The sequence below is a fragment of the Mytilus trossulus genome, chromosome 6 (assembly GCF_036588685.1).
Source record: "Mytilus trossulus isolate FHL-02 chromosome 6, PNRI_Mtr1.1.1.hap1, whole genome shotgun sequence".
NCBI lineage: Eukaryota > Metazoa > Mollusca > Bivalvia > Mytilida > Mytilidae > Mytilus > Mytilus trossulus.
In genome coordinates, this window is record NC_086378.1 from 3,450,041 (window position 1) to 4,026,756 (window position 576,716).

At 32.7% G+C, this 576,716-nt stretch overlaps 8 protein-coding genes and 3 long non-coding RNA genes across 18 annotated transcripts; 5 read left to right on the forward strand and 6 right to left on the reverse strand.

Annotated features, from left to right (window-relative positions):
* The first annotated feature begins 339 nt into the window (after positions 1–339).
* Positions 340–8,426, forward strand: LOC134722271 (integumentary mucin C.1-like). Its single transcript, XM_063585880.1, has 6 exons — positions 340–374; positions 1,884–1,955; positions 2,828–2,899; positions 3,874–3,945; positions 5,427–5,581; positions 8,050–8,426. The coding sequence occupies exons 1-6, from the start codon at positions 340–342 to the stop codon at positions 8,424–8,426; spliced, it is 783 nt and encodes a 260-aa protein (XP_063441950.1).
* A 4,014-nt stretch (positions 8,427–12,440) lies between these two features.
* On the reverse strand, positions 12,441–28,227 carry LOC134723142 (hemicentin-1-like). The gene is made up of 11 exons (XM_063586782.1): positions 28,169–28,227; positions 27,324–27,674; positions 21,524–21,817; positions 19,951–20,211; positions 17,864–18,133; positions 17,094–17,411; positions 15,743–15,862; positions 15,130–15,160; positions 14,830–14,864; positions 13,653–13,835; positions 12,441–12,523 (listed from the first exon to the last, which is right to left on the reverse strand). Exons 1-11 carry the CDS (start codon positions 28,221–28,223, stop codon positions 12,516–12,518), a joined length of 1,926 nt encoding a protein of 641 aa, XP_063442852.1. The 5' UTR covers positions 28,224–28,227; the 3' UTR covers positions 12,441–12,515.
* Positions 28,228–28,351: 124 nt separating this feature from the next.
* Positions 28,352–52,340, forward strand: LOC134720608 (uncharacterized). Of its 2 annotated transcripts, XM_063582961.1 has the most exons (11): positions 28,352–28,429; positions 28,552–28,645; positions 29,742–30,050; positions 31,464–31,597; positions 32,640–32,865; positions 43,911–44,051; positions 45,403–45,528; positions 47,038–47,148; positions 48,695–48,716; positions 49,054–49,122; positions 49,586–52,339. In XM_063582961.1, the coding sequence occupies exons 2-11, from the start codon at positions 28,567–28,569 to the stop codon at positions 50,529–50,531; spliced, it is 2,163 nt and encodes a 720-aa protein (XP_063439031.1). In that variant the 5' UTR covers positions 28,352–28,429; positions 28,552–28,566; the 3' UTR covers positions 50,532–52,339. The 2 variants fall into 2 exon arrangements, with proteins under 2 accessions (XP_063439031.1, XP_063439032.1); XM_063582962.1 differs by lacking the exon at positions 49,054–49,122 and having other exon boundaries at positions 49,586–52,340.
* A 7,124-nt stretch (positions 52,341–59,464) lies between these two features.
* Positions 59,465–450,840, reverse strand: LOC134720609 (uncharacterized). 3 transcript variants are annotated; one of them, XM_063582963.1, is made up of 4 exons: positions 450,769–450,810; positions 429,451–429,541; positions 86,295–86,626; positions 59,465–65,972 (listed from the first exon to the last, which is right to left on the reverse strand). In XM_063582963.1, exons 3-4 carry the CDS (start codon positions 86,329–86,331, stop codon positions 62,740–62,742), a joined length of 3,270 nt encoding a protein of 1,089 aa, XP_063439033.1. In that variant the 5' UTR covers positions 86,332–86,626; positions 429,451–429,541; positions 450,769–450,810; the 3' UTR covers positions 59,465–62,739. The 3 variants fall into 3 exon arrangements, with proteins under 3 accessions (XP_063439033.1, XP_063439034.1, XP_063439035.1); XM_063582964.1 differs by lacking the exon at positions 429,451–429,541 and having other exon boundaries at positions 450,769–450,840; XM_063582965.1 differs by lacking the exons at positions 429,451–429,541; positions 450,769–450,810 and adding an exon at positions 439,520–439,566.
* On the reverse strand, positions 100,063–107,603 carry LOC134723144 (uncharacterized). Of its 2 annotated transcripts, none has more exons than XR_010107990.1 (3): positions 107,575–107,603; positions 102,018–102,088; positions 100,063–100,116 (listed from the first exon to the last, which is right to left on the reverse strand). It is a non-coding gene; the product is annotated as an uncharacterized LOC134723144 (long non-coding RNA). The 2 variants fall into 2 exon arrangements; XR_010107989.1 differs by lacking the exon at positions 107,575–107,603 and adding an exon at positions 103,923–103,994.
* On the forward strand, positions 293,950–301,438 carry LOC134723145 (uncharacterized). Its single transcript, XR_010107991.1, has 4 exons — positions 293,950–293,996; positions 297,543–297,684; positions 300,239–300,360; positions 301,189–301,438. It is a non-coding gene; the product is annotated as an uncharacterized LOC134723145 (long non-coding RNA).
* On the forward strand, positions 301,924–307,417 carry LOC134723146 (uncharacterized). Its single transcript, XR_010107992.1, has 3 exons — positions 301,924–302,743; positions 306,219–306,340; positions 307,169–307,417. It is a non-coding gene; the product is annotated as an uncharacterized LOC134723146 (long non-coding RNA).
* LOC134722272 (uncharacterized) lies at positions 366,303–369,325 on the reverse strand. Its single transcript, XM_063585881.1, has 4 exons — positions 369,194–369,325; positions 368,746–368,765; positions 367,639–367,707; positions 366,303–367,247 (listed from the first exon to the last, which is right to left on the reverse strand). Exons 1-4 carry the CDS (start codon positions 369,323–369,325, stop codon positions 366,305–366,307), a joined length of 1,164 nt encoding a protein of 387 aa, XP_063441951.1. The 3' UTR covers positions 366,303–366,304.
* Positions 450,841–484,498: 33,658 nt separating the features above from the next.
* On the reverse strand, positions 484,499–523,052 carry LOC134720610 (protein capicua homolog). Of its 4 annotated transcripts, XR_010107760.1 has the most exons (22): positions 522,641–522,947; positions 517,805–517,903; positions 517,020–517,142; positions 513,088–515,373; positions 508,250–508,450; positions 506,528–506,739; positions 505,797–505,982; positions 505,097–505,232; positions 504,210–504,397; positions 503,656–503,860; positions 501,315–503,034; positions 500,961–501,082; positions 499,014–499,160; positions 498,669–498,821; positions 498,061–498,323; positions 496,958–497,188; positions 496,475–496,605; positions 494,645–494,793; positions 492,495–492,785; positions 490,555–490,701; positions 488,193–489,862; positions 484,499–488,157 (listed from the first exon to the last, which is right to left on the reverse strand). XR_010107760.1 is itself a non-coding variant. In XM_063582969.1 (21 exons), exons 2-21 carry the CDS (start codon positions 517,878–517,880, stop codon positions 489,654–489,656), a joined length of 7,176 nt encoding a protein of 2,391 aa, XP_063439039.1. In that variant the 5' UTR covers positions 517,881–517,903; positions 522,972–523,052; the 3' UTR covers positions 484,499–489,653. The 4 variants fall into 4 exon arrangements, 3 of the variants coding, with proteins under 3 accessions (XP_063439039.1, XP_063439040.1, XP_063439036.1); XM_063582969.1 differs by lacking the exon at positions 522,641–522,947 and adding an exon at positions 522,972–523,052 and having other exon boundaries at positions 484,499–489,862; XM_063582970.1 differs by having other exon boundaries at positions 484,499–489,862; positions 496,499–496,605; positions 522,641–522,948.
* An 8,902-nt stretch (positions 523,053–531,954) lies between these two features.
* LOC134720611 (cilia- and flagella-associated protein 68-like) lies at positions 531,955–535,366 on the reverse strand. The gene is made up of 3 exons (XM_063582971.1): positions 535,020–535,366; positions 532,751–532,835; positions 531,955–532,410 (listed from the first exon to the last, which is right to left on the reverse strand). The coding sequence occupies exons 1-3, from the start codon at positions 535,248–535,250 to the stop codon at positions 532,253–532,255; spliced, it is 474 nt and encodes a 157-aa protein (XP_063439041.1). The 5' UTR covers positions 535,251–535,366; the 3' UTR covers positions 531,955–532,252.
* Positions 535,367–559,311: 23,945 nt separating this feature from the next.
* LOC134723147 (uncharacterized) lies at positions 559,312–564,739 on the forward strand. Its single transcript, XM_063586783.1, has 2 exons — positions 559,312–559,706; positions 563,441–564,739. Exons 1-2 carry the CDS (start codon positions 559,529–559,531, stop codon positions 563,893–563,895), a joined length of 633 nt encoding a protein of 210 aa, XP_063442853.1. The 5' UTR covers positions 559,312–559,528; the 3' UTR covers positions 563,896–564,739.
* The last annotated feature ends 11,977 nt before the right edge of the window (positions 564,740–576,716 follow it).

Sequence of the window (576,716 nt, forward strand, 5' to 3'; positions counted from 1 at the left end):
TCAGATTTTTAACTACTAAGTTACTATTAGCCATTGCGTTGTCAGTTTATTTTGATATATGAGTTTGACGGTTATTAAGCACCCTCTTTACGTGAGGAAATGTTTAACTGATGTAGTAAGATATGCACATTTGATATATTTAAATAATTTTTAGAACATAAGATGAATGACAACGTACGTTTTCTGTTTAAACGTATCTTTTTTGGATGCTGGATTTTGCTACATTCAGCATGGTATGCGTGGTGCGCAGTTGATTGTGACGACGAAAATATATGTCAGTGTAATGCAGGAACAGGTGGGAATCTAATTGTTGACTGTTCCCGAAAGGATCTGTTGAAAATGCCGAAAGGTATGCCAATTTCGGCATATGACTTGTGAGTATATATGGTATTTCATTTCAAATATAACAAAGTTCTTTCGAAGTTGTTTCAGATATATAAATTGATACAAAAATAAAGAACTCAACAATGTGTAAGCGCTAAAAGCAAAACACCAAGGGTCTGTTGGCATACATTATTCGAATAGTATATTATATTCTTAAAATTCCTTTTATTACTTGTAAATATGCTTAAAAAAAATAATGATTTTCAATTTATATGCCAGCTAAAATTGCTCTTAGAAATATATTAAATGTTTAAACTTTATATATCAGGTTTCGAAAGTTCTACGTTCAAGAACATTCATCTAAAAGGAAGGCATAAAATACCCAAACAAGTTATTCGAAATCGTGTATCGAAGACACAGTGACTAAGTCAAAATTCAACTTAAAACAACTTAAAGTCAAGACAACCACCAGTTTTCACATTATAACATAATTTTGGTATAAATATTCTGTGTCAGCCTTTTACATAGACTTGTGTTTCTTAAACCTGAATGCTCTTTCATAAAACTTTACTCAGTACTTGGAGTAAAAAAAAATGGTGCTCGTAACACCAAATCCAATAATTTGACTGGTTGATATCTGATTTTGAGTTGGATAATCGTGCTCGTCAGTTGTATGATCGCATGGCCTGGAGGGTTCCCATTGATTTATTTTGTTTTGTCAGCATCATACATGTCTCGTCCTTTGATTCGCCTTTTTGCTTCCATTTACTCGATGCTTCCGATTTATTACAAAAAAGTAAAATCATAAAAAGACTGAACTAAAAACGCAAAGTCCCTCATCAAATTGCAAAATCAAAAGCTCAAACAAATCAAACGTAGGGATAACAAATAAATGTCATATCCTGACTTAGAACAGACATCTTCATGTGTAGAAAAGCCTTAAGGTGTTGGATTAAACCTGGTTTTATAGCTTGCTTAACAGCGGTCATCATTGCATTATAATCTTAAAATCACTATTAAAAAGTTAACATTTAACCAATATGTAACACAGAAACATAGAAAGTCTTATAGACACAGCACATCAGCAAAAAATTAAAGACAAGAATACACAAATTTACCACGGCATCATAGCACAATGACGGAATGCAAAAGGACAGAGTCAGGTCATATGTATTAAATATAAAAGCACAAGAAAGCATTATATACAAAGAACATTTACAAAAATGAAAGACAAGAATATACAAAAACTATCATAGAACAAAACACAATGACGGGATGAATAAGAACAGAGTCGCGTGAAATGAATATCACTAAAAACCTACTATATAGTAAAAGTTACATTCAAAAAGAAAAAGAAAAGAATACCATAAAACTTTAATACGATGATAAACAACGTCAGTATCAAATATTTTTTTTCTTTCGGGCAAACGTCTCGGGGATTATTTTTTTAACTTTAAAGCTTGCGCCAACATGTGATTCAGGGATATGATTTGTCATTTATCGTGCTAAGTTTGGTTTCTACTATCAGTTTTGTGCATGTATTTCATGTCTATTTATAGGAGACTTGAAAAGAACGATATTGCAAAGGTTCCACATGGTTACTTTGACAACCTAACAGAATTAACATACTTGTAAGTTGGCATTTATAGTCTCCCTTTATAAAAAAAAACCAACAAGATCAGATACATCAGGATTGGAAATTGTTTTTGTATTTATAAGACTCGTCAGTGGCGGTCGAATAAAACAAAACATTGGAAAGATAGTTCATTATAAAAGTTTTAATAAAAACACAGTGAAAATCAAAAATTGTGGAAAACACGGCTGAAATAAAATAAGATGGTTGCTGCTTAGCTTATATGTTCACCCTTTTTGGTAAAAGAGTTCGGAAAGCGGATGACTATCAGTCCACCAAGGTAGACAGTTATTGGTTTAACTTGAACAATATGTGAGTCTTGTACATACCAAGTTCAATAGTGAACACAACTGTCGTATCTGTCTAAGTTATCCGTAAACGGTTGCTTTTTTTCTTTGTGTTATATTGTTTTTTTGTTGTTTTTTTTCATTTTTAAATATCGGGCATTGTATAGATTGCTGTGCAATATTTGACTTTGCTCATTGCTGAAGACCGTATGGTGACCTCTTGTTGTTAAAATCGATCTATGTTATTTGGTCTCTGGTCTTTTTATTTTGGTTATCATCACCACATCTTCTTACTTTTATATTAATTGGTGGGAAGGTGAAATTAGGATTTCAGAAAGTAAGATGGATCAGCTCAAATTGCTGTCATTATTATAGAACTAATCTTAACTTGGGAAATAAAATCTTCAATATCCATGAAGAAGGGGTATGATATAAGGTTATTACTATTTTGTGGTTATAACCAAATTCGTTATCAACTTTCATACGATTAATATCATGAAGTTGAACACATTTACATATAAAGTCATAAATATGGGCATCAATGATATCACAGACACAAGTAGACATATCTATATTTTAACAGGAAAATAAACAACAACAAAATAGCTGTGCTACCAGAGGGACTATTTGACAACGCAATAAACCTAGTAGAAGTGTAAGTAGTATTAATTGTTATCAATTGGAGTGTTTTATCAAATATCATAAATCAAAACAAATAATGCAAGGTTTTCGAGGAATTGACGAATTTATAGTAAAACAGTTACAAAGTCAAACTCATAAATCGAAAATAAACTGACAACGCCATGGCTAAAAATGTAACAGATAAACAGACCTACAATAGTACACACGACACAACATAGAAATCTAAAGAATAAGCAACACGAACCCCACCAAAACCTAGGAGTGATCTCAGGTGATCCGGAAGGGTAAGCAGATCATGCTCCACATGTGGCATCCGTCGTGTTACTCATGCTATAACAAATCCGATAAATAGTCTAATTTGGTAGGTCACATTCATGAAAGCGAAGGGGGTTGTAGTTACGACGTTAGGAACATATCCGATATCATTTGTGAAAAGGTTATTCCGTAACGGGCAATCAACTCGTGATGGCGTCCGTAAAATTTACGATGGGATGATTTCAACTTCACCATTTGGAACTTTATAGCTTCCTTGTGAGCAGCAATCCTCTTTCAAGAAAATCATGATACGAAATGCAAGCACGGGAATAGCGTATCAATTTGGGAGAAATATACCCCGTATGCAGGTGCTGCTGGAATGTTGGTACTTAGAAATGGAAAGTTCACAATTTAAAAGCTAAAATCATCTCTTTTGTCTTAAAGTTTTGTTTTTAACCGACCCTCATTGTCAAGTTCTAGATGTAAGTCAAGATATGAGGCCGACTTAACTGTATCTGTTGTATCCTTTATCTCTAGTTCGATGGGATAGATGCGTATCACATAGTCACCATATTTTGAATTATTTAGTTAAAGAACATCATCTATATAGCGGAAAACAGAGTTAAAGGATATTGATAACTTCTTATCTTTCTTCCTGAGATAAGTTATCTTAATGGTTTTGTTTGTTAGTTCTCAGATTTATAATGATATCTAAACTACTTGTTTTAACAGAAACTTCAACTACAACCTCCTTACAGAAATACCAGATGGACTGTTTAGTAATATGCCAAAACTAAATTGGTTGTAAGTAGTGTTTTACATTTCACATTCACGCTGGTTTTAATTTTTTCGTTTATTTTCGTTTATCAATATTAATTCACATACAGTACGGGTGCCACATTGGGAAAAGGAGCTTCTTAACTGTCTGGGGCATTTTTATTATTAATAACCTATTTATTTGCATCATACATTTTCATAGACTTCATATTTTTCGTAATGATAGAAATTTGTTAATGTGTTTGTCATTTAAATAAACCAATGTATTACATATACAGAGATTTATTCCAAAGGAAACTGCGTTGTTTTGTCCTACAAAATAGACATCAAAGTTAAAACAAACTATTGCGGGCATTTATCATTGCTATTCAAAAATGATCAACTAAAGTTAAAGATTGATTATTGCGATATCAAAAAGGATTATTATAGATATATGTATCAATTATCATAATGCAAGTTATTATTGTGAACTCACCCAGTCGCATTAGGGTTACACAGCTACTTTTGCATGGGTACTATTTCTGTACTAAACATATGTAGTACTGGAAATCTACTTTTAATATTCAGTACTATTTTGTTACTTTAAAATTGATGTAATATTTAGGTACCTGTATTTTACACTGCTTGATTGGTACTTGAAACTTAGGTACAACCGATGGTTTAGTTACTACCGTTACATTTTCAGCATTTTGAAAGTTTTCCCGTTTCAAATCTCTTAAAATTTCAAACATGGAATATTGTATTATTTCTGTACCAAAATATTTAGTACAAATCAAATACTGTAAAATACAAGTACCTAAATATTGCAATAATTTTAAAGTACATAAATAGTACATAATATCAAAAGTAAATTTTCCAGATCTACATATTATGTTTAGTACAGAAACAGTACCTATGCAAAAGTAGCTGTGTAGGTTGATAAAAAACAATATTTGCTGAATTCAAAGAAGTATTAGCTGGGATACATTGAAGAATAGAAACTATTTGATTGTGGTTGTCTTTAATTGAGGTTACTTTTTTTTAAAATAATGTTTTGAAATTGAAATGAAAATGAAGAATGTGTGAAAGATGCAACAACCCGACCATAGAGCAGACAAAAACCGAAATCAACAAATGTGTCTTCAATGCAGCGAGAAGCTCATCCATAATCTAGTATATTATAAGAGCATAAACCTAAAGCACGTGGAGGCACCTTTTATTTGTTTGTTTTTGTTTGTTTTTGTTTGTTTTTGTTTTTGTCATTTTTATCTCAAAAGTCTCTATATGAATCCATTTGACTGTTATTCCGTTATTTAATTAGCATTTATATTCATAATTGTTTTGTCATTCTTATGTCAGATTTGTTGAAAGAAATCCAGTTGACTGTTATTCCGTTATTTGATCAGCATTTATTATCATAATTGTTTTGTCATTCTTATGTCAGATGTGTTGAAAGAAATCCAGTTGACTGTTATTCTGTTATTTGATCAGCATTTATAATCATAATTTTTTGGTCATTTTTATGTCAGATATGTTGAAGGAAATCCATTAGACTGTAGTTGCCCAGTAGAGAAGTTCCGAACATGGCTATTATCTTTAGATCAATCCATCACTGTTGATGCTGAGTGTGATAATGGAGATAAAGTAGTCGATATACCAGGGGCTTCGTTCGATGTCTGTATTGGTAAGGGGTTACTATTTATTCAGCTTACACTTTTTTAAACATATGTTATCATCCTAAAAATTATTGAAAATAATATTCTTACTGTTCTTCAAAAATCCAAAAGAAAAAAGCAAAATATAACTTTTCTTTTAAATGAATATAATAATCAAAATGGATAATTAAATGCATGCCTCACAAAAAAAACACCAAAACGACGATCAAAATAAATTAAAAAGAAAAAGTCAACAAAATCAATTCTGTTTTTATAACATATCATTCCCAGCTTAATTGAAGGAGATTTTGCGGGGACAGAAAAACAAATGGATAAAACCATTTTTTTTTGTACATGCAAAAAACTTAGGCAAGGGTCCGTGTGGAAGGCCGTACTATGACCTATAATGGTTTATACTATTTGGACTATGACCTATAATGGTTTATATTATTTGGACTCTGACCTATAAGGGTATACTATTTGGACTAAGACCTATAATGGTATACTATTTAGACTCTGACCTATACTGGTATACTATTTGGACTATGACCTATAATGCTTTATACTATTTGGACTATGACCTATAATGGTATACTATTTGGACTAAGACCTATGATGGTAAACTATTTAGACTATGACCTATAATGGTATATTATTTGGACTATGACCTATAATGGTATACTATTTGGACTAAGACCTATAATGGTATACTATTTAGACTATGACCTATAATGGTATACTATTTGGACTATGACCTATAATGGTATACTATTTGGACTAAGACCTATAATGGTATACTATTTAGACTATAACCTATAATGGTATACTATTTGGACTATGACCTATAATGGTATACTATTTAGACTCTGACCTTTAATGGTATACTATTTGGACTATGACCTATAATGGTATACTATTTAGACTCTGACCTATAATGGTATACTATTTTGACTATGACCTATAATGGTATACTATTTGGACTATGACCTATAATGGTATACTATTTGGACTTTGACCTATAATGGTATACTATTTAGACTCTGACCTATAATGGTATACTATTTGGACTATGACCTATAATGGTATACTATTTAGACTCTGACCTATAATGGTGTACTATTTGGACTAAGGCCTATAATGGTATACTATTTGGACTAAGACCTATAATGGTATACTATTTAGACTATGACCTATAATGGTGTACTATTTGGACTAAGGCCTATAATGGTATACTATTTGGACTAAGGCCTATAATGGTATACTATTTGGACTAAGACCTATAATGGTATACTATTTGGACTAAGGCCTATAATGGTATACTATTTGGACTATGACCTATAATGGTATACTATTTGGACTATGACCTATAATGGTATACTATTTGGATTATGACCTATAATGGTATACTATTTGGACTATGACCTATAATGGTATACTATTTGGATTATGACCTATAATGGTATACTATTTAGACTATGACCTATAATGGTATACTATTTGGACTATGACCTATAATGGTATACTATTTGGACTATGACCTATAATGGTATACTATTTGGATTATGACCTATAATGGTATACTATTTAGACTATGACCTATAATGGTATACTATTTGGACTATGACCTATAATGGTATACTATTTAGACTATGACCTATAATGGTATACTATTTGGACTATGACCTATAATGGTATACTATTTGGACTATGACCTATAATGGTATACTATTTGGACTATGACCTATAATGGTATACTATTTAGACTCTGACCTATAATGGTATACTATTTAGACTATGACCTATAATGGTATACTGACCTATAATGGTATACTATTTGGACTATGACCTATAATGGTATACTATTTGGACTATGACCTATAATGGTATACTATTTAGACTATGACCTATAATGGTATACTATTTGGACTATGACCTATAATGGTATACTATTTGGACTATGACCTATAATGGTATACTATTTGGACTATGACCTATAATGGTATACTATTTGGACTATACCTATAATGGTATACTATTTGGACTATGACCTATAATGGTATACTATTTAGACTATGACCTATAATGGTATACTATTTGGACTATGACCTATAATGGTATACTATTTGGACTATGACCTATAATGGTATACTATTTAGACTATGACCTATAATGGTATACTATTTGGATTGAGAGATGTCCCAATGATTATCATACCACGTGTTCTTATATCTATATAACATAATACGCTTGGTATGTATTGATTTCAATAGGCGTCATACAAATGAGATGTATGCATGGCGTATCATGGCTATTTATAGGGCACAATACTTGTTGCATCTGGTAGAATAAAAAAATAATTCAAAATGCAAATCTAAGACTTTACTTGTGTTACCGTGGAACCTTTTTAACATAATGTGATATATGTAAATAAAAGTGTTTTTGTTTTAATCAGAAATATATGTGGAAGTTTAATTGTTCAAACAAGTTTTTTTAACAGTGACTACGACTTCTACAACAACTACTACGACAACAACGACAACGACGACACTCCCTCCTCCAACGACGACGACAACAACAACCACTACAACAACAACACCGATACCAACAACAGAAGGTAAGATAATAGTATGTAGTGGTACATCAACAACAACAACAACAGAAAGAGAGATAATAGTAGGTAGTGGTACATCAACAGCAACAACAACAGAAGGTAAGATAATAGTAGGTAGTGGTACATCAACAACAACAACAACAGAAGGTAAGATAATAGTAGGTAGTGGTACAACAACAACAACAACAATAAAACCCACAACAGAAGTTATGAAAATAAGATGTACTGTTACAAAAACACCAATACCAACAACAGGTGGTTAGACAATCAGAGGTACTGTTACAATAACACCAATACCAACAACAGAAAGTAAGACAATCAGAGGTACTGTTACAACAACACCAATACCGACAACAGGTGGTTAGACAATCAGAGGTACTGTTAAAACAACACCAATACCAACAACAGAAAGTAAGACAATCAGAGGTACTGTTACAACAACGCCAATACCAACAACAGGTGGTAAGCCAATCAAAGGTACTGTAACAACAACACCAATACCAACAACAGGTGGTTAGACAATCAGAGGTACTGTTACAACAACACCAATACCAACAACAGGTGGTTAGACAATCAGAGGTACTGTTACAACAACACCAATACCAACAACAGAAAGTAAGACAATCAGAGGTACTGTTACAACAACACCAATACCAACAACAGAAAGTAAGACAATCAGAGGTACTGTTACAACAACATCAATACCAACAACAGATGGTTAGACAATCAGAGGTACTGTTACAACAACACCAATACCAACAACAGAAAGTAAGACAATAGGAGATACTGTTACAACAACAATAATAATACCAACGACAGAATGTAATACTGGTACTTTGCTTGTAAATACAAGGAAATGGTGTGCATACCTCAGAGAGAAGGAAAATAATAGACACCATAATACTAGTACCTTTGATCCTCCAAACAAAGAAATGAACGCAAGAAAAACACTATGCAACACAACAAAACAAAACAACAATAAAACAAATATAGTCTTTTGATAACATATTTCTTTTATACAATTTGGCAATTTTTATATTTAGAGACAACAGTCATAATAAGTGTCGTTCCAGAAGAGGGAGATGCACTAGGTATGTATTCATGTTAAATAAAGTTGCCAATGTTGAATATAATACTGCTCATACAACAAATTTGGTATTTTACCATGTTAAATATAGAACCTGTAGTTCAATAATTTAGGTATGTTACCAGGTTAATTATAGTACCAGTTATTATTATAGTACGATAATTCAACAAACCTGGAATGTTACCATGTTTAATTTATATTCCGGTAATTCAACAAACTATGTATATAACCATGTTAAACATAGTATCGGTAATTCAACAAACTATGTATATAACCATGTTAAACATAGTATCGGTAATTCACCAAACTAGGTATTTGACAATGTTAAATAAAGAACCGGTAATTTTACAATCTTGGTACGTTACTATGTTGAATATAGTACAGGTAATTCAGCAAACTTCATTTGAAAACTTGACCTAGCTATAATTATTAATGTCTCTTACAGTGAGTTTTGTTAACTCTCTGATTTTGTTCATCATAATAATGATTGTATTATTTTATTATTATTAATGGCTCTTAACAGCGACTTTCGTTATCTTTCTGATTTTGTTGATCATCATTGTGTTATTTCACTATTTTCAGTGACGTTCGTGATCTCTCTGATTTTGTTGGTCATCATTGTGCTGACCTGCATTGGTGTACTCGTCTTGAACTACAAATACAGGAATCTACTCAAAATTCAACCAGTAAGTTGTTATATCATGGATATAAAAATGTCAGAACTTTCGGTTTTTCAAGACATCATTTCTTTCCAAATTATCTGTTTAAGTTTTAAATTATTTTGCTACTAATTTGTGGGATTTCAGGCTTACTTCTTGTACATGTTATTCAAGTTGTGAGACTTTAATAAACTATTGAATCTACATACCATAAACGAGTATTAAATTGCTGATTTTTACAGATTTTGTGACAGAGAAAAAAACATGTCTTTCTGTAGCACAATTCCATATTCAGACTCAGTAATAGCAAGGGTTTGTATGCTTACCTTTACAAATTCTTGGTAATAGCCATATATAATAGAATTTAAGATTTAATTCATCAGCCTATTGGAATGTGACATCTTTGATTACAAATCCTGTAAGTACTATGTTATGATTACAGGAGAAAGAGGGAGAATTTGACAAACCTGATGAGACCGAGGCAGAAGAGAAGGTTAATCTAACTGACAACAGATACTGAGCGACACCGTGCCAACTGATCACATGACTTAGTCAGTTTGAGACATGACTAAGCATGGCAGACATTGTCTGTTGCATTTAGTGATTGCATTTCAAGTTTATGTTGTAAATCAGTTGCTGGAGTTAACATTGATGAATTGCTGCATTTTCAATGATTTTTTTTACTATTTTACATATTTCATTGTTGTGTGTGCTCCCAACAAAATCAGCTTCGCATTGTCCGTCTGTCAGTGGGTCCGAAAAATGATTTCAGGATAATATTTCTGATTATATTTTTGCCATCAAATCAAAACAGGATATGCCTTGGAAGATACATAACAGGAAAGGTTGTCTAAAGATTTTCGTGATCATTGAGTCAAGTGTGAAAACCTATACATATTCCGTCTGAACATTACTCTTGTCAAAAACATTTAAAACTTTATTTTGTTTGAGGTGTTTAAGCTTGTTTCATCTCTATCTTTTTTGGTCAATTAAAATATTTCAATCTGCAGTTGTTGTTATATATAGTTCTTTAAAGCACTTGGTTCATTATTACTGCATATTTAAATCAGAAACGGTATTTGAGAATCCAAACACCTGTCCTCTACAGTAAACTTATTATATTCGAGCTACTAGTATAATTGCATGTTCTTTTGATGTAAAGTGTTTGAAGACAAGAAACTTTTATTCTAGAACTGGAACCGCCCAGTATGACGAAGCCTTCTAAGTGTTGTCGAAAAATCAATCCAGTTAAGACGATGATGTGAATATGAATATCAATCTTACATTTAACTAGACCAACACCCTGAGGCAGATTGCTAATGTGTTCGTTCACATAGTAACAGAAGTCAAAAAGGCATATCACTCACACCACATCTTCCTATATCTATATATCGTCCTGTCCGGAAAAATTGTCATGAATTCAAGCCAACCAGTCTTTGCACTTACTCATTTTTGCTTGGCGAAGTAGCGGCATTTTATCACCATTTTCAAAGTCGAGACGAGCACGCTACAGCTAAACCACCGAGATGGCATTTGAAGCACTTGTGGAAACAGTCTTATGACAAAACTTTACCTGAAGCAAAAGCTTAGGCATATACCGTTCTTTTGTATTCACTAACGGAGAAAGTGCAAGGGTAGTACCCATTTGGCGCTCTCTTCAAAACACGTATGAAAGTACCATCAGTTTAAGAATGAAAACCGATCGACCTCTTTCGATGTAATAGGAGAGAATGTATTAGGACACGGTTGGGAAATCTATTAAACTTATTGAGACTCTACAGAGGAATGTCATACAAAAGAGGGGCGAAAGATAAAAGAGTGACATTCAAACTTATTAATCGAAAATAGACCGACCACGCCATGGCTAAAAAGACACAGAGACGAACAATAGTACACAAGACACAAAATAGAAAAATAAAGACCCAACAACACGTACCACACTAAAACACGGGGGATGATTTTTTTAAATACTCCCGAAGAGTAAGTAAATCCTGCTCCTCATGTGACACCCGTCGTGTTGCTCGTTTTAGTACAGACCCATAAATAAGTCTAATTTGGAAGGTCACATTCGGGAGGAGGGAACGGAATTGTAGTTAAAAATTATATTCGCCATCATCTGTAAAACGGATATTCCATAACGATCAACCAACTCATGATGGAGTCCATAAAATTTACGAAGGGATGTTTTCAACTAAATCTTTTGGAACTCTTAGGTTTAATACTTTCCTGTGAGTAGCTCTATCAAGGAAATCATGTTAGGAAATACAAGCCCGGGAATATCGTATACATTCAGGGAAATATGCTTCGTATGCAGGTGCTGCTGGAATGTTGCTACATTGTACATAGCAGTTGAAAGTTCATAATTTTATCATATAAGAATGTCTTTTCAGAAGATTTGATAAAGACTTCAAAATTTCTAATACAATTTTTATTTACAAGTAATAAACATATTATTTGTTTAAGTAAGGTTAACATATTTGAAGCATACAGCGTCTTGCATTAATTCTTCTATGGGACAAGGCCACACACATACCAGCTATAATAACACACTGTGAGACAGGCATCGAACCACCATGTTGTAGGCAGTAGGTCATGGCCAAACAACTTCATAATTCTGAAACATTTGTAATTACTGGTTATATCATTAATCTTGATACATTAATCTTGATACATACATATAAAATGCAGCAATACTATAGAAAATTATGTTTGTTTTAGATTTATGAGTTTGACTGTCCCTTTGGTATCTTTCGTCCCTCTTTTATCTTTTTCAAGGTAAAATAATAATAATTTATCTGAATAATTCAATTTGAACGTAACGCGTCTTCTGATTGGCTGATAGTGTGTTGCCTATCAGACATAATTTGGCATGTGAATGTGATTGTGAGGTCATCAACATTTTTTTTCAAGATTTAGTCCGACTTTTAAATGGAATTTAGAATTAAAATTAAAGGAATGACTGTAAGTTGTTTTAATCTATTCTGAATAACATAAAAAATGAGGTGCTACGCAGGTTGTTCAGTGTTCAACGTTATTTCTTCATAGACATAAACATTTTACAGTGATTCATTGCGTTGTAATTGTAGAGTTTTGTGTGTAATTCCGGAACATACCAGAAAATAGTACATATTTAACACAAAACAGTTCCACGCATGGCTGTAACTTTTAAAATATGTATACTAATTTGGTAATTTTGTTGTCAAATGAATGACTAGTGATCATTGAAAAAAATGTTTGCCTTTATAATTTTGATAGATAGTATAAAATTGATATGAAATTTTATCATGAGGGTGCATTTGCCCCGTTTCTCAGATCTTAAGTACCATTTGTGGTATTTCCCAAGTTACGGGTACTAGTACTCTCTTCATACAATCACATGTTGATATTTTCAGTACAAGACATTTGCTTTTTGATATGTAATGATAGCCATTTTGTTTTAACTAAAGACAAAAGAGCTTTAATTGCTTCAATATTAGGAATTAAACATGGACAGCAATGAGGCGATGAGTTAGTGATGATCATTCTCGAGGGCAGATATACAAGATTCGCTTGAGCCTTCTTTTCTAGACACGAGGTCATTAAGAATCATAGTATAGGCACCTGTCTTAGAAGTTCTAGAAGTACTATCCTATCTCGGTGTCTTGATAAATTGTTTTAGTTGCTGTCTCGTTGACCTATACCATGTAAAACCATATAATAATTGATCTACCAAATAGAATGATATACATGTAGTAGTTACTTACTGGTATTAGCATCACTGTCGGCTATTACTACTTCCGGTTGCTGTCTTGTCGTCTGCTTGACAACTTTAGCGTAGATTTTATTTGTATTTTCACCTGTTTCTATTGGCTGTATGCTGGGTTGGTTCTTATAATACATTGTATTACTTGTATATGCAGGTTCTATTGGTCCAAAGTCTTCAATAGCTGTTAATGTAAATCAAAATGAAAATTATTATAGAGTATATAGAAATGGCTTATGTCTCCTGTGACCATGAACTGTATACCCTTCTGGAGCAATGTCTTTATTGTTGTTTGTCTTTTCACTTATTTTGGTCACGATGTTATCTGTTTTATATTGATCTAATAATTTTTAATTACCTCATCTATATTTAGTTGTGCCATCCTGTATATGTCTGTTCCATAAGCCAATATAATTTATCTGACCGCCTATATATATTTCAAGCAATATGATTGGTTTAAATGGACCTCATGGAGACCGTGTATATTTCATACGGGGTTCGAAGCCGAGTAGTTTTTTTTTAAACACGGTTAGTAGTGGTGTTAAGTCCCATTATAAATATATATTCATAAAGATAAAAACACGGCGTTGAGTAAAAATCTGAAACGTTTTGATCAGACAACAGATGAAGAAATTGACAATGAACAATTGAATAAGATGCAGAAACAAATTAACAGGTTGTTATTGCTGGCATTTGCTTTTTTAAAGACCAATGGAAGTTGGTTCTTTATATTGAAAACATGATAACTTTTATAGGCCACCGGTCTAAATGTCACATGTTAATATCATCAGTAAGATCAATTCGAAACTCATGGGGGTTAGTAAGTTTCATGTTGGATGATGGAATTTACTGAGCCCATATATACCGCATTAGGTGTATCTAATAATATTTTTACAACAAATAGACACAAGGACTGCATTAGGCAGTGTCGTAAATGTACCTTGTGGAAGCTATTCATTAATTAGGCGTTTTACCCACGGAACTCTAAGGAAGTCTTAGGAGTCAATAGCCATAATTTTGAAATATTTTTGTTTTGTTTTCAAACAATTATAAATGAACGACGAGTTTCATCACAAATGAATACTATTGACTGAATTATTTGTTTTATAAATTGTAAATATATATGACCACCCTATATTCATTCAATGTCGAGTAGATTATCAAATGTAAATACTCACGATTTTCTTTTATAATATCATCTATATCCTTTGAACTGAAAAAAATAGTGATTTGGTTGAAGTATATTTTTTCATACAGATTTAAATGTCAAAACAACCATTGATACATCCATGTTAAACTTTTTCATCTTTATCTCATTTGTTTGTCTTATGTGAGAAAATTCAAAGCAATGAAAAAATGTTGATTTACCCAGTTCCGCATTTCCCCTAAAGATCACATTAAGAAAACCCTGGTTATGTATACTTGATTCAAATAATTGCGTTCCTCCATAATTTGAAAAAAAAATCTAATGTTAATACCTTGATCTCCACGATCTCTTGCGTTGTTTTTCTGCAATAAAAAAAAAATATTTACTTAAAACATTTATGTCTCAGTGTATATGGAGATAGAAATAAGAAAATGAACTATGCGTGCCAATGAGACAACTCTTCGTCCATATTTACAAATTGTAAAAGTAAACCATTATAGGCAAAAGAACAATTTGTCAGAAACAATAGCAATACTAATTCAAGTTATTTGAAAACCATATTGTTCTGCTTAAAATGTAAAAATTATTAGTCAAGTTCAAAACAGTCGATGCCATTCACTCTCTGCTGAACATGTTTATTATTATTCTACTTTAATGGTTGAAATACGGTTATTAAAATTCCCGGATATTAGTGTATTTCTGATTCTTAAGTGTCATGAAAGAAAGAAAGAGGTGGCAAACATTGTAATAAGTCATGGTAAATGACAATGAAAGTTTACTTTTGTTATGGGTGTCCCATCACCTTAAAAGAGTGACAAAACATTTGTTCACTATCGCTATTCAAAGTTATTCTACTTGTTTAGAGATTTTTGTTTTTCTGAACAAGACTTCATCAGTACTGTTCAAAATCAAACAGTGAAAAATGTGTAAATATTTATTTTTACCTTTCTTTTGCTTCTTTCTGTAGCAGTTTACTACACAAGCAGCTAATATAATGAACACAACAGCACCGAGAACGCCCGCAACAATAGCCTCAACCTTCACGGAAGATTCTGAATGAGCTTCTACAATTAAATCGAAAATAAGAGGTCTTAGAAAGTCAGACATGTCAAGTTAGAATTTGACACAAGCAACTTTGAACGCGAGAAATGTCCACTGAGAAATCTTTAATTTTAACGGCAATATTCTAACTTGGAAGTTAGAAATTTCAAGGATGGCATGCAAACAGAGAAATTTTGGCATCATAATGTCCTTCCCGGATATGGATAAAGCCAGTATGGATTTTTTTTAAATAAATATTCATAATGGAAAAGAAAGGATATGAGGTATCTTTTCAATACATAAAATCAAAATACAAGCAACCATGATCAAAGGGACGAAACTTGCATCACTGTACTCATTCTGAAAGTCAGCATGACCTTTTACATTGAGAAAAAGTCTATCCGTATCTTTAATTAGTAAGATTAGTGTATGCTTTTCAATTTCCTCACTTTTCAGTTTAATAAGTGTGTTCTTTCCTCATAGATGACAAGTTCATACAACATGGAACAATTAGATAATATATCTCACCCATATACGATATCTACAAAACGAAAGAGGCAAGTCATGCTCTTACGAAATAAATTCTCTTCAAAAAGGACAAAACAATTGTGATCTAAATAACATTGCATATTTCTGCTGCTTACAATCAAACGTAAACTTATAGTTTAAGTTCTTGTAATTTTTAGGGGTTAATTTAAATAAAATGGACTATGCTTTAATTAAACAAACGAGTTGTTCTTTCGCGTGCAAAGAGATTGCAAATATCCCTATTACACTAGATTCAGTGTTAGATATCTCCATTCCGAATGGACGTGGCTTCTTACTTATACTTCCCCAAGGAAATTGTATGCCTTTCCTAAATGTGTATACATTGGGAGAAGTAGAAGCTGACCATTTGTTTGTGTTCTCTTGCAAGGGTGTCGTCTATCGTTTTTAATTGATGACTTCATAAAACCATAAACACAGGTTCAACCCGACATTTTTTTACACAAATTTCCCGTACCAAGTCAGAATATTGCAGTTGTATCAAATAAAAAAAAAAAAGAAGATGCGATATGATTGCGAATGAGATACATAGTCCGTTTCTATATATGTTGGCGTTTGTTTTTGTTGAAGTTCATTTTTTCTGTTCTTCTGTGTTTTTCTTCTTATTATATTGTTTTTCCCGATCTGAGTTTGTTGTCCGGATTTGTTTTTGCTTACTATTGAAAAGCAGTATACTACTGTTGGTTCACTTCCAATTTTAAAACTTACCAATTATATTTACAGTAAAACTTGTATTGTCTTGTCCTATCGAGTTGTGTACCATAAGAGTGTATTGACCACTGTGTGAAGAATTAGTTTTCTCTATGGTTAGTGTCAGTAGATGGATTGCGTCATTACTAATATCAGATATCAGAACATTGTTGTCTGAAATTAAGATCCGATTGGTCTGAGAGCTGTTGGATCTGAAATACCAAGTGATGTTGGGTTGAGGAAAAGCTACTATCTTAGTTTCTAATTTAAACATCTCTCCAGCCTCGATAGATATCTCGTCCGGGTTGTTTGTGCTCTGATCCTTGTGTGGTGAACCTGCGATATTTGGAAGTGAGAAAAAACTTAAACATACAAATCCATTCAAAAATTGTCAGATGCATCAGTAGTTTCATTAAAAGTATATATAAATGATGATGAAAATAACTTTTCGTTCTAACGAGAATGGAATTTTATTAGATGGTAGTTAATTAAGTGTATACCAAATCATAGAAGCTAAATGTTATAAAACATGACTTATTTATTCTAACTGGTTACTGAGACAGTTATTGTAAGAAATACCAGTTCACTATCAGTGGTGACGCCTGAATGAAAGAACTTATTCTTATGAGACAGATTTTTAGTATGCCAACGGCATAATGAAGAGACCATTTATACTAGGCCAATATTGGAGCATGTCCTTCTTGGGGGGAAATTTTCCTCGGGTTTTACTTGAAGCTAAGATAAAGTCATTTAAATAAGGTGTATATATTCAAAAGTATTTATCTTACAGAAGACACTTAGTCTGAAATGTCGTCTGTCTGGCTGAATGAGACCATTATCAACAGAAACAGTATAGTTTCCTGTGTCCTCACACATAGAAGTCATATTCAGACTGCTGTTCGTGACGTCATTTTCTGTCAGCAATATGGCGTCTGTTCTATCACGTGTCCATGTTACGTTAGGTAGAGGTTTGCCTTCTACATCGACATAAGCTGTATATGTTTGTCCCTCTTTCATAGATGTATTTGTAGTGGTGAACATCAAAATTGATCCTTTATCTAAAAATGACAACTACAAAATTTGAAATTTACAGACTTTACTCAAGATACGATACAAGAAACAATGCTTATATGTTCTTAAGAAAAGAGAACTATTTTAGCTTCCCCGTGTGCCTTCTGTAAGGAGACACCAAAGCATCAGTAACAAGATTCTGAGATGTTCTACTTGTCTGCGGTTAAATCAGAAGAATGTTATATAAAAGCATATGTTGGATGACTGAAACATATATATCATAAAATTGAGAATGGAAATAGGGAATGTGTCAAAGAGACAACAACCCGAACCTAGAAAAAAATAACAGCAGAAGGTCACCAACAATGTAGCGAGAAATTCCCGCACCCGGAGGCGTCCCTATACTGGCCCCTAAACAAATATATACTAGTTCAGTGATAATGAACGCCATACTAATTTCCAAATTGTACACAAGAAACTTAAATTAAAAAAAATACAAGACTAACAAAGGCCAGAGGCTCCTGACTTGGGACAGGCGCAAAAATGCGGCGGGGTTAAACATGTTTATGAGATCTCAACCCTCCCCCTATACCTCTAGCCAATGTAGAAAAGTAAATGCATAACAATACGCACATTTAAAATTCAATTCAAGAGAAGTCCGAGTCTGATGTCAGAAGATGTAACCAAAGAAAATAAACAAAATGACAATAACAACAGACTACTAGCAGTTAACTGACATGCCAGCTCCAAACTTTAATTAAACTGATTGAAAGATTATTATTTCATCATATGAATATCAGGCACAATCCTTCCCGTTAGGGGTTTAGTATCATACCATCATAACATATATGAGAAGAACAAAACCCGTATCATGCCAACAACTGTTTTTTTTTAATAAATATGTTTAGTTCCGATGCAAAGACCCTATAAGTGAATCAATATTAACACCAAAATAAGCAATCTTTAATGACCTGACAACAGTATCGTAACTATATCCCTTCTTGATAAGTCTATTTAAAGGTTTTGTTTTGTTTCTGAGGTGAATACTGACATTTTTGTGCTTTATAAAGAATATTTCCATAAAAAAATGGATGTGAAATACCTGAACGTATAAGAAGTCTGCATGTTGAGCTATATTATCGAATGATGTACTTATACCGATGATAAAATGTAGTAAATGTTTTGACTAGTTTGTGATATCGAAAACCTTGGTGTAATAATTTTTCAGTAAAACATAAATTTCTCTCGTTAAATTCTAAAACAGTGTTACATACACGAGCGAATCGTACAAGTTGAAATATATAAACACCGTAAGATGGTGACAAGGGAACGTCACCATCTAAAAATGGATAATTAACGATAGGAAATGAAAAATCATCTCTTTTATCATAAATTTTAGTATTAAGCTTTCCGTTAGTGATATAGATATCAAGATCGAGGAAAGGGCAGTGGTCATTGTTAGTGTTAGCTTTATTTAACGTAAGTTCAACAGGATAAAATTAGTCTACATAGATCTACATTCTTCTATACCATAAACATATGACTATATAATTTGCCAAACGCCATAACTCATCGCTTTTTAAAACTTCTCCGATTTAGGCAATGCAATTATTATCTCAGTCATTAGAATAACTATGTAAAATGAAGAACATGAATAAAAAAAATCATATTTCTTCTGAATTTCTGTAGAATTGTTTTTACGACATGTATTTTTCTCAAGGTTCATGTATCAACCCTCCATTGGATTCCACGGTATACCAGTGTTATGTTCTCTCTGAATTAGCATAGTTTTATTCATATTTTTAATTTTTGATATAACTAGAGAATATGAAAATGCAGTTTGATAATCAAATAATGAACTTACATAAGACATCCAGAAAGATAATATCTGTAGTCGGTTCTCCGATGCCATTGGTTGCATTACATGTGTAGTTGTTAGTATCGGTTCTATTCAAATAACCTATTGTCAGGATATTACTGGTTTGTTCGGAAACCAGTTCTGAATTAATATACCATCTAAAATTGTTGACTGAAGGATTGCTATCTAGAATTAAGCAGGATATATTATATTGTTGAGTTCCTTCTATTGGGATTCCATTTTGATAAACATCAATGTCCGGTGGGTCTAAAAGAAACACAAAGAATCTACACAGTCATACATCTGAGCCCAAAATGATGTTGAATAAAAAGTGAACTTATCTCCTGCACCACTTAAAAAATACCATATTTTCAAATTAATTATATTATATTAGTTCACAGATACAACATGGTTTCTCTCTTAATCTAGATGTGACAATTGTTGCAAGAATGGATAAAAACGAAATACACAATACAAATCAAGAAATAAATCTTTTTTTCATAATCTATGTGATTTTAATTTTTTTACAAATTTTTTTCCAATAAATTGCAAGATACGAATATCTTAAAAACAATAAATAACTAGATGGTCAAATAATCTTGAAAGTCAAGATACATGTAAACTACATCAACTACATCAAAGGATATTTCAATAAAAAAAAAATTGAACAAAAAAAAGGGAGGGTGGGTAAAACCACAAGTGACCGCTGCATTTTCCAAAAAAAAATTAAAATTAAACAATTTTGTGTTTTAAACATCTGTTTGATAAGTTATATTATAGGTCGTCTAATCACGTCTATGAAATGACAGATTTATAGCCCTTCTTAACCATTTCATAATTGAGAGAAGATACGAAATTTTCACTTTCTTGTGTGCATGGATTTAGGACTGTACAGTTAAGCGATATAACGGATACCATTACATAACATGTAGCTAGATGTTTATTACATCTTATATTCTTTCATGAAGCAGATACTGGACAATATCAATACCAATATTCAGTTAGGTATCACACTAGGAACATGTATAAGTATGACAACATTATATGAATAACACATACATGAGAGTGATAGAGCAGATTGTTAACTCGAGAAAACATTGTCAACTGAGGCGAAGCCGAGGTTGACAATGCTTTTACGAGGGGTAACAATCTGCTCTATCACCCTCTCAGCTATGTGCTATTTAATTTATTATACTGAATGTCCTATCATTATTATCTTTTACAGTTTAATAAAAACACAACAAATGAATGGATTACAACTGACTCACTTCTGACTTGAAACACACATTTCCATAGGTTGGAAATGGTGGATGAAACCTGGTTATATAGCTAGCTAAACGACAAGTAAACAAAACTCACAGACATAAAAAATAAGTTTTAAATTGTCAATTATAAGGTTACAGAAATTACCCCTTTTACTGTTAAGGCAGACACCTTCAAATTGTTTCCTAAGTTATATGTATAAGAAAACGCATCTTTTTATTTTAAAATAAGCAAGAAGAGAATTTGGATAAACGTAAATACCTCGACAAAATAACCAAATAACAAAAATAATTAATGCAAATCTATAGTATCTTACATGTAATTGATAAGAAGGTTCCATTATTCAGCTGTTTTTCACCACTATTTGCAACACAATACAATCGCTCCGCATTATCGGTCCTGTTCCCAGTATACGTGAGTGTACTGGTTCCCGATGGTCCCGTTTCATCAAACGTTGTTAGTGTGTAATTATCGTGAATCTGACGTCCAGATACGAACCATGTAAAGTGTGGAAGAGGACGACTTCTAGCTGCACACGTGATATTAATTTCAGCATTCTCTTGCAGAGTTATGTTTTCTTTAATTTCCATGTCTACAGCCACTAACGGTACTATTACATAAAAAGTTTATATATTTCATTATAATACATCAGTATGTGTTTTCTATATAAAAAAACTATTTGCCAGTCAATAGTTTCAAAGACTATTACCCCCGTTAATAGTCTGATAATCATATTTCCCATACTTTTTCATATTTATTTTTCATCGGACAATAAAGACGTCATGAACTATTCAGCTTCGATTTGTGCGCTTGGCAATGTTTAACTCTAATTTCTGTATAATCTGTTTATGTCTATCGTAATTTCAAATTAATGTATCAGCACAAGTTGAAATTACAAAATGTATTAAAGAGAAAGAAAATCTTCGCGACACATGTTTTAAAGATCTGAAATATATTTAGTATATGCACGGACGTTTTAACACACGTATTCTTAGTCTGAGTTGCAGTAAATGAAATATTTACAAATACAATACAGACTATAAATGAAAAACTTATAGTCCATCTTATGCATGTCAAGTTATGTGACATTTTTCTTTTCTTTTTAAGGAATGATTGTAATATTTATTCTGTCTATGAAGAAATAACATAAAAAAAATTGGTGCACCGACTAATAACGCGCGTAGCGGGTTATTCAACAGTGTGCACCACATTGTTTATGTTATTTCGAATAGACAAAAAATATATTACATTCGTTTCTTATAATTTAATTCTAAATTCCATTTTAAACCGTAGAAAACCATAAAAAAACGTTGATGACGTCACGGTCACATGACTAAATTATGTCTATGTGCTCATAACAAAATAACGTCAGCCAATCAGAAGACGCGTTACATCCAAAATTAAATTATCAGATGTTATCTGTAGAATTTTAGAAAGATGGTTCGTTCAGTATAATAAAACATTTAATGACTTGTTCAATATAATAAAACACCTAATGACTGGATGTGCAGATAATATCTATATATATAGCAAGTTTGTTGTCCCTTTGTATATCTACTATTGCCCTCGGCTTCGCCTCGAGCAATAATTGGTATCTCAGGGACAACAAACGTGCTTTTACCCTCACAAACAGTCAATAAGTGTATATTAATCTAAGTAAAACGAATATATTTGCTTCTAATTTGTAGCTCCCCGGGGCCCAACGGGCCCTATGTAACTTAATCCGACAATTGGTGTATGTCCTCGTCTGTCGTCTGTCGTCGTCCGTTGCCTGTCGTCGTAAACTATTTCAAAAATCTTCCCTGAAATTACTAGGCCAAATATCTTGAAACTTTAAATAAATGTTCCTTAGGGTATCTAGTTTATTAGATGTAAAACATGTGATATGTGATCACGGTTAAAGCAGAAGGCGATAATGTAAGTCTCCCCTCCTACCCCAACCCCTTTTATGTAACAATGTCGAGAGATGTGGTATGAGTGCCATTAAGATAAATCCCCAGAAACAACCGTCAGATACATGAAATAAAAAAAAAAATAGATTCAGTTTCATAAAGACGCACTGAGAATACAAAAATGGAAAACACACACTCTGAGATTACAAAAATGGAAACACTCACTGAGAATTAAAAATTACACGATGAGATTTCAAAAAGACACACTGAGAATAAAAAAACTGAAAAAACACACTGATAATTTAAAATTACACACTGAGAATTTAAAATTACACACTGAGATTTTTGCGCACTTTTTATGCGCACATATATAATTAGCATATACTTAAATCTGAATAAAAATAATTACAAGCTTAAATCAACATGAGGAAATAACTCGTTAGTCCTTCGATTTTGTTCCAAATTATTCATAAAAAAACCTTTAGAAATTAAAGAACAAGTAAAATACCCACTTACTCTTATTACAAAATATAACCAAATGGTGAAAAAAATTATTAAAATTATAGGAAAACATTTGAACTGTCTGCAAAAAAAACAAAGAATGCAGTGAAATTTTCACTCAATTGTCTGTTATAGCATATAAAAGTAACAAAAATATAAAAGATTACCTTGCGAAATCAGGGTAACAGTTGGAAGACTTTTGAAAAGAGACCCATGCTGAAACGGTTTTAAGTAAAAAATAAATCCCGATACACTGGTAGTAATGATCTGATTTATAGGCAACAAACTTATGAATATGAGCGATGTTTAGTCTTGAAATTTATTGCGAATGTTGGTTAAGAAATCGCATTTCATTATAATGACATGAGTTCTTGAGATCAAGATATCAATCAGGGGCCGTGTCAACGAAGCTTTCCTAGGACTAAGACATGTCTTAGAATGGTCTTAGGACACGTCTTAGTCCTAAGTCGGATTAACGAAAGTCTCCTAAAATAAGATATGTCCTAAATTTGGTCCTAAAGTTAGGATATACAATTAGGTGTCTTAGGATAGTCCTAAAGGTTACATCGTCCTAAAACGTAATAGAAACAACAAGTATGGCATAAACTCAACACTACAAATACTAATACAATATTAAACTATCATTAGATAAAATTAATAAAAAAAAAGTATTGTTTAATTGTTAAAGATTTAATTGTATTATATTAAATTATTTCGTTCTGCCTCTTTTGAAGTCTAAACAATACTATCATCATAAGCAACATATTTTGAATAATTCAATTATGGGGAAAAGTTTACTTCTCTTTTTACCTAATCCTGATTCGATACATGTAATGAAATCGAGTGGACCTTAGGACAAAACTAGTTTATGTACTAAAATTGCAGCACGAATATCACAAAGTTTAGTGACCATTTACTTTTGTTTTCGTATTAAATTCATTTATATCTTTTATCACATTTAATAACGTATTTATTAGTATTCCGTAAAAAAAACCACTTTTATTTTGAGTTAAGTGTTTTCTATATAAGAGTCATCCTCCCTCTCTGTACATATAGGTTCTAAAATACAATTCAATCTTTGTCATACAAATCTACATATATTTTCAATTAAATAAATGTGTTATGATGGTACTAGGACCATCGTAGTTAGGACAGTCCTAAGACAGCTTTGTTTTACATCCTAAGACATGTCTCAGACACGTCCTAAGACTATTCAAAATAATGTCATAAGACCTATCTTAGGACATATCCTAGGATACTTTCATTTCCCTGTTGAATTATTCATCTCATAAATATTCATTAGTAATTTGTATATTAATCTCAGTGTGAATTTTTGAAATTTCAGTCTGTAATTAACAATTCTCAGTGTGTGTGTTTCAATTTATTACATCTCAGTGTGTAATTTTGATTTTTCAGTGTGTTATTTTAGGTTTATTTTATGTCTAAATGTGTATTTTTTTTTTCGAAAAAAGGTTTAAACATAGTTTTGACGAGAACGGCTTGCCATGGTAAACATAACCGTACGGTTTTCAACAATTAGAAAATTTCATATTTGACTACATGTATTATTAACTCAATTTGCATATCATGTTTTTTGTCAAACGTATTTCTATTTTTATTTTTGTGATGATTTGGTCCTGTTCTGTGCTGGTGGGTTTGTTTACATTGTATCAGAACGGCAATAAAACGACTGTTTTGTTGCTTAATTTTTCTCTGATTCGTCATAAGTACCATACAAAGTATATTACAACAATATTATATTGCAAAAGTCGTGCAAGTTCGTTAAACGGAATTGTCCTGACCTTGTGCTGGTGATAAGAAAAACTGTCCTGGTTCTATGCTCCTATGTCCTGGTTCTATGCTCCTATGTCCTGGTTCTGTGCCTTTATATTTTACTTAAAAGTGGCATTTATTCAAGATCATTGATGCTGTACTGTTATCTAATTAACTGTTGTCTGCTTTCTTGCAATTGACATTGTTGTGAATCTGTTTACTGTTATTATGAGAGAAAAAATACCCCTATTTTTTTTATTTTTTTTAAAGTTGACTGTAATCTTAGTTATTGGCCTATTAATGGAACCCTTCTTGCCCCCTTTTAAGATAAGAAAATATGTTTTAAAGATTTTCGGGATTATGATCATTTTGCAAGATCACCACAATACGTTGTAATTTATATGTGGTAAGTTTGTTGTCAATGGACAAATTTCCATAAGAAACCAAAGGAAGTTTTTTTTTTTTTTTTGGGGGGGGGGATAAGTTGGAGCGAAGTTACAGTGAACGTTTTTAAGCTTGGAATAGTTTCCCGTAAGATTTAAAAGTTGTATTTTAAAAGAAAAATGTATCTTATAGCTATTAAGAATCACTTGCTGTATCTGTAAGATTTTTTCAACATAATATTTTTGTCTGAACGGTTATCAGGTATTTTTTTTCGAAAGTTCGATAGAACACTAAAAAAAATCATTATTTTATGAAAGGGCAGACTAGAATATGTCAGAGAATGAAGACGAGATAACCTAGAGAACACTAACCAAACTAAGATTTCTTAGCTTTTTCATTTCAAAATTCCAAAATAAATAAATATTTTTGATAAAGAATTACGGGGATTGGGATTTTTGTATATGAGAACATGGTTTTTCTATTAGTTGAAGATGCGGCTTTGAACTAGCTGTCAGTACCTGCGAGCATTCGTTGTTCAATAATGTGTGTCTTTGTGTTATTATTTTATGTGATAAATTGTTGTGTTGGTACATCACTGTAACAATGAAGGAGGACATGAGGAGGGTTGGTTGGGTGGAAGTGGGAAGGAGTATGCGGAGCGCTAACAAACATGTCTATGCGGCATGGGCTTTGATAATTGTTGAAGCATCTATTCAAGGGGCAATTTATATCTTAATAAAACTATTCTTTTTTAGATACTATATATTGTTATCTGATATTGGACGAAAGTTGTTTCAAATATGACAAACTTCTTATCCAAAATCACCAGCACCGTATCAGGACCCACCAGCACAATAACAGGACCCACCAGCACAGTATCAGGACATGAATAAATTGAGAAAATGCTAAATTTTAATAAATTGCAATGTTTTTTCACAAAATAGTTTTGTCGTGTGGATTGCGGTATAGAAAGCGGACTCTATGAGCATTTTTGTGTTACGCTTACTTAAACAGTTTACAGAGTCAACTTTTTAATGGTTTATATATGAACCCATAAGAAACAAAATTGAAAAATCTCAACTGTTCCATTTTTTATGAGTGAAAACGTCAAAAATCATCATTTTCGTCTTTGTTTACATTTTTTCATTGATCACCAGCACCCGTTAGGACCGAATCACCAGCACAGAACGGTCTCTCGCAGGACAAACATACCCACCGTGAATGTACTGATTATGCCTGTAATGGGTCCACTATTGGAAATACAATAACACGAGGTCCAACAACAACGTGCACAGGTAAATTAAATACAAACTTGATAAAAATCGTGTTTTCCTGATCCTAGTTAAAAAATGCAATTATATGTATTGAATGCTGCTGTTTGTAACCTCATAGTGTTGTAAAAGCGTTGACCGTGTGCACATTTTAAGAATGAAGCAAAAATGTACTTCGGTCAACTCTTTTACACCCCAATGAAGTTTATACAAAAAGAAGCATTCAATCCTTAAAAAAATATTTAGTTTTTTTACTAATCAGATGCTATGATCAGTCTCTAACATATTTTCTTACCGTTCACCTCAACGGTAATAAAACCTTCCACTGAATCAGAAGCCTCAGAACTATATAAAACTTCACATGTGACGTTACTTTGATGATAAGAAGATGAAGCTTTCAAAATAGTCATAGAAAATGTTAATGGCCAGTCACAAGAGGCATCAAACACGGTCCTATTTGGGGATTGAAAAAAACTACAGCTATCATTTGGAAATATCCAGGCGACGATATCTCCTTCCACGAGCGATGATTCGAAAGTAACAAATCTCGGAGTTCCTGTTACTACACAAGTAAAATCTATGTTGTCTCCTTCTATAACCGGAAGTGTTTTGTCAACAGATAAGCTTACGGTCTTTGATGTAGTTCCTGGAAAATACAATTTGATGTTATACAAAATGCAACTTTGCTAGAATTTAATGAGCATAAAACTCAGAAGGAAAATTGAACTAAAATCAAAATAGTTAATTTTAATATTTTACCCAAAACATATACAAATGGAAAAATAACAATAAACAGTATGTAGTTCAAACATCATTAAAAAAACTTATTGATACATCAATCGAAGCCATATGTCAAACGTTTTTAATATAAAATTGAAAATGGAAATGTGGAATATGTCAAAGAGACCACAACCCGACAAATTTATAAAAAAGAAAACCATTATAGGTCAAGGTACGGCCTTAAACACGGAGCTTTGGCTCACACCAAATAATTTTCACGAAACTAGTGGCATAATCTGTCGAATGTGTCGTAAGGCGTTCTAAAAATTCTCATTTTAACTCGTTTTATTTGCAAATGTTTTAAAAGATTAAACATACGTAATTTTCAAAAAATCATAGTTTTAATTAATCAATACTTACTTTGAAAATAAACAAAACAATAAACCAAAATCAAGAATCCGTTCCTCCACGCCATTTTATCGAAGTAAGAGAAATAATTTCATACAAAACAAATTAAAGCTATCTATGACAAAGTCATAAAACTATAAATTGTGTTGACTTAGAATATTTACATATGTAGGGTGGGTTTTACAACGGTTATAATCAAGTGTTAGTCCGTATGTTGTCGTTAAGACAATACCTTTGGCAGTATGATGGAAATGTAACACGAATAGCACCCAGGTATGTTACTCAACAAAACTTAAGTTAACGTACTTGATCATGTTTTTTTTTAAATTTTAATCTCAAACATCAAATTTGTAAATTTCTGGCATACAGCATGTTTTTTTTTAATGTTAATTCAGGTAGATAGAACTGCGATGGCTGGTACATGCATTCCTTCAAGGTCATCACGGCTGTTCGCTTTACTGGTGATTTTGCAATTAACAGTTTGTGAAGGTAAGCTAAGATAAAAAAAAATAGAGATGCGGTATGATGACCACAGTCTGGTATAAAAGGATGAAGATGGGACGGTTACAAGTCACATGACAGTTTTCAACAATGAGCAAAACCCCTACTGTATATTTAGCTATAAAAGGCCTCCACATGACAAAATATAAATCAATTTAGAGCCAAAAACAACTACAACTATTATGACAGACATTACGTTGCTACAACTACCAGATTTGGGGTATACTTATCAGGAAAACGGCGGGGATAACAATGTGTTTTACTCAACACTTGCCCTAACAAGTAGCAGAAAATATAAAACAAACTTAAAGGAGAAGGTTCAGTAAGACCCCTTTTTGGCCCCAAAATATAGCAGTTTCACAAAAGCATGAAAATGTAATCTTTTAGCTATTTACTTGACAGTCGAATGCTTCTGTTACATAAGTATAGTATGTTTTTGACAATAAAATGCACATATATCGAGTACTAGCATCATTAAGTCATGCTATCTTCATAATTTGAGCATTTTAGTTAAATTTTAGACGGTTTCCGTCTAAAATGAAAGTGGCCGCATTCGTGTTTATTCAAAATATTGAAATGTCAGTTGTATTTGATGGTATTTTGATGCATAACATATATAAAGGTCGAGGATGAACACGGATGCGGCCACTTTCATTTGTGACAAAAACCATCTGAAAAGTGACGGTTTTTTTTTTAGCATATTTGACAGATTTTTCACATTTAAGCTTGAATCGGAGCGTTTTTAATGACAAAATTAGTTACAATCTTTTACACAAACTAAATGAATCTTTTGTTATCTTCGGATCGGATATACCATCAAAAACATATTATATCAAAAGACACAAAGCACCGATCTTAGAATACTCGCACTTATTGACGGCTAGATCTAAAACGAATATCCATGAATGAATGAATCATTTCCTTCAAAACTTAAGACCACTGAACAACCTGTTCTTTGCACAAAGAAAAAACTAAGCCGCATATTATTATGGTAATTTTTATCTATCCTAACATTTATAGAAAAAAAACAAAGATTTACCGACGACCTGGTCATTACAGATAGCTTTTTTTTTTTTTTTTTCAGGACAGCTGACTTTTTCTACGGGTTATATCATTGAGGGACAGCCAATAACAATTTTCTGTAGAATACCTAATTTTGATCGCATAGCTCACTGGATAAAAGATGACGAACAGTTCACAGCAACAACTTGTAGTAATTCTGGCTTCTGTAAGGTCGAAAATGAAGGCACGAGATACAGGTATGCCAGTAATGTGTCTGGTATATCTGTGACCATTAGTAATATAGCCAGAAATGAAGAGAGAGATTGGAAATGTGGCCATCCTGGATATGATTCAACAGTCTACAGAATACGTTATAATGAGAATGTTTTCGGTAAGTATAATCAAAATCATTACTCTGATATTTTTCCTGATAATAGCACTATTCCTGTGATTCGGGATACAAGTTGTATAAGTCGAACACTCGATAATATACTAGAAACTATTGCTGTACTGTAGTTGCTATGAAAACAAAATGTAAGTAAATGTGTCAAAAACAAAGACAGTTTGTATAAGTTTTAAAAAAAAACATTCTTTTCTTCGCAATGAATCATGTGATAAATATACATTAATGGCCTGCATGTTGACGAAACGCTTTCGGAAAAGGTCCTTTTTGTTGTTGGCGATACTATAATTTGATATGATCATAACATTTACACTGAACCGATTTTTATATACGTTGAAAAAGCAGGTGTACTCTTAAACTGTAATATTGTACCATCGTAGCGACACAAACGAAATGAAATCTTGTAATACATGAAAACTCAAAGCTATTTGTGAAAAAGATGCACTCTTTCTTTGGTCGGGTTGTCACCTTGACACATTCTCATTTCCATTCTCAATTCTTCAATAGAACGTGTGCGTTGCTGTCGTAGACCCGTTATCTTTTTTTATACAAAAAAGTTACCCGTCTTATATCAAGATGTGAGTTGAACCCTTCAGACTAGAAATGATGACAAGTGAAAAGAGTATTTTATGATGTTTAAATGATTATTGCTTGCTCTACATCCGGTGGAAAATTTGTCATGCACATTCAGAATGAACAATTATTTTTAATTTACATTTTTTAGCAATCTTGAGCAGGTTCTGCAAAGTACGTTTTACCTTACAATAGATATTAGTTCTTTTAGGGGCATGCCGTGTCTTTACTATCCCTCCGAGAGAAATAAGATTTAACACACCTCATTCTTGGACAACATGTCGTGGCCATGTACTTGTACATCCCACTTTTACAATAGTTTCCTTGCAAGACTAGAGACGTATAGTGGTAATGATATTTCTAATACTATTAGCAGAAATATGTATATCCTCCTTACCTTTCATTTGGTCAGCATATTTTAAACTGATTCAATGTGTCGGATATATGTCACAGCTTTGATATACTAATTCAGAACATACTGTTAAAGGTATGAATTGTGTCTTCCGAACTTTCGAGGTAATAAGAGTTAAATGCTAGTATGCTTCACGACTGTAATATCTGAAAATAAGGGAGATTAGAGGATTTGTTGATGTTGGACATCGTCACTCCATAATGTATAAAAACCACGTCTGAAACCATTCTCGAGTATAAGTGATATATTTCAATTGAGCCTGGGACTTACCCGATTTCGTTAATATAATTGACTTTTTGAGGTAAATGTTTCATTATTTTTTAGAGAACTTTTCGATAACTTTTGTCATTCATTTTCCCTAGAACATTCCCACATGTAATTAAAAAATTATCATTGTGTTTTATTTAAATTTCCAGTTATATCCGATAGTGTTGTAGTAGATGGATTGGACAGGAATGTAACACTGGGAGATGATATACCCACTGTTACCTTGACCTTTACTACGGGATGTATGCATCCAATTCCTACAGTGGCTGTTTACTCCAAACAAGTAAGTATCCCATGACTGTAATAACTAAACACATGATAGAGGTTTGGTGCCGTAGAACATGTTAGGAATGAATAACATGTAAGGGTAAGCGTTAATGAGACAGAAAAAAAACATGTCACATTTAAGTTTATCACTGAACTAGTATATATTTGTTTAGGGGCCAGCTGAAGGACGCCTCCGGGTGCGGGAATTTCTCGCTACATTGAGGACCTGTTGGTGACCTTCTGCTGTTGTTTTTTTATTTGGTCGGGTTGTTGTCTCTTTTACACATTCCCCATTTCCATTCTCAATTTTATTTACATGCTTGAAGCTAGGTATTTTGTAAAATATTTTGATTGGAACTTTTGCCGTTGACACAGCAGATCTGAGATAGGTCACAACTTTAGTTATTTGAACACAACACTATAACGGTGTAAAAGTGTCTATCTGTGAACCTAAAACGCACTGAAATATTCTTCAAAGTCATTTTTATGAATGAACACTTTGAACGTAATTGATTTTAGATTTCATTTAAAGACTTTTAGCCCAAGTTTTTTAATAGTCTAAAGTAAAACTATTCCAAATTAAAATCCATATCTACAGAATTTTATATAAACTGGCAAAACTACATAAGTTATATACATCTTTAGATCCCAAACAAAAATCCCCAATTATAGGCTTCGTTTTCCACAAGCAGATTGCATCTACAAAAGACTTATCAGTGATGCTAAATTCAAAAAAGTTAAAAGGCCAAATAGTGTATGCAGTTTAAAAACACTGTGGGTCCGAAAGCCTGAAAGGTTATGCTATATAGTCATTAATATAAGGGTTTCGTTTGTAGGCTTATAGCTGACTATGCGGTATGGGCTTTGCTCATTGTTGAAGGCCGTACGGTGACCTATAGTTGTTAATGTCTGCGTCATTTTGGTCGCTTGTGGACAGTTGCCTCATTGGCAATCATACCACATCTTCTTTTTTTATTATTTCGACACGTGAAATCATACTTTTCATGATTCACAAGTGGGTATGTTATAGTTAATAAAAATGATTTCTTTTTCAACAGAACACCAATGCATCAATTACTTCAGAAATAGACTATGTTAATGTTACAAGTACAACGTGTACGGCACCGGAAGCTGGGTATACAGGGGCGATAACTATTTATTCAGATTCCACTTGTAATACTACACTCTTCCCAAGGTTGCTGATTACGCCGACAGGTTTACCATTGGAGTATACTACAACTGAATGGATTTCCAGTCATTTCATAAAGTTTCCTACTTGTAAAGGTAATTGTTGTTTAAACCTCTTAGTCGCTGTACTGTAATGTATATTTTAGAGCAGATTTTACTAAACCACAAATGTTCAATGAAAATGACCTACATTCTTCATCTTTTTAAAGTCTATATTCAGGTTCCGTGGATTTGGTGGCTGTGATTGATTTTGAAATAAAGATAATGCGCCAAATTCAACATATATCGTGTATATTGCACCATAGCTTTTCAAGAAACTGCTCAGTTTCGTTTTGCTTTCCCTTGTACTATAGCCGATTGTCCGCATATTCGCCACCAATATAGGATATTGTTCAGACAGGCACATCATACACTTCATTTGTACGTTTGCTAGAATTCACTTGATTAAATCTACGAAACAATAAGATATCCCTATCCCGTTTGCAACACGAGAGAAAGTTAATGCAATATATCAGTCTTGATTCTGAACTGATCATCAAGAAATTGAGAAATTTTGTACAGGTTTATTAAAGATATATTTAACTCATGGTGTCAATTTCTAAAATTGTTCCGAGAGGAGAAAGGAATTTACCTAACTCACCTTTTAGGCCACCTTATGGATAGATACATGTAGATAAATAATTTATTGCAATCGACGCTCAGATGCTTTTTTGTGTAATTCTACATATCCAGTGCATAACATTAGATCTCCGATGTTATGAATTGTTTATAAGTCTACAATGTAATGGGACAGAGATTTATGAAATATATATAAAAAAAAAATTCTACAGAAAACGAAATTAACAACTTTGAAAAGAGATTTTTGCATAATGCTTTGATTTGTATTGCATATACTGATTTGGGGCTTTATTTTATTTCATTTTATATAATATTGTATTTCTAGCGGTACGTTGTTGTTTTAACTTTTTTCAGTTCTTTGTAATATTGTAAAATTGGATGGTTCCCCTGCGAACTATATAAAGACAAACAAATATTTCTCAAATCTAAGATTAATAGTGTTTAGGGTGGAAACTTTTAAACTAGTATTCGATCTATTTCAAAGCCGTTTTATATATTATGGGGTACCGGTTCCAACTTATGCAAAAGCTCCCAAAAGAAATTAATGCGGCATAACATGCCCCCCCTCCATAACTCCTGTCGATCATCATTTATATTGTTCCCTGGACGATAAAGACAGTCTTGTTGAAAATTCAATTGAGGCATGTCATTTATAAAAATGATTATAGATTGAATGAACTTAACATAATTTAGTTATAAGAAATACTATGCATTCAAAAGTTGTTACTAAGGAATTTTTAAGTAGATTTATTATATCTGACAAGATTAACAAGAAGTAAGAAAAATAAATAGAATAATATTCTCCCTTAGGTAAACAATAAATATCAAAGACTTCTCACAGATTTTATAATGACCCAATATTTATTTACCCTCGGAGTTGTAAAATTTAAAGGCGACACTGTTACTTGTGGTTGTGTGATGAGTTGTTTCGTATCTTGTTAGTTTACAGCCTAGTACTTGACTTCGTCCAGGGGTCGAGGGTTTGTTAAGTAGGGGGAAATTTATTCGGTTTGGTATATTGGACCATAAACATTTGTCAATACACATACTTTGCTTAAATCTATACTGTTATTTGTCATTTACATTTTATGTTTAAATGTAAAGCTTGAAATTGAAAGGAATTTATTACGTTAAAGTAAATATATATCTAATCCTAAATTTTGATTTTCATGTTTGAAAGCATGTATTATTACGGTGGAATTTATTTATCTAGTTTATTTTACCCCAATTGAATATGAAGTATTTTGCCTCTTGTGTGTACAGTTTGCTGTGTCTTACAGAATTTAGGAAGACATAAATGATTTCCTAAAGGTGCAATCTCCGTCAAAAGTGTGCGTGAATTGATATTAAATTAATTCCCCATTCCTGATTAGGGTAGGTTTACTGACAATAACATGATGTGTAGGCAATAGGCTGTACCAGTGTTAAAACTAGTGCAAGCTAGATTGTATCTACATAGCAACAAAATTATATCTTAATGCCCGCTTGACTATACTAACTGATTTTATTTATATGTATGTTAATGTTCGTACGATTTTTATTTCTCGTTCATTCAAAGAGAAATGTAGGATAGTACACTATATATTAATGTCACAAGGTTTTGTCTTATCATTTGTATTGTGTTTGGTGCTTTCTAAAAGGGAAATAACACAACAACAACACAGTAAACATTTCAATAAAATGTGGATTAAAAAAGATTTACACGAACAAATGCCTTAGATATGATACTAATATAAGGATAACAGAAATTAGCCACACTATTGAATAGTACAACATATCACAACAATAACAAAAACAACAAAAATCGAAATACAACTATCATTAACCGTAAAAAGCAAATTCACAAAAATACTGAAACTGCGTATTATTGTATATGGTTTTAACGAAAGTTTTTGAAAAGTTTTTAAACGCACATGTTGTAACAAGATATCAGCTTCCAAGTAATCTTCATAATAAATTATTGATTGGGGCAAATTATTTACAACTACTCGAAATGGATAGATGTAATTGACTTCTTAAATTGCTTTGTCGTTTATGATTCTTAAACTAAATTTATTTGAGTGTGTATTTATTGATATTTTATTCAATAAAACTTTATCTTTATATCTATTAGATTTTGATTTTGTACTTACTTTCCGTAACTTCGACTTCAGATTTGTATGCTGAAAATTGTCATAAAAAAGCATATGATACATATTTAACATACATGCACTATAATTGACCGTTTAAATCTAGAGACGATAATTTACATAATTGCGTGTTTCTAATGGCCAAATAATGCTTCTGTTGAAGTTTATTTCAAAACATAATATCAAATATAACATGTATAATAATGTGTGAGTCGGGGGACGCCATCATAATGACAGAACATGCAGGGTTAGTCTAGGAATTAAAAGGAGAAATAGAATTTATTTATCGACAAAAACCGAATATTATTTGGTCAGTAAAAAAAAACCCATAGATTTGAGAACTGTTTTAACATCAAATATTGATAAATCATCAGATTACTAAGAAACTATGGTTCTGTTTCCTTCGGGTGAGTTGACCTGATACAATTTTGGCTTTCATTTTTTATTCCCACTAGATATATACCACTGCTGATAATAAGCCCCCGATGGTATCATCTGCCCAATAGTCAGAGATTCGGTCATTAATACGTGATTTAAAACAAACAATTATCAAATACCAAGTTGATAGAAGCTAAACGACCATCTAAGCTTCCAATTGCCTCTGTCAAAATTTACCTTAGACAAATTTAGTTACTCTTTTAGCTCACCTGGCTCAAAGGGCCATGTGAGCTTTTCTCATCACTTGGCGTCCGTCATCCGTCGTCCGGCGTCATCCGTCGTCGTCTGTCGTCGTCGTCAACATTTTACATTTTGAACTCCTTCTAGAGAACCACTGAATGGAATGAAACCAAACATGGCATGAATGTTCCTTATAAGGTGCTGACCAAGTGTTGTAACTTTGTAGCCGATCCATCATCCAAGATGGCAGCCAGCGGGGAACTTAGTTGAACATAGGACCCTATGGGAAATGCATACAAATGACTTCGTTTTGAGAACCACTGAATAGAATGAAACCAAATATGGCATGAATGATCCTTATGAGTTGTTGACCAAGTGTTGGTACTTTGTAGCTGATCCATCATTCAAGATGGCTGACAGCCGGGGACTTAGTTTAACATAGGACCCAATGGGAAATACATACAAATGACTTCTTTTAGAGAATCAATGAATGGAATGAAACAAAACACAGTATGAATGTTCCTCATAATGTGCTGACCAAGTGTTGGTACTTTGTAGCGGATCAATCATCCAAGATGGCCACCAGCGCGGGACTTAGTTTAACATAGGAAACTATGGGAAATACATACAAATGACTTCTTTTAGAGAACCACTGAATTGAATGAAAGCAAACATAGCATACTTGTTCCTTTCTTAATGAGGTGCTGGAGAAGTGTTGTTACCTTGAAGCCACATTTTATCTTTTTATATGATTTCAAAAACCCAAATAGAATCAGGCGAGCGATACAGGCTCTTGAGAGCCTCTAGTTCACATCTGTTTTTGTCATATATTAATAGCTTTTTACGTTCATCACTGGATTTAAAATTCTTAGGTTTCAACGTTCATAATGAAGTTCATTATTAGTACGTCAATGAGAAATTTGAAATAGGATTGAAAAAGATTGAATAATGAAAAAAGAGGAAATTTTACTTTGCAATAGACAAATTATACGATGCGACATATTTATTTTTGGTAAATGAAAATTAGCCTTTATTAATTTGGAGCGTCCAAATAGCTTTTCTTAATTTATCTCCAGAAACGCAAAAACCCTTAATTTTAAAAGCAAGGAAACACATACTCGAGTTCATGTAACAATCATCCGACACGAGGAAACGTATATATATATATATATATATATAAGTCTTCCATTTACTGAAGTCGCTGACATAGGAATGACGGCAGAAATTAGCAAAACAAAAAGCAATGCATGGACTAGACTAAGAGTCTCAAGTCTTAACTTAACTCGATTACAATGTTACGTGGCTGTGTAGGTATGCATCTTTTTATTTGAGTTAAGCAGCCTTGTTTCAAACTTATCAATACATTGTTTTCTTTTTCTTTTTAAAACTTACTGTTTTATGAAGTAGACTAGAAATGACCAGCACGTTGGTGTATGTATGTACTTCGTATCTACTTGTTCAGACATTTTACCAGCTTGTTAAACTGTTGTGAGTCTCTGGGACTACTTATCTGTGTAAACTGCATTGTTGTATAGCCGATATCCAAAGTATCCAGTTTAATTATAAAGGTCGCAATTTTTTATAACTGAATCAATGTGAATAAATGAGATTTTAAAACAAAACTTTTAAGAACCGGAAATAGTAGACAATGACACAATGATATTAACTTGCTTTGGTCGTATGCGAATTTTATCATAGAATACCTCGCGTATCAACATATTATAGAATACATAATACTAGATTGTTGCGCCAATGTGCGCAGCGATTTGTAAAGGAGGAATACAAGTGTGTGCGTGTAGAAAGGATTACAATTGTAGAATTGTTGTTTCAGACGAACAGACGAAAGAAAAGATTGTTAGCATATCAGCCACGGCGGGGTACAAAGACATGTTACTAATTTTACGGCAATTCGAACCAATGTAAAGTATTTCAAATCATTTCATACTCTGTGAGTTTGGATGGAGAGTGGTCTCGTTGGTAATCAGACCGCATCTTATTCTTATAGGAATTACAATTAAGCCTATTACGTAGAGCTGCTCACTTAAAATTTAAGATGTGTGAGTACATGCGACTCTTCCCTTTCCAACCCATCTGATCTGTATTCGTTTGGAGTTGATTCGTTTCCTATTTCTTTTTTGTCGTCAAGGTATATGGCAATCGTACCCTTTTTTACACCGGTACACCACTGTTGTCGTTATTTATAAACTTCCAACTGTTTCTGTCATAAATCCATGACTCGACGTACAGCTGACATTCAAATAGTTATAATATAGGTGTTCAAACCTAAACCAATCATTTAGACAACACGATCCTGTTTGTGAAGAGGGCTTACATAGGGTTGCCTGTTGCCCAATCCAATTCAATTTATATGAATAAAATACAAACTATAGAATAAACTAAACAATCCTGTTTATTCATGTGATGTCACTGTCAATGCAATCCACATAAAGACACATAAACAATATGATTAACTTTGTTGTAAGTATAATGTTTGTCCAAACGTTATTCTTAATCATATGTTCAACTTTTAACAGATGAACAAACCAGTCCTGGATTGACGCATTCCACTCAGTCTGATTACGTCACAACAACTATTAATTGTGTCACGACTCTGTCTGTGATCGACTCGACTACTCAGTCTGGTGACGACCAAGCTACCTACCAGGAACTGTCATCGTCTAACGAGAAAGTCGAAATGGCTGTTGGAATATCCATTGGCTGTGTTGTCTTTCTGATAATTGTCCTGTACATTGTTATTTTGGTGTTCAAACGAAAGAAAAGTCATGACCAAAATCTTTTTGATCATCTTTCACAACCTGAATCGCATACCCAATCTTTGGTGCCATCTATTATATCTATAGATCAGTTCGGAAATGATTATGATGTTAATTTTAATTCTAAACTGTTCTCTGGAATGTTGGAGAGTTCTAATCCTACCTATCAGGTGGAAGTTTGTGAAAATGAAATGAGAACCTCTCCTGCACCTGAACAAATGGTCAGTTCTGAATTAGTTCTCTCGCCGGAATCTCTGTGTAAGTCTGCAGATGAAATATCCACTTATTCTAACGAAGCAGATACAAGTGTTCGCCAGTCCGATCCTGGTGGTAGTTCCAATTCGGGAGACGTAATAACATTTGTACTCAAAATGTAAATGCTATAGAAAAAAAAGGATTTTTGGTGCAGATTGTTGTTGTATTTGAAAAACGAGAATTTTTACAAATAAAATGCATTAAATATATTAAGTAAAGTTTTTAATGTACCCAAGCCGATATTCATGAATCCAAAATTGTACATGTAGCAGTGGGAATTGCGGTGACAAAAATTACCATATATTTTCTAAATGAACGCTTTGGTGTTTGTCTTGTTCTCCGAGGATCCAATTGCATTGTTGTACAATACTATACAAGGTCCTGGCATATACATAAAAATAATATACTAATTATCACACAATATGTGCAAGAGAAAAATGAAGGATTACTTTGTACAGAACTTAGAGTTTCTAACTTTCCGGAATTTAATTCCGGATTGCCTTATCTATAATTTTCTAGGGTGCCTGTGCCAAATCAGGAATATGACAGTTCTTTCCATTCGTTTGGTATGTGTTTTGTATTTGATTTTGCCATGTGATTATAGACTTTCCGATTAGATTTTCAGTATTTTTGTGTTTTTACTTTTTTCTTCGTAGTGTTATGGACTTATGATATCTTTTAAGTTTTTCGGTTATGATATTGTATTTCTTCGACTTTTTGAACACCAATGGTATCTCTTTGCTATTTTACCGTAGGAGTTTTCAATATACTAATTTTAGATGATAATTATCAAAGACTAATACTTCTGGCTAATATCCAATGTGACGCCATTCGGAAATGCCAATTGATATGTAATGATAACTTGCCAGTGTCTCTTCAATATTGTCAGGTTGTATCTTGTTGTCATTTAGTTGATATCCCATCCGGGTTTCAAAGCATTTGTATTTTACATTTATAAAAAGAAAAAGAAACGTAGAAAAAAGTCCACACTGTTATGATTATACCGGTAAAGGTGTTCAGTTATAGCGTTATGGCGTTCATTTTCACTGAACCAGTATATATTTGTTTAGGGGCCAGCTGAAGGACGACTCCGGGTGCGGTAATTTCTCGCTACATTGAAGACCTGTTGGTGACCTTCTGCTGTTGTGTTTTTTTTATTTTGGTCGGGTTGTTGTCTCTTTGACACATTCCCCATTTCCATTCTCAATTTTATTTGGTATTATTAAGATGAAAACAAACCACAATTTGTTATAAGTTATATTTTAAAGCAGGACTAAAATTGTTCCTATGGTATTTGTCATTGAAATGATATTAATCTTGGATAGTGTGCGTGATTTCCTCAACTGTTTATAACTTAACTTATGAAAAAGAAATGCTGGGTTCAAATAGCTATCAATGATACCAGGATTATGATTAGAACGCCAGACGCGCGTTTCTTCTACATAAGACTTATCAGTGAAAAATATTTATATAGGTAAACAAATACAAAGTTGAAGAGCATTGAGGATCCAACATTGTGCCAAATACGGCTAAGGTAATCTTATGCTATGGATAAGAAAATCCATAGTTTTTCGCCAAATTCAAAGTTTTGTAAACAGGAACTTTATATAATAAAAAAGACCTAAGTAATGACCACTAGGCTGGTACGAAAACGTCCATCAGCAGTGGTATCGACCCAGTGGTGTAGATAGTTATCAAAGGTACCAGGACTATAATTTAGTACGCCCGACGCGCGTTTCGTCTATATAATACTCATCAGTGATGCTCATATCAGACAAAGAACATAAATCAAATGAACATCGAGTCTTTAAATGTGCGAGGAAAACACTTGACCTTAACACCAAACTCGTTAAAACACAGAAAACAATATATATACAAAAATCAGACAAATCATAGGTAAGGTTCCTGATAAAAGACTTTCACATTATAAATATATATTCTTCTACGTTGACTAGAAGTATAGGAGAGGGTTGAGATTTCATTTTTGCGCCTGACCTAAGTCAGGAGGCTCTGGCCTTTTTTAGTCTTGTATGCTCTTTTTATTTTAGTTTCTTGTGTATAATTTGGAGTTAAGTATGACGTCCATAATCACTGAACTGGTATAGAAATTTGTTTAGGGCCAGCTGAAGAACGCCTCGGGGAGCGGTAGTTTCTCGCTGCATTGATGACCTATTGGTACCTTCTGCTGTTGTCTGCAATTCTATGGTCGGGTTGATGTCTCTTTAACACATTCCCCATTATCCTTCTCAATTTAATCCAGAAACGTTTATATGTATAACAATTGTGCAGAAATCTGCTTTTTAAGCGAGTTTTTCCTTTCTGCAAAAGTGGCTACACTTTTTGTTAATTTTTAGTTTATAAGTTTTGAATATTTAAGCCTTTAGCATCACTGCAGACACGTATTTTTGAAATTCTCATTTGGCACAGAAAATTGGTATCGTTAATGTTGTTATACATTTGTAACTTCATCTCCTTTTGCGTATACACATTACAGCTGGTCAATCTGAACACTGACTTATGTCCAGTATACAAACTTTGTCAATGGTTATGTTACCGTTAACAGTTATCATTATGTCTACATTTCATTACTGTAAATGTTGTGATCTCAAGTGAAAATTTGAAAATTTGAAATTTGAAAACTCTGTAAACTAAACTTTAAATTTTTGAAATATTAAGGTATTTCTATCCAAGGAATTGATTACCTTAGCTGTATTTTGCAAAACTTTTAGGAAATTTCGGCCCAACTTCGTGCTTTATTTGGCCTTTTCAACATTTTCTCATTCGAGTATCACTGATGAGTCTTTTGAAGACGAAGCGTGTGTCTGGCGTAAATATAAAATTTCAATTCTGGTATCAATAATGAGTTAATTTTCACTCTTTCGAAGATATATGCATAACATTTAAGTTTATATTTTTCTGCACCAAAAGTGCATTTCGACATCAATTGATACTTCAGTGATGCTCGAGGGCAAAATTTATAAAATCAAAACATTCATCTTAGTGCTTTACGCTCTTGAACACAATTCTCATTGTGTTATTGTTGAATGTTCTATGATAGTTTTTGTATTCTTGTCTTTAATTTTTACTATAAATGTGCTTTATCTATATGCCTTTGTGTGCTTCTTTTTTACATATTTGTTTGCATTTACAGTAATTAAGATTAAAACACAATGCTGATACCTGTCTGTTTTTTTTGTTCACACATTGTCGTCAATGTAATGAAATTTGATGAAACTATCATACAAGTGAGAGATTTAGCTAGCTATAAAACAAGGTTTAAACTCCCATTGTATACATAAGAAAATGCCTGTCCCAAGTAAGGAATATGACAGTTGTTATCCATTCGTTTAATGTGTTAGAGGTTTTGATTTTGTCATATGATTTGGAATGTTAAGTTTTAATTTTTTCTCGGAAGATTTTGATAGTATATTGTATTACGCAGTACTTTATGTTTGCTACTGAATGTTCTAAACATACGATTTTGTTTTTCAATACACATGTTTCGTTGCTAACAGATTTGCAATCCATCATAACTTATGACAAGATCAGTCTGTTATTTCTACCTCCAAATTCATCCTTAACTAAATCTCACATATATATATGAATAGGATGATTGTGTCTGATCCATTTAAATTCATATAAACTTGGAAAAAGAAGTGCAGTCCTATTTCAAACAAAATTATCATAGTTGTGAGGGGGCGGGGGGATAAAAACCATTTCTACAAACTGATTGATGGGAACATATATTTTTTCTACTGGAGACATAATACAGAATAAGTGATACCAGTCTTCTTTTTCATATACCGCGATAATGTTTATTTGACATGGATTTAGATTTTATTTACGTACACAAACCTGGTCTACGATGATTATGGTACACTCTCAATAAAGGAACAACACTCTCAATAAAGGACCAATTCGGCTTTGTGGAAAAACAGCAGGTGGGTGTTTTAATTGTTTTGTTGGTCGGTTGGATTATGATTAAAGCCATTACGTTCTCTTTGTTACATTATGTTGGTCGGTTGGATTATTATTAAAGCCATTACGTTCTCTTTGTTACATCATGGTGGTTGGTTGGATTATTATTAAAGCCATTACGTTCTCTTTGTTACATCATGTTGGTCGGTTGGATTATTATTAAAGCCATTACGTTCTCTTTGTTACATCATGGTGGTCGGTTGGATTATTATTAAAGCCATTGCGTTCTCTTTGTTGGTCGGTTGATATAAGAAGGAAAGAGTCGGCGTATCTAGAGTTAACCAAAGACAATTCCTTTGATGTGTTTGAGCTTTTGATTTTGCCATATGATGACGGACTTTCCATTTTGAATGTTCCTCGGAGTTCGGTAATTTTGTTATACCTATTTATACACAGGAAAGCAATCATTTTTTCACTTAGATCATAGACGCAACGACTGGGATAATCTCTGCACCTCAGTGTTGTTAATTTTGCAGAAAGTATTGGAGTAATTATTATGAAGAAAATCACAAACATACTGAACTCCGAGGAAAATTAAAAACGGAAAGTTCTAATCAAATATCAAAATCAAAAGCTCAAGCACATCAAACGAATGGATAACAACTACAAAATTCTTGTCTTGGTACAAGCATTTTCTTATGTAGAAAATGATGGATTGAACCTAGTTTAATAGCTAGTTAAACATCTCACTTGTATGATATTCGCATCAAATTCCATAATATTGACAACGATTCGTGAAGTATAGAATTCCTACACTTGTTGTTTATAGCTTTGGGAAGATTGACAACAGAGGAAGCCTTTGGATACGCTGTTTTGTTTTCCTTGGTGGGCATGGTTATTGGAGGCATTTTAATACTTGTTTTGTACAAGATACTATTGAATTCCGGGAAACTATCCTTGTTTGTACTAGGTGAGTATGAACATGTGGTTTATGTAGGTTTCATGTATATTCCCGTTTCATACATCATTCGAGTCATTTTCATGAGATTCACATGATTGATCATCGATTCTTAATTTGTGTGAAATTTCTCCCTTCGTAGGGCACAAATAACAACAACAAAAAGACAAGTGCCAAACAATTTTAACAATTATAACTAAAAATAGACACCCTCAGTAAAGATATCAGACACTTCGTTACGACAGACGTGCGTTTCGTCTACATAATTCTCGAGTGGTGATCGAGTTGAACCAGCTAGAAGGACAAATAGAAACAAAGTTAAAAAGAATGAAAACAGAACTAATACTGAATTGTTGCTTTTAAGCGTTTGTTTAACACTAATGATAGTCATCACCCGTTTTTTTAACATTATTTGCCTTAACAGTTCTCAAGGGTACCAAGCTTATAATTTAATACGCCATACGCGCGTTTCGTCTACACCTTAGTGACGCTCATATCAAAATAGTTAGAAAGCCAAACAAGTACATAATTGAAGAGCATTGATCATTCAAACTATAATCTGTATAACTGATATACTTTTGCACCTTTTTAACATGTGTTTAAATAGAGAATAATACATGGCAAAATCCGTATCATATGTCGTATCATCCCGAGACATCAATATCAGCCCGAGGGCCCTTAGGCCCGAGGGATGATATTGGTCGAGGGTGATACGGCATGTGATACGGATTTTGCCATGTATTATACGCTTTATCATATATTTCAACAGAAGAGTTTTATATTATATTGAACTGTTTTCTGATCCATAGCACTGGGTTACCTTCAGTTCTGCTTTTGTCTTGTTTCAAAGCTTTAAAATAACTGCTCAATTATTTATACGAAGCACCTAGGTTACCTTACAATCTGTTGTTTTGAAAATATTTTGTTTATTATTGTATTATTGAGTGTTTTGTATTTTTTATAGTTGCATTTAGTGTGCCAAAAAAATTGTTGTAAAAACTTGATGTTCGTGACGTTACATACCAAACAATGACGTCATTAAAAAATTGACCTATTTTTTTTTTATTTTTTTTTTTAATATTTGATTTTTTTTTTTTTTTTTAATAGAAAAAAAATCTTAAGCAAAAAAAACCCCAAAAAACTGACTTAAGCTTAAAAAAAAAAAAGAAAAAAAAAAGGTATGCGATACGGGTTTTACCATGCGATACGGGGTACATGCGATACGGGTTTAGCCATGCGATACGGGGTATGCGATACAGGGTAGGTGATACAGACTGGAAAAAAGAACCTTTATTAGATATACAAACTAGCTGTATTTTGTACTAAATATATGATAAACATGTTTATATGGTCATGTTTACAGAGTCTACGCACGAATCCAGTACAAAAGTAAAGCTGTACATGACGTCTGCCCTTATAACAATCCTCCTCTGTTTTGTTATCGCTGGCATTGTGGTAGCAGTAGAATGTGGAAATACGGAATGTTCAGGTAACGACAACATAGATATAATATACACGGTAGCATAAATCAAGACTGGTCAAAGGCTAAGTTGGCCTTAGATGGATTACCTATTCTTTTTTTTGCCTTTTTTAGGCTAACCTTTTTTTCACGTTTTAGGTTGTATATTGGTTTATAGTTTTCAATGTTAAGTTTTTAGGCTGTTCAAATGTAGATATGCCAAGAATAGCCTTTGACAAGCAACTAAACTATAGTTTAATTTTCATCTATAGGTTATATACAATTTTCAACAGTATAAGAAAAGTTTCCATCAAATATTTCACTTTGCAAATGAGTTAAAATACGCACGTTTCGTGTAGATCATTAAGCTAGGATCAGACAAAAAAAAAGTTTTGTCCTAAGCATTTATAAATGTGAAACTTGTCAAATTGTATTTCCATATTAGCAGAATTTTTATTTCCATTTTGTCAAAATTGGTTTTTTTTTTAATCCAAATTGAATGCTTATTTTTATTGTTTTCTTCTTTTTTGGTGTGTAACCCGGATTTTTTTTTCTCGATCAATTTCATACTTTTGAACATTAGTATACTACTGTTGCCTTTTATTTTTGTATTATTGGCTTTCAATAATTCAACCTCATTTGAATCTGTATTCATGCGACTTTCAATTTGAACTTAGCTGGAGATAACAGTTATCAAAGTTACCAGGATTATTATATAAGGGATCAGAAAATTCTTAGTTTTTCGTGATCAGTAATTTTATAATAAAACATGCTTACATTGACTGAAAAAGAAACCAGGAGTTACTAGGAATATTTTAATTTTAATATGCGAATTAAAGTCAAAAATCAGTGATCATGATTTTGACAGTTTCAAAATGTCTCTGAAAGATGCATTATCTGTGGATTTAATGTGCAATGATGTACCCCTAATTCTCATCTCTGATTTTACTGAAAAGTCACATAGTAACAATTATCAAAAAGTAAAATCACAAAAAAACTGCACTTAGAAGAAGTCCATAATCACATGGCAAAATCAAATAACAAAACACATCAAAAAACGAATGGACAAGAACTGTCCTATTCCTGACTTGGTACAGGCATTTTCAAATGTAGAAAATTGTGGATTTAACCTGGCTTTATAGCGCGCACCCTCTCACTTTGATGACGGTCTCATCAAATTCTGTTATATTTACAATGATGCGTGAACTAATCAAACATAATGAATAAAATGGTCAAAATATGGGTACAGCAGTCATCATCGTGAAACAATTTTAGAAGGAACAATTTAACAGAATACAAAAACATATATCTACATACACATTCATTACCTCGCGTGTCTAACGTCAGAAAATGTTAAAACGACACATATTTTTGTCGTTCAGTGAATATACAAACAATTTTAAAACTAAATATAGGCAATGTTATCATACAATGTTGTATTCTATACTTGACGCCATCTAATTATGAGATGACTTCCGAAGACTTTCGAAGGTCTTCGCAATATCGTCTTACTTGAAAGATGAACTTGTGTCATTTCAGATGTAACTGTTGGAAGATCTGCAGCATTTGTAGTACCTGGAACCTTGTTACAGTTGCTGACTGTGTGTATGGTAGTTTATTTGTTTGTAAGATGTTGCAGTAGAGATAAAAGTAAGTAATCTAGTTATTGATTGTATAGAGGTATTGTGTGAGATCAAGTTAACAACTGTACAAATTCTCCTTTTGATTATTCTGATGAAATGGTGAAGTTTAAAAATAAGTTGTTATTTTCCCAACATTCCAAGGTTTGTATTTCATGTCATGATATTCTTGAAGCTATTAAACAAAGAGTTCCAAAAATTGATCAGGTTGACCGTAATTAAATATCTGTTTCACAGATGATAACAGAGATGTTCATAGTGTCGTGATTACATTTTATACACTTTCCCGACCTACCGAAAATTGTTACCTGGTTTGTAATGATATGAGCACCACGACGGGTGCAACATGTGGAGCAGGATCTTCTCACCCTTCTGGAGCACATGAGATCATCCCAAGTGTTTGGTTGAGATCGTGTTGCTTAGATTTCGTTTTTTAGTTCTCCATGTTATGTGTTTTGTGTAATTTTGTTTGTCTTTTGATCTTTTTTTCTTTTCTAATCATTGCGTTGCCTGTGTATTTTCTTAATAATTTGAATGTCCCGTTGGAATCTTTTATTCCTCTTTTGAAATAAAGGGGAGGGTACCTATAGCATATTTCAAATAAAAAAAAGGATAATACCGTCCGCGTAAACTAAGACATCTTGTTAAAAAAGAAACGGTAAATCTCTTGTAGATTAAGATATCATTTTTTGAATGACCTGATGATAAGTTTCTCAAAGACTGTTTCATAATGAGGATTTGTGCGAGGTTTTAAAAAAAATACAGAATATAAGGATGAGGAGGAGGATTTGAGGAATAGAGAAAAGTATGCAAACAATTTAAAGATGGACAATAGCAGTGAAAAAAATGATTATGACAAATACCAATTTTAAAGATTTTTAATCGACTCGGCAGGGGTTCGAACTTACAACCTCCCGCACTCGAGGCGAACATGCTACCACTGAGGCAGCTGAGTTCTTTAAATAATATCATTAATAAAGAATACAACGAAAGGACTTCCATACTACTGTTGCCTTTATTCCATCAATTCCCTTTGACATCATGTTAAAATGAAGGTGTTTTATTGAATTTGAGAGTATCAGGATTAGTTGTTTTAATTTAAGAAGACGATAGATCTTGTAAAGGACGTGTTGTTGTTATTAGAGAGGAGTACATATCATGTAAATTTCAGCTGTTGTAGAAATGGTTATGTTATTATAAAGAAATGATATACATTTTAATCGTGCATTGTCTTCGGCAAACAAACATAGTTATCATGACAGAAAGGAAAGTGAAATAGTTAACTTTCAGTTCTGCGTTCTCATTGCTTTCTAATATGAATACTCTTGGCACATTTTTTTAAAATTTCGGGTCCTCAATGCTCTTCCACTTTGTACTTGTTTGGCTATTTAACCATTTTGATCTGTGCGTCACTGATGAGGCTTACGTAGACGAAACGCGCGTCCAGCGTAGTAAATTATAATCCTAGTACATTTGATAACTAATTAAATACAGTACAAATTTATGAGGTATTCCAAACAGCACTACTGAGGATGTTAATATTTTGTTTATTTCAGGTGGAGTAAAACGAATGGAGGAGTAAGTATGACTTAAGATAAAATTTCCTTTCAAACATTACATCAAATATTCTAGATCATGAAATTTAACTACTCAAGTGCTCATAATTGGTATTCCGATTCTGTCCAAATTAGTGATTACGACTCATTTTCACAACAGAATGACAACATATAGAACGAAAGGATCCATTTTTGTTAAACATGCCTTTTTGGGCAGATAAAGAAATATCAGCTGTAAATATGCGAGGTCAATGCTTGTTATTGTTATAAATGCATTGATAATTTTCTAAATAAACTTTTCTTTATTTGAATGACGATGTTTTATTTGTACATACATTTATGTAGCAATGTATTTACAGAGATCACGTGGGCAATATTTCTCACTATGGTAGAAGATCGGTAACAATAACACCGTCAGCTATTGATGTGTAAGCACTTTTTAGTCTTATTCTGAACTTAGTTTTACATCTAACAATCCAGGTTAGTTGATATGAACAGAAAAGCATGTCACGTGATATAATGACTTTGAGGTTAAATAAGGGGTGTTAATGTTGGGTGCACACGTCTAAAAAACAGCAAAATAATTACACATGAAGAAACAGCAAAATTCTTACACATGAAGAAACAGCAAAATACTTGCACATGAGACATGTAGATATGTTTTTTGGATAGAAACATATGATTATAAGTCTTTCACGTGATAAAATGACTTTGAGGGTAAATCAGGGGTGTTAATTTGTAATTGAGGCTGGGCTATAACAGTAGTTGGTTCTATAAAAAAAAAGAAGATTCATCAAATTTGATAAAGTAAAGAAAAATGTTTGTTTTTTCTGTGATCTTCGATAGGTAGCTATTTTGATTTTGTCTAATTTGATTTTTATATATTTGCAGTGATACTGTTGGACATTACTATAGCAATCAGGTTTACAAACAGAGTGAGAACTTTGTCAGCTCTAACGATAGCAAAACGCGTACTTTTGAAACATCTCGACAGAATGTCGGAAGAACATTACGTGAAAAATCTGAAGACAGTTTGAATCTGCATTCCGACCGAGGATTCGTTAACAAGACATCAAGAACGAATACAGAGCTACCAAGGTCAACACACAAGGTCAAAGATAACAGTGAGTCTGAAGTCAGTATTGATCTCAAATCTGACAGATCTTCTGTCAGTAAGTTACAAAAAGATGAAAATCGGAAGCTAGAACCTTTAACAAGTACGCCTTTAAAAGAAACTGGTTTGAACAGAAAACAAGGTGATAGCGGGTATAATTCGAAGAACCCTGGCAGCATCTCAAGTGTTGAAAACAAAGATGCTGTTTTATTAAGTGGCCAAAGTAACATAATAGCACCTACAAACCAGCTGACGGATAAACAAGAAGATTACAGTAACAGCGGTTCCAGCTCGAGTGACGAATCAATCAAAGATGGTGGATTAAGCCCGGACATATACAGAACAGATCATACACGAAGCGGGTCAAGATCCGAAGTGATGCGAAATACCTCAACGCCCGCTACTCCTGGACATGTGACAAATTACCAAAGTAGCGAACAGTCAAAAGTCATGGTAATTCCGGATGAACATTCGTCGTGCATCATATCCGTACCTACAGGAGAGGGGAGTTCCGAATCGTCCAGTGAAGATAATGAAGTCGTGCTAAAAGATGGAGAAAAGTCGAAAGGCAAAAAGACAACGATGAAACGATCAAAGAAAAAGAAATGGAGGAAAAAGAAACAACCATTTGTTTCTCCGGAACAAATTGATAATACTGATAAAATAAAAGTGCCTAAAAAGAAAAAGGCAATTAAAAAGAAAAAAGCTAAAATAATTATATGAAAAAAGAGAGATGGATTTAATTAACTGGTTAAAGTGGGAAATGTATACTCAATATCAGATCCTATACAGTAAATATTATGATTATGATTGGTCTTTAAAGATTTATTGAGGCAAACAAAGTTTTTTTTTTTTTTTTATAATTTATAATTTATAATAAAATACTCATATGAAAGTTTACGAAAATCTGAGAGATTTTTATTCACGATTTGTAATATTTTCTCAGCTGTTTCCCTATATATGTACCTGTCGTATCTCCTATCTTTAATTTGCTCTTACAAAAAGGAAACTTTCAATGATTTTTTTTAATCTCTCTTAAAAATCATATAACATTCACTGAATATAGACATGGTATTAATATTCATTTTGATGTATAATATACTAAATCAATACGGTTATTAAATACGATACGATAAACATGATATATTTTTATTGCTCAATATTCAGGTTCAAATATTTAATTCATTAAGTTTAAATACATTTAAAATAAAAGCAATATCACCTATAGTAAAAAAACACGAAATAAATTTTCTTTTGAAAGTTTTGATTATATTTCAATTTTACAAAAAACCATGGTAACTATTTCACCTAATGAATATTTGTGCTTTTACCAAGCTGTAGCTCTATAATAGATGTTTCCTAAATAATACTCTTGGCCCAAAATCTAAGAATTGTTAAAGGTTGGTATTGAAGAGCAAAGATGGTTTGTGTGAAAGGTTAGAACATATGACCGTACGCGTATGGTCGGACCATATGAGTATATACTCGTATGGTTATTAACGGCCCGGACCATATGAGTATTTTGACCATATAGGTATTTTTTTCAAATATGCATTACACCGTTTCAATAATACAACAAACTTTATCTAAAAAAGAGTGATGGTAACATGACAATGTATTAATTCAAAGGCTACGTTAAAATTAAATATTGATTCCAAAGATAATTTTCATCGCTTATTACATTCTTGCATGTAGGCTTATTGTGACATTTACTTCCACACGTGCGGTAACATAACTTTTTTTCGAGGTTTTGGGTTATTCCGATGTGTCTACGGTGTTTATGAAGCTCTAGATTTCAAATATCGTAATATGACTGCAGTACACCATATTCACAAAACAACTTAAATAAAATATGTTATTTGGAAGTGACTTCTTGTGTAACAGTTTAATGAGCAATTTTTGGAAGTTGTCTTTTCAAGTCGACATATTGCTATTCACTCGTAATAACAAATCGGTAATGGATATCGGTATAAAATGTTATTATTATAGTTTTGACTAGCCTGGTAGTAAAATTAACTATGTGAAACTTTTTTTATTCAGTTAATCTCTTTATTATGATATGATAATAAAATTACCTATATCATAGCGTATTTTTAAGGAACGTTCATACCATATGAAGAGTTTAGAAGTATTCAAAGTAGCCTGAAACAGACTGTTAATTACCCCGACCATACGCGTATGGTCGGACCATATGAGTATATACCCATATGGTCATGACCATACGCGTATGGTCCAAATACTCATATGGTCCGGAACATATATATGCCATTTTATTTTTCATTGTTGAAATGTATGTTTGTTTTATGGTAATTAAGATTATAACACAAAATTGACTGTTGTACTCTTATTTTTGACATTTGTACCTATTATTTAGATCTAAGAAGATGTGATAGGAGAAACAATGAGAAAAATCACCATCCTAGTCACAATAAGTTAAAATTCACAATTTTAGATCAAAGTCCAGCCTTCAACACGAAGCCTTGGCTTACACAGAACAGCAAGCTATAAAGGGCCTCAAAAATGACTAGTGTAAAACAATTCAAACAGGAAAACCAAATATGTCTTTTTGTTTTTTTCGCACATTATTTTTTATATAGGGAATTTTTTTACTGTCATACCAGTGAGATGTTTAGCTTCTATAAAACTAAACATTTCTAGAAAATGCCTGTATCAAGACAATAATATGAAGTAGGATGCGTTTTATTTTGACATTTTATTCTAAATTTCCGGTTTAAATTTCCCTTGGATATCGGTATTTTGTTATTATTACTTTTAAGTAAAATTTCAAATTCCTATATAATTTGAAAATAAAGGCAACAGTAGTAAACCGCTGTTCAAACGTTCAAATTTAGTTATCAACACGAGACATCATAAAGTTCATTAACTATGACTCGAATATTATCTCTTTCCCTTATCTTATCCGAATATGTTTACAATGTTAAAATAAAAGCAAAGGTTATCAGGACAAGAATAAACAAAACTGTTCCTGAAAGAGACAACCCAGACAATTGAACACAGGTTAAATCGAATAAGACTTTTTACCGGATTAGTAATAACATAAGCCCCACGACAGATGCCACTTGTGGAGTAGGATTTGCTTACCCTGAGATTGCCTCTAGTTTTGGTCAGATTTCGTGTTGCTTAGTCTTTAGTTTTCTATGTTTTGTCTTCTGTACTAGTATGTGTCTGTTTATTTTTAGCCAGGGTGTTGTCAGTTTATTTTCAATCTATGAGTTTGACTGTCCCTCTGGTATTTCTAGTATCTCCTTTGAAAAGACAAAACACTGAAATCTAAGCAAATCAACACGGGCCCTGTCAAACAAAACTATGAGCATGGCTGGATTTGACAAACGTTTAGATCATAGTTCCCTAGCAGTATTTTTTTTGTAGTATTTTGTATAAGACTGAAACTTTTATCTAATGACAGGCAACTCACGGACCGTTAAAAGTATTTTTTTAACGTGAAGGAAGCGTGGCACTCTTCATTTATAATGCATCATATTCCAAATAAGATAAAAACAAACGTATGAACATAAATAACGAACTCCAAGGTAACGCAAAAAGGTGGAGGTCCATTTAACTTGTTAAATCAAACACTCAACTATATCAAAAAGTAAAATCACAAAAACACTGAACTCAGAGGAAAACCAATACGGAAAGTCCATAATGACATGGCAAAATCAAATAACAAAACGCATCAAAAACGAATAGACAAGAACTGTCATATTCCTGACTTGGTGCAGGCATTTTCAAATGTAGAAAATGGTGGATTTAACCTGGTTCTATAGCGCTAACCCTCTCTCTTTAATAACAGTCTCATCAAATTCCGTTATATTAACATGATGCGTTAAATAAACAGTCACAATTAATAAAATAGTCAAAATATGGGTACATCAGTCATCATCGCATAACAATTTTAAAAGGGACAATTTAACAGAACACAAAAACATTTATCTACGAACACATGGATTGACTTGAGTGTCTGACGTCATAAAATTTGTATACGTCAAATAAATTTGTCGTTCAATGTGCATATAAACAGTTTAAAAATTTATATAGGCAATGTAAGCATACAGAGTTAAAAAATCAAAAGTATGTAAGAACAAATTACAAAAATAAAGGAACGAATCTGTAACAGCTATCAGTTAAAATGTATTCTACAGTTTCCGGACAATAACTAACAAGAAGAAAAAAAATCACCAATGGGCAATATGTGGGTGCCTGTCCCAAGTCAGGAGCCTGTAATTCAGTGGTTGTCGTTTGTTTATTTGTTAACTTTTTCTTTTTCGTTCTTTTTTTTTGTACATATATAAGGCCGTTAGTTTTCTCGTTTGAATTGTTTAACATTGTCCTTTCGGGGCCTTTTATAGCTAACTATGCGTATGGTCTTTGCTCATTGTTGAAGGCCTTACGGTGACCTATAGTTGTTAAGTTATGTGTCATTCTTGTCTCTTGTGGAGAGTTGTCTCAATGGCAATCCTAACACATCTTCTTTTTTATAATAAATCTTATACTAGTGGAGTCAACTAGTGATTTTATTCATCTGTATTACATGTAAATCTTATTTGGCTGATTATTTTTGTTCAGTTTCTCTAATAATCTTCATGTTGTGTATGATGACGAATAGGGATTTTTGGTGTGTATAAACTACTTTACTCGGACATTGAAATCAAATACGATCGTTATTAAACAAAAGACCAAGAAAAAAAGTTTGTAAGGTTTCAACCGAACCCAGTGTTTCGCCTACTTTTGCTGTTTATCACATACTCAACAAAAATGATGAAGAAAAACAATAACAATATTCCTCTCGATACTATCATTTGATTGTCAGAAGCTTCTGTCCAAGTTTGGTTAAAACCCAGGATAGTTTAAGAATCTTAAAAATGTTTTAAAAACTTTAACTGCAGACTGTATGTAATGTTAACTAGAAGAAAAGTCCATTTATAAGTAAAATACGGGAAAAATGGAATATTTTTTCTTCAAAATTTACTTCTGGTTACTATCAAATGAACATAAACAAGCTTCTGTCCAAGTTTGGTAGAAATCCAGGATAGTTCAAGAAAGTTATTAAAATTTCAAAACCTTTAACAACAGAGTGAATATTTGTGAACGCCGCCGCCGACGACACCGACGACGACGGAATGTAGGCTCGACAATAAAGCAACATTTAATCCAATAATTTGAGTGTAAAGTTTATAAGAAACATTCAGAGTAAAATTCAACTTTGAAAAAAAAAATAAGAGAAATTTACGGTCAGTTTCTTACCAGAGCTATATTTTATTGACAACTCACAAAAATAGCCGTTTCATTATCGTAAATAAAATACTCGGCAGGGCGCAGCTTGTTACGACCGCAGAGGTCGAACTCTGAACAGTTTGGGCAAGTATGGACACAACATTCAAGCCTGATATAAAAAAAATTAAGAATCTAAATACACAGTAAGATTCAGCATATCAAAAACCCCAATAATTCAATTTTTGATGAAATCAAACAAAGTTTAATTTTTGACCCTTTGGACCTCAATGTGGACCAATTTAAAAACAGGGCCCAAAATCCAAAAACCAAAAACTTAATACACGGTTAGATTCAGCATATTTAAGAACCATAAGAATTCAAGAATAAAACACCATTGAAATTGGTCAAGAAATAAGCAATTTATACAGAGTATCTTCATTTGCACAATACTGTGCAATTGAATATTTCTTGCTATTGCGCAAAACTGTGCAATTGAAAATTTCTTGCTATTGCACAATACTTAATATTATAATTTACATATCCTGCTTGGTGTGTATCTCCTGCCATATCATTATTATTTGCTTTAAAATATAAGTCAGAAATAACCAACTAAAAATGGAAAATTTAAAAGAAAAAAAGAGGAAATGAATGTGGTCTAAAAAATTAAACTTAAAAACTTTAAATTTTAAATCGGAAATAACCTATGCTGGTCCAATATCCAAAATCTAAATACCTGGTTAGATCCAGCGTATCAAAGAATCCCAATAATTAAATTTTTGATGAAATCAAATAAAGTTCAATTTTAGACCCTTTAGACCTCAATGTGGACCAATTTGATAACGGGGCCCAAATATCAAAAATCTAAAAACATGGTTAGCTTCAGCATATATCAAAGAACCCCATATATTCATTTGTTGTTGAAATCAAACAAAGGTTTAATTGGACCCCAATTTGGACCAAATTGAAAACTGGGCCCATCATCAAAAATCTAAATACATGTTTAGATTCATCATATCAAAGAATCCCAAGGATTCAATTTTTCAAAATTATTATGTCAATTTATATAAGTCAACTAATCCTGATCTAACAGAAATTGAAAATTATATTGAAAAAACTAAAATAAATTACAAATTAAGTACAAAAGAAGGTAATGAAATTGACGGCAACCTGACAATAGAGGAATGTACGCAATCTGTTTTTAAAATGAAACTTAATAAAACACCTGGGGTGGTGTTCTCGAAAGTATCCTAATATTCGTCCTAAGTCATAGATAAGACCAATTTTAGGACGGACTTAAGATCAACTTAGGACACTCTTAAGTTGTGTCTCGAAGCTATTTCAGACGAATCTTATGTTAGGACGTCCTAAACATATCCTAAGTCAAAATTTTAAATCGTTAAAGATATATGTTAATTGATAAAACATTTATTAATGACGAAAATATTAAGAAAATTGTTTACGAATTTTATGATAACATGTACAGAATAAATTGCATAATTCCCAATGTAATTATATAAAAAAAGATTGTTATTTAAACTTGAAAACAATTTGTATTGAAAAGAGAATTAAATTTTTAGTATAATCGTATCGTGAAACACGAAGTTCAAAGTTTAAAATCATGCACCTTTTCTTTATATACGAGTTAATAACCGATGGTGCGTTTCATTTCATGTTAATTTTCACGTAAAATAATGAGCAAAAAGCGAAATCCAAACTTTATTACACTAGGATGAAGATAGGATGCTCTTAAGACACCTTGTTGGGTGTCCTAAAGTTAGGACGAAAAATGAGATATATCATAAGTTAAGAGAGCTTCGAGAACACGACTTAGGACAAAGACTTGTCATAAGATAGACTTAGGACACGTCCTAATCCTAAGATAGCTTCGAGAACACCACCCCAGGTATCGATGGTCTATCAATTGAATTTTATAGAGCTTTCTGGTCAAACTTACAAACCTTTGCTGTAGATGTTTTTAATAATTGCTATGAAAAAAAAGAATTAATAAATTCTCAGAAACTTGGATTGATTACCCTTATATACAAGAAAAATGACCCATTCTAACATGACGTCCTTCAAACGCTTTGAGTACACACCCGTGGTAAAATATGAATATATTTCATGGGCTGTTTCCATTGTACCCCCACGTCATATGTTTTTTAATGAATGAGCGACTCGACGTCATAGAACAATGACGTCAGAATATAAGCAATTTACGGGAAAATACACGCTTGTGAAACGGAAAATCATCACAACAAGGAAACGTTAACAAATGATGCTAAAATGAGTTATATTAGCCGTTTTTGTATACATATGAGACATATAAGTACAATAATAATTAGATTAATCTAAAATTATCTAAATATGTTATTATAAATAGTTTAAGCATCATCATTTATTCAGTTTGCTCCGTTATTTTACGTCAATTTAATAGTGCGTTTATATATTGGAACGGCAAATAATGCCATCACCTAGAGCGCTTCGATCCAAAATAATTGCCGTATTTGTCCTATTAGAATCGAAATAATTCATGGGGGCTTGAATATATCTAGATTTTACCACGGGTTGTCCCTTTATGCCGATATTTTACCCCTCGCTATCGCTCAGGGTAAAATATTTGTCATAAAGGGCCAACCCGTGGTAAAATCACGATATATTCAAGCCCCCATGAATTATTTCTTAATTAAATTTAGATAATTATAGACCAATTACCCTACTAAATGTAGATACCAAAATTATAGCATACTCTCTTGCACAAAGACTGAAGCCAATATTGCATAAAATCATTCATAGTGATCAAAACGGTTATGTAAAAAACAGATATATAGGATTTAATATTAGACAAATCCAGGATATTATAGATTATTCGGAAAAATTCAATGTAGATGGAGCTATCTTATTTTTAGACTTCACAAAGGCATTTGACTCGCTAGAATGGGAATTTATGTACTGTTCTTTAAAGAAATTTGGCTTCCAGGAATCTCTTTTGAGGTGGATCAATACTTTATACACAGATATAAAGGGTTGCATATTAAATAATGGCTGGATTTCAAGACCCTTCAACATTGAGCGCGGTATCCGTCAAGGGTGTCCCGCGAGTTCTATAATTTTCGTAATTGCTGTTGAAATTTTAGCTAGTAGATTAAGACAAAATAAAAATTTTAAAGGCTTTCAAATTAAACTAGATAATAAAACCCATACATTAAAATTAAGCCAGCTTGCAGACGACACCACTTTATTTTTAAATTCAAAACAAGAAGTGTCATTAACTCTGAATATTATAGAAATTTTTGGATCACTTTCAGGCCTAAAGCTTAACCGAAATAAAACAGAAGGAATATGGCTCGGCAATTTAAAAACCTGCAAAGATAAAGTTGAAAACATTAATTTTACACAAAAACCTATAAAAGTTTTAGGAATATACTTTGGACTTAATCAAAATGAGTGTAAAAAATTAAACTTGCAACGACAATACGAAAAATCTGAAAAAATAATTAAAGATTGGAATAAAAGAAATTTAACTATGTTAGGTAAGATAACTCTTGTTAAATCATTAATCTTACCGAATATTACTTATGTTGCATCTGTAACCGAAATTGATAACGAATACCTAGCAAAATTTATAAAATAATATACAGTTTTATATGGAATAATAAATCTGAAAAGGTTAAAAGGGATATAATAAATAAAAATTAACATGCTGGCGGGCTTAAAATGATAAACATAGATAAATATCTAGAAGCGATAAATATTAGTTGGGTAAAAAAACTCATCGACAACGAAGATCTATCACCCAATTGGAAAGTATTACCAAGATTTTATTTTGATAAATTTGGACAAGAATTCCTTATATTTAAAATGAATTTCAACAATATTAATTTGGTCTATAAACTGAAAGAACTAATTCCACAATTTTACTTAAGAATAATCAAATCATGGATAAATACAAAATCTGAAAAGGAATTGGATCATCTATCATATAAACAAATAAGACAGCAGCTTATATGGGGCAATATAAATATCAAATTAAACGGTAAATGTCTCATCTTCAAAAACTGGATAAACAGCAAAATTCTTTTTTTAAATGACATTATTGATAATAAAGGAAAATTTAATCAAAACATGATCTTAGATAAACTTTCCTGTCATGCTAACTGGTTTTCAGAATATTCTAAATTAATGAAAGCAATACCAAAACAGTGGTTACAAGAGCTAACTAAAGAAGAATCATTAAAAACCAAAGTTGCCACTGACTCCGAATATAAATTTAAAGATAAAAAAGGAAAAATGGTATCACTTAAAAACATTTCCTCCAAAGACATTTACATCTCCCTCTTAAATAGATATTATGAAAAACCAATAGGATTTCAAAAATGGGACAACATATTTATCTTGGAAAACAACACAAACAAAAGACAACAAATGCTAAATTATATCTTTTATTATATACAAGATAATAAATTCAAAATGTTAAGATGGAAATTTCTGCACTACATTTTACCAACCAAACAATTACTTTTCTCTTGGAAAATAACTAAAACTCCGCTATGTAATATTTGTGATGTCATCGAAGATTATGAGCACTACTTTTTAACATGCAAATTTCTGAAATCATTTTGGGATAAAATAAAACTTTTACTTGATAAACCTAAAATAGGACATCACATCATATCAATTAAATCACTTTTGTACGGATACAAAATAAACGATACAAGTTACTACAGTATTAATGATTTAATTACAATTATTATTTTTACTGTATACAAAGGATACTATACATCCGAACAAAAAACAAAACAAATTAATATGTTTGAAATTTTCAAAAAAGAATTTCTTCAATATCACGAAATATTGATAAATAAAGAAGGCAAATATGAAAAATTCCATAATCTGGTTGCAGAAAAAATTAAATTAATTTCATAAATTAGAATTTATTATACATCTTGTTATCATAAATCTATTCAGTTACATACATGTCATTATTACTATATATACATATTGTGCACTAACAAGTACTAACTTATCAATAAAATGTTATATACTAACGTTAACGAGGCCGGGATAAGGTACCGGTACTTCATGTATCTCTAACAAATGTAAAATTCAAATAAAATATTTTAGCAAAGTTACGGGCGGCAAGTTGATTCAAGATTATAAGACAGATAAGATATATAAGAAACATATTATAAAAAATAAGTTTTGTATCACATAGAAAACACAAATTGCAAGCTCTCAAGATTCAACAATGAAAACATTCACATAAGCATATACATCAACTATAAAACAAAACAAAAACAATGTATGCAAATTTAGTAACAAAACAAGATGGCATTTATATTTTGTAAAAATAATGTCTTCTTATTAAAAATCAACTCATTAAAAATTAGCTGGTATATGTATATATTTAAAAATGATAAAAGGTAAATAAATCTTAATATTTAAATATTTGTTGTATTTTATGATAATACATAGATTGTAGCATATATAAAGGTTATGACTGAACACGAATGCAGCACCTTCAATTTTAGACAAACAAACATCTGAAAACGACGTGTTATGGCATATTTGATAGACTTATCATATGTAAGCTTAACAATGAGCGTCTCTAATGACTAAAATCAGTTCAAATCTTTATACTAAGGCTTTTCTTCCTCATGCATAGATTACCTTAGCTGGATTTGCCAAAGCTTTTAGGAATTTTGGTCCTCAATGCTCTTCAACTTCGTACTTAATTTGGCCTTTTTAAATTTTTGGGATTCGAGCGTCACTGATGAGTCTTTTGTAGTCGAAACGCGTGTCTGGCGTATAAACAAAATTTAGTCCTGGTATCTATGATGAGTTTATTTACATATAGTAATTGAACCGACGGAAAATGTTTGAAAAACGTCAAAAATCTTGCATATATTAGGACAAATCTAACCCTTATCGGACCTTCTCCTTTTCAAAACGGATTGAAATTTGTTTCCTTTGTGCAGTTTTTCGACAGTGAGTTTCATTATATGAGGGCAGCATGTCGAAAAGATTTTTTTTTTCAAAATTAGTTCGAATTGATGGAATTTCCAGTAAATGAACATATCTAAAATTATATTTTGTGTTTGATTTTAAAGTGACAAGATACATTTTGTTCGTATGTTGTACTTTTTCACCACGGACATAGGTTAGTTGAGCGTTGGATGCCCGCAAACAAGGTATAACCCGCACATTATGTATATGCCTGTCCCAAGTCAGGAGTCTGTACTTGAATGGTTGTGTTTTTTGCTGAATACCATATTTGTGTTTCGTTTATTGTTTTTAGTATATACACCAGGGCATTGGTTAGAAGTGTTTTATATTTTATATCTTTCATTGCGGTATATATAGGTTTTGTTTCTTGTAAAACTTGACAACGAGGGTCAGTTGAAAACAAAACTATACGATAAAAGAGATGAATTCAGTTTCTCAATTGTAAACTTTCCATTTTTATGTAGCAACATACAAACAGCGCCTGCATATGGAGTATATCTCACAATTGATATGCCATGTTTGGGCTTGTATTTTCCATCATTATTTCCTTGATATAGGGTTGCTGATCACAAGCAAGCTATTAAACCAAGAGTTAAAAAAGGTGAAATTTAAATAATTTCTTCGTAAATTTAAGGGAAGCCATCACGAGTTGGTTGACCGAGTTGGAAATAACATGAGCAAATCGATGGGTGCCACATGTAGGGCAGGGTATGCTTACCCTTCAGAAGCAGCTGAGATAGCCACTAGTTTTTGGTGGTGTTCGTGTTGCTAGTCCTTAGTGGTTTATGTTATGTTTTGCGTATTATTGTTTGTCTGTTTGTCTTTTTCTTGTTACGCCTTGGCGTTGTCAGTTCATTTTCGATCTATGAGTTTGAATGTCCCTCTGGTATCTCCCCCTTTCTTTTTTCTCATTGACAATACATAATAATGTGTAGCATTGGTATCCCAACCGGATATAGGTACCTCGAAGCAAAGAAATAATAAAAGCAAAAAGTACCAATTCTAATCCCCGTACAGTAAGTGACTTTTCGCCGCTTGACATTGTACAATGTATGTTTAAACAATAGCCCAAAATACTGTTGTTCTAGCTTAAATATGATATGCCTTTGTTCTAGAAAACGTCTAGATTTTGACAATTGGAAGAGAAATCCAATCAAAGGTCATTTTCAGCCCTAAATAGTTGCAACACCATTATCAGTATCTCAACATTTTTACTTTTTAGCAAAACATAGAATACTATGTAAATTAGAATTAAGAATTTAACCTTACCTCACTTCACATTTGTTTTTCCAACGCTTTAGAGATACCTATATCCGATGGTGATGATAACAGAGAATCACATTCATTGTACTTTGAATAATTATACATAAGCATGACCCATGTCGGTGTATGCAATATTCAACTACTGTGGATATATTAATATTCGTTGGATACTAAATTTCGTGGATTACGTTGGTACAGAGGAACCAAGAATTTAAATGTTCAACAAATTACAAATTGTCTAAAGAAACATATGCAGACTTTGTCAAACCAACAAAATTAAATATAAACGAAAATGCAAGTTTTCCTCTATCCACGAAGATAAATTAATCCACAGCAGTGAATTCTAATATATGATTTGTATGATACGTGAGATGCATAAATTACACAAAAGTTGTAAAACGGGAAATTTAAGTATTTACCTACAAAGGAATCAACATGAATCAATATGGCAAATCTGTAACTTAAATCGGCGGCCGCTTCCTCCGATTTGAAATTTGTTGAAACAGTTGTCAAGTGTAAGCAATTCTAGTTTTGCTATAGTTGAAAGATCACAAGTTCCATGATCCCTCAGGATTCTATACAGTTCTTTCTTTTTTTCAATGCTAAGTTTTATTAGCCGTGGATCATCACTGCATTCATGTATGAACCTATCTTGGGTCATACCAATGAAAGAGTCAGCCAAATATCCAAGTTCAGTCAAAATATCCTTTTTCTTTAAGGCAGAATGAACTGTTGAATCAAATTTCGAATCGAGCTTGTACAGCATTTCAGAAGTAATAAGTTGAAAATTCCATTTAAGAAATTGATTGTTCTTTGCACTTTTAGTCGAAAAGGCCAAAACGAACACTAACTGCACATCATTATCGAACATCCGAACAAACTCTTCTTTCTTAAGAGTCATCAATTTTTCTCTGACGAAGTGTCGATATACCGAAGTTGCTGTCTTCGACTCAACAACATTTTCCCAGAATAATTCAATATGTCGCTTGTGTCCGCGCATGAAATCATGCCACAATAATTCAGCACTGTTTCGTATTTGAGCACACGCATCTCGTGTATGGTAGTCCAAACCTTTCTTCACTTGAAACAAATAAGAAACTCGTTTTTCGCTGTCATGTACAAGTAAGTCAAACAATTCAACCTTGTTCGGCTCAATTCGGTCACCCGGAAGGACGAAGTAACCATCAGGTGCACTTGCAAAAAGATATAATTCATTATATTCGTTTTCATTCAAATTTGAAAACGATTTCAAGAAATTGAATATATCAGTGTCTTTTAAGGACGGTTCAATGTCATTTATTTTTGAAAGTAACTCTGTCGTGACGACTGCATTTTCAACTAAATAATGAGTTTCATTTTTTGACAACATTGCTATTTTTGTCAGCAATCCTTTTGTATCCGTCGATTTCTTTTCAAAGATGTCTAATAACTTTAATCGAATCTTATTTCTCTTTTTTTCATTTGTTCTTCCTTTAGAGACCAGCGATATTGTCCCATCAGAAGATTGTGTCAGAATAGACTGGTCTAAAGAATTTGATGGACCTGGTGTCGAATCATTATAAGAAACTTTCCCTGACTTAGTGCATAGCTTTGATGCCATGGGAAAAAGACAGCTGTGCTTTGTGAAAAGCGCGTTTCCAGTGTCATCCAATAAATCAAACTTGTCTGTTAATATTTCAAATATTTCCTTAAGTTTGTCATCTGGAAATGTTTTGTCTACCCCAAGAACTGTTTTTATCGTAGAATTAGATTCAACGATCTCCGTTGTTTTGGAATGCCATGGGTATTTAATAATGTTCGTAATAGCTTCTTGTTTCAGCAACAAATTTGACAAAAAACTAAAGTTTCTGTCAAGGACTTGATAAAGGCTCGATGAGAAAACATACCATGTTTGTTCAACTTTAAAATAAGTTCCCTCTGGCTGTTTTACGCATCCATGAATATATTTTTGTAGCGGCATCCTTTCTGGTCTTCCAGGACGAGAGTAAACTAGTTGTATTTTGTTTTGCTTCAGGTATCGTTCCAATTCTTTAGAAGTTGGATTTTCAGAAGTTGGATTTTCAGAAGTTGGATACCATTTATCGAGAGCGTTGACTACTTCCACTAATGATGGGCTACTCGACCAACAACCGAGCTCAAAATCGTTTTTTCCATACAACTTTATATCTGATGACCTGGACCAGTCTTGAGAATATCTATGTCCTAGATAAAAATCGAATAAGTTGCCTTTTCCAGTCAACATGTCAATTGCTTTGTTTGTTAATGATTCTTCTAGTTCTGATGATGTATGTCTGTCTGTGACACGTTGTATGTAGTCTAACGCATCTATGGCGTCAGCCGGAAAATCACAAGCGTCATCATATATAATTGTTGAAAATAATTTAAGGATTTTACCAATCTGTTCGTATGACAAATGTTTTTGTATTCTCACAAAATATTTACCCACTGTCATCTGAATGTCTTTTCCCTCATTTCCTTGAACAATTGTGTCTAATTTACAATTCTTGTGTATGTATCCGGACATATATGAAATATAGGCATTCATATATGTAGTTCGGTGGGTAAAAATATCAGTTGTGTGTTTAAATGTAATGTTATTAGAAACATTTGGACCTGCAATATTTAGAAATGAGATTTCTTTTATATTGCGACCATCTATGAAATGTTTAGCTGCTTTTGTCCTCAATACTGAGTCTGTTAGATGAATAATACTTTTGTAGGCATGACCTTGACAAACAAAGAAAACCTCTGGTCTTTTATCTAGATTACTGCTCTCTTTTATGCGAAAGTATACTAAGAGATTTCCACTTGTTCTGTAGCCAGGAAAGTCTCCGCCACTTCCACCCCTAAGGTGTTGTTTTAATTGGGAAGCAACGAAATTTCTTTTCTCCTTTGATGTCCACACAAAATGCATGCATGAAAAGGGGCCATATCTGATCTCTTCTATTTGCTCGTAGACTAATATACTTTTCTTATACTCTAAGGCTTCCATTTCCTTTTTTAAATTTTTACGAAACACATCCAAATCACTGACATCACTACAATCTGGGAATCTGCTTTCTTCCAGCTTGTATATTGACCAGAAGCAACTCGCAGCCTTTTTTTTTTCGTTTTTTTTTTCTCCTTCTTCTCCTTCTTCTTCTTTTTCTTTTTCTTTTTCTTTTTCTTTTTCTTTTTCTTTTTCTTTTTCTTCTTCTTCTTCTTCTTCTTTTTCTTTTTCTTCTTCTTCTTCTTCTTCTTCTTCTTCTTCTTCTTCTTCTTCTTCTTCTTCTTCTTCTTCTTCTTCTTCTTCTTCTTCTTCTTCTTCTTCTTCTTCTTCTTCTTCTTCTTCTTCTTCTTCTTCTTCTTCTTCTTCTTCTTCTTCTTCTTCTTCTTCTTCTTCTTCTTCTTCTATTCTTTCTTCTTTTTCTTCTTCTTCTTGTACCTCCTTTTCAGCAGTTGAAACAGTGTGTTTACTTTTTTTACGTTTTGACTGCGAAGGTTTGAAAAACTCTCCCTCTCCTTCTCCTTCTTCTTCTTCTTCTTCTTCTTCTTCTTCTTCTTCTTCTTCTTCTTCTTCTTTTTCTTCTTCTTCTTCTACCTCCTTTTCAGCAGTTGAAACATTGTGTTTACTTTTTTTACGTTTTGACTGCGAAGGTTTGAAAAACTCAGGAATGCAACGCCCTGAAATAAAAAAAAAAGTAAAACTCTTGCTTAATTGGAACCAAATTTCGATGAAATAATAACATGTTAACAAAGCAAAATACCCAAATCAGTTGGGTTTTATTCGGGGATATTTGATTTCGTGGATTTGCCAGTCTATGCATACAAAGCCTATACAAAATTTGTTATTCGTTGAACGTTAAAATTCGTGGTTCACCTAAACCCACGAAACCCACGAAATTGGTATCCAACGAATGATAATGAATAATCTCACCATAGATACGAGGACTAAATTTAGTAGGAGAAGAGGAGAGGTGTTTTTGATTATCTTAAAGCACAAATTGTCACATATATTATTTACAAGATACACATTTTTCAGAAAAAGAAGAAATATCAATTAAAAATACAAGATACATAGGATAAAAAAAGAAGATCAAGGAAATCTGTTAGGAATTGATATTGAAATTGAAGGAAAAAGAATAACTTTGATAAGCTTATATGGTCCAAATAAAGATTCACCTGAACTTTATTCTAGAGTAAGTGTTGAACAACCAATCAGTTTAAATAACTGGAGATTACAATTAAGTCGAAAACCAAAATATTGATACTTATAATTACCAAAATGTAAATAACCCAAAAGCCAAAGAGTGAGAGAAAGTTTTAAATATAATAGAAAATTATGATTTAACAGATCCCTATAGGGAATTGTACCCTGAACTAAAAAAAATTACATGGAGAAAAAATAATCCCATTAAACAAGCAAGATTGGCAAGATGAACATGATATACACATTCTCAACCGTTATAGATCCGATCACTCCCCAATAATGTTACATTTAAAGATGAATAACTTTATAATTGGTAAAGGTCTATGGAAATTTAACAATTCACTTTATGACATTGAAAATTCAGCTGCTGTTAAAGAGACTATAAATAAAGTTAAAGAACAATATGTATCACTAGTATACAACAGAGAAACATTCGAAAAGATAAATGACTTAGAAATTCAATTTGCTATAAACGATCAACTCTTTCTAGAAACTTTATTGACAGAAATTAGAGGAAAATCAATTTCATATGCTTCTTTTAGGAAGAAACAAAAAGATAAAAAAGAAATAATACCATCAGAAGATATTAAAAAACTAGAAGAACAAATATTGACAGAAGAAATATTTATCAACTGAAACAAAGAAAACTGATCTAAAAGTAATAAGACAAGAAAAGATGAAGGGGTCCTACATCAGATCCAAAATTCAATAGATAGAAGAAGGGAAAAAACCTTCAAACTTTTTTCTAAATTTAGAAAGTAAACATTTTATTAATAAAACTATTCCAAAATTAGTCAATGAAAAAGGGGACACTATCAGTGAGCAAGATAAAATATTAAAAGAAGCAAACAATTATTACAAAAGGCTATATACTAAAACATAAAGTTTGAATAATGTTAACCTAAATAATGAAATCCCTGATACTGATATTAAAAAAATAAATAATACCATTAAAGAAGCTTTGGAGGGTGAGATTACTTATGGTGAATTGACAACTGCTTTGCGAATAATGAAAAAAGAAAAAAGCCCTGGGTCAGAAGGTTTCACAAATGAATTTTTCAAGTTTTTCTTAATAGATATAGGAAAATTTGTATATCGGTCTATAATTTATGGTTACGAAAAGGGGGAATTATCAGTTACTCAAACACAAGGTATTATAACCTGTAAACCAAAGGGAGATAAATCTAGACAGTTCATAAAAAATTGGCGACCAATAAGTTTACTAAATACCACATATGAATTAGCATCAAACTGCATAGCTGAGCGTATACAATTAGTTCTACCTCAAATTATTCACAGTGATCAGACCGGTTTTATTCCGGGTAGATTTATAGGGGAGAACACTCGTCTTATTTACGATATATTTTTTCATACAGAACTAATAGTACTGCAACCAGAGGTCATTTTTTAAAACTTTAATGGTCCGGAAGAACACACACCTAAATTATATATCGATGGAAAGAGGAAAATGTGTACAATAAGAAAAGTTGGGTCGTAAAAATCCAGAGTGGTCACAATTTTGTGAAATTGAGGTCAAAGGTCAGAGCTAAAATTATCAATATTTCAACTACAAGGACAAAAAGGAGAAATATTCTGATATTTATTCAATAGAATGCTACAAAAACAATTCGATCATAAGCATATGCCATAAACGATGTTAAAACGACAAATTTGACTACTTATATGAATAGCTGCCATTACAAAAGGGCGTTAATTTGGAACCTTCTGATTTTTTTCCATTTAAGACATGGCAAAAGAAGAAGTGGCCTTGTCCTTTTCACATCCATAAACTTTCATATTGTTATAGTGTTTCACTAAAGTATATTACAGAATTATTTTCTAAACTATTAAGCACCAGTTTATCAAATTATTTCAATATTTGTTCTATCGTTGAAAAACACAAAATTCAAGCGCTGCAAAAGGGTTTTTAATTTTGCATCTTAAAGGTTGTGTGTTTTGTAAAAATTAGTATCTACTTATAGATAAATACATATTGTGTTTTTGCAAAGTCAAAACAGATCAGTTATAACACAAAATATACTAAAGTCACCCGAGGCGAATGCGAGGTTTATAAAAAAAATTAGTGTAAAACAAAATCAGTTTGGTGCATGAACATTTTTAGTGGGATAATCCTGGTAAAATAAGTGAACTCATTAATTTTTTAAGGGGAGGATGAAAAATCATACAAGGCAATGCCAATTTTCTGATGTTGTAATTCAAAATCAGTCATGATCCTCATATAACTTTTAAAAGCGACACACAATAGCTCAAGTATTCATTAAACATATTAAATAGGGACATGAATAAATCTCTTAGTCAGCATATGCGGATTCAGTACGCGTATAAGCATTACAAGACACTTCCATTTTCTTAAGAACAAGTTCGGCGCAGGACATGCAGATTTTGTTCAAAGCAAACACAGTTTTTGAGTACAAATGCTATCTGGAGCGTACATACCGTCAGGATTATGTCAAACTTGTCAGATATAGTCTAACTTTTGCATAGGAAACACAAACGCAATGTGAGTATAAAGTTTCGATCAATATTCGTGACCCATATTCCCATATGCATATGCATGATATATCTGCACTGCCAATCCCAAATATAATTGGGCATATGTTGCTACAGAAACGATTGATTTTATAATAGCCATACATTTTCGAATTTTTGTTATCTTTAGGGACATATACGGTTCAGAAGCGCCTTTGTGTTATTTTTCATCAATTAACTAACAAATGAACTTTTGAGCATAGGCTCCGTGTTGAAATCCGGACTTTGACCTATATTGGTTTAACTTTTATAAATTGTGACTTGGATGGTGTGTTGTATCATTGGCACTCATACCACATCTTTCTATATATATTATGAAGCTATGCGGGCATCATTTCTATAGAAATACCAAAACGAAGACATAGCTCATAAGAGCACTGGTGGCAGGGTGAAGTAGTTGTTCTTCTTTTAATGTATCCTTGATATTTTCAGAAACACCTTGGTGTAATTTTGAAAGTCTCAACATAGACTTTGATTTTCCTGCAGCAGATATGGTATCCCCTATATTGAGTTCAGAGCTAAACTCTATATTTCATATCCCTTGGTCTCATTGTGTCTGAATTGTAAGGTGTCACAATATCTAGTTAGTTCTGGAGTTTGGCAGTTTGGCAAGCATCATATGCAATCTTGGGTAAAAGTGATTGGTATATGTATTAGGTCGTGCTCCATGAGAAAGGCTTTTTCTTATGGAAAAACAAATCACATTACTAACAATTGTTATTAATGAACTGACAGCAAGTTCAAATTCTATTTTCTTTGTAACTGTTTTACTTAATTGCACGGGTGTTGAATTCAATAAGTACTTGGTTATGCATGGATAAATGATTACTCACATTAATTAGCACAACTTAAAAGACTGTCAACAGGTTTAGAGTACTCAGTTTTGTGTAGTTTTCGGTTTTTCAAAGGTTTTACTTTTACACAAAAACCCTGTTTTCATATCCAAACTACAAGGAAGAAACTGAGCGCGAGATCGTATAAGTGTCAGATTGTGAGGATGCATGTCGATCAGTTTGATCACATATATGGATTTCTGTTGTTTCTAATTTAAAGTTCCAAAAGGGTGACTGGGAAAACGAAATATGGTCATTTGGTCTTCTCCCGACCGGCAGTAAAACGAAGTGGGACGTCCGTTTGGCTGTGCGGGATGTATCAAGTTCGCAGTCACGTGCAGTCAGAATGGGGACGTTAAATCCGATGCCTCGTGTAAAAGGAGTGCCACGTTCTTTACACGTTAAAAACCCTTGCAACAACTCTTTGAGTGGTCCGTAGGTGGCCTGTTGCAATGGCATATTCTGTCCCAATCCAATATACCATCATTTTCCAGTGGCAGTCTTAATTTTCCCGACCATCATCCCGAATGACCTCCATTTTGACAAAACCTACCTATTGTTTTTATTGTTAACTTGTTCTCGTCCTGAAGATGCATGAACTATTTGCCACTGGACGTTAGGCAACCAACAATCAATCAATCAATCTAATTTAGAATTTAAAGACGCACCAATTTTCCCTTCTGGTGCAAATCTCATAACATAACTGATGACTCGTCCAAGGAAAGCAGAATATCAAGAGAAGTTGGTTTTAGATTCACCTTGTCACACACCAAATATCTGCGAAACTTCAATAGTACTTTTCCCCCGACCACTTGCATGCATATTAATTGCTCTGAGGTTAAACATTGACATACAATGTATTTACACACAATATCAACTATAGCCATTTCCGGAAAAAAAACTCTTATCCGCAGGATTTGGGTAACTTTTATGAAAAGTCAAAATTTTACTGACAAAAATATAACTTTTTTACAGAAAATACACGAAAGAACTACTATATATATATTCAAATCACTCAAAAATAAATTAGCTTCTCCTACAAAATCTACATAATCACATCTAAACTATCAAATTGATTGTGAAGGAAAAAATAAAGGGTGAAACTGATTGACGGATTGGAAGTTTCCTTATTAAAAAAATGTACAAATGATGTTTTTATATTTGAGTTTTTGACAAAATTGTTTGGAATTTGCCCAACAAAATTTGCATGCAGTATCGCAGTAATATGTTTTGTCCTTTCAAATGTCAAATATTGTTTTTGAATCATATGTTTTCTCGTTTTCAAAGAAAAAAGCGTTAAATTTCTATCTAAAAAACAGCCAACTTTAAGTTTGAAAGTTTTACTTTGAGATGGTATTATATTTATGTCTTCATCATTCCGATGATCCTTGATGATATGTGCATAGAAAATATTTACGAAAATAGCGGGAAATTTAACCAAAAAATATATTTTGGAGTTTGAAGGTAACTACCCAAAACCGTACATTAAGGGGTACCACCATCAAAGGGATAAAATACAAAAATGTGACCATAGAAACTTTTTACGACCCGACGGAAATTAAAATATAGATATGATTCTATCATTTAAAACAATTTGCAGCCGTGTGTTATTCCGGACCATTAAACTCCTTAACTAAGCGTCTTTTTCTATGTCAATTGCAGTACTATAAATTATTTACCAGGACTGCTTCTTCTCATAGATTTTGAAAAAGCTTTTGATTCTGTATCATAGAATTTCATTGAAGACGTTTGAGACTGTTTCAATTTCGGCCCCTCTATAAAACAATGGGTAAGAACCTTTTACAAAAATATAAGTTTTGCAGTTTCTCAAAATTGTTTTTTATCTGAATTCTTTGAAATTCAAAGAGGGGATCCTTTATCACCTTATATATTTCTTTTATGTACAGAAATACTTGGAATATTAATTAGAAAAAATAAAAATATAAAGGGAATTAAAATATATGACACTGAATATTTGATCTCTCAATATGCTGATGACATGTCAATTATTCTTGACGGTTCACCAGAGTGCCTTGACGCATCTCTCCGCTTATTACATAAATATGCAAAAATGTCTGGTCTCCATATGAACCTAGACAAGACAAAGGTGGTGTGGATAGGAAAGAAAAAATATAGTCAAGACACCATGTGTGTAAAGTGGGGATTGGAATGGGGTTCCAGTAGGTTAACACTATTAGGAATAAACTTTTCTGTCAATTTGCAAGAAATGGAATCTTTAAACTATTATCTTAAAATAAAAGAAATTGAAAATATAATCAATATTTGGTCTAGACAAAAACTTACTCCAATGGAAAAGATAACAATTATCAAGACACTAATTATTTCAAAATTAAATCATCTGTTTTTAACATTACCAACACCATGCAATACTACTCTTAAGCAACTTATTCGTACAATATATTCATTTATTTGGGAAAACAAGCCTGACAAAATTAGAAGAGAATTATTATGTCTGGAACATAAATTTTTTGGGGGCTGAAAATGTTAGATATTGAAGAATATATAAAAGGGTTAAAATTAACGTGGGTACGACGGTTGCTAAAAAACAAAACAAAACTCAAACAGCTTATAGAAAGCACAGAAAATATTGATATTGAAAATTTAGTATTTCTAGGCCAACCAAACAAATGTAAAAAACCCTTTTGGAAAGAGGTTTTCAAAGTATGGACAGCAATGCTAAATAAACTTAAACCAAAAAATGAAGAAGAATTTTTAACAGATTCACTTTGGAATAATGGAAATATTAAAATAGGTAGCAGATCTGTGTTCTATAAAGACTGGGATGATAACGGTATTTTGTTGATTTATGATCTGGTAGATGATGAGGGTAAATTAATGTCGTTTGAGCAATGCAAAAATATTTATGTAATTAAATCTAACTTTCTAGTTTATAATGGAGTTATATCAGCAATAAAATCATATCAAAATTCTCTAAACATAATATCTCTATAGAAAATCTTTATAAAGTTCATCGACCAATTCTACCAAATAAAATTAGAACATTTTTTTTTGTCGAATAAAGGGTCAAAAGATATGTATTATGTTTTCTTAGAAAAAGTAATACAAGGCCTAGTTGTGAAGATAAATGGTCTCTAAGATTAAATAAAAAATTTGATTGGAAAAAAGTGCATAATATGTCTTTCTATAACACAAAAAGCTCTAAACTTCATTGGTTCCAGTACAGAATAGTGCACAGAATCATCGGCATAAATGAATTTTTATTTGAAATTAAGATAAAACAATCAGATAAATGTACTTTCTGTAATGAAGCTATTGAAGATATTGAGCACATATTTTGGACATGCCATAAAATTTCAGATTGATGGATTGAACTTGGTGATTGGATTTATAACCAAACACAAATATTGATTCAATTTAATATAGATATTATTTTATTTGGAAATTTGGGTAACAACGGAAATAATATGCTAAAAAACTTAATAATACTCCTGACAAATTTCTATATTTACAGAACAAAACTCTTTGAAAATTAGGTAAATTTTACAGGACTTAAAAACTACCTCAAAGAATCTCTGGCAATAGAAAAGAATTTATTTTCTAAAAGAAAACCTTTTCATATGGCCAATATCTGCTGGGACCCCTGCCTCCCAATTTTAGATGACTAGGTTGATCATCAAAAAATTGGTACATCATGTACCGGAATTATTTTTATGTACATTTCTTTCCTTATCCACATCACCACCTATGTGATACTGTTATATGTTGGTTTTTATATATGCTTTATGTTTTTGTCTATGTTTATAACTACATGTATGTTCCTCTAAGTTATTGCCTGTACGCCAATATTTGAATAGATAATTCCTGCAAGCTATATTATGAATGCTGTAAGTAAAATATATTTATTATTTTTATTTTCTATTATTTTTGCTTTTTCCAAAATTCCAAATTTCTGTGATTTTTATTTATTTATTCTTTATTTTTTTTATCTATTCAGATTTATTGATCATTCTATATTGATAATGTTTTAATTGGATATATTATAATTAACAATGATTTATATAAATGTATATATTACAGTTAAATAAACTAACAAATACAAACCAAATTGAGTATATGCTACTAACGGTTAACGAGGCCGGGATAAGGTACCGGTATTTGATGTATCCACTAACAAATGTCAAACTATCAATAAAGTATGATCAATTTAAAAAATAAAATAAAAAAAAATAGCAGATACGCCAGACGCGCGTTTCGTCTACAAAAGACTCATCACTGACGCTCGAATCCAAAAAAGTTAAAAAGGCCAAATAAAGTACGAAGTTGAAGAGCATTGAGGACCAAAATTCCTGAACGTTTTGCCAAATACAGCTAAGGTAATCTATGCCTGAGGTAGAAAAGCCTTAGTATTTCCAAAAATTCAAACGTTTGTAAACAGTAAATTTATAAATATAACCATATCAATGACAATTTATGTTAGCATAAAAAGTGCTGACTACTGGACTTGTGATACCCTCAGGGAAATAAATCTCCACTAGCAGTGGCATCGACCCAGTGGTTGTAAATAAACTAATCATAGAAATCAGGACAAAATTTAGTATATACGCCAGACGCGCGTTTCGTCTACAAAAGACTCATCACTGACGCTCGAATCCAAAAAAGTTAAAAAGGCCAAATAAAGTACGAAGTTGAAGAGCATTGAGGACCAAAATTCCTGAACGTTTTGCCAAATACAGCTAAGGTAATCTATGCCTGAGGTAGAAAAGCCTTAGTATTTCCAAAAATTCAAACGTTTGTAAACAGTAAATTTATAAATATAACCATATCAATGACAATTTATGTTAGCATAAAAAGTGCTGACTACTGGACTTGTGATACCCTCAGGGAAATAAATCTCCACTAGCAGTGGCATCGACCCAGTGGTTGTAAATAAACTCATCATAGAAATCAGGACGAAATTTAGTATATACGCCAGACGCGCGTTTCGTCTACAAAAGACTCACCAGTGACGCTCGAATCCAAAAAAGTTAAAAAGGCCAAATAAAGTACGAAGTTAAAGAGCATTGAGGACCAAAATTCTTAAAAGTTTTGCCAAATACAGCTAAGGTAATCTATACCTGAGGTAGAAAAGCCTAAGTATTTCCAAAAAATCAAAAACAGTAAATTTATAAATATAACCATATCAATGACAATTCATACTGACTACTGGGCTTGTGATACCCTCGGGGAAATAAATCTCCACCAGCAGTTGCATCGACCCAGTGGTTGTAAATAAACTCATCATAGATACCAGGACTAAATTTAGTATATACACAGTAGAGCACAATAAAGAAGAGAATATTGAAAAGTTTACATTGGGTAGCCAGTGCTTCTGTACTGGCATGAAAATACGGATTTTTTTGTGTTATTAAAATTTGCTGTTACAAAATGTTAGAAATTATTATAAATTAAGGAATCATGTATCTCCCTCATGCAAAGCTCTGATTACTTTCACGGATTTGGCTATACTTTTTGGACCTTTTGGATTATAGCTCTTCATCTTTTACATAAGCTTTGGATTTCAAATATCTTGGCCACGAGCATCACTGAAGAGACATGTATTGTCGAAATGCGCATTTGGAGCAGGAAAATTGGTACCGTTAATGTTATGATTACATACCAGTCAAGGACAAAAAAGGAGGCAAAAATAGCAACATCTAAAACAGAGTAGAGAACACAAGAGGGGCATTCCATCGTCTGAAAAAACACCTGCACAAACCATTGTTAAGGCCTGTACTACCGTATGAATGTGAAACATGGATCACAAATCTTGAGTAAAGAAACGAAATACCTAAAAAGATCTTAAAAGTACGATGTCAAAATAACAGTAGGTAAAATTACTCTCAAAAGATATTGATTGTCGAAAAATCGTAGGAATGTAACTCCCTCAAACAAAGCTTCGGTTCCTTTCCCGGCTTTGGCTATAGAATTTTTTGTCCTTTTGATTTATAGCTCTTCATCCCTTTAATAAGATTTTGATTTCTAAATATTTTGGCCTCGAGCATCACCGAAGAGACATTGATTGTCGAAATGTGCAGCTTATATAACATGTATACATAGGTACCATTTATGTTATTACTAACACTGGGTAGATGTTTCTGCTGGTGGACTCAAAGTCACATAGTCCCAAATGGTATCACCTTCCCCTTCCCATTAGCCAGTACTTTAGTACTGGCACGATAATACAAATGTTGTGTTATTAACGTTTGCTGTTAAAATTAAGTAATGTATCTCCCTAATGCACAGCTCTGATTCCTTGCCACACTTTGGCTATATACTACTGCAAATTTAAAAGTTATCATGCATATTCTTAAATTACTCCATACTAGATTGAGGTACAAGGTAATCTGAGAATAAAAACAAATTTCACATTGAACGAGTTACCATGGCAACAAACCATAACTAAATTTGTTTATTTTGTAAAATATCTTGATTTTCAATGAATTTTTAAATATTTTTCGGATTGAAAAAGTATGTGTTTACCCAAGACACAACTTTATAGTTGGTAATATTATTTCAATAGTTATAATGAAGATTCTCTTAAATTATTTTGTTATTTCCTGGCTGTGCACAATGTTTCCACTTAGAACATAATGATGGTAAACTGAATAATTTCTGTATTTTTCAGCGTTTTTGTGAAAATTGTTCATATAATGACGTAATTGTGACGTCATCAGAAATATCTTTTTATGTCTTAAGTTATATTTCTTGACCCTATGCATTTCAAAACATTTTGTGCCAATTTGACACAGTTTTGAAACATTCTAATTTCTTGGCCCAAAAAAACAGGCCTTAATAGATATAGGAAGATGTGGTGTGAGTGCCAATGAGACAACTCTCCATCCAAATAACAATTTAAAAAGTAAACCATTATAGGTTAAAGTACGGCCTTCAACACGGAGCCTTGGCTCACACCGAACAACAAGCTATAAAGGGCCCCAAAATTACTAGTGTAAAACCATTCAAACGGGAAAACCAACGGTCTAATCTATATAAACAAAACGAGAAACGAGAAACACGTATATATTACATAAACAAACGTTTTAATGGATCCAAACCTTCTCCCTTTTTCTGAAACAATAGCATAACATCACGACAGAGAAAAACATACGATAAAATAGCAATTGGCAGACTTAACTCAATCAAAAAACGTATGATTACACAATGAACGAATAAATTTGATCTGCGATATCTGAATACAAGTGCACCGTTAATTAAATATTAGAGACAAACATTCATGACCAAAAAGCTAACAAACAAATTCAAACACAGGACATCCTGAGAAATATTTAACCAATCAATGTTCACTTTAGAAAAAAAACGTTTTTTTATAATCTTGAAGTTTATACAAATGTTGTAAGAATAAGTGAAAAATTGAAGATATTACAAATAATCAAAGCTGGTGTACAGACAAGATCCATATAAATAAAAAATAACAAAAAATCATTATAAACAGTATCAACAGGTCGAATTAACAAGAAAATACGATTTGAGAGTACTCGCAGTTACTGACAGCTAGTTAAAAGCCAAAACCAATTAATAATAAAAAATCATGCATCAGAGACTAAAATCAACTAAATCACATCACAGGGATTTAGTATTTTAACGTCATTAATAGTCAAAGAAGACATGACTTGTGCAATAATGCATGAATTGGTAACTGTGGTCTATGGAATTATAATTAAGTGAATGAGATGTTATTTTGATAAGATTCGTGAGTCTATGGCCATAATTGGTCTAAAAAGGAATATTAAAAGTTAGTTTAAACATATTTTATTGTTCCAAAAAGAGACAAATGGATTAGACACAAGTTTTCCAACTTAGTAACGTCTTCTCCAATATATACATAAATATACACATGAATGAACATTACATAAATCTGACTTTAACCAATTATTATTTTAGCATGAAGATATAAAAAATAAATTACATATAAATTTTTAGAATCGAATCAATGGATATTTAACACTTAATATAACCAATCGAATGCGCCTATTTTCCGAAGAAATAAATGCAAACACACCGAACTGTAAATTAGATATGTTAGTGTACATGACAAGTGACTTTAGTCATGTGTGTGTGTAAATTTGTTTAAATGTAAATTACACACTCATAGTTTATAGATACGGATTAACAGAAAAACGGAATAAATCTACACGTAATTGTAAGTATCAATTTTGTTTTTTACTTAAATCCATTGAAACGTTTCAGAATACTAAAGTCAATCATAAAGATCATTCGATTATCGTTCCCAAAAGAGCATACATACATTGATCATGTTCTAGGAAGATCTGTTACAGAATAAGGTTGTCAAAGTTGAGAAAAACGCTTGGTACTTTTTATATACTTTTGTACAGATAGAAAAACACTATCATTTTCTTCAGAACTCAAAGACTCATCACCAGAGAGCAATAACTCAATTGTAATATTGATAGCAAAAACATTGATTTCATTCATCATTAATAGTCTTTCTGATGAAAAATTGTTACAATATAATAAATAATGTTTAGCATCTTCATTGATGAAGCCACATAAACAATTGGCATCTTGTACTAAGTTTGCATTAAACAAATCAGATTGAAGAGTGCTACAATGGTTTCGCAACCTTGCATGTAATACAGATAGTAAGCGGTCTCCAGAGCAAAAATGACTCGGAGGTTTTTTATTCTTATAGTATAACATGTGCAATTTGCTTTTAAATGATGAAAATGTAGGACTCTGTCTAATAATAATATCTAAAGTGTTCCACAATGTTATGGATGCTGGGAAATAAGAATGTTGATAAACCGACAAACGATTCACTGGAATAGTGATATTGTGTCTGTTTCGTAAATAGTAATTACTAATATCAGACACAAATTCTGGAACCAAGTCATGTAAATAATCTGGAGCCTGATTGTTAATAATTTTATAAAACATGGCTAACTTTTTAACCTCCCGCCTTACGATTAATTTTTCCCATCCCGTCTCCCTGTAAATAGCGTTTCGGCTAGCATAACTTGGTAATCCAGTAACTATGCGAGCAGCCTCGATTTGAATATTTTCTATCCGATCAGAATTTGTGTTCCCACAATTATCCCAAACTTCTGATGAATACTCAAGTATCGGACGAATAAAAATCATATAAATTTTTTCCAAATATTCCCTTTTTAGTCGATATTTTAGTTTGCGTAAAACATTAAGCTGCTTCGTAGTTTTCTCAATCAGTTTATCAACATGCTTATTCCATTTACAATCATTACTAAATATGACACCTAGGTGTTTATGCGCACTAACTGGTTTCAATGTAGCACCACCAAAATCAAAAGTAATATCACTGTAAATATTTTTCAAACTGAATATCATAATATCAGTTTTATTAGGATTAAACTTCACCAGCCATTTTTCTGACCACTTACTTAAATAATCAAGATCTCTACTGATTGAATTTTTCAAAGTGGATTCATCAGGTGCAGTATGACCTATTGAAGTATCATCTGCAAAAAGCCTTCCGAATCCAGACATACCATCAGCTATATCATTTATGTATATTAAAAACAACAAGGGTCCTAATACTGACCCCTGAGGCACACCAGCGTTAAGTTTTCCAATGTTTGATAATGAATCTTTTATGACAACTCTCTGAGATCGTCTAGACAAGTAACTTTTCAACCAACATAGCAAGTCTCCTTTTATACCATATTTTTCAAGTTTATGTAATAAAGCCTTAATCCAAACAGTATCAAATGCTTTGCTTATATCAGCAAATGTAATGCTTGTTAAAAGCTTTTCATTTAGTGCACTCAAAATTTTGTTATACAATTCTATCAACTGATGCGAAGTTGAGTATCCTGGAATAAATCCGGATTGATACTTGTATAATAATTTATTTCCATGTAAATGGTTAAAAATATTTTTAAAAACAATCTTTTCTAGGACTTTACTCACACATGACAATAAGGAGACTGGCCTGTAGTTAGACGGTAATGACTTGTCACCACTTTTGAATAAGGGAATAACATGTGCAATTTTCCATTGGTCCGGAAATATTTTATCATTTAAAGATTTGTTAAAAAGTAGACATAATGGTTTGGAAATTTCATTTCTAACGGCAAGTAACATTCTGTTGCTAACGATATCTGGCCCAACAGCTTTATTAACATCGAGCGTTGAAAGAATATCAAGTACATCTTGTTCACTAACTAAAATTTGTGAAATAAATTCAAGACATCGGTCGTCAAATTCCGGCAAATCTTTACTAGCGCCATCTAAATTAGAAATTGAACAAAAATATTTATTTAAAATGTCGGACTTTTCGCTTCCCTCATACGCAAGTTTAAAGTTGTGATCAGGGTCCGTCATGGGTGGTAAATCATGAGACGGTGTATCACTTTTAATTAACATGTTAACCGTTTTCCAGTATTGTTTACAGTTTGTAACTTTTAGTTCATCTAAATTTTCATTAATACTGGTAAAAAAATATTTTTTTGCTTGCTTTTTCAAATTATTTACTTTGTTTCTTTGTTGTTTAAATTTCTTTTCTGCGGATGTACTATTTGAGCGAATAAAAATATTACGAAGCCTGTCGCGTTTTCTCGTTTCACGCCGCAAATCCGAATCATACCAAACTTTATCGTCACATCTTATAGTTACTTCCCTTGTAGGTATGCACTCGGAGGCTATATTAAGAAATGAGTTCGTGAAATTAGTCGCAGCAACATGAACATCACTTGCATCAGAAATCAAATATTCCCAATTTGTTTCAACTACTTTTTGTTTCATAAGGTCATAATCACCTTTTTTATAATCCCATATCGATCTATTATAAGTTCGTCTTTTACTAAAACCACAATTAATTGTGACGTATGTTCCATCATGATCACTAATACCTCTATCAAAAGGTATTGTGTCTTTATCTAAAACCGGTATCGAATCAGTGACTAAAATAGGATCAAGTAAAGACGTGCTACCAGTTCGTGTGTCAAAATGAGTAGCTTTGTCAATTACGTTAACAAGGCCACTGATGAAAAAAATATCTCTTATATTTGACGGTAGATCTGACATAAAGTTTTTATTCAGGTCACCTAAGCAAATTATGTTATTATTTTCATCAAGGGCACTTTTCAACATTTGATCAAAATACTGCCAGAAATAAACTGAAGATTGCCGTTCCGACCTATAATTGATGTTTATCAATATTGATCGCAATTTAGTTTTTAACTCAAACCACATACTCTCAAGTTGGCAATTCTCCAAATCATGTCGACGAGTTATGCGAACATAACTTTTATAATACATAATAATGCCACCCCCATGAGAATTTCTATCTTTTCGAACTGGTATTTCAAAACCGGATATATATAAATCAGAATCTGTAATATTTGAGTCTAAATGGGTTTCTGTCAAGAATACGACATCGTAATCTTCAATAATATCGACAATATAATTCAGTTTATTTCTAAGGCTTCTTATATTACCATGGAAAATTGACAATGTTTTCTCAGATATTTCTGGTGTGCGCTCAGGACCCGGGTTCGGTTCGATGTCACCACATATTAGCAACAACCATAATAACAGTATGTACAATGAAATCATATTAGCAGAAGATCTGTTTAAATTAAAAATACATAGTTTGAGTCTTGAAATATTCGTAAATAAAACGGCAAGAAATTCATATACTGAGAAAGATACAAATGTTTTTCTCAAACAACCCAGACTTATCTTGTGATAAAACAGTCCTATTGTCATTCTATATGCTACGATGTCATTACCCATTGTCAAATACAAGAGAATACATGTAAATGACAATTAGAAAATAGGACTGCTTTGTAAAACATGATGCACGATATAAACACATATAAATCGAATGATCATTCATGAAATTCAGGCAAATAAAAAATAAGGGAAAACAAAAATTTATGTACAAAAGGCAAAATTGGAACATCATAGGAATGTTCGATGCAGTTGTAATGAAATCAGAGAGATCAATTTAGTTAAGATGAATTTAGTTTCGATGTCATTTGAGGGGGAGGAAACAATAATCAAATAAATCAGAAAACAAAATGTGAAGTTTTTAAAAACGGAAGCTCTTTTGTGAAGTGTAAATATAAGGTAAATAGATTAATCTATCTTTTCATTTAATCAATACAGGTAAGCTATAAAAACGTTTGAAGAACGATCATTATTAAAGTTACAGGAGCGTAACAAGTTCACGTGTATCTAAGTTATTTTAAATCACTCAAGTGTAATAGAGTTGAGTTATAATTTCATGTCACATGTTTTAAATTGCAAATAAATGAAATATAAATAAACAAACACAGACACGTGATGCTTAATTAACACGTGTAGCGAGAAAAGAAATATCCAGTACAGCAATACAGAAAAAAGGAGTATAATTATCTATACAAGACTAGTGTATACAATTAAATTGATAAAACAATTTAAGAATTGTGTTATTTATACAAATACAAGTCAACGGACATAAGACTATGATGTAAACGGAATGTCTAATCCTCTTTCTGGTCATCACCTTCAAGGACTTCCCCACCAAGCTTATATATGTCCTGCCTAGAAATTACCACTTTCGGACGAGAATTCTCAGATTGTTTAATCAATATGGACCCGTCATGTGTCCAAAACGAATTGATTTTGCCTTTCTCACGCAATGTGTTAAGTCTGTGCAGAAGATTGTATCTGTGTTTTGTAAGGTTTTCAGCAATGAAAGTTTTGTTTGTGTTTCCTTTCAATTTGCGTTTATTGCTGAAAACCAACTGCCTTTGACGATACGACAGGAACCGTACAATGATGGAAATTTTCCCGTCTTTAATCTCACCTATGGGATGGGATCTGCCAATATCTCTCGTGTCTAACTTCAATTTCAATTGCTTATAGCAAATACCAAGGATAAGGGAATCTGTGTCTATAGGCTTGATAATATCGCCTTTGTCGTCAGTTGGTGCAGGAACATTATGGAATCGTAAACTGGTTCTTCGCGAATACTGTTCCTGTTCCTCGACTCTGGCTTCGATCTTGTCTAATTTGCGGTTTAAATAATTTATTTGCTCTTTTTGATTGTTAAGTTCAACATCTTTCAAAATAAGTGCTTCTTTATTGTGTTTGATAGTAAGTAAATGAGGCTGAATACATTCGTCAACGATCAGTGCAATTTTAGGTTTGACCATTTCAATTACCTTTTCAGTGATGAGAGGAATGATGGAGTCCAAAAACTCTTGATTTTTTAGCGTAGCACAAACAACATCAGATAGCTTGAATACAGTTTCATTTTCAATGGATGATATTATCTGTTCAGAACTGTCATGTTCAGAAACGATAGAGCCACTGAGAGATGAATCAAGGTTGGCTGTTCTTGCTACCTTTTCAACTTGTTGCATAGATGGAGATAAGTTGTCGGGACTACTGGATGGTTGTAACCTTTTACCACTATGTTTTGGTGTATTTTTAAAATAACTATCTAAGTTTGATTGTTGTTGTTGTTGTTTGTCTTTCGTTACCTGGTCAGCCATTTTGTGTGTTGTGAACTCCGATTCAATCACTTTCGAAAATCTTTACAAAAGTCACTATTTGGTCACTAAAAATTCGAATAAACTATAACAGCTTCACACATAATGTCTATTCTGATAAAGAATCAGAAAACATCTCAACATAATACACTGGAAAATATATTTTATCTCTCTTTTAAGTCTCCCAAGATTTTCACACCTTCATACTCAAGGGCACATAACTAGGTCTAAAAGTTGACCTTAATGTTGTGTGTTGTATCGTGGGTATTCATTAAACTTTGATTTTAATTTTCTCTTTGAATTAAAAATTAGACACATTGTTATATTCAGCATATTGAAATTACTCAAAGTTAAATTTTGCACCCTTTTCTTGGGCACACTTGAAAACACGGCCCTAAATAAAATAAATTGAATACACGGTTAGAATTAGCATATCAAAGATTCTCAATGTTTCAAGATTATTTAGATCCTATTGAAATTAGGCACACATAGCAAGTCAAACAAAGTTTTAAAAATTGCTTGGTGTTAACACAGTTTTGGACCCTAATTTCCTGAGCTGATACGGCAATAACCCAAAATGCAATAGTTCCATCCTTTTATCGCAGGAAACATTATGGTACAATTTCATATAAATCCATACGTTTATTCTCGAGTTATTGACCAGAAACCAAAATATTTTTGTTTTTGCATCTCTATCAATGTATTTGAATTTAGAAAATCCAGTAATGATCTTCGGGTTTATCGATACGCATTAACAGCCTCTTGTGAACAAACGCGGACATACAAATACTGAGCAAAAATTAAATTGTTTCACATTCATTAAAAATAACATGTAATCTGCTAATTAGTATTTGATCAAGTTTGTATAATAATTAATGCCTTACCTTGTTTTTAAATATATATTTATTAGAAATCGTCAAGTGTATAATTAAATGATGCATGTTTCTTGATTTGAATTGAAACATTTGCAATTAGACCTATTATTATGTTTTATGTAAAATGTTGTACTCTTACAAATGTGTTTATTAAACAACAAAAAAAGCATCTATTAATTCATTATATGATTAAAGGTAGCACTATAGTCTAACAATGATTTTTTGATCATATTTTTTTTATCACATAATGTTGAAGTAAGTATTATTCTGCACAGTTTGTAAAAATCCAAAAGTCATTACCATATCACAACAGGGAGTAAATTGATAATGAATTTATGTAAATAAAAGCACATGGTAATTAATCTAAATATAGGGGCATTTGGGAGGGGCTAATATGTCAATCATCTGTTGATACCAGTGTCCAGCTGTTAATCCCTGACCATAAGATAAATATTGTGATCTTATCTCATTGTTTTGCAACACCAATTATTTATATAACATGGAAGTGAACAAAGAAAAAGAAAAAAAACTAAAGGGAAAAATCTACCGAAAAGGAAAAGAAGTACTATGGAAAAGAGTGGGGAAGTATTTTTGAAAGCCTCTGACTGCCTGTATACATTTCTTCTCTTTGATCTTCTTCATTCAAATACAGTTTTATGAATTTTAACTAATTTTCAGTTTGTATGTATTTTTTCAGTCCCATTAAATTAAATATATTTTCAAGAAAAGGGTGGTATTGATCAATTTATGAACATGTTTTTTGATGCACACTTTTAATGTTCTAGCTAATTTCAGACATAGTTTAGTTCTTTTTTAAAATTCAAATGAAAATTATTCTTCATATATAGAGAATAATGATTTTAAACATTGATTAAATGCAGCTGGTCAATCATGTTATTCTCTTATCTTAGACTGTCTGGTAAGAGGCGGAGCTTTGTCTAAATTTAATTACTTCATCACAGATGTTGGTCATATCTGAGACGTCAAACTCCCGCCAAATGCCAAATAGTGTTGGACAGTTCACATATAATGCAAAATTTACAGCATTAGAGCATCAAAGACACAAAGTGTGTGGTTCTATTGATATAGTAATGGTATCAGAACACTCCTGGGGTGTTCCCAGTGGAACGTTTGTATTTATATTGACTTTATAGCGGTTCTTAGGGGGAAATTCAGTTTTTAGGTCATTTCTCAGAACAACTTTTCATGAGAATTGTAAGGAAAAAATGAAAATAGAAACTTTATGGGTACCCCCTTTGGCTTGACTTTGATATATATGATTAAAGGGTGTATTTTCTACAATAGCGTGTCCCAGTTTTTGGATTGTTTGTTTCTAAATGAATTTATAGGTCTCCAAAGATGAAAGGGGCAATGAGGTTTGGCACCCAGCAGTTAAATCAATATATCTTCTTACCGGAGGCATATATAAAAAATCTGAGAAACGGTTTTGGAGATTGTATATGGTTAATTACAGGGATGACAACAAATTTTTACTACCATTTGACATGAATGTGCCATTTTCATCCAAGTTGGAAGACCCGTTTTTTTGGCAATTAATGAGCTATATTTTGAGATAAATCAAACCAAAAATAAATTTATATATAAATTAAGAAAAAGTTATATTTCAGCTTTTAAATGAGTAAAAGATTTTAAAAATCCATTGAGTAGTTTTGGAGAAATTAATCTTTAAAGACTGTTGATTGGAGTCAGAAAATTCTGACTGTAGTTCTACCTTAATGTCAAAAAGTTCAGGAAAAAAGGAATCCTGCTTTATATTTTAAGAAATATGTGTGAGCAAAATTGCGTTATACTGGATGTAGATTTGTCTTTAGACTCTTGAATCTTATAGAAACAGCAGTTAAATAATCGAGATCAACACAATCACTTGAATGTTTAATTGTCGGACATTTCTTTTATCATAAATGTTTACAGTATAAAAATACAAGACCATAGGACGTAGATGTAAACAGCTATTGAATTACCCTCTAAATAATTTTGAGCCACTGAAGTAAGTTAATTACCTTTTTCTTCGGACGGTCTTTTCTTTGCCTTTATCATTTCCTTTCTGATCTTTTCTTTTTTTCCAGCCTGTTCTTTATTTGATTTATGAATACTCTGTAATTCCTGTGTTAACTCCAACAATTCTTTGTTGGATTCAGCTCTATCTTTCTTTGCCTTTTCCAATTTTTTTCTAATCTTTTCTGGTCCTGTGTTTTAAAGTTCATCTGATTCATCATCACTACTTGTTATATTGGGATTCATATCTGCAGTTGTCGCTATCTTCAGACACCTTATCTCAACTTGTGTTGATTAAATATATAACTGCGTGTAATCCACAGGTTTGAATGATGGGCTAAAATGATAATAATTTATGATAGTTAAATAATGTCATGTTTAAAATTAAAATCAATGATCCGATACAATATTTTATATATGGCATAAAGGCAAAAATATTGTACAGTTTGGGATCAGAACGTTTCATAATAAATGAGGAATGTGTCTTTTGGACACAGATGAGTCCCCCGCTACATATAAAATAATAAAGGAACATAACTGAACACAGTAATAGTGACGCTTCTCAAATTCGTACTAGATCTGAGTTTAGTGGTAATAAGCATTGTATATAAAGTTCTGAACATTTGTTTAAGGAAAACTTTAGAGAACGGGAACGCAATCAAAATCTGCATGTTCTTCTATTTGTAAAGGAGCACAACTCAAGAATGATGAATGTGATGCCACCAAAATTCAGTTCTTTCTGCGTTTTGTGGAAATAATCATTGTGTTTAAGATTCATAACATTTAGTCAAGGCAAACTTCAGTTAGAGAAGGTTAACTGAAAACTCAGTAAGTTTTTCATTTGTAAAGGGGCATAACTCTAGAAAGGTAAGAGTGACGCAACTTAAGTTCATACTTTATCTGTGTGTTGCTGTAATAAGCATTGTGTATAAGTTTATACCATTTGGTTGAGGTAATTTGTTATTTCGGGGCCTTTTATAGCTGACTATGCAGTATGGGCTTTGCTCATTGTTGAAAACTGACGATGACCTATAGTTGGTTATTTCTGTTTCATTTGGTCTCTTGTTCATGCGGTCGCTTGTGAAGAGTTGTCTCATTGGTTATCACATCACCTTTTTTTTATTACGGTGGTTGAATAGATAAAGTGTCTTATTGCTATATTCATAAGAAGATATGGTTTTTAATCTAGGTTAGTAGTATGAATTTGAGCATGATATATAATTTTATTTGAATTTTACATTTGTTAACGATACATAAAGTACCAGTACCTTATCCTAACCTCATTAACGTTAGTATATAGCATATTAGTGGTCAGGTTAGTAGATCACCCCTAGTTTTTGGTGGGGTTCGTGTTGTTTATTCTTTAGTTTTCTATATTGTGTCATGTGTACTATTGTTTTTCTGTTTGTCTTTTTTCATTTTTAGCCATGGCGTTGTCAGTTTGTTTTAGATTTATGAGTTTGACTGTCCCTTTGGTGTATTCGTCCCTCTTTTAGTACTTGCTAATGTACAATGTATATTATGATTTAGCTAATATGTAACTGAATGTAAAGTAGATAATATGAAATATCTTAAATTCTAGTTCAAGAAGATGATTAAAAGGTATATATACTTGTTAGTAGACCATTAATGCTGTAATGACTTTGTTTTGGTGTACAAGATAATTGTACACAAATAAAAGTGACCCAAGTGATATTATATGATGTCCTAATTCAAGTTTATCGAGTAATATTTTTATTTGATTCCGTATTGATTTGAGAAATTTGCATGTCAAAAGATAATGCTCATAATCTTAATTACATATGTTACATAATGGAGTTTCAGTTATTTTCCAAGTGAAAAAGTAATTGTGTGGTTGGTAAAATGCAACGCAGAAATTTCCATCTTAACATTTTCAATTCATTATCTTGTATATAGTTAAAGATAAAGTACATCGTGTGTTGTCTCTTACGCTTGCTAGTGTTGTTTTCTAAATTAAACATTTTGTTTCATTTTTGAAATGGTTTTGGTTTTTCATGATGTCTATATATGAGGGAAATAGTAATATCTTTGGAGGAGATTTTTTAAAATTGAAATAGTTTTATCTTTTCTCTCTTTAAATCTAAATTTGAAGTCAGTAGAAACTTTTGTTTTAATTGATTCTTCTTTAGTTAGCTCTTGTAACAACGGATTTTGTATTTCATCAATTAAGAATATTCCGAAAACCAATTAGCATGGCAAGATAGTTTATCTAAAATCATTTTTTGATTAAGTTTTCCTTGATTATCAATTATGTCATTTACACATTAATTTTACTGCTTACTGTTATCCAGGTTTTGCAAATGAGACCTTTACCGTTAAATTTGATATTTGTATTGCCCCATATAATTTGCTGTCTAATCTGTTTATATGATAGTTGATATGATTCTTTTTGCCGATTTTGAATTTATCCATGATTATAACTAAGTAAGTAAAATTGTGGAATTATTTCCTTTAGTTTATTAATCAAATTAATATTGTTTTAAATATAAGGAATTATTGTCCAAATTTATCCAAAAAGTAATATTTTGGTAGGACTTTCCAGTTTGGTGATTGGTCTTCTTTATCAATGCGTTTTTTACCTCATTATCATTTATCGCTAATAGATATTGATCTATGTCTTTAATGTTAAGCCCGACAGCATTGTAATTTTTACTTATTTTAACATTTTTTTTTTTACTTTTTCTGATTATTGCTCCATATAAAACTGAATCTTATTTTTTGTTAAGTTTGCATGTTGTTCGTTATCAATTTCAGTTACTGATGCAAAATAAGTGGTATTCGGAAGGATTAATGATTTAACAAGTGTTATCTTACCTAACATAGTTTTGAATTTGTTTTATTTCAGGCTTTAATTACTTTTTCAGATTTCTAATCTTTCTTCCTAATGCAAGAACGCATCCATCTCTGAATACACTAAATGGTAGCTTATATTCAAAAAAATTTATATTTTTCCTTAATGGGGCGTATGTTTTTTTTTCTCCATAAAAATGGGATGAAAATGCCAAACATGGCCTGAATTCGGCAAGAGTAATTTCCCTTTCAAGAACTTACCTAAGAATAAAAATAGAAAAAAAATCATTTGTTTATCTACACAACAATGGAAACAGACGTCTGCTACAACTTTTTCTACTTTTTAATCAAGATCTTTTACACTTTATATGAAATTTAAAAATATATCTATATACCCCAGGCATAGATTACCTTAGCCGTATTTGGCATAACTTTTTGGAATCTTGGATCCTCAATGCTCTTCAACTTTGTATTTGTTTGGCTTTATAACTATTTTGATATGAGCGTCACTGATGAGTCTTATGTAGACGAAACGCGCGTCTGGCGTACTCAATTATAATCCTGGTACATGTACCTTTGATAACTATATACATGTTGCATGATGGCTTGCTAATTTTATAACAATGATATTATAAGCCTTTTCAATGTTCAGATTACATAATAAACTTGAGGAACCATTTCTATGATGAACAAGATGCTGCTTGTACAGAATATGGATTGCTTCCGTCGCCTTCGTGTATTTACAATTACAATGTATGTACAAGGCATTTTTCGATGAATTTGGAAACACTGATGAAAAAAGAAAATTATGTGAAATTCCGTTTTTTATCTAGCTAAAAGAAGATCGGACGGATAACTGTCAATTTCTAATGTTGAAACTATAAATATACTTCGTGGACTTGTCCTTCTAGTTGGAACAGGTAAGCATATTTTTTAATAATATTGTAAATTTCTTTTTTTGCAAATATTAATGCTCCTTTAGGCATATGAGGAGCTTTCCCATTTCTTTGCATCTTCTTTCTTTGTCCAAATTTAAAAGGTCTTACTTATGATCTAGGATGGATGTAAAAGCATATTTCCTAGAGGAAATACTGCCAAATTTTTCACACATTTGGACTTATTTTTTTCAGTGCCTATTTCAACCTATTTCAATGACCAAATTTCTTTTATTGAAAGTGTATATTTGCTTTGTATACAGTTCCTTGCTAGGCAAGTAGATTTTAGCTTTTATTCATACACCTTAATAAAAGAATCTCAAAATTACAAATCTTAATTTCTATAAGGACAATATTGACTGGGTTTTAAGTCACTTATGAATGCAAATAAGATTATTTGTTAAGTACATGTACATGTATGGTAGGTTATGCTTCTTTTCGTATATATTTGAATTTAGAAGCTGTGTTGACCTTCGCAAGTTATAACCACATAGTTACAAGTAATATGAAGTATATACTTTTCAAATAAATCCCATTTGGAGCATTTATCAAAATAACATGGCCATAAAAATGTATGTAAAAGGATTAATGATTCTCTAATAATTCTAGGTATTTCTAGATGGCTAAAACAAAGCAGTGAAAAAATCTCAAGTCATTAATCTGAAAAATGAATGTAGGCCCTATTACTTAATGACAGGTGGTAATGATTTTACAATATGTATGTTTGGTTCATAAATCAACACATTTAACTTTACAAAATAAATGGGGAAAGTGTCCATGGGACACAGATGAAGCCCCCGCTTGAATATCATATAAAGTTTTAAAAGAACATAACTGAAGAACAATAAAGCAGACGCTACCCAAAATTGTGTTTTAGTTTTCTGGTAATAAGTAATGCGTATTAGTTTCACAATATTTGGTTGAGGCTAACTTAAGTTAGAGAACAGAAACAGGCATAACTCTAGAACTGTAAAAGTGACACCACCAAAATGCAATCTTGATCTGCATTTTGTAGTATTTAGCATTGTGTACAAGTTTTCATAATATTTGCTTCAGGCAAACTAAAAATAGAGAATTGAAAAATCAGCATTTGTCATGTTTATAAAGGGGCATAACTCAAGAACGGTGAAAGGTAAGCCATCCAATTTCAAACCTGATCTGTATTAAGTGGTAATAAGCATTGTGTATAGGTTTCGTAACATTTTGTTGAGGCAAATTAAAGTAAGAGAACGGAAACAAAAAAATATGCATTTTTTATGTTTATAAATGGGCATAACTCAAGAACAGTAAAAGTGAAGCCAAATAATTTAGAACTTGATCTGTATTGAATGGTAATTAGCATTGTATATAATTTCATTACATTTAGTTGAGGCAAACTAAAGTTTTCAGCATTTTTTTCCATTTGAAAAGGAGCATTACTCTAGAACAGTTATAATGACACCACCAAAAATCAGACTTGATCTTTGTTTGGTGGTAATTAGTATTGTGTAAATGCTTCATAACATTTAGTTGAGGCAAACTAAACGGATACAAAAAAAAATATGCAATTTTTATGTTTATAAAGGGGCATAACTCAAGAACGGTAAAAGTGTAGACAATTAATTTCGAACTTGATCCGTATCGCGTGGTAATAAGCATTGTATATAAGTTTAATTACATTTATTTGAGGCAAACTAAAGTTTTCAACTAATTTTCCATTTGAAAGGGGGCATAACTCTAGAACGGTTATAATGACACCACCAAAATTTAGACTTGATCTGTGTACTGTGGTAATTTAGCATTGTGTATAAATGTCATAGCATTTAGTTGAGGTAAACTAAAGTTAGAGAACGGAAAACAACTTTGTAACTGCGAATACCCTCAGATCATTACTTAGTATCTTTTTGTTCCTTGGATATACAAGTACCCGGCCACGTCCACTCTGTGTTTTTGCTAGATGTATTTCTATTTGTATCCATCTGATGAGTTAGTTTTTATGTTGTACTGTTACACACTGTCCGATGTTAGGGGGAAGGTTGGGATCTCGTTAACATGTTTAAAACCCGCCACATTCTGTATGTATGTGCCTGTCCCAGGTCAGGAGCTTGTAATTCAGTGGTTGTCGTTTGTTGATGTGTTACACATTTGTTTTTCGTTCAATTTATGTACATAAACTAGGCAGTTAGATTTCTCGTTTAAATTGTTATACTATTACCATTTCGGGGCCTTTTATAGCGGTTAGGGCTTTGCTCATTGTTGAAGGCCATACAATGACCTATAGTTGTTAATTTCTGTGTCATTTGGTCTCTTGTGGAGAGTTGTCTCATTGGCAATCATACCATATTTTCTTTTTTTATATATGGGACGTACAGATGGACGGACGGACGGACGGACGGACGGACGGACGGACGGGTGGACGGACGGACGTACAGAGAGACAAAGGTAAAACTTAATGCCCACTCCGCTACGGCGGGGGCATAAAACAAAATGGCAAGGGTTTGTATCTGTCATCATTAAGGGAAATATAAATATATATGCTATGAACTAAACAAATAGATGAGTTTATAGACATGTATAAAATTTAGTAAAAAATGTTTTAAGTAACGACTAGAAATCTTTTTTGAATAGCTGTTTGCCTTGACAAAGGAAATACAATTATGCTTTTTAAAGCATCTTTAAAAGATGAAGGAAGATCAGCTATCCAAACTATTCTAATAACCTCTTGTATATCTTTCCCCAAAGTAGATAAGTTCCTTTTCTCATTTAACAGATGAAACAAGCAAAACAAGTACATGAGACAATATAAACTAAGAATAACATTGTGTTTACATTATGGCTATCTGCATGAGTAATTTTAAGGACCTATTTTTCAATACCATTTTATTATATGGGTTTTTAAGACTGCAGACAAAATTATTGCTGGAAACAACCTACCTGAATTAGGTCAAGTGCAAACCAAAGAAAAAAGAAGGGTATATTATATTGTTCAATCTGCCCACTATCACATCTTTCTAAACAAAAAAGAAATCCGTAGAAGTCATAAAAATGAATTTTACTTATTGAAATCTATGCCATAATAGGTTATTTCCACAGCTTTAGATGATTAAGGTCCAATTAAAAGAACAAGAAAGGTAAATAGCAGAAAAAAACAAGGGATTATCCCACAATTTTCCTACTTTTCACTGGAATATTTAAATCTACATAGTCTGAGATCTGCTGCTTAAATCTATGTCAATAAAGGAGGCTGAGAAAATACCGACTCAAATAAACAGTTTCATTAAAATGAAAATTGGGAATGAACATCCTAATACAGACCTAAACATTATAAATATTCTTAACACGAAACATTGGAATAAATATCTTTAACATGAAACATTGGAATAAATATCTTTAACATGAAACATTGGAATAAATATCGTTAACACGAAACATTGGAATAAATATCGTTAACATGAAACATTGGAATAAATATCTTTAACATGAAATATTGGAATAAATATCTTTAACCAGAACATTGGAATAAATATCTTTAACCAGAACATTGGAATAAATATCTTTAACATGAAACATTGGAATAAATATCTTTAACACGAACTATTGGAATAAATATCTTTAACATGAAACGTTGGAATAAATATCTTTAACACGAAACATTGGAATAAATATCTTTAACACGAAACATTGGAGTTATTATCTTTAACACGAAACATTGGAATAAATATCTTTAACATGAAATATTGGAATAAATATCTTTAACAAGAAACATTGGAATAAATATCTTTATCATGAAACAATGGAATAAATATCTTTAACATGAAATATTGGAATAAATATCTTTAACCCGAAACATTGGAATAAATATTTTAACACGAAACATTGGAATAAATATCTTTAACATGAAACATTGGAATAAACATCTTTAACACGAAACATTGGAATAAATATCTTTAACATGAAACATTGGAATAAATATCTTTAACATGAAACATTGGAATAAATATCTTTAACATGAAACATGAAACATTGGAATAAACATCTTTAACACGAAACATTGGAATAAATATCTTTAACATGAAACATTGGAATAAATATCTTTAACATGAAACATTGGAATAAATATCTTTAACATGAAACATGGGAATAAATATCTTTAACATGAAACATTGGAATAAATATCCTTAACATGAAACATTGGAATAAATATCCTTAACATGAAACATGGAATTACCATGAAACATTGGAATAAATATCCTTAACATGAAAAATGGGAATATATATCCTTCACAGGAAACATGAGAATAAATATTCTTAACAGGAAACATGGAAATAAATATATGTTACATAATACATATGAATATACATAACAAGTTAGAAACATGGGGATAAATATCCTCAACATATTCAATTCAAATTGATATTGAAAACAAAAATCCTACAGGAACAATGGGAATTAACATCAAATGAATAAAACATAGAAATATATATCTTCAACAGGAAAAATTGGAACAAACCTGAAACATGAAAACAAGGACATATACCTTTAACATTTGGATAATTATCTTAATCGTGAAAGCACTTAAGAATAGTACTCAAAAGTCTTTAAATGTCTATTATATGAATAAAACCAAAAATAAAATCCATTTGATCGAATTTAAAGGTCTTACAATTCTTTTTACATAGACAAGACCCTAAATTAAAAATAAAGGCATAAAAAACATGACCGAAATACAATAAAAACAATTATTAATTAAAAAATAATATTATTTCACTTGAAATATCTGTAGTTAAGAATTATACTTTTATGTTATTTTCTCCTTATAACTTGAACGTATTTCAGACAATTCCGGTTATAAATAAACTCATCATAGATACCAGGATTGAAATTTTGTATCTGCGCCAGACACTCGTTTCGTCTACAAAAGACTCATTAGTGACGCACGATAAAAAAAAAATAAAAAGGCCAAAAAAAAAATGCGAAGTTGAAGAGCATTGAGGACCAAAAATTCCTAAATTTTTTGCCAAATACAGTTGAGGTAATCTATCCCTGAGGGAGAAAAGCCTTAGTATTTCAAAAATTTTTGTAAACAGTTAATTTATAATTATGACCATCTCAATGATAATTCATGTCATTACAGAAGTGCTGACTATTGGGCTGGTGATACCCTCGGGGAATAAAAACTCCATCAGCAGTGGCATCGACAACTAATCCATGGTTTATCCTAGAAGTTCATTTAGTCAGGAAACATGTGAAAGTGAACAAGCTTGTTTGAGTCAAACTTCAAATTCTTCTATTTGTAAATCCTTGAAGCTGGAAGCCTTTAACAAATTTCTCTGTTTTCGAGAGATCAATATTTTTGTTTTGTAATGAAATTCATTTTGCAATTAGTATTTTAAGAAATCTTTTTGTGCTTTAAAAAATGCAACAATGTAACTGGGAGTAGTTAAGTCGATATAAAGTAAGTAAAATACGTGTATTAAGAATGCTTACGTTTCTATATTGCTGTTCATATAGCTTGGTCTATAATGATTTACTTTAATATTTACTATGATATCTCAATGGCTATATTTAAAAATATTGGTTGATTTTGTTTGCTGGTTTATCTTTTAAAAAGCAGTTATAACTAGATTTGTAATTGCAAGCAATAACGGATGGCACTCTTCCCCTATTGCCAGGGTAACGGCAGCCAATTCACAAAGGTCATAAATACATGAAGTAGTATGGCTCTCACAGAGTTTGTCAGCATTCAAATAAAAAACCCTGATACAGGGTTTTTTTGTCTAATTCTTATGGTTAAGTTCAGTGAAAGAACAAATGTACATGAGTATTTCATTCTGTGTAAATATATCATGACAGTTTATATTGTTTGTAGAATTAAGGTTATTATAATCTGATTTTTGATATGATTTTAGGATTAAGTCCCAGCTGTTAAAGAGTTGCAAGGTCAGATAAATGATATCAGTAGAGACACACAGCAGAGATATATAGAAAACGCTAAAAGGTGCTTAGATGTAATGTGCAACACCATTTGTCCTGGAGGAGATGAATTTTTTTAAGTCAGTTTTATTGAGAGAAGATGTAACAGATAAAAGCGAGAAGGTGACCTTAGAGATACTGGTAGAAATTTACAAAAGGGCAGACACTTGGGACTTTCAGAGGCAGATCTTGTCAACTATTGCGGACCAAAACAGTTTTGATGATGTGAAGAAGGTAAAGGATAATTACTTAACACTGCAGACCGTATATCAATAGGAATTTGATTTATTTTCTTAAAATTAGTTTTTATTAAGCAAGTTACTTATTATAGCTTATGATTACCAGTTTTTAAAGGTCAGTTGATGTATAACATTGAAAAAAAACAATAAATGTTTAAAGTTATTTCTGATCAAGTTCGTCTTTTAGTTTTCTATGTTGTGTCTTGTGTACTTTTATTTGTCTGTCCTTTTTTTGTTAGCCGTGGCGTTTTCAGTTTATTTTCGATCTATGAGTTTGACTGTCCCTCTGGTATTTTTAGCCCCCCTTTTATTAGCTAATACTGACAAGACAGTTTACTGCTTTGATTTGAAAATAAAAAGTTGAAGGGTGAAATAACAGTTATATTATGGTTGTAAACACATAGGGTAAGAAAGCAATATATATTCTTATCATATGTTTCATTCAAATTCATATGTATCATGTGAAGATATAAAAAAAAAAAAATGTTAACCAAAAATATAAAATGTTTAGAATTTTTCCCTACTCTAAGACAAAATGCAAAATATCGATAAAAATCATCATTAAGGCAGAAAACTTCTGGTAAGAGTCGGTTGCCAGTTAAGGCCATGTTGACTTTTAACGTAATGTTTCTCTCTATCTATTATAGTTTGCATAAACTAAAAAAGTGGGTGAAAATCATCTTTTTAGGCTAATAAATCGAGTCAACTGACAATTTTCACCATGTTTGACATATTTAAAGATCTTATTGTACTTAGAATCTATGCTATTCACAACTTCGCTCTATAATGATTTCTGCCAAAAAAAAAATGGATAAAAATCATCTTTTTAGGGCTACAAATCCTATAAGGGATTAATTGGCGCTTCGTCCATGTTGAGTTATTTGTACATCTTATTTTGCTGACATTTTGTTCATTAAAATTTTATTTATCTATTATAGTTTCATTGCAAATTGAAAAAAATGATTCAAGTAAGCCTTGGAAAGGAAATAACTCAGGACTAAAAGGGTAAATCTTAGTGTTCTGGTTATTATTACTATTTAAAATGTCTCTCTATCTGATATAGTTCTTGTGATAATAACCAAAAACTGCAAAATTAACCAAAACCTCCAGGAACAATAACTTCAAAATAAGAAGTAGAATTCTGATAGACCTTGCCTGCTGATTAATTCTGTTCTGTCATATTTGTTCTTACTGCTTAAATTTTTGAGATAGGAGCCAAAAACTGTGCAATTTACTAAAATTTTATAAATTTCAGAGACAAAAACTCCAGATTTAATTTATCATATAAGTTTTTGAGTTATAAGCCAAAAACTGATTTTATCTCTATGCTCTATTTTTAGCAACAGCGGCCATGTTTGTTGCTACATCAAATCCCCGGGGACACAATTTTTAAACAAGATACCCCAAGTAACATTTAGGTAAAGTTGGTTACATTTGGCCATTTAATTTCAGATGAGAAGATTTTGGGTTGTTTTAAGTTGACGACGACGGACGATGTTGACGGACATTAAGTGATAGTAGCTCACTTGGTCTTTTAAAACCAAATGGGCTCAAATGCTATGCTAGTTTATGTACTCAGAACAATATTTTTTCTCAAAATACGTTTGTTAGGCATAAGGTATCCAAACTTTGTGAACATTTTACCTGTGAAACACAGTCGACAGCCGCGGCAACCATATCGTTATGCAACATTACTTAGGTAAATAACTAAAACAAAAATACCGAACTCCAATGTAAATTCAAACGTTATTAACAAACGGAACGAATGGAAAATAACTGTCATATTCCTGGATTTGTTTTAGGCGTTTCCAAAGAAAATGATCGGTTGAACCTGGTTTTTAGCAAGCTAACCCCCCCCCCCCCCCCCCAAACCCCCCAACCCCCTTATATGACAGCGGTTTTTGATTCCGTTATATCGACGAAATTTGGTTAGCAACCCAAAAAGACATAATAGCTTAATGTGACATTATTTATGATCCAGCAGTCAAAACTGTGTCAATATACATCCTAAACATACACTACACCTGACTAAAACAAAACATATGCTAACAAACATGTTGATATAGGCGGTAGACCCAGATTAAAAACATTTTGAAGTTAATATTATATTACTTACAGTATATACTATATACTTTCTCGATAAAGTCAAATTAAGTCAAAATATAAATACAAGGAACAACAAAATTGAAACAAAACTTTAAAATCCTCTTGCGTCCGAATCGCAAATCAGGGTCACACGCACAAGGAACGGCCAAAGTAAAAAATACTATAGCAAGAGCTTCCGAATAATTAAAGACCCCGTTTACACTAGTAAAAAATCGATCTTTAGTCAATAATATTCAAACTAGATGCATTTCTTTATGCTTCCAGTTGCTGACCTTGGGCAATATTCTTTTTGTATTTTGCCAGAAAGAAAGCACACTTTACAAAACATCAAAACAGTTTGAGATTTTCGGGCATTAACATGCTAGGTCTTATGATTATACACTTGGAAGGGAGGATTTTCTATATAATATGTGAAAAGGGTCGCTGTAGTATGTAACTATTTGCTGCTTCATGATATGGTTTATACTGAAAATGTGTTATATACACAGGAAAAAGTGCCACGCATGTTTTACATATATTTTACATACGTAAAACATGCGTTTGGAAACGCATGGGAAATGTCTTTTTCCTACCACGCATGTATAACACATGTTTTAAACATGTGTTATACATGAACGCATGTTTACGCATGAAAAATACATGTGCTGTAAAACGCATGTTAAAAACGTGTGTTATTCATGCGTTTTACACAGGAAAAATATATGTTATGTTAAACACATGTTTCAAAACCATGCGTTAAACATGTGTTGTAAGAAACATGTGTATAACATGCGTTTTAAATGATGCGTATAACATGTGTGAAACAAACATGCGTATAATGCATATATTTCAAATCATCCATAAAACCTTTGTCAAGTTAACTTGTTCACATTCCATATGTTCCACAAAACCAAGACGACTTCTGTTTACTTTTGAAGGCTGTTCCCTGAACATATAATTGCTTTAATCAGTTTAATTTGGACTCTGTTGGGTAGTTGTCCAATTGGCAGTCATACAACATCTTTTTATGTTATTTTGACCACAAATCTCCTTTCAACAAGCAACATCAGTATCACATTACAGACAAGACTTCACTTTTCATTAGTCTTTAAAATTGTCCTGTTTGAATACACCAATAAACAAAAGAAATATCTGTAACACCATTTTCATGTTTCTAAAACCTTTATCAAGTACATTTTTGACACTAAGATGTTTGAAAAGACCATGATATGAAATATTTGATGGAATAAAAAGCGACAATCTTTGGTCTCTGCAGTTTCATTGGCAGTTATACCACAACTCTTTTATACAGAGGTCAAAATTATCTTAAATGAATTTTGTGGAATGTTGTACATGTATTTGACAATTTATGTTAAAATGTTACTTATGGTTAAACTTTAACGTACACATTTGTTGACTTATGCATATAATACATGTAATATGAAAAGGAAAACCCAAAAAGTGTATTAAATGTTTCCTTTAGCATCAATTTAAATACAATTTTGAAGTTGTGTCCCTTGCATGTTTAATGATCTGAGATTGTATAATTTTTTAAAACATATTATATGAAAAAGTCAATAAATCTGCTTCAGAATCTCATTTATATTTTTTTTTCTCTGTTGTCTATTTGTTGCAGAATATAAATTTGAAAAAAACTTGGATTTTGATTTCACTCTACTTTTATTTACAGCATTCTCAAAACTTTACAATCAACTTTTTATGTTTTTGTTGTTGACATAATAACATTTAATATCAATTGAATGTTCTTTCTTCTAAATGTCACTCTTCTTGAAGTTGTCTTTATCTGAAAAGAAAACAATAATATTCATAATCATACATTTAAACTTAATTTGATTTATTCCCATATACTGTAAGTTGTTAGTTTTAAACATAATGAAATAACCTCAGTGACTTAAAACATGCTTTTCTGTCTCATTTTTGTCTCTTGTGGAGAGTTGTCTCATTGGCAGTAATACCACATTTACTTTTTTTTTCTTTTCTCCTTTTGATATAACATATTTGAATAAAACTGGAAAGTATTTTATAAATATAAATATTTGTTATGCTATCAGTAAATTAAAACCAAACTAAAGATTATTGTTATACACAAATGTATGTTTACCAGTTTTACAAAATGTTGATACCCATATTTTGGCATTTTATAAGATCATGTTCTTATCCTATGATTAATGGCGGTATATTCTTCAAATCCATTAGACATGTTAGATGTTTACTGATTAAGTCTTAGACACATGATTTTTGGTTTTACGTTTGGCATGAGTTTTGCTTATTTTTTAATTCTTCTTCAATGGTCTCTGGTAATGCTGGTGGAAAGTAATGACTCATTGGCAATCATACCACATCTTCTTATTTTTATATTAAAAAATTGTAGCTAAAAATTGGGCACAATGAATATTTGTACATGTGATTAGGTGTCGCTCACCTTGGTCTATGTGAATATTAAACAAAGGAAACAGATGGAATCATGATAAAATTATGTTTTGGTGATGGTGATGTGTTTGTACATCTTAATTTACTAAACATTCTTACAGCTAACAATTATCTCTATCTATAATGAACTTAGTCCAGTAGTTTCAGTGAAAAATGATAGTAAAAATTTACAAATTTTATGAAAATTATTCAAAATTGACTATAAAGGACACTAATATACTGTCCGATTCATCTGAAAATTTCAGAGCAGATAAATTTTGTCCTGATAAACAACTTTACTCCATGTCAGATTTGCTCTAAATGCTTTGGTTTTGATGTTTTAAGCCCCAAACTGCATTTTACCCCTATGTTCTATTTTTAGCCATGGCGGCCATCTTGGTTGGATGGCCAGATCACCGGACACATTTTTCAAACTTCATTCCCAAGAGATGATTGTGGTCAAGTTTGGATAAATTTAGGCCAGTAGTTTCAAAGGAGAAGATTTTTGTAAAAGATTATTCAGATTTACGAGAAATGGTTAAAAATTGAATATAAAGGGCAATAACTCCTAAAGGGGTCAACTGATCATTTTGGTCATGTTGACCTATTTGTAAATCTTACTTTTCAAGATAATAACCAAAAACAGCAAAATTTCCTTAAAATTACTAATTCAGGGACAGCAACCCAACAACAGGTTATCCGACTTGTCTGAAAATTTCAGGTCAGATAGAAATTGACCTGTTAAGCAATTTTACGCCTGTCAGATTTGCTCTAAATGCTTTGTTTTTTGAGTTATAAGCCAAAAACTGCATTTGACCCCTATGTTCTATTTTTAGCAATGGCGACCATGTTTGTCGATAGATCAAAACTTCGGATACAATTTATAAACAAGATACCATAAGGAACATTCAGTTAAAGTTTGGAAGTATTTGGCCTAGTAGTTTCAGAGGAGAAGATTCTTGAAATAGTTTACGACGACAGACGATGACGGACGCCAAGTGATGGCATAAAAACAATCTATTGCAATACAAAATGTAACCACAACTGATCTTTTTACTTAGAAAGTCGAACAGTTTTTAAGTGTTACATGTATTACCATAAGATGTTAGTTGAAACTTTTCATTCATTTATTTATAGGTATTAAATACCCATGAAACTTTAACAACTGCAATGTGTTAGGAAAAGAAAGGATTGCAAGGATTAAAACATTTTTTTTTTTCAAATCTCTCTCCAAATATTACATAAATATAACTATATATTTAAACACATACCTACTTTTTTGGCCTACAGAAGTCCATTCTATGAAAATATCCTTTGGTTATGTATGCTTGGCTTTCCAGAAACTCCTGTAACATAAATGAAATAAAATGAAGTTTTGGATAAATTCTTTATTAGATGTCATTTTGTATTAATTATGAACATGGTAAAGGTACAAATAGTTTCAATTCACTCTCAATGACAGTGTTTTTCCATAAAGGGTTACAGCTAATTTCCTAATGCATGCATATGAAGTGCAAAATTATGGTTAGCTTGCTTGCTTTGTTTGTATATTTTGCAAACATATAATTAGGATAACACCCAATTGAATTCAAATATAATATATATACAGGTTAAAATATGCCTTAGTATACATAATTTGTTTAAAGATGTCAATCTTATTCACAAAGCTTGTATAAACAATTATACAAACAAAGCAAGCAAGCAAGCCAACCAAAGTTTTACTTTGCAAGCAGAAGGAAATCAGCTGTAATACATGCCGTTTTTTCGTTTGAATTGTTTTACATTGTCTTATCAGTGTTTTGCCTTTTCTAGCTGACTATGCGGTATGGGCTTTGCTCATTGTTGAAGGCCGTACAGTTACCTATAATCTAATTTAATTTAAATATATTTATTTATAGTGGATTGGGAAACAAGTTTTGCAACTTATATTAATCCCTTTCCACTTTACGGGTGCGAGTGCTGCCTTGTAGCGGCATTAGCCTACTCTTTTTCGAAATCTACAAGGGTGTCTTTAACGTGCAAGAGATATGGCTCTCTCTTAACACGGGTCAGCCATTTATCGTCCCCTTCCGACAGACTATCATCGTTTTCTCAAGACCATACTTGCAAATGGTGTCAAGGGTGTCTGAGTTATTTTGATCTTTTGTAGATAGTTGTTTCATTGGCAATCATACCACATCTTCTTTTTTATATGTCGTTCATCATGTTCCTTCCTTTAAGACATCTCTAAATAAAACACTGATTCACTATAAATATTTGGTTTATCAAAACGTCAGATTTGTCCATTTTCATTATTTTGTTTTTTAAATTAAATATGCTTAATTTCACAAGATTTTAAAGAAAATTAGTGGGCAATGTCTCCATGGGACACAGATGAAGCCCCCTCTTGCATATATATACATGTATGTATAATGTTATAATTAAGGGACATAACTCCAAAACAGTAAAAGTAACTTCCAAAATTTGTACTTGATCTGTATTTAGTGGTAATTATCATCAGATCATGGTGACGGAATGTGTCACTGACTCACTGTAATTTTCATAATATTTGGTTAAACAATTTTACCCCATGTCAGATTTGCTCTAAATGCTTTGTTTTCAGAGATATACATTATTTGTAAGCCAAAATCTATATTTTACCCCAATGTTCAATTTTCCATACAAGGGGGGTTAAATTACAATACTACTTTGCTGAACATTATTGCTGTTTACAGTTTACCTCTATCTATAATAATATTCAAGATAATAACCCAAAACAGCAAAATTTCCTTAAAATTACAAATTCAGGGGCAGCAACCCAACATCAGGTTGTCCGATTCATCTGAAAATTTCAGGGCAGATAGATCTTGACCTGATAATCAATTTTACACCATGTCAGATTTGCTCTAAATGCTTTGGTTTTTGAGTTATAATCCAAAAACTGCATTTTACCCCTATGCTCTATTCTTAGCCATGGTGGCCATCTTGGTTTATTGGCCCGGCTCACCGGACACATTTTTTTAAGACTAGATACCCCAATGATGATTGTGGCCAAGTTTGGTTTAATTTGGCCCAGAAGTTTCAGAGGAGAAGATTTTTGTAAAAGATTACAACGACGGACGCAAAGTGAGGGGAAAAGCTCACTTGGCCCTTCGGGCCAGGTGAGCTAAAAATCTCGCACCATAGAAAAAATATACTTACCATTGCTGAATTTTACTTGAAACATTTACCAGGCGTCTTCCCTTGCCATTTTCTTCACCATTTGTGGAACTTTTTAAAAATCCTCATGTTCCTGATATAGGGGAGGCCAAATTTGATAACTAGCCTAAAGGATAAAAAGAAATCCATTTCATAAAAATATTACAGAAACTATTTTCATATTAATTTACAATTACAGTGTTCATGTGAAAGCCAAAATGAAGTTTATAGATATAAGAAGATGTGGTATGAGTGCCAATGAGACAACTCTTCATCCAAGTCACAATTTATAAAACATGTAGAAGTAAACCATTAAAGGTCAAAGTACAGTCCTCAACATAGAGGTTTTTATAAATTTATAAAATCTGATAACTAAAAAAACCCAATATCTAAAATTATAAAAATTGTAAGGGATCTCATGTCAGAAGAAATAAACAATTCACCAAAATTTTTTGCAAAAAAAAGAAAACATTATTGAGTTATTGACCGAAAACTGGAAAATCAACCTTTTTTATGAATATAAAACCTGGTAACTCAGAAATGTAAAATGTAAAATTGAAAAAAATTGAAAGGGAGTCCATGTCAACAGATAAAAAAAAAATCACCAAAATTTCTTGCAAGTAGGAGAAAACATTTTTGAGTTATTGACTAAAAACTGAAGAATCATCCTTTTTTGATGAACAACCCTGTTACTCAGAAACTTAAAATATAAACTTTATAAAAATTGAAAGGGAGCTCATGTCAAATTCACCAAAGTTTTATGCAAAATGGTTAAAACATTTATGAATGCATGTCCAACATGTTGACCATGGACAGACGGACAACGGTATACCATAATACATACATGTATGTACTCCCATAAATGGGCGTATAAAAAAGAAGAAACAAGAAAAACTTATGAACTTAGTAACTACATCAACAAACAAAAACTACTAAACATCAGATTCCTGACAAAGGACAGGTGACACACAATTGCAGGGGGTTTAAACGGTACCAAACCTGCACCCTCATTAATTAATGTATATTGTTTTTTTAAATAGGATAACGAACGCCATTGACAGTAAAAGCTTGTCTGACCCACCTGTGAGGGTTTAACTGCTTCATTAATCTCTTTTTATACGACATATTTTGTGTGGTACATGTATAATGCTATTGTGTCGTTATTGCCAAATCTTTTTTTTTGTGGTAGTCCTTGAAGAAAATCTGCTGGTCCTCACTATCAAGTCTATTGAAAAATAATAAAATTGTGTCAGTCCTATGCAACATTTTGGTGGTTAAATCCTGAGGACTAACACTTTTCGCAAACTCTGATTATACATTTCAATGGTTATAAACAGATAAAAGAGGGACAAAAGACACCAGTCATAAATCGAAAAATAAACTGACAACTCCATGGCTAAAAATGAAAAGAACAAACAAGTGAAACTGCGAGCTACTGCTCACCGATGATACCCCCGCCGCAAGTGGATAATATAAATAGTGTAAAAATATGCAAGTGTTCAGTAAACAGGAAGTTGTCGAGTGATGAATCTGAAAACGCATCACACGGTATAGCTGACTTATATAAATCCTGAAACCACTCTGGACCAACTATATTTCTTTTAGTTTATATATAATCTATTCTTATCTATTATTGAGTATTTTTAAAAAGAGTTTTCCTACACAACTTCCTTTCGTGATGCTTCTTAAAATTTGATAGGTAATCTTTTAGATCCGATTTTATGTAAAGGAACAATAAATCCTTTAGCCCATATTTTAGGAAATTTTTCTGTTGTTAATACATCATGTACATTGTTAAATATCTTTACAAAACATTTAAGCAGATATGATTGGCTGCGCTTGAGCATCTCATTTATTATGGAGTCAAAGCTGCTTAATTTATTGGGTTTTTTTTAGTGATTCACAGGGGCTTGTTTAGTAGGCCAGACGAGCTTTTACTGTCAATCATTTTGTCAATAGCGATTTAATAAAAAAATGACAAAATTTCTTGAATTCCAAATTTTTAAAATGTTATTTAACTGCACAATATTGCGCAATAGATTTGTAAGATTTTGACATTGGCTTAGTGTCAGAAACTCATATTACATGTATGTCAAAAATTTGATCAGAATCCAAATTCAGAGCTGTATCAAGCTTGAATGTTGTGTCAATACTCATGGTACTAGCCCCAAATATTCGTGGTTCACCCTCAGCGGGTCGTAGAAAGCTGCCCCCTGCAAAGCACCTGGTTCTGTAATTTTATAATCCAATTCTCTGAAAATTTTAATTTGATATGACATTCTTAAATAAGATTCCTTTAAAGCCCATGATTTATGAATGTGTTCTTACCAGTCACCCCAGATTGAGAAACCAGATCAGGATATTCATTTTATGCCAGGTCACTTGTTTTCACAGTCCTCTAGTCTGGTGTTATGTATTGTTAGCATACCTGCCAACTGTCACTATTTATGGGGGATTTCCCCCATGAAGGCTCCAAAAAATAATTCTGAAAGATCAATTTTGTCCATAATTTTTAACAAAACAATTAATTCTAAAATGGCCATAGGCTTGTTAAAGTAAGGAGAAGCCAAAAAACAACTTTAAAATGTATTTTAAGGCCCCATTGAAGGTTTTGTAGGACTACATTATTTTACATTATAGCCATCTTGCACGTAAAAACCCCATGGGCATTTTGAAAAGTTGGCAGGTATTTCTTAGTACAAATGTATTACTTATAGTTCTGTAACTCTTTCTCCCGAAACCGCCACCTGCCATGTTATTATTCTTGTCAGGACTTTGATCTGGCAGACTTCCAAAGACTATTGGACTCTTTGTCCCTAGCTAGGAACTATAAGTATGATGTCACTCATTAGGTTCAGGAAAGTTTACTAATAGGATTTGAATTGAGAGGACGCTCATCCTATGGCTTCCACTTTAGGTACTGTTACAATAACATTAACAAGTAGACTAGCGGCAGCCTCACTGTATATTTATTTATGTATGGTATTGTATATAACTTATATTCAACCATATATATAATTTTTTTTTATGTCTTTTTAAATAAATATCTTATTGTTTACGTGCTTTGATAGTTTATCTCAGAACTTGGGAAGACAACAGGAATATTACGAAGCCAGTGTTAACTTCAGTCCGGTTTCACTCGCTACCAAAAAATGTATAGTTATCAAAGAGACATATACATTTCAATGGTTATAAACAGATAAAAGAGGGATGAAAGATACCAGAGGGACAGTCAAACTCATAAATCGAAAATAAACTGACAAAGCCATGGTTAAAAATGAAAAGGACAAACAATAGTTCCCACGACACAACATGAACATAGGAAACTAAAGAATAAACAACACGAACCCCACCAAAAACAAGGGGTATTCTCGGGTGCTCCGGAAGTGTAAGCATAAATGGTCATCTGGTTCTACTTTACGGTCTTAACTTAAGTTCGTGCATGTTTTTATAATTTACTCAAACTGGATAAATCACAGAAGATTGATTCGAGTGAAGTTCTACTGTGATATTCAAGTTTGGTATATGTTTACCCCCTTATTGATAGGATTTCAAACTCCGGAGTCCTGTGGATAAATAAATCAGTTTTGGAAATGGCATTTAAAAATCCTTCATGAAATGTTAATCGAATAAAATATTAAAGTTGAATTCTTACCCATCTTGTCTTTAGTGTCCTAGATTGAAAATATCCTACATTGTCCTAGCTGCATCTCATATATATCTTCCATAAAATTTGCGTTTTGCTTCACGAATCATGATGTCAATATCAGTGTCGTCTGTCTGAACGCTCGTTTATATAGATAGACGAAGAAATGAAACATTTGTGAGGAAGAAAGAGATTGTGAAGTTTATATTAGTATATTCGTAGATGAAGAAATTAAACATTTGTGAAAAAGAAAGAGATTGAGCTTCTTTTTTTTATTTTATTTTTTTTAAGATAAATAATATGTTCTAAAACACAAGGAAAAGTAATCTCATAATACAATAATTAAACGTAATACATAATAGATGATAAAATAAATATGTAAATAATGTTTATTTTTTTCTATCAATTTTAACTTTCTTGTCTCTAAAATTATTTTCTTTTGCATATTCTTTAAATATTTATTGCAATAATTAATTTTAATTAAAAAAAAATATGTTTTCTTGTCGCTAAATAGTTTCTTGTCGCTTGTTGTCGCTAAAATAATTCTTGTTGTCGCTTCTTGTCGCTTGTTGACGCTAAAATTCTTGTTGTCGCTAATTAGTGAGACCGCTCGTTTCCGGGTGAACCGTACGGGCTAATATTAAACCAAAGGCGAAGCATTAAAAATTCCATTTAAACGGCATTAAATGATTGAAATCCATGCGTAGATTTATAAGTAATAAAAACAAGTAAACATGATTAATAATTGTATGTAACCGATTGGACCTTAAAAAAAATATATGAATGTGGATTCCGTAATTTCCTCTGAGTCTCCATGCCAGTGTAATGGTATTTCCCGCGGTTATTTTTGTACAACTTATAAATAAAATACGGTATGCCAGTCCCCACTATGTACCTAACCGAATGAACAAATTTGCAAAGACTCACTCAGTGTAAGTATATCGATACGGTGAATTAATTAACATGAAAAAACTCTGTAATTTCTAAATAATTTTACTGGACACATAACACACGGGCACCTGGTAATTCGTCACCTTATTAAGGTCAAATCGGCACCTTTTTTCAGGACATTTCTGCAATTGATTTTTAACTGTCACCTACAGTGGCGGATCCAGAACTTCTTGTAAAGGGGGGGCGCCCGCTCAAGTCACGCTCCAGTGATTCCCTATATAAGCAACCAAATTTGTCCAACGAAAAGGGGGGGGGGCGTGCCCCCCCAGCGCCCCCTGGATCCGCCTATGACCTGATATCAAAAACTGTTTTCAACTTTAATTTGAAAGTAATTATTAGTTCTCTTCTCTACTGCAGTATATACAGATGAGGATAAAAAGAAGAGAAAACACTTAAATTTTATCATTGATTTTTTTTATATCCTGATTTTCCTGATCTTTTCAGTGGCGGGTCCATATTCTTCTTTATAATTCTTTCCTCCACTGTCTGGAGTACCACTACTTTTGTAGTGTAGCACGGATAAGCAACTGATTACTGTATACTGTAAGCAACTGTGTGCATGTGCAGGAATATTGTACAGTGAATATATGATCGGTGCACAAACCAGTATTATTTCGCCTAAAATATATTGTCCTAGATACTGGTATAAAGGATATCAACACAGCCTGGCGTACCCACCACCAATTTACAACGCAACGGCAGTTGGTCTTATCCAAAATGAGCTAAGGCTGCGATCCCAGCCAGAGCTCAATTCAAAACATAAACTTTAAAATAACTTAATGTTAAATCATTTTTGTAGACGTGCAGGAAACTGTTCCATCACCATACTATATACATTTGTGCTCCATATAAATCACACATGTTATGTCAATTATACACTAATCAATGTATATTACTTTAAAAGTTCATGCACTGTGGCATATACTAAAATCTAAAAACACTTCGTGTACCACCAAATTATCAATGTTACTGTGACAGTTTGTAACTCAACTTTGTATTGTTCATTCAAAACTGACCAATATGCACATTTTTTATTGGTACTTCACTCAGATTTCCTTTTACACTGCACCAGTAGCCTTATATCTCCTACTTCACTAAAAAAAAACACACAAGAAGTTAAGTTAGGGAGGGAATAAGTAGCTTACATAATATTTAATTTATCACCTATTTGGGACAAATATTTATTTATCCGAGTATAATTTCTTTATACCTTAATAGAAAAATCATTTCTTAACTTAATAGAACACTTAGCCATTTATCAACCCTTAAGTTTCCTTGCAACCTTAAATATAATTATTGCAATAAATAACAGGACACAGGGCTTACTTAACATTAAATTGTCATATTAAACCTTAAACTGTTAATTAACAGTAATTTAATAAATTACTTTATTGTATTTTAAACTATTAAATAATTTTAAATGACTTTAAATGACATTGCCATCCTAGCTGCCTACTAACTCCAGTATAGAACATCTTTTATGGTGCAAGACATATACCATTCCTCGTGTTATGGCCTCAATTTTCTCCATAGATAAGAAAGTCTGTATTAATATTGGAACTTGTGGACTAGAGACATCCAAAATCACTCTCAATAGCATTGAATTGTTTGAGAAGACTAAATTTCCTATTTCATGATTAAAGTCATAAAGCAGAGTTCTTAGCTTAGGAATAAATTCATTCCTCACAGTATCTGTACTAGCACATTGTAGCAAGAAATGTTCAGTATCTTCGATCTCATCCATACACAATGGACATATCGCACTTACTTCATACTTGTTAAATCTACTACGATTTGATTGCAGTGTATACACTCCTGTAAGTAATCTAGCTTTTACATTAGCTTTCATAATAGAAATAGAGTCAAGTCCTGTGTTGGCCCAAACGTTATGAACAGTTCCACAATTCATTGACATAGGATGCAAGAAGCGAAGAGTAGATTTGCCTTCTGCCATATTCGTTATCTTCTGTTTCCAGAATGTTTCTATTCTCTTTTTCACATAGATTTTCCAGCTTTCTCTATTTGGAATCGAGTTTAAAATGTCAAAAATAGATTCAAATTCATACAATGAGAGTATAGCGTCCACATATATAAACCAGCTATGAGAGGTGTTATCCTTCATCACAAGTTGTCTAATACAAATCTCCTTCTCTATATCATTATTTCGCACAATGTTACCAAAGTTCACTAAAATTTGTCTATGTAAAAACGCTTCTATTGGCATTTGGCCAGACAGAATATATATTGCTGCATCAGCGGTTCGTTCTGGCAAATTTTGCAGAATTTTAAGTTGTGATTTGTGAAAAAAGTTCAATTCATCCAATACCTTTCTGCTAAGTGTTACACAGTCTAGTCCAAAAATTAATCGTGGGCGAACATATGTATTCCATAGTTTGATGACTATATTTGGGTTGACTCCATTATATCCGTGCATACCTGCACCCATTAGCGAATAGCAGGTTCGTCTAGCTAATTTAATTCTTTCTGATACCAAACATTTTTCTTCTGAATTTCGATTAATTCCCACATGTCATGATGAGTATATGAAACAACATGTTCTATAGGTTTTTCATGTAAATAAAATTCACCCACACATTTTTCATTTCTTCTACTATTGAAAGTCATAATTTTACTTTTAGCTTCACTAATAAAATATCTATCTTTATTTGCAAAAAAGTTTCTTGTAAATTTAACATTGTCTGTAATGAAATAGCATCTTCCGCCAATAATACAATATCATCTGCGCATGCTGGTGAAGCAATATGTATCGTTCCAATACGGAAGCCCAAATGCTTGTTTTGATACCAATCTAATAATGGATTAATATAAAGTTTATACAGAGTAGGAGACAAAATACCTCCTTGTCTAACTCCCTGTTGCTCATCAAAAGCTCTTGAAAACTGTCCATCCCACTTAACCTTTGATCTCATTTGTTGATACCATTTATATACAACAAACCAATCCTCATCCTTAATTCCAGACTGAAAAAAATTTAACATTAAAGAGTCATGCCACACAACATCAAATGCTTTAGAGGCATCAATAAAGGCTACAAATACTTTCTTTTTACGATCCTTTGCATCAGCTAGCGCCTCAGTAAGCAATAAAGCTGCATTTGTTGGAGATACCCGTTTAGTAAAACCACGTTGCAATTTATTTTGAAGTCTATCTAAATCTGGTGAAATTTTCGACAAATGTATAGTCTCAAAAACTTTTCCCATTATACTACATACTGTAATTCGCCTTTAAGAATTTGGATCCTGCAAGGGTTTACCATGACTCTTGTGTATTGGTGTAATAATTCCAGACTGAAAAATTTCAGGTACATCTCTTTCTTGTAAAACACGATCAAAAAGAGCTTTTAAAATTATAGGTACTATTTGACCACCACATTTCACTCATTAGATTTAATTCGTCAGGTGACTTTCCATTTTTCATTTTGCTTATAGCTGCTGTAACTTCATCTAAAGCTGCATATTGCCTTCCCTTATTCCCTGAATTTTGTAGTGTCAAAATATGTTGTATATTACGCTTCACAATTTGATGCTGATGATCACAAAATGATGAACTTGTAGATAAAGTACTTAATTTTTCGAAATACGAGGCCCATCCATCCCTTATTTCTTCTGAGGACTCAAGATTTATGCCATCAATAACTAATTTAGTCAGTTTATTAACCTGTCCAGTTCTTTGAATATTAATAAGTTTGTAAAAGAGCTTCTGATTTGAAGTATACGAGTCCATTATTTCATAGTATAGTTTATATCTATTATTCGCATCCAGCTGCCTCTGAGCTTGTCGAAGTTTCTTTTTAGCCACTTTACAGTTCACCCATAGAGCGTTAGTTTCACATTTATTTCCCCCATCTTGTTTAATGTTTGTTGCATTGGCCATTGTGGTTGGAGACTGTTTACAACATGCTGTTGTTGTTTTTTGGGTTTTCTCCTGTACCTGGGTGGCCTTTTTTTCTTCACAGTCTTTTCTAAAAAAGATGTATCTGATTTTGCGGTATTGTCCTGCTCAGAAATGTTACATGAAGTATTTATCAAGTTGGTATCTACTGAGACCCTACTAGTAACTGGGTTTTGTGAGACGGTGTCCTGAGTACCCGAACAACACTCTGTCGCCTGTACCTTATACACTGGGATATCGGACCCTTCTTGAGACAGTGCATGACGATTATTAGAGCCATAATTGTTATTATTTATAACTATACTTTTATCACTATTTAGAAATTGTCCTACTTTGCTTTCTAACAGATTAAACCTGTGTTCAAGAATTTTGAGCTCACTATTAGAGTTATTGTTAGTGTTAATTTGAGAATTACACTCACTGTTAACATCCTGCACATTTTTAGCACGTTCACTTAATATAAGAGACTGTTCTAATTCTTCAATTTTCTTTTCCAAAGTATATATATATGATTGTGCTGCAGCTAATTTCTTACTTGTATCATTTAATGTTCGCTCTTTTACTTTGAGAGCTGATTCTTTATTAGCTAATTCACGCTCTTTAGCTTTTAATTGTTTTTCCTTATCAGGTAAATTGTCCAAAATTTTGGTATCACTATAGCAAATGTCAGTATTTATAGCTACGTCTATACATTTTCTATTAATATTTATTCGTCTTGGTAAGTTTCCAATGGACTTGGTAGTACTCACACTTTTACTCCTACTATTCTTTTTATCCCCAAGCTCCCTTGCATTTAAAACTTTCACTATGGACGGACAACTAATGTCATCTGTGCTATTAACGGACGGAGTATACTCCTCAGTTTCAGATCTATCAATATTGTCTATAGTTAATAAATCCCTACAGCTTGTACAAGTGTAATAATTATTCCCAGATTCAAGGCCCTTTCTATCTGAGGGTGATATGTTTTCACAAGCATAATGAGACCAGGCATTGCACCTATCACACAAAACTGCATTATCTGCACAATGTTTATCGCAAATCAGACAAATTTCGATTTCATCTATACTTAAGTTCATATCTATGGACCGACCTCTTCCTGGGACACTAATTGTGTCACAACCAATATTTGATGCTGCATCAGTGTTACTCACAAAGTTAGAAGAGTCAGTTACACTTTTTGAAACTTGTGCACTTTTGTCAGTTTCTAACAGTTCACAAATTTTTTCTCTCATTATTTTGTTCATATTACTAAAATCCCCTATCTTGTCAAGCTCACTAATAATAAAATGTAAGTGATCGGAATAGAAAGTTTGTAAATATCCACCATTCACACTAACAACTGAAGTCGTCAAATATAAGTTTATTCTGTATAATTTAACACCACCCTTGAATGCCACCAGAGATTCCTCTACCCTTGTTATATCATCTTTTGATAACCGGGTTACAAATTCAAATTTAATGTCTTGAAAAGGCACTGAGTTATAAATTGTTTGAGTAACTGCTCTAAATGCCTCAAATGCTGCCGTTGAAAAAGTCAATACTAGATTACCATTTTTCAGCGCTACCTGCAGATGTTCACGGTCTGTGGCATCTAACTTTTGATTCAATGCTTTCGTTTTATTAATGTTATAATTTACTGTTTTTTGTACAGTTGGACGGCTTGGCGTGAACGGCTTTCTGGTTTGTCGTCTACGTGTTGAACGAATCATCGTGACGGATGGCAAATCAAAAAAGTTAAAATGTCTTATAAATATTTAGAATAGTGCTGGTAATGAACTTTATTACAAGTTATTTAGTAAGATTTTAGTTTCGTCACTTTAGACTACTGTATCATTATTTGCAGTAAAAAAGACAACAATAAAATAATGAATAAAATGGATAAAACAGCGTTTACCTAGACTTTATCTCAGGCTCAGTGGAATACAATAACGAAATGGGTTATGTATAAAAAATCTAAAAATATGGACGAAACGGAAGTGTTAAAAAATACACAACACTTTTAATTAAAATGTACTGTAAAAGGTAAAAAAAAGGTGCAGTGCATATATACAAAAAGTTCTACCATTTGCTGTCAGGAATGCTATCAGGGTCTGGCTCACAAGTAATATTTACAGTATCTTGGAAGATAAAATCAACATGGCCGACCACTGACCAGAACGAGACGGAATGATGTCTAAGAGTTTTTTGCACAAACTTCGCTTGGTGGTGGGTTAAAAATATATAAATCTAGTTATTAAAAGGATAAAACACCATTTGAACACAAATATAAGTGTTATTTTGTGTTACAGCTCGACAATATCATGAAAATCTTCAACAAAATCGGAGCTTCAAAATTTTCCGCCTTCCATTCCTGCACATGCGTAGATCATAACTTTTCCTATTGGGGGCGGGGGCGCTGACTGACCTAAAGGGGGGGGGCCTAGCTCCAGTCATGCTCGAATGATTCCCTATATAATGAACCAAATGCGGGTTACCCGAATTAACAAGGGGCGGATTTGACTTGTTATGCCATATTAACTATCAAAGGTGGCTTAAATTAGGTGCCCATTTGACCAGGTTTCCAAACATGGCAAAATGACTAGAATTCAGACACAGTGTTAAATAAATTAAGATATATACAATTTTGTGTTGGAATGCACACTACACTGGCAGCTTTATTAACTAAGCTACATTAGATTGTAACTTGAGTTATATTCCTTGTGACTAAAATTAATACAATTTTAAATAATAATGTAGAAAATAAGGAGATCAATGTAGTATGACTGCCTATGAGATTACTATCTACTAATGTCCATATGAACTGGATTTAAGCATCTATATAGGACACCTTAATACCTTTAACAATGAACAAAGCTCATACTGTCAGCTACAAAAAATGTATAACAGGCCATCAAGGCTTGACATGACAAAATGTTAAATGATTTGCCAAAATAAATCAAATATGGCAGACTGCATCAAACAACAACTGGTTCATTCTGGCTATTCCTACATTTTGAATTTTATAGGTAAAATAGTAAAATTGTATGTAGGGGTTCCCAGAATTTGTATGTAAACAAGGGGATTATGTAGGATTATGTTGTAACAACACTTAACTAATGAACCAAGGTAAACCCAGGTAAATCTTGTTGAAAATAAAGAAAAAGAATAATTTATATTATAATATTTTATAGAATAATAAAAAATCAAAATTTAGGTACTAAATAAATAATGAAAACACAAAATGAATTTACAGGCTCATTTTATTAATTCACAAATATTTGGAAATATTTAGGTGAAAACTACACAATATAACACAGCAACAAACGGCAACGACTGAATTGGGACAAGTACATTCAGAATGTGGTGGTGTTAAACTTGTTTGAAGGCGCCAATCCTCTCTCTAACCTAGACAGTGGTGAAACAGTACAATATAAGAACAAACTATAAAAAAACAGTTGAAAAGGCCGCTCAATTCATCAGATGAATACAAATAGAAATACATCTTGCAAAAACACCAATTGGATGTGGACGAATACTAATACATTCCCACAACAAAACGACAATTTGCACAGATCTGAGAGTACTTGCATTTACTGACTGCTAGTTAAAAGCCAATTACAACTAATAAAAAAATTCAAGCATCTCAGACTAAAATACCAAGCTGTACACATCCAACCTCCTATGAATTTAGAAAAAGATGTCACAAAGTATGTTATCTATTTCCCTGTAAATTTTCTCTTTCTTGGAACATGTTTACCACCAGTTGAACGGAATTTAAATTATGTTCTGCATTGCTTACTGTGGAAGCACAGACGGCTTCTTCTTGTCTAAACAACTTGATCATTCTGAAGATGTTTGGGTGTGGTGCATTGACTTACTTCTTTAGTTTACAGTGCCAACCTTCTAAATGATTTGTTGTTGACCTTCTTTTTTTGTTCAAAATGAATTATTTATGCAAATAATGGAATCAATTAAATCTTTGAATCTAAAGTTGAAATTGTTGGGTATAGTACCATTAAATGCTTTAACTACCTTTTCTTTTAAACAGTATTTTCTAGACTTTTTCTTTTAAAAAAAATATTGCAAGAATACTGTTTGCCTTTTACAATCTTTTGTTTTAATTGATTTTATTTTCAAGAAATTCCATATTAGAAGTACTAAATTATAATACTTGATACAGTTTTCCAACTACAAAAAAATAACATTTTACAAAAATATCATATAAATACTTATTTTTATTGAATTTCCACAGGTAAAGTTACCTAGTACCTAATTAGAGACTAATGACTAAAACAACGTAGCTTGCAATAACAACATGTATTGTTCTTCCACTAATCCCCCATGTAGGAATAGCCAGAATAGTAAAATACAAAATGTAGGAATAGCCAGAAGACACCCAACAACTAAATTTCATCCGGACTTGGAACAGGCATAAATAGAATGTTGGGACTGTTGTGTAACAGCACAAAAGAGGAACAAAGTGGTGAAATCGGTTAGAAATTGTTTTGATTCATTGAATTGGTACAAAGCTAAAAAAATCTAACATAAAGACAAACAATCAAAACTTAATAGTACTTTCAGTTATTGAAAGCTCATTAAAAGCTAATAAAAACTCAAACGTTATATATAAACCATGTTTTCCCGTACACACATATATACATTTAAGAATTGAATGCTTCTTTTTGTAACTTCATAGGGTTGTAAAAGCGTTGACCGTGCGCACATTTTTAGAATGAAGCGCGGAAGCGCTTCATACAAAATGTACTTCGGTCAACGCTTTTACACCCCAATGTTTACCTAGACTTTATCTCAGGCTCAGTGGAATACAATAACGAAATGGGTTATGTATTAAAATCTAAAAATATGGACGAAACGGAAGTGTTAAAAAATACACAACACTTTTAATTAAAATGTACTGTAAAAGGTAAAAAAAAGGTGCAGTGCATATATACAAAAAGTTCTACCATTTGCTGTCAGGAATGCTATCAGGGTCTGGCTCACAAGAAATATTTACAGTATCTTGGAAGATAAAATCAACATGGCCGACCACTGACCAGAACGAGACGGAATGATGTCTAAGAGTTTTTTGCACAAACTTCGCTTGGTGGTGGGTTAAAAATATATAAATCTAGTTATTGAAAGGATAAAACACCATTTGAACACAAATATAAGTGTTATTTTGTGTTACAGCTCGACAATTTCATGAAAATCTTCAACCAAATCGGAGCTTCAAAATTTTCCGCCTTCCATTCCTGCACATGCGTAGATCATAACTTTTCCTATGGGGGGGGCGGGGGCGCTGACTGACCTAAAGGGGGGGGGGGCCTCGCTCCAGTCATGCTCGAATGATTCCCTATATAATCAACCAAATGCGGGTTACCCGAATTAACAAGGGGCGGATTTGACTTGTTATGCCATATTAACTATCAAAGGTGGCTTAAATTAGGTGCCCATTTGACCAGGTTTCCAAACATGGCAAAATGACTAGAATTCAGACACAGTGTTAAATAAATTAAGATATATACAATTTTGTGTTGGAATGCACACTACACTGGCAGCTTTATTAACTAAGCTACATTAGATTGTAACTTGAGTTATATTCCTTGTGACTAAAATTAATACAATTTTAAATAATAATGTAGAAAATAAGGAGATCAATGTAGTATGACTGCCTATGAGATTACTATCTACTAATGTCCATATGAACTGGATTTAAGCATCTATATAGGACACCTTAATACCTTTAACAATGAACAAAGCTCATACTGTCAGCTACAAAAAATGTATAACAGGCCATCAAGGCTTGACATGACAAAATGTTAAATGATTTGCCAAAATAAATCAAATATGGCAGACTGCATCAAACAACAACTAAATTTCATCCGGACTTGGAACAGGCATAAATAGAATGTTGGGACTGTTGTGTAACAGCACAAAAGAGGAACAAAGTGGTGAAATCGGTTAGAAATTGTTTTGATTCATTGAATTGGTACAAAGCTAAAAAAAATCTAACATAAAGACAAACAATCAAAACTTAATAGTACTTTCAGTTATTGAAAGCTCATTAAAAGCTAATAAAAACTCAAACGTTATATATAAACCATGTTTTCCCGTACACATATATATATATTTATTTAAGAATTGAATGCTTCTTTTTGTAAATTCATTGGGGTGTAAAAGCGTTGACCGAAGTACATTTTGTATGAAGCGCTTATGAAATTCAACATCTCTTATATGAATATCACAAATGTCTTTTTACTTAATCACCTTTTTTATGTTTACAGAAGAAATTGTTACACGGAAATGTCTTGTGCAAATTAAAAAGGAGAAGTAACTCTGCAAGGAAGCAGTTCCAGTCATTTGTAGCAACAGGACTATGACGAATAGAACTTTGATATAAACTGAATCAAAATATAGAATTTACCAAACTTGTGTCAGATAATACTCTCATGCTTCTATTGGAGGACATCAATGATGAGAAGTAAAGGAAAAGACAATAAATGACAGCATATCAAATATGACAATGTATATTTAGTCAGTTAACACATTAATTCATCTACATACTTTACAGCATTTCATTTTAACCATGTGTAAATTTTGTCTATTCAAGCTTAACCAAATGCTTTAAAATTAAGATATTAAATATTTTAGGCAGACATGTTTTTGTAATTTTCATTTATTTTTCAAACTTTCAAGTTATTACATTCTTCAGTGGCGGATCCAGCCAAAAGCTCATTTTTCAAAGGGGTTTCCCAACCAAGGATAAAGGAGTGGTTCCACTCATGTCTTTCATTTATAAATTGTTAATTTCCACTACAAAACTAAAAATAAATAAGCCAAAGATAAAAAATCAGTCATAAAAAAAAAAAAATTTTGAAATTCATGTAAAACGCATGTAAAACATGTATTTTACATGAGTTTGTATTTACACATGTTTTACACGTGTGAAATATTTCATGCGTTTTGTAACGCATATTTAATATATGTTTTTGCACGCCTGTTATACGCATGTTGTAAAAAACATGTGTTAAACGCACAAAAAACATACGTTATACACACGTTTTCTGTACCATGCGTGAAACATGCGTGGCACTTTTTGCTGAAAAATGAATTTTCAGTTGTATTGCAATTTTTTTTTATTTGGAAAACATTAATCAGGTTCAGGGCTTATATTTATAATATTTAATGGAATTTAAATTTTCAGAATTACACATTTGTTGCTCCCAAGATGTAAGAGGATTTGAAGTTATACAATGAAATGAATGAATTAATTAAAAATACATGTAGATGAGACCCTATAGCTACAGTACGCAGGCCAAATACTACATAACCAATACATACCAGTTACACGTACTTGTAACTGGTATGTATTGGTTATGTAGTATTTGTAGTCAAAATGGTATGACAAAAATGCTGAAATCTGCAATAGGAATCGACGTAAACTGACAAAATAAAAAAAAACCACTATCAATCAACAGATCAAAGGAAAAATTAATCTGCTATATATACATGTATGGAATAGACATGTAGTTACATTTATTTACCCCTTTAATTTTCAGTCCATGTAAATTTATGAGAATAGAATTTTATATTCTGGATTTCATAAGATTCAATTCTTATTACATATAAATATACCCATGTGTTATGCTTGTAGGTTGAGGAAAATACATTATCAAAATAGCTTGACCAAGATTAAAAAATTACTGATATCATGAATTAGGTATTTTTTGTCTTGTCTGCAACTGATTGTATGGTGAAGTACATGTCTGTCTGGGCATGGTTCATCTTACCATGACCTGATATTCATTATGATGGTTCATTGGTCACATACATGAATAGAGTTTGTTTTCATAAGAAGTTTATTATAAAAATTTAACATGGTACGATTGCCAATGAGACAACTATTCACTAGAGTCCAAATGACTGAATACTGCTAACTATAAATGATCATATGTACAGCTTTCACCAACAGGGATGGGCACGATTACTGACAAATGTAATCGATTACATGAAGGATTTTTGTGCAATCGATTAATAATCGATTACTCAAATTTTAGTATGTAATCGATTACTGTCAATTACATGCTTCAACATTTCAACAAAACATTAACATGAGTACTTTCAGAATACAATACAATTCAAATTCAGATTATTGTGTCAACATACAAAAATGTACAAGTTACATTTAAAAAAATTGAAAATGCATATATCATGTATATGTTTTTAAAATAAATTTTATATAAAAAACTGAAATAACAAGATTTTTTTATCTTTATATTGTGCAGCCAAACCTTTTATTTTTTTAATCTTTTAATGGTATATGCCTGTATGAAAAAAGAAGTAAATGGTTGTAAATTACAGAGAGACTTTCAATATAGTACATTTGTATATCAGCTAGCCTTTGTTTCATAGAACTTTCTATTTTTAGTTTATTAATACAATTAGATATGAGGTATACATCAACCAGACAGCAATAAAACAACATAAACACCCGAAAGGCATTTAGCTATAGGTGCTAACATGCAGTCCCCAACAAAAGCCAGATGTCTAAACGATTTGCCATGATCGATCTATTGAATTGACCAGAGACTATAAACAATTAAAATATGAGTCAAGAGCTACCATCAACAATAAATTCTCTGAATAATTTTCTTTTAATTAAGATGAGATTATAGACAACCACTGAAGAGGTTTCTGACTTTAAATAGGCACATGAATATGTCACGGTGGGTATGGTTGTCCTGCGAGAGAACATTCTGTGCTGGTGATTCGGTCCTGACGGGTGCTGGTGATCAATGAAAAAATGTAAACAAAGTCGAAAATGATGATTTTTGACGTTTTCACTTATAAAAACAGTTGAGATTATTCAATTTTGTTTCTTATGGGTTCATATATAAACTATTAAACAGTTGTCCCTCTAAACTGTTTCAGTAAGCGTAACACAAAAATGTTCATTTTCAGAAAATCAAGAACTGAAAAAATAAAACAAAAATGCTCATAGAGTCCGCTTTCTATACCGTAATCCACACGACAAAACTATTTTGTGAAAAAACATTGCAATTTATTAAAATTTACCATTTTCTCAATTAATTCATGTCCTGATACTGTGCTGGTGGGTCCTGTCATTGTGCTGGTGCAGTGGGTCCTGATACGGTGCTGGTGATTTTGGATAAGAAGTTGGTCATATTTGAAACAAATGTTACAAAATCAGAAAAATTGGGCAGATAATTGTTGTCAATAGGATCTACAAATGTATGACTTCTATTTTAGCTCTTGTGCATCCATTTGGCTGTTAAATATGTGTTTTCAAATGATCGTAACTTGTATTACATAATTACATAAAAGGGTAACATCTTTCGTTCAATATAAGATAACAATATATAGTATCTAAAAATAAGAATAGTTTTATTAAGATATTAAATGCCCATTACATTGATGATTCAACAACGATCAAAGCCCATGCCGCATAGACATGTTTGTTAGCGCTCCGCATACCCCTTCCACCCAACCAACCCTCCTCATTTCCTCCTTCATTGTTAGAATGGTGTACCAACACAACAATTTATCACATAAAATGATAACACAAAGACACACATTATTGAACAACGAATGCTCGCAGGTACTGAAAGCTAGTTCAAAGCCGCATTTTCAACTAATAGATAAACCATGTTCTCGTATACAATGAAAAATCCCAATCGTGTCGATTAAAAAAGTCTCAAAACGTAAGTTCACATTTTAATGTTTGATGAAGCAGAACTTTAAAAGTGTGCAGTGAATCTTGTGCTCACAACAGTTATTGTCATAATTATATTTACATAAGACTTATAAAGGAATTAAGAAGGAACCAAGAAATATTTTACAGTTCAATTTAATGATCATGAATGGAAGGAAATGGTACGGACGTTTACATAGGACAAAAAGAAATTGATAGTCTTTTGGCGAAAGACTTAAACGCTTCTTTGCATTATATAGTAAAGCTGTTCTATAAAAGCATGCAAAAAAACCCAACTTTGATTGACTTGCTTGCTATGTTTGCTTGGATGTTTTCAAACAATAGGTAGGCGGAGTTTCAATACATACTGGGATTTGATTGGACAAATACAAACTGACAGGAATAGACCACTTTCGAGTTCATCCGTCACCGGCAAAAACTCGTCAATTATGCACGCCTTTATGACGTCATTTACCAGATAGAGGGGCTCGCCTGTATCCCTGCACTATTTACGTTCATCAAGCGTCTTAGTGATCGTTTTTGTGTAGGATAAACTAGAAATAATGGTTGCTCTGTAGGTACTTACTGACAATTCCCTAATGACAACAGTGTTGATTGTCTATTTTTAGAATTCAATTTGCCGAATAATTCGTACAATATAGAATTATAATTTTCCAACCACTCGCTCAACCTTGTAAGGAAGTGACGACGCCCCTAAACGCACAGATGACTGCGATAAAGGCGCGTATAATTGACGAGTTTTTTCCGGTGACGGATGAACTCGAAAGTTGTCTATTGAAGTTAATGTTTATTGTCCAAACAAATTCTAGTATAATATGGTAAACAGACTACTTACCTGTCGTTTACAAACATCCAAACAATCATAGCAAGCAATTTGATCAATAGTTTGCTTTGCATATATTTATAGAAGAGCTGTAAATTCTAAAAAAAAAAATTCTTGTTGTCGTAGATGGTTAAATTCTCAACAAAATCTCAATAACTTTGTTGGAACGAATAAAGGTTTTAAATCAATTTTTCGTGGACTTTTTAGCTTCCACCCTGACGAGGCATGTTAGCTGTTCGTATGCTGCTGCACCTGACGCACGGAAACTTTCACATTTCCATCTTCTTTTCTGAAATATTTTACCCAGCTCATACTTGACAGGATTGTTATCCTAGTAAAAGATGTAACCAATGAATTGAACATAAGTTAAAAATTCCACAAAAAAATATACTATATAATTCATTTTATGTGTCAATTTGTTCGAAAAAAGTCGTAAAGAAGAGAGTTTTTTTAATGTCATGATTATCTGTCGCTCTCTAGATCTATGCTTAGCATTTATTTCAGATGACATGGATTCTTCACCCTGTTGACTCTGCTGCCTTTCATAACTTTATCCGTATATATATATTAATAGATAAACCAAAGGTTGCAACTGGTATTTTTGTATTGAAAATGATTCGTTGTAACGAGAATATTTGTGGTGAATGGAAACTGTGGGGTCAAAATCTTAAATTGCCTTTAAATGTTGCTGGACCCAGTTTCGTTATCTGATCTGAATTTTCTGAAATGTGCAAGGTAGATAGCATAGGCCAGTGGCGGATCCAGAGGGGGGTTCCGGGGGTTCGCACCCCCCTTTATTTTGGCCGATCAATGCATTTGTATCGGGACATATGTTTTGCACCCCCCTTTGCCCTGGGATAGCACCCCCTCCCCCCTTTGGAAAATTCCTGCATCCGCCCCTGTAGGCGGATCCATTTTGGTTGATTATATAGGGAATCATTGAAGCATGACTGGAGCGGGCCCCCTCTTAGGTCAGTCAGAGGGTCACCCTTAGGAAAAGTCCTGGATCCGCCACTGGATAGACATCAGCCTTTTGATTTTTTTTACTCGGTAAGTTAGCCCTAATTGCTTGAACTTTTGCAATATTAAAGCCGATTTCAATGAGTGTGTAGACAAAGGGAATATCTTTGGTTATCTCAGTGCTTGCTGAACAGAAAATTCATTGTTAGGTTATGTAAACTACCCTACTTTAAGAGTAGACTAGTCCGACATATGACACATCTTTCTGTCTGTAGGACCAGGCTACTTCGAAAGGAGGGTAGTATACCTTACCTAACAATGACTTCACGGTTTAGCAAAAATATAGATTTTTTTTTTGTACATAAATAAGGCCGTTAGTTTTCTCGTTTGAATTGTTTTACAGTGTCTTATCGGGGCCTTTTATAGCTGACTATGCGGTATGGGCTTTGCTCTTTGTTGAAGGTCGTACGGTGACCTATAGTTGTTTTAAATGTCTATGTCATTATGGTCTTTTGTGGATAGTTGTCTCATTTGCAATCATACCACATCTTCTTTTTTTTTTTATAAAACAATACAAATCTACACACACAAAAAACTGGCTTAATTTCAACTGGTTATCAACCCGAATCGCTATAAGATCATATATAAGCTCACCTGTGTCGAGGGGTCGTGTGAGGTTCATGTATTGTCTTGGCGTCCGCAATTACAAAAAGATATTTTCTGAAATTACTTGACCAAATCTTACCAAATGATTTTTCAAGAGTGAATCTAGGAAAAACAATATTCATCAACAAACATGACCACTGTCTGTTAAAATGTATTCGAGTTTTTAGTTACAGCCGATTCCATTGAGTATGTAGGCAAAGGTAATATCTTTGGTTAGCTTGCTCCATTTTTATGCAAAAACTTTTACATTTTTATTGTATGGATTATTGTTGAAGGTCGTACGATGACGTATGGTTGTGAACACATACTTCCTTTGGTTTCTTATGGTTTGTCCATTGACAACAAACATACACATGATCTACTTTATATAAGTATTGTAAAAATTACAACGTATTTTGGTGATCTTGCAAAATGACCGTAATCCCGAAAATCGTAAACATATTTTCTTATCTTAAAAGGGGGCAAGAAGGGTTCCATTAACAGGACAATAAATAAGATTACAGTTAATTTAAAAAAAAATAATAAAAAAATAGGGGTATTTTTTCTCTCATAATAACAGTAAACAGATTCACAACAATGTCAATTTCAAGAAAGCAGACAACAGTCAATTAGTCAATAACAGTACAGCATCAATGATCTTGAATATATGCCACTTTTAACTAAAATATAAAGGCACAGAACCAGGACATAGGAGCACAGAACCAGGACCGTTTTTCTTATCACCAGCACAGCGTCAGGACAATTCTGTTTAACGAACTTGCACGACTTTTGCAATATAATATTGTTGTAATATACTTTGCATGGTACTTATGACGCATCATACAAAAATAAAGCAACAAAACAGTCGTTTTATTGCCGTTCTGATACAACGTAAACAAACCCACCAGCACAGAATCAGGACCCACCAGCACCTGACAGGACCAAATCACCAGCACAGAACGTTCTCTCGCAGGACAACCATACCCACCGTGTATGTGGTGAGGTGAACTAGTTATTTCTTCAAAACCATCTAAAAAAATTGGCATCTTTTCAGATAGTTCTTATCCAGAATATGATTGGTTTTTGTCATAACTGATGACCACACAATAGAGAAAACAACACAAGCGACATAAGTATCTACTTTATACGTTAAATGTTACTTAACAATGGTATTTGTACGTAGGAAGCATCAACTTCATGTTATTTATACCTTCCAAGCGTCATTTCAACATACATTATACATATGAAAGTAAAAATTATTAATTTGGGTTGTCTTTCTTTTCCCAAAATGATTTTTAGACCGTTACACGGGTGAAAACGTACATGTATTAATCACTGACTTTGCATACGTAAGATGGTAAGTCCGTGATTGTTTTTACAGATTCATATTGTTTTTTTACATTAAGCTAAAAAATACGATTTTTATAGATAAAATGAAACAAATCATTGTCTTTTAATTTAAGTTGTCATATTTGATACCTTTTTTTTCCAAATTGATTTGTTAAAGTTTTCGGTGAAGACGACATTTGTATCTTTACAGTTGTTATGTTTTTTTTAAATGCGTTGCAACGCATACTACAGGAAATCAAACAAACGTTTGAAGTTTATGCAAGGAAATAAATCAAGATTATAAAATTATAAGGAGTCAAAACAGATAAAGGGAAATGTAGCTGATGGCTGCAATTTTTTTTTCCCTCTTTGAAAGTTTTTTTTAATGCAGAAAAAGCAAGAGCCATTACAACATATGTAAAGTAAATTTGAGGAAATTTCAGTCATACACTGGTACACACGATTTCATATTACAATCATTTATTTTATAGTCTGAGTAAAGCCGTTTTCAATTACTATTTAATAGTGATTCTTTTCTGTTTGTAATGTTAATATACTGCTGTATCAGGTTTAGGGTGAAGGTTGGCCACTGTTAAAACGTTCAAATCCGCTGCATATATTCCTAAGTCAGGAATTTAATTCAGGAACAGTGCTTGTCGTTTGTTGGTATGTTTGATAAATGTTTCCTTTTTGGTAAATAGATTAGACCGTCGGTTTTTCCTGTTTGAATTGTGATACAATGGTAATTTTGGGGCCCTTAATAGCTTGTTCTTATGCTCATTGTATTCTGCTGTTGCTTGGGATAGTTATGATGTTGCTGTTAATTTGCTGCTTTTAAGAATCAAATCAAGGAAATCACATTCAAACTCATTGCATGATTTTTTTTCTTTATTTATATGTTTATGAATTTAAAGAAAATCCCCTCTGTTCGTTCTTCCCTCAAGCAACAGCAGCAGCATAACTACTTAGGAAGTGAAATGAGAACGACAAAAGCTGCAGGAGCATTAAAAACAGTTTACTAAAAAAATCTTAATATGAGTATTTTAAGCAGCAGCAACAACAACTCTCTATCCTCGACTGTAGAGCTGTAGAGGAAGTAAAAGCATTACATGGAAACACCTGGTATATGACTCAACATGAAGCAACAGCAGCAGCGACAATACTTTAAAGTGTGAAATGAGCACTACAACACTAGGCCGATATTTAATAACACAACTTGAAAACGTCACAGAAAGCACACAAATTAGAATTTTAACCTATCAATATAAATAAAAAGATGTGGTGTGAGTGCCAATGAGAATTTTAACCTATCAATATAAATAAAAAGATGTGGTGTGAGTGCCAATGAGACAATTTTACATCCTAGTCAAGTCCATATATGAATTTGAGAACGCGGACCTTATAGAAAGCACTCCAACCCGTAAAGCCCTGTCTCGTAGTTGCAACGTTATAACGCCCAACATTGATCGATTCTGTTCCGGAATTATTTTAATTTACTCCATCATCTAGTGAAGAGTTGGCCTGAGCTGGAACTGGCAGTGATTTTGCATTGTAACCCAAGATAAAAAAAACAAAAAAAAACCACCTAGAACTATTTCTATACAAATTTACCCATCCGAGAAGTTTAGAACCAAAAAGGCGGAAAGATGTTGGGACTCCCAATCGGCACTCCAGGGACGATAAAGAAACTAACATTGGCTGTATAATGTAATCCAACATTGAATTTTAAATATATCTTCTCACAGATAAGATGAAGTCTTTTTTCCTACAGATTCAATTTAATTTCGCGAAATGTTGCACAATTCTGAAGCGTAAATTCAATGCATGATTTTCTCGGAAAACCTTTTGAAATTAAATGATGCGGTTAGTATTTCTATCATGGTAGACCAGTAGCCGCATCACAATGTAAGAGGTATATTCACATCACTTAATGTCATGCATCTGATATTTCAGGAAGCTACCTGTTGATTTTAGGGGGGTAAGTTGTAATTTCTGTCCTGCATTTTTATTTTATTTGGTCCTGGGTTTTTTTTTTGCCCAGTTGCTCATCCTGCCTTTTTTCAATCGAAACTCATGTCCTGTATTTTTTTAAATCAGAATTACTGTCCTGCCTTTTTTTTTTTTTTAAATTTCATCTCACCGGAACTTGTACAACCTTACCTAAAAAAATCTAATGATGAAACCATTGTTTTAATCTCATAGGTTAAATCCGTTTACATGGTGTTAACAAGGGGGTATAAAAGCGTCAAAAGGGGGATATAAATAAAACAAAAAGTCATATATATCACAGAAAACTATTTCTTATAGGAAATTGTTGTTTAAAAACAAATTACATTCTTGCTTCGTATCACTAGTTTCCAATTAATTCTTATCTGTCAAGTTCGTAATCCAGTCGTAGCTATATAAGTTACGACAACAATTATATGAACCGTCAATGAATTGTAGTCTAGGCCTTTTATCTGCAATATAGTAATATGCATTTTCTACACAAAATGTAAAGCTCTGGATCGACTCAGTTTTGAAGAGACCAATAATTGTGAAAGACTCATTTTTAAAAGATTAACAATCAAATATTAAAATCCTAATTAATGTACCAAAAAATGAACGAAAAACAAATATGTAACACGACACCAAACGACAACCACTGAATTACAGGCTCCTGACTTGTGTACAGGCACATATGTACGTAAAACGGGGTTAAACATGTTGGCGGAGTACCAATCCTCCCCGTAAACTGGAACAGTGGTGTTATAGTACAATATAAGAACGAAATGTAGAAATCATTTGAAAAAGGCTTATCTGTAGATATTCGGTCTCCACAGTATTTCATGTACCTTTTGGAAACCCGCAAATATATTTGCTTTTCTCTTTATTTCGTAGCAACGTTATGTTACATATTTATATATGACCTTTAAAGCCAAGACGCAAATATAGGCTGATTAAGGAGGTTTGCTAGGATGAAAAATTATGTCCTGAATTTGTTTAGCTGTAACCTCTGTCCTGCCTTTTTATTTTTCACTCTGTTCGGTCCTGCCTTTTTTTTTTTTTAGTTTATCCTGACTTTTTTTACCTAAATTGTCGTCCTGACTCTTTTTTTTTTGCAAGTGTCTCATCCTGCCTTTTTTTCCACTCATAACTCTCCTGTCCTGCCTATTTTTTTCAAATTTCATCCTAGCCCTTTAACTTGGGTTAATTAAACTAAATTGATTGGTGTGGGACTTGTGCTTAATTATATAAAAAAAAATGTATTGATTGATATAGATCGTTACTCATCTAGTGGTAACTGGTTATATAAGTTGTCAGGAACTGTGAAGTGGAGCTGTAGGAGATTTTATTATATTTGTTTGTCTGTCTATCGGGTGGTCTTGTCTGTCTGTCTGTTTGTCTGTCTGTCTGTCTGTCTGTCTGTCTGTCTGTCTGTCTGTCTGATTGGTGGTCTAGTCTGGTTGTCTTGTCTGTCTGGTGGTCTTTTATGTCTGTCTGTCTGGTGATCTTGTCTATCTGTCAGTTTATCTGGTGTTGTTGTCCGTCTGTCTGTTTATCTGGTGTTGTTGTCCGTCTGTCTGTTTATCTGGTGTGTCTGTCTGGTGTGTCTGTCTGTCTGGTGGTCTTGTCTGTCTGTCTGTCTGTCTGTCTGTCTGTCTGTCTGTGTCTCTATGGTGGTCTTGTTTGTTTGTCTGTCTGGTGGTGATTTTTTATGTCTGTCTGTCTATCTGTCTGTATCTCTTTGTTGGTCTTGTTTGTGTTTTTTTATGTCGGTCTGTCTCTCTGATGGTCTTGTCGGTCTGAAGGTCTTATCTGTCTGTATATTTGTCTTTCTGGTGGTATTGTCTGGCTGGCAAATGTCCATGATTAAATCCAGATCAAGTTCGAATTTGTTTTGGTCTTATGAATTTGACCATATTATTCTTTATATGCTGGATACAATCCACGCTTGTCTGTGTCCACACTTGTTTCATTCGATATTTCATAAACGTGTTTGCAAGAAGTTCTTCCCCCAAAAAAACTTGGTTACCAATGTGTTCAACCTTACTGTAGATACTTGTTTAAAGAGATGTTTGGTACAATATAAGCAGGAGATTGCCACTCAGATGTTCCGTTAATTTTCTTTCTAATTTTGACACCATAGAAGGAACGCACAATCTTTTTATTTGTTTGAAAATTTGGTGCGGAGGCGCATTTTATTTCGTACAGACAATTTGATGAAGTATATATGAAGCATAAAGAATAAAACTTTTAAAAAATCCTATGTTTAACCACAAAAGATGAATGGTCGATATCTAACAATATAAACAATCAAATAGCTAACTACAAGGAGGAGTAATGTTGATTTTAAGCAACTATTGGTTACCGTATGACCTTCATTATTGAGCTTTAGTCCAGACCCAGGGCTCAATTTCAGATTGCCTTAATTATGTACTGACGACAATAAACAAACAAGAACTATCTTCGACACATGTATATGTTTTGTATCAACTATTAATATTCATCTTTAGAAATTTTGTATAATTTCACACATGGTGATTCTGACTTGACTATAAGGTCTATCTGACGGGGTTAAAAAAAAACAACCTTCAAAATAATAGTTATAATAACTATACGCAAAACACAACCTTACGTCAAACACAACTTTAAATTAGAGATACAACCTACTTTGGTGTGAATATCGTGAATATCGTCAACAAAGTGAGATGATATTTGAATTTTGAGATTTATTATTTCAATTATAATATAATAATATTTATATCATGCTTTGACTTAATGATTAACCCTTGACATTTAAAACAAAGTATAACAGATGTATAGCAGTGTCTCCAGTTATTGAATCCTAAACTGGATATCAGCTCTTTATACCTTCTTTTGCTTCCATTAATTACGATTATTTTTCTTGCGATTTAATGGTCAATAATTTTAAGTTACCAGAATTACTAAATACTAAAAAAATCAAAACTGTTTTTTCAAGTTTTAAGACGTGCATGTTAGCTTGAAGATCGACTAATTGTGCACTGACGAAATATCTTTTTTGGAAAGGGAATTAAAACGAGAAAGCAAACATGTGCAAACCAAACACAAATATTATAAGCAGCAACTTGGTCAAGCACTGAGTAGCATATGACCGAGCATAAATTATGGCGGTGGACAAACATGTTTACCGACGCAAAATTATCTCCTAAGTTTAGAAAGCGATGAAACAGCAGTCGGTAAAAATCAGTTTAAAAAGACAGTTGCAACAATTCACAATAAATAACTCGTAAGAAATAGTCTAAGCTATGACATAGATTAAAGATCTGAGATATTAAAGCCCGGGATGACGAAGTATAAAAAAAATGAAAGACGAAAGCATTTCAAAAAGACAACACCAGACCATAAAGCAGAATTCAGCCGATTAATGGCATTGGGCTGTATCTGTTTTTTGATCGGTTTGTTTCTATCAAACAAAAAAGACTTACACGTACAGTATCAACCAACAAAAGATTGTTTATTTGTCCAATGTATTCATGATTCCCTAACTGAAAAGAAACGTTTTCCACTAATGTTGTTTTAATTCAAATACTAGTATCCTAATTAGATAAAGAAAAAAATATGAAGATAAAGGCGAAATTATGGTTGAATGCATTCAGGAAAAAGGGAGACAATTCAATCTCAAATACAGTCTTAATTTTGATTTCTTACGTATACTTTATGTATGACGTTAGTAAAGTCAGATATCGAGAATTCTCTATTAATATGACTTGTACATATATGTATACATTTGTACATGATAAAAATCATTTCAAATGGTATAATACATCAGTGCAGACATCTTCTTTAAATGACCACAATCCATAAAGCATTTACATTTTTGTTTAAGACCAAAAAAAATGTGGATACCAAGAAAGTAAAATAGAATAGAAGTATGAACACAAGACTCAAGAAGAAATTTTTCATGCTTATATATATCAAAACAGAATTTGTATTAGATAAGAATTGACTTACATGAAAAAGCCCAAATCCTGTGAAATTTGTGTTATTAAGGCTGAATTCACTTTAATTTCATTTAAAAAGAAGAAACTCGATTCATGTTTATTTCACGTGAAAAGTTCACGTGGATTTCACGTGAAGGCTCAATTCACGTGAATTTCACATAAACAGTTCACGTGAATTTTACGTGAAAGTTCAATTCACGTGAAATATTTCACGTGAATTAAGCGTATAAGCTCGATTAACGTGAAATTCACGTGATTTTTTTCAGGTGAAATTCACGTTAATTTCACGTTAATTTCACGTGAACAAAATTTGCCTGTGTAGTGTCAAAATTTTTTAGGAAAAATATCAGGGAACCAATACCAACCAAGTTATCAACTTCATTTAGACTTAACTCCAAAAATTAAGGTGACAACTTTTGCACTCAGCGGAATTGCAAACTTGTCCCTGAGACTTGTATCTCTGAGCTATTTTTACTTTCAAATAAAATAACACGCCATAATCTTTATAACTGTTCATTTTATGACGGATTGTACCTTTTTCAATGTAAAAACTCTGAATCATGATGTATAATATCTTGTTACATGTACTCCAACATCGCAGATAAAAATACACTGAGTCCGCTTGTTTACATTTGTAATTTCTCATTTCTACATATTAAATAATGTCAAATGAAAATAGCACAAACATAGATTCAAAATACTGACAAAGGGGGAATAACTCTCTCTTACAAACAGAAACATAATCTGACCATACATACTGATATATAACAGTAGGCACATACCAAATATAGTTATGTTATTACTTATAATCAGAGAGAATTCAAATTCAACATCTGTGGATTCATTTAGTTTTTTCGGTCTTTAATTTGACACTAACATAACAGTTGACAAAATGATTTTAATACTGAAATATATTATCCAAATCATAGAAAGGCTATTTCTTAATCAATAAGTACCTCACAATTACAGCAAAAGAAGTACTCATAAGCTAAGTATCTGCTTTTTCCAAAACAAAATGAACTGACATCATTGCATCACAGGAACAAAACTGCCAAATTTTCATAGTCTTCTTTTTTTTCTAATGTGTTTAATACAGCAATAATGTTGAGAAAGATAAATGATGATGTCCATTTAGGTAAATAAAAAGTTTTTCCTTCTCATCAGTCCATAAATGTGTGAATGAAATCTTAACGAACATCATAGAATATAATATGTCATATAAGAACATAATACAAACATTGTTTTCCCGGTATGAATTGTTTTCTTTGTAAAATTCACAGTTTACAGTATGCATAGTTTACTTAAAGTCCTGAATACAAAATTGATTCATAATATTTGCATATATGTAAGTTTAATTGTTTTAAAAAAAAGAAGTGCTTATATTTACTCTTCGCATCCTTGATGAATATTATTATTTATAGGGTGATTTTGTCCTGTCGATAGCCCAAAAGTAAGCCGCAACAACTAAATCTGCTTTTTTGTCACCACGGCATAAAAAATACAAGCTAGAAATAAAAAAAATATCTCAACAAAACGTACAATAGTGTGTTCTATCCTGAATATGTACTAAATATTCCAAATTGCTAGAAACAGCAGAATAATTTAGGAAATTTGAGGTCCCAGGAGCAAACAACATAGAAAATTACCTAGCTCCTGGGTCATCAAACAAATAATTTAACTTGTAAATGCTATGGTTTTATGATTTTTAAGTTCTTGATATAGAAAACAATAATTATGCTTAGAAGTTATGCAAAGATCACATGTTAGAAGTTATCTCTATAAAAGAGGGACTAAAGATACCAGAGGGACAGTCAAACTCATAAATCGAAAATAAACTGACAAAGCCATGGCTAAAAATGAAAAGGACAAACAGACAAACACAAACAATAGTCCACACGACACAACATAGAAAACTAAAGAATAAACAACACGAACCACATAAAAAAATACGGGTGATATCTGGTGCTCCGGAAGGGTAAGCAGATCCTGCTCCACATGTGGCACCCGTCGTGTTGCTTATGAGATATCAAATCCGGTAAATAGTCGAATTCGGTAGGTCACATTTATGAAAGGGAACATATCCGATATCATTTGTGTAACGGTTATTCCATAACGGTCAACCAACTCGTGATGGCGTCCGTAAAATCTACGAAGAGATGATTTCAACTTCACCATTTGGAACTCTTGATTTAATAGCTTCCTTGTGAGGAACAACCCTCTATCAAGAAAATCATGATAGGAAATGCAAGCACCGGAATATCGTATCAATTGGGAGATATATACACCGTATGGAGGTGCTGCTGGAATGTTGCTACTTAGAAATGGAAAGCTCACAATTAGAAAGCTGTAATCATCGCTTTTGTCGAAAAATTTTGATTTCAATCGACCCTCATTGTCAATTTCTAGATGTAAGTCAAGATATGAGGCCGACTTTACTGTTTCTGTTATATTCTTTATCTCTAGTTCAATGGGATAGATGTGTTCGATATAGTCACCAAATTTTGAAATATTTAGTGAAAGAACATCATCTATATAGCGGAAAGTAGAGTTAAAGGATATTGCTAACTTCTTATCTTTCTTCCTAAGAAGTTCCTGTATGAAGTCAGCCTCATAATAATAAAGAAACAAATCGGCAAGAAGAGGGGCACAATTCGTTGCCATTGGAATGCCGAAAGTCTGTTGAATAACACGTCCTCCGAACGTAACAAATATGTTGTCAATCAAGAAATCAAGCATCTTGATAATATCAGTTTCAGAGAATTTTTTGTTTGAATCAGAGTGATCCTTTACAAAGTAGAATTTATTCCTTCCCTAAAACAAGATATTTTTATCTTCGTTGGCCATTCTTTTTTATGAAACAAAGCAATACCAACTCTTTAATTTGTCTTTTATTTGGAATGTAGAATACTTTTATAAAATGTAGAAAAGTCAAATGTTTTAATACTATTACAAGATGAAAGAGAGTTAGATTGTATGTACTCTAAAAGATCTTTGGAATTTTTAAGTATCCACATCTGATTCACACCACCTCTAGAATAGTCAGTTTCACAATAACTTTGAAGCCCGTCATTAATTGCTAATAACATAGATGTTAATAATTTAGAAAGGGGTTTCGTTGAGCATTTGGAAAACCCAGCAATATACCGTTGTTTGTAAGGACACTTATGCAGTTTAGGTATCCAATTCAGTGATGGAAGATCCAGTTCATCAGTTTATAACATTTTAAGAGAATTTATATCTCAGACTGGTATCTGCATACATACAACTATTGCAAATATGGCTTTGTTGGAACACTTCTAGTATATTTATTAGGTACATTGTGTCAGAAATATGGTTACAAATGATACTGTTGTGACAAGAATTCTAAATTGACCATTTGAGGTAGAAAATGTGAACTTTAATTTACAAATAGGTATACAGTAAGATGTGCAATGCAGACAGAGGCAGGATTGGATACTTTATATAATCTTGAATGTTGTAAGGATTGACTGCGAAACATTACATTTATAGTATTCTGATATGCTTTCAATATGTTATCAAAACAGTTTTAAACAGGTTCTAGGCATTTCAGAAAATATGCAAATAGGATAAGCTGGCAATAATTAAAGTCTTGTTTTCAAATTCGTTTGAAAATTGAAACGGCGGAGGGAGTATAAAATGTTCAGTAAAAAAAAACTTATAGTATACACAGTGATTTCTGTAAGGTTATAACTCTGATAGATAAGTATTAATGTGAGAACAACTGATTTTAGAGAGTTTTCTATTTGAATAAATGTTTGTACAGGTTGCACTTTGTAAATATAGCTGTTTCTCAAACCACGCCTCTTTTGGGGAGATCTAGAATACTCATAGAAAATTATTTTTGTTTACATACTGGTTCCAAGTTATGCTCTCTGTATTCCATCTCATAGAGACATAACTTGGGAATGTTATCAGTAAATAAACATGTGCATATTGTTTACATTGAAATCTGTGGTAACCCTTCATTTGAGGTAGGGGTAGTTAAGAAAATTAAGTGTTAGTTGAAACTCTGAAAAGTTCAGGGAATATAAACGTTACAAAAATATGCCGCACAGCCCTATATTGAAACTCTGAAAAGTTCAGGGCATATATAATGGCCACAGTTCACTTTGAATGACGAGGTCTGACATGAAAACAGAATGACGACAAGATTGTTTTAACTGACAAATCTGTGCACCATTGGTAGCAATGGATGCTCAAGTTCCTCCAGGTTAAATTCTAAAGAGAACGAGGGCCATGATCCCCAAATACGTCGGGTCTTATTCGCATCACCCCCTGGTTTCAGGGGAGTAAAGATTAACAATTTAACAATTTCTAGATCATAAAACAGTTAAGCTCGAACTGGTACCAATTCAGAACCGGCCACTCATGGTATACATGAGATGGTCTCAACAGAACTTCATGCGGTAGCGCAGGAAAGTAAAAAACTAATATGATCCGACGTACAATAGAGGAACGGATCATGACCCCTTAATCTTGCCAGACCCCGCCAAACAACCTTTTACTGTGACAAAACATTTTATTACCATATAATGAACAATTATACTATTATTTGAGATATAAACTCTGAAAGTTCATAACAAAATTTAAAGTTCTATGTGTGTTCCAGGTGGATAAACTAAAATCATACTGATTGTTCCAATCCCATTGCTGGTGGCTGTTTGTCCTGGTGAAACGGTATAACACTCACTTGAATTTAGAATACGAAGTTCTCAAAAGTTTGTTCGGCAAGCAGTTCCATCGGCTTAGTTTAGTCATCTTTATTTTGCCAACAACGTAGTATGTGTTCAAACTTCTCTCTGAACAGCCTGAAAAATTAATAAAACAGCAGCAACACAAGTAATTGTTGGTAGATTGTGAGGGGAGGTGGGTGGGTTTTGAAACTTTCACTTTCCTAGAGCGGCTAGTTCAATTCTGTGGCTGAGTCACGTGATGTTTATAAGCCGCAAGCAAAATGCGGATCGGAATGATACAAATGTCATTTACGGAAAATACATATATTAATCAAATCTCTTTCATTAAATTGGTTTATCTTAAAAGTGATAAACCTTATTAATTAAAGAATCAAGTTTAAGGCAAAGCATAACAAACAAACAATTTATGTGGAATTAATGGCCACAGTTCACTTTGAATGACGAGGTCTGACATGATAACAGAATGACGACAATATTGTTTTAACTGACAAATCTGTGCACCATTGGTAGCAATGGATGCTCAAGTTCCTCCAGGTTAAATTCTAAAGAGAACGAGGGCCATGCTCCCCAAATACGTCGGGTCTTATTCGCATCACCCCCTGGTTTCAGGGGAGTAAATATTAACAATTTAACAATTTCTAGATCATAAAACAGTTAAGCTCGAACTGGTACCAATTCAGAACCGGCCACTCATGGTATACATGAGATGGTCTCAACAGAACTTCCTGCGGTAGCGCAGGAAAGTAAAAAACTAATATGATTCGACGTACAATACAGGAACGGATCATGACCCCTTAATCTTGCCACTTGAGTGTGTCTATACGCACTCATTAAATACCCCCCCTTTATTTTCTCTTAATCTCTTAAAAACCATAATAAATGCTATTCCAAATTAGACCTCCGGGAAACGGCGAATTTTTGGAGATGACAAGAAAGTTTCAATACCCCCCTGTATGTTGTTCAAGTATATATTATAACCAATGTCGGATAAGTGAGTTCCGTCATATCTATACAAGTTCAACTCTTCAGCTCGGATATTGGGATGCTGAATAACACAGTGCCCATCATTCAAAACATAATTGTTAATGGCCGAGTTTACTCTTTTGCGCGATCTTTCAATAGCTTTTCCATCTGTAGCACCGTGCCAATACCTTCGCATTAGCATTTCGCTCCATACGATGCGAGTGTTATGTAGAAGTAAATGTAGACGCAAAATATCCCTTTCAATATTTTGGATAAGTTCCAAGGTTTTAACTTTTACCAGATCATTGTAACCAAGCTGAATGACTATCATGGCGGGAGGAGAAAATTTTTCGACTGCGTGTAATACTTTGGCATTGAAATCATTCCACAACATACTCCTTTTTCCAAACCAGCGTATGTACACCCCTCTGCTTTGAAGACCAATGTTTGGGCCCCCGTGTCTCGTTTTTGCATTTGTCTGTGCCCAATATACAATTGAAGATCCGACGAACCAAATAGCTTTTGAACCTAAAAGGAGGTATATAATATGTATTATAATATTAAAACACTTCGTGAGCTGTAATAAAATTTAAAGATACGAATATAGCGTAAATATGCAATGGAAGACCATCGGCCGCTTTGCTTTATAATGTCGTCTTTAACATCATTTTTTGCCATATCAGTTGCTCGTCCTATCCGAAAAGAATGAGAACGAATGTGAAACGGTAGTTCACAGAAACCCAAACATTTTTGAAGCAGAGAACAAAATTGGTATTTAGTTAAGGCCAAACCATTAAAATGTGTATATAATTTATTTGACCCATTAACACCGGAGAAGCGAACCTGCAAGTAAGATTGTAATAGCATAATAGGACAGATATTCGAATCGGCATGGCTCTGAATGATCAGAGTTATGGAATTGTGCTTTTGATCGGTTTTTGAGCTGCATAATTTTACATGTAATTCGGTGTGGCCATTACTCTTATCAAAAGTGATATCTTTACATTTTAAAGCATGTCCGCTTTCGTCAGTACGACTGTTTATAGCCAACTCACTTACTCGAAGCATGGCAAAATACGCAAGAGAAAAAGCAGAAGAAAACAATAAAGTTTCATATTGAGAATTGCAAACGCTGCGTAGACTGTGAATTAAACGTTTTAACAAGTCGAACGATATCGGTGTTCGAACATCTAGTTTTTGCGGATTTTTCCTACGCAATCCTTCAATCATTTTGCTGATGATGAATGATTTCGTGTTGTCTGTTATATTGTTAATCTTGTGTGTGTGGGTCAATCCGGAGATGTAAGTAGAAACAGTCGACGCAGAGAAACCTTTGTACGACAGGTATGCTATGAATTGAGCTATTTCGTCGATAGGTACCGGCCAGATATCACGATAGTTATAAATAAAGCGAAACTTTTTAAAACATTCTACAGCTGTTTTATAAGTTTTCCAGGAGTTCGAAGCCATTGAACATTTAAGTAATAGGTCTGCCTCGTCTTTTAAACTTTCCAAAGATGGGCCGGAATCGTGTGTGGGTTTGCATCTGCTGTGGGGCATAGTTTCCGGAATTTCTGAAAATCACAACGAGAGAGGGAGTCAGCAAGAGAATTCAAATGACCTGGGATATGTTCGTCTTTAATCAATATGTTGCATTCCAGACAGGCCAATACAAGTTTTCTGATTAGGGACATAACGCTTGTCGACTTTGAAGACTGTATTGATTATAGAGACTACACTCTGGTTATCTATGTGAAATAAAATTTTCTTGTTTTTTTAACATGCCTCCCTAAATGTTCAAGGCAACTACTACTGGGAACAATTCTAGAAAGGTAATATCGGTTAAAATTCCAGAAATTATCCAATCGTGGGGCCAACTCGCCTGGGCCCATTTCCCTTCAAAATAAATACCAAAACCTTTTCCGACCCCACCTGCACTGTCAGTGAACAATTCGAGATCTGAGTTAGATGACCAGAATTTATCCAGAATTACGGTAGTACCGTTATAGTTGGATAGAAATAGTAACCAAATATTAAGGTCTTCTTTCATAGCCTTAGTTATTCTAGTTCTGTGATGGGGCCTACGCAAATTGCAAGTGGCGTCAATCAAACGACGACAAAACGCTCGACCCGGAACAATTACCTGACATGCAAAATTTAGTATACCAATCAAAGATTGTAAATCCCGAAGGGTGATTTTGGATCTACCTAAACAACAAGAAATTCTGGCTTTTAACTCAATAAGTTTGTCTTCGGGTAGACGCATTACCATGTTGATTGTGTCAAATTCTATACCAAGGAATATCAACACTTCCGTTGGCTCGACTGTTTTTTCCTCTGCTTACGGAACCCCCCAGATTTTACAAGAATCTTGAAAACACTTTAAAGTGTCGTGGCATTGTGAAGTTTGTGCCTCGCCTCCAAACAGAAAATCGTCCAAATAATGTAATATATTGTCGTTTTTTGACTGTTGCTGTACAACCCAATGCAAGGCGGTGGAAAAAGATTCAAATAGCGCCGAGCTAATACTGGCCCCCATTGAGGCATTTATCAAAGAAATACTGATTCTCAAATTTGAACCCCATCAGATCAAAATCACCCGGAGAGAGTCTTAGCAAACGAAAAGCCGATTTTACGTCGCACTTGGCCAAGAGTGTGTTCTTTTTCAATCTGTGAATCATATTGACAGCGTCGTCTATAGTTGAGTATTTTACAGAACAGTACTGCTTGTCAATACAGTCATTAACGGAGTGATTTATAGGAAAGGACAAATTGTGAATTAACCTGAATTCTGAACTAGATTTTTTAGGGATAACCGAGATCGGAGAAACCCGAAAGGTGGGGAATGGAGGTTCTGAAAAAGGACCGGCTACCCTACCCAGGTTAATTTCTTTAAAAATTTTGTCCCTAGCTATGGTGGCTTTTTCCCCAATCAGCTCTTTGGAATCAATATCCATAGGAAGTCTCGGACCGGAATATTTTAATTTAAACCCAGTTTCGAGACCTTGGATCAGGTCTCGCGCAACCTCTTGATACGGGTAGTTTTTGAGAGCTTTCTTTACTTCATCGACGTTTATTGGCGAATTACCTAGAGAATAAAAATGTGTGTAACCTGCAAATTAAAACAAAAACAAACACAAATTAATTAACATGATAAACTATAGTAAATACAGTACAAGGAGAGATAACTCGCCCATTTCTAAAAAACAAGTTCAATTGTACTGAAAGAAATCTACATATAATTTCTTGGAAAAATAATATTTACAAAACAAGGTAAAGAAAGCGGAATTAATTTCTGCAATCTAAATAGGGATGACTACCATTACATTTCGAGCATTTGTGCGTAAATTTGCAATTCTTGCCAAATCTACAAGTACCCTTGTTATTGAAATATCTGCATGTAAACACGCGGCGTTGTCCTACATTTTGACTTGACACCCCACTTGTTGATGAATTCCCACTATGTAATTGAAGGTTGTTGCCATTTGAAAGTCCTGTGTTAAAAGAAGGACTAACGTTCGGAGTAGATACACATAGCAACCACAGTTCCATATCGACAACTCCCCATGACGAAAAGGGAGAAAAACTTTACGTAATCTAAACTGCTCATCGTAATGAACCCAGCCTCCAGTGTAACCTCTCGAGGCTGCCATTCTGACTGTTTGCATGTATTTGAAAAACTCCAGACCTTTGTTGGGCCATTTTTCGAGCAATACACTTCCATAAATCATGAAAGCGGAAGTCCAGACATGAATACTGGTTATGGGACTTTTCTTTTGGTTAACTAATGATAAAAACCCCCTTTTTAATACCAGATCACCCTCTAAATTTTGCCCGTTTACAAGGTCCCGAGTGGATCTAAGAAGAATGTTCAGGTCAATGAACTCACCGTTCCATATTTTTTCCTTAATTTTGACCGGAATGTGAGATGAAATGGGATCAAAAACACTTGAAATGTATGAAGGGGATTGGTCCACTTGTACATGTTGTAAACTAGTATCTAAAGACCCAGAACCCGACCCGTGAGAAACAAAATGATTTGAGACAGATAACATACCAAGGTTGTTGTTTGCTGGACTCATCCCGCTGGGGCCAGGTTGTGGATTGGGAGGTATCCAAGCTCCCCTTGGTCTGTCCAGTGCGTCTCCCTCGTTACCATTTGGACTTTCTGTATCCATTTCATCTTGAATCCTGAAAGGAACGAATGGGGGTTCCTGCTGTGCGTCTGATACAATGCTGATAACTGGACCACTAGCAATTGCCAAATTAGAAGAATCGGTCGCTGTACTAGAAACTTGTACGGTTCTTGTCGTGTTCTGTGAATTTGAAAGTGCTCCTCGTGTGGACGGCACTTTGCCTTTTCTATATTTCTTTGCTGGACCTGCAGGCTGCTGTGAAACTATTTTGGGAACATTACGAGGCCTCTTTGGTGGTTTCATAACTGATTTGAAATCTATAAGTTGCGGATGTCGAAGATTTCTTAACGATTGTCTTTTGAAACTTTCACTTTCCTAGAGCGGCTAGTTCAATTGTGTGGCTGAGTCACGTGATGTTTATAAGCCGCAAGCAAAATACGGATCGGAATGATACAACTGTCATTTACGGAAAATACATATATTAATCAAATCTCTTTCATTAAATTGGTTTATCTTAAAAGTGATAAACCTTATTATGGTTTTTGCGGGTTCTACTGTCTGATGGTATGAGAATAGCAGATGGTATAGCTACGATTTGATGTATTATTTTGTAGAACATTATTAATCTTGTGCGTGTTCTTCTTTCCTGCAGAGTTGGCCAGTTTATGGTGTCTATCATATCTGTCGGGCTACTGGTGTTATGGTATCTGTTACAGACATATCTGGCAGCTCGCCTTTGGACCATCTCGATTTTGGAGGTTTGTTCAACTGTGTGAGGGTCCCACACTGAACATGAATATTCCAGTTTTGGACGGACTAGTGCCAGATATGCCTGAGTTTTGATGTTCTGACATGAGGTTTTTAAGTTTCTTTTTAAGAAGCCCAGAGATTTGTTGCCATTAGCTATGATGTTGTCTGTATGTTTTGACCATTTTAGGTTTGCTTGAAGTGTAATGCCCAGATATTTAGCCGAAGAGACAAGTTCCAGTTTGTGATTGTGGAGGATATAGTCATGTTTGAATGGGTTTTTCTTCTATGAGACTGTAAGCATTTGTCTGGATGGAAAGCCATCAACCAGTCTTGCTCCCACCTAGCAGCTGCGTCTAAATCTAACTGGAGTGCATCACAGTCACTTTGAGATTTGATGGTTTTTTAGATGATACTGTCGTCGGCAAACAGTCTGAGCTTACTGGATTGTAAGTATTCTGGTAGGTCGTTGATATATACCAAGAATAATACTGGGCCCAGGACTGTGCCTTGAGGGACACCTGAGGTGACTGGAGCCAGGTCAGATGACTTTTCATCCAGGACAACTGTTTGTGTTCTGTCATTTAAAAAGGCAGCGACCCAGTTGAGTGTTTCTTTTTGAATACCATAATATTTAAGTTTGTATAGAAGTCTTTTATGAGGGACTTTGTCAAATGCTTTGCTGCAAACTCTTGTATGAATGAAATGAGTTGAGTCTCACATGATCATGACTGACGGAAATATTATTTAAAATTTCAAAATATTATTTACATCATTTTAGTAATTAGTGTACAGGTAAAAACTGTTCACTACATTGAATGTTTTTACTATTGACAAAATAATCAAACTGTGTCATAGATATGATTTGATAAAATATATAAATGCTAATATAAAAATTCTCTTTTCTCTTTTTTTCCAAATTTCACTTCAATTGTTGAACTCTACACAAAGAGAGATAACTTAAGAATTTCAAAGGTAATTTTTGACATATTACAAAACTTCAATTTGCTGAACTCTATACAAATAGAGATAACTCAAAAATTTGAATGTAATTTTTGACATGTTACATGTGTTTGTGGTTTTTTTCAATCAAATCAGTAGATGTTCAGAAAATGACATAATCTCGCCAAAGATATTTGATAGTCGATGCGACCTTATTACAAATGTTAAACAGACTATAGATTAAAAACTTGTTGATCAACCATAATTATATTTGTCCTAAAATCATGCAATTTATGGTGCATAAGATGCACAAACATACATATGTAACACTCAGAAACGGGTCCTTCACACCTTATGTGTCCGATTCCCCAAAACGAGTCCACATGGCCTCACTGAACACACCATGTCTAAATGTAAAATAGCGCCAAAGCGTATAAATTGATTTTAGATAATTGAAGAATAATATAGCGTTCTTAGTGGGTTTATATGAATATTTAGATTGTATTGAGCATGTTTTACAGGCCGTTTTTTTGTTTAAAAAGCATGACCCTACAAAAATGAATGCTCGGTACTTTTTGTATCATATTCCGATGAATAACAGGCAATCAGCAGGGCGAATACTGACAGTTTGTGTTAAAATTTGCATTATGAACGAAATATACATTGAAAACATAAAAAAAAAAACAGAAAAAATCCAGAAAAATATTTCTCTTTATTTATTTTATTTAAAGCGAATACTTCATTTCTTTCTGTATTGGCCCTATTATAGACTCGATGTAAGTTGTATTGAACACGACTCGCAGAGTCTTTAATAGGGCCAATACAGAAATAGCCAGCTTACTAAAGGATTTTAATTATTCGATTAAACTAAGAATCTTACCGTGAAGGAGATACAGAAGTTCATACCTTAACTTGTCTTTCCGCATTCATTATGGATTTTTTGTCAACATTGACATTATACTATTATAATTCATGTTATCTAGTAGATATAAAGTAGCTGGGAAGAATAAATCGGACAGTTTAACCATTATAACTTTTGATACATCTACATTCTGATTATTGATCAACTGAAATGAAACCGTGATAAAAATCAAAAGTCGTTTTGGAAAAGGCTGTGAAATATTTCCGTGATAAAACTTTTTTGTACATATAGTTATTCATTAAATTTAAAGAATTGCCTTAGCCGTGTGATATACAGAAGTGTGCTCCTTACACAGAAACTGCTTCAACAAAGTTATGAGGAGGACAGATTAAAATTGACACTCCGTAAATTTTATGGACACCATCACGAATTAGTTGACCATACGATGTGTCTTTGACAAAACTAGCTAAGGACATTTTTACCACATGGTAGATTGTGGTTTGTCATTACGTCATCTAATCTTTTAATTACCGAACGTGACTTATTCCCGATTGTGACTGTTTTGCTGAGTGTTAATACTATAGAAGACGTGTTACGGTACTTATCTATCCCAAATTCATGTATTTAGTTTGATGTTATATTTGTAATTCTCATCGGATTTTGTCAAATTTGTTGACGTCTTTTCTATTATATTCATGTGTTATGGTAAAGAAAATTAATCACCGCCTTTATTAGATTTGATTTTGTTCAACGTAATCTGTACGATGTTTCACGTTTGAAGTTAGATTCAAAACAAACCGGACATATATATATATAATATAGTTAATTGCTATTAATAAGTATTGCAATGTGCATTTGGTTTAAATGTAATATCAGTATTTAGTTCTATTATAGTCTTAAATCAATCCTAATTCTGTCTTATTTTTGAGATATAGTTTTTTAAATGTGACGTCATTTTTGTGCTTTTTTCATAAATTCAAATGTGACGTAATGTTTGTGCCTTTTCACCACTTCGTAGGTGACGTCATTTTTATGACTTTTTGCGTTGAGACCTGGAATAAGTCGGGTGTATCTATTTTCTGTGTTGGTCTGTATTATGTATTCGGGTTTTGTTTTCTGCGATTAGTTAAGACTTCAGTTTTATCATGTACATCTTTTTTATTCATTTGATAATACTCACTGTTTGCAAAAGCATAAATTGTTCTAAATTATAAGGATGTTCTTATCACAAGCAGAAAACCCTAGCCGTATTTGGCACAACCTTTTTCAACTTTTGATCCTCAGTGTTGTACCACTTTGTACTTTTTTTTACTTCGAACTTTTATATCTGGGCGTCACTGGTAAGTCTTGTGTGGACGAGGCGCGTTTTTGGCGTATTGAATTTTAAACCTGATGCCTTTTGTTATCTATTATTCATGTGTTTCTTTGCCTAATACGTTCTCCTAGTTATTTGTATGTTTGGCATGCCACAAAAACAGGTTCAACCCACCATTATTTTCTTCAAAAATGTCCTGTACCAAGTCAGGAAAATGGCCAATGTTATATCATAGTTCGTTTCTGTGTGTGTAACATTTTTACGTTGTGTTTCCGTTGTGTCGTTTGTTTTCTCTTATATTTGAGTGTGAATTCACATTACTATAAAATGTGTCACGGTACTTTTCTATCTTAAATTCATGTATTTGGTTTTGATGTTATATTTGTTATTCTCATCGGATTTTGTCTAATGCTTAGTCCGTTTCTGTGTGTGTTACATTTTAATGTTTTGTCGTTACTCTCCTCTTATATATTTAATGCGGTTCCCTCAGTTTTAGTTTGTTACCCCGATTTTGTTTTTGTCCATAGATTTACGAGTTTTGAACAGCGGTATACTACTGTTGCCTTTATATATGGCTTTTGTTATCAACTGCTTCCGGTTTATATCAACTGCTTCCGGTTTATATCAACTGTTTCCGTTTCATATCAACTGCTTCCGTTTATTATAACATGCTTTGCTGTAAAAGAGGAACGAAAGACACCAGAGGGACAGTCAAACTCATCAATCGAAAATAAACTGATAACGCCATGGCTAAAAATGAACAAGACAAACAGACAAACAATAGTACACATGAAACAACAAAGAAAACTAAGGAATAAGTAACACGAACCTCATCAAAACTTAGGGGGGATTTCAGGTGCTCCATAACGTTATCGGATGACATTTCGACTCCATTCGGTTAATTCCGGAAAATATACCTCACTGGTACGTTTCTTTGTATACACCATAACAGGTTGGATACAAAAAAAGTATTAGGCATCAGGAAAATATATTATTGAATAATGCAAAACAAATATTACAACAATAGCAAGTTTTAAAAATAGTTTTTGTCTGTATATTTTCTGTTGAAGTATATGATAAAAAGAAAATAACATGTCATTTTTCATATCAGACCCCTTACCATGTTAAAATCAACATTGGAAATTACAAAAGTTCCCGTGAAATTTAGACGTCTTAAAGAATTTCGAAAATTTCGAAAATATATGACGCCTCAATGGAAAAGTGATTGTTGCATGACATTGAAAATTCAAGCGGAACATATTACGAAATCATAGTAGCGTTTAATATTTTCAATTCTGAGAATTAATATATTTATTGTTAATTATTTGTTAAATTTTTCACAAAACCTTGTTTACTCAATGTGATACTAAATTTGTTAACTCACTGTGATACTTTTTTTTTCGTTAAAATTTTTTTTGAATTTTTGTTGAAAATATCAAACATTATTTGGTATATGCTATCTTTTTCTCTTGCTTGAAAATATGTGATTAAAAGATTATTACATTTCATTTTCCATACGGTCCGTGGTATCAGCCAACGACCCATATGAAGCGCTCTGGCTTGATATGGGAGTCTAGGGCTGTACCAGGGCCAATATGGAAAATGGCATGCAATAATCTGTAAATTATCATTTGAGGAAATACCCCAAAACTATTTGGGAGGGAAAATAACATTATTTTCCAATATTCAACTGTGTAATACACCTTGATATAAAAAAAAATTAAATGCTATTTATAATTTAAGAATCATTTAATTTTCACAGTTCTTTTGATTTTTATTAATAATTTGTTTCCTTGGAAAAGTTAAGCAAATCCAGGAACATTTATTTATATTTTATGACATTCAAATACATTTTTAAATAACGAAAGTATTATAACTTGTAGTGACATTAATATAAACAGTTTAAGAAGGCTTTTATTAGGATTATAATCATTCTGTAACTATAGTTCGATCGTTTGAGTTCTATAATTAGTATTTACTCATGTTACTTGGATTCTACTTTATATATATACATAGCATAAAATGCCACATAACTAAATACATTTTTTCTATCTAAAACAAACAAACCCAAAATCAAAATAGATATTGCAAAGCATTGGACATTAATCAATAACAATTCGTGGAAATATTTATCGGTTAAGAATGTAGAACATACTAATAAAAAAATATTCGGAGTTCGGCAAAGTGTTTTTTATTAAACTTCCGCAATCAAATATTCTTCAACGGTACATACAACCGATATATATGTGATTTGATGTAATAACATGATACCTTTCTTTTCAAAAATAGATTTGAATATCTTATTGTCCCTCGATTTCAAATAATCTGATTTATATCGGGAAAGATAATTCATGTTCGGCATGTGAAATTTGTCTAAACATCCTCGTAAGTTCGGTATGTCTCCTTTAAAAAACAGTACACCGAACAGAAACTAGTACGACCGTTTTCTGAATGCAATGTTATTCAATCGGAAACAATTAAACTTATTTTTAGAAACATCACTCATATCTTTAAATCAATGCATTGTGTGTTGTATTCAATGATGTTGTTGTAATATAAGCTGTCCTTGACGTATATTACTTGAACAATTGTCTGCCATTTCGTTCCAACTGTAAATATATATATGAGTCATTTATTGAATTTGTTAAAATGTTGGTCAGTTGTCCAAATTACATTCACAAATAAAATGTGTCTGTGTGAAAATAATTATTCGATAAAATTGTAATGGGATGTACTGTTTAGTTCGGTAAAATTTTAGCTATTTTCATGTTGCACTTGGAACTGTTTCATGACAATAATTCTGTGTGACTGGGAAGTGTGTATTTGAAATCAAGTTACAATTAACAAAAAAAAAGGACAGCTGTATTTCTGTAGGTGTCCCGAAAGCACCCCATTTTATCCATTATTAACTATTTAAAACTGTATCTGTTTATTTATTGTGTCTGTTTATTTAACGCATCAATGTAAAAATATCGGAAATTGATGAGACTGTCATTAAAGTGAGAGGGTAAGCGCTATAGAACCAGGTTTAATCCACCATTTTCTACATTTGAAAATGCCTGTACCAAGTCAGGAATATGACATGTCTTGTCCATTCGTTTTTGATGCGTTTTGTTATTTGATTTTGCCATGTGATTATGGACTTTCCCAATTGATCTTCCTCTAAGTTCAGTATTTTTGTGATTTTACTTTTTATGTATCCCTTCTACAGTATGCAGGATTCAAAAAGTATTTGCAAATAAGGAAGGCTGTAGCAATATATATATATATTACTAAGGAATCTTCAAAATAACAAGTAACGACAAAATTCTAAGAAATGAATACACTACTTCAGGTGCTAGAAATACGCATTTGTACTTCTTGAGTCTCATACCTGATTCCTGTATCTTGCCTAATACAGTTTCTTGTTTATTTTCTTTGGTTACATCTTCTGACATCAGACTCGGACTTCTCTTGAACTGAATTTTAATGTGCGTATTGTTATGCGTTTACTTTTCTACATTGGTTAGAGGTATAGGGGGAGGGTTGAGATCTCACAAACATGTTTAACCCCGCCGCATTTTTGCGCCTGTCCCAAGTCAGGAGCCTCTGGCCTTTGTTAGTCTTGTATTATTTTAATTTTAGTTTCTTGTGTTTAATTTAGAAATTAGTATGACGTTCATTATCACTGGACTAGTATATATTTGTTTAGGGGCCAGCTGAAGGACGCATCCGGGTGCGGGAATTTCTCGCTACATTAAAGACCTGTTGGTGACCCTCTGCTGTTGTTTTTTATTTGGTCGGGTTGTTGTCTCTTTGACACATTCCCCATTTCCATTCTCAATTTTATCTAAATTAATTAAATGTTCACTCTTTGAACTTCCAGTGATAAGAATTTCGTCTACTCTCACAACAACTCTTGGTATTCCTTGCAACAATTTTTTCATTGTTCTTTGAAATATTCTCGGTGTGGACGAAACTCCAAACGGCAAACGATTATACTGATACAATCCGTTATGCGTGTTGATTGTTACATCTTTAATGTTGCATAGAGATCGTCGGTTTTAGGGATCGGATAATTGTCAAGTTTAGACACTTGGCTAATAGTTACTTTGTAGTCCCCACAAATCCTCACTGATTATTTTATAAAAATTCAGATAGGCATATCTAAGATATCTGCATAGTTTGATGAAAATCAAAGTTGATTTGAAAATGTTATAAAAACAATTAAAGTCTACTATCACTATTTTGTCCGAATTGCAAATCCTAGCTTTTTTTACCAAGATTACTTTAATTCTTAAATTTTACAGCAATACAACAAAAAACTAAATGAAATGGGATTCAGTAAGCTTGATATATATCTAAGATAGCTGCATAGTTTGATGAAAATCCAAGTTGATTTGAAAAAGTTATAAAAAAAATTAAAAATGCCTATCTGAATTTTTATATAATAATTTTTTATTTTAACATATTGTAAAATTAAATTCTTTCATTTCACAGCAAAAAATCAAACTGCCTAATAAGCTTGAATTTTGTAAAATCAATATTTAATTTAGTTAGATGGTCTGATTTACACCAGTCAAAACTAAATATGAAGGTCAAGACTAGTCGATACAGGTCGAGACTGGTTGAGACTGAGTCGAGACTAGTCGAGACAGGTCGAGACTAGTCAAGACAGGTCGAGACAGGTCGAGCCTTGGTCAAGACCATTTCAGACTACACAAAGATCATCAAGTACTGAATCAGACTAATTAAGTAAAGTCGAGACCTAGTCGAGTACACTTAAGTACAGTTAAGTACAGTCGAGACAATGTCGAGACTAGTCGAGTAAAATGTGTGCTCGATTTTACTGGTCGAGCACAAAACCTGGTCAATTAAGACTCTGAGCAGTTTGTAGTGTAGTGACATTAATATAAACAGTTTAATAAGGCTTTTATTAGGATTATAATCATTCTGTAACTGTTGTTCGACCGTTTGAGTTGTATAATAAATATTAGTATTTACTCATGTTACTTGGATTCTACTTTATATATATATGTCGTGTACATGTTAATATTTTGTACAGGTTATTACTTGTATAAAAAATTTATACAAGTAATTAGTTGTATGATGCCATCATACAAGTTATTGCTTGTACAAATACAATTGTACAAGTAATTACTAGTACAAATTTTAATGAGAAAAAGATAATAACTTGTACAAATTATTATATGTGATGTTCTCAAGCAATCGTTTGCCTTTAAACAAATAATTTACTACTTAGACATATAAAGGTATAAACTTCCAACATGTGTGTTCTTTTTGAATAACAAACATAATATTATAAGCAAAACTTAAAAAACAAGTCAACACATAAGTGTAAAGATGGAAAACAGTGAAGAAAAAAGATATCAAGAAATAACTAAATCTAATAATTCGCTTTCACATGCGTAAGATAGTACAGAGAGAATAGTAGTTATGTAAAGGAAGCCAAATTCAGTTCCAATGTTACAGTGAAATGGTAGACAGAGGTCTGATTAACTGTAGAAATATAAAAGGAGTTGTACTGAATATTGCAGAAAGTTGTAAAAATAGGAACAAAAGTTGAAATCATGATTGGTTTAATGAGTCAAAATCAAATCGAGAAAGGATTTGACAATGTTTGACATAACAGAGAGCACTGAGGTATACGCCATGGAAGCAGTACAAGTGCTTTCTTTAAGTGGTGTAAGACAGTCTTGTCTTGTGCAAACAAATATATTATTTGATCTATTAGGTCTTTACGTTTAATTCCACTATATGATATTAAATATGCAACTTTTTATCATGATTTATTTTTGAAAATAGATTGTAGAAGGTTTTTTTTTTATTCTTGCTTTTAACGACTTTGTTACTTTGCACCAGTAGTTAGTATTTTTAAAATGGCAAGAAGCTGATAAGCTTAATAGGTCTCATGGTAGGTTATGTTGTTACTCTGCGTTCGTCGTGTGTCTGAATTCTTCTAACAGTTCAAAAATAATACTAATATAAAAAAGATGTGATATAATTGACAATGGGTTAACTCTCCAGAAGAGCCCAAATGACACAGAAATTAAAAACTATAGATCACTACCACGGCCTTCAACAATGAGCAAAGCCCATTACGCAGTCAGCTTTAAAAGGCCCCGAAATGGCAAATGTAAATCATTCAAACGAGAAAACCAACGGCCTTATTTATGTACAAAAATGAACGGAAAAAATATGTAACATCGACAAACGACAACCATTGAATGACAGGCTCCTGAATTCGTACAGGCACATACAAAATGTGACGGGGTTAAACATGTTAGCAGGATCCCAACCTTCTACTTTCCTGGGACAGTGGTGTAACATTACAACATAAGAACGAACTATAAAAATCAGTTGAAAAATGCTTGAGATGGATACAATCAGAAATACTACACAGGGGACGTGGCCGGGTACTTGTATATCCGATACAACAACCAAAACAAAAACCCACTAAGTATAGGATACACATTTGAAAAAAAAAGAAGAAAAACAAACACAATTGATTTCAAAAATAGATACGCTTTATGATCAGAAAAAAATAAACAAACAAATGAATAAATACGAGAAAAGAGTAAAAGAAAATTTATAATATTACCCGACAATTGACAAAACAATCCTAGACTTACTAACTCAAAGAAAGGCGTTTTTCAATGAAACATTTTGTTTAAAGCAAAAGTAGATTGAAGCACATACAACTCAAAGATATTGTGCTGTACAAGTTATTATCTTTTTCTCAACAAAAATTGTACAAGTAATTACTGGTACAATTATATTTGTACAGATAATAACTTGTATGATGGCATCATACAAGTAATTACTCACTGTGTATCATCGCCACCGGAAATTGGGTACTAACGAAGCGGAGAGAAATAGAAAAAAAAAATAAACAAGTTAGGAATTCGTTCAATTTAAAGCATTTCCACTCATTTGATGAGGGTGCCGCTTAAGAAATGATTTTCTGATATATAATTCTTTTAATTATTAGGCCGATAAGTACAAAATAAATACAAGATTTTGTGTAATACTCCAAAACTTGCCACTTAGTACCGGAAAATTTCGAGGTCTATCGTCCTCTGTAGCCCCATTCTCAAGATATTGAACTGTTTTTCATTATTTTTCCAGACACGATTTTAGAATATTATAGTGCGGCATCATATTTAATGAAATTTGTTGTCAAAAATATGTTTTTTTTTAAAGAATATGGACAAAAACACTGTTTGTTTGTTGTACGGCGAATTGCAGGACGTTGTACGGCGAATTGCAAAATAACAACTTTTGTCTGTACGGCGTCTTGCAATATATTATAATAAGAGGACATTAATCACTGTTTAGATAATATCAAGTGATGATATTTTGTTGATATCAAAGCTTTACAGGCTTACAAACATACAAAATGTCTTACTTATCAAATACTATAAATATGTGCCGTTAATTCAGTTCAGGAGGCCTCGTTGCCTTCCGCTTTTCGATTTTGTAAAAAAGTTTTTTTTCAACCATATTATCATAAATATATTAATATATATATCGTTATACTACTAACGACTGTAAATGTTGTCTTATTTGTTGTTAGGGTGAAATTTTGTAAGTTCAATAAAATAAACCGTCCATTCATCTTTTGTTGGTGCTAGTTGTTTTTTTTTTAGATAAAAACAGTTAAGATGTGGTATGATAGCAAATAAGATAACTATCCATCAGGATCAAATAAACTGTATGTAAGCAATTATATGCTATCGTACGGCCTTCAACAACGAAAACTCGTCCCTTATAGTCGGCTATACAAAGCACCGAACGAAAAATGTGGAAGGACTCAACAAGAAAGCGAACGGCCTAACTCATAACAAAACAATTTATGAAAAAAAAAAAGAAATGAAGCAACGACAACCACCGAACCACAGGATCGAGAATTCGGACAGACACATAATATTGTTAAGTTATTTAATTTCTGAAATGACTCATTTGTCGAGATAAACTTTGAATTAAGAAAATACTTTGTTTTCATCGAAAGTAAGGAGAAACAAATCGTAAATTGCATTTCGAATTAATTGTTTTGTCTGTTTCTATCTAATGCATTTTATCTAATGCATAATTAGATGGGGGGGGGGGGGGGGGGGGTGGGGGTATGTGGGTCTGTTAACATGTTCACAACACCTCGATTTTGGCAAACACAGATAACAACAAATTTTAAATGCTGATAAGAGTTAACAGCAACTTTAATGACACATGGACAGACATTTGAACTGATGGAAAAGCAGACTCCAAGAAAAAAAACTATGTCATGAATAATCGAAAATGCTTCAAACACCAAAAGGGAGGCTTCTTCTGGTTATGTATATTGTTGAGTAAATGTTTTGTGTCAATCAATCGTAGAAAACTTGGGTTATCGTCATGACGTAGGAAAGTGTAACAAACAGATAGAATGAGTGAATACTATAAGGCGCGAACATTTTTTTAATGGCGGGGGCTTTTATAAATTATAGTTACATCGCAGTCAGAGTATTCATACGACTTATTGCTAACATGATTTTATTGAAAGGAATTACGAAGGTTTACTGTTTTTTATTTTAAATCATCAAAACCAGTGTAAAATCAGAAAGTAACATGTAAGGTGTCACAAGTTGAAGCACTCTTTCATCTCCATCTGAGCTGATATAAAGAAGCCTTGATCTTTAGATCCATTCTGAATTTCTTAGACTAGCAAATTTGATTTCAATTTGAGAACCAATTCCTATTTTCTTCGGCCTCTTCTACCAGGCCACACTGTTCAGTTAATTTACGAATTGCAAATTAAATTGAAAAGGTACTTTATTTTTCACAATTCCGTCCAGGTACTCTGGGTCGATATAACTTATCAAACATTCCATATACATGTGAATTATTTTCGTCATAGGACTGACCAGGGTTTAAGCTGGATAAGAAGTGGCCTTCCCCTTTAACGTTTTGGATACATATCAAATAGAAGCCAGAAATAACTACATTGGTTAGACGTATAAAGAGGGGCATGAGATAGTTTTAAACATGTTTAACACTGCCGCATTTGTTGCACCTGCATGACCCAACTTGAGTCCGTAACCTTTGCTATAAAGTCTTGTATTTATTTAATTTTTTTTAATTTGGGTTCATTTATATGTTTCAAGAAACAAACATTGCACTTCGACCCCCTTTTGTAGTTAATTGATTGCTCACTTAGGAGACAGCTTCAGGTATACCATACAAGCTTAGTTTCGAGCCATGGTGAATTTTCTAAATATGAACGTTTTTGTACAATTAAATTGATTTTTAGATAGTTGAATAATAATATAGCCTTCCTAGTGGGTTTATATAAAAATTTAGATTATTTTTAGCATGTTTTATAAGCCATTGTTCAGTTTGACCGTCCAATCGTTCCTATCCGTACCGCCATACATTTTGAAAATTTTGTATTTTTTTTCAACCAAGATTCGACGCTCGATCTTTTCAAATCAATTTCATGGAAAAAAAACAGCAGAAATGCATATGATTTTTTTTACCTCTTGATAGATATATGTCTATGGTATTAGGAAAGGTATCACTCTTATTGATTGAATTTTTCCTTTGGACCAAATTTTTCAGATCTTTGTGACATGTTCAACACCCTATTTTGCAATATTTGGTATCAAATAATTGCTCATTGTTGCCATAGTTACACAAAAAAAGAGATTATATTTAACCATTATTACTTTTGGAAATCAAATCTATGGACGATTCTCTTTCCATAAATATAAACATGCATAGCTTAAATATTAAGCCTTATTTATTAGGAAGGAAGGGAAAGAGGAAAGAGGGTGTTTAAAAATTATGAGTGTCAATTCTTAGTTTTTTTCCTATCTGTGACTTAACACCAACCCTAGTGCATAATTTTCTCGCTGCGTTGGGTTGTTTCTTCTATTTGGTCGGGCTTCTGTTTCTTTGACATTTCCATTCTCAATTTAATCAAGGATTTACTATACTCACTGAAGATTTTTTTAAAGACATGTACATTTACATATAATTATGCTGTTAATGTCACTCCTTTGCGGAAGCAACGTTAAGTAAGACATGGACAGCAAATGTTAATGTGATTCTTGTAAATAACAGTTAAGATCAGTTAATAGAGAAAAAAATGTCAAAAACAGTGAACACTTTAAGTATAAAGTAATAGATAACAAGAATCTCAATTTCAAATAAACAGTTAACATCATTGCAAATTTTAACAAAAAAGATTACAGACAGTGGGTCGAAAACAGTTAAGTTTTTAAAATTTATCAGTCAAATAACAGTTTTAAAAGATTTCAACCTTGAAAAGGACAAAAACAGTTTAATATAAAAAGGACCCCCCACCTGAGATATTTGAACTTAATACTTTATTTTCTTTGAAAGGACGCAGTAAACAACTATTATAAAATTAGCAAGTTGCCATACAGTTTAAAACAAGTTGCCATACAGTAAATTTTTCAACACGAGCAAGTTGCCGTACCCTAGACTTTATTTTTTGTGGTCAATATTCTTTAAAAGGCATCTTTTTGACAACAAATTTCAGTAAATATGATGCCACACTATAATAATCTAAAATCGTGTCTGGAAAAATAATGAAAAACAGTTCAATATCTTGAGAATGGGGCTACAGAGGACGATAGACCTCGAAACTTTCCGGTACTAAGTGGCAAGTTTTTAAGTATTACACAAAATCTTGTATTTATTTTGTACTTATCGGCCTAATAATTAAAAGAATTATATATCAGAAAATCATTTCTTAAGCGACACCCTCATCAAATGAGTGGAAATGCTTTAAATTGAATGAATTCTTAACTTGTTTATTTTTTTTTCTGCTTCTCTCCGCTTCGTAAGTACCCAATTTCCGGTGGCGATGATACACAGTGTTACTCATACAAAGTTTTTGTACAAGTAATAACCTGTACAAAATAATAAAATGTACACGTTATATACATAGCATAAAATGCCACATAACTAAATACATTTTTTTCTATCTAAAACAAACAAACCCAAAATCAAAATAGATATTGCAAAGCATTGGACATTAATCAATAACAATTCGTGGAAATATTTATCGGTTAAGAATGTAGAACATACTAATAAAAAAATATTCGGAGTTCGGCAAAGTGTTTTTTATTAAACTTCCGCAATCAAATATTCTTCAACGGTACATACAACCGATATATATGTGATTTGATGTAATAACATGATACCTTTCTTTTCAAAAATAGATTTGAATATCTTATTGTCCCTCGATTTCAAATAATCTGATTTATATCGGGAAAGATAATTCATGTTCGGCATGTGAAATTTGTCTAAACATCCTCGTAAGTTCGGTATGTCTCCTTTAAAAAACAGTACACCGAACAGAAACTAGTACGACCGTTTTCTGAATGCAATGTTATTCAATCGGAAACAATTAAACTTATTTTTAGAAACATCACTCATATCTTTAAATCAATGCATTGTGTGTTGTATTCAATGATGTTGTTGTAATATAAGCTGTCCTTGACGTATATTACTTGAACAATTGTCTGCCATTTCGTTCCAACTGTAAATATATATATGAGTCATTTATTGAATTTGTTAAAATGTTGGTCAGTTGTCCAAATTACATTCACAAATAAAATGTGTCTGTGTGAAAATAATTATTCGATAAAATTGTAATGGGATGTACTGTTTAGTTCGGTAAAATTTTAGCTATTTTCATGTTGCACTTGGAACTGTTTCATGACAATAATTCTGTGTGACTGGGAAGTGTGTATTTGAAATCAAGTTACAATTAACAAAAAAAAAGGACAGCTGTATTTCTGTAGGTGTCCCGAAAGCACCCCATTTTATCCATTATTAACTATTTAAAACTGTATCTGTTTATTTATTGTGTCTGTTTATTTAACGCATCAATGTAAAAATATCGGAAATTGATGAGACTGTCATTAAAGTGAGAGGGTTAGCGCTATAGAACCAGGTTTAATCCACCATTTTCTACATTTGAAAATGCCTGTACCAAGTCAGGAATATGACATGTCTTGTCCATTCGTTTTTGATGCGTTTTGTTATTTGATTTTGCCATGTGATTATGGACTTTCCCAATTGATCTTCCTCTAAGTTCAGTATTTTTGTGATTTTACTTTTTATGTATCCCTTCTACAGTATGCAGGATTCAAAAAGTATTTGCAAATAAGGAAGGCTGTAGCAATATATATATATATTACTAAGGAATCTTCAAAATAACAAGTAACGACAAAATTCTAGGAAATGAATACACTAGCTACTTCAGGTGCTAGAAATACGCATTTGTACTTCTTGAGTCTCATACCTGATTCCTGTATCTTGCCTAATACAGTTTCTTGTTTATTTTCTTTGGTTACATCTTCTGACATCAGACTCGGACTTCTCTTGAACTGAATTTTAATGTGCGTATTGTTATGCGTTTACTTTTCTACATTGGTTAGATGTATAGGGGGAGGGTTGGGATCTCACAAACATGTTTAACCTCGCCGCATTTTTGCGCCTGTCCCAAGTCAGGGGCCTCTAGCCTTTGTTAGTCTTGTATTATTTTAAGTTAAGTTTCTTGTGTTTAATTTGGAAATTAGTATGGCGTTCATTATCACTGGACTAGTATATATTTGTTTAGGGGCCAGCTGAAGGACGCATCCGGGTGCGGGATTTCTCGCTACATTGAAGACCTGTTGGTGACCCTCTGCTGTTGTTTTTTATTTGGTCGGGTTGTTGTCTCTTTGACACATTCCCCATTTCCATTCTCAATTTTATCTAAATTAATTAAATGTTCACTCTTTGAACTTCCAGTGATAAGAATGTCGTCTACTCTCACAACAACTCTTGGTATTCCTTGCAACAAATTTTTCATTGTTCTTTGAAATATTATCGGTGTGGACGAAACTCCAAACGGCAAACGATTATACTGATACAATCCGTTATGCGTGTTGATTGTTACATCTTTAATGTTGCATAGAGATCATCGGTTTTAGGGATCGGGTAATTGTCAAGTTTAGACACTTGGCTAATAGTTACTTTGTAGTCCCCACAAATCCATACTGATTTGTCCGGTTATACTATTGGCACTAAGTCCATCTCTCAACATATCATCAAGAGTAGCTTTGTAATCACAATGTTCAGATATCTGTCTAAGCTCTGCTACAAACTGGCTCACCGATTCGTTTGGCTGTCTCAATCTACTGTTAAACTTGCACCTCTGTACGATAGATGACGGTTTTGGATGTTGGTGATCCGGGACTAACTTAACAATGTCATCATAAGTTTTTTCCCCTGGCTTTTGCGGAGCACTTAGATTCCTCATAAGTTTACCTTACTTATAAAATACAAAAATACCCATGGAGACAGGAAATGTAATTGAAACATGCATGACATTTAGTGTTTTTTTCTGATAATATAATAGAAACTGGCTAGAGTAACAATTTGGATGACACCAAGTGAAATACCAATCATGTATCTTATGTGAAATTATAGAATATGGAGAATTTTGGTACAGCATTGGAGTAGCTGTAGGATTTTTAAAAGGATTTTGACGAGAAATCAAATTGAAGACACAGCTTTATTTGACGCTATGGCTGCTGAGCTTCAACTTTTGCTATGCGAAGTAGTTTAAAAGCTTTAAGGAAAATTGGTTGTCAGTGTTCTCTTTCATGTTAATGCAAATCATATATTGTATAAGTTATAAGTGATTTTTAGTCAAATTTTGTACAAATTATAAATTGCACAAAAAATTTGTACAAAGTCAAATTACAAATTATAATTTGTACAATTTTTGTGTGCAAATAACAATTATTTGTAGAAAATGGTACATGTTCACAGACAATGGAATTTATTACAAAGGATAATAATAATTTATACTGGAATTGTCCTAGGTTCAACTGATGTTTAAAATATGTTTATGTGACATATTACTGAAATCCTTCTGCAAATACAGGACCACCATATTACTAGTAGAAAGACCCCAAACAGATATACATTGTAAGAAGATGTGGTATGGGTGCCAATGAGACAACTCTCCACAATGTTCTATTATCTTCCATTTCTACTGATTATTGGCTCTCAAAATGATAACATTTCAATTTCAACAACAGTTAACTGCAAATACATTCTTACAATAACAGATAACAAAATAAATAATAGTCCTATAACAGCTAACAAAGAGTAAGACAATAACAGCTTACAGTAAATACATTTTCAGAATAACAGATAAGAAAGAATTAAATTGCCTCATAACAGCATAACAGTTAAACCCCTTGCCCCCTCTTAAATAAGGTCATGCATTTTGAACATTTTGTTTCTTTATCTAATCGAAACAGTCTTTATGTTAAACAATGATGCAATAGAATTTCGTACATTAAACATAGTGAGGCAATTGTTTTGTTTACTTTCTACAAATGCCAAGACAGTCAAGAACAAAATATGAACAACTACTATCGATACATGTTTACTTCATAATAAAAGCAAATAATATAATTACAATGTGGTCTTTGCGCTTAAAAAAGTTGTCAAGAATGTGTGATGTTATTTCTATTCAAAGGGTAACATAACATTTTCTTATTAAGTTAGAACATAAAGAGGCCAAGCATTGTACTTAGATATAATAGTGTACAGGTTATGAAAACAATAGTGAGGCTCATTTCATGATTGATCAGATATTTACTGTATCATTATAGTACGGTAACCAGATCCAATATTTTTTAGATTTAATCATCAAACATACTATATGGCTATATTTTATATTTAATTTATTGGATTCGGAAAAATGAGTACTTTTGAAATAACGATGTCGTCAAAAAGAAATGTGGTAACAGTTTTGCATAAAAAAAGGATCAAAGCTCAAATTTAAAAAAAAAAAAAATTCTTCAATAATTTAGAAATTTGAAGATATACACAAAAATTAATGTTAAATTTCAGATACAGACATTTTTTCATATCATATAACAATGAATTATCTCGAAAATGAAAAAAAAAGAAATGAATTAGGAAATCGATTTATTCCGGAAATTGTTTTTTTTCAAACACTTAATCTATTATACAAATATTCTGTTAAAGTTACAGTAATTACCTTACCGGTTGACATTCAACCTCAGCAATAAAGGATAAATATTATTACTTTAACTGAAGCCTGCTATCATTGAGGCGTATTTTGCATAAGACCATTCATGTAATTCATTAAAACTTAAAAGCACCCAATACCTCGAAAACAGTTACAATCGAAAAATCCAACCAAAGAGATCCACACAATAGAATTATGCCAAGATTATCTTCTAGGGCATCTGTCAAGGAATATGATTTTTATTTGAAATTTCTACATAATTCTGACCCTTTACTGGTGTAAAGCTCCTGACATGAAGGGTTTTGTTGTGAACAAACGCTTGACTTGTTTACATGGACATTTTCCCTTCAATGAAAACACAAGATCATACAAGAAATCTGCTGACTTATCATGAATATCAATAATGTGGTCATTTTTATAAATTTCCTGTTTACAAAACTTTGAATTTTTCGAAAAACATAGGATTTGTTTTATTCCAGGCATATATTACCTTAGCCGTATTTGACACAACTTTTTGGAATTTTGGATCCTCAATGCTCTTCAACTTTGTACATGTTTGGCTTTATCAATATTTCGATTTGAGCGTCACTGATGAGTCTTATGTAGACGAAACGCGCGTCTGGCGTACTAAGTTATAATCCTGGTACTTTTGATAACTATTCAAACCACTGGGTCGATGCCATTGCTGGTAAACGTTTCGTCCTTGAGGGTATCACCAGCCCAGTAGTCAACATTTCGGTGTTGACATGAATATCAATGATGTAGTCATTTTTATAAGTTTCCTGTTTACAAAACTTTATATTTTACGAAAAACTAAGGAGTTTCTTATTGCAGGCATAGATTACCTTAGCCGTATTTGACACAACTTTTTGGAATTTTGAATCCTCAATGCTCTTCAACTTTGTACATATTTGGCTTAATCAATATTTCGATTTGAGCGTCACTGATGAATCTTATGTAGACGAAACGCGTCTGGCGTACTAAGTTATAATCCTGGTACTTTTGATAACTATTTAAACCACTGGGTCGATGTCACTGCTGGTGGACGTGTCGTCTCCGAGGGTATCACCAGCCCAGTAGTCAACATTTCGGTGTTGACATGAATATCAAGAATGTCGTCATTTTTATAAATTTCCTGTTTACAAAACTTTGAATTTTTCGAAAAACTGAGGATTTTCTTATTCCAGGCATAGGTTACCTTAGCCGTATTTGACACAACTTTTTGGAATTTTGGATCTTTAATGCTCTTCAACTTTGTACATGTTTGGCTTTATCAATATTTCGATTTGAGCGTCACTGATGAGTCTTATGTAGACGAAACGCGCGTCTGGCGTACTAAATTATTATCCTGGTACTTTTGATAACTATTTAAACCACTGGGTCGATGCCACTGCTGGTGGACGTTTCGTCCCCGAGGGTTTCACCAGCCCAGTAGTCAACATTTCGGTGTTGAAATGAATTTCAATAATGTCGTCATTTTTATAAATTTCCTGTTTACAAAACTTTGATTTTTCGAAAATCTAAGGATTTTCTTATTTCAAGCAAAGATTACCTTAGCCGTATTTGACACAACTTTTTGGAATTTTGGATCCTCAATGCTCTTCAACTTTGTACATGTTTGGCTTTATCAATATTTCGATTTGAGCGTCACTGATGAGTCTGATGTAGACGAAACGCGTCTGGCGTACTAAGTTATAATCCTGGTACTTTTGATAACTATTTAAACCACTGGGTCGATGTCACTGCTGGTGGACGTTTCGTCCCCGAGGGTATCACCAGCCCAGTAGTCAACATTTCGATGTTGACATGAATATCAATAATGTCGTCATTTTTATAAATTTCCTGTTTACAAAACTTTGAATTTTTCGAAAAACTAAGGATTTTCTTATTCCAGGCATAGATTACCTAAGCCGTATTTGACACAACTTTTTGCTTTTTGGAATTTTGGATCCTCAATGCTCTTCAACTTTGTACATGTTTGGCTTTATCAATATTTCGATTTGAGCGTCACTGATGAGTCTTATGTAGACGAAACGCGTCTGGCGTACTAAGTTATAATCCTGGTACTTTTGATAACTATTTAAACCACTGGGTCGATGTCACTGCTGGTGGACGTTTCGTCCCCGAGGGTATCACCAGCCCAGTAGTCAACATTTCGATGTTGACATGAATATCAATAATGTCGTCATTTTTATAAATTTCCTGTTTACAAAACTTTGAATTTTTCGAAAAACTAAGGATTTTCTTATTCCAGGCATAGATTACCTAAGCCGTATTTGACACAACTTTTTGCTTTTTGGAATTTTGGATCCTCAATGCTCTTCAACTTTGTACATGTTTGGCTTTATCAATATTTCGATTTGAGCGTCACTGATGAGTCTTATGTAGACGAAACGCTCGTCTGGCGTACTAAGTTATAATCCTGGTACTTTTGATAACTATTTAAACCACTGGGTCATGCCACTGCTGGTGGACGTTTCGTCCCCGAGGGTATCACCAGCCCAGTAGTCAACATTTCGGTGTTGACATGAATATCAATAATGTGGTCATAAATTTCCTGTTTACAAAACTTTGAATTTTTCGAAAAACTAAGGATTTTCTTATTCCAGGCATAGATTACCTTAGCCGTATTTGACACAACTTTTTTAAATTTTGGATCCTCAATGCTCTTCAACTTTGTACATGTTTGGCTTTATCAATATTTCGATTTGAGCGTCACTGATGATACTTATGTAGACGAAACGCGCGTCTGGCGTTCTAAATTATTATCCTGGTACTTTTGATAACTATTTAAACCACTGGGTCGATGTCACTGCTGGTGGACGGTTCGTCCCCGAGGGTATAACCAGCCCAGTAGTCAACATTTCGGTGTTGACATGAATATCAATGATGTAGTCATTTTTATAAGTTTCCTGTTTACAAAACTTTATATTTTACGAAAAACTAAGGAGTTTCTTATTGCAGGCATAGATTACCTTAGCCGTATTTGACACAACTTTTTTAAATTTTGGATCCTCAATGCTCTTCAACTTTGTACATGTTTGGCTTTATCAATATTTCGATTTGAGCGTCACTGATGATACTTATGTAGACGAAACGCGCGTCTGGCGTACTAAATTATAATCCTGGTACTTTTGATAACTATTTAAACCACTGGGTCGATGCCACTGCTGGTGGACGTTTCGTCTCCGAGGGTATCACCAGCCCAGTAGTCAACATTTCGGTGTTGACATGAATATCAATAATGTCGTCATTTTTATAAATTTCCTGTTTACAAAACTTTGAATTTTTCGAAAATCTAAGGATTTTTTTATTTCAGACAAAGATTACCTTAGCCGTATTTGACACAACATTTTGGAATTTTAAATCCTCAATGCTCTTCAACTTTGTACATGTTTGGCTTTATCAATATTTCGATTTGAGCGTCACTGATGAGTCTGATGTAGACGAAACGCGCGTCTGGCGTACTAAGTTATAATCCTGGTACTTTTGATAACTATTTAAACCACTGGGTCGATGCCACTGCTGGTGGACGTTTCGTCCCCGAGGTTATCACCAGCCCAGTAGTCAACATTTCGGTGTTGACATGAATATCAATAATGTGGTCATTTTAGTAGATTTCCTGTGTACAAAACTTTGAATTTTTTGAAAAACTAATTACTATGAGGGAGTGATTTATCTGATCATAAAGCTTTGAAATTAGCTTCCATACCCAAGCAAGGGCTTCATCTTTGTCAATATTACCGAAACTGTAAAAACCAATGAAATAGTCGTGCGTTTCCTCCAAAGTCTTGTAGACAGTTAGTGTACATACTGCAAACATATACAATTGTATTGCATCTGGTAAGTGCATGTACAGCAGGCAATAGTTTACAAATAGTTAGTGAATACGTGAAAATCTTCGCCCATCCTTTACACTGCTCATGTTCCTCATATGCACCACAACTCGCTTGTATGTTTCATATATTTGCAGTAGTAAACGCACAGAACAATCACATCTGTATTAGATGTCCGTATGATTGTTCATTTACTCTTTCCTTTTTCTCTAAACTTGGTGTCAAAATTTAAGGCATCGAGTATTGACCTCATCCTGAGTCCTGAACAAGTTACGACAGCCATTAACAGTATTGGTATAATTTGACAATTTCGGAATTTACATACGTTCCGCCTATTTGAAGCTCACATAGGTGAAATCATAGCGGTTTTGTGAAAGTTTTGCAGTCGGGATTACTTCTCCCCTCAATAATCTGATACACTTTGATGGAAGCTGTAGTATTTGTGCGGCGTTCCCTTTCGGCATACTTTATAGAGTTGTTCAAGGCGTAGCGGTCAAAAACATCGGCTTCTGTGTGCGCTATAGAAATTCATTTGAACATATTTTTTAATAGTCAGCTGCAATGTAACCGAATGCTTTACCTTTCTTAACATCAATACATTGAACCAATGCCCTACCAACTCTGATGTAAGTTGGGAGTGATGGTACAAAGGAAGGCAGGGATAGTGCACAAGGAACTTCATATTCTAACTACTTCAACAAATCAGACTTACATGAAGGAAGGCCAGCTGAAGGACGCCACCGGGTGGGGGAGTTTCTCGCTGCATTGAAGACATATTGGTAACCTTCTGCTGTTGTCTGTTCTATGGTCGGGTTGTTGTCTCTTTGACACATTCCCCATTTCCATTCTCAATTTTGCATAATATTTTCATGGTGCCGTCATCTTGAAAAGAAGGAAATTGGAATGGGGACCAACAGGGTGCCACAGCACATGTTCTATGGTACGTCATCTCTATATTTCGCCACAATCAATGCACGTCTAAATACAAGTTATTTTTGTGGTCATGTTTTCAACGTTGTTAGTTTTGACTTTGACATTGGACTATAAAAACTCATTGAAGGACCTAAAGAAAAGCACTAGTGATAAAATGTTTAGACAGGTTCAAGCCTTTCTCTACAGCTGTGAGCAAAGAATGTCAAATATCTCTTGTAGCATGCATTCTAGAAGAGATATTGATAAGACGTGGATGATTGTATTCAACAAAGGGATCAGATATGGTTTCATTCAGATGGTTCACAATGGCAATAACATGTTCTTAATCTCTTTTCATTGCTGTTGGTTTTGTTTCCTCTTGTGAATCTTCATTATTGCAGCAATTCCAGTCCGTTTTAGCGTTACACGACTAACGGGTTCTAGGAAATGTCTAGTAAGGGTCCATCTAACAAGCGCAGACTTTTGATTTGTTATGCCTACAGTGCCAGCTGGTCGCCTTCAGGATTTTATACAGTCTTTTATGTTGCCATGTCGGTCCTTGACCGTTAAAATGTCAAGGAGTCTGTCTTGCAGCAAAGTAGCCATCGTAGATTAAATTATTGATTTAGTGTTATCCGACACACATTATTCAATCGCTGAAGTCAATGTTTCAAAATTTCCGCCGAAAACTTATAAAAAATAAACTGATTGCAAAATGTAAAAAATATAAAAAATATTTGTATTTTAACATTGAAAACTACTCTTTAACTACAAAATTTCATGACTATTCAATTTCTTCTAGTTGGTTATTCAAGTGAACATTTTCTGTCCATTTTCACTGAATACGATTATTTCAATAACGGCACTTAGGTAAAGATAGTCATGTTAAAATCGGTTTTTGCATCCAAACTTTAAATGAGTTTGTGCTTTTTTCAAACAAGTCAGCAGATGTTCAGAAAATGACATAATCTCGCCACAGATATTTGAAAGTCGTTTCGACCTTGTTTCAAAAATGTTAAACAGACTATAGATTAAAAACTTGTTGATCGACATAATTATATTTGTCCTAAAATCATGCAATTTATGGTGTATAAGATGCACAGACATACATGCCACATACATATGTAACACTGAGAAACGGGTCCTTCCCACCAAATGTGTCCGATTCCCCCAAACTAGTTTATTTGGCGTCACTGAATTCCACACCATGTCTTAATGTAAATTAGCGCCAAAGCGTGTCATTTGTAGCAACGCCTTAACGTGCCCAATCCACCAAATGTGTCCATATCAAGCTTGTTTTTTCTGGAACAGTTATTCGTGTCCATATTATAAATACGTTGGTTATTTGATAATTGCTTTTCATTAACGAATACTCATTTTACTATTTCATTAAGCAAAAAATGAATTACTTTAGGTCTTTTTCTAAAACGGTATTTCAACCTGGGTTAAAATGTGTGTGTGTGTGTGTGTGTGTGTGTGTGTGTATGTCAGTCGTGTCAACTGGGGACACACACGTGTAGGAAACCCTTCAATTGGGGACACATATCAAACGGGGACGTCTCCAATTGTCAAAGTGCTGTAAATCGATTTTTTTTGCGTCCTTTTCTATCAGAAACAAATTTTCGTACAAAAACAATTTTATAAACATTTGTCCTCAATTCAACTATTTCAACCGGACATAGTTTGTGTGACGGCTTACATGTTGGAAACTCGCAAAGCGCGGACGTGATACACTCGGTCCTCGTTTGCACCATCTTATTCATATCATGTGACCTAGCACAGGCCTTCCTAACTTCCGGATAGGCGCCATATTGGAAAAAACTGGACATACTCAGAGAGGTAGGTCGTCAATTTGAAATGTTGAATTAAGAAAATCGAGCAAACCAATTTTGTATTGGATTAGTGCATATTGTACTGTGAGTTAAAAATTTTGAAGTTATCATATTTTTATAAACAAAATTATTATGGTTATTGAGAAAAAGTTCAGGATTGCCAAGAATGTTGCGAAAACACATGTCTGATAAAACCAAGTCTTGGTTTTATGAATTTTTGACAATTGTTCGTTTTTGGATAAGAAATTTCTTTAAATTAAAGGTCCGATAAAAGTTTAATATGTTTTTGAATGTTTATATGGCAACAACATTGCAAATCGGATGCAAATTATGCATTTTGACGCACATGTTATGTCGCTTCATTGTTATGCAAATGAGCGACTATAACCGGTTGTTTGTGTACTTTAACACACATGATGTATCATTGAAAACGTGTAGGCATTGTATGGTATGAATATTACAATATATCTGTAATTTAAACTTTAATTGCTCATTTCAATACATTAATCAATTGTTACATGTACTTTGACAGAGAGTTGTCTCATTGACAATCAATCATAATATGCCATCCTTTTCTTCTTATTTATCTGTATATATTTTTAATACACACACATTTATATTATAATAATTTGAATTCAAACAAGTATCAGATTTTGTTCAGTTTCATTTCATTGGACTAGGGAGGACACAATTTAGAACAATTACTCTCAAAAGGGGGGGGGGGGCACTACCTATACAGAAGGTGAAATATGCTGCTGGAATACATGAAGGTCATCTTTTCAAGCTTGAAAAATATATGTGGATAGGTCTGGAAAACTATCAGAAATATACGATTACATCATTAAAGTTACAATAATTTCTTCGTCTCTCATCCTTCTAGATGTTACAAGCTGTTTTTTCAATCTCTTTTTACACATTGGTATTCCACTTTTTTCTTTGATTGATCCAGTACTTTATAGTCATGTCCATATTCATATTTTGTCTTCGTATAATTTCAGTCAGTGGAAATACTAGACACAACATCCTAGCTGGTTTTCCAATTTGTCCTACAGACTATGAAAATATTGTAATAGAAAAATGTAGTTTATTTTATTTCATATGGTTTATTAGTGGGTTATGTATGCGGGTTCTACTTTGTAAACTATTTTACATAAAATTATTGTTTAAATGTTCTATACATTTTCCAAGCGTAGGATACTTCAAATATGTCAAATAAGCACTTTTATAAACTATTGAACTTGTCTGGACAATGAGACTTCAGCAGTTACCAAATTATATATATATGTCTAGTAAAGTTATAAAGAGCATCTTAAAAGTTCGGACAACGGTCAAGCGACGTCAGCAACTTTATTTGTGTATGTCGATAACTCATAAATCATACATTCTTCTGTTTGTTACAGTCAGTTAAGGGTTGCTAGGACATTCAGAACTTAGTATATAAACTTATCAAGCCGCTATGAAATCAATAGCGAGTTTCTTGATATTCTAGGTGAGTCTCTTGATTTTGAAAATAATTTAAATTTAAAACTATTTTTCTTTTAATTTTATTTTGAAAAAATAAATAAAGTTTCTAAGTAAATAATATTTTAATTCAGAGGTTTATTTAAACAGTAATCTTTATTGTTATTATTTAATAGGAAATCTGAATTGTTGGTAGTATTTTATTATTGTTTTCAACTTATTTTGACTTCAAAATGTGTACTTTGAAATTATATTGTAAATACTTTGATTTTATGTTTATTGAATAAATAGCGAGTTTCTTGATATTCTAGGTGTCAGTCGATCCCGGCCTGCCTCTATAACGGCAGAAATGCCATGCACCATCATTGGCATTGTCACAGCTAGTTTCCCCCAAAACATTAAAGACCCAGAACTAACTCTCACAGATGTAGTTTGTCTGTTGAGAGTCTGTGGGGAATCAACACAACGGCTAGTTTCACAATTTAGGAAATATCCATATACCATTCACATTAGTATGGTGTCTTTAAAGGTAGTGTTGTTTGTTGGTGTATAATCAGGATCCCAACACATCTAACAAGAATGTGTCCTCAGTACACGAATGCTCCACTCGTTCTATCATTTTCTATGTTCAGTGGACCATGACATTGGGATAAAAACTCTAATTTGGCATTAAAATTAGAAAGATCATATTATAGGGAACATGTGTACTAATTTTGAAATTGAATGGACTTCAACATCATCAAAAACTACCTTGACCAAAAACTTTAACCTGAAGCGGGACAGAAGAACGGACGCACAGACCAGAAAACATAATGCCCCTCTACTATCGTAGGTGGGGCATAAAAATGCAAGTGTCAAACAAATAAAACTCAATATGACCAAAAGCAAACAGAGTTTCAAACTACTTACTTAGAACAAGGTCATACAGAATGAGAATGTGGTGGGCTTACACATACTGTGCATGCAAATTCTCCTGTAACTTGTGACGGTGTAACAGCTTAACATTTAAGAACAAACAGTTGACACACAGACATGTCACCCTTATAAAAATGAAAATATGTGGTAAGATTGCTAATGATTGAAAAAGACAACTCTCAACCAGAGACCAAATGCATCTACTGAAAAATGACTCATAAATTGTGTCCCTGCATGCAAAAGGTCTCCAGTCAATAAACCCTGAACATGGGCTGGTCTAAAAAAAACTCCATGACTTTTAGTATAAGATGTGCTTCAGTTAATACAACCCGATGCATATCTAGAATTTGTAAAAGTGGTTTGTGGAGGGGTCCCAAAGCTAAACGAATTTATGAGTGAAACCTGCAAAAATCTTGACTGACCCTAAATGAAGCTGGTCCCCGGCCAAAGCTAGACGAATTTATGAGTGAAACCTGCAAAAATCTTGACTGACCCTAAATGAAGCTTTATGAGAGGGGTGCAAGCACCCTAACTACCAAGTTTTATCCAGCTTCTGACAACTGCATTCCAAATATTATGGACATACGATTTATGGTTACATTGCTGACTGCAGCTTACGGTTCATACCTAGCTGTTTCTTTTGTCACAGCTTCAAATCGTCATAGTCAAAAAAAAAATCATCAAAGATCTGCAATCCAGATTTATAAATATACAAATTATAGAATTAAGGAGACAATATATATCAACCAAATTTGTCACTATAAATTGGGTTAGATCCGCCTATCCTGATTCAGTGAACAATACTGCAGATAAAGAAGCCAATTTGCATAAAAACTATATATTATATATTTCTGGATCCGCCACTGATTTCTATTGTTACGAATTTGCAGTTTAAGCAGGTTATAATAGTTCTACAGTTTTATATTTTCCGATATCTCTATTACTTTTCCATATCATCCGTTTATCGTTGAAAACTGTATCTAAAATCATCCCTTTATCCTTGGTTGCTATCAGACGCTTTACCTGTACAGTTGTTACTAGGGTGCTCTCTTCGAGGTCCGCGTTAGAAGTATAAATAGTGGGTAGCTATCCAGTGTAAATTGTCATTCTTATCAGAGACGTCGTAAGAAGGAGATGAAAAAGGTTGGATCGTTAACATTTAAAGACGAGTAGCAGGAGTATTCAAACAAAGTGGAGTGTTTGAAACCTGTTGAGAAGATATAAATAGTTTCGGTTCCGTAGAAGTTGTATAAACAGGGTTAGTGCTAAGGTTTTGCGTTCCACATCTCTCACTATTGCAGTGAGTGTTTGCTGTTAAACCATACCTTAGTTCTACCCTGTTCCAACAGTTTTATAAATATATTTTAATAAAGTTTCATACGTCGAAAGTTAACAACAGTTGAAATAGTTTCCAAACATTCGTTTTATTAAGGTTTCAGCCCGTTTGATACATTTCGGTTCAGCCCGTTTTATACATTCAGGTTTAGTCCCGTTTTAAACATTTAGGTTCCAGACAGGTTCCAAACATTTAGGTTTCAGACAATAGTTCCAAACCGTCTGACCCGTTTCAAACATTTAGGTTCCAGACAGGTTCCAAACATTTAGGTTTCAGACAATAGTTCCAAACCGTCTGACCCGTTTCAAACATTTAGGTTCCAGACAGGTTTCAGACAATAGTTCCAAACCGTCTGGCCATTTTCATACATTTAGGTTTCTGACAAGTGTTATACATTGAGGTTTCAAACCAGTTCTATACATTTAGGTTCCAGACTATAGTTTCAAACAGTTGGTTTTAAACAGTATAGGACAGAAAGGGTTTTAAACAGTTTTTAATTCAACAAGTTCGGGTTAGGTTGATAGGTGTTGAAAATCGTTTTATGTAGTAAAGTATTTGTTTCATATTTGATAGTGATAGTGTAAACTTTTTATTGACTTTAGAACTTTTGAATTGCTTTTCAAACCCATGAAACTGGTACGAACCCGGGGATAAAAACATCTAAACGTCCCCGCCCGGTTACACGTTACACTATTATATCCAACTTCTGTATACTCGCATTATTTATGGGCGTCAAATTGGTTACCTATTCCCTATTCCCTATTCGTTACCTATTCCCTATTCCCTATTCGTTACCTATTCGTTACCTATTCCCTATTCCCTATTCGTTGCCTATTCGTTACCTATTCCCTATTCCCTATTCGTTACCTATTCCCTATTCCCTATTCATTGCCTATTCGTTGCCTATTCCCTATTACCTATTCGTTGCCTATTCGTTACCTATTCCCTATTCCCTATTCGTTACCTATTCCCTATTCGTTACCTATTCGTTACTCATTTGATTTTTAATATCCTTCCCCCTTTTTAATTATGGCATGGAACAGTTTAATATGGCTGCCGTTACCATGGAAACGGCACAATTGTGAAAAAAATCAGTTTTTGGTTTTTGGTGAACTGTTTGGATATGCTTCAACTCAGAATCATCATATTTTAAAACAATGTAGGTGCCCACTATGTACAGGTGTTGGATGATTTTGGTGATCATTGGAACCACTATGTTGCTATGGAAACTACACCAAAATTTTCAAAATTCTCCAAATGCTCTCAACTTCATGAAACTTCACATATTACGTACATGGGGGGGACATATACTTGCCTCCCCATGCCGCTAAAGTTATATTTGCTTAAGAGCAATAAAAACACATCTATTTCCATAGCACGTTTATTTCAAAGAGACAGATAACATCACATGACAAATACGCATCATCATCATACAAAGGGACACAACTCTCACGACTTAACTACAAAACACATACGACCATACAATACAGATACATAACATCCCGCCCCCAAAAATAAAATTTCCCAAATTTTATCAAAATGGTGTATGTGTTTTATCCTTATACAATTGCAAGAAGAAGAAAAATTCCACTATGTAAATTCAAACTGTATAATCACTTCCGTAAATTAAGACTCAAATCAGTAACAATTTTCCAAATAATCTTTGTAAATACATTTATAATAACTGAAATACTCGTGGCTGACCAGTTCTCAATCTAGCATCCATACACACCAGTATCAACAATGCAGAAAAATCCGAACGTCTGGCATCTCGATCTCCCCCTTAGGACCTTATGCACGCATTACGTTCATTCAACATAAAAAAAATATGCATTTAATACATTTACTCAATCTAAATGGAAAATACTAGAATACTGTCATAAATGTAGCTGTATACACAACATTGATAGATAATCATCAGAGACCTTTAACTCTTAAAAATAGTAAATATTACATCAATGAAACACTTCATAAGTTACATATGCAGTCAAAAGAAAAATACGGCTAATTCTCCCTCTCTAACGTGTTCAATCTCTCATACATCACACTCACAAAATAAAACAAAGATGAAACAAATGAATAGCTCCAGAAATGTCAATATCAACCTAGGTTTTATTTATGACTATTACCTCACCGCTACTGACAATCCGCTTTCAAATCAGCCCAACTGATAACAGAAATATATGTATTAATAATCCTTCGGCAGACAAAATTAGATTCATAACTCTCACGACTTAACTACAAAACACATACGACCATACAATACAGATACATAACACACAGTAATGATGAGCAACATTGGTAGATGTGGCATTTGGAGTTGGAATTTCCAAAATAGGTCTTGTTACCATGGAAACAATGCAAAAAGGTCAAAAATTTCAAAAATAAGAATTTTGAGTAAACTGGATGAAACTTTACAGGAATGGTAACTGGCATAGGAAGAGTTAGATTTTGAAGTTAGAATTTTCAAAATGGCCGCCGTAACCATGGAAACAGCAAAAATATCAAAAATTTCAAAATGTTCAAACTTAATGAAACTTTGCAAAAATGTTACTAGACATCTGTAGATGCTCTCTTTGACTTTGGAATTGTCAAAATGGCTGCTGCTCACCTGGTAATAGGGGGAAGGGTGCCATCCGTTATTGCTAGCAATTACAAATCTAGTTGTTAATCCTCTTACATATGGTAATAGTTCTAAATTTGTTGAGGTAAAATGAATCTTTTTATGACCTATTTATATGTGTTTGTGCTCAACCGATCCTTTTACTTCATGTTCGATACGCATTTGTTCCTTACTTGTTTTTTATACGTACTACCTTTTAACTGCTTTATGTTCGTATGTTTGAAGATGGATCTGGGTTCGACAGGATGAAATCACCGTGTTAGCGCTTGCATAAAAAAGGTGTGGTATGATTGCCAATGAGACAACACTCCACATTAGACCAAAACACAGAAATTATCAACTATAGTTCACTGTACGGCCTTCAACAATGAGCATAGCCCAAACCGTGTAGTCACCTATAAAAGGCCCAGACATGACAACCTCATACAATTCAAACAACAAAGCCGACGGCCGTATTTCATATACAAAAGAATAAACGGAAATATGTAACACAAAAACAAACGATAACTACTTAATTTCAGGCTCTTGTCTAGGGACAGGTACATACTAACATAATGTGGTGGAGTTAAACATGTAAGCAGGGTGTACATCGTTTCGGAGCATGCTATTACCTTGTTTAATTCGTTCCATCACTCGCTTATAATTCGCTTATAATACGTGTATCTTACGTTGCACCTTTTAAAACATCATTTTCAATTGTTTTGTTGTCTCTGGTGGAAGATTTGGGCTCTTAGAGGTGATATAACTCTATAAGTGCATTTGTATCCGTTCCAGCGCTCGGATAATACCCTGTTAAATATTCGTTACTTATTCGCTTTTAAAAAGTTTGTTGTACGTTGCACCTTTTAGAAAAGAATTTTCAATTAAGTTCATATCTCTGGTGGTAATAATGTGTTCTTATAGATGTTATACCCCTATTAGCGCATATGTACTCGTTCCCGCGCTTGGATAATACCCTGTTAAAACATCATTTTCAAATGTTTTGTTGTCTCTGGTGGAAGATTTGGGCCCTTAGTACGGGGCGCCGAATGGGACTCTTGTGGTGTTGTACTCAAAATTCAATTTTGTACGGACAAAAGTGAATTTTGTTCAACAAAAATGAGTTCAGTTAAACAAAATTTGTATCAAACTACAAATTTAAAATTTTGTCATACAAAATTATCTCTCAGCGGACAAAAGTCACTTTTGTCATGACAAAATTCATTTTTGTAACACAGACTTGACTTTTGTTACCTAATTTGAAAATTGGGCGACAAAAGTCAATTTTGTATTCAAATTAGTTTAGTTTGGTTTCTGTGAACTGATTTGCATACAAAATCGACTTTTGTTACACAAAATTGACTTTTGTGAGACAAAATTAACTTTTGTCTCAACAAAATTGACAAAATTGACTTTTGTCTCATCAAAATTGACAAAATTGACTTTTGTGAGACAAAATTGACAAATGTGATCAACAAAATTGACAAATGTGATCAACAAAATTGACAAAATTGACTTTTGTGAGACAAAATTGACCAACGTGAGACAAAATTGACTTTTGTCTCAACAAAATTTACAAAATTGAATTTTGTCTCAACAAAATTTACAAAATTGAATTTTGTCTCAACAAAATTGACAAAATCGAATTTTGTCGCAACAAAATTGTTTTTTGTCTCACGAAAGTCAATTTTGTCTCACAAAAGTCAATTTTGTCTCACAAAAGTTAATTTTGTCTCACAAAAGTTAATTTTGTCTCACAAAATTGAATTTTGCCTTACACAATTAACTTTTGTGATTTAATTTCCATATCAGGTAACAAAAGTCAATTTTGTATGCAAATATGTTTATATTTGCATACCTTTTAGACAAAATTGACTTTTGTCATGACAAAATTGAAGTTCTCACAAAACAAGTCTGTAGCACATAGTTTTGTAAGACAAAAATGATTTTGTTATGACAGAATTGAATTTTGTACAAAACCACAATAGTCCCATTCGGCGCCCCGTACTTAGAGGTGATTTAACTCTATAAGTGCATTTGTATCCGTTCCAGCGCTCGGATAATACCCTGTTAAATATTCGTTATTTATTCGCTTTTAAAAAGTTTGTTATACGTTGCATTTTTTAGAAAAGAATTTTCAATTAAGTTCATATCTCTGGTGGTAATAATGTGTTCTTATAGATGTAATACCCTTATTAGCGCATATGTACTCGTTCCAGCGCTCGTTTTTTTATTGCGTTCATGTCTCTGATGTTACAATGTGTTCTTGTGTCTTGTGGAACCAATGTGTTCTAAGAGATGAAATAACCCTATGAGCGCATGTACCCGTTCCAGCGCTCGTTAAATACCCTGTTACCTATTCGTTACCTATTCGTTACCTATTCACTTATAATACGTTTGTTGTACGTTGCATCTTTTAGAAAAGGATTTGCAATTGTGTCCGTGTCTCTGGTGGTAACAATGTGTTTTTTAGAGATGAAATGACCCTATTAGCGCGCATGTACCCGTTCAAGCGCTCGGTTAATACCCTGTTACCTATTCGTTACCTATTCGTTACTTAATTGCTTTTAATACGTGTGTTGTACGTTGCATCTTTTAGTAAAGACTTTTCAATTAAGTTCATATCTCTGGTGGTAACAATGTGTTCTTATAGATGAAATACACCTATAGGCGCATATGTACTCGTTCCAGCGCTCGGATAATACCCGGTTACTTATTCGTTCCTTAATTGCTTTTAATGCACGAGGTATACGTTGCACCTTGACATAAATCGTTTTTTAATTGTGTTCATGTCTCTGGTGGTAACAATGTGTTCTTAGAGATGAAATGACCTTATTTGAGCGCATGATCCCGTTCCAGCGCTCGGTTAATACCCTGTTACCTATTCGTTACCTATTCACTTATAGTACGTTTGTTGTACGTTGTACCTTTTAGAAAAGGATTTTCAATTAAATTCACATCTCTGGTGGTAATAATGTGTTCCTATAGATGAAATACCCTATTAGCGCGTATGTACCCGTTCCAGCGCTCAGTTAATACCCTGCTACTTATTCGTTCCTTATTTGCTTTTAATGCACGAGGTATACGTTGCACTTTGAAATAAATAGTTTTTTAGTTGTGTTCATATCTCTGGTGGTAACAATGTGTTCTTAGAAATGAAATGACCCTTTTAGAGCGCAAGTACCCGTTCCAGCGCTCGGTTAATACCCTGTTACCTATTCGTTACCTATTCACTTATAATACGTTTGTTGTAAGTTGCACCTTTTAGAAAAGGATTTTTAATTGTCTCCATGTCTCTTGTGGTAACAATGTGTTCTTAGAAATGAAATTACCCTATTAGCGCGCATGTACCCGTTCAAGCGTTCGGTTAATACCCTGTTACCTATTTGTTACCTATTCGTTACCTATTCGCTTTTGATACGTTTGTTGTACGTTGCATCTTTCAGAAAAAAAAATTCAATTAAGTTCATATCTCTGGTGGAAATAATGTGTTCTTATAGATGAAATACCCCTATTAGCGCATATGTACTCGTTCCAACGCTCGGATATTACCCTGTTACTTATTCGTTCCTTATTTGCTTTTAATGCACGAGGTATACGTTGCACCTTGAAATAAATCGTTTTTTAATTGTGTTCATATCTCTGGTGGTAACAATGTGTTCTTAGAAATGAAATGACCCTTTTAGAGCGCAAGTACCCGTTCCAGCGCTCGGTTAATACCCTGTTACCTATTCGTTACCTATTCACTTATAATACGTTTGTTGTAAGCTGCACCTTTTAGAAAAGGATTTTTAATTGTCTCCATGTCTCTTGTGGTAACAATGTGTTTTAACAGATGAAATTACCCTATTAGCGCGCATGTATCCGTTCAAGCGTTCGGTTAATACTCTGTTACCTATTCGTTACCTATTCGTTACTTAATCGCTTTTAATACGTTTGTTGTACATTGCATCTTTCAGTAAATAATTTTCAATTAAGTTCATATCTCTGGTGGTAATGTGTTCTTATAGATGAAATACCCCTATAAGCACATATGTACTCGTTCCAGCGCTCGGTTAATACCCGGTTACTTATTCGTTACCTATTCACTTATAATACGTTTGTTGTAAGTTGCACCTTTTAGAAAAGGATTTTTAATTGTCTCCATGTCTCTTGTGGTAACAATGTGTTTTAACAGATGAAATTACCCTATTAGCGCGCATGTATCCGTTCAAGCGTTCGGTTAATACTCTGTTACCTAGTCGTTACCTATTCGTTACTTAATCGCTTTTAATACGTTTGTTGTTTTGAGCGCATGAACCCGTTCCAGCGCTCGGTTAATACCCTGTTACCTATTCGTTACCTATTCACTTATAATACGTTTGTTGTAAGTTGCACCTTTTAGAAAAGGATTTTTAATTGTCTCCATGTCTCTTGTGGTAACAATGTGTTTTAACAGATGAAATTACCCTATTAGCGCGCATGTATCCGTTCAAGCGTTCGGTTAATACTCTGTTACCTATTCGTTACCTATTCGTTACTTAATCGCTTTTAATACGTTTGTTGTACATTGCATCTTTCAGTAAATAATTTTCAATTAAGTTCATATCTCTGGTGGTAATGTGTTCTTATAGATGAAATACCCCTATAAGCACATATGTACTCGTTCCAGCGCTCGGCTAATACCCGGTTACTTATTCGTTCCTTAATTGCTTTTAATGCACGAGGTATACGTTGCACCTTGAAATAAATCGTTTTTTAATTGTGTTCATGTCTCTGGTGGTAACAATGTGTTCTTAGAGATGAAATGACCTTATTTGAGCGCATGAACCCGTTCCAGCGCTCGGTTAATACCCTGTTACCTATTCGTTACCTATTCACTTATAATACGTTTGTTGTACGTTGCACCTTTTAGAAAAGGATTTTTAATTGTCTCCATGTCTCTTGTGGTAACAATGTGTTTTAACAGATGAAATTACCCTATTAGCGCGCATGTACTCGTTCCAACGCTCGGATAATACCCTGTTACTTTTCCGTTCCTTATTTGCTTTTAATGCACGAGGTATACGTTGCACCTTGAAATAAATCGTTTTTTTAATTTTGTTCATGTCTCTGGTGGTAACAATGTGTTCTTAGAGATGAAATGACCCTATTAGAGCACTTGTACCCGTTCCAGCGCTCGGTAAATAACCTGTTACCTATTCGTTACTTATTCGCTTTTAATGCGCGGGGTATACGTTGCATCTTGAAATGAATCGTTTTTTAATTGTTTTCAAGTCTCTGGTGGTAACAATGTGTTTTTAGAGATGAAATAACCCTTTTAGGGCGCATGTACCCGTTCCAGCGCTCGGTTAATACCCTGTTACCTATTCGTTACCTATTCGTTACCTATTCACTTATAATACGTTTGTTGTACGTTGCACCTTTTAGAAAAGGATTTTCAATTGTGTCCGTGTCTCTGGTGGTAAAAATATGTTCTTAGAGATGAAAATACCCTATTGGCGCGCATGTACATGTCCCAGCGCTCGGTTAATACCCTGTTACCTATTCGTTACCTTTTCGTTACTTATTCACTTATACTACGTTTGTTGTACGTTGCAACTTTTAGAAAAGGATTTTTAATTATGTCCGTGTCTCATGTTGTAACAATGTGTTCTTAGAGATGAAATTTCCATATAAGCGCGCATGTACCCGTTCCAGCGCTCGGTAAATAACCTGTTACCTATTCGTTACCTATTCGTTACCTATTCATTTTTAATATATTTGTTGTACGTTGCACCTTTTAGCAGGGTATTAACTGTGCGCTGGAACGGGTACATACGCGCTAATAGGGGTATTTCATCTATAAGAACACATTATTACCACCAGCGATATGCATTTAATTAAAAATCCCTTTCTCAAAGGTGCAACGTACAACAAACGTAGTATAAGTGAATAAGTAACGAATAGGTAACAGGGTATTAACCGAGCGCTGGGACATGTACATGCGCGCCAATAGGGTTTTTTCATCTCTAAGAACATATTTTTACCACCAGAGACACGGACACAATTGAAAATCCTTTTCTAAAAGGTGCAACGTACAACAAACGTATTATAAGTGAATAGGTAACGAATAGGTAACGAATAGGTAACAGGGTATTAACCGAGCGCTGGAACGGGTACATGCGCCCTAAAAGGGTTATTTCATCTCTAAAAACACATTGTTACCACCAGAGACTTGAAAACAATTTAAAAACGATTCATTTCAAGATGCACCGTATACCCCGCGCATTAAAAGCGAATAAGTAACGAATAGGTAACAGGTTATTTACCGAGCGCTGGAACGGGTAAAAATGCTCTAATAGGGTCATTTCATCTCTAAGAACACATTGTTACCACCAGAGACATGAACACAATTAAAAAAACGATTTACGAGGTATTATTACCTCGTGCATTAAAAGCAAATAAGGAACGGAAAAGTAACAGGGTATGATCCGAGATATGAATTTAATTAAAAATCCTTTTCTAAAAGGTGCAACGTACAACAAACGTATTAAAAGCAATTAAGTAACGAATAGGTAACGAATAGGTAACAGGATATTAACCGAGCGCTTGAACGGGGACATGCGCTCTAAAAGGATCATTTCATCTCTAAGAACACATTGTACCACCAGAGACATGAACACAATTAAAAAACGATTTATTTCAAGGTGCAACGTATACCTCGTGCATTAAAAGCAAATAAGGAACGAATAAGTAACAGGGTATTATCCAAGCGCGGGAACGAGTACATATGCGCTAATAGGGGTATAACATCTATAAGAACACATTATTACCACCAGAGATATGAACTTAATTGAAAATTCTTTTCTAAAAGGTGTAACGTACAACAAACTTTTTAAAAGCGAATAAGTAACGAATATTTAACAGGGTATTATCCGAGCGCTGGAACGGATACAAATGCACTTATAGAGTTATATCACCTCTAAGAGCCCAAATCTTCCACCAGAGACAACAAAACAATTGAAAATGATGTTTTAAAAGGTGCAACGTAAGATACTCGTATTATAAGCGAATTATAAGCAAGTGATGGAACGAATTAAACAAGGTAATAGCATGCTCCGAAACGATGTACACCCTGCTTACATGTTTAACTCCCCCACATTATGTTAGTATGTTCCTGTCCCTAGACAAGAGCCTGAAATTAAGTAGTTATCGTTTGTTTTTGTGTTACATATTTCCGTTTATTTTTTTGTAGGTGACTACACGGTTTAGGCTATGCTCATTGTTGAAGGCCGTACAGTGAACTATAGTTGATAATTTCTGTGTCATTTTGGTCTAATGTGGAGTGTTGTCTCATTGGCAATCATACCACATCTTCTTTTGTATGCAAGCGCTTACACGGTGATTTCATCCCTACGAACCAAGATCCATCTTCAAACATACGGACATTAAGCAGTTTAGAACGTATAAAAAACAAGTAAGGAACTAATGCGTATCGAACATGAAGTAAAAGGATCGGTTGAGCACAAACACATATAAATAGGTCATAAAAGGATCATTGTACCTCAACAAATTTAGAACTATTACCATATGTAAGAGTATTAACAACTAGATTTGAAATTGCTAGCAATAACGGATGGCACCCTTCCCCCCTATTACCAGGTGAGCGGCAGCCATTTTGACAATTCCAAAGTCAAAGAGAGCATCTACAGATGTCTAGTAACATTTTTGCAAAGTTTCATTAAGTTTGAACATTTTGAAATTTTTGATATTTTTGTTGTTTCCATGGTTACGGCGGCCATTTTGAAAATTATAAATTCAAAATCCAACTCTGCCTATGCCAGTTACCATTCCTGTAAAGTTTCATCCAGTTTACTCAAAATTCTTATTTTTTTGCATTGTTTCCATGGTAACAAGACCTATTTTGGAAATTCCAACTCCAAATGCCACATCTACCAATGTTGCTCATCATTACTGTGAAGTTTCATGAAGTTTTGAGCATTTGGAGAATTTTGAAAATTTTGGTGTAGTTTCCATAGCAACATAGTAGTTCCAATGATCGCCAAAATCATCCAACACCTGTACATAGAGGGCACCTACATTGTTTTAAAATATGATGATTCTGAGTTGAAGCATTTCCAAACAGTTCACCAAAAACCAAAAACTGATTTTTTTCACAATTGTCCCGTTTTCAAGGTTACGGCAGCCATCTTAAACTGTTCCATGCCATAATTAAAAAAGGGGAAGGATATTAAAAATCAAATGAGTAACGAATAGGTAACGAATAGGTAACGAATAGGTAACGAATAGGGAATAGGGAATAGGTAACGAATAGGCAACGAATAGGGAATAGGGAATAGGCAACGAATAGGCAATGAATAGGGAATAGGGAATAGGTAACGAATAGGTAACGAATAGGTAATAGGGAATAGGTAACGAATAGGCAAGACGTTACGCACGATACTGGTGTCACCAAACGTAACGTCGAATTATTCTACATGGAAAAATGAAACGTTGAAAAACGACGGCATTGAAAGACTGAATTTGATGTTTTTTAATTCGATTGTATGTTTGTTTTGTTTATTTCCCTTTCAGTTTACGTTAATTGTTTCTTTAGTATGTCTTTTTTTAATGTTTGTTTGTTTACTTTTAAGAAATATACAAAATATAAGAGCAATTCAAAGGCAAAATAACTCGTTCAATTTTATTCCGAATAGTCTGTTATAAACTGCTTTGCTCTGCCAGTCCAATTATTTCTTCGTGAATGGCCAAGGACAAATCAATTACGGAGTCCGTCAAAATATCATTTGTTACATATAAGACAGATTTGACACTCACAATTACATTTTTACGTTTAATTAAACTGTACGATAAAGGTCCTGTTTTTCTGTAATATAATCCACGAATAACGGTAGTTCCTTCTGGGTACTGACCCTGCCAATCGGAAGTTTCCGAACTTTTCAGCTTTTCTTGACATGATCCTGCCTTTATTAGATAAAAGTCCTTTTTACAGCAGCTATGGAATTTTTGTATTCTTTTATTCTCTCATTTTGTTTCATTTCGTAGTATAATTTATTTCTCTCACTTTTTTGTTGTTTTTTCCTTTCTACATACATTTTTATTTTGTCAATTTTACCTTTTGATTTCATGATGGAACCTACAGTTGCAAAAATATCTTTAATTTAAAACACATCGCAAATTAAATACGTCGAATTGACGCATAAGAAAGGTGACGTTAAAAAAAGATAAATTTACGTTGAAATACGAAAAAAGACGTAGGTGACATTTTGTAAGTCTCAGAAAGTTAGAAATATTATTAATTAACTAAACGGCTATACCAATACAATGGGTACTATTTTAAAGCCTAATCCATGAGCAATCTGATAAGCATAAAGTACAAAGTGTGAAAGCTTCGCATTCTGAACTGAGATGACACAATCTAAGAAAATGTGTAAGGAAACGTTGAATGTAGAATAAGGGGACATTTTGTAAGACTGAGAAATATGGCTTGTTTGGTTTTCAAAACAAACACGATTTTGAGCAAACTTTTATACGTTGAAGTATAGTTTACGAGCCGTCTTCCTATATTTTTAAATAGTGTTAGTCATTTAAAATATTGCAATTATTCAGAGAAGAAACTTGTATATGCAAATCTAGTGACGTTAAAATCAAATGATTACAATGCTTACCTTTATTGTTTTCCGCCACCATTTTGCCTATTGACATGACTTTTTCGCCAAAAAAGACGTCACAATTAATTTGTTAGTTATGACGTTACTGAGTGAAATTTGGCCGAATTATGCAATGTTTGCAATATTTTTAAGAGATTACTAGAGTGATTACGGTAAAATTTTGTTACATCTTACAAGTTATTTTCATAACAATTTTGGTTTAAACAGGCGGATTGACAAACACACATTTTATAAAACGAATATCTAATTTAATAATGATAAAATACAATTAAAACGGAATATTTTGGTTTATAATTATACAGTTTTGTTTTACTAACTGAAGTCCATATTCGCCATCCAAATGTTAATACACGTCAAAGTAAGAAGTGACACCAGTATCGTGCGTAACGTCGCAACGAATAGGGAATAGGGAATAGGTAACGAATAGGTAACGAATAGGGAATAGGGAATAGGTAACCAACTTGACGCCCATGCATTATTTATATAAATTCTGGAATCGTTTAGATTTTATTTTATTAACATAATATTGATTTGAAAAGAACAGAAATATGTAAGAATAAAATAGAAGTTTCTATTTAATAATATTGCAGATAGAGCTAGCTATTGTCCAGGGGCGGATTTAGGCGGGGGCGTGGCGGGCGTGCGCCCCCCTAAAATTAGCAAAGTATGGGTTGTCTTCAACTTGTTTTAGTATCAGAAGAGACCGTTCCTTCTTAACATTCAAAGTATATAAAACAGTCAGTTTAACCAGGGACTTTCTATACTTAGTAACTAAGTAACAGAATCAACGTACGTGTTTTCTTATCAACTGACCTACAATTTATTCAAGTTCTATAAATATTATATACTTCAAAGGAAGGTGTCTGACTGAAAAATGAAAAAAAATGTTTTAGCAGTTAAAGTACAAATAATTGTTACATTGTATTTGCCGTTTTTGTAATCAATTTCTTTGATAATCGAAGTGCCGAATTATGTATCCCCACAAAATAAAAATAACTTCGTAAATGTATCTCATTCTGATTTTAGTGGTTTGTGGCGAACACAGTATATGTATATATAAAGTCTGGCACGACCTCCGAAAATCCAAAAAGTTAAAACATATAATGAAAGGACAATTGGAAATCACGGCGAAAAGTGGAAATTTTCGTTTGCGAAATCTAATACTAGTATCTAGTATTGGTCATGTGAGCCGATGTGATCTGTCTTGTCTCACGTTTGTTTCCGTCGATCCACCCGTCTATCGGTCAACTCTTTACATTTCCATCGTCCTAACCAAGTTTGTCGATGATGGTGTTATGGAGTGTTAAAGTAATTCTTAAGTGAACCGGTTTCATTTCACATAATTTAAACCATGTTGAATGGCTTAGACACATTGACGATCTGCAAACAAGGGCTTCGTATTTTTGTGATGTTTCTGTTTATCACAATTACCAGCACCAATGTCTTTCAAGGATATTTATGACCTGATATTGATATATTGATTTTTTTAGAAGTGCTGGTGTCTTCAGTGTAGATTGGTCTGCACACTCAGTTTGCATAGGAACACAGAATCAAAATAAAATGTTCGCATGATCTTCAGCTTCTGTTTTCGGTTGCAGCTTTATAAACTCTATCATAGATATGCAGAATGAATCTCTTACATGTAGTGCGTAAGTTATTGGTGTTAGGAGTTTGTTGAAGATTTTTCAAGTTTGTAAGAGACCTTGCCATCATAACTGAGAGGTTTTTCGCGGAACAGGAACATATTGTTTTACACCTGTCCGTCTATGATACTAGTGATTGTAGATTGTTGTCAGGTTGGATTTAGGTGGTTTCTACTTGAAACTTTAATTTCTTGCTGACTGTACCTAACAATAGTTCGAAATACCTACATTGCACCCCTTTAGAAGAATATTTTAAAAAAAATAACCTCAAAAATGTTTGCCTCGCTCCGCTCGGCGAATATAAACATTGCGTCCCCCCCCCCCTAATCTGAAATCCTGGATCCGCCCTGTTGTCTGAGGCTATAATTTGATTACACTGTCATGCAGAGCCTTATATATAATTTTATTATAATACCACTTCACGGAGTCTCTTTTTAGTATCCAACATATTTGGTTGACTTACACCAGATCACATTCTTTGGTCAGTTTTTATTTGTGGATGCGGGGGATCCTTTTCAAGTTCAACTGAGGCTTTCCAATGCAGTATTATAATCAATTTGATATCTATAATAGTTAAAGCAAGTCATTGATATTTTTGTTATTTACAAATCTTTAAAAATTGTAACTCGTTCAGTAAGCAAATCAATGCTTAGACGAGGATACCGCAAGTGTTATACATGATATCCAAAATCAAAATTATGCAAGTGAAAGCACCGATAGTTTTTCCTCCGGTGAAAAAATGCGTACATTCATTTTTAATTACTTTTACTCGATTAATGAAATTTGTATATCGGTAGACTAATTCAGAGACATATATACACATATCTGACTAATTTAAACGAATAAAACAAATTTAAGTATCCCCCCCCCTTTCTATAGTTTTTATAATACACGTAGAAAACACTTTGATTGAGTACATTCGTGTGCTAAGACGTGTTTGTTATCATACTTTGCACGGCTGGTAATCTACACACGCAGAACATTTGGTTCTGCAATGAAATTCGTGAGAGGATTTTCCGGTTGTGCTTGAGTGGAGCAATTGTCACCGCTTCAAAGGGTATAGACATTTCTAAATCGCAATTTTCTTATTCGACTGATCAAAATATTGAAAATAGGAGAATGCTATGCTGTGGTAATACTTGAACAAAGAGATACATGTATCATTTACTGTTGTACGTTGAGTTAGACTCCTACAAAACCAGTTGCCGCACGAGATTTTGCCTAAAAAAGTGACATTTAAATTTTGAAATGGTTCTAATTACAGACCTACAAGTTTAAATTTACTAATTATTCGTTCAATGGGTATGAATGTCGATTTGGGCGGCGTGTTCGCTGCCCAGTGTTGATCGACATCTAAATAAATGTAAAACCCTCATATTTTTATTATATCATGCGTGAGGGGATCGGTTCTGATTGAGGACATCGTGAATGCGTGAGGGGACGTGAAATCATAATATTATTTCCAAACTATGAGTCTTTGAAAGTTGCCTGAATGTGGTCAGATTGTTCATAAAAAAAACACATCTGTGTGCATAAACGAAATTAATGAAATAGAATTTTGAAAAACATTGTAGAAAGATATGTTTTACGAACAATAAAAGGAAAAAATATGTCAACGATTTGTTTCTAGCTACAAATAAAAGTTGAAAAAATTCATATCAGCCCAGTATATATGTAGGGCTCAAGTCTATGATGGGTTCCAAATCTATGGCTGATTCCTAATCTATGGCAAATGTGAAGTTCCAAATGCCAAACAACTAAAATCTATGGTAGATTTTTGTTTTTCCCAAATCTATGGCAGATCTTTGACTTGCGTCACAATTAGATAACGCCCTATTTCATCGTCGCCCCTGCAAACGTTGGCGCGGAACCCATAGATTTGAACACCATTCCAAATATAGGCCTTTCCCTCGACAACAATTTGCGGATAGTCTCAATAAAGATGTAACCTTCTACTAGTATCCGGAAGTCAGAGAAAATGTGCTGTACCGGCCAAAGCCCGCGATGAACAACGGCACCGCCTTTTTCGTCGATTTTTTTTTTAGAGAAATGAGTTATAGAAAACATTTTACTGTCAACGGCTGGCAAGGTTTAAAAAGTGAAAGATAAAAAACCGGATATCAATTTGATTTAAATCGTCATTAAATATATAAAAAAAAAGATGCATTAACGAAAAAAATAAATAGAACTTGAAAAAGATAAGAAAAAGGTTATTTTTACGGTGCACATCATTTCAATTTTAAAGTCTGTATAAAGTTATATGAATTCATCAGTTACGTTTTATTTTTACCATCACGCAATTGGTTGACCATTATGGAATGTTTATTTCACAAATGTTTATAGACATGCTCCGGTTGCCGTACATGTACACTTGTTTAAGACAAATCATTGGTCGTATAGGTACTGCATTGTTTTCCATTTGCACAACATTTGCAATACATTTGGAAATCGTGAATACAAATCCGCCATAGATTAAAAATTACAAAACTTGCCATAGATTTGGGATGGCATGACGTCACATTTGCCATATATTAGAAATCTGCCATAGATTTGGAACCCATCATAGATTTGAGTCCTACATATATTTTTTACGAAAAGAGTTAACCTCCCTTATATTGCGTATTTTAAAAAAAAAATGATTGCTAAAACACATTTTTTTTTATATTTGTTTGAATATTTTGATTGATACAATACATCACAAAGTTTTCTGTATATGAATAAACCGTCTAACCAATAAATTGCAAATATGTCTCTAATAAAGGCAACAGTAGTAAACCGGTGTTTGAAATTCATAAATTGAAAAACAAATTCGGACTACAAACTAAAACTGAGGAAAATACATCAAATATAAGAGAAAAACTACGACACAACAGAAACACAAGGAAAAATGGTGGGATGAACCCGGTTTTGTTGCATGCCCAACCCTCCGCTTAGAACTACGGCAATGGTAAATATATCATTTAAAGACAACATTACATGACAGGACTACAATACAAATAAATGAGAGAACATATAGGACAGAGAAACACGCCAATTATAGCTAACAAAAGGTACCAGGTTAAAAAAAAACTTATACGTCAGACACACAAGGCTTATCCGTGACGCACAGATGAAAAAAGTTCGAAAGCCAAGACAAGTACATTAAGGAACAAAAGTTCAAAAAAGTTGTGCCTAATACGGCTAGGGTTTCTGTCTGGAATAAGAACATCTTTTTTTATTTCCAATAATTCATAATTTTGCAACCAGTGAAGTTTTATAAAACGACTATATAATATATACATGATAAAATCGAAGTGGGGACTAATTACACAATAAAAACGGATACATAAAACAACCTAAACCAGTACATAAAAATTCACAGCCGAGTTAGCCATACCATCAACGCACAAGTGACGTCACATGAAACTCTTAAACAATATTCCAAAAATAGGATAGACAAAGTTCAGGATTAGATCTGCAATATTATACTGATATAACAATGAAAATTACAACATAAATTAATATCAAATTGTGGTAGTTAACTATACCGATTATTTGCCCTAATCCACGACTTTGGAGACATATTTGAAATTCATTGGTTATACTTTTATTCATAAAAAGAAAACTTGGTGATTTATTGTTATTTCAAAATTCGATCTCATAATTTTAATTTATGTACACAAATGTTTTTTCATAAACAATTTAACCATATCGAGGCAACTTTCAACGACGAATAGCTTATATATAAAGATATAATTCCAAGTCCCCTCACGCATTCACGATGTCCTCAATCAGAACCGATCCCCTCACGCATGACAAAATGAAAATATGAGGTTTTTAGATTTATTAAGATGTCTATCAACACCGGACAGCGTCTACGCCACCCAAAACGACATTCATACTCATTGACCAAACAAAAAGAAAGTTTGAACTTGTAGGTCTGTTAATTAGAACCATTTCAAAATCTAAATGTCACTTTTTTCGGCAAATTCTCGTGCGGCAACTGATTTTGTAGGAGTTCAACTCAACGTACAACAGTAAATGATACATCTATCTCTTCGTTAAAGTATTCACCACAGCATAGCATTCTCCGATTTTCAATATTTTGACCAGTCGAATAAGAAAATTGCGATTTAGAAATGTCTATACCCTTTGAAGCGGTGACAATTGCTCCACTCACGCACAACCGGAAAATCCTCTCACGGTTTTCATTGCAGAACCAAATGTTCTGCGTGTGTAGATTACCAGCCGTGCTTTGGGAGTGTAGAAGAAGACCCCAAATAACCGGTCAAGGGTTCATACACTTATTAAAATAAAAACACAAAAAAACTTTAAGCCAATCGAACTAGCAGGATAATTTATCGGTATGTTCGGACTGTATTCTTATTTGTTATGTAAAGTCTAGATATTGGGTACATGACAACTCGTACTTTCGGCAAGTCGTACTCAACCAACTCGTACCCTATTTTTACCAACTCGTAACCATGTTTTATTTGATATTATTTATCTAGTTTATATGCATAGTTATTGTAACTTTCTTTTGTATATCATTATATAGCAAAATACAAATGAAAAAACAACTTTCAATGTTAATAAAATGCAATTACATGTATAATTGTTTTAAATAAGCTTATGTAATGCTAATCGTTATAATCATTAGTATTCCTTAGAATCCGAAATAAAGCCGCCATTGTCTGAATATCATCTGAAGCGAGTTAGGCTCCCCTCTCTATGATTTCCCCTGCTAGCAGCGAGGTAAAGTTTATTTGTGTTGCACTATTTCATGTTTTTTTTTTTTTTTTTTTTTTTTTTTTTTTCATTAAAACTAAGTTTTATTAACATATTTACATTTGTTAATATATACATCAAATACCGGTACCTTATCCCGGCCTCGTTAACATTAGTATAATACATCTAAAATTATGGTTAATTATGTTAGTACACAAATTTTCTTAAATCCGGATATAATTCATGTCTTTGCCAGAATGATTTCTAAACTAGTATCTTTGTTTACAAAGAAGGTAGATAACACGTGCAGTGCATATATATATGGAATATAAACTAATAAGTGCTTTTTATTCAAGGAAATGTTTCCAAAATATTTGTTTTGAAAGGATTATTGGTATGCCGTTATCTTTTTCTGTTGTAAATATTCGATTGATATGCAAATGCATTTTGCCAAATATGACACAGTAAAATCGGATGCTATTTTATCAACTGAAGGTAATTGTCATTTATGTCAGATTATAGATTGTAACTTTATGTCTTGGATAACGTTAAACTTGTGGGGGGATATGAGTGGACAACAACAAAAAGAGACGAATAATACATAGTACAAGTAATAACCATGAAAACATAACAAATACATATAAAACAACAGCTGACTGTTGTGTGAAAATACAGTCAAATCTAAACTCACAATTTATAAACACTATAATTTGCATGCACATACATAACCAGGTAGTTATACATGTGCTGTGCTTGAAGAAAAATTACAGTATAATCTCAATATTTCAAATCAAATATTTACATGTATATACATAAACTTAAACAGGTAATTATACCTTTGCCTTGTTTGAAGAAAATTACAGTATAATCTCTGTATTTGGGTGAATGAGTCAGACATTCAGTTCATTAAATTGCTTTAATAGTCTGTCAATTTTATATCCTAAAAAGTTTCTTATTTCAATAAAAGTTCTGATATCTTGTCTTAATATTTTGAGTGGTTGTATAACTTTTATTTTTTTGTCAGACATATAGTATACTTTATATATTGTGTAACTAATAATAGTTAAAAGTAAATTGAGTCCATAGTACTCTTTATCATGTATTTTATATCCAAAAGCTATGCTTTTTAGATTGATAACATGTCTTCCAATATTTAGTTTCTTAAGAATTTGTTGTACTTTTTCCCAGAATAATTCAAAATATGAACATTTGAGGAAAAAGTGTTCATAATTCTCTATTTGTTTACAGTGTAAGCAGGTGTCTGTTTCTACTATATGCCATTGTTTTAATAGTTGATTACAGGGAAGTATATGATGAAGTAGTTTCCATCTAAACATTTTATATCTATTATCATCTAAAAATGTAAAGATAAATTTTAATGTTTCATATGCTAGATTAGTATTTTCTAGTGTAAAGTATGATTTCCATTTTAAAAAGCCAATAGGTGTTTGCATTTCCTTTGTTTCTAGTAAGAAGTTATAAATATCATGGTTATTTAGGGTTTGAATAGGCTTTTTGTTTATGATGTTCAGATTTTCTTTTATATTTATATTGACTTGTGTATGTTTAGAAGGTGAGTTTTTGATGATATTGGTCCACTGTTTTGGAATAGCTTTCTTCAGTTTTGTGAGCTCAGCTATCCAGTTTTCCTTATTTTTTAGTTTACTTAGTATGATATCTGAGGATATATTTCCATCTTTATCTAATAAGTCATTTATAACCAGAATGTTGCTTTGTATCCAGTTTTTAAACAGTAAACATTTATTGTTGATGTTAATATATTTATTGCCCCATATTATTTGTTTCCTTATTTCCCAAAACAATGTAGGCTTTTGTATAGTTTTTTCTTTTACTTTTATCCAGGTCTTTATTAACTGCATATAAAACTCTGGGATTTGTTTTATAATATTTTTTTCAATAATATTTATATTGGCTATATTCATCTTGAATATTAAAAAATTATCTCCTAACTTATTCAAAAAATATTTTGGAATTATCTTCCAATGTTGCTCATCATTTTCTTCAAACAATAATTGTTTTATCCATTTTAGTTGAATTGTTGAAATAAAGGTATCTATACAAATCATTTTTAATCCCCCTTCCGTATAGTTTTGCGACAAATTATCTCTTTTAATCATATCTCTTTTCCCATTCCATACATAGTTATATATCATAGTTTTGATGTTTTGTATAAAATCTTTTGGTAATATCATGTTGCTTGCTATATATGTTATATTTGGCAGTATTAGAGACTTGACTACAGTTATTCTTCCTAGCATACTTAGCTTTCTTTTTGACCACATGTTTATAATTTTTTCAATTTTATCAGCTTGTTTTTGACAATTAAGTTTTTTACAGTTTTCTTTATTATAGCCAAAATAAATGCCCAAACTTTTTATAGGTTCTTTCGTCCAATTGATTCTTTCGAATTTATCTTTAGTATGTTTAAGTCTGCCTAGCCAAATTCCTTCTGTTTTAGTTCTATTTAATTTTAAGCCTGAGAACGAGCCAAATGTTTCTATTAAGTTCATGACTAAAGATATTTCCTTTTTGGATTTTAAAAATAAGGTTGTGTCGTCAGCCAGTTGACATATTTTTATACTACAGTCTTTTCCATTTAATTTAATTTGGAACCCTTTGATATTTTTCTCAGATCTAATTCTGCAGGCTAATACCTCCACCGCTAGTACAAAAATCAAAGCGGACAACGGACATCCTTGTCGAATTCCGCGACAGATCTGAAAGGGGTTTGATATCCACCCATTATTTACAATGCACCCTGATATACCATTGTATATAGTCTCAACCCAGTGTATAAAATCTTTTTTAAATCCAAATTTTTTTAATGTTTGTATCATAAAAAACCATTCAATTGAATCAAAAGCTTTTGAAAAATCTAGAAATAAAATTGCTCCTTCAACATTGAAGTTTTCAGCATAGTCAATAACATCTTGTATTTGTCTTATATTAAAACCAATGTATCTATTTTTTACATAGCCTTTCTGGTCTGCATTAATAATATTGGGTAAAACTTTTTTTAGTCTTTGTGCAAGTGCATAAGCAAGAATTTTAACATCTACATTTAGTAAAGTTATTGGCCTATAGTTATCCAGAGATTTTGGATCATTTTTTTTAAAGATCAATGAAATTGCCCCCTTTTTTTGCGAATTTGTTAAACTTTTCTTTTTATATGACTCATTATATACTTTGGTTAATATCTTTTGAATTTGGGTCCAAAATTTTCTATAGAATTCTACATTAAGTCCATCTAAACCTGGTGCTTTATTAAGTTTCATTTTAAACACTGCTTCTGTAATTTCTTCTGATGTCACAAGCCCTTCTAGGCTATTACTATCTTTATCTGAGAGGTTTTTTTCTATTTTAGTATTTTGAATATACTCTTTAGTATGTAATTTATCTGGATTTGATGATTTATATAGTTTTTCATAATATTTTACTTCCTCTTTTAAAATTTCTGTTTGGTCTGTTATAGTATTGCCTTTATCATCATCTAATTCTATTATACTTTTATTTATTTGTCTTGATTTTTCTAAATTCAAGAAAAAAGCAGTATTTTTTTCACCTTCTTCTATCCATTTTGCTCTTGACCTTATTTGAGCTCCTTTAGTTTTTTCAAGGTATAATTGATCTAATTGTTCAGATATATTATTTATCTGCAAAATTAATACAGAATTATTAGTACTTTCACTTTGGTCTAATTTAATATTTAGCTTATTAAGGTCGTTTTCAAAAGTTTGAATTTTATCTCTTTTTTGTTTTGCTTTTCTTTTGCAAAAATCTAGACTAATGTCCCTTACTTCAGATTTAAAGTTATCCCACAGTATACCTATATTTTCTGTCGTTTTTTCCTTGTTTTCGTAATATTTTATTAGTTTTTCTATATTACAACAGTAGTCTCTATCGTTCAGTATTGATGAGTTTAATTTCCAGTATCCTTTTCCTCTGTTTACTTTTTGAGTTCTGATTTTTAATGAAATACCGTTATGGTCTGTTGATTTTAATATAATAGGCCTTATATCTGCTTTGACTATTTGTGCTTTACATTCCTTACTTACAAGGCACTATTTCATGTTTTATGATGGGCGGTTCAAGGATTTTAGATTAGAAGAGGGGGGACGCAAAGTTATTTTTTTTTGGTATAATTATCGAAACATTGGAATATTCTTTTAGAGAGGGTGCTATGTAGAGAATTATAGTTATCCCGTACCATCGTATTTTTGTCTATAAAATCCAGTATAAAATTCAAGTAATTCAACATTAGTTTTATTAAGTTTACAAAAAATATTCTTAATATTTTATATATTTTTGATGGTACGAGTTTGCAGTGGTACGACTTTCCTGTGTTACGAGTTAACTTTTTTGGTACGAGTTAACATGGTACGAGTTTCCGTTGGTACGAGTTAACTTGCTTCCAATGTAGATATCTTGCCTGCCAAGCAAAACGTGGCGAGAAATATTTTGTGGTTAATTAACACCTAGTGCTACCTCAATTTTACAATAGACTGGAATGTATTAGTAGAGGATTATGTTATGCACTCCATATTGCACGTAGTACCGCCCTGGACATTCACTACAAGTAATGTGCTTGAATTACTTGCCTGCATATCATTGACATTTATCATAACTTTAAAATTATTGAGTGATTGAAACACAGTAGAAACCATCCCGCTCTTAGTGTATATAGACTTCTTCTTTTTAGTTTTGTAGTAATTGTGGGACAGTGCATATATATGTAGTGCTGAGTATTCAACACTACAGTTCTCCAAACAGTGGAGGAAAGATACACAACAACAACAACAACAGGCACAATGTCTCAGAAAAAAATCCTATATATGGATTATTAAGGTGATAGGGGGCGGAAATTTTGAGACAAGTGCCTTTGTAAATTAACGAGAAATAAAAGTTTCAAGCTAAAACCGCATAGATCCACCCCTGTCAATCTACAATCACCATAATTTATAACAAGAAATCTGTGAGCTTCTATTCAATGACTCACAGGAGTGGCTCACCTGACCAATATTAGATTTTGAAAACAAATATTTCTTCTTTTGCAAGCGATTTTTAATTGTCTTTTCATCATGTTTGTATCGGGATTGCTTCCCTTAGAAAACTTAGTAGATACTTAGTCAGCCGTAAGCGGTTGAGCTAGGGAAGTACTTCTTTAGCTCAGTCGGTTAGCGCACTGCCTTGTAACACAGAGGTCTCGGGTTCGAGTCCCGGTGGAGACGAGCAATTTTGTAATGAAATGTGTGCTCTCCGGCTACATTGGCGCCCACCAATAATAACCCACATTTAGAAGAATTACCTAGCCAGGTTAAAATATAATTATAAAAAGATGAAAATATCATCATTATAGAGTATTTATGACTCTTGAGGTGGGGGAAGTGTGACTGGATTGCTTCCCTTAGAAAACTTAGTAGATACTTAGTCAGCCGTAAGTGGTTGAGCTAGGGAAGTAGTTCTTTAGCTCAGTCGGTTAGCGCGCTGCCTTGTTACACAGAGGTCCCAGGTTCGAGTCCCGGTGGAGACAAGCAATTTTGTAATGAAATTCGTGCTCTCCGGTTACATGTTCATAAAAAAAAATATTATTGTTTTTTGTTGTTTTCTGAGGTCGTGCCAAACTTTTTATATACATTTTTTACTGCAAACCTAACCACTTAAATCAGAATGAGATGCTTACAAAGATATTTTTATTTTAATGGGATCCTTTGTAATATGGAAATATGGGTTGGGGCCTTGACCTGTCAACGTATAGTTGTATATATATATTGTAGTCGCACTATCTGGGCGTAAATAATAGTTGACTATGTATAGGGTTCTGGATAGTTTTATTAATCAATGAAGCATCAAAAGAAACCCTGCAAAATAATATTACATTAAATAACAACGTATAAAAATCAATTCTCTTAAAACATGTATTATATCAATGTGATAAATTTACGTAATATGTTTACTCACAAAAATTAACCAATTCTCAGATCTGCAGTGACATCACAACATGTAACTGACCAATCAATGATTAGCATTTTTGTTATGTAAACAATGTTGATAGGTGATGCGGATAAGATTCCTCTAGATTTTCCATAGACTTATTGCAAATTAATTTAATTGATATATATCATAACCAGTTGAATATAGTAATTTTACTCTTTAAATACTGTTAAAGACACTATAAACTATATCTATTTTGATTTTTAACATAATATAACCTCTGGTTAAAAAATAATCAGCAATATAAATAATCAGTTATCCCCTTCAAATAGATGAAAAATCTAGAGGATTCCGGATTTCATCACCTCCTGACAAATGTAAATGCCAGGATGTCCGGATCTGAGAATTGACTGTAAAATACGTCACAGTTTATGAAATTAACAAAATGTGTAATTAAACCTAAGTATCTTATCAAAATATAACTTTCTGTGACGTTCGAAACAGAATTTAACTTGTCAGAAAAGCAAAATAGAAATATAGTTTCTCATTTAGCAAAACATTATAATATACGAATTAGCCGTTAAAACTATAAACAAACAGTCTAAGCACAATAAGCATTAATTAAGCAAATAGCAACAAGCAGTTAATTAATAAATATAAGCTAAGCCAAACAAAGCAAAATAACTAAGCTAATAAAATAATAAGCAACTACAAATGAACACTCATTCTTACCTCGTATGAGGTACAAAGGTTATGCCTTTACGTGTATCTACATCATATGCAGAACTCTGTCAAATACCTGTATAACAAATACTAAATTATAGTTACTATGCACAGACTTATATAGTATTTAAAATCTATCAATCAGAGACAAAAATATTATAAAGACTCTGAAAAGTATTTATCAAGTTAACATTTTACTCATTTACTCTCGGACTCATTCTGCTCAAATATTAGGCATTCAATACGTTTATATTTATTTACACTATTTATTCTCAGACTTAAATTACGTAGCTCAAATGTAAATCAATAATGTGCCTGTTATAAAAGTTACGTTAACCCTTTAAATAGTTTACAACATTCATTCACCAATCACACGATACACATTCTTACTACGAATTCATGCTAAAATGGAAAGTTACTCATGCGTGAAATACTGATTAATCCGGTAATAAAATTACAATGAAAGTAAGATAAAGACAGAATATCTAAAGAGATAAGTAAGCAAACTGACCTGAAACAATCGTGGAATTCCTCCAATACAAATGATACAAAATAGGATACAGCAAATAAAGTAAATGAAACGTCTGTTCGGTTTGAACATCAATCCACAATTGAATATAGACTTAATATAAATAAACCGCCAAAAGATATATAACCAATGAAATAGCAGAAAGTGTGCGGTCAAATCAAGCGTAAAACACTGACCATCAGAATAGTAGAAGTGAGTAACAATCTAGTCAATCGTCAAAGTCCGTAAATATAAAATACGAATAGTACCACTCATAATTAATTACAATCCGTAATTAATCTATTTGAAAACGAAAACACAAATATGCATTAGGAATAAAATCATCTTTATTTAAAGTAAATTCAAAATAGGAAATAAAATATAAATTACAAAATCATATCAGTATTTATTCAATCATGAATAAATACACGCTAGCACAATATTATGATACAAACTAATAAACTACATGTAACCTTTTGTTTGAACCAGTATTTCTATTTTTCATTAACATGATTAAGAAAGAATCTTACCTGAACTGTTTTCTTGGCCGTACAATGATGAAATAACCAATCCAACCGCGGGTAGGGCCTTTCGCCTAATTCATTTTACTTTGTGGCAAAGTGAGGTACATATGTTGGGATGTTTTGGAACTTCGATTATCAAAGAAAGTGTTTATAAAATCAGCAACTACACCATGTACACTAGTACTGTCACAATTGTTTTCCTTTAACCATTTAACTGACAAAAGCCTATGATTTTTCTCATCAAACTCAGTACCGCGTTCGACACCTTTCTTTGAAGTATAATATATTTATAGAACTTAAATAAATCATAGGTCAGTTTGTTAGTAATCATATTGATTCTGTTAAACTTACTGTTTTATATAATTCTTTGAATGTTAACAGATGTAATGCGACGACATTACTTTTACGTCATCTGTTCAGATGCTTTATTGAGCTGAGGACAACCAATGCTTTGCAAATTTTATAGGGAGCGCACGCCCGCAAAGCCCCTGCCCGCAAAGCCCTCGCCTTAATCTGCCCCTGATTATCCATCTTTGATGTCTTTTGTTTTCGACGATTTACACGTTACGTAAAATGCCTAATATGGAGAACGGGTCCAGGAACAGATTCATACCGTCAGTTTCCATTTAACGTAATAATTCTAAACTTTAATACTTTTATATAACATGGTTAATCAGAACTATCAGTAGATTTATCTACAGTGATTTATATAGTGTGAAGGGGAGGGGACCAAGGACCTTGACAATTAGGAACAAAAGATCGTAAATGTTGGCTTTGCGGAAAATATATTATGTATATGTTCCGGACCATATGAGTATCTGGACCATACGCGTATGGTCATGACCATATGGGTATATACAGTCATATGGTCCGACCATACGCGTATGGTCGGACCGTACGCGTATGGTCGGGGTTATCAACACGTATACTTTTAAACTCTTCATTAGGTGTGACTGTACTGGATGTTACGTCACTAAAATGTCATTTTTTCATATATTAAAAAAAACTTATAAAAAACATTTTTACACAGTTAATATTACTTACTATTTGTAAGTACAATTATAAGAAGATGTCAAAACATATTGTATAAGGAATGTTATTGTTTAAAGTAGGTAATATCATCGGCAATGTTCATTATATTTTTTAAGACATTTTTTATAAGTAAAATATTAAAATTGTATGTTTCTTTATTTTTTTCTATTCTTTATTTCTATACTTCTATTTTAATCTTAATTATAAGACCAGTAAAATATCATGTAAGTGCCATGCAATAGCTACTGCCTTTATTTAATTTGATCTGTGATATTCATTTTACGATATTGGAGATCTAAAGTTTCTTAAAAACACCGTAGACACATCGGAATTGTCCGAGTCGATATCAGTGCACACAGCCAAAACAAGCAATCGCAGAAAAGCTACATGTATGGTACCGTTTGAATGTCATTCTAAATATACAAAAGCATACACGAATACAATTAGCGATAAAAACTAAGATCAAGTGGCTGTGGCATCAATATTTAATGTTTATGTAGCTTTTGAAATGTAAAATTAATACGTATTATTTCTATTGTATGTTTGAAAAAATACCTATATGGTCCAAATACTCATATGGTCCGGCCCGTTAATATCCAAACCAGTATAATACTCATATGGTCCGACCATACGCGTACAGTCGGACCATACGCGTATGGTCGGACCATATGAGTATGTATACGCATATGGTCATGACCATACGCGTATGGTCCAAATACTCATATGGTCCGGAACATATATATCATGTATATACAAGTTGATGCCGGGGTAAAAATTTGCGTTGCAGCTCATTAGCCATTTGCAAATAATTTCTAAGCCCTCATGTTAAAATCATGTTTTCGGGACTAATAAGTGTCCTTGGGATATTATTCAATTTTAAAATACTCTGGGAAATTATGGTACCCTTTGCTTTTCAAAGTGCTGTACGGTTAATAGATTTTTTTTTGGGGGGGGTCCTCTTCTATCAGAGACAAATTTCTTATAAAAACAATAATTTAAATAATTGTCCTCAGTTTAACTATTTCAACCGGACATAGTTTGTGTAACGGCTTCCATGTTTGAAACTAGCAAACTGTAGACAAGTCACACTCAGTCCGCATTTGAACCATCTTATACATATCACTTGACTGAACCTAGCTGCGGAACCGTAACTCTTATGGTCCTTTTTTATTTTTTTTTGATTTTGTGGTCTATGGTCCGCAAATAGTCAAAAAATTTCATAAGGACCTAAAGAGCTACGATACCGCAGCTAGACTGAACCATACATGTAATGGCGACCTGTCTGCATGAAAATAGTGGTGAGGAAAACTTTGTTTATCAGTAGTCCTTTTGGGTCTCATTTGGGGGTTCTGATCCTGGATCCCGCTTACTGTTTTGACAGATTCCCGTATCCTGCTTACACTATGTACTTAAGCGATTCTCATTTTTGTCGAGCCTGCAACTTTTGTTGCAGAAAGCTCGACATAGGGATAGTGATCTGGCGGTGTTAGCTAACTTCTTAAAAGCTTTATATTTTAGAAGGTGGAAGACCTGGATGCTTCATACTTTGTATATAGATGCCTCATGTTACGAAGTTTCCGTCAGTTACATGTCCAATGTCCTTGACCTTATTTTCCTGGTTCAGTGACCACTTGAAAAAAAAGTTAAATTTTTTTGTAAAGTTGAATTCTCTCTTATTATTTAGGATAACTATATTTTATATGTGCGTACCTTGCAAGGTCCTCATGTCTGTCAGACAGTTTTCACTTGATCTCGACCTCATTTCATGGATCCGTGAACAAGGTTAAGTTTTGGTGGTCAAGTCCATATATCCCAGATACTATAAGCAATAGGGCTAGTATATTCGGTGTATGAAAGGACTGTAAGGTGTACATGTCCAACTGGCAGGTGTCATCTGACCTTGACCTCATTTTCATGGTTCAGTGGTTATAGTTAAATTTTTGTGTTTTGGTCTGTTTTTCTCATACTATATGCAATAGGTCTACTATATTTGTTGTATGGAATGATTGTAAGGTGTACATGTCTAGCGGGCAGATGTCATGTGACCTTGACCTCATTTTCATGGTTCAGTGGTCATGGTGGTCAATGTTAAGTTTTTGAGTTTTGGTCTTTTTATCTAATACTATATCATTTTGTATATGCTATAGGTCAACTATATTTGGTGTATGGAAATATTTTATGATCTTTATGTCAGTCGTGCAGGTTTTATTTGACCGTGACCTCATTTTCACGGTTCATAGCACTGTGTTAAGTTTTTGTGTTTTGGTCTATTTTTCATAAACTATAAGTAACAGGTCAACTATATATGTTGTATAGAAGCATTGCGAGCTGTACATGTCTGTCTGGCATGGTTCATCTGACCTTGACCTCATTTTCAAGGTTCATTGGTCTTTGTTTAGTTATCTTGGTTAATGTTAAGTTTATGTGACAGTTGTTATAAAGCTTAACTTTATACTTAGGACTATCAACATAATATCAATGATTAGTATAGAAGGCGAGACATTTCAGCGTGTGCATACTCTTGTTTGTCATTTTCCCGGGTCCCGCTAGGCTCCATTTCCCGTTTAAACGGCACAATAATTCGACTTTCACGTGTCACGCTTACAAGAAATCAGCAATCCCGTGTCACGCTTAGACCCCAATGAGACCCACGTTGAAGATTTTGACCTACCATGGTTTTTCTTTAACAAATTGTGACTTGGAGAGTTGTCTCATTGGCACTCAAACCACATCTTATATCTGTATAAATATAGGGGATCTCCATGACCTGTTTTAAGATGGGGCACCACCATTGTTAAATTATCATCTGCCACCGTCCAAAGATCACCGCCATCATTAAATTATCTTCCGCCATCCTCAAACAATGTAAAAAAAAACAGCCGTTGTACATTTATAGAAAAAATGTTTTTGTTTCTCTAGCATTTTCTTGGTTAGCAACCTATAATCAATTAACCCTTAAGCTTTTTGTAATTGATTGCATTATCATGATTATTAGGTAATGTCTGCAAATGCTAATGAAAATTTTAGATAAAAAAGATAAAGGTTAAATCCAGTATTTCCATGTTTAACAGAATGAGAAAAAAGTGTGACAGTTAGATTTTAATATTTAAAGCACGAGGCTTGCCAAGCTTTTTAAATAATTCAAGTTTAACAGTTAAGAGTGGAGAAGTATCGTAATACACTAGTTATAGTGGTGGAATCTGTTTCTCTAATGATTTTTATCCTTTCTTTTCAAAGATTTGAAGAAAGTTGTGTACTTTTTAATTGATGTCATCATGCACGGTCGCCTTTTTAGCTCACCTGGCCCAAAGGGCCAAGTGAGCTTTTCCCATCACTTGGCGTCCGGCGTCGTCCGGCTTCGTCGTCATTAATTTTACAAAAATCTTCTCCTCTGAAACTACTGGGCCAAATTTAACCAAACTTGGCCACAATCATCATTGGAGTATCTAGTTAAAAAATTGTGTCCGGTCACCTGTCAAAATAATCAAGATGGCCGACATGGCTAAAAATAGAACATAGGGGTAAAATGTATATTTTGGCTTATAACTCTGAAACCAAAGCATTTAGAGCAAATCTGAGTGAGGTTAAATTGTGTATTAGATCAAGATCTATCTGCGCTGAAAAAATTTCAGATGAATCAGACAATGGGTTGTTGGGTTGCTGCCCCGTAATTGGTAATTTTAAGGAAATTTATCCGTTTTCGGTTATTATCTTGAAAATTATTATAGATAGAGATAAACTGTAAACAGCAATTATGTTCAGCAAAGTATAACGTAAGATCTACAAATAAGTCAACATGATCAAAATGGTCAGTTGACCCCTTAAGGAGTAATTGGCCTTAATAGTCATTTTGTACCAATTTTTCATAAATTTTTGTTATCTATTACAAAAATCTTATCCTCTGAAACTGCTGGACCACATTTAACGAAACTTAGCCAAAATCATTATTAGGGTATCTAGTTTAAAAATTGTGTGCTGTGACCCGGCCAACCAACCAAGATAGCCGCCATGGCTAAAAATAGAACATAGGGGAAAAATGTAGATTTTGGCTTATAACTCTGAAACCAAAGCATTTAAAGCAAATCTTACAAGGGGTTAACTTGTTTATCTAGTAAATATCTATCTGCCCTGAAATTTTCCGATGAATTGGACAACTGGTTGTTGGGTTGCTGCCCCCCAATTTGTAATTTTTAAAGAAATTTAGCCGTTTTTGGTTATTATCTTGAATAGTATTATAGATAGAGACAAATTGTAAATAGCAATAATGTTCAGCAAATTAAGATCTACAAATACATGTAAGTCAACATTACCAAAATGGTCAGTTGACCCCTTAAGGAGTTATTGCCCTTTATAGTCATTTTTTAACAATTTTCATTAATTTGGTAAATTTTGGTAAGTTTTTACGAAGCGTTTTCCTCTGTAACTAAAGGGCCAAGTTCATTACAGATAAAGAAAATTGTATGTAACAAGAATGATTAGTAAAGTATGATCTACAAACACATCACCATCACCAAAACACAATCTTTTGTTTAATCCATCTGTTCCCTTTGTTTAATATGCACATAAACCAAGGTGAGCGACACAGGCTCTTGAGAGCCTCTAGTTTCATAAAGTCAGAATAAGAAAATTCAGAACAAACCAAGAAAAGTTAACGTCACAATTAAATTTCCACCAATGATTTGCCGAGAATAGATTTTTCACTAGTAAGGAGAAATATTTTTCTCACAACGATCAAGAAATACAATGAACATGATGAAGCATGTGTTCAAAATTAAACTTGGACATTTGAAGCCAAATTTATAAAACTGTTCAACTGTAATTTTCTGAAATTGATTTAATAGATATAGGAAGATGTGGTATGAGTTCCAATGAGACAACTCTCCTTCCACATAACAATTTAAAAAAGTAAACCATTATAGGTCAAGGTACGGCCTTCAACACGGAGCCTTGGTTCACACCGAACAACAAGCTTAATAATCATGATAAAACATTTTGTAGTTACTCAGCCTTCATCCTTAACATTTGAGTTCACAAGCCAGAAGATAATGATTTGTTATAATCCTATGCCGAAGGACTTGTGGTTACGTATGAAGACTGGTTACTAGAACATTATAGATCCTTGACCTACATAATTATGCCTTATTTCAATAAAATTGCAAATGGAAATTGGGAATAGATCAAAGAGACAACAACCCGACCAAAAAGTGCTCAGTCAACAGCCGAAGGCCACCAAAGGGTCTTTAACGCAGGGAGAAAATCTGGCACCCAGAGGTGGTCCTCAGCTGGCCCCTAAATAAAAGTGTGTACTAGTTCAGTGAATATGGACATCATTAGGTTAGGGGGAGGGTTGGGATCCCACTAACATGTTTAACCCTGCCACATTATTTATGTATGTGCCTGTCCCAAGTCAGGAGCCTGTAATTCAGTGGTTGTCGTTTGTTTATGTGTTACATATTTGTTTTTCATTCATTTTTAGCTCACCTGGCCCGAAGGGCCAAGTGAGCTTTTCTCATCACTTGGCGTCCGGCATCCGTCGTCGTCGTCCGTCGTCGTCGTCCGTCGTCGTTAACTTTTAGAAAAATCTTCTCCTCTGAAACTACTGGGCCAAATGAAACCACACTTGGCCACAATCATCATTGGGGTATCTAGTTTAAAAAATGTGTGGCGTGACCCGCCAAACAAAACAAGATGGCCTCCATGGCTAAAAATAGAACATAGGGGTAAAATGCAGTTTTTGGCTTATAACTCAAAAACCAAAGCATTTAAAGCAAATCTGACATGGGGTAAAATTGTTCATCAGGTCAAGTCCTATCTGCCCTGAAATTTTCAGATGAATCAGACAACCAGTTGTTGGGTTGCTGCCCCTGAATTGGTAATTTTAGGGAAATTTTGCTGTTTTTGGTTATTATCTTGAATATTATTATAGATAGAGAGAAACTGTAAACAGCAATAATGTTCAGCAAAGTAAGATTTACAAATAAGTCAATAGGACCAAAATGGTCAGTTGACCCCTTTAGAAGTTATTGCCCTTTAAAGTCAATTTTTAACCATTTTTTGTAAATTTTATATATCTTTTACAAAAATCTTCTCATCTGAAACTGTTGGGCCAACTTAATCCAAACTTGGCCACAATCATCTTTGGGGTATCTAGTTTAAAAAATGTGTGGCGTGACCCGCCAAACAAAACAAGATGGCCGCCATGGCTAAAAATAGAACATAGGGGTAAAATGCAGTTTTTGGCTTATAACTCAAAAACCAAAGCATTTAGAGCAAATCTGACATGGGTTAAATTGTTCATCAGGTCAAGTCCTATCTGCCCTGAAATTTTCAGATGAATCAGAGAACTGGTTGTTGGGTTGCTGTCCCTGAATTGGTAATTTTAAGAAAATTTTGTTGTTTTTGGTTATTATCTTGAATATTATTATAGATAGAGTTAATCTGTAAACAGCAAAAATGTTCAGCATAGTAAGATTTACAAATAAGTCAACATGACCAAAATGGTCAATTGACCCCCTAAGGAGTTATTGTCCTTTACAGTCAATTTTTAACAATTTTCATAAAACTTGTAGATTTTTACTACCGGTTACATTTTCTACAGAAACTACTGGACCAAGTTTCTTATAGATAGTGATAATTGTAAGCAGCAAGAATGTTCAGTAAAGTAAGATGTACAAATATATCACCATCAACAAAAACATAATTTTGTCATGAATCCATCTGCTTCCTATATTTAATGTTCACATAGACCAAGGTGAGCGACTCAGGCTCTTTAGAGCCTCTAGTTTTACATAGATAAGGCCGTTAGTTTTCTCATTTGAATTGTTTTACATTGTCTTATCGGGGCCTTTTATAACTGACTATGCGGTATGGGCTTTGCTCATTGTTGAAGGCCGTATGGTGACCTATACAAGCTGTTAATGTCTGTGTCATTTTGGTCTTTTGTGGATAGTTGTTTCATTGGTAATCATACCACATCTTCTGTTTTATATATTTTTAGACATCTGCAAAGGACAGACAATTAAAAAAGTCTATAAAAGCACAAAAAAGTCCTCAGAGTTCAAGAAAAGATAGGATGACATTTTTACTTGTATACATTTGTAAGTTAAAAAACATTCAAATCTAAGGAACATAACTAAGCCTATTTTTGTTTACCTATACAAGTCAATAGAATACACTTGTTTATGTAACTTATATAAGTATATAATATTTACATCTTCAAGTAAATAAAAAATACTTGTACAAGAAGGTACCCTGACTGATATACATACCATTAAGCTTAAAACATAAATTTTATGTTTTAAAAAAATATTTGTTGGTTTATTGTTTTGCTCTTGAAGCCATTTTGTGGTCATGTAAATGTATAGGACAACAGAGGTGGTGTACGTGGGTTCGATTCCCACCCTAGGCATTCATTTATATTGGCTGGTGCAAAGTGGGCAGTTGAGCTTAGTGGCCCTGCGCTGACTCTGTTGTTCCTATATCAAAATGTCAACTTGCCATGGGGAGGGCTTGCTTGCTTTCTTTATCCTTTATTTCAAAGTCTTAAACAACCAAACCCTGGTACATTGTATATTTTGAAATTTTTTACATTGTATATTGTGAAATTTTTGTTTTGGTTATTTATATTTATACTCTGGTTGCATTACCATAAGGGTCCATTGAACAGCAAAAGGTTAATGATTAGTAACAGACCGATTTTACTTTTTGCTTTGCTCTGCTCTGCTCTGCTCTGCTAATTATGATGAAATTATATTGGCTTTGGAATTTGAAAATTTCCTGAAATTAACAGTTATACAGACTTTTTTTAAAATGCCTTCAGATATTCAGCTGATATTTGTTATATATCAGTCTACTATGAGACGTTTAACAGATCAAGTAATTATGTTTCATTCTATTCTGCTGTTTTTGTAAAAAAATTGGATTTTTAACCTAATGTTATGAAAATAAGACATTTCCAGAATTTCTTTCTATATATATATTCAAATAATGGGCTGGTTTAGGTATGAGAGATAGCTATAATGAGTTACATATAGTATTGTTCAGTTCCACTCAGATACATGTACATGTATAAAGTAATTTTTTTCCCTTAAATTGAAATGCCTTTTCATCATGTTTATGAAGTTGCCAGGTAAGAATGCTAGACAACTGGGAGTTCTTCATTGATAAAAATATCTGATGTTCAACATTAATTTCATGATCCCAACTTTTAGGATAAGGGGCTTTAAGTTTTATTAATCATTTTGCTAATGTCTGTCATCTGTACTTTACAATATTTTTACAATATATTTTCAATATAACTTTATGACATCAATCACAATTTCTGTTGGTAATTGATGGTATACTGATGTTTTATAAAGGTCTCAAATTCTCCAGTCATGGGTGACAAAGATTTCATCATCATACCATCATGACCATGCACATGAGCATGCCATTACTTCTCTTATTCAGAATTTCCAAAAAATATTATCAACAAATATAGACAAAGATTAACAATTTCTCCACATTTCCACTAAAAATGTTCTCATTTAGTAGAACTCTATCATGTGTGTCCCCACTTGATGGTACTTGGTCAATCATATGTATGCACATGTCCCTTATTGATTTTGTTACAAAATGTTAAGTTATCACCTTTACAGCTCACCTGGCATAACAGGTCAAATGAGCTTGTGCTGATGTTCAACATTTAAATAATTTCATTTCAGGGGCTTTACAGATTTATTGGTATGTCCCAATACATTTTCAATATATCACTTTATGCTGTCAGTCACAGATCTTGTTGGTAGTGATGGTCTGATGATTCACAAAACTCAAATTCTCCAGTCATTGGAGAAAAAGATATCAGCATTATACCTTAACTTTTCTTGTCTCAAATAACCAGGGAAAAAAACATATTGGCAACAAATATAAATGAAGAATTATGTTTTCTCAAAACTTCCCCTAAACAGATCACCTGGCATTAAAGGTCATGTAAGCTTGTGACTCAACTTGGTGTCTGTGGTAATCCATTACTTCTCTGATTCAGAATTACCAAAAAACTATTATAAGAAAATAAAAATAAAGATTCAAGATTTCTCCAAATTTCCACTAAACATGTCATCATTTAGTATGACTCTATCATATGTGTGTCCCCACTTGATAGTACTTAGATAATCATATGTGTGTCCCATATTGAATTTGTTAGATAATGTTGTGTTATCACCTTTCAGCTCACCTGGCATAAAAGGTCATATGAGCTTGGCTGATGTTCAACATTTCTTTTATTTCAGGAGTTTTAAAGATCATCTGTCCGTCCAAATACATTTTCAATATATCACATTATGCTGATAATCACTAATCTTGTTGGTAGTGATGGTCTGATGATTCACTAAAATGTCAAATTATCTAGTCATTGGTGGAAAAGATATCATTATGCTACCTTAACTTTTCTTTCCTCAAATAACCAGCTTAAACAAATTGGCAACAAATATAAATGAAGAATCATGATTTCTCAAAGTTTCCACTCAACCGCTCATCTGGCATTAATGTCATGTAAGCTTGTGACTCAACTTGGTGTCTGTGTTAATCCATTACTTCTCCGATTCAGAATTACCAAAAAACTTTTATATGAAAATAAAAATAAAGATTCAAAATTTCTCCAAATTTCCACTAAACATGTCCTCATTTAGTAGGACTCTATCATATGTGTGTCCCTACTTGATGGTACTTGGACAATCATATGTGTGTCCCATATTGAATTTCGTTAGAAAATGTTGTGCTATCACCTTTCAGCTCACCTGGCATAAAAGGTCATATGAGCTTGGGTGATGTTCAACATTTCTTTTATTTCAGGAGCTTTAAAGATTAGTTATGTCTGTTCATTTGTCTGTCCAAATACATTTTCAATATATCACATTATGCTGATAATCACTAATCTTGTTGGTAGTGATGGTCTGATGATTCACAAAAATGTCAAATTATCCAGTCATTGGTGGAAAAGATATCATTATGCTACCTTAACTTTTCTTTCCTCAAATAACCAGGGAAAAAACAAATTGGCAACAAATATAAATGAAGAATCATGATTTCTCAAAGTTTCCACTAAGCAGCTCATCTGGCATTCATGTCATGTAAGCTTGTGACTCAACTTGGTGTCTGTGTTAATCCATTACTTCTCCGATTCAGAATTACCAAAAAACTTTTATAAGAAAATAAAAATAAAGATTCAAAATTTCTCCAAATTTCCACTAAACATGTCCTCATTTAGTAGGACTCTATCATATGTGTGTCCCCACTTGATGGTACTTGGACAATCATATGTGTGTCCCATATTGAATTTGTTAGAAAATGTTGTGCTATCACCTTTCAGCTCACCTGGCATAAAAGGTCATATGAGCTTGGGTGATGTTCAACATTTCTTTTATTTCAGGAGCTTTTAAGATTAGTTATGACTGTTCATCTGTCCGTCCAAATTCATTTTCAATATATCACATTATGCTGTAAATCACTAATCTTGTTGGTTGTGATGGTCTGATGATTCACAAAAATGTAAAATTATCCAGTCATTGGTGGAAAAGATATCATTATGCTACCTTAACTTTTCGTTCCTCAAATAACCAGAAAAAAACAAATTTGCAACAAATGTAAATGAAGAATAATGATTTCTCATAATTTCCATTAAACAGCTCATCTGGCATGAATTTCATGCAAGCTTGTGACTCAACTTGGTGTCTGTGGTAATCCACTACTTCTCCGATCAGAATTACTAAAAAAGACTATATAAGAAAATAAAAATAAAGATTCAAGATTTATCCAAATTTCCACTCAACATGTCCTCATTTAGTAGGACTCTATCATATGTGTGTCCCCACTTGATGGTACTTGGACAATCATATGTGTGTCCCATATTGAATTTGTTAGAAAATGTTGTATTATCACCTTTCAGCTCACCTGGCATAAAAGGTCATATGAGCTTGACTGATGTTCAACATTTCTTTTATTTCATGAGCTTTAAAGATAAGTTATGACTGTTCATCTGTCCGTCCAAATACATTTTCACATTATGCTGTCAATCACTAATCTTGTTGGTAGTGATGGTCTGATTATTCACAAAAGTGTCAAATTATCCAGTCATTGGTGGAAAAGATATCATTATGCTACCTTAACTTTTCTTTCCTCAAATAACCAGAAAAAAACAAATTGGCAACAAATATAAATGAAGAATCATGATTTCTCAAAATTTCCACTAAACAGCTCACCTGGCATTAATGTCATGAAAGATTGTGACTCAACTTGGTGTCTGTAGTAATCCACTACTTCTCCGATTCAGATTTACAAAAAAACTATTATAAGAAAATAAATATAAAGATTCAAGATTTCTCCAAATTTCCACTAAACATGTCCTCATTTAGTAGGACTCTATCATGTGTGTCCCCACTTGATGGTACTTGGACAATCATATGTGTGTCCCATATTGAATTTGTTAGAAAATGTTGTGTTATCACCTGTCAGCTCACCTGGCATAAAAGGTCATATGAGCTTGGCTGATGTTCAACATTTCTTTTATTTCAGGAGCTTTAAAGATTAGTTATGTCTGTTCATTTGTCCGTCCAAATACATTTTCAATATATCACATTATGCTGATAATCACTAATCTTGTTGGTAGTGATGGTGTGATGATTCACGAAAGTGTCAAATTATCCAGTCATTGGTGGAAAAGATATCATTATGCTACCTTAACTTTTCTTTCCTCAAATAACCAGAAAAAACAAATTGTCAACAAATATAAATGAAGAATCATGATTTCTCAAAATTTCCACTAAACAGCTCATCTGGCATTAATTTCATGCAAGCTTGTGACTCAACTTGGTGTCTTTGGTAATCCACTACTTCTCCGATCAGAATTACTAAAAAAAACTATTATAAGAAAATAAAAATAAAGATTCAAAATTTCTCCAAATTTCCACTAAACATGTCCTCATTTAGTAGGACTCTATCATATGTGTGTCCCCACTTGATGGTACTTGGACAATCATATGTGTCCCATATTGAATTTGTTAGAAAATGTTGTATTATCACCTTTCAGCTCACCTGGCATAAAAGGTCATATGAGCTTGACTGATGTTCAACATTTCTTTTATTTCATGAGCTTTAAAGATAAGTTATGACTGTTCATCTGTCCGTCCAAAGACATTTTCACATTATGCTGTCAATCACTAATCTTGTTGGTAGTGATGGTCTGATTATTCACAAAAGTGTCAAATTATCCAGTCATTGGTGGAAAAGATATCATTATGCTACCTTAACTTTTCTTTCCTCAAATAACCAGAAAAAAACAAATGGCAACAAATATAAATGAAGAATCATGATTTCTCAAAATTTCCACTAAACAGCTCATCTGGCATTAATGTCATGAAAGATTGTGACTCAACTTGGTGTCTGTAGTAATCCATTACTTCTCAGATTCAGATTTACAAAAAAACTATTATAAGAAAATAAATATAAAGATTCAAGATTTCTCCAAATTTCCACTAAACATGTCCTCATTTAGTAGGACTCTAGCATGTGTGTCCCCACTTGATGGTACTTGGACAATCATATGTGTGTCCCATATTGAATTTGTTAGAAAATGTTGTGTTATCACCTGTCAGCTCACCTGGCATAAAAGGTCATATGAGCTTGGCTGATGTTCAACATTTCTTTTATTTCAGGAGCTTTAAAGATTAGTTATGTCTGTTCATTTGTCCGTCCAAATACATTTTCAATATATCACATTATGCTGATAATCACTAATCTTGTTGTTAGTGATGGTGTGATGATTCACGAAATTGTCAAATTATCCAGTCATTGGTGGAAAAGATATCATTATGCTACCTTAACTTTTCTTTCCTCAAATAACCAGAAAAAACAAATTGTCAACAAATATAAATGAAGAATCATGATTTCTCAAAATTTCCACTAAACAGCTCATCTGGCATTAATTTCATGCAAGCTTGTGACTCAACTTGGTGTCTTTGGTAATCCACTACTTCTCCGATCAGAATTACTAAAAAAAACTATTATAAGAAAATAAAAATAAAGATTCAAGATTTCTCCAAATTTCCACTAAACATGTCCCCATTTAGTAGGACTCTATCATATGTGTGTCCCCACTTGATGGTACTTGGACAATCATATGTGTGTCCCATATTGAATTTGTTAGAAAATGTTGTGTTATCACCTGTCAGCTCACCTGGCATAAAAGGTCATATGAGCTTGGCTGATGTTCAACATTTCTTTTATTTCAGGAGCTTTAAAGATTAGTTATGTCTGTTCATTTTTCCGTCCAAATACATTTTCAATATATCACATTATGCTGATAATCACTAATCTTGTTGGTAGTGATGGTGTGATGATTCACAAAAGTGTCAAATTATCCAGTCATTGGTGGAAAAGATATCATTATGCTACCTTAACTTTTCTTTCCTCAAATAACCAGAAAAAAACAAATTTGCAAACAAATATAAATAAAGAATCATGATTTCTCAAAATTTCCACTAAACAGCTCATCTAGCATTAATGTCATGCAAGCTTGTGACTCAACTTGGTGTCTGTGGTAATCCACTACTTCTCCGATCAGAATTGCTAAAAAAACTATTATAAGAAAATAAAAATAAAGATTCAAGATTTCTCCAAATTTCCACTAAACATGTCCTCATTTAGTAGGACTCTATCATGTGTGTCCCCACTTGATGGTACTTGGACAATCATATGTGTGTCCCATATTGAATTTGTTAGAAAATGTTGTGTTATCACCTGTCAGCTCACCTGGCATAAAAGGTCATATGAGCTTGGCTGATGTTCAACATTTCTTTTATTTCAGGAGCTTTAAAGATTAGTTATGTCTGTTCATTTGTCCGTCCAAATACATTTTCAATATATCACATTATGCTGATAATCACTAATCTTGTTGGTAGTGATGGTGTGATGATTCACGAAAGTGTCAAATTATCCAGTCATTGGTGGAAAAGATATCATTATGCTACCTTAACTTTTCTTTCCTCAAATAACCAGAAAAAACAAATTGTCAACAAATATAAATGAAGAATCATGATTTCTCAAAATTTCCACTAAACAGCTCATCTGGCATTAATTTCATGCAAGCTTGTGACTCAACTTGGTGTCTTTGGTAATCCACTACTTCTCCGATCAGAATTACTAAAAAAAACTATTATAAGAAAATAAAAATAAAGATTCTAAATTTCTCCAAATTTCCACTAAACATGTCCTCATTTAGTAGGACTCTATCATATGTGTGTCCCCACTTGATGGTACTTGGACAATCATATGTGTCCCATATTGAATTTGTTAGAAAATGTTGTATTATCACCTTTCAGCTCACCTGGCATAAAAGGTCATATGAGCTTGACTGATGTTCAACATTTCTTTTATTTCATGAGCTTTAAAGATAAGTTATGACTGTTCATCTGTCCGTCCAAATACATTTTCACATTATGCTGTCAATCACTAATCTTGTTGGTAGTGATGGTCTGATTATTCACAAAAGTGTCAAATTATCCAGTCATTGGTGGAAAAGATATCATTATGCTACCTTAACTTTTCTTTCCTCAAATAACCAGAAAAAAACAAATGGCAACAAATATAAATGAAGAATCATGATTTCTCAAAATTTCCACTAAACAGCTCATCTGGCATTAATGTCATGAAAGATTGTGACTCAACTTGGTGTCTGTAGTAATCCATTACTTCTCAGATTCAGATTTACAAAAAAACTATTATAAGAAAATAAATATAAAGATTCAAGATTTCTCCAAATTTCCACTAAACATGTCCTCATTTAGTAGGACTCTAGCATGTGTGTCCCCACTTGATGGTACTTGGACAATCATATGTGTGTCCCATATTGAATTTGTTAGAAAATGTTGTGTTATCACCTGTCAGCTCACCTGGCATAAAAGGTCATATGAGCTTGGCTGATGTTCAACATTTCTTTTATTTCAGGAGCTTTAAAGATTAGTTATGTCTGTTCATTTGTCCGTCCAAATACATTTTCAATATATCACATTATGCTGATAATCACTAATCTTGTTGTTAGTGATGGTGTGATGATTCACGAAATTGTCAAATTATCCAGTCATTGGTGGAAAAGATATCATTATGCTACCTTAACTTTTCTTTCCTCAAATAACCAGAAAAAACAAATTGTCAACAAATATAAATGAAGAATCATGATTTCTCAAAATTTCCACTAAACAGCTCATCTGGCATTAATTTCATGCAAGCTTGTGACTCAACTTGGTGTCTTTGGTAATCCACTACTTCTCCGATCAGAATTACTAAAAAAAACTATTATAAGAAAATAAAAATAAAGATTCAAGATTTCTCCAAATTTCCACTAAACATGTCCCCATTTAGTAGGACTCTATCATATGTGTGTCCCCACTTGATGGTACTTGGACAATCATATGTGTGTCCCATATTGAATTTGTTAGAAAATGTTGTGTTATCACCTGTCAGCTCACCTGGCATAAAAGGTCATATGAGCTTGGCTGATGTTCAACATTTCTTTTATTTCAGGAGCTTTAAAGATTAGTTATGTCTGTTCATTTTTCCGTCCAAATACATTTTCAAGATATCACATTATGCTGATAATCACTAATCTTGTTGGTAGTGATGGTGTGATGATTCACAAAAGTGTCAAATTATCCAGTCATTGGTGGAAAAGATATCATTATGCTACCTTAACTTTTCTTTCCTCAAATAACCAGAAAAAAACAAATTTGCAAACAAATATAAATAAAGAATCATGATTTCTCAAAATTTCCACTAAACAGCTCATCTAGCATTAATGTCATGCAAGCTTGTGACTCAACTTGGTGTCTGTGGTAATCCACTACTTCTCCGATCAGAATTGCTAAAAAAACTATTATAAGAAAATAAAAATAAAGATTCAAGATTTCTCCAAATTTCCACTAAACATGTCCTCATTTAGTAGGACTCTATCATGTGTGTCCCCACTTGATGGTACTTGGACAATCATATGTGTGTCCCATATTGAATTTGTTAGAAAATGTTGTGTTATCACCTGTCAGCTCACCTGGCATAAAAGGTCATATGAGCTTGACTGATGTTCAACATTTCTTTTATTTCAGGAGCTTTAAAGATTAGTTATGACTGTTCATTTGTCCGTCCAAATACATTTTCAATATATCACATTATGCTGATAATCACTCATCTTGTTGGTAGTGATGGTGTGATGATTCACAAAAGTGTCAAATTATCCAGTCATTGGTGGAAAATATATCATTATGCTACCTTAACTTTTCTTTCCTCAAATAACCAGAAAAAAACAAATTGTCAACAAATATAAATGAAGAATCATGATTTCTGAAAATTTCCACTAAACAGCTCATCTGGCATTAATGGCATGCAAGCTTGTGACTCACCTTGGTGTCTGTGGTAATCCACTACTTCTCCGATCAGAATTACTAAAAAAACTATATAAGAAAATAAAAATAAAGATTCAAGATTTCTCCAAATTTCCACTAAACATGTCCTCATTTAGTAGGACTCTATCATGTATGTCCCCACTTGATGGTACTTGGACAATCATATGTGTGTCCCATATTGAATTTGTTAGAAAATGTCGTATTATCACCTTTCAGCTCACCTGGCATAAAAGGTCATATGAGCTTGACTGATGTTCAACATTTCTTTTATTTCAGGAGCTATAAAGATAAGTTATGACTGTTCATCTGTCCGTCCAAATACATTTTCAATATATCACATTATGCTGTCAATCACTAATCTTGTTGGTAGTGATGGTCTGATGATTCACAAAAGTGTCAAATTATCCAGTCATTGGTGGAAAAGATATCAGTATGCTACCTTAACTTTTCTTTCCTCAAATAACCAGAAAAAAAACAAATTGGCAACAAATATAAATGAAGAATCATGATTTCTAAAAATTCCCCCTAAACTGCTCATCTGGCATTAATGTCATGAAAGATTGTGACTCAACTTGATGTCTGTAGTAATCCTTTACTTCTCCGATTCAGATTTACAAAAAAAACTATTATAAGAAAATAAAAATAAAGATTCAAGATTTCTCCAAATTTCCACTAAACATGTCCTCATTTAGTAGGACTCTATCATATGTGCGTCCCCACTTGATGGTACTTGGACAATCATATGTGTGTCCCATATTGAATTTAATAGAAAATGTTGTATTATCACCTGTCAGCTCACCTGGCATTAAAGGTCATATGAGCTTGACTGATGTTCAACATTTTTTTTATTTCAGGAGCTGTAAAGATTAGTTATGACTGTTTTACAAGGAATATGCACCCTATATAATATTCCTGTAACACTGGTTCTTTGTTTCATAAGGGATATGAACCCTAGAAAACAATCCTATAACACAGGTTCTTTCTTTCATAAGGGACATGAACCCTAGATAACATTCCTATAACACAGGTTATGTGTTTTACAAGGGATATGAACCCTAGATAACATTCCTATAACACATGTCCTGTGTTTGACAAGGGATATGAACCCTAGATAACATTCCTATAACACATGCCTTGTGTTTTACAAGGGATATGAACCCTGGATAACATTCCTATAACCCGTGTCCTGTGTTTTACAACAGATATGAACCCTAGATAACATTCCTATAACACATGTCCTGTGTTTGACAAGGGATATGAACCCTAGATAACATTCCTATAACACATGCCTTGTGTTTTACAAGGGATATGAACCCTAGATAACATTCCTATAACACATGTCCTGTGTTATACAAGGGGTATGAACCATAGATAACATTCCTATAACCCGTGTCCTGTGTTTTACAACAGATATGAACCCTAGATAACATTCCTATAACACAGGTTATGTGTTTTACAAGGGATATGTATTTTGAATAGCATTCCCATAACATAGGTTCTGTGTTTCACAAGCGATATGAACACTAGATAAAGTTCCTATAACACAGGTCCTGTGTTTCACCAGCGATATGAACCCTACATAACGTTCCTATAACACAGGTAATGTGTTTTACAAGGAATATGAACCCTATATAACATTCCTATAACATAGGTCCAGTATTTTACAAGGGATATGAACCCTAGATAACATTCCTATTACACAGGTAATGTGTTTTACAAGGAATATGAACCCTATATAACATTCCTATAACATAGGTCCAGTATTTTACAAGGGATATGAACCCTAGATAACATTCCTATCACACAGGTAATGTGTTTTACAAGGGATATGAACCCTACATAACATTCCTATAACACATGTCCTTTGTTTGACAAGGGATAAAACCCTAGATAACATGTCTATAACACAGGTTATGTATTTTACAGAAGAAATGGAGCATAGATAACATTCCTAAAACCCAGGTCCTATGTTTGCCAAGGTTATGAACCCTAAATAACATTCTTATAACACAGGTCATTTGATTAACAAGGGATATGAACCCTAGATAACATTCGTATAACACAGGTCATGTGATTTACAAGGGATATGAGCCCTAGATAGCATTTTTAAACACAAGTCCTGTGAACCCTAGATAACATTCCTATAACACATGTCCTGTGTTGGACAAGGGATATGAACCCTAGATAACATTTCTATAACACCGTTTCTGTGTTTAACAAGGGATATGAACCCTACATAACATTCCTATAACACATGTCCTGTGTTTTACAAGGGATATGTACCCTAGATAAGATTCCTATAATATTTGTCCTGTGTTTTACAAGGGATAAAACCCTATATAACATGTCTATGACACAGGTTAAGTCTTTTATAAGAGAAATGAACCATAGATAACATTCATAAAACCCAGGTTCTATGTTTTACAAGGAATATGAACCCTAGATAATATTCCTATAACACAGGTCATGTGATGTACGAGGGATATGAACCCTAGATAACATTCCTATAACACAGATCCTATGTTTTACAAGGGATATGAACCCTAGATAACATTCCTATTAAACATGTCCTGTGTTTGACAAGGGATATGAACCCTAGATAACATTCCTATAGCACAGGTCCTTTGTTTTACAAGAGATATGAACCCTCGATAACATTCCTATAACACATGTCCAGTGTTTTACAAGAGAAATGAACCCTAGATAACATTCCTAAAACACAGGTTCTTTGTTTTACAAGAGATATGAACCCTAGATAACACTCCTATAACACAGGTTATGTGTTTTACAAGGAATATGAATCCTAGATAACATTCTTATAACACAGGTCATGTGATTTACAAGGGTTATGAACCCTAGATAGCATTTCTAAACACAGGTCCTGTGTTTCACAAGAGATATGAACCCTATCTAACATTCTTATAACACATGTCATATGATTTACAAGGGATATGAGCCCTATATAGCATTTTTAAACACAGGTCCTTTGTTTTACAAGAGATGTGAACCATATATAACATTCCTAAAGCACATGTCCTGTGTTGGACAAGGGATATGAATCCTAGATAACATTTCTATAACACAGGTTATGTGTTTTACAAGAGAAATGAACCATAGATAACATTTTTATAACACAGTTCCTGTGTTTTACAAGGGATATGTACCCTAGACAGCTTTCCTATAACACATGTCCTGTGTTTCACAAGAGATATGAACCCTAGATAACACTCCTATAGCACAGGTTATGTGTTTTACAAGGAATATGAACCCTAGATAACATTCCTATAACACATGTCCTGTGTTTGACAAGGGATAAAACCCTAGATAACATGTCTATAACACAGGTTATTTTTTTTACAAAAGAAATGGACCATAGATAACATTCCTAAAACCCAGGTCCTATGTTTTACAAGGGATATGAACCCTATCTAACATTCTTATAACACATGTCATATGATTTACAAGGGATATGAGCCCTATATAGCATTTTTAAACACAGGTCCTTTGTTTTACAAGAGATGTGAACCCTAGATAACATTCCTATATCACAGGTCCCGGTTTTACAAGAGATTTGAACCATATATAACATTCCTAAAGCACATGTCCTGTGTTGGACAAGGGATATGAATCCTAGATAACATTTCTATAACACAGGTTATGTGTTTTACAAGAGAAATGAACCATAGATAACATTACTAAAACTTAGGTCCTATGTTTAACAAGGGATATGAACCCTAGATCCTATTCCTATAACACATGTCCTGTGTTTTAAAAGAGATATGAACCCTAGATAACATTTTTATAACACAGTTCCTGTGTTTTACAAGGGATATGTACCCTAGACAGCTTTCCTATAACACATGTCCTGTGTTTTACAAGGGATATGTACCCTGGATAACATTCCTATAATATATGTCCTGTGTTTTACGAGGGATAAAACCCAATATAACATGTCTATAACACTGGTTATCTCTTTTACAAGAGAAATGAACCATGGAGAACATTCGTAAAACCCAGGTCCTATGTTTTACAAGGGATATGAACCCTAGATAATATTCCTATAACACAGGTCATGGGATGTACGAGGGATATGAACCCTAGATAACATTCCTATAACACAGATCCTATGTTTTACAAGGGATATGAACCCTAGATAATATTCCTATAACACAGGTCATGTGATGTACGAGGGATATGAATCCTAGATGACATTCCTATAACACAGATCCTATGTTTTACAAGGGATATGAACCCTAGATAAAATTACTATAAAACATGTCCTGTGTTTGACAAGGGATATGAACCCTAGATAACATTCCTATAGCACAGGTCTTTTGTTTTACAAGAGATATGAACCCTAGATAACATTCCGATAACACAGGGACCGTTTTTCACAAACGAAATGAACCCTAGATAACATTCCTATAACCAAGGTCCTATGTTTTACAAGAGATATGAACCATAGATAACATTCTTATAACACAGGTCATGTGATTTACAAGGGATATCAACCCTAGATAACATTATTATAACACAGGTCATGTGATTTACAAGGGATATGAACCCAAGATAGCATTTCTAAACACAGGTCCTGAGTTTTACAAGAGATATGAACCCTAGGTAACATTCCTACATTGTTTAACACAGGTTATGTGTTTTACAAGGGATATGAACCCTATATAACATTCCTATAACACATGTTCTGTGTTTGACAAGGAATAAAACCCTAGATAACATGTCTATAACACAGGTTATGTGTTTTACAAAAGAAATGGACCATAGATAACATTCCTCAAACCCAGGTCCTATGTTTTACATTTTTGGATGATATTGCGACACTCATTCCAATTAATAATTGACGAGGGACGATTTTAAGGTCCTTTACTGAGGAATGATTTTAACTCTCGGTCTTGTCTGATGTTAAGATCTCCTGATATAACATGGGAATTGGGTCCATAAATATATTCGGAGGTACTACAATTACATGAAGTAGGTGTATTTTCACTGATATTAAGATCTTTACACAGTTGACTATAATTAAACACAAATTTCCGGGTAGATTTCTTGTAAATATAACAAATAAGAGGTAGCTCAGTATTGTCTAAATATCCAGAAATTTGTTCTTTAACAGAATGGTCGTTAAATATACCGGCAATATTTACAAAATCAAAACCTTTATTGACATACTTTATTTTAATAAAATGTTTTTTAGGATCTTCAGGGCGATCAATTTTGGGAAATAGTTTGGAATAACAATATGCCATAATAATTTGAACAATTTCATACTTAGGACTGCTATATGAAATTGTGTTGCAATCCTCCAAAATTTTATTCAACTTATTAACCGGTAATGAACATAGTTTTGTTAACAGATAATGTCTGCCGTTGTTTTTTAAATTAGAAATTAGGTCCGAAATATTGGTATGATTGGTCCGAAATTTTCTTTGATTGCGATTTGTCCTACGACCATGAGAACTGTTTTTACGAACAGTTTTAGAAACTATATCCAAAATGTTACGTCTATAACACAGGTTATGTCTTTTACAAGAGAAATGAACCATAGATAACATTCCTAAAACCCAGGTCCTATGTTTTACAAGGGATATGAACCCTATATAATATTCCTATAACACAGGTCTTGTAATGTACGAGGGATATGAACCCTAGATAACATTCCTATAACACAGATCCTATGTTTTACAAGGGATATGAACCTTAGATAATATTCCTATTACACAGGCCATGTGATGTACGAGGGATATGAACCCTAGATAACATTCCTATAACACAGATCCTATGTTTTACAAGATATATGAACCCTAGATAACATTCCTTTAAAACATGTCCTGTGTTTGACAAGGAATATGAACCCTAGACAACATTCCTATAGCACAGGTCCTTTGTTTTACAAGAGATATGAACCCTAGATAACATTCCTATAACACAGGGACCGTGTTTCACAAACAAAATGAACCCTAGATAACATTCTTATAACACAGGTCATGTGATTTACAACGGATATGAACCCTAGATAACATTCCTTCATTGTATAACACAGATTATGTGTTTTACATGGGATATGAACCCTAGATAACATTCCTATAACACATGTCCTGTGTTTGACAAGGGATAAAACCCTAGATAACATGTCTATAACACAGGTTATGTGTTTTACAAAAGAAATGGACCATAGATAACATTCCTAAAACCCAGGTCCTTTGTTTTACAAGGGATATGAACCCTAGATAACATTCTGATAACACAGGTCATGTGATTTACAAGGGATATGAGCCCTAGATAGCATTTTTAGACACAGGTCTTGTTTTTGACTAGAGATATGACCCCTAGATAACATTCCTATAACACAGGTCCGTGTTTTACAAGAGATATGAACCATAGATAACATTCCTTTAACACAGGTCCTTTGTTTTACAAGGGATATGAACCCTAGATAACATTCCTATAACACAGGTCCAGTGATTTACAAGGGATATGATCACTAGATAGAATTTCTAAGTACAGGTCCTGTGTTTTACAAGAGATAGGAACCCTAGATAACATGCCTATAACCAAGGTCATATCTTTTACAAGGGATAATAACACTAGATAACATTCTTATAACACAGGTCATGTGATTAAGACGGGATATGATCCCTAGATAACAGTCTTATAACACATGTCATGTGATATACAAGGGATATGAACCCTATATAGCATTTCTGAACACAGGTCCGGTGTTTTACAAGAGATATGAATCCTAGATAGCATTCCTATAACACAGTTTTTGTGTTTAACAAGACATATGAACCCTAGATAACATTCTTATAACCCAGGTCCTATGTTTTACAAGAGATATGAACCCTAGATAACATTCCTATAACATAGGTCCAGTGTTTTACAAGGGATTTGAACCCTAGATAACATTCTGATAACACAGGTCATGTGATTTACATGGGATATGAACCATAGATAGAATTTCTAAACACAGATCCTGTGTTTTACAAGAGATATAAACCCTAGATAACATGTCTATAACACATGTTATGTGTTTTATAAGGTATATGAACCCTAGATAACATTCCTATAACACATATCCTGTGTTTGACAAGGGATAAAACCCTATATAGCATTTCTGAACACAGGTCCGGTGTTATACAAGAGATATGAATCCTAGATAGCATTCCTATAACACAGGTCCTTTGTTTTGCAAGGGAAATGAACCCTAGATAACATTCTTATAACCAAAGTCCTCTGTTTTACAAGGGATATGAACCCTAGATAACATTCTTATAACACAGGTAATGTATTTTACAAAGGATGTGAACCCTAGATAACATTCTGATAACACAGGTCATGTGATTTACATGGGATATGAACCATAGATAGAATTTCTAAACACAGATCCTGTGTTTTACAAGAGATATAAACCCTAGATAACATGTCTATAACACATGTTATGTGTTTTATAAGGTATATGAACCCTAGATAACATTCCTATAACACATGTCCTGTGTTTGACAAGGGATAAAACCCTAGATAGCATGTCTATAACACAGGTTATGTGTTTTACAAAAGTAAAGGACCATAGATAACATTTCTAAAACCCAGGTCCTATGTTTTACAAGGGATATGAACCCTATCTAACATTCTTATAACACAGGTCATGTGATTTACAAGGGATATGAACCCTAGATAGAATTTCTAAACACAGGTCCTGTGTTTTACAAGAGATTTGAACCCAAGATAACATTTCTATAACACAGGTCCTATGTTTTACAATCGATATAAACCGTAGATAACCTTCCTAAAACTCAGGTTCTATGTTTTACAAGGGAAATGAACCCTAGATAGCATTCTTATAACACAGTTCATGTGATTTAAAAGGGATATGAGCCCTAGATAGAATTTCTAAGCACAGGTCCTGTGTTTGACAATGGATATGAACCCTAGATAACATTCCTATAACACAGGTTATGTGTTTTACATGGGATATGTATTTTGAATAGCATTCCTATAACATAGATTCTGTGTTTCACAAGCGATATGAACACTAGATAAAGTTCCTATAACACAGGTCCTGTGTTTCACCAGCGATATGAACCCTACATAACGTTCCTATAACACAGGTCCTGTGTTTTAAACGGGATATGAACCATAGATAACATTCCTATCACACAGGTAATGTGTTTTACAAGGGATATGAACCCTAAATAACATTCCTATAACATAGGTCCAGTATTTTACAAGGGATATGAACCCTAGATAACTTTCCTATCACACAGGTAATGTGTTTTACAAGGGATATGAACCCTACATAACATTCCTATAACACATGTCCTTTGTTTGACAAGGGATAAAACCCTAGATAACATGTCTATAACACAGGTTATGTATTTTACAGAAGAAATGGACCATAGATAACATTCCTAAAACCCAGGTCCTATGTTTTCCAAGGTTATGAACCCTTAATAACATTCTTATAACACAGGTCATGTGATTAACAAGGGATATGAACCATAGATAACATTCTTATAACACAGGTCATGTGATTTACAAGGGATATGAGCCCTAGATAGCATTTTTAAACACAAGTCAGTAAACCCTAGATAACATTCCTATAACACATGTCCTGTGTTGGACAAGGGATATGAACCCTAGATAACATTTCTATAACACAGGTTATGTGTTTTACAAGAGAAATGAACCATAGATAACATTCCTATAACACACGTCCTGTGTTTTACAAGGGATATGTACCCTAGATAAGATTCCTATAATATTTGTCCTGTGTTTTACAAGGGATAAAACCCTATATAACATGTCTATGACACAGGTTAAGTCTTTTATACGAGAAATGAACCATAGATAACATTCCTAAAACCCAGGTTCTATGTTTTACAAGGGATATGAACCCTAGATAATATTCCTATAACACAGGTCATGTGATGTACGAGGGATATGAACCCTAGATAACATTCCTATAACACAGATCCTATGTTTTACAAGGGATATGAACCCTAGATAAAATTACTATAAAACATGTCCTGTGTTTTAAAAGGGATATGAACCCTAGATAACATTCCTATAGCACAGGTATTTTGTTTTACAAGAGATATAAACCCTAGATAACATTCCGATAACACAGGGACCGTTTTTCACAAACGAAATGAACCCTAGATAACATTCCTATAACCAAGGTCCTATGTTTTACAAGAGATATGAACCATAGATAACATTCTTATAACACAGGTCATGTGATTTACAAGGGATATCAACCCTGATAACATTATTATAACACAGGTCATGTGATTTACAAGGGATATGAACCCTAGATAGCATTTCTAAACACAGGTCCTGAGTTTTACAAGAGATATGAACCCTAGGTAACATTCCTACATTGTATAACACAGGTTATGTGTTTTACAAGGGATATGAACCCTAGATAACATTCCTTTAACACATGTTCTGTGTTTGACAAGGAATAAAACCTTAGATAACATGTCTATAACACAGGTTATGTGTTTTACAAAAGAAATGGACCATAGATGACATTCCTAAAACCCAGGTCCTATGTTTTACATTTGTGGATGATATTACGACACTCATTCCAATTAATAATTGACGAGGGACGATATTTAGGTCCTTTACTGAGGAATGATTTTAACTCTCGGTCTTGTCTGATGTTAAGATCTCCTGATATAACATGGGAATTGGGTCCATAAATATATTCGGAGGTACTACAATTACATGAAGTAGGTGTATTTTCACTGATATTAAGATCTTTACACAGTTGACTATAATTAAACACAAATTTCCGGGTAGATTTCTTGTAAATATAACAAATAAGAGGTAGCTCAGTATTGTCAAAATATCCAGGAATTTGTTCTTTAACAGAATGGTCGTTAAATATACCGGCAATATTTACAAAATCAAAACCTTTATTGACATACTTTATTTTAATAAAATGTTTTTTAGGATCTTCAGGGCGATCAATTTTGGGAAATAGTTTGGAATAACAATATGCCATAATAATTTGAACAATTTCATACTTAGGACTGCTATATGAAATTGTGTTGCAATCCTCCAAAATTTTATTCAACTTATTAACCGGTAATGAACAGAGTTTTGTTAACAGATAATGTCTGCCGTTGTTTTTTAAATTAGGAATTAGGTCCGAAATATTGGTATGATTGGTCCGAAATTTTCTTTGATTGCGATTTGTCCTACGACCATGAGAACGGTTTTTACGAACAGTTTTAGAAACTATATCCAAAATGTTACGTCTATAACACAGGTTATGTCTTTTACAAGAGAAATGAACCATAGATAACATTCCTAAAACCCAGGTCCTATGTTTTACAAGAGATATGAACCCTAGATAATATTTCTATAACACAGGTCATGTAATGTACGAGGGATACGAACCCTAGATAACATTCCTATAACACAGATCCTATGTTTTACAAGGGATATGAACCCTAGATAATATTCCTATTACACAGGTCATGTGATGTACGAGGGATATGAACCCTAGATAACATTCCTATAACACAGATCCTATGTTTTACAAGGGATATGAACCCTAGATAACATTCCTATAAAACATGTCCTGTGTTTGACAAGGGATATGAACTCTAGATAACATTCCTATAGCACAGGTCCTTTGTTTTACAAGAGATATGAACCCTAGATAACATTCCTATAACACCGGGACCGTGTTTCACAAACGAAATGAACCCTAGATAACATTCCTATAACCAATGTCCTATGTTTTACAAGAGATATGAACCCTAGATAACATTCTTATAACACAGGTGATGTGATTTACAACGGATATGAACTCTAGATAACATTCCTACATTGTATAACACAGATTATGTGTTTTACAAGGGATATGAACCCTAGATAACATTCCTATAACACATGTCCTGTGTTTGACAAAAGAAATGGACCATAGATAACATTCCTAAAACCCAGGTCCTATGTTTTACAAAGGATATGAACCCTAGAAAACATTCTGATAAAAAAAGGTCATGTGATTTACAAGGGATATGAGCCCTAGATAGCATTTTTAGACACAGGTCTTGTTTTTTACAAGAGATATGACCCCTAGATAACATTCCTATAACACAGGTCCCGTGTTTAACAAGAGATATGAACCATAGATAACATTCCTATAACACAGGTCCTTTGTTTTACAAGGGATATGAACCCTAGATAACATTCCTATAACACAGGTCCAGTGATTTACAAGGGATATGATCCCTAGATAGAATTTCTAAGCACAGGTCCTGTGTTTTACAAGAGATATGAACCCTAGATAACATTCCTATAACACAGGTCCCGTGTTTTACAAACGAAATGAACCCTAGATAACATACCTACATTGTATAACACAGATTATGTGTTTTACAAGGGATATGAACCCTAGATAACATTCCTATAACACAGGTTATGTGTTTTACAAAAGAAATGGACCATAGATAACATTCCTAAAACCCAGGTCCTATGTTTTACAAAGGATATGAACCCTAGAAAACATTCTGATAAAAAAAGGTCATGTGATTTACAAGGGATATGAGCCCTAGATAGCATTTTTAGACACAGGTCTTGTTTTTTACAAGAGATATGACCCCTAGATAACATTCCTATAACACAGGTCCCGTGTTTAACAAGAGATATGAACCATAGATAACATTCCTATAACACAGGTCCTTTGTTTTACAAGGGATATGAACCCTAGATAACATTCCTATAACACAGGTCCAGTGATTTACAAGGGATATGATCCCTAGATAGAATTTCTAAGCACAGGTCCTGTGTTTTACAAGAGATATGAACCCTAGATAACATTCCTATAACACAGGTCCCGTGTTTTACAAACGAAATGAACCCTAGATAACATACCTATAACCAAGGTCATATCTTTTACAAGGGATAATAACACTAGATAACATTCTTATAACACAGGTCATGTGATTTAGACGGGATATAATCCCTAGATAACAGTCTTATAACACATGTCATGTGATTTACAAGGGATATGAACCCTATATAGCATTTCTAAACACAGGTCCTGTTTTTTACAAGAGATATGAACCCTAGATAACATTCCTATAACACAGGTTTTGTGTTTAACAAGACATATGAACCCTAGATAACATTCATATAACACAGGTCCTGTGTTTTACAAGAGATATGAACCCTAGATAACATTCCTATAACACATGTTCTGTGTTTTTCAAGAGATATGAACACTAGATAACATGCCTATAACATAAGTCCAGTGTTTTACAAGGGATTTGAACCCTAGATAACATTCCAAAAACACAGGTCCTTTGTTTTACAAGGGAAATGAACCCTAAATAACATTCTTATAACACAGTTCATGTGTTTTACAAGAGATATGAACCCCACATAACATTCCTATAACACAGGGACCGTGTTTTACAAACGAAATGAACCCTAGATAACATTCCTATAACCAAAGTCCTTTGTTTTACAAGGGATATGAACCCTAGATAACATTCTTATAACACAGGTCATGTGTTTTACAAAGGATATGAACCCTAGATAACATTCTGATAACACAGGTCATGTGATTTACAAGGGATATGAACCCTATATAGAATTTCTAAACACAGATCCTGTGTTTTACAAGGGATATGAACCCTAGATAACATGTCTATAACACAGGTTATGTGTTTTATAAGATATATGAACCCTAGATAACATTCCTATAACACATGTCCTGTGTTTTACAAGGGAGATGAACCCTAGAAAACATTCCTATAACACAGGTCGTGTGTTTGACAAGGAATAAAACCTTAGATAACATCACTATAACAGAGTTCTTTTTTTCAAAAGCCATATCAACCCTTGATAACATTCCTATAATACAGCTCCTGTGTTTTACAAGCGAAATGAACCCTAGATAACATTCCTATAACACAGGTCCTGTGTTTAACAAGGGATATAAACCCTAGATAACGTTCCCATAACACATGTCATGTGTTTCAAAGAGATATGAACCATAGATAACATTCGCATAACACAAGTCCAGTGTTTTACAAGGGATATGAACCCTAGAAAACATTCCTATAACACAGGTTCTTTGTTTCATAAGGGATATGAACCCTAGATAACATTCCTATAACACATGTTATGTGTTTTACAAGGGATATGAACCTTAGATAATATTACTAGAACATAGGTTCTGTGTTTGACAAGCGATATGAACCCTAGATAAAGTTCTTATAACACAAGTCCTGTGTTTTACAAGGGATATGAACCCTAGAAAACATTTATATAACATAGGTTCTTTGTCTCATAAGGGGTATGGACCCTAGATAACATTCCTATAACACAGGTTCTTTGTTTCATAAGGGATGTAAACCCTATATAACATTACTATAACACTGGTTCTTTGTTTTACCAAGGATATGAACCCTAGATAATGTTCCTATTACGCAGGTTCTTTGTTTCATAAGGGATATGAACCCTAAAAAACATTCCTATAAAACAGGTTCTTTGTTTCACAAGGCATATGAACCCTAGATAACATTCCTTCAACACAGGTAATGTTTTTTACAAGAAATATGAACCCTAAATAACATTCCTAAAGGACCTGTGTTATAGGTATGTTATCTAGGGTTCTTATCTCTTGTAAAACACATTACCTATGTTATAGGAATGTTATCTAGGGTTCATATCTCATGTTAACCAAAGGACCTGTGTTATAGGAATGTTATCTAGGGTTCATATTTCTTGTAAAACAAAGAACCTGTGTTATAGGAATGTTATCTAGGGTTCATATCTCTTGTAAAACAAAGGACCTGTGTTTTAGGAATGTTATTTAGGGTTCATATTTCTTGTAAAACACATTACCTATGTTATAGGAATGTTATCTAGGGTTTCTATCTTAAAAGAGATATGAACACTAGATTACATTCCTATAACATAGGTAGTGTGTTTTACAAAAGATATGAACCCTAGATAACATTCCTTTAACACAGGTCCTTTGTTTTACAAGAGATATGATCCCTGGATAACATTCCTATAACATAGGTAATGTGTTTTACAAGAGATATGAACCATAGATAACATTAGTATAACGCAGGTCCTTTGGTTTACAAGAGATATGAACCCTCGCCAACATTCCTATAACACATGTCCTGTGTTTTACAAGAGATATGAACCCTAGATAACATGTCTATAACACAAGTCCTATGTTTTACAAGAGATATGAACCCTAGATAACATTCCTATAACACAGGTCCTTTGGTTTACAAGAGATATGAACCCTCGATAACATTCCTATAACACATGTCCTGTGTTTTACAAGAGATATGAACCCTAGATAAGATGTCTATAAAACAGGTCCTATGTTTTACAAGAGATATGAACCCTAGATAACATTCCTATAAAACAGGTCCTATGTTTTACAAGAGATATGAACTATAGATAACATTCCTATACCATTGGTCCCGTGTTTTACAGGTGATATGAACCCTAGATAACATTCCTATAACACAGGTCCTGTGTTTTAAAAGAGAAATGAACCCTAAATAACATTCTTATAACCCAGGTCCTGTGTTGTATTAGGGATATGAACCTTAGATAACATTCATATTATACAGGTCCTGTGTTTTAGAAGAGATATAAACCCTAGATAACTTTCATATAACATTGGTCATAAGTTTTTCAAGAGATATGAACTATAGATAACTTTCATATAACATTGGTTATGAGTTTTTCAAGGGATATGAATCCTAGATAACATTCATATAACATTGGTCATGAGTTTTTCAAGGGATGTGAAGCCTAGATAACATTCATATAACATTGGTCATGAGTTTTTCAAGGGATGTGAAGCCTAGATAACATTCATATAACATTGGTCATGAGTTTTTCAAGGGATATGAAGCCTTTATAATTTTCATATAACATTGGTCATGAGTTTTTCAAGGGATATGAAGCCTTTATAATTTTTATATAACATTGGACATGAGTTTTGCAAGAGATATGAAGCCTAGATAACTTTCATATAACATTGGTCATGAGTTTTTCAAGGGATATGAAGCCTAGATAACATTCATATAACATTGGTCATGAGTTTTGCAAGGGATATGAAGCCTAGATAACTTTCATTTATCATTGGTCATTAGTTTTTCAAGAGATATGAAGCCTAGATAACATTCATAAACGTTGGTTGTGAGTTTTTCAAGGGATATGCACCCTAGATAACATTCATATAACATTGGTCATAAGTTTTTCAAGAGATATGAAGCCTAGATAACATTCATATAACATTGGTTATGAATTTTTTTCAAGGGATATGCACCCTAGATAACATTCCTATAACATAGGTAATGTGTTTTACAAGAGATATGAACCATAGATAACATTAGTATAACGCAGGTCCTTTGGTTTACAAGAGATATGAACCCTCGCCAACATTCCTATAACACATGTCCTGTGTTTTACAAGAGATATGAACCCTAGATAACATGTCTATAACACAAGTCCTATGTTTTACAAGAGATATGAACCCTAGATAACATTCCTATAACACAGGTCCTTTGGTTTACAAGAGATATGAACCCTCGATAACATTCCTATAACACATGTCCTGTGTTTTACAAGAGATATGAACCCTAGATAAGATGTCTATAAAACAGGTCCTATGTTTTACAAGAGATATGAACCCTAGATAACATTCCTATAAAACAGGTCCTATGTTTTACAAGAGATATGAACTATAGATAACATTCCTATACCATTGGTCCCGTGTTTTACAGGTGATATGAACCCTAGATAACATTCCTATAACACAGGTCCTGTGTTTTAAAAGAGAAATGAACCCTAAATAACATTCTTATAACCCAGGTCCTGTGTTGTATTAGGGATATGAACCTTAGATAACATTCATATTATACAGGTCCTGTGTTTTAGAAGAGATATAAACCCTAGATAACTTTCATATAACATTGGTCATAAGTTTTTCAAGAGATATGAACTATAGATAACTTTCATATAACATTGGTTATGAGTTTTTCAAGGGATATGAATCCTAGATAACATTCATATAACATTGGTCATGAGTTTTTCAAGGGATGTGAAGCCTAGATAACATTCATATAACATTGGTCATGAGTTTTTCAAGGGATGTGAAGCCTAGATAACATTCATATAACATTGGTCATGAGTTTTTCAAGGGATATGAAGCCTTTATAATTTTCATATAACATTGGTCATGAGTTTTTCAAGGGATATGAAGCCTTTATAATTTTCATATAACATTGGACATGAGTTTTGCAAGAGATATGAAGCCTAGATAACTTTCATATAACATTGGTCATGAGTTTTTCAAGGGATATGAAGCCTAGATAACATTCATATAACATTGGTCATGAGTTTTGCAAGGGATATGAAGTCTAGATAACTTTCATTTATCATTGGTCATTAGTTTTTCAAGAGATATGAAGCCTAGATAACATTCATAAACGTTGGTTGTGAGTTTTTCAAGGGATATGCACCCTAGATAACATTCATATAACATTGGTCATAAGTTTTTCAAGAGATATGAAGCCTAGATAACATTCATATAACATTGGTTATGAATTTTTTTCAAGGGATATGATCCCCATATATAACGTGCATTAAGCACTGTTACTAGTACATATTTTTAAGAAGTATGTTGTTTGGATTATGTTTGTATAAGACTTGAATTGACTTTTATTTCAGGGCTATACCTATAAATGAATTTAAAAAAATTAAGACTACGATTTCTCAAAATTTCAACAAAAAATGTCCCCATTTAGTAAGAATCTATCATGTGTGTCCCCACTTAATTTTACTTTGACAAGCATACGTGTCCCTACTTGATGTTATTTGGGCATTAATATGTGCGTCCCCTAGCTTACGTTTATACAACACTAGTACAGAGTTATTCGAGGCGTATAAACACTGTTGCTGAGTTTTTCCAGGGATGCGTTAACGTTTTTAAACACTGGCACTGAGTAAATCGAATGGTATGACCCCTAGATAGCGTTCCTATAACACTGGTTCTGTGCTTTTCAAGTGATATGGACCCTAGACAACGGTATATAACACTGATACTAAGTCTTCAAAGGGATATGAACCCGTTAAAACTTTCATATAACACTGATACTAAGATATTCTAGGTGAATGACCACTGACAGCAAATATTTCCACATCACTGACACTGAGTTGTTCCAGGTCTTTATCTGTAGGGAATGTTCTGAAACACTCTTACTGAGATGTTTGAAGTTTATAACCCTAGATAATTTTCATATAACACTGATTCTGAGATGTTCTAGGTAAATGACACCTATAACACAGGTCCGTATACATAATTTCATCTTCATCAGTTGGTTCATTTGAATAGAGACCGCTTCCAATGGTTTAATTACATAAAAGGATCCCATTTTGACGTTTATACAACACTAGTACAGAGTTATTCGAGGCGTATAAACACTGTATGTGTGTGTGTGTGTTTGTGTGTGTGTGTGTGTGTGTGTGTGTTGCGGGAGGGGGGTAAGGTAGCAATACACGGTTAGAATTTTTCAGTTTCGCATTATGGCCATGGTGAATTCTTTAAATATGAAAGTTTTTGTACAATAAAATTGTTTTCAGCATGTTTTATAGGTCATTTTTCTGTTTGACAGTCCATATTTTTCTATCCGTACCGTAATTGTAGTGTTAATCAACAAAGATTGGACACTCGATCTTTTCAATTCAATTTTATGGAAAAACGAGTAGAAACGCAAATGATTGTTTTTTACCTTTTAACTCTGTGTTCTTTTTCATTTCTGATAATTGTGCCTAAAATATTTTAAGATTTATGTCTCTTGAATGCGATTTTTTAGCTTATTTAGGATCCAACTGATACCCGACATCTTCAACTGTGTCCCCTATTATGGAATTGCCGTCAATGTTATTGACGTCGTTGAGAATATCAAAGTGCTTAAAGTTTTGTTTAGGCGTACTGGACACGTGTTGGCGAATAACAATTATCGGACACGTTTGGGGAATATTGAATTTTATAGACACGTTTTGGGAGAAAAGACAGGTTTGGAGGAATCGGATACGTTTGGGGGAAGGACACGTTTGAGAGTATATTCATATATCAACCCAATACCTTTCAATCATAACTCTCTGATCTTTCGGAATTTATTTCTTCCCTGGATTGTTTTCAGTAAATGCGGTAGTGCTGGAAAGGATCAACAGATAATGTCCATTTACTGAAATGATATTTAAAGGTCATTATGTACTGATTATACTAATACAAAAATCTATCCAATATCCAACTGTTTCTGGGAATTTTGAATATCAGTTTTAAATGAAACAATTTTCGTATAAAAGTACATTTTGAAAATCAACTATAGCATTACTGAATATAAAAAATTAGAAATTATTTTTTTAAATAACATTACATTTTTTTTACTTGAACTATAAAATGTCCTGCTTTTTTCTTATTTTTACACATCAAAGCCACTTTGCTTATTTGGATATTATACTAAAGAAATAAAATATGGGTCACGGGAATTATATTGAAATGATAAGGAATCAGAGTGATTAGAAACAACGACTCTGTGACGGGCTACTTATAATATCCGTGTTTTGAAGATTTCAATGACATCAAGCCAGTCCAGTTCAAACTATTGTCATGTGGTACAATTCTCATTTACATATTATGCATATTAATTAGCAAAAGTACTACTAATTTCTGGCTATGAGTTTGCAATTCATGTGAACATTTTAATGTTTTAATGGGGAAAGTCTGTCCTTTTCAGTGAATTTGGTTATTTCAAGAACGGCACTTGGGTCGAGATCGTCATATTTAAAAAACAATTTTTGTATCTAATCTCTTAATGTGTTTGTGCTTTTTTCAAACAAATCAGCAGAAGTTTAGAAAATGTCATAATCTCTTCACAAGTCGAACGTCGAGCCCGCCATTTTTCTTAATGTTAAACGATATATTCCTGAGCACCTGAGATCACCCCAGTTTTTGGTGGGGTTCGTGTTGCTTATTCTTCAGTTTTCTATGTTGCGTTGTGTGTACTATTATTTGTCTGTTTGTCCTTTTCATTTTTAGCCATGGTGTTGTCATTTTATTGTCGATTTATTAGTTTGACTGTCCCTCTGATATCTTTCGTCCCTCTTCTATACAAACATGAAACAGACTATAATAGCTTACAATCTGCATATTTGTCAACATAAAATACGGTTTCACATCAAATATCAATTAAATAGATAATGTCCATTTACTGAAATAATGTTTTATAGGTCATCATGTACTGATTAAATTGATACCAAACCTATCCAATATGTTACTGATACTGTAAATTTTGAAAAATATTTTAAAATAAAATCCTTTTGGTATAAAAATAGGTATTTGAAAAACAGACTTTAGCAATGCAAATGCGAAAAGTTAGAAAAGGGTTGAATATGTCATTAGAAATTCTTCGTTAACTTCAAAATGTCATGACTTTTCAAATGTTTTTCTAGTGTGCAATTTAACTGAACGTTTTAATGTTTCAATGTGATCTTTTCTGTCCATTTTACTGAATTTTGTTATTTCAATAACGGCACCTGGGTTGAGAACGTCATATTTTTTTTAATTTATTTTATTTTATCAAAACTCTAAATGAGTTTGTGCTTTTTTCAAACAAATCAGCAGATTTTAAGAAAATGACATAATCTCTCCTCAAGTCGAAAGTCGAGCCCAACCTTGCTTCTACTGATAATGTTAAAGGATGAATAAATATGAAACAGACTATATCTTAAAATACGTGTTCACATCAATTATTTAAAATTTCAGAATAATGATAACACGATGTTGACGTTATATTGATTACAAAACACAATTAATTTTCATGAAGACGACATAGTACTTTTATTTAGACATTATAAAGGTGATTTGTGTTATAACAAATATTTTCTAGGAGTACTGAAAGGAATTTTTTAATAACAGTATTTTTAATTAAAACAAAATAGGTACTATTGTCTTTTTCTAATGTTATTTGTATTTATCTTCCTTGCCTATCAATTTTGCAATTAAAACATTTGTCACATTCTAGCGCATAGAAGACTTTAGTTCTGGAAGGGCAAAGAAAGGCAAATCATTTTGCCTTTGGTATAAAGCAGAGTGCACGAAGTCTCTAACAATAAATAATAATGGGTGCATATATGAACCAATCAGAATAAGTAAAACTCTTAAATGATTTCAGCTTCCCAATTGTGAACTTTCCATTTCTATGTAGTAACCTTCTAGCAGCGTCTGCATACGGAGTATATATCTCTCAATTGATGCGATATTCACGGGCTATCATGATTTCCTCGATGGAGGATTGCTTCTCACAAGGAAGCTATTAAACCAAGAGTTCCAAATAGTGAAGTTGAAATCATCCCTCCGTAAATTTTACGGACGCCATCACGAGTTGAATGACCGTTATGGAATAACCGTTTCACAAATGATATCGGATATGTTTCTTATGTCGTAGCTACAATACCCTTCCCTTTTCAGGAATGTGACAAACCAAATTAGACTATTTACCGGATTTGTTATATCATAAGCAACACAACGGGTGCCACATGTGAAGAAGGATCTGCTTACCCTTCCGGAGCACCTGAGATAACCCCCATTTTTTGGTTGGGTTAGTGTTGCTTAGTCTTTAGTTTTTTAAGTTGTGTCTTCTGTACTGTTATTTGTCTGCTTGTCTTTTTATTTTTAGCCATGGCATTGTCAGTTTATTACGATCTATTAGTTTGACTGTCCCTCTGGTATTTTTCGTCCCTCTTTAAATTCTGAATTCTGTGTTCTTTTCATATAATATTTGTGCCCATAATCTGTAATTGTTAATTGTAACTCGTACCATTATCTGTGTTTTATACATTGTAGAATCTGTCATCCAAACATGTCAGGTATAGAATTGACACGTTTTATAACGTTTATTATCTTAACTGTTGCAAGTTGGCATGGGTATAATTATCTTGATGAATAAAAATACATGATATTAGTCTGCTTTACTGTTTTAAATAGTCATGCGAAATCAGTTGATATTTGGTTAACATGACTACTATAGTATTTAAGATCTACAGAATTAATATAATGTAACTTATTCGATATGAAAGAGCATGCATCAATTACTCAGACTTTGTGCTTAGGGTGCCTTTGTGTGTCTCTTTCTTGCATGTGACGTCGCTCCGTACTTATACATGCCGTCATTGTGTTATTGTTTCATGGTATATATTTGTTTATACATTTGTTTGTTGTTATAGTGATTAAGATGATAACACAACGTTGACGATTGTACCCCTGTTTATGACATTGGTATATATTATGTCTGGTTTATTTTACATCGTTTTCAATATCAGTGCGCAAACTATTGACAAAATATTACCGCCCCTATAAACAGTGCGCTCTTCTGACTAAAGGCTACCGGTAAAGAAAAACGGATGATGCTGTAATTGTTTTGCTTGTTTGAAATGAGCTAACACAGAAGAACTAAGACGTGTCAACATAATGTAAATACGATAATGAATCAGGTAAATTACTTATTGCTAAGTTTATCACCTCGTCGTATCATCATATAATAGGTAGATGCGTGCATTTTCGATTTTCAGTGTCGTCAGGTTCAATCTTGTAATCATGCCATTCTTTCATATATTTTTTAATACTATCCAATGGTCGGAACACCTTGATTTTTCCCAATTTGTTTAGTTGAATCTGTTGCATGATATATATTTGTATGGGGGGGGGGGGGGGATGCAGCAAAGATTGGCAGTTTTTCAATTGTGTTGCTATGTGAAATAAAGGGAAGTAAATTAAAGTAAAAGAAGGCGCGCTTTTTCAAATAGTGAACAATAGTAGTGGAAAAAGACCGATTCTACACTTTCCATATTAAAGGGGAAATCTAACACAAATCCAACTCTAGATTTTTACAAACGAACCAGCATCCCAATTAGTCTAAGGTCAAATAAAAATATGGCTTTCACAAAGAATGGTAGACACCTTAGAAGGATGTAATCCTAGGGTAAATACAAGTATGGCTTTAGTACAGAAGATGGAGGAACTCAGAAGTTCAACAATCGCAGACAACGATTTTATCAATGAGAATGTTTTTGAGGAAAAGGCACAGGACCAGAGCCTGGAAACCCTGAAATGGAAAGAACTCCCAACCTTGGTGGTATATAAAATCCTGGAAGTGGTAGGAGTAGATGGAAAGTTTGGGAGGAGTAGGATCCTCACCTTGAAAAACAGAAACGATGTGTGTAGTGAAGCGTAACGGAATGATGTGTGACATTTTTTACGGCATAAAGGTCCTCACTAAAAGTGTTGGAAGGTTGTTGCAGCTGATCTTTCTCATCAAAGTAGTTTTTGAGACAGGTTGTGATCTTCCTAAACTCAGCATCATCAATTTGTTCATTATCAGCTAAAGCAGTACTAGTCCATTGTTCAACCAAGGATTTTGTGGACTGTGGAAAATGCAAGGTGTCGCGGTGTTTTTTCTTCTTTTTCATGATACGCCTTGATATAAATAACATTAATGGTACAAATTTTTCTGCATCAGATGCGCATTTCGACAATACATGTCTCTTCAGTGATGCTCTTGGCCAAAATATTTAAAAATCCAAATCTTATATAAAAGACGAAGATCTATAATCCAAAAGGTCCAAAATGTATAGCCAAATCCGTGAAAGATATCAGAGCTTTGCATGAGGGAGATACATTCCTTAATTTATAATTATTTCTAACATTTTGTAACAGTAAATTGTAATAACACAAACAATCCGTATTTTCATGCCAGTACCGAAGTACTGGCTATTGGACTGGTGACACCCTTGGGGACTAACAGTCCACCAGCAGAGGGGGTATAAAGTGTGAGTACCATGACGCCAGTGGCACTTTAGCAAGCAAGGGATCCTAGGGGCAGGGGGCTATATAATGTAGCACCTATACCGGTAAAAGCTGAACACATGGTGCAGCTGGTCAACATTAAACTGGCTACGGAACATATACCCTGTACTATAGACACACTACTTTGTAATATCGTTTGTAGATCTTTAAGTTATGTTAATATCTTTGAATTTCTACATTGAGTCGATTCTCCATACACTCGACTCTAGTTTGTCGGTACCTAGAATCTAAATCATCCATTTATTTATAGGAGCAAACATATGAGAGGAATGTTTTTGAGGGAACTGTTAGCACCAAAGATCAGACCGGCTCCGTTGTGGAATTGCTGACCACGCTTAAAGCAGAGTCCATCTGGACCATCACCATAGGTGATTCGAGCGTTTGAGGGTTTGATGTAAAGACCGTTGCTACTAGATTTCATGGTACAAACACACCCACCACGTTTTCGGTACAATTCAGACCCTAAGGCCTTGTTGACGGCTACATCACCCAGACAGCTCAAGGCTCCAACACCCAAGGCATGTGGAATGGTCTTAGCTACCATTAGAAGTGCCATAATTGCCAACCCTGCTAACATTGGTAGGAATCCACCTACTTTTTGCATGTTTTTCTTAGCTCCAAATTTAATACCACCAGTACCTTTCGGAGAAGCTTGGTAATCTTTTGAACCTACCGAGAGGTGAGCCACATCATGTGTTCGCCTTGCAGGTTTGGCTAATGGAGACCGGACAATCTGTCTTTGCAGCCCGTTGTAGTTTATCAGCTTGACTTTTTGTCAAGTTCAAACCATGTTCGTGATAAGTCATTTATTTATACTTCGCGAAGATGAAAACTGATGGTGAGATGTTAGGCACGTAGATTGACGGGGTCGGTGAGATAAGTGCACATGCGATTGGTTGTTTTCAGAGACACCTGTTTTTATGGGTTTGAATTAACTTCATACCTTCGACGCCGGGAAAGAAACTGTAGATTGCTGGTTTCCATTCACATAGCTCCCATGGATGATATCGCAGTTCATCAGAATGATTTTGATGCTGATGATATTTACAATGTGTTCCCATCTATATAGCCGTCTAAGACCCTTTCGAAGGTGTAAATTTGCTTTTCGAATCCCAATACGGTGTTGAGGCTATTTTCAACGATGAAATATACTTGATAGTGCCTGGTGAGAGTAAGTGTTGCTCTAAGGGTTGCCCGATTGGCATCGATAATTATCTTGCCTTTGTGTTTGTTGAGTCATAGCTGCTGCTGGATTTCATCGTTGATGTCTTCATTGCGATAGGAACCTGTGCTCAGTGAGATGAGATACCAGTATACACCAATGCCATCTCATAGGTCTTGGATTCCTTGAGTTCTAGTGGGGGATTGCACCAGGTAAGGATTTGACTATCGTTTTCAGAAACGATGAACCAGAACCCCTGTTTTGGGTCAGTGTTTGCAATTCGTCGCAAAAATGTGTTATCCATTTATTTATGGTACTCTATTGTCACATATTTTTGTATTTCTTATTTTCAGAAACGGCGTGTGGTAGTGGGTGGAGTGGATGAGACCTGGGTGGCCGACCTTGTTGATATAAGTGCCTTTTCCAGGGATAACTTAGGAAATAAGTTCATTCTGAGCCTCATCGATGTCTTCTTCAAATATGGCTGACTGATACCACTCAAGAACAAGAAGGGATGCCTTCCAAGCGGTGTTCAAAATGCGTGTGCCAAAAAAAAACCATGGACAGACAAAGTCACTCAGTTTTACATCAAGGATGTACAATAACACCAAGCACCGCTCCATCAAGATGACCCCTGTTTCAGCAAGTCATAAGCATCATGAAAACAAGGTGTATAGGAACCTTTATGGCACCATACCTCCTATGAAACCACCAAATTTCGAACTGGTAACAAAGTCCAAATTACCAAGAAGAAAATTGCATTCGAAAAGGGATACACCCCCGCTGGACCGAGGAAGTAGTCAATATTTCCCTAGTGTTGAACACTCAGCTGCCCACTTATCACCTCAAAGATTTCAGCGGAGAGGAGATTCAGGAATTCTTCTATGAGCCCGAACTTCAAAAGACTGACCACGACGTCTACCGCATAGAGAAGATCCTCAGCAGGCGCGTGACAAGCATCTGTATCTGTTCACACTCAGAATCTTATTCATCAATATCTTTCATACCATATTTCAACTGTTGGGTCACTCACCGTTTTGTCACAACATCCGAGCTGTCCTTGGGATGTCCGAGCTTAGTAATGCGAGTGTCGTTCATATTAAAATTATGCAGCATTCGCCAAAGAAATGCACGCTATCTTACATGAGATCCAAACTTATCCATTTATTCATAGAGTGAGAAGATTGTATCTTCCACCGATTTTCCAGTCGCCAAAACTTCCAAAATGAATACGCTAAAGTTGCCACACAACACCAAACCTCGCTGTTGTAATTCATCGGTGCTATATCGAATTTCAGGCTGTAAATGTTCCCCATCTCTGTAGGTGGTGGCAATCCATAAGAGTCAAAGTAATACTTTACCGATCCACGTTTAAGGACCATTCCAGCTATATCGTGGGTCAAGATTCCACATTCGATGCGGCGTGGGCTGGGTGTAGGTAAACTGTGTTACAATATTCAGGCCTTACGTAAATAAAATAGCAAGGTAATAAAAGGTGTACGAGTAAAACAATAATAAACAGAAGATGAAAACAGTCGTCCAGACAGGAGAACCTCTTTGTAAAACAGCGAAGACAAACTATATTCTATTATTCCTATAGACCTTACTAACAATATTTACATACAATTATCTAAAAATACTACCATCGCTAACATTTTAAATAAAAATCATGGTTACCCTTCTATCGATAAAAGAGGGACGAAAAATACCAAAGGGACAGTCAAACTCATAAATCTTAAACAAACTGACAACGTCATGGCTAAAAATGAAAAAGACAAACAGAAAAACAATAGTACACATGACACAACATAGAAAACTAAAGAATAAACAACACGAACCCCACCAAAAACTAGGGGTGATCTCAGGTGCTCCGAAAGGGAAAGCAGATCCTGCTCCACATGTGGCACCCGTCGTGTTGATAAGTGTCATGCCAAAAAATCACTTCCATGTCCCCGTCTTTCCACCAACAATACGGTAAGGTCCACGTTTAATGGTTCCACATTTTCCTTCAATTTTGAAACTTGAAAAATTAACAGGAAAATGAAACAAACCTGGATTCGGTATTCAGTATGTGTGTGAAATTGGACACTATTTATCTAAACCCACGCAAGAACATCTTTATCGTTTTGAAAGACCCAATAAATTCTATAAATAAAGGCAACAGTAGTATACCGATGTTCAAAACTCATAAATCGATAGAAAAAAACAAATCCAGGCTACAAACTAAAACTGAGGGAAACGCATTTCATATAAGAGGAGAACAAAGACACAACAATAAAATGTAGCACACAGAGAAACGAACTAAGCATTAGTCAAAATCCGATGAGAATAACAAATATAACATCAAAACTAAATACATGAATTTGGGATAGAAAAGAGGAAACAAACGACACAACATCAACACAACGTTAAAATGTAACACACAAATAAACTAACTATAATATAACAATGGCCATATTTCTGACTTGGTACAGGACATTTTTTTTTAAACGAAAAGAATGGTGGGTTGAACCTTGTTTTGTGGCATTCCAAACCTCCCGCTTTACACGACAGGGATACAATAAATAAATGGGAGAAAATATAGAACAGAGAAACAAACGAATAATAGCCATCAAAAGGTACCAGGTTAAACAAAAAATATACGCCAGACGTGCGTTACTTCTATACAAAACTATGCTCAGACGAAAACAGTTTGAAAGCCAAAACAAGTACAAAGTTGCAGATCGTCGAGGACCGAAAGTTCGAAAAAGTTGTGACAAATACGCCCAGGGTTATCCGCCTGGGACAAAGACATCATTATTATCAAGAATAATACAGTTTTGCAAACAATAAATTTAAAAAAATGAGTGTATAATGAACATACATGATTAAACTAAAGTGGTGACTAGCTAAAAAAAAACCAACAAACAATGAATATAACAGAAAAGACGTCAAGACATTTGACAAAATCCGACGAAAATTACAAACATAACATCAAAACTAAATACCTGAGTTTGGAATAGAAAATTACCGTAACACGTCTTATAGCAATGCAAATTCACACTCAGCAAAACAGTCACAGTCGGGAATAAGTCACGCTCGGTAATTAAAAATTTAAACGACGTAATGACAAACCACAATCTCATATGTGGTAAAAATGTCCTTAGTTAGTTTGGACAAAGACTCAACGTATAGATCGACCAATTCGTGATGGTGTCCGTAAAATTTATGGAGTGTCAGTTTTTATCTGTCCATCTCATAACTTTGTTGGAGCAGTTTCGACGAAAGGAGCACACTCCTGTATATGAATTCCATATAGTGTGAACAAGCACGAGAATAGCGTATCAATTGAGAAATGTTTACACCATACGAAGGGGCAGAGGGTATGTTACTGCTGAGAAATGGAAAGTTGATATTTGGGAAGATGAAATCGTCCAGTTTATCATAGATTTTCTTGTGAAGTCGTCCATCTGCCTCAAAATTGAGGAAAATATCAAGGTATGAAGCATTCCTTCTAGTATCAGTAGTATCCTTAATTTCAAGTTCACTGGGATATATGAGATGTAATTATTGGCTGAAATATGGTTATTCAATGATAGAACATCATCCATATATTGGAATGTAAAATTAAAGAATTTTGCAAGGTGCTTTTTCTTTTTGTCTTTTAGAAGATTTTGAATGAATTCTGCTTCATACAAGTACAAAAACTAATCGGCCAGTTGGGGTGCACAATTAGTACCCATTGGAATACCGACTGTCTGTTGAAATATTATTCCTCGAAACTCAACAAATATATTGTCAATCAAAAAGTCCAGCATTTTGATAATATCATCTTCAGTATATTTTCTGGTAGATTCAGTGTGATTCTTCACAAAATCTTAATTAATGTAACCCAAAACAAACATTTTTTATCAACGATTCCCATTTTTATAGAAAAAGCTCTGTTTAATGAGATGGTGAAGTCGATCTTTCAACTGAGCATGGGGAATAGTAGTGTAAAGCGTAGAAAATTCAAAAGTCTTTATGTTGCTACAACATTGCAAAGATTGTGATCGAAGATTAAGCAGTAGATCTTTCGAATTTTTGAGAATCAACATATGGTTAACACCACTGGAAGAATATAGCTCATCAAAATATTTTTGAAGCCCATCTTTAACTGTAGAAAGAATAGTAGTCAGTACTTTAGAAAGATGTTTAGTCGAACATTTTGAAGACCCAGCTATGTATCGTTCTTTATATGGAGTTTTGTGTGATTTAGGTATCCAGTATAATGATGGTAAATTTTCTTCGTTTTCTCTGATGTTGATACCAAACGAATGAAGAACAGATTTATGATTGTGTAAAATTTCGTCCTTGATAAAAAAAAAAAGTATATAAATAAGCAGCCTGGTGAATCTCATTCAAAGTTTGGACGATCACGGAAAATAATTGAATTGAATTGGACAGTCTATCTTCTCGGTCTTAATGATAATTTAATGGGAATATATGATATTTCAAGTATGATCTAACGTGGAGTATTTTTCAATTTGACTTTTAATATTGAAAAATGAAAATTCTCCAACGTGGAGTATTTTTCATTTTCACTTTAAATATTGAAAAATGAAAAATGGTCCAATGTGGAGCATTTTACAATTTGACTTTTAAAATGAAAAATGAAAAATGCTCAACGTTAGAAAGTTGAATACTTGGTTTTTAGAATGAGATTGAACTATGCTTTTTTTTTCGTAAAGCAAGCAAATGTAAATGTTTTGATTTATTAAAACTGTTGATAAATTAAACAATATTCAAAACAAATTTACCATTATTTTTTTTTTATATCTTCGTGAAAACCAAAAAATGTAATTCATGAAAATAAAAAATTTCAAATCTTATTAAGAAAACAATTTTTAGAAAGTGACTTCAACAGATTTTTGTTACATTTTTCGAACCAATTAACTTTAAATTTTGTAGAGCATTTTGCAAAATCTATTTTTTCATATTAGAATGCCAAATGTTTGGCGTAAATATATACGGTCTACTCCCTTAATCAAATTATTGCTTCTTATACGAAAAAGGGATCAAACCAACATAGGGTTCAAGTAAAACCCAAATCTGGACAAAGAATCAGAGCTTTTCATGATGAAGATATACTCCTAAATATAATACAATTTGCAAAAAATAATCATAACACCAAATTTTTATCAAAAAGTATCCATAAAAGAAGGCAACATATTTTAAATTGATATTTCAACTCCATAGGTTTCAAAAATCATTTATTTGTATATTTAAAAAACCTTCACCAAATATATACGATTGAAAATCAATTGTCAGACGGTTTTGTAGGACAGATAATCAAACATTGTATCATAAGCGTTGAAAACTTACATCCTAGCTAAAATCATATACTATGTTTCGAAAGTTAAAAATAACTACAGATAGTTTCTAACTGAACAAAAAATCTGTTTTAGTTAGATGTTTTGAAATTTCTTGAACATTTCTTGAACATTTCATCAGCATTTAGCAGTAAACCCGATCGCTGGAACAACATGTCGACCACTCAATATTGGACAACCGTACGTACCCTGTCCATTATCTCCTATAAACTGGTTATACCCTTTGATGGCAGCGAAATAGTACCCGTCATCAAATTCATAACAGTCGACATCACCATGTTTTTCTCCAAAACTTTCATTATTTCCTGTGTCAGTGTAGAAAGAGAGACTACTCACAACACCTTTACATGTTGTTACTTCAACTTTAGTAATTTTTTCGTTAGGGTTAAGGTCCATTGTTTTCAGGGTGCCACTTTTGTCTCCATGGAAATCCCTTGGCCCCATAACTTTATATTCAATCTGAATTCCGTTGATGAAATCACTTGAATAGACATGTATCTTAGAAATATCGTCTGTATACGCAATTTCAGATTCATCGTACGCACTGTCACTATAAAAACCTTCCCCAAATATTGATGAGCCCGGGGATAAAGATGTCAATACGTCCTTGATATCTTTATTTTTTGACTTAAGTTCCTCTATTTCGTGTTCTGTGAATTGTATGTGGTCTTTTTCATTTGTAATCGCTTCCATGATGTCTTTCGCTAACAACGATGCGTCAATAGCCAAAGATGCAGCGGTACCTAGTGAAAAAATAGTTAACTGTTATTAAATGGCTTTAACAATGTTATTTCATTTGTATGATGTTTTGTTACTTTTTTTTTACTTTATATATATATATGGACAGTAATAATAATTCTTTTTTTGTTTAATATTACTTGGCACATTAAATGAAATATCATTGATTAGTTTTATATTGATGAAATGCTATATGAAAAGATAAAGACAGATATACTGTTTTAGTGTAGAACGACGTTTTAAAGAAAATAAGGAATTGCACGTGCTTGACTGTCAACTAATTGTCATTTTAATACTAAAGTCCAAATGTAGAAAGATAAGTCTTGTTTGATATTATTCAGGTAAAACCCACTACTGAACAGTCTGAACATAGACTGAATGTACCTCAACTGTCTGAATTAAAAGAAGTAAATGCATCTATAATTTACTGTTAGTTTTTATCGTTAGTTTTCAGTTTCATTTTCAGTCATTTCAGATCTAAACCTGTCAATACAAAGGTTTCAGTTTATAATCGATTTATTGGTGTTATCAAACTAAAAATCCTGCCTTATGTCTTTATAATGTGGATTCAAGAGTTGACATTTTACACTCTCAATTTCTTAGTAATAACAAATACCTGTCCAAAAAATGAAAAAGTGGAATCTCCAAGCCTGTGCATATTCACATCATATGGATTTCGATAATAGGGGTGTGTTTCTAACGCAACATTTGCCCAAAATAATGATACGTCACATATGTTATAGACTTATTATTACGAATTTGCTGCTATATATAAACACTGATTAAAGCTACATGTACCCTCTTGTTAACTTCAAAGACTGTAATGTTACATATGTCGCTAACTTTACTGGTGGACTATCAGTCACCGAGGGTATCATGAACCCAGTAGTCAGTAATTTACATTTTTTTTTTAAAGTAGTCGTCAACTTCCACTCTGTGTTTTTGTTATATGTATTTCTAATTGTGTTTTACCTGATGAGTTCAGCCCTTTTCAACTGATTTGTTTCTTATATTGTACTGTTATACCGCTGTCCTCCGTTTAAGCAGAGGTTTCGGCGCCCGCTATAGTGTGTGATAACATTTTGTGAGCGAATTCGCTGTTTGTTATACCACTGTTCATTTCAACGTATTTTATGATTATACCACGGGCAGATTATCAGTATAAAGTCAATAAAAATGTAGACTTTTGAGGCCTTAACTTTGTATTGGTTGTTGTTTAGTGGTTGTTAAATTTGATATATGCTTTTGTGTGCTTCTTTGTTAAATATGTTTTTGTGTTTGTTCTGATTAAGATTTTGACACGGTGATGACTGCTACACCCCTATTTTGACAATTCTACATATTATGTCTGGTTTTTTCACGCATCATTGTAAATATAATGGCATTTGATGAGACTGTCATACATATGAGAAGTTTAGCGATATAAAACCAGGTTCAATCCACCATTTTCTACGTTTGAAAATGCTTGCATCAAGTCAGGATTTTGACAATTGTTGTCTTTTCGTTTGATGTGTTTTATTATTTGATTTTGCAATTTCATTAGGGACTTTCCGTTTTGAATATTCCTCGGAGTTCAATATTTTTGTGATTTTGCTTTTTGCTTTCAATACGCTAATGAAAGAGGGACGAAAGATACCAAAGGGACAGTCAAACTCATAAATCTAAAACAAACTGACAACGCCATGGCTAAAAATAAAAAAGACAAACAGAAAAACAATAGTACACACGACACAACATAGAAAACTAAAGAATAAACAACACGAACCCGACCAAAAACTAGGGGTGATCTCAGGTGCTCCGGAAGGGTAAGCAGATCCTGCTCCACATGTGGCACCCGTCGTGTTGCTTATGTGATTACAAATCCGGTAAATAGTCTAATTCGGTAGGTCATATTCATGAAAGCGAAGGGGATTGTAGTTACGACGTAAGGAACATATCCGATATCATTTGTGAAACGGTTATTCCATAACGGTCAACCAACTCGTGATGGCGTCCGTAAAATTTACGAAGGGATGATTTCAACTTCACCATTTGGAATTCTTGGTTTAATAGCTTCCTGGTGAGCAGCAAACCTCTATCAAGAAAATCATGATAGGAAATGCAAGCACGGGAATATCGTATCAATTGGGAGATATATACCCCGTATGCAGGTGCTGCTGGAATGTTGCTACTTAGAAATGGAAAGTTCACAATTGGAAAGCTGAAATCATCTCTTTTGTCGTAAAGTTTTGTTTTCAACCGACCCTCATTGTCAATTTCTAGATGTAAGTCAAGATATGAAGCCGACTTAACTGTATCTGTAGTATCCTTTATCTCTAGTTCGATTGGATAGATGCGTTCCACATAGTCACCAAATTTTGAATTGTTTAGTGAAAGAACATCATCTATATAGCGGAAAGTAGAGTTAAAGGATATTGCTAACTTCTTATCTTTCTTCCTTAGAAGTTCCTGCATGAAGTCAGCCTCATAATAATAAAGAAACAAGTCGGCGAGTAGAGGGGCACAGTTTGTTCCCATTGGAATGCCGACAGTCTGTTGAAAAACACGTCCTCCGAACGTAACAAATATGTTGTCAATCAAGAAATCAAGCATCTTGATAATATCAGTTTCAGAGAATTTTTTGTTTGAATCAGAGTGATTCTTTACAAAGTAGGATTTATCCCTCCCTAAGACAAGATACTTGTATCTACGTTGGCCATTCTTTTTTATGAAGCAAAGATTCAAAAACTATCCCAATACATAACCACATGTTTATTATTTTGTTGATAAACTTTTACTCTTTATTGCAACAAATAACTTCAAATATCTGTCAATTTATCCCTCTCCAGTTTTTCCCTAATACTTATTAGTATCTGTCATACCTATTGAATCTTACGCCATTTGATTGGATTAGGTTATTACTAGTTTACCTTTTTATCTTAGCCATTTGATTAGGGACTTTCCGTTTTGAATTTTCCTCGGAGTTCAGTATTTTTGTTATTTTACGTTTTTAACTGTTTACGCTTTTCATTCATGTTTATTGATTTAATCAGAGCATGAATGTGTACAGTAACTTAAATGACCTTTTACTGGTCACTTGACGATTCCGTAAGATTTTTTTTCAAATGACAGTAAATGTATGAAAGGTAAGAATTGCGACTTCTTTTATTTGCACAAAATTTCCGAACTTGGACGTTTTTTCCCATAAAACAAGTACTTTTTCGAAGAGCTATATACAAATACATTTTCCGCACAGGTACGCCAAGTTAGGTTATGGTTCTTAACAAAAACATTTTTTTTTTCAATCTCATTGGAATAGATTAAAGTAAAGAATTCATTAAATAAAGTTATAATAAACTATGTCCGATCTGATTTTTTTATGGAAACCGCTATCAATACGATCGTTTTTTTGTTTTATTTATTTCATTATTTTGTACATAAATTAGGCCATTAGTCAAGTTAGTTTTCTTGTTTGAATTCATTTTACATTTGTCATTTCGGGGTCTTTCTTGCAGACTATGCTGTTTCGCCGATGCTCATAATCAAAGGCCGTTCCGTGACCTATAGTTGCTATAATTGCTGAGTCATTTGTTCAGTTGTGGCAATCAAAGATATAAAAAGATGTGATATGTGTGCTAATGAGACAACTATCCATCCAAGTCACAATTTATAAAAGTAAACCATTAAAGGTCAAAGGACGTTCTGCAACACGGAGCATTAGCTCGCACCGAACAACAAGCTATAAAATGCCTAAAAATGACTAGTAAAATCATTCAAACGTGACAACCAACGGTCTTATCTATATAAAAAACGAGAAACGAGAAACACTTATGAACCTTATCAACGTAAGACAATTACTGATAACTTATCAACCTTATCAACAAACGACAACTACTGAACATCAAATATCCTGACTTATGAGAGGTTCAAACAAGTTCTTCTTTATACTTAGATGGATTTGGCTATTTTCAAGTTCTTGTTGGCAATTAAGCTCTTCAATTGTTTCGGGTTTTTTTCATCCTTGATGTCACTAGTCAGTCTAGAAGACAGAGTTTGTATATACACACGTCTTTCTTTATACACGAAGCGAATTATTTGAAATTGATTAACCCAAGTACCTACCTCCAAGAAAAATTTAAAACGTAAAGTCCCTTAACCAATGGCAACATGAAAACTAAAACACATCAAACGAATAGAAAACAGCTGTCAAATGTCTGACTTGGTGCAAACATTTCCTTATGTAGAAAATGGAAGTTTAAATCTAGCTAAACCTCTCACTTGTTTGACAGGCACAAAAAAATCCATCATATTGACAACAAAATGTGAACAAAATAAACAGACATAATTATTAAGCCATGGATTTCGTTACCACAAAATAATTAAAACCTTCACTAAATTCTTCTATAGATATAAAGCTTTGATTTTGAAGTATGATTGTACTTGTAGAAAACATATTTCAATGAAATAACAAATACTCATTTTTACAGAAATATTGTGTACTGCTCGGAATTTTAGAATCCTTGTAAAGGAGTAGGTTCAGTAAGACCCGTTTTTGGCCCCAAAATATATTAGTTTTACAAAATTGTTAGAATTTAAACTATTAGTTATTTATTGGACAGTAGAATGGTTCTGCTACATAAATATGGCCTGTTTTTTTTTTACAATACAATGCACAAATATCGGGAACTAGCACCATAAAGTTATGCTAAATTACTGAAATCTTCACTATTCTATCATTTTAGTTAAATTTTAGACGGTTTTCGTGTAAAACAAAAGTGGCCGCATTCGTGTTCATCCTCAATATTGAAATGTAAGTTGTATTTGATGATGATACATAACATATATAAAGGTTGAGGATGAACACGGATGCGGCCACTTTCATTTTTGAAAAAAAACATCTAAAAAGTGACATATTCCGGCATATCTTGTAGATTTTTCATATTTGAGCTTGAATCAGATCGTTTTTAATGACTAAATCAGTTAAAATCTTTCACATAAACTAATTGATTCCATTGAAATAGACACTTAAGTGTTTAAAAATATTTCAAAATCATGTCAGATGAACATTAAATTTGAAGCCAAAATCGGTCCTTACCGGACCTACTCCTTTATCGATCCTTTAAATAAACTTATTCTAAAAGGTTACCAATTCAACATTGTAATTAGATAATTAGGTCTTTCTTATTTTCTGTGGAAAGACCTGTTGTATTTGTTCTAATTATCATTAGGTCTTTCCACTTTACTGTGGAAACACCTATTGTATTTGTTCTGATTATTATCATTAGGTCTTTTCCCTTTTCTGTGGAAAGACCCATTTTATTTCTTCTGATTATTAGGTCTTTCCACTTTTCTGTGGAAAGACCTTTTGTATTTCTTCTGGTAATTAGGTCTTTCCCCTTTCTGTGGAAAGACCTATTGTATGTGTTCTGATTATTAGGTCTTTCCACTTTTCTGTGAAAAGACCTATTGTATTTGTTCTGATTATTATTACTATTTTATTAGGTCTTTCCACCTTTCTGTGGAAAGATTCATTGTATTTGTTCTGATTATTATTAGGTCTTTCCCCTTTTCTGTGGAAAGACCTATTGTATTTGTTCTGATTATTTTTTGTCTTTCCACCTTTCTGTGGAAAGATTCATTGTATTTGTTCTGATTATTATTAGGTCTTTTCCCTTTTCTGTGGAAAGACCTATTGTATTTGTTCTGATTATATTATTATTATTTTCTTCCGCCAAACTTTGTTTTCGCGTAAAAGATTTGTTTCGCAATATGTCGCTTAGATATTTCTTATACAGTTTCATACAGTTTATGCGTTGTTTATTTTCACCCTTTCTTAGTCAAACAATTTACTTTGTGGGAGTTATCTCCATGGACACTGTTTCCCTTGTGACTACATCTCCTCCGTAATCGTAAAGAAAAGCGACTAACTTATTTTATAAAATTGCTCGTTATATCCTTCGCATGGTTCGTCCTATTTTTATCGAAGCGATATGAACACTCCATATGACAGTTATCTCCCCTTATGCATGTGATATAAGTAATATGCATTTCTAACTGGTAAACTATAAGACTTTGTGAAAGAGACCTAGGGTCTTTTGATTTGAAGCTCTTGGTCCGAAAAAATGAAAAATAAATAGGTCAAGGTCAAAGATCTAGGTCAAATTCTTATTGTAATTTTGGCTTATATTCACTGATATCTTAAACTGTATAAGATATCGACAAATTATTTTTACTAAATTGTTAGTTTCGACATGTCGTAACATGTAAGTTTGATTGCAAGGGTAAATTGAACGCAAATGGGAGTGTTCTCCCCTCTTGTATTGAAAAGTTTGCGTATGGTGATATAACTCATCAACCAAATATAATTAAGACCTATGGTCTTTTGATTTGAGGTCCTTGGTTTATAACCTTTAAATTGATCTCAAGGTCATATATTGATTTGACGTTCTAGATTATGACCTTTTGTATACATGATAAAGCCATGAGACTTTTAGAAAAAGGTATCAAACCATTTAACCCTGAAAAAAACCCAGAAGTGACCTTGTGTAAACCTGAAGTAGCTATTTTTTGTACTTTATTAATTTAAAAGTATATAGAACCAGACATTTTTGGAATCAGTGTCAAGTAAATATTCATATATTATCGAAGGTAACATTTTTCAAACCGGAATTAACAAATTATCTCCCTTATTTAAAAAATATTGTATAGAAACCATATTTTTTTGGAATTAGCGTACAACAAGCTATCATTTGACGATTGAAATGACATTTTAAACTTAATTTAACAACTTTCATATTAAAATACAATGTTTTTGGTGTAAAGACCTTCTATTGTTCTCTGAACAATTGTTTTTTATTTACCATATATTCATTTTTATTTTTCTTCCGCCAAATTTTGTTCTTGCAGTAAACATTTGTTTCGCAATATGTAGCTTAGATATTTCTCATATTGTATCGTATAGTTTATTCGCTTTTCAATTTTACCCTGCTAAGCCGAACCATTTTCTTTGTATGAGTTATCTCCCTATTCACTGTTTATCATATGTGTGCATCTCCTTCGTAACGAAAAAAAGATTTTGACCAAATTTCTTTTACAAATATTTTTTTACATCTTTAAAAATTAAGAGATTCGATGATATTTTATATGAATTATCTTCCTTTACAAAATAAATTTGCCGGCATTTGTTACTAACTTTTAAACCGTGAACCGTAAAACTCTGGAATGTTTATATTTGTGGCCCCATAGTCCAAACTTAGAAAATGAGGTCAAGGTCAAAGATGAAGTTCTCAATTGTGACTTTTCCTTGTTTTTGCATATTCTCCAACTCTTCAAAAGAAATTTACAAAAGAATAAGTGCAAAATAATTGCTTTATGGTAATGAATATATGTTACATTTGTTCTGCCGTGGTGTAGTGGTTACTGCATCGGACTACTAACACAAAGGTTCCTGGTTCGATTCCCGTTTGGGATGAAAATTTCAGGAACTCAATTTTCGGCTCTCCCTTGACACCATTAGCGAGTATGGTCTCAAGGAAACGATGATAGTCCGTCGGAAGGGGACGATAAATGGCTGACCCGTGTTAAGAGAGAGCCAAATCTCTTGCACGTTAAAGACACCCTTGTAGATTTCGAAAAAGAGTAGGCTAATGCCGCTACAAGGCAGCACTCGCACCTGCAAAGTGGAAAGGGATTAATATAAGTTGCAAAACTTGTTTCCCAATCCACTCTAAATAAATATGTTTAAACTAAACTACATTTGTTCTGATACAGTCTAATGGCATCTTATTGGATTAAGTGCCCCTGAAATGTCTAATATAAGGTTAATTGATTATTACTTCAACTTGGTTCATTATGAAGCCAAATAACCTTTAACAAAGGGTGGGTGACATATGGCCTTAAAAAAGGACAACCGGAAGTGACCTTGAGGAAACCGGGAGCAGCCTTATTTGCACTTTTCATGAAAAGGTACTCAGAATCCATATATTTTGTAATTTAGATAAATTTTACTGATTACTAAAAGCTAGAAGTGACTAGCAACCGGAAGTTGCCAATTATCTCCTGGTTTACAGGCAAAAGTAGATAGAAACTATATATTTTCGGAATCAGTGTGAAAGAAGCTAATTTTGTTCTTGCTATAAATGTTTGTATCGGAATATGTCCCTTAGATATTTCTCATTTTGTATCGTATAGTTTATGCGCTTCTTGAATTTCACCCTGCTTAGCCGAACCATTTCCTCTGTAAGAGTTATCCCCCTATTTACTACTTATCCTCTATGTGCATCTCCTTCGTAACAAAAAAAGATATCGACAAAAATTCTTTTACAAATTGTTCGTTACATTCTCAGGAATTTGTGGCTTAGGCCGTGTTCACACCAAACGCCGTGTACAGTAAACATGTTTACATTTGGTTTAATGAACTGTACACTAGTTTCACATAAGATTTGTCCACATCTATACACCTTGTTTAGTTACCTGTACATAAGATTTGTTCACACTTGTAAACTATAAGTCATTTAAATGTTCATTACGTAGAAACCGAATTCAAACTTTCAAACAACTTTTCTAGCAGTAAGGGAACGACCATTTGACTTTAAATAAAGGGGGATGGATTTTTCCACAATTTGATTAAAAAAAAATGGAGTCATAAAGATGATTAGAATGAAAAAATATTCTGAATCCAAAGTTTCCCCATACATTATAGTGTTAAATATTGAATTGCTATCATCGAAATAAATATTAACTTTCGCGCGAGAAAAAATTCGGACTCAGACTTATATAAAAAATCTTTCTTTTTTTACGTATAAATAGTAATTACAGTTCGGAATGCCTAGTTTTATGTACACTGAACCTACACAAGGCCTACATCGACTATCGACTGCATGTAGGCAAAACATGATTTAAACTACATGTAAACATTGAGTTTTATCAATGGGAACGTAATTATGTTTAGTTTATGTGTGAGTTACACTAACATAACACCGAGTTTAGGTCAATGTGAACACGGCCTTATTTGGATCGAAGTAATTCGATGAAATTTTATAGGAGTTATCTACCTAAACGAAATAAATTTGTCGATATGTTTTTTTTAACTCATAAACCGTTAACCGTATAACCCTGGAAGGTTTGTATTTGAGGTCCTGAGGTAATAACTTAGAAAATGAGGTCTAGGTCAAATTCTAAATTTTGAATTTTGTTTATTTTTGCATTTTCTCGAACACTTTTAAAGATATATTAAAAAAAATTAAGTACAGAATGTTAGCTTCGTGATCATGAAGATTTGTTATATTTGGTCTGATTCAATCTTATGGCATCTTATAGGAGTTAGTGCCCCTGAAATATCTAATTATAAGGTGAATTGATTATTACTCAAAATTGGTTCATAATCAAGACAAATGACTTTTAACAACAGGATGGGTGACGATTGGATGCCATTTTTAACTTTGAGTAAACAGTAATTACCTTTTCAACAGTTTTATAACCTTGTAAAATGACACCCGGAAATGACTTTGAGAATACCATGAGTAGCCTTTTTGCATTATGAAAAATGAAACTATATATTTTTGGAATCAGTGTGAAAAAACTGTTACGTGTGACCGGAAGTGACATTTACTTCACCGGAAGTAGCAAATGTTCTCCCTTATTTCAATGAAAAGTTTAAAGAAAACAATTTTTTATCCCATTATTATGAAGAAACCAATGATTGGATGCCATTTTTAACTTTGAGTAATCAGGCAAATTGTTGAGGAAAGTCTTAATTATTTACTTTTTTTCCTCATCATTCTGCAATTTTTTGTTTGCAAAATGTCGCATAGATATTTCTTACATGGTATTGTACAGTTTATACGCTTTTAAATTTCACCCTGCTAAGACAAACAATATTCTTTGTAAGAGTTATCAACCGATTCACTGTTTATCATCTGTGTGCATCTTCTTCGTAATAACAAAAAAATATCGACAAAATTCTTTTCCTTGATTGTTCGTTACATCTTCAGAAATATTTGGCTAATTTGGAATTTCGATGAAATTTATAAGAGTTGTAACTCATGAACCGTTTACCATATAACCTGGATTGTTTGTATTTGAAGCCCCTAGGTCCTAACTTAGAAAATGAGGTCAAGGTCAAAGGTCCAGGTCAAGTTATAAATTTGGACTTTTCCTTGTTTTTGCATTTTCTGCAACACTTTTAAAGATATATATAAAAGAACGAGTTCAAAATGTTTGCTTTATGGTAATGAAGATATGTTACTTTGGTCTGAAACAATCTAATGGTATCTTATAGGAGTTAGTGCCCCTGAAATGTCTAATTATAAGGTTAATTGATTATTACTTAAACTTGGTTCATTATCAAGCCATATAACCTTTTACAAAAGGTTGAGTAACATATGACCTTGATAAATGACAACCGAAACTGACCTTGGGAAAACCAGAAGTAGCTATTTTGGCACTTTTTTTCATGGAATAGTATTTAGAATCCATATTTTTTGTAATAAAGATACATAAACTTCTCACCCATGACCACAAGTGACTTTTGATTAACCGGAAGTGGCCAATTATCTCCTGTTTTGCATGCAAAAGTATATAGAAACTATATATTTTTGGAATCAGTTTGAAAAAAAGCTATCTAATGAGACCAGAAGTGACGTTCACTTTACCAGAAGTAGCTAATTATGAGTAAAACGGAACCTGATTCTTTTCAATAACTTTGAAAATTGACATAATTGATGTGGAAAGACCTTCAGTTGTTCTGTGAACAATTGGTTTTTAATTGAATATTGTTTTTATTTGTATTAATATTTGTTTTGTTCTCAATATATTAAAAACAAACTAAATATTATTGTTAAATACCTATACACATTCATGGATCTACAATGTGTCGATACCTGTATCTTGGCGTTGCACAAGGTCATGTTTTTTCTGACTGTTAATGACGCCTTGACACTCAATCCATTGGATGTTGGATGTGTACTGATTGATAATTTAGTCGTTGATGCATGATATTTTTTATCAGTTGTTAATGGCTTTGAACTAGCTGATAGTAACTGTGATGACTCTCAGATCTGTATTCAGTGTCTTTTTGTTGCTTGGATATACAAGTACCCGACCAAGTCAACGTGTATTTGAAGTATTCATATTTTATTCATCTGGTGAGTTAAGGCTTTCCTAACTGAATTTTATAGTTCGTTATTATGTTGTATTATTACACCACCGTCCCAGTTAGTAGAGGGTTGGGATCCCGCTTACATGTTTAATCCCGCCTCATGCCTTATGTATGTGTCTGTCCTAAGTCAGGAACCTATAATTAAGTTGTTGTCGTTTGTTTATGTGTAACATATTTGTTTTTCGTTCATTTTTTCAACATAAATTAAACCGATAGTTTTCTCGTTTAAATTGTTTTACATTGTTATTCGGGGCCTTCTATAGCAGACTATGCGATATGGACTTTGTCGAATGCCGTACGGTGACTTATAGTTGTTATTTTCTGTGCCATTTGGTCTCCTGTGGAGATTTGTCTCATTGATAATCATACCACATCTTTTTTTATATACAATATATAATATATAAAACTGTAAAAAATTGGGACAAAATTGGTAGTCATGAAGAAATGATCAAACCTACATAAACCGGTTTTATCCTTTGAATTTTGTCTCATATGTTTTTTTAATGGAATTAGTTTTGCTATTTTTTGTAGATCCCACTTAAAAAATATTGTTCCTAAAAAACAAACCAATTTGTTTCTGTTTGATATATCATTCGACATCTTTGCTATGTACTCAATCAGTGTTAACGATACCTAAACTGTGAACGTCTTTGCCATTTTTTTTTGTCTTGTTGCACAACACCAGCACATAATTTGAAACAAAACATACTGCATATATTAATCTATAGTTGTTAATTTCCATTTCATTTGGTTTATATCGAAGAGTGAACATTGGTTACATGTTATGCATGTAGTCTTAGGTGTAATTGAATTAATTTTGAATAATGCTGTGACTTAAAACAACTCTTGCAAGTAAGCAGTGTAACATTTCAAAGATTAATGTATATTCTCACCAGGGCCAGGAATGTCAGCTAGGACACCAGAAGCAACTTCTGCTAAAGCACCAGTTACGTCGCCATCTACAGCTCGAGTGATTCCACAAACAATACCAACAAAGGTTGATACAACTGGTATTTTCTTTCCAACTGTATGTGCTACTTCTTTCTCTGAAACCTTAGCTACTCGCTTCTCAATTGCAGCTGCTACGTGCTCTATCATATTTGATTTCTTTGCTATTTTTGAAACATTCTTAACAAAATTTACTTGCATATTATGCTCTTGATTCAGTCGTGTTACTATTTGATTCTCAAGTCCTTTTATAATGTCGCTTGTAGTATTAAAAGGATTCCACCTGTTTGACTGCTTTTTATTTCTCCTTTCTATTGTGACACGAATTAAATAACTGAATTCTTCACTCCAACTTCTGAAGAGTCCTTCTTTTATGTACTGAAGAAGTTGGTGTTGACGGTGACTTAGATAACACAGCACCGCTCCGTGCTGAATTTTTACAACAGCATAAGAACGATTGTTATTTTGAATATGAATGTTTCGCCATACACCAGCCGCCCCTAGATGACCTGCCACCGGCTGAGAATCAATCCTTAGATGATCTCCAATTTTTACTAACTCGTTCTGGGGAGGATTGAGCGCTATTTTTTCAACTGCTAATTTCCTTAAAAGTTCTCTAGTGTGAGATTCACTTGGTCTTGCATTTCTTTGGGCTCCAGCGTTTTGAATTGCAATCCCGGTATTTAGTGCTCGGAATACTTTTACAAGTATTTGCTCGTTATGATCAAGTGAGGTGAAAAAAATGAACGAAAAGTGATCGGCTTCCATTTTACCTGTATTAAAAGATATCTAATAATTAAATTAAAGAATTAAAGCATAAATAACTTTCAAAGAAAACCTGATCGATAAAAAAAATATTCTACTTGTCCATGATTTGTCACAAAAAATGAGAATTAATGTGATTCGCAGATTTTTTTTTAGAAAAATTACTTCCGAACGGTCATGTTTCAATAAGTATGTTCAGCATAAGCCGATACCGATACCGAAACCAAAGATAGTAGTGTGGTAAATGGTAAATATTTATCTTGTTTAATTATTTAAACCCTTTTACTCCATTATATTGTTTGAAATTTGAATCAGAGGCGGAGTATTACTTTAATTCATCAATTCACATGAATCTATCGAAAATTAGATTTAAATTCAACCAATATTAAATGCACTTCTGTAAGTAATTTACAATTAAGATGAGGACACAAATATGTATGATATACATTAATATTTAGGCAAGTCTTGTCGAAGAGAAATAACTCTACAAATGCGCAATATCGTTCCGACTATATCTATAAAGAGAACCTTTACTTTACAAATGAACGAAAACTAATAGTTATAAAGAAAAAAAATCCCATATGATTGTGTGAATACTGATAATCTGTATCAGAGGAGGAGGATCCATTAAGTTTGTGTGATTTCGGCAAAATCACTTTCGACAGTTTGTTATAATTTTTAGGTTTTCTCTCTCTAATTTCTTTTTTTCTCTTTTTATGGAAGCACGTTTGATTGGTTCTCTTGCTTTTCCAGGTTGCATTTCTGTTTCATCTTCATTATCCATCTCCTTTTCTTTTTCTGGAAGCAATTTTGGTTGTTTCTTTTGAGGGGCTAGGTTTTGGATAGATGAACTTTCTGGTTTATCTTCATTCCCAACTATTAAGGGGTTCGTGATGCTTATTCTTTTGTTTTCTATGTTGTGTCATGTGTTCTATTGTTTGTCTGTTTGCCTCCTTTCAATTTTAGCCAGGCGTTTTCAGTTTATCTTCGATTTATGACATTGACTGTCCCTCTGGTATCTTTCGTCCCTCTTTTAAGCAAATGCTTTGATAGCCCGATTCCTACCTATGAAAGTGTATACTCTTATTAATGAAAAGAAGTTTACAAGCAATGTATACGACACAAATATTTTGCGATACCAGATATCCATCTGAACATCCTATTGCTACCCATATAAGGTATGGCAGCAGGCAATCAAAATGAATCGTCTGCGATCAATGCAAATTTATAAATGAAAAAAATCGTGCAAAAAGAGTTTATGTAGAACATTCCATTAGACGGATGAAAATTTATAACATAATGGATTCTCTTTATAGACACGAACGATATTGAACCAATTGTAGAACTATGTGGAGCCTTTTCCGTATGACGAAACCTGCTTTATGATTAGTGTGCATCCTAAATAAATTGTAGCAACATTCTAAATTGTATATTACATACATTAGTGTATTTAATAATGGTTAAGATTAACTTCGCTTTTCAATAGATTCATGTGAATTGACGTATTGAAATAATATTCCGTCTGATGAATTCAAATTTCAAACAATATAATGGAGTAACAAGGTATTGTTAATTAACATTATAAACATTTACCATTTACTTCACTACTATTTTTTGGTTTTGGTTTCGGTTTCTGTATTGGTATCGGCTTATGGTGAACATGACTTAATCATTGGTTGGAAATTGGCATATTGAAAATTGATACATATACAGTTAAATATATACATGGCTTTTTTTAAAGATAATGTAATGTAACACAGCGAAGGATGTGAGAATTGATTAAATGAAAAAGTGGAATATATTTTTATCATGCGCTACACGGGTGAAACAGCTTGAGCTAGACTTAGCTCGATATGTCAGCAAACCATTGGTATCAAGGACGTATGGTAGAAGGACACAGCTATCGTCCTTTGATTTCAAATAAAATTCCTAGTGTCGTCGGTTTATACATACACGTTCCAAAATTATATTTCTTAATTTTGATTCATTGGAAGAAAAAAACCTGTTAAAAAAATTGGGAGATGAATTTGTATGTAAACAGGTTAAAGGAATGATTTGGTCCAGGTATAAAAAGTCAAAAAAATAGATTTTCTGAAGCTGTTGAAATGAATTATAGACCCCTTTAACATTTAATGTTCTATATTTTGAGGTAGAGCTTATAGACTTGTCTATAATTTTGTTATCAGTTGTCCCTGTACTGTAAAATCGTTTTGATATAGAGCAGATTGGATTTGTTTTGTTTTGTTAAACTGTGTTTTCGGGTCGTTTTTAAGACGGTTTACACCCTGAAACTTATATTTCGTATTATATGTGTTTAATAACACGGAGGTTTCTCAAACATTCGCATTACGTCTATAAAATCATATGCGGTGTTTCTATTACTAAATAAATTAAGCAACCAACAATCAATCAATTATTACTAAAAAAATGCACAAAATATTTGCCTTATAAAATATTGTTGGTCTGCGTGCTTAATAGTTTTATAGAAATATGATGTTTAGATTCATAATAACGTAAATGTTTTTGGCACACAGCCATAAATTAAGATTACTATCGCGAAAATATAGCATACCATGCATAATGTAGCTACGCATGTAAATACAAGTAACTTTCATCTATATATATATATCGACCAATATTCCCTAAGACGACATGATCCGATGATCTTTTTGTGTGTTTTTCAAAGCATATAAATATTTTTGTAATAGTTATCTCTTCAGCACGCGGAGTGTTAGTGTAAGATCATTCCGATCTTACACTGACACAACAATTCCGAATGGGATAACTATTTTTTATCCAAGCTGTCCTAGATTAAATAAAAAAACCATTTACACTTCATAAAATCTATTTAAAATCATCCCAAAATAATTATAATAAACTTATATATTATATATAACCTTTATGAGTCCCGAACACAATGTTTACATATGTTATATTAACCATTAGTTTGTATTTAGTTGTCCTGGTGTTGGGTTAAGCATCATCGTTCTATATGCTTAAAGTCTTGAGTTCGAATCCCAGCAATAGACACTGGATAGTCTCCCAATTCGGATTACTGGACCAACGATTGAAGAAAAACGTATTTCAAATACTCCAATAAAAAAATAACTGTTTTTTGGTGTGTTTTTTTTATTTTATTTTTATTTTATCGGAATATTTGAGATAATTTTTTCCCTCAACTGTTGGTTCAGGCCTCAGGTATTTTTAAGGGGGAACATACCACCTAATGGAGTTATCTCTTAATTTCTTTCTTGATTGACAACATATTTGTTACATGAGGACGTGTTTTGTAACAGACTGTCGGAATTCCAATGGGAACCAATTGTGCCCCTCTTCTTGCAAACTTTTTTTATTATTCGTATGAGGGTTATCATACAGGAAAAACTTCATACTTCTTAAGAAGAAAGATAAGAAGTAAGCGATATCCCTTAACTTACGTTCTGTTATAAAGATGATGTTCTCTCACTAAATAATACAAAATTTGGTGACTATGTTGAACGAATCGATACCATCGAACTAGATATGAAGGATACTACAGATACAGCTTAGTCTACCTCATATCTTGACTCACATCTAGAAATTTACAATTAGGGTCATAATCCTGCTCCACATGTGTAATCCGTGTTGTATATGTTATTATAAATCCGGTAAATAGTCAAATTTGGTATGTCACATTCATAAAAAGGGAAGGTGTTGTAGCTACGACACAAGGAACATATCCTAACCGATATATCTGTGAAACGGTTATTCCATAACGGTCAACCAACTTGTGATGGCGTCCGTAAAATTAACGAAGGGATGATTTCAATTTCAGCTTTTGGAACTCTTGGTTTAATAGCTTCCTTGTGAGCAGTAATCCTCAATCAAGGACATCCTGATAGGAAATACAAGTCCGTGAATATCGTATCAATTGGGAGATATATACTCCGTATGCAGGAGCTGCTAGAACGTTGCTACATAGAAATGGAAAAATCACAATTGGGAAGCTGAAATCATCTCTTTTGTTGTAAAGTTTTGTTTTCAACCTATAAATCAGGAAGTCAGTGTTCTTGAAATGTTTCATTGTTTTCCTGTCATGAACTTTTATAGCTGACTATATGGTATAGGATTTTCTACATGTTGATGGTATACATTTGCCTTTATTTGCTCACATCCACTTCATTTGAACGTTTGTGGATATTTGTTTCATTGGCAATCATACCAGATCTCCCATTTTATGTTAGAAAGTTGTCTAGCTTGGACATACACACATTGCTCTCGTCTAGCCATGTAATTACCTACCAGTTTTTTGTTGCTTTTACCTAATTACCATTTTTCATTTTGCAGAAAAGGGGGGGACAAAATTGCAATTGTTATTGATGTTCTGCAATAACAATACGATATATAGGTAAAATTGTTTCTATTGAAGTAGATAGTTTATTAATTAGAGGTTATAATTACAAGAATCTCAAATTGATTAGTATTATAATTCATATGCAGTTTTCATGGTATAACAAATATGTTTCTAACAGTCCAATATGAGCTTAATATCAGAGAAAAGTGCTTGGATAAAAGATTTTTGTGTTTTTCATTGCAAGAAAGAGATCATAGAATAAAATAAGGTAAAGCAGCTATTTTTTTTTCTATTATAGGTTAAGAACCACTATTTCGGCCGGGTTCCAAGAAATATACAAGAAAATAGTACATATTTCAAACAAAACAGTTTCTTTGCATATCTGTTACTTTTGCATTGTTTTTGTAATTTTTATAACTTATGAAAGCTTAAGAGCTTGGGATCATTGTACACGCCTTCCTTTTATTTTGAGTAATAAAAGAATATCTGAAATCAAAATGGGAGTGAATATTTGCCATGTTGGTAGGATCAGAAGTATTTGTTTTTAAAGTTTTCAACTTTTGAGACTCCTGCAATCTAAATAAACTCATCATAGATACCAGGATTTAATTTTGTATTTACACCAGACGAGTGTTTCTTATACAAAAAACTCATTAGTGACTTTCGAATCCAAAAACGTTAAAAAGGACAAATAAAGTACGAAGTTGAACAGCATGGGGGACTTAAATTCCTAAAAGTTGTGCCAAATACAGCTAAAGCAATCAATTCCTTAGATAGAAAAGCCTTAAGTTTTTTTTTTTAAATCAAGTTTTGTAAATGGTTAATCTATAAATATGACCGTATCCATGATAATGCATGTCAGCACAGAATTGATGACTATTGGGCTTTTGATACCCTCGGGGGATTTCAACTCCACCAGCAGTGGCATCAACCCAGTGGTTGTAAATAAACTCATCATAAATACCAGGATTTAATTTTGCATTTACGACAAACGCATATGCTAATATGATATGCAATTAAAGGGATTTTGATTTTCCCCTTTAAGGTAAAGCTTAACTTGAAATGACAAATAAAAGGTACTAGCTGTAAAATTAATTTTAACCGATTTGACTACTTTTCATATTTGGTTCATAACAATGTAAAACATTTAACTGAATTACAAAATGTCTAAAATAAACACTATACCGGCCATGGGCTCGATAATATGTATTTTCGTTTCGTGTGTATTCTAGTCTATCATTGTATCGGCGTTTGTGGTGTTCGCTTAAATTGTATAAATTTCAAGATTTAGAAAAAGTTTCTCAGTTTGAATATATTTACATGATTCATTTGACATCGTTCTATTATTTAAGAAGGATATCTGTTATCCGAAATATCTAATATTTGTTCATTTTATTGTTATTTAATAGTGATGTTGTACCCTTTTTGACTTGTTATATATATAAAGTCTAAAAGGGTACAAAAGAGGGAAGAAAGATACCAGATGGAGAATTAAACTCATAGATAGAAAATAAACTGACAATGCCATGACTACAAATAAAAAACAAACAGACAAATAATAGAACAGAAGACACAACAAAGAAACTAAAGACTAAGCAACACGTATCCCACCAAAAACCAGGTGTGATCTCAACTGCTCCGGAATGGTAGGTAGATCCTGCTCCACATGTAGCACCCTTCATGTTGCTTATGTTATTACACATTCGGTAAATAGTCTAATTCGGTAGGTTCGTGAAAAGAGAATGGTGTTGTAGTTACGACATAAGGAACATATCCGATATCATCTGTGAAACGGTTATTCCATAACGGTCAATCAACTCGTAATGGCGTCCGTAAAATTTACGGAGGGATGATTTCAACTTCACCATTTGGAACTCTTGGTTTAATAGCATTCTTGTGAGTAGCAATCCTCTATCAAGGAAATCATTATAGGAAATACAAGCCCCGGAATATCGTATCAATTGGGAGATATATACTCCGTATGCAGGCAATGCTGGAATGTTGCTACATAGAAATGGAAAGTTCACAATTGGGAAGCTGAAATATTCTCTTTTGTTTTATTTTCCTATATAGCGGAATGTAAAGATAAAGGATATTGCTAACTTTTTATCCATTTCCTTAGAAGTTCCTGTATGAAGTCACCCTCATAATAATAAAGAAACAATTCGGCAAGAAGAGGGTCACTTTTGGTTCTCATTGGAATTCCGGCAGTATGTTGTAAACATATCCTCTAAACCTAACAAATATGTTGTCAATCAAGAAATCAAGCATCTTGATGTCGTCAGTGTCAGAGTTTTTTTTGTTTGAATCAGAGTGGTTCTTTACAAAGTAGGATTAATCCCTCCCAAAGACAAGATACTTGTAACTACGTTCACCATTCTTTTTAATGGAACAAAGTCATACCAACTCTTCCAATTGTCTTTTAGTTTGGAATGGGGAATACATGTGTAAAGTGTAGAAAAGTCAGTTGTTATAATACTGTTGCAAGATGAGATAGTCTTAGATTGTATGTACTCTTAAAGATCTTTGGAATTTATTAGTACTTGTATTCACATCTGATTCACGCCACCTCTGAAAAAGGCAGTTTCACAACAACTTTGGAACCCGGCTTTGAAATGAAATGACGATGTGAAATGAATCTATTCTAATTATAAAACTGTCACAATCTTGAAATTTATAATTTATAAAAAAAAAACAACAAAAAAACAACAACAGTTAAAGCGAACATCAGAGTCGCTGGTACAATTACAAAATTTCCAAACACGTGGCAAAGACTGCAAAGATATGCCAAAAATAACAATAGTAATTTGCTAAATGAACAAGCACAACTCCAAAGGTGACGACAGTTAAGATGTTTCAAGAACTGCGTGGAGGTAAAAAAAACCCAGCCCTAACCGATCTAAGTTAGTATAACATTTTAAAATTTGATAGCGATAGGGCAATTGCAACAGAAACTGCCTATTTAAGCCTCCAAAATAAATAGCAGTTTAATAATGATTAAAAAAATAAGTTAAATTTTATTTACTTAAGTACGATATTTGAACGTGGTTGCGTTCTTGTACATCCATCCCAAATGAATGGAGCCCTGTAATTTAAACTGGTATAATTTTTCCAAATCCTTCAAACTGTAAGTCCAGTACGGAAGCCGGCGTTACTTGAAACAAGTGATGGTTGGAATAACAGTGATGAGAGGAAAACAAGTGATGGTAGGGAAAATGAATGACTCATTCTATACACGTTTCCAGTAACTCCGGCTTCCGTTCTAGACTGTATCATAACTTTATGATCCATCGCCCCGTAAGATTTGTCGTTGACTATTATTCAGTCACTTCATATTCATAAGTACGTCTGAACCAGTTACAACTCTACAACAGGTTTATCAATCGTGATCACCAGCAGTGATGGTGATACATGTTGTCACTGGTTCAGACTTACTAATAAATATAATTATTTCTGTGACTATATCTTGCATTAATTTGTATGAAAGCAAATTTACAGATCAAACATTGTTTGGATGATGTTTATAGTCCAGTCAATCTAGCAAACATCTGACCCTAACCCGAAAGTAATTGCAACAGAAGATTTTTAAGTTCCAATCTTTAGCATTATAGCCCAAATATGCACAGAAAAAAGTCCCATAAAATATAACTTGAGGAAGACTAAAACTAGAGGCTCTAAAGAGCCTGTGTCGCTCACCTTGGTATATGTGAATATTAAACAAAGGACGCAGATGGATTCATGACAAAATTGTGTTTTGGTGATGATGTGTTTGTAAATCTTACTTAACTGAACATTCTTGCTGCTTACAATTATCTCTATCTATAATGAACTTGGCCCAGTAGTTTCAGAGGAGAATATTTTTGTAAAAGATAACTAAGATTTACGAAAAATGATTCAAATTGACTATAAAAGGCAATAACTCCTAAAGGGGTCAACTGACCATTTCAGTCATGTTGACTTATTTGTAAATCTTACTTTGCTGAACATTATTGCTGTTTACAGTTTATCTCTATCTATAATAATATTCAAGATAATAACCAAAAACAGCAAAATTTCCTTAAAATTACCAATTCAGGGGCAGCAACCCAACAACAGGTTGTCCGATTCATCTGAAAATTGCAGGGCAGATAGATCTTAACCTGATAATCAATTTTATTTCGTGTCAGATTTGCTCTTAATGCTTTGGTTTTTGAGTTAAAAGCCAAAACTGAATTTTACTCCTTATGTTCTATTTTTAGCTGTGGCGGCCATTTTGGTTGGTTGGCCGGGTCACGCCACACATTGTTTAAACTAGATATCCTAATTGTGATTGTGGCCAAGTTTGGTTCAATTTGGCCCAGTAGTTTCAGACGAGAAGATTTTTGTAAAAGATAACTAAGATTTAGAGGCTCTAAAGAGCCGGTGTCGCTCACCTTGGTCTATGTGAATATTAAACAAAGGACGCAGATGGATTCATGACAACATTGTGTTTTGGTGATGGTGATGTGTTTGTAAATCTTACTTTACTGAACATTCTTGCTGCTTACAATTATCTCTATCTATAATGAACTTGGCCCAGTAGTTTCATATGAGAAGATTTTTGTAAAAGTTAACCAAGATTTACGAAAAATGGTTCAAAATTGACTATAAAGGGCAATAACTCCTAAAGGGGTCAACTGACCATTTCAGTCATGTTGACTTATTTGTAAATCTTACTTTGCTGAACATTATTGCTGTTTACAGTTTATCTCTATCTATAATAATATTCAAGATAATAACCAAAAACAGCAAAATTTCCTTAAAATTACTAATTCAGGGGAAGCAACCCAACAACAGGTCGTCCGATTCATCTGAAAATTTCAGGGCAGATAGATCTTGACCTGATAATCATTTTTACACATGTCAGATTTGCTTTAAATGCTTTGGTTTTTGAGTTATAAGCCAAAAACTGAATTTTACCCCTATGTTCTATTTTTAGCTGTGGCGGCCATCTTGGTTGGTTGGCCGGTTCACGCCACACATTTTTTAAACTAGATACCCCAATTGTGATTGTGGCCAAGTTTGGTTTAATTTGGCCCAGTAGTTTCAGAGAAGAAGATTTTTGTAAAAGATTACTAAGATTTACGAAAAATGGTTAAAAATTGACTATAAAGTGCAATAACTCCTAAAGGGGTCAACTGACCTTTTCAGTCTTGTTCACTTATTTGTAAATCTTACTTTTTGTGATTGTGGCCAAGTTTAGTTTAATTTGGCCCAGTAGTTTCAGAGGAGAAGATTTTTGTAAAAGTTAACGACGACGGACGACGACGGACGACGGACGACGGACGCAAAGTGATGGGAAAAGCTCACTTGGCCCTTCGGGCCAGGTGAGCTAAAAATCACCATTTAAAATTCCTATGGAGATTTGCATTGAAAAGGGAGATACCTCTTGCAAAAAAGGCAGAAATATCAATAATAATTGATACAAAATTACAACATTACCGCTTCTATTCATCAGAATATATTGTTTCTTGATTGTGTAGCTGTCTTTAGAGTATAACAAAGAACTCTAAAGGTGTTTTCATATATTTTATCAAGCTATAATCTAGATTTCTTAATTCATTAGTTGACCATTTTTTGAATTTTTCAACATGTCAAGGTAAAGAATCTCAAATTTAATAAAAATAATTAAACATCTTTTCTTCTTTTTGTGGTTTAAAGTTTCTTTAGATAAGTAAGTTGCTGAAAATATAATATACAGATTAAACAATACCAAATTTTCACACCATTTTTTCAAAATGGTTACAAAGCTTCAAATTTGAAATTTCTTTAATGAAAAATGCACAAAAAAAATAAAACTACCCTTAACACTTCGGTTTTGTACATTTCATGAGCAGAAGATTATATAGTCTAGTCAAATACAAACTTATAACCCCATCAAAGTATCATACTTAACATAAATTTCAAGAAAAACAACAAAAAACTGACCAAAAAAGACTAATTTTTACAAGAGTTATCTCCCCTTCCAATGTTAATTTCGATAGGAAATTAAAAATGCTGATTTTGAGTTTTCCTCAAGTTAGATTTTATGGGACATTTTTCTGTGCATAGTTAGGGCATTATGCTATAGATTAGAACTAAAACATTTTCTGTTGCAATTAGTTTGAGGTTAAATCTTAGTTTGACTGGACTATTAGACGAGTTGTATATACATGTATATACACAACATATAATTTCAAAACGGAAAATAGTAATTATCTTCTTACTTGTGGAACTTGCAAGCTGCAGTATGTCGGTGAAACAGAAACTAAGTTCAACATCAGACTTAACAATCATCGGTCTTTCGATACAAAAGGAAGAAAGTGTCCAATTACGAGATACCTCTAACGAATAAAACATACTTTCGAAAATATTACCTTTCAAATAATTGAGGTAAACCAAAATTGGGACTCCCAAAGGAGAAAACTAAGAGATAGGTTCTGGATGCATCAGCTTCGTCAAACAAAGGAATATATCCTGAACTTCATTCTATTTAACTAAAACAACTATTTGTTTGGATTTATGAATTGCTATGTACAATAAACGGCAAAAATATGTTTTATATAAACCATCAATGAATATGATAAACTTTCACTCAAATTTTGTGTAGTCCAAGCTACAAAAATATTTGTTGTCATGCATCCGATTTCACCTTGAGAGATGCACACGCCCGATGAAGCTAATTTGTATAGCGAAATATTGCGTGAATAATATTTAACTTATTTTATAACACTCATTAGTGTGTTAAAGTTACATTCTTAGACACTTATATATAAAAAAAATTCACACACAAAAAAACACCATAAGAATGATATCGGTTTTTAGTTAAAAGACTGCAATTCGGGTCATTTTGTTTTCAAAATATGCCATAACAGTCAATATATTGAATCGTTGTTGTCTTTCTTAGACCATTTGTTTTACGTTTACTAACCCATGACAATGTAAATGTAAGATTACATATTGTTTGCCAAGTGTAAATACACGGTAGTTAATTGATTGGAGGGACACAAACGACAAAACAATAATATAATGTTTTGTTTATTGTATTTGTAATATGTAAATATGTTTGAACTTTCTGCTAATTATAAATTTATGCCTAATTTTATTATTCAGTTTCAACTAGAAAAATATACAGCAACAATATAACATAAGAACGAAATGCCAATATTAAACATAACAAATTTTGATCAAAACTTATGCTAAACAACATTTTAATCCTGGTTTCTATGATGATTTTATAATATTTGTTTTCTCTATATCGATTTAAGACTTTTGAGCAGGGTATAGTACTGTTGGCTTCAGTTATTAAATACACAACTATATCTTGTTTCCTATTGTATTACTTGAAAAACAGGCTTGTAATTGGTTTTAATGTTTAGGATTAACTACGACTAGTAACGAGTCGGTATTTTTGTCATTGCTTAGATGTGCTCAAATATCAAACTTTGAATAGACATAAGCCCTAACAAATAATAATTATTATACATTTGTCGAGTACAGTATAATTTACTTGCAATTAAAATTTTAACAACCGAAAACCTTTTCAAAAGATGATATTATATATCGGAAATCAGAAAACATCATAAAATTAACACCGTAAATTTTCGTTGTGTTAAAACACTAAAAACATATGTTTTTCCAGTAGCTCGGGAAGATAATTGCTGTTTAAAAACATGTCATATGTCCCCAATGCCTCGCTGTCTTTGATTTACAAAAGACACAGAGAACTGGAACACAAATGCAAGCTACCTTTTTCAACAGTCGGTGGGAAATGGATTTGATAAAGATGACTTCATCATGTGGAGGATATAATTACATTTGTTATATTGTCAATTTTTAACAGGCCGTTTGCCTTTGGTGGACATATGACACATTCCCAATGCCAAATCTCAATTATATTTAAAGCTGAAGGCTGCAGAAGTAACAGTAGAATTGTATGGTCCTTTGAAACGGCATACTGTAAAACATGGTATGGTACGATGGTATGGTATGTGTTATGGTATGATGGTATGGTACGAATACCATCATACCATGGTATGGTATGATGGTATGGTACAAATTACTATACCATGGTACAAATTATTATACCATTGAATGAAGCATGGTATGGTTTTCTAAAAGAGGAAATTTTGAAAAGTTAATAAACCTATTCTTAAACAGGATTTTATTAAATATCTGTTTTCTTTTCTTTCTTTTTTGACCTATTCCAAAACAAATTTTTTTTTTAATGAGAAACAGGAACAAGAATGTTTGTTGAAAAACAATGTAAACAAAATATTCAATGGTTCAATTTTAAAATCTATAATCATTTCAAAAAACATTATCTATGCTAATTAGCATATATATATAAAAATGAGGGTACTTTCTCTAAAAATGAGGGTGCTCTTTATATGGCCTTCCAAATACCGTTTCGATCCCTAACATCACTGAAGAGACATTTATTGTCGAAATCCGGATATGGTGTACTAAAGAAATATTGACACCGAATGTTTGTGGCACAACATCCTGTCCACAAGTTAACAATTTTTTTTTTCTGTGACGTATTAAATTTATAATAAGATCCATTTTGTTACAACCTGTGATCAATTTTATTTGGCAATCGCCAATGGCAGTCAGCAGGGTTAAAGAACATCAGTTGTTCGACCTGTTAGTCAAATGCGTTTTGTTTAAATATACTTTTTCACTCTTTTGGTCTTTTGGAAAATGTTGTTTGTGCTGTTTTTAGACCCTTCTACAACGAAATTTGTTTGACATGCACACGTATAAAAATTGCGGTTTTTATCCAACGCAGTCATAGGTTTGAACGTAGTTTTCAATTTAGACTCGTTTATATTTTTTGTTTGGGCATGTATCATATTTTCCCTCCGGTTTATATGATCCGTTCATCCTATATATTGACTCTTAAAATTCAAGAGTTAATCTAAAAATGAGGGTACTTTCTCTAAAAATGAGGGTGCTCTTTATATGGCCTTCCAAATACCGTTTCGATCCCTAACATCACTGAAGAGACATTTATTGTCGAAATCCGGATATGGTGTACTAAAGAAATATTGACACCGAATGTTTGTGGCACAACATCCTGTCCACAAGTTAACAATTTTTTTTTTCTTTCTGTGACGTATTAAATTTATAATAAGATCCATTTTGTTACAACCTGTGATCAATTTTATTTGGCAATCGCCAATGGCAGTCAGCAGGGTTAAAGAACATCAGTTGTTCGACCTGTTAGTCAAATGCGTTTTGTTTAAATATACTTTTTCACTCTTTTGGTCTTTTGGAAAATGTTGTTTGTGCTGTTTTTAGACCCTTCTACAACGAAATTTGTTTGACATGCACACGTATAAAAATTGCGGTTTTTATCCAACGCAGTCATAGGTTTGAACGTAGTTTTCAATTTAGACTCGTTTATATTTTTTGTTTGGGCATGTATCATATTTTCCCTCCGGTTTATATGATCCGTTCATCCTATATATTGACTCTTAAAATTCAAGAGTTAATCTAAAAATGAGGGTACTTTCTCTAAAAATGAGGGTGCTCTTTATATGGCCTTCCAAATACCGTTTCGATCCCTAACATCACTGAAGAGACATTTATTGTCGAAATCCGGATATGGTGTACTAAAGAAATATTGACACCGAATGTTTGTGGCACAACATCCTGTCCACAAGTTAACATTTTTTTTTTTTCTGTGACGTATTAAATTTATAATAAGATCCATTTTGTTACAACCTGTGATCAATTTTATTTGGCAATCGCCAATGGCAGTCAGCAGGGTTAAAGAACATCAGTTGTTCGACCTGTTAGTCAAATGCGTTTTGTTTAAATATACTTTTTCACTCTTTTGGTCTTTTGGAAAATGTTGTTTGTGCTGTTTTTAGACCCTTCTACAACGAAATTTGTTTGACATGCACACGTATAAAAATTGCGGTTTTTATCCAACGCAGTCATAGGTTTGAACGTAGTTTTCAATTTAGACTCGTTTATATTTTTTGTTTGGGCATGTATCATATTTTCCCTCCGGTTTATATGATCCGTTCATCCTATATATTGACTCTTAAAATTCAAGAGTTAATCTAGAAATGAGGGTCCTTTCTCTAAAAATGAGGGTGCTCTTTATATGGCCTTCCAAATACCGTTTCGATCCCTAACATCACTGAAGAGACATTTATTGTCGAAATCCGGATATGGTGTACTAAAGAAATATTGACACCGAATGTTTGTGGCACAACATCCTGTCCACAAGTTAACAATTTTTTTTTTTCTGTGACGTATTAAATTTATAATAAGATCCATTTTGTTACAACCTGTGATCAATTTTATTTGGCAATCGCCAATGGCAGTCAGCAGGGTTAAAGAACATCAGTTGTTCGACCTGTTAGTCAAATGCGTTTTGTTTAAATATACTTTTTCACTCTTTTGGTCTTTTGGAAAATGTTGTTTGTGCTGTTTTTATACCCTTCTACAACGAAATTTGTTTGACATGCACACGTATAAAAATTGCGGTTTTTATCCAACGCAGTCATAGGTTTGAACGTAGTTTTCAATTTAGACTCGTTTATATTTTTTGTTTGGGCATGTATCATATTTTCCCTCCGGTTTATATGATCCGTTCATCCTATATATTGACTCTTAAAATTCAAGAGTTAATCTAGAAATGAGGGTCCTTTCTCTAAAAATGAGGGTGCTCTTTATATGGCCTTCCAAATACCGTTTCGATCCCTAACATCACTGAAGAGACATTTATTGTCGAAATCCGGATATGGTGTACTAAAGAAATATTGACACCGAATGTTTGTGGCACAACATCCTGTCCACAAGTTAACAATTTATTTTTTTCTGTGACGTATTAAATTTATAATAAGATCCATTTTGTTACAACCTGTGATCAATTTTATTTGGCAATCGCCAATGGCAGTCAGCAGGGTTAAAGAACATCAGTTGTTCGACCTGTTAGTCAAATGCGTTTTGTTTAAATATACTTTTTCACTCTTTTGGTCTTTTGGAAAATGTTGTTTGTGCTGTTTTTATACCCTTCTACAACGAAATTTGTTTGACATGCACACGTATAAAAATTGCGGTTTTTATCCAACGCAGTCATAGGTTTGAACGTAGTTTTCAATTTAGACTCGTTTATATTTTTTGTTTGGGCATGTATCATATTTTCCCTCCGGTTTATATGATCCGTTCATCCTATATATTGACTCTTAAAATTCAAGAGTTAATCTAAAAATGAGGGTACTTTCTCTAAAAATGAGGGTGCTCTTTATATGGCCTTCCAAATACCGTTTCGATCCCTAACATCACTGAAGAGACATTTATTGTCGAAATCCGGATATGGTGTACTAAAGAAATATTGACACCGAATGTTTGTGGCACAACATCCTGTCCACAAGTTAACAATTTTTTTTTTTTTCTGTGACGTATTAAATTTATAATAAGATCCATTTTGTTACAACCTGTGATCAATTTTATTTGGCAATCGCCAATGGCAGTCAGCAGGGTTAAAGAACATCAGTTGTTCGACCTGTTAGTCAAATGCGTTTTGTTTAAATATACTTTTTCACTCTTTTGGTCTTTTGGAAAATGTTGTTTGTGCTGTTTTTAGACCCTTCTACAACGAAATTTGTTTGACATGCACACGTATAAAAATTGCGGTTTTTATCCAACGCAGTCATAGGTTTGAACGTAGTTTTCAATTTAGACTCGTATATATATATATATATATATATATATATATATACAACTCGTCTAAACATCAACCCAACAATGTTAGATCTGTAAATTTGCTTTCGCAAATTTTTGGTTCTTCCCTCGCCGGGATTCGAACCCATGCTATTGTGATATCGTGACACCAAATCGCCTGCACTGCGGCCGTCCCGCTAGACCACATGACCACCGGGGCTCTACTGTATATATATATATATATATGGAAAGCAAAACAAATACTTTTAAAATTACTAGTGCATCTGAGCATATTAATATAGAAGATAAATCAATACTTTCTGCTTGGGTGGGTTTGGATGACTTTTAAATAAAACAGGGATTTAGCTGGTTGAGGAGTGGTCACTCCTGTTAACTTTGGGATAAACTATAAATAGGCGACAGTAATGAACTACATTGGTTAGAGGTATAGGATGAGGGTTGAGATCTCACAAAACATGCTTAACACTGCCACATTTGTTGCACCTGTACCAAGTCTGGAACCTCTGCTCTAGTCTTGTTTTTTTTTTAAAGTTTGGTTGATTTATATGTTTCGGATTGTATTGTCTTGTTTATTTTATATGAACTAGTACACATTTTTGTTCAGAAAACGGTCATATAACTTCTAACCTCCACCCCCTCCTTTTTGAAGTTAAATTATTGCTCCCTTAGGATCCAGCTTCAGCTCGCCTCCTGGTGCAAGATTTTTTCGCTGTGTAAACGACTTTTTTTGTTTGCCTTGGGGTGTTTTCTACTTTCTGGTCGGGTTGTTGCTTCGTTGACACATTCCTCATTTCCATTCTAAATTTTATGAAGAATTTACTATACTCAAAGACAGTTACATATATGCTGTTTATGTCACTCCTTTGAACAAGAAATAAATGTACAGCAAATTTAATGTGATTAGCATGAATCTTAAAATTCTTGTAAACAACAGGTACATGAAAGATCAGTTCTGTCCCAAAACACTTTAAGTATCTAAGTAACAGATTACAGGAATCCCATTTTCATATAAACAGTAAACAACATTTCAAATTTTAACAGAACAGATAACAGCCAGTGAGTTGAAAACAGTTAACAGTTTAATTTTGTCTCAAATAAATTGTAGTGACATTAATATAAACAGTTACATCCGCTGATAATTGATACTGTGACAGTTTGTATGTATCTATCATTTCGACCACACACGGGTTCATTATCTGCACATAGTTTAATAAGGCTTTTATTAGGATTATAATCATTCTGTAACTGTAGTTCGATCGTTTGAGTTGTATAATAAATATTAGTATTTACTTGGATTCTACTTTATATATATGTAGCATAAGATGCCACATAAATTGGCGACGAGGATTTAAAAATTATTTCGATTTAGTGAATACATTGTGAACATAACAATGGGAGACGAAGCTGCACCACCTATAATAATTCCAACAAGTTATGGACGTATTGACGAATTTGATGACATTTCCGAAGATTGGATACAATACACCGAAAGACTTAACCATTATTTTATTGCAAATAACATTGAAAGTATGGAAAAGCAACGAGCAATTCTTTTAAGTGCCTGTGGCAAAAAGACATATAAACTTATGAGGAATTTAAGTGCTCCGCAAAAGCCTGGGGAAAAGACTTATGATGACATTGTTAAGTTAGTCACGGATCACCAACATCCAAAACCGTCATCTATCGTACAGAGGTGCAAGTTTAACAGTAGATTGAGACAGCCAAACGAATCGGTGAGCCAGTTTGTAGCAGAGCTTAGACAGATATCTGAACATTGTGATTACAAAGCTACTCTTGATGATATGTTGAGAGATAGACTTGTCTGTGGAATAAAAGAAGACCGTATTCAGAGACGTTTGTTGGCTGAACCTGGATTAACATTCAAAAAAGCAATGGAATTTGCAACAGCAATGGAAATGGCAGCTAAGAACGCACACGATCTGCAAGTTCAGGAACCTAAGCAAGTGCACAAAGTGACAATTCGTAATGAGGAATGTTACAGATGTGGAGGATCTCATAATGCAACGGATTGTAAATGGAAAGATGCAAAGTGTTATGTGTGTGATAAGAATGGACATTTAGCGAAAAAATGCCGAAATAAGGGGAAGCAAAATGCTAAAGAAAAACCGAAATTTAAGCAACAAACACAGCAAGGGAAAGTGTACCTTAAGCAGCGTCCGACTAAAACACATTTTGTTGAGGAGGATAGTGACGATATGGATGATACCTATACAATGTATCAATTGGAAGATACAAAAAGGAAACCGTATCTAGTGTCCGTTAAACTCAACAACACTGAAATAAATATGGAAATCGATACAGGTGCATCAGTTTCAGTGATAAGTTCGGAGACATGTAAACAAGTATTTGGAAGTTACCATTCATTAGAAAAATCACCGTGTAGTTTTCGTACATACACAGGAGAAAAAATTGATGTGTTAGGAAAACGGAATGTTACCGTTATATACAACAGTCAAAGTGTGGATTTACAGATCACTGTGGTTAAGGGAACGGGACCGAGTTTAATGGGGCGTGATTGGCTTCATAAACTACAACTCAACTGGAAATCAATATTCAAAATTGAGCAATTGTCACACAATCGGGACCCGGAAAAGGACAAGGAGTTACAAGACTTGTTACGTAAGTACCCTCAAGTATTTAAAGAAGGACTAGGCACGTTAAAGGGGACTAAAGTAGGATTTATGTAGATAAAGACGCTACACCTAAATATGTCAAAGCAAGGCCAGTGCCGTACGCACTCAAAGAAAAAATTGAAAAAGAACTTGATAGATTGGAAAAAGGGGGAAATATCGAAAAGGTTGAATTTTCCGAATGGGCGGCTCCCATTGTGCCAATAGTAAAACCGGACAAATCAGTAAAGATTTGTGGGGACTACAAAGTAACTATTAACCAAGTTTCTAAACTTGACAATTATCCGATCCCTAAAACCGATGATCGCTATGCAACATTAAGTGGGGGACAAGCTTTTTCCAAGCTAGATCTGAGCCAGGCCTATCAACAAATTGTACTCGACGAGGAGTCACGTAAATATGTAACAATCAACACGCATAAAGGATTGTATCAGTATAATCGTTTGCCGTTTGGAGTTTCATCCGCACCGGGAATATTTCAAAGAACAATGGAAAATTTGTTGCACGGAATCCCGAGAGTTGTTGTGAGAGTAGACGACATTCTTATCACTGGAAGTTCAAAGAGTGAACATTTAAACAATTAAGAAACTGTATTAGGCAAGATACAGGAAGCAGGTATGAGACTCAACAAGGACAAATGCGTATTTCTAGCACATGAAGTAGTGTATTTAGGTCATAGAATTGATCAATATGGAATATATCCTGTTGAAAGCAAAGTCAAAGCAATCACAGAGGCACCGGAACCTAAAAATGTTACCGAGTTAAAATCGTACTTAGGAATGCTTAACTACTACAACAGATTTCTGCCGGATTTATCTTCAAAACTAGCACCGTTGCATGAACTGTTGAAAAAGGAAAAACAATGGGAACGGGACAAATCAGAACAAGAGACTTTTGAACTATCAAAAACTTTACTAAAGTCTTCTAAAGTGTTGGTACATTATGACCCGAACAAGGACATTATTCTATCGTGTGATGCTTCAACGTATGGAATAGGGGCCGTCCTGTCGCACAAAATGGAAGATGGATGTAACAGACCGGTTGGATATGTTTCGCGCACGCTAGCACCCGCCGAGAGGAACTATAGTGTTCTTGAGAAGGAGGGATTAGCTGTTATATTCGCACTAAAGAAATTTCATCAATATTTGTTTGATAGACAATTCACCATTTATACAGATCATAAGCCATTGATAGGATTATTTAACGAAAATAAGTGTATTCCACCAATGGCAGCCGCAAGAATTCAGCGTTGGGCTTTGACACTGTCTGCATATGAATATAAGATAGTTTACAAAGAAGGAAAGACAAATTCTAACGCTGACGCACTAAGCCGTCTACCGTTAAACCGAGTAGGGAAAACGGAAGTACCCGCAGAAATGATCATGCTAATGGATCACATGGACTCTACGCCGGTTACTGCCCAGCAAATTAAAGCATGGACACGCAAGGATCCGATATTGGGACAAATAACTAACTATGTTTTGAAAGGTTGGCCAAATTACAGAGACAATGATGAAATGAAGCCATATTTTAGTCGAAAAACAGAGTTAAGTGTATTTGACAGTTGTCTATTGTGGGGAAATAGAGTTGTTATTCCAAACCCTGGAAGAGACATTATTCTTCAAGAACTACACGAGGGTCATCAAGGAATTTCACGTGAAAGTACTTGCTAGAGGTTATGTCTGGTGGCCAAATATGGACGCAGAAATTGAACAGACAGTTCGTGCATGTCACAAATGTCAAGTCAATCGACATGCTCCACCAGAAGCTCCAATGCATCCTTGGGAATGGCCATCAAACCCATGGTCAAGGATACATATTGATTATGCAGGGCCACTGTACGGGAAAATGTTCTTAGTATGTGTTGATGCACACTCAAAATATTTGGATGTACATGTAGTGAACTCTGCAACCAGTGCAAACACTATCGAGAAATTGCGCACTATGTTTGCAATTCATGGATTACCAGAAAGCATCGTGAGTGATAATGGAACACCGTTTGCTAGTCAGGAATTCCAGGATTTTGTTCAAACAAACGGAATTAAGCACATTCGTTCTTCACCATATCAACCTAGCACAAATGGGTTGGCCGAGCGTGCTGTTCAGACATTTAAAGAGGGGATGAAGAAGGTAACCGAGGGAAGTATAGAAACAAGAATGTCGAAATTCTTATTTACGTATAGACTAACACCATATGCCACAACCGCTATTGCTCCAGCTGAAATGTTAATGGGACGGAGACCAAGATCGTTGCTAGACTTAACATATCCGAACATTAACAGTCGTGTTCAACAGAAACAACAAAGACAAAAACAATCTCATGATAAGACAGCTCAAGTGAGAAATTTTAATGTAGGAGATAGTGTGTACATTTTGAGTCACAACCGTGAAGCTAAATGGATTACAGGAACTTTAATTAAAAGAACAGGACCAGTTTCGTTTGTCATTGAATTAAACGATGGCAGAACTGTTAAACGACATCAGAATCAGATCAGACACAAATATGATCAGTATAGTGACAATAAATTACAGATATTCTGATTCCAGTCGTATCCGACAATCAAGCAGATGTAGAAACACCGTCTGGTTCTAGTGACACAAGTGACAATTCAAAATCCGTTGTAAAACCTACCGTTGAGACTCCGAGACTAACCAGAACACGGAAACCGCCAAATAGATATGGATATTTTGTGTATAATTAAAATTGAACGAACTTTAGTTAAGGTAATGGTTAAAATGTTAAAGGGCAGAATAATCCCTTATAACCATTTTATGCAAAGAATTAAGGCAGTCTACCTATTCTTTGTTTTGCATGCAAAAATAGATTTAATTATTGCTTATTTTCAATTTCTAGTAGGATTTAGGAAATACACTATAATTGTAAAAGTTCATTCAGTTTAAAATTCTATAGATAAATATATGTGCAGAATTTCATTCATAAATTTAAAGTAAAAACAGATGATTGTGTTTTCATTCATTCAGTGATAAATGAACTATAAACATTAAGGTTATGTGAAATCTAAGGATGGAGGTGTGTAGTGACATTAATATAAACAGTTACATCCGCTGATAATTGATACTGTGACAGTTTCTATGTATCTATCATTTCGACCACACACGGGTTCATTATCTGCACATAGTTTAATAAGGCTTTTATTAGGATTATAATCATTCTGTAACTGTAGTTCGATCGTTTGAGTTGTATAATAAATATTAGTATTTACTTGGATTCTACTTTATATATATGTAGCATAAGATGCCACATAAATGTTAAAAACAAAAAGGCAAAAGCAGGTTAATACCAAAAAAGGTATTGCGCTTCCGACGTTTTTTCGTCTAGCAAATTATTATTATAGAATGAATGAATGGGTGTTTTTATAATGGCCCTGTTATATGTCCAAGGTCTGTAATAATGGTAGAGGAAGTCTGTAATGGCCCGAGGCAACACCGAGGGCCATTACAGACATCCGAGGACATCTAACAGAGCCATTATAAAACACCCATTTCTTAATACATTTATTAACCAACTGAATAAAAGTGTATGTGTTAATATACTAAATATCCAAGATCATGAAGATATTAAGTTGGCAGAAGTTATGTGTTGAAAAACAGGATGAACAGTGATCCCTATATATGGTTCTTTACAGTTGGTTGCTGGTTACTAAATTAAATAAAATACAAAAAAGTATTATACTCTTTACAACTTAATTTTATTAACTTTATTAAAAACCCTGATTGTGCTTTATACAGACAAACTGGGCATTAATACAGGGCCATTACAGAAAAACAGGGCTATTACAGAAATAACAGGGCCATTACAGAAAAACAGGGCCATTACAGAAAAACAGGGCCATTACAGAAAATATGTTATTTTTAATAACCAGTCATTTTTGGCAATAATGTACTTAGTTGGTTAATAAAACCCTTTATTAACAGATTAAAGCTCAAACAAACAAAAAATCGTTCTTAAATATTGATGCAATTAAAGGTCAAATATTAACAAAACATGGCAATTATAATTGACCTTGAAATATATACATTTTAAAGAAACCTATTCTGATCTCTATCTGCACAGAAATAGCTGTCACTCTCAGCATATGTTAAAAAAATGAAATAAAATTGTTTAATAAAAATCTCACATAATAAATAAAGACTCATTCCTTGGTTGACATTGTGTACAAAATGTATTAACTTCCATAATGCACATTGTTTTTACATATAAATGAAGAAAACAATATACACTCTACAACATGTGGTATCTATCAACTAACATAGTATTTTATTGGTGACAGTTTAATTTAAAAGTATGGTGTTTTCTAATCCACACAGGAGATGCATTCACATTTTTAGTGGAATTTCTTGGCCATATAGATGTAGACAGAATATGCAACTGTTTAACGTGTCATATTTCAAAACAATATAAAAGTTGACCATTGACAGAAGGTTATGCAATAAAACTTTAACTACATTATCTAGATTATCATGATTATAATCAAAAGATATGCAGTACTTCCCAAAATTTCAAAGAATAATTGACAGCCATTTACAATTTGTCAGAACAGGACATTATATCTATCTTATCTTAACTTAATAGTTATCTGAGATGTTTAAATTGAGTTTTCTCTTGTTTCCTGTTCACAGCTTTATACATGTAAGTGATAGTCTATCTGGTGTGTCTACATCTATTTCGTAAAATATTATTTTAATAAATAAAACAGATACATAATGTCAACAAATTAAAAAAAATCATAGTTCCTATTACCTTTAGAAATTAATTTTTCAAAATTTCCTACTTCAAAAAACCTTACCATGCTTCATACTATCAAGTTATACCAAGGTATAATAATTTGTACCATGGTATATGAATTCGTACCATGGTATAGGAATTTGTACCATACCATGGTACCATTCATACATACCATGGTATGATGGTATTCATACCATACCATCATACCATAACACATACCATACCATCATACCATACCATGTTTTACAGTATGCCCTTTGAAACTTCATGCCATGTACTAGCATGAAATAAAATCTACTGTTTTTACTTAATAGTTCAAATATGCTATAAAATTTATTTTTTTCAATATGTTTTGTTATTTATGTTTAAGGGATGGATTTACGGCTAATTGACAATAGCATCAACGACATGTTGAACAACAGGCCCCCGAGTTGTAGTATTATGATATGCTTGCTAATGATTAAGGAAACAGGTGTCATTACAAAATATCTAAAGTTATCTAAACAGGATCTAATTTAGTGATGTAATCTTAGTACAACTTAACATATGTTACATCTCATTAGCAATTCTATAACTCTTTAAGTTCGTTCATTTTCTTTAAAGATGTTACTGTTCTCTAGTAAACATAATATTTTCTATCTAATTGATATGTAATTTAAAAAGATTAAGAAGTTGTGACTAACCTGAAACTGTTCGTAAATAACTTCAAATTATTTTGAATATATCATAAACGGATAGTGAAGAGTAATTATTATTTCATTTGAGAGATTTGGTATTTATACTGACATGGGAGGGGAAAAAGTCACGTGTTGCTTAGCACCGCCTCAATATTTCCCGATTTGCACAGTAATCACGTATCAAGTTGTGAAACTTAAATGGATTTAGTATTCACCAATTGACTGAAAGGAGCGTACAAAATTAAATAACAATTAGCTATGCATGAATCAACATGGAAGAGAACTTTAAGCACATGAGATCAGCCCGTTTTTTATGGGTTTTTCTTGTTTCTTCTTTCGTTTTCTTTGTTGTGATTAGTGTACAATTGTTTGTGTTTTCGGTTTTTTCTATTTTTGCAATTGCGTGGTCAGTCTATTTTTGACTAATGATTTTAAACGCTCACGTGGTATCTTTTTGCACTCTCTACGTATTTTCGTTTTTAATTTTACACTTTGTTGACGATAACAAATACCGTTATGTATTATCACGTGTGGTAGTGTGCGGTAAAAATATATTGACGTATTTTAGAATCGCAACCCTCCATATCATGACTGATCCTCATAACTATCATGCTTATCATACTTCTTCATTCTTAAAAAAACAAACTATACCTGACTTACCTGAGGTTATTAAACATACCGGATTATTAAAGTCGCAAAATTTCCTAAAGCGAAATTTGAAACCCATAAATGATTTTTTCTTCTTCGTCAAACAATCATTTCAATGCATACCCGCACTTGAACTACTAGAAAAGAGGGACGAAAGATACCAGAGGGACAGTCAATGAAAATGTTGCACCTCCATATTAAAGAATAAGAACATTGCATACAGGAATTCGTTTATTCATGAATCTCTCACCTTGCAAATATATACCTTTATCGATCAATAAAAGATGCGCACTAACTTTAACTCAAATGCAAGTTTTAATCAAGGGTTCTAATTGGATGACAACAATGTGTAAAATTCTCTATCTATCTGTATATAGCTAAGAAAAACTGACAATAGGAATTTTGAAATGTTTTGGGATATATTTTTCAAATAAGGACTTTAAAAAAAAATCATATTTTCACCTAAAAATGTTGTTTTTATCTGCTTTGTTAAAGAATTTCAAATAAGCTGTTTATGTGAAAATACTTTTTAAATATGGCACATACAGAACTACCATTTATTACTGATGACCATCTTAAGTGGAAAGTAAAATCACACAAATACTGAACATCGAGGAAAATTCAAAACAGAAAATTCCTACTCAAATGGCAAAATCAAAAGCTCAAACACATCAAACGAATGGATCACAACGGTCTTATTCCTAATTTGGTACAGGTATGTTCTTATGTTGAACCTTCAAAGTTGTTCTATAACTGGCAAAACCTCTCACTTTTATGACGGTCGCATCAAATTCCATCATAGTGGCAAAGATATCTGAACAAATCAAACAGACATTGTAGGTAAAAATATCAAAAATAGTGTTACAGCAGTCAACATTGTTTTATAATCTTAATCAGTATAAAAACAAATAAAGACAATAAGACACAAAATTTTCAGAGAACTATAACACAATAACGGAATGTATAAGTTCCGAGACACGTCATATGTATCAAAGAAACACAAAAAGGTATATAGACAATGCACATTAGCAAAAATAAAAATAAAAACATACAATCACTATCATAAACAATAACACAATAGACGGATTTATAAGAACAGAGACACGTAAAATGGATATCAACAGAAATATTCATGAAGACAAACAAAAGAATATTATGATTCGTTGTTAAGATGATAAACAACGTCAGTACATACAATCTATACTTCAAGATTGATTGTTAGGTGTTTTAACGCCACGTTTGGTCTTTTTCGAAGCGGGCAGTTTTTATTGGTGAAAACCACCAACCTTCGACAGGAAAACTTTAATACAAAATTACTGTAAATACGGAAATTATTGCGTGCTTTTATCATTGCGATTTTGTCATATTAGACTAAAATGTGATTTTATTTTTTGCTATATTGAAAAAACTCCTATTTAAGTCATATAAAAAAAGCGAGTTTAAATTATTGCAATTATGACCATGACGCTATTTACGCAATATTAAAAACATCGCAATAATTTCTGAATTTACAGTAATCAAATGTTAAGTTCAAAGAGGCCAAGCACTATTAGAAACAAAAATTCTACAGATTGTCAAAGGAACTATCTACTACAAATACCGCCTTGTATGACGCCCTATTATAATTAATTGAAAGGGATTTTGATAATATTTCCTTCAAAAAGATTTTAAACATTTCAAAATGGGTTTTTTAGTTTCAGAGAATATTGTTCTTAGATTGGTGAACAAGATCAGCGAAAATTCCTCTGTATATCAAAATTTTTATGTTATCAGAATCAAATGAGTGTCATTCATAAGTGATCAACCATATATCATTCACGTCAATTCAATGCCAATAAAAGATAAAACATTATTCAGTTCCAAGAATTTAATATGTAAATGATTTCTGTGTTATTGATATACATGTATTCAGAAACCCCAAAATAAATCATGTCTTTCAACAGTATGTTATTGCTATATGTACCTGAGTCTACATGTAATTTAAGTTGTTTACTTCGTTTTACCACAAGCTATTTAATTGTATTGTTTACAATCAAGGACATCGAATTTCAATTAAATGGAATACCCGTAACTATCGACTCTATTTAAAGTGTTTAAACATAATAGATCTCTATGTTCTTATTCAATACTTCAAAATAACATAAATAAAGAAAAACTCCACACTGTTTTTTTGGTTATCAGTTTGCCTCGACAGCACATAAAGATTAACGTATTACAAATAATTACACAAATATACAAATTTGCTGTCATTGACCGCTGCCATCACATATAAACACAATCTACAATAGAAAAGTATTCTATAAGGTGAAGAACAAAATCTGTTCTGTAAGGCATATTATATAAACTATTTACTACATAACATACTATGTTTTTTTCCTATGAAGTCTAGGAAGGGGATGGGTGGGAAACGAAACTGTACTGTCGCATAGGCGAACCCCGAATGACACTTCTATACTATAATACTATAATTTATCGCTTAAATTCTAGCATAAAGTTCCAGTGGAATTGTCTGACCACTGTTTATTATCTGTATGCTTTAAATCATGTACTCAAAGAGAGACAACTCTTGAGTCTCATTCTGATGTTGGTAAATTTCAATGGGAACATTCCAGGTCAGACAATTATCATGATGCTTTATTGCATAAAGAGTCTGTAAATAATATATTAGATCTAATGAACAATATTGATGATGAAAACTGTGATGATATTGATTTTCTTATCTCATCAGTTAATAAAATTTATGTTAATGCAGCATCACAAACTTTAGTATTAAAAAAGAAAAGTTCTCGTCCATCTAATAAGAGAAAAAGAGCTAAACCCAAAAAAGCATGGATGTCCAATGATTGTCTTTTGTTGAGGAAAGAAGTAAGGTCTATTGGTAAAAGACTCCAAAAGGATAAAAATAATGCTAACCTTCGCCAAACATATTCTAATTGTGTAAAACATTATAATAAACAAAAAAAGAGCTTAAAAGCGGAGTTTTATAGGACATTTATTAGTAAATTGAATAGCCTAGAACACAAAGACTCTAAGTCCTTTTGGAAATCTATTAACGATCTAAAAAATAACCACCAACAGGCACCCAGTCCATTATCAAAGCAGGAATGGGTAGAACATTACAAATCCTTATTAAACTCTGATTCAGAACTTAATTTTCCTAATGATCTTGAGACATCAAAGGACAATCATTGCTCTCTGGATTACCCATTTACTTGTAATGAAGTTAAAAAGGGTATCACTAGACTTAAATCTGGTAAGTCTGGTGGTCCTGATTTGATATTGAATGAGTTTATTAAATGTAGTGCCTCATCCATGGTACTAGTTATGTTAAAACTTTTTAATAAAATACTTCAATGTGGAAAATTTCCAAAATCATGGAATCTGTCATATATTTCTTCAATTTTTAAATCAGGTGATCCTAGTGATTGCAATAACTATAGAGGTATATGTGTCTCTAGCTGTTTAGGTAAATCATTTACTTCATTACTGCAAAACAGATTAACCGTGTTCATAGCGTCTAAAGATTTGTTGAGTGCCAATCAGGGTGGCTTTCGTGAAGGATATAGAACAAGTGACCATATATTCATACTGAAAACTTTAATTAATAAATATCTAAATAAGTGTAAGAAAAATCTTTACATTTGTTTTGTGGACTTTAAAAAGGCATTCGACAGTGTTGTAAGAAAGGCATTACTACATAAATTGCTCAAAAAGGGAATAGGTGGGAAATGTTATGACTTGTTAAAACATATGTATAGTAATACATTATATTGTTGTAAAACAGATGGATTTATTAGTGAATCATTCCATGCTAATTTAGGGGTGAAAAAGGGGGACAGTCTTGGCCCCACCCTTTTTAATATTTTTGTCGATGACATAGATTCCTATTTCAACCCTGTTTTGTCTGATCCAGTTAATTTAAATCAGAATAACTTTAGTCATCTTCTTTATGCAGATGATTTAATCTTAATTTCAGAAACACCTAATGGCTTGCAACACTGTGTGGATGCCTTACAATCCTTTTGTATTGATTGGGGCCTAAATGTGAACACCAAGAAAACACAAACTATGATTTTATCAAATAGTAAAAATAGATCTTTATTAGATAAACATTATTTTTATTTTGGTCCCCAACCATTAGAATCTGCTACGGAATATAAATACTTAGGTATAGTCTTCAACAATAGAGGTAAACTTAATATAGCAGCTGAAAATCTTGCTGATAAAGCACGTAAGGCATATTTCGCCTTGAAATCAAAATTACCATATTCTAATTGTATTGCAGTGGAAAAATGGGTAAGACTTTTCAACTCATTAATTTCACCAATTATGACTTATGGATCTGAAATTTGGATCTCAGATTTTAATATAAATCTTGACACTGCTGATAAACTACCATTTGAAAAGGTTCAGAATATGATTATGAAAAATGTTCTTGGTGTTCATGGTAAGGCTTCCAATTTAGCTTTACGTACAGAACTTGAGCTATATCCAGTGTGTTTTATATCATATAAACTAATGTTTAAATACTATGCTAGATTAACTGACATTGAAGTTGGAAACAACCCAAAATTTGATCTATTAAAATCTGCATTCATTGAAGATAAAAAATTGTATACACAAAAGAGCGCTTGCTGGGTACAGTCCTTACATAAACTAAAAAAGTTAATCAACTTTGATTCACTTCAAATATCACATAATATGTTTGAGGACTCACTGAAAAACTTTTATAAATGCAAGATGTTGGGTCAACTTGAGAATATTAAATCTAATAACACAGGTAAACTAAGATTTTATAGTAAAATGTGCTCATCATTTTACTTGAAAGCTTACTTAAGATTTGATATTAAAAAATATGATAGGTCACTGCTTACAAAAATTAGAATAAGTGCACATTCACTTGCAATTGAAACTGGGAGGTATAGCAAACCAAAAATTTTAGCAAGTGAAAGATACTGCAAACTTTGTAAAGATAAAGTGGAAGATGAAATTCGTTTTCTTTTACATTGTCCTCTATATAAAGACCTTCGAGAGAAGTTTGATATTTTCAAAAACCTTAATAATGATGATGATATTAAATCAACGATCTATTTACTTAATCCAGTAAATCTAGTTAACACCAGACAAATATGTAGTTATTTAAGTCAAGCTTTTGAAGCTCGTAATAATAATCTAATGTCAGTTGGTCTACCATAAGTATAATACTATGTAATACTGTGATATAATTGGTACTTCAAATGTTTTCTTTATGTTGTATTTGCATAAATTGTCATGTTTAATGTGTTTATATCTTGGAATACGCATTGTATCATATGTGCTTTGTCCAATAAAATATTTGAATTTGAATTTGATATTGTACAAGTGTAATTTTATGTCCACTGTAATTAATTTTGTCATATTAACGTTTTGGTTATCGTCTGTTAAAGTCATTAAGTCAAATAGCTATCCTGCTATAAGAGATAAACATAGCATGTTCTCCAAGGTCACGTAGTAAATACTTATACAATGTATATGATTTATATGTTTTATTTTTGTAAACAAAGAATTGGAGAATATTTGGAGATAATTTAGGTCAGTTGGAGAATATTTGGAGAATATTTAGGTCAGTTGGAGAATATTAGGAGATCATAGGTATATAAGAGCCCTTAGAAGTTTTAGTGTTTAGGAAATTGAAGTTGAGAAAGGAACTAAACATTATGAAACGTTAAAAACATTTTATTATTGTGGTCAGTTTTTAGCCGATTTTGGGAGATATTATAGATTCTTAGAAAGTTGTGTCATTACTATTCAACTGTATGCATTTTTTTATATTTTGTCCGCTCAGACTGTTGCGTGGTTTAGAACACTATGCCTGTGGCGTTATTCTTTGGGGTGCACAGTATTGGACACTGTTGCCGGTTTTGATGCGGAATTGTAATGAAATCCATTTGAGATGTGTGAAAGTAATGTGCCAATGAATATATGAACTATGCATTTTGTAAACTGTATATATATAATGTAAATTGTGTCCTGGAATGGAGTTCTAATAAATAGATTAGTGAATTTACTTGTATATTTCTTTGACAACAAGACTACAGATTATTGAATTATTTTGTTCTTGAATTTTCTGTGATTTTATAATACCCGGCCTGACCAGAAAGTTTGATGTAACTCGACCGCCATGGCAATATATATCACCTAAACCGGTTGTAATTACTGTTTCTTCTGTGAAACTTTTTTAAAAGAAAAAGGGCTAACTCTAATTCTCTCAGCTCTCTTCATGTTGAACTTTGCATCGTTTCACTACATCTTATGGAAAATCTTATTTTCTTATTCAACGGTATATGCACCAGCGGCAATATTGCTAGCATCTACACAGGCAAATTTTGCTCACGTGAATTTCAGGTGAATCTCATTTCACGTGAATTTCACATAAATTTCACTTTAATTTCACGTGAATTTCACATGAATTTCACGTGAAGTGATTTTACGTGAAATTCACGTTAACTTTTTACGTGAATTTCACGTGAAGAGATTTCACGTGAAATTCACATTAAATTTTCACGTGAATTTTACGTGAAATTATTTCACATGAATTTCACGTAAAAATTTCACGTCAAATTTCACGTGAAAAAAATATAAATGGTGTCTAAGTTATAAAAAAATAACTGAAAATCAAAAATTTTCTCAACATCTCATACCTTGTATTATATGTATCATATATTCCCTGGGAATCTATTTAATTTCAAAAATTCTAATTTCACGTCATATTCACGTGAATATTTCACGTGAAATACATGTGAAAATATTCATGTTATATTTACGTGAAAATTTCACGTTAAATTTACGTGAACAATTTCACATGAAATTAACATGAATCAAAACCCCTGTGAAAGTTATGTTTCATTTTATCTGAATTAAACCATGAGTTAATAAGACAAATTAAATTTTTTTGAGTTAAATTTATGCAATATATGAGAAACAAATTCACCTGAATTTTACACATACTATTATTCATTCCAATTTCTTTTTTGCAAAATTGAGTCATTTCAAAGCTGTTATTCTTTGTATCTCAAGAAGTACATCAATGTAAATGATTAATATTTATCCTTTCTTAAGCATGAATTACCTCCCTTGATAATGGGTTAGATGCAACTACAAAAACATGTTGGTTTTGAATTATATTTTCTATCACTGTTTATATATTTTGTTTGGGCATGTATCATATTTTCCCTCCGGTTTATATGATCCGTTCATCCTATATATTGACTCTTAAAATTCAAGAGTTAATCTAAAAATGAGGGTACTTTCTCTAAAAATTAGGGTACTTTTTATATGGCCTTCCAAATACCGTTTGGAAATGTTGTTTGTGCTGTTTTTAGACCCTTCTACAACGAAATTTGTTTGACATGCACACGTATAAAAACTGCGGTTTTTATCCAACGCAGTCATAGGTTTGAACGTAGTTTTCAATTTAGACTCGTTTATATTTTTTGTTTGGGCATGTATCATATTTTCCCTCCGGTTTATATGATCCGTTCATCCTATATATTGACTCTTAAAATTCAAGAGTTAATCTAAAAATGAGGGTACTTTCTCTAAAAATGAGGGTACTTTTTATATGGCCTTCCAAATACCGTTTCGATCCCTAACATCACTGAAGAGACATTTATTGTCGAAATACGGATATGGTGTACTAAAGAAATATTGACACCGAATGTTTGTGGCACAACATCCTGTCCACAAGTTAACACTTTTTTTTTTCTGTGACGTATTAAATTTATATTAGAATCCATTTTGTTACATCTTGTGATCAATTTTATTTGGCAATCGTCAATGGCAGTCAGCAGGGTTAAAGAACATCAGTTGTTCGACCTGTTAGTCAAATGCGTTTTGTTTAAATATACTTTTTCACTCTCTTGGTCTTTTGGAAAATGTTGTTTGTGCTGTTTTTAGACCCTTCTACAACGAAATTTGTTTGACATGCACACGTATAAAAACTGCGGTTTTTATCCAACGCAGTCATAGGTTTGAACGTAGTTTTCAATTTAGACTCGTTTATATTTTTTGTTTGGGCATGTATCATATTTTCCCTCCGGTTTATATGATCCGTTCATCCTATATATTGACTCTTAAAATTCAAGAGTTAATCTAAAAATGAGGGTACTTTCTCTAAAAATGAGGGTACTTTTTATATGGCCTTCCAAATACCGTTTCGATCCCTAACATCACTGAAGAGACATTTATTGTCGAAATACGGATATGGTGTACTAAAGAAATATTGACACCGAATGTTTGTGGCACAACATCCTGTCCACAAGTTAACACTTTTTTTTTTCTGTGACGTATTAAATTTATATTAGAATCCATTTTGTTACATCTTGTGATCAATTTTATTTGGCAATCGTCAATGGCAGTCAGCAGGGTTAAAGAACATCAGTTGTTCGACCTGTTAGTTAAATGCGTTTTGTTTAAATATACTTTTTCACTCTTTTGGTCTTTTGGAAAATGTTGTTTGTGCTGTTTTTAGACCCTTCTACAACGAAATTTGTTTGACATGCACACGTATAAAAACTGCGGTTTTTATCCAACGCAGTCATAGGTTTGAACGTAGTTTTCAATTTAGACTCGTTTATATTTTTTGTTTGGGCATGTATCATATTTTCCCTCCGGTTTAAATGATCCGTTCATCCTATATATTGACTCTTAAAATTCAAGAGTTAATCTAAAAATGAGGGTACTTTCTCTAAAAAGGAGGGTACTTTTTATATGGCCTTCCAAATACCGTTTCGATCCCTAACATCACTGAAGAGACATTTATTGTCGAAATACGGATATGGTGTACTAAAGAAATATTGACACCGAATGTTAGTGGCACAACATCCTGTCCACAAGTTAACACTTTTTTTTTCTGTGACGTATTAAATTTATATTAGAATCAATTTTGTTACATATTGTGATCAATTTTATTTGGCAATCGTCAATGGCAGTCAGCAGGGTTAAAGAACATCAGTTGTTCGACCTGTTAGTCAAATGCGTTTTGTTTAAATATACTTTTTCACTCTTTTGGTCTTTTGGAAAATGTTGTTTGTGCTGTTTTAAGACCCTTCTACAACGAAATTTGTTTGACATGCACACGTATAAAAACTGCGGTTTTTATCCAACGCAGTCATAGGTTTGAACGTAGTTTTCAATTTAGACTCGTTTATATATATACGTTTATATATATCCTGAAGAGTCCCAATGGAAGGATGAAATCGATAGAATGGAACTGTTAACTTTTTACTTATTTTATTATTTTATTTAATGAATATATATATATATCTAGTAGAGTCATTAAATTGGAATTTTGTATACATGTGTATTTTTTATTTGAATTTCAAATTCATAGATGCATATATTATATTGATGAACTAATTGATTTACTAGTAATATTACAATAATTATCAATTAGTAAATTCTATTACTTTTACACATCTTATGTCTTCTTTACTTTTGTACTTTTAAAAAATGTTGAAGGTGACTCCAACTTATGAAATAGATTACTCACTCACAGTTACTGTCATAGATTCTTTACTTCCCATAATTGCAAAGAAAAAAAAGGGTAATATATATGTTCCGGACCATATGAGTATCTAGACCATACGCGTATGGTCATGACCATATGGGTATATACTCATACTTAATGTAAAATTTTGAGTGTCCCCATTCTTATGGGAATTGTTTTCCAATCAATGTAGGAAAATAGTTACAGAAAACAAAGGCAAAGTAAATAAAGTTGCAATAATTGACAGATATGGGTCCAGGATATTGAAAAAGTGTGAGATGACTTGTAAAAAGAAAAGGTACCGTGGGAATGTGGTAAATCCCCCCTTTTTTCCCATAAAATCTGCTTTAGAACTGATTTCAAATTTTTAATTATCTTTTTAACTTTATTTATAATGAATAAATTTATGGTCTTTAATATACATAGTGTCTTAGATGGATTAGTAGGCTGTTTAATGCAAAGGTGGATCCAGGGGGGGGACCGCCCCCCCCCTTTCATGGGAAAAATTTGGTTGATTATATAGGGAATCATTGAAGCATGACTGGAGCGCCCCTCCTTAGGTCAGTCAGCGGGCCCCTCCTTAGGAAAAGTTCTGGATCCGCCACTGTAATTGTCTTCTATTTGGACAGGTTGCTGTCTCTTTGGCAATTGTTTTCCATTCTAAGTTTTATGTATGTTATGAAAACTAATTGACTGACAGTAAAATATTATTTCAGAGGCGGATTTAGGGGGGGACAGGGTCCCCTCCTTTTTGGGAAAAAAAATTGGTTGCTTCCACCCTTTTTGGGGAAAAAAATTGGTTGCTTCCACCCTTTTTGGGGAAAAAAATTGGTTGCTTACATAGGAAATCAATGAAGCGTGGCTTGGGCGGGCCCCCTTTTAGGCAGTCAGTGGTCCCCCACTTATGAAAATTTCTGGATCTGCCCTTGTATTTGAAAGCTAAATGTGTGGTAAATGAATTGCTAATTAGACAAGGCTGGGTTATTTCTCATTGAATTAAAGTTGAACATTTATCTTTATATAAATATTATTTTACGTAATGAAATCACAGTCATAATCTGTAATTATTATAACTAATATAACAGTCCCTTAGTCATTAATTGAAATTATAGTTAAATAAGTTATTATATTTTATAAATTAAAGGGTTTTAAGGGTTGTCCATGTGGAGGTGCTCCTTTCTAAAGGATGCTTATAAACAAAATAATATTCATATGTTCCAAGAATTTGAATAGTATATATTAAAAGAATGGGGACCCGGATACCTTTTTTTTATATGGAGAAATGCTTTGACCATCAGCAAAATATCCGCCAATCTCTAGTCCGGATTCGGATTTTTTAAAACGATTGAAAGATACAGATTATGACGCGTTTTGAAGGGAAAACCGTAGTATTTAATTTTCCCAGCATTAGGTTGGCCTTTTGTGTACTCAAGGCAGGTGAAGGAAGTCAAATTAGGAGCGCTGTGATTGGATGTAAGGGTACAATATATTTTTTATTTATCTATGAATAACTGCAGTGTGTATATTTACAATATAAATTTTAAAACCTACTGAAATATTTTCTAGAGAATTATTCGAAAAGACTTGTAAAATTTCATAAATTTGGTGCAAAATGACGGTGGGCATGGATAACATAAACAAGCTCCGTTGGAAGTTGGTCATGATACTTTTTGGCTTTAATTTTTAAAACAGAGTAATAAAGTACTAACACAACATATAACTGTTTTATCCAGGTTTCTATCTTAAAAAGTGGTAAATTTAGAAAATGTTAACATTGTCGCCTATGGCAGAATAAATAGTACCGTTTTCCCTGAAGAGAAGGACGCAGCCGATTGTCAACAACAATAGTACTTGTTTTAGCTAGACAACCAATATCAAGGAGCTACGAATAGTAATAAATACGTGAGGATATACTACAGGTAACTCAAACAAATGATTTTAGTGCAGGAATAAACAGAAATCTGCAATGACTGAATGTTTTCATCTTCGAGTTTGGTATAGTGACTTACATCAATACATGTAGTGTCCGTTCGACATGATTCACGTTCGCCCAAGTACCTGTTTGCCCATGATCGATTCGCCCTGATTTTTTTTATATGTTGTCTACTTGCATAATGTTTATTATTTGAACAGAGTATGGCAAAGAATGTTGAAAAATTCGGCGAATATGTGTATTACTGCAAACAAAAAATTATTTTCCCTTTAATTTTGTTTTAGTACTTTAATATCTTTATTGATATTTGTTTACTGTTACAATTCATGAAGTATTATAACAGAGACATATATAATAAATAAACTGTCTGTTTGTTGTCTCTTTGACATCATTCCACATTTCTATTCTCAATTTTATCAAAATACTTTTCATGTTTTACAATTCGTATACATTGTATGTACAAAAAATATACATCATTGTTTTTACTCATTTTTGACTAGTTTACAAAACAAAACGTAATTTACGGTCTCACTAATTAGCGACAAGAAGAATATTTGTTTACGATTCAAACCGATACTACATTGTACATGTTGTACTACATGTATCTTATCTATGATTAACTCAAAGTCATATATATAGATAACAAAACACTTGCAGTTTAATATCACATACATTTGTACATGACACAGGACAATCACTGACAAGTTTCAAGACTTGCTAGCAGTAACTGAAATCCAGCACAAATACCTAATCTGGCGTACACTCTTATTCTGCAGGTGGCTGTACATGTACCTCACTTTTTACATTAAATACCATTTAACGTCATATCATAAGGAAAACAATTGTGTTGATTTCTCTTAATCAAACATATTTGGATAACAATTTATAGAAAACTACCACAAGGGCCAGGGGATTTCCAGTTAGGGGAGGGAAATGTTCCCATACATCTTTGTAAGTCTTGAACTGGCAAAATGGTATGAATCAATAACCATGATAACTACAACAAGATGATATAATATAAAAATGATATGGAATTGATTGTCAATGAGACAACTCTCCACAAGACACCAAATGACACAGAAAGTAACAGCTTAAGGTCACTGTACAGCCTTCAACAATAAGCAAAGGCAATATCACATACTCAGCTACATTTACATGTATGGGAGGCAAGGTTGGCAAAGTATAACCCGCCCGGGTATTCCCGTGCTTGGCAATACTCCCAAAAATGGGTAATACTGGGCAATACTGGGCAATATGATTTTTCAAGCTTTTTCAACAATAAATAGTAAAGACTTGTTGTAGTTTCATAGTATTATAGCTAAATATATACATTTTATACAGATAACCATTGAGAGTCATTTAAAAAATTCGATTTCATTCTCTTCTCTACTTAACTTTCATGTAGTAAGGCAAAACACAAGACTTACACATTTTAGGATTCTTTGTTAATTTGATTTCCAAGCATTGTTTCAATAATCTAAACATTTTATTGCAGTGTTTATGTGGATTGTAAATTGAATTGCTATACATGTATATGCAATCGTGATTGCTAAATAAACACCCTACAGGGTCTTGTCATTAACTCTTATAGAAATGAAAAGGCTGATTATTGTTATATAAACATATATTTGTTCTTATCTGAATAATTACTTGTCTTATTAATTAGTTATGTACATTAGTACATATAAATTATTTAAAAGTAATTTTTATTACATGTAATTGGTCAATTCTTTATATTAGCTATACTAGATCACACCCGCGAAATCGCGGGCATATACAGCTTGTGAACTGTTTTAGGATGATTTTTTGTAAAAGATATTATGTGTGGAGAATTTCATAAAAGTTATCAAAATCCGTCTCCCTTTTTCTAAAGTCCAATATTTGTTTCCTTTCTGTTAAATTCAATTGTTTTCGTGTTTCTGGCCTCAGACCACAATTATTCTTCTCCTTTGCTACAATGCTTCTTTCGGTAAAAGTCAAATCAAATTAAAAATTTGCACCGTTTCAAACATGAAATAAATGTAACTGCTTATATATAGACCATTTTTAGTCTAATAAAATCTGCTTCTAGCACAATCCATCAGTGCTTTTCTTTTGAGAGCCTTATTAACATGCCAATGGTAGGATATGAATCATATATAAATGACTAAGACCGACTAAGGCTAATTTGAGGGGTGGTCGGAGGGGACCTGATCCCGAAATCCCGGATTTAAAACCATAAAATCCAGAGAAGCACAATTTAAAGAAATTCATATCCCGAAATCCCAAAATCGAAAAATATATTTCTGGATCCCGTAAAGATCAATCCCAAAATCCTGAGTTTAAAAACACCCGATCCCGACGCCCCGAATAACGTCCTGCCTCCTTCTTATCTCAACCTTACTTTCATTTTTGCCAAATCACTATTTTCCCTTTCAACAATAAATTTGTATGCCCCATTTATGGACATTATATTTTCTAGTGTTGTTGGAAGAATTTTGTAAAATATTGAATGACTGGACTCGGAATTTTAGCAAAAGTATCATAATAGTTATCAAAGGTACCAGGATTATAATTTAGTACGCCAGACACGCGTTTCGTCTACATAAGACTCATCAGTGACGCTCATATCAAAATATTTATAAAGCCAAACAAGTACAAAGTAGATAAGTCATAGGATATTGGGGACAGGAATATGTTTTTTTTATCCCTCCTCCTTTATTTCCAAAATTCCAAATTTTTGGTTTTCTATCAATTTCAATACGAACATACATTTAGTATGTTATGAACATTTAATTAGTAAAGAGCCTGTAATTCAGTGGTTGTCGTTTGTTTATGTGTAACATACTTGTTTTTCGTTCATTTTTTTAACATAAATAAGGCCGCTAGTTTTCTCGTTTGAATTGTTTTAAAAAACAAGGATTTCTGGTATCCAAACATTAAACCCTTGAATAATATACATGTACATTGTGCATCATTTGTATATGTTCATACATCTGAATGAATATATAGATATATATAAGAAGATATGGTATTATTTCCCTTCACCCAAGATTAAATGACATAGAGGTTAACATATTATAAAACTACAGGTCACAGTACATCCTTCAACAATGAGCAAATCCCATACAGTGTACCTTTCTATGGATCTCCATGAAATTGAGACTCAAGGTTCGATACCAAAGTGGTAAAAATATAAGATCAAAGGGGTTTATTATTGAAGTGTAAGGGAAAATTGTATAAAAATCAATTTCAAATGGTAACAATTTGAAAACTAATTTAATAATGACAAAAAGGGGGAGGGTCTTCAGTTACTATTGTAAGACTACAATCATGACAATGAATGGGATGACCTGCTTTTAGTTATTGTGCCAAATTTAATCAAACGTTGCCTCAATCATTAAAAGGGTATCTAATGCTATTAATTGTGATTTTTAAAACAACAGTGAAGACAGGTGAGCGACACAGGCTCGACACAGGCTCATGATATTTGATACATGTAGATAATTAGTACAATTCCAAGTCTAATACAAATAGAAAGAAATTCATGGATATTATAAGCTAATTGTTTGCAAAACTCTTTGAATAGTATTGTGTCCACATGCTAAAAACTGTTTTCTCCCTTTCAGCAATATAACAAGGAATGGACAGAGGAGTTGACTATGGATAATGACTGATACTGGAATAAAGGAAACTATATACAGTGTCAAATGATTCCATGCCTGACAGTCCATTTTTATATGTACATAAAATGTATGTTGACAGCCAATGGTAAGTATTAATCTCCATCATACATGTACAAATGTATATACAATGATGGTATGTGCATCTCTGAGACTTACATTTCGCTGTTGTGTGGCTTCATTTCTGACCAGAGACAACTGATAATAATTAGATTATCCTTTATTTTATATTTAAATATTACATGTATTATGTACTACACACCTACTTTTGCATAGGTACTATTTCTGTACTAAAATATGTAGTACTGGAAATTTACTTTAATTAGTACCTATGCAAAAGTAGCTGTGTAGTAACTACATATATGTACTTAATGACTTGCATTCATTTAACTTGTAATAATTATGATGCAGCATCCAACAAAAAGTGAGCTTTTCTCATCACTTGGCGTCCGTCGTCTGTAAACTTTTACAAAAATCTTATCCTCAGAAAACTACTGGGCCAAATTTAACCAAACTTGGCCACAATTAGCATTGGGGTATCTAGTTTTAAAAATGTGCCCAATGACCCAGCCAACCAACCAAGATGGCCGCCATGGCTAAAAATAGAATATGGGGGTAAAATGTAGATTTTGGCTGATAACTAGTATATAGTGATAAACTATAAACAGCAATAATGTTCAGCAAAGTAAGATATATACAAATAAGTCAACATGACAAAAATGACCATCAATTGACTCCTTAAGGAGTTATTGCCCTTTATAGTAAATTTTTAACAATTTACATTAATTTGGTAAACTTGGGTAAATTTTTTTAAAATATTTTCCTCTGTAACTAAACATTGCTAAAGGGCCAAGTTTATTATGAATAGAGACAATTGCAAGTAGCAAGAATGTTGAGTAAAGTAAGACATACAAACAAACACATTACAATCATAAAAACACAATGTTGTCATCAATCCATCTGTGTCCTTTGTTTATTATGCACATAGACCAAGGTGAGCGACACAGGCTCTTAAGAGCCTCTAGTTACCTTGTATGCTGACTCATAATTAAGTATGGGCTTTGCACATTTGTGAAGGCTGTACGGTGACCTATAGTTGTTAATGTCTGTGTCAATTTGGTCTCTTGTGGACAGTTGTCTCATCGGCAATCATACCACATCTTCTTTTTTATACTTAATGATGATTGTGTACATTTATATCTATGAATTCTGTCAGATTGTGGTATTAAAAAAGTTTTGAGTGTTTAGCACATATATATAGAATGTCATTGGAGTTTAGACTAATTTGATTTCTGATAATGGCAGAGTGTTTTGAATATTAATGACATTGCTTCATAGTGCTGATCAGATTACCTTTAATTGATTACAGGTATATACAATGTACATGTACATGTTCACTGCTACTTTTGCAGGTATTATTTCTGTTCTAAAAAATTATAGTACTGGACATTCTGTACATGTATTTTACAGTACTTGTCTATTTCAAATTTCTTAAAGTTATGATTTTCCAACATGGAATATTGTGATCACTGTGGGTATTATTTCTATATCAAATTTTATTATTTCTATACCAATTATTTTAGTACAAAAATACAGTACCTAAAATTACAATAATTTTAAAGTAACAAAATAGTACTGAATATTAAAAGTGGATTTCCAGTAAAACATATTTTTGGTACAGTCTCAGAAATAGTACCTATCAGTCTATGCAAAAGTAGAGGTGTACATTTTTTTTTAATATGAATAGAATTTAATTGTTGAAGATTGAAAATTTTTAGTAAATTAAAAATAAGGAGATGTGGTAGGATTGCCAATAAGAAAATGATCATGATCAGCCACTTTCAACATGAAGGGGATGCATGCAAGCACTTTTAGGCCACTTTTATTATGACCTTCAACAATGAACAGAACAATACAGCTGTTAATGATCCTGACAAAATGTGCAACAGTTCAATCTAGAAAACTAGTACAAGTCATTTTGCTATTCTAATGCAACAACGTTTGTAACGTTCATTTTGATTGGATAACGTCACTTTCTTACATGGCATCAATTGACAATTGATGCTATGGGACGTAGGCGCAAGCGCAGACGGCATATGACAGATTTTAAATACATGTTTTAACGTTGTTTTCTGTCAGTTTCATTAGAATGGAGATAACAATATTGTATTTTAAGCTCCGACGGCATCAATTTGGGCTAACGCGTCGCCAGTAAACTTAATTTGCGACCATCAAATACCCAATTGATGCCGTCGGAGCTTAAAATACAATACAGTTAACTCCTAAGTGATGTTCACTTATTGGTTGTAAAAAAAAATCAATTGTTTTCTCTGTTAACGTTGCAGTCTGTGCCAAACTGACTAGGGTTTGTCTGACCGAAAGAGAAATTTGATTATTTTTCTCTATTATGTCTGTATGTCAACCAAAAAATCTAAAAATTTCTGTGAGTGTCTGACCTAATTATCCGATTCACGGCTCTTGGCAAATATGTTTAACAACAGTTGGTTGTGTGAATTTGACATATATCTAAGGTAAATGAATTTTCAGTTGTATTCCTATTTTTTTATTTGGAAAACATTTATCAGGTTCAGTGCTTATATATTTATAATAATTAATCATGTTAATGGAATGTAAATTTTAAGAATTACATATTTGTAGCTCCCAAGATGTATGTGGAAGTGAAGCTATACACAATAAATGAATGAATTGATTAGATATACATGTAGAAGAGACCCTAGATCAACAGTACATGTAACTTAAACTGGTATGTATTTGTTACAGTATTTGTAGTCAAAATGGTATATAACAAAGATGCAGAATCCTGTTATGCCTGTGCAAATTTAAAAAGGAGTCGACACAAACTGACAAAATAAAAAAAATACTATCAATCAACAGATCAATGGTAAAGTTAATCTGCTATATACATGTATGGAATTAGGCATTTAGTTACCATTTTTCAGTCCATATAAATTTATGAGAATATAATTTTATTATCTGTATTTCCTATGATTTCAATTCTTATTTCATATTGATATTCCCATGTGCATGATGTGTTATGCTTGTTGTTTGAGGAAAATTATCAAAAGAGCTTGACCAAGATTAAACAATTACTGGTATCATGAATCATGCCATTTTTGTCTTGTCTGGAACTGATTGTATAGTGTACATGTCTGTCTGGGCAGGGTTCATCTGAACATAACCTGATATTCATGGTTCATTGGTCAATAATAAGATTCATATTTTGGTCTGTTTGTTGTATACTATATACAAGCTATAATTAATTAAGAGATCAACTATATTTGGTGTAGGTAATGATTGCAAGGTGCACATGTCTGTCTGGCTTGGTTTTTCTGACCTTGGACTTGGTATTATTTGTTTGACAGTATTTGTTTTATGGGTCATGATTGGTTATGTTAACTGGGTAAATAATAATCACCATCAAATCACCAATTGATCATGTCAAAGCTTAAAATACAATACAGTTATCTCCTTTTATCAGTTTGATAAATCATTGGAGATTAAACATGTTAAATTGATGTAATATTTTTTGCTTGACTACAAATACAAACATGCTGATTTTGTTATATTACAGGATCTGTAGGAAGTATTCCAAGAGTCTGATTGCTAAGTATGCATTACAGGATTTTATTATTGGAGCAACATCTTAGGAGGATAAGTGCAAATGTATGAAGGAATCCTTGGGAACAAAAAGCAATTATATGCAGAAGAGGAGTCTTAAACATTATTAACAGAGTCAAAGTAGTGGTGTATTCAAGAAGTGTAAACCAACTGGAATTAACTATTGTGTATATTTTTTCTACATCAAGCACTTTCAGAATTATAATACAATTCAAATTATTGTGTCAACATACAACAGTAAAAAATGAAAATGTTTTAAAATCAATTTTATATAAAAAAAACGAAATAACATTTTTTTTTAGCTTATTGTGCAGCCAAGCTTTGAGATCAACATTATGCATTAACCTTAAGATCAGGGTTAAAATGAGAAAAACAAACTATTTTTGCATATATGAAATAAGAAGTAAATGATTGTAAATTACAGAGAGACTTTCAATATGGTACATTTGTATATCAGCTATATTTCACAGAACTTTCTATTTTAGTTTATTAGTACATTAGATATGAGGTAAACATGTTATGTTATGAACATTTAAGTAAAGAGCCTGTAATTCAGTGGTTGTCGTTTGTTTATGTGTAACATACTTGTTTTTCGTTCATTTTTTTAACATAAATAAGGCCGCTAGTTTTCTCGTTTGAATTGTTTTAAAAAACAAGGATTTCTGGTATCCAAACATTAAACCCTTGAATAATATACATGTACATTGTGCATCATTTGTATATGTTCATACATCTGAATGAATATATAGATATATATAAGAAGATATGGTATTATTTCCCTTCACCCAAGATTAAATGACATAGAGGTTAACATATTATAAAACTACAGGTCACAGTACATCCTTCAACAATGAGCAAATCCCATACAGTGTACCTTTCTATGGATCTCCATGAAATTGAGACTCAAGGTTCGATACCAAAGTGGTAAAAATATAAGATCAAAGGGGTTTATTATTGAAGTGTAAGGGAAAATTGTATAAAAATCAATTTCAAATGGTAACAATTTGAAAACTAATTTAATAATGACAAAAAGGGGGAGGGTCTTCAGTTACTATTGTAAGACTACAATCATGACAATGAATGGGATGACCTGCTTTTAGTTATTGTGCCAAATTTAATCAAACGTTGCCTCAATCATTAAAAGGGTATCTAATGCTATTAATTGTGATTTTTAAAACAACAGTGAAGACAGGTGAGCGACACAGGCTCGACACAGGCTCATGATATTTGATACATGTAGATAATTAGTACAATTCCAAGTCTAATACAAATAGAAAGAAATTCATGGATATTATAAGCTAATTGTTTGCAAAACTCTTTGAATAGTATTGTGTCCACATGCTAAAAACTGTTTTCTCCCTTTCAGCAATATAACAAGGAATGGACAGAGGAGTTGACTATGGATAATGACTGATACTGGAATAAAGGAACCTATATACAGCGTCAAATGATTCCATGCCTGACAGTCCATTTTTATATGTACATAAAATGTATGTTGACAGCCAATGGTAAGTATTAATCTCCATCATACATGTACAAATGTATATACAATGATGGTATGTGCATCTCTGAGACTTACATTTCGCTGTTGTGTGGCTTCATTTCTGACCAGAGACAACTGATAATAATTAGATTATCCTTTATTTTATATTTAAATATTACATGTATTATGTACTACACACCTACTTTTGCATAGGTACTATTTCTGTACTAAAATATGTAGTACTGGAAATTTACTTTAATTAGTACCTATGCAAAAGTAGCTGTGTAGTAACTACATATATGTACTTAATGACTTGCATTCATTTAACTTGTAATAATTATGATGCAGCATCCAACAAAAAGTGAGCTTTTCTCATCACTTGGCGTCCGTCGTCTGTAAACTTTTACAAAAATCTTATCCTCAGAAAACTACTGGGCCAAATTTAACCAAACTTGGCCACAATTAGCATTGGGGTATCTAGTTTTAAAAATGTGCCCAATGACCCAGCCAACCAACCAAGATGGCCGCCATGGCTAAAAATAGAATATGGGGGTAAAATGTAGATTTTGGCTGATAACTAGTATATAGTGATAAACTATAAACAGCAATAATGTTCAGCAAAGTAAGATATATACAAATAAGTCAACATGACAAAAATGACCATCAATTGACTCCTTAAGGAGTTATTGCCCTTTATAGTAAATTTTTAACAATTTACATTAATTTGGTAAACTTGGGTAAATTTTTTTAAAATATTTTCCTCTGTAACTAAACATTGCTAAAGGGCCAAGTTTATTATGAATAGAGACAATTGCAAGTAGCAAGAATGTTGAGTAAAGTAAGACATACAAACAAACACATTACAATCATAAAAACACAATGTTGTCATCAATCCATCTGTGTCCTTTGTTTATTATGCACATAGACCAAGGTGAGCGACACAGGCTCTTAAGAGCCTCTAGTTACCTTGTATGCTGACTCATAATTAAGTATGGGCTTTGCACATTTGTGAAGGCTGTACGGTAACCTATAGTTGTTAATGTCTGTGTTAATTTGGTCAGACTGTCGGCATCCCAATGGGAACAAACTGTGCCCCTCTACTTGCTGACTTGTTTCTTTATTATAATGAGGCTGACTTCATACAGGAACTTCTTAGGAAGAAAGATAAGAAGTTAGCAATATCCTTTAACTCTACTTTCCGCTATATAGATGACGTTCTTTCACTAAACAATTCAAAATTTGGTGACTATGTGGATCGCATCTATCCCATCGAATTGGAGATAAAGGATACTACAGATACAGTTAAGTCGGCTTCATATCTTGACTTACATCTAGAAATTGACAATGAGGGTCGGTTGAAGACAAAACTTTACGACAAAAGAGATGATTTCAGCTTTCCAATTGTGAACTTTCCATTTCTAAGTAGCAACATTCCAGCAGCACCTGCATACGGGGTATATATCTCCCAATTGATACGATATTCCCGTGCTTGCATTTCCTATCATGATTTTCTTGATAGAGGGTTACTGCTCACAAGGAAGCTATTAAACCAAGAGTTCCAAATGGTGAAGTTGAAATCATCCCTTCGTAAATTTTACGGACGCCATCACGAGTTGGTTGACCGTTATGGAATAACCGTTTCACAAATGATATCGGATATGTTCCTTACGTCGTAACTACAATCCCCTTCCCTTTCATGAATTTGACCTACCGAATTAGACTATTTACCGGATTTGTAATCACATAAGCAACACGACGGGTGCCGCATGTGGAGCAGGATCTGCTTACCCTTCCGGAGCACCTGAGATCACCCCTAGTTTTTGGTGGGGTTCGTGTTGTTCATTCTTTAGTTTTCTATGTTGTGTCATGTGTACTATTGTTTTTCTGTTTGTCTTTTTCATTTTTAGCCATGGCGTTGTCAGTTTGTTTTAGATTTACGAGTTTGACTGTCCCTTTGGTGTCTTTCGTCCCTCTTTGGTCTCTTGTGGACAGTTGTCTCATCGGCAATCATACCACATCTTCTTTTTTATACTTAATGATGATTGTGTACATTTATATCTATGAATTCTGTCAGATTGTGGTATTAAAAAAGTTTTGAGTGTTTAGCACATATATATAGAATGTCATTGGAGTTTAGACTAATTTGATTTCTGATAATGGCAGAGTGTTTTGAATATTAATGACATTGCTTCATAGTGCTGATCAGATTACCTTTAATTGATTACAGGTATATACAATGTACATGTACATGTTCACTGCTACTTTTGCAGGTATTATTTCTGTTCTAAAAAATTATAGTACTGGACATTCTGTACATGTATTTTACAGTACTTGTCTATTTCAAATTTCTTAAAGTTATGATTTTCCAACATGGAATATTGTGATCACTGTGGGTATTATTTCTATATCAAATTTTATTATTTCTATACCAATTATTTTAGTACAAAAATACAGTACCTAAAATTACAATAATTTTAAAGTAACAAAATAGTACTGAATATTAAAAGTGGATTTCCAGTAAAACATATTTTTGGTACAGTCTCAGAAATAGTACCTATCAGTCTATGCAAAAGTAGAGGTGTACATTTTTTTTTAATATGAATAGAATTTAATTGTTGAAGATTGAAAATTTTTAGTAAATTAAAAATAAGGAGATGTGGTAGGATTGCCAATAAGAAAATGATCATGATCAGCCACTTTCAACATGAAGGGGATGCATGCAAGCACTTTTAGGCCACTTTTATTATGACCTTCAACAATGAACAGAACAATACAGCTGTTAATGATCCTGACAAAATGTGCAACAGTTCAATCTAGAAAACTAGTACAAGTCATTTTGCTATTCTAATGCAACAACGTTTGTAACGTTCATTTTGATTGGATAACGTCACTTTCTTACATGGCATCAATTGACAATTGATGCTATGGGACGTAGGCGCAAGCGCAGACGGCATATGACAGATTTTAAATACATGTTTTAACGTTGTTTTCTGTCAGTTTCATTAGAATGGAGATAACAATATTGTATTTTAAGCTCCGACGGCATCAATTTGGGCTAACGCGTCGCCAGTAAACTTAATTTGCGACCATCAAATACCCAATTGATGCCGTCGGAGCTTAAAATACAATACAGTTAACTCCTAAGTGATGTTCACTTATTGGTTGTAAAAAAAAATCAATTGTTTTCTCTGTTAACGTTGCAGTCTGTGCCAAACTGACTAGGGTTTGTCTGACCGAAAGAGAAATTTGATTATTTTTCTCTATTATGTCTGTATGTCAACCAAAAAATCTAAAAATTTCTGTGAGTGTCTGACCTAATTATCCGATTCACGGCTCTTGGCAAATATGTTTAACAACAGTTGGTTGTGTGAATTTGACATATATCTAAGGTAAATGAATTTTCAGTTGTATTCCTATTTTTTTATTTGGAAAACATTTATCAGGTTCAGTGCTTATATATTTATAATAATTAATCATGTTAATGGAATGTAAATTTTAAGAATTACATATTTGTAGCTCCCAAGATGTATGTGGAAGTGAAGCTATACACAATAAATGAATGAATTGATTAGATATACATGTAGAAGAGACCCTAGATCAACAGTACATGTAACTTAAACTGGTATGTATTTGTTACAGTATTTGTAGTCAAAATGGTATATAACAAAGATGCAGAATCCTGTTATGCCTGTGCAAATTTAAAAAGGAGTCGACACAAACTGACAAAATAAAAAAAATACTATCAATCAACAGATCAATGGTAAAGTTAATCTGCTATATACATGTATGGAATTAGGCATTTAGTTACCATTTTTCAGTCCATATAAATTTATGAGAATATAATTTTATTATCTGTATTTCCTAGGATTTCAATTCTTATTTCATATTGATATTCCCATGTGCATGATGTGTTATGCTTGTTGTTTGAGGAAAATTATCAAAAGAGCTTGACCAAGATTAAACAATTACTGGTATCATGAATCATGCCATTTTTGTCTTGTCTGGAACTGATTGTATAGTGTACATGTCTGTCTGGGCAGGGTTCATCTGAACATAACCTGATATTCATGGTTCATTGGTCAATAATAAGATTCATATTTTGGTCTGTTTGTTGTATACTATATACAAGCTATAATTAATTAAGAGATCAACTATATTTGGTGTAGGTAATGATTGCAAGGTGCACATGTCTGTCTGGCTTGGTTTTTCTGACCTTGGACTTGGTATTATTTGTTTGACAGTATTTGTTTTATGGGTCATGATTGGTTATGTTAACTGGGTAAATAATAATCACCATCAAATCACCAATTGATCATGTCAAAGCTTAAAATACAATACAGTTATCTCCTTTTATCAGTTTGATAAATCATTGGAGATTAAACATGTTAAATTGATGTAATATTTTTTGCTTGACTACAAATACAAACATGCTGATTTTGTTATATTACAGGATCTGTAGGAAGTATTCCAAGAGTCTGATTGCTAAGTATGCATTACAGGATTTTATTATTGGAGCAACATCTTAGGAGGATAAGTGCAAATGTATGAAGGAATCCTTGGGAACAAAAAGCAATTATATGCAGAAGAGGAGTCTTAAACATTATTAACAGAGTCAAAGTAGTGGTGTATTCAAGAAGTGTAAACCAACTGGAATTAACTATTGTGTATATTTTTTCTACATCAAGCACTTTCAGAATTATAATACAATTCAAATTATTGTGTCAACATACAACAGTAAAAAATGAAAATGTTTTAAAATCAATTTTATATAAAAAAAACGAAATAACATTTTTTTTTAGCTTATTGTGCAGCCAAGCTTTGAGATCAACATTATGCATTAACCTTAAGATCAGGGTTAAAATGAGAAAAACAAACTATTTTTGCATATATGAAATAAGAAGTAAATGATTGTAAATTACAGAGAGACTTTCAATATGGTACATTTGTATATCAGCTATATTTCACAGAACTTTCTATTTTAGTTTATTAGTACAATAGATATGAGGTAAACATCAATCAGACAGCAATGAATACTAAAACAAAAACACCTGAAGGCATTTAGGTTCTAACATGCAGTCCTCAACAAAAGACCGGTGTCTTAAAGATATGCCACGATCTATGAATCGAAAATAGCCATCAACATCAAATTCTTTGAATATTTTCTTTTAGTTAAGATGAAATTTAATACAACCACTGAAACGCTTTCTGGCTTTAAATGGGTACATGCATATGTTGCGAGGTGAACTGTTTTTTCTTCTTTAAAACCTTCTTAAAAAGAATTGGCATCTTGTGCAGGTACTTACCATATTATGTGATTGGTTTGTATAAAAACTGATGACCACACAATATGACTTATTCATACATACATAATAAAAATCAACTGAAATGAAATATACATCAGTGCAAACATCTCCTATAAAGTCCATAAATCATTTACAAAAAAGGATTGAGACTCCAAAACAACCATAATTGTTCTAGGAGTTAACTAAGGTGCCCTGGATATTATTTAAAACCTGTGATGATTTTCTTGTTCTTCATTTAAGACCAAAAACATTTGGATGCAAAGAAAGTAGATATATAATGGAAGTATGAACACATGGTCAAGACTAAGAAGAATGTTAAATAAGCTAAAATCCTGTGAATTTTGTGGGATTGAGGCTGAATTCACTTTTATTTCCTTTAAAAAAAAAAGCTCAATTCATGTTAATTTCACGTGAACTTTTCACGTGAATTTCACATGTAAAATTTCACGTGAATTTCACGTGAAATCTCAATTCACATGAATTACATATCAGATTCACGTGAAATTCACGTGAAATTTTTTTTCACGTGAATTTCACGTATAAGCTCGTTTGAGGTGAATCTCACGTGAACAAAATTTGCCTGTGTAAGTATATAACAACAGACGATTTACTGTAATGACTTAATTTACGACAGTTAATCATAGTGACATTTTCTAACAAAAACTTTAACTCTAATAAAACTTCAACTGGTTTTTCCCCTGTAATGGGATTATACCACCCGATTCTACTTTCAATTTCCATGTAATAGAACTTTGACATGATTCTAGCCACATTTACAAATACGGGAGTCATAGAAATAGTTCTGCCTACGACCTTAGCTATAACATAAGGAAACTCAGCCAAAATGGCATTCAATGAGGAAATTAAATCGCAAACTCGACGTTGAGTTATAGACAATTTGTATTCTTTCGAGTTCCATACTATTCCCAACACTTCTAACTCAGTAACAGGTTATAATACGTTTTAAGGCATAAATCACAGACCTTTTCACGTGGGGCGGCTACTTATAACATGTATTTTTATCTGGACTAATTCCAAGTCCATCATCTGAATACAAAACAACTTTTATACTGTTTTCACGACAAAATCTTACTAGTGGCCTGAAAGAAATGGACGGACCAGTAGTCATTCCAACAGCTAAAACAGAATAGCAATAAAATTGACCTTCCCACTGAAAACATAAGAAAGTCTATTGCTGTTGGCAGATGTTTATGTGAAAAAAACCAGATTTAAATCAAATTTATGCAGATACATATCTTTGTCAAAATATTGTATAGCTATCTTCAAATCCTCGAATTTAATTTGTTCGTGCTTTATGTGTTTATTCAATTGACTCATATCTAAAATAATCGTTCCTTGCCTGTCTTTTTAGTAGCAATATGACGCCATCACGAGTTGGTTGGCCGTTATGAAATAAACGTTTTACAGATGATATCGGATATGTTCCTTAAGTCGTAACTATAATCCCCTTCCCTTTTCATGAATGTGACCTAGCGAATTAGACTATTTACCGAGTTTGTAATAACATGAGCAACACTACGGGTGCCACATTTGTAGCTGGATCTGCTTACTCTTATGAGTTTGTTGTGGGATTCGTGTTGTTAATTAGTCATTAGTTTTCTATGTTGTATCATGTGTACTGTTGTTTGTCTATTTTTGTTGTAATAATATTTGAAAACAACGTTAGAATGATTGATTGAAAGGGCCGTTATCCAACATGGTTTATACTTTGAAATAAGCCGTTATGCTATAGTCTTATTTGTCAGTTCAGCAAGAAAATATTGAACTCAAACAGAAAAAAAAAGAAATGCACTCTTTGAATGAAATTCATCGTTAAATGTAAATTTAGTTGATTGATTCTTATATAGTAAATATATTCTTAGTTTGATCCTTCATTTTTGCACCGGATGATTTCGAAATAGGTTTCATAAAAAAATGGTCGCAAGTGTTATTTAACATACAGATAGCCAATAATTTATCTAGTACTATATATCGATAGAGCGTAAAACATTTAAAAAAAAAAAGCACCGAATATGTTAGGTATTGAATTTTAATTCCCTCCTGCGACCTACCATTTATCTATATAACCCAGTCTTGCAACTAGGCCCGAGAAATCACATTAAATTGGAAACAGCACGTTTATTAATTTCTTGCGTTCGAAGCGCTTTTTTAATTTACCTTCATCAGGAACGCTCTAAGCCAAACATTTTAAATCCGAATATGTATAAGTACCGAAACCGTTGAAGAGCTATATGTCAAATAGTTATTAATAGTACTATGATTATAATTTAGTACGCCAGACGCGCGTTTCGTCTACATAAGACTCATCAGTGACGCTCATATCAAAAAAGTTATAAAGCCAAACAAGTACAAAGTTAAAGAGCATTGAGGATCCAAAATTCCAAAAAGTTGTACCAAATACGGCTAATGTAATCTATTCCTGGGACAATAGAATTCTTAGTTTTTACGAAAAATTCAAAGTTTTGTTAACAGGAAATTTATAAAAATTACCACATAATTGATATTCATGTCAACATCGAAGTTCTGACTACCGAGCTGGTAATACCCTCGGGGACGAAACGTCCACCAGATGTGGCATCGACCCAGTGGTGTAAATAGTTATCAAAAGTACCAGGATTATAATTTAGTACGCCAGACGCGCGTTTCGTCTACATACGACTCATCAGTGACGCTCATATCAAAATAGTTATAAAGCCATAAAGCCAAACAAGTACAAAGTTGAAGAGCATTGGGGATCCAAAATTCCAAAACGTTGTGCCAAATACGGCTAATGTTATCTATTCCTGGGACAATAAAATCCTTAGTTTTTTCGAAAAATTCAAAGTTTTATAAAAATGAAAATACATAAAAAAAAATTAACCAAATTCATCTAAAGACAACCTTGCCTGGGGGAGTTGAATCTTAGTTTCTTAACAATTTCAAAATTTATTAACCGACAATTTTAATAAAGTTTGTTAAATCATGTCAGTGCCGAAGTACTGACTACTGAGCTGATTATACCCTCGGGGACTAATAGTCCACCAGCTGAGGAATCGACCCAGTGATGTAAAAATGGAAACAACACGTTTATTAATTTCTTGCGTTCGAAGCGCTTTTTTAATTTACCTTTTATCAGGAACGCCCTAAGCCAAACATTTGAAATCCGAATATTTATAAGTACCGAAACCGTTGAAGAGCTATATGTCAAAAATACATATAATAAATAGCCAAACTCATCTAAAGCCAACTCTTTCTGCCAGAGTTGAAACCTTAGTTTCTTAATAATTTCAAAATTTTTAAACTGACAATTTTAATAAAGTTTGTTTAAACATGTCTATACCGAAGTATTGACTGCTGAGCTGATGATACCCTCGGGGACATAAAGTCCACCAAATGACTTATATTCTAACAAAATGATGTTGGGGTTATCATCTGCACCACTTAGAAAAACACCATAAATTCAAATTAAACTGTCACTCATATTAAATTTTGTTAGATGACAAGAACCACATATTATTTTATCCTGATCCACAAGTAGTTATTGTTGCATAAATGGATTCATAGTAAAGACAGAGCACTGTCTCCCCCTTTTTTGTGAGGTTTTATATAAACATAACCTTCCTTTTTATTACATACTATATAAAAATGCATTCACGTTTCACTATATATTGATTTGGGTATATGTATGATTTTCATATCATATATAAATATGCTATTGAATTTGAAAGTTCAACCTCCAAATTGGGTTTCGGTGCATTGCTTTTGTGCGCATTAACATTACGTTTGCGTGCAGCTTTTGGTTAAATTTGCGCGCATTTTTTGGACAGGTAAACTCAGGTAAACACAGGAAATAAAACTGATTTATTTATTGAATGCGTTTATTTTTTTACAAGCATATGTACCCCTTTCGTTAGTCTAAGTCAAGTGATGTCCAAAGACTTGCGAGAAGTCAAAGTCAATATGTAGGATCCTTGGTTTAAACATAATGTTTCTGTCTGTACACAACAAAGATAACATGTTGATTGGGATTATCGCCCTTTAACCAAGGTCTAGTGGTGAATAGCTCTAATGAAAAAATCATAAAAAGTGTATATTTATAGAAGAGTAAGTCATTAAAACAATGTCTAACAATCAAACAATGATACATTTGTATCAGAACAACAAAATGAAAGCAACAAGCAAGATTTAGATGGTAAACAACCAGAAATTAAAAAATCTCCGTTCGGTGGTAGCGAAAATATTTCGGCGCTATCTTTCTCCAATGTTGTCAAAGATCATAGTGCAAATTATCAGGCCTACAGTGATTCTGAACCAAAGCTTACAGGTGTCAAACCTATATTCATCAAAGAATCAAACTTCTTTGGCAGCAAATCTCCACCAAAAGAACTTTGGATAACATATGTTGAAATCTACAAAGCACTTGAACACAAGATCAAACCGCAGTTTGTTAGAGGCATACAAAGAATAAAACAAATGTGGAGAATATATTTAGACACTGGGGAAGATAGAATGCTGTTGCTAACAGAAGGTATCACCCTAAGAAACAAAACGATACCCCTGCATTCTCAGAACCCATACCATCATAAGGATAAGTGGTTAACAAAAACAATAAGAGTTAAAAACATACCACTAACAACAGATGACGATCAAATTGACAGAGAATTAAGACAAAAAAACATAGCTGGCATCAGTATAAACAGAGAAAGACTCAGGGTTGACAACTTGGTTACCCACTGCTGGACAGGTGACAGAATAGTGTTATGCAAAAAGTTTGACATACCACTGTCAAGGTTTCTTACAATAGGTAAATACACAGCAGGAGTATATCACTTTAGTCAATTGAAAGATACATGTTCTTATGTAACAAATGCCAACTGAAAGGACATAATATACATAACTGTTCAAATGAATGGAAATGCAGATTATGCAATGAATATGGCCATAAAATGCTTGAATACCCTACCTTTATAAAAAAAGAACATTAAAAACCAATCTGAAACAGAAAGAGAAGAGCAACAACAAACAACAATAGCTATAGATGAAGTAAATGCAAAGTATGAAGAAAGCCAAGAAAATGAAACTCCTATAGAAAATGACAAAATAGAAGAAACTGATGAACAATTTGAATTAACAGAAGGAGATGATGAAGACATTCAGGCACATTTTATGTCACTGAACAAAGAAACAACACCAGGAAACACAAAAAAAGAAAGAAAGAAAGCAAAAAAAAACTGCTAACAAGTCTGCATTAAATTGGATTCGTTCTTATCTTACCAACAGGAACCAGCGAGTCGTTATATGGTCGGATAAATCAAACGCCAGTCATCTGCCATTCGGAGTTCCGCAAGGTTCAGTTCTCGGACCAAAACTGCATTGTCTTTTTTCGAGACCAATTGGAAATATATGCCGTCGTCATGGTTTCAAATTTCACTGCTATGCAGATGACACACAGGTCTACATGACATTCAAACCGCTCGATGACTGGAACAACTACGTTAATAAAAGACTTGAATTGTGTTTGGAAGAAATTGGCATTTGGATGTCAAACAATCTGTTTAAACTAAACCAGGATAAAACGGAACTGATCGTCTTTTCATCGAAACATCAGTCGAAGAACATGCCTGTTTTCCAACTTTAAGTAGGTGAAAATGTCATCAATAGTGTCACATCGGTACGTAATCTTTGTGTTTATTTTGACAGCCGTCTTACCATGGAAAAACAAGTTGCGTCCATCGTAAAATCGAGTAATTACCATCTGTGCAACATTGGACGAATCCGACATTTCATCTCTACGGATGCTTGTAAAACTCTGGTTAATTCCCTTGTAACTTCCAGACTTGACTACGCAAATAGTCTACTCTTCGGCGTTAACAAGTGTCAAATTGAAAGGTTACAGAGAGTTCAGAACACTGGAGCCCGTCTTGTTACGAAAACTAGGAAAAGAGAACACATTACACCTATTCTCGCTGGACTGCACTGGCTCCCTGTTGAATTCCGGCCAAAGTTCAAAATCCTTGTCTATACGTACACGGAACTGCAAGGAACTGTCCCGGACTATATACAGGAACTATTACATCTCCAAACAACAACTAGGGCACTACGATCAGAGGGTAGCCGTAGACTCGAACTGCCACATATCCGAACAAAAACGTACGGTGTAAGACAATTTAATCGTGCTACCTGTACAAACTCGTCACTATAAATCTGTTCAGTGTTTTAAAAAACAATTGAAGACATATTTTTACAGACTTGCGTTTAATAAGCTGTTATCTTAATTCTTATTCCTTTTATTTGAAAATGTGCTGTGATTTTTTTTTTTTTTTTTGTTTTCTTCGTACAATTTTTATTCTAGCAAAAGTTTTCATGACCATTTCAATTATTTATTATAATCTTTCTGCTAAATTTTTAATATATTTTCGCTTTCTATGTTTTAATTATTTTTTATTTTTTTTTGTACTTATTATTGATTTTAATTCTATTATTTTTCTATCAATATAATTATTTATGTTCATATATCTTTCATATATACGTTTTTAGTTCTTTTAAACATAACATTTTTTATTTCATTTTGTTTTGTGGTTAACTAAATATATTTTTATCATGTATATATATATGTCATCTGGTTGATTGGGAAAAGACAATCCGTACATCTATAAAGTATAGAACATTTATATATATAACAAACAAACAAAAAACCAGAAAAAACAACATTTATGTTTATTTGCCTTGTCTATTGTATTTATGTTTGTGTGTATTAAGTAATCATATAAAGATAATTGAATAATGATAATAATAATAATAATAATTAAAAACCAATTGTTCTCTGAACAATTGGTTTTTAATTATTATTATTATTATTATTGAAGGTCTTTCCACCAGTCAATATCTATTTTGTTATCAAAATATTAAAAATCAGTATTAAATGTTATTTCCTATGTCTTTATGATGTATAAATATGAATTTAAAGCAAAGGTCAAAATCTAGAACGTGCAAATTACCTATGACCTTGACCTCAATTTCAATGTCATAAACAAAGGATCTCAAATCAAAAGACCCTAGGTCTTTATTATGTATGGTAAATGAGTTATATCACTTTACGCATAATTCTAAATATAAGATAGGCGAAAACTCCTATTTATTGTTTACGCACCCTTTCAACCAAAATTTATAAGTAACGGCATGTCGCAACTTACAATTTAGTGAAACTAAGATGTTGATATGTTATAAGGTTTTGAAAACTAGTAAAAATAAGCCAAAATCAAAATTTAGAATGTGACCTTGATCTTTGACCTTGACCTTATTTTAATTTTTTTGGACCAAGGATCTCAAATCAAAAGACCCTAGGTCTCTATCACTTATAGTTTACCAGTAAGAAATGCAAATCACTTATATCATATACATAAGGGAAAATAACTCTCATATGGAGTCTCCGGATAGCTTCGGTCAAAATTAAACTCCAAATCCTGAAGATGTAACGAGCAATTTGGAAAAATAAATTTGTCGTAATCTTTTATGGTTGTGAAGGAGTAGTGGCCACAAGAAAAACAGTGTTTAGGGAGATAACTCTTACAACGTAAAGTATTTGGTTACGCAGTTGTCAGTTTTAAAAGCGCAAACGCTATACGATATCATATTCCAAATATCTAAGCGACATCTTTTGAAACGTCAATATTACGCAAGAAAAAAATTAGGCGGAAGAAAAAAAAATAATAATCAGAACAAAATCAATAGGTCTTTCCACGGAAAGGTGGAAAGACCTAATAATAATAATAATTCTTTATTTATAGAGGGTTACACAGTTAGCTATAAAACTAATCTTCCCTAAGGCCCTCATTAAATACAATGAAATATAACAAACAATTACAATATAACAAACAATTACAAAATATCAAACAGACAAAAATACATGAATAATGAAATAAAAAAAATTTATGAAATATTCAACAATATCATAAGTTTGAGTAAGTGTGTGAAAATTATTATGCATATAAAAAACGCACAGCTTCTTAATATTCCATCATGTAATTTTTAAAATCTTTTTTGAATGAGCTTGTACTTGAGGTTGATTTTTTCAGGGATATTGGTAAGTTATTCCATAAAATAGATCCTGAATATATAAAGGATTTCTTATAAAGCTCTGTTTTGGCTTTTGGAACTTGTAAATTTTTGCAAGAGACATTTCTCAGACAATATTGGTTTATTACTGGCATTTCTTTAAATTTTTCAGTGAGATATACAGGGGCTTCATTCTTAAGGCATTTATGCATCAAAACTGATTTGTGGTATGAGATTCTGTTCTCTACTGTCATCCATCCAAGCTGTTTAAACAGTGGAGCTGATGATGAAAGTGGATCAGCATCTAAGATAAGTCTTGTAGCCCTTTTCTGCAATTTTATTATTATGACTAGCTCATTTTTAGCACAACCACTCCAAATAATACAACAATAATCTATCAGTGGGAGAATATAACCATTATAAAATAATTTTCTTAAATCAATATTTAGAAATTTCTTGATTTTAGAGAGTAAAAAAAGTCTAGATGAAATTGATGAACATAAGTAATTAATGTCCAGGACAGATTAGAGTCAATTCTAACACATAAAAGTTTTTCAATTGATGTTTTCTTAAGAATATTTTTCTCAATAGTTAGAACTGGTTCTGCTTGATTTTAAACACAGCCTTTGTCTTGTACCTATAACCATACATTTCGTCTAATCCGAATTTATGAACATGCTATTTTTCAATACACCAATTTTCAACACATTGGAGATCATCTTGTACTTTTAATTGCATATCACCAATAGTTTTTCCTGATGTATGCATAGTTGTGTCATCAGCATACAAGTCTGTATGGCAGCGTTTGATGTGTAATGGAAGGTCATTTATGAACAAAACAAACAAAATGGGACCAAGTGTTGAGCCCTGTGGAACACAAATATTTATAAACTTTTTATCAGAAAACTGATTATTTATATGGACTTGCTGTGTTCTTTCACTCAAATATGATTTTAAACGATCAACAGTATCTTCATGGAAGCCATAAATTAGAAGCGTTTTACATAGACTTTCATGATCAACAACATCAAAAGCTTTCTTAAAATCCAAGACGACTGCCAAATTGATATTTCCATTATTCATTTCATGTAGCCATTTATCAATAATATGAATGAGGGCAGTTTGGCATGAATGGTTGGGTCTAAAACCAGACTGGGAAGGGTGTAAAATATCAACTTTGTCAAATATTTATACAGATGTTTAGATACATGTCTCTCAATTAATTTTGATAATGTTGGCAACAGTTATCAAAGGTACCAGGATTATAATTTAATACGCCAGACGCGCGTTTCGTCTAAATAAGACTCATCAGTGACGCTCAGATCAAAAAAGTTAAAAAGCCAAACAAATACAAAGTTGAAGAGCATTGAAGACAAAACAGATATTGGTCTGTAAGTGCTAGCTACATTTTTTTCACCAGATTTGAAAATTGGAGCTACTTTGGCATTTTTTAAAACAGATGGATAAATACCAGTATCAATCATTCGATTAAAATGTATGTTAAGGAAGAAGCTATGAAAGGAGCACTACGTTTTACAATCTTTGGACCTATATTGTCAGAACCAGAAGATATCTTAACATCTAGTTTAATTATTTCAGCAAATATTTCTGAAACTTTTACTGGAGGAATGATGAATTTATTATGCCTTTTTTTTCAAGAATTTCATTTGTACATAGTTTGTCGGAGTATTAAAATATGAGTTGCTTGGTACCCTACTATGCCTTAATTTTTCAACACATTAGTGAAATAATTATTGAACGTATTAGCAATTTCTTTATGATCGGTTGTTTTGTGGTCTCCAGTTGTAATAAGTGCATGTGGTTTTGATGGATTAGATGGATTTAGGCTGTGCATACATTTCCATAGTGTTTTAGAATCTTTTGAGTCTTTTATCATGTCATTATAATATTTCTGTTTAGATGTATCAATAATATGTTTTGTTCTGTTTCTCCAGAATATATATTCAGCCCACATTCCCAGTGAGTGATATTTATCTCTCATTTTTCTTGCATATGAGATTTCTATATTGTGCCCATTCACATTCAGTCTGTCTGTCTTTTTTTACCTTCTTTTTCACAATAGGGGCATGTTTATTTAAAATGTTATTAAAAATCTTGTACCACATTTCAATACAAACAGATGGGTCATTTTCAAATTCAATATGTTGAAAAGGTGCACTTTTTAAATCTTTTAAATAATTTTGCTCATTAAAAGTCTTAAAAATTAAGGTGATTGTTGAATGAGAATGTTTTTTATCATACAATTTCTCTTGTCTTGTCATACATATTGGATAGTGATCACTAATAGAATATTTAGAAACATGAGCCTCTTTAACCATGCTTAGACTGGTGACAAATATATGGTCAATTAAAGTTTTTGATTCATTTGTTACTCTAGTTGGTTCCTTAATTACCTGTTGAAAGTTATAAGTTTCTAGAGCAGTTAACCATCTTTGTGGTATTTTATTGGGTTGTAAACAATTTATGTTAAAATCTCCCATCAGGATTATATCTGAATCATATTTCATTGCAATCTTAATATCATCCTCAAACTTATCTATCCAACTAATTAGTGACTTGGGTGGCCTATACACAAAGCACAATTAAAAAAGATTTCTTATAGCTGGGTTTAACTTCAAACCACATAGTTTCAATATTACTTATTTCAAAATCATTTTTTCTAGAAAAGGAGGTGGTTTTTGTTAAATAGACAGCCCAACCACCCCCACCATCGGTTAGTCTATCTTTCCTTTGTAAAATATATCCAGGTATATCTATTTCTCTATCTGAAGTATTTTTACCAAAAAAAGTTTCACAATAACCAATTATATCTTGGGGATTTTGAGTGGACATTAGATTGTATCTAATCTCATCAAACTTGCATTCCAATCTATTCACATTATGGGAACATATTTTAAGCCCTTGCATATGTTAAATCCATATGTTACAAGATCATCATTTTCTGTATCCTTATCAATAAGATAAGTATTGTAAATAACACATAAACATGATACACATATTATATAATAAATAAATAAAAATATAAAAAAATCATCAATACTAAAAGTGTTCTCAGTGACTTGTATTACAAAAGTATTTGTTTTGTACATTATGTCTTGAGAAACTTGGGATGGCAAATATAGGGATAGGTCTGGTACCTGCTGAGAGGTTGTATCAAATTGATTTAATGCTGATGTCATTTTATCAGAGTTACTAATTACATCCTTATACTTAGATAATTGGTAAAAAGATTTCGAACAGCTGGTTTCTAATTTCTGATAAACTAAATCCTTAATACAATAGAGACATGTGCAGGAAATATTATATCATTCTTGACATATGTGGTTTAAAATTTCAAAAGAATGTTTTCAAAATTTGATTGTGTAGGACTTTGTCTTCTTTGCCTTCACCCTAATTATAAAATTCACAGAATTTTTCTTTGTGACCAAAATTGTTACAAGAGTGACATAGAACCTTTCTACCATGTCTACATGATTTTGAATTATGATTTGGTTCACCACCTATCTGATTGATCTGTATGCTTTAATATACTAACATGCATGTTGACTGATCTTAGGAACGCTGATGTCCCTTTTTTTGACAAATGAATTCCATCATGATGAAAAAAAGAATAAAAAAGATTGTAATTCTTATCATAAAACATGTTTGTATGATCAATAAATTAAGTCGTTTTCTGGGTAGAATTCCAGAAACTACAAATTTACAATGTGGGTGACATTTGATATTCAGTAAATATATAAGAGCTTCGTAATTATCACTTATGCTTTGGAGATTGTCACCATTATCTAAGTCATTTCCACCAATATGGATAATAATTGTTCTGTATGTTGGCATATCTTTCTTTTGTAGTACATCTATCAGTCTATCTATGTTGGCTCCTCTGTTGGCACATACCTCATTGTTTTGTAGTCCACGGGGTTGATCGTATGGTAAGACCATTCTTAATATCGACTATCTCAATATTCGTGGTATGACGTCAAAAATACATGAAGTTAACAAACATTTAAAATATAATAATGTTGGTATTTTTGTTTTGGTTGAGACATTTTTGAAAAATAACAGTCGACCACCTAACTTAGATACATCTTATTGTTGGGTCGGAAAAACGCGACAAGGTAGTAAAGAAAAAGGAGGCATAGGTATTTGTCTGAAGGCGCATTTACCATTGCTTGGTGAAAATTTGCTTGATAGCAAATCAGATTTATATGAACGGCTTTGGACTTTAACGCGAATAAATAACGTGAAAACGGCAATAGGTGTAGTTTATTTTTCGAACGACGGAACAAATAAATTTTACACTGATGAATTAATGTTCCAATTACTGTACGAAACGTCTCGTTTAAATGCCATTGGATATGAAATACTACTCATGGGCGATTTCAACGGGCGTTGCGTTGGTGTTTGCGAACATACAGGTAAAAATATACTATGTAGTTTACCGTCATATAACGGATCTCGCTTATTACAGTTCATTGACGCAAGTCAAATGATAGTAGCAAATACAATGAATTACTGTACGGGTCATTTCACGCGTATTCTTAATAATCAGAGGTCGGCAATAGATTACGTATTTCTGACAAAAAGCTTGTCAGAAAATGTCTCTAGTGTTGTAATGGACGATTCAGGCAGGTTCGACTTGCACAGTGGCCATGTTTTGATAAGATTAACTCTAATTTGTAAACCTATTGTACAGAAAAAGACACAAAATGAAAAATGCGTTTGAAAAATAAACGATAAAACAGACTGGACCCTCTTCCAGAAAAAACTTAATGAAAATATGAGCAAATTTACTAAAGAAAGTGACAAAATAAACGAGGTAAACCGACTCTGGGATTTATGGAAAAAGGCGGTAGAAAATCTGCAATGTTAGCTATCGGTAAAGCCAAACCCGTAAAAAATTACAAAGACTTTTGGGATAAAGAACTTGATTATCTTTTAAAACAACGCCGCAACGCCAATAGATTAAACCGCACCCATAACAAATATCATGCGCATGTTGAAGAAATTGGCAAAAGACTTAAAGAAATTTATTTTAATCGGAAATCCCAAGTACAAGAGACTATCAAACGGAAAGAACAATCAGTCAAAATCCGACAGTTTAATGATAAATGTATAAATGCAAAAAATAAGATGAAAGGTTTTTGGAATTTTCTTAAAATAAAACGAACCGATACAGGTCATATAGAGCTTAACGATCCACATGATTCGGATAAAATATTAACGGATACGGACGAGATAAATAATGCCCTTTCCGAGCATTTTAGCTCCATAGGTTCCTTTCAAAATGAAAATGATGAACTTGTAAAAGATGTTAAAAACCTTATAACAAATATTGACGAAAATATATTAATATCAGATTCTCCCCTATCGGTTACTTTCGACAAAAATAAAATTTCACAGACTTTGAAAAGTCTCAAATCTGGAAAAGCCTGTGGTACTGATGGCATTCCTAACGAATTCCTTAAATATGGTGGGGACATCCTGTTGAACTCCCTTAAAGACTCAGATAAAAAATGGTATCTTGGGAACGATCTCATTGAAGAAGTAAATGAATACAAATATTTATGCGTATATTTTTCAAGATCCCTTAAATCTACATACCATATAGAACAGTACCTGAAAGAAAATTTTCAACGGAAAATAAATCATGCAATTCGTATTTTAGGTGAACATGGGGATTTTAACCGTATAAATTTTGGACATTCTCTGTGGATGTCGGCTATTCGACCATCACTGACGTATGGATGTTCAGTATGATTCCCGTCACCCCAGAAAGGTAAAGAATCACTAGAAAGTTTTCAATATAAGTGGGGAAAATAACCTTAAACAAAAAAATGAATATTCCGAAATGTGCGCTCCTAGCTGAATTTAGGTGGGAGTCAATAAACAGATTTATGGATAGACAAAGAATTGCATACTACGCTAGATTAAAAAAAACCTGCCTAATAATCGGCTGTCTAAAATTATCCTAGATGAAATTATACCTGTTAACTGTAATGAATGGAAATATATCGAAAATATCGAAACTATTTTACAGACTGCAGGTCTTGACCATTATGCAAATGGAAACATAAACGTAAACATCTTTAATAAATTTTATGGTAACGAAACGACCAATACTCAACTATGTAATATTTTAGGAAAGAGTAGCCTAAACTTGTACCAATCCTTTGTGGTTGTTAGTCGTAAGCAGCCGTATCTATCAAATGTGACTTCCGCTCAACAAGGCTAAAATTTTTGGCAAGAACGAATTGTCTGCCTATAAATGCAACGCTTCAACGAATGAATCTGACAACAAATAATGAGTGTCAGCTATGTTCCTCAAATGCGATTGAGAATATCTTTCACGTTGTATTAGATTGTCCTTTTTTCTCGGCCATCAGAAAAAGAACAAGTACTAACATACAAGCATGTTTCGAGAATTTATAAATGGATATCTGTTTTTCAGAGTTGCCACCCTTATCACAAAAACAGTTCATGATAGGTGATCTGGGCTACTTGTATTCTCCAAACTTAGGTAATAGTTTAGAGGACGTGTTTTTCAACAGACTGTCGGCATCCCAATGGAAAAAAACTGTGCCCCTCTACTTGCCGACTTGTTTCTTTATTATAATGAGGCTGACTTCATGCAGGAACTTCTTAGGAAGAAAGATAAGAAGTTAGCAATATCCTTTAACTCTACTTTCCGCTATATAGATGACGTTCTTTCACTAAACAATTCAAAATTTGGTGACTATGTGGAACGCATTTATCCCATCGAATTGGAGATAAAGGATACTACAGATAAGTCGGCTTCATATCTTGACTTACATCTAGAAATTGACAATGAGGGTCGGTTGAAAACAAAACTTTACGACAAAAGAGATGATTTCAGCTTTCCAATTGTGAACTTTCAATTTCTAAGTAGCAACATTCCAGCAGCACCTGCATACGGGGTATATATCTCCCAATTGATACGATATTCCCGTGCTTGCATTTCCTATTATGATTTTCTTGATAGAGGGTTACTGCTCACAAGGAAGCTATTAAATCAAGAGTTCCAAATGGTGAAGTTGAAATCATCCCTTCGTAAATTTTGCGGACGCCATCACGAGTTGGTTGACCGTTATGGAATAACCGTTTCACAAATGATATCGGATATGTTCCTTACGTCGTAACTACAATCCCCTTCCCTTTCATGAATGTGACCTACCGAATTAGACTATTTACCGGATTTGTAATCACATAAGCAACACGACGGGTGCCACATGTGGAGCACGATCTGCTTACCCATCCGGAGCACCTGAGATCACCCCTAGTTTTTGGTGGGGTTCGTGTTGTTTATTCTTTAGTTTTCTATGTTGTGTCATGTGTACTATTGTTTTTCTGTTTGTCTTTTTCATTTTTAGCCATGGCGTTGTCAGTTTGTTTTAGATTTATGAGTTTGACTGTCCCTTTGGTATCTTTCGTCCCTCCTTTAGATAAGATCGTTAAACAAGAATGTGTCCCCAGTACACGAATGCCCCACTCGCACTATCATTTTCTATGTTCAGTTGACCGTGAAATTGGGGTAAACCCTCTAATTTGGCATTAAAATTAAAAAGATCATATCATAGGGAACATGTATACTAAGTTTGAAGTCGATTGGACTTCAACTTCATCAAAAACTACTTTGACCAAAAACTTTAACCTGAAGCGGGACAGACGGACGAACGAATGTACAGACGGACGAACGAACAGACGGACGAACGGACGCACAGACCAGAAAACATAATGCCCCTCTACTATCGTAGGTGGGGCATAACAATACCTTGTAGACGTAATGGATGAACGTTCTTTTCAAATTGATTAGATTTCCAATGTATAATATCTTGAACTGTACATGTGTGTGAACGTTTTTAGTTTTAAGTTTGATTTTTTTAATCTTTTATGGATGAAAGATTTTAAAGTATTTATGCATATGAAATTGTCACTGTAATGTACTTTTACGAAATAACCAACTCATTATAATATTTTAGCGTTAATGTATTTATAAGACTTATAAAGCCTTTTGCAAGTATCTTATATCATTTTTACTACAACCATATAATGTTGTTTGTAAATACTATGATGTGCATATTTGATGACGCAGGTGTCAGTACCCCGCTGGCGCTTTCCCCCGTTGTAAAGGGGTAGTTTTTCAATAAAATATATATATATAATACAATTTAAAATTGAACTCCCAATTATTAGTGTGGATTTGTTGTTTTCACCAGTGATACGATTGGGAATGGGAACAGTATTGTCATTTGAGTAATCTGTTGGTCCTAATTCTGTTTTACTTGATTCAGGTTTTTGAGGTTTTGGTTTTGGTTGGTAGTCTACTACATTATGTGGAGGAGGGTCAAAACGTTTTTCTTCAGATCCAATGGGTTTGTAGATCTGTATGGAAACAGTTCTATATTCAATGTGCATCGAAGTATGCCGGGTTTTCAGTGTCTTTTCCTGTAGCTTCTGTCTGAGTACTAACAGTTTGTGTTGACGAATTAACAGTTTTTGAAAGAGGGAAACTTTGACCCTGCTTGTTTGAATGGATTGTTTTGAGAATTGATTTAACCATTTGTTTTAAATCGAATACTTCTTGTTGCAAATCTAGGTTGTAATAATCTAGACTTTGTAGATTACGAAAAGTACTGTTTACAGACGAGTTTCTAATTGGGGTTGATGTTATCAAGGTGTTTGACATATCTGTGACTAATAACTTTGGGTCTGTTACTGAACTGTCAAAGCTTATCATTGATTCTAATAAAAGGTTTCCAGTAGACATCTGTTTTCCTAAAACACTAAATTCTTCATTGAACCAATTCCCACATCCTTTTCCTTGAATATTAAAAAAGTTGCAGACGAACTGTATAGTGTAATCACAATTTTATTCCCTTCATAAATGAAATTATAAACAAATCCGTTCCTGTCTTTCTGAATAAACAAATTTCTGTCATAATTTTGAAAAATAATGTTTTCAAAAATAAAGTATATTTTCTCACTGCTAAAATTGACAACAATTGACAATGTTCTATCTGTACAGTCCTCAATTGAGTATAGATCACAGTTGTTTAGGTAGCATGTATAGGCATCACTTTCAAATTCAGAAAATTCACTAGAAAAAGATGTAAATAAGTTGTTCACAAATGTAGAATTGAAATTCATTTTGTCTTAATATCTAATAATTCCAATAAACAATGTTGATATTATTTTGATTCACATATACAACAAGAAATTTGGAACAAAGATTCAAAAACAAATGTTACAAGAGTAGATATGAAAAAAAAGAAAAGTAAAACTTTTCAAACATTGTATTATAACATATATCTTCATGTTAATGTTACTTTTGACAGAAGTATTTTGAAAATACTAAAAACAAAAAATGATACAGATAAAAACAATTATCTTAGAAAAGTTAAACTGTATGAGTTCTATTTAAAACCTTTTAGGATTAGAACTTCTATCTATAGTAGACGTTCTCAAAAATATCAAATCAAAAGAAAAGATTTACCTACCGATAACATCTCTTAGAAAATCTCCACACCAAAAATCATATAAAGTAACTGAAAATAGAAAAAAGGAAAATATTAAGAAAAAATTAAATAAACAGTCAAAATGTTACGAAAAACAAAACATCAAAAACAAGCAGTACTTTACTAGAGCTTCATAAACTTGAAATTATTTACACATAACTAAGTGAGAAAACTTGTGTCATTTTGTAATTTCAGTTATAGTTCTGTATGCAATGTGTATTATATATTTCCAGTATGTAGTAATTGTGTATTTGTATGTATTATATGCTGTTTTAAAATTAACATCTCGATATCAGTCAAAATACAATCGTGAAACAGACTATAACAATACTGTTATAATCCAATTACAAAAAAGAAAATTGGTTAAAGTAATTATCTTCATAGGTAACTCCCACGTTAAAAAAAAATACGATTAAAAGTAAGAGAAATAAAGTTTACCTTAAAAATGCTAGCCAAACGTAAAGTACGCTCACTAAGTAAACGTATTAAATAAAATAGAACAACGTTTAATCAAAATATGCTAAATAACCATCACATCTGTACAGCAAATGTTAAAGGACTTCGAAATAAACAAAAGAGATTGAGACTTTATCAATGGATAAAAAATCAGAAATGTACAATATCTTTTATGAAAGAAACTCATTTCAATAAATCCATAGAAAACGTTCTAACTATAGAATCAGATAATTCTTGTTATTATAGTCACGGAACGACTTCCAGCAGAAAAGTAGCAATATTAACTAATAACAAACTAGACTATAAATTAATAGACGAGCATAAAGATTCAGAAGGTCGAATAATTATGATAAATATTGAATTTGAAAATATAATATATTCTCTTATAAACATATATGCCCCAAATATAGAATCAGAACGAAATAGCTTCCACAAAAAATTAAATGACTTTTTAAACAAAAACGCAATAGGTACAATAATTTTAGAAGGAGATATGAACGACACCCTTAAAAATGTAGATTGGAAAAGTTCAGATATCCGTAAAAAAGAAAGTAAATCAGTCAATAGCCTAAACATTTGATAAAATCAAATGATCTTATAGATATATGGAGACACGTTAACCCTCAAAAGATCTAATATACATGGAGACGTAAAAATCCAGTTCAGTCTAGTAGAATTGACATGTTCCTAGTTAAAAAAAAGATTTCGTGTTAAACGTAAGGTCATGTGGTATTAAACCTATTCTTATTAAAAGTACTTACCACCAAGCAGTATCCAGTGGGCGAACTGGTGACAAAATATTACCTCCCCTGTAAACAGTGCGCTCTTCTGACTAGAGGTAATCGGTAAAAAAAACCCGGATGATGCTGTAATTGTTTAGCTTGTTTAAAATGAGTTAGCATAAACACTGTGTATCATCGCCACCGGAAATTGGGTACTAACGAAGCGGAGAGAATTAGAAAAAAAAGTAAACAAGTTAAGAATTCATTCAATTTAAAGCATTTCCACTCATTTGATGAGGGTGCCGCTTAAGAAATGATTTTCTGATATATAATTCTTTAAATTATTAGACCGATAAGTACAAAATTAATACCGCATTTTGTGTAATATTCCAAAACTTGCCACTTAGTACCGGAAAATTTCGAGGTCCATCGTCCTCTGTCGCCCCATTCTCAAGATATTGAACTGTTTTTCATTATTTTTTCAGACACGTTTTTAGATTATTACAGTGTGGCATCATATTAACTGAAATTTGTTGTCAAAAACATGTTTTGTAAAGAATATGGACAAAAACATTGTTTGTTTGTTGTACGGCGAATTGCAGGACGTTGTACGGCGAATTGCAAAATAACAACTTTTGTCTGTATGGCGTCTTGCAATATATTATAATTTTAAGAGGAAATTAATCACTGTTTAGATAATATCAAATGACGATATTTTGTAAGCTTTACAGGCTTACAAATATACAAAATGTCTTACTTATCAAATATCATTAAATATATGCCGTTAATTCAGTTCAGAAGGCCTCGTTGAGTACCGCTTTTCGATTTTGTACGTTTTTTTTCAACCATATTATCCTAAATACATTTATGTATCGTTATACTACTAACGACTGTTGTCTTATTTGTTGTTAGGTTGAAATTGTGTAAGTTCAATAAAATAAACCGTCCATTCATCTTTTGTTGGTGCTAGATTTTTTTAGATAAAACAGTGGAGATGTGGTTTGATAGCAAATAAGATAACTATCCATCAGGATAAAATAAAGTGTATGCAAGCAATTATATGCTATCGTACGGTCTTTAACAACGAAAACTCGTACCTTATAGTCGATTATAAAAAGCACCGACAGAAAAATGTGGAAGGACTCAACAAGAAAACTAACGGCCTAACTCATATACAGTGTAACAAAACAATTTATGAAAACAACAAATAAGATAGAGATGAAGCAACGACAACCACCGAACCACAGGATCGAGAATTAGGACAGACAAAATTAAGAAAATACTTTGTTTTCATCGAAAGTAAGGAGAAATAAATCGTGAATTGCATTTCGAATTAATGTTCTTGTCAGTTTCTATTTGAAAATATATAATTTGTATACATCTTAAATGCTGTCAAGCAAATGGTATTTCTATCTAATGCACTTTATCTAAATTAAATGCATAATAAGATGGGGGAGGGGGGTCCGTTAACATGTTAACAACACCTCGATTTTGGCAAAAACAGTTAACAACAAATTTTAAATGCTGATAAGATTAACAGCAACTTTAATTTACCCTTTTTTCTAAACGAACCCAAAAGCAATGAAAAGGGGAAGAGCATATCTTCAATGTATTCAAAAGTTTGAAAACCACTGTACAAAGTCGCAGAAATGCCAAGCTCCATAAGGAATCTTTTATAAAGCTGACTAATTTTCAGAAGACACACGCAAGTACACCATATTTTTTCATTGACACATGGACAGACAATTGAACGGATGGAAAAGCAGACGGAGTGATTGACTCCAAAAAAAAGGACTATGTCATGAATAATCGAAAATGCTTCAAACAGCAAAAGGGAGGTTTCTTCTGGTTCTGTATGTTGTTGAGTAAATGTTTTATGTCAATCAGTCGTAGCAAACTTGGGTTGTCGTCATGACGTAGGAAAATGTAACGAACAGATAGAATGAGTGAATACAATAGGGCGCGAACATTATTTTTTTTATGGCGGGAGCTCTTATAAATTATGGTTACATCTCAGTCAGGGTATTTATACGAGTCATTGCTTACATGATTTTATTAAAAGGAATTACGAAGGTTTACTGATTTTTATTTTAAATCATCAAAACCAGTGTATAAATCAGAAAGTAACATGTAAGGTGTCACAAGTTGAAGCGCTCTTTCGTCTCCAAGTCCCAATTAAGAACTCTGAGCTGATATAAAAAAAAAAACTTTGTCTATCTTTACATTTCTGAAGTCTTAGACTAGCAAATTTGACATCAATTTGAGAACCAAGTCCTCATTTTTCGGCCTCTTCTACCAGGTCACACTGTTCGGTTATTTTACGAATTGCAAATTGAAGCGGTACTTTATTTTTCACAATTCCGTCCAGGTACTCTGGGTCAATATAACTTATCAAACATTCCATATACATCTGAATTATTTTCATCATAGGACTGACCAGGGTTTTAGCTGGATAAGAAGTGGCCTTTCCTTTTAACGTTTTGGATACATTACAAGTAGAAGGCAGATAAAACTACATTGGTTAGACGTATAAAGAGGGGCATGAGATATCCCTAATCATGTTTAACACTGTCGCATTTGTTGCACCTGCATGACCCAACTTGAGTCCGTAACCTTTGCTTCATTTGTATATAGTCTTGTATTTATTTCATTTTTAAAATTTTGGTTCATTTATATGTTTCAAGAAACAAACATTGAACTTCTACCCCCTTTTGTAGGTAAATGATTGCTCACTTAGGAGACAGCTTCAGGTATATCAATACTCAGTAACAAGTTTAGTTTTGCATTATAGCCATGGTGAATTTTCTAAATATTAAAATTTTTGTACAATTGAATTGATTTTTAGATAGTTGAATAATAATATAGCCTTCCAAGTGGGTTTATAAGAACATTTAGATTGTTTTTAGCATGTTTTATAAGCCATTTTTCAGTTTGAACGTACATACGTTCCTATCCGTACCGCCATAGATTTAGAAATTTTGTATTGTTTTTCAACAAAGATTTGACGCTCGATCTTTTCAATTTAATTTTATGGAATAAACAGCAGAAATGCATATGATTTGTTTACCTTTTGATAGATATATGTCTATGGTTTCAGGAAAGGTATCACTCTTATTAATTCGCAAAATAACAAGAATGACGGGAACATACCCTATAAAACACCAAAATCTGCAGTAAATGCATATTTAAATAATGCAAAACTCGATACTATTTTCTATCACGATTCTATTGGCCACAAGGTAGACATTAAAAGATTGTTAGCAGGCTCTGGACAAGCAGGTCTCAAACAAACAACATATAGAACAGAAAACGTTATTGAAGCATTAGAGGATATTTCTTCGGGAAGATCAATTATTATTCATGTCGGAATTAATGACATCAAAGTGAGAGATGATTCGGCTGAAGATATATTCCCTAGATACGAAGAAATGGTAAACAAAGCTTTAGGTAAAGCAAATAGTGTTGTGCTTTCTTTAGTTATCCCAACTAAATACACCTTGTTAAATAAAAAGAGTCAAGCATTGAATGAAATGATAAAATTAAAATTTGCAACAACATCTACATTACTTATATGTGAAAATAATAATTTCACAGCTGACAATGGAGATGTTATGGAAAATTTGTACTCTGACTCCATTCGTTTATCTATATATCAAGGCACTGGGGTTCTTGCTGAAAATATAAGAAAAACCATGTTTCCACAAAGGCTATCAGAGAACAAGAGAGTGAGTAAGACTGATCACAGTACAAACTATAGAGGACGTACCAAGGACAATTACAACCACAGATTCAGCAATACAGGCTACAATAAAAGTCACCAATACAAGGGTGATAACACTAGGAGACCATTGTATAACAATAATTGGTATACTCAAGATGATAAGACAGAACTTAACCATTACAGAAATGATAGTATAAGAAAATCATTTGATTACAACAATTCATACAATACTGATGGAGAAGTTAACTACTATAGAAATTATGACAACAGTACATCTCAATACAACCAATCATACACACATGAAATGGATAGAACCCTTAGCCAAAGTCAGATTTCTGACTTAGCGACCAGTATTGCATCTGCATTTGCAAATGTATTTAAATGTCATTAAATTTTCAGTCATTGCACAAAAAGTGTGAAGACAATCATAATAGTTGTTGTTAAAAAGAATGTTTTTTCCTTTTAAATTTAAGAAACTTGTGAATATATACACGTTGATTTAGGCCAGAGGGTCTTGTGTTCTTTAAGTAAGGGGAAAAATACTTTAAAGTCCCATTTTCTTTTTACATAGATAGAAGAATTAAAAAGATGTAAATTCTAGATTTCTTAGTAAATTTATTTCATATTTTTGGTTTTCTCTCTTAGTCATTAATCTATTTGCTAGGTAAAGAGGGATAACTCTAGCTGTTTATTTTAAAAGCTTTAATTTGAAATTTTATTATGAATAAAACAGTTCTAATTAATAACTATTACAATATACAATACAATAATATTTTATTAACGTCTTACCGTCAATAATACAGTATAAACATTTCACATTATAAAAGTAAACCTTTTTAAAATTATTAATGCCATTCTAAAAGAATTATGAGAGACGGATTAAAAGGAACTAGTATTTACAAATTTTCAAAAAGCAATTATAAAACAAAAGTTAAATGATAAAACATATTTACATCAATTATCGGTATAAAAAACGGTCCTACTAAAAAGCGCCCGGGAGCGCCCGGGAAAAGAAAAAGCGCCCGGAGAAAAGAAAAAGCGCCCGGGGAAGAAAAAATAGCGCCCGGGGAGAATAAAATAAATAATATTTTACAACATTAATGTTTTCTTGAATAAAAAATAAAATGTAGCTTCTTTTGTCCTTAATATAAATGGGGAAATGCACGATGCTACATCTAAAGTGTGTAGATGGTGTTGTTGCATTTTTACATTTTAGATTTCAAAATTTTATATAGTAAGTAAGTAAATATAAACAAGAGTTTATAGAAAAATCATGAACGATATTGTCTTCGATCAAAACGTATATTTCGTTATTTAAAAATAAGCATTGCCTGAGGTCTAATATTCGCAACTGCATGGTGAACACGTTTCAAAGTTTTGTATTTTATAAAACACACTTGAATTGACGGTTGAAGATTGTGGAAGGGTTTCAATATACCTGCCACTAAGAAAAGAAAAGTTAAACCTACTGCAAAAGCTAAAGCTAATATGATATTCCGGAACTGTGGGATATGCCGTAAAAACTGTAAAATTGCTAGCATCTGCTGTGACAATTGTGATACGTGGTACCATCTCCGATGTGAAGAGTTGGAATTGGTAGACTATGAGATGTTCCTGACAGAAGAAACTATGAATTATTCTTGCAAAGGGTGTTTTTTACACATCAGCATTATTAAGATTGACAGAGGTGAGATTTGTAATATATTATATAAATAATAGAGAGAAAATAATAAAACTTCTTGTTCATCCAAAATGTACGCTTATGGAATTTTAATTTTCATTATTCTCCCCCGTTTTCATTTTTAACAATTAGATGTATGCTTAAAGTAAAGAATTGAAATGATATGTATATTTATAAATATAATAAGCTAAGACTAATTAACAATCGTTAACTGTAAACACGACACGCGGATTACGGTAATCCAATTGTAATTTAAATAAGATCATACTAATTAACAATCGTTAACTGTACACACGACACCCTGATTACGGTAATTCAATTAACCACAATCGTTAACATTCAAAACCATTTGTGTGTATTTCATATAGGGTATTTATATAGTCCTATAATATAAGAATCTATATATGAACCTGCAGAGTCTTTTATTATAGGACTATGTATTTATAAAGAAATTGATTACTTTTAGGCTGGTGAACAGGGATTAAATTACCTACGATTTTGCTGTAAAAGAGAAAAGGGAATGCTACCCACAATGACTGAAGCTGAGAACAACGAAGAAAAGTTGGCGGTACACTCGGAACATTCTACATCAAAACTGCTGTTGAAACAATACGAGATGAACGAGAATGGTGTGAGATTCTTGGTGGTATAAAGAAAATACCCGAAATATATATTTATAATAACATTAAGCTTTAAAATATATAATACAAAAAAAAGTTATATCTGGTTCACTGTCGCGTTAGATGATTCAATGGAAGCCCCAAGAGACTTAAAACAGATACAAAATTTTAAGTACAACGAAAAGAAAAGGGAACGACCGCATCAACAGAAGGCATCTAATAATGCCGACGACATACAAACATTAATGAGTATGCAACATGGTCACCCATTCATAAAAGAAATTGTTCAACTCTCCGACAAACCCCCTTCAGTAGTAGTGTATACTGATGAACAACTTCTCGACCTCAAGAAATTCTGCTCATCCGAATCTAAACATATCATTGGGGTGGACCGCACTTTTAATTTGGGGGCTGCATATGTTACTGTTACAGTTTTTCACAACCAGAACTTAATAAGAAAGGTTTCTAACACTCCAGCGCCAATCATGCTTGGGCCATGCTACCTCCACTGGGACGGTTGCTTCCACACTTACCACCGATTTTTTAGCCACCTCCAGTGCTTTTTGGACGATATTCCTGGAGCACAGATAAGTGGCAAAAGCCTTGTATTTGGCTCGGACGAGGAAAAGGCTTTGACGAAAGCAATACAAAAGTGCTTTCCAGATTCCCAGCAAATTCTTTGCACACGTCACATTGAGGAAAATTTTAAGAGACATTTGCGGGAAGTCATTGGCGAAAAAGACCCAAATTACAACACTGTGCTCAACGATGTTTTTGGCGTAGATGGTCTCCTCTCTTCTTCTGATGATGTTGAGTTTGACCTAAAGGTAGTGATGCAACGTTAGATATTGCTACTACCACGAAAAATAGCGTTAAGTAAATATTTGACGGGAAATTTTTTTATAGAAATACTGAAATAAATATTTCAAATTATACCTGAAAATAAAGATTGATTCTATAATTTTTACATTATGAGAGAGAAAGAATAAACATATAAAATTCATAGGCTTAAGGAAGACACATATTGTTCACGCAACTCTTGAAATTTTGAAGAACATTAATTCTATGACGTGCTTTACTTTTAGTGCTTTTTAACAATAGTAAATGTTTTATATGCATACACTGATATATATTTATTATATCTTTTTTTAACCTGAAACTGTTTTAATGGCTTTGCTTATCATTGTTTTAATATTTACTTTTTACTTTAGTGCTTTTTAACAATTTAGTAAATGTTTTATATGCATATGCTGATAAAGAGTTATTATATATTTTTTTTTAAACTGAAACTTTTAATGGCTTTGCTTATCAGGGTTTTAATATTTACTTTTTACTTTTAGTGCTTTTTCACAATAGTAAATGTTTTATATGCAGATGTTGATATAGATTAATTATTTCTTTGTTTTAAAACTGAATCTCTTTTAATGGCTATGCTTATCGGTGTTTTAATGCTTAGTTTTAAAATTAAACTCCTGCTTTTTAAACCATTGTTTTACTTATACGGTACATGTATAGTACTGCTTTATTTGCTGATTTTTTTTATGTGTAACTATTTTAATTTTGTATAAAGTAATATCTAACTGTGAATTTTAAGGTGTTTTTTTTAAGTTTTCATTTTGAAATCGTTTTTGAAAAACATGTCTTTTGATGTCTTACATTTTATAAAACTTCAGCATTAACTGTGATCCATTATTATCTGTCTTTCGGAATTGTATTCATATATTATTGTTTAAATTGAAACATTCTTAAATGTGTTTGTGCTTTATAACAAATGTCTATTATCTTTATTTGCAAAATACTTGTCTAAAATTAAAAAAAATCAATCTGCATAACTTATTTTATCGCCACAAAGTTGTCTTATGCCATTACAATAACTATTTATTTTCCCCGGGCGCTTTTTCTTTTCCCCGGGCGCTTTTTCCTCACCCGGGCGCTCCCGGGCGCATTTTAGTAGGACCCAATATAAACGTCTTCTACGGTCTAAAATAAGCTTGCAGGTTTTGGCACTTTTTTGTATCACATTAATATTATCCCTCGCTAAAATAAATGAAAGTTTCAAAAAATTCGGCAATAGACTAAAATGTTCGTATTCAAAGTTTAAAATCTTATACAGTTCGTCTCTTAAGTACAGCTCTTTATAAGAACCAGGCAGTGTGCCATATACATGCGATACATGGGGGGTTTCAGATTTTATCTATAATTGGCCTAGTAGAAGCAATATATGAAAAATGCTCAAAAAATTAATTTTGAGTGGGAAAATATAAGTGGTTGCCATGGTAACGGACACACAATTTTTTGGTTGTTAAGCGTTGTAAAATCTTTCAAAAATCAGCTAAATCACCATATTTCAGAGCCTGATTATGAATAGAATAATGCATTTTTAATTGATTTTCATATGTAACATTGATAGAACTTGGTTTAAGCTTCATTTTAGTGAAGATTACATGTCAACCAAATTTGTATTTTTTTTGTAAAATTTGTGAAAAAACGCATATTTTCAACTTTTCTGAAATTGGGATTTTTGCTGAATTACCACATTTTCTCTGGTGTTTTTCAGAAAAGTGCAAATGTGTCAAGAATAGTTAGCACTGTAGTTATGAAGTTTGGATACTACTTTACCAAATTTAATAGAAAAATGTGTGGGATTTTTTTTAGTTTTATCACCATAGCAACCGATTTTTTCCTTGCAAACGGAGTTTTCATTTGCAGAATATTGCAGTTTAAGAGCTTAAATGTCCTGAATTTTTCATAACCGATAAGAAAAATACATAAAAGCTAACGCAAACTTTAAACTACAATCGTTAAGTGTTGTTGACTTCAATTGTTACCACGGAAATACATATTATCCATAGCAACATCCACTAGAAAACTGCATAAATAGAAATTTACGTAAAAAAAATATATAAATAAAGGGTTCAAATTGGAATATGACTTCATTCTTTGCTTCACTCACAGTCTTGTCTGGGATTTTTTCTTCAGATTGTTCAATATATGTAATATGTCATGAAACATTAGGGTTGGGGGGGGGGGCTTGGAAAAAGAGGAGGGGGGTAAGTTGATTTTTTTAAATGTTGCATACAAGTAGATACTTGAAAAGAGAATTGCGTTTCGTCGTCCGAAAAAACGGGCGTATTGCATTTCCGCTAATTTTTCAAAACCCCAATACTACGTTTCCGCAAATTTAAAGTATACGTTTCCGCAATTTGTATTTATTACTTTTCCGGAAATTTACCTGTTAAATCATTAATATTTGAATATATAAAATACATTATTTGAGTGCAGATTACATAGACAAAGATTCGGACTTTGTTAAATTGCTAACACATTTCTTTGGTTTGGCTTACTTTCAAACTGACATGATTGAAGAATGCTTTGTTGAATTAATAGCCGATGCTCCATCTTGCGATACTTGCATGAAGTTTGCCGATTATATATTGGAATTGTGTATAAGATGGCAAGACGAGATTACCACCAACCATTTGGACATCACCTCCTGACCAAAGGATAAGAGAACAACGAATGGTGCCGAGCCTTTAATGCCCACCCGAACGAGCAGTTTTACGCTACCCATCTTAACATTTTTGTCTTTGTCGATGTGTTATTGAAACTACAAACAACATCGTACATAAAGATGAGAACTCTAACTGTAAAAACATCCGTTGGGAAATATGAAAAGCAAAAGATGGACTTCCTTCTCGAACACAATACAAAATTTGTAAACGGTGAATGTACTACTGTGGACTGTGTAAGACGTGTTGGCTACACCGAAATAGTCTGCCAGAACTGACTTATGAACTCATATCAAGATATATCTGATAAGTGCTGACTTTTGAACATACGCTTTGATATATATACATTTTAATGATGAATTTTACTTGCATGTAATGAAGACCTTTAACTTATAAATATTTTTTATTGTGGCTTTGCTTTCATCAACAGATTACTTTTAATATTATTTGCGGATAAGTAATTGAATTGATTTTTCCGGAATAGTAACTTTTTTCCCGGAAAAGTAAGATATTTATTTGCGGAATTGTAAACCTTTTTTTCCGGAAACATCATATTTTTTTCCGGAAAAGTAATGTCAATTTTCGGAAACGTAAAACGACGGAAAAAACATTGGTTTTCGCACTTTAAAGTAAATAGAAATCTATGAAATTTAAACGCAAGGTTTATGACAATAAAGGAGGTTTAGGATTGATTTTGGGAGTTTTGGTCCCAACAGCATAGTAATTAGGGACCAAAAGATAGATTGCGTATGAAAAGATGAACCTCATGACTTGAAAGTCAGGCCTTAAAGCACTGCCTTTAAAAAGTAAATTTCCAATGTCCCACTCTTTGTGCACATATTTGATCGATTCAAGGTCATGCGAAGGTACAAGGGCAAAAACTAAAATAAACACTTTCGTGCCGCATTTTTTATTTTTTTTGTGGCCGGGGGGGGGGGGGGGGGAGTTGTAGTAGGTTTAAACCATGTTCGTCAGTGCATTAGTTGTCACAAAGTTGGTTTCTATTTTATAATTTTGGTTTGCCTCAATTAAATCTTATGAAACATGTATACACAGAGATCAAGTTTGAATGTTATTGGTGTCACTGTTAACTGTATAATTTGCCTTATATGGCCTGGTTAACGTAAGAAATTTCTAAAAGCTACCATTATATTTTTCGACTTTCATGTAGATTTTTTTTTATCTTTTCGGAATAATGGCATGTGACCGTCTCATTAACAATTATACCACATCTTCTTTTTTAAATTAACAGAAAAGATAAAAAAAAATCTACATAAAAGTCGAAAATATAGTAGTGTATGTATGACGAAAAGAGGGCTGAAGAAAGGTTCTCCTATGATCAAATGGTAACTTTTAGAAATGTCTTTAGTTAACCAGGCCATACAGGTTACAAGCTATTATTCCGACAGCCCATTGGTCCGACAGTCCATTAGTCCGACAGCCCATTAGTCCGACAGCCCTTTGGTCGGACAACCCATTAGTCCAAAAACCTATTGGTCAGACAGCACATTAGTCCAACAGCCAATTAGGCTGACAACCCATTAGTACAACAACACAATAGTCTGACAATCCATTGCTCCGACAGCCCAATACTCCGACAATCCATAAGTCCAACACTTATCAAGTCAAGCATAAGGGTAACAGGATAAAAAAAATTGTCCGTCTGTATTATTACGTTTAGGTATAAAAACATGTTTTTAAAGAAATAATTCCGTATATATAACATCAGGCTTAGGTAGTTCGAATACTTTTTATATACTCAATTCGAAATCTGTATATAGTATAAAACAGAACAGAATATTTTATTTTTTCAAATTAAAGGGTCTATAAAGAGCATATAGACAACCAGTGATGGTGCAAACTACTTTTTTTTTTTTAACTTGGCTGTCATGTGAAAAGTGTTCGGTAAACAGGAAGTGGTTTAGTGACGAATCTGAAAACTTATCACACAATATAGCCGACTTCAATAAACCTTTCAGAAATCCTTGTAATGTAGTTCATGAAATAATTCAACGAAAATATGCATGGGACAGAGGGATGAACTGGACGGATGGAAGGACGGAGAGACAGACAGAGGCAAAACAGTATACCCCACTTTTTTGAAGCGGCGGTATAATGATTGGAACAACATAAAGACTTTATAACAATAATTAAATGATATAATTATCTTTATAGCACCATAAGCCTCAGTCACAATCGGAGCCAAAACAAAATAGAAAAAAACCAACTATATTTCTCAAATAACAGTCAGTATCAAGACATGTACTACATAATTCAAAAGAACTATTTTTTACAATACAATCGTCAGTATCCCCCATAATAGTCAAGTTTTCTTGTGTTAACATCGAGATGTGCTAGAAATGTGCTGAAAGAGTCCCTCCCTCAAATTGTTATGAAGTGAGCATTCGATTGAAAATTACACTCATCCTCAACTCTATCAGCTGTACATTACGATTTTTCACTTCTAAATGTAATGGGTGAGCACTGATTCTTAACTAGCATATGCACTTCCTTTCTTAAAATCTACGGAAGCGTGTTAGCGCCACATATTTTTTTTAAATTTTTCTTCCAATGTTTGCGTTACAACGCAAACCTTTGCGAAATAATGCAAACCTTTGTTTTATCTTATTTCTTATTTAAGATTCAAAGAAAACAGTTGTTATTAATAGAGGAGGCTGTTTATATCAAAATGTATCACCATTGTAGTCATTGCAAAGTAAAATCCTTGATTAATTAGATCATATCATTGACTTCAATAATGAGCAGAATAATATAAGAAAATGTGGTATGAATGCCAATAAGAAAACTCTTTATCTAAGTCACTATTCCTAAAAGTAAACCATCATAGGCCAAAGTACGGTTTTCAACACGGAGCATTAGCTTACACTGCATGAACAACAAACTATAAAGGCCCCCCAGAAACAATATCCTTGTTACTACTAGTATATATATATTACAAAGAAAATTGAGTAAATTGCGGTTATACGGAAAAACTAAAATCAACCCTGCTAATATAGCTATAACCGAATATAAATATACTACCAAAGTAAGCTCTCGTTTGTGTAAAGTAAGTTGGCAAGAAATATATATAGAATTAAGATGTTTTATTAATAAAATTATGTTCTCTCTTTTTAAATTGCTATCCAAGCATCTTAAAAATATTTCATTATATCAAAATGAAAATTCAATGACTTTCTATCAAAGAATCTTGATCATATTCTGAGATTTAAAAAAAAATGTTTCCTTAATAAAAATTCATTTTAAAGCAGAAAGATAAATTTGTCCATTTGACTTGGAGTTTCACAATTGTATGACATTATTTTGGATCTTTCAATTTAAATATAAGTGGATATAGATAGGGGATTAATAATGGAATCAAAAGAGTTAAAAAAATATACAGATCAATGTGCTTGATTTCGAGATATTAGTCATTGAAATTTTGGCGGGAAAATAGTCTCTCTTGACTTTTCTTAGCTATTTAATTGACAAGTTTACATTCTCAAAACTATCAAAAAATAATTTGAATTTTATAAACTTTTACAGATTGCTTATCATTATACATGTAAAAGATTTATAAAAAGATAAATGGGGGTCAATGCCATTTTTTATGGCATTCAAATGAATAAAACCTGAGGTTTCCGAAAATCTGACAAAAAATCAAAAACATGGCAAGAGAACTGCAATGTACATTATTTAACCTCTGAAGCTAAACCCAAGTTATAGATTATCGATCTCATATATATAAAATTTCTGAAAAAAATAATGATTCGATTTATAATCAGGCTCTCGGACCAAACATAATCTTTTTAAGAATCTACATGTATGATATCTTTAAAAAATAAACCTACCCCCCCCCCCCCCCCTTTCTTTCTAACCTTCCAACCATAATATCACATTATATATTACATTTGTTGAACCGTATGAAATAAACAGAAGAATAGACTGTAAGTGAAGCAAAGCAGTCATATTCCAATTTGAAAATAAACACCCTCAATTTATGTATTTTTTTTACATAAGTTTCTATTTATGCAATTTCAGAGTGGATGTTGCTAAGGATAATATGTGTTTCTGTGGTAACAATTGAAGTCAACAACACTTGACAATTGTAATTTAAGGTTGCAGTCTTGTAATTGACTGCTCCATAGGCTTACATGCTAAACAGCTGATCTTTGAAAATAAAAAAATAAAAAATGTTACATAGAAAAAAAATTTCATGTTCATATCATGTATGTACTAATGTGAAATTGTGATTTAATTGAAAAAAAAGAGGGTGTTGCCACGAAGAATAAAAAGTTACGCAATCCTGAAGTCAAAACATTTTATTTCTACTTTCTGTTTGCTATTTTTACTAGGCCGCACCACTTCCAGTAAACAGGATATCCTTCCACTTTCCTGGATTGATATCCCCAAAAGATGCAAGATTTTTTTGAAAGTCTATATATATGTTTCAATTCAGCATAAACCTATAATCAAACAGAAAAATTGAGTTCAGAAAAAAATTCAGAAAAAAATGCACTATTTTGTTTCCCTCCATGTTTTGACATGCACCGGAAATTGGAGTTGTAATACAAGACTGGTACCTTAAAGTTTGCGTTAGCTTTTATGTATTTTTCTTATCGGTTATGAAAAAATCAGGACATTTAAGCTCTTATACTGCAATATTCTGCAAATGAAAACTCCGTTTCCAAGGAAAAAATCGGTTGCTATGGTGATAAAACTAAAAAAAATCCCACACATTTTTCTATTAAATTTGGTAAAGTAGTATCCAAACTTCATAACTACAGTGCTAACTATTCTTGACACATTTGCACTTTTCTGAAAAACACCAGAGAAAATGTGGCAATTCAGCAAAAATCCAATTTTCAGAAAAGTTGAAAATATGCATTTTTTCACAAAATTTTACAAAAAAAATACAAATTTGGTTGACATGCAATCTCCACTAAAATGAAGCTTAAACCAAGTTCTATCAATGTTACATATGAAAATTAATGAAAAATGCATTATTCTATTCATAATCAGGCTCTGAAATGTGGTGATTTAGCTGATTTTTGAAAGATTTTACAACGCTTAACAACCAAAAAATTGTGTGTCAGTTACCATGGCAACCACTTATATTTTCCCACTCAAAATTATTTTTTGAGCATTTTTCATTTATTGCTTCTACTAGACCAATTATAGAAAAAATCTGAAACCTTCATGTATCGCACTCTGCCTGGTTCTTACAAAGAGCTGTACTTAAATCGTCGTATAACGGACATTCAGTCAATACATGCACCTCGTTTTCAATTTTATTGTCACAAACAAAACAAGTTCTTTGATATACTGGAAGACTCTCGTAGCGTCCTGTCTCTACACGTATTGGGACAACACCACAGCGAAACTGAGAGTAAGCTCTTCTGGGTGAAGGTATAATCAGCTTATCTAGGTAAAGTTCTGTATATACATCCTGTTTAAATGTTCTATATGTACGTAGTTTGTTACCTCCAGGTCCATTTCGTCTAGAAGTGTCTTTATGCAGATCTTCATTCCATTTCTGTTTAAAGTCAGACATAAGTTTTACGTGTATAGCATTGTTAACTTGCTGCTTATCAATATCAGTGTCATCAAACAAGTTCGCTATACCACATGATTCGAATAGACTATAAATTCTAAAGTTTGAGTTTTTGCACACTCGATGACGCCTGAAATTCTGCTCTGCTCAATTGTCTATTTTCTTATTTATTCTATTTTCATCCATATATCGTAACCGATTCCAATAGTTTATGATTACCCGCCATTGTTTCACAGACGGTGGTTTCCATCCCGAATCTCCATTTACTGCAACGTTTGGGGTATAACGACCAACTCCCATGAAAAAACGGATGGCTTTGTTTTGAACGGCATTTATACACGAGAATGACTTATCTCCCCATACTGCAGCACCGTAACTAATAGTACTCCAAACCATAGAGTCGTACAGCTTTGTAAAAGTTCCAAAAGGTAAACCTCCTAGTCCCTTGTATTTCGATATTACAAGTCCAAGTGCTCGACTAGCTGCTGCTGCAATATACTTTGCCATGACGTTATAGTCCAAGTGTTCTGTAAAAACTAAGCCTAAATATGTGTAACGTTCTACTGTCTGTAAAATGTGGTTTCCGCAATGAAAGGTTGTTTGACTTCTCGGGAACGAATTTGGTCGAAAGTGAACTATATTTGACTTGTTATCGTTTATTGTCATCTTGTTATCGGTACACCATAAATCTAATGCATCAAGTAATGTTTGTAGCTCTGTTTCTGTGTTTGATAACAACACTAAATCATCGGCATAAAGTAACATGGACACCTTTTCCCCATCGATGTCAATTCCAATATCTAGTGAATCGATATATGTAGCTAATCCGTTTATATACAAGTTGAAAAGTAATGGCGACAACAAACAGCCTTGTTTAAGACCACATTGAACGTTGAACCAGTCTGTCTTATGTCCATTTATGCGAACACACGTGACAGCATTCCACGGACTTATACAGAGACAAAATAGCGTTATAAATATTCCCACATATACCAAGGTCGAATAGTTTCTGGAATATCATCGCTCGGTTTATCCCGTCATATGCCTTACGAAAATCAATAAATGCAACGAAAGTCGATAAACGTTTTAATTTCCTAGTCTCTATTATTGATGTTAACGATTTGATGTGATCAATTGTACTGCGCCCTTTTCGAAATCCGTTTTGACCGTCATGAAGAATGTCATTTTTACTAACCTGTTATTTAGTATATGACAGTATAGTTTATAGCACACTGGTACCAACGTTATACCTCGGTAGCTAATTGGGTCTTTCGGATTTGATGTTGACGATTTCGGGATTGGGTTTATAATTCCATTTGTCCACGTTGTAGGGATGAATCCACTCGAAAAAAACACTTGTTGAACAGTTTGTGTAAAAAGTTCAGTAAACTTGGGACTTTTAGGATTTCTGCCGGTATTTCGTCCACGCCAACGGCTTTGTTACGCTTTAGGCTACGCACAGCGTTCACTACTTCAAATTACTACTATTACAAAATATATCTCATTGTGGTACAACAATGAACAATTGATACAATTTTAAAAGAATTATACATTTGCTAATTGCATTAGCTAATTAGGTTAATGAGAACCCTATCCTTGTTCATGATGTTTGTTTGTCTGTTTTGTAACTCAAAAATATGTGTATTAAAGTGTCAAGAAATGTATCAATTACTTCATGGAATGTTAATGGTTTATTTAGAAAATTAAGTGGAGACAGGATATGTAAACTAGATGATGAAAATTTTATTAATATAATGACATCTGATATTGTATGTTTATCAGACACATTCCTCCTCAAAGCATATTTTATTTTATAATGGATACCATAATGGATGTTTTACTATAAACTGCAGACAGTCTAAAACTAATAGAGTATGGGGTGGTTTAGCCACTTTTATTAAAAGGGAAATTTTGCAAGGTGTTAAATTAATTGATAAAACAATGAGTGACATGATGTGGTTTAAACTTGACAAAAAATATTTTGGCTTTGAGAAAAATCTATTCATCTGCTCCATGTATATACCGCCCAGTAACTCATCATACACTATGCGAACTAATTGCGATAAACAAATATTTGAAAAACTAGAGCAAGATATTACCAAATTTTCTTTAGAGGGAAATATTGCTTTAATTGGTGATTTGAATGCCCATATCAATGTTAGTGAGTCTGATTATATTACAAATGAAATTGACGACAGCCTAGATGATTTTTTACCTATAAATTACATAGCAGATGCTGTGCTTAAATCAAGAAGTACTGAGATATCACAAAACACCAACAGTTATGGTAAACAATTAATAGAGTTGTGCATTTCTGCTCAATTAAGAATTTTAAATGGAAGAACTTTAGGAGATTCCAAGGGAAAAGTTACATTTTTTAATCATAATGGAACTTCTATTGATGACTACTGTATTTGCAGCTCTGGGTTCTTGCCAATTCAAGTATCATAAATTTTTCAATAAATAAATTTGACCCAACAGTATCAGATCATTGTCCAATAACAGTAAATATCATGTTTCAAATAAAAAGACTACCCCCAGAAAACTTAAAAACTCCTTTAAAGTGCATAAAATGGAGTAATGAATATGAAAATACATTTAAATTAAACTTATTAAAAACTGACTTCCAACCAATTATTTCTGAAATAGAAAGCTTAGCAGAAATTCCTGTTCAAAATCACAGTGTAGATACTATTCTGTACGCTATCCGGAAGTCGCGATTTTCGAAGCGAGAACTTTTTGGATTACATTTTAAATTTGATGGGTATACTTAATTAAACGGTAAGTTGATCATCTGTACATTGCTTGATGATTAATTCAGCCGACATCGATATTCTCAAATGGTTTAGAATTAAATTCCGCACATTCATTATTCGTATCTTTACCTTAATCAAGAAATTTTCAAGTGCATCACTAAGAAAAATCAGTCGGCGAACCTAAAAACAATTTTTTTTACCCTCTTAGTGTACAAATTAACGTAAAAACCTGACTTAATTAACTAAATGAAGTATATTTCAAGTGGTGGTAAAAGTTTCAACCAGATCTTTGAAGCCAGAAATAAGAAAATTACACTTGTTTGAATTTCTCACTGTACGATCAGTCTCGCTTGTATATTTTAAAACTGTATGATCAGTCTTTATGTCACTGTATTCTAGTGATGATTTCAAAGTTATTTACGATACATTAGAAGGTGGCATTTTTTTAAAAAAACACAAATATATTTCAATACATTCACATCCTGAAAACTTATCAAACATGTTTTAGCTTGATGGGGTGTACTCGACTTACTAAATTAAGTATAAGGATGTTTAAATGTTGCTAAAATAAGAGGAAGGTTTGATGTATGCTAGTATATAAGTTTCAGAAATGTCCTCCGTTATACTTAAAATTGAACAAACACACAGATTTAGTTGTTATATAAAAATGCATGTATTTACACACATTCGAGGCCGTACTGTAGCTTTTAACTGATCACAGTTCCTTCACTTGGTTTAAGATGTAGAGCTGTCTCTTTGACACTCAATTGTACACCACTTTGTCAAGCGGGGGTTATAGTGATAAAGAAGTCCGTCTTTCCGTTCGTCCATTGGACCAGTACAATATGTTTCGCCGGTTCTGTAAGCGCATCTCCTCATAAACAACTTAATATACATTGGGGGTTCCGGCCATTTTTAAATGGAGAGGGGTCCAATCTAGGAGAAAAGGGGATTCCAAATATATGTTCCCATACAAATGCATTGATAGTTAAATAAACAGCTGCGCCATGAGCGCATGATACGCCCGACGTCTTGTGTAGAAGTTTTATGCAATAATCATAAATGGTTTCTGTGAAAGTTTTAAGCAATAACCATATATTGTTTTTGAGACACGGCGAGACACGTGAAACCCCTAACCCCCCCTTTTTTTTTTTGTAAAAAACTAAATATCACTAAAATTAAATTTTGAATCAAAACCAAAAAGTATACAGATCTTTAGATTAATATAACAAAGAAGTGTGTAAAGTTTTAAGCAATAATCATAAATTGTTTTTGAGATACGGCACAACATGTAAAAAAAACTCCCCCTTTTTTACAAAATACTCAATAACTCAAAAATGAAATTTTGAATCATCTCCAAAAAGTATACAGATCTTTAAATTAATATAACAAAGACATGTGTAAAGTTTTATGTAATAATCATAAATCGTTTTTGAGATATGGTGCGACATGTAAAAAAAAAAAACTCCCCCTTTTTTACAAAATACTCAATAACTGAAAAATAAAATTTTGAATCATCACCAAAAAGTATACAGATATTAAGATTAATATATAACTAAAAAGTGTTTAAAGTTTTAAAGCCATAATCAAGAATCGTTTTTGAGATACGGTGCGACATGTGTAAAAAACACCCCCCTGTTTTAGTTACAAAGTGCCGTTACTCAAAAAGTGTTAATCTTATTTTCACCAAAAAGTATACAGATCATTTGACCATCATAAGAAACAACTATGTTAAGTTTCATGAAATTTTGATAAGTCGTACTCAAGTTACGGTGCGACATGTTTACGCCGGACAGACGAACGGACGGACGGACACTGGACATTTGTATACCATAATACGTCCCGTCAAAATTTTGACGGGCGTATAAAAAGGGTTTCAAACTGCCGGATCCCCTTTTTTTGAATCCGTCACTGATATAACTATTAATTAATCTTATTCGGTTTCCTTATCATAAATGATAATGACTGTATTGTGCACAGTCTATTTCGAATTTTAGTAAAAATCTTTTATGGGGTTACTTTATATAAGATACGGACTTGAACATTGCATTATGTGGGGGCACCCATCAGGTATTTCCATCACCTCCTAAACCAATCATTAAAGTTTTCTGAAATTGCTCCATTTTTACTCGATTAATGCTTTATGGACCTTCTATTTCTGTAAACTTACCAAAATTATATCACATGAATTATCCCCCTACGCAAAGCTGTCTTATATCCATTTTTTGTTATTTTAAAAGAGACAAGTTTGATTTATGTTATCATCAATTGGTCAACGGCGGACGGTGTAAATAGTCTTTAAAAATGTAATAGCTAAAGAGATAAATGTAACGATACACTATTACAAAGTCCACAAGCGAATCATGTATTACTTTTTAGGCATTTGATTTTAAATAAAACTGATGGAACAAAAATACAATTATTTTGCCGTCTAAAAAATGCATCAGAAATATATTTGTATTGTCTGATGAAAGTAATTACACGTTATAGTTCCCTGGATAGTTCATAATATCACATATACAGGTATATACCTTCAAATTGCTTTTGTTTTTTCTTCAAAATCACGACTGGTCATACAGTCAAAAAATCTGAAATCGCTTCTAGAATACAGTCAGTTCTAGACTGATCGTACAGTAATTTATTTTGGGATCCTCAAAGAAAACATATTTTTTTGGGGAAATACGAATATTCTACTTAAATACGAAAAGAATATTGAAACAGTATATATTTAACTGTAAACTGATGCAAATATTTGCAATAAAAGATTATTTGCTTTGTACTACGAGAGCAAACTTGTCCATCGATTTCACTTTTTTCTACCAAGTTGATGTGATGCACACGTATATTTTATATTCTAATGCATGTTTTTGTTACAGTTACTCATATTTATGATGCTATATATACATTGAAGATGTTCAAAGCACTTTGTAGATGTAGGAGTAAACAAATGATGAGACAAGTTGCTTTCTTTAAAAAAAGAAATGCAATCGTAAACCCAAATGCTTGTTTGGCATTATATATTAGATAACTGTTTAGTTCATTCATACGGAACCCATTTTTTTTGCGTCTTCCCTCTGCTGTATCGTACGTGGTAAAGAAAGAATGATGACGTCACAGTTATCAAGGTTAAAATAATTAACGTGACTCATAATGCATAACAAGTTCCACCACGTGTGCAAGGCGGGACAACTCCTAAAACGTAAGCCCACTTTCCTCCGATAACCGGATTTATTCTTCATAGGAATAAATCTTATTGTTCCAGATACAACCGGGACAAGTCTCAAATACGTTCAATAGACTTTTTTCCTTCGTAGTGTACATTCCATCTACGTTAGACATACGCCAGACATACGCCAACATACGTCACCTGAACGCCCATTAAACGCTTAGGTACTCTTCTCGCACGCTTTAAGCTCGTTTTGCATACGTTACAGATATGATTGACATGTTGAATGCATCCAAAACTACTAGCGTATTGGTAGCGTGCATGAGTTTTTTACCACTGCCGACGTACGTCGGAGCTATACGTTGATGTGTGAAGCCAGTATAACATTAAGTAAACAATCAATGTCAGTTTCTAATTCTTATGTACAACAAAGTAATATAAAACAATACATCTTTACTAAACAGTTATCTAATATATAATGCCAAACAAGCATTTGGGTTTACGATTGCATTTCTTTTTTTAAAGAAAGCAACTTGTCTCATCATTTGTTTACTCCTACATCTACACAGTGCTTTGAACATCTTCAATGTATATATAGCATCATAAATATGAGTAACTGTAACAAAAACATGCATTAGAATATAAAATATACGTGTGCATCACATCAACTTGGTAGAAAAAAGTGCGAGAAGAGTACCTAAGCGTTTAATGGGCGTTCAGGTGACGTATGTTGGCGTATGTCTGGCGTATGTCTAACGTAGATGGAATGTACACTACGAAGGAAAAAAGTCTATTGAACGTATTTGAGACTTGTCCCGGTTGTATCTGGAACAATAAGATTTATTCCTATGAAGAATAAATCCGGTTATCGGAGGAAAGTGGGCTTACGTTTTGGGAGTTGTCCCGCCTTGCACACGTGGTGGAACTTGTTATGCATTATGAGTCACGTTAATTATTTTAACCTTGATAACTGTGACGTCATCATTCTTTCTTTACCACGTACGATACAGCAGAGGGAAGACGCAAAAAAATGAGTTCCGTATGAATGAACTAATGTTTGTTTCAAAAGTTATTCAAATTATAACAAATTTAGATGAATATTGAATTTTATTTCTTTGATTTGGTATATGAAATGGATCTCTTTCAAAAAATATTATTTTACTGAAAAGGTTCGGAAAGATAGAAAGCACATGGTTTTGATCCAGTATAAAATAGTGTTAAAGAATTTATATATTTTGTTGTTTCTTCTGTAAAGAGTTTCTAAATATTTCATTGTAAATTTTAATTGTTGGTTTAATTCAGTGGAAATCATGAATTATATTTCCAAAAATAGAAATTTTAACAGACCCGTAATTTCAGATAAAAACTGCGCACATGGTTTTAAAGACACGTGTCGCATGGACGTCTGCGATTTTAAAACTATCGTTATATGAAATGTTTCATCTGCTACACAGCAAGCAATTTAAAGAGAAAACAATAATGAATAAATTTATGAAGTTTATAAAAATTAGAATATATCTATTTGTAATTTGCGAAATTTACTGATCTAACATTGTTGGGTTGATGCTAAGACGAGTTGTATATCTATTATAACTTTTCAACGGTCGTTTCACTGATATTATTGTAGTTATTTTTCAGTTTTAAAATCCAAACATCTTATGGAAATGGGGAAAACAATACGTATGTCACAAAGGCCCTCTAAAAGTTATAAATGCAGTCAAAGGGTACAAAAGAGGGACGTAACCGACACCGTTGGGAAACAGATCTAGCAATGTCGTTGGACAGCATACTTCCACGCAAGTTTCAGCTACATGTATGATGACTCCAGAACTAAAAAATGAAGTTATTCAGATTGACAATGCCCTTATGCACTTTCCAGCTACTGTTACATCTCCCGACTCAGTCAATGAAAGGCAACAATCGAATACTTAAAGGTGAATATGTAGGTTTAGGTATATTGCTTTAATACAAATTCTCTAACTGTAGATACAAATGGACATCTGATTATCCAAACTAAACCAAGTAAAAGGATTACTGCTTTTTACACATGGATAGATGCTTTCCTTATTTACATAAGTATTTATGTTGGTGTACATTTAGGAGATACACAAGATATTTTAACATGTATGTATTCGGTTAAGTTGGGTGCAAGTCGTTCAATTTTGGGCCAGGTTCGAAGGACCATAATCAACAGTTTCGTTTAAAGAAAGCTAGAAATTCAGATATGTCATGGGCTACTGTTGACAACGAACTTTGGGTGTTATATATTCATACAGTGCAGCCAAATGCACCTAGTTATGGGGTTAATATGGTTAACACTAACGGGAAATGTTTTACGAGTTCAAAAACATAGGTGCATGTATGTTACCACAATGTCGATGCATTCATACATGTTTGAGATTCAATGGTCCCCATCCTGCCATAAATTGTAGGGTCCCTCAATATGAGGCTGGTTCATGAATGGGTAATTTATGAAAGATATGATAATTTTGTTTGTTTTTAGAACTTGTTCCAATACTGGCCATAGTTATATTATTTAAGTTCAAATTGATGGACAAACAAGTTATGTTTCACATAGATAACTGTTCTTTGGTTACTATTTAAAATAAACAGTCGTCAAACTTGACACAAGTTATATTATACAGTTGGCTCGACAGCTGGTATTGCAAACAATGGTGTATACTATACAATTTAACAGCATGCATTATCGAAGGACGGCTCAACTTTGATACAATCTTTCATAACAGTAGGAAACCCCTTACATTATAAACTGATATTGTTACCATAAACTTATACATCATTAAATTGTTACTCAAATTTTCATAAATTTACTTACAATACACAATCACCTATATAAGATATAAGAATTATGTGTATAATGCACGAATTACTGTAAAAGATTATTATCTGATGAAACGGTACGGTGGTCTCATATGAAGAGCTTCTTCAATATACATACAAATAGATTTTTATCCTTTTTCAGACATAGGATTTAACGTTTTGGAAAATTTTCATTCAAATTATTTGAATTAATATCATTAATTTTATATTTAGACCTAATTTTGTTATATTGCGGACATTCACTCAAGAAATGAATCTCATTTTCAATTTTTCCTGTGCAAAGTTTACAAAATCTCTCATTAGAGGGTATTGTTGGTCTTGCATACCTACCAGTTTCTATTGCTAATGAGTGTGCACTTATTCGTAATTTCGTGATAAAATAAAAAGTTAATCACAGTTTCCATCTTTTATCTTAGATAGTTCAAATTTAATTTTATTTTTGTAGAAATCTTCTAGTTTCTGTTTGAAATTACTATTACAAAGCTTGTTAAAGGGTATTCCAATATATTTCATTAATTCAGATAATTATTAGACCATAAATTTTCTCTGTACCAAGTAGATATTTTAATAGGATTGATTGATTGTTGGTTGATTAACGTCCAGTGTCAAATATTTCAGGCATATCTATCAGGACGAATATTTACACAGTGTCTGTAAATTGTGTCATTTTAGGATAATTTAGTTTGTATCAAGAAGATACAATGTTATGACACAGTGTCTGTAAATTATGTCTTTTTCTAATAATTCAGTTTGTATCAAGTAGATATTTTGGTAGGACACAGTGTCTGTAAATGGTGTCTTTTTAATAGGATAATTTAGTTTGTATCAAGTAGATACATTGTTAGGACACAGTGTCTGTAAACTGTGTGTTTTAGGATAATATAGTTTGTATCAAGTAGATATGTTGATATGACACAGTGTCTGTAAATTGTGTCTTTTAAGGATAATTTAGTTTTTATCAAGTAGATACATTGTTAGGACACAGTGTCTGTAAATTGTGTCTTTTAAGGATAATTTAGTTTGTATCAAGTAGATACATTGATAGGACACAGTGTCGGTAAATTGTGTCTTTTAAGGATAATTTAGTTTCTTTCAAGTAGATAAATTGATAGGACACAGTGTCTTTAAATTGTGTATTTTAAGGATAATTTTGTTTGTATCAAGTAGATACATTGATATGACACAGCGTCTGTAAATTATGTCTTTTAAGGATAATTTAGTTTGTATCAAGTAGATAAATTGATATGACACAGTGTCTGTAATTTGTGTCTTTTAAGGATAATTTAGTTTGTATCAAGTAGATAAATTGATAGGACACAGTGTCTGTAAATTGTGTCTTTTAAGGATAATTTTGTTTGTATCAAGTAGATACATTGATATGACACAGTGTCTGTAAATTGTGTCTTTTAAGGATAATTTAGTTGGTATCAAGTAGATACATCTATAGGACACAGTGTCTGTAAATTGTGTATTTTAAGGATAATTTAGTTGGTATCAAGTAGATACATTTATAGGACACAGTGTCTGTAAATTGTGTCTTTTAAGGATAATTTAGTTTGTATCAAGTAGATACATTGATAGGACTCAGTGTATATAAATTGTGTATTTTAAGGATAATTTAGTTTGTATCAAGTAGATACATTGATATGACACAGCGTCTGTAAATTGTATCTTTTAATGATAATTTAGTTTGTATCAAGTAGATACATTGATAGGACACAGTGTCTGCAAATTGTGTCTTTTAAGGATAATTTAGTTTGTATCAAGTAGATACATTGATAGGACACGGTGTCTGTAAATTGTGTCTTTTTAATTAAATATATTTTGATTTGTATCAAGTAGATACATCGATAGGACACAGTGTTTGTAAATTGTTCTTTTTTTAGTATTTTTGATTTGTTTCAAGTAGATACATCAGATACATAGTATACAGGTCTAGTAGTTTTCGAAGCGTTCCGTAAATTGTATAATTATGATATCAGTTGGCCCTTACTTTTAGAATCAATTAAGACACTTTTATTGCATGTAACTATATTTATTGCTTACATGTATATATCACTTGAAACAAATTAAAAAGGTTTATAGAACAGCTAACTGTTATCCGTAAAGAAAGATCATGTTGCAAAATTTTGCTAATATTATTATCTCGTTCTCAAAAATTTAAACGGATTAATATTGTCATGGTACATGTATAGAAATAACAGAAACTAAACTAAAATATTGTCTAATTTATTGGTTAAAAATATGAAATGCAAAGACCAAAGGTTAAAGTCCCCTTATTCTCTGACTTTGGTGACAAGTACCAGTGTTCATGTGTTCTAAGTTTTAAAGGTTTGAATACATGTATGAATAATGGATTCAGTTTCAATTTGAATCAAAGATATGGTAAAAACCAATAAGCACGAATTAAGCAGCCACAAGAATGTACACCTTTGCCGCTTAGCTATGTATACAATTGGGAGGTTGATACATAAAATAGCCTGAAATATATAATACGCCCGGTATATTCACATCTGACGGCGTTACTTTTTCTCATGTGGGCAATTGTTTTTCTTATTTCATTACAGGGTAATTTAAATATAAATATATGTGTGGTCATTTAAAAGTACGGTCACGGCGGGTGTGTTGTGTCGCTACCGCATTTGTGGCGGTGGTCGAACTAAGTGTCCAATAACTCTTGGCATAGCCACTGAATTCGACCATGTGGCGAAAATAGCGACACAACATCTACAAATATATTATGCTTCTTATAATGGAATTATGTATCCGCTGAGCTTCTGTTTCCCAGGGCCAGCATCCGATATATTTTGGAAGCAATAATGTTAATAAGGAATAACAATAAAGTGGAAATAAGGAATAAGAATAATGTGGAAATAAGGAATAAGTAATGGACAATAATGTGGAAATAAGGAATGGACTATAAGGTTTAATTATATATACTAGGGACTTGCCAATTATGTTTCTCGGCAGTCCCATTCTTTGTCAAGCCGTGGCCGTACAATTTTGTACTTTTGCCAAATAAATATTTCTTACTTTATATTTGTATGTCATTTGGCCCCACGTTGTCTCAGATAATAAGATTTATTCCTATGAAGAATAAATCCGGTTATCGGAGGAAAGTGGGCTTACGTTTTGGGAGTTGTCCCGCCTTGCACACGTGGTGGAACTTGTTATGCATTATGAGTCACGTTAATTATTTTAACCTTGATAACTGTGACGTCATCATTCTTTCTTTACCACGTACGATACAGCAGAGGGAAGACGCAAAAAAATGGGTTCCGTATGAATGAACTAATGTTTGTTTCAAAAGTTACCCACCCACCCACCACTTAGATTAAAGACATACTCCTAAAATGTATTTGATATGCACGTGTTAAAATGTTATATCATGTTGTTCGTTTTTCTGCTGTTTTTTGTTCTATTTTTCAGGTTGAAATGACTGGTAGCTTATTCCGATAGTAATCCTAATCCTTCGTCACGGGTTCAGACAAAGACTCCGACCATTGTAATCCCAATCCTTCGTCACGGCTTCAGACAAAGACTCCGACCATTTAATGGCGAAAATAGCGACACAACATCTACAAATATATTATGCTTCTTATAATGGAATTATGTATCCGATGAGCTTCTGTTTCCCAGGGCCAGCATCCGATATATTTTGGAAGCAATAATGTTAATAAGGAATAACAATAAAGTGGAAATAAGGAATAAGAATAATGTGGAAATAAGGAATAAGGAATGGACAATAATGTGGAAATAAGGAATGGACAATAATGTGGAAATAAGGAATGGACAATAAGGTTTAATTATATATACTAGGGACTTGCCAATTATGTTTCTCGGCAGTCCCATTCTTTGTCAAGCCGTGGCCGTACAATTTTGTACTTTTGCCAAATAAATATTTCTTACTTTATATTTGTACAGCCCGTAACAGAGAAGTGATCGAATTGGTGTTTCTTTACCGTCAAAATTAGCTACGTTATCGACAAACTTAATTGAGTAGTGACCGAACTATTGGTACTTTAACGTTAAAAAGATTGACAATGCTGACAAACTTTCATGTGTCGATAATCAAGTTTAATACCGATAATATTGAAAATAATTCTAATAATATGAAACAAAATATGTCCATGCACCATTTCGATTTGGCGAAAAGTAGTCATTTCTTCAAAGTCAGAACAGAAAAAAAAGTTTATGGAAGGACGTCTTGATAGTATTATTTCTTTACAATTTTACCCAACACTAAAAGAAATATACTGGTAAACAATTAAAAAGGAGTTTGATAGGAATGAAGTCCTTTATTTTTTCGGACTACAATGTGTACCGTATGTGTGATGGATTTGAATTCAATCAATAACTTTGAAATGTTTTCTCATATGTATACACAAAAGGGAGGACTGGTATTTGTACTTCTGTTAGAATATGTCTTCGTCTGTTTCACATGCCAAACTTTTTTCTAGAACAGTTTACACGGGAAAATTTTGTTGAGAATTTTTTTTTAATATGACAAAACAACGAGCCAAACTATCTCTTGCAATGGCACACAAAGAGAATATTTTTTTTAGTAAAAATTCAGTAAAAAAAAATCTCCAAAATAAACCATGGCCAGGACCTGACAGTTTTTAGCAGTGTATAAATATAAATCGTCTGGAAAACTGCGCTTGCTGTCATTTTGATGGATCATGCAACATTTCACCTATTACCCATAAACAACATAGGTTCTCAATTACTAAAAAAGTTCTATAAGATAGTTTCAAATCAGAATAAACATATTAACTTCCTTATATACAGTCGAATTTGTGTATAGGTTACACAAAGCTAGTTCTTAAAACGTTTGTATCAGGGAAAACATTTTCTTTGACTTTTAAAACATGTAGGGGAAACGGATTTCCTAACCATTCACTCATAATATTCCGTGTTTCTGATTTTTTGTTCGTTAACGTAAATTATACGACTTTTTTATGACTACGTGAACTTGTGCCATTTATTTTTGCTGGTCTTTAGGAAGACAATTTACAATTGTGCAGTATAACGGAGGCAATTATACATAACCTTATAATTCTGTTTGGAAACAAAAATAAATTTCCAATATATAGATATACATGTATTATATGTCGTGTACATGATTGGATTTTGTAGATATATATCTACCGCACAGAAAAGGTATCATGGATTTCGAGGCTTTCCTATTTTTAAAAAGTTTTGAATTCTACCCTTGTTGAAAACCTGTGGAGTTCTCTACAGTTCCTTAAAACATCAATTTTTTTTTCTGTTTGTCTCTGTTGTCTTGATTAGTGGTACATGTATCTAACAATATTTACGAAAACTTTCTGAGAATTATGAATATTCTACTCTGTCAGATATGGATCATTACCAATGATAAAATGAAATGCCGTACATCACATCTTATAGAGGTTTAAATTTCAAATATTCGTCAATAACTTAAGATAAAGAGCAATTTTGTCTTTAACATTTCAAATGTTAAAGGGTACATTTGTATTTTTGCTTCGATTTGAAAGAAATTTATTTCAGTTTTTTTCTGTGACAAAGAACAAGCATAACCGTACGGTTACCTATAGTTGTTAATGTTTTTGTCATTTAGGTCTTTTTGTGGATAGTTGTCTCATTGGCAATAATACCACGTCTTCTTTTTTATATGTCGGTATTGCAACAATGTATGATTGACATAATCTCGGGGACATAGTAAACAGATATGTATGAAAAAGAAAAGATATGAGGTATTCTGTCTCAGACGGAAAAAAAACTATTACAGTGTTGAATCCCATAAATATTCACAGTGCAAGCAGTGTATAATAAATAATCGGCGATTTCTAAAATTAAATGAACCTGGATACAGTGATGCAAATAATTCGTCATAACAACTGTCAAAGAAACAATGTATAAACTACAGTATGTACAGTACAATTCGTTCTTGTTGTATGTAAACGTAAGCTATATTTGCCTTTTCATGGTAACGAAAGTATAGAGATTATAGACGATATAAAGAAAAAACTTCGACTTAAACAATGAAAACTTACACATTGGACATGAAATATTTTGTCGATGAACAAAATTAAATTATGTCACTTTTGAAATAAGTGTGTCGATAACGTAACTTATTCTGACGGTAAAGAAACGCGAATTCGATCACTACTCTGTTACGGGCTGTATGTCATTTGGCCCCACGTTGTCTCAGATAATAATCCATGCTTTCGAAGTGTCTGGGACGTTATTGGGGGTCTTTATTTTAGTTAAAGTCAAACGATTTTGAAGCGTATACAATGTGCCCTTAACGTGTCTCAAACTTATCTGTAGCGTTTTCAACGCCCTTTGTAGCGTGCATATAATGTGCGTGTAGCGTACAGGTATACGCTTGACACACGTTGAGCTGAATGAAAATTTTAATTCTCCATTAAAATTTCCTGGAGTTAAAGCGGTCACCAAGCGTATACCTTTGCATTTCGACGTACTTCAAACTTATGCAACGCGCGTTTAACGCTTGCTTAGCATCCCTCTGCCGAGCAACTAAGTTACACATACCGTTACGGACTTTGTTAATTTTCTGTTTTGCCTGATTGTTTTACATTGTCATTGTCGGGGCCTTTTATAGCCGACTATGCGATATGTGCTTTGCTCATTGTTGAAGGCCGTACGGTGACCCATAGTTTGTTATTTCTGTGTTATTTTGGTAGATAGTTGTCTCATTGACATCATACCACATCTTCTTTTTTTATATTTGATATCTTGTCCGACCATGTTAAGTTTGCTAAAATTGCATGCATGATTAATTTTAAGGTTATCAGTCGTAATTAAAGTGGCACAAATTGATTCGTTGTTTCATTGCTTGAAGTATTATTTCTCACATCTGCATGGTCAAATGCATTTTAAAAAAATTTAGATTTAGATTCCAATGTTAGTGTTTTTCCCCCTTCATATTGAATATCTACTTATCAGTCACATTTTAATGGCGAAAAGGATCCAGAGGTTAGTTATGTGACCTCCTTGATTTAATAAAAAGTAAATATAAATGTTGCAATATTCAAACAAAGAAAATAACTTTAAATTTGCAATTTAAATGAAAATAAAACGGAAATATACTTTCATAATTTATTTTAACGTTATTTTCAATAAACGATATTTTTTTTTTAATTTTAGGGGGGTGAATTTACATGGAACATTACAGAACATCAAAGTTAAATTTATTCTAGACACATTTAATGGTATATGATGGTATATAATTATGGAGGGAATAAATTGCAGTAGGGGTTAGACTTTGGAATATTCAAAATGGCCACCGTTACCATGGAAACAGCAAAAATATGAAAAACTTCAAAATGCTTCAAATTTAATGAAACTTATAGCAAATGTTGCCCAACTTATGTAGACTTGACTTTTGAGTTTGGAATTTTCAAAAAAGCCGCCGTTGCCATGGAAACAGCAAAAATGTCAAAAATTTCAAAATGCTTCAATATCGATGAAACGTTGAACAAACGTTGCCTACCATATGTAGACATTACTTTTGACTTTAAAATTTTCAAAATGGCCGCCGTAACCATGGAAACGGCAAAAATAAAAAAAAATAGAATTCTTCATATTAAATAAAACTTTACACACACATTATTTGGCATCAATGATACCGCAGAACAATGATGTGGGGTCCGTTTTGGTGACTTTTGTGTTAGCATCCTAACACAGGATTACTTGTTATGGCACCCTAAACGGAGTTTGGGTGACATATTGTTATTCTACGTTTCTTTTTGTTTTTATGGCACCCTAAACGGAGTTTGGGTGACATATTGTTATTCTACGTTTCTTTTTGTTATGTCACCCCTTTAAAAAAGGGGGGATATATTGTTATTCTACGATTTTTTTCTTCCACACTTTTTGTCCAGCCGATTTCTCGGAGATGCCTTGACATGTATTTATAAAATTGCACCATAATGACAATCCCCAGGTGCAAAGTTGCAGGAAGCATGGAATGGTTCAAGATGGCCGCCGTTACCATGGAAACGGCAAAAATGTAAAAAACCGAAAAATGGTCCAAATTACATAAAACTTTCAGAACTAATAACTCATCGATAGAAGGCGTGACATCCATCTTGAGAACTTTCAAAATGGCTACCGTTGTCATGGAAACCGTCCAAACGTGAAAAAAAACGAAAATAAATCCTTAATTAATTCATAGAAAATAAACCGCTACAGATACGACCAAAAAACCGTAAGTAGAGAACAGTAGTATAAACTGTAGAATTCATTGCCGTTAGAATTTTTAAGATAGCTGCTGTTACCATGGAGATAACGCTTACAGTGCACATTGGACCCATATGGTAAAAAACGTCAAAGTAACATTTTTGTACAGATTTTTAACCTCATTCCCGTTAAAATTAGATTGTATTGGTCTTTGAAATTTTCAAAATGGCCGCCGTTGCCATGGAAACAGCTAAAAAAAAAATCGAAAATTGGAGACAAAATTCTGTGATTAAGACTATGTGCAAAACGTCTTCTAGAATATGCTAGAAGACAACTAATACATAATTCAAAGTGCTTCTATTCTATACGAAAATCGTGCTTAAGAGAGAAAATCGCCACTGAGAGAGAGAGAAACACGAAGAGTACACATAATTGACATTTCTGCACTTGCATTAAAGTACACATCCGTTAATTGAACACCTGCAAAAATATACACATTAGCTGAAATCAATCGATAAGCGTGTAATTAAATTGTACAAGATATGCTGAATCTAACCATGTATTTAGATTTTTGATTTTTGGGCCCCTTTATCAAATTTGTCCACATTGAGGTCAAAAGGGTCCATAATTTTGTCAAAAATTGAATTCCCGGGGTTCTTTAATATGCTGCATCTAACCATATATTTAGATTTTGAGTATAGAACCATAATAGGTAAATGTCCAATTTAATTTTTTTTAGTTCTTAGACCACATTCATTCTGTGTCAGAAACCTATGCTGTGTCAAATATATAATCACAATCCAAATTCAGAGCTGTATCAAGCTTGAATGTTGTGTCCATACTTGCCCAAACTGTTCAGGGTTCGACCTTTGCGGTCGTAACAAGCTGCGCCCTGCGGAGCATTTTATTTACGATAATGAAACGGCTATTTTTGTGAGTTGGCAATAAAATATAGCTCTGGTAAGAAACTGACCGTAAATTTCTCTAATTTTTTTTTTCAAAGTTGAATTTTACTCTGAATGTTTCTTAGAAACTATACACTCAAGTTATTGGAATAAATGTTCCTTTATTGTCGAGCCTACATTCCGTCGTCGGCGGCGGCGTCCACAAATATTCACTCTGTTGTTAAAGTTTTTGAAATTTTAATAACTTTCTTGAACTATCCTGGATTTCTACTAAACTTGGACAGAAGCTTGTTTATGTTCATTTGATAGTAATTAGAAGTAAATTTTGTAAAAATAAAATTCCATTTTTTTCGTTCTTTAATATGCTGAATCTAACCGTGTATTAAGTTTTTGGGTTTTGAGCCCTGTTTTTTAAATTGGTCTACATTGAGGTCCAAAGGGTCCAAAATTAAAATTATTGGGGTTTTTGATATGCCTAATCTAACCGTGTATTCAGATTCTTAATTTTTGGTCCCGTTTTCGAATTGGTCTACATTAAGGTCCAAAGGTTCCAAAATTAAACTTAGTTTGATTTAAACAAAAATTGAATTCTTGGGGTTCTTTGATATGCTGAATCTAAACATGTATTTAGATTTTTGATTATGGGCTCAGTTTTCAAGTTGGTCCAAATCGGGTTCAAAATTAAACTTTGTTTGATTACAACAAAAATTGATTATATGGGTTTCTTTGATATGCTGAATCTAACCATGTATTTAGATTTTTGATTTTTGGGCCCCTTTATCAAATTTGTCCACATTGAGGTCAAAAGGGTCCATAATTTTGTCAAAAATTGAATTCCCGGGGTTCTTTAATATGCTGCATCTAACTATATATTTAGATTTTGAGTATAGAACAATAAAAGGTAAATGTCCAATTTAATTTTTTTTAGTTCTTAGACCACATTCATTCTGTGTCAGAAACCTATGCTGTGTCAAATATATAATCACAATTCAAATTCAGAGCTGTATCAAGCTTGAATGTTGTGTCCATACTTGCCCAAACTGTTCAGGGTTCGACCTTTGCGGTCGTAACAAGCTGCGCCCTGCGGAGCATTTTATTTACGATAATGAAACGGCTATTTTTGTGAGTTGGCAATAAAATATAGCTCTGGTAAGAAACTGACCGTAAATTTCTCTAATTTTTTTTTTCAAAGTTGAATTTTACTCTGAATGTTTCTTAGAAACTATACACTCAAGTTATTGGAATAAATGTTCCTTTATTGTCGAGCCTACAGTCCGTCGTCGTCGGTGTCGTCGGCGGCGGCGTCCACAAATATTCACTCTGTTGTTAAAGTTTTTGAAATTTTAATAACTTTCTTGAACTATCCTGGATTTCTACTAAACTTGGACAGAAGCTTGTTTATGTTCATTTGATAGTTATTAGAAGTAAATTTTGTAAAAATAAAATTCCATTTTTTTTCGTTCTTTAATATGCTGAATCTAACCGTGTATTAAGTTTTTGGGTTTTGAGCCATGTTTTTTAAATTGGTCTACATTGAGGTCCAAAGGGTCCAAAATTAAAATTATTGGGGTTTTTGATATGCCTAATCTAACCGTGTATTCAGATTCTTAATTTTTGGTCCCGTTTTCGAATTGGTCTACATTAAGGTCCAAAGGTTCCAAAATTAAACTTAGTTTGATTTAAACAAAAATTGAATTCTTGGGGTTCTTTGATATGCTGAATCTAAACATGTATTTAGATTTTTGATTATGGGCTCAGTTTTCAAGTTGGTCCAAATCGGGTTCAAAATTAAACTTTGTTTGATTACAACAAAAATTGATTATATGGGTTTCTTTGATATGCTGAATCTAACCATGTATTTAGATTTTTGATTTTTGGGCCCCTTTATCAAATTTGTCCACATTGAGGTCAAAAGGGTCCATAATTTTGTCAAAAATTGAATTCCCGGGGTTCTTTAATATGCTGCATCTAACTATATATTTAGATTTTGAGTATAGAACCATAATAGGTAAATGTTCAATTTAAATTTTTTTAGTTCTTAGACCACATTCATTCTGTGTCAGAAACCTATGCTGTGTCAAATATATAATCACAATCCAAATTCAGAGCTGTATCAAGCTTGAATGTTGTGTCCATACTTGCCCAAACTGTTCAGGGTTCGACCTTTGCGGTCGTAACAAGCTGCGCCCTGCGGAGCATTTTATTTACGATAATGAAACGGCTATTTTTGTGAGTTGGCAATAAAATATAGCTCTGGTAAGAAACTGACCGTAAATTTCTCTATTTTTTTTTTTCAAAGTTGAATTTTACTCTGAATGTTTCTTAGAAACTATACAATACACTCAAGTTATTGGAATAAATAATTTATTGTCGAGCCTACATTCCGGTCGTCGTCGGTGTCGTCGGCGGCGGCGTCCACAAATATTCACTCTGTTGTTAAAGTTTTTGAAATTTTAATAACTTTCTTGAACTATCCTGGATTTCTACTAAACTTGGACAGAAGCTTGTTTATGTTCATTTGATAGTATTTAGAAGTAAATTTTGTAAAAATAAAATTCCATTTTTTTTCGTTATTTACTTATAAATGGATTTAGTTTTTTTTTCTGCCAGGAAACATTACTTCACTCTGTGGTTAAAGTTTTTAAAATTTTAATAATTTTCGTAAACTATCCTGGATTTGTAACAAGTATCCAGAAGTAAATTTTGTAAAAATAGAATTCCTATTTTTCTGTATTTTACTTATAAATGGACTTTTTAAGATTCTTAAACTATCCTGGGTTTTAACCAAACTTGAACAGAAGCTTCTGACAATCAAAAGATAGTATCGAGAGGAATATTTTTAATGTTTTCTTCATCATTTTTGTTGAGTATGTGATTAACAGCAAAAGTAGGCGGGACACTGGGTTCGTCGGAAACCTTACAAATTTATTTTTTTGGTCTTCTGTTTAGTTACGATCGGAATTACTTTCAATCTCCGAGGAAAAGTAGTTTATACACACCAAAAATCCCTATTCGTCATCATACACAACATGAAGATAATTAGAGAAACTGAACAAAAATAATCAGCAAAATAAGATTTACATGTACTACAGATGAATAAAATCACCAGTTGACTCCACTAGTATAAGAGTTATAATAAATAAAAAAAGACGTGGTATGATTGCCAATGAGACAACTCTCCACAAGAGACAAGAATGACACAGAAATTAACAACTATAGATCACCGTACGGCCTTCAACAATGAGCAAATACCATACCGCATAGTCAGCTATAAAAGGCCCCGAAAGGACAATGTAAAACAATCCAAACGAGAAAACTAACGGCCTGATATGTACAAAAAAAAGAACCAAAAACAAATGGTAACACATAAACAAACGACAACCACTGAATTACAGGCTCCTGACTTGGGACAGGCACATGCATATTGCCCATTAGTGATTTTTTTCTTTTCTTGTTTGCTTTTAACCGAACACTGTAGAATTAATTCTGACTGACAGCTATTATAGACTCGTTGGTTTCATCAAGTTAAATGGATTCCACCTTTTTGCGTTTACCCTGGAGTTCATTATTTATGTCCATACGTTTGCTTTTATCTTATCTGGAATCTGATGCATTATGAAGGAAGAGTGTCACACTTCCTGCACTTTAAAAATCCTTTTAATGGTCCTAAAGTTGCCTGTCATTAGACAAATTTTCTATCATACAAAATACTATAAAAACAAATTTACAGTTAGGGAACTATGATCTTGACGTTTGTCAAGTTCAGCCTTACTCACAGTTTTGTTTGAAAGGGTTCGTGTTGATTTTGCTTAGATTTCAGTGTTTTATCTTGTCAAAGGAGATACGAGAGATACCAGAGGGACAATCAAACTCATAGAATGAAAATAAACTTACAACGCCATGGCTAAAAATAAAAAGACAAATAATAGTACAAAAGACAAAACATAGAAAACAAAAGACTAAGCAACACGAACCCCACCCAAAACAGGGGGGTAATCTCAGGTGCTCCGGAAGGGCAAGCAGATCCTGCTCCACAAGTGGCAACAGTCGTGTTGCTCATGTTATTATTAGTCCGGTTAAAAGTATAATTCGGTTTAAACTATGTTCATTTGTCTGTGTTGTCTCTTTCAGTTACAGTTTTGTTTATTTTTGTCCTGATAACCTTTGTTTTTTTATTTCAACATTGTAATAACATAAGCAACACGACGGGTGCCACATGTAGAGCAGGATCTGCTTACCCTTCCGTCTTTATTTTTCTATGTTGTGTCTTCTGTACTATTATTTGTTTGTTTGTCTTTTCATTTTTAGCCATGGTGTTGTCAATAGGTATAGGAAGATGTGGTATGAGTGCCAATGAGACCACTCTCAATCCAAATAACAATTTATAAAAATAAACCATAATAGGTCAATGTACGGCCTTCAACACGGAGCCTTTGCTCACAACGAACAACAAGCTATAAAGGGCCCCAAAATTACAAGTGTAAAACCATTCAAACGGGAAAATCAACGGTCTAATCTATATAAAAAAAAACGAGAAACGAGAAACATGTATAAACTACATAAACAAACGACAACTACTGTACATCAGGTTCCTGTCTTAGGGCAGGTGCAAACAGTTTATTTTCTATCTATGAGTTTGACTCTCCCTCTGGTATCTTTCGTCCCTCTCTTATATATATGCGATGATGTCTCATGTTGATAACTGAACTTTTAACGTTTTCCAATTATATAGGAATTTGAATTTTTACTTAAAAGTAAAAAATAACAAAATACCAAACTCCAAGGGAAATTCAAACCGGAAATTTCTAATAAGATGTCAAAATCAAACGCATCCAACGTCATATTCATGACTTGGTCCAGGCATTTTCTAGAAATTTCTGGTTTTATAGAAGCTAAACCTCTCAGGATTATGACAGTTGTTGTCCATTCGTTTGATGTGTTTTGTCATTTGATTTTGCCATGTGATTAGGGACTTTCCGATTGAATTGTCCTCGGAGTTCAGTTTTTTTGTGATTTAATTTTTTCTCACTGGTATGACATTAAAAAAATTCATTATATTAAAAACAATGTGCGAACAAAACAAAAAGACATATTTGGTTTTCCTGTTTGAATGGTTTTACACTAGTCATTTTTGGGGCCCTTTATAGCTTGCTGTTCGGTGTAAGCCAAGGCTCCGTGTTGAAGGCTGTACTTTGATCTAAAATGATTAATTTTAACTTATTGTGAATAGGATGGAGATTTGTCTCATTGTCACTCCTGTCACATCTTCTTATATCTAAATTATAGGTAAAAATGTCTAAAATAGCAGTACAGCAGTCAATTTTGTGTTATCTTAATCACAACAAAACAAACATATATTTCAACAAAGAAAAACAAAATGGCATATGGCAAAAAATGAAAGAATACAAAAAGTTACTAACAACGTCAGAACCTAGAACCTACAGTTCAAGACCATCATGTATATTTTGTGAAGGATATACAGAATATTTGTCAACAAAGTCTTGATATATTCCGATGAACCTTTTTAGAAAAAAGAACGAAGCTTTCTTTGACATAATCCTAGCTAATCAATTTTCTTCTCAGACACTGTCACGTCACGTTTTATAAAGTTTGAGGTGCAGTTGCAAACTATTGCATATCGAATGAATTGAGAATTGTATATTCCGTATGCAGGTGAAGTTGGTATATTGCTACAAAGAAGGGAGAATGTGATAATTTGAAAATTGAGATTATCTTGCGTGTCATAGATTATCATTAGTGGGACAAATTAACCACTGTATCCTCATGAAACTTGAAACATTTTCACAACTGAATTATAGTAATGGTGGTACAAGATGATAACTGAACTCCTCAATCAGGACATATGTACTACCCTTCCACACAAACCATCTTTGCTCTTCAATACCAACCTTTAACATTTCTTGGATTTTTAGTCAAGAGTATTATTCAGGAAGCACCTGTTTGTTGTTCACTTTTTACCTATTAAGAGCTACAGTTAGGTATAAACACAAATATTCATTAAACGAAATAGTTACCATGCTATAGGGGATGTTGTTATCCTTCTTTAATGTATATAAACTTAATATGAATTAACTATTTGAACCTGCATATTGATCAAGAAAAAGTATATCATTTTTATCGTATCGTATTCAATAAACGTTTATATTATTTGTTTTAGTATATTATACATCAAAATTAATATTAATATCATGTGTATATTCAATAAATGTTATGTTAACTATGATTTTTATGATGAGAGATTAAAAATAATCATTGGAATTTTCCTATTTGTAAGAGCAAATTAAAGGTAGGAGATACGACATGTACATATACAGAGAAACAACTAGGAAAATATCACAAATCGTGAATAAATATCTCTGAGAGTTACGTAAAATGGCATACGAGTACTTTATTATAAATGAATTTAAAAAAAACTTTTGTTTGCCTCCACGAATCTTTAAAGACAAATCCTAATCATAACTATACTGTATAGAATCTGACATTGAGTATACATTATCCCATTTTTACCAGTTAATGAAAATTGACCTCACTTGGTTCATATGATTATTTTAGCTTTTTTCTTTTTAATTGTCTTTTTCTTTTTAGGCATTTTATTTTTTTCAGTATTATCAGTTTGTTCCGGAGAAACAAATGGTTGTTTCTTTTTCCTCCATTTCTTTTTCTTTGATCGTTTCTTCGTTGTCTTTTTCCCTTTCGACTTTTCTCCATCTTTTATCACGGCTTCATTATCTTCACTGGACGATTCGGAACTTCCCTCTCCTGTAGGTACCGATATGATGCACGAAGAATGTTCATCCGGAATTACCATGACTTTTGATTGTTCATAACTTAGGTAATGTTTTACATGTTCAGTAGTAGCGGGCGTTGACGTATTTCGAATCACTTCTGGTCTAGATCCGCTCCGTGTATGATCTGTTCTATATATATCCGGGCTTAAGCCACCATCTTTGATTGATTCGTCACTCGAATTGGAACTGCTGTCACTATAAACTTCTTGTTTATCCGATGGCTGGTTTGCAGGTGTCATTGTGCTACTTTTGCCACTTAATAAAACAGCATCTTTGTTTTCAACACTTGAGATGCTGCCAGGGTTCTTCGAATTATACCCGCAATCACCTTGTTTTCTGTTCAAACCAGTTTCTTTTAAAGGCGTGCTTATTAACGGTTCTAGCTTTCGATGTTTATCTTTTTGTAACTTACTGACAGATCTGTCAGATTTGAGATCAATACTGACTTCAGATTCGCTGTTATCCCTGACCTTGTGTGATGACCTTGGAAGCTGTGTATTCGTTTTTGAAGACTTGTTAACGAATCCGCGGTCGGAATGTAGATTCAAACTGTCTTCAGATTTTTCACTTAATGTTCTTCCGGCATTCTGTCGAGATGTTTCAAAAGTACGAGTTTTGGAATCGTTAGAGCTGACAAAGTTCTCACTCTGTTTGTAAACCTGATTGTTATGGTAATGTCCAACATTATCACTGCAAAAATATAAAAATCAAATTAGACAAAATAAAAATAGCTACCTAGCGAAGATCACCGAAAAAAAATTAAAATATTTTCAGACGAGCAAAAAATCTGAATGTATCTTATTATTTTTATAGAACCTTCTACTGTCCTAGCCAAGTCTGAATTACAAATTAACACCCCTTATTTACCATCAAAGTCATTATATCACGTGATAGACATATAATCTTATCTTTCTGTGCAAATCGTAAAAACATATCTACATGTCTCATGTGTCTTTTGTTAATATTTTGCTGTTTCTTAGACACATGCACCCAACATCAGCCAATCCCTTTCTGCTCATATCAACTAACATGGATTGTTAGATACAAAACTAAGCTCAGAATAAGATTATAAAGTGCTTACACATCAATAGCTGACGGTGTTATGGTTACCGATCTTCTACCATAGTGAGAAATATTGTCCACATGATCTCTGTAAATACATTGCTACATAAATAAACTATATGTACGAATAACACATCGTCATTCAAATTAACAGAGAAAAGTTTATTTAGAGAATTATCAATGCATTTATAACCATAACAAGCATGGATCTCGCATATTGAAAGCTGATATTTCTTTATCTGCTTAAAAAGGCATGTTTAACAAAAAAAATGGATCCTTTCGTTCTATATGTTGTTATTTTATTGTAAAACTAAGTCGTAATCACTAATTTGGACAGAATACCAATTTTGAGCACTTGAGTTGTTAAATTCCATGATCTAGAATAGTTGATGTAATGTTTGAATGGACATCTTATCTTAAGTCAGATAATCTATATTTAACCTTTATATTATTTTTTTAAATTATGTTTAAAGTAGATAAATACTTTAAATATATTTTTTTTAAATAGTTACGATTACAATTTTAGTCTTAAACATTCCTTTTCATTGAAACTATAATGTTCTAATTAGTACATTGTTGAATGTAATTATGTTATATACTGATGTTAAATGGTATTAATTAGTTGTTGTCACTGTACAGTTTTTATTTAGTACTCAGATGATAAGATAGTTATTCTGACCTCCCTACAAAAACCAATAGTCTTTACAGAGATTTTATTCAAATCTAAATAATAGATACATAGTTTTATTAAATAATGTTTGTTATCCATTATTTGAGTTGATAAAACAAACACTGATGCAATACTTGTGATAATACCATTATGTTGGAAATTTTTATAGTACTTTTATTGTTAAACACTTATATCATATTTTTTGTTGTTGTTAAAAATGTAGGTATTCCAGTTAAAATTTAAAGTTACCCAAATGATTAATAAAACCAGGTTTTTAATTGGCTAAGTCCTTATATTTCTCAAATATAACACTGATTTTCATTGGTGTATACTATTTGCTGATTAAAAGTGACTCAAAAGTAAAACCGTTGATCAACTTTGTTATGCAATGGGAAGTAACTCCAGCTAATTTATATGAATTTTGTAAATAAAGGGAGGTAACTCAAACGGTATTACTTGCCAAACACTGTTATAGTCTGTTTTAAAATAATAAAAACTTATAATTTTAGCTCTGTTTATTATCTAAAATAAAATCACATTTAGTTCATTTTCATGTTACAAATCTATTAAAAAAAGAAGAGATCAAAAATTAAGAAGTCTTTCAGAATGAGAAGAGCCAGTATCAGAATCGCTCGACTCTTCATGCACTTCAGATGGTATTTCAATTTCAGTTTTGCTGTTGGCAGGATTAACTAATTCAGCTGGTGCATGTGCATGGCTTAAATTAGTTGGACACTGAAACTAATACCATCTGCTCCATCAGGTTCAAATAGCAACTGACTGTCAAAGTCGTCAAACTCAAAAGATTGAAATGACTTCTCAGGCAGGAATATATATGTCCTAGAGAAAGAGGACATCTGTGTTTCATCATCACTAAATGAATGTGAAACAAAAGAAACCTCACTTTCCCTGGGAATTCTATTTCATCTGAACGAGAACAAACAAGATTTTCAGGGTTATTTTCAAAAGTCATGTCAGATGTTTGTTCAGATGTTGTGACGTCATTCGCACTTTCTAATTTATCTGACCCAGTCATGCTCATAATAACAGAATCAGTCAAATCATTTGCACATGAACTTGCTGTAACAATTATACTAGAGTATCTTCTACATACACAGCAGGTGCATGCTTCACCTAAACAGGGAACATGATCTGCTAGAGTATTGGAAATAGTGCTGTCTGGCAATATTTCACAATAATTTCCAGTAATGTATCTATACATTATGGGAATAACGACAATTATCAAAACAGTAAAATGTCTGCCAATTACCACCCAGGGTCAAGCTATCACCAGTTGCCATTTCTGTAATGTGCAATAAAACAGTTTTTTCTAATATTTTCACAAACTATCTACATGTAGGTCTATATTTGAGATATTTTTTTTCTTTCACAACAAACCTCAAGTTATTACGCAGGCAGGTTAATGCAGTTTAAAAAAAATTGGCAATACGTTCTGGTTAAGAAAGTTTCCTAGACTAAAATTCTAAATAATTTCAAATTTCATTGATTTTTATATGAATAAATAGCCGATTTACTCCAGAACAGCATTAACCTACCTGCGTATCTTTAAAATCAATAAATTCAAAAAAACAAACCATGCAAATCAAGCAAAAACAAGCAGTAGTATATGAAATTTGAAATATTTGGTTTAAAACTTACATGTCTGTCAAATAGCTGTACGTTAGAGCTTCAAAAATGATTATCTTGCTCAATTAAACACCCACTATAATCTGTAAAAAATGAACGATTTTTATACATTTGCATATATTTTCATTATTGATTTGACAAGTGTAAGGTTTAATAAAATGTCTTTAATGTGATTGCTTTGTTGTTTAGTTTTTAAAAAAATCAAACATTGCTCATTACACATTTTACAAAGGGAAATAATCTATATATTGAATTATTATCTCCCCTTTTTAAATATTGACATTGACTGTTTATTATTCTGTAATAATTACATAAGATGTGTGTTTCAGTATAATATTTTATTCTGATTGGCTAACTGCACATCACATGTTATTCCGTAAGTAGTTGCAATGCTCAATACAACTTTCACACATGAAAACACGTGGTCCAACAATAAAGTGCACAGGTGAATTAAATAATAAAATATATAAAATTCGTGTTGTCATGATCATAGCTAAAAAATGTAATTAAGTATTGAATGCTTCTTTTTGTAACTTTATAGGGTTGTAAAAGCGTTGACCGTGCGTACATTTTTAGAATGAAGCGCTTCTGCGCGTCATACAAAATGTACTTCGGTCAACGCTTTTACACCCCAATAAATTTACAAAAAGAAGCATTCAATTCTTAATTACATGTGTTATTATTTGTATTACCTTGGTGTCTTCTCAATCTTTGGCATACTTGTTTGTTTGATGTCTTGCAGGAGTTGGAACTACTAATATTTTATCATTATCCAGCTACCTTTCCAAGTTGAAATTGTATTTGTTAATTGGTTAATAATACAGCAATGTTGTTTCATAAACACCTATAACAAATAATATCACAGTTCTAGCTGGAACCCTCAGGTTACATAACACTTGCATTGCCTGATTAATGGTCCACACTAACATGTGTAATAACCGTTCACCATGCTTACATTTTACAGTGCCAACTAGAATAAAGCAGAGGGTGAATAAGGACCAAGAGGTGCATAAACTGTGCAGCAAAACATTATAACATTTTGCTAATTAACATGCATGCATTGAATATGTATAGTGAAAGAGGAGAAACTTGTGCACATGTCATTTAAAGCATTTAGTAGAAAGCATTTTATATTGTTTGCAGTTAAACTTATCAATACTATCATAAAGCATACCAAAATGATGGAAACACCAAAATCTTTCTTCGATAGACCTTTGTTATCACCAAATTATTATCTAAAAACCATAGAAATCCAACATTTATTATAATTCTTTATATTGGTATAAAGTAAAATTGACAGTAATATGATAATCATCATTTTTATTTAAAAAATCAGGTTTGTTTTATACTTTTTAAGTTATCTGCCCTCTTATTACAACATTCAGTATTTTAAAACTATTCTAAATTGTTTTTATTCCTTGGTCTGACCAACAGCTGTTACTACCTTCGCAGTCATTTTTTTGTTACTTGTTCTAGTTTTATTAATGTTCTGTATAAACAAAGGGTGATGTTTTATGGGGACATGTTTTTTATATTGTTGATTTCTTTGTTTGAATGGTTTTGGATTGAGAGTTGTCCCATTGGCCCTCATACCACATCTTCTAATATCTATGTCAATATGGCACTTTGTCTTGTGATCAGGTCATGATTTCTAGACCAAATACATGTCAGAGTTTTTTTTTATATTTATATATTTGAAATTTAGTTTTCTATTTGTATGACAATAATCAAATTTTCTTATTAACAATTTATCATTAACTTGCATACCAATAGGAAAAAACTGTCAAACTCCTCTTGACTGGTTCTTTAATTACATGCGTACCATATAAATCTGAACAATAATACCTAAAAATTAAAGAACACCATATATAATTTACATGTTGTCATCATGCCCTTATTCATTCATTAATCAGTTATTTTTACTTTAGGCCTATTAAATGAAATAAGTCATATTTACAGTTGTAAACAAAGTTAGAATTAATCCTCCTTACTTGTACAAGCAATTTTTCCAGATTCCAAAAACTCAAAATGAAAACTTTTACATAGGTAAAGGGGAATAACTGTATATTTGTAAAAGTGACAACACCAAAAGTTAACTTGACATGTGTTTTGCGGTCATAATTTATTGTTTTTGTTTTGTTTTTACCTTAACAGCAGTTTAAGACACTTTAATCATGGGTGGATCCAGTCATTTTAAAAAGGGGGGTTCCAACCCGAAACCTCCTACCTTGATCCGCCACTTTTAATGTTTTAGCAGTGCATAATTTTATTTGTACCACTTCCTATATTGTTTGTTTGCTTGTCTCATTCAATGTACTTAATGTACTTTAACATCCCATATATATCTTCTTATAATTGTATGAATTTTACTTTGTTTATAATTTAAAGGTTTGAAGGTTAAATGGTAGTTTAAATACAAGTATCTGTCAGCAGGCTAATTTGGACTTAATTTGTATTTTATTATTTATTTAGAAATTGGACTTTTAGAAAAGATATTATTTTACAAATTTAAATATTTACATGTATAGACAAATAATGTGTTAATCTTAATTAGTGGCATTTAATGTTAGAATATTTGTGACAGATTTATTTATTGAGTTACAGAAATCAATGTGAAAGACATTGATTCATACTAAAGGTGTGAAAATTATTGTATAGGAAAATGAAAAAATAAGATTATGAGTATTATAAATTATAATTATCTTTTATATTAATTAATGTAGTCGCTTATAGCTTAAAGTTATGAAATGTCATTTTTAATTTGAGTATTGTCATGTTAATTGAGTATTGTCTATTTTCGATATTTAGTATAAATACTTATTGTAAACTTTGTGAAATTAGTATACTAAGGAGAAATAGTAAGATCCATTAGATGCAGTAGGAGTCATATTGTGTTGACGTTATCCTTTATATATGTTATACTAGAACTTTGGCTTGGAATTATAACTTGAATGTGTTGGATTTTCGTGAACTGCAACAACTAGTTCCTGATATTGGTGACTTTCAAAGCGTAATTGTTTTTCTAATGATTTTACGAATAAAATCATGACTCTGTAACCACGCCCCTCGGTTACATATATCACTTTAATAAGTCTACTTACCAAAATTTGGTTGATTATATAGGGAATCCCTGAAACATGACCTGAGCTGGGCCCCCCTTAGGTCAGTCAGCGTCCCCCCATTTATAAAAAGTTCTGGATCCCCACTGAATATCCTACCATCTCTTCTTAAAAGGACTTATAGATGATTACTTAAGTTGTGATAGTTCTACTACTACTAAATAAAGTTTAATGGCGACTACCCTTGCGGGTACTGCGCCAGATTACCTTATATAAAAACATTTCAAGTAAATGTTTTAAATTTATCATTATTTAGGTGTTAGCCTATATTATATATATTCATATTATAGAAATTTTGTGAGTTTTTTTTTTTTTTTCCCTTAAATTTAATTAATCTTGTTATTTAAATCTGAGCTATAGTGATATACACTGCGCATGTGCGTTAAGTAAGAAGTTGAATGTTTTTGCAGAGAAATATAACTGTGGATTTATTGTGTTATATTGTGAAATTATAACGAACTTTGAAACGAACTTTGGATTAATCTGTTTCTCCACTATATATGTATCCTGTCACAAATGAGAAAGAAGTAAACACCCGGTAGAAAAAGAAAAAGATCGAGTCGAACTGTCTCGGACACTGAACAAGAACTAGTGTCTCTGTCAAAGCGCGCAGATACCAATTCAAGTCCTGTATCACCACCTACAACTATGGACAATAAAGCCGATCCACATAAAAAAAGGTCAGTGAATGAAATTTATGATTTACTAGTTAAAGTCAGTGAAAATCAAAACACTCTCAAACAGTCACTAGAACAACGTATTACTGATCTGGAAATCGGTCTCAGAAACGATATTACCATCAAAATGAGAACTTTAAAAGAAGAAATTGATCTGGAATTTACAAATGTCGATAATAAAATAGAGAGCTTAAAACATAAGTTTGAAACACTTGAGAATAGCCAAGCCAATACACAAGTTCCACAAGCCGTAAACACAGAGATCACAACTCACTCTAAACTTGTATTTAAAAATGTACAACAAAACGACCTCGGTGAAAGTGAAAATGTCCTTAAGGATCATGTTAACGATGTGATAAAAGCCATTGGATTAGATTTTAGTGTATTGTCCGTAGATAGTCTAGGATCTCAAAGTCAACATGAGAACAATACAGACCAATCAGGTTTGCGCCGTAAACGTCCAATATTGGTAACATTGGAAAACGACACACAACGGTCCGAAGTGATGAAAAATAAACGGAAATTAAAAGATCATGAACATTATAAACAAACATATATATTGAACCAGACAAGTCACGTCATGAGCGTATACAAGAGGCTAACATCAGACAAATAGACAAATATATACCGAATTTTCAGATCCGAGGAGGTCGGGTTGTGAAAAAATAGGAAATATGCCAGCTTTCACAGTGTTTGAAAATCGGTAGTTGGAACTGTAAGGGATGGTACCTATCAGATAATACTGTACATAGTAGAATTTTAAGGGAAGATATCATAAATTCACTAAATTTGGATATTATTGGTATAAATGAAACCCACTTGATTGGTTATCAGAATGTATTCATAAATGGCTACAAATGGTTTGGGAATAACCGGAAGGATATTTGCAATAATGCATGGAGAGGATCAGGAGGGGTCGGATTCTTAATTTCAAACGAAATATTGGAAAATTTTGACTGTGGAATTTTAAACAATTCATATGACGACATATTATGGATATATCTTAAGTGTAAATATGATTCAGAATTTGTTATTCATCTTTGCATATCATATCTTCAACCAGAGCATTCTTGTAGAGGAAATATTGCACACGAGTTCTTCGATGTTCTGCTTTCACAAATATATTTGTACAGTGATGCTTCACATGTCTTAGTATGTGGCGATTTTAATGGTCGTATTGGTGATAAACAGGACTTTGATGATCAAATAGACTTCATACCGACAAAGTATAGTGTTGATACGTCGAAAAACAAATTTGGAGAATACTTGATTAATTTTCTGAAGGATGCTAAATATTGTGTATTAAACGGGAGAGGCGACCACATGAAAGACGACTTCACCTTTGTATCTACTTCAGGAAAATCCGTTGTGGATTATATTGCTGTTCCATATACTGATCTCACTAACTACTCGAATTTTAAAGTTCATTTAATTTCGGACATTATCAGTGATTTTGAAATACAACCTGCTGCCGGGGCAACTATGCCAGACCTTTCGGTGCTAACTTGTGAACTATCTCTATCGGAATACTTGCAATATACAAAACAAAAATACAACGAAAACAACATAGATCAAGGTCGGATGATTGAACGGAAACGTGTTTATCAAGTAAAAAATATTCCAAATTAAAGAACCTTAGTGAGCACGCTCACATACCCCACGTCCCCACATTGTCATTGGAGAAATTAAATAAGTATAAGAAAAAAAAATTGGTATAAGAAAAAATATTGAATAATAAATTCCTGTCAATATACACATCTACATAGTATGTCCTTATTATCTACAAAATTTCATGAAATTCTGTTGTGTGTTTTCAGAGGAGTTGAGATGACAAACTGTTGCAGAAGTACATTGAAGCAAATAAGTTCAAAGGGGCATAACTCCTAGAAAAAAAATTGAATTGTAATTTCCTGTTGATATGCACATCTAAGTAGTATGTCCTTATTATCTGAAAAGGTTTCGTGAAATTCTGTTGTGTGGTTTGAGAGAAGTTGCGATGACAAACTGTTGCAGTAGTACATTAAAGTAAATAAGTTCAAAGGGGCATAACTCCTAGAAAAAAAATTGAATCGCAATTTCCCGTCGATATGCACAACTACATAGTATGTCCTTATTATCTGAAAAGGTTTCCTGAAATTCTGTTATGTGGTTTGAGAGGAGTTGCGATGGCAAACTGTTGCAGTAGTACATTAAAGTAAATAAGTTCAAAGGGGCGTAACTCCTAGAAAAAAATTGAATCTCAATTTTCCGTCGAAAGCCACAACTACATAGTATGTCCTTATTATCTGAAAAGGTTTCGTGAAATTCTGTTGTGTGGTTTGAGAGGAGTTGCGATGACAAGGTGTTGCAGTAGTACATTAAAGTAAATAAGTTCAAAGGGGCGTAACTCCTAGAAAAAAAATTGAATCGCAATTTCCCGTCGATATGCACAACTACATAGTATGTCCTTATTATCTGAAAAGGTTTCGTGAAATTCTGTTGTGTGGTTTGAGAGGAGTTGCGATGACAAGAAACAGGACTGACGGACTGACGGACGGACGAACGGACGGACGGGTCAAAAACATTATACCCTCCGCAACTCCGTTGCGTGGGGTATAATGATATATTTACAAACGAAAGGTGCAGACACGCAATAGCCAACGTAATTGAAGCAATAGAATGTTTTCAAAGCGGACTTCGTGAAATTGACAATCTTTATAAACTATTCGTTGACACACTTCATAGTGAAATGGACCAACAGCTTGTCTACAACGATACACATAGTGAACATAACGGCAAAAGGAGGCGAAAAATAGGAAATCCATACTGGAACAGTAACCTTAATGAACTTCTCAATAAAACGCATCGGTCGGAAAAAGATTTTCTACGATGTAACGGCAACAGACGCACACGAGATAGACTGAAGCAGATTTTTCTAGTGAATCGGAAAAGCTTTGATAAATGTCTGAGGCAAGCGGAACGACAGTATCAGGCGGAACAACGCACAAGTTAAAAACACTGAATACGCAAAATCCTAAAGAATTTTGGAAGGAAGTAAACAAATTGGGACCAAAAACCACAAAACAAAACATTGATTCAGTTTTTCGGGAAGATGGAACAATTTCATATGACACAAACGAAATTCTAAAACGTCGGCGAAGCGAGTACTCGAAGCTTTTTTCAGCAGAAATAACGGAAGTTGACGACTTATTTATGTCCAACATTGAGCAGTTAAATGCGCAAATGGAGGCCGAAATCGATAACCTAGATTTAAACGAAAGTAAAACTAAGGTTACGGATGCTACACTAAACGATGATATTAACATTGAAGAGACTAAAAGTGCCATGAACAAACTGAAATCAGGCAAATCAGTAGGAGTTGATAATCTACCAAATGAAATTCTTAAAAACGAAAACTTATTACATATCTTAACAAAATTGTTCAATCTGTGCTTCACTAGTGGAATAGTACCAAGTTTGTGGTGTAAATCAATTATATGTCCGATTCTGAAATCTGGTAAGGACTATCGTGACCCATACGGATACAGAGGCATTAGTCTTATGTCAACGGTCGCTAAACTATTTAGTTCAATTCTTAACAGTCGAATGGTGAGTTTCTTTGAAAGTGAAAATATTCTATGCGAAGAACAAAATGGATTCCGTAAACTCAGATCATGCCTCGACCACATATACAGCTTATGTACCATTCTAAGAAACAGAAAAACACTCAAACTGGAAACATGTATGTGCTGTGTTGACTTTTCAAAGGCTTTTGACTCTGTTGACCACACTTTACTGTGGCACAAACTTATGACTGCCGGAATTCACGGGCATATGCTTAAAACAGTCCAAAGAATGTATTCCGTTTTGAAAAGCTGTGTCCGCATAAACGAACAATATACAGATTGGTTTTCTATTGGTAAAGGCGTCCGTCAGGGTGAGAATTTAGCGCCGACGCTATTCGCCTTATTCATAAATGATCTCATACCTGAAATAAACGCTCTTGGTTGTGGAGTTCTACTAGAAAATGACTTTTCACTCAGTGCGCTGCTATATGCCGATGACATAGTTTTCATTTTTAGCTCTGCCGCGAGCCTACAAACACAACTAGACACGTTGAACAACTGGTCGAGACGATGGCGCTTAAATGTGAATATTGACAAAACTAAAGTACTACACGTAAGGAAAACTACAGTTGCACGAAGCGAATTTGTGTTTAAAATTGGCGACAAAATAGTTGACTATACTTCACAGTACCGCTATCTAGGTCTTACAGTGTCAGAAACATTAGACTACAACATCAGTGTAAACGAGTTGATTACTGGTAGCAGTCGTGCTTTGGGTTCCCTTGTTTCGAAATATTACAGTACAGATGGATTTGATTATGATACGTATACTAAACTTTTTGAAAGTACAGTCGCCCAAATTATGACCTACTGTGCTGGAGTATGGGGGTTTAAAGCATATGAAGGACTAGACAAACTGCAAAATAGGGCTATACGGTCTTTCTTAGGAGTCGGAAAGTTTACACCGATACCGGGAATGACAGGTGAAATTGCATGGATTCCAGTCTCTATCCGAAATCATTGTCAGATGATAAAGCTTTGGTGTCGTATTGTAAATATGCACTCGGAAAGATTACCATCGCGGATATATGCATGGGACTGTAGTTTTTCACGAAATCATAAGGATACGTGGTACAACAATATAAAATCAATTATGAATGAAAGTGGACTTGATACTCTATTTAACTCGAAATGTACGGATGGACTTAGTACCAAGTTAATTAGTAATTTTGCAAAAGACATGCTAATGCAAAAGTACCAGATCACATGGGAAAAAGCCGTAGAAGCTATGCCAAAACTCCGCATGTATAGAGACTTGAACACCACATACAGTGTTCAACCGTACCCAAAATCAGGTATTTCACGTCATGAAAGATCAGCAATTGCAAGACTGAGATGTGGTGTTTTCCCCCTTGAAATCGAGAAAGGGCGTTACCGGGGAGTCTCAGCTGATAGACGACTTTGCAAAGTTTGCAGAACTGGAAGCGTAGAAGACGAAAAACACTTTTTATTACATTGTCCTACCTATTCGTTACAGAGAAATCGCATGGTTATGGACTGTCAACAGAGATATAACTGTAATTTTGATAACATGTCTGACATGGATAAATTCAAATATTTACTTAGTGCCGGTGTTAAAATAGTGTCAAAATTTATCACTAACATTTCTGATATTAGAACACAAACATTAATGAGAAAAAATTAACTTCTTATTTATTGTACCTTTAAATTGATATTTGATAATTATAACAGATAACTATGGGAATTTTAAAAGTACAGTGCATCGTAAGCCTATGAAGGCTAGCTAAAAAAATATGTTTAATATTTGTATTATAATGTTATATCAGGCTGCACTTTAATAAAACAATATTATAGTGTGTATTTTAATCATCTTGATTATCTATTGGTTAATTTATATTACGAAGAAAAATATATGTGAGCTTATTATTCCGTTATTTGTAACTTAGCATTCTTTGTTTATAAATATTAAATGATTTGGTAGGTAGGTGTGGTTTTTTTTAAACATGAAAACTGTAAGTATCATATACTTTTGGATAGACATATCTGACTTTTTACAAATATGCAAATCGTAGAAGGGGTCTGACATATTCCCGTACATTGTATACACATTAAAACAATTATACCGCGGCTCGTACGTCCTTGGTAAATTGTGATTCTCTGTTTATTGAATTTGACTTAAAGATAGCACCCTCACTTATAAAAGTTTCATGTTTGCAGTTATGTATAGTATAGATGTATACCAGAGAGTGCTATCTTGGTAGTACTTGATTTAGTGTACTACTTTAACAATAAAAACTTTCGTAGAAGTTTAAGTGTATATTGTCAAATTCAACGGGGTTATGTTTCTTTTATTTAGAAATCATAAACTGATAAATGATACCCTCCACCTCTGTTACAACTATTAAAAAACCGATATTTAGAAATGAAAAAACTAAGAAAAAAAAGGTAAATAATATATATCTACCGAATTTTTTGTTTTTGGTGTCGCCTGTTTAGTCTGGAGTTGTTTCCCTTGCACTGTAAAGAAATAAATTGTTGTTAAATACTTGCAGCCGTACCACGTGGTAACCATGTGCTGCAAGCATACACGGCGAGGAGGCTGTAAACAAACATTTTCCAGTCTAAACGGATGATTTAGCAGCCGTGACTTAAAATGATAGACAATAATACTAATTATGGGTTAGTATTTACACGGTGCATTGTTGTGATAGTTTTTTTATTACCCTTATTAAGTATAAAGACCTAGTATCGTATCATTAACACATTGTTCAAAGTAATCCTGCCTCCTGGCTGTGTACATTGTGTACCAATTATTGTAATGACCCATTGATTATGCAGGGTTATAATAACAAACAATTGATCAAGCGTTTAAGTAGGTCTTAGTTGAAATATTCAATGACCCTCCACATTTATATGAAACTTTATAACAAGAAGCTGCTGCAACTACTTTATTTTAGGAGTATAATTGTACAATTGTCAGTAAGAAATTTTTCAACAATAGGATTCATATAAATAATAAAAACACTACTTTTTATATCACATGGTTTAATATTTTCCTATTTAATAAAAAAAAAAAATCAAAGCTGCACCTAACTGCACTATGATTATCACATCATATGATATCTAAAAAAGTCTATAGTATAAGGGGGGTAACTCGAGTTGCCTAAAACCCGTATATTTTGTAGAAACCTAGCCGCCGACGACCGACTAAATTTATTTCAATATATTCAAACAAATTACTATCATAAACTATTTTTGAGTATAATTTGGTATGAAGTATCCCGCAAGCTTGGTGCTGTTTATATACATTTTGCAATAATAATGAAAGTGTCCGTCTTTCCGACCTCACCGTTTAACAGGACTATTTTCCAAAAGCAAAATACAGTAGAAAACTCACGTGTATTGATACGATTTGCCTAAAAACAGTTAGGCCTTACCTTAAACAATTATTACATACAGCAAATATTAATATTGGTTTGATGGTTGATGTAGAAAGCACCTTTCGAAATAGAATACCGGCAAGATTGTGAAAATCGTGGAATGAAAATACCGGAAGCTATAAATTTTCCGTTTTCTTAGGGCGCCACCTAGTGACCAATGGAATAGCTAATAAATGTTATTAAACTATTGGTAGTGCTGCTTGTACAGATACTGAATGATATTGGACCATTCACAAGTATTTACTTGATTTGCAGACATTTATTTTAATTTTTTTTAAAAGAGATTAAATGAGAGTGAACATGGTGAAAGGAGAATAAAAGTATTCCTTATGAATTGAATAACTTATTTTGAGTGGTCTTGTGTAAATATGTTTTTTTAATATATTCAATCAAACTTATGTATTTCATGTGATATAATATGTACATGTATATATACCAACATACAATCAAACTTGAGTAAGTTTTAAACTTTTTTTAATCAAAAGATCTTTTTTTTTCCCACACACTTATTTTTATATATTTTTACAACTTAAAAGAAATATAACAATTGTTTTTCTTTATATCATCCATAGTTTAAGGTTTGATTACATAGTACATAATACTCAATTTGTTGGTGCTCAAAAGATATCATATCTACCACATAATTGTTCAAGAAAAAAAATGTTTTCATATTATACTGTTTTTTTATATTCTATTTATCAAAATTGCTATTGCAATATAGATCTTGTATCCAGCTAAACTGTCTGCCTGTCTGTCTAGAGTTAAAGTATATCACCTCAACATATACATAAAAAAAGAAACTAGAGGTTATTGTTATACCCTAACAAAGTTCAGCAGAGTGTATTAGTATATAGAGATCAATTTGTCTGTCTAACTCTCTGTGTTTATTCATTATTTCATTAAATCGGAAAAAGTTATCTCCAATTCTATTGTCTCATGAATACATCTAAATACAAAATCGAATCATAATGCATATGTCGATGCATTAGTAATACATTATAACAGTAATGCAATGAACTGTTAAATACCAAATTTTAATAAGCATATTTAAAAATAGCATATACATGCAAAGCAAGAACATATGTGCAAACAAAGCATAAAGCACTTTCTAAAGCAGACAATACAATAAGCAAAACGCACATAGATTCAACATAACATAACCTACCTCACAGGTATTTGTGAAGGCTTGAATACAATTAAAGTACGATCACATCAGGTTGATGCCGACATGGTAGGTCATCAATATGGAATATACCTGCAGTACAAATATTAAATTCATAACTAACCTAATCTGCATATCAAAATAAGATAGTTATTATCTTTATCAATTTATGACTTTATTTAATATCTGAAATTATTATAAAACATTCATTCCATAAAATTCAATAGTTTAATCCATTTACTGAAATTTAGCTGTTTTATATAATTTACTGTTTTAACCATAAAAGCACAATTATTAAAGAGATTTAAAGTTCTTTTAAGTTTTCTATTGTTACACTTACATATCAGATCTACACATCATTCAAACATGCATTTATTCATAACATTCGTAAATCATGCATACATTTAATTAGAAGGATAGATAATTAATATATTAGTAAAAGAAGAATAACTGACTTTATAAATAGGAAAACCAAACTCCAAATAGAATATAATATTACAATTTACTAGACAATGAAAATGGTGTCCATTACACAAAGTGACCATGTAGAAATGTAAAGTTCCCGCCAAAGAATTGACCACTAATCAATACCAATAAAACACAATTGAAACACCTGATAAAAGTCACACCTGAGCGAACCTGAAATATACACTCCGTATAGTTTTACCATGCAATAATATAATACTACAGTATTACTTATATATAAAATACATATATCCTAAAATAACACTTTACCACACACTCCCCTAAGCTGTAAAATGACGTCCCGTTATTTCCAACTAGTGGTGGTTGACAATGTCCAATATGGTCCTTGCTGCATCTCTCTCTAATCCAGTTGCTTTAAATAACGGCGTCTGGGCCAAAGACGAGATGTAATCAGCTTTCTGTCGCCCCTCTGGAATACTAGTTCGTCCAGCAACAGCCATACTTGTCTCGAACTGTCCAGATCGAAACCAAGCAGGTGGTCTTCGTTCCCTTCCAGAACGTCTGATTTCTACCGGTGGTAATTCGTCAGTATCCTGATGTACATCATCATCATCAATAGTAGTATCTTCTGATGACATACTCTCAGCATCTTTGGAAGCGCTTCCAGTAGGTCCAGTCTCTTCAATTTGGGCGTCCCCAGAAAGACTTGTTACCTCATCACTAATATCTGCGTTAGCATCGGAGTCTTCAGCAAGAGATGATTCGCTGTCCGCTGTTAACACAAATCCAACCTCGGAGTCCTCTGAAATAGTTGATGCTGTGTCATCAGCTGAATCCTCCTTGGTTGCATGAACCACTGGTAGTTTCTGTTGCTTACTAGCACGCGGGCGTGGAGTTGGTCTCTGTTAAGTAGTTTGTAACTCTACTGGTTCCTGGTCTCTGATGTAGCCGACTGGAAGAAGTAGGTTTCTATGTAGTTTCTTTGTTTCCCCCTCTCCATCTTCCCGGATAACGGTGAATACAGGAATTTCTTGATTTGGCTGATCCAAAACAACATATGGTATATCTTCCCATTTATCAGCCAACTTGTGTCTGCCATCGAAGTATACAATCTTCACCAACACTCGATCACCCTCCTGTAAAGAAGCTCCTCTGACTCGAAGATCGTATGCTTCCTTCTGTGTTGCTTGTGCTTTCTTGGATGCTTCTGATGCCAGTTGGTATGCAGAAGAAAGTCTATCACGAAGACCTTTGATGTACTTTGTTGCTGGCATCTTGGTGTCTTTATGAAGTCCAAAAGCTAAGTCAATCGGTAAACGTGGCTGTCGTCCAAACATGAGGAAATACGGTGCAACCCCTGTTGACTCGTGACGAGTGCAGTTATAGGCGTGAACCATGGGTGCAACGTAAGCTTTCCAGTTAGACTTCTTCTGTCTATCTAGTCTACCAAGCATCCCCATCAAGGTGCGATTAAACCTCTCTAGCATAACATTTCCCATGGGATGGTATGGTGATGTTCTGGATTTCTTCATCCCAGTCTTTGATCACTTTGCTTTCAAAATTCGCTCCTCTGTCCGAGTGTATACGTAGCGGAATTCCGTAGTGAACGATGTAGTTGTCAAAGACTGCTTGGGCAGTAGTTCTGGCTGTTTGATTCCGTGTTGGTATATCCTGGGCGTATCTGGTAAAGTGGTCCATGATGATAAGTACATCTTCGTATCTTCCTTAAGAACGCTCAAGTTTCAGGAAATCAATGCAAACTAGCTCTAGTGGAAATCTGGTGGTAATGCTGACCAAGGGTGCAACTTAACTGCTAGCTGGTGTTTTCCTTTTCAAACATCTACTGCACTGTCCTATCCAATCATCAACTGCCTTGTCCATTCCTGGCCAGTAGAATCTGTCACGCAGTAGTGATAGTGTTCTATCATTGCCTGGATGGCCCATATCATCATGTAGTGCCTCAAGGACAGTCTTTATATGTGCAGATGGTAATACCAGCTGTGATTTCCTGTCATCACTAATCATCACGTCTCTGTATAATACGTCATCTTTGAGAATAAGGTGTTGAAACTGTCGCAAGAGTAATGATGATCCAACCTCTGCTGTTGTAGGTTTCCTTCCTTCTTTAACATATCTCACAAACGGCGCTATTTGTGAATCCATGGCTTGTGCTTGTTCCCAATCGATGATATTTTCATCTTTGTATTCATCTTCATCATCATCAGATTGCACTACATCTGGGTTCACAGCTAAACTCTCGATGAATGTGTTCGGAAGCTGTGAATTACAGATAGCCTGTACGGATTCTATCGATATGACTTCTCCACTATCTATACTTTGTGCATCTGGAATTCGGCTGAGTCCATCTGCGTCTCCATTTTTCTTTCCAGGTCGATACAAGATGTTGAAGTTGAAGTCTGCAAGGCTGTGACCGATTGCATCGAGTTTAGCCGTGGTCACACATATGTCATGGGGTTGTTGTCTGTCATGACTGTTGCTCATTGCTGCCAAAGAGGTAATCCCTGAACTTCTCACAAACAGCCCACTTCAAAGCAAGGAATTCCAACTTGTGTGGTGGATATCTCTTCTCTGACTTTGATAAACTTCTGCTGGCATAGCTGACAACCCTCAAATGTTCTCCCTGCTTCTGGTACAATACAGCTCCAAGTGCAAATCCTGATGCATCTGTATGTAGCTCCTATGGAAGATTGCTAATGGCATATCCAAGTATAGGTGCTGACACAAGTCGTTCCTTTAGTGTTTCAAACGCTTTGTCTTGTTCGGGACCCCAGTGCCATGGTTTCTGCTCATGTTTCTTTACTTTCTTTTTCATCGGATTCGGCATCAATTCTGTGAGTGGCTTACTGATGTTGCTGAAGTGTCGAATGAAGCGACGATAATATCCGACGAATCCAAGAAATCGTCGAACATCTTCGGGACTGGTGGGCTTTGGCCAATTCACTACTTTATCTGTTTTGGCTGGGTCAACCTCTACACCGTCCGCTGAAACAATATGGCCGACGTACTTCACCTTGGTCTTGAAGAATGAGCACTTGTCTGGTGCAAGCTTCATGTTGTGTTTCCGGATTCTGTCAAATACTAGGCGGAGATTGTCCAAATGCTCTTCATATGTTCTGTCAAAGATAATGACGTCGTCTATAAAGATGCAGCAGATCTTAAGGTGTAAATCTGACAAACATTCCTCCATCATTCTTTGGTAGGTTGCAGGCGAATTGGTCAAACCAAACGGCATTCTGTTGTATTCGTAAAACCCGAGTGGACCCACTGTGAAGGCGGTTCTTTCCTTATGTTGTTCTAGGATCTCCACTTGGTGATACCCGCTCTTCATATCAACGCATGTGAAGTATGAGCTGCCTGCAAGAGCAACAAAAAGGTCTTCAATCCTAGGCAAAGCATAGCTGTCTTTTTTCGTAATTCTGTTCAGCTGACGATAATCCGTACATAGGCGTAGTTTTCCATTCTTCTTTCTTACCAGAACTACATTTGAAGCATAAGGACTATGTGAAGGTCTAATAGTTCCATTTCCCAACAACTGTTTTAGATGTGCCTTCACTTCATCATACATGGCTGGTGGTATACGCCTGTATCGTTGTTTAAACGGATGTTCCTCTAACAAATCTATTCGATGTTTCACTGTAGTGTTGCCAATATCTTGATCATTCTTAGAAAAGATGTCTTCGTATGGCTTAATAAAATCTTTCCCTATCTTCAACTGCTCTTCTGTTAAGTCAATGGTGTTGATTTCCACTTGATCATTAATGGGTATCTTTGCTTCAGTATCTTCTGTTTGATGTTCAATACAGACTGGTTGTATTTCGCATAATACTGCTCTTGGTTGAATGGTAATGGTGCGTGATGTTACATTGGCAAGTTGTACGTCTATCTTTCCGTTACTTCTGTACTTGAATTCTATAAGTGATGGTTCTACTTCAAGATCATTGCAGTTGGGTTGTAAAGTTGATGGAAGAAGCATAGCTGGTGTTGTACTATATGGTAGTTCTTTGTCGATATAACCTGGTATCTGAACCGTTGAATTTGGCTTGATGGTAACTGGCTTGCCAATAGCATTGTTGATAACAGCAAATGTGTTATTGTGACGTTGAAGTTCCTTTTCTCTGAGTGTGATAGTTCTAAAGGTATGGTACCATGAATTGCTGAGTTTTGATGTTTGTAAATACCTGTTGCCATGTTGCAGTTGCAATAACTTCATGATGTGTTGTAGGATATTAGTTCCAATGAGTAGTTGTACTTGGGTGTTGTATGTACTGTATGGAATCACCAATATAATGCATGGGTATCTTTCAGTCTGAAGTGGTATCTGAAGTTCTGTTTCTATGTATCCTTTATATGGCAGTTGCTGTCCATCTGCACACTCTATATCTAATAAGGTGTTAAGTTGTTGAAGTGTCAAATCAATTAAGTTGTTGTTGTAATATGTGTGGCAGTCTGTTGAAACTGTTAATCCAGTGTCAAGAAGACTCTTAACTGTTCTACCATGTAGTATTACCTCAGTTTCTGTTGGGCTTCCAAATAATCCTGGTGGTACTTGTGTAGAAGGACCTGTCGTAGTTGACTCTGACTCGCATAAGCCTAATGGTGGTCCTGACCCATAGACTTCTTGTAGTTTAAATTTTTCTTTCCATCTAATATTGCTGTACAACCAATCTTATAGTGTCCTGGTAATCCACATCGAAAGCATTTCTTTTCTTCCTGGTGTTGATAATTTGAAGTTAAAGTAGCTTGTGGTGTAGATGACTCATGATATCCCTGCTGCTGTCCATGTCCTCCTCTTCTGTTGTACTGTCCTTGATTTCTGTTGAAATATCCTCTATTGTTCCTATAACCTCGACCTCTAATTGATCCTCTTCCTCTAAAATCTGTTTCCCATCTATCCATCCTGGAAGTAAGTTGATTAATCAATCCTTCAAATTTATTCATCTGTGAATCCTGTATTGAAGTATCAGAAATTGTAGTTGCTTTGGCTGGTTGTGGCTTATGAGATGATAACTTCCTCTCCTCATGATCTGTTTCTATCTGTCTAAGTTCAACTCTGAGCTCATCAAAATCCTTTATGGTGTCAAACTTATGGCCTGATATATCCTTTAATTCTGTCTTCAAACCAGTCCATAGCCTATAATGTAGCATGCCATTTCTTTCTTTTTGTTGTACTTATCCTCTATCTACTGCTCGACCAATGATGTTTTCTAATCTACAACTCCATTTAGTAACTGTCTCAGTATCACCTTGTCTGGCTCGGTAGAACTGAGCAAGTAAATCCTCCTTTTTCTCCACAGCTCCATATATAATGTCAAGCTTGTGCAAGATATCTGGTAAACTGGCTTTTGCTCCAAGGTGCATGGCAACCATTCCTGCATCTCCTTTCAGTGATCGTCTAACAGCATAACTGATGTTCTCTTGGTCGTACAATTTATCAGCCATCAATCCAGTAACTTCATATTTCCAAAGTTCATAGCTGGTTTCACCTTTGGTGTTGTTTCCAATGAAGTTAAATATCCTGGGTGGATCTCTGTACTTGGTATGTTTGGATGGTTCATCTTTCACTTTCAGTTTAGACTCCTCAACTTTATAGCCAAACATTTCTTATTGAATTCTTCAATATCTTTTGGGTGTTTTCCCACCTCTTTCTTCAATAATTTCAACAGAGCAATATCTTCAGGTGCAATTTCTTCTGTATCTGCCATGTTGATATATATTTGTTTCACTTATAAGTGATTTGTAAATAAAGATTCACTAAAAAGTGAATAAAGAACACAAAATTCAACTCAATATGAATAATGAAAAAAAAAAAAAAAAAGTTTTCACTCAAAGTTGATAATAATAAACTAAATATTCTGAAAAGGAAATGATATATAAACAATAACCAAAATGTAAATAATGAAAAATAAATTAAGACAATTTTCACTAAAGAGTGACGAAATAAGTTTCTCGATAAGTGCTTAAGTAAATACACTAATAAGTGCTTAAATAAAGAATATAAAAATCAAAATTCAAATTATCTGAAAAGAAAAATGTATAAATTAATCCTAAGTCAAATGTAAATAGCAATAGACAATAAATACAAATGAAAATACAAGTAAATATATATATATGTCTGAAACTAAATAAAGTATAAGTCAATCAAAATCACACAGTATAGTGCTAAACAAAAAAAATATATCAGATAATCAGATAATAAACCAATAAAAAATCTGCTTACTAATGTACGCTATCTGAAATTCTAAATTTTAAGTATAGTATAATACTAAATATCATTCACTCAATGTACCAATGACTATCAGAAATTCCTAATAAAAAAAAAATAAAGATATTAATAACTACAAAGAAAATCAATGTATTAATAAATGAAAAGCAATTCAAAATAATCACTATATATAAACAATACTAAAGAAAATAACACAAATCAATATAAGAAATATATATATGTAAACACAATGACTTACCAACTATATGCAAAACCTGAACTTGTATATGAGTTGTAAAGCTTGTACGTCTACAAACCCATGTCAGACAAGTATGATATCAAATCAAAGGGGAAAAAAATATAAATAAATATGCAAGTTAAATATATACAAATGAATATACAGACAACTATATATAAATACAACTAGGACAATATAATCGCAAAATAACTCTACTGTATCACTGTTCCAATCTACTCAAGTCAAAGTACAACTAAACTAACAACAAACTATACCAAGCTAACCTAAACCAACCTAAATAACTCTCTCCACTAAAGACTAAGTCCAAGAAATAGTAATAGCAAAGTTAAATATAGTATAAGTGCCTTTCCTAGATATGGTGTACTATGGTGGATAAGTAAGGATGGTAAGTATGAAGGTTAAATAATCAAGTGTTAATTGTACTACACAAGCTCACTGATCGCAATTAAAGTTTTAAAGTTTAAACTTTTAATTAAAAATTTAGATTCTAGAAAAGTTTAACTACTTCATCAAATGTTAAATATAACAAATATCAATGACAATTGTACACAAACAGATCAATTTCACAATACAGTAAATATAGAATTAAACATGAATGAAAATTTTGACAAAGTTTTTTTTCAAACTCAATTAAAGTTTCTAATGGCAATTTTCAAATGAACAAACAATTATGATCGGTTTATACAATACATATGACAAACACTACAACATATATAAACATATTCACAGTACTGACCCATCAATGAATTCACAATCCAAGTTGATATCCACATGAATCCAATTTCTGAACGTGCTGAATGTTGACACCGGAAGCTAAATAAATGTTACTGGTCAGTCAATATACGTAGGTAGATTTGTGACGTAGAATTATCGATGACGCGCACACAGGTAGAACACAGGTGACATCAACTGATTTGATCTGTGACGAAATATTATATATTGTAATCCAAAATAAATACCCTGTAATAACAATACATTATATTAATGGATGTAATATAATTAAGTAACTATATAAAAGATTTAAAACATTATGTTAACAATTATGAACAAGGAAACTGTTTACTTTTCCAAGCATTTCAATAATAAAAGAATACTATATAATTTCATTAAATCGGAAATAGTAATCTCCAATTCTATTGTCTCATGAATACATCTAAATACCAAATCTAATCATAATGCATATGTCGATGCATTAGTAATACATTATAACAGTAATGCAATGAACTGTTAAATACCAAATTATAATAAGCATATTGAAAAATAACATATACATGCAAAGCAAGAACATACGTGCAAACAAAGCATAAAGCACTTTCTAAAGCAGACAATACAATAAGCAAAACGCACATAGATTCAACATAACATAACCTACCTCACAGGTATTTGTGAAGGCTTGAATACAATTAAAGTACGATCACATCAGGTTGATGCCAACATGGTAGGTCATCAATATGGAATATACCTGCAGTACAAATATTAAATTCATAACTAACCTAATCTGCATATCAAAATAAGATAGTTATTATCTTTATCAATTTATGACTTTATTTAATATCTGAAATTATAATGAGATGTGGAATCAGTAACAATGAAACATCTATCCATCTATTTTTTAGCATTCATAAGGTCTTTACTTTGACAATGAGAAAAACTTATACCGTATACTAGTACGTAGTCGGCTGTAAGAGATCCAGAAAAAAGTAAAGTAATTTATAATAAAACCATTTACGAAGAACTTATATGACAGACATGCAGTAGCCAACGACAACCACTGAACTACAGGTCCTTGACTTAGGACAGGATAATGACAAGTACTGCAGGCTTAAACATGTGTGAAATATATTTCCTGCATTTTGTATCGCTCTATTCTGTCCGGCCTTTTTTCGTTTATTAATTTATCCTTTTTTTTTTCATAAGCTGTCACCCTGCCTTTTTTGGGCCAAGTTTCTCATTCTTCCTTTTTTTTTACTCAAAACTCCTGTCCTGCATTTTTAAAATTTAATCCAATTTCCACAAAACGTTTAAGGAATTAATAAAATACAAAAATATATGCATAAGGTGGTGTTAAGGTGTAAATGCAAAGTCATTATGCAATGCTTTTGAAACTCTTCAGGGATGTTCAACCGGTCAGTAGTGAGTCATATTTTACACAAACCTCTTATCGTTCTGAACATACATGAAATATTTGCCACTGGACGTTAATTAACCATCAATCAATCACAAACCCCTTATAAGGAAACTGTTCAAGTTAAGACAAAGTTAGAAGGAAATAAAGGAAGAAAATACATGCCTTCGAAGCTATATTATCGGGAGTAAATTTTCTAAAACTATAATGCATCATGTTTCAAGTTGAAATTCTATAAAAATCGTGATTTAGGTGTTTTAAAACAGACCCCGTTTGATAAAAATTTAGGTGGCAAGCAACTGGATCAATATACATACACTACTTAGTTTGCTTTTCATAACTATATAAAAATGACCAGTTACATATATATTCACGATTAGGTACATAAAACAGAATACATAAGATTATTTGCAAGGTCTATTAATGGATCGCCGAGGAATTCACTCACATATGTACCCCGTGTCTCCGTTGCCTGCTCATCTACTGCATGTATATGACCGTCCCCCCCCCCCCCCCCCATTTTTTTGCATTAGAGTTTCATAAAAATATTATGGAATTTATTAATATCTATTTCTTATATTTCTTATGGTACAAATGTTATTGAATATTCGTTCCATACGGAATTGCCTCCAGAAGGATCAATGCAGTTTTTAAATAATATTCAATGTAAACATAGGTAATCTATTTCGAGTTTTGACACAGTCCCCACATTTAAAGTGTAAGTTGTCAACCTCAGCGTCGTGAATATACCATTTCGTAACATGTCTATTAACATGTCAATGATAGGATTTGAATCTCATATAAATGACTAAGGCTCATACAGAGGGTGGTCTGAGGGGCCCTGATCCCGAAATCCCAGGCTTAAAAACATGACATCCCGAGGGGCGTATTTTAACAAAATTCATATCTCGACATCCCGAAATTAAAAAAATAAATATTCCCGCATCCCGTAAAGATCAATCCCGAAATCCTGAGCTTAATTACACCCGATCCCGACGTCCCGAATAAGTCCTGCATCCCTCTAATCTCCACCCTACTTTCATTTTGGTCAAATCACTACTTTCACTTTCAACAATAAATTTGTATGCCCATTTATGGTCCGCTAAAGTCAAAATAACAACTAACACATATAATGATGATGCAGGCCACAGATGTGACAGTTTATGTTTCAAAATCAATCATATCAAAAGATACATGTATAAAATTTGCATACACTACAATTATAAGTACTAATTATGAATTTAAATATACAATACTATCATTACAGTCTGAACCAATGAGCATATTATGTAATAAATGAAAAGACAAATGTCATCAATTATTGAAATTGAATTTTTTGTCAAGTCAATCAATTTAGAGTTATCTCCCCTTGACTATAAAATTTGTTAATAATAGTGTAACATTTCAACTTTTGGGAGCAGATACCGCTCTTTTTGTCCTCATCCAATTCAACAATTAACAAACCTCTTTTCAAGGTGGAAGAAGGGGAGGGGTAGGGGATTAAAATATTTTTTTAAAATTGAATGTCACCAAATTTCTTTGTGTTCTTCCTTTGGCAGCTATTTGGAAAAGAGGCTGGATATTAAAAAATGTGCTTGAAGTAGCGCCCCCTTATCAATTGCAAAATTCCAATGAGTTTCAAGTTAGATAATCACATATGTACCATCCGTAACTATTTTCTACATATTTCTAAAATTTACAAAACATGACAACACAAGACTGGATACAATTAAAATTTAGTCTTTCATTGTACCATAAAGTCACCTATGCTGCGCATAAGTGTATTTATGGTCTGCTAAAGTCAAAATAACAACTAACACATATTATGATGATGCAGGCCACAGATGTGACAGTTTATGTTTCAAAATCAATCATATCAAAAGATACATGTATAAAATTTGCATACACTACAATTATAAGTACTAATTATGAATTTAGATATACAATACTATCATTACAGTCTGAACCAATGAGCATATTATGTAATAAATGAAAAGACAAATGTCATCAATTATTGAAATTGATTTTTTTGAAAAGTCAATCAATTTAGAGTTATCTCCCCTTGACTATAAAATTTGTTAATAATAGTGTAACATTTCAACTTTTGGGAGCAGATATCGCCATGACGTATGAAGCTCTTATGGAGCTCTTATGGAGCTGAAAACACTGCCCCGGGAATGAGGTTAAAATCTGTACAAAAATGTTACTTTGACGTTTTTTACCACTCGCGGTCTTATATCTTTAGATGCCAGTTAAGTCTTATAATTATGTAGTCCTATTTCCGATTAAGGTTCAAATCTGGTTAATCGACAAAAGAAAGACAAATCAATGTAGCAAATAAAAATCACAGGAATTGTATGAACTCATTAAAGGAGCGAGACGGGGTGGGTGTACAGGGAAAGCGTCTCCTGCTATGATAGCATCAAACGCCTTGATACACACTCCGTCAAAATTGCACAAACGTCTATGGATTATGATGAAGAATTATAGAATACTTCGCAAGATAATAAGAACCAAAAAGGATTCAAGTGTACAATCATCAATCAGGGAGAAACATCGGAATGGTTCGAAATAAAACTGATTTGAAGCAGAGTTATGTAATGTCAGGGTTTCTTATCAACCTAGCCAAATACTGTATCATGCAATTACTACTGCAGACACAGTCACAGGCTCTTAGGAACAGCATGCAACTTTATCACCGTGTTTAATCTTGACTTTGCTGATCTTTCATCAAACAAAGCTACCTTGATGGGAAAACGCAAATTTTAACAACAGAAGCTTGTAGTGCTGTAGTTTGAAGAAACATTGTATATTCGGGGATATTTGATTTCGTGGATTTGCCAGTCTATGCATACAAAGCCTATACAAAATTTGTTATTCGTTGAACGTTAAAATTCGTGGTTCATCAAACCCACGAAACCCACGAAATTGGTATCCAACGAATGATAATGAATAATCTCATCATAGATACCAGGACTAAATTTAGTAGGAGAAGAGGAGAGGTGTTTTTGATTATCTTAAAGCACAAATTGTCACATATATTATTTACAAGATACACATTTTTCAGAAAAAGAAGAAATATCAATAAAAAATACAAGATACATAGGATAAAAAAAGAAGATCAAGGAAATCTGTTAGGAATTGATATTGAAATTGAAGGAAATAGAATAACTTTGATAAGCTTATATGGTCCAAATAAAGATTCACCTGAACTTTATTCTAGAGTAAGTGATACAATAGAAGTCTTGAACAACCAATCAGTTTAAATAACTGGAGATTACAATTAAGTCGAAAACCAAAATATTGATACTTATAATTACCAAAATGTAAATAACCCAAAAGCCAAAGAGTGAGAGAAAGTTTTAAATATAATAGAAAATTATGATTTAACAGATCCCTATAGGGAATTGTACCCTGAACTAAAAAAAATTACATGGAGAAAAAATAATCCCATTAAACAAGCAAGATTGGCAAGATGAACATGATATACACATTCTCAACCGTTATAGATCCGATCACTCCCCAATAATGTTACATTTAAAGATGAATAACTTTATAATTGGTAAAGGTCTATGGAAATTTAACAGTTCACTTTATGACATTGAAAATTCAGCTGCTGTTAAAGAGACTATAAATAAAGTTAAAGAACAATATGTATCACTAGTATACAACAGAGAAACATTCGAAAAGATAAATGACTTAGAAATTCAATTTGCTATAAACGATCAACTCTTTCTAGAAACTTTATTGACAGAAATTAGAGGAAAATTAATTTCATATGCTTCTTTTAGGAAGAAACAAAAAGATAAAAAAGAAATAATACCATCAGAAGATATTAAAAAACTAAAAGAACAAATATTGACAGAAGAAATATTTATCTTGTTTATTGAAACTGAAACAAAGAAAACTGATCTAAAAGTAATAAGACAAGAAAAGATGAAGGGGTCCTACATCAGATCCAAAATTCAATGGATAGAAGAAGGGAAAAAACCTTCAAACTTTTTTCTAAATTTAGAAAGTAAACATTTTATTAATAAAACTATTCCAAAATTAGTCAATGAAAAAGGGGACTCTATCAGTGAGCAAGATAAAATATTAAAAGAAGCAAACAATTATTACAAAAGGCTATATACTAAAACATAAAGTTTGAATAATGTTAACCTAAATAATGAAATCCCTGATACTGATATTAAAAAAATAAATAATACCATTAAAGAAGCTTTGGAGGGTGAAATTACTTATGGTGAATTGACAACTGCTTTGCGAATAATGAAAAATGAAAAAAGCCCTGGGTCAGAAGGTTTCACAAATGAATTTTTCAAGTTTTTTTTAATAGATATAGGAAAATTTGTATTTCGGTCTATAATTAATGGTTACGAAAAGGGGGAATTATCAGTTACTCGAACACAAGGTATTATAACCTGTAAACCAAAGGGAGATAATCTAGACAGTTCATAAAAAATTGGCGACCAATAAGTTTACTAAATACCACATATGAATTAGCATCAAGCTGCATAGCTGAGCGTATACAATTAGTTCTACCTCAAATTATTCACAGTGATCAGACCGGTTTTATTCCGGGTAGATTTATTATAGGGGAGAACACTCGTCTTATCTACGATACATTTTTTCATACAGAACTAATAGTACTGCAACCAGAGGTCGTTTTTTAAAACTTTAATGGTCCGGAAGAACACACACCTAAATTATATATCGATGGAAAGAGGAAAACGTGTACAATAAGAAAAGTTGGGTCGTAAAAATCCAGAGTGGTCACAATTTTGTGAAATTGAGGTCAAAGGTCAGAGCTAAAATTATCAATATTTCAACTACAAGGACAAAAAGGAGAAATATTCTGATATTTATTCAATAGAATGCTACAAAAACAATTCGATCATAAGCATATGCCATAAACGATGTTAAAACGACAAATTTGACTACTTATATGAATAGCTGCCATTACAAAAGGGCGTTAATTTGGAACCTTCTGATTTTTTTCCATTTAAGACATGGCAAAAGAAGAAGTGGCCTTGTCCTTTTCACATCCATAAACTTTCATATTGCATATAGTGTTTCACTAAAGTATATTACAGAATTATTTTCTAAACTATTAAACACCAGTTTATCAAATTATTTCAATATTTGTTCTATCGTTGAAAAACACAAAATTCAAGCGCTGCAAAAGGGTTTTTAATTTTGCATCTTAAAGGTTGTGTATTTTGTAAAAATTAGTATCTACTTATAGATAAATACATATTGTGTTTTTGCAAAGTCAAAACAGATCAGTTATAACACAAAATATACTAAAGTCACCCGAGGCGAATGCGAGGTTTATAAAAAAAATGAGTGTAAAACAAAATCAGTTTGGTGCATGAACATTTTTAGTGGGATAATTCTGGTAAAATAAGTGAACTCATTAGTTTTTTAAGGGGAGGATGAAAAATCATACAAGGCAATGCCAATTTTCTGATGTTGTAATTCAAAATCAGTCATGATACTCATATAACTTTTAAAAGAGACACACAATAGCTCAAGTATTCATTAAACATATTAAATAGGGACATGAATAAATCTCTTAGTCAGCATATGCGGATTCAGTACGCGTATAAGCATTACAAGACACTTCCATTTTCTTAAGAACAAGTTCGGCGCAGGACATGCAGATTTTGTTCAAAGCAAACACAGTTTTTGAGTACAAATGCTATCTGGAGCGTACATACCGTCAGGATTATGTCAAACTTGTCAGACATAGTCTAATTTTGAGGATTTTCTTACCCCAGGAGTAGATTACCTTAGCCGTATTTGGCACAACTTTTAGGAATTTTGGGTCCTCAATGCTCTTCAACTTTGTATTTGTTTGGCTTTTTAACTATTTTGATCTGAGCGTCACTGATGAGTCTTATGTAGACGAAACGCGCGTCTGGCGTATAAAATTATAATCCTGGTACTTTTGATAACTATTTACACCACTGGGTCGATGCCACTGCTGGTGGACGTTTCGTCCCCGAGGGTATCACCAGCCCAGTAGTCAGCACTTCGGTGTTGACATGAATATCAATTATATGGTCATTTTTATAAATTTTCTGTTTACAAAACTTTGAATTATTCGAAAAACTAAGGATTTTCTTACCCCAGGAGTAGATTACCTTAGCCGTATTTGGCACAACTTTTAGGAATTTTGGGTCCTCAATGCTCTTCAACTTTGTATTTGTTTGGCTTTTTAACTATTTTGATCTGAGCGTCACTGATGAGTCTTATGTAGACGAAACGCGCGTCTGGCGTATAAAATTATAATCCTGGTACTTTTGATAACTATTTACACCACTGGGTCGATGCAACTGCTGGTGGACGTTTCGTCCCCGAGGGTATCACCAGCCCAGTAGTCAGCACTTCGGTGTTGACATGAATATCAATTATATGGTCATTTTTATAAATTTTCTGTTTACAAAACTTTGAATTATTCGAAAAACTAAGGATTTTCTTACCCCAGGAGTAGATTACCTTAGCCGTATTTGGCACAACTTTTAGGAATTTTGGGTCCTCAATGCTCTTCAACTTTGTATTTGTTTGGCTTTTTAACTATTTTGATCTGAGCGTCACTGATGAGTCTTATGTAGACGAAACGCGCGTCTGGCGTAAAAAATTATAATCCTGGTACTTTTGATAACTATTTACACCACTGGGTCGATGCCACTGCTGGTGGACGTTTCGTCCCCGAGGGTATCACCAGCCCAGTAGTCAGCACTTCGGTGTTGACATGAATATCAATTATATGGTCATTTTTATAAATTTTCTGTTTACAAAACTTTGAATTATTCGAAAAACTAAGGATTTTCTTACCCCAGGAGTAGATTACCTTAGCCGTATTTGGCACAACTTTTAGGAATTTTGGGTCCTCAATGCTCTTCAACTTTGTATTTGTTTGGCTTTTTAACTATTTTGATCTGAGCGTCACTGATGAGTCTTATGTAGACGAAACGCGCGTCTGGCGTATAAAATTATAATCCTGGTACTTTTGATAACTATTTACACCACTGGGTCGATGCCACTGCTGGTGGACGTTTCGTCCCCGAGGGTATCACCAGCCCAGTAGTCAGCACTTCGGTGTTGACATGAATATCAATTATATGGTCATTTTTATAAATTTTCTGTTTACAAAACTTTGAATTATTCGAAAAACTAAGGATTTTCTTACCCCAGGAGTAGATTACCTTAGCCGTATTTGGCACAACTTTTAGGAATTTTGGGTCCTCAATGCTCTTCAACTTTGTATTTGTTTGGCTTTTTAACTATTTTGATCTGAGCGTCACTGATGAGTCTTATGTAGACGAAACGCGCGTCTGGCGTAAAAAATTATAATCCTGGTACTTTTGATAACTATTTACACCACTGGGTCGATGCCACTGCTGGTGGACGTTTCGTCCCCGAGGGTATCACCAGCCCAGTAGTCAGCACTTCGGTGTTGACATGAATATCAATTATATGGTCATTTTTATAAATTTTCTGTTTACAAAACTTTGAATTATTCGAAAAACTAAGGATTTTCTTACCCCAGGAGTAGATTACCTTAGCCGTATTTGGCACAACTTTTAGGAATTTTGGGTCCTCAATGCTCTTCAACTTTGTATTTGTTTGGCTTTTTAACTATTTTGATCTGAGCGTCACTGATGAGTCCTATGTAGACGAAACGCGCGTCTGGCGTATAAAATTATAATCCTGGTACTTTTGATAACTATTTTGCATAGGAAACACAAACGCAATGTGAGTATAAAGTTTCGATCAATATTCGTGACCCATATTCCCATATGCATATGCATGATATATCTGCACTGCCAATCCCAAATATAATTGGGCAAATGTTGCTACAGAAACGATTGATTTTATAATAGCCATACATTTTCGAATTTTTGTTATCTTTAGGGACATATACGGTTCAGAAGCGCCTTTGTGTTATTTTTCATCAATTAACTAACAAATGAACTTTTGAGCATAGGCTCCGTGTTGAAATCCGGACTTTGACCTATATTGGTTTAACTTTTATAAATTGTGACGTGGATGGTGTGTTGTATCATTGGCACTCATACCACATCTTTCTATATATATTATGAAGCTATGCGGGCATCATTTCTATAGAAATACCAAAACGAAGACATAGCTCATAAGAGCACTGGTGGCAGGGTGAAGTAGTTGTTCTTCTTTTAATGTATCCTTGATATTTTCAGAAACACCTTGGTGTAATTTTGAAAGTCTCAACATAGACTTTGATTTTCCTGCAGCAGATATGGTATCCCCTATATTGAGTTCAGAGCTAAACTCTATATTTCATATCCCTTGGTCTCATTGTGTCTGAATTGTAAGGTGTCACAATATCTAGTTAGTTCTGTAGTTTGGCAGTTTGGCAAGCATCATATGCAATCTTGGGTAAAAGTGATCGGTATATGTATTAGGTCGTGCTCCATGAGAAAGGCTTTTTCTTATGGAAAAACAAATCACATTACTAACAATTGTTATTAATGAACTGACAGCAAGTTCAAATTCTATTTTCTTTGTAACTGTTTTACTTAATTGCACGGGTGTTGAATTCAATAAGTACTTGGTTATGCATGGATAAATGATTACTCACATTAATTAGCACAACTTAAAAGACTGTCAACAGGTTTAGAGTACTCAGTTTTGTGTAGTTTTCGGTTTTTCAAAGGTTTTACTTTTACACAAAAAACCCTGTTTTCATATCCAAACTACAAGGAAGAAACTGAGCGCGAGATCGTATAAAAGTGTCAGATTGTGAGGATGCATGTCGATCAGTTTGATCACATATATGGATTTCTGTTGTTTCTAATTTAAAGTTCCAACAGTGTGACTGGGAAAACGAAATATGGTCACTTGGTCTTCTCCCGACCGGCAGTAAAACGAAGTGGGACGTCCGTTTGGCTGTGCGGGATGTATCAAGTTCGCAGTCACGTGCAGTCAGAATGGGGACGTTAAATCCGATGCCTCGTGTAAAAGGAGTGCCACGTTCTTTACACGTTAAAAACCCTTGCAACAACTCTTTGAGTGGTCCGTAGGTGGCCTGTTGCAATGGCAAATTCTGTCCCAATCCAATATACCATCATTTTCCAGTGGCAGTCTAAATTTTCCCGACCATCATCCCGAATGACCTCCATTTTGACAAAACCTACCTATTGTTTTTATTGTTAACTTGTTCTCGTCCTGAAGATGCATGAACTATTTGCCACTGGACGTTAGGCAACCAACAATCAATCAATCAATCTAATTTAGAATTTAAAGACGCACCAATTTTCCCTTCTGGTGCAAATCTCATAACATAACTGATGACTCGTCCAAGGAAAGCAGAATATCAAGAGAAGTTGGTTTTAGATTCACCTTGTCACACACCAAATATCTGTGAAACTTCAATAGTACTTTTCCCCCGACCACTTGCATGCATATTAATTGCTCTGAGGTTAAACATTGACATAAAATGTATTTACACACAATATCAACTATAGCCATTTCCGGAAAAAAAAACTCTTATCCGCAGGATTTGGTTAACTTTTATGAAAAGTCAAAATTTTACTGACAAAAATATAACTTTTTTACAGAAAATACACGAAAGAACTACTATATATATATTCAAATCACTCAAAAATAAATTAGGTTCTCCTACAAAATCTACATAATCACACCTAAACTATCAAATTGATTGTGAAGGAAAAAATAAATGGTGAAACTGATTGACGGATTGGAAGTTTCCTTATTAAAAAAATGTACAAATGATGTTTTTATATTTGAGTTTTTGACAAAATTGTTTGGAATTTGCACAACAAAATTTGCATGCAGTATCGCAGTAATATGTTTTGTCCTTTCAAATGTCAAATATTGTTTTTGAATCATATGTTTTCTCGTTTTCAAAGAAAAAAGCGTTAAATTTCTATCTAAAAAACAGCCAACTTTACGTTTGAAAGTTTTACTTTGAGATGGTATTATATTTATGTCTTCATCATTCCGATGATCCTTGATGATATGTGCATAGAAAATATTTACGAAAATAGCGGGAAATTTAACCAAAAAATATATTTTGGAGTTTGAAGGTAACTACCCAAAACCGTACATTAAGGGGTACCACCATCAAAGGGATAAAATACAAAAATGTGACCATAGAAACTTTTTACGACCCGACGGAAATTAAAATATAGATATGATTCTATCATTTAAAACAATTTGCAGCCGTGTGTTATTCCGGACCATTAAACTCCTTAACTAAGCGTCTTTTTCTATGTCAGTTGCAGTACTATAAATTATTTACCAGGACTGCTTCTTCTCATAGATTTTGAAAAAGCTTTTGATTCTGTATCAAAGAATTTCATTGAAGACGTTTGAGACTGTTTCAATTTCGGCCCCTCTATAAAACAATGGGTAAGAACCTTTTACAAAAATATAAGTTTTGCAGTTTCTCAAAATTGTTTTTTATCTGAATTCTTTGAAATTCAAAGAGGGGATCCTTTATCACCTTATATATTTCTTTTATGTACAGAAATACTTGGAATATAAATTAGAAAAAATAAAAATATAAAGGGAATTAAAATATATGACACTGAATATTTGATTTCTCAATATGCTGATGACATGTCAATTATTCTTGACGGTTCACCAGAGTGCCTTGACGCATCTCTCCGCTTATTACATAAATATGCAGAAATGTCTGGTCTCCATATGAACCTAGACAAGACAAAGGTGGTGTGGATAGGAAAGAAAAAATATAGTCAAGACACCATGTGTGTAAAGTGGGGATTGGAATGGGGTTCCAGTAGGTTAACACTATTAGGAATAAACTTTTCTGTCAATTTGCAAGAAATGGAATCTTTAAACTATTATCTTAAAATAAAAGAAATTGAAAATATAATCAATATTTGGTCTAGACAAAAACTTACTCCAGTGGAAAAGATAACAATTATCAAGACACTAATTATTTCAAAATTAAATCATCTGTTTTTAACATTACCAACACCATGCAATACTACTCTTAAGCAACTTATTCGTACAATATATTCATTTATTTGGGAAAACAAGCCTGACAAAATTAGAAGAGAATTATTATGTCTGGAACATAAATTTTTTGGGGGCTGAAAATGTTAGATATTGAAGAATATATAAAGGGTTAAAATTAACGTGGGTACGACGGTTGCTAAAAAACAAAACAAAACTCAAACAGCTTATAGAAAGCACAGAAAATATTGATATTGAAAATTTAGTATTTCTAGGCCAACCAAACAAATGTTAAAAACCCTTTTGGAAAGAGGTTTTCAAAGTATGGACAGCAATGCTAAATAAACTTAAACCAAAAAATGAAGAAGAATTTTTAACAGATTCACTTTGGAATAATGGAAATATTAAAATAGGTAGCAGATCTGTGTTCTATAAAGACTGGGATGATAACGGTATTTTGTTGATTTATGATCTAGTAGATAATGAGGGTAAAAAGTAAAAACACAAAAATACCGAACTCCGAGGAAAATTCAAAAAGGAAAATCAAAAATCAAAAGGCAAAATCAAAAGTTCAAACACATCAAACGAATGGGTAACAACTGTCATATTCCTGACTTGGTACAGGCATTTTCTAATGTAGAAAATGGTGGATTGAACCTGGTTTTATAGCTAGCTAAACCTCTCACTTATATGACAGTCGCATCAAATTCCATTAAATTGTCAACGATGCATGAACAAAACAAACATACTCAAAGATTTTAATGTCGTTTGAGCAATGCAAAAATATTTATGTAATTAAATCTAACTTTCTAGTTTATAATGGAGTTATATCAGCAATAAAATCATATCAAAATTCCCGAAACATAATATCTCTATAGAAAATCTTTATAAAGTTCATCGACCAATTCTACCAAATAAAATTAGAACATTTTTTTTGTCGAATAAAGGGTCAAAAGATATGTATTATGTTTTCTTAGAAAAAAGTAATACAAGGCCTAGTTGTGAAGATAAATGGTCTCTAAGATTAAATAAAAAATTTGATTGGAAAAAAGTGCATAATATGTCTTTCTATAACACAAAAAGCTCTAAACTTCATTGGTTCCACTACAGAATAGTGCACAGAATCATCGGCATAAATGAATTTTTATTTGAAATTAAGATAAAACAATCAGATAAATGTACTTTCTGTAATGAAGCTATTGAAGATATTGAGCACATATTTTGGACATGCCATAAAATTTCAGATTGATGGATTGAACTTGGTGATTGGATTTATAACCAAACACAAATATTGATTCAATTTAATATAGATATTATTTTATTTGGAAATTTGGGTAACAACGGAAATAATATGCTAAAAAACTTAATAATACTCCTGACAAATTTCTATATTTACAGAACAAAACTCTTTGAAAATAAGGTAAATTTTACAGGACTTAAAAACTACCTCAAAGAATCTCTGGCAATAGAAAAGAATTTATTTTCTAAAAGAAAACCTTTTCATATGGCCAATATCTGCTGGGACCCCTGCCTCCCAATTTTAGATGACTAGGTTGATCATCAAAAAATTGGTACATCATGTACCGGAATTATTTTTATGTACATTTCTTTCCTTATCCACATCACCACCTATGTGATACTGTTATATGTTGGTTTTTATATATGCTTTATGTTTTTGTCTATGTTTATAACTACATGCATGTTCCTCTAAGTTATTGCCTGTACGCCAATATTTGAATAGATAATTCCTGCAAGCTATATTATGAATGCTGTAAGTAAAATATATTTATTATTTTTATTTTTTATTATTTTTGCTTTTTCCAAAATTCCAAATTTCTGAGATTTTTATTTATTTATTCTTTACTTTTTTTTTTTATCTATTCAGATTTATAGATCATTCTATATTGATAATGTTTTAGTTGGATATATTATAATTAACAATGATTTATATAAATGTATATATTACAGTTAAGTACAGCTCTTTGAAAGAACCAGGCAGGGTGCCATATACATGTGATTCATGGGGGTTTCAGATTTTATCTATAAATGGCCTAGAAGAAGCAGTAACTGAATACTGCCCAAAAAATAAATATGAGTGGGAAAATACGAGTGGTTGCCATGGTAACGGACACTCTATTTTTTGGTTGTGATGCATAGTAAAATCTTCCAAAAATCAGCTAAATCACTACAATTCAGAGCCTGATTAGGGATAAAATCAAGCAATCTAACGTTTGGTCAGAGAGCCTGATTATGAATAGAATAATGATTATGAATAGAATCAATTTTATTTTCAGAAATTTCATATACATGTACAAATTGAAATATGTTAATCATAGCTAGCATTGTAGTTACAAAGTTTGAATACTACCTGACCAAAATAAATGAAACATTGCGTGGGGCTCTCTTGAGTTTTATCACCATGTTAACGTATTTTTCCCTTGGAAACAGTTATTATTTATTGAATTCTGCGGTATGGGGAATTCAATGTTCTCAATTGTTTCCAAACCTTTATGAAAAGACATGCATTGAAACATATATAAGCTCTAAACTGCAATCGTTAAGTATTAATACAACAGTTGGCATGGTGACAAATATCACCCATTACAGTCAATCAAATGATATATAATATAGTGTATTTAAAAAAATACATATAATTATGTTAATAATGTTCATTTTTCTAATGGAAATATAACTGCATGCTTTGCTTTGTTTCACTCTCAGTACTGTCATGATTGTCTTTGCTCATTGAAAAGACTTAACAAATTTAAATATATACACTGTTGTATTTGGGGGAAAGAGTGGAGGTTGGGTAGTTTTTGTTTGAATCTTTCATAGATCAGGATCATGCACAGCTAACATGGCTAAGGTGTGCATTAACTAGCTCAGATATACTGCAAAGTTCAAATAAAATTGAGAATGGAAATGGGGAATGTATCAAAGAGACAACAACCCGACTTTAGAAAAAACAACAGGTATGCAATGTAACGAGAAATTCCCGCACCCGGAGGCGTCCTTTAGCTGGCCCCTAAACAAATATAAACTAGTTCAGTGATAATGAACGCCATACTAATTTCCAAATTGTACACAAGAAACTAAAATTAAAATAATACAAGACTAACAAAGACCAGAGGCTCCTGACTCTTAACACTAAATGTACTCTTAACTGATCCTAGACTTTGAAAGGGGTGTAATTTTATAAAATAAAAAAAAAACAGCTGTGCCATGAGCGCATGTTACGCCTGTCGCCTTTTCAAAGAATAATAAAAGTTTAATAACTTCTCTATTTCATATAACAAATTCATGATAAACTAATGGGAGGTTATGTTAATAGATATAAACCTGGCGTCACCAAAGTTTCATAACTGCTCAAAGCATTGTCTGAAAACCGGAGTATTCCCCCTTTTTATAATTAAAATCACATTTATCCGTGACCTAAACATATACAAATTAAAAGTGAACCTCCGTCAATAAATATATTAAACAATTTATTGAACGAAAAATGGAAAAAAAAATGGGAAGAGTTTAAGATTGGAAAGTGAAACTTTTTTTCAGTTTATTTAACTTTCTAAATTGAGGTACATTTCTCATTGGTTCATCTTTCTCTAAGCATATTACCTAGGGGAAGAAAAGCAAAACATCTATTTTTAGTTATGATTTTGCATACACCTTTTTGAAAGTACACCAAAATGGAAATAAAACTGTACGAGATGCAGGTTATACGTCAATAACACAGCAATCAAACGACAAAAAACAACTAATGACATTTAGCAGGCAACATAAGATTTCCACAATACTAGTAGTAGTTATAGGTGTCTACACAAAAATATGTCAAATTTTTAATCATTACTAATTTATCTATATAAAGATTTTCTTGAGGATTAATTTATATATAGTTGGGATCCTGCTGACATATTTAACCCCGCCACATTCTCTATGTGTATGCCTGTCCCATGTCAGGAGCCTGTAATTCAGTGGTGCATGTCATCTGTTTATGTGTTACATATTTGTTTTTCGTTCACTTTTTGTAAATAAATAGGTTTTCTTGTTTGAATTGATAAACATTGTCATTTCGGGACCTTTCATAGCTGATTATGCGGCATGGGCTTTGCCCAATGTTGGAGGCCGTATGATAATCTATAGTTGTTAATTTCTGTGTCATTTTGGTCTCTTGTGAAGAATTGTTTTAATTTGGCAATTGTACCACATCTTTTTTTTTTTATTTTAACAGAAATGGTCACTTTTAGATAAGGGCGCTCCAGTCACACTTCAGTGATTCCCTATATAATCAACCATTTTTTTCCGACGAAAGGGGGGGGGGGGCTGTCCCCCCAGGATCCGCCTATGAAACTGATCTGGTTCTTGGTTTTAACAATTTTTAAAGTATCAAACAAAGAAAAGTAACGCAACACGGGCATAACTCGGGAACAGCTAAAGTGACGCCAACTAAATAAATTGATCTCTGTTTTGTGGTAATAAGTATTATGTATATGTTTCATAACTAATTACATAACTAATTAGCCTGCATGCTCTTTACTGACTAAGAAACAAAATACTGATGGGATCATTACACAATACTTGGACTGAGACTACACATCATCTAATGGGATGGCAAAGCAAGTCGACGAAACATTCCAGCACTCGCGACCGAACAATTTAAACAAATAAAACTACTGAAACATGAGGAATCTAGGCCTCAACCATGATTTACTATGCAGCATTAATGCCCCACCAAGAAGTAATACCAGTACAGTTTGGCGATGCAGCCACCCACCTTATTCACGTTGAATAGATTAATAAACTCCACCATAATATGTAAAAACAATAAGCACTCCTTCTAGTCCTTAGTGGCATTGTATAGTTCTTAGAGCACCAAGGAGTCCGAATAGCAGGATGATAAATTAGACGTCCGTCCGTCCGTAACTTTGTGTCAGCTCCATATCTAAAGAACCATTATGACTTCATACTTTATACTTTACATGTTTATTAACCACCACCAGAGGGCGTGTCATGATGTATGTACAACTTCCTAGGTCAAAGGTCAAGGTAAAAAAAACTTTGGTTTCAGTTGACAACCCTTTGTCATGTTGTGAAGATCGTGTTCGCTCTATATCTTGAGAACCGTTATGATTTCAAAGTTTATACTTGACATCCATTTAAACCAACACCAGAGGGTGTGTCATTATGTATGTACAACTTCCTAGGTCAAAGGTCAAGGTCAAAACCTTTGGTTTCAATTGACAACCCCGTGTCCTGTGGTGAAGATCGTGTCCGCTCCATATCTAGATAACCGTTATGATTTTATACTTAAAACTTAACATGTTCATTAACCAACACCAGAGGGTGTGTCATGATGTATGTACAACTTCCTAGGTCAAAGGTCAAGGTCAAAAACTTTGGTTTGAGTTGACAACCCCGTGTCCTGTGGTGAAGATCGTGTCCGCTCCATATCTAGATAACCGTTATGATTTCAAAGTTTATACTTGACATCCATTTTAACCACCACAAGAGGGCGTGTCATGATGTATGTACAACTTCCTAGGTCAAAGGTCAAGGTTAAAAAAACTTTGGTTTCAGTTGACAACCCCGTGTCCTGTGGTGAAGATCATTTCCGCTCTATATCTTGAGAACCGTTATGATTTCAAATATTATACTTGACATCCATTTTAACCAACACCGGAGGGTGTGTCATGATGTATGTACAACTTCTTAGGTCAAAGATCTGTCTGTCTGTTGGTCTGTCCATCGCAAACAAATTTGATCCACACTATATTTTGAGAGGACAGGTGTTATTATTTCATACTTGACAAACATTTTCAACTTAACATGTATATTAACCAAAACCAGAGAATGTGTCATGATGTATGCATCCTAGGTCAAAGGTCAGTCCGTCGGTCTGTCCATCTGTTCGTTGTTCTTAACAAATTGTGTCCGCTCTACCTCTCGAGAACCGTTTATATTTAATACTTTATACTTGGTGGGTCATAATATATTGAAGGCATAATTCTAAAAATATGTGTCAACTATCAATTGGGCAGCACCTTTAAACATATTGTTCAAACATCAATTCATATATCCAGAAGTCACCTTAGAGTAGTCAACAATGAGTTCACATCATGCAGTCATATCACTATTATACTATGAAAGTAAGTTGAGAATATTTATCAGTTTTAACTTAAAATCTTAGAATAAAATCACACATGAGACTATGTAATAACTTCAAATAATGCTTCATATCAGATTATCCATACAACTTATTTACCCGACGTTATTGACAGCGGGGCCCACAGAGATGGCTCCCATCTCAATGGTTTCTAGTTAACTCTGTCTCTCCATCTAAAGTTTCTATGCCATACTTTCTTATTACAATAAACAAATTAGCCTTTTACATTGTTTTATGAAATCAAGAGATATTACTTGTAAATATATGGAAATATGATTTTTGTTAATAATGGTTGAAAAAAGTCCATTTACAGGGCTGAAAAACAGATATTATAAGGTACATAATGGTTTGTATCAAATCTGAACTTTTTTGTTCCCATGGTTACCGGTACTAAAAGCAGATCAAGTGTAAATTTACTATCTAACTGTTTAGTATATTATTCAAACTCCATTATTTATATGTATCCAATACCTAGAAAACCATGTATTTGATGCTGATTCTGAATTAATTCAGCAATTTCAGACCGGTTGTTAGGGCTTTTTTTGGTTGCTATGGTCTTTCAGCCACTTAAATTAAAGCTTATATATTTTTTTTTATCATTTTCAAACAAATCATAAGTTTTATTGTCTGTTAAATTACATTAATATAAAAAAAATAGCAAAAATTTGATAATGAACAAGTATTGTGTTTTGTCATTTTTATGAATTTGCTCAATTTTTGTTGCCATGGTAACAAAAAATTTCAAAAAAACCCAGATGTTTTTTTCCTGTTTTTATCAATTCAATGTCTGAACTTTAAGATGCAATCATAGTTTATAATGAACTTGTCTGCTCAATGTCAATTTTTCTTGATTTAAAGTATGATATTTGAGCTATTTTCAGAAAATGTCAAAATACAGATTTTTGCACCTTTTTAAATACCATTTTAGCCTAATATCCAAAAAAAAATTTCACAACCTAAACATCAAAATATAAACTTCAAATAATGCCTACTTATATGTTGAAATTAATTGTTTATGCTAAATGGTCACGTTTTTGTCTCTTTTACTTATTCAGAATTTCCATTCTCAATGTTATTCCATTTCTTTCATTTTTATTTGAATTAAAAACACAAAATTCAAACATATACAAAAATAACCTATTTCCTATCCCAAAAAACATTGGCCAATTAATAGTTGATTAAGTATAATCCTTTGTTTGCCCTCCTATTCCCACATGAAATTTTAACTTTTCTTAACAGATTTATAAAAAAAAGAGGGAATAGGAGGAATGAACCGTTTAAATAATGTTAAATATCTTATTTATTTATGATTATTTTTCTATAAAATTTGAATTTTTTGCATTAAATATCTATCTCCACCATAATATGTAAAAACAATATTACTTGTAAATATATGGAAATATGATTTTTGTTAATAATGGTTGAAAAAAGTCCATTTACAGGGCTGAAAAACAGATATTATAAGGTACATAATGGTTTGTATCAAATCTGAACTTTTTTGTTCCCATGGTTACCGGTACTAAAAGCAGATCAAGTGTAAATTTACTATCTAACTGTTTAGTATATTATTCAAACTCCATTATTTATATGTATCCAATACCTAGAAAACCATGTATTTGATGCTGATTCTGAATTAATTCAGCAATTTCAGACCGGTTGTTAGGGCTTTTTTTGGTTGCTATGGTCTTTCAGCCACTTAAATTAAAGCTTATATATTTTTTTTTATCATTTTCAAACAAATCATAAGTTTTATTGTCTGTTAAATTACATTAATATAAAAAAATAGCAAAAATTTGATAATGAACAAGTATTGTGTTTTGTCATTTTTATGAATTTGCTCAATTTTTGTTGCCATGGTAACAAAAAATTTAAAAAAACCCAGATGTTTTTTTCCTGTTTTTATCAATTCAATGTCTGAACTTTAAGATGCAATCATAGTTTATAATGAACTTGTCTGCTCAATGTCAATTTTTCTTGATTTAAAGTATGATATTTGAGCTATTTTCAGAAAATGTCAAAATACAGATTTTTGCACCTTTTTAAATACCATTTTAGCCTAATATCCAAAAAAAATTTCACAACCTAAACATCAAAATATAAACTTCAAATAATGCCTACTTATATGTTGAAATTAATTGTTTTATGCTAAATGGTCACGTTTTTGTCTCTTTTACTTATTCAGAATTTCCATTCTCAATGTTATTCCATTTCTTTCATTTTTATTTGAATTAAAAACACAAAATTCAAACATATACAAAAATAACCTATTTCCTATCCCAAAAAACATTGGCCAATTAATAGTTGATTAAGTATAATCCTTTGTTTGCCCTCCTATTCCCACATGAAATTTTAACTTTTCTTAACAGATTTATAAAAAAAAAGAGGGAATAGGAGGAATGAACCGTTTAAATAATGTTAAATATCTTATTTATTTATGATTATTTTTCTATAAAATTTGAATTTTTTGCATTGAATATCTATCTCCACCATAATATGTAAAAACAATATTACTTGTAAATATATGGAAATATGATTTTTGTTAATAATGGTTGAAAAAAGTCCATTTACAGGGCTGAAAAACAGATATTATAAGGTACATAATGGTTTGTATCAAATCTGAACTTTTTTGTTCCCATGGTTACCGGTACTAAAAGCAGATCAAGTGTAAATTTACTATCTAACTGTTTAGTATATTATTCAAACTCCATTATTTATATGTATCCAATACCTAGAAAACCATGTATTTGATGCTGATTCTGAATTAATTCAGCAATTTCAGACCGGTTGTTAGGGCTTTTTTTGGTTGCTATGGTCTTTCAGCCACTTAAATTAAAGCTTATATATTTTTTTTTATCATTTTCAAACAAATCATAAGTTTTATTGTCTGTTAAATTACATTAATATAAAAAAAATAGCAAAAATTTGATAATGAACAAGTATTGTGTTTTGTCATTTTTATGAATTTGCTCAATTTTTGTTGCCATGGTAACAAAAAATTTCAAAAAAACCCAGATGTTTTTTTCCTGTTTTTATCAATTCAATGTCTGAACTTTAAGATGCAATCATAGTTTATAATGAACTTGTCTGCTCAATGTCATTTTTTCTTTATTTAAAGTATGATATTTGAGCTATTTTCAGAAAATGTCAAAATACAGATTTTTGCACCTTTTTAAATACCATTTTAGCCTAATATCCAAAAAAATTTCACAACCTAAACATCAAAATATAAACTTCAAATAATGCCTACTTATATGTTGAAATTAATTGTTTTATGCTAAATGGTCACGTTTTTGTCTCTTTTACTTATTCAGAATTTCCATTCTCAATGTTATTCCATTTCTTTCATTTTTATTTGAATTAAAAACACAAAATTCAAACATATACAAAAATAACCTATTTCCTATCCCAAAAAACATTGGCCAATTAATAGTTGATTAAGTATAATCCTTTGTTTGCCCTCCTATTCCCACATGAAATTTTAACTTTTCTTAACAGATTTATAAAAAAAAGAGGGAATAGGAGGAATGAACCGTTTAAATAATGTTAAATATCTTATTTATTTATGATTATTTTTCTATAAAATTTAAATTTTTTGCATTAAATATCTATCTCCACCATAATATGTAAAAACAATATTACTTGTAAATATATGGAAATATTATTTTTGTTAATAATGGTTGAAAAAAGTCCATTTACAGGGCTGAAAAACAGATATTATAAGGTACATAATGGTTTGTATCAAATCTGAACTTTTTTGTTCCCATGGTTACCGGTACTAAAAGCAGATCAAGTGTAAATTTACTATCTAACTGTTTAGTATATTATTCAAACTCCATTATTTATATGTATCCAATACCTAGAAAACCATGTATTTGATGCTGATTCTGAATTAATTCAGCAATTTCAGACCGGTTGTTAGGGCTTTTTTTGGTTGCTATGGTCTTTAAGCCACTTAAATTAAAGCTTATATATTTTTTTTTATCATTTTCAAACAAATCATAAGTTTTATTGTCTGTTAAATTACATTAATATAAAAAAAATAGCAAAAATTTGATAATGAACAAGTATTGTGTTTTGTCATTTTTATGAATTTGCTCAATTTTTGTTGCCATGGTAACAAAAAATTTCAAAAAAACCCAGATGTTTTTTTCCTGTTTTTATCAATTCAATGTCTGAACTTTAAGATGCAATCATAGTTTATAATGAACTTGTCTGCTCAATGTCAATTTTTCTTGATTTAAAGTATGATATTTGAGCTATTTTCAGAAAATGTCAAAATACAGATTTTTGCACCTTTTTAAATACCATTTTAGCCTAATATCCAAAAAAAAATTCACAACCTAAACATCAAAATATAAACTTCAAATAATGCCTACTTATATGTTGAAATTAATTGTTTTATGCTAAATGGTCACGTTTTTGTCTCTTTTACTTATTCAGAATTTCCATTCTCAATGTTATTCCATTTCTTTCATTTTTATTTGAATTAAAAACACAAAATTCAAACATATACAAAAATAACCTATTTCCTATCCCAAAAAACATTGGCCAATTAATAGTTGATTAAGTATAATCCTTTGTTTGCCCTCCTATTCCCACATGAAATTTTAACTTTTCTTAACAGATTTATAAAAAAAAGAGGGAATAGGAGGAATGAACCGTTTAAATAATGTTAAATATCTTATTTATTTATGATTATTTTTCTATAAAATTTAAATTTTTTGCATTAAATATCTATCTCCACCATAATATGTAAAAACAATATTACTTGTAAATATATGGAAATATTATTTTTGTTAATAATGGTTGAAAAAAGTCCATTTACAGGGCTGAAAAACAGATATTATAAGGTACATAATGGTTTGTATCAAATCTGAACTTTTTTGTTCCCATGGTTACCGGTACTAAAAGCAGATCAAGTGTAAATTTACTATCTAACTGTTTAGTATATTATTCAAACTCCATTATTTATATGTATCCAATACCTAGAAAACCATGTATTTGATGCTGATTCTGAATTAATTCAGCAATTTCAGACCGGTTGTTAGGGCTTTTTTTGGTTGCTATGGTCTTTAAGCCACTTAAATTAAAGCTTATATATTTTTTTTTATCATTTTCAAACAAATCATAAGTTTTATTGTCTGTTAAATTACATTAATATAAAAAAAATAGCAAAAATTTGATAATGAACAAGTATTGTGTTTTGTCATTTTTATGAATTTGCTCAATTTTTGTTGCCATGGTAACAAAAAATTTCAAAAAAACCCAGATGTTTTTTTCCTGTTTTTATCAATTCAATGTCTGAACTTTAAGATGCAATCATAGTTTATAATGAACTTGTCTGCTCAATGTCAATTTTTCTTTATTTAAAGTATGATATTTGAGCTATTTTCAGAAAATGTCAAAATACAGATTTTTGCACCTTTTTAAATACCATTTTAGCCTAATATCCAAAAAAATTTCACAACCTAAACATCAAAATATAAACTTCAAATAATGCCTACTTATATGTTGAAATTAATTGTTTTATGCTAAATGGTCACGTTTTTGTCTCTTTTACTTATTCAGAATTTCCATTCTCAATGTTATTCCATTTCTTTCATTTTTATTTGAATTAAAAACACAAAATTCAAACATATACAAAAATAACCTATTTCCTATCCCAAAAAACATTGGCCAATTAATAGTTGATTAAGTATAATCCTTTGTTTGCCCTCCTATTCCCACATGAAATTTTAACTTTTCTTAACAGATTTATAAAAAAAAGAGGGAATAGGAGGAATGAACCGTTTAAATAATGTTAAATATCTTATTTATTTATGATTATTTTTCTATAAAATTTGAATTTTTTGCATTAAATATCTATCTCCACCATAATATGTAAAAACAATATTACTTGTAAATATATGGAAATATGATTTTTGTTAATAATGGTTGAAAAAAGTCCATTTACAGGGCTGAAAAACAGATATTATAAGGTACATAATGGTTTGTATCAAATCTGAACTTTTTTGTTCCCATGGTTACCGGTACTAAAAGCAGATCAAGTGTAAATTTACTATCTAACTGTTTAGTATATTATTCAAACTCCATTATTTATATGTATCCAATACCTAGAAAACCATGTATTTGATGCTGATTCTGAATTAATTCAGCAATTTCAGACCGGTTGTTAGGGCTTTTTTTGGTTGCTATGGTCTTTCAGCCACTTAAATTAAAGCTTATATATTTTTTTTTATCATTTTCAAACAAATCATAAGTTTTATTGTCTGTTAAATTACATTAATATAAAAAAATAGCAAAAATTTGATAATGAACAAGTATTGTGTTTTGTCATTTTTATGAATTTGCTCAATTTTTGTTGCCATGGTAACAAAAAATTTAAAAAAACCCAGATGTTTTTTTCCTGTTTTTATCAATTCAATGTCTGAACTTTAAGATGCAATCATAGTTTATAATGAACTTGTCTGCTCAATGTCAATTTTTCTTGATTTAAAGTATGATATTTGAGCTATTTTCAGAAAATGTCAAAATACAGATTTTTGCACCTTTTTAAATACCATTTTAGCCTAATATCCAAAAAAAATTTCACAACCTAAACATCAAAATATAAACTTCAAATAATGCCTACTTATATGTTGAAATTAATTGTTTTATGCTAAATGGTCACGTTTTTGTCTCTTTTACTTATTCAGAATTTCCATTCTCAATGTTATTCCATTTCTTTCATTTTTATTTGAATTAAAAACACAAAATTCAAACATATACAAAAATAACCTATTTCCTATCCCAAAAAACATTGGCCAATTAATAGTTGATTAAGTATAATCCTTTGTTTGCCCTCCTATTCCCACATGAAATTTTAACTTTTCTTAACAGATTTATAAAAAAAAAGAGGGAATAGGAGGAATGAACCGTTTAAATAATGTTAAATATCTTATTTATTTATGATTATTTTTCTATAAAATTTGAATTTTTTGCATTGAATATCTATCTCCACCATAATATGTAAAAACAATATTACTTGTAAATATATGGAAATATGATTTTTGTTAATAATGGTTGAAAAAAGTCCATTTACAGGGCTGAAAAACAGATATTATAAGGTACATAATGGTTTGTATCAAATCTGAACTTTTTTGTTCCCATGGTTACCGGTACTAAAAGCAGATCAAGTGTAAATTTACTATCTAACTGTTTAGTATATTATTCAAACTCCATTATTTATATGTATCCAATACCTAGAAAACCATGTATTTGATGCTGATTCTGAATTAATTCAGCAATTTCAGACCGGTTGTTAGGGCTTTTTTTGGTTGCTATGGTCTTTCAGCCACTTAAATTAAAGCTTATATATTTTTTTTTATCATTTTCAAACAAATCATAAGTTTTATTGTCTGTTAAATTACATTAATATAAAAAAAATAGCAAAAATTTGATAATGAACAAGTATTGTGTTTTGTCATTTTTATGAATTTGCTCAATTTTTGTTGCCATGGTAACAAAAAATTTCAAAAAAACCCAGATGTTTTTTTCCTGTTTTTATCAATTCAATGTCTGAACTTTAAGATGCAATCATAGTTTATAATGAACTTGTCTGCTCAATGTCATTTTTTCTTTATTTAAAGTATGATATTTGAGCTATTTTCAGAAAATGTCAAAATACAGATTTTTGCACCTTTTTAAATACCATTTTAGCCTAATATCCAAAAAAATTTCACAACCTAAACATCAAAATATAAACTTCAAATAATGCCTACTTATATGTTGAAATTAATTGTTTTATGCTAAATGGTCACGTTTTTGTCTCTTTTACTTATTCAGAATTTCCATTCTCAATGTTATTCCATTTCTTTCATTTTTATTTGAATTAAAAACACAAAATTCAAACATATACAAAAATAACCTATTTCCTATCCCAAAAAACATTGGCCAATTAATAGTTGATTAAGTATAATCCTTTGTTTGCCCTCCTATTCCCACATGAAATTTTAACTTTTCTTAACAGATTTATAAAAAAAAGAGGGAATAGGAGGAATGAACCGTTTAAATAATGTTAAATATCTTATTTATTTATGATTATTTTTCTATAAAATTTAAATTTTTTGCATTAAATATCTATCTCCACCATAATATGTAAAAACAATATTACTTGTAAATATATGGAAATATTATTTTTGTTAATAATGGTTGAAAAAAGTCCATTTACAGGGCTGAAAAACAGATATTATAAGGTACATAATGGTTTGTATCAAATCTGAACTTTTTTGTTCCCATGGTTACCGGTACTAAAAGCAGATCAAGTGTAAATTTACTATCTAACTGTTTAGTATATTATTCAAACTCCATTATTTATATGTATCCAATACCTAGAAAACCATGTATTTGATGCTGATTCTGAATTAATTCAGCAATTTCAGACCGGTTGTTAGGGCTTTTTTTGGTTGCTATGGTCTTTAAGCCACTTAAATTAAAGCTTATATATTTTTTTTTATCATTTTCAAACAAATCATAAGTTTTATTGTCTGTTAAATTACATTAATATAAAAAAAATAGCAAAAATTTGATAATGAACAAGTATTGTGTTTTGTCATTTTTATGAATTTGCTCAATTTTTGTTGCCATGGTAACAAAAAATTTCAAAAAAACCCAGATGTTTTTTTCCTGTTTTTATCAATTCAATGTCTGAACTTTAAGATGCAATCATAGTTTATAATGAACTTGTCTGCTCAATGTCAATTTTTCTTGATTTAAAGTATGATATTTGAGCTATTTTCAGAAAATGTCAAAATACAGATTTTTGCACCTTTTTAAATACCATTTTAGCCTAATATCCAAAAAAAAATTCACAACCTAAACATCAAAATATAAACTTCAAATAATGCCTACTTATATGTTGAAATTAATTGTTTTATGCTAAATGGTCACGTTTTTGTCTCTTTTACTTATTCAGAATTTCCATTCTCAATGTTATTCCATTTCTTTCATTTTTATTTGAATTAAAAACACAAAATTCAAACATATACAAAAATAACCTATTTCCTATCCCAAAAAACATTGGCCAATTAATAGTTGATTAAGTATAATCCTTTGTTTGCCCTCCTATTCCCACATGAAATTTTAACTTTTCTTAACAGATTTATAAAAAAAAGAGGGAATAGGAGGAATGAACCGTTTAAATAATGTTAAATATCTTATTTATTTATGATTATTTTTCTATAAAATTTAAATTTTTTGCATTAAATATCTATCTCCACCATAATATGTAAAAACAATATTACTTGTAAATATATGGAAATATTATTTTTGTTAATAATGGTTGAAAAAAGTCCATTTACAGGGCTGAAAAACAGATATTATAAGGTACATAATGGTTTGTATCAAATCTGAACTTTTTTGTTCCCATGGTTACCGGTACTAAAAGCAGATCAAGTGTAAATTTACTATCTAACTGTTTAGTATATTATTCAAACTCCATTATTTATATGTATCCAATACCTAGAAAACCATGTATTTGATGCTGATTCTGAATTAATTCAGCAATTTCAGACCGGTTGTTAGGGCTTTTTTTGGTTGCTATGGTCTTTAAGCCACTTAAATTAAAGCTTATATATTTTTTTTTATCATTTTCAAACAAATCATAAGTTTTATTGTCTGTTAAATTACATTAATATAAAAAAAATAGCAAAAATTTGATAATGAACAAGTATTGTGTTTTGTCATTTTTATGAATTTGCTCAATTTTTGTTGCCATGGTAACAAAAAATTTCAAAAAAACCCAGATGTTTTTTTCCTGTTTTTATCAATTCAATGTCTGAACTTTAAGATGCAATCATAGTTTATAATGAACTTGTCTGCTCAATGTCAATTTTTCTTTATTTAAAGTATGATATTTGAGCTATTTTCAGAAAATGTCAAAATACAGATTTTTGCACCTTTTTAAATACCATTTTAGCCTAATATCCAAAAAAATTTCACAACCTAAACATCAAAATATAAACTTCAAATAATGCCTACTTATATGTTGAAATTAATTGTTTTATGCTAAATGGTCACGTTTTTGTCTCTTTTACTTATTCAGAATTTCCATTCTCAATGTTATTCCATTTCTTTCATTTTTATTTGAATTAAAAACACAAAATTCAAACATATACAAAAATAACCTATTTCCTATCCCAAAAAACATTGGCCAATTAATAGTTGATTAAGTATAATCCTTTGTTTGCCCTCCTATTCCCACATGAAATTTTAACTTTTCTTAACAGATTTATAAAAAAAAGAGGGAATAGGAGGAATGAACCGTTTAAATAATGTTAAATATCTTATTTATTTATGATTATTTTTCTATAAAATTTAAATTTTTTGCATTAAATATCTATCTCCACCATAATATGTAAAAACAATATTACTTGTAAATATATGGAAATATTATTTTTGTTAATAATGGTTGAAAAAAGTCCATTTACAGGGCTGAAAAACAGATATTATAAGGTACATAATGGTTTGTATCAAATCTGAACTTTTTTGTTCCCATGGTTACCGGTACTAAAAGCAGATCAAGTGTAAATTTACTATCTAACTGTTTAGTATATTATTCAAACTCCATTATTTATATGTATCCAATACCTAGAAAACCATGTATTTGATGCTGATTCTGAATTAATTCAGCAATTTCAGACCGGTTGTTAGGGCTTTTTTTGGTTGCTATGGTCTTTAAGCCACTTAAATTAAAGCTTATATATTTTTTTTTATCATTTTCAAACAAATCATAAGTTTTATTGTCTGTTAAATTACATTAATATAAAAAAAATAGCAAAAATTTGATAATGAACAAGTATTGTGTTTTGTCATTTTTATGAATTTGCTCAATTTTTGTTGCCATGGTAACAAAAAATTTCAAAAAAACCCAGATGTTTTTTTCCTGTTTTTATCAATTCAATGTCTGAACTTTAAGATGCAATCATAGTTTATAATGAACTTGTCTGCTCAATGTCAATTTTTCTTGATTTAAAGTATGATATTTGAGCTATTTTCAGAAAATGTCAAAATACAGATTTTTGCACCTTTTTAAATACCATTTTAGCCTAATATCCAAAAAAAAATTCACAACCTAAACATCAAAATATAAACTTCAAATAATGCCTACTTATATGTTGAAATTAATTGTTTTATGCTAAATGGTCACGTTTTTGTCTCTTTTACTTATTCAGAATTTCCATTCTCAATGTTATTCCATTTCTTTCATTTTTATTTGAATTAAAAACACAAAATTCAAACATATACAAAAATAACCTATTTCCTATCCCAAAAAACATTGGCCAATTAATAGTTGATTAAGTATAATCCTTTGTTTGCCCTCCTATTCCCACATGAAATTTTAACTTTTCTTAACAGATTTATAAAAAAAAGAGGGAATAGGGAAAAAAATAAAGCAGTTATGAGACATAGCATGAATCACCCCCTGCCTGGATCTTACAAATAGCTGTACTTAAATAAACTAACAAATACAAACCAAATTGACTATATGCTACTAACGGTTAACGAGGCCGGGATAAGGTATCGGTATTTGATGTATCCACTAACAAATGTCAAACTATCAACAAAGTATGATCAATTTAAAAAATAAAATAAAAAAAATAGTAGATACGCCAGACGCGCGTTTCGTCTACAAAAGACTCATCAGTAACGCTCGAATCCAAAAAAGTTAAAAAGGCCAAATAAAGTACAAAGTTGAAGAGCATTGAGGACCAAAATTCCTAAACGTTTTGCCAAATACAGCTAAGGTAATCTATGCCTGAGGTAGAAAAGCCTTAGTATTTCAAAAAATTCAAACGTTTGTAAACAGTAAATTTATAAATATAACCATATCAATGACAATTTATGCTAGCATAAAAAGTGCTGACTACTGGACTTGTGATACCCTCAGGGAAATAAATCTCCACTAGCAGTGGCATCGACCCAGTGGTTGTAAATAAACTCATCATAGAAATCAGGACGAAATTTAGTATATACGCCAGACGCGCGTTTCGTCTACAAAAGACTCATCAGTGACGCTCGAACCAAAAAAAGTTAAAAAGGCCAAATAAAGTACGACGTTGAAGAGCAAACCAAATACAGCTAAGGTACTCTATGCCTGAGATAGAACAGCCTTAATATTTCCAAACAAATTTGTAAACAGTAAATTTATAAATATAACCATATCAATGACAATTCATACTGACTACTGGGCTTGTGATACCCTCGTGGAAATAAATCTCCACCAGCAGTTGCATCGACCCAGTGGTTGTAAATAAACTCATCATAGATACCAGGACTAAATTTAGTATATACGCAGTAGAGCACGAGAAAGAAGAGAATATTGAAAAGTTTACACTGGGTAGCCAGTGCTTCTGTACTGGCATGTAAATACGGATTTTTTGTGTTATTAAAATTTGCTGTTACAAAATGTTAGAAATTATTATAAATTAAGGAATCATGTATCTCCCTCATGCAAAGCTCTGATTACTTTCACGGATTTGGCTATACTTTTTGGACCTTTTGGATTATAGCTCTTCATCTTTTACATAAGCTTTGGATTTCAAATATTTTGGCCACGAGCATCACTGAAGAGACATGTATTGTCGAAATGCGCATCTGGAGCAGGAAAATTTGTACCGTTAATGTTATTATTACATACCAGTTAAGGACAAAAAAGGAGGCAAAAATAGCAACATCTAAAACAGAGTAGAGAACACAAGAGGGGCATTCCATCGTCTGAAAAAACACCTGCACAAACCATTGTTAAGGCCTGAACTACCGTATGAATGTGAAACATGGATCACAAATCTTGAGGAAGGAAACGAAATACCTAAAAAGATCTTAAAAGTACGATGTCAAAATAACAGTAGGTAAAATTGCTCTCAAAAGATATTGATTGTCGAAAAATCGTAGGAATGTAACAAAGCTTCGATTCCTTTCCCGGCTTTGGCTATAGCATTTTTTTTCCTTTTGATTTATAGCTCTTCACCCCTTTAATAAGATTTTGATTTCTAAATATTTTGGCCTCGAGCATCACCGAAGAGACATTGATTGTCGAAATGTGCAGCTTATATAACATGTATACATAGGTACCATTTATGTTATTACTACCACTGGGTAGATGTTTATGCTGGTGGACTCAAAGTCCCATAGTCCCAAAGGGTATCACCTTCCCCTTCCCATTAGCCAGTACTTTAGTACTGGCACGATAATACAAATTTTGTGTTATTAACGTTTGCTGTTAAAATTAAGTAATGTATCTCCCTAATGCACAGCTCTGATTCCTTGCCCGACTTTGGCTATATACTACTGCAAATTTAAAAGTTATCATGCATATTCTTAAATTACTCCAAACTAGATTGAGGTACAAGGTAATCTGAAAATAAAAACAAATTTCACATTGAAAGAGTTACCATGGCCACAAACCATAACTAAATTTGTTTATTTTGTAAAATCTCTTGATTTTCACTGTTTTTAATCAATTTTTAAATATTTTTTTCGGATTGAAAAAGTATGTGTGCACCCAAGACACAACTTTATATTTGGTGATATTATTTCAATAGTTATAATGAAGATTCTCTTAAATTATTTTGTTATTTCCTGGCTGTGCACAATGTTTCCACAAAGAACATAATGATGGTAAACTGAATAATTTCTGTATTTTTCAGCGTTTTTGTGAAAATTGTTCATATAATGACGTAATTGTGACGTCATCAGAAATATTTTTTATGTCTTAAGTTATATTTCTTGACCCTATGCATTTCAAAACATTTTGTGCCAATTTGACACAGTTTTAAAACATTCTAATTTCTTGGCCCAAAATCCAGGCCTTAATAGATATAGGAAGATGTGGTGTGAGTGCCAATGAGACAACTCTCCATCCAAATAACAATTTAAAAAGTAAATCATTATAGGTTAAAGTACGGCCTTCAACCCGGAGCCTTGGCTCATACCGAACAACAAGCTATAAAGGGCCCCAAAATTACTAGTGTAAAACCATTCAAACGGGAAAACCAACGGTCTAATCTATATAAACAAAACGAGAAACGAGAAACACGTATATATTACATAAACAAACGACAACTACTGTATATCACATTCCTGACTTAGGACAGGTGCAAACATTTGCAGCGGGGTTAAACGTTTTAATGGATCCAAACCTTCTCCCTTTTTCTGAAACAATAGCATAACATCACGACATAGAAAAACATACGATTAAATAGCAATTGGCAGACTTAACTCAATCAAAAAACGTATGATTACACAATGAACGAATAAATTTGATCTGCGATATCTGAATACAAATGCACCGTTTATTAAATATTAGAGACAAACATTCATGACCAAAAAGCCAACAAACAAATTCAAACACAGGACATCACTGAGAAATATTTAACCAATCAATGTTCACTTTAGAAAAAAAAAACGTTTTTTTATAATCTTGAAGTTTATACAAATGTTGTAAGAATAAGTGAAAAATTGAAGATATTACAAATAATCAAAGCTGGTGTACAGACAAGATCCATATAAATAAAAAAATAACAAAAAAGCATTATAAACAGTATCAACAGGTCGAATTAACAAGAAAATACGATTTGAGAGTACTCGCAGTTACTGACAGCTAGTTAAAAGCCAAAACCAATTAATAATAAAACATCATGCATCAGAGACTAAAATCGACTAAAACACATCACAGGGATTTAGTATTTTAACGTCATTAATAGTCAAAGAAGACATGACTTGTGCAATAATGCATGAATTGGTAACTGTAGTCTATGGAATTATAATTAAGTGAATGAGATGTTATTTTGATAAGATTCGTGAGTCTATGGCCATAATTGGTCTAAAAAGGAATATTAAAAGTTGACCTTAATGTTGTGTGTTGTATCGTGGATATTCATTAAACTTTGATTTTAATTTTCTCTTTGACTTAAAAATTAGACACATTGTTATATTCAGCATATTGAAATTAATCAAAGTTAAATTTTGCACCCTTTTCTTGGGCACACTTGAAAACAAGGCCCTAAATAAAATAAATTGATTACACGGTTAGAATTAGCATATCAAAAATTCTCAATGTTTCAAGATTATTTAGATCCTATTGAAATTAGGCACACATAGCAAGTCAAACAAAGTTTTAAAAATTGCTTGGTGTTAACACAGTTTTGGACCCTAATTTCCTGAGCTGATACGGCAATAACCCAAAATGCAATTGTTCCATCCTTTTATCATAGGAAACATTATGGTACAATTTCATATAAATCCATACGTTTATTCTCAAGTTATTGACCAGAAACCAAAATATGTTTGTTTTTGCATCTCTATCAATGTATTTGAATTTAGAACATCCAGTAATGATCTTCGGGTTTATCGATACGCATTAACAGCCTCTTGTGAACAAAAGCGGACATACAAATACTGAGTAAAAATTAAATTGTTTCACATTCATTAAAAATAACATGTAATCTGCTAATTAGTATTTGATCAAGTTTGCATAATAATTGATGCCTAACCTTGTTTTCAAATATATATTTATTAGAAATCGTCAAGTGTATAATTAAATGATGCATGTTTCTTGATTTGAATTGAAACATTTGCAATTAGACCTATTATTATGTTTTATGTAAAATGTTGTACTCTTACAAATGTGTTTATTAAACAACAAAAAAAGCATATATTAATTCATTATATGATTAAAGGTAGCACTATAGTCTAACAATGATTTTTTGATCATATTTTTTTGATCACATAATGTTGAAGTAAGTATTATTCTGCACAGTTTGTAAAAATCCAAAAGTCATTACCATATCACAACAGGGAGTAAATTAATAATGGATTTATGGAAATAAAAGCACATGGTAATTTATCTAAATATATAGGCATTTGGGAGGGGCTAATATGTCAATCATCTGTTGATACCAGTGTCCAGCTGTTAATCCCTGACCATAAGATAAATATTTTGATCTTATCTTATTGTTTTGCAACACCAATTATTTATATAACATGGAAGTGAACAAAGAAAAAGAAAAAAAACTAAAGGGAAAAAATCTACCAAAAAGGAAAAGAAGTACTATGGAAAAGAGTGGGAAAGTATTTTTGAAAGCCTCTGACTGCCTGTATAAATTTCTTCTCTTTGGTCTTCTTCATTCAAATACAGTTTTATGAATTTTAATTAATTTTCAGTTTGTATGTATTTTTTCAGTCCCATTAAATTAAATGTATTTTCAAGAAAAGGGTGGTATTGATCTATTTATGAACATGTTTTTTGATGCACACTTTTAATGTTCTAGCTAATTTCAGACATAGTTTAGTTCTTTTTTAAAATTCAAATGAAAATTATTCTTTATATATAGATAATAATGATGTTAAACATTGATTAAATGCAGCTGGTCAATCAAGTTATTCTCTTATCTTAGACTGTCTGGAAAGAGGCGGAGCTTTGTCTAAATTTAATTACTTCATCACAGATGTTGGGCATATCTGAGACGTCAAACTCCCGCCAAATGCCAAATAGTGTTGGACAGTTCACATATAATGCAAAATTTACAGCATTAGAGCATCAAAGACACAAAGTGTGTGGTTCTATTGATATAGTAATGGTATCAGAACACTCCTGTGGTGTTCCCAGTTAAACGTTTGTATTAATATAGACTTTATAGGGGTTCTTAGGGGGAAATTCAGTTTTTAGGTCATTCTCAGAACAACTTTTCATGAGAATTGTAAGGAAAAAATGAAAATAGAAACTTTATGGGTACCCCCTTTGGCTTGACTTTGATATATATGATTAAAGGGTGTATTTTCTACAATAACGTGTCCCAGTTTTTGGATGATTTGTTTCTAAATGAATTTATAGGTCTCCAAAGATGAAAGGTGAAATGAGGTTTGGCACCCAGCAGTTAAATCAATATATCTTCTTACTGGAGGCATATATAAAAAATCTGAGAAACGGTTTTGGAGATTGTATATGGTTGATTACAGGGATGACAACAAATTTTTACTACCATTTGACATGAATGTGCCATTTTCATCCAAGTTGGAAGACCCGTTTTTTTGGCAATTAATGAGCTGTTTTTTGAAATAAATCAAACCAAAAATAAATTTATATATAAATTAAGAAAGAGTTATATTTCAGCTTTTAAATGAGTAAAAGATTTTAAAAATCCATTGAGTAGTTTTGGAGAAATTGATCTTTAAAGACTGTTGATTGGAGTCAGAAAATTCTGACTGTAGTGCTACCTTAATGTCAAAAAGTTCAGGAAAAAGGGAATCCTGCTGTATATTTTAAGAAATATGTGTGAGCAAAACCAAGGAATTCCTGGAGGTAGATTTGTCTTTAGACTCTTAAATCTTATAGAAACAGCAGTTAAATAATCGAAATCAACACAATCACTTGAATGTTTAATTGTCGGACATTTCTTTTATCATAAATGTTTACAGTATAAAAATACAAGACCATAGGACGTAGATGTAAACAGCTATTGAATTACCCTCTGAATAGTTTTGAGCCACTGAAGTAAGTTAATTACCTTTTTCTTCGGACGGTCTTTTCTTTGCCTTTATAATTTCCTTTCTGATCTTTTCTTTTTTTTCAGCCTGTTCTTTATTTGATTTATGAATACTCTGTAATTCCTGTGTTAACTCCAACAATTCTTTGTTGGATTCAGCTTTATCTTTCTTTGCCTTTTCCATTTTTTTTCTAATCTTTTCTGGTCCTGTGTTTTGAAGTTCATCTGATTCATTATCACTACTTGTTATATTGGGATTCATATCTGTAGTTGTCGCTATCTTCAGACACCCTATTTCAACTTGTGTTACTCTTTCCCCACCATTAAGCTACTTACATTCAACAGATAACGCTTAAATATATAACTGCGTGTAATCCACAGGTTTGAATGATGGGCTAAAATGATAATAATTTATGATAGTTAAATAATGTCATGTTTGAAATTGAAATCAATGAATCGATACAATATTTGAAATATGGCAGAAAGGCAAAAATATTGTACAGCTTGGGATCAGAACGTTTCAGAATAAATGAGGAATGTGTCTTTTGGACACAGATGAGCCCCCCGCTACATATAAAATAATAAAGGAACATAACTGAACACAGTAATAGTGACGCTTCTCAAATTCGTACTAGATGTGAGTTTAGTGGTAATAAGCATTGTATATAAGTTTCTTAACATTTGTTTAAGGAAAACTTTAGAGAACGGGAACGCAAACAAAATCTGCATGTTCTTCTATTTGTAAAGGAGCACAACTCAAGAATGATGAAAGTGATGCCACCAAAATTCAGTTCTTTCTGCGTTTTGTGGAAATTAGCATTGTGTTTAAGATTCATAACATTTAGTCAAGGCAAACTTCAGTTAGAGAAGGTTAACTAAAAACTCAGTAAGTTTTTCATTTGTAAAGGGGCATAACTCTAGAAAGGTAAGAGTGACGCAACTTAAGTTCATACTTTATCTGTGTTGAGGTTATAAGCATTGTGTATAAGTTTATACCATTTGGTTGAGGTGATTTGTTATTTCGGGGCCTTTTATAGCTGACTATGCAGTATGGGTTTTGCTCATTGTTGAAAACTGACGATGACCTATAGTTGGTTATTTCTGTTTCATTTGGTCTCTTGTTCATTTGGTCTCTTGTGAAGAGTTGTCTCATTGGTTATCACATCACTTTTTTTTTAATTTTTGGTTGAACAAATAAAGTGTCTTATTGCTATAATCATAAGAAGATATGGTTTTTAATCTAGGTTAGTAGTATGAATTTGAGCATGATATATAATTTTATTTGAATTTTACATTTGTTAACGATACATAAAGTACCAGTACCTTATCCTAACCTCATTAACGTTAGTATATAGCATATTAGTGGTCAGGTTAGTACTTGCTAATGTACAATGTATATTATAATTTAGCTAATATGTAACTGAATGTAAAGTAGATAACATGACATATCTTAAATTTTAGTTCAAGAAGATGATTAAAAGGTATATATAATTGTTAGTAGACCATTAATGCTGTTATGATTTTGTTTTGGTGTACAAGATAATTGTACACAAATAAAAGTGACCCAAGTGATATAATATGATGTCCTAATTTAAGTTTATCGAGTAGTATTTTTATTTGATCCCGTATTGATTTGGAAAAATAATAATGTACATAATCTTCAATTACAATGTCACAAAACGGAGAAAAGTAATTAAGTGGTTTGTAAAATGTAACGCAGCAATTTCCATCTTAACATTTTCAATTCATTATTTTGTATATAGTTAAAGATAATATACAGCATTTGTTGTCTCTTGACAGTGTTGTTTTCTAAATTAAACATTATGTTTCATTTGGAAATCCATTTGGGTTTTCATGATGTCTATGCAGGAGGTGATTGGGAATAACTTTGCAGGAGATTTTTTTTTAGATGAAATGATTTTTTTTCTTTTCTCTCTTTAAATCTAAATTTGGAGTCAGTAGAAACTTTTGTTTTAATTGATTCTTCTTTAATTAGCTCTTGTAACACCAGTTTTTGGTGTTGCTTTCATCAATTTAGAATATTCCAAAAAAAAACACATTAGCATGGCAAGAAAGTTTATCTTAAATCATATTTTGATTAAGTTTTCCTTTGTTATAAATTATGTCATTTAAACATTAATTTTACTGTTTACTGTTATCCAGTTTTTAAAAATGAGACCTTTACCTTTTTTGATATTTTCAATGACCCATGTAATTTGCTGTCTAATATGTTTATATGATAGTTGATATGATTCTTTTAGCCGATTTTAAATTTATACATGATTATAAGTAAGTAAAACTGTGGAATTATTTCCTTTAGTTTATCAATCAAATTAATATTGTTTATAAAATTCATTTTAAATATAAAGAAATCTTGTCAAAATTTACCCAAAAAGTAATATTTTGGTAAGACTTTCCAGTTTGGTAATTGGTCTTCGTTATCAATGCGTTTTTCACCTTATTAATATTTATCGCTTCTAGATATTAATTTATGTCTATCATGTTAAGCCCAACAGCATTGTATTTTTACTTATTATAACTCTTATAACTTTTTCTGATATTATTGCTCCATAAAAAACTAAAGATAAATTTTTCTAATATAAAAAAAAAAGAAGATGTGGTATGATTGCCAATGAGACAACTCTTCACAACAGACCAAAATGACACAGAAATTAACAACTATAAGTTACCGTACGGCCTTCAACAATGAGCAAAACCCATACCGCATAATCAGCTATAAAAGGCCCCGCAATGACAATGTAAAACAATTCAAACGAGAAAACTAACGGCCTTATTTAAGTACAAAAAAATAACGAAAAACAAATATGTAACACATCAACAAACGACAACCACTGAATTACAGGCTCCTGACGTGGGACAAGCACATACATATATAATGTTTTGGGGTTAAACATGTTAGCCGGATCCCAACCCTCCCATTATCTGGGACAGTGGTATTACAGTACAACATAAGAACGAACTATTAAAAAATCAGTTGAAAAAGGCTTAACTCATCAAATGAACAAAAATACAATTCGACGTGACCGGGTACTTGTACATACCAACAACAAAAAGACACTAGTTACAGATCTGAGAGTACTCGCAGTTAACTGACAGCCACTAACAACTAATAAACAATCATGCATCTAAGACTAAGTTATTCATCCGTACACATCCAACATCTAACGGATTTAGTTTAAAGACGTCATAAACAGTCAGAGAAAAACATGACATTGTGCAATGCCAAGATACTGGTATTGACAGATTATAGATCCATGAATGTGTATATGTATATAACATATTAGTGATATTTAGTTTGCCATTAGTTTACTGGTAACAAAATCAATATTTACACCAATAAAAACAATATTCAATGATCTTATTACAGTGTTGAATAGGTACCCTTTCAGAATAAGTTTATTTAAGGAGCGATAATATTACCAGGATCGTTTCTAAATTTTCGGGCACGGTTAACAGCAATTCCGTTAAAATGAGGATGTGCTATCCCGTTTGAAATAAGTTTTCTACAGGTACAACCAAACTTCAAAACCAAATTTTTATATCTATGAAAAATTTCTGGCTTAATTATTTACCAGTAATTACGTTCGTTAAAATCAAAAACGTCACAACAGATACGGGCATAGCGAACGATCTGTGAAATATAAACACCGTAAGATGGTTCCAAAGGAACATCGCGATCTAAAAATGGAAAATTAACAAAAGGGAACGAAAAACCGTCCCATTTGTCGTAAAGTCGTTAAGTTTGCTAGTTGTTTTTATCCTTTTCGGTTACTGATGCAAGATAAGTGATATTCAGAAGGATTAATGATTTAACAAGTGTTATCTTACCTAACATAGTGTGAATTTGTTTTATTCCAGGATTTCTAACTTTCTTCCTAATGCAAGAACGCATCCATCTCTGAATTTACTAAATGGTAGCCTATATTCAAAAAGATTGATTAGTTTTTTTTCCATAAAAATGGGATAAAAATGCCAAAAAAATGTATGAATTTGGATGAGTAATTTCCCTTTTAATACCCATTGTATCGAATTTTAAATACATATCTACATACATGTTGCATGATGGCTTGCTAATTTTATAACAATGATAATATAAGCCTTAACAATGTTCAGATGACATAATGAACTTGAGGAAACATTACTATGATAAACAAGTTGCTGTTTGTACACAATGTGGTACGCTTCCGACGCCTTCGTGTATTTACAATTACAATGTATGTACAAGACATTTTTCGATGAATTTGGAAACACTGATGAAAAAAGAAAATTATGTGAAATTCCGTTTTTTATCTAGCTAAAAGAAGATCGGACAGATAACTGTCAATTTCTAATGTGGAAACTATAAATATACTTCGTGGACTTGTCCTTCTAGTTGGAACAGGTAAGCATATTTTGTAATAATATTGTAAATTTCTTTTTTTGCAAATATTAATGTTCCTTTAGGCATATGGGGAGCTTTCCCATTTTTTTGCATCTTCTTTCTTTGTCCAACTTTAAAAGGTCTTACTTATGATCTAGGATGGTTTTAAAAGCATATTTCCCAGGGGAAATACTGCCAAATTTTTCACACATTTGGACTTATTTTTTTCCGTGCCTATTTCAACCTATTTCAATGACCAAATTTCTTTTATTCAAAGTGTATATTTGCTTTGTATACAGTTCCTTGCTAGGCAAGAACATTTTAGCTTTTATTCATACACCTTAATAAAAGAATCTCAAAATTACAAATCTTAATTTCTATAAGGACAATATTAACTGGGTTTTAAGTCACTTATGAATGCAAATAAGATTATTTGTTAAGTACATGTACATGTATGGTAGGTTATGCTTCTTTTCGTATATATTTAAATTTAGATGCTGTGTTGACCTTGTCAAGTTATAACCACATAGTTACAAGTTATATGAAGTATATACTTTTCGCATAAACCCCATTTGGAGAATTTATCAAAATAACATGGCCATAAAAATGTACGTAAAAGGATTAATGATTCTCTAATAATTCTAGGTATTTGCAGTGACTGTAGAAAAATGTTACTAGATGGCTAAAACAAAGCAGTGAAAAAATCTCAAGTTATTAATCTGAATAATGAATGTAGGCCCTATTACTTAATGACATATGGTAATGATTTTTCAATAGGTATGTTTGATTCATAATACAACACATTTAACTTTTACAAAATAAATGGGGAAAGTGTCCATGGGACACAGATGAAGCCCCCGCTTGAATATCATATAAAGTTATAAAGGAACATAACTGAAGAACAATAAAACAGACGCTACCCAAAATTGTATTTTAGTTTTCTGGTAATATGTAATGCGTATAAGTTTCATAATAATTGGTTGAGGCTTACTTAAGTTAGAGAACAGAAACAGGCATAACTCTAGAACTGTAAAAGTGACACCACCAAAATGCAATCTTGATCTGCATTTTGTAGTATTAAGCATTGTGTACAAGTTTTCATAATATTTGCTTCAGGCAAACTAAAGATAGAGAATTGAAAAATCAGCAATTTTTATGTTTATAAAGGGGCATAACTCAAGAACGGTGAAAGTGAAGCCACCCAATTTCAAACTTGATCTGTATTAAGTGGTAATAATCATTGTGTATAGGTTTCATAACATTTTGTTGAGGCAAATTAAAGTTAGAGAACGGAAACAATAAAAATATGCATTTTTTAGTTTATAAAGGGCATAACTCAAGAACAGTAAAAGTGAAGCCAATTAATTTAGAACTTGATCTGTATTGAATGGTAATTAGCATAGTATATAATTTCATTACATTTAGTTGAGGCAAACTAAAGTTTTCAGCATTTTTTCAATTTGAAAAGGGGCATAACTCTAGGACAGTTATAATGACACCACCAAAATTCAGACTTGATCTGTGTTTTGTGGTAATTAGCATTGTGTAAATGTTTCATAACATTTGGTTGAGGCAAACTAAACGGAAACAAAAAAAATATGCAATGTTTATGTTTATAAAGGGGCATAACTCAATAACGGTAAAAGTGTAGACAATTAATTTCGAACTTGGTCCGTATCGCGTGGTAATAAGCATTGTATATAAGTTTAATTACATTTATTTGAGGCAAACTAAAGTTTTCAGCTAATTTTTCATTTGAAAGGGGGCATAACTCTAGAACGGTTATAATGACGCCACCAAAATTTAAACTTGATCTGTGTTCTGTGGTAATTAGCATTGTGTATAAATGGCATAGCATTTAGTTGAGGTAAACTAAAGTTAGAGAACGGAAACCAACTTTGTAAATGCAAATACTCTCAAATCATTACTTAGTGTCTTTTTGTGCCTGGGATATACAAGTACCCGGCTAAGTCCACTCTGTGTTTTTGTTAGATGTATTTCTATATGTATCCATCTGATGAGTTAGGCCTTTTTCAACTGATTTTTATAGTTCGTTTTTATGTTGTACTGTTACACACTGTCCCATGTTAGGGGGAATGTTGGGATCTCGCTAACATGTTTCAAACCCGCCACATTATGTATGTATGTGCCTGTCCCAGGTCAGGAGCTTGTAATTCAGTGGTTGTTGTTTGTTGATGTGTTACATATTTGTTTTTTGTTCAATTTTTGTACATTAACTAGGCAGTTAGATTTCTCGTTTAAATTGTTATACTATTGTCATTTCGGGGCCTTCTATAGCGGTTAGGGCTTTGCTCATTGTTGAAGGCCATACAATGACCTATAGTTGTTAATTTCTGCGTCATTTGGTCTCTTGCGGAGAGTTGCCTCATTAGCAATCATACCATATTTTCTTTTTTTATATTTGGGACGTACAGATGGACGGACGGACGGATGGACGGACGTACGTACAGAGAGACAAAGGTAAAACTTAATGCCCACTCCACTACGGCGGGGGCATAAAAACAAAATGACAAGGGTTTGTATCTGTCATCATCAAGGGAAATATAAATATATATGCTATGACCTTTACAAATAGATGAGTTTATATACATGTATAAAATTTAGTAAAAAATGTTTTAAGTAACGACTAGAAATCTTTTTTGAACAGCTGTTTGCCTTGACAAAGGAAATACAATTATGCTTTTTAAAGCATCTTTAAAAGATGAAGGAAGATCAGCTATCCTAACTTTTCTAATAACCTCTTGTATATGTTTCCCCAAAGTAGATAAGTTCCTTTTCTCATTTAACAGATGAAACAAGCAAAACAAGTGTTACATGAGACAATTCAAACTAAGCATAACATTGTGTTTACATTATGGTTTTCAGCACGAGTAATTTTAATGACCGATTTTGCAATACCATTTTATTATATAGTTTTTTTAGACTGCAGACAAAATTATTGCTCGAAACAACCTTACTGAATTAGGTCAAGTGCAAACCAAAGAAAAAAGAAGGGTATTTTATATTGTTCAATCTTCTCACTATCACATCTTTCTAAACAATGTTTTCCTTGGAAAAGAAATCCGTAGAAGTCATAAAAATGAATTTTACTTATTGAAATCTATGCCACAATAGGTTCTTTCCACAGCTTTAGATGATTAAGGTCCACTTAAAAGAACAAGAAAGGTAAATAGCAGAAAAAAAACAAGGGATTTTCCCACAATTTTCCTACTTTTCACTGGAATATTTAAATCTACATAGTCTGAGATCTGCTGCTTAAATTTATGTCAATAAAGGAGGCTGAGAAAATACCGACTCAAATAAACTTTTTCATTAAAATGAAAATTGGGAATGAACATCCTAATACAGACCTAAACATTATAAATATTCTTAACATGCAACATGGGAATAAATATCATAAACACGAAACATTGGAATAAATATTTTTAACATGAAAAATGGGAATAAATATCCTTAACAGGAAACATGAGAATAAATATCCTTAACAGGAAACATGGAAATAAATATCTGTTACATAATACATATGAATATACATCACAAGTAAGAAACATGGGGATAAATATCCTCAACATATTCAATTGAAATTGATATTGAAAACAAAAATCCTACAGGAATAATGGGAATTAACATCCAATGAATAAAACATAGAAATACATATCTTTAACAGGGAAAATTGGAACAAACATAAAACATGGTAACAAGGACATATACCTTTAACATTGGGATAATTATCTTAAACGTGAAAGCACTTAAGAATAGTACTAAAAAGTTTTGGCTATCAATAATGACGACTTCAGTATGTATATTAATGAAATTTATCCTGGTGAACTTACTTTAAATAAAGCTAATACTAACAATGACCACTGCCCTTTCCTCGATCTTGATATCTATATCACTAACGGAAAGCTGAATACTAAAATTTATGATAAAAGGGATGATTTTTCATTTCCTATCGTTAATTATCCGTTTTTAGATGGTGACGTTCCTTTGTCACCATCTTACGGTGTTTATATATCTCAACTTGTACGATTCGCTCGTGTATGTAACAATGTTTTAGATTTTAACGAGAGAAATTTATGTATTACTGAAAAATTATTACACCAGGGTTTTCGATATCACAAACTAGTCAAAACATTTACTTAATTTTATCATCGGTATAAAGACATCATTCGTAAATATAGCTCAACATGCAGACTTTTTATACGTTCAGGTATTTCACATCCAATTTTTTATGGAAATATTCTTTATAAAGCACAAAGGTGTCAGTATTCACCTCATAAACTTACAAAACCTTTGAATAGACTTATTAAGAAGGGATATAATTACGATACTGTTGTCAAGTCATTAAAGATTGCATATTTTGGCGTTAATTATGAGTCACTGATAAGGTCTTTGCGTCAGAACTAAACACATTTATTCTAAAAACAGTTGTTGGCATGACACGGGTTATGTTCTTCTCATATATGTTATGATGGTATGATACTAAACCCCTTACGGGAAGGATTGTGCCTGATGTTCATATGATGAAATCATAATCTTTCAGTCAGTTTAATTGAAGTATGGAGCTGGCATGTCAGTTAACTGCTAGTAGTCAGTCTGTTGTTATTTATGTATTATTGTCATTTTGTTTATTTTCTTTGGTTACATCTTCTGACATCAGACTCGGACTTCTCTTGAACTGAATTTTAATGTGCGTATTGTTATGCTTTTACTTTTCTACACTGGTTAGAGGTATAGGGGGAGGGTTGAGATCTCACAAACATGTTTAACCCCGCCGCATTTTTGCGCCTGTCCCAAGTCAGGAGCCTCTGGCCTTTGTTAGTCTTGTATTATTTAAATTTTAGTTTCTTGTGTACAATTTGGAAAGTAGTATGGCGTTCATTATCACTGAACTAGTATATATTTGTTTAGGGGCCAGCTGAAGGACGCCTCCGGGTGCGGGAATTTCTCGCTACATTGAAGACCTGTTGGTGACCTTCTGCTGTTGTGTTTTTTTATTTTGGTCGGGTTGTTGTCTCTTTGACACATTCCCCATTTCCATTCTCATTTTTATTTAAATGTCTATTATATGAATAAAACCAAAAATAAAAGTTCCATTTGATCGAATTTAAAGGTCTGAAAATTCTTTTTACATAGACAAGACCCTAAATAAAGGCATAAAAAACATGACCGAAATACAATAAAAACAATGATTAATTTAAAAAAAATATATTATATCACTTGAAATATCTGTAGTAAAGAATTATACTTTTATGTTATTTTCTCCTTATAACTTATTTCAGACAATTCCGGTTATAAATAAACTCATCACAGATATCAGGATTGAAATTTTGTATCTACGCCAGACACTCGTTTCGTCTCCAAAAGACTCATCAGTGACGCACGATCAAAAAAAGTTAAAAAGGCCAAAAACAAAATTCGAAGTTGAAGAGCATTGAGGACCAAAAATTCCTAAATTTTTTGCCAAATACAGTTAAGGTAATCTATCCCTGAAGTAGAAAAGCCTTAGAATTTCAAAAATTCAAAGTTTTGTAAACAGTTAATTTATAATTATGACCATATCAATGATAATTCATGTCATTACAGAAGTGCTGACTATTGGGTTGGTGATACCCTCGGGGAATAAAAACTCCATCAGCAGTGGCATCGACAAATAATCCATTGTTTATCCTAGAAGTTCATGAAGTCAGGAAACATGTGAAAGTGATCAAGCTTGTTTGAGTCAAACTTCAAATTCTTCTATTTGTAAATCCTTGAAGCTGGAAGCCTTTAACAAATTTCTTTGTTTTTGAAAGATCAATATATTTGTTTTTTAATGAAATGTATTTTGCAATTAGTATTTTTAGAAATCTTTTTGTGCTTTAAAAAAAATGCAACAATGTAACTAGTTAAGTCGATGTAAAGTAAGTAAAGTACATGTATTAAAAATGCTTAAGTATCTATGTTGCTGTTCATATAGCTTAGTCTATAATGATTTACTTTAATATTTACTATGATATCTCAATGGCTATATTTAAAAATATTGGTTGATTTTGTTTGCTGGTTTATCTTTTAAAAAGCAGTTATAACTAGATTTGTAATTGCCAGCAATAACGGATGGCACCCTTCCCCCATTGCCAGGGTAACGGCAGCCAATTCACAAAGGTCATAAATACACGAAGTAGTATGGCTCTCACAGAGTTTGTCAGCATTCAAGTAAAAAGGCCTGATACGGGTTTGTTTGTCTAATTTCTATGGTTAAGTTCAGTGAAAGAACAAATGTACATGAGTATTTAACTCTGTGTCAATATATCATGACAGTTTATATTGTTTGTAGAACTAAGCTTATTATAATCTGATTTTTGATATGATTTAAGGATTAAGTCCTAGCTGTTAAAGAGTTGCACGGTCAGATAAATGATATCAGTAGAACCACACAGCAGAGATATATAGAAAACGCTAAAAAGTGCTTAAATGTAATGTGCAACACCATTTGTCCTGGAGGAGGTGATTTTTTTAAGTCAGCTTTATTGATAGAAGATGAAACAGATAAAAGCGAGAAGGTTACCTTAGCGATACTGGTAGAAATTTACAAAAGGGCAGACACTTGGGACTTTCAGAGGCAGATCTTGTCAATTATTGCTGACCAACACAGTTTTGATTATGTGAAGAAGGTAAAGGATAATTACTTAACACTGCAGACCGTATATCAATAAGAATTTGATTTATTTTCTTAAAATCAGTTTTTATTAAGCTAGTTACTTATTATAGCTTATTATTACCAGTTTTTAGAGGTCAGTTGATGTATAACATTGAAAAAAAACAATAAATGTTTAAAGTTATTTCTGATCAAGTTCGTCTTTTAGTTTTCTATGGTGTGTCTTGTGTACTTTTATTTGTCTGTTTATCCTTTGTTTGTTAACCGTGGCGTTTTCAGTTCAATTTTGACTCTATGAGTTTAACTGTCCCTCTGGTATCTTTAGCCCCCCTTTTATTAGCTAATACTGACAAGACAGTTTACTGCTTTGATTTGAAAATAAAAGGTTGAAGGGTGAAATAACAGTTATATTATGTATGTAAACACATAGGGTAAGAGAGCAATATATACTAATCATATGTTTCATTCAAATTCATATGAATCATGTGAAGATATAAAAAAAAATGTGAACCAAGAATATAAAATGTTTCTCTTACTCTAAGACAAAAGGCAAATATCGATAAAAATCATCATTAAGGCAGAAAACGTCTGGTAGGAGTCGGTTTCCAGTTAAGGCCATGTTGACTTATTTGAAGATCGTATTGGGCTGAACAGGTTTACTTTTAATGTTTCTCTCTATCTATTATAGTTTGCATAAACTAAAAAAAGGCTAATAAATCGAGTCAACTGACAATTTTCACCATGTTTGACATATTTAAAGATCTTATTGTACTTAGAATCTATGCTATTCACAACTTCGCTCCATAATGATTTCTGCCCCAAAAAATTGGATAAAAATCATCCTTTTAGGGCTACAAATCATATAAGGGATTAATTGGCGCTTCGTCCATGTTGAGTTATTTGTAGATCTTATTTTGCTGACATTTTGTTCATTAAAATTTTATTTATCTATTATAGTTTCATTGCAAATTGAAAAAAATGATTCAAGTAAGCCTTGGAAAGGAAATAACTCAGGACTAAAAGGGTAAATCTTAGTGTTCTGGTTATTCTTACTATTTAAAATGTCTCTCTATCTGATATAGTTCTTGTGATAATAACTAAAAACTGCACAATTAACCAAAACCTCCAGGAACAATAACTTCAAAATAAGAAGTAGGATTCTGATAGACCTTGCCTGCTGATTAATTCTGTTCTGTCGTATTTGTTCTTACTGCTTAAATTTTTGAGATAGGAGCCAAAAACTGTGCAATTTACTGAAATTTTATATATTTCAGAGACAAAAACTCCAGATTCAACTTATCATATCAGTTTTTGAGATATAAGCTATAAACTGATTTTATCTCTATGCTCTATTTTAAGCAACAGCGGCCATGTTTGTTGCTACATCAAATCCCCGGGGACACAATTTTTAAACAAGATACCCCAAGTTACATTTAGGTAAAGTTGGTTACATTTTGCCATTTAGTTTCTGATGTGAAGATTTTGGTTTTTTTTTAAGTTGACGACGACGGACGATGTTGACGGACATTAAGTGATGGCAATAGCTCACTTGGTCTTTTAAAACCAAATGGGATCAAATGCTACGCTAGTTTATGTACTGAGAACAATAGTTTTTCTCAAAATACGTTTGTTAGGCATTAGGTATCCAAACTTTGTGAACATTTTACCTGTGAAACACAGTCGACAGCCGCGGCAACCATATCGTTATGCAACATTACTTTCTCGATAAAGTCAAATTAAGTCAATTGAAAATATGAATACAAGGAACAGCAAAATTGAAACAAAACTTTAAAATCCTCTTGCGTCCGAATCGCACATCAGGGCCACACGCACAGGGAACGGCCAAAGTAAAAAAAACACTATAGCAAGAGCTTCCGAATAATTAAAGACCCCGTTTACACTAGTAAAAAATCGATCTTTAGTCAATAATATTCAAACAAGATGCATTTCTTTATGCTTCCAGTTGCTGACCTTTGGCAATATTCTTTTTGTATTTTGCCAGAAAGAAAGCACACTTTACAAAACATCAAAACAGTTTGAGATTTTCGGGCATTAACATGCTAGGTCTTATGATTATACTCTGGGAAGGAGGGATTTTCTATATTATATGTGAAAAGGGTCGCTGTAGTATGTAACTATTTACTGCTTCATGATATGGTTTATTCTGAAAATGTGTTTGTTGAAGTTTAGCAGGCACTGTATTTAAGCAAAACAAACGATATTTCCGATAGTCTTTGAATTACAAATATCGCAAGTGGTCAATAGATGTATAGAATTAGGAATAGAATTGGGGAATGTGTCAATCTATGCATGTCGATCTTTTATGTTATGTTGTCGACCATCTTACATATAACTAAATCTATCCTTATTTATATCTTAAATATTAGTATTAGTATAAAAAAATTGATTGGCTTCTTCTTCCTCGCTAACAGATAGAAATAGATAACCAATTTAAACACATGCTATTCATGCAATAAATCAGGGTATTTCAGCAGGGACAACACAAATAAGAACTAGAGGCTCCAAGGAGCCTGTGTCGCTCACCTGATATTTTTATTTACAATTGTGCATGAAATAAGGCAACAGTTATACGTTTGCTTTTGTTTCAGAGATATAAGTCAAAAACTGCATTTTACTCTGTTTTATTTTGAGCCATGTCTGCAATTTTTGCTATGTTGGTTGGCAGACAGGGTCCTCAGACAATTGTTTTAACAAGATACCCTTATGCTGATTGTGGCAAAGTTTGGTAAATTTGACTCAGTTGTTTCAGGAGTAGAATTTTGTAAAAGATTACAAAAAATTACGAAAAAATTGTTAAATTTGTCTTTAAATTACCATAACTCCTTATGGGGTCAGTTGACCATTTTGTTTATGCTAACTTATTTGAAGATCTGTCTTTTCTTAATTTATTGCTGTTTACAGTGTATCTCTACCTATAATAAAATTCAAGATAATAACTTAAAAATGCAAGCTTTCCTTAAAGTTACCAATTCAGGATTAGCAACCAACAACAGCTTGTCCGTTTTATCAAGACAGATAGATCTGGACCTAATAAACAATTTTAGTAAATTACCCCATATCTGATTTGCTCTAAATGCTTTGTTTTCTGAGATATAAGCCAAAATCTACATTTTATCTCTATGTTCTATTTTTAACCATGGCGGCTATCTTTTTTGGTCGCACACATTTTTTTAAATTAAATACCCCAAAGATGATTATGGCCTCAGAGGAGAAGACTTTTGTAAAAGTTAACGGACGACGAGAAAAGCTCACTTGGCCCTTTGGGCAAGATGAGCTAAAAATGATAAACAACAGTATAAGAATATCACCAACGATAATCCTTTAAACAAGAAGAGGCTTGGACGGTCGGCCGAGTGTCAGCCTAAGAGGAGAGTTGTCTCATTGGCATTTACACCACATCTTCCTATATCTATATAAGAGATGAGAAATGAAAATGCAGAGTCAGTAGATTTAAAAAATTGATGTAAATTTCAAGGAATCCGAAATACAAAGAATAAACAAAGAACAACTTCATAAAGATTTGAAACAAAGATTGTGGAGGTTTTGTCTGAGTTGACGTCAGGAAAAAGTATCTCCACTGCTGTATTGACTCCTATGAAGAAATCAGAGAATGTGGATAGCAGACAGCAATTGGATTGTGTTACCCAGATAGGCAGAGTGCAGTCAGCAACAATAAAAGTTCTAATCAGTACTAATGGACAGGTGATCAAAGGTGTTTTGGATATAGGAGCAGAAATCTGTATATTGTAATTCACAAGGAAAAGATATCAATATAAAGAAAGCGACCAGAAACTAAGTAGAAGTAGAGGCAGGATAAGCATAGAGACTTAACATTACAATAAACTTCAAGAAGGGATCACAGTAGATGACAAGTGTATTACACCGAGAGAAATTGGACGACAAGATAGCAAAAGTAATCTAAATTAAAACTTAAGAACTTTTTAATAATATGTCAAAATGTAGTTTATATCATGCTTTTTTCGAAAATATAATAAAAAGTATATTTCACCGGGCTTTTTATTTTCATGTTATGGGTTGTGCAAAATTGTCAGATTTTGTATAGATTATGCATAGACAACCAATTTTTGTGATTAAAAAAACCTACACCATAGAATTTAAAGGGAAACTTCGCAAAAAAATCAAAAGTTGATATTATGTCCATTCTGTATAGAAATGCCAAAATTTATAGATATTAAAGTTTTATTCCGCTAGATAAGAGATCACCATCGATTTTAAATTTAGAGTATCAATTCTCTGCGTTCGGCCATTTTGTCCTCTTTCTCGATTAATAACAACGATATGTCTAAACCAAAAAGGAATTTTTTTTACAGTAACCGATGTAGTCGTAATTGCGTGTCGATATCTTGTCAATCGTACGGTTGTTTTATCTGACTAACTAACTTGATACGAAAAATGTTCTTATTTTTATTAAATAACCATAGTCTGTTATTTTTTAACTGTTAATATTGGAATTTGTTAAAAAGTCAAAGTTCAAAACATAAATAAGTGTTCAGTGAAAATTGATTGCGGAAATCTAATTCTTTATAATTCTTTGAAGTAATAAATTTATTTCAAATAAATTCGGATCTTCCCTCATCTGATCACCAGCACGGCTAAAGGTATTACTCCCAAAGGTAATGTGAGGGGTGTGAGGTGACACGTCCAGGTATTCAAGCGATTTCCTGTCGGTCTTGCAAGTTCATGCATCGTTTCACTTCTGTAGGTATTGATCAGTGTATACGACCGATAACTTATAACTCTCCATTTGAACTATCAGGTGTATAATATACATCTCTGTCTTGCGTGTCCGAAAGTGATATATTATACTAGTCATAACTAAACTCATACGCTTGTTTATAAAAAGAATAGTATTTATAAAAATATAAATAATACCAAAAAGAAAAGATTTGATGAAATAAAAATCTGTTTATATTTTTTTTGGCCAAGGTTAAATTTGAGAAAATGTAATATATACTCGTTATCAAGAGTAAAGGACAAATTGGAACATACCGGAAATATTGATTTAAAAAAAATAGTACGCACGTGTCGACGATTCGTTTCTACGCCTGAATAAAAGGTTACGGAGCTATATCGCAATTCAAAATATATACATGTATACATTGAACATAAGAAAGAAACATACATTTTGTGTAAATTGGGGTAAAAGTTTTGTAAATTTATAGACTAGTCCACGTATGCTTACAGTATGTAATCATCGAATTCGATAGACTATTGTATAACAAAAGAAGAAGAAGAAGAAGAAGAAGAAGAAGAAGAAGAAGAAGAAGAAGAAGAAGAAGATGAAGACCAATTTGATTCAAATACACGTCGAAATGTAACTTGCTTGGGTTCATCGAAGTTATGAACATAGTAATTTATATATCAATTAGATAGTTCTCGAATAAAGGAAGAAATTCGACATCATCACAATTGTTCCGACATTCATGTAAAATATATGCAACTGGATATTTTCTAGGAAAACAATTGAGTATTAAAATTTCAAAATAATTTCGGGATTTATTTTCTTTCTTGATATTCAATGACAGCAATTTAAAGAATAAACTGCCGCTTGTCCGCTTTATGGGTATTCCAATGCCAGTTGAACAGACTTATTATTACATTCAAAAATAAAGAAATTAAGATGACATTAAATTCGTTTAAACATTGTTGGTCAAATAGCTGAAGTATTATACGTTGTGAGAAGAAGACTATTTTAATAAGGACGCTCCCGATTATGAATAAATTTGGTTGGCGTTTTTCATACTTGAAAAGAATATCTAATCGTAATTTTTCAATTCCATTCCAAAAGGATCCTCAAATTTCCTGTCAATTTTTTAAAACATCTTTTTTCAAATAGCTGAAGTATTCATGCGTTGTGAGATTTAAAATATTTTGATGAGAACATAAATTCCTAGATAGGAAAATAAAGATCGCTTTGGATGGACTAAATTTATATAATTGCAATCTATTTGAAAAATTGAAGGTTTCCGATTCTAATTTAAAAAAGTACAATTTTTAGTTCGTACACTCGTGTTTAGAAAGCTATTTTTATTTATTAATTTATTCAATTAAAATAATTCAGTATTTTATCGTTTCAAAAGTAATCATAAGTCATAATTCATTTAAAAGTGAGCTTATACAAAATATATAAAAATATACAACAGCTATCCAGTTATTGTGCGACCTTATTTCTCCCGTAAATTCATTTTAATTCTTTTTCTTACATTTCTGTGTCTAAAACTATAATTGACTCCCGTATATCGTTCAAACGAAATGTTGTTCACACCTGAAATGGTGAACCGTGACGCCTAAATGTCACTGAATGAAGATCAAAAGATAAGAATTACATAATGCTAATCTTTTAATTACCTTGAGTTTAACTACGCATTCAACATTCACTAAGTGTCACAAATTAATACACATTTTATTTCCTCAGTACAAGCAAGTGAAAATGTTTTCTGGAATAAAGCAAAAAGTTCAGAATACAAACATGCAATTTTTAATACACTATCGATCGTGTCAGTTTCATATGTTTGTTTAAAGTATTTGAAGAAAAAAAATTATAAAAATGTTCTATTGTATTATTTACTTTTTAATTACTAGAATTCGTATAAAAAATCCACACAAATCCTACAATCTAATTTTGAAAGTTGCATGGCTATCACTTACTTTTCGTTGGTTAATAGCTTCACCAAAAGTCGTAGATGCGCTTTAAATAACGTTATTAGATGGTTAACGAACAAGACTTAAATGAGATTAATTTCACTTCCGGCATGCTCAAAGACTTAAACTACGTCACATAAGTCAGGAAATTTGAAGAAATAAAATTAATAATTTCAAATTTTCTTCTTTATTACTTTTCATATAGAAATAAAACTTGGTGAATTTGTTTTTTATGGTATTATGAACATAATAAGATGAAAGTGAAAAATCGCGATTTATCCCTTTAACGATAAAGTATGAGAGAAAAAGTAAAATCCCCCAAAAAACTGAACTCAAAGGAAAATTCAAAACAGAAAGTCCCTAATAAATGGCAAAATCAAAAGCTCAAAAAAAATCAACATGCCCCGATAAAAATTTGTTACATTCATACGTTGCTGATACTATTATGGAAAAAGATATAAATATTAATGACTTTAAAGAATGTGATGGGGAAGTAACTATAGATGAATGCACTAGTGCAATAAACACGATGAAGCTAAATAAATCACCAGGTCTTGACGGCTTGACTTTGGAATTTTATAAGACTTTCTGGGGAAAATTAAAACTAATGTTAGTTAAAGTTCTTAATAAGGGACACGAGGAAAAACTTTTATCGTATACCCAACGAACAGGTGTACTATCTTTATTATTTAAAAAGAATGACCCATTATCTTTGGACAATTATCGTCCTATATCATTATTAAACGTAGATTTAAAAATACTATCCCATGTTTTGGCACAGAGACTTAAAAAACTGCTTCCTAAACTAATCAATGAAGATCAAACTGGGTATGTAAAAAATCGTTTTATTGGATTCAATTTAAGGCAAATTCAAGACATTATGGACTATGCAGAATCATATGGAATAGATGGGGCTATCGTATTTGTTGATTTTACTAAAGCTTTTGATTCTTTGGAATGGGAATTCATGTTAAGCGTTCTAAAACATTTCGGTTTTAATGAATCATTTATATCATGGGTGGAAACTTTATATAAGGGAATACAAACATGTGTAATAAATAATGGATGGGTCTCTGAGATTTTTGAAAACTCTAGAGGAATCCGTCAAGGATGTACTTTATCTGCTTTACTGTTTGTTTTGTCAGTAGAAATTATGGCTTTGAGATTACGACAAAACCCCGACATCAAAGGTATTCGAATTACTATTGATAAAAAAACACATAGCATAAAAATATCTCAATTGGCAGATGATACAACTCTTTTTTGTAGTTCAAAAACCGACATATCAAATGCTATGAATATAATAGAAACGTTTGGTTCTTTCTCAGGTCTGAGATTAAATCGTAGTAAAACAGAAGGAATATGGATAGGGGCGCTTAAACATAGTAAAGATAAAATTGAGGGAATACGCTGGACGGACAAACCAGTTAAAGCCTTAGGGATTTATTTTGGTCACAACATAAACGAATGTGAAAAGTTAAATTGGGAACCTAAAATTGATAAAATGAAATCCTTACTGAAGGCATGGAAAAAAAGAAAATTAACAACAATTGGAAAAATATTAATTATAAAATCTTTGATCTTACCTAAATTTACATTTTTGGCTACTTCGTGTATTGTTCCAAACAAATACATAAAAGAGATTGAAAGCTGTTGTTTTAAATATATTTGGGAAGGTAAAAATGACAAAGTAAAAAGAAATACACTTATTGGCGATTATCAAAAAGGGGGGTTAAAAATGGTTGATTTTGATAGCTATTTTACATCACTGAAAGCTTCATGGGTTTCCAAATTCAATTCAACCACTATGCCGAACTGGAAGATTATTCCTACCAAATATTTCAACAATCTGGGAAAAAATTATCTTGTCTTTAACATGAATTTAGATAATATTAAATCACTAAAAGAATTTGAAAATATACCAGACTTTTATTTGCAAGTAATTTCAAGCTGGGTGAAAACAGGGGGAGGTTTTACAAAATTTAAAGATCATTTTTCAAATATAAGAAAACAGATTATTTGGGGAAATAGATACGTTAAACATTGTAACAAAAGTTTGTTCTTTCAAAACTGGGTAGCAAGTGGTTTGATTTACATCAACGACATACTTGATCGTGAGGGAAAGTTATCAGAGGCTTTTATTTTAGAAAAATTAAGCAATAAGTCTAATTGGATTGCAGAGTTTACAATATTAAAATCTTCCATCCCAAAGGAATGGCAGCAAATTCTAATTAAAGAAAACTCTTTAAAGAGTAAAATTAGTATTAATAAGGATAATTTGAGATGGGGAAATAAACAAATACAAGCACAAGATATCTTTAATAAAATGTTATATAATAGTCTAGTAGATCAAAAGTATACACAGCCGATTGGTATCAATATTTGGACAAAAAATTTAAAGCTAGATAGCAAGCCAAATATGTCATTCGTAAACGATTTTATATTTAAATTTTTAAGAGAGAATAAGATGAAAATGTTTAGATGGAAACTGCTAAATTATATTATTCCCACAAAGCAATTACTATTTAAATGGAAAATTTCTACTAATAGTAAATGTAATTTTTGTCAAACAGAAGAGGAAGATTACTTTCATTTCTTTATAACATGTTCTTTCTTAAAAGACTTTTGGGATAAAGTGGAACATCTTCTTGCACAACTCAATTTTACAAATAAGATATCAGTTAAACAATTAGTATTTGGATACAAAATATCAGATAAAGGTTATTATGGTTTTAACTATTTTTTGACAGTTTTAGGTTTTTGCATTTTCAAGTCATACTATGTTTCAGAGCAAAAATTGAAATATATAGATGTGTATGAATTGTTTATAAAGGAATTAAGAAGGGTTATGAAGGAAAGCAAAATAATTTCTGAAAATGTATTTTTCTTAAATTTGAAGAAATTGATTTAATAGAATAAGTTGAAAATATTGTAATAGTTTATGTAATATTGTTTATTATATTCTGAGTATGTTCCTGGCAACTCAGAAGTTTTTTCACAGGAATACTCCACTGGCGCTTGGACAGTGAAGTATAATTGTAACAAGATATCTTTAGAATAAAGACTATATTTGTTGTTAAAAAAAAAAAAAAAAAAAATCAAAAGCTCAAACACCTCAAACGAATGTATAACAACTGTCATATTCCTTACTTGGGAATGGAAATGGGACTAGAAATGGAAATTGGAATGGGGAATGGAAATTGGAATGGGGAATGGAAATTAGAATGGGAATGGAAATGGAAATGGAAATGGAAATGGATATGAGAATAGAATAGAATAGGATAGAATAGAATAGAATTGAAAAGAATAGAATAGAATAGAATAAAATACAGATTGTGGAACTCACATAGTATGTAGATAAGATATTAAAATATAGATTTTCCTTATTGTAAAATAAAGGCATGAAAAAAAATGGTGTTTCAAAAAAAGAGGATCTTAGGAAAAAATATATCGGGCAATTTTTTCATATCAATCTATTTCTTACGTGAGTTCCTTGAAAGTTAAAATAAATGTTAAGTCAATGGCATAGGTCAATTTAAAAAATATCTGTTACAGCATGATATCGAAGAAATGGTGTTTTTAAATGACACCCCTCATCCAAATAACTACCCACAAACAAAACAACAAATAAACAGAAACCCACACACATACAACAGATGTAGTTATCGGAATTATCTTTTGAGATTCAAAGTAGGAATAAAAATAATTTTATTCTGATACATAAGCGGTGTAAAGATTATTTTTAGAATAGTAATGGCACTTATTCCTGTGGAAAATATTCATGCTCTTGGAGTGTAAAAAATTCGTTGAAAGTATTTGATGAAATGCATTCTTATATTGTTGATTTCGAATCTGTTCAAAATTTTAACGTATTGCAGACCTGTTTCTGAATTGTTATGAGTTACAAAAGAGGGGCGAAAGATACCAGAGGGACAGTCAAACTCAAAGATCAAACATAAACTGAAAACCCCATGGTTAAAAAAAAATGACAAACAACCAAAGAAATAAATAAATAATAAAGACTAAAAATAGAAAACTAAAGACAATTTATGACTAAAATCACCAAAGACCAATCGAAACAACATCTGATTCAAAAATTTAATAACACTTTTATATATTTGGATGATATATTGACTCTTAATAAGGACGACTTCAGTATGTACACTAAATATATTTGTTCTTCCAATGCCTTTAAAAAAAGCTAATACCAATAGTTTGAATTTTTCTTGGATTTCGATATTTATTTTGTCATGTTCAAGAATATTGGACATTTCCAAGCGAGATAACCCAAGTTGTTTAAGAAATTTTAATAAAAACTCTGATGGTTTTAAATTGTTCACCGAGATATAATTTTATTATGACACACCATATCTCGTATGTGTATTTAAACTAAGTCTTCATAATTTTAGTAAGTTGACATAACCTCGGTTTTGAATGTATCTGTTTTATTCTATTGTTTATTTTTTTTCATCGAAATATATCATGGCCACGGTAAATTCATACACAAAATACATCATTTTGATACATTTTTCTGTATCAAATCTCTTGAAATTTGAAAAAACTTTCAATAACAATTACCAATTTCTAAATAATGAAAGTGGGCAAAGCAAAAACTATTATAAAGTCACCCTTTCTAGTATGTCGATCCATTTGTATACTGTACATACAACATCTGTCGAACGGAGGTTTGGAGTTTGCATTTCAAAATGCAGTTGACAACAGAAATATTTAAATATTGTTTTCTTAATAATTAGATTGTTTCATCTTTTTTCAATCTTATCTGCTATGGAAAAATTAGCTGCGACGAAAAAATGGAATTTTTATGATTTTTTTAAAGCATCAACCCATAGTCAAAGGTACAATAACCACAATAGAAACATAGGGGGAAAACAAAAAAATATGAATGTAATTTTCAAATGGCCATTGTGAATAGTAAACGCTCACTTAAAAATTTTTTTTTTTAAGAATAATATTTGGAAATCCTTCTAAAAGTTCACTTGCTATGGAATTTTTTTATTACATTTAAGGTAAAAAAGATATATTAAAAATTATAACAGGGTATAAGTGTTTCCCGTTTACATCAATGATAACTATTTATAAGATTTATCAATGACATAGCACGTGAACTGATTAATGTAACAATAATAAATGTCCTTCATTCTTGTGTATATTTATTTTCCGCCATTCTATTTTTGTGCCAAGTCAGGGATATGACAGTTGTTTTCTATTCGTTTGATGTTTTTGAGCCTTTGATGTTGGGATTTGCTAAGGTACTTTACCGTTTTAAATTTTCCTTGGAGTTTGGTATTTTTGTTATTTTACTATTATGAAAAATATTTATAACGAAAAACATTTTAAATCCTGATAAATAAAGGCAACAGTAGTATACCGCTGTTCGAAATTCAAACATCGATTGAGAAAAAGACAAATCCGGGTTACAAACTAAAACTGAGGGAAACGCATCAAATATAAGAGGAGAAGTACGACATAACAGAAACACATTAAAATGTAACACACATAGAAAACGGATTAGATATGAAAAAAAAAAACATTTACTAACAATATCAGTAGAGAACATATTAATGAGACTGTTTGAGACACAAAACTCCATTTAAAGAACGATACATAGCTGGGTCTTCAAAATGTTCGACTAAACATCTTTCTAAAGTACTGACTACTATTCTCTCGACAGTTAAAGATGGCTTTCAAAAATATTGTGAGGAGATATATTCTACCAGTGTTGTTAACCAGATGTGGATTCTCAAAAATTCGTAAGATATACTGCTTAACCTTCGATCACAATCTTTGCAATTTCGCAGCAACATAAAAACTTTTGATTTTTCTACACTATATACTACTTTTCCCCATGCTCATTTCAAAGATCGACTACACCATCTCATAAAACAGAGCTTTTTCTATAAAAATAGAAATCGTAGATACAGATTTCTTGTTTTGGGTTACAATAATTCATATTTTGTGAAGAATCACACTGAATCTTCCAGAAAATGTACTGAAGATGATATTATCAAAATGCTGGACTTTTTGATCGACAATATATTTGTTGAGTTTGGAGGATTTATATTTCAACAGACAGTCGGTACTCCAATGGGTACTAATTGTGCACCCCTGCTGGCTGATTTGTTTTTGTACTCGTTTGAAGCAGAATTCATTCAGAACCTTCTAAAAGACCAAAAGAAAAGGCACCTTGCGAAATTCTTTAATTTTACTTTCCGATATATTGATGATGTTCTATTATTGAATTACCCATATTTCAGCCAATACTTACATCTCATATATCCCAGTGAACTTGAAATAAAGGAAACTACTGATACTAGAAGAACTGCTTCATACCTTGATCTTTTCCTCAAAATTGACGTAGATGAACGACTTCACACGAAAATCTATGATAAACGGGACAATTTCAACTTCCCAATTATCAATTTCCCATTTCTCAGCAGTAACATACCCACTGCCCCTTCGTATGGTGTTTACATATCACAATTGATACGTTATTCTCGTGCTTAAGGGGTCAATTGACAATATTAATCATTTAACTTATTTGTAGATCTTACTTTGCTGAACATTATTGCTGTTTACAGTTGATCTATATCTATTATAATATTCAAGATAATAAGCAAAATCTGCAAATTTTCTTAAAATTACCTATTCAGGGGCAGCAACTCAACATCGGATTGTCTGATTCGTCAGAATATTTTTGGGCATATAGATCTTAACCTGATGAACATTTTTCCACAATAAGATTAGTGTCAGATGTATAAGCCAAAAACTGAATTTTACCCCTATGTTCTATTTTTAGACATGACAGTTATCTTGATTTGCAGGCGGGATCATCGGACACATTGTTCAGACTGAATACCCCAATGATGATTGCGGCCAAGCGTGATTAAATTTGGGCCAGTAGTTTCAGAGAATTTTTTGTAAAAGTTAACTGCTGACGACGACTGATAACGACGACAGAGAAAGAAAACAAAAGGACGCCAAATGATGGGGAAAGCTCACTTGGCCTTTAAGGTTAGGTGAGATGAAAGGCATGTAAAAAGGGAAACATCAAAACAATTTCGAAAGAAACAACGGATATTTATTTAAATTCAAGCTGTTTGATTTTTTTAATCCATTAAACAATTTTTCTTTTAATATTCATAATGTTAGAAATGTCAAATGAATAGGAATGAAGAACGTTTTATTTGTAAACATATAAAGTGATTAGTTTTGAAATAGTACAGACACGCTCAGCAGAAACGAGTGGATATATTGCATGATATTTATCTAATGACAAGTGTCTACGTGCAATTTTCTGAAAATATTTAAGTTACTTAAAACGAAAGACATTAATTTTAAAGTTACAACTGATTAAATATAACATACCATATATACTGACAATATCAGTAGAAAATATGATAATGGGACGCAATATTATACTTACAATAGTGTAGAACATGTTGATGTAAAATGCCGCCTTGTTTATCTGTTTTAAAAATTAAAGGTTGTAATTGGTTGATGCACCAGTCAAGCCAATGCGGAAAATAACAGGTTTTAAAACTATTAATAGAATATGGAAATCACATAACATTTCTGAAAACTTATGAAAATATTTAGATACAAACTCAACTAGTGCAGGTAATTTACATGATAAAAAAAGTAAACCATTTATTGTATGCTGGTGATTTATTATTGATATCTGAATCTGCAGCTGGTCTCTAAAACTCTCATGATTCTTTGCAAAAATATAGTGCTGAATGGAAACTGGATGTCTAAACTCCCATATAGTGAAAACTTGTCTGTTAAAACTTGATTCTAGATTTTAAATTCAATTCCTATTTTAACTTATGGATCAGAAGTATGGATATCAGAATTCAAACAAAATTTTGAAGCATAAGACGAAAGTTAATTACAAAAAACCCAAAACTCCATGTTTAAAAACATACTTGGGGTTCTTTGTTTATTTTTCAGATATAAAGTTTCAACTTCACATCATTTTATGAAGATTACGATTACAGGTACTGGTTTTAATGTGATTATGTGATTTGCTTCTATAAGCGCATCATAGATACCAGGATTAAAATGTGTACATGCCTGTACCAAGTCAAGAATTCAGATGGTATGAAAGGTTCGACTATTGTCAGTTTTTATGGACCTCCATTTATCCACGGTTGTTTTTACGCCGGACACGCGTTTCGATTACAAAAGACTCAGTCCTGACGCTCGAATCAAAAACGTTATAAAGACAAAATAAAGGTAGAAACTGTAGAGTATTGAGGACCCTAAATCCTAAAAGTGTTTGCTAAGGTAATTTATTCCGGTTTGATAATGCAGGGACTGTCTATGATTTTTTTTAAATATTAAATTATTAGCAAAAATGTTTACAAAAGTTCATGTACTAGCTGATAGATTATCTTACAAGTACAACAGATGTGAAAAATACCGAAGATATAATCAAACTCAGAAGTCAAAAACAAATGATTACAAGGTATCACAATAGAATATAAAGTATTAAATGGTGGCCCCATTGCCGGCAATGCTATTTTTAGCAATTATCTCCTTAAAAGGCGTTTTTAATAAAATAATTATGGAAAAACTGCTGTTGTCTAATTGAAGCTCGATATCTATTTGTGATTTTACCGCACTCAAATATATATGGTCCCATGGCTTTTCTTGGTGAATTTTGAGGGTTTTCACGATACCTTACGATTTCGCAGAAAATTTTCCCTAATTTTGATCAACATAAACAAAATATTTCCGGCCCTTCATCATATACATTTAAGGGCAAATTTGTGCTTGCATGAAACTTCATTCATAATGCTTTCCAGAAGAAAAATATATAAATGATATAACAACCAATCACAGAGAGCCATCTATTTTTATCTCTATGTCATGTTCCCTTCATAAAATGGCTGCGCCCATGTTATTCTATTTGGTACATTGTAACCCCAAGATAAGTTCAAGAAACTACGCATGCGCTTTATAAGATAGAGGACAACACTTCGCTTGAGGTTTTTGATTACTTTATTAAATTCTCATACAGGCTACCTATTTTCTATAAATCAACGCTTCAGAACTTATACGAAAGAACATTTCTATCGGAAACCGCATAGTAATAAGATTATTAATATAGATATTGCTAAATACGGGTTTTTCTTACTACAAAATAAAACAAAATTGAGGCTCCCAAGAACTTGTGTCGCTCATTTGTATCTACTGTTGTTTTAGAAATTATGCAAAATCAGATTAAATCATAATAAATAGTTTTATTTACCCATATAATGATTGTGAACCAAGTTTAGTTAAATTCGTGCCGTATTTAAATTAAAAGCAGAATTTTTTGAAAAAAATTACAAAAATTTCCATTTTTGATTACCCCTCCTCTCTAAAATTTATTTCACCAAGGGCCTGTATAATGCTGGAAATGTCTTTTAAACGATTTTTGGGAAAACCTCCCAAATAATTTGTCTTGGGTGCAATTCCAAATATGAGTATGATGAAAGGGACAATATAATAAAGATTTTTAGAAAGATCACTTGAAAATTCTGAAAAATGCTACATATCAAGCAGAAATATTAGCCCCTGAAAAAATAGACCCTTCCAATGTAAGAAAATCAAGTCATCTAGATGTAGTCTTATAAATGGTTACTAAAGACCACTTACCATTATTAAAATTAGTTTTCAAGTTGTGATCATTTGAAATTGTTTTGTACAATTTTCCAATAGACTTCTATAGTAGACTCCTATGTTCTATGTTTAGCCATGGCAGCCGTATTATGTACATTTTTAAGCAAGATTATTGTTGACAGTTTATACCGATTCATGATAATATTCAAGATAATCCGGATAAATACTGCAATTGGTTGGTTTTTGAAACAATCAATTCAGGGGCAGATGTACTTAGATTTGTCTGAAAATATTTGGGCAGATAGATCTTAACCTGATGAATATTTATACTCATGTCAGTTCTGTTCTGTTCTAAATGCTTAAGTGTTAGAGATATAAGCCAAAAACTGCATTTTACTTCTATGTTCTATTTTAAGCCATGTTGGTCATGTTGGTCTGCAGGCGGGGTCACCGGACACACTTATGAAACTAAATACACTTATCATGATTGTGGCTAAGTTTGGTTAAATTGTCTCGGTCATTTCAGAGGAGAAGATTTTTATAAAATATTACAAATATTTATAAATGTTTTTTAGACAATTTAATTCATTTGACTTATTGTAGGAATTACCTTGATGAACTGTGTTCCTGTTTACATCTCTATAGATAAAAGTATTTAAGATAATAACCAAAAACCTGCAAAATATCTTTAAAATTACCAATTCAAAGGTAGCAATCGGACAACGTGGTTGTTTAATTCATCTGAAAATTTCAAGGCCAAAAGATCTTAACCTGATGACAGTTTTGACATAATTATATAGTTTCAGATACATTAGTCAAACAATGCATTTCACCGCTATATTCTATTTTTATCCATGTCAGTTATCTAGAATGTGGGCAAGTTTGTTTATACTTTTGCAAAAAATGTGTCACAAGATATAAATATTGACATTAAACTTATTGAGGAAACTAAAACTTTAAAACAGACTAAAATGTTAAAATCCCAATTAAAAAAAAGTTATATCAAATATTATCAAACTCTTATTGATGATAAAATAAATAACTTAAATAAAAATAATAAAAGATATCTATATAAATTTCTTAAATCTAATATAAATAACCAAATGCAATTCTACCTATCACACCTAAGTATTAAATAAAGGCAACAGTAGTATACCGCTGTTCAAAACTCATAAATCCATGGACAAAAAACAAAATCGGGGTAACAAACCAAAACCGAGCGACGAGAGACAAGAAAAATCATAACCAAATTTAGAATAAGCGATCATTGTCTCTTCATAGAAACTGGACGATATACCAAAATACCACGAAATGAAAGAAAATGTAAAATATGTAATATCTTAGACGATGAATTTCATGTTTTCTTCAACTGTAAAATAAATAAAAATAAAAGAGAAATCTTTCTAAAATATTATATACAAAAATATGTAAATTTTAATACACTTAATTTTACTGATAAACTCGTGATAATACTTAATCGATCAACACCAAATGATGTAAAAGCAGTTGTTTCTTTTATTAAAGAGTCATTAGAACTGTCACTTGGTCTTTAACATGTTTAAGGTCAGGTGAGATAAAAGGCATGTAAACGGGGAATATATCAAAACATTTTTGAACAGAAACAATAGATATTAATTTTAAATTTAAGCTGTTTTTAAATAATCCATTTATCATTTTTTTCTTTTAATATTCATGTTAAAAGAAATGTCAAATGAATAGGGAAGAAGAACGTTTCATTTGTAAACATATGAAGTGATTAGTTTTGAAAAAGTACAGAAATGCTCAGTAGATAATGGTAGACACGAGTGGAAAATATGTATGATATTTTCTCTTATCACAAGTGCATGTGTGCAATTTTCTAAAAATATTTAAGTTAATCAACGAAAGACATTTCAAATACAGTTCAAGCTGATTAAATATAACATACCATATATATTGACAATACCAGTAGAAAAAATGATAATGGGACGCAATGTTATACATGTACTTACAATCGTGTAGAACATGTTGATGTAAAATGCAGCCTTGTTTATATGTTTTATAAATGAAAGGTTGTAATTGGTCGATGCACCAGTCAAGCTAATGCGCAAAATACCAGGTTTAAAACTATTAATAGAATATAAAAATCACCTAAAAGTTCTGCAAACCTAGGAATATATTTAGATACATACTCAACTAGTGCATTTAATTAACATGATCAAAAAGTAAACCATTTATTGTATGCTGATTATTTATTATTGATATCTGAATCTGCAGCTGGTCTCTAAAACTCTAAAACTCTAATAATTCTTTGCAAATTTTTTTTTCACTTGAATATGAATGTATTGCACTTAAGCTAAATGACCTTACCGCTACAGTTTTATCAGTAAGGTACCCTGAAATTGTTAGTAACTTTGCAAAAATATAGAGCTGAAACTGGATACACAAACATATTTATAATTTCTCTAAAAATAAAGTAAATTAAGAAAACTTTATCTTTTACAACAGTTCTTATGCAATAAAAATTATTACAAATACTTAGATGTTGTTTTTCATAGCTCTAGAAAATTAATACAAGCAATGCCAAGCCTCTCAGATGAAAATAAAAAAAAAAAGTGTATTTTGCGTTGAAATCTAAACTCCCATATAGTGGACTTTAATGGCTCATGAAAAGTCACTTACCTAAATTTAAGCAAATTTAAGATGTTTTCCCTTCCGATTTGAAACCCAAATAATACCACTGCAAATATAAGGTAAAAATCTGAATAAGCGTTTTCCATCCTTTCATATTTTATTTAAATATTTCAATAAGGCTATCAATATTCTAAAGTTTATTTTGTTTCTTACTCATCAGTGACGCTCCAATCCAAAAACAAATAAAGAGACCAAATAAAAGTACGAAGTTGAAGAAAATTGATTATTTTTATTTATATCGATAAACAAGAATTTATTGGTATCCCTAAAAAGAAAATTATATACACAGAATAAGAAGTATACTTAACAACAAAACTATTTTCATTTACCTGTATGTAGAGGATGAACAGATATATCGATCCAGAAAAATGAGACAAGTGTCTGTGCGGTTTAGTCACGTTTCTCCAACATTTGATAATTAGACTAAAACAACATTAGGGATTAGGGGGTCCTCATAAGGACTGGCATGGTGATAATTACCTGTAAAAAGGGATATTGTTAAAAAAAAAATTATATCAAATTTTAAACATTAACAAACCGTGTATTTTTGGACGAGTATAACCCGAAACTGTTACATAAATATTTTCATCCGTATTTGATTTACAAAATTAAAAAGTTTATTGAACAAAACAAAATCTTGTATAGACAATGGAAATCTTAATCAAACTGAAAATTTCATAAAATAATATCAAGAAATAATCTCGAAATCATTTTTTTTTATAGATTTTTTTTTTTAAAAGTAACATGAAAAATCGAAATGTTCACTGACTATACCTCATTTTTGTAATTTATTCTATTACTTGATATATTTTTGTATTTGTGTTACATGAAAAAGTTAAAAATCTAAACCAATGCAAAACAGCCAAGTTTTATTTATGTAAAAAGTCACCGAAAGCCATTGTCTTCTAGTGCGAAGAACCATATACATATGTATCTACTTAATCGTTCTGTCTGTATATCACAAGAGCCGAAGCCAGTTTTCATGGTATGCTTATGTATGTGCCTGTCCCAAGTCAGGAGCCTGTAATACAATGGTTGTCGTTTGTTTATGCGTTACATATTTGTTTTTCGTTCATTTTTATTTTACATAAATAAGGGCCGTTAGTTTTCTCGATGTGTACAATTAATGCAAGTTGACTGAGAATTTTAAATAAACTGTATCGGTGATAATAAGCTGCTTTTTGTACTTTTATATAAGCTTCATGACTCAAGATAAATAAATTCTTAATAGCTCTCAGAAAACAAAATGTTAGTTTTTATTCAAGATCGAAACATTGTAATCTATAATACATTACTATGAAAAATTATAGACAAAATTATAAAAAAAGCAAAAACTTGCTTCCGGTCGTACGTTAACGGATACTGGATGTGTAGTGATTGATAATTTAGTCTAATAAATTATTTGTTGCTTATTTATGTTTTTGTACAGTTCTTTTATTGTTCTGGTGCACCAATGTCTCAAGATAATGGGGAGTGTTGGAGCCTGTAATTCAGTGGTTGTCGTTACTGTGTAATATTCGTTTTTCGTTCATTATATTGTACATAAATTAGGCCGTTAGTTTTCTCGTTTGAGTTGTTAAACATTTGTCTTAAGCTTCTCGTGTCCTTTTATAGCTGACTATGCGGTATGACTTTGCTCAGTGTTGAAGGCCGTACGGTGACCTATATTCGTTTTAATATCTGTATCATTTGGTCTCTTGTGACTAGTTTTCTTAATGGCAATCATACCACATCTTCATTTTTTATGTATTATTATAAACTTCAATGTCATTTGGTCTCTTGTAGAGAGTTGTCTTATTGTCTATGCACATATTTTTTGTTAAAAAAGAAAAAAATACATCATTGCATTAGATTATATCGACTTTTACAATTTTGGGAGACTATTAAAAACATATATATCTTTAAAAAAATATTTACCTTTTTAACAATATTTTGATTAAGAACAGGTGAATTACAGGTAGATATCAAGATCCAGTCCTAAAGAGGACCCCATAATCCCTAATGTTATTTTAGTCTAATTACCAAATGTTGGAGAAACGTGACCACATCGTCTGTGCGTGTTTCGTGATGTTTATTTTCGCCAAAAGGACATTATTCAAATAAAACAAAAGTCATCTGCATGCATGGGTATTCATAAATTGTTGATCGAATTTACCTTGTGATTTAACTTTGAAGGAATACGAGTCAGAGATATTCAATTGCATAACACGAATAAGCTTATACACAGCACATTTAATTGCAGTAAATCATAATACAGCTACAAAATAAAATCGTGGATTAAACGGTTTCATTTTTTTCAGCATCATAACGTTTTCACTTTAGTCTGTAAATTGTCATGAATAAATACAAAATTGTCATTTATTGTATGAATTTATATTTGTCATCTGCTCAAGTTGACCACAATATGTTTAATTCAAATAGGGGATCAGAACAATGTTTTAGGGAGAACAAAACATACCCAACCTCCCTTTTTAAGTTAAATGTGGCATTTTTACTCTTTGTTTGGGTCGTTGTCTCATGACACTTTTCCCGTTTCCATTTTCAATTTAATATAATTATTATGTTTGTTAAAACAGCGGGGGGAGAACAAATTATACTGTTACATCCGTTGAACCATTAACCATTCCGCTCAGCATGGTATCCGTCTTGTGATATCAATATTCACGAAAAATTGTTAAAAATTTACTATAAATAGCAATAACTCCTTAAGGGGTCAACGGACAATTTTAGTCATTCGATTTTTTTGTAGATCTTACGTTGCTGAACATTGTTGCTGTTTACAGTTTATCTCTATCTATAATAATATTGAAGTTTCTAACCAAAAACTGCAAAATTTTCTTCAAAAAACTAATTCAAGGATAGCAACCCAACAATGGGTTGTCTGTTTCGTCTGAAAATTTAGGTCAAATAGATCATTAACCTGAGATTATTATCAGATATATTAGCCACAAACTGCATTTAACCGCTGTGTTCTATTTTAACACGTGTCAGTTATCTTGATTGGCAGGCGGGGTCATCGGACATATTTTTCAGACTTTATACACCAATGAGATTGCGGCCAAGTTTGATTGAATTTGGGCCAGTGGTTTGAGAGAGAAAACAATTGTAAAAGATAATCGATGACGATGACGACTACAACGACGACGACAGACAAGGAAGACGAAGACGCCGACGGACGCCGTAGTCACGTACGTCAAATGGTCGGAAAAGCTCACTTAACCTTTTTGCCTAGATTAGATGAAAAGGGAGATATCAAAACATCAGAGTTTTGAAAGAACCATGACGGATATTTGTCTAAATCTGTTCTATTGTTTTAGTCAAGAAAACAATTAAAGATCTACAGAATATTTTCCTCAATATTATGCATTATGTATACGCTTGGGAATTAAAAAATACGTTTAGTTAAACAAGATATAGGTCATTGGATAAATAAACATTGTTTCACTGTATGTTCACGAAAAACAAACACACACACAGACACACATACACAATTTATGGTGTGTGTCTTACTGTTATTCTTTCGATATTCATATTACTTGAAATGCCAAATGAGTAGGGACAAAGAACTTTAAACATATAAGACGATTAATTTCGAAATAGTACAACATGCTCAGTAGACACGACTAGAAAATATGTATGATATTTTCTCTTATGATAAGTGCGCGTGTGCAATTGTCTGAAAAAACATTCAAGTAACTTATAACATGTACACTACCAATAATCAGTACTAAAACAGTACTGTCAAAATCAGTACTAAAACAGTACTGTCAAAATCAGTACTAAAACAGTACTGTCAAAATCAGTACTGAAACAGTACTGACAAAATCAGTACTGATTTCATTGAAAGTATAACATTATAAGTTTTTAGTCTTTCCTAACAGTACTGATATGCACGAAGGTAGAAATGTACCAAAAAAGTATGGGTAAATTATTGGTAGTGTAACGAACGACTTTTAAATTACAGTTCAAGCTGATTAAATATAACATACCATATATATTGACAATATCAGTTGAAAAAATAATAATGGGACGCAATGTTATACTTACAGTAGTGTTGAGCATCTTGATGTAAAATGAATCTTTGTTTATCTGCTTTAAAAATGAAAAGTTTTAATTGGTCGATTCACCAGTCACGCCAATGCGGTAAAATGCCAGGTTTTTAAACTATAAATAGAATATGGAAAACACCTAACATTTCTGAAAACTTATGAAAATATTTAGATACAAACTAAACTAGTGTAATTAATTTACATGATCAAAAAGTAAACCATTTATATTATGCTGATGACTTATTATTGATATCTGAATCTGCAGCTGGTCTTCAAAACTCTCATGATTCTTTGCAAAAATATAGTGTTGAATGGAAGCTGGATGAGTGTGAACTTTAGGAAAACCAAAAATGAATATAATTTTCTCTTAATACAAAGGAAATAAAGAAAACCTTTATTACAATTGTAATGTAACAGAACTCTTTCATTATCATATGTATAAAATTTATGCAGGCAGTGCCGAGCATCTCAGATGAAGATAAAAAAAAAATAGGTCATGGAAGATTGCATATTTTGGTGTTGATATTGATTCACTTACAGGGTCTTTGCATCGGAACTAACCACATTTATTTAAAACCCAGTTGTTTGCATCACACGGGTCATGTTATTCTCAGATATGTTATGATGGTATGATACTAAACCCCTCGTGGTAAGGCTTGTGCCTGGTATTCATATGATGAAGGCATATATTTTCAATCAGTTTAATTGAAGTCTGGAGCTGGCATGTCATTTAACTGCTATTATCGGACCACAGATGAATTATCACGTTGTGATTGGTTAAACGCCGTCACGTGGTGACCCCCTATGAGACCGTATGGGGTTAGTAAGTTTCATATGGGGTTCATGACGCGTTAATGGCGACGTCATCTGTTAATGTTGTTGTGTTTCATTGTTTATTTTTTAACAAAACGCCGCAGAAAAAGTCCAGCGTCCGATAAATTCGTTATACGGTTAACTACTGACCCCCTACGGATCCGGCCTCACCCCCTATGGATTTTTCTTACCCTCTATGGATCCGTAGGGGGTCAGTAGCGAACCATATAACTTATAGTAGTCTGTTGTTTTTATGTAGTATTGTCATTTTGTTTATTTTCTTTGGTTACATCTTCTGACATCAGACTCGGACTTGTCTTGAACTGAATTTTAATGTGCCTATTGTTATGCGTTTACTTTTCTGCATTGGCTAGAGGTATGGGGGTTGAGATCTCACAAACATGTTTAACTCCGCTGCATTTTTGCGCCTGTTCCAAGTCAGGAGCCCCTGCCCTTTGTTAGTCTTGCATTATTTTTACTTTAAGTTTCTTGTGTACAATTTGGAGTTTAGTATGGAGTTCATTAACAATGAGCTATAGATATGTATATTTTGTTTATGGGCCAGCTGAAAAAGGGGGACGAAAGATACAAAAGGAACAGTTTAACTCATAAATCTGAAACAAACTGACAACGCCATGGCTTAAAATGAAAAAGACAAACTGACAAACAATAGTACACATGACACAAAATAGAAAACCCAAAGAATAAACAACACGAACCCCATGAAAGATGCTTCCGGGTGCGGGAATTTCTCGCAGCATTCAAGACCTGTTGGTGACCTTCTACTGTTGTCTGCTCTATGGTCGGGTTGTTGTCTCTTTGGTACATTTCCCATTTCCATTCTCAATTTTATATTTTCCATTGAAGTCTAAACTCCCATAAAGTGAAACTTGTCTGTTAAAACTTGACTCCAGTTTTTGAATTCAATGATAATTCCTATTTTAACTTATAGATACTAGAAAGTGTGGATATCAAAATTCAGACAAAATTTTGAAGCATTAGACAAAAGTAAAAAAGATAAATGGGCACATTACCTATTAGCATTAATAGTTATCAAAGATACTAAGATTTAATTTAATACGTCAGACGCGCGTTTCGTTTACATAAGATTCATCTGTGACGCTCAGATCAAAATAGTTATAAAACCAAACAAGTACAAAGTACAAAAGGTTGTGCCAAACACGACTATGGTAATATATTCCTGTTATAAGAAAATCTTTAGTTCTTCAAAACAAAATCAGTTTTTGTGTCTAAAGGAATTTTTTTAAAAATTACCATATAATTGATATTCATGTCAATACAGAATTGCTGAATACTGGGCTGGTAATACCATCGGGAACGAAACTTTCACCAGCAGTGGCAGCAGGACCCCAAAATTTACACGAGAAAAAAACATTCAAACGGGAAAACCCACGGTCTACTCTATATATAAAACCTCAGTATAAATCGAGAAACACTTATGAACCACATAATGAAGCGACAACAACCCGACCACAGAGAAGACAATAGCCGAAGGCAACCAATGGGTCTTCAACGTAGCGAGAATTCCCGCAACCATAGGTGTCCTTCAGCTGGCCCCTGAAAATATGCATAATAGTACAGTGATAATGGACGTCATACTAAACTCCGAATTATACACAAGAAACTAAAATTTAAAATCCAACAAGACTAACAAAGGCCAGAGGCTCCTGATTACGGCCAGGCTCAAAATTGCGGCGGGGTTTATGAGATCGGACTCGGAATTCTCTTGTACTGAATTTTAATGTGCGTATTGTTATGCGTTTAATTTTCTACATTGGCTAGATTTATAGGGGGTTGAGATCTTATAAACATGTTTAACCCCGCCTCAAATTTGCGTTCCAAGCCAGGAGCCTCTCGCTTTTGTTAGTCTTGTATGATTTTTAATTTTAGTTTTTTGTGTATAATTCGGAGTATGACGTCCGTTATCACCGAACTAGTATACATATTTTTAAGAGGCCAGCTGAAGGAAGCCTCCGGGTGCGGGAGTTTCTCGCTACATTGAAGACCCGTTGGTGGCCTTCGGCTGTTGTCTGCTCTGTGGTCGGGTTGTTGTCGCTTTGACACATTCCCCATTGATTTCCTTTCTCTATTTTTAATAATGAACGAATTAATTTGATATGTGATACCATGTTAAAACAGAGTTAATAAAAATAAGGGATGAATTATTAAGTAAAAGTTTATAACTGATGAGAAATGTTAAACAATCTTTGAAAAATACCAACTTTGAAAAAAAATACGTCTTATTATAAACAGGTAAATGAAAATAATGTTCTTGTTAAGTATACTTCTTCTTCTGTCTTGTATAATCTTCCGTTTAAGGAATACCAAGCACTTTCTTGTATATAAATAACACAAATCTAAAACTTTGTACTTATGGGGTGAATATCAACAATAACCTTATACAATTGGTGCTCGATACAACTTCGTATTCTTCATGTACAGGTGCCGGAACTGTATTTAAGGAGAAAGGAAATAGTTTCGAAAAAGTGACAATTATTCCCAACAATCAAAGCTGGTTCAAAGACCAGATACATGTTAACATTAAATAGCAAAAAAAAGCATTACAAATAGTATCAACAGGTCAAATCAACAAAGAATACATAACTTGTACAATGCCAAAATATTTGTATCGACAGGGAGTAGGATAATTAGGAGCTTACTTTTTATAGGTGATAGGTGATTTCGAATATGTTCAAAGTTTTTAACTTTTCTTCCCTATGTACCACTTTACCTCATAATCTTAAAACAAACATATCGAATTAAATAGGCATTTAAAAGTCAGAATACGAATATTTATTCAAACTTTTAAAGGTCATTTCTTAGTAACAAGAAACAACAGAGTTATGTGAATCTGACCTGCTTTGATACGGACAACTGCCCATGACAAGTTTACTAAATAGTAGTTTTATATTCGCTCGGGAGATTCCAAATAATGTCAAGTAATCGGAAATCCAATTGGGACTAATGTGCCCATTGATTGCGGACCTGTTTCTGCATTGTTATAAGTTACAATTTATGACTTTCAATTATCTCCTCGTAAGCACACCGTAAAGTCAGAAATAGCTTATCAAACAATCATGTTTTGGTTTGTTTAGCTTTTCAATGTTTTGTAAAGTTTTGGAATTTCTAATATCGCGGTATCGAACATTACTGAAGAGACACCAATTGCAACTATACGCACATGGTGCAAAATAAATTGGTACAGTTAATGTTGAAATAATTGAATGGGTCGACATAAAAAAAAAACAGTATAAACTAAAAAACAAAGACGTTAATATAAAAATGAAGATGTGGTATGATTGCCAATGAGACACTGTCCACAAGAGACCAAAATGACACAGACATTAACAACTATAGGTCACCGTATGGCCTTCAACTGTTGTGACCGTATGTCCCAAAGGGGATGAAGAGGATAAGTAAGTAATGGCCTTCAACAATGAGCAATCCCATACCGCAAAGCCAGCTTTAAAAGGCTCCGATAAGACAATGTACAATTCAAGCGAGAAAACTAACGGTCTTATTTGTATAAGAAAATGAACGAAAAACAAATATGTTACACATAAACAAACGACAACCACTGAATCAAAAGCTCCTGACTTGGAACAAGCACATAAATAAATAATGTGGCGGGTTTAAACTTGTTAGCGGGATCCCAACCCTTCGCCTAACCTGGGACAGTGGTATAAGAGAACAACATAAGAACGAACTAAAAAGATCAGTTGAAAAGGGCTTAACTCATCAGATGAATAAACATACAAGTGGACGTGGCCGGGTCCTTATACCTCCCGACACAAAAAGACACAATGAACAGATTTGAGATTACTCGCAGTTATCTGACAGCTATTTCAAAGCCACTAACAACTAATAAAAAAATCATGCAGCTCAGCCTAAACTATCAATCCATACACATCCAACATCCAATGGATTTAGCTTTGAAAGTTCTTGACTCTATTATTTACTTCTAAATTATTTTCAAAATGTGATATTCTCTTATCCGCCAAATTCATACATTAATTTAAAGAAGAATCAAGAGATTTTTATCAGATTTTTCCCGTTTTCACCACTTTTTACAAAACGAGGTAAGAGCATCTTTGGTGACTTGACGACACTCTTTCCAATCTGTTTTAGATGGAGGACGATATTTTGGTCCTTTTTTTTTAAAAAGTTTTTAAACATCTCTGTCCTGGACGATATTGAGGTCCGCTGTAATAATATGGTCATAGGGAACATATCTGAACTTCGACGATTAACAGTTTCAAGTTAAGGGAAAATTAATATCTTTATTCACGTCTGGTGCAGCCGACGTATAATTAAAAATTAAACTTCCGCTGTTTTTTTTTGTATGTACTAAAAATAGAGTTTTGGACCTTTTTAAAGTTTAAAGAAATGACGTTTAAGGGCATACGATACAGTTTTGATCCTGTATTTACAAGTTCATGAAAATTTGCATGTAGGCTATTTTTTACCTGATCAAATCAAATATGTAATAAAAAATATACCTTCATGTGCTACTTTTTGAGTAAAATGAGGTCGAAATTTTGTATATTTGCTCGAAATTCAGATTTGTGGCCGTAATTTCTTTTTCGAAAGAAAGACATAACTTTTTTGTTATAAAAGATATACACAAATTGTTTTTTGTTAAATAATCGGTAATTTCTGTATTTTATATCCTAAAAAATATGCAATTTTTTATTCAGAAATAACTCATATTTATCAAATGTTCATGATTTGAGGACAAGACGTCATTTTTTACTTCATGTTTATCAAAATTAAAAAAAATCCTCTATTTACAGTTTTAAAAAATTTGGGTCACATAATCTCCCTGCAAAATGAAACAAAATGTCGTTTTGAAAAATAGGGGTCAATGAACTCGTTTTCAAATTAAACCAGTTTGAATGATGAAAATCAGTCGAAAAATGCATCTTTTCCCGATATGTCACAGTTTGACGTCGCGAAAATAACAAATTACGTTAGCAACGTCATTACCTTCCCTGTAACTGTATCGTATGCCCTTAACGCTATTTTCTAGAGAGTCCACGGCAATTATTATATCAATGACACTGCTGTTAAATTTTTTTTTTTTAGATTTCCATAATGTGCATATGCTGTGTTTTTCTGTTCGAAAATTGAACGTTCATATTTACAGTAATGTTATAAACTAAGTGACCAGTGTTTTTGTTACGCTTTTCTGTTCGGGGGGAGGGGAGGGGGGGGGGGGGGGTACCGACGTCGTAAATGATTTGAAGACGTTACGTTTGTGGATTCGGCTTTGTACATGCCGTCAAACGATTCGATAAGTATGCTAAATACAATTTACACAAAAACAAATATGCAACACATTAACCGAAATAAACCACAGAAAGGCCTGTTTCTGACTTAAAACAGGCAAATGTATAATGTGGTGGAGTTAAACATGTTTGCGAGCCATAATCTTCTTTCTCTTAACCTGTGACAGTGGTGTTAGAGCACAATAGAAACCCTGTATAACACTGTAGAAAAGGATCAGAATGAAAAATTATAGTTAACGACATACATTTTTGTTGGTAAAAACGAAAAATTTAGTACTCTAAATAATTAGTAAGACTTTAAAATATGTTTGGTCGAGAAAAACGCTATCAAATGCATATATTTATCAAGAGCTGACGACCACAATTGTTTTTACAATGAATCAGTTTTGTTGACGTTAAACAATATCAAATTGACAACACTATTTTACGATGCCTTACCTCTCTGCAAACGTAATTGCCTTTGAGGTTTTGCTATTAAAATGAAACTTAAAATTGAGAATGGAAATGGGGAATGTGTCAAAGAGATAACAACCCAACTATAGAAAAAACAACAGCAGAAGGTCACCAACAGGTCTTCAATGTAGCGTTGTATGTTGTTAGACGTGCTTTCACATGTTGTATTTTGATATACTATGATGTCAGATAAATACTAGTCAAAACATTTACTAAATTTTATCATCGGTATAAAGACATCATTCGTAAATATAGCTCAACATGCAGACTTCTAATACGTTCAGGTATTTCACATTCAATTTTTTATGGAAATATTCTTTATAAAGCACAAAGGTGTCAGTATTCACCTCAGAAACTTACAAAACCTTTGAAAAGACTTATTAAGAAGGGATATAATATCGATACTGTTGTCAAGTCATTAAAGATTGCATATTTTGGCGTTAATATTGAGTCACTGATAAGGTCTTTGCATCGGAACTAAACACATTTATTCTAAAAACAGTTGTTGGCATGACACGGGTTGTGTTCTTCTCATATATGTTATGATGGTGTGATACTAAACCCCTAACGGAAAGGATTTTGCCTGATGTTCATATGATGAAATCATAATCTTTCAGTCAGTTTAATTGAAGTCTGGAGCTGGCATGTCAGTTAACTGCTAGTAGTCTGTTATAATATACTTATTTATTTGGTCGGGTTGTTGTCTCTTTGACACATTCCCCATTTCCATTCTCAATTTTATTGTTGTTATTTATGTATTATTGTCATTTTGTTTATTTTCTTTGGTTACATCTTCTGACATCAGAATCGGACTTCTCTTGAACTGAATTTTAATGTGCGTATTGTTATGCGTTTACTTTTCTACATTGGTTAGAGGCAAAAGGGGGGGGGGTTGAGATCTCACAAACATGTTTAACCCCGCCGCATTTTTGTGCCTGTCCCAAGTCAGGAGCCTCTGGCCTTTGTTAGTCTTGTATTATTTTTATTTTAGTTTCTTGTGTACAATTTGGAAACTAGTATGGCGTTCATTATCACTGGACTAGTATAAATTTGTTTAGGGGCCAGCTGAAGGACGCCTCCGGGTGCGGGAATTTCTCGCTAAATTGAAGACCTGTTGGTGACCTTCTGCTGTTGTTTTATATTTGGTCGGGTTGTTGTCTCTTTGACACATTCCCCATTTCCATTCTCAATTTTATGCACAGTTTTTGTAAATTTGAATTTAGTTTAAATATACTCATTTAAAGTGGATTGGGAAACAAAATATTGCAACTTATATTAATCCCTTTCCACTTTGAAGGTGCGATTTCTGCCTTTCAGCGCCATTACCCTGCTATTTTTCGAAATCTACAGGGTGTCTTTTACGTGCAAGATACATGTCTTTCTTTTAACACGGATCAGCCATTTATCGTCCCCATCCGACGGACTATCATCGTTTCTCATGACTAAAGTCATACTCGCAAGTGGTTTCAAGGTAGAACCGACAATTCAGTCCCTGAAATTTTCTCCCTGGGATTTAACCAGGAATCTTTGTTTTAGTATTCCGATGTGCTAACCACTACACCACGGCTCTCTAAATTTGTATTTAATTTGTTTAGCATGGATGTGTCGTGTTTTATTTGTCATTTACTACCATGTAAATGTTTAGATTCTAGATATATTGATTATTCGTTATGCTGTAATCGTCTCGAGTTCACATAGTACTCCCCATTGTTCGTATACAGGAAATGTTTCATTCTTAATCCCAAAAAGAAAGGAGTTGTACATTTGTAAATGTAGGTAAAATAGTTGTTATTTCTAGCGGAAGTAGATCGGAATGTAGATGTAAAACGTTTTACATAGGCGCAAAATAGTCGCAGGTTACTAAATGCAGAGCTATTAAATATAAATAAATCTTAATAGAATAATCTGTCAATCAAATCTTATATACAATATGCATATCTTTAGTAAATTTATGCGTCATATGACCCATAGAGAAGGCGTGGGAGATTTGAAGAAAATAGCGATTGACACAAATTGGTTTGATGCATTAGCTAGCAAATAAAAATATAGTATTACTAGGGAATCTTGAGTAATAAATCGCACCCTCTTGTACTGGATACAAAACGCACCCTCTTGTACTGGAAAAGAGGGTAAGTCCTCGCGTTCCTTTTGTAGTACTTTGTTTCAGCATGCAAATTGAAGCTAGAATGAATAATGAAAAAGAAGAAGAAAGAAAAAAAGAAAGAAAAAAAGAAAGAAAGAAAGAAAGAAAGAAAGAAAGAAAAAAGAAAGAAAAAAAAAGAAAGAAAGAGAGAAAGAAAAAAAAAGAAAGAAAGAAAGAAAGAAAGAAAGATATATTAAATCGTCTACTATTTAAACAAGAAATCAGACATTCAACTGAAAATTAAAATAAAGAGTATGGTAAATCTCTATATTGATTAAATTAATGTTTAAGCAGTAATTATATAATCATCGAGGGACAGTATTAAATAAATCTTATAAATTCGAACAAAATGTTTTAAAATCAGTTTCCTTTGTGCATTTAATTATTTGAATGGAGGTGGAAATTATCTTCAAAAAGGTATCCTTTCCTAACCAATCATAAAGTAAATGTTATCTTGAAGACACCCTGTTCTTACTTTGTCCGCTTCAACTTTCGCTTTATCTGTTTCCAGACACCCTTTTTCTTAAGAAAAACATTTTTTTTAAAGGATAAGTAACGATATTTATACATGTACACTAGCATCGGGGTTTGTTTTTGAAATACATTTGATGATGATAAAGTTGTATATGATTTTTTATACGAATGTTATGAATGATGCCAAGACCTACTTTACTATTATATGAAGGCGGAATGCCTTATATTCTTAGATTGAACTTATTTTATATATAATGTTATGTTATATTGGAATTTTGATTAAAACGTATTTTACAGGCTGTCATATATCTTTATAGAATGGCATTTGTGTTTGATTATGTAGATTGTTTGTTTTATATTGTGTATATATATATATATATAAATAAGAAGATGTGGTATGAATGCCAATGAGACAACTCTCCAAGTTACACAATGTATAAAAAGTAAAAATTTATAGGCCAAATTACAGCCTTCGACACGGAGCTTTAGTTCACACCTATACAGGGCCTAACATGACGATATTGGTAACCAGTAACGGTTATAGAATATATATCTTTTATCGATAAGGATAGAAATTTACTGACTTCTCCAAAATGTGAAACGTTTCTAACGAATTATTGAAAAACCACTATATGCAGATTAAAAAATGGAAAACAACACGTATAATAATGTCATGCGCCCGAAGCGCTTTTCTGAATTTATCTTCGTCAGGAACGCTCAAAGCCAAACATTTGAAACCCGTTGAAAAGTATATGACAAAAGATATCTAAAATAAATAGCAAAATTCATCTGAAGTCAACTTTGCCTTATTAAACTTAATCATTCTTTTATCGAAATCCAATAGAAAGAACACAACTAAAATAAAGTATTTATCCAAAAATCCATAATTTCTGTATTTTCTATATAGCAGAAACATATAATAAGGCAAATGATCAAATTTGCCATATAAGGCCAATAATTTACACATTTTTTTTTGGCAGATATTATATTGTTGACGTAATAGCTGTCTATAGTACAAACACTTAATGGCCTTTGCTGAAATAGTAGATTAATTCCTATATGGCGTCATTTAGTTGTGGATAGTATCAGTCTTATTTGTAGACCCGACTTCTTTGGTAACAAGTCATTTGCATTTATAATAATCTTATCAAAGTTAAATTTTAAAATGATTGATATCTTTATGTATTTCTGTTTTCTATGGCTGATGTTCCCAGATTGATCATTAAATCTGACATGTCCGCGACTCCGTTTATCGCTGTAAAATTATTTTTGTTTTATTCGTAGGAAGTATTATCATTAGTTGGGACAGTACGTTAATCTCCGCTCAAGTTTTGAATCCACATGTTCCCACTAGATGGTAGAATAGAACTAGACCATTCAAAGCACCTTTGTGACGATTTCTGCCGCCAAAATCAATTGTACGAGACGATGAACATGTGATGAACATGACATGATAAATGAATTGAAATGTACGAGGTGTTTTTGTCTAAAGACTCATTTGGGACAGGTATTAACTGTGAATCAGTACGCAGCCTCCCTCAAGACTTACTTCATGATAGATTTAGACAGGTTATTGTATTTGATAAGATCTCAACTATCCCATAATTATCTATATATATAATCCAACTTTCCATTCTGTTAGTCAAAAATTTAGTTTAGAGATTAGCAGTTGGATTAATAAATATTTCTTTACAGTAAGTGATTAACAGAAGGTATTGTTTGTCTGGTTGTTTATTCATTGTAATAAGAATTTATTTTTCAAATCATTTTTTCACCAAATTTTAACCATTAACTCATTTTTATTTTTATTCTAAAACTTTTTTTACTTTTTTTAATTCATAAATTATTTTATACATATATTTTTTTATAATTTTCATTTTATATTTTGTTAATTTTTATGTATTTTTTCCAGTAAATTAATAATAATAAAAATATACTTATGGCGTACATTCTTTCATCCATCCAAAATCTTGACAATACGTTTTTACTTTAATTCCTCCTAAAAAAGGAATAAAGGAAATGAATTAACAAAATAATACAATTAAACCAAAAAAGAAAGATCTAACAGTGAATTTTCGTATTTAAAACTGGATGAATGTTCACCCAAGTCACCATTTTGAAACAATTTTATTTAAAACAAAGACTACCAAACAATATACAAAATTCCAACCTAAATCTCATCTTTGTAATGTTATTCTGATTTTCAAAAGTTCGTGTTGTATTTGACATATTATATCATCAGATATTACATAAGTCTACATAAGTTATAATGAATACTGACGTTCAGTTGTTCGTTGGATTGTCACATTGGAATAGAAGGATGTACAGCCTGTGTGTACCACTCTTTTTCTGTTAATGTTCTAAAATTGGTGCCATTTTTTAAATATTAAATCTTAAACTGTAAATAAAAACATGCTTTTCAATATTTGATCAAACTCCAATCTTGACGAGTGATGGTGATACACGAGTGTATACGCGTTTGGAACAGCCAATTCCTTTTACAATTTCGATATTTGAACTTGTAACTGTTACATATGTTTTCCACACTTTTTAAAAATACGATAAACTTAAGGAGAGTTCAACAATTAGAATACTTCTTTGTTTTTCTAATTAGTGTTCTTTTTTGTCGTTTTTTGTGGTTGTTTTCAATGGCGTTGTCGGTTGTTATCTAATGAAGAGTTTGCGTGTCCCTTTTGGTATCGTCCGCTTCATTCTAACAGTTTTTCGGATATTTGAATCTATCAACTGTTTGCTTCGGTAACTTTTTTTTTTTTTAACTTTCATCACCGATGATACTCAGTAAAATAAGTAGAAATAAGAATCTCAATCTTTTTCACTCCATGGATGTTTATCTTTGTGGAGATTTTTTATTTATTTTCCGTGGGGTGTTTGTGTCGGCAGTTAAATCTATTACATTATAGAGCACAGGCACTTGTCTCAGATTTTTTTTAATAACTATACATTAATAGAACACTATATTAAGATACATAGGGGGGGAAATTCTGAGACACGTGCCTGTGCTCATGAGGTAAGAATAATAGTGATGTTATGTGTAAGTTTGTCCGTGTTCGTAGTCCTTGTGTTATAGTCTTATTAGTAGATATGAGATTCAAGATGACCTCTGAAACTATTTACTGAAATATATATTTTTTAAAGATCCTTCACATTTCACCGAGTCCATGATGACTGGATCAACAACTTATCGATAATTAAAAATATGAATTCTACCCAGGTATGAACTCTTTATGCCTTTTACAAATATTAATTCAGACATATTATACATCTGTGTACAATCACAACTATGTAGGATCGTTATTTTTACATTCTCTACTTAAATGTTAGGACCCAGGGTGTTAAATGTTGTTTAATTATGTATAAGTTATCAATTAAACTTGTTTCAATATTGTTCAACTTTTCAATCAATGTAAATCGTTGTGGGATATATGTGATTGTAAAATCAGGCATGCATGTTCAATAAGAAGGCGCCATCATAAAATCAACAGTTTTAGTTCACATTTCTAAATCGAAATAACTCTGACAATTCAACCCATTTGTTGCTTTTTCCCTCTAAATTCTCTAAGCTATCAACACATGAATATGGCCTTTACTTCACAAATAGACTGCGGGCGAATTAATGTAGCATTCATTGAGAAATATTATCATTTGATATAGAACATATATAGTATACTACTCTGAAACATTATTAAAAGTGCAACATTTGGGATCATTAAATGAAATTTAAAAAAAGTATGCCATATTATCTGCTACATTCTCCCTGCTGTGGGGAAATAACTTCCACGTCATTTCAGTCCATTTAGCATGTTTGGTTGTACTTTTGAAATTAATATCATTTATTTCGTTTCAGATTAATTCAATCTTTGAAATGAAGACCTGCTTACTAGTAATAGTTCTCTGTATATACTTTCAGGTAAAAATACTCAATTTCTGATCAAAGGGGAAATGGGAAAGAAATAGAAAAAGGATAATTATATATCAATATACTAAATAAATAAATGATTGGGAATATGTTAAAGTAATAAAAAGTCAAGAGAATTTCAGAACGCAATTTGGTTCCGAACAATATCTATCACGCTTTGTGCATGCAGACTCCACGCGGCCTTCACGTGATTTTACTATTTTTAGAATAATTGCATAGTGACCAAATGCACTTGATTGAACCTTTACTAATTATGCAACATTTTCGAATAATTCACTAGAAAATATTTCAATAGATTCTAAAATTTATATTGTAAATATACACACTGCAGTTATTAATAGATAAATAAAAAAATAACTTGTACCCTTTAATACATCCAATCACAGCGTTCTTAAGTTGACTTCCTTCGCCCTGTCTTGGGTACACAAAATGCCAACCTAATGCTGGGAAAATGTAATTCTTCCGTTTTCCCTATACATCAAGCATCATGAAATTGAATATTATGTCCAGAACTATACGAATGAAAATTATAATAGATCCAAATTTTATTCAGATTGTACTATAAAGAAACCGAAGTTTTTTTTCCGATTTATTTACATAAACTTATTAAATCAGCTGCAGTATTACTTTTATATGTAGACCTTCATTGCATAAAACAATGGAAATAACATTGTATATTGATATAAACGATCAAACTTGTAAGTTATATATAAAAAAGGATCACAAGTCGTATTTTTTTCTATAATATTGCGTAAAAACCTTTAATCGACGGTTATAACGACTAGACACAATTGTTTGAAAAGCAGAAAGAGTTTCAAATAATCTGTACTGGTAATCAGAATGTCTAAAAAAAAAAAAAGCCAAATTCACACAAAAGTACACAAAACATAACATAGAAAAGTAAAGACTGATCAACACAAACCCCACCCTAAAAATCTGGAGAAGTTTTCTGGTGCACAAATTCCATGAAACATATTTAATTTCTTTATTTCCGATCAGGGACAACAAACCAATTAAACCATGTTTCAAACCTTTATTTTTGCAAGCACAACATAAACAGGTGTGATATGATTGATCTATGCAGACTTGCTTGGTTTTTAATGCTCCGCAAATTTGTATCAAAGTTTGAAATAGCTTCTCAACTTCTTTTTTGCATTTGAAACTCGGTCTATAAACCAATTTTAAATAGATATAAGAAGATGTGGTATGAGTTCCAATGAGACAACTCTCCATTCAAGTCGCAATTTGTAAACGTAAACCATCATTGGTTAAATCAAGATCTTCAACACGGAGCCTTGGCTCACACCGAACGTCAAGCTATTAAGGGCCCCGACATGACTTGTTTTAAACCATTATAAAACAGGAAACTCAACGGTCTAGTCTATTCAAACGAGAAATAAGAAACACTTATGAACCACAATACTGAACATCAGGTTCCTGACTTAGGACAGGTGCAAACAAATCTGCAAATGAATGCAGCTGCCTGGTATCCTTTAATGAGCGTTAATCGTCGTTATTTAATAGCATGTCCAAATAAAAACACATTTTAGATAAATCGGGTAATTTTCATTAACTCTGTTTTATGTTCAAGTTCTATATTTCAGTCAATTCTATGTAAAGACCCGGTAAGTGACTACGATTTAGCTTGGACCTTATTCAGTATAGGGGATAGTAACCATAATAAAAGACTGGAAGCATCAGAGATTTCCAGATTCTACAAGAAAGCGTTACAGTTCCCGCAAGAACTGGCTGATTTTGTAGGAGAGAGTATGATTGAACGTGGGGATATAAACGGCGACAATGGTTTAAGCTTTGAAGGTAAGCAAGTTATGCTACATATCGTTTGAATTTATAATTATATAATAGATTAAAAAAGAGAGAATAGCGAATACACATGAAGAATCAAATGTGAAAAGAAAAGGACAAACAAGACATGTTGTAAGACAGCAACCCAAATATACGATTAATATTTGTGGATTATGTCCTATATTTTGTTTGGCATTCGCAGTCTACAAACAAAAGTGCCTATAGCTAATCATAAAATTATTTTTTCTAATGTTAAATAGAAATAAATCTTAATATAATACACCATGTTGTTCTCTATTTTTATTCTTTAAGGCAATATACGATTATTTAAATACATTTGCATTATAAACTTGATAAATCTGACACCTGATGAAAAGCACAATTCAAAACTGTCGCCAAATTCTACATTGCACTTTCAGATGAAAAAGCTTTTTATTGAAAAATCCTGATTTTTTTTCTTCAGAAACAGTTATGGCTATGGCGAGTGTTCGACAACAAACTTAGAACAGCAGAGCCAAATGGTGGAACAACCCTACATTGTTTTTTTTTCTTTATTAAGTGAGAACCATAATAACTGGTTTCATTGTCTAAAGGAACATTCTAGAGAGCGAGAGAGAGATAGAGAGAGAAAGTGATGTTGTTTTGTTGTCAAGTGGAGAAGTCTACAGAGAGACATTATTTTCCAGAGTATTTTTATATTGTTAAAATAGCAAAATTGTATTTGAGAGAAACAAAGGGTTTAAGAATATCTATATATGATAACATATACTTGAGTTAAGAGCTCATCAAAGACTTCTCCTAAGTTCATATAAAGACATAGTTTCATAAATTCATATTAAAGGATAAGGTGATATCATTTAAGGGGGACATTAATGAAATGAAATGTACTATAAAGTTCTGAATCAAATTGTATGTTAAATGTGCATGTATGATTGTTCTTTGTAAGATTTAATTGATTATTTTGAAGTGATAGAATATTTGACCATTCCAAAAGCGCTAGATGGAGTCATACAAGGACCAGTCGAGTGATAACTATAGTAACCAGATTCCATAACATTGTTATATATATAAATATTCCCTTAACCACTACTAATTGTTTATGAAATGATTTCTACTATGTGGCACATCTAGCGTTTTTAAAGTATGATGTGGATAAATTGTAACTTTATAGATAATTTATAATAGATATCAGTTTTAATATCTATTTTGTTAAATAAAAGTTTTTTGAAAATATGTGTACATATTCGCCATCTGTCCAGTTGCTTGTCGCCCATGTTTGTAGAAACAGATTACATAGACAGGGCAATTATATGCCAGCTCTCTACGTAGAAGATAATTGATGACGGACCAATAACGTCTACTTAATATATACAGACAGTTGGAACACTGTAACAATCTAGTTTTGGGTATTTCATCTTTCCTCCGATTATTCAAAATATTCTTTCTAATACAAACACAACCTTATACGAATGCTTGCAGTAATATAAATATTTGCCATCCGTCAAAATAATCTTATTTTCTACGTAGAGGTGGCACGTCAGTGCCATCCGCCAATAACCTTTTATTTTTATGAGATGGGTGGCATATCAGTCTATTTTGTCCTAATCAACCACGCAAAGAGGTGACGACGGTACACATGTTTTGCCAGTGCTGATCTCGATTTCTTAGATTTGATATTTGGTTGTTTAAAGTCGCTTTAATTATATGTAATCGAGGATTTCAAATATAGAAAAACAGTCAACGTGCGATCCAGCAACCAATTAGGGTTAGGGTTATCATTGTTCTTTGGTCCCAGTTGAATATTTATCAATATTTGAACTGTTTGATTAGTTATTCTTTTTATTGCATTAACAATTGGCTAGAGAATGGAAAAAGCAGAAATTGCATGGAACTTTACCTTTATATCTACGTACAATATACTTTGATTCAAATTATGCAACGTCATCGACAACGTACGCGTCTTGACAACACCTACAGTTTTTTTTAAGTCGGATGAGTTAAATTATCGAGTTTCATTTCACTTTAAAATCACAGTAATTCAATACCTTCACTGTAATTAAGGAATTTTACAGCACTTTGAATATTATTTGATGCGTTTGAAGACAATCAATCCCAAACACATTTTGAAATATTTCAGTTATAACCTAAGTGGTGCTATAGGTAAATCGAATGAATAGAAATCATCAATAATCGAAATATCATTTCTTTATAAATCAATCAAAAAGGTTGTTTTACAAAAATGTCTTTCAGTTGCCAAATCTTGCTAAATAGTTATCAAAGGTACCAGGATTATAATTTTAGTACGCCAGACGCGCGTTTTGTCTACAGATCGATACAAAAGTTCCATTAGCAATTGTCATTTTGTTTATATCTGGAAAGAGTTATCGAATGTATCAGGATTATAATTTAATACGTCGGACGCGCGTTTCCTCTACATAAGAATCATCAGTGACGCTCAGATCAAAATAGTTATACATCCCAACAGGTACAAATTTGAAGTGCATTGATGACCAGAAATTCCAAAAAAAATGCCAAATACGTTTAAGGAAATCTATGCCTGGGATAAGATAATCTTAAGTTTTTCAAAAAATTCAAACTTTTGTAAACAGGAAATTTATAAAAATGACCACATTATTGATATTCATATCAACACAAAAGTGTTGACTACTAGGCTGATGACATCCTTGCGGACGAAACGTCCACCAGCTGTGGCATCGACCCAGTGCTGTAAATAGTTACCAAAGGTACCAGGGGTGAAAAAAAACATAATCAGGTACGCTCTAGACCAAAAATTTCGAAAGCCAAAATATTATACCATTAGGAAGAAAACAACACGAAAGTCTTTATAGTTGCATATCGAAAACTGTCTATATAATCATAATGATCTTATAACCTATGGGATGTGTACCGAAGCAATGCCTACTTAAGTGAAGAACCCTTGGGACTGACACAGTTTGAATCCAACAGTCTGTCAGATATTTTTAGTTAGATAATTTGCCAGTGTATGCAATGCTGGGATGTAAAATAGTTATCCTATTCGGACTTGGTGAATCAGTGTAAGATCACACTCTGTCCACCGGATCTTGGACGTAATGAAACAGAATCCACAGCAAATGAATAAGCTGACGTCACAACAATGGTTTAACGGTGTTGCCTGTCAAGTTTTATGGGTGTCGGAGTATCTGCTTAACAAGTTTATATTGATTTTGAGTCTCGTGATTTGCAAGTTTTATGGCTGTCAATCTATATAGGGATTTTACATTAAATATGTGTTACAGAATGGTTGGGAAATCTGATTCAAGATCGGTCACAATGGAGAGTTTTAATGTACTTCTTGTCTGCATTAGTTATCACAGATGATTTATCTGTTATATTCATTTGATTAATATGTCTGTAGATTTAACATTGATGTGCTGTTATTAAGGGGGAAAATACACTGAACTACCATTGTAATGGTTATACAGAATCATTCTCTACAACTGTGCATGCCATTCTTTCGTGCATGTCAACATTCCAAACTTATATTATCCTATATATCGATGAAGCTTCACATCTTCTATACTTTTAAACGAGAAGACCTCATTTTGGGTGTCGCTTCTCTTCTTTCCGCAATAAATTAATCATCATGCCTCTGTGTCCAATGGGTACAGTGCATAATCGCATTTGTCATCCATTCATATGATTATTCAGATTGAGTTATTTTGGGTGAAAAACGAGAAAAAGACGTCCGGATATGTTTCCGTCATTGGGCGAAATTTTAAGTCAGATTAGACTTCCGGTTTACGTTTTTCTGTATACTTTGAACATACATTAATACTACGAATACAGTGTATTTTCTGTCTTATATCCGTCATTGGACGAAATTTAAGTCAGATTAGACCTTCGGTTTGCGTTTTTCTTTTTCCTTTGAAACAAATACATATACTACGATAAAGTGTATTTTCTGTCTTATATCATTTTCAAGTTTACTATCATCGGAGGTCACAGAGTTTATTTAATAGAGAGGGTCTGAATAATATATCAATGATCGCTGCGGATTAATTATTAAACTGAGAATTGACTGTAAAAAGAAAATACACTTTCGGGACGTCTGGAACGGGTGTTTTTAAGATCGAAATTTCAGGATTGACCATTTCGGGATCCGGGATTTCTTTTTTCGAATTTCGGGATGTCGACATATGAGGGGGGATATGACCTTTATAGGGACTCCGGGATCGGGTGTTTTTAAGCTCGGGATTTCGAGATTGACACTTTCGGGATCCGGGAATCGTATTTTCGGATTTCGGGACCGCTGAATGACAGGCTCCTGACTGGAATGTTTATAAAACATGTACACTAAATGTATGTTCATAATGAAATTAATAGAAAATAAAAAATGGGAATTTTGGAAATAAAGGAGGAGGGTTAAAAAAAAATTCCTGTCCCCAAGTACCTATGACTTTTTTTACTTTTCCTGAAATTCTCAAGTCATTAAATCTTTTACAAAAACACTTTACATCCTTTCAAATACGCTCTGAATGCCCGCGATTTCGCGGGTATGTTCTAGTTAGTTTAGAACTAGATGCATTTGTGTTTTCTCCCTTAGTATGTTAAGAAGATCGGTATTTCCAAATATGTACATTAGATGTACATTAGATGTGTGTTAAATATTTACTTTTCTTCTTCTGTGCCACATTTCAATCACACGAGTTCATTTCAAAGTCGTCCAGCGGGTGATAGCAGGTACTTCTCATTCCTGTTCAGCGGACACAATCTCATGTCTAATTATTCTGACACTTTCTGTTACACATAATGATAATTATGTAAATACATGTCTGATATGAGTCTTGCCTGTGGTAAGGCACTCCATTCAAGAAATTTTTCGTATAATTGTCATTCATATAAAGAAAATTGGTGTTTGTTGGAATAGACCTAACTTGTGCATCTACTACTTACAAGTGCATTCGTGGTTTTGTACACATAATTGTTGACATCCCTCTTCTGATTACTGCTGGCATCGTTACATTGATTATGTACTGTACTGCAGTATTTATCTATGACATACTTAATCTCTTTGTTAGGTAGCATTCGAATTGTTTTCTTGTTATTTTGTTGATGTGCTTGCACATATTTCACTTGCATATTATAACGCTGTTTTAATGACTTGTCTGCATTCCTAAATCAGTTGTCTCCTCTGAAATATCTCGACCTCATGAACCCAATAGTTGTACATGTGATTTTGCTCTTGTCAGATGTTATGGACGTGTGTATTCCTGTGTAAGTTTGACCTGATGATAACTGTTCTATGTTTTGTGGCGGATTCTCTGGGGAACCCGACCCTGTATGTTTCTGTAATAGTAACTACTAGTATTCAATGTTTTGTGGTTGGTTCTCTGGAGAACCCGACCGTGTATTTCTGTGATGGTAACTACTAGTATTCAATGTTTTGTGGTTGGTTCTCTGGAGAACCCGACCGTGTATGTTCTGTGATGGTAACTACTAGTATTCAGTGTTTTCTGGTTGATTCTCTGGAGAATATGGCCGTGTATGTTTCTGTGATAGTATCTACTAGTATTCAATGTTTTGTGGTTGGTTCTCTGGAGAACCCGACCGTGTATTTCTGTGATGGTAACTACTAGTATTCAATGTTTTGTGGCAGATGCTCTGGAGAACCCGACCGTGTATGTTCTGTGATGGTAACTACTAGTATTCAGTGTTTTTTATTGTTTTTTTATTCTCTGGAGAATATGGCCGTGTATGTTTCTGTGATGGTAACTACTAGTATTCAATGTTTTGTGGCTGATTCTCTGTAGAACCGACCCTGTTTATTTCTGTGATCGTAACTACTTGTATTCAATGTTTCGTGGCTGATTCTTTGGAGAACCCGACCCTGTATGTTTCTGTGGTGGTAACTACTAGTATTCAGTGTTTTTTATTGTTGATTCTCTGGAGAATATGGCCGTGTATGTTTCTGTGGTGGTAACTACTAGTATTCAGTGTTTTGTGGCTGATTCTCTGGAGAACCCGACCCTGTATGTTTCTGTGATGGTAACTTCTAGTATTCAATGTTTCGCGATTGTCATAGCAGTTGTCTGCATTTGACTTCATACGTGTATGTTGTTCCCAGTCTGATAGATACAGAAAGCCTTGTGGGAGTCATCATAATGCAGTCTGCTTGATTTCGTTTATCTCGATAACGTGTTATGTCTATGAACTCTATTATTGGAGTTTCACGGGACTGCTAAAGCGATACTGCCAGTTAGAAATGCATATAGTTTTCTGTTTTATTCTTTGGTTCTTTTTTTTTTAACATAGGACTATTTTTTACTTACTGTTTTATATCCTTAAGATCATACGCGTAGAGGTTGATCTTCATATATTTTACCTTACCTCCTTTTTGGGTTCGTTATTGTGCTGTCAGGATTAAAACGGAACTGTTTCCGGCTGTTTAATTGAGTTTGGTCATTCTTTTGTCAGGAAACAAAACAAAATACAGGAAATCGAATATGTACCCAAACACTGTTAATTGGTAACATGGTGGTTTAAACATATGCATCACATATATTTGAAATATGAAAAAGTGTACAATTGTCACTAACTAGCAAAGGTCTGTATTCGCACACAGATACCAAGGTCTGTGCACTTTTAGTTTTGTATAATTGAGTGTGCTTTTCAACATATTGGAGCATTTTTTTAACTCAATATCTACTACTAGTGTCTGGTTCACTCGTCAGGGTAATCTTATTGCTGTCATTTCAAATCTGGTTGGTCCTGTCAAGTACAGCTGTGGCATGTGCACATGTTACGTGTATAGCAATCATCAAGAGCCACTGAACGCTACAAAACAAGCCACCAACTTTACTTGGATTTGTCCATCATATGACACCGCAGACCTGCTTAAATCCTTTACAGTCACCTCATCTAAAATTTAAGAAAAAACAGCATCTCGTATTAAAAACATACTGGTGACAGCCTCCAACACATAAAAGAAACAGTTGTAAGAACTCAACTGTATCAAAATGGTTACATCACTGGTATGATAGGAATAAATGATAGTTACATATTTATTTATCAACTCAACTGGCATATATATAAGCACTACAATAATCTATAGTAGATTCCAACACCAAGTCACTCAAGCATATATTTAAAATTTATGAATATTACATTGAAGTATCAGAATTTCAAAGTGAAAATGAAGGTACCACAATGTTGCTAAAGCATAAATGGCAGCTTTTAAAGACCAGTTGACATTCTTTCTACCTAATAAAAGACCAAATGTACAGAATGATACATTAATCAACACTTATTCATAAATGTTATAGGCAGTTTCAATTATAACAGAATAAACTGCATAATCTTGCACAATTGACACTAATGCGTGTCTCTACGATAGCAATGGATCTTATAATTAAATTCCTTTTGCTACCCCGACTAATTTTGGACACATTTAAAGGTACAGCGCTGAGATAACTGAAAGGACGCACTAAAAATTTATAAGGGGACTTCAGTCAAGTCAGGGAAAAAACAAATGTCAGCAATAATAAAATATCGATGGTCAACAACACAACATATCTACGCCAAGGCACAAAAAAAGTACAAAGACCACAACATAGAAAACTAATGACAGAGCTGCACGACACCCACCAAAACATGTCTCAGTTGCTGATGTATAGCAGATAAATGGAAAATGATAAAACCTTATTTTAGAATCATCGAGAAATTACGTATAAATGAAACATCAAAAAGTAAAAATTCATGAGGACAAACAGCAGTAGATTAAATATAGCTTTATCACAGGAAATTAAACGATTGATTAACAAGGAAGTGAGTAACTCAAACTATAACTATACCTAACCCTTACAGAGGAGAATTCATAACCATCTTGGAAATGCATTAACAACAAAAAGTCCGACAAGGAATTGTATCTCTACTTACCAAAATACAAAGTTGCAGACCAAGACATTAATATGCGAAGACAAGTAAACAGCAATGTACAATATGGATTATTGCCAAAGCGATGGGTACAAACAATATTTCCTCAAAGAGTGGTAAAAGAACCTGCAATTCAACAGCTCACTTCTTTAAACAATCTATAAATATATAGAACCACACCAGTTTAGTGTCAAAGCCTATCCACTACTTTGAAAAAAACAATAGTTCAGTCATATGTGATTATAGATCGTTCTTTCTCTTTAAATAAGTGGTCTTGCATTTATTTATACTGTTTTACATTTTAACGGTATTTTTAACATTCTCATATAAGTGGAAGGATTGGCTAGCCATAAACCCAGGTTCACTCCCCCCTTTTCCCATTTTCTTAAAATGTTCTATACCAAGTCAGTAATATTACATTTGTTATCAGATGGTTCGGTTCTAAGTGTGTTGTATTGGTGGGTTATTGTTGCACTTTTAAATTGTTTCGGTCCTCGTTTTTAGTTTATAACCCGGATTTGTTTTCTCTCAATTGATTTATGACTTTTGAGCGGCGTTTTACTACTGTGGCCTTTATTCAATGCAGCGTTTGATAAACAGCAATGTTAACAACCAAAAACAGACGACGTGTCATTAGGTATTTATCATCAAGCAGCTCGTACTCAAGACTTTGAAAAACGTCACCAGTGTCTGAGCAGACAATTGACGAGCCAGGGATATGTCAAAGAACATCGCGTCCTTTTCTAAAACAAAAAAGTCTATTGGAAGGTATCAAGACCTTGTTTATAAATATTCCGTATCAACTTCACAAATAGTACACGATGGTCTTGTAGTATAGATCGGCTGGATACTGACGTTGTTTATCATCTTAATAAAATGTTATAGTATTCTTCGATTGTCTTTATAATTCCTTTTGCTGTTTAGTCTGTTTTTGGTGATATCCATTTGACGTGACTCTCTATACATCCTGCCATTGTGTAATTGTTATGAACATTTTTGTATTCTTGTCTTTCATTTTTGCTACTGTGCTATGTCTATATGCCATATTTCTTTGTTTCCATAGGTTCTTTAGATTATAACACAATGGTGACTTATTCGAAGAACGTGTCTTGCTGATAATTGAATGAAATATACTGTAACAAGAACTTTTGTTACATAAAACACAATTTTCTTCACTTTAAAAAAAAAACTTGCTCACTACAATATCAATGCACATGTCCAAGATGCATTGCATCTCCGACAGGCTACCTTTGGAAATGAGAAGTTGTTCATAGATGATGCCTCTGTTGACATTAGTTACTTCTCTTAATTTTCAATGTTGTGTTTTAAAAAGACTTGTCTGTTCGTTTTTGTCGTAGATATGTTTGTTTGTCTTCGTATTACACGAGTTCTGAAGTTCTTTACCTTCCTCTGCTATTACAATGATTGATTGATTGATTTTGGTGGTCAATGCTACTTTTATCATTGTTGTGTTATCTTGTGGCGATAAGCTTGTATTAGGGGAGGGAGCCTTTTTGCCCACTTAGAACAATCAGAAGTTAAGCTAACAATCCTAGTCGACTAAGATTGGAGTCGAGCACATCTTCCATTTGAAATACAAGAATGTACAAGTAACTTAACAGGTGACAAGTTTTATGGCTTAAAGGACCCAAATATAATTACTTTCGAATTCTGGCAATATACCGTAATTCTGTAATGTGTATTACTGTAATTCTGTAATGTGTATTAATGTATGTATCAGTACTCTCTATCAGCAAACAGGAGCCTACACATACATGTCTGATAATAGATCAGACTTTTTTCAAATATCAAATATAGATGAAGAGACGCAAGTAAAAACATAGACAAGCAGTTTGCAGAGGGAAACAGACAAAACAGTTCTGCCATTACATAATCCATGTAGGCATTGAAAAATACTGGTAATCATACCACAATCATATCTCAAATAATATTTTAAATTGAATTAAAAATAAACACATTTTTAAGTTGTTTTTATTCTTTACAAATAAGTAAAGATATAACATGTATTATGTAAGCTTGTCAATTCTACTTATATACAAATCTCCCGAGAGATCACATGAACTTTTGTACCTCTAATAAAGGAGAGTTCTATCACAGACACTGATAAGATCATCCCTGTTTTAAATATTCATACCATGAAACCTTTGAACTGTAAAAATTGTGTGGGCTATTAAATCAGAAACTAGAGTCTTTAAATCAATACTATGGTATGTTTCTAAGGAAGAAGGAGATAGTTTATACAACTAATTGTACTACTTCCTTATTTTTCTTCTGTTTTAGTTGTTGTAGGAGATTAGTATTCTGTCAATTTTTATATCAGAAAAGTGCAGGTCAATAAATGTATAGGATGCAAATGTTACTTAGGAAAAGGGATTAAGGTAGTACTCAACACTTTCACTAAAATTAATTTGGCTATTTTAATTTTCATAAAATTTGGACAATGTATTTACTTTGACCATCCAACAAATTTTAAAAATTTTGAACCAATCATTTTGTCAGAAAAATTACACTGGTTATATAGCAGTTTGACAAACACCAATTTTGATAATTCAGAAGCTTAACATTCCCTTTACAACACAATGTAATTAAAACGTTTAGCTGACTTTACAGAGTTATCTCCCTGTAGTGTATGGAACCACCTTAAGTCAATATCAATGACTGAAATTTTGCTATACATTTATTTTTCTAGAGTTATATTATGGTGAAAATATAATCTGTGTTATCTAATTTAAAGAACTTATGCCTTAAAATGACAACAAGTAGGCTTTGTGTAAAGTAATTTTGACAAACAAATATTTCCGTATTTCGACACATAAATCTTCCCTGTGGTAGATGACTTATCTAATAACTCTTTGAAATTCTCAATTAGGGTGCCACTTCTGAAGTAGGAACTGCTTCCCCTTGGTGTGCACCTCACTTCACGCCTAATTTTTGTGGTTTTTATGTTGCTTGGTCTTCATCAGTTTTCTATGTTGTGTTTTGTATACTGTTTATATACTTTACATATTCTAATTAGGAGTTTAAGATAACGAATAGCAATAATAACACTGGTCTTTGGGTTTAGTCAAGTAAATGTATGTCATGAATTAGTCTTCTGTATCCTATATTATCCACATATATTCAAAAAAATATATTTGTATATTTAAAACATGGATGATCTGTGTTTTAAACAAATATTTACAATATATACAACAGATTCACAAAAAAGTAGGAATGGTACATTACACATGTTGTTTACATATATACACTATCAATGGTACACAACACATATGATACATATATTCATTATTTACATTTCCTTTGGTCATCCAAATTCAAGTTCAGTTTCACCTTGTATTTTATGCTAAAAACAAAGTTTAAGGTTAAAATTATTACAGTGTAATAACCACAAACAACATGGGTCAATAAGCCACCTATCAAAAGCAATAACAACAACAAACACAAAATTGTTCAATATTGCAACAGGTAGAAGATAAATTTTGCTTGACAGAAAAAAATAGTCTGACTTATCAAAGTTTAAAGGGGCTTATGACAAATGAAGCCACATATACGACAACATATACAGAAACCTGTAGTACTGGAAATCTACTTTTAAAAGTCAGTACTGTTTTGTTACTCTAAAATTATTGTAATATTTAGGTACCGTATTTTACAGTACTTTATTTGTACTTGAAATTTCTTTAAGTAATGATTTTCAAACATGGAATATTGTATTATTTCTGTACCAAAATATTTAGTACAAATCAAGTACTGTAAATTATAAGTACCTAAATATTACAATAGTTTTAAAGTAAAGAAATAGTACTAAATATTAAAAGTAAATTTCCAGTACTGCATTTTTTAAGTACAGAAATAGTACCTATGAAAAAGTAGCTGTGTATTATAAGAGATTTGAACAGCAATACCAAATTTCGTAATGAATTTCTGAATTTATTTTTTCTATACATACATATTCTAAATTTAGATCAATTTAATCTGTCAATAATAATATATGACAGGAGTAAAAATTCTTAAGCATAAACCTGGGGTTAATATATATACTTGTTTTGATAATATTGATTTTGTGTCTTAACTAAACAGTGAAGAAACTATATTTTATCTTGATGTGTTTGTTGAAGAAGGAAAATTCAAGAACTCACACACCTCACATAAAATTCTCTCCTTTAAATTTAAGGGTTGTTCCATAATAGCAGACATGGGACATACTAAACCGAAATAATCTTAAAAAATAAACAACAAAAAATATTCTGAGCGCATTTCATTTTACTAAAGGGAGATGATCTAATAAAAAACAACAATTAAAAAGTCATTCTACATTACATAGTAATCGAAATATTGCACTTAAAAGAAGTGAGATCCTTTTTGTTTTTAAACACATGAAAGCTCATTTAATTCTGCTTGCCACCAATAAATTCTCACAAACAATAGACCTTTGAAAAATTCTTAACATTCACATTAAATACAAGAAAAACTGAACATAAATTTGTGTATAACCCATTTTACATTTATAAAAAATATAGCACTCAAATCAAAGGGAGATAATTGTCGTTTAAAATCAGGAAAATGTTAATAAAATACACTAACCATTCTAAAACAAATGACTAACCTTTTAACATATCTCTTTACTTTAATATTAATTCAAGAAGTAAAATATCCTATATAACAACAGTTTAAGATACCAAATGTAAGGTACAACGATAAAATAAGAGCATTCTCTTGGCAACCTTTTGTTCAACATGATTTTATTTTCAAGACAAACAAATTACATTCAACTTCCGACATAATATATTTATGTTACAACATCCATTATTTAAATATAAAGGAAATGGCAGCTAAGGCATAAATTTTTTGATTCATTTTCATTTTCACCATATTATTAAAATTATTGATATCTTGCGTCACAAGTAATCAACTTTCCACGATCTTTTTTGCAAGTTATGATATGTAATTTGTAAAGTTTGTTGAGATTAACCATTTTGTGTTTGTCATACAACTAGTTATGTTGGACCAAAATTTCTGGTCAATGGTCACCTTTAATCCTAAAATTGTGACCTGATTTTCTTTCAACTTACATTTATATTCCAAACAAATATTTCAATAACAACATTTGTGTTATCATACATATTTTAGTCAGGAGAATGATTTTGAAAATATCTGAATATAGCGGTCAATCTTGTTATGTTGCTAACCTTGTGTTTAAAATAACAATTTAATTTGCAGTAGTGTAAGATATCAACAATATTCACTATAACAAACAAACACCCTCTACAAATAACAAATATTTCAGGGGGTAACAACAGGAGATTTCATACCAGGGGTAACAAAAGGAGAAGCACTTTATACATGTTATATATATAAATATATCTATCTCTTAACACTATACATCATACTCTAGAAATATGTACATAAAATCAGTTTAAAATAAGTTTAATTGAAAAATTCTGATTGCACATCTTCAAATAACTTTAAAGTACAGTAATCCTATCCATCTGTTTTCTGCTATGATCACCCTCCCTCTAAATATTTCATCATAAGGAGTAAACCAAACTGTAAGAAGTTTGAAAGTACCTTTCATTTTAAAAATTAAACCAAACTGTGAGAAGTTTGAAAGTACCTAATTAAACCAAACTGTAAAAAGTTTGAAAGTACCGATCATCTTTCATGCAAATTGTTCGAACTCTTAATCGCACTTGAACTGTAGACTTGTTCAAAAATAAAACAATTGTTCAGTATAGACAAACAGGTGACTGTAGAAGTGGTCTGTATAGACAGGTTAAATTGGTGACTCAAGTTTCTGCTGCAATAGCTGTTATTATCATACTAAATTCCATAAAGTTAATTGAATTCATATTACGAGTCATTATAATTTTAAAAATTGACCTTACCATTCTAAATAACAACAAAAAATAAACAATTTAAATTCTAAGTTCGAATCAAAGGTCCTTACATCAATATGATGGAACACAGACATACATAGTACACTATTTCATCTTAAACATAATAATAATCTCATATTTTGTTTTCATTTGACTGCTGAATATATTTTTCACTTGTTCTTCATAAGATAATAAGATTTCCTTTAGATAAATTATAATTATAAAACATGAAAACTTTGAAGAAAACATATTAAAAAACATCTTCAAGTAACATCCAATGCATGGACAATATATTTTGATGTTTGTATAATTTTACAGGCCACCCTGCCATTTCATGATATCGTTTTTCCTAGTTCATTTCACTGTGAAATCTTGGTCAAAACACTAAATTTGCATATATAAATAAGGTCATATCAATATGAACATGTGTTGTCTTAGTTTCAAGATACTGTGCCCACAATTTAATTGTACACTAACCCAACTTATAGTTTAACCAAGTATGTAACAGATAAAGGGACATAACCAAGTATGTAATAAAAAACCAAACAGACTATTAAACAGATGGATAAACACAAAGACTGCAAAACCTATCATTCCAACTTGTTGAAAGGTATAATAATTTCAATAGGATAAATAAATATAATTTAAAAAAACAACTTTTTTTTTCTTTTCTAGATAATAATTCTAGCATTTCAAATAAAAAACTTCAAGTGTTATTAGCCTATATAAATAACTTATACATTAAATTACTTTCCACTAAATATTTGTTCAAATCATTGCATTATTAAGGATTTCAGCCATTCCATCTAAAACAACTCAATAATTATAAACAGTTAAGATTTGACCAACCATCACATTGTAACATTGTCTTGAGATTTACTTGTGAAGCTTTTAATCCAAGGGCAATCGTTCTTTTTATGATATTCTAATACAGTTTGTAATCCAAGGGCAATCGTTCTTTTTCTGATATTCTAATACAGTTAGTCATCCAAGCTAAAACATTGCTTTTCATTTTAAGACCAAACCTATAAACAGTTTGTTGTCCATTTCTGTACATATTTACAAAGATTCTTATATATATACACAACTTACAACAACTAAAATCTAAAGTAACAAATATTATATTTTAAAATTAAAATATATTTCATTCCAAAAAGGACCTGCCTCTTTGAATTCTCTCCAAATATGCTGCCATCGTTCTGACTGGGCCTGCCCAGAGTTATCTTCCTTGACATCATTCTGACTGCCCCTGTCCGGAGTTATCTCCCCCTTGAATGCTGCCAGTACTTCCTATAGAATTAGAATCCTCTCCTGTAGCTGCCCTCTCTACTGCCGCTGACTGAGCCATCATTTTCTGTCGAACTTCTCGTATCTTTAACTGTAGACAAGTTTTGGTGGGGAATATACTTGCATGCTCTGATTGAAATGAGGCTGTTGCTTGTGCTGTAAAGAAACGACATCCTTAAACTAGTTACTGTGGATTCATTTATTTTCAAGGGTATTAATTTTCACAGATTAAGGAGAACTCTTTAGTGGTTTTACTAATCTCTGCATACACATCCTATAAAAGGAGTAATTTGTTGGAACATTTGAATTCCTCATTCACCTGTACCCATGAAAACCACAAAAATTGGTATACAACGAATAATAATGAAGAGAGATTTCAGAGGTTTTGTCTGTATCATGTTTACTGGGAGATTTTGTTTGGTTTTAGCAGTATCTATATTATACTTTTCGTGTCATGATAGTGTTCTAATAATGATCATAACTTGATCATTTACCTTTTTATTACTGTTTTTATTGCATAACTATGAACTTAAAATTGGTGGTTTCTTGTGTCAGAGGGAAAATTTGAAAGAGGAATCCCCTTCTATCAAGACATTCCTTCTAAAAATAAAATGCAACAATTTTGGCAGAGATGGATTGGAGAGGATTGTAAAAGTAAGTGATCAATTGGTTATTTATGATGGCTGTTATATTAATCAATTAAAAGGATGATGGCAAGTACTGATAGGAAGACAGTAAAGATGAAAGTTTGGGATTATTCAAGATTAATAGCCAAAACAATTAAATAAAGTTTTTATACTCATAGCATTGATAACGTGTTCTCCTAATGAGTCAGAGAAGATACCAACCTGATGGAAACAGTCCATACTCCTCAAATAACTGCATCACAAGTTGTCTCCTCTGATCCAAGATCCTTCTCAACGAGGAAAACTGTCCTGGAGAACTTGGTGTCTTAGGTGTTCTTGGTGAACCTAAACTAACATCACCAAACTCATCTGTAAATAAGTTAATATATATACAATCATATTTATATCATAAATAAACATAAAATCTACCGTCACCAAACTCATCTGTATATAAGTTAATAAACTATCATGTATATATAATAGTAACTTCTAACATGTCTAAATATAAATTTACAGCTAATCATCTCAAGACAATCATCGTTTCTTAATACATAGTTTTAAAGCTGTTGAAATGAGGTGATCAAACATATCAGTGATATTGTTGTCTTTTTTTCAAAACTACCTCTACCCTTTTTTTAGGGGGAAAATGCAGCTGTTTATTTGGAAATTGGGAAATTTTTAATAAGAATTAATAGTACTTAAAGTTGAATTTTGAGCTTTATATAATTGATAAGTCAAGTCATAACAGTTCATGATTTTAATTTTTAATGTTCAAAGATCTATTTTCCTGTCCTTCAACCCCTTGAACATATCAACAAGCTCATTCAAGTCATTGTCATTTAAAGGATAATTGAATGAGCAAATTCTCATAGTTGCATCCAGATTTCGCTGGGTCATCCTATTCCTTTTTGGAGTGAGAATGTTTGGAGACAAAGGCCCTTGTAGATGATGATGACAGTGCAGACAGCTCGCAAATTTTACACATAAAACCATTTTTGGAATGAGAGAAGTAAAGCCAGGTATATTTGTGCTCATATTTTTGGGATGAAAATTTTCTTTGATCAATCTTTACAGTATCAACAGGACTTTCACAGAAGCTGACAGGAGCTGCTGAAGTCTCAGAAAGAGATGTTGGTGCAGAAACTTTCTCAATTGTAAAAGACTGATCATTAACATTGTCAACATTGCCATGATTACTATCATTTGTTTCATTAGTTTCACAAACTTCTCTAACAACAGAACAATGTATTCAATAGCTTTAGCAACTTCCGATTTTATTTTAGTGACTTTATTAACTTTATTAATTTTTTTGAACACATCTCCAATCTTCTGTAAACCTTTGCCGTCTTTTTTACTGAGTTTTTTTACGTTATATTTTGAATTGCGAGACATTCTAAACCGGAAAGGAACATTTGAGGGCAGGAAAAGAAACGATAAAATTGTAACCGGAAAAGAACATTAGTGGGAGGGGAAAGAAACGAATAGAATGACGGTACATACACATGTTTTACACAAATCATTTTACAAGCACCTGAATGATCAGAATCAGAATCCTTGATCTCAAAAACGCTTTAATCCTATCAAAATAATACGAAATTTACACAGCATTACTACAAATGCAATCACTGTTTGGGAAAATGTACAACTAATTGGGAAGAATTTCAAGCCATTTTTTTTTGTAATTGGGAATTTTCTCCAGGGGAAAAGGCCGAATATCGGCGGTAATTTGAGGCTAACAATATCACTGCATATATAAAACAGTATTCTTTAAATGGAATTGGCTAACCTCCCTTACACTTCTTTTAAATTGTGTAAATTGTCCTTTAACTAGAAACACCCTTATACTCCCCCTTTTTTTACCCTAATTGCTTAATGATTTTAGCCATGACCCCCATAACCATCCCTTTATAAATAGTAAGGAAAACAGTTGGGACTATCATCCCCAAAATCAATCCCAACCTTCCTTTTGTGGTATTGAACCGTCTTATTAAATTTCATAGAAATCCATGCACTTAACCTAAAGTTATTGTCCTGAAAACCAAACATGTCTTCGGACGATGCAGATGTCCACATCATACTATTATATGAACGCAACAATTGTTTAAAGTCATATAAAAATCTATACCTGTTTTATGTTACAAACTAATCAAAAGAGTTCTTACCAGGTTTGGTCAAGACTGCAGTATCTGCTAACGTCTCAAGATTGAAACTTTTACCAAAGAACATGTTATCATCATTAAATCTAGCACTTCGAGGTGTTCCTGTCATTGGTGTGCGAGGTGTCCCTAATGGTGTTCCTAACGGTGTCCCTAAAGGTGTTCCTAATGGAGTTCCTAAAGGTGTTCCTAATGGCGTTCCCATTGGTGTTCCTTCTGACTCACTGGATACTTTCTTGTAGCTGGGAGATTGTCCTTCATACAGTTCTATATCTTTGGGAGTCAGTTCACCTGTAGCTGAAAAAAGCGATATAAAATACATTCTTTCTGTATAATATAAATATGTTTGTATGTTTACTGACTTTGGAGCATACTCTGTTAGGACTCCTGCAAGGTTAAATACAATATAGCCATTTCCTGATGTCACCACTTTTAAGGCATACCGTTTTTATTTGATATATTTACAGTCATTTCATTTTCTATGATGTTAAAAATGTTCAAAGTAGTTCTCTTAGAATAACTATTAAATGAAGATGTTCACAGCATTATCAATTTGTTGACACCAACCCATAGTCCAGATTTCTAAGTGCAGTCCCTTGGGCCTATGTATGTAATTTTATGGAACAGCCCTAAGTACTTCAGTACCCAAGGGTAACTGGGGTATAGAAATATGGTCATTTGGTCTTCTCTCGACCGACAGTAAAGTAGGGGGTCTGTTTGGCTGTGCGTGATGTATCAAGTTCGCAGTCACGTCCCTTCAGAAGGGGGACATTAAATCTGATGTCTTGTGTAAAGAGAGTGCCACGCTCTTTGCACGTTAAGAACCGTGCAACAACTCTTTGAGGGGTCAGTAGGTTGCCTGTTGCAAGGCAAAATTTCTGTCTCTATCCATTTTACCCTCATTTCTCAGTGGCAGTCCAAATTTCACCGACCATCCCAGATGGCCTCTATTGTATCAACCTACCTATTGTATTTATTGTGAACTTGTTCTCGTCATGAATATGCATGAAATATTTGCCACTAGACGTTAAGCAACCAACAATCAATCAATAAGTACCTCAGTTAATTAATATAATATAAGAGAACAATAAACCAAATATTTACTATTTTTATCTCTGCTAAATATTGTAACAAGGACAAACTGTCTGTCCAACATATGAATAGTTCTGTATATAATCTGGAAATGCCTACCTACAGATGACTATATAAAAGTAGTCACATGACTTTCTTATGTATTCACACGACTTTCTAATGAAGCGACATAACTTTCTATTGTAGTCACATGACTTTCTTATGTATCCACATGACTTTCTTATGTAGCCACATGACTTTCTAATGAAGCCACATGACTTTCTTATGTAGCCACATGACTTTCTAATGTAGCCACATGACTTTCTTATGAAGCCACATGACTTTCTAATGAAGCCACATGACTTTCTTTCTTATGTAGCCACATGACTTTCTTATGTAGCCACATGACTTTCTAATGAAGCCACATGACTTTCTAATGAAGCCACATGACTTTCTTATGTAGCCACGTGACTTTCTTATGTAGCCACATGACTTTCTTATGTAGCCAAATGACTTTCTTATGTAGCCACATGACTTTCTTATGTAGCCACATGACTTTCTAATGAAGCCACATGACTTTCTAATGTAGCCACATGACTTTCTAATATATTTCTACATCAGGGGGTAGCTTTCTGCCTAATTATAGACGTGTGACTCTGTAATATGAAGATCTTTTTAAAAATGCAGCTCTTTTTCAAGATAACACATTTCTTACCATTTTTCTAACTATAAATCAAAGCCATTGGACCATGACATAAAGAAGAACTATTTATATGTAATATATATGACACTTATTATGTACTGTTTGTTACTAATCATATCCATAGGAATTTTCAATGATATAGACTTACCTAAGGATGACACCTTTCTGCCCCTCTTCCTGTAGTTACTAATAATACCCCTGGGACTTTGTGGTGTTTAAGACTTACCTAGAGATGACACCTTTCTGCCCCTCTTCCTGTAGTTACTTATAATACCCCTGGGACTTTGTGATGATATAGACTTACCTAAAGATGACACCTTTCTGCCCCTCTTCCTGTAGTTACTAATAATACCCCTGGGACTTTGTGGTGTTTAAGACTTACCTAGAGATGACACCTTTCTGCCCCTCTTCCTGTAGTTACTTATAATACCCCTGGGACTTTGTGGTAATGGAGAAGACATATCGGTACTTTCTGGAACAAACTGTGGTAGTTGTTCAAATCTTCTGTCAAAATCAACTCTTTCTAGTACTCTGTTAAAGAAAGACATGTTTCTAGAACTCTGCTGAAGAATCAATATTTCTAACATTTGTTTATTACAATATTAAATACAATCATTTCCTTCAAAAATCAACTAATATGAACTATGATTTCAATTTTTCTTTTTAAATTTCTTCCAGTTAACATAACATAGCTGAAATAAATGTCTCTTAATTGGGTCTATAGAATTAGAATGTTAAAATATAAAGATTATGAGAAAAAATGGTGAAAAATATTACCAATAGAGAATATGAATAATGGGCAAAAATATTAATAGAGAAAAATGCCTAAATTTTTTTATAGAATGCAGAAATGAATAACTCTAGGTCAAATCTCATTACAAAAGTAAAGGTTTTTTTTTTTTAAGTTGCTGGGAAAATATATGACATCATCATTCAATTTCAATAATGCCATGATGAGTCATGTGACAGTTATAAAATTCAGAAAGAAAGTGGTGAAAGTGTCAAAGCGACAACCACCCGATAAATAAAGTCTACATTGATGTCACTAGCAGTACTCCATAGAAATAATGTTTCTCATACATACTCTGAAGTAAGTTATAGGCATCATCTCTGGCGAAGAGTTGTCATATTTATTTTTATTTCTATATTTTTATATAATCATCTTTATCAATGGTTGTTGTCGTTTTTTACTATTCTGTATTATTCCAAATGTTTGGTGTAGGTGAGTGTTTCCAAAATTTATTCACAACTAACTTAGACTTAAGGATGTAGTTAGGTGAAATTCAAAAAATCTTAAAATTTGAAATTGGTACTAAGAATAAGCTAAAAAGCATTGATAGGTTATGGACATCCTTTTTGAGATATTTGATTTTTTTTAAATTGCAGGAAAGTCTGCATCTGACTTTTACTTTATATCTATCTAATATTGGCATTATTTGGGTCTCATGATCATATTGTTGAAAAAAAAATCTAGAATCTGGTTTTTAGCATCTGTGACCCTTTTATTAGTTATTCAAGTCTTCTATGAAAAAGCCAAAGGATTCCTTACATCTGACAAAAATTCCTAAACCTGACCAAACTACATCTTTAAACCTGACCCAACTACATCTCTAAAGGTTTTTAAAGTTAAACCTGACCCAACTACATCTCTAAAGGTTTTTAAAGTTAAACCTGACCCAACTACATCTCTAAAGGTTTTTAAAGTTAAACCTGACCCAACTACATCTCTAAAGGTTTTTAAAGTTAAACCTGACCCAACTACATCTCTAAAGGTTTTTAAAGTTAAACCTGACCCAACTACATCTCTAAAGGTTTTTAAAGTTAAACCTGACCCAACTACATCTCTAAAGGTTTTTAAAGTTGAACACATTTTATAGACTCTTGTCTATTGATGAAATCAGAATGTTGTTGTTGATATTGCTCTCAAAAACATATACTGTGGATTCATTTTTATTCATGGGATATCAATTTTTGTGGATTTCGTGGGTAAAGATAAACCATGAATTCAAATATTCAACGAAAAAACAATTTCATCTATAGGCTTGGATGCAGACTTCGGCATAATCACGAAATTAAATATCCACAAAAATGCAATGTCTACGAAAATTGGTACCCATGAAAATAAATGAATCCACAGTATCCAAATTCTTATTTCATTAATAAAAACACATAATACAACAAAAAGTATATACAGACAACGATGGAAGCTTACTTTTCCATGCCATCTAACACTGACTTTTTGAATGTTACCCTCCGTGGACTATTGGTACTGCTGGGGGACTGTATCGAGGAGGCTTGCTGTAAAACATTAACTGGTAATGGTGGGGGCTTGATCTTTGTCTTCTGAAATACAAATTATAACATGTAATATACACAGCAAGTTATATTGCTGACCCATTTTGGGAAATATTTTTTCCTCAAAATTTTAAAATAGACATAAAAAGGAATTCTATATCAACAGTTCAATATTCAATGACAAATTAAGCAAAATAATACCATAAAGTATTTTATAATCATACATAACTCACTAGAAATGACACTTTGATAACATTGATATCACTTGATAATAAACAAACTTAAAAAGAATATTCAATACTGGATTTATTTATTCATAAATTTTAATACAGTAAATTAAATGCTGCTGCATTTCAAATATCAAATATAGTCCATAAATGTTTTTTCAAAGACTACTTACCCTTGGACTTTCTGGTGGCTTGCCGTCTGCAGCTGTTGGCATGGTGGTCGTGAGTGGAGCAGGCATACATATACTAGGAGAATTACTAAACGTTACAGTCTTTGTCTCACTTGTTGGTGTAGGCTCTGGGGTCTGATCCGTCAGTAGAGAGGCTGGATCAGGAGGGTCTTGTAGAGGCTGTATCTGTGTAGGAGACTTCTCCTCACTGGAATCTGTACTCCCTTTTGATGACTGGAAACAAATAACATCATTAATTATTATACATATCTTGGTAGACCCCTTAAATATAGATGTATCCCTTTGAATAGGTGTAAATAACAACACCATCTAAGACATTTGTTGTGGATTGAGTTTACTGTGGATTCATCTTAATTTGTTGGATACCAATTTTCGTTGATTTCATGGTTACAGGAGAGCCACAAATATAAATGTTCAACCAAATAAAAGTTTTCTAAAGAAATGTATGCAGACTTTGCCAAAACCACAAAATTATATATCCATGAATAAGCAAATATTCTCAAACCACGAAAATAAATGAATCCCCAGTAAGTTGTAAGGTTAATAGCACAGCCAAAAACTGTATTTTACAAATTTTATAATCAATGGGGTCATCGGTAAGTCAATTCTTTAGAGTGCAACATGAAGAACAGTAAACACATAACTATGTTGTCATTATAAACTGAACATAAATCAAATCAACTGTCATGACAAGAAATTTGATTTTAAATTTGAATGTTGATGTCTATAACTGTTGTAGATAAAAATATTCATTATCCTCACCTTTTAATTTTTGATTTTTTTTTCAAATACATGTAATGACAAATCTTTTATGCATTGAGATTTTTATCTTTAGTTATTTTAAGAAAAAAATATGCCTGCCAAGTTGTTTCTGATATTAACTTTGCCTGAATTGTTTGAATGTTATTTAAATATTACAATCTTATCTAATGCCCCATGGAAATCTACAGAATGCATAACAAATGAAACTAAACTTGAATGCCTAATAATCAGATACAATGACCCACTGTTAAAACTTCCTTCCCTGATCTATGGTTTCCTTAAACTTAGAAAACTTACGTCTACAAAATATTTTTATCTCTTACTTTTCTCTCTTTCCTTATGCCACCTTGTTCAACAAGCTCTTTGTATTTCTTTCCTTTACATGCCCTCTGTGGCTTTATATCTGAATTTTGTAATAACTCTTCTTTTTTATCATAGATCTGATCTCTGACCTCTGAAGGTTCAGAGGTCAAGACAAGAGGTGAAGGTCTTGTAGGTTTATGCTGCATGCCATACTGCTGTGGTCTACCATATTGCTGGACTGGTGAAAGCCTTGGACTCTGTACATGTGAATTCATCCGTGAGGCTGTTTATAAATAATACAAAAACTTTTCAGTTATGGTTAATTCACAATTTTGCAGGCAATAATAATTGTGATTTTTTAAAGAATGGACTTCAATACAGTGATAAATACTTTGCAGAGTGTCAACAGTATTGTGTTAGAAATATTTAATTCATAAAGACAAGTGATTATCATAGAATTATGGATGAAAATTAGTATGTAATCCTGACTTGTGCGTCATTCAGTTTCATTTCAGTTTCATTGGATTTGTTCATTTCAAACATAAACTATAACTTTTATTTCCCTCCCTTATACACACAAATGATTTTATTTCCCTCCCTTATACACACAAATGATTTTAAAACAAACCTGGAATGGTTGTCGTGACTTGTAAACTTTCTGTGGCAACAGGTATAGTGGCAATGGTGGCCTTTATCTTGTGAGATTTCTGATTGCCACCTGAGATGTAACCTATATCACCTTTGGCCTCAGTGGTCATTGTATTGGGTGACTTGAAAGTCCCTGGAAAAACAAGATTTGCTAAGAGTTTAAATCATGTAAAATTAACAAAGGAATAAGTTCTAAAATTTTAGGAAAACTTTAAAAATTTAATAAATATTTTGTAATTTCTACTAAAATGGAAATTTTAGATTATTTTCTTTATTCATTTTACTGCCCATAATAACTGTTAGCAAGGATAGTTTGTTACTCTACCTTGATATTGACTCTGAGGTGGACTTTGAACTGTTTGTTGTGTCATAGGTTTTGGGGCTATATTATGTTGGCTAACCCCTGGACTTGGTGCCGGTGATCTGGTTGCCTGAGGCTGTATCAACACTTGTTGCACTGCTCCTTGTGAACCTAGAAACAGTAAGATCCATAAATGTAATGAAGAATGCCATACATTGTTTTGTTTCCACTTTATACATTTTACTTACTTTTGGTTTTAAGGAAAATGCTTGCTGAATCCTATTCAGAAGATTCATACCAATACCTTACACATATAAATATAATACAGAAATTATGCAAAGAAGCGACCTTCACAGAAAGCAGTTTTGTGTAAAGTGTACAGTTTCATGTTTTAGTGTGTTCAGATTTGAAGCTAATTTATTTTATAACTGCTATTAAATGATGACTCACTCTTACCAAAGGTCTTACCATGGCTTTAATTGCTAGCATCTTGATGATTTCAACTCTGATGTATATAATGGGTGGTAAAGGGTTATTTCCATGCAAAGTATTTTGCCATTTTTATTTCATGTGCAGCTGTGAGAAAGGTTAGTTATTCATTGTGTTTCATGGAATCAGTAAAAAGATAAAAATGCAACAAATTTTTAATTGTTTGTTCATCGAGAAATGGCAATTCTATTTCGTATTCTTCAGTGCAGATACTCCCCTTTACACCCCTCTACATAGTTATCTTAGATACTCCCCTTTACACCCCTCTACATAGTTATCTTAGATACTCCCTTTACACCCCTCTACATAGTTATCTTAGATACTCCCCTTTACACCCCTCTACATAGTTATCTTAGATACTCCCCTTTACACCCTCTACATAGCTATCTTAGATACTCCCCTTTACACCCCTCTACATAGTTATCTTAGATACTCCCCTTTACACCCCTCTACATAGTTATCTTAGATACTCCCCTTTACACCCCTCTACATAGTTATCTTAGTTACTCCCCTTTACACCCCTCTACATAGTTATCTTAGATACTCCCCTTTACACCCCTCTACATAGTTATCTTAGATACTCCCCTTTACACCCCTCTACATAGTTATCTTAGTTACTCCCCTTTACACCCCTCTACATAGTTATCTTAGATACTCCCCTTTACACCCCTCTACATAGTTATCTTAGATACTCCCCTTTACACCCCTCTTCATAGTTATCTTAGATACTCCCCTTTACACCCCTCTACATAGTTATCTTAGATACTCCCCTTTACACCCCTCTACATAGTTATCTTAGATACTCCCCTTTACACCCCTCTACATAGTTATCTTAGATACTCCCCTTTACACCCCTCTACATAGTTATCTTAGATACTCCCCTTTACACCCCTCTACATAGTTATCTTAGATACTCCCCTTTACACCCTCTACATAGCTATCTTAGATACTCCCCTTTACACCCCTCTACATAGTTATCTTAGATACTCCCCTTTACACCCCTCTACATAGTTATCTTAGATACTCCCCTTTACACCCCTCTACATAGTTATCTTAGTTACTCCCCTTTACGCCCCTCTACATAGTTATCTTAGATACTCCCCTTTACGCCCCTCTACATAGTTATCTTAGATACTCCCCTTTACGCCCCTCTACATAGTTATCTTAGATACTCCCCTTTACATAGTTATCTTACTCCCCTTTACACCCCTCTACATAGTTATCTTAGATACTCCCCTTTACGCCCCTCTACATAGTTATCTTAGATACTCCCCTTTACGCCCCTCTACATAGTTATCTTAGATACTCCCCTTTACACCCCTCTACATAGTTATCTTAGATACTCCCCTTTACACCCCTCTACATAGTTATCTTAGATACTCCCCTTTACACCCCTCTACATAGTTATCTTATTGGCAATCATATCTCATCTCCTTATTTCTATAACATTGTTTATTGTTTCCAGTGTACCATGTGACTCACCTTGCTGTATAGAACCAACATATGCATATGCAGGGGAACTAATACTCTTAGATACTGGAGATGGCGATCCTGCTACCATGGTTACATTGTTAATTGTTTGCACAGTATCATGTGATCTGGAACTAGATTACACATCGATCATTAAAAAAACTGGTAACAATGACATCATCAATTATTTGAATTTATTTCATTTAATTTTCAAAAAATACAAAAAAAGATAATTTTTAAGAATATAACCAATTTGATTTACTGAAGATTTAAAAAAGATGTGTGGTTTTTTCAATGAAACAGCAAAACAGATTTGAAAGACTTGTAACAATATTTTCTCTGGTAATTAGGTACTGAGATACTTACTTAGGAGTAGTCAACAGTATTTTCTGTTGTGTCGATGGCTGCTGGAATATTTGTTGTTGTGTTCCTTGCTGTATCTGTATATGTGTTGGTAAGGACTGATGTGTATGTAGAGCTTGCTGTTGTTGGAGAGCTCCAAGGGAGACTACTGGCTGAGCCAAGGATACTGTTGTCAAGGGCGAGGCCATTACATTAGCAACACCTTGATTAAGAGCTGGGAACTGTGTGAGAACTGTCTGCTGTTTATTGGCCATGGTATTAAGTAAAATAGGTGAATTGAGATTAGGGTTTGGAGACATGAGATTTGCCTGTTGATAAACTTTCCCTTGCTGTCCTACTAATCTCAATCCAGTCGTTCCTGATGCAATTTGAAATTTACCAGCCTGTGCTGAATGTGGGGATGGTGAATGTTGAGGAAGTGGAGACTGGTTCCCTGTAAACGTAAACTGAATATTACTTTGCTGTACTGGTGTCCCTGGCAGAGCCATCTGTAAAATATTTTGAACTTTGCCTCCACCAGAGGGAGCCACCCTTACTGAGGGCAGGATATATTGAAGTTGTGCGGGCTGTAGATTTGCCTGAGTAAATGCCTGATGTTGTTGATACTGAGATGTCTGCACAGTAAGAGGTGCTGCCATCTGTTGCTGAGTTGTTTTGAGTACAACATTAGTTAGAACAGTCTGTGGAGCTACACTGTGTGTTGGTGTGTGTGGCTGTTGGGCTAGGTGATTCTGTGGAGGGGCAATGTTACGTAACGTTGTGATATATCCTCCTCCCATACTCGTCTGAATAGCTGATGTTTTAGGCATTGCAGAGTTTAGGATGGTCATGCCATACTGCTGATTAGAAGGCTGTAAGACTATGGTACCATTGTTTTGTGAGTTTTGATATAGAGCTTGTTGTTGCTGCTGTAAATTCATCCCAGGTAGGGTTGTAGGTTTCAACATGGCTCCCTGTTGCATTGACACAATAGGCTTAGAGGCTATTGGTACTGGAGTTGAGATGGGTTTTCCCATAGTGGAATAAGTAGAGGCTACAGTATTGATGGCATAATGGGCATTAGTTAAATACGCCTGGTTAGAATTAACAATTTGTATATTACTGGAGGTGACAGGGAACATATTACCACTGTTGACACCCATCGTAACATTCTGATGTAGGGGAGCAGGTTTCCCTCTCATTTTTTGTGATGTTTTTCTCATCATTGCTCCTTGACCATTTTGATCACCAAGTATTGTTTCTGTATTAGAAGACATTAAGATTTGTTCATTAGGCTTTGTTGTCATTGTTATATTGTGAATTTTCATCTGCCCCATTTTGACAGTTGGATGCTGGGTAATTTGAATGCGAGAGTTTTGCTTTAATTCCTGCATACTACCAATAGACATATTACGATTGGGCTTAACTTTGGCACGGAAAACTGCCCCTGTTGGTTGGAAACTAGATCCAACACTTGAAGGACGTGGAATTAGTTGCTCCACGTCTACATTACCCACTGTTCTTGTTGGAGTTTTGACCGGAGATTCAGGTATTTTGCGTATAGGAGTTGGACGGTATGTGATGTCTGCAGGATTGATATGTTTAACAGGGGAAAATCGTTGCTGTGGAAACGCTTTGTTTTCAATGAGGTTGTCTTCTTCTGTTTGACTGTCAGTTTCACTATCAGACACATGCTCCTTACAAATTAGGTCACTAGCCTCATTCTCACTTTCATTGCCTTCAGCTGTAAAGAACATACAAATTTTTATTATTAGTTAAATAATTCAATGTTTTGTTTTGTTTTTCTTTCCTTTTTTTTATTGTTTGTATGATTTTTTAAACTTCAATAAGTTTTTTTGTTTTGTTTTATCAATCATTTATCTTTGACTGTTGAAGAAATTGTGTTTGCTTTCATACACGTTATAAGGTCTCTGCTGGATGGTTGCCTCATGGCAATGAAATCAAATCACTTATAACATATTTATCATGACAGGAAGATATGAACAAAGTATTGTTTTCCAATGATAATATATATCTGAGAGACTCAAAAATATTTTTGTTGATCTAAATCATCCCATATCATTTGCTTTTTCTATAGAATATAAATAAACTTAGAGGCTCCAAGGGTAATCATAGCCAAGGCTTGCTGATAGCTCTAGTTTATATAAGTCAAGCTCAAGATTTCATATTCTTTCCTTTCCTTTTCAAAATTTTTCAAATTGTATGCATAAAACAGTCATAAAAGCAAACCTACTAGAGAAAGTTGTAAAAACCTAATTGATAATCTAATTCAGTATCTCATTTTTTTTTCTAAAAATAATACTGTATTCAACCATAAAATATAAAAGTTATTCAGGAAAATTACCCTCTTTGTTCGATTCATCTATCACCATTCTTTCATCATCACTGACTGGTTCCTCTTGGTCCTGTTGTCTGGTAACTGACTGGTACCGTGGACGTGGCCTAGGTAAGTGTTGTGGCTGCATCATTGGTTGAGGGGGATGATTATTGTCCTCAGATTGATGGTAATCCTGTTCTCCAAATGTTTGAGACAGCTGTCTTTTTAATGCCTGTCAAAGATAATTTTAATTTCTCACTCAATTATGACACTGTTGCTATGGGCATTCGTTTGGTGTGTTTGAGATTTTGCCATTTGATTTCATCTAAGAGTTCAGTATTTTTGTTATTTTATTTTGTTTTATCACATCAGGAGACTTGTGAGGGGTTTTCATATCTGAGAAATATAAACAATATTCTAAGTGCTCTCCATTGCAATACCCAAGGCAGCAAATTCCTGTCGTTGGCAACTGATTTTTATATATATTTAGGTATCTCAAATTCTATCTGCCTAAGGGAAAACATGTCATTATATCTATTAACCCATACAACTGTTATTAGATTTCCCCTCTATTGTTTTACCTCAGCAAATTTCTGTCTGTCCTCTCCTGTCTGACTAGCAGGAAAGAATGCCGATCTTGTGTCTCCGTCCTGTGGCACTGCTGATAAACTTTGAGATCTCCCCCTTTTAATTTCAAACAATGACAATTCTTTATTGAGATCTTCGTCATCTGCCATATCCACATCTGGTAAACCTTCTACAGTCTCTTCTGAAAAATGTGAACAAATATTTAAACTTTTAAATATGTTTAGGATTACTGTGTTTTCATTTATATTTGTGGGTACCAATTTTCATGGATTAAGGAAAACTAACATTTATATTTAATTTTGTGTTTTTGCTGAAGTCTGCATACAAGCCAATAGATATGTTTTTTGTACAACATTAAATACAGTGGTTTACCTGTACCTAAAAAATTTATGACAATTGGTATCCAACGAATAATAGCGAATCCACAGTAGCACCAGCAATACAGTTAATACTGTAAATCAACTTATTATCCCAGATACTTTATTTCACATTTTACCCTTTCTTGACCACTTCCCGGCTATTTAATTTCGTGAATATCTGATTTACTTGATGAAGTTTATTAAGGAATGATCAAAGATTAACATATTTGCGATGATTTATATTCGCGTTATTTTTGTACTCGCTAAAGTCACAAAAATAAATCGCTCACGAAAATAAGTTGGTTTACAGTAGTTGAAATTATCCTTTGCAATCTCCAAGTTGTCTAAGGCTTCTTTTTTTCAATTGCATTCTACTAATAAGTACCTTGTTTCTTTATATTCCCCTTATCAGTTCACTTTCAGATGTTTGGTAAGCTGGCAAGTCTATTTATTATCATTTACAAGGTTTTTTATTATTTATAAGGTCATAAAACACGGTTCATTTTATTTAAGATATTAACCTTCTTCAAAGACATCATCATCAATACGACTTGTACTACTACGCTGTTTTAACTTCTCAGCAATCGTACTTGACTTTTTACGCTCCCTTGAACACCACTTCCAGTCTGGATGGGCTTTAAAGTGGGCTTCTTTCACCTAGAAATGGTAATACATCATATCAGAAATGAATCAAGAGACAAATATGTTTAAGACCTTTGAAGTAAGCCCTTTTTCTGCAATTAAGGCAGGTGTTAAGCTTTTTGTAGAAGTTGACCAATATCGTGCAGTCCTTTAAAATTAGCTTCTTGGATTGATCTGGCTGTAAAGTTAATTAATATCTTAGTTGAGACAAAACAGAAACCGGTCATAACTTATTGGTAAATTTTTGGGTGCTTATAATTCAGAGACAAATTCAAGATATAAGAAAGTGAGTGTAAATCAGGGTTTTCATATGCAATCCTCCATTGTTATCAATGCCAGTTGAATGACACAACATACACTGAAGTGTACATCTTCAACATTATCAGTATTAACAATAATATCATCTTCTTTACTTCAGAATGGATTTAATACAGAGTTTACTAACATGATAGGGCAATATCATACTCATTTTATCTCCATTTTTTTTTTTGGTAGCCTACCATTAACCATTTCTATATTGCCAATAACTTAACTCCGTTCAGTTTTTAACAAAACATATATATCATGGTGGATTGTTACCTGGTAAGCTAGATCGTGGTATTTCTGTTTCTCTTTTGGTCCTAAGGCATACCACCACTCTCCCAGAATTTTACTAACAGTTCTGTTGTCTTGATTAGGGTGCCTCTGATGGACTAAATGTCTGTGACGCTTGCTAAATATCATGAAGGCATTCATTGGTCTTCTGATGTGATCTTTGTCTTTTGTCTATAAAACAATACATAGTTAAAAAGCTGCATTTTATTTTTACTTTATATAATATTACAGTTTTAAATGTTGAATTTCATTTTATTATATGGAGACAAATAAGACACAAGTGGCAGATCCTGAACTTTTCCTAAGGGGGGGGGGGGGCCCGCTCCAGTCACGGTTCAGTGAATTCCTATATAAGCAACCAAATTTTTCCCATGAAAGGGGGGCCCGGGCCCCTGGATCCGTCTATGGACACTGAACTACTGCTATTTTAATTAGTTCTTTGCAAGGAATTTAATCGTTTTCAACAAAAATTGTATTGTTTAAGAACTTCTTTTTTACACATTCGTTTAGCACATCTTATCTAATGTTGGGAAAAGTCATACAAAGCATTCACAGCATTGCTTTAGGTCAAGTGACAAAACCCATAAGAAATATTCACAGCCTTGGTTAATGGTCATGTGACAAAAGTCATACAAATCTTTCAAAGACCATGTGACAGAAGTAAACATAGTAATTTAAAACCTTGAAAAATGGCTTGTGACAGTTAAAGTTCTTACTTTTCTGGGACTTTTAGGTTCATCTTTGTTTTTCAAATCACTGAGAGATTGTGTCCTTCTTTTTGCTATTGCTGCTTTGCTGTCTTTTTTGCCTGTTGCTTTCTCCGCCCCATCAGCGTGAGGAGATTCTGATTGGACAGGAAGTTTATCGTTAGTATCAAACACATCATCATCATAGTCATCATTGTCTTCTTCTTCCAAAACTGAAGGACCTGCAAAGTAGACCAACATAAATTGAAAAGAACTCCACACTGTCAGTAATAAGCTCAATGAGAAATTTCATTCAAAAAGTGATTTGTCAAGAATTAATTCCTAGCCAAATTTACAATAATGTTGACAAGAAAGGCTCCATACCCAAATTTACACCAATATTTACAATAACTACTCCCTTACCAAATCTACTAATGTTGACAATAACTGCTCCCTTCCTAAATTTACACTTGTGTTGACAAGAACAGATTTCTTCCTAATTCAAACTTATGTTTCAGGGGCAGATCCAGCCATTTTTAAAAGGAGGGTTCCTAACCCAGGATAAAGAGGGGATCCAACCGTATGTTCCGATTCAAATGCATTGATTGTCCAAAACTAGAGGCTCTTAAGAGCCTGTGCCACTCACCTTGGTCTATGTGCATATTAAACAAAGGACACAGATTGATTCATGAAAAAATTGTGTTTTGGTTATGATGATGTGTTAGTAGATCTTTCTTTACTGAACATTCTTGCTACTTACAATTTTCTCTATCTGTAATAAACTTGGCCCTTTAGTTAGAGGAAAATATTTTGTAAAAATTTACAATAATTTACTAAATTAATGAAAATTGTTAAAAATTGACTATAAAGGACAATAACTCATTTTGGTCATGTTGACTTATTTGTAGATCTTACTTTGCTGAACATTAGTTTATATCTAGCTATAATAATATTCAAAATAATAACCAATAACAGTAAGATTTCCTTAAAATTACCCTTTCAGGGGCAGCAACCCAACAACCAGATGTCCCATTCATCTGAAATTTTCAGGGCAGAAAGATCTTGACTTGCTTAACAATTTTACCTTGACAGATTTGCTGTTAATGCTTTGGATTCAGAGTTATTAGCCAAACTCTACATTTAACCCCTATGTTCTATTTTTAGCCATGGCAGCTATCTTCCTCAGTTGCCCAGGTCACTGGACACATTTTCTAAACTAGATACCCCAATGATGATTGTGGCTAAGTTTGGTTAAATTTGGCCCAGTAGTTTCAGAGGAGAAAATTTTTGGTAAAAGTGAATGAAGACGATGGACAACAAAGAAGGACTATAGACGACAAGTGATGAGAAAAGCTCACTTAGGTAAAGTAAGGCTTTTATGGCCATACTCCTTTAAAAATTTACACTACGCTTTGCAAGAACTTTCTTAACTTTAACTTCCAAGAACAATTCAATTTAAGTTTGTATGATTTGCTCCATAAACAAATTATTATTTAGCTTCAAATGCAAGAACTAAACTTGAACCAAGGGTGGGCAGAATATATAATATGTTTAAACTAACAACTGCTCTATCTTAATATTTATGCCAATAAGAATTGAACCCTTATCCATTTTTGGAGGTGTTCATAGTTTGTTGTAAAATAATTTATATTTTTTATTGCATTATTGTTATAAGCTGGTACATAAGCATCTTAAAGCGGGAGGTTTACTAACAACATTACTTCCCTGCTCATGGGAGCACTCAATTCATACCTGCTTCTGATATACTATGATGATGTTCATTGGTCTTCTGAGATGATGGTGGTGGAGCAGGTGACAGCCTCTTCAACTCTCCTGGCTGATGTACTGGTTCCATAGGAGGAGCCATCTTACCACTGCTAGGTCCTGTGTTTGTCAGGAAGGGAACCAGTGAATGCCAAGGAAACACTGGCACGGGTTTATTTGAATTTTCTCCTGAAACATATTACATACATGTACATTATGTATACCAGTATACACATGTATACAGTTGTGTGACTAGCCTTTTGTTTTAACCATTTTAACAACTGGAAATTAAAACTGTAGAATATACTGATTATATCATGTATATGACAAACACAATAAACTTACTTTGTAAGAAACCAAGGAAAAAGATTTAAAATTAATTCTGACTCCTCTCTCCAGTTGGTTTATATATACATGTATAAATAAACTCATCATAGATACCAGGATTGAAATTTTGTATTTGCGCCAGTTGCAATTCTTTTCTACGAAAGTCTCATCTATCCAGAGAACCATAGTTAAACAGCTGTCAATTTATAGTGTAGGTATTTGTCAACTTAAACTAAAGTCCAGACCTTTTTTTTAGTTGAACCTTTGTCCCCCCCTCCAACCTTACCCCCAATGAAAGTTTGGTTTCTAAAGTAAGAGCAAAAGTGTGACTCCTCTTCCCTAGTTTAGTCCAATATCTATCCAGCAGGTCTTAGTTGGCCAGGCAGTTAGAAATGAGTTTCTTCCATCTCAAAGTTTAAATATTACATTTATAACATTATAATGTATTATAAGTTATGACACAGATGTTACTATAGTATATTTAATATCCATTTGATGCCATAATTCATTTATAATATTCAGTCTTTTCTTCTTCTTTAAACTATATAATATTGCATACAATAGAAATATGTATGTGTTTGAAAGTCTAAATGGAGTACTAGCATGGAAAATTTAAAAGCTGCTCTTTTAATCAATATGCGATCTAACACCTTGCTCTGTAATCCAATTTCATTATCATTTATATTCATTCGTTCAAATCATAGAACTAATTGAAGATTCCTTAATAGAAAATCTGTTCATCTAAGTTTACTATTTTACTATTTTGTATACTTTCTTATTAAACTTGAGAGGGGAAGGAGGAGTCCTGATGCTGAAATCCTGGGCTTAAAAATAAGAAATCCCAAGTTCCAAAACTTAAATGAAATCCCGAAATCCGAAAAACAGAATTCCTGGGTCCCGAAAGGGTCGATCCTGTAAACCGAGCTTAAAAACACCTGATTCCCCGAGTCCTGATAAAGGTAGTATCCCCCCTCAAGCTTGCTTGTCTATGTGTCAGGAAAATATCTGTTTTGCCTCACAGAAGTTCCCCTTGAACCTTTTTTATAACCAATGCTGGAATACCTGTTTCATTTGGAACATTTTTCTATAACCCTTATTATGTATTCATGTACTGTAAATTCAGAAATTATTGCGTTCATTTATTATTGCGATTTTGTAATTTTACACTTGAATGCGATTTTAATTTTTACGATTTTGAGAAAAGTCCTGCTTAACTCAGTTAAAATATTACAAAATGCGAGTTTTAATTATTGCGTTTACAACTCAGTCGCATTATTCGCAATAATAAAAACCTCGCAATAATTTCTGAATTTACAGTATTCTGTTTTGAAAATATCTTAAGGATAGTTTAACATTTATATTTGACATGGACATCATATACTTAGTTATATAACCTGTATGACCCTGTATCCATGGTATCTTTGGCAAGTTCTCAGAAAACTTTGCTTTCACCAGTATCTAGAGTACTGTCTCTAACAGTGGTGGATCCAGATATTTTCATAAGTGGGGTCTCACTTACTGCTCAATAAGAGGGTGCCTGCCCCTTCATGCTTCAGTGATTCCCTATATAAGCAACCAAATTTTCCCAAAAAGGGGGGGGGGGGGCTCAGGCACCCTGGGGCAACCCCTAAATCCGCCTCTGTCTAACTTTATAAGGTTAAAAGCTAATTAATTCAAGTATAATGTGGGGAGTGCATTGTGACTTTAATATATTGTTTGATAACTTTACAGAAAAGTACAATTGATTTAATTGTAGAAAAACTTAGATATTGTTCCAAATAATGAAATTCCCCAATAAATATACAGTTTTGGTAATGCATTGTATGTCTTTTGGGGAAATTTTGGTGTACATATAATTATACTCATTTTTAAAGTAATTTGACCTTACTTTAGGTAATAAATAAAGAATTTAAATAATCCTTATCAAACTCTGTGCTGAGAATTAGATTAAAGATCAAAGAAAAGTAATCAATAGATTTATTGATCCCAATACACATTCTACTAGTATTGCTTTTTCACAAAGTTTTACCAAATTACGGTAATTAATTCTAACAAGTCAAAAATAGAACATATTACCAAAAGTTCATTAATCCCATGAAACTACAAGCAATTCAAAATTACAAACTGAGCATTATGTGTATGGCCTACTGTAGCTATTTATCAAATTTTACAAATGATTAGGCAAGTCTCAAGGTAACCATATTCTAGAAATAAACAGTTGAACATTTCTTACTCAAAAATTTGAGCAATTGTAAAATGGGTCATAGGCAAAAATGATTTTTTTTAATTTTTGGTGTTTCAACACCACTTTTAAACACCACATTTAGGCTATTTCAATCGTCAGTTTTTATTGGTGGAGAAAGCCAGAGTGCTGGGAGAAAACTGCTGACCTTTGATAGGAAAACAAACAATGCTAGTAGGCAATTCAGATTGACCAGGGTTCCGAACTGGCAATCTGTGTTGACTGGACAGTGATTACAGTAGTAACCACTTTGACCACTCGGCCACAGAGGCCCTGATAGGCAAAAACAACCAGTCTGTTGGACTTTCATGACTTTAGGTTTAGAATTTGAAAGGCCATAAAATAAGTAATGAAATTATTGCTATAAATCCAGAAATAAATGAACAAATAGGTTAGTCTGTAGAGACTAAAGCCACATGTGTCCTTTGTCAATGAAATGAACAATGTCCTCTAATGCTAAATAGCAATAAACAGATTATCATTGGTTATCGCAATCTCTATTGCTTTCCTTGCTTTCATGGTACAGACTACAGGTTCAAGCAAGAAAATCAATCTCATTGAGAAGACCAACAATAATCTATAAATACTAAATTTATAAAGTTTTATTTTCAATGAAAAAGTCTGTATTTTGCCTTCTTTCTTCATGAACACTATTTCATCTGTTGTTATATATATGTCAATGATATAAAGGTTAAAATCCTCTGATTATAACAAACTCTGCCTTATTAAGCATTGTTATATATAATACAAAATCAAAGCAGTTATTGATCAGAACTGATAGTACAGATTTTATGTTCCCGACTTTAGCTGATTAATCAACTATTTATAGAATAAGTGGGTTTTTCCAGAATATTTGCGTTGACATTTGAGTGCAAGTACATGTATACATTTATCACCTATATATAGCTAGCTGCATGTAGCCAAGATTTAAATTGTCTCTATATCTATAGATGCATATATACTACACCATAATAAGTTGTAATAATAATTCACTGGTATTTGGTGTTTAAATTCAAATGTACTTCTGTAATTGATTTCTAAGCGTGTTAAGAAAGGAAGTGAAGATCTGATTTGAGGAGTTGATTCTTGTGATTTGAGATTTTGAAATAAAAATTGGAAAACCTTCTTTAATTAATACTGAGTAAATATGTTTTCTGTGGACATCAATGAGCTATTACTTAACTAATTAGAAATTTTTATATGTTTATGGGGAGCATCTGCATGATCAGGACAAGTTACTTTATTGCATAATGAGTCCATACCTGTTTATATTAACTGTATGAAGATTATATAGACCAGTTACTCACTTGTTGAACTAATATGTATTTATTATTATTAAGAATGTTTGGCAGTCATGTTTAGGAATTTTTGTCAGATTTTCGAAATCCTCTGGTTTTATCCATTTAAATGCCTTAAAAAAATTTGCCCATGGACCCCCCTTTTTCTATTTAAAAATCTTTTACATGTATAATTATAAGCCATTTGAAATTGTCTTACAAAATTTTATTTATTTTTAAACAGTTTTTGAGAACTTTAACTGGTCAATGATAAAGCTATGAAAAGTCAAGAGAGATAATTTTCCCGCCAAAATTTTAATGGTTTATATCTCGAAAACAGGCACATGGACCCCTACATTTTTTTTGCTTTTTTTATTCCTCTAATCATCTTCTATCAATATATAGTGTTATGAAGTTATTTATTTTGAAACTGAGCAGCGAACATCCTTAATGGAGTACTGTAAATTATTGCGTTTATTATTGCAATTTTGTCAGTTTAGACATACATGCGATTTTAATTTTTACAATTTTGAGAAAAATCTTGTTTAATTCATATAAAATAAATCCAAAATGTGCGTTTAAATTATTGCATTTACAAGTCTGTCACATTTTTCACAATAATCAAGACCTCGCAATAATTTCTGAATTGACAGTATCAATTTTCATGAATTTCATGGCTAAATGTAAACCATGAATTTAAATATTCAAGAAAATATCAACAATGATCAGTTGAAATACATGTAGACTTTGGAAAACCATAAAATTCATATTGTGGACCATTAGGACTAGTGGCAGATTTAGAAATGTTCATTAGTGGTTGCCCACTGACTGCCTTCAAGGGAGCCTGCTCCTGTCACGCTTCAGTGATTCTCTATATAACCAACCAAATTGTCCCCTCAGCTCCACCCTTAATCCTCCTCTGAGGAATTACCTGTAGTGTAGATATATGTTATTTGTTTTATTTTCAGTGGACGACCTACCTGTAGAAATATCTGTAATTTGTTGTACTTTCTGTGGGCCATCGGTGACAGGCATGACAGGTAATAATGATGTTACAGGTGCTGATATCATTGATGACATCGGTGTAATCTGTTGTAATTGTTGCTGTATAATGGACATCTTCTGTGGTGGCTTTCCAGCATGGCTGTGATTGTTTACATAAACTGTTTTAGGGTCTGGGCTGATAGAAGATTGGGTCCTCATTGGACTAGCACTAATCAAACTTTTAAGAGTTGCCATAGTTGTTATGGCAACACTTGTCATGTGATGATTGTTTGAGGTTACCTCCCTTGGTACCTGATTGTTATTTATAGCAAATGGCACATTGCGTAACTGATGATATGTTTTCTCTGCTTGTCTCTCCTGAACAGATTTAGGAGAAGGCATTGAACTGAGCGAGTGGCTCTGTGTAGATTTGATCCTATTCTGAATCTCTTGCATTGGCATGTTAGATAAACTTGCCATTCTCTGTTGCTGTAATGGACTTGGGTAAGCACTAAAAGGCAGACTTCTCTGAGAACCTGGACCAGTCGGGGTGTGAATGTCAATACCAGAATCTTCACTTCGTAATGAATCCTGCTTTGAAAGATTAGTATTTTTATATAAATGTTCTAATGAATGAGGCTGCATCATCCCTAAGGCATTAGACCCTGAAGGAAACCTTGGCGTAATAGGGGATACATGCTCTGATGAAGAACTCCCAGACTTTGAGCTCCAACTTCTGGTTGGAGAATTCATATAAACTTGTGCATGTGACCTGGGAAGTGGAGATATAGGAGTGAATGATACAGAATTTCTTCCTCCCGTTGAAGGCGATGGTCCACTTCCTGTTAACGGTGACAGTGGATTCTGCATAGGTGTTGGTGAGTAGGCAGGTGTGGTGGATCGAGAATTTCCCAGAGATAATAACATATTAGCTGCCTCAGCTTCATCACAGCGTACTGGTGTAGCTGACGTGTCGTATTCACTATCCCTATTTGATTGGGTCTCCCAGTCAATCTGTCCATCATCTCCTTTACTGGGATAACCTCGCCCATTCTTTTGTCCTTTCATTGATAAGTGCCTAGAACAATAACCCCGCCTTTGAGATTCCTTTGTGCATCCTTCCTTAGAACAAAGTCTCCTCCACTGTTTGCCATTGAATTTTTTTCTTATTCCATTAGGAGTAGAAACTACATCTCCTTTTTTATATTTCTGTGATGTAGATGGTGACCTAGGTGTACTGGATCGACTACTCTCGCCAGACTGAGCACTTCGACTTCTTGCTGATTCTCTCTTCTTTGGTGGCTGTCTATTTCCTTGTGACCGTGACCCCGATCCAGGTGTTGCACTTCCAGACCTAGGTGTACTTAATCCCGAGGAATCAAAGAAATCTTCACTTTTCATTTCATCTTCAGATGAATCACCTCTTTCATTACTTGTACTTTGAGGCAATGATGGAGAACGTTCAAATCGTTGTACACTGGACGGAGATATTTCAGAATGATGTGCCATGTGTGGAGGCAAAGCTTGGGGTTGTACTGGAACTTGTACAGAAATGGGGGTTGATATAAACTGTGGTGGAGGCGGCGTTTCTTGCTCTGGTATTCCTTCTTCTAAATCTTCATACCATGGCGGCTGTAAAAGTCTGAGACTTGCTCTGGATACCCAATCATCATATTTACTATCTCTTGTTCTAACTCTGTAACCTATTTGATGGGTACGTTTAGCCACCATCTGACCTTCATGATACACCTTCTCCTCTGGATGAGTTCGCACACAGACACGTGAACCTACACCTAACATAATAGCCATTGGACTATGATCACTGATGATGTCATAAAAGTTCCTCTGGTCAGCAACATCATTGTAATACACTATGTTCTTATCACTGTCAAATAATATTCCTATATGGCGATTGTTTTTGATATCTCTAATAACACCTGGCTGATAAACTCCATCACGTCGCGCTAGAACTCTCTGATTTATCCATTCACTGAAGTCAATTAGAGGTCGTTTAGAGGGTGGCACTGTTTCTTTTTCCATATCATTACTCTTTCTTTTCTTAGGTGGAATAGCAATTAATTTCTCTTCTGTTGGAGTTTTCATACCAGTTTCACTTGGGTGATTTGAACCATCGGAGCTTTTCCGTTGCATTGTTGGTAAGACCTCTGATTTAGGACTTGGTGGAGGCAGTGATAGTGGTGGTGGTAGCGGCTGCTGAAATGAACCCTCCGTTTCCTTAGTTTTGCCTTCCTCTACTGGTTTTACACTTTTTCCAGTTTTCCCTGAAAAAGAATTACTTAAGATTATTTAGAGATAACCTGGTGTTTTTTTAGTATCATTTTCATCTAGACAAGTTATAACAACTGACTTGAAATCTTAACTGTTCTAGGCAAAGGAGTAGGGGCATTAAGGTCCAGTTTGTTTGAATGTTTGAAAATACATTGGGACAAGGAAAACAAATGAAAAATATAATCATTTGTATCTGATGATGTCACATTTATATATCATAATATATTATCCTGTTTCACAAAACAGATTAAAATATCTATTGAGAAATTGATCCGTGGACCCTGACTTAATCTTACTTCCTGCATTTTACATCAAGATTTCTTTTGGTTTTTTTATGGTTGGGTTAGATTTCTTCATTCCATGTGACAACAATGTAAGTAAATAAATTTGGTAAATACACATAAAATGTTCATGACTGATTACTTACACATACTTTATTCTTGGAAGATTTTTGTTTAAAAAAGGTGTTCAAGTTTTTTATATTGATAAAATATTGAGCAATTTGAGGGCATCCTCGTTCACATGCAGGGGTTAAAAAATCCACTAGCCCGACGCCCGGGACTAGACATTTACGTCTCGGGCAACCAAAACTTATAACCCAATATGCCCGACGGACTAGTAACAAAAAATTCTTGGCGTGTCTAAAATAGAAAGTGGAAAATCCCTTCATCACTTTTCTGTCTTAGCCAATCAGATTCAATTACGTCATCCGGGATTCCAAGAATTTGAACTGGTTTGAACAGGTCCTCACCTCATGCACAGTAACATGTTTTAAAAATAGAACAAATAACTCCGGGTGGCCCGGTATCATGTATTGATCGCAGTTATTGTACTTTCAGTATCGATTTCTCGTTATATGTTATAACGGGGATATTTTTCATTGGTTCTGTCGAGTTTTTCAATTAACGGTACCGGGGTATAATGTATTGATAAGTATTGATCCGTCTAGACTCTGGTCGGACAACTGTTTAAGCAGGGAGCACAAAACTGTCAATGCAACAACATATATCAACATATTTTACTACGGCAAGCGCAGAAACTTCATCAACTTCAAGTTCTAAGCGAAAATCGGCAAATGAAGGGTATTCTAATGAGGCTGATACATCTAAAAAAAAAATAGAAAGTACGATCGGGACAAGCGAAAAAGAACGTTCATAGCGACATGGAATGAAAGATTCCCGTGGCCGCAAGGTCGATTGTTGAGGATGAAAAGCCCGAGACTGTCTACAAATGCCCTTTCAAAACATGACACACATTCCCAGCGTCTTATGCAGCACACCCTGAGTGATTTGTAAGTTATACTTGGGCTAGCAGGTTGGTTTTGATGGGCTAGCAGTTCTTGAAACAGGGCTAGTAAAATCCTCCTGCCAAAAAGTCCTGGGCTAGTTAGCTGTAACAAAAATTTTTAACCCCTGACATGGAATTAAAATTACATTCATTAGGAATTAAAACTACTCTAACAAACACCTATTGAATGGTTACATACAATTACAGATATATCTCAAACCCAAACAGATAAGAAAGTCTAAACATCTTGTTTCAGTGGTTACATATAAAAGCTATGTAATGTGATACAGATCTATCTAAAGACCAAACAGATAAAAAAATCTTTTTCCTTCAAGGTTATCTGTCAGTTTACCTTTAGGGGCCTCACTTCCAACAGCAGCACTGGTTCCCTGCTCCGACCTGGTATCATTTACTTTGTCATCTATTTTCTCAGCTGGATCTTCCTGATTCTGTCCAGCTCTCTTCTTTCCTCTTCCTAAAAAACAAACAGTTTACATTACTTAGTCAAACGCTCTGCAGGGAGCAGCTTGATACAACTGCAAAGGTGAAACCTTGAACAGTTGGTGCAAACATTGCCAGAACATTCATGCTCAATACAGCTCTGAATTTGGATTGGGATAAAATATTTGACACAGCATAGGTCATTGTCATTTTGGACCCTTCAGACCAATATGAAAACCTTACCAAAATTGGAAAGGTTTTAGCAGTCGTATAAAAAAATATTCCTCATATTTATTATGCCTTTTCAAGAAGCTTTCCTTTTATTCAATCAACTTTATAAGATCCTTGATATGTTAGAAGTGACAAGGGTCATGTTCAATATTGTAGAAGCTTTGTAGCGACTGCACAGCTGCTATCAATATCTATGTAGAAACTATAGGCTAACTACTCGTTCAATAGTCATGAATCTACATAGCACTATATAGCTGCTACGATATTGAACGCAACCCAGTTTACCAAAACACTTGATATTTATATTCAGATACTGAGAGAAAGTTGACAAAACCGGATCTTTATTTGAAATCTTATTCAAACCTCTGTGCGTCGATAAACCTGTTTGAGGGATGTCCAATCGTGTCCCCCCTGTACCCCTTTCCAGCCTGAAAGAATGGTGATTAATAGTGTTATTAAACAAACCTGTACTGGCAGACCTGAATCCTGTTTGAGGGCTGCCGGATCGTCCACGTTTTGTCCGTGTCTCTCTTCTGCTCATAGTATAGAAACCTCAATTCTGACCTGGAATAAAAAGTTATTACATACATCTGATGATTCAATTCATTTTAAAACCAGACAAGATGTGTTTGTATGAGACGACTCCCTTCTCTGGAGCTTTACCACCAAAAGGTAGATCACAGTCAATCTTAGAGTCATCTATACTGTGAACTAACTTATTATTGATTATATTCTTGGCCATTTCTAGCCAAATTGCATTATTTAATTTTCTATGTGTACATGTACATGTATTTCCATTTTTAGATGTTTTGCTATTTAAGATGTGTACATATTTTTAATTCATTTCAGTTTTCCACTTGTGTAAAGTCATTAAAGAAAATTAGTTTGTTTTCCCAATGTATAAGAATATCAGATCCTAATTGGAAGGTATTAGCCAAAAATAAGTGTGACAAAAACTTGTACCGTACATCAGTTAAGTCTCAGGGTTGTTATTTTGTTAAAAGTCAGTCAACCAGGACAAAACACAAACTTGATTTGTAACTCATCATAATTAAATGAATGTATACATGTTTAACTGAAGGAAGATCAGACAATAATAGATGGTCTATGGTCTGGATAAATACAACTTGTAGGAAATTTTGGGAGATGAAGTCAAGTTTCCTTTTCATTGCTTCCTTTTTTCAGACCTCTTTTGTAATGGACAATTTAAGAATCCAATATTCGACACCAAAGTGGTGGTGGCCTGCAAATAATAATAAGGGATGTATTATGATGCAACCACTTCCAGTTTGAGATACATTTCAGGTTTCAGAAGGCAAAAGGCAGATTTTACAATAAGAAGGAATTGTTGTTTTTTTGTATCCATCAAAAAAGCAATTGCTGAAACTGTGAAACAGACTGTGTAATGGAGTAATGCATTATGTTATTGAATAAAATGTGTCTTTCTGAGTAAATAAAAATAAAAATTACTCTGTGTTTGTGTTTTTTGTTAGAATTAGAGGGTTTTTAATTTCAAAATATTGGACATGGAATAGACATCATGACCTACTTTACTGACATCCAGCTTATTTGGAGTGGAATTTTGAAGTATTATTTATAAGTGGAGCCTAATAACATGGACTTATATTTTAATAAAAAGTCTTCTTTTGTGTTTCAATCATAACTTTAAGGCAGATTTTTATTGGTAAAAGCTAAAAAAGGTAATTAAATAATATTGTTGCTAACGTCACGTCTTTTCCGTCCATTGTGGTATGTCACGATCGCAATTTTCTTGTTGGTTCTCAGACAGCCCATTGAAGTTATTTTTATCCCTGGTTTTATAAATAATTGAAAATAGCAATCATATTAAATTTGGATGACGTAAGGGGGTCAAAGGACTTGAGGAATCAATATCATTGGCTGTTTTATTTTTTGCGAACGTTACTGCTCGAGGTTTCCGTCCAAATCAGTGTCACGTGAGCAACATATATTTAGATCTGTAACTCTCCTGTGTAGGAGTTACGATATCGCCCTTTGCAGAAATAGATTCAGAGTCAGTTCCTTCACATGATGGGGAAGCAAAGAAGGTAAGTTGTATGTAATATCGTTACAAGAGGACCTTAAATATATTCCGTCCATCAAAAAGACGTTCGCAACAAAACGTAATGTCATGATAGTAGATGTTGCTAATGTTACTATTACGAATTGGTTTCTTGTGGATTCATTTGATATAAAGTACACCTGCAAATGACATTCTGTATATTTAGAAATTCTAAACCAGACTGTACAATTTTATTACTCCAGGCATATATCAAACATCACTGTGTGCATACATTTTAACTTTTAAAGATGTTGTTGCTCATGTGACATGTCCCAATGTCGCTAACGTTACTAATTTATGTCTCCGTCACGTTAGCAACATGAAAGTAGGAGACAGAACACAATACTGTAAAATCTGCCAAAAGGAAAATGTATATTGACAATTCAGAATAATGCATGTGAATGTGGTTTAAGGACTTAATGTATTTTAAGATAATGTTTCATTACACTGAGATCTACAAGCATAGCAATATAACTATTTTACTGGAGGATGTTGTTGAAATATTCACCTCACTCATTATGTTGATCCTTTTATGAATAAATAGATCCAACTAGATGTCAAGCGACCAATAAAGAATCACTACCATATATATGAAAATAACTGTATCAAAGATATTTAATATTTTAATATGCACGGGCATTTTTGTATATACATATTTTAATTTTATTCCATACAATATATTAAGCTCTTGCTAAACTTTATCCGCTTTGCCTCCTTAATATATACACATGTGTGAATTAAATAAAAATTCATGCAGTTTAAGCTTAAAATTTTACGAAAATCATCAAAATTATACAAAACCAAAGTGAACCCAAAAGTTGGGTATTGTATAGACTGTAATTACAGGAATAAATACATCAAATTATATGCATAAGAGCATGTTTCTCCTCCCTTTTATTTGAAGTTACCCAGTTTTAACATGTAGTTAAACTTCTAAATTGCATAATTTGAACAAAATTATACTCACTCGCTACTCTTGTAGACCACCAGCCTCAACAAAACTCATCTTTAAGAATTCTTTACAATAAAAAAAAATATGCTCCCTCACCCCATATTATTTGGAGCTTTTTTCCAAAGAACTATAAATCAAATTGGTGTGGCCTAATCATTCTATAAAAAAGAAGATGTGGTATGATTGCCAATGGCAATTAATGAGACAACTATCCACAAAAGACCAAAATGACACAAACATTAACAATAATAGGTCACTGTACGGCCTGTCTAGTCTGTAACATAATATAGAAAAGTGTCTATGTGAGAGAAAAACAAGAATGTGTCCCTAGTACACGGATGCCCCATCTGTACTATCATTTTTCATGTTCAGTGGACTGTGAAAATGGGGGGGAAATCTCTAATTTGGCATTAAAATTAAAAAGATCATATCATAGGGAATATGTGTACTAAGTTTCAAATTGATTGGCTTACACCTTCGTCAAAAACTTTAACTTGAAACTTGCACTATAATTTTCTATGTTTAGTGGACCATAAATATGGGGAGAAATCTCTAATTTGGCACTTAAATTAGAAATATCATATCATAAGGAACATATGTACTAAGTTTCAAGTTGATTGGAATTTCAACTTCATCAAAAACTACCTCGACCAAAAACTTGAAACTGAAGTCAGACAGACGAACGGACAGAAGAAGGAACAGACGGATGAACGGATGCACAGACGAGAAAACATAATGCCCATAAATGGGGCATACAAATCAGGTATACATTGCAATTTGAAAATAAATTCTGAGAGGCATGCAGACCATGTAAGTTCTTGAATCTAGTGTGGGAGACATTATTGTTTCTCCTTTAAAAATCTTGCTTCAAAATATGCATGGGGAAAAATTGCCCTGGTGACAACCGTGTAACTTAATTACAATGTCAAATAATACAATACCAATACCCCGGTCATTTAATTTTATAAGGATCATGTAAACAGAAGCATAAATGATCATTCCTGTTTACTTAAATCAATAAAAAAGTTTCATGAAAATTTAAGTTAAACAATGAATGTGGAAAACTTTCAAACTATTGGCAAACAGGAAATGGCGAGCTATCAAACTGAAGACTGCTTGTCACATAAATATTTAGACCAAATGTCAAATCATTCCCTTCCATGGAAACCAAGAATTTTTTCAACTCATAGCCTTTTATACGCATATAAAAGATTTCCCTACTAAAACTAATAAATTGTTTCTGAGGATTTTTAGGTACCAGACTTATTGTAAACTGACAAGTTTTTGAAATTGTTGCGTTTGGATCACTGGAGTAAATGAGGGCCACAAGTTGTTCCTTGATTTACAACGAAACCAATGGTCATGCATTGAAAATGGAAATGAATAACATAAGCCAAAGTGAAATTTTGTGGGTCAGAAAAGACTTGTGTCTGGGTTTTTTTTCAATCTAAGTTCACCCCATTACTAGGGCAGGGGTGGGGGGTTTGGATGGGTTCTGATCCCGAAGACCTGGGCTTAAAAACACAAAATCCTGAAGTCTGGAATCCCGAAATCTTGGGCTTCAAAGCACGAAATCCTGAAGTCCAGAATTTAAATAAAATCCGGACATCCCAAATTGTGATAAAAGAATTTCCGGAACCCGAAAGAGTCAATCCTAAAATTAAAAACCTGCCATACAACGCAGGAAAGCATCAAAACAAACAAAAATTAAATAGCCTTCCAAGACCTCATAATAGTTTGGACTAGCTTACACTAACAGTAACAGCATCAGCTCATCAGAATTTTTTGCTTTTGCAGATAATGAATAATAGGGAGAGAATTTGTGTATTAAAAATATTTCAGATTACTGTCTTGCTTTGATTACTTGCATGTTCACACCTGAACAACTAAACATGCTGCCCTACCATTTTCAAGTCAAGAGAAGGGATGCTTATTTTTCATTCTTAAAGAGTTGTGAGTGTGACCTACTTCCTTCACCATGATACTCCATATTATTCATTGTTGGTGAGAAGATACAAGCAATATTAATATTAAAATCATTCTTTATTTTCTAAAACAGTTGTTTTATTTCTCTATTTCAACATCTAACCATAAAACAAAGAGGCAACAAAACCAACTTCCTCGACCACATTCCGTAAGGTCTTGAGTAACCTGCGTCGAGTCGTGTCGAAGGGGGAAATGTCACAAGAAGTCAAAGAATTTCACTGAAATTTGGAAAACGATGGACACATAAATGATAATTTCAGATAAATAATTGAGTAAGCTTTACCTTGCGTTACTATACGGATATCACATTCCAGAAAGTTTGCGTAAAACTGCTGGATGGCGACAAAAGTATGTGGCGTAGTCTTGATCGTTCATGGTGTGTAGTAAAATTCTAGCTGACAACACTGTGTTGTACGCAGCTTACGACTCTGTGTACATTGTTAAGGGCACATTTTTTTACGAGATTGACCTAAATTTTATTAATGTGAAGAATTTACATGGAATGGAAAAGATATTTTCTACTAAATTCATTTCATTGCTTTCTGTCTTATGTTTATTTTTTATTTGTCTGTGTCATCTTTTTTGTGTGTATCTAAATAATACAATTTCTTTACATTATTATGGTTCATTCTGCACACTTCTATAAATGGTGAATGAGAACGTGACCTAAGATACAAGCTCATCGATTGGACAAAGGTTCATCATCAATGACGTCGACTAAAACTTCCAAGATGATTGGACAAAGAACATCTAACGATTTGGTCAATTGATAAATTCTCCCAACATTTGATAATTAAAAAACATGTTGCAAAAGAGACAAAAATCATTGTATCGAAATGCATTCGAACCTTCAACATACTAAAATATTTTTTCCGATAATTAAAATACCATTGCATTTAGTAATTTGCAGCATTTGTTTTCAATCATAGAATATACGTCATACCCAGAAAATGCACAAAAGCTCCGCCTATTTTCATCAATGAACTAATGAAAAGTTTCCATACAAACCTAATTTAATCCAACATACAAGTTTATGGGCCTCCAATCCATTGTTGTCTTGAACCACAATATGTGTATATTATTTTTGTAAGATTACGCAATATTCATTTCCTTTTATTCATTACACAAACCGCATTTATCCATTACTTAAAAAAAAAATCGGAGAGAAGATTAATGATATGAAGATTTAATTTTGAATATACTGAGAATTTGACTTTTTTAAAACAATATCTAACTGATCCTCGAGAACTGAACAGATCGAAGGTATAAATCTATCTATTTCTATAGCTGTATATATAACACAGGCATGGGGAGATCTGGATTCAGAATATATTTTTTTGTCATCTACTAACTTGACCACAAATGTAGTTATGCAAACTTTCCATAAAGCCAGTGCGTGTGATTTGGCCGATCAAAGAGGAAAAAAACGATAGATCAAAGGAAAATGCCACCCTCATCAAATGGCAACATATCAAAGCTCAAACACATGAAACGAATGGAAAACAAAACTGTACTATTCCTGACTAAGTAAAGAATTTTTATTAGCTGTGCGAAAAAAAAATTAATCACAAAAAAGTGTAACAGAATCTAAATATTGATGACGTCAAAGCTAAACCAACTGATTGTGCCTGTTCAAATTCCCATTTCGTGTAAAATCCTGCTTGCCATGTAATTTCTGGAGACCTAAAATACAGATGGCCACAGCCAATCAACTGGAAACAGAACTTCAAACTACTAATGGATTCTATTGAAGATTATGCAAAATACTGGACAAAAAGAGAAAAGGTTGAAGTTTACACTCTTTCGGATTGGGTAAAATCAGTCAGGTCATTGATTCAGATAAGTAAGCTTAACGGACCAATGAGCACCAAAGCTCCTTCCATCTTTAAAAACCCTCAGGTCATAGAGAAGCTGTCTTGCCTCCAAGACAAATATGTTGTCGTTCCAGCTGACAAAGTTTCAAACAATGTTGTTTAATCAGTGGCGGATCCAGAACTTTTCATAAAGGAGGGGGGGGGGGGGGGGCTGACTGACCTATATAATCAACCATTTCAATCCTTATATTGGATTCCTAAGATTCCTAAGCTTCACAAGAATCCTTATAAGGAAAGGTATATTGCAGGTTTTTGAAAGTGTTCCACTTAACCCCTTTCTAAAGTTCTTTCTGTCATACTAACTGCAGTTAAAGAAGGACTTCAGAAATATTCAGAAACGGCATATCAAAGTCAAGAAGTGGTGTTAATCAGATGTGGATACTGAAAAATCCAAACGAGTTTATAATATTGGTGAATTTACCATCTCAATCATAAAAAACATTTTACATGTGTACCAACATTAGAGCCTTTGATTTTTCAACTCTTAATATTACTATTCCACATACTAAACTTAAACCTCGACTGAAAGAACTCGTCAGCTTATGTTTCTTTACCAAAAAGGGTACTAGACGTTTTATATGTCTAGATTTGGGCTGGAATTCAGCTTATTTTGTGAAAAATCACACAGAGTCAAGCAAAAAATACACCGAAGTGGATATCACTGCCATGCTGGACTTTTTAATTGACAACATATTGTTGAATTTGGAGGTTTGGTCTTCCAACAGACCGTATTGGAATTCCAATGAGTACCGATTGCACTCCTCTACTTGCAGACTTGTTTTAGTATTCATATGAAGCAACATTTATCCAAAGGCTTGTACAGAAAGGGGAAAAGACATTAGTCCAGTCTTTTAATTTCACCTTTCGGTATATTGATGATTTATTGTCTCTTAATAATAATAGATTCAGTGATCATTTAAATTTAATATATCCAAGTGAACTCGAAATTAAAGATACTATCGAAACAGATAAATCTGCTTTATATTTAGACCTTTTTTTCTCGAAATGACAACTGATGGTAGGTTAAATCCCAAAATGTATGCCAAACACGATGATTTTAATTTTCCTATAGGCAACTTTTCATTTCTGTGTAGCAACATCCCAGTGGCACCAGCATATGGAGTATATGTGTCTCAAGTGATACGTTACTCTAGATCTAGCTCAAAGTACGTTGATTTTGTTGAACGAAGATTACTGCTTTCTCAAAAGTTGATAAGACAGGGCTTTGAATCAATAAAATTAAGGTAATCACTCAAGAAATTTTACGGTCGTCATCATGAGCTGATTGGCCATCATGACAAAAGTGTGTCAGAAATCATATCTGAGATTCTTCCTCAGTCATAATAACCTTCCATCATTACTGAACTGAACAATGAAATAACACGACGGGTGCCGTATACGCTGCAAGAAATGCTTACTCTTCCGGAGCACATGATTTCACTCCCGGTTTTTAGTGGAGTTCGTGTTGTTTCTTATTTATTATTTATAACTGTTGATGTAAATGTCTTTGGGTTTTGTGAGTCTTTGTTTACTCCTTGGTTTTGGTTGTTATTTCTTGCTGTGTGTTTGTTTATTTGAATTCCACATTGGTAAGACAAGTATTAGGGGAGTGTTGATATCTTACAAAACATGTTTAACCCCAATGCGGTTGCCTCTGTCCCAAGTCAGGAACCTCAATCCTTTGTAAGTCTTTTGTGTTTTTGTGTGTGTGGGTTTTTTTTCTTCGGTTAATATTTACGCCAGACACGCGTTTCGGCTACGAAAAACTCATCAGTGACGCTAAAGAAAAATGATTAAAAGGCCAAAAACAAAGTTGAAAAGCATGGAGGAAATACAACTAATACCGGCGTCACACATCAGCGTATACTAGCTCCGGGGTGTTAAAAATCATTTACGCTGCCAATATGCTTTAAGCGTGAATTGGGCGTACTAGAAGCGTACCTAAGGCTAAACGTTTATCCGGCGTTCAAGAAACGTATGTTGGCGTATGTTGTATGTTTTTTATGCTGCATAAAAATTTTCTCGGGTTGTAGAGTTCATCAAACGTATTTACTTTCCTTCAGTGGCTAGAGGTATCGGGGAGGGTTGATATCTCATAAACATGTTTATCCCCTCCGCAATTTTGCGCCTGTCCCAAGTCAGGAGCTCCTGGCCTTTGTTAGTCTTATATGATTTTTAATTTTAGTTTCTTGTGTATAATTCGGAGTTAATTATGACGTCCATTATCACTGTAATAGTATGCATATTTTTTAAGGGGCCACCTGAAGGACGCCTACGGGTGCGGGAGTTTCTCTCTACATTGAAGACCCATTGGTGGCCTATGTCTGTTGCCTGTTCTTTGGTCGGGTTGTTGTCGCTTTGACACATTCCCCATTTTCTTTCTCAATTTTACCTTTGTATTTCGACGTACTTCAAACTTATGCAACGCGCTTTGAACGATTGCTAAGCGTTCCTATGGCGTGCAACTAACGTATACCGACTTTGTCAGTTTTCTCTGTACGTTTGGTGCACGCTGGTCTATCCGCCAATTTGTGACGCCGGCATGCGGTAATCTATTCCTAAGGTAGAAAAGCCTTAGTATTCCAAAGAAAACGCATGGAATTTAACCAGCTGAATTGCAACACATAACAGATTTATAGATGTTACAGACTTTGAACTGACAAAAAATAAGGCTGATCGATAACTTGGCATAAATAATAAATTCATGCGAATTCGAAATGCAGAGAAAAAATAAATAAAATAAAAGTGCTCTTTCTATTAGGATACTGTTGCACCGTATTGTAATTTTTTCGTCATAAGTACATCTCATTGTTTTCAATGTGAAAATATAAACTCAAGGTAGTAAGACTATTGTCGTGGCTAAATAACTCTTAACTGACAAGATTTAAATTGTCCAACCCATTAACAGACTGTATTCCCCTAATATTCATTAAAATGTTGTATAACTCAACTTATATAACAATTATGAAATATTTATCAATGACAATTGATCTTTTAGAACCAAAGTACTACTCTGTGTCCTTTAAATCATATCTTAATATGTTTTTTGGACTTTTATCTAAAATATTGCTATGCGTACAAGCATTAAAACCACATACTTGCACGACGCCTTTTCGTTTTACTTAAAATTGCGCAGGCTATGCATTTTTTTAAATGGTGGAAAATGATATCATTTTTGTCGAGCCTTCGACTTTAGTCGAAAAAGCGAGACTAAGACGTTACGCACGATATTGCGTTCCAATTGGTAACGTCAAAATTTGACGTTTTACGTCGGTAATCGAGTATACTTTGCAGGTTCGTTTTGATTGTAAGAATTTTTGATCGATATGGATACTTCAAAGTCCTGAATATGTACGAAATATTTGCTACTGGTAGATACGCAGGCAAATGAACTTTTCGGACTTCTGATTCGGCTTGTGTTGTATTTTTCTTTATACTTATTGTAACTTTTATTTTTTTGCTCTTTTCTTTTTAGTTTCTTTATCTCTTTACAATATTTACTTCTCTCTGTCTCGGATATGAAATTCTTTTGTTCTGTAATTAATATTTTACCTATTTATTGACAAATTACCATATGTTGTTTTTTTCATTTTAGATAATTATTCATTTTCTATTTGATTATAACTACTTTTATATATTGCAGTTCTTATCGTGGTTTCTATGATTCTATCTATTTTCGAAATTTGTAATTTGGTTATTTTGTTTTGTCCTCTGATCTTAAAACATAAAATCGAACCGTACTTGTTATTTAAAAACAATGAAATATCGTTCACATATCATATGATAATACGAACTGCTTTCAAATTCGATGGCCTAGGAGGATGATTGGCCTAATGAGTTAATTCATATAAAGTGATAAAAAGCATGGTTATTTTAAGATACGCTCGTGGCGAGATTTGTTCGACTCCGATGCTAATCGACAGTTATTGCAACTATTTTAACTTAAGGTCGCCTGATGTCCGGCTTCTCATACATTTGATGACAGGTCAATAAAATACAACAAATGTCGCTTATACATGATGTAATGTTTAACACCAAAACAAAGAACAAACTTTTAGAAATAATTTGAAAATACATATATGTATAGCGTCCCGAATCGAAAACGTTCAAAACGTAAGAAAATTGCTCAGTGGACAAACTTGCAAGACATTTGATTTGTTAAAAAACGAAGTCATTTCGACTTACCAGCTTATCAAAAAGTATGTTATCGTATTGTGGGGTGAAAGCACAATTACGAAAAAGCACTGTTTTATATGCTACAAATTGAATATTTAATAAAATGACGTTGAAACTGACAGTGTTTTTGTAAAAAGCGGCGAAATTCGACATTGGACAATCTTGCAAGACATTTTCCCGAGGCCAATGCGTTTTTATTTGTGGTGCGAGTGCTGTAAAATTCCGGATTTGAAATGGTCTATCTAAGCACATTTGTAGGAATCATTTATAAAAACAAAATTTTATATCATCTGATATTTTAAAAAGCGATAAATTTTGATAACTTACCATTTTCAAAAACCTGACCATGGCCAGGATTATTCATTTTTGAAAAAATAAATTGTTACCGTTCGATCAACACAAAAACAGCAATGGCGTCATAAATTATATAAGACTTTTATCATTCATGCGAATTTTCGCGGATTTTAAACTTTTTATTAGACCACAAAAATTCCCGCAATTATTATTTTGCGAATAATTTGTTACGTCTGACACGCATATTTTTGACGTTTTGGTAATATTTGTATCATTATCTAAAAAAAAATATGAAAAGTTAAAGAATATTTTTAATATTTATGGAAACAGTAATACCTGCCTAATCTACGGATATAAATTTCATAAAGCTGAACTAGTTAGTTTTCATAGAAGAGCTATTTATCAAATTGCTCTGTCGCATTTCACGGCATTGACGCAATAACGTGCTTAACGTCTAAGCGATCCTACATTCCGTCGTCGTCGGCGTCGTCGTCGGCGGCGTCAACAAATATTCACTCTGTGGTTAAAGTTTTTGAAATTTTAATAACTTTCTTAAATTATACTGGATTTCTATCAAACTTTGACAGAAGCTTGTTAATGATCATAAGATAGTATCCAGAAGTTAATTTTGTAAAAATAAAATTCCATTTTTTCCGTATTTTACTATAAATGGACTTAGTTTTTTCTGCGGGGAAACAAAACATTCACTCTGTGGTTAAAGTTTTTAGAATTTTAATAACTTTCTCCAACTATTCTGGGTTTGTACCAAACTTGGACAGAAGCTTGTTTATGATCATAAGATAATATCCATAAGTAAATTTTGTAAAAATTAAATTCTATTTTTTCCGTATTTTACTTATAAATGGACTTAGTATTTTCTGTGGGGAAACATTACATTCACTCTGTGGTTAAAGTTTTTAGAATTTTAATAACTTTCTTAAACTATCCTGGGTTTTTACCAAACTTGGACAGAAGCGCTTATTTATGATCATAAGATTGTATCCAGAAGTAAAGTTTGTAAAAAGATTACTCCGTTTTTTCTGTAATTTACTTTTAAATGGACTTAGATTTTCTTACAATCATAAAATAGTAACAAGAGGAATATTTTTTTTGATTTTTTTCCTCATTGTTGTTGAGCCTGCGATTTACAGCAAAAATAGGCGAGACACTGGGTTCCGCGGAACCCTTACAAATTTTTTCAGACACTTTTCTTTTTTTGATGTGATTCTCATAATGTGCCAAAAAATCTGTATATTTCACAGAGTTTAACATCAAATTGTGAGTTTTACTCTTAACAGACTTTAGCCAACCCGATTAACAGACCTACTGCCGATATAGCCGCATACTCAATATAGATTAACCGACCTATCTCTCGGTTAGCCGCGTGTCGGCCGTGAGTATGTTCCTTTTGTTTAGCGAAAATTGCACCCATTTCGCTGAACTAGTATTGTAACTCGCTGTAAGTTGTCACTGTCTGAGTCTGAGTGATGCTATGGTACCGTAAGATATACTACAGTATCGTCGGCAAAAGAAATTAGAAAACATACGACTTCATTTGGAAATTAACAATTTATTATTCTTTCAGTGTCCATCTTTAATACAATAAAGAATGAGAAAATTCAAGCAAGAGCACTAAGATTTATTTATGAAGACTATTCAATATGTTATGAAGATCTAATCTGTAAATCAAAATAACCATCTTTAAAAATAAGTAGAATGCATTGGCTTTTAAGTTTTTAAAATTTTAAGAAAGATTGTCCTATAAAAAGAAGATGTGGTATGATAGCCAATGATCTGTTTATCTTCATGACTTAATCAATTGAAAGGAAAACACTGACTCTTTTAGATATCAAGGAATAGAGCAGACCTACCACATCTGAGAACAACTGCATATACGGCCTACAATACTTACTTCCGGAGCACCTTGGATCACCACCAGTTTTTGGTGGGGTTCGTATTGCTTATTCTGTAGTTTTCTATGTTGTGTCATGTGTACTATTGTTTGTCGGTTTGTATTTTTCATTTTTAGCCATGACGTTGTCAATTTGTTTTAGATTATGAGTTTGGCCGTCCCTTTGATATCTTTCGTCCCTCTTTTAAGGTATTTTGCCTGCAAACCAGCTAGTGTTGTTCATTATTTTTTGTTTTATGTTATGTTTTCAGGATGGAAAACAATGTTTGGTTTCCTTACTATAGTTCTCCTGCTGTTTTGCGCTAATTGTAGTTACTATAGTTAACTTATCTCTGTGTGCTTATTTTATTTTATAAATCATTTTACTTTTGCTTTTGTGTTTTTATCCTACAAGTGCATGCTTCGGTTTTTTGGATGCTTTAAATAACTGTGCGTTGCATGTTCATATAAATTGATGTGAACTCTTGCTTTTTATGTTTAATTGTATGTGTGCATGACTTGTAACAGTTTTGTTTGTTGTAGGTTTTAAAAGCTCTTTAGAGTTATGTTTTATAATTAAAAAAAAAAAGCTTAATGTCTTATGTCTTATTGCTTCCTGTCAGAAATACACTTTTGTATCTATTTGCAAGTTTGACCTCTGATGCCATATATATTGACTCAGTTTGTGTTTTAGAAAGTAAAAACACAAAAATACTGAACTCCGAGGAAAATTCAAAAAGGAAAGTCCCAAATCAAATGGCAAAATCAAAAGTTCAAACACATCAAACGAATGGATAACAACTGTCATATTCCTGACTTGGTACAGGCATTTACTCATGTAGAAAATGGTGGATTGAACCTGGTTTTATAGCTAGCTAAACCTCTCACTTGTATGACAGTCTCATCAATTTCCATTACATTGTCAACGATGCGTGAATAAAGCAAACAGAAACAACAAATGTAACGAAGAAGCACAAAAAAGCATACACCAAATTTAACATCCTCATTTTGCTTATATTATACGATTTTAATTATCTTTGTAAAATCTACCCATTAAGGATGGAAGGTTTTCAGTACTGGTGTAAAATTGTGCGTTTGAAATTCGCACAGATAGACATAAAATAATTTTGTCGTTCAAAGTATGACGGCATTCACAAATGCAGAGTCACGTTAAGTTAACCGTCGACTAACATGATTATTTAGACAGTGTAAACAATTGGCGAACGATTCGGAAAACCCCATTGACTATGCATGAACCATAGAATGGTTATTTAGCTCCCTAAGGAGGATTGGCACCATACACCTACTAAATCTGGCTGTCTCTGCCATTACGGGCTGCACTGTTGTAGTTAAACAACAATGTTGTAAAGAAATATTTTAATACTGGTAAAAGTTTTCATAAGAAACAGTTATTACAAATGTACTTAAATTTGAGCAGAAAAAAACATCAACATACATAAATTATATCTTGCTATAAATACTGATCCTCCAAGTATAAAACTTTAATAATACTGTTATCATTATGCTTAATTCAGACTAAAACAGACAGCAACGTTTATGTTATCATTGACGACTAAATATAAAATGCTAAAAAGTAGACCCTTTTTATAAACTTTAGACATTTGCAATGCTCCCGGTATATTCCAATAGTCCATTCATTTTAAGAAGTAGACTGCTGTGGAGTTTGTGTTGGGGATAGTCTTACTCTGGGATCTACGTAAGCAGACCTAGAGGTAGTTTCCCAACTGTTATAAATAGCTTTCAGTTTTGAATTGTCTATTTCTGGTTGGTGTCCTGGGAAAGAATGCGAATGTGGCTCTGAAAGGAGAAAAAAGTAAGTTGAAATTATTTTTTTAATTTGCACTATTCATTGTAACTGATTGGTGACAACAGATAACATATTTTGCTATGACCTTTTCAAACCAAATAACGCTATTCGAAGATGCAGCCGGCCAACCAATTGTTTAAAACAGTAAAAACGTACAAAACTGTCTCACAATTTACAGGAAAGTTTATAAAAACTTTTATATATTTTTGTCAAATTAAACTTTGGTCAATAAAGAAACAACGCTCGGCTACAGGATTTCAATATTTTCAAGTTCCATTTTCTATTTTAATATCACAAACTTAATACTAGTAAAAAAAAATTATCGCTTACCCTTTAAATGCTTCAGTTCCTTTGGTACTTCGTATGGTTGATAGTTGTAACTTTTATCATAAGTTGAATCAAAGTAATGACCATGCTGAAAATGGAACAATAATAACTGAAATATATCAGTATTTCAACTACTAAGTGGACAACTAAAACCTAGATCGTTATTCATTCCATTGGCGGATCCAGGGGGGGGGGGGGGTCAGGGGGTTGGAACCTCCCTTTTTTTTTAGCCGATCAATGCATTTGAATGGGGACATATAGCTGGACCCCCTTTTTAAAATGGCTGGATCTACCACTGCATTCCCCCTTTGAAGTTCATCAGTAAAACGCACATACAATTGACATATAAAGATTGGATGTTGATTTCACTTGGTAGGTTGATCAATTGATTGATTGATTGATTGTTGTAAGCTTAACATCAAATGAAAAGTATTGTATGTACATTAAGCCAAAATAGAAACAAGAACAAGATCCATTAAGTTGGATTTAAAAGTGGGTAGCCTTCGAGAATCAGAAGGGGGTATTTAACCTGCCACTGAAAAAGTATAGTGAACATATCCTTAATAGTAAGTAAGTAAGTATAGGAGATTCTGTTTTGCAACAGGTTACATTCAGACTTCTCAAAGAGTTGTTAGAATGTTTAAAAAACAATAACATAAATTTTTTTTTGGAGAACCTATTAAGTCGTCGAAATAATATGCAAATAACATTGCCTCATAATTAAAATATTGCCAGCAAGAATTTACGGAGAATTCCTTCATCGAATGTGTTTGTGGATTCTACCTATATTCGTTTCATCCGTTGAGAGTTGTGAGGGTACACTCAGTGGAATACGTTTGTATTCAATATCGAGATTAACGGAGATTAGTCAGGTATTATCGTATTTACAACAATATTTTCAAGGACCCCGCAACCGACTTACACTTGGATTTTTGAATAGCAGAACACATTCAATAGTAAAACAAATGATATAGGGTATCGATGACTGGAACAAAATAAGTACGTATACTCAATAAAAAAAAGAAGTAAAGGACCATCGCTTTCATTGCTGTTCTTAATCATTGTCACGGTCAGGCCTTTAACATCAGTGGAGCAAATAACCTCTGACCTCGATACAGTAAAGTCAGGCCTTTAACATCAGTGGAGCAAATAACCTCTGACCTCGATACAGTAAAGTCAGGCCTTTAACATCAGTGGAGCAAATAACCTCTGACCTCACTACAGTAAAGTCAGGCCTTTAACATCAGTGGAGCAAATAACCTCTGACCTCACTACAGTAAAGTCAGGCCTATAACATCAGTGGAGCAAATAATATCTGACCTCACTACAGTAAAGTCAGGCCTTTAACATCAGTGGAGCAAATAACCTCTGACCTCACTACAGTAAAGTCAGGCCTATAACATCAGTGGAGCAAATAATATCTGACCTCACTACAGTAAAGTCAGGCCTTTAACATCAGTGGAGCAAATAACCTCTGACCTCACTACAGTAAAGTCAGGCCTATAACATCAGTGGAGCAAATAATATCTGATCTCACTACAGTAAAGTCCAAATTTTCAATAAACTCAGCAATTTCGAAACAGGAATGTAATTAAATAAGAATTTTCTATGAAATGAAAAAAAAAATCGTGGGATTTTGGTTTTAATTAGTTAATTTGTTTTACGAAAGGGTAATATTTTTGCTTGAATTAATTTTTTTAAAACTTTTAAAGCATATTAATGAGAGCTGAGACTACTATAACATGTGTTATAGTAGTCTCAGATGAGAGGTTATTCAGAAATTGTATAATTTGGAAAAGAATGAATTGAAAATTTTAAAATTTTAATGTTTACTGGCCGGAGTTACATGTAAACCCTATTTTTATGTTCCGAAGGCATTTTTAAGAGCTATCTTGTCATTATTTGGTAAACCATTAATTCAATATATGATTCCGTCCCTCATATAAAATGAGTATATTTTTCACAACCATCTATGGCATTATCATGTAGTGTCGGATTCAGAAAATTTCTTAAGTGGGGGCAAACTGACTTCATTAGAGGGTGTCCAAACTATTCTCACGGTCCCGCGTCTCCCCTCCACCTTATTTCACCTCTGGTTATGATATAATATATATCATATATATTGTTTTTGTTTGATATTTTGCGCACATCCAAGAGTGACAGAATAGTCAACATGATGACAGTGGTCACTAACAGGTAGAAGGTAGAAGTATATTCGGATAAAATAATTAATTTATGAAATATTTGCATAATAATGACCTATATTACGAACCTGTGATGGCAAACATTTGGCTTCTTTAGTATATGCATTGTCGAACCGTTTCTCGTTCCAGTTTCCTATCAATGTGTCATTTGCATACGAGTTCTCCTTATTTGTACACCTCCAACCAAACTGCCTGAATTTTGTGTCTTCAACGTCGTGGGTCCAAATTTCGCCCAAACCACTAGCACGAACCATTGACTGGAATGGAGGGCCTGGGTATGAATCAACACTAGATTGCATTTTTTCTATACTTCTGTTAAATTTATTTTTACCTGGTTTGTTTACCTGTCAATAATCCGGCTACCGGATATATATAATTCACCGTGACGTAGCGTCTGTCGTTGCGTTAGAAACGAATTAACCACGTGATACATCACATGCTTTTATTCGCTCTGGCTTAATACCGAAAACTATGTTTAACAAAATAGGAAGTCTCCAGTGAGGATGTCCCATTTTTAATTTTCCGACCGGACCTGTATCTTAATTTGTATAATTGAGAAGAACGAAACATGTCAAACCAGAATTAGAAATTTTCTTTATTATCTCTCTCTGTAGAAGGATTTTGTTTGGGGCAAGATTTATATATTTCCTGAAATATTTTACCATTTAAAACTATTTTACTACCAAACCCGCGATCATGCCAGGGCACACACATTAATTTACAACTTCTTCTTCTTCTCCTATATATATATCCTTCCAATTAGGAACACCTCCGCAACGGATATTATCCAGACGGGAGTAAATTAAAACTTATATTGTATGGCTGCACTTAAAGTTTTCCACAAATAACATAAAAAATGTAGATTCGCTGTACACGGATGAAATCTAAACTATTTATAAAGGACTGATAAAATAATTTACGCAATTAAAAGGTAAAAGTATCTAGGCCTTATCAATATTTATTTTTAAGATTTACTGTATGTACACAACTAAAATCTAAAAATATAGGGTGCTTTATACAATGGAAAGCTCAAAAATCCAAAGTTTACGGATTGGAATATAAATGTAAATAGAAACTGGACAGGATCACTTAAGCTTTATACAGTAAAAATAAAGGGGACACCCCTGCCTCTACCTAATCACATATGTACAAACAGCTCATATCACAAATGTTCAATATTCATGGTTTTACTTTTATATACAGTTCATCGGACGTATTCACAATTTCTGCAGAATACAAGTTCTCTCGGTATACAACATATAGCACATTTTTTGAATTTGAATTTTGTCAAAATCGGTACGGCTGTCAATATCAGTCAATATAAACGTAGTCAATAATCAATTTAACGATATCTACTTGATTTTTAAATCTTTCAGTCCATCCTCACGTGGCAATAAAAGAGATCATTAAGGCCTTTAGATTATAGAATAATGCTTTTCTCTGCTGATGTAATGCAGGACAGAGGAGTAAAAAGTGTGTTATGTCCTCATTTGATGTTCCACACAATCTGAATAAGGAAGACTCTTTTCCACCAATAAATTTATGTTTATTTGACTCAAAGAGGTTTGTTCAAGTTAAAAGACGAATTTTTACTGCTCCTTTCTTAATAGTTGAGATTGTTGATGATAAGCTGGTCCAAACAGGGTGTACTGATCCAATTTTTAAGAGAGTTCTATCCAGGTGTACCAAAGAAGTTTTAGATTCTATTTCTTCTTGAAAAAAATTTGTCCAATATTTTGGAAGAGCCATTTTTACCGACGATTTCCATTTGAGTTTGGATGGAGGCTGTTGCTTTAAAGAATCAATGCTTGGCAAATCATACATAGCTAACGTACCTGCGACCTTACAGAAGAAGCTTTGTTGATTATCCATAATTAGTTGTCTGTCTACCAGATCCAGTATTGTTGAGTTGTCGCATGAGACAATGTAATAAAGGAAAGAAAGTTGCCTTTTATGGATTTCAGCCTCAATTGTAAGAGCGCCTATTGTATTATCATCTTAATCACTATAAAAACAACAAATGTAACGAAGAAGCACAAAAGGCATACGTTTAATTTAACATACTCATTTTGCTTATCTTTATATACGACCATATTTATCTATGTAAAGTCTACCCGTAAAGGATGGAAGGTTTTCAGTACTGGTGTAAAATTGCGCGTTTGAAATTCGCACAAGTAGACATAAAATAATTTTGTCGTTTAAAGTATGACGGCATACATACATGCAGAGTCACGTAACGTAGATATAACAAAAACAAACTTAAAAGTAAAAGTAATAATAATAAATAAAATAATTGTGTGGTTCAAAGTATGACGGGATACATAAGTACAGTTTCACGTCAAAAGTATATCTTAAAAAACAGACTTAACAGAAAAAGTAGTATTATTGAATAAAATAGTTTTGTCATTCAAAGTATGTCAAGATCCATAAGTAAAAGTAATATTAATAAATGAAATAGTTTTGTCGTTCAAAGTATGATGTTTTACATACTCACAGATTCACGTCAAAAGAATATCTAAAAAAAAACCTGATTTAACAGTAAAAGTAATATTAATAAAGACAAATAAAAGAAAACTATAACACGTTATACAGATGATAACCAACGTCAGTACGCAAAATCTATACTTCAAGACCATATGTATCATTTGTGAAGTTTTTTAGAAAAAGGACGAAACGTTCTTTGACATACCCCGGGTTCATCAACTTTCTGCTCAGACACTGGTGACGTTTTACAAAGTCTGAATATGAGCTGCAAGCTCTCGAATACCGAATAAGTTTGGAAATGTATATCCCATATGCAGGTGAAGTTGGTATATTACTACTAGGGTGGGGAAAATTGATGATTTAAAAATTTAGATCGTCTCGTTTGTCATAGATTCTGGTTCTGAGATGACTGTGTATGTCAAATTCGAGGTATAAGTCTAAAAATGAAGCAGAGGAAGCCGTGTCTGTAGTCTCTTTAATTTCTAGTTCAGGTGGATATATTATTGGAACCCAATCAGAAAAGTTCGGATTGTTAATGGAAAGAAAATCATCATAATATCTGAAAGTGAAATTAAATCACCTGGCTTCTTTGATCTTTTTGTTTTTGACAAGTGTCTCTAGGAACTCCGATTCATATGAAAATAAGAAGAGGTCGACAAGAAAAGGCACACAGTCCCATAGGAATGCCGACAATTTGTTGAAAAAGTCTACCTCAAAATTCAACAAATATGTTATCAATAAGAAACTCCAGCATACTGATCACTTGTTCCTCTGTGTAGTATGTTTTACCCTTTTGTTCCTCTGTGTAGTATGTTTTACCCTATTGTTCCTTATTAACAAAATATGCCTTATGGTATCCCAAAGTGATCAATTTATAGCGTATGCTACCATTTTTAGGATGAAAAGCATTGTGGATTATTTCTTTTAGACGGTTTTTCAATTTCACATGTGGAATGGTTGTATACGAGGTTGAAAAATCAAAAGTTTTGATAGAACTAATTTCAGAAAAAGACCGAGATTTAAAATTATCCAGAAGTTCTTTAGAGTTTTTAAAAATCCACATATGGTTAAAACCACTACGGAGTAAACAGTTTCACAGTATATCTGAAGACCCTCTTTAACTGCGGACAGAATTTTAGTTAATCTAATGGACAATTCTTTTAATAGTAGAACATGCAGATGAGCCGGCAATGTACTGTTGTTTGTACGGAATTTTGTGAAGTTTAGATATCCAATACAAACAAGGTAAGTCCTCCGATTTGGTGTTCAATGCAATGTTCATAGAAGCCATGAAGGACTAATGATTCGCCAAAATCTCATCCTTGTCAAATGATATGTTTTTGTATGTGGGATTACCTGTGTGCTCATTTATTCCTAATTCTTTTATAAGACACTCGTAGTAATACGATTTACTAGTACATATAAAGACAATATTATTTGAAGCTTTGTCCGCAGGAACAATAACATACTTATGTCGAAGAGATGATAGACATTTTACAGCGTCTTTGTCACTTAAAATGGACTTGGGTCGATCATTCACACAGTTTTTCAACTTATGAATGCGACGTTTTATCAGAGAACTGATTGTTTTGACCCAGAAAGTGTCCAGTTGAACTTCTCGTTTAGACCATGCTCTGGCGTAGTCCTCAATGGAATCCATAATTATTTTGAAGTTATGGTTCCAATTGATGTGTTGGGGTTCTCTAAACTTAGGACCACGAGAAATCACCTTTCGGAGATTTTCATGTTGAATTATGTTTAGATCCCCAGTAATAACATGGCCAGAGGGGCTGTAATTGTAAGGCGAGTGGGAACAGTCACATGTCAGAAGTTTTTTTTTTAGGTATTGTTCTAAATCAAGGTCCTGTAATGCTTGTTTATAGTTAGATATTTTGGGTGCAATGGTTTTGGTGTAACGGTAGGATACAATAGGAACAGACTGATTTTGAAAATAAATAGGAATTTTAGATGTTACCTCCTTGTGATGTAGAACTTTGGTGATGTTTATTGCATCAATATCTCTATTGGTTAAGTAAACATGAAGGAATTTCCTCTTTTCCTCATGTAAAGGTTCCGATCTTACTGGTTTAAAGAGACGGAAAAGAGCTAAATCACAAATTATACTGACAAGTCTGTATATTGGAGAAAATGAATTGGTGCCTCCTTTGTCAAGTGCATAATCTCTCAAACATTTTAGAAAATTAACCGGCAGTGAAAATAGAATAGTTCTAATGTAATGTAACCCTAACGGATGATGTAGATGAGAAAGAAGGTCATTAAAGCTTCCAGAGGCCGATCTCGATTAGGAAGACTTTTTTGCATTAGGCCGATGGTAATGTTTTTGTCCATGACTACGTTGGTTTCGTAAGGTAGTATTAAATAAACTCATTACATTAACGTCACTGCAGGCTGGATTTGACAAATTTCCTACTCCTTTGACATTATCATTGCAACCATATGGCATTGCAGTACCTAGTTCCCTTATCCAGAAGAAATTTTCTCTATCTTTTCGGAAAGGAGTACTAAGTACAGGACTATTTGTGTGGTGATAAATTTTCTCGATGATGCGTACTTTCATAAAAAAACGAAGGATCATGGTCTGTTTGATTAAAATGGTTATAAAGAACCCTGAATACCGGATCTTTATTATCAGACCGGTGTTGATTCATCCTTTTACGTAAATTTTGTCGAGTTTCACCAACATAAAGTAGTCCACACAAAGTACATTCGATTCCGTACACTACATTGTCCGTGGAACAGCCCAGAGGCCCGAAAGATTTAGTATAAGGTCGCACTCCACAGTTAGGTGTGTAGTTTTGCATTTTGGCCCCTGTGGATTTTTGAAATATGAGAGCTAGTGTGCAATAAATTCATTTTTGGATAGCTGAGGACTAAAATAGCTTTCGTATTGGGTTTATATGAACATCAAGATTATGTAATGCATGTAAGAGGACCATGTAATATAGGTTGTTTTCTGTGTATGACAGTCCGTATTTGTATGCCCCTACCATACATTGGTCGGGCAATTATTGTAATGTTTTTCAAACTTGTTGTCGCACGAACTTTGTGATTAGATTTTACGAAAAAATGAGGCGAAAGACACCCATTTTTCATTTGATCATTAGGAAGATCTATGCAAACAGTTTCTAAAAAGGTATCACTCAAAGGCATTGAAATTTTAGTTTGATCCAAATTTTGGGGGGATATGTGACATGTTCACCCCCCTTTTTGCAATATTTAATGGTAAATAAATGCAGAATGTTGCCATGGATACCCATAAAAGGAATTATTTTTCACCTTTTTAACTTTTGAAAATCAAATTTCTTGAAGATACTGATTACATACATATGCACATATACAACACAAACAGTAAGGTTAATGTATTAGAAATCAAGGATATCAAGGAATAGATGATAAAACATTTTGTGGCTCATTTTTTATTTTAGTTTCTAACTGTGGATTGCTCCCTAAAACGTTTTTCCTGTTAAGTTACTGGTGAAATCTGGAGTCGTGATTAACATATTACATGTCTTGCACGTGCTCCTTTTTCCTTTTTTGTGCTACAAGAAGAAATGATAGACGTTGATTCACTTGTAGCAGGTGTCTTCAAACAGTCGAAAATATTAACGGAACTTGGCTTTATTTTATGAAAAGTATCTGAATTTTTAAAGTAGTAATTACCTTCTGGCTGATCGTACGTCAAATCAAGGGTATCCCGGAGGATAATCTGTGGAACACACAAATCAAATGCTACAGTGTTCCGTGCAGCAAAATCGGACCTTGGTAACATGGGGGACGTCCCAGGCGGTTTGTTCTTAGTATTAATTGTATTCATCATGCATAAAGCTACCAAGTTAATGATGCCCTCGGGAAATAATTCACCAGCAGTAAAGAAACTTGACATCGACTTGGTTGTAGTAAAAAGTAAAAAGACAAAAATACTGAACTCCGAGGAAATTCAAAAAGGAAAGTCCAAAATCAAAAGGCAAAATCAAAAGTCCAAACGCATCAAACGAATGGATAACAACTGTCATATTCCTGACTTGGTACAGGCATTTTCTAATGTAGAAAATGGTGGATTGAACTTGGTTTTATAGCTAGCTAAACCTCTCACTTGTATGACAGTCGCATCAAATTCTATTACATTGTCAACGATGCATGAACGAAACAAACATACTCAAACAGTAAAAATGTCAAAAATAGGGGTACAGCAGTCAATATTGTGTTATCATCTTAATCACTATAAAACAACACATGTAACAAAGAAGCACAAACAGGCATACATTAAATTTAACATACTCATTTTGCTTATCTTATACGACCATATTTATCTATGTAAAGTCTACCCGTAAAGGATGGAAGGTTTTCAGTACTGGTGTAAAATTGTGCGTTTGAAATACGCACAGGTAGACATAAAATAATTTTGTCGTTTAAAGTATGACAGTATACATACATGCAGAGTCACGTAAAGTAGATATAACAAAAACAAACTTAAAAGTAAAAGTAATAATAATAGATAAAATAATTGTGTGGTTCAAAGTATGACGGGATACATAAGTACAGTTTCACGTCAAAAGTATATCTTAAAAAACAGACTTAACAGAAAAAGTAGTATTATTGAATAAAATAGTTTTGTCATTCAAAGTATGTCAAGATCCATAAGTAAAAGTAATATTAATAAATGAAATAATTTTGTCGTTCAAAGTATGATGTTTTACATACGCACAGAGTCACGTCAAATGAATATCTCAAAAAACCTGATTTAACAGTAAAAGTAATATTAATAAAGACAAATAAAAGAAAACTATAACACGTTATACAGATGATAACCAACGTCAGTACGCAAAATCTATACTTCAAGACCATCTTGTATCATTTGTGAAGTTAATACGGAATTTTATTCTTGGTATCTTCCGATGAACTTTTTTAGAAAAAGAACGAGACGTTCTTTGACATACCCCTGGTTCATCAACGTTCTGCTCAGACACTGGTGACGTTTTACAAAGTCTGAAAATGAGCTGCAAGCTCCCGAATACCGAGTAAGTTGGGAAATGTATATTCCATATGCAGGTGCATATAAGAAAGAAGATGTGGTATGATTGCCAATGAAACAACTATCCACAAAAGGCCAAAATGACACAAACATTAACAATTATAGGTCACCGTACGGCCTTCAACAATGAGCAAAGCCCATACCGCATATAGTCAGCTATTAAAGGCCCCGATAAGACAATGTAAAACAATTCAAGCGTGAAGTTGGTATATTACTACTAAGGTGGGGAAAATTGATAATTTCAAAATTAAAATCGTCTCGTTTGTCATAGATTCTGGTACTGGGATGACTGTGTATGTCAAATTTGAGGTATAAGTCTCAAAATGAGGCGGAGGAAGCCGTGTCTGTAGTCTCTTTAATTTCTAGTTCTGGTGGGTATATTAATGGAACCCAATCAGAAAAGTCCGGATTGTTAATGGAAAGAACATTATCAATATACTAGTATCTGCAAGTGAAATTAAAAAACCTGGCTTCTTTGATCTTCTTGTTTTTGACAAGTGTCTGTAGTAACTCCGATTCATATGAAAATTAGAAGAGGTCGGCAAGGAAAGGCGCACAGTTCGTTCCCATAGGAATGCCGACAATTTGTTGAAAAAGTCTACTCCCAAATTCAACAAATATGTTGTCAATAAGAGCATACTGATCACTTGTTCATCTGTGTAGTATGTTTTACCCTTTTGTTCCTTATTAACAAAATATGCCTTATGATATCCCAAAGTGATCAATGTATAGCGTATGCTACCATTTTATGATGAAAAGCATTGTGGATTATTTCTTTTAGACGGTTTTTCAATTTCACATGTGGAATCGTTGTATACAAGGTTGAAAAATCAAAAGTTTTAATAGAATTAATTTCAGAAAAAGACCGAGTTTTAAAATTATCCAGAAGTTCTTTAGAGTTTTCAAGAATCCACATATGGTTGATACCACTACGCGAATAAACAGGTTTGCAGTATATCTGAAGACCATCTTTAACTGCGGACAGAATTGTAGTCAATCAAATGGACAATTCTTTAGTAGAACATGCAGATGAGCCGGCAATGTACCGTTGTTTGTACGGAATTTTGTGAAGTTTAGGTATCCAATACAAACAAGGTAAGTCCTCCGATTTGTTGTTCAATGCAATGTTCATAGAAGCAATGAGGGACTTATGATTCGCCAAAATCTCATCTTTGTCAAATGATATGTTTTTGTATGTGTGATTATTGATTGCAGTACCTAGATCCCTTATCCAGAAATTTTCACTGAATTTCAAGAGTGGATTTTAGCTTATTTACTTCATTTTCTAGTTTGAGTATGTACGCTTTATCTTCAGCATTATTGATTTAAAGGTTTCATTGTTCTTATATTCTGATTTAGGCTTCTTCGGAATGTTATCAGACAGAGATGAAGCAGTGTTTTGCTGGGAATGATTATTCTTTGCATTGTTGGCTAGAACACTAGTATCATGTTGGTTATAAATTCCCTTTACCAATGTAGTTTCATCCGTGGCGTCCATTGCAGAGTTTGGAACAGTCTTCTGGTTGAGTGGAATATGGAGAGAGAGGTCTCACGTAAGTATCAGGAGGGGTGTCATTTACTACGAAAGAACTCATTTCTGGATGCAGATTCTTTGAATTGTTACAACCATCTATGCCAACCGCATACAACATGTTGTCCGTGCACAGAGCACAAATAAAGTCTAGAGAGTTCAGTGCATTAACTGCTGCTTGTGAGAGTCCTGCACCATCATTATGTATCCAAAGAGAACATTCACTACACTCAATGGTATCTAACAGTGAACTTTTATTGCAGATTGGGCATATATCCATGATATCTGTATCCTCATTTGATTCTTTGGATTTGTCAGTTCTAAAAGATATAGCTAGATCATCCAAGTTGTTGTGACAGTTTGTATTTACCGCAGCAAGATTGTGATTTGGATTTAGCGATGTACTGGTGTGTTTAAAAATTGTAGATGTGACAACAACAAAAATGATAGTGCGAGTGCGGAACACGGTGCCCTTAGGAACCTCATTTTTAAATATTATTATTTGGGGAACTTCTGTAAACTTTACATATTCAACTATAGCAGTCATCACGTGACTTTGACGACGTCACACAATACCCGTATTAAGCCCAAGTAAAATGTATAGAAATGCACAGGAATTTCAAGAATCGATAAAGTAAAGTACTTCAGTTCATGATACAAAAAATGTGGAAATATATATTTATTCCTCATATATTTAGAAATATGTCTTTTGAAAAAGTTAGAATTTTGATCTTCTCCCTTCCGAACGCTTTTGAAAATTTTTCTTGTTGCCTCGAAAAAATTTAAAAAGAAACTATAAATAGCGAAAGATACCAGAGTGTCATTCAAACTCAGAAGTCGAAAATAAACTGACAATTCAAAGGAAAATGATTGTTGAAAGTTGAGAAACGAATGTTGAATGTTGTCATCTCAGGTACTATAAGCAGTCCAACTTTATTTGGTGTATGGAATAATTGTACGGTGTACATGTTCTTATTTTCATGATCCATTGATAAATGTTTAGATCCTCCCCGTTTTAAGTGGGGTTCATGTTGTTTGATCTAAGTTTTCAAAGTTGTTAATTGTATACTGGTGTTTGTCTTTTTTCGCCATCTATTTGTCAGTTCGTTTTCTACTTGTGAGTTTGATTATCGGAATATCCTTTATGTATCTTACTCCTCTATTTTACCGTAGTTTAGCCTCGTATACTATATTTGGAAATTAGGATGATTGCATGGTATACATATTTTTCTGGTAGTATTCATTGGACCATGACTTCATTTTCATCGTTCATTTAGCAAATGTTAGGTTTCCTGGTCTGATGATTTCAAATTCACCATTTGGAACTCTTGGTTTAATAGCTTCCTTCTGAGCAGCAACCCTCTATCAAGAAAATCATGATAGGAAATGTAATTGGCAAACTATATTTGATGTATGGTATGATTGTAAGTTGTACATGTCTGTCCAGAAGTTTCATATAAATGACCTTATTTTCATGGATTATTGATCAATGTTAAGTTATAGTGGTAAGGTTTGTTTTTGTGTCTCTCGAATAAACCCTGTCATCAAAGACTACAGATCTTTCTCTGCGTGTTATTTCTTTTGATAATATTTGTATTATGGTGTCTGTCTCATTGACATTTATTCCTGTTATTCATGTCTGTTGGGTTAAATTGCTCCTTAATATATATATATATATACACATGGAAAAAAGTATTGCAACACCAAATTGAAATTGAAATTACAAAAACACTCTTTATTTTTTGTGATATAATTTGTTAAAATAGAACTAGTTGAACATTATTTAAATATCACCTGCATGAGTTTGATCAATATTTATCGACTCGATAAGTTTTTATCTGCACATGCAGCTACTGTACCCGTAAACAGCAAAACAGATGTTTTTATCCTCATTGTTTTCAACACTTTGAAAAACCAAGTATATAAAGTTATGTGATAGACACCTTGTAATGGGTCCTCCACAACTCTTAACCGCACCAAGATGGAAGATTATCAGCATGAGCAGGAATGTCGCGGTGACAACCAAGATAAACACCAAGGACAATAAGGAAATTAAAAACAAAGATGGAAATAAAACAGTTCAGTCTTTATCAGCACCAAAGAAAGATCAACAAATAGCTAATCAAGTAAATCCACCATCAAAGCGTGACAAAAGAACTTTCTCAGATTTCACGACGATATAACCCAAAGAAATCTTGGACTATTAGCTAGACTTAATACAAATGTGATGCTAAATAATGCCTGGTTCTACAACTGTAGTGTATATGGTAAATTGAAGGACAGTGAGTACAGAATCAAATTTGATTTTTATGACAATATAGATGAAAAAATAAAAATAAACTTTCAAGTATGTAAACGTTCAAGTATGTAAATATTTTCTATCTTATTAATTGTAGTAATGTTTTGTTTGTTCATAAATGGGAGGTAACTCTATTCATAAATAGTGGAAAAGCTTTTCTTCATTAATGGAAGGTAACTCTATATTACTAGAATGTTTCATTAGATATTTCATATATTATAAGAAATTTTTACTCATAACTTTCTAAAGAAAATATGTTCAAAGATTTGCTTAGATTTGAGTTGAATAAAAAATTTCAACTATATAATTGTACCAATTCTCCATTTTCAAAACCATTATTTTTATTTTTATCATAAAATCGTTCTCAACACACTTAAAATTTATATTAATATTGAAAAAAGAAAACATTATACTAGGTTCTCATTTCTGTTAATTTAAAAATAAAATAAATCATTTAACACCAAATTATCAGAATAAAAAAATATGTTATTTATCATATGAAGCCAATAAAAAGTATCTGATGTATATTGAATATTGTTTCAAGCGCCATCTTTTGTGTATGTTTGTGATGTATAAATGTGTAGTTAGTATGGGTATGCATTTTTATTTTAAGTATTGTACTGCTTTGCTTTTCTATTGTCTAATTGAACATTTTACTTAATGAGTATTGATAATAATATTAGTTTTATCTATGAATGTGAGGGGCATATTTTCGAGCAAGAAAAAAAGATTAGATATTTTTGATTAGGTCAGAGGTCAACATGCATCTATTGATTGTTTTCAAAAGACTCACAGTAATGAGGATATAGAGAAACTTTGGCAAGATGAATGGGGTAATACATGAATTTTCAGTCACTGCAACAATACAAGTGCTGGTTTTAGTGTGATGTTTAACAAGGGTCTAGATTTTAAGATTCATGATTTTAAGATAGACCGGAAAGGTCGTTTTATTGTTTTAGACTTATCATTATATGAACAAAGGCTAACCTTTGAAACAATGAAACATGAAAACTTAATTAAACGCCTATTTCTACATATACAATATGTATTCAATGGCGTTGTACATAAATGACATATAAAATACAAAAATACTAAACAAAAAAACAATAACCTTTGTTACTGTTTATGGATTTAATACTGATGAACCATCATTGTTTAGTGATATTTTACATCACATCTCTTGCTATACTAGTACTAGCATCTTGATGTGTGGTGACTGGAATGTTGTAAAAGATTTTCATATGGACACTTATAACATTCTGCACAATAGAAATTTGAACTCTCGTAATAAGATTGAAGAAATTTCACAAACTTTTGAACTTTTTGTATTTCTTTTGTTCTTATAACTAAACTCTGTACTTTAGAAGATCCCGTCAGTATGATATTGTTCTATTATATGTCATTATGATATATTTTTATTATGACTTACTATATACTTTGAACCACAAACGTCAAAATCATTCAATTGCGTAGTGATATTAACTGTTTTGGATTCTTATAAATTCTATATATCACTTTTGGACTAGTTTAAATCTCGGGTCTATTTCTGAAATTTATTCTTAGATGCTTTTGATTTTTTAACCCTGTATGCTAACATTGCCTATGTAAATTTTAAAATCGTTTGTATGCACACTGAACGACAATTTATGTGACGTACACAAATTTTCTGACGTTAGACACTCAAATCAATCAATGTGTTCGTAGATAGGAGATGTTTTGTGTTCTGTTAAATTGTTCCTTTTAAAGTAGTTATAAAATGATGACTGATGTACCCGTATTTTGACATTTATTTATTTTTGTTGTTTATTTAACGCACCAATGTAAATATAACGGAATTTGACGAGACTGTCATTAAAGTGAGAGGATTATCGCTATAGAACCAGGTTTAATCCACCATTTTCTACATTTGAAAATGCCTGTACCAAGTCAGGAATATGACAGTTCTTGTTCATTCGTTTTTGATGCGTTTTGTTATTTGATTTTGCCATGTGATTATGGATTTTCCGAATTGATTTTCCTCTAAGTTCAGTATTTTTGTGATTTTACTTTTTAGATCCATGGAGAACCTGTCATCCAGATGACAAAAAGATACTTGGCGTCAAACCTCCCCTATCAAACAGAGTCGATTAGATTATTTTTTAGTGAGCGAAGACTTATTTTCACTTATGAAAAATGCAAAAATTATACCTGGATACAAAACCGATCACTCAGCCATTGTTTTCACATTTTCTGCCAGTCTTGATAAAAGGGGTAAGGGATATTGGAAGATTAATTCACAGTTGTTGAGAGATACTGTATATGTTGAAAAGGTAAAGATGTGTATTAAGGATACTGTTTCTGAGTTCTGTCTTTCAGGCAGTAGAGATGACATATTTCATGTACAATTTTCTTGTAACGATCAATTTTTTCTTGAAGTACTGAAGATGAAAATCCGACCCTTGTCCATTACACACAGTATATCTAAATCAAAAGATCAAAAGAAGTAAAAAGAGCTACTCTGAAACTTGAAGAAGATATACAAAATTTAGATATTATTATGAATACAGCCCCTACTGAAGTTGTACAGACCAATTTAAATGATAAAGAAGTAGAGTTAGAATCTATGCGAGAGCAGAAGATTGAGGGTTTACTATTACGGTCCCTGGCAAACTGGCATGAAAATGGTGAAAAATGTTCCCAATCTTTTTAAAATTAGAAAAGAGAAATTTTATGAAGGAGACAATGGTTGAAATGATTGGTGATCAGGTAAATCATATATCTGACCAATCCACGATTCTCTGAGAACAAAATATTTTTTTATAAAAAATTGTATTCAAAGAGAAAAAATGATTGTTCAAGTAAAAGTTTTTTCTCATGATGTTGCCCTCACCCAGGAACAACATGACCTGTGTGATGGTAACTTGACATACAAGGAATGTGCTTTAGCATTGAGTAAGATGAAAAATGGGTAATCCCCAGGAAGCGATAGATTTACTATCGATTTTTACAAACTCTTTTGGAGAGATCTTGGACAATTTGTTTATCGATCATTATTCTATGAATATGAACCATGACTTATTTCAGATTTTCAATATCAAAGTGTCATAACTTGTTTACCAAAAACAGGAAAAGATAGGCGATATATTGGTAATTGGCGACCTATCAGCCTATTAAATACAGACATTAAGATAGCTTCTGCAGCTATAGCCAACAGAGTTAAGTCTGTATTACCATTTATTATAAGTGACACTCAAAAGGGACTTTTTTCAAGGGGAGATTCATTGGGGAGAATACTAGATTATTGTATGATTTGATGCATTATCTTGAATATCACAACATGAGCGCCTTACTTTTATTAGTTGATTTTGAAAAGGCATTGGACTCTTTTGACTGGGTATTTTTACAAAAAGCATAAAAAAGTTTTAATTTTGGTCCTTCGATGTGCAGATGGTTTGAGACTCTTTACAAAAGTGCTAAAAATTGTGAAATTAACAATGGCAATTTATCTAATTTGTTCAATCTTCAATCTTGAGAGAAGTTGCAGACAAGGTGACACGCTCTCCACTTATTTGTTTTTTATTAGTGTACAGTTATTATCGTTGAAACTTAAGTCAAACCCCAAAATTCACGGTATCCTCATTAATGAAAAACAAACACTTTTAAGTAAGTTTGCAGATGATACTTTTCTAACTTTAGATGGTAGTGAGACATCACTACAAGAAAGCCTGAATTGTTTCGATTCTTTTTATATGTTATCTCGATTGAAAATGAACAAATCAAAGACAAGAGCTGTTTGGATTGGTAACAAAAAATATTCTGATCAAATATTGTGTCCTAATTACAATCTTATGTGGTCACACACAAACTTTAGACTTTTAGGAATAGATTTTTCGCTTGATTTAAAAAGTATTCTTGATATTAATTTTAGAAAAAAAAGATCAAAGTGGTATCAGCTATACTAAAAAGCTGGCAACATAGAAATTAATATTACTAGGTAAAATTACTGTAATTAAGACTCTGGCATTGCCAAGACTGATTCATTTGTTGACTGCCCTGTCAAATTTACCTCACTCACAATTAAATGAGCTGAGCGTTATGTTTTTTAAATTCATTTGGAATTATCTTTGGTAAAGAGATTTTTATCAAATTCAGAAGGTACTTGGCAGAACTAAAACAGTTAGGTGGTGACAGAGTCTTTACATTACAAAAGGATAAGGTTAAAGAAATTTCTAATTGCGTAAAAAATCAATTTTGGAAAGACATATTTGAATGTCTACACATGGCAAAGCCTTATACAAAGTTATGTGTTCCAGAAATGTTGTCATTGGATATTTTAAACTGTATACCACTATCTGAATACCCTGTTTATATGAAATGGAAATTATATGGTATACAGTTTATAAGGGACATTGTAGATGGTCAAAGTAATCACTACTAACATTCCAACAAGTAAGACAACATTTTAATTTGGAATATTTTTTGAGATACTATAGTTTATTATCTAACATTCCAAAATATAAAAAAAATAAATACATCAAAGATTATTGTGATTTGAACTTAGAAAAGTTTGTTCCTTTGATACATTTTGTAAAAGGATCTTGGAAAATAAGAAGTTACAATTTGTATACAGAGATCTTGTAGATAAAGTATGCATACTCCCATATGAGAAATTTTAAAATAGGAGGATGTAACAAAGTCTGAAATCTCAGAATGGTCTAAGTATTTTTCTCTTTTGAAAAGATGTTGTAGGGATACATATTTAAAGAACTTTCAATATAAAATAGTACATATAATTATACCTACCAATACATTTTTATATAGAATTAAGGAAGAGGAAACAATAGAACATTTATTTTATGATTGTAATGTTACATACAATTTTTGGTTTTCATTTTTACAAGAAAATAAATTATTTGATGAGCATTTTAGCATTAGCAAGATGGAAATTTTATTGGGATTTATTACTAAGAGTTTGTTTATAAATTTGTTAATAATTATAGCTAAAACTACATCTTTTGATGTAAGTTAAAAAATATAGCTCCTAGTTTTATAGGACTTAAATTCAGAATAAAACAATACCAATCAAATGAATTTTATATTGCAAACAAAAATAATAGAGCAGCATCTTATGAAAGATTCTGGTTCCCACTACATACAATTTTTTCATGATTTACTATCATTTATACTTTTATAAAATTTTGAATCCCAGATCACACCTTCACTCTTAAAAAAATTAATTTAAATCCCAGACCAAAATCCCAAATCTATCCACTAACCTTTAACTGTGAAGCCCAGACTAAATGTATATAATCTGATTTGTAGCAGGTCAAGTGTATGGTCTTATTTCATATCGTTGGATTTTTACATTTTAACGTTGTGTTTCCGTTGTGTCGTTTATTTCCCCTTATATTTGAGTGTAAATTCACATTACTATAAGACGTGTCACGATACTTTTCTATCCCAAATTCATGTATTTGGTTTTGATGTTATATTTGTTATTCTCATCGGATTTTGTCTAATGCTTAGTCCGTTTCTGTATGTGTTACATTTTAATGTTGTGTCGTTGTTCTCCTCTTATATTTGATGCGTTTCCCTCAGTTTTAGTTTGCTACCCTGATTTTGTTTTTTGTCCATGGATTTATGAGTTTTGAACAGCGGTATACTACTGTTGCCTTTATTTATTCATACACGCGAGTGACTTACGACCTCACTATGTAGCAAAAGGTAAGTTTACAGTCATATTCCATACACGCCAGTGACTTACAGCTTTTTCATGCTAACAAGAGGTCGAACCCTGTCTCCAAATCATGTAGTACTGATGCACAATTTAAATTCTGTGCTGTTTTGGTAAAATTTAATTTTAGTTCAATAGGGTTTAGAGCAATGCAGTTTTTCACCAGTATGTTAAAAAAGATGAAAGCTCTTTTTCTCCCCCACTAAGAAAAATATGAAAGATAGACACTTATTTTTGGATTTAAATTGAACCTATTCAGATTTTCACATGAATAAAAGTTAGACCCCAGTGACCTACTTTTGCCAAAAGGACAGCCCTTACATATCAGACTCAATGAACTGATGCAATACAGTAGTCTTTCAACTTAACCAAATTCAAATATAATTAATACCAGGGCGGATTCAGCCATTCTAAAAAGGGGGGTCCCAACCCAGTACAACAAAAGGGGGGGGGGTTCCAACTATATGTCCCCATTCAAATATCAAAATTGAATTTAACTTAACAAAATGTAGACTAGAAAAAAGAAGATTGTCAGATGATTGTTTATAGAATCGTTCTCAATGTGATTAAAATACGGATGTACATGCTCTGCTTACAATGATTTGAAAATGTTCCGCTCTAATTTCTGTTTTAAAGACCTTTTTATGATTCTTTGTTTTGTCATAATGATGCTGCACACCTTCACAGAAATTTGGAGGCAAAAGCATTGGCTAATGATATAGTTACCAAAACATAGAAAAGAACCAAGTGTTGTCATATCTGTGTAAGCAAAGCATTGATACTTGATATGTAAACTAAACAGATTAAAAAAATTTTTGAAATTAACAGAAATATTTTATATCAGATTCATGTATAGATCCTGCATGACATATGCAATGGCCACTTGATCAATGATGGTAAAGAAAGTCCTAATTTTAAACAAAAAAGCAAATTTTGATACAAAAAAAATATAAAATTGTTTTTAATTTCTGACTTGCAACAATCTAGAGTTCAGTAATACAGTATATATATAGAAGGTTGAATAAATGGTTTGACATAAAGGAAAAAATCAATCAATCTGACTTATAGTTATAGTGTTCAGGACATTATTTTTTATAAACAAAAATTAATTTAACGAAAAAGTCAAAAGCTAAGGTAGTACAACATAGCATAAAAATACTGCTATGTATAAAAGAACAGGATATAAATATATTTAAATATTGTAAATTTGATTCAATATATACTGAAAATACCAAAACATAAACTTCACCAAAATATTTATATATACATAAATCATAATTCTATCTAGGTCAAACTATTATCAGCATTTATACTGAAAATTGTTTAATCATTCCAATTAAGTGATCTGAGTGTGAGAAAATGAAGTAGACTTGGTCTAAAAACAAAATGTTGGTCTCTGCTGGTTACTAGGTTTCCTAGCTACACGCCTTGGTTCAGTTCTTCTGGATTCACAGAATTGCTTTGGTACAATGGTATTTTTTTCAGGAGACAATTTTTCATTTCCTTAATATGACATTCAGAGGGCAATATGAAGATATTTTCAATGTCACTTGGGATAGTCTCAAACAATCAAATATTGCTAAGTGCTAAATATGAATAAACAATTTAATAATATATGTTATCTTACCTGTATGGATTTTTATTTGATCAATATCAGCATCTTTATGTTTATGCTTCTTCAAAATATCCTGTAATCTATTAAATTAAAGTATTTATAATCAGTTATAAAATGAAAATAAAACAGTATTTCTAATGAACAATATCCTAATTTTACCTAGGTAATTTCCTCAATTTACCTATTTTTGAATAAGCTATTATTTTCAATTTCTGAGATATCTTCAATAAATAAACAAAATAATTTCATTTCGCACCTGAAAATAAATGTGTTTGCGAAATTTTGTTTTATTCTGACCTATACGGAACGTCCACCAGCAGGACATCGACCCTGTGGTGTAAATAGTTATCAAAGGTACTAGGATTTTAATTTAGTACGCCAGATGCGCGTTTCGTCTACAAAAGACTCATCAGTGACGCTCATATTAAAATATTTATAAAGGCAAAACAAGTACAAAGTTAAAGAGTATTGAGGATTCAAAATCCAAAAAGTTGTGCCAAATAGGGCTAAGGTAATCTATGCCTGGGATAAAAAAATCCTTAGTTTTTCGAAAAAAATAAAGTTTTGTTAAGAGGAAATTTATAAAATGATCACATTATTGATATTCATGTCAACACCGAAATGTTGACTACTGGGCTGGTGATATCCTCGGAGACGGTTGATGCCACTGCTGGTGACGACCAGCAGTGGCATCAACCAAGTGGTGTAATAGTTATCAAAGGTACCAGGATTATAACTTATATATAACATTTGAAAATGCCTGTACCAAGTCAGGAATATGACAGTTCTTATCCATTCGTTTTTGATGCGTTTTGTTTTTTGTTTTTGCCATGTGATTATGGACTTTCCAAATTGATTTTCCTCTGAGTTCAGTATTTTTGTGATTTTACTTTTGAGTACACCAGACGCGCGTTTCGTCTACATAAGACTCATCAGTGATGCTCATATAAAAATATGTATATAGCCAAACAAGTACAACGTTGAAGAGCATTGAGGATCCAAAATTCCAAAAAGTTGTGCCAAATACGGATAAGGTCATCTATGCCTGGGATAAGACAATCTTTAGTTTTTCGAAAAATTCTTGTTTTGTTAACAGGAAATTTATAAAAATGACCACATTATTGATATTCATGTCAACACCGAAATGTTGACCACTGGGCTGGTGATACCCTCGGGAACAGAACGTCCACTAGCAGTGGCATCATTGTGTCATCATTCAAACAAGAGGCTCATTCGAGCTTGAATTACGTAAATTTTAAAAATATGCCGTTTTGATATATGTTTTTGATATTTCATTCACTTATATTTCCTTATTTATAGATAATGCTGTGGTATTTGTTTGTATCTTGTATTAATGATTATGTTTACTGTTTCTACCTTTTTATTAGACATTATAGCTTTAGAGATGACTTGTAAAAGCCCCGAAATTAGTTAAGAATCATGATTTAAAGTTCATTACTGCTTAAAGAAACCTCAGATGAGTTTGGTCATATTGATATATTTGTATTGATAATAATATTTCTAACCATCTATCACAGTTTGGGTTTTTTTTATGCGAAAGGCATAAATGCGAAAAAAAAAACCCAAAAGACATCTTCTAAGGGCACTAGCTCCTGTGAAGAATTATCAAATGGTTTTCTTTCTAATGACATTTTGCATTTATCTTGCATTGCTAATCATTAATCTGTTTATATATCATAATACCACTATTAAAATTTAAGGCCAATAACTCTTTAATGAGTCATCTGGGTTAGGGTGATTTAGATGTAACCTGAAGGCAGTCTATAGACATTCTAGGCAGATTTTCTTTATCTATTTAGGTTTTCAAGGTATAAAAGAAATCAAAAGAATTTTACTCGTTCATTCTATTCGAATGACAATCGTGTTTGTTGACGAAAAAGATATGATGTATGGGGAATGTGTAAAAGAGACAACAACCCGACCAAAGTGCAGGAAAAAGTCGAAGGCCAACAATAGATATTTAACATAACGAGAAAATCCTGCACCCGGACACACCCAGGGTCGTGCTTCAGCTGGCCCCTGAACAAACATGTGTACTGAACAAACTCTGAAACATATTAATAACTTAAGTGTATGTTTCTAACACTAAGAACCCTGACAAACGAACAATTTAGAAGTAATAGGGTAGATCTACTCTCTCAACTAAAAGAACTATATGTCTAGAAACCGAAAATCAAAGGGCGACGATTGCGTTCTAGGATGGATCACAGGCAAACAAACTGACCTATTTTGATAGACAATTATTTTATATATTTACTATTTATATATCTATGCAAATCTGAAACTAGCATATGTTAATATAAATATTAGTTTGAAATTGAAATAATTAATTTACACCATAATTTAGTGATAAATCTTAAATGTTCATGCTGCATTCTCAAGTGTTCTGTTTCTAATTTTGTAATAATTACATTAAGAAATATTTTCTTGGACAGTATTTCACAGTAAATAAAATGCCATGGACAAAATGTCACAATGAAATAATGGCATAGGCAGTAGTTCACAATGAAATATTGTCATGATATTTATTTCATAATTAAATGTAGTCCAAAGGATGTGAAAAAAAACCCTCATGGACAAGGACACAATTTTATGATAAAATATTACCTGGTCATTATTTCATTATGAGATAGTGTCCATGGACAAATTTTGTCCAACAAACAATATTTCATTTTTTTATGTTACGATATTTGTATCAAAAGAGGGATGAAAGATACCAAAGGGACAGTCAAACTCATACTAATTTTGTATCAACCAGTTATTTGTGAACTTCGAGCAACTAATACATAACGAACATTTATTTAAAACAGATATCAACACAATATTTCAGGTTAGAGATACAGCGGAAAAGCGTTAGTTCATGAAAAAAAACCAGCCATTTGCTCTCCATTATATCTATAATATATAATAAATAATAAAAATTAGTATTGATTTTTGAAAATAAACAAAAGATATCTGCTGACAATAGGTTATTTAAACTGTGTAACTTAGATGACCGTATCAAATGATTGTTTATTTTTCTATAATCTACAGACTGGAAAAAATCACATCAAAATTCAGGTAAGTTTTTAATTTTTTGCAACATGATATATATAAATTCTTATATATCTAGGTAAAGCCAACCTTCGAATTGCCTAAGATGCATTTTTCTTGCAATTATTGTATGTTTTATCAGATGTAGTTTCAAATATGGCGGTCTGCCGGATGTAGTGTATGTACAGGTGGTGAACGTGTTGCTATGCTGTTATGCATAATTTTAGACAGAAAAGTTTATGTTAAGATTGCATCTTAGGAATAATCTTAGGTGTTAACTAAATCTTACGGAGAATTAAGTAAAAATGACTTAAGACTTCTCTTATGATAATCGTATGTTTTGTGAATACAATTTTTTTTTAGTTTTGGTTTTATTGTTGTTTTGTAAATTAATGGGTACAACGGAAGCCAAAATACGTCCCTACGAATTCATAACGCCTACAAAAACGGGTTTGAGTTTTAAAATGATAAAACCAAGACGTCTGGTATAGGTGAATGTAATCTAGAAAGACAATGAAAGGTCGATAGTTTACAAATATGTATACAGTACTCCAATCCCTTTATCGCCAGTCGGTAGATTAATTTTGAATGAATCGATCAAAGACTGTAAAATCAGCTTTAGCAGCAAAAAAGATTTACTTGATTCGAAAGAACAAAGGTTTAAAGATTTTGCTAAATCCAACCATTACAATCTTTGCTCTGTCCTATGAATAATTCATATATTGAATTTGTAATTTGGTCACGTATAACGGAAAGGGAATGTACATGTATCGTTGGAACATTTAGTATAAACGTTTGGTAATGTCTTAGTATGGAAAAAAATGTTCTCTAAACTTCCTCTTTGTTGAGATTCATAGAAAACAGAAAATGCGTTTAACAGACAATAACATGATTAAAGAACTAAAAACAGCCCGAAGCCACAAATGGCTTTTCGACACAGCGATATGGTGAATTCAAAAATAAAAACAATTTAAACATATATTTAACGAGCAAATTATTCATGCCAATATACGTTCAGATAAGTTGAGTATGATGTTAAAATCATTATATTTGAAATCTCTATTAAACAGGCTCATTGGCACTCACACCACATCTTCCTAAATCTATTATTTGAACTTGGAATTATTTTTAATTGTGGAACTTGCTTGATTTCTTGGTATTGAATTTTTCAATAAATCCCATGTTTATTCTGTACTCAAATGTTCTGTGCTGTACACAACACTTTTAGTACAAAGAAATTGTATATTTTCAATATACAGTACTGTGCCGCGCACAACACGATCTAACCAAAATACATTTTATGGAAAGTGTTACTAACCGCTCAAAAGATTATGATGGCAAATAAACATGGAATTTATTAGAAATTTTAAACACAATAAATTATACAAATTCCATAATTAAAAATAATTCCAAGTACAAATAATAGCCTGTTATTAGAACTTTTAGAGATTTCCAATAAAATTACATACGAATGTATCACGATGAACCTAAAAGTAATGGTTATGGACTTTGTTAAAATTTTACTTCAAAAAGTAATGTACTACTTTCAAAATCATACACTAAAATATCCGTCCGTAGAAAATAATTTTGTCGTAATGAAAAATGACAGGAAGTATGATTTTTTAATTTATCGAGTGGTTCTTCAGATTCCCTTCTTCATTTCACTGACACAAGATCATGTATGAAGACGTTTCCCCTACCATTAATACGATCGATTAGAGTTATTTTTTATTGTTTTGTTGATAACAATGAATTTTCAATATACTTTGCAAATTAACATTCCATTATTTCATAATGTAAATGCTAAGTTTTTCGTTATTCGATATCCCTTTTTTCTTTTTGTATTTATCTTTCTATTCATTCACAATTTTCTTGTGTCAAAGAGATTTTAGAATAATATTTTTCTGAAAGAAATGTCGAAATTTAAAACTTCCCTTGTAGAAAGAAAAGTCAATACTCTATGTTTTGGTGATCAGATATAGTAGGACCACACAAATTTAAACTTTTATTACAACAGCATCAGTTGTTTGATAAATACCACGAATTAAATATAATGCAAACACTTGACGTCAAGATAGTTTGCACAAGGGATCTAAATTAAGACTTGTTGTTTAGTTATTGATAGTTTACTGAAGACATTGACATCCATTGACATCTTCAAAGATATGTCATGCAATATAAAAGTTTATTTTGGATGAAAACATGCCACACGACTACATGTAAAATTACAATCCAATTATTTAAATCTTTTAAAGAAGGAAATATATTAGCTGATGTCAACTTATAAAAAAGAAGATGTGGTATGAATGCCAATGCGACAACTTTCCACAAGAGACCAACATGACACAGACATAACCAACTATATGTCACCGTACGGCTAGATAATTTATAATCTTACTTTCAATTACATGAATGACAAATAATTCCTACATTAGAACATATATCAAACCATATAGTTCCATCTAAACAATCTGAAAATCAAAACAGAAAAAAGATTGGAAACAATTCAATATATGTATGATAACGCACTAAAGCCTTGCAAGCTTTGACTTTCTTTTTTTTCCGTATAAATTTGCAATTGTAATGATATAAATGTACAAAATATAATTTCAGCTGGTACTACTGTTTGTGATTTCAATGTTGAAAATACCAATCAAAACTTTAGCTATGCAAATACACATAGTCTAAGGGCTAGTGTTACAATCAGAATTGACAAACGGTCAATCAGAAATAGTTTCAACTGTTATAGAAAATTCTGTGAGTAATGAAAAGACTGAAAGTACACCAGAGAACGATAAAAGAGTTATAGTGACAAATTGTTGGTTAGTATGGGAGACCAGAGTAATACTCATAATGATATTAATACGCATGAGGTTTCACAGGAATTCAATTCTAGATCTGAAATAAATCCCGAATTCCAAGGGATAATTCGTATGACATCTGAACCTGAAACAGATGGTGAATCATGTCCAGTCGCAGGTATTACAGAGGGGATAAATGGAGTAGGTAATGCATAAATATGTAAAAACGTAGAATTAGTTATTTTGCAATACAATATTTGTTTCTTGATTTTTGTTTCCCACTATTTGTATTCATTTACTATCTGATTTGATACTACTTAGATACTTGAATTTTAAACCTGATACATTTTGTTAGCTATCATTCATGTGTTTCTTTGTCTAATATGCTCTCCTATTTATTTGTATTTTAATCCTGTAATACTATGTTGTCATTTTCAATGTTAGATTTAACATTGCCATTAAAATGCGAGGTTTGGCATGCCACATAACCAGGTCAACCCTCCATTGTTTTCTTTAAAAATGTCCTGTGCCAAGTCAGGAATATGGCCATTGTTATAGTATAGTTCGTTTGTGTGTGTGTTTCATTTAAACGTTGTGTTTTAGTTGAGTCGTTTATTTTCTCTTATATTTGAGTGTGAATTCACATTACTATAAGACGTGTCACGATACTTGTCTATCCCAAATTCATGTTATTATTACAATTTATTATTACAATTTTTCTATAGCGCTAAATCTAAAACAATATTACTCAAAGCGCTTTACATCACATGTTAAACGAAATATAATGTCTTTTCTAAATATGTATATGGTTTTGATGTTATATTTGTTATTCTCATCGGATTTTGTCTAAGGCTTAGTCCGTTTCTGTGTGTGTTACATTTTAATGTTGTTTCGTTGTTCTCTTATATTTGATGCGTTTCCCTCAGTTTTAGTTTGTTACCCCATTTAGTTTTTTGTCCATAGATTTACGAGTTTTGAACAGCGGTATACTATTGTTGCCTTTATTTAAGTTACGCATATGGTTTTCAAAGTAAACTCGTGTTTATTATACGCATTTGTTTTTGTAATAAAGAAAGTAGGAACTTTTAGAGTGAGACATGAATCTATATCCCCTTCATTAGAACATTTTTGTTATTGTCACAACAATAAGATGTAGCAATATTAAACACACCAAACACAGCACTTTGACAAAAAAAAGTAAATGCAACATTCAAATATCAATATCTGTATGAATATATCATTAGATGTAATAAAAACTAGATTAAAAGATCAATATATTCAAAGCTGGTCTGCATCTATGCAGGATAGTGAGAAACTTACTATGTACAGAATTTTAAAATAAGATTTTTGTTTTGAAGATTACGTAGATTATAACTATAATTCACATTTTTTCACAAAGCTACGTAGTGGTACTATGAAGTTAAATGTTGAGATAGGCCGTTATACAAATATACTAAGAGAAAACAGATTATGTACTTGCTGTAATATGAAAAGTGTTGAAGATGAGTACCATTTTACTCTAGTGTGTCCTGCGTATAGGCATGTACGACTGCAGTTTTTACCAAATTATTACTGTTCATGGCCAAATGTGACAAAACTTATGTATTTGTATCAAACCAAATCTAGATCTTTAGTTGGAAAATTATGTAATTATTTGAAATCTGCCTGGCAGATTAGATCACATTTAATAAGTTGATCATTTTTCTATTGTACTATCTTATGAAATTGTTCTCTGTTGTTTATTGTGTGTCACAATGTAAATATGTTTGTGTTGCTATAGCATGTAACTACTGCTTTTCAAATAAAGAATTCATTCAATAATTAAATATATATCTATAATTTATTTGGATGAGCAAAGTAATGATAATTAGAAAACTATATCAAGTCTATCGTACTAGATTTGCTAGTTAATTTTATAACAATATTTACTAATAGTATGTGCATTAAAACATAAAAAAAGACACATATATATATCAGTACTTAAATGGAATTTTTCAGTCAATATACTCTCACCAAATTATGGGAATTAAAAGTCACCTTGTCTTATTTTTATATTTGCTTAACCGAACGAAGTCTGTCATTACTAGACACTGACAACTTATTGAACAATTAATTTCATTATTTTGAAATCAAAATGCAAGATTAACACAAAGGGCAAACATTTTACACACATAAACTACATCATATCACTGAAGTTGAATACCGCCAAAATATCCTGATTTACGGCAAATCTTTTTGTTAGAGGCATATTAAGAAAAGACATTACTATTCTAATTAGAACCCAGTCAGTGACATTTCCTTTCATGTTATTTGTCTTTACAATCAGAAAATACAGCGAAAAAGAAACAGAGGTGCAGGCAAAATTGACTTACTAACATTGATTTTATTTAAGAGAAATTAAAACATAACTGAATATTTTTATAAGTGCACATTTATGGGCACGTCTAATCCTACATCCTTTCGATAATGTTTTTTTTTATATTCTGGCCTTGAACAAGGCCATGCATATCACATTGGGTTAAAGCATTTAAAAACTAATCCGTTAAAGGTTGACAAAGTTATACCTTAGTCTTCATAAACATGATTTATTTATTGGTTGTAATAGGACTTAACATAGAAAGTGTATTTACAAAAATACTGTACTCCGAAGGAATTCAAAACGGAAAGTCAATAATCAAAAACTCAATCACATCAAACGAATAGATAGCATCTATCATATCCGTTTGATTTACTTCAAATGTTCTCTTTTTTTCATACATTTGTCTATAGGTTATGTTTCAGCTGTCCAAATTAGGAAAAGTGTGATTGCTTACAAACAAGTTCAACCCGCAGGATTCTTTATATGACTGTTCCAAAGCCCTGTTGGTGATTTTAATAGATGATTAAAATTGATAATGGAAATGGGGAATGTGTCAAAGAGACAACAACCCGACCAAATAAAAAAAAACAACAGCAGAAGGTCACCAACAGGTCTTCAATGTAGCGAGAAATTCCCGCACCCGGAGGCGTCCTTCAGCTGACCCCTAAACAAATATATACTAGTTCAGTGATAATGAACGCCATACTAATTTCCAAATTGTACACAAGAAACTAAAATTAAAATAATACAAGACTAACAAAGGCCAGAGGCTCCTGACTTGGGACAGGCGCAAAAATGCGGCGGGGTTAAACATGTTTGTGAGATCTCAACCCTCCCTGTGTTTTTTTTTATTGTTGAAAGTCGTCCGTAGGCCTCTAAATGCTTACATCCACGTCATTTAGTTGTAGTGTGTAAAGTCATCCAATGGCCTCTAACTGCTTACATCCACGTCATTAAGTTATAGTGTGAAAAATCGTACGGTGGCCTCTCAGTGCTAACACCCACGTTATTTAGTTGTAGTGTGGAAAGTCTTACGGTTGCCTCTAAATGCTTACATCCACGTCATTCAGTTGAAGTATGAAAAGTCGGCCGGTGGCCTCTAACTGCTTATATCTTCGTCATTCAGTCGTACGGTCGTATGGTGGTCTCTAAATGCTTACATCCACGTCATTCAGTTGTAGTGTGGAAAGTCGTACGGTGGTCTCTAAATGCTTACATCCACGTCATTCAGTTGTAGTGTGGAAAGTCGTACGGTGGCCTCTAAATGCTTACATCCACGTCATTCAGTTGTAGTGTGGAAAATCGTTCACCATATCACATCTCTTCATATTATATTAAAGATCTACACTCCAACCCTACTAAGATTGAAAACTGATAACTTACAATTTATTACCTTTTAAATTAGTTTTTTCAATCTTTACAATAATAATTCCATTACCTTTAAGATATTAAAAGTATTCGAAACATTGTTTAAATTATACATTTTTAATGACAGGGATTCATATCAATCTAAGACTCTTATACAATGAAAACATAAAAAGAGAGACTGATCAATTTTTTACACCATTTTGTTTTTACAGATATCATTGATGCTGTAATTATTTATGCTGAAAATGACAGACAACTAGCATTAGAGTTCATTCAAAATATGGAGACAGAATTCCCAAAATTACAACTAGATTTAAAACTTTCCGAACAGTTTGGTATAGGACGAGGTATACTTGGATCAGCACCAGATCTGTTTAGAACATGTCGATTTATATTTGTGTTCGAGACAAACAAAATGGAGCAGGATAAACTGTCGGACTTCGTGAGACAGATGTTTTTATATGAATCTATTACAGTGGAGGAATTAAACAACAGACTAGTACCAATATTGAATGATGACTATTATATTTCGATTCTTAAACCCCTGATTCATTTGAAGTACAATAGATATTTGGAGGGCAGATCTCAAAACAGGACAGATCATGGGTTCATAAAAAGTTTTGAGGATTTAATCTTACATGGGAGGAGATCGTATTTGATAAGATAACAGTGTGACGATAAAGTAGAAATCATTAATATTTATAATTACAGTTTTGTATGTTCATACTTGACATGAATTGTCATTGATATGGTTATATTTATAAATTTACTGTTTACAAATGTTTGAATTTTTTGAAATACTAAGGCTTTTCTACCTTAGGCGTAGATTACCTTAGCTGTAAAACTTGGCAAAACTTTTGGGAATTTTGGTCCTCAATGCTCTTCAACGTCGTAATTTATTTGGCCTGTTTAACTGTGTTGGATTTGAGCGTCACTGATGAGTCTTTTGTAGACGAAACGCGCGTCTGGCATATACTAGTATACTAAATTTAGTCCTGGTATCTATGACGAGTTTATTTGTCTATGATATTCATATAGAGCAAAGGTCTGGATTACAACGAAGAAGTCAGTTGAGTTATCATCTTGCAGATAAGAATAAAGCACATTTTGCAGCTTATCCATTGGTATTTGCTGTATGGGTCTTTCAATACTTTATAACTATTAGTTTGAATTTTACAAAATTCATATATAAGAAATTGTCTCTTTGTTTGTATTTTAGTTAACCTAGCTCACATGAACATTTGAACCTTTGACACTATTTGTAAACTTTTCATTCAAAATCGTTTCCTTTGAAATTGCATTATGGATTGCAATCAAAGTTTTTCTGCTTTTCTTCAGAATGTCTTCTATGGCGTGTAATATTTGATTTAGCATGCCTACTTTGGCTTGAAATAGAACAAGGGGCCAAACATTGTTTTTTTAATAACTCAAATCGAAAATCGAAGTAATAAGAGAAAACAAAAGATTAATAGTTAAACTGGTTCTATCTACCCTGTAAATATAAAAATATATCCACCTTTTTTTTAAGTTATCCATGGAATTTCATTTATTAACATATATGTTAATATATATTAAATTGATATCTTTGTGAGAGAAGGAAGGGTAGACAAAAATCTAACATCATAATATATATGATAAATCATCAACATGTGAAATGTGTAAAATCCTAAAGGGATGCATCTTCTGAATAAACTATCTCTTGTTTTTATGCCTCATTTATTGGCGTTATGTTTTCTGGTCTGTAGGTCTGTCTGTCCGTTAGTTCATCCGTTCGTCCATCTGTCCCACTTCAGGTAAAAGTTTATGGTCGAGGAAGTTTTTTATGAAGTTGAAGTCCAATCAACTTGAAACTTAGTACACATGTTCCGTATCATATGATCTTTTTAATTACCGATTTTAACCCATTTTCACGGTCCACTGAAAATATGAAATGATAGTACAAATGAGCATCCGTGAACGTTCGACACGTTCTTATTATTTTTTTTTCTTAATATATATTTGTATATACAATTTTAGAAATTAGCCTTTAAAATATAGGTGACAAATTATTTTGATATGTATTCTTGAATTCAGCATATGTTTACATCTTACATTAATACAAAATGGAGATTGGTTGAAAATTTGTGAACTTATTCTAACTTCAAATGTTTAAATATGTTTTTGTTCATAATTTAAAAGTTTTGATAAAAGAGGGACGAAAGATACCTAAGGGACAGTCAAACTCGTAAATCTAAAACAAACTGACAACGCCATGATAAATCAGTATATATTGAAAAATAAACTCATCAAAGATACCAGGACTAAATTTAGTATATACGCCAGACGCGCGTTTCGTCTAAAAAAGACTCATATATATCACAACATCGTAGCCACTAGTTAACATTTTTTTTTCTGTGACGTATTAAATTTATATTCAGATCCATTTTGTTACATCTTGTGATCAATTTTATTTGGCAATCGTCAATGGCAGTCAGCAGGGTTAAAGAACATCAGTTGTTCGACCTGTTAGTCAAATGCGTTTTGTTTAAATATACTTTTTCACGTTTTTGGTCTTTTGGAAAATGTTGTTTGTGCTGTTTTTAGATCCTTCTACAACGAAATTTGTTTGACATGCACACGTATAAAAATTGCGGTTTTTATCCAACGCAATCATAGGTTTGAACGTAGTTTTCAATTTAGACTCGTTTATATATATATATATATACAACTCGTCTAAACATCAACCCAACAATGTTAGATCTGTAAATTTGCTTTCGCAAATTTTTGGTTCTTCCCTCGCCGGGATTCGAACCCGTGCTACTGTGATATCGTGACACCAAATCGCCTGCACTGCAGCCGTCACGCTAGACCACACGACCACCAGGGCTCTCAAAAAAGAGCTTTCGCTGGCCATGTGTTACCTTTCCACGTCAGTTTTAATCTAGCGGCGTACTACAGTACATGATATAGAAGGCATGAAGATGTTATTGTTACAGATCAGCTAAATTATCAATAGTAAAGGATCCTACACATTAATGTAAGATACAGTCACAGAAAATAATTATATATATATATATAGTTAAAAAAAAAAAATTCTATGACGTATTAAATTTATATTAAGATCCAGTTTGTTACATCTTGTGATCAATTTTATTTGGCAGTCGCGAATGGCAGTCAGCAGGGTTAAAGGACATCAGTTGTTCGACCTGTTAGTCAAATGCGTTTTGTTTAAATATACTTTTTTCACTTTGTTGGTCTTTTGGAAAATGTTGTTTGTGCTGTTTTTAGACCCTTCTACAACGAAATTTGTTTGACATGCACACGTATAAAAATTGCGGTTTTTATCCAACGCAATCATAGGTTTGAACGTAGTTTTCAATTTAGACTCGTTTATATATATATATATATATATTAAGACGTGAAATTTCATAATAACTGAATTAGCTGATTGATTGGTTTGTGTTTGTTTTACTCCGTCTCAGCACAAATAGGCTATTTCAAGTGAATTAGAAGTTATAATCTTTGAAACTTGTTCTTTTGTATTGATGCAGATATACTTCATGCTCTAAACCAGCTTTAAAGTGTTAAATTACACCCATAAATATTCGCCAATTTCTTAATTGAAATATAAGTTTTTATTTTAAACTGTCACACAAAATCCGGAGTTGTTTGGGAACGAGGTGTTTAGCTTTTCTAGGGTGAATGGTGTGTTTTGTGTTGTATTGAAGGTAAGAGGGGACTTGTGTGTTTTCTTGTTTTTTTATGTTTTGTCTTAGTGATCTTTTGTTGTTTTATTTATGACTTGTCTACCTGTTTTGGATTTATTCTGCTGACTAATTATTTATCTTACTATAATATAGCTTGCTTCTAGTTGTTAGTTAAATTTATTATTGTGTTATTTAATACAAATTGAATGTTCTTAAATGATAATACAGAGGACATAATTTCTCTACTGCACAATTGAATACCAAATATATGTGGTCCTTGGCCTTTTTATTTATTTATTTTTATTTATTTCATTTTATCAAAACCCATAATGCTTTAGTATGATAATATACAAAGGTATATGAAAAAAAAAATGAAAAAAAACTGAACTCCGATTATATTAAATTGTATTGAATTAGAACTGGCTTACATTAACCGCATTTACATATACATGGGAACTTTGGGTCTAAAGTCTTTTTTCATTTGTCTTTTTTTTCATGTTTTGTCTAATGAGTCGATTATGATAATGTTCTACTGATGATAATAGTATGTTTTTATGTTGTTCTGTAAACACAGGCCGCCCTCAAAGATAATTAACCTAGTCACATTTTGTGAGTTCCTGTCACACTTCTGGCCCTTTGAATTCGTTGGTTGTCATCTGTTGCGGATTATCATTTTTGTTTTTCTTTGTGGAAATTTTGTCTATGGTACTGGACAGGATAAAATTTGGCTAGACTAAAAACCAGGTTCCCATCATTTTTGTGTTTCTTTGCTGTTTCATTCATGCGTCAAACGTTTTGGGGGTATTTCTTTAGAACATTTTGGAAACTTGAGCTTACGTGGTTACTAAAGCTTGCAGATAGGACGAAAACTGGTGAACATTTGATTGGTTAACTTCCAGTGATGGTTATTTTCCTTCATGCAACGAAACATCATGTGAAATTTTGTCTATGGTACTGGACCGGATAAAATTTGGCTAGACTAAAAACCAGGTTCTCACCATTTCTTCTTAAAAGGTCCTTTATATAGTCAAGAATCTAGCAGTTGTTATCTTAAAGTTCGTTTCTATGTATTTCGTATTGTCGGTTGTTTTTTGTTGCACTTCAGGGTTTCTGTTGTTTTGCTGTTTTCCTCTTATGGTTGATATGTTTACCTCGGTGTAAGTCTGTAACCCGGATTAATTTTCTCTAATTCGATGAGGGACTACTGTTGCCTTTCTTTAATTGAAACAAATGTTTTGAAAAGATTTTACAAATAGTGGAAAATCAGTGGTGCCATTTTTTTTTTTCCATATTTTCATTAACTTTAATTATATCACTTTTTAATCTGTGGCAATGGGTATTTCGTCAATTTACAAATAGGAGTTATCAAAACTCAATTTACCTGTCTTTAGATATAGAAATATGTGTTATGAGTGTCAATGAGACAACTCTCCATCCAAATAACAATTTATAAAAGTAAACCATTATAGGTCAAGGTACGGCCTTCAACACGGAGCCTTGGTTCACCCCGAACAGCAAACTATAAAGGGCTCCAAAATTACCTATCATTTAAAACTTGCAAGTAGTCTGTCAATACGTATACCTTTATTTTCGCATTAAATAAAAGCAACAGTGGTAAACCGCTGTTCGAAATTCATAAATCGATTGAGAAAAATACAAATCCGGGTAGCAAACTTTAACTGAGGGAAACAAGTCAAATATAAGAGAACTACGACACAACAGAAACACAACATTAAGGGAGATCGCTTCTCAGTTTCAAAATAATATTTTTTTCAAAACACTAGTTTATATTGCTATGGGATTAATAAGTGAATTCAGAGAGCAAAACAAAAATATAGGTCAGCATGCTTGTTTTCGAGATATAAGCCATTGAATTTGTGTGGGAAAATATTCCCTCTTGACCTTTAATAGCTTTATTATTAACAAGTTTAAGTTCTCAATAACTATTAAAAAATAATTCAAATTTTATAAGACTTTTACAGGTGGTTTATCATATACATGTACAAAAATTACAAAAAGGAAAAATGGGGGTCACCGGGCAATTTTTTTCAAAGCATTCAAATGGATAAAATATCCCCAAAATCTGACAAAAATCCAAAACATGACACGCCAGCTTCCTTATTATGTAACGCACACAGAAACGAACTACAATTTAACAATGGTCGCCTTCCTGACTCGACACATGACATTGTAAGAAAAAAACGGTGGGCTGAACCTTGTACTGTAACATAATTATCAGTTTATTGTCTTGAACTTAAATCATATACAATTGTTACTTTTTGGTATGCTATTTATGGTTTGCTTATTGCTGAATGTTGAACGATCAGCTATAGTTTTAAGCGACTTCATCATTTTGTCTCTAGTAGATAGTTATCGCATCAGCAATTATTGTTTTATATTAGTGAGGGTCAATCCCAAAGTGCTTTTGATGTAGTAAATTCGTAAAGAGTTATTTTCTCTTTCTAAATCATTAGTGACGCTAAAAAAATAAACATTGCTATAACATATTGAACAACTTAGATAAAATTATCGACTTCTAATTTTACATATATCATCCTAGAAACTAAGATAAAATGTTGTTCCGTTTACAGAAGAGTGAGAAGACTAAATAGTGACGCTGAATAAAACATGTTTACAAAGACTAACTAAAGAACGAAGTGTAAGAGCATTGAGAATACAATATCAACTATATTTTGTTAAATACAAGTAAACACCAAAACTGATCTAGCATTTAAACATTTAACCTTGCAGATATTTGGGTTCAGGAAAAAGCACATAGTAAATCTAGATATTGGAATGACCATGTTATTCACATTTTTTTTCACATTAACATTGATCAATGATTACAACTAGATCCTCTCTACAAAAATGATATACCTCTATTACTGTTCATCTTATTTGAACCTTTATCAATCATCAGACTTGTCGTTGTTATAAAATGCGTATGATTGACCCAAACAATAAAGTTGTTAAAGCCTATCAGCTATTCACGATGAATACGCTGTTGGTTCTGCGGGCAAAGCTTCCTATGATATTGTCTTTGTGTGTACAACGTTCTTCTACGAGTGTTTTGAAAAATAAAACGGAAAAAATGATTTCTCAGGTAATCACACATTCAATGCTATATCATTTAACAAGAATAAAATGTTGGCGAATCATAAATCCTTTGTGGTTTCAATGAACATTACATTGAGCAGCAAATCGTAAGACTTTTCTTGTTTGTATTTCATACCTAAGCCTTGAATAATTCCGTACAAACAAAGTTACATTGTCGGCTCAAATGAATTGTCTATTAGATTGACCAAAGTCATGCCCGCAGTGAATGAGAGTCTTCAAAAATATTGTGAAATAGTTTACTCGCGTATTGGTTTTAACCATATGTGGATTTAAAAACAATCCCAAGAACTTCTGGATAATTTTAAATCTAGATCTTTCTCTGAAGTTATTTTTGATGATTCAATCCTCTATACCACCCTCCCCATCTGAAATGGAAGAATCTTCCAAAAGAAATAATCAACACTGCTTTTCAATATAAAGATGGTAGCATACACACTACATTTATTACCATTAGTCGACATAGGCATATTTTGTTAATAGTTAACAAAAAGGTAAAATATGCTACACAGAAGACAAGTCTTCAGTATGATAGATTTTTTCAACAAATTATTGGCATTTTTATGGGAACGAAATGTTCGCCATCTTCTCGCCGACCTCTTCATATTTTCATATGAGTTTTAGTTCCTTCAGCTAATTGTCAAAACAAAAAAGATCAAAACGCCAGAACTATTAATATCTCATTCAGATATATTGATGATGTTCTTTCTATTAACAACTCAAGCTTTGCTTATTTTGTTCTGTAAAGATATCCTGCAGAATCAAAGAAACAAAAGACACAGCTTCCTCTACCTTAAATTTAAATCTAAACCTTGAATTTGACATTAGCTGTCATCTAAAAACCAGAATCTATAACAGACTTGATGATTTCAATTTTGAAATTATCAATTCCCCCCAACTTAGCAATATATCAACTTTACCTGCATATGAGATATAAATTTCCGAATTTATTCGATAGCAAACAAAGTACAACTGCTACCCATTTTTTTTTAATTTTACATATCTATTTGTTATAATAATGAGTTAGATTATAACACAATGTTGATTGCTGTTCCTCTATTTTGACATTTTTATCTAATACATGTATATCTGTTTGTTTTCTTATCAATATAATGGAGTTCCATTGGGCTGTCATGCAAGTGAGAGGTTTGAAGACCTATAAAACAGTTTAAATCCACCATTTTTCTGCATAAGGCACTGCATGTACCAAATCACGAATAATTATGACAGTTGTTTCTAATTGTTTGAACTTTTTATGAGTTTTGAACATCGGTAAACTACTGTTGCCTTTATTTGGTGTGTGTGAGTTATTGATAAAGTACTTTATATCTGAATAATACTTGGAGTTTGAAATGGCTTTGCCAGCTTTAGATCTTGGCCAAACGATTAATTGTCTTGTCAAAGTTGGAATACAAATTATCTGGTAAGTAGTAAAGAATGAAATGAATCTAAGGAAAAATTGTCAATCAATGGATAATTTTTTGCTTTAAAGTATCAGCATTTGCTACAGAATGTGTCAGGCAAGGTTTTTTTTATTTGAACTATATTATCCATTCTTAATCTCTTGTGAAAATCAATTATTCAAGTTCTGATGGCATGGAATGTTCCTGAAGATGTCTTCACTTGAATCGTCATCATTCGAAACATTGATGTAATCCATACCGTCGATTTCACATTTGTTAACATCATCGGCGACAAATTCATCTCCCTAAATCAGAAACAATTGAGTGTATAACTTATTTTTTCAACAAGAAAACCTCTTAAATATAGGTGTTGTCACTGTAGATTCAAATTGTTAAAGTATACACTCAATATTTTGCATTGATGTATAAATAAACGCAACAGTAGTATACCGCTGTTCAAAACTCATAAATCCATGGACAAAAAACAAAATCGGGGCAACAAACCAAAACCGAGGGAAACGCATTAAATATAAGAGGAGAACAACGACACAACACCGAAACGCAACAGCACACAGACACGGACCAAGCAACAGACAATACACCACGAGAATAACAAATTTAACATCAAAACCAAATACATGAATATGGGATAGACAAGTACCGTGCCACGTCTTATCTCAAAAATAAGAGAAAACAGAAACGACTCAACGTTAAAATGCAACACACACACAGAAACGAACAATATTATAACAATGGCCATCTTCCTGACTTGGTACAGGTATAATCGTCATCCTAGGCCTAACTGTAGTTATGACATTTTGACTAAGTATGGGTTCGCATGGTGGGTGATTCATGTATAACAGGACACGCATATCTTTTTTATTCCCAGTTTACCTCCTTTTTGAGTTCAAATAAACTCATCATAGAAATAATGATTGAAATTTGGTATATGCGCCAGACACGCGTTTCATCTACAAAAGACTCATCAGTTATGCTCGAATAAGATAAAGTAAAAAAGTAAAAAAAGCAACAACAAAAAACTAGAGGCTCTCAAGAGCCTGTATCACTCACCTGATTCTACTTGGGTTTTTGAAATCATATAGAAAAATTTAAAATTTGGCTAAAAGTAATAATACAACCTCATACGGAAAGGAAAATTCAGGCTATGTTTGATTTCATTCAAAAGGCGGACATCTTGTATGATGGATCGGCTACAAAGTAACAACACTTGGTCAGCACCTCATAAGGAACATTCATACAATGTTTGGTTTTATTCCATTCCGTGGTTCTCTTAAAGAAGACATTTATATATATTTCCCATAGGGTTCTATGTTAAACTAAGTCCCCCGCTGGCGGCCATCATGGATGATGGATTGGCTACAAAGTAACAACACTTGGTCAGCACCTCATAAGGAACATTCATGCCATGTTTGGTTTCATTCCATTCAGTGGTTCTCTAAAAGAAGTCATTTGTACGCATTTCCCATAGGGTTTTATGTTAAACTAAGTCCCCCGCTGGCGGCCATCTTGGATAATGGATCGGCTACAAAGTAACAACACTTGGTCAGCACCTCATAAGGAACATTCATGCCATGTTTGGTTTCATTTCATTCAGTGGTTCTCTAAAAGAAGTCATTTGTATGCATTTCCCATAGGGTCCTATGTTAAATTAAGTCCCCCAGCTGGTGGCCATCTTGGATAATGGATCGGCTACAAAGTAAGAACACTTGATAAGCACCTCATAAGGAACATTCATGCCATGTTTTGTTTTATTCCTTTCAGTGGTTCTCTAAAAGAAGTCATTTGTATGCATTTCCCATAGGGTCCTATGTTAAACTAAGTCCCCCAGCTGGTGGCCATCTTGGATAATGGATCGGCTACAAAGTAACAACACTTGGTCAGCACCTCATAAGGAACATTCATGCCATGTTTGGTTTCATTCCATTCAGTGGTTCTCTAGAAGAAGTTCAAAATGTAAAATGTTAACGACGACGACGACGGACGACGACGGACGACGGGCGACGGACGCCAAGTGGTGAGAAAAGCTCACTTGGCCCTTCGGGCCAGGTGAGCTAAAAAGGAAGAAATTCCTTTAGTTTTGTGTTAGAAACCTTGATTTGTCTTCTTAATCGACTAACGAGATTGCAAATAATTATCACTGAACTAGTATACAATTTTGTTTAGGGGCCAACTGAAGCTCCGGGTGCGGGAGTATCTCGCATCGAAGACTCATTGGTGGCCTTCGGCTGTTGTCTGCTCTTTGGTTGGTTGTTGTCTCTTTGACATATTCCCAATTTACATTTCTCAATTTTTTATTATAAACTGACAACGCCATAGCTAAAAATAAAAAGACAAACAGATAAATAATAGTAAAGAAGACACAACATAATAAACTAGACTAAGCAACACGAACCCCACTAAAGGTCCTGATTTTCAACTTTTTTTTCAAAATGTTGATTATGTTTGCTTGATATTTTAATATATTTAAATCGGCATTTTAAGGGGAGATAACTCTAAAATAGTACATTTTCTGAAGGAATCTACATGGAATTTGGCAATTTGACATTTTAAAGTCCTGATCACAATGAACCCACGACACATATATGCAGCTCCACGACATGATTGTTTTGTCAAATCGCGGGTCATCTATGATCGTCGTACGACAGGCACACGATATTTTGAGTATCGTGGCGCTTTCATGTGTCGTGGGAGACCGTGGAATCATCGTGGACATGTCGTAGCTGATGTGACCACAAATATTATTTTGACATTTTGCACGACAACTATTTTATATATCTTCCACGACAAAAAATCGTACGATCTGTTGTGACCGGGGAAAAAACCGCACGGTGACCCTATCTTGTCTTATTATATTCTCAAAGCATTTTGTAGTTAGCTATCTTCCCGTATTATATTTCACAATTATATCATTTAGTAAAGCTTCTAATCACATTATCATGATAGTTTTTCTTTGTATAATCCATACAAAATGTGTCATTTTGTCACAGACTGTAGCTTCACAAAATGCGCGTTGACCTATAATTTTTATTATATTTTTGAACAATTATCAATATATCATACTGTGTTTTGGCAAAGTTTGGACAAATTCTATCATTTTTAATTTAGACTCTCATATATTAAAAGAAACCTGCGTAGGAGTATAAGAACGTCTGGCTACATGACTCAAAGCGGACATGGGTTTCCCGTTTTATACTACTTATTTTTAGGCCCTTTATAGCTTGTTGTTCGGTGTGAACCAAGGCTCCATGTTGAAGGCCGTACATTGACCTATTATGGTTTACTTTTATAATTGTTATTTGGATGAAGAGTTGTTGTCTCATTGGCACTCACACCACATCTTCCTATATCTATGTAGCAGTTGGAACTTAGAAAATGTATCAAAAAGTGAAATCACAAAAAGACTGAGCTCCTAAACATGTCATTATTATATGATTTGAGGCATATTTCATTGAAACTTGGTATCATTCGGATTGATTTCTCGAAAGAATGATCTCTCGTTCTGAAAGAAAATAACTCCATTTAGTTGTATAATGACAATGATGTGTGAACAAACAAACAGACAAAATAAGTAAAAATGTCAAAAACAGGATTACAGCAGTGAACATTGTGTTATAATCTTAATCACTACAACAACAAACAAATATGTTAAAAAGAAGCACAAAAAGACGTTTGTCATAAAGATTAGTTATCAAATATACCAGGATTATGATTTAGTACGCCAGACGCGCGTTTCTTTTACAAAAGACTCATCAGCGACGCTCATATCAAAATATTTATAAAGCTAAACAATTACAAAGTTGAACAGCATTGAGGATTCAAAATTCCAAAGAGTTGTGCCAAATACGGCTAAGGTAAATAATATCCTGGTACAAGAACAATTCTAGAAAATATGAATTGGGGCAAAATGTTAAAATGTTTCAGACCTCCATATTATCCCTATAACACAATTCTGATATGACACTGTGAAGTTATTCGCGAAAATAGCGATCAGTGAATCATGCGCTCTCAACTTTTGTTTTGACTTGTCTTAAAACTGACAAAAAACAATTCAACAGCATTATTCTATTATAATTATAACAACAAATAAAACTTTTAGCATTTTGCCCACATTCATGTTTTATAGAATTGTTCTTGCACCAGGATGTAATTTGCAATCAATAAAAGACGGTCAGACACCAATCTTTTATCTGCTTTGCTTTTGTATGGTTTTGTTTAATGAAACAACCAAAGAAAAATGTCAACGAGGTAGAATAACTGGTTTTAACAGTTGCATGTATTAAGAGGACCCGCAAATAAAGCCATAATCCATCTTATTTCACAAAGTTGGGAGATGTAAATGCAATTTCTTTTACAAGCTTTTCTTAGATAATTTTTTTTCTCGGATGTTTGAATCTGAATTTATTTGCATATTGGCATCCATTAAAAATGGGAAATAAAAACAAATTCGACATACACCTTCATTTTTCGTTGTCGTTTTATTGAACAAAACCAGAAAATCAAAAGCCAAAATAAGTTTGAAGTCTCGGATTTGGGGAATGAAGCATCTTATATATCACTCTATAAAAAGATCATAATTTCTGATTTTGTTAACCACAAGAAACCCAGACCCTGCAAAATTGCTTCAATTCAAGAAATGGAAAGATGTCCTTTTCATATAACTCAGTGGTGATGAGTGAGGGTGAGAAACTTTAAAAAAAACCCAAAGAATTAAATTTAATAGATTGTTACGATCTAAGAAATCCTGCATGAGGGCTATACAAACTTTCAGAACGTCATTATAATCATCCTCAGGAGAAAACACATGATGCAGAAAATAATGACCATATTGATGCATTTAAAGGAGTTAAACAAAAATGAAATTGAATTAGATGGAGAAATAAAGATCTTTTTGGTATTTGTGTATCAGGTAAAATATAGCAACCAAAGGATATAATTAATCTGCGTTGTATCAATTTGATGAGGTACTCATCTCAACTAATTTTTACACTTAGTTCTCGTATTATATTGTTAAACCAGTGGTATATGTTCGAGAGATTGCTTGGTGCCTGCAAACTAGTATATCACCAGCCCAGTAGTCAGCACTTCGGTGTTGACATGAATATCAACTATTTGGTAATTTTTATAAATATTTTGTTAACAAAACTTTGAATTTTTAAAAAAAACTAAGGATTTCCTTACCCTCAGGAGTAGATAACCTTATCCATATTTGGCACAACTTTTTGGAATTTTTGGTCCTCACTGCTCTTCAACTTTGTATTTGTTTG

What these genes read in the sequence shown, in the direction of transcription:
- LOC134720610 (XM_063582969.1), bottom strand. Translation starts at nt 517,880, where the DNA reads ATGAGCAGAAGAGAGACACGGACAAAACGTGGACGATCCGGCAGCCCT. An exon ending in TGTTGGTTCTATACAGCAAG is followed by an intron (nt 499,161 to 500,960) that starts GTGAGTCACATG and finishes TACTGTTTCTAG; the next exon opens with GTTCACAAGGAGCAGTGCAA. An exon ending in GTATGGACTGTTTCCATCAG is followed by an intron (nt 489,863 to 490,554) that starts GTTGGTATCTTC and finishes GTTTCTTTACAG; the next exon opens with CACAAGCAACAGCCTCATTT.
- LOC134723142 (XM_063586782.1), bottom strand. Translation starts at nt 28,223, where the DNA reads ATGGCGTGGAGGAACGGATTCTTGATTTTGGTTTATTGTTTTGTTTAT. An exon ending in TATCTTTCTGGATGTCTTAT is followed by an intron (nt 18,134 to 19,950) that starts GTAAGTTCATTA and finishes TGTCATTTTTAG; the next exon opens with ATAAAGGATCAATTTTGATG. An exon ending in TTTCAGACTAAGTGTCTTCT is followed by an intron (nt 17,412 to 17,863) that starts GTAAGATAAATA and finishes CAAATATCGCAG; the next exon opens with GTTCACCACACAAGGATCAG.
- LOC134720611 (XM_063582971.1), bottom strand. Translation starts at nt 535,250, where the DNA reads ATGCAATCTAGTGTTGATTCATACCCAGGCCCTCCATTCCAGTCAATG. An exon ending in CCAAATGTTTGCCATCACAG is followed by an intron (nt 532,836 to 535,019) that starts GTTCGTAATATA and finishes TTCCATTTTCAG; the next exon opens with CATGGTCATTACTTTGATTC. An exon ending in GGAACTGAAGCATTTAAAGG is followed by an intron (nt 532,411 to 532,750) that starts GTAAGCGATAAT and finishes TTCTCCTTTCAG; the next exon opens with AGCCACATTCGCATTCTTTC.
- LOC134722271 (XM_063585880.1), top strand. Translation starts at nt 340, where the DNA reads ATGCCGAAAGGTATGCCAATTTCGGCATATGACTT. An exon ending in CTAACAGAATTAACATACTT is followed by an intron (nt 1,956 to 2,827) that starts GTAAGTTGGCAT and finishes ATATTTTAACAG; the next exon opens with GAAAATAAACAACAACAAAA. An exon ending in ATGCCAAAACTAAATTGGTT is followed by an intron (nt 3,946 to 5,426) that starts GTAAGTAGTGTT and finishes TTTTTATGTCAG; the next exon opens with ATATGTTGAAGGAAATCCAT.
- LOC134720608 (XM_063582961.1), top strand. Translation starts at nt 28,567, where the DNA reads ATGGCTGGTACATGCATTCCTTCAAGGTCATCACGGCTGTTCGCTTTA. An exon ending in GCAATTAACAGTTTGTGAAG is followed by an intron (nt 28,646 to 29,741) that starts GTAAGCTAAGAT and finishes TTTTTTTTTCAG; the next exon opens with GACAGCTGACTTTTTCTACG. An exon ending in TGGCTGTTTACTCCAAACAA is followed by an intron (nt 31,598 to 32,639) that starts GTAAGTATCCCA and finishes CTTTTTCAACAG; the next exon opens with AACACCAATGCATCAATTAC.
- LOC134720609 (XM_063582964.1), bottom strand. Translation starts at nt 86,331, where the DNA reads ATGATAAAGGCAAAGAAAAGACCGTCCGAAGAAAAAG. An exon ending in AAGACCGTCCGAAGAAAAAG is followed by an intron (nt 65,973 to 86,294) that starts GTAATTAACTTA and finishes TTTTTATTTCAG; the next exon opens with GGCGTTGCATTCCTGAGTTT.
- LOC134722272 (XM_063585881.1), bottom strand. Translation starts at nt 369,325, where the DNA reads ATGACTGGGTCAGATAAATTAGAAAGTGCGAATGACGTCACAACATCT. An exon ending in ACTATAACAGTGTTTGGCAA is followed by an intron (nt 367,708 to 368,745) that starts GTAATACCGTTT and finishes ATGTATTTACAG; the next exon opens with AGATCATGTGGACAATATTT. An exon ending in ACACCGTCAGCTATTGATGT is followed by an intron (nt 367,248 to 367,638) that starts GTAAGCACTTTA and finishes ATATTTTTGCAG; the next exon opens with TGATAATGTTGGACATTACC.
- LOC134723147 (XM_063586783.1), top strand. Translation starts at nt 559,529, where the DNA reads ATGGGAGACCAGAGTAATACTCATAATGATATTAATACGCATGAGGTT. An exon ending in AGAGGGGATAAATGGAGTAG is followed by an intron (nt 559,707 to 563,440) that starts GTAATGCATAAA and finishes TTGTTTTTACAG; the next exon opens with ATATCATTGATGCTGTAATT.